The sequence below is a fragment of the Aedes aegypti genome, chromosome 1 (assembly GCF_002204515.2).
Source record: "Aedes aegypti strain LVP_AGWG chromosome 1, AaegL5.0 Primary Assembly, whole genome shotgun sequence".
In the NCBI taxonomy this organism is placed as follows: Eukaryota; Metazoa; Arthropoda; class Insecta; order Diptera; family Culicidae; genus Aedes; species Aedes aegypti.
The window spans coordinates 258,103,202-258,679,917 of NC_035107.1; the positions used below are offsets into that span (position 1 = coordinate 258,103,202).

At 38.3% G+C, this 576,716-nt stretch overlaps 3 protein-coding genes across 7 annotated transcripts in view; 1 reads left to right on the forward strand and 2 right to left on the reverse strand.

The window, feature by feature from the left end:
* Positions 1 to 3,927: 3,927 nt before the first annotated feature.
* On the forward strand, positions 3,928 to 474,606 carry LOC5567281 (putative uncharacterized protein DDB_G0277255). 5 transcript variants are annotated; one of them, XM_021837646.1, is made up of 11 exons: positions 3,928 to 3,984; positions 152,141 to 152,460; positions 152,927 to 153,387; positions 284,624 to 284,722; positions 311,498 to 311,596; positions 368,005 to 368,280; positions 368,744 to 368,939; positions 415,968 to 417,732; positions 439,871 to 440,314; positions 473,498 to 473,609; positions 474,235 to 474,606. In XM_021837646.1, the coding sequence occupies exons 3-11, from the start codon at positions 153,011 to 153,013 to the stop codon at positions 474,455 to 474,457; spliced, it is 3,591 nt and encodes a 1,196-aa protein (XP_021693338.1). In that variant the 5' UTR covers positions 3,928 to 3,984; positions 152,141 to 152,460; positions 152,927 to 153,010; the 3' UTR covers positions 474,458 to 474,606. The 5 variants fall into 5 exon arrangements, with proteins under 5 accessions (XP_021693338.1, XP_021693337.1, XP_021693335.1 ...); XM_021837645.1 differs by lacking the exon at positions 3,928 to 3,984 and adding an exon at positions 139,449 to 139,894 and having other exon boundaries at positions 152,902 to 153,387; XM_021837643.1 differs by lacking the exon at positions 3,928 to 3,984 and adding an exon at positions 139,449 to 139,894.
* Positions 330,823 to 334,101, reverse strand: LOC110674093. The gene is made up of 4 exons (XM_021837649.1): positions 333,563 to 334,101; positions 333,201 to 333,424; positions 332,488 to 333,135; positions 330,823 to 331,880 (listed from the first exon to the last, which is right to left on the reverse strand). The coding sequence occupies exons 1-4, from the start codon at positions 333,987 to 333,989 to the stop codon at positions 330,909 to 330,911; spliced, it is 2,271 nt and encodes a 756-aa protein (XP_021693341.1). The 5' UTR covers positions 333,990 to 334,101; the 3' UTR covers positions 330,823 to 330,908.
* An 84,690-nt stretch (positions 474,607 to 559,296) lies between the features above and the next one.
* Positions 559,297 to 576,716, reverse strand: part of LOC5567283 (octopamine receptor beta-2R) — a 410,493-nt gene continuing 393,073 nt past the window's right edge. The window contains exons 4-7 of the mRNA XM_021837650.1: positions 576,555 to 576,653; positions 576,357 to 576,478; positions 560,283 to 560,745; positions 559,297 to 560,215 (exon numbers count right to left, since the gene is read on the reverse strand). Coding sequence (XP_021693342.1) covers positions 559,894 to 560,215; positions 560,283 to 560,745; positions 576,357 to 576,478; positions 576,555 to 576,653 — 1,006 coding nt within the window. The 3' untranslated portion in view covers positions 559,297 to 559,893. The remainder of the gene's footprint in view (positions 560,216 to 560,282; positions 560,746 to 576,356; positions 576,479 to 576,554; positions 576,654 to 576,716) is intronic.

Consider the following 576,716-nt stretch of genomic DNA (forward strand, 5'->3'; position numbering starts at 1 on the left):
ATCTAAATTTTATCAATTATATCTGAAATGAAAGTTTAAGCCCTATTTTGCATGTTTGTTGGATTAGATCCCAAAAAAGTTTCATAAATCATACTTTAAACTTCTTGTAAACATCAATTGAACTAGTTTTTTTTACATAACTTTGGTAACCTGTAGCCAAAAATTGTGACATGCAGGGACATTTCTAAGAACGGCATCAGATTCAGCAACCTCAAATATACCAGAGACACATAATTTAATCCTTGAGACTCGCAAAGATGTCAGTTTTGTTGAGCGGTGTTATCGATCGGAGCAGCTCAGGCAAATTCTCTCGAGGCTCCATGGCACTTTTTATCTTTGTAGTTACCACTCTGTAGGCGCCACGGACTTGTGTTGGCACTATCAATACATGCCTGATTCTGACTCTTGAGATTTCCTTTTTAAGAGTCAACATTGTCTCTCTGAATGCTGCATCGCGTTCTTCTCTTCGTGCTTCTATGCGAGCGCGTTGCATTGTTCATCTAGCCCGAAGGCAGATCGCTCGACGTTGGCATCCTACTGTCTCGTAAGGGTACGCGCTTCCGGTACTTCCTCTCTAAGGTCAATCTACGCAACTGGGTGTCATGCTTGGAAAAGCCATGGGACAACGGATACGGTTCGGCGATTAGGAGTTCGAGTCGGAGCGAGTATTAGGGATCATGTACATCCGATTAGCACGAATTTTTATTCTTGATCATGCTGAGAGACAATGTGGAACCATTTCTGTTCGGCTCGAAGCCACCGATGAAGAGAACAGTGATGAGCTGCCTGATGAACTTCTTACATTCAATCACGATTTTCTACTTTCACGTTTTACGGTTGATCTAAGATCTTTGATTGTGTCTGGGGTCAACAAAACAAAGATGGGTGTATAGAGAACCACTGGGACCGGCGATTACCGGAGGTTAAAGATTTCCCTCGGATTTCCTGCTTCAGTTTCTTATCACTGTTAAAGCACTTGTCAATCCCTCGTTTGAAGCTGGTTTGAGTTGGTTTAATTTAAACTTGAGATGGTCGTTTGCATGTTAGAATTTTTGCTTGTGTTCTGGATGTTGAATGACCCGCATATATGTATTGCTTTAATATTGATGCAATAAAAATCACCCTAGTCGCTATTTATATCGATAACTACTTCCTCATATCATCAGTGTTCCTTTTCCGAATTATATAGATATTTTGTTGAGAATATAACCCAGCTTCTCGGGTCATTGAACCGAGAGAAATCCCAAAAAGGCCTATAAGAACGAATGATAAATGACAACGTGAAAACCCCGTATTGTCCTGCATACATCCATTCCGTAGCGCAGCACCCCTACTGACCCAAGAAAAATGATCGATTGCGTGGATTGCTGATTTGCTCCACGTGGGGCAATTTGGCTTGCTATCGCCTTTCCTTCGGATTTTTTTTGTGAGAATTCTCATGATTTTTATCATCTACGGTCGACCAGCTTCGCTTTAGCGTCTTGAAGACCGACGACGGATAACAGCTTCTCGTTTAACCCACACAACTCATACGAGAAGTTTGGATATTGGGATCAGCTTTTTTTCTTGCAATTTATGACTATCGCACCCCAAAATCAGCACCCGGGGAAAATGGCACTACATATAACGTAACTCTTTCCCGAAACCCTCCTCGACATGTGATAGCAGAGTTCAGGAATCCCAAACGCGTATCACGGCAATGAAGGCGAAATACCGAAGCAATCCGGAATGCACATTGAAACGATTTATCCTCAACCTTTCCGATGATGATGATGGTGTGTGGCTTCCACCTACAGCTCGACCTCTCGACGTGCTTCAGGATTACGGCACCTCGCGCACCTTCGCACATCGATAAATAAAGCGATTCCTGATGGGGCAGGACCAAGGGCGACCGAACGCCCCACGGAGAGAAGACTCGACGATAGAAAGCTCTCAGAGCGATTGGAAAAATGCCAGGAACAGCGGGAAAATGCTTTTCATAATTTATCTCTGGTGCGTGTCGGAGCACCTTCGTCGATTTGGTGTCTGCGTATTTTCCACACATTCGTTTATGGGAAACCTATCAATAGTGGAAGCGATTACATCAGAGCGGCACAGCAAAAAAAAGTAATATCGGCCGACGTAATTTCTGACTATGCATCAATAATTATTCTTATATTATTATTATGATCGGACGCAATTGAACCCGATTACAGCAACTTTACAATATTATGTCGCACAAAATTTCAACGGATTGGATCGACGAAAATACCAAGACACCCATTTCGAGTAGCATCACAAATTTAGTAGCGGATTTATCCTTATAATAATTCCTCAAACCAGTTCTGTAGATTGCTAGTGGCTGATTCTCAACTGTCGCCAAGTGGATTTGTACGTTTAAAATATGTAATTGTACAGAAACTATTACATTTAGTCGATTGACGTTTAATTGGCGTTAACGGTTGGTCGATCGGACATTTCATCGGATGGACATTTGGTACTTTTTTTTGCTGTGTGTTCTGCTGCCGTCGATGCGGGAGGAGTGATACAATATTGTTGGGTCTGTCGTTTGCCGGCCGTTCTTCCGTCCTTTGTCATCGATTTTTGGAATGGAGGAAGCCCATTCCAGCTTGAATGGGCACTGATTTTGGCGTGGTTTGTGCTTTCTCCCATACATTATTGATCCCCTTGTGACAGTCAATATTATTCTACGGTTATGGTGCTTTTAGTGCTACGTCTGTCTGACTGACATCATGCGTAGAAAGCATGCTGAGGTTGAAGCGGTTCTTGATAGGCTCACTAGAGTTGAATGGTGACGACGATGTCTTTAAGATTAAATTGGGATCAGGCACGGATGGGATGCCATTGTGGATGGATGAGTTCCACATTTTTGGAATAATATTACTTTTCGGATCCAGTGGGTGCTTTGCAGTCTTCTTATTTGATGTTCTCTAAAGATTTTGTCGTGTTTTGAATTTTAATTTTTACCATCATAAACTGATTGCTGTTCCTATATTGTTCATGATTATTAACCCCTCTACCGGCAGCTTCATATTTTACCGCAAAATTCAAATTCCAATCGTTACAACTTTTTTGTTTTTCAATATTTTTGCACCATTTTTTCACAAGCTTTCAAAAAACTCTTCTAGTTTTAGGATCTGTGTCGATATTGATCATTGGTTATCTGGTTTTTAAGATATTCCAAAATTCCTTGGGGGACCGACTTGTAACTAGAAACCCCCGTTAATTTCTCAGGCTACTAAATTTAAATCGTACTCGGATATTCACTCTTCGGAACAATACATTAATGAGAGTATGTTGTGAAAAAATGAAGCAATTTGGTGCAGCCGTCTTTAAGTAATGACCATTTAGGTTCCTGGAACCACGCTGGCCAAATAAAGATCTTATAAACTTTAAAACACATCATCTCGTAATTTTCAGATATCTCCAAGAATACTGAACCGATTTGAATGATTTTTTCAGAGAAGCTTCTTATTACTTGGCATTATATAGCCCACAATTTATTTTTTTGATAAATTAATCAAAACTAAAATGGCCGCCAAAGGCATTTTATATGGAAAATGTCGGTCCCCCAAGGAACATCGGAATATCTTCAAAACCAGATCACCAATAATTAATATCGACCCAGATCCTAAGAGTTGTTTGAGAACTTGTGAAAAAATGGTGCAAAAATATTGAAAAACAATAAAGTTATAACGATTTGAATATTTACTTTGCGGTAAAAAATGAAGCTGCCAGTAGAGGGGTTAAGTTCTTGTATAAAGCAAGTGATGAAATTCTTTTGAACCACCATGATAAAATTGCGCTTGTTACATTTATACTGATGTTGCTTATCAATGCTAGATATCAGCTTTATTCTGGCCAACAGTCAAAAACAGTCAAACTTATCAAAAATAATAATTCATTAATTTTCCATATTTTTTTCAGGTACGATTCTCTTAATATGTTGAACGTGATATATGGACCATAGTGTATGAAAATACTGTGAGTACTTACACCAATTCATGTTTTTCGTATCTTACTAGTTGAAATCCAATCGATTCTACTTCAGTTCCAGATTTGATTTACTTACGCGACGTGCTACAATTGTATCAATAGGAGAAGGCAAAATTATTTGACGTGAATTCGAAAAAAAGTTATACATACATCCAAAACAATGAATCCGGTTTAGAATGTCCAATTATTTGTGCTACCAGTAGTTTAGAATAGCAAGCCGCATTCTAATGATCCTTCATCAAAGTAAATGTCAGTTCCTAATTTCTTTCTCAGAAGAAAATGTTTCCTCAAGGCATATTAAATTGACGAAAAATGAAAATGTGCTCTAAAAGAAAAAACAACTAGCGATTCTCCATCAGAGATCCGAGTGTATCCCATTTTGGACGATAACAATCCCATAACGCTTATCCAGTCTTACGCAACGTCTCACCCTCTTCCTGAAACGTGTCACACTCTCGTTTCCTCTTCCCGCATTTCTCATTGCAGTCTTATCAAAGTTAAACCATCGGCCATTATCGTCGTCGTTCCCTCTTTTCCTCTAGGTGCCATAGTCTATAACTGTCGCTTCAGGCAAGTTACATTTTGTACGTACACAAGCAAGCACGCACGCACGAAACGCACGAAATATTTCTTCCGTCAATTTTATCATCATCGTTAAACTAAGGGGGACGTTTACGAGCGGAATCGATTGGTATGGGAAACAAAAAAAAAAAAAAAACGCCAAAATCCGCCTCAACGCTATGACTGGAATATTCAAAACAATCAGAAGAAGCTTATTCCAACCTAGGATAGGAGGAAAAAACGCTTTATTGCCTGTGTTTTATTTCCAGTGGGAAAAAATCCATTCTTCGGTACCACCACAATTTCCGCACCCACTTTGGCGCAGTACAGAATCACCACCCACTTTGGTGCTTCGATCAAAACTGTGGCACCGGTGACTGCAGCCAGTCATCGAATTTAGAGCACTGGCGTAGCGAGGGACATTCTTCAGCTATCGATTAAGACTCATTTTTGAATATATTTGATAGATATGAATTATCAATAATATGTACAATAGGATGGTTCAAAATTTTAAAAAAGATTGAAAAACCAATCTCCCATATCTTCCTTACCGTCCTTATCGTAAAAATAGTGTTATGTGAAATTCAAAGCTTAAGTTTGTACTTACATTCCAGTACTAACGTGTGTGGAACATTTTTCAAAGTTTCTTTATAGAAATTTTTATATAAATTAACATCGTCTTTGGGCCACCTAGAAAGCTAAAAATTTCACATAACTCTATTTTTACTGTAAGGATGGCAAGGAAGATATTCTTCTTCTTCTTCTTGGCATTGACGTCCCCACTGGGACAGAGCCTGTATCTCAACGTAGAGTTCTTATGAGCACTTCCACAGCCATTAACTGAGAGCTTCCTTTGCCGATTGACCATTTTTGCATGTGTGTATCGTGTGGCAGGTACGAAGATACTCTATGCCCTGGGAAGTCGAGAAAATTTCCAACCCGAAAAGATCCTCGACCGGTGGGGCTCGAACCCATGACCCTCAGCTTGGTCTTGCTGAATAGCTGCGCGTTTACCGCTACGGCTATCTGGGCCCCTCCAAGGAAGATATAGGAGATTGGGTTTTCAAACTTTTTTTTTTTAATTTAAATCGCACTAATGTACAGACAACTCTTATTACTCGATTTTCCGTATCACGATATTGAGTTGGAGAATCATGGCTAACTCTATATTTCCTTGGATCGCAGTGCAACTTTTTTTTTTTTTTTTTTTTTTTTTTTTTTTTTTTTTTTTTTTTTTTTTTTTTTTTTTTTTTTTTTTTTTTTTACCCGCCGCTTACCCCCACACCAAAAAGCTCTGTTAATGAGCCCCCTGGTAGTGGACTCATCTTCACTTAAATTCTAAAAAACTAACAACAAAACAAAAAAAAGAAGCTTATCGGTGTGTGTAAGGTATACTTCAATAATAACTTAACTAGGGATACCCAGTGGAATTGATTTCCTTTAAAGGGATCCCTGATTCGCTAGAAATTTCATTGAACAGAAATAATATGACATATTTAACACAACAATTTATCGCATTTTATAGAGTGTACTTCAAAAGAATGTAGCTAGAATCTGGCAGTTGATATGGTTTTATAAAAGGAAGGAATTAATTTTGGACCTGAAAAACTGTTTAAGACTTGTTTTGAACAATAATCTACTATTTATCAGTTTCAATTGCTCTGGAACTAAATTATATACAGTAGGACCATAGAAGGATATTCGCATTTGGCCAAGATTACTGGAAGCTCTGGATCTCACTAAATTATTAGCATGCCTTGTATTGTGTCCGTGAATTCTGGTATTCAGAATCAGATTATGGTGCATGTTGGGATTTTTTATGACATCGTACATAAATAAACAAGACTGAAGTTCGCATAATCCACGTATTGGAAGTGCTTTGTGAGTTAAATTTGTGTAAAGTTGGTTTGTAGAGTACAATTGTGGTAGAGAATAAATTATTTTAAAACATCTGTTTTGTAGGACTTGTAGTTTTTTAAGCTTGGATTTGCAGGCATGGCCCCAGACAATGATAAGGTATTGAAGATGGGAGTGTATGCAACCAAAATAGAATTTAAGAAGTGCGTTCCGAGGGACAAATGGTCTAACTCGATACATCAAACCACAAAGAGAAGCAATTTTTCCTTGAATGTGTTCTATGTGACTTCCCCATGAAAGATTGGCATCAAGCACTAAGCCTAGGTATTTAAATTTCAAAACTTTCTCAATAGCAACTTGTCCAACAGAAGGGTCCATGTGTGTAGTAATTTTTTTACGTGGGGAATGAAATAACATGTATTTAGTTTTTAATAAATTTAAAGAAAGTAAATTGCAATCAAAATACTGCATGAGAATTTGTAAATCACTGTTTATAGAAGATATAATTGATGGAGTATCATTACTTGGGTAAAAAATTGCTGTATCGTGAGCGAACAATCTGGGTATTCCTTGAAGTGGTAGGTTTCCAAGATCATTGATGTAAATTAGAAGCGGTCCAATATTACTCCCTTGCGGGACTCCAACGTTAACCGTTTGTAGAGAGCTACGACAACCGTCAATAGCTACGAATTGTTGCCTGTCTGTTAAATAACTTTGAATAATGTCGTTTGCCAAACCTCGGAACCCATAGCATTCCAATTTTTGTAGAAGAATTCTATGGTTTAACGTGTCGAACGCTTTCTTTAAATCAAGAAAGAGGCCACCAACTATACACTTACTGTCAATTTTGCTAAGCAGGAATTCTACAAGTTCGACTGTTGCTGTTGTAGTGCTACACCCCTTTCGAAACCCGTACTGGTATTTATATAAAATATTGTTTTGATTTATAAAGCTGATAAAACGATTCACTAATAATTTCTCGAAAATTTTACTAAATGTTGAGAGAGTGGAAATAGGCCGAAAATTACTTGGATCTGATGCGTCACCAGACTTGTAAACAGGTATTACCTTTGCAATTTTAAGGCAATCTGGGAATACCCCCTGTTGTAACATTTTGTTGAAAAGATCAACAATTATGTATGAAAATGTAGTTGCATTGTTCTTAAAGACACATGCTGGAAAGTTGTCTGGACCACAACTCTTCTTCGCGTTGAGTTCTTTTATTATGTCAATTACTTCATTTGCATTCGTTGGTTTCAGAAAAATAGATCTCCCTACTCTTTTAACATTACTCAACGGATTTAAGTTGGATATTGATATTTTTGAAGCAAGATTTGTACCGATTTGAGTAAAGAAATTGTTGAATATATCACAGACTTCTGAGATGCTAGATGTTTTGCGTCCATCAATGTTAAGCTCAATGCAAGTTTTTGCCAAGTAGCGTCCCATAATTGTGTTTAAATTTTTCCACAATTTGGCATGACAAGTATTTTCTAATAAATTCCCATAAAATTCCTTTTTACATTTCTTTTTTGCATTATCAGTTTTTTTACAAACATAAATGAACATACTTTTTAAGTATTCGTTATGAGGATCACTTTTCAATTTTTTACGGTATTTACGCTTAAGTTTTATCCATTGCCATACATAATGGTTTAACCAAGGACAATATTTTGATTTAAAATTCACTTGTTCACTCTTGATTTTTGTGCATTGTTCCAAAATACTACTGTATGTATTTGTAATAGTAGAGATAGAATCATTAACATTATCACCACAAACAAAATTATTTAAAAACTGTGTAAAGAGAGCATTCATTTTATCTCTATCAATTATTTGTTTAGTCAGTATAACAGATTCCTTAGGTCCATAGATTTCGAGTGAAGACACTATAGGTAAGTGGTCACTGACATCTGTAAAAATAGTATCATTTCTTATTCGACCCAAAACATCATTGTTACATACAAGGTGATCCAAGATATTGTTACTGATTGGACGGGTAACAAAGGTATTTGAACAGCTATAATTGTATGATTCCAAGAGGTTTTTGTAACGCACAACGACATTATTATTGGACAGGTTAACAGGAATGTTTATATCACCAACTATGAAACGAAGACGACTGTTTTGAACGGACAAAATATTTTCAATTTCTACGTGAAATCGGTAGAAGTCAAAAGATGGTGGCCTATATAAGCCAACCACTTCATAATAAATTCCATTTTTCTTGACTTCGATATGGATCAAATGAAATCCGTCACAACTAACATTATTCAAAACGGCAAAACTCAAACCACTTTTAATATAAACAGCAAGACCACCAGACGATGTTTCTCGACAAGAAAAAACTGCATTAAAATCAGTTATATTGTATAAACCACTATTGCTTGACTTCAACCACGTTTCACCAACAACGAAAACATCAATTGGAACCTTAGTACTTTCTAAAAATAATGGAATGTTATCAAACTTTCGCAGATCGTTCATGCCTCTAATATTCCATTGAGCGATCCGAAATTGATCATTACTACATTCAGGATAGTTCAAATTGAATTCATTGATACAATCATGATAAGCATTTATTACGTTAGCCATTGAATACAAACAAATATATAAACATACATAAGAAAACACATTATCTTAAATTACTTATTACTACTATTGTTGCCACACTTTCTTTTGGGCGATGGAGTTGTTTTCTCCGGTGAGTGGTTACAGTAACGATTAATCAATTCATGCAAATCATCCCTTGTTTTAATTATTTCCGGCTTTGAGTGCTCATTTTTCTTAACTAAGATATTTCCACCTCTACTAGCCCAGACGTACTTAATTTTCAGTTTTTGCTGATACTCGCGCATTTTACCCAACAATTCCAAGGACAACGGAGTTAATTCATCGCGTATTGTAATAGGGGTTGGTTTGCCATTTATTAGATAATTTGTATTGATCGCAGATGAAAGGAGCACCCCATACTCCTTCTTTTTATCAAAAACAGTTTCTTTCATACCACTGTCCTTGAATGAAACGCGAATAGGAATTAGTGCATTTTTGGTTTTGTTATTACCACTGAGCCTTTCGGCTGACAAAATCGAATCAGAACCAACATTCACACCGTAGCAGGCTAATATTTTGTTAGCTATTTCTGTCGTGTTCTCCCCAGGATAGAAAGGAACCCCGAAAACTACAGCATTGTTGCAATTAGCAAGACGAGCATTTTTATCTACCGTGTGTTCCAGTTTGTGAACCGTATTCGACAAAGTGTGTTGCGTATGTTTCAACCTATCTATTTCGAGTTTCAAATGCTCATTTTCCTTTTTCAAATCTTGAAAATCTGATACTATTGCTTCGAACTTGTCTGACAAAAATTGCTGTGATCGCTCTATCGCAGTTGTAATCTGATGAACCTCACTCCTAACGTTTTTCATCTCCTGAGACACAGCACTCGACACTGCTCCCTTAAGCTCAGCGGCAAGCGTGTCAACTATCAAAGATTTTTGATTTTGCATTTCTGTAATTCGTTGGTAAATACTAGAGCAATTGTGTGAGCAAAAATACATTTTGTCTTTAATACGGCGGGCCGCATTGCCAACTAAATTACGACATTTAAAATGCGCCTCAGCGAAACAATACATGCATGTTATTAATTTACTGGCATCTCTTTCGACCTTATTGCATTCGACGCAAATGCTACCTTCGCCTTCCATTGATACAGATTTGATACAACAGTCACAGGTCCAAAATCAATCAACCAAGGTAAACAACTTTATACTGCTGCAAATAGAAATGAACCGTTACACACACCACTTTAAAAAATGAAAGTTATGCAAGGGCTATCGTAGTCAGTACTCTATTTGCAAACGGCTAAAAATAGATATTGGAGCCTGTTAATAGAATTTGATGATATCATAAACCATTTTCCATTTGCATACACACATCAAAATCAAAGTATTGTTGCTAACATACTGCATATGAAGCTACCATGAAAAAGTTCATAAGTATCTAAGGTGCACATTAGGATTGCGAATTAATTGTATAGTATTGGGTACTCGTTATTAAGATTGGCTATTTCTGTCCACCCAGCGAGAATTACTCAAATTTGCGTGCAAGTCTTGCATGCAAATAATTTCACTCCTTGAATATACAGAACAAGTGTGTTACTATACAAACTACTTCAGCACCAATACACCTAGCACGAACCAACGGCTACAATGTGCAAGACGCCCGTTCGCTCGTATTTCACCGAATCTACCTGCTGAACTAGAGATACTCAACATGCATTTCTTCTGTAACAGAACCACAAAGTGTACTACTAACCCTACTACTACAGCACCAGTACACCAAGCACGAACCAACGGCTTGATTGTGTAAGACGCCCGTTCGCCTGATTTTCGTTAAATCTGTCGACCAAAATAATTTGCATGTATTTCTCCCCTGTTGCAGCTGATAGAACCACTTAGCAAGCACAACCTGAATCACTTCCGCACTCATACACAAGGTTTAGTAAATTTTATTTGCGTGCCACAGAGCCAACAACCAATCACACAGCAACAACAACAGCAGCAGTCAACAATACAACATCAGCATCACCTCAGTACAAGCATATATTCATCTCTTCTGTGAAGATATCATACCCTTCTATTTTAAAATTGCTTATTTATCTATATTTAGCACATAATCAATATGACTGACTTACAAACAATGAAATATATGCCACTCACGTTCAAATCGAATGATGAAATATAATTAAAAAAATAAATTACACTCTATAAAATCAATCACAAAATATGCAAGATATAACGCGTATCAACCAAACAACAGTGTTGCCAGTTAATTCAATTAATTGTTTTGTGTTCTGCAATTCGATGGTCCTTTCAATATCAAGTTTTGGAGAGTTGACTGTATAAAATTTAGTTGCTATACCAAATTCAACTGAAAACTATTAAGTGTACTGGTGCGATGGAGGATTTTGCATTTATTGCAATCATTTTTCACATTTAATCTATTTTTCAAATTTAGTGTGTTTGAAAACGTGAGTAGGGGCACAAGTCGCCCATTGTGCCGGCCATATTTGAATTACGAGATGTTTCACTTTAAATATGAAGCAAGGTTTTGCCTAAAATGAAGAAAACTGTATCCAGGCTGTTTCATACTCCAAACAACTTATTCCCGGTCGGTCCACGATCTTTTCGTAATGGACATTTCCTTACCCTTCCTTTCCTTCCCTGGGCATAGAGCATCATCATCGTACCTGCTACACGATATACGAATGCGAAAATGGCAACTTTGGCAAGGAAAGCTCTCAGTTAATAACTGAGAGCTTGCTCATAAGAACACTAAGCTGAGAAGCAGGCTTTGTCTCAGTGAGGACATTATGTCAAGAAGAAGAAGAAGAAGAAAAAGAAGAAGAAGAAGAAAAAGAAGAATAAATTCTCCGGAATTAATTTACTGATCTCGGATCATTGTATAGTGGCGAAAGTTCGATAATTAATTTCAAAATTTCAAATACTTCAACTAAGAAAAAGCAATTGAATAATAATTGAGCCATCGAGAATTTTTCAAAGTTAGGAGATGTAGTGACAGTTCTTCAATTTTATCCACCACCAGTTAAGCCAGCCATTTTATTGCCATGTAGTAGATTGTTCAATAGGCTATGTAAAATCCCTTTCAAAATGTTAGATTTGTATTCGCTGTTTATTCCAACTTTCTCGGAATTTTCCCCATTATTCTAGTTGATACGAACATGTTGTTATGTTTGTTTCGATAAATTTTTACTGTTGAATTTGTGCGTATTTCCATGAACTGTAGGCGAATTTCAGCGCGTATTTTCTTTGAAGAAAAGAAAATTTTCTTGCTGGTGCGTAATGGAAGAAATTTTCTTCTCTTCGAAGAAATTGTTCGCCGGAATTCACCTACTGGTCAAATGATATATGAAAATTTCCTAAGGCAATGATATAGAACCTTACAAAAGTACTAAAATGAAATGTTAGAAAAACCACATGGTTTGGTCATAAGGTCGTAAAGCTGGAATATAGGCAATACAATTAAGACAACATTTAGTCGTACTGGTAAATGTTGGCGTAGTATGATACCTTCCAACCTCACACATCATATAGAAGCGTGCATGGTGACGTCACGAAAAATTTTCCTGTCCCTCTTTCATCACGCTCAATTGATTGTCCTGCTCTTTAACATTCACTGCTGGAGTTGTTGACTTTTTTTTATATGGAGTTTCGAGGTTATGTCAGGCGTGCAACGATCTATTACTGGTATTAAACATATAGGGTAACTCGGTGTAATACGCCCCAACGGGTCAATACGTCCCTCTTCATCTTCACGGGATCGAGGCTTCTTTAACACGTAAATATGATCATATAACGAGGAAAATAACCATAATCGTTTTACACATTTTTAAAACCAGTTTTTTTGCTCAAAATTGAAGCAGTGTTCAAGAAAATCTATCATTGCATTACACTTGCTATCTGTAAGGCAGTGATAGATTTTAATGAGGATTTCTTTAAATTTGAATGAAAAAACTGGTTTTTCATGTTTGATGATTGCTGATTATTGAATGATGGATTCTTGAGCCTTAAATATTCGCGAAAAATCCAGAAGCCAGAAGCCAGGTATCAGGTATCAGAAGGCCAGCTCCAGTGGCACGTTCCCCGCCATTTGGGAGATTTGTGCCATCGCCATTTTTGAGCCTATTTCATCATCTACCCGTTGGGAGAGGAAAGGGAAGGGATAGATGGGAGGAAATAGAAGTGGGGTCCCTTGAAGAGGGAAGATCGCATAAGCGAAATGAGAGCATGTAGCTCCATACCACAATGGGTTCGAACAGCGCTTTGGTATCAGGCATCGGAACTTCGGATAGTTTCAGTTCAGGAGATAACATGCGAACTCTTTGGATGGTTGACTGAAAGTGTTTTATTGAAATCTTCAAAGGTATGGAGAAAGCTTGGACACTGCACGAGCGAAGCGAGTGAGTTTTCAAAACTTGCCTGCGTTGTTTGCGCACATGTGGTAACAATTACGAAGGTCTCAAAATAAAGGAAGCGAGAATGTTTTAGCTGCACAGTTTGGTAAACGTTAAACTGCTGACTGAGTGTCACAATTTATTATGCATATTTTATGGAAGGTTTCCGGAGATCTTCTAGGAAGCAATTTGGCTGTGATGTAATTTATGACAAACAGACTTTAACAAATGTGAATGACGAGTACAGTACTGGCAAGTACTGGAAATTTGAAGATTCATTTAAACCATGCGAAATTGATTTGTAATACTACACCTTCCCCCTCAGAGAAGAATGGTGTAGCCATTCGAAAAGATTGTTGTGAACTCACTTACTTCGTCGTTGTGTATTGTTTTATTACATTATTTGGTTTTGTTTAATTAATCTTGTTTTATGAGTTTTTACTATATTTGCAGATTGTTCATGTTGTATAGTTGCATTTACGTTATCAATTTCTATTACAATATGTGGTCCGTCTTGTACTATATCTAACTTTTTTCTGCCTTCTAGTTTTAGATAAACTTTATCTCCTACTCTGAGTGGTGTTGGTACAATTGTTTGATTTGCTTGGTGTGTTCTTGTTTCTTTAACTTTCTCGATTTGTTGAAAAATATGGTGATGTATGGATTGTAATTTGAATTTTAATTCGTTAACATAAGAATCATAATTGTATATTGGGTCTATTTGATTCGTATTCATTTGTTCAAAGCTGTTTACTGTTTTTCCAAAAACTATTTCAAATGGAGAATAATTGTGGTTTGTGTTCGGAGTAGTATTGTAACTAAAGCAATAGTATGATATCCATTCGTCCCAATTGTTTTTCAGATTGTTGACAAAAGATCTCAGATATTCGTTCAAACATCTGTGATTCCTTTCCAACGCTCCTAACGTTCGTGGATGATAAGCGGTTGCTAGAGTATGGTTGATGTTGAGCAATTTACAAACTGAATCGAATATACCTTTATACTCTGTACCTTGATCAGTTCTGATTGCTTTCATCGGTCCGTAAATTAAAATGCATCCTTCTACCACGGCTCTTGCAATGGTATTAGCAGATTTGTCGGGAATAGGTATTGCAATTACGTATTTGCTCAGATCGCATTGTATGGTTACTGCGTATCTGTTTCCTTTGTTGCTTAATGTGAATGGTCCAATTGTGTCTATAGCAACAACATCAAATACTTTAGTTGGAGTTGTTGTTTTTACCATTTTCTCTTGCACTCCTGTTAAATGCTTATTCTTTTTGCATGTTTCACATGATTTGATAAATTTTGTCACTATATATTTCATGTTTGGCCAGTAATACAAGTTTTTGAGCTTCTTGTACAAACGGTTTATGCCAACATGACCTCCGATAGGTGTATCATGATAGTGTCGCAAAATTTCATGAATTTCGTCGGGATTGGTAATGGTTTTTGGAGGTTCGTAAATTATGATAGTGATATCTTTAAGCGTTTGATTTCCTATAGATTTGAAATCATTGATGCTTATGTAGTGAAATATGGCATCGCTAGTCGAAATAGCAATGCTCTTACTTTCAAAGCTTTGTTCTGTCCTATGCTGTAGGCGAGTACCGTTTTCTATTAATTTGAATACATTTGGCAATTCTTTTCTGCTGATAGTAAGATCTAACGCTAGAGTTAGTCCCTTTTTGTAGTTTTTCTCGAGAATATTGATTGCCATTCTTGGTTCACTTCTATGTTTTTGCAAAGTAAATTGTAGTTTTTTAAGTTTATAAATTTGTTCATTATTAACTGCTTGATACACACGAAGTTGATCAGGCTTCGGTGAATTCGTTTGAATATTAGTGTTGGCTGGACTTGGTTTGCGTTGCATTGACCTAGTCTGCACTTGTAGAATGTTCATTGATTTAAGTTTTTCTGATGTTAAATTAATTCTAGATAATGCGTCTGCCACGACATTGCTTTTACCTGGGACGTATTCTACCTCGAAGTCAAATTCTTCAAGATCAATCCTCATCCGTGTTAACTTTGAGGATGGATTTTTCATCCCAAATAGGTATACTAGCGGTCGATGGTCAGTACGAACTAAAAATTTTCTACCTAGTAAATATGGACGATAGTGCATTATCGCCCAGTGTATAGCTGCTAACTCCTTTTCAATGATGTGCTTGTTTGCTTCGCCTTTTGTAAACGCGCGACTAGCGAAAGAAACAGGCAGATCATTGTTTTCGTGAATTTGGGATAAGACTGCCCCACATGCAAAATCTGATGCGTCTGTCGTTAAAATAAATGGTTTTTGGAAGTCTGGGTATTGCAAAATTCTTGGAGATAATAGGGTATTCTTTAATTTCTCGAATGCTTTGTGACATTCATCGGTCCAGTCAAAAGTTACATTTTTTCTTAGAAGTTTATTCAGACAATGACATATGCTTGCAAAGTGTGGAATGAATCGTCTGTAATAATTACACATCGCCACAAAACTTCGCACTTGGTCGGAGTTTTGTGGTGTTGGGTAATTTTTAATAACGTCATATTTGGAACTGTCGGGTAAGATCCCTTTATCAGTGATCTTATGACCTAGAAAAGTCACTTCCGACTTGAAAAAATTGCACTTAGAAGGATTTACTTTAAGGTTCCTTCGCCTGAAACATTCAAAAACTTTCCTTAAATTGGTCAAATGGTGTTCGACGGAACAGCCTACGACTATGACGTCGTCGATATATAAAAATGCACACTCAGGGCTCAAGCCACTGAGTGCAATAGACATCATTCTTTGGAAACTGTTTGGACTTATGTTGAGTCCAAACGGCAATCGTTTGTACTGAAAATGTCCACGTTCCTGCAAAGAGAACGCGGTGAACTCTCTGGAATTTTTCTCGATCTCAATCTGGTGAAAACCTGACATGAGATCAAGTGTCGAAAAATATTTGGCTCTGCCGAGTTGGTCGAGAATATCGTCGATCCTTGGCAGTGGAAATTTATCGGCTAACAATTTTTTGTTAAGTTGCCTAAAGTCTACTACCAGTCTCCATTTCTTATCACCATCACTCGACTTCTTAGGTACGAGTAGTATGGGTGAATTGTAATTAGATACAGAAGGTTCTATAATATCATTTTCAATCAGATTATCGACTTGACGACAGATTTCTTCTTTGTGGCATTGTGCATTCCTATAGTTTTTTATGTAAACCGGCGCCTTATCCGTAACGTTAATCGTTTGTTTGTAGAAATTATTGCATGATAGTAAATCATCTTTAAGACTAAAAATGTCATTATATTCGTTGCACAAGTTTTTTAGACGGTCTCTAACGAATGAAGGAGTCCCATCTAATTTTAATTCTGCTTGTAACTTTTCTAGCCGATTAGAATCGTTACTCTTATAAATGTTTGCTTTGTAAAATTTTTCTAAGTCAATAAATTTAAAATTAGAATTACTTATATGTACCGGATATTCATTAGTATTGATTATTTTAGTATAAGGTGCGTTCCTATTTACAATGGCGTTCGCACAGAATACGCCCGGTTGAATTTCGGATGAGGTGAGTACTACATCCTTATCTGTATTTAGGTTATTTATTACTCTAAATACTTCTGATCTGGCAGGGATCCAAGTAGATCCATTCAGGTTTGTCTGTATCGGGATTTCTATTCGATTGTTGTTTACGTTTGCGGTTAAAATCCACGTGTCGTAATTTATTTCGCATCGATATGATGTCAAGAAATCCCTTCCCAGTATACCATCGGTAGGTATCGGGAAATCGTCGTTAATTAGGTGAAAGGTGCTATTTAAAACGGTATCTTGTATGTATGTTAAACAATTGATTGTTCCTAAACTTTTAGATTCGCCAGGTGTTATCCCGCGTAACACACATGCATTATTTGGGTTGAACGGTATTCCTCGATTTAGGACTTTTAATTTTAGTAGTGAAATATCCGCTCCTGAATCAACTAAGAAGGAGCATAGTTGGTTTGAAACGCTTATTGTTAAAATGACAAAATTTGACGCTGCTACATTGATTGAGTATATTGACCCATTGTTCCTAAAAAATTCTGATTCTGTGTTTGATTGTTTACATGTTGCTGCGGTTGCTGAGGGCTCATGTTCCAGATCGGATGGCCTTGACTTTGAACTTGAGGTTGTTGCAAGTATGTTGGATTTGGTGCTAGTACGGCATTTTGCGCGTCAGCATAATATACTCTATGCGATTGCCGCCCTTGAGGTGGTTGACCACGGTAGTCATTGCGACCACGATGGTTACCGTTATGCGGTCGATTGTCAAAGCGTGGTGCATAATGGAAACGTTGATTATACGCATGGGGGCCACGGCGTGTAAAATTGTTGTTATTATTATTTGCACCTCTTCTCCAGTTTCTTTGATGACCCTGGTTAAAATTTTGGAATCGCTTTTGATTTGTATTTATATTGAAAACACGGGTGACATCATTGCTTTCGGTATTGTCAGGTAGTTCATTAAGTTTTTGGATAGCTTGTTCGATTGTTGGGAACGAACCAGCTTGTAGTACGATTTTCGCATTTTCTGTGGAAACGGTTTTAATTAGTGTTTCCACGCCCGCTTTCGTAGCTATTTTCTTGGCTATCGCTTGTGGAATGCCTTCTTTAATGTATGCCCTGGACAGCTGACTGCAGAGCGATTCGACTTCTTCGCAGTATTGTTGTTTCGCTGTCCCTCTTTTTATAGTCTTTAATTTGGCAAGTACCTGCTCTGAGGTTATCTTGCTTTCGCAGCTTTTGCTTACTTGTTCAATTATTTCGTCGATCGACTTATCGTCGATGTCGGTAGGCAATGCATCGCGTGCCTTTCCTGAGATTCTGGTTATTATGAAAAGTTTGAGTGTTGGGTGATTTGCCGCTTCTGTTGCTGTTTTTAGAAATTTTACACTGTCCTTGAAACTGGACAGTTTTTCACTGTCCCCATCGAAGGGCAATAGTATCGATGCGGCTAATCTTGCATCGAAAGCCATATTTGTGTGATTTTGATGGTGAGGAATAGATATCTTTACTATCTTGCTTTTACAAGTCTGTTCAATATAACCTATTGCGTTTCTAGCCTTCTTTATATACGTAAATAGTTGTGTATCGGCAATTTCGTCTTGCCTTTCTATAAGCTCTTTTTCTATTTCTTGGAATAATAACCGAGCTGTCTCTACGTTACTTTGTAGCGTGTCGGGTTTAGTATTTTTGTTAATCGATTTCCTTATGTTTTGCTCGATTCTTAATAGTTTATCTAAATTAAGAATGTACGTTTCGCTAGGCATTACACATTTTTATGTAGTGAAATTACCAAAAAAAAAATTTTTTTTTTTTTGTATATAATCATGCAAAAAAAATTATTATAATTGTTTGTAAGGGTTGTGATTCAACATTTGCTCTTTACTTATCTGTGATGTTCGGCTCCTCCTTGGTCTCACGATTTCCTGGATCACCGCTGTACATCTCTGCTTATCATGGCGTCAGTAGGTTTTGGTCTGCTTATCACTCTCCGCACCGAATTGATGTCTTCACCTTTACTTAAAGTTTCAACGTTTTGTTTCGTGTCCGATAGCACAAATTGGTCATCAAGGTCGAAGCCTTGGAAATCAGCACTGTACACTGTCTTCTTCCGATTATTGGTGTCGACTAACTTTTTCGCAACGTTGCTTGCACATAATTGTTTTTGATTTGGTCGTTCGATAGTAAGATACTTTAATTGTTTGCGACTGTATTGTCCGTTCTTACGTTGTTCAATTGTATTTCTCGACGTATCGAGTTTTGCACCCCTTTTTTCTGGTACTTATTGTACACTCTGAGTAGTAGGTAAATCACTACAATTGCCACCACCATAACTACCGCACCGACGGCTATTCTTAGTTCTGTTGTCGGGATCGCGACATTGTTGGTCACAAAATTGTCCGATGTGAACCAACCCATTATTCTGGCTTTCTGGCGCTGATTTTCTAGCACTTCTACAACACTGTGATGCTTCTAAAGTTTGTTATCACTGTTGTTTCTTCTACTGTTCGTTATCACTCACTGTCACGGTATGCCATTTGGTATCAGGCATCGGAACTTCGGATAGTTTCAGTTCAGGAGATAACATGCGAACTCTTTGGATGGTTGACTGAAAGTGTTTTATTGAAATCTTCAAAGGTATGGAGAAAGCTTGGACACTGCACGAGCGAAGCGAGTGAGTTTTCAAAACTTGCCTGCGTTGTTTGCGCACATGTGGTAACAATTACGAAGGTCTCAAAATAAAGGAAGCGAGAATGTTTTAGCTGCACAGTTTGGTAAACGTTAAACTGCTGACTGAGTGTCACAATTTATTATGCATATTTTATGGAAGGTTTCCGGAGATCTTCTAGGAAGCAATTTGGCTGTGATGTAATTTATGACAAACAGACTTTAACAAATGTGAATGACGAGTACAGTACTGGCAAGTACTGGAAATTTGAAGATTCATTTAAACCATGCGAAATTGATTTGTAATACTACAGCGCCCTAAAAAGGGCACTGCAAAACGCGTGAGCGTAAAGAGAGCCTATAGCTCATTACCACAGCTGGTTAAAAATAACAGAATGTCATGAAGATTCAGGTTTCTGAAATCAGTTTCACTTAATAAGTGTTTACCAAGTAATTGGAATCGTCCACTCGTCCCGCGAAGGGAGTTGTGAGGAACATTTGTTATAAGCAAAGTGGCAAGCAATTGTGAGATCACTCGAAGCAAGGACAATTGTGTCCCAATTCACCGGAAGTGGACACATCCAAATCACTAGGATTTCCAATGGACGCAGAGAATCCATGGAATTTGGTCATAACCAATTCCCAGTTGGTGGAATATAACAAATGCAAAGTCTGCGAATTTACATTCATATGTTCACATAGAGATGTAGCGATGATCAGATAATGATTCAAAATCTGATACATGTCAATTCGTCTACTCGTTACTGATGCTTTTCGAGCAGAGCATTATGTCTAACACTTCTTCTCTAGCAGGTAACATGAAGGTGGGGCGATTTCCTATAATAAGTAATCCAAGATTTGAACTACTTAAGTATTCCATCAGACTGAAGCTTCTCAAATTGATATCTGAGCTCCAGATCATGTGATGAGTATCACCAGAAGGTCTTTTCATAGGAAGTGGACGACAACTCGTTTGAAATCATCCATAGGGGATGGTTCATCATGTGGTAAATACACCACAAAACGAAAGACGTATTTCGTATTGAGGTCACCAACAGAAATATCGATTGTGACAGCACATACATCTCTAGTAGTTGACTTATAAATGAGTGTAGACACGATTGCTTTATTAACGAGCACGCATGCACGAGGTATGGAACGCAAGTATGCCATATCAAGTTTGCTGAAAGTAGCAAAAACTGGGTCCACAAGGTTACTTAGATAAAAGTTCACAAAAGTAAGTTTTTTGGACTAGCGCCACTTGAACTGTACCATTTGCATGAGTCTACAAAGATTGATCGTAGCTGATATTTTATGCTGAAGATTGGTCTAACTAAGCTATCCTAACCGTAGCCACTACCCAAACTAGGCAGGATTAACCTTTTCACAATCTCAGCACGAAAAAAACAGATCAGTATCTCTTAACCCGTATAGGCCTGAGTGAAAGCAAAAATTCTAAAACCCTCACCGCTCAGCGAATTCTTAATGGATTCAAATTATTTTTTGTCAGTATACTGGCACACATATCTAGTTTCTAGAAGTGGACAGAAGAACGCGGAAATATTCTTGTGGCCGGATTTATTCCGGTGGATCACTGGGTCAGGTCGGGTGAGAAGGATGCTGTGCGTTTGTGCCCCTGAAGGTAGGCAAATTTCAAGACCCAGATAATTTCCGGAATCGGCTATAATGTGGCCACTACATGACGGAATTTTAGCAAAATTGCATCAGTGTAAACCTTTTGAGAAACGATTATATTGGATAACTAAGAGTTCTGCATTTGATTAATTCTACAAATGACCATTTTCGAGTTCAGGGACGCCTCGAACTTATAATAAAGTGGCCAATTTGTATCAACATCTGTGACAAGCTTATGGGAACGCATATTAGTGCATAATTATGTTTAATTCCTACTTTTCGAGAGTTGAAACGGTTTAGTATCCAACAAATCTACTGCCAGTTCTTCTGGGCATTACGTCCGAGTGGCCACATTAGGTATATTTTGAACGGTGCAAAACACTTAATTTATTATGTTGAATATCAGATCTTAATGATTTATGCAAATTAAAATGATTGTCATTGCAAATAAATAAAGGTAACTTGGCATGTCCCAAAAATAGCCTTTTTTACCCAACTTGACCCAGTGATCCACCGGAATAACTCAGGCCACATGAATATTTCCGGGTTCCTCTGGCCACTTCCAGATACTAGATATGTGGGCCAGTGAACTGACAAAAAATCATTTGAATCCGTTAAGAATTCGCTGAGCGGCGAGGGTTTCAGTTTTTTCTCTTGCACTCAGGCCTATACGGGTTAAAAGTCGCCAAAAGCGAAAAGCACAGAATACACTGTGTAAAACGCATAATGCGAAACCATAAAGGTGAAAATTTAAGCTAAATTTCAACGTATTAATAATCTCATCCTTATTTAGCCTCAGGGTTGAGACTGAAGAAGGGCAGCCGATTATCTCGGAGAAACACAAGGTCACCTGCACCATTGCTCCGGGTAGCACAGGAAGGGCATAATATTGTAGAGGGTGCCCTGGTACTCCACAGGATCCGTTTGCGGTTAGGATTTATTTAGACCCCCCTAACCATCCATTCTTAGGCACGGTAAGCTTAAAGCCGCATGAATTAGGGGTCACCTGTGAGATGGACTTTTACCACCGGAACAGGCAGTCCGTAGTGTTAATTCTTAGCCAATTGAAACAACCGCTACCGACACTACGCGGTTATCTAGGCTGATAGGGAAAAGAAAGTAACATTGATGATTAACTCCTGACGAGCCCAAACAGCCTCAAAAGCCAGAAGCCAGAAGCCACAAGATAAATTATAGGGAAACCTTTGTTCAATGGCGAAAGGCGTGAACTTATCCTCAAATTCGTAGTTATACAGAGTATGCGAAAGTGCACGTTTTCATGATACTTTCGTAAAATATTCCGTGAAAGCAAGTACTTTTTTGTGGTACAGTTCTTATCCAATAAGTGGCTCCAAATTTACTCTAGGTTTTCTGGTAAGCGTCATTTTTTGCGCAAAACTGCGCTCAGCGTGAAAAATGGAGCCATGTAAAAAAATGATGGAGACGCAGGGTTGTGGGTTGTAAACTGATGTTAAGAATACACAAGACTACACAAATATTACATTTCATCGGCAAATGCACTCCGGAAGTCATTGTGGGTTATTGAAGTGACACTTCTAGACCGAAGAAATTCTTTGACAGTATTTTATTATCGATTTCCAGAAATTTTTGAAGTTTTTTAACCTCAGAAATTTTTCAAAATCTTTTCAAATATTTATCACATATATATGCTCGTTTGGCAGCGATGGTATTCGCTTCGGATCCGGCTGGTACAAGAAGGCGTGGAGCGTAGCGAGCTAGGTGGGCGGATCAGGTGCGAATCGATTTGGCGAGCGTGGGGCGGGGCCGAGGATGGAGAGATGCGGCCACGAACCGAGTATTGTGGCGTGAAATTGTTGATTCAGTGTTATCTGTGTAGATGTTAACTAAATAAATGAAAAATATGCTCGTTTGGTACGAGTATGCTTCTTTTCCCCGAATGTAACTATCCCGAACGCCAGTAGCCCCAAATGACCCTTTTCTTCGAAAATTTATGCATTTCGAAAATGTGCAAGAATAGTGCACAAGTGTATCAAACTTTTTAGTGAATCTTTCATCAAGCATGCAAAATATGGCCTCATTCTTCATTTAAAATATACCTTGCACGATTAATTTTCGATTATATCGATATAATTTTAATATACATGCAGCTTCCCTACAAAATTCTTCACTTCTCCAATATGGCAAAATACAACTCTTTTCTAAGACATCAAAAAATAAGTTTTAGGTACCGTTTTAATTCATATTACGGACAGCTTCAAATTCCAGACACTCTACTTTGTATGGGAAATGCCGCTCCAAAGTTATTAATTTCAAGGCTCGTTTTAATAAACATTTCTCAAAGATATCTATTCAAATTTAGAATTCTCAATTGGTTTCGACGCGTTTTAAGTGGTTTGAGGATTTCAATTACCGTAATCCGGGGTAACATTGATCATTTTTTGAATATTTCTTAAATATTTCGTTTGAAAATGCAAATGTTGCAAATTTTATATTTTTAAAACAAGTACTGCTACCCATAGCTCGTGAATATGAACTGCATTTTGTTTTTTAAAAGATTTAAGCATGTTTAAAAAATTTTTTTAAGTGATTTATTGATATGGCTGACATGGGATAACATTGATCACCTATGGAAACAACGTTCGGTAATATTGATAATATCGTTACTTACTTAAATCATGGCACTGAAGCCGAATATGAAGGCCAAACGCTTACAGGTCATTTACTCTTTGAGTTATTTTAAAATTTAAAACACCTCAAACCACGGAATACGACTAAAGGTAGGCAATTTCCTAAGGGATTTCTATATTCTTTACAGTAATTCGTTAATGTTGCCAAATTGAGCATACTTATGAAAGTTTTGACAACGGAATCGTTTTCGGCGATGCCATTTTTAGTAAGAACCGCATTTTCCTTGTTCATATCGTTTGCAGAACTTATGTGAGACATGAATCTTCGGTAGTGTCATCCTTACCCATTGAAATCATTGTCATAATGTTAACGCAATTTTCGCAAAAATTCTCACTTAAATTAGCTTATGAATATAAGAAAGGGAAGCACCATTCGTGATTTGGAAATGTTCCATCAATAAATGGTGATACAAACTTTTTACGAGATGAGTCATTCCGATTAATGTTACCCCGCTGATCATCCGGGGTTACGGTAATGATATGACTTTTCTTTCATTGACTTTCATGAGCTGTCCGGAATTAGAATCAAAGTGTTCAAAATATTAATGCCCATAAAGGCATAACTGTCCCATATGGAATAAGTAGGCATTGAGAAAAAAGCAATCAAAGATTGAAGTTTGTTCTCTCATACAAATGTTCATAATTTTCTAGTACATTTTTGCACGCCATATTCATATGCCAATACCACAAAGATAACTCATTTTGCTTCGATTGATCAGCAAAAAATATAAACTTGAACACAAATCACGTTTTGCGGTAGCTATTTGGGTTGAAAGTTCATATAGAGACCGTTATGCCTTTATATTTCAATATGGGACTGCATCAACTTCATATTTTTCCACAACATTTTCGAACAAAGTGTGTAAATTTTTATATGCCTGGTAAACTGCCCATAAAAGCATAACTGTCCCATATGGATTTTCGAACCAACCCCTTTTTTCGTCGCAACATTTATGTTTGAATGTATACTTTACTATGCATATGAAAATTAACACACTTTGTTCGAAAATGTTGTAAAAAAATATGAAGTTGGTGCAGTCCCATATTGAAAAATAAAGGCATAACAGTCTCTACATGAGCTTTTGATTCTAATAGCAACTGCAAGGCGTGAATTGTGTTCAATTTTATATTTTTTGCTGATCAATATAAGCAAAATAAGTTATCTGTGCAATTGTGTTAAATGAATATTGCATGTGGGAATGTACTAGAAAACTATGAACCTTTGTATGAGAAGAAAAAACTCAAACTTTGAGCGCTATTTTCTCAATGCCTACTAATTCAATATGGGACAGTTATGCCTTTATGGGCAGTAAAGTAAATATTGAAACATGATTGTTTTGATGAAAATAGGTGTTGATTCGAAAATCAATATGGGACAGTTATGCTTTTATGGGCAGATTAGGCGAACGTGAAGAACCGTCCGGAATGAGAATCATTTAAAGTCCACATATTTCTATTTATTTAAAATTTTTCATGTTCCCGAATCAAAATCTTCACGTTCGTTCTCTTTCATTTAATTTGAATTTGTCAACTATTGAGTTTGAATTTTTATTTCTATTGCGTTTATAGAAGAAAGTCAATAGACTTGAAACCGAAAAAAAAGTTATAGAGTAGGTGTACCAGTTATGGTCATAGTGGTTCCCTATTTGGCCATACGGGATAAGTCTTCACATTTTGAAAAGTTTTGTGTGTTTTAGCAGTAAGATATAGGATATATCTTGATGTTGAAACATTCGAAAAGATCAAAAATGTAAAGGTTATCAAAACTTCACATATGGCTAAATAGGGAACCACTATAGCCATACTTTCCCTAAATTATTATTACTAGAGCATGATGAAATATTGGGTGCTCCAAATTAGAATAGGGTTGCTTTTACTCGTACCTTATAAATGATTTTGTTTCAACATATTCGGTCACTTCCTACTAGGAGATTGCAAAAAGATTTTTGGTTTCAGCTTTGATCCTCAACCACCGAAAACCCATTGATTAAGGATTCAACCCTATAGTCGAAGCATTGTGACTGCCACTGTACCCCGATAAATCAATAACATCCCCCACCAAAACGAGGAAATTCCAATGAAAAAACGTGCTGCATGAATCGTTCCGGTGAATAGGTTCCCGCAATTTTCTTGTATTCGTTTTTCGGAAAACTGATTCTCTTGTTCAAAAACAGCAACATCGAGCGAATATTGGGACATTTTTCGCTCGAAACCGCGTTTTCTCCGAAACTGTCTCACCGCACTGGGCGACCTTTGCAAAGTGCTTCCCTTTGCTGCCAGACAGCCAGACGTGTTCCCTTACTCTACGGGGACCGTTATAATTTGCATAGTACTTCAACTTATGCCCACTTCAATTTCCGTGACACGATTCATCGAGCCACGAAAAGACGTCCCGTGGGACCGCCCGGGTTATTGTTAAGACAGCGTTATTGTCCTTTGCGATGAGTACGCTTTTGCGAACTACATCTTCGTTCGTCTTATATCATTCTGAATTGTTCGGGATGGAAAAGGCGGTCGGTGAAATGGCAAACTCAGCCAGCGTGCAACCTTTAAAGCAATCTACATAAATTCGTTCCGAGTTTCACCTTTCACCGGTGAAAGACTTTCCAAACGTAGATACGTTCAGATGAAGATGACTGCCATCGGCAGCCTGCCAGCTTGCCAGAGGGCTTTGTTAGAACAGCTGAAAGGCGTATGGCGCACAGAGGTCCAGTTTTCTGAAAATCTGGCCAAAACCCTGTTTTCAAAATATGTTTTTAGTTGAAAAATAATGTCAAATATTCATTCACAATAACAAATAATTGAGAAAACATACGAAAACTTAATAAAAATATATTCGTTTTGACCATATATAGGTGAAAATGTTCAAAAACTATAAATTCTGCTTTAAAACTCAACTAATTTATCTTCAACAGAAATCGTGCAAATTTAGTTTTCACCATAAGTTTATCTTGGGAAACTATTTTTTGTCCTAGATTCGGCTTATCAAACAACTCAAGTTAGTTGTTGGTGCAAAACAATACTGACAGTAATTGAATTTCCGAAAAAGACTGCGTTGAATAAAGCTCTACTTATTTACAAAATTTGAAAAAGTTGAGATTTTCAAATATCTCTCGAACTTTCGAACAAAATAAAATAGTGATTATGCCCAAAAAAACATATGCCACAACATTAATCATAATCAAAACTTGTAAAATATCAAGAATGCGTAATATTTGCTATGATTTTTCCTAAATCTGCACCACTGTGACGGTGGTGGGCTTTCACGGTTGAACGGTGTCCTACCACCCCCTGCAATAAATATGAATAAGCGGAGAAAAGATCTGACGTGGGAAAAATGTGGTCGCCCCTTGTTTAGACGGAAGATTATATTCGTCTGGATCGGGAAGGTATGAATAAATATAGACTCGTAGTCCGTTTGCATTAGAAGATGGACAGGTGGGCAATGAGGAATGCTATACACAGCTTCACAGGATCACTGTGGAAAAAAAGGATCTCTGAACAGGAAGAAAAAAATCGATTGTGGTACAAGTGGGTGCTTTGAATGCCCAGTAGGATGCAAACTAATAGTTTTGTCACCATGATACTATAGTTAGTGACTTGAATATGCTTCATTGCATTCAGCATGCGATATAAAGTGCAGATGCAAAACATAGAATAAATATTAAAACATTGATTGGGAATAAATAATTCTCGATGAAACGATATCGTCAAAGTTACATTTTTTGTTACTATTACAAAGAATATGATATTATAAAATTAGGGCCAAAGCGTTTGGATTAACTCAAATGGATAAACCCTCATATAACAGGTATCATCTCCAAAGGCACGTTACCCACCAATAGGAAGATTTGTGCTATCGCCATATTTGAGACTATTTCATTATCATGGGAGAGGAGAGAGAAGGGAAAAATAGGAGGAAATAGGAGTGTGGTCACTTGAAGAGTGAGAACTCGCATAATGCAGCCCACAAATGCTCAGACGGTTTGTCCAACATTGACTCCGCCCTTAAGTTAGTCAAACCGATTTATGTTGATGCAACCGTTTGACCGACTGTCAAAGTTCGTTGCATCAATACGATATTGCTTTGCATGTTTTAAATGATCTCGGCAAGTCTAATAAAAAAGTGATAGTTCTTCTTCTTCTTCTTTCTGGCGTTACGTCCCCACTGGGACAGAGCCTGCTACTCAGCTTAGTGTTCTATGAGCACTTCCACAGTTATTAACTGAGAGCTTACTATGCCAATGACCATTTTTGCATGTGTATATCGTGTGGCAGGTACGAAGATACTCAATGCCCTGGGAAGTCGAGCAAATTTCCAACCCGAAAAGATCCTCGACCGGTGGGATTCGAACCCACGACCCTCAGCTTGGTCTTACTGAATAGCTGCGCGTTTACCGCTACGGCTATGTGGGCCCCAAAAAGTGATAGTTATTTTTACGAATTCTGTGGCTGTGGGGAAGAAAAATAGCAATAATCGAAGTAAGAAAGAGCAGAGCTTTCCAAATTTGTACTGGAAATATGGAGAGTCTCTGTCGGGTAATATTCTGAGCTGTCATCGATATATGAATGATTAGGAGATTTTTTTTTTCAAACATCCATAATCTGTAAATGGTTTCCTCTAGTTATTCTACTTTGACGTTTTTCCAGGAATGCATGGGTCTTCCTGGGATTCTACAAGAAATCTTATCAAAAATTCCATTAGAAATTTATCTACAGATTTAAACAGTAATTCCTTCAGGCATACCTTCAGGTAGCATTCTTCCAAAGATTCTTTCAAATTTTTTATACAAATTACTGAAGATTTCCTCTATTGATTCCACCAAAGATCAATCCAAAATTCTCAAGTAATTCTGCAGGGCTAACTCCAATGCTGTCTCCAAGAATTCATCTACCTTGATAGCTTGATGGCTACAGCGTAGCGTCACGCCATTGCCGGGCGTATTGTAGAGCTCCATCTTCGACGGTCTTGGGCGAAATTTCTCTAGTTGCCCCGAACGTTTAGGGTCGCCAGGTCCTCTCCCACTGCGTAAAGCCAGCGTATTCATGGTCTTCCCCGAAGTCTTCCGGCATTCGCACTAAGTGACCAGCCTACTGAAATTTGCCGTATTTTACACGATTGATAATGTTCGCATCTTTGTACACTTGATACAATTCGTGATTCATGCGGCTGCGCCACACACCATTTTCGAGTTTCCCACCGAGTATTATCCGCAGCACTTTACGCTCGAAAACACCGAGAGCTTTCCGTTCTGACTCTTTCAACGTCCACGCTTCGTGCCCGTAGAGAGCTACCGGAAGAATCAATGTTTCATACAGGGCGAATTTTGTCTCCGTTTGCAAGCTGCTGGACCTAAGCTGGTGACGTAGTCCGTCAATCAAAAGGCCCTATTTGCAGCCACAACAAGTCTTTTCACTTCACGGGAAACGTCGTTGACCATGTCACAATTGTTTCAAGGAAAACAAATTCTTCAAAAACTTCAATTACATCCCCATCAAACACTATCTTAGCACGTACACCTCCATGCCTGACTCTATCTCTACCTGCAACCATGTACTTTGTTTTGGTAGAATGGTCAGGCCTATCCGGCACGAAGGCCTCTTCCACTGACCTGCGATCGATTCTAATTAGGTCTATATCGACCGCAAAGTAAAGGAGCATGTGCGACCTTGTGATAATAGTGCCATTCCTCTGCACGCTAGATCTCCTAATAGCACCCTCGAGTGTAATGTTGAACATTAAATTTGAAAGTGCGTCTCCCTGCTTCAACCCGTCTAACGTCACCAACGAGGTTGACACCTCGTCTGCGATCTGAACACTTGATTTCGAACCATCCAGCGTAGCACGTATCAGCCTAATTATTTTCGCCGGAAAACCATTTTCAGACATTATCTGCCAAAGCTCATTTATTTTCACTGAGTCGTACGCTGCCTTGAAATCAATAAACAGATGCTGAGTCTGCAAGTTATACTCTCGGAATTTATCTAGGATCATTCGCAACATCTAAACATCTGGTCCATTGTCGAACGGCCCTCACCAAAAACCAGCTCGGTGTTCGCCGACGAAAGACTCCTCGAGCGGTCTCAGTCTGTTAAACAGGATGCACGACAGAACTTTGTACGCCGAATTCAGAAGGGTAATTCCTCTGTAATTCACACACTCCACTCTGTGCCCTTTCTGGTAGATTGGACGTATGAGGCCAACCAACCAGCCGGTGGGCAATTCATCGTCCTCCCATACCTTCAGAAGTACTCGGTGGATCGACTGATAAAGCTGCAGATACTTCTCAAGGGATTCATTACCAGAAATTACTACAAGAATTTCACCAAGACTTTTTTCAGGGTTTCCTACTTAAATTCCTTGCATGAGAAATTCTAACAGGAATTTCTTCAGTGATTCTGTCTAGTAATTTTTCTACAGATTTTTCCAGGGATTTATAAAAAAACTTCCCGAAGGATTTCGTTAGTGATTCATACAATGCTACCTTTAAGAATTCCATCAAAAAATCCTCCAAACATTTATTTAAGAATTCCTTCAGTGAAAATCCAGGTATATTTCTAAAGAACCTATCAGGATTTTTTCCTGTGATTTCACCAGAAATTTCTCTAAAATTTTTTAAATAGATTGCTCAAGAAATCCCTTCCAAGAAATCAATACAGGAATTCCATCAGAAATTGTACCTATAACACATCTTCCAGTTATTCTTCTTGTGTTTTCCATAGTTACTCGTCCAGAAAAACCTTCATCAATTTTCTCTTGAAATTTCTTCGGAAAATTTCTACAGCAATACATGTAGAGATTTACTCCAGGAACTCTTACAATGATTCTACCCAAAATTTATCCAATAATTTATCAAGGAGTTTCTCCAGGGATTCCACCAAGAACTCCTTCAAGGACTCCACCAGGAAGCCTTCCGAGATTACCAAGGAATACTGCAAAAGAATTCATCAAAACTTCCCTTCGTGATATCAGCAGCAATTCATTCAGAGATTACGCTTGCAATTTTCGAGAGGTTCCCCCGGGTTATCCTCCGGTATTCTTCTTGAGAATCTCCAATAGGGTGATGTGCTAGTATCCATCGTATTAAGCATTGATCAGAGAGAACTGCAATTTTCCCAGTATTGCAGTAAATGATGCTGACACAAACCGATGCCAAACAATTCTTTCTCAAAACGGCTTTAGCATTGTACAATAACATTTTGATAAATCTTGATCTCTTTTTGTAAATAATGCAAAGAAAATGCATCTTACCGTATTCTCAGTCCGTCGTATCGTTTTCAACTCCGTCGCAATCAGTTTCCAGATTCGTCTCACAACTTACGGCTCACTGTGTGTATTGAATGGTTAAAACACAACACATCAACGCTATAATAAAATGTTTTACTAGAATATATAGATCTACTAGCATCTGCCTCCATTCCTTCAGCATGATGGAATATACTAATTTCCTTTAAAATTCATTGTTCGTCATCAAAATTCAGCCCAAACATATGAACACAATTCCTTTTGACCGTACAATTATGGCATTTGCTCACAGTGCAGCGAAAACAACACAATTAAAGGAACCGTATTTTTACGTCAAGCGTCGCGCACACATTGATGCGCACAAGCTTTTTTTCTCAGTACGACGGATTAAACTTTGTTTACATTCTCAATTATACGCGGCGGTTGAGGAAATTTCGTAAAATTTGGTGATTTTTTTTTAAGTTTTACGGCGTGTGATTGGAATGAGATCCTTCAGTGAAGAAGTACGAAGGTTTTCCATAGTGAAAATAAGTGCCCGGTGAAGTAAGTCACCCACGGAGGCGGGAAGAAACTTGTGTTGGAAAGTGGTGTGGCTCAGTCGATCGCTAAGCATTTCTCTCAAATCGTGTTCGTCCATGCGATTTCGGTGAAAAAGTGCAAAGTGGATAATTGAACTGAAGTTATTTACCGAATACAGTAGTTGTATTGCATTTTTGGTGTGCAAGTGTACAAACCATAACAGCTTTCACAAAATTACACAGATAATGAATCTATGTTGCAGGCAAGTTTGAATATCCGCCGTAGTGGAACATTTAAAGTTTGACACGACGAATAGTAGTGCTTACGACGAAGAAGAACAAATCCCTACATTTTTTTTTATAAATTCTTCCTTGGTTTACTGCAGGAATTACTTCAATAATCTACCATAAATTTCTCCTATGATTCCTAAACAATTTTTTTCATTAATTCCTTCCAGTATTCTTTGAAGGATTTTTTCCAATCCACCAGGAATTACATTAGAGAAACTCCTTCATAGATTGGTAATAATTCTTCCAGAAATATAATAAGTAATTTCTTTAGGAAATTTTCTGGGAATTTCTCCAGTGATTTCTTTGGTGATTCCTGCAAATCCTTGCAGGATGGATCATGGATTTTTCACAAATTTCCAAAGTAATTCTTCGAGGTGTTTCTTCAGGAATTCTACCTTAAGGCATCCAAAGAAATGTTTTGTTAAACGCTCTGAGTGAGTATCAGGAAGAGTTTCTGATAACCCTGAAGGGAATTCCTAGTAAAACCTTTGAAGTATTTTATAGTAGAATTTGTGGAGTAACTGTGGTAGATTTTTCTGGTGTAAATTCTAGCGAAACTGTGGTGATATCAAAGTGTTAATCCTAGAAGATTTTTTTGTGAAATTCCTTAAATAAAACTTTCGTAAAATATTACATGTGAAAAAATTAGAGAATATGCTGGTGAAGTCTCTGCAGGAATTACTGGTGGAATCTTTATGGGAAATTGTGGTCAAATCCTCTAGGAAATTCGTCAAAATAATCCGGGGGAATATCTTTGAGGATTTCCGGGATTGATTTCTTAAGGAATTCCTGAAAGAATCTCCAGATCTCAAAATTCATGAGAAATCCTTCGAGAAATTCCGGAAGGAATTTTTTGAGTAATTCCGATGATGAAATCCCTATAAGAAATTTCTGATAAAATCCTTGGTTAAATTCCTGAAAACCCTCGAGAATCACTGGAGATATTTCTGAAGGAATTCCTTAAGAATTAGTTCCCTGACAAATTTCGGAAGGCATCCCTTGATCAATTCCGAGAGAAATTTCTAAAATTCACCTTAATAAAGAAACAAAAAAACACCCTTCTTTTTGTTTGTGTTTCCAACCATGTTTAGTGAATAAACGAAAGAAGACGTGACCGTCTAAGAGGTTTTTGTCCAAGACAGTATACAAGAGGGGTTACCACCGCTAGCTTTCGCTAACATGTCCAACGAAAAATCGAAGGCGCGGGATCAAAAAAGGATCGTAAAGGGATCAATAATAGAAAAAATAGTACTGAAAAGTACTGATTTTATAGCACTGAAAAGTACCATTTTTTAGCATTGAAAAGTACTGTTATTGTAGCACTGAGGAGTACTGTTTTATTGCTTTTGGTAGTTTTTAAAAAAATCTTCCAAGAACAGAGAGAATTGGTGTACGCACAGGACGAATTTACGATGCGCATTATAAAAAAATAATCAGTTTATAACTGTAGAAGTGCTCATTAGAACACTAAGCTGAGAAGCTGATTATTTCCGAAGACGAGGACAACGAAGAAACGTAGAAAAAGAAGATGGAAAGTCATAATAACAAAAAGAATAATAAGAAAAAGATGGAGAATAAGAAGCGTCTATGTGGCTTGCGTTTTGAGCTGGCCATGCTTTGGTTTTCGTATTTTTTTAAACCAAGGGTAGAACTTACAATTAGATTATGTCTGTAGTACAATAAGTAAAAACGTGTAATATTTTACTTCATTATGGAATACTGCAGCCGAATGAATCTGAAAATCATAAAGGTATGAATTGAACAAAGTCTACCAATCAATCACAAAGTTTATGTCTGACCGCATCCTACTCACACACGGCAATCCCCCGACACATGCCTAACAGTCGACCGCAAAAGCTAATTTTGCCGTTAATGAAAACTTTCCCCAAATTTTGATGTGGCAACGTGGCAATCAGCGATGGGAGCTAGAGAGTGGGGAATAAAACCACAAACTGTTTAGAACAAATGCGATCATAGATGGAAGCTATTCTATGAAATTTTGTGGAGTAATCAATTCGGGCGTAAGGTGCCTTTTGTTGAGCAATCAAAATAGGTGGGTTATTGATAATGAAGAGTTTGAACTAGCATACAGAGAAGCTCATATGGTTTAACATACATTTTTGATATCATCAAATTTTGTAACGTTCCACGAATTATTCTTGGCGGATCTTGAAATACTGTTACGACACTAGCACATTGTTCCTGACAAGATTTCCCAGTACTATTACGAGATAGCTCTCTTCGTTGTGCCAAGTGCGGTTCTCTGAATTACAATTTCAAAGAAGCGACTCACTAAAATAGTCAAAATCATTCTTCATTCCCTCAAGACACGCCCAAAGTAAGACATTTTAATTGTTCACTGTACGGTTGTCATCCAAGGCAGTAACACAACTTCAACTCTACGGCTATGCATAGAATGAACCGTACATCCACATGACTGAAACGGAAATTAAATCTTTGATGTCACTGCCACGCATGCCACGTGGTGAGTAATGAAATTTATTTTTAATTCCCTGGCTCTGCTGTTTATGTCATCCGACGAGAGTCTTTCCATTCACAAAGCGTAAGAGCAATGCATTCTCGTAAAAGGACGACTCCCCCCTCAGGCTACGGATTCAAAGAATACACAGTTCGGTGTCGTCATGCTGTGTGAATAAACATTTTTCCATCCAGTACCTAGTGCATCATCATCGTCGTCATTCTTGGCGACAGTCGTCGGTTAACCGCAACAAATCAGTTGCATCGTAATCCTTTTTGATTTGCATTTTTATTGTGATCCGAATGTGGGTTGACTCCTGACTGCTGTAAGCCATGCTGGCAAAAAGTTGAGATTGTTGGGGACGTTACAGCAATTGCATACCATCCATCCAGCAAATGATTGCAAAGTCTAGCGTATAGGGGGAACTGGAGTAAAATAAAGTGCTCAAATGAATATGTCTTTACAATATATTAGTTTCATTTATCTACACACTCAATCATGATTTGCTTGTTCGGTAATTTTTAATACTGGGTACAAATTGTAAATCATAAAAAAATACCGAACTTTCAGCTTTTTGATTGAAAACTTCTGACGTTCAGTAATAATTTTTACTTTTTACTGAACTACGGTAGCTGTCAGACCCAATTTTGCAACATTACCGAACAGGCCGAAAAATCAGTAAAAACAATTACTGGCTACTCAGTAGTTGATTTTTTTTACTGACTTGTCGTCAAAATCAAATCAAAACAAACTGATACGCATGCAGGAAAGTGTCAAATGAGAATCTCCTGCTGTAGAATCGTCCGGCGCCGGGAGACACGGCTATTGCAACCAAACTTTTCCTGTACCTATTTTGCGCTTTCTCGTGGTAAGTATGGTGAAATTTAGTAAGAAACTCAACCATTTTAAGCAACCAAAAAGGCTCAGCACGATTCATCTGCTTACGTTGGTAAATTCGGTTGGTTTCCATACAAGAAGTAAATTCATCTGCATCATTGAGTTTGCCTCTTGTATGCAAACCAACCAAATAATGATTTTGTCACATATTTTTCGATTACTTCCACTGAGATATGAGCATACCGTACATGTTTATTCTCACGAAAAATGCATGTCGATGTCAAAAAAAAAAAAGAAACAATTCAGAGAAGCAAAGCATGAAGCATGGGAAACTGGAAAGCCAGTAAAAACGCTCTGCAATTTAACTAAGTCAGTAATTCCCATCAATCAAAACATATTTTGGTTTCATGGATTTTTTTTCGGTAATCGTAAAAATTACAAAAAAAAACCGTAGTTCGAAAACCCAGTAAAGATTCACTGGGGTCGGTAATCTTAATTGGCTGTGTAGCTGTTTAGCGTTATCGATACTTTTTGTTCGGATAGCTCAAATCAAATAAAACATGTGGACTGTAATTCAACTCTTTATTCACACGCGGTTTTAACAATCGATTTATCACGTCTTCTCTACGCAAGAGCAAGTGAAAAACTTGTAGCGGAAACGGAAATTCATCTGATAGCTCGGTTGAGCAAAAGCGGCGCATTACACCGTAAACAAAAAAGCAAAACTAATTCATAAAATTAACCCTAAATTTGCTTTCTTTTTCATTAGCTGTAACATAAACCCCTCTTGGGCTAGGCACAACCCTGGGTTACTGTTTCTATTCGTTGTCTGCAATAGGTAGAACAACTACCTGCGTTGTTGGTCGACAGTATTCTCCAGTAGCGGTACGCACCTTGACGACTCGGATTATGCCGTCCTTGCCGGCATGCGTTGCGGTGATTCTTCCAAGCTTCCAGGTCTTCGGAGGAGTGTTATCTTCTTTCAAGACCACCATCATGCCGGTCCGGATGAGTGACGGTGTCTTGAACCACTTTCCACGTCGTTGAAGGTCGGTTAGGTATTCGTCAGACCACCTTCTTCTTATCCCTTACCTCGTGATACAGCGGCTCGGGAATTGCTGTCAGCTCTCGCCCGATGAGAAAATGTCCCGGGCTGAGCGCTCTGTAGTCCACTGGATCATCCGATTGTTGACAAAGGGGGCGCGAGTTAAGCACCACCTCTATTTGAATCAGCAGCGTATTCATTTCTTCATACGTTAGGTTCGACTCGTTGAGCACTCGATGCAGGTGATACTTCACGCATTTTACTCCGGCCTCCCAAAGACCACCTTGATGTGGGGCCTTGGGAGGAAGGAAGTTCCAATTGATGCCACGAGGTTGACAAAAGTCATCGATACCTTTCTTAAGTTGCTGGGAATTCAACGCCTTCATCAGCTCCTTGAGCTGGCGCTGGGCTCCGACAAAATTTTTGCCGTTATCAGAATACAGCTCATGAACGTTTCCACGCCGGCCTACGAATCGCTGGAGGGCCGCCAGAAACGATTCCGTTGTCATCGATGTCACCAATTTAAGATGTATGGCCTTGGTGCACATACATACAAATAGCACTTTATAACCCTTCACTGGCGCACGGAGTCTCCCTTGCTTAAGGAAGACTGGTCCGGCGTAGTCGACGCCAGCTCTAGAGAATTGATCTGCAACTGTGACTCTGCACTTCGGCAAGTCTCCCATGTGCTGATCGGTGTCCTTCGGCTGCACCCGAAAACACTTCACACAACGCCGTAGCACTCGGTTAATAGACCTCTTCGCATTAGCAGGCCAAAAATTCTTGCGGATCACAGCCAACAATCCGTTCAATCCCACATGGAGATTTCCACGATGCAAGGCTTCGATGAGTATTTCGGTGAAATGATGTTTCTCCGGTAGAATCAATGGGTGCTTCTGATCTTCCGGGAGAAAGGCATACCGAATGCGGCCACCCTGAGCAAACTAGTTGCATTCTCCAATTCGGGCTTCAGGTTGGCTAGTTTGCCCTTCAATGCTTCATTCTTCTTCACACACTTTATTTCTTCACGATACACTTCAGCTTGCACAATCTTGACCATAGCGTGCTGTGCCATTCGGTAGTCTTCTCTGGTCAATTTTCCTCGACGTCGTTCTTCAATTTTTACACGGCAGTTTCGAATAAACCTCATCACGAATCCGAAGATCTTCTCCAACTTACGGTAGTCGCTATTGTTCATAATCACCTTCAGCAATCGGTTTTCGGCAACTGCCGTTGCCGCCAATATTTCACTCACAGCTTCCACAACTTGCTCGCCAGGATGAGCATCCACGGTTTCGAAGAGCGAAAGCAGCACAGATTCACCATCGTTCGATCTCAGGAAGACTGGGCCTCCCCACCACAAATCACTTTTAATCAGTTGCTTCGGGTACAACCCACGCGAAATCAAATCCGCTGGATTGGCATTTGTCGGCACATACTTCCATTCGAATTTCCCTGCCAACTTACGAATTTGCAGAACACGGTTCCGGACAAAGACGGGAACGTCTGGCTTCATGGATTCTATCCAACCCAACACAATCGTTGAATCAGATCAGAGTACCACGCGGTTCACATCTATCTCGAGCGCTTCAGTCACCTTTGCAATCTGCTGAGCTAGCAGTAACGCCGCAAAAAGCTCTAATCGAGGCGTGGTCAATTCGGCGGGTTTCATGTCGTTCTTTTCTTGTCGATCTAGTTCCTTCAGCGGAGCCACTCGTGACTTCGCACACAGTAAATTCATAACAGCTGGTCCTTCCGATTGCACATTCCGTATGTATACACAGCATCCGTAGGCCTTCCGAGAGGCATCCGAAAATCCATGCAGCTCTTGATAACTTGCAGCGTCCGTAGTCACTCTTCGTGGAATCTTCCTTCCTACTATCTCCGGTTATTCTCGCCTCAGCTTCGTCCACGTTGCTAGTTGGCTCTCAGCTAACGGCTCATCCCACTGCAGTCGGCCCTTCCAAAGATCCTGCATGATCAGTTTAGCAATTACGACTGTCGGACCCAGTAACCCCAACGGATCGTAAAGCTTCGCTATGTCGGACATCACTTGACGCTTAGTCACGCTGACATTCTCACCGTCCATTGGCCTCACTTGGAAGAAGAAATGACCGCCTACAGGATTCCAGGACAAACCAAGCGTCTTGATTGTTACATTGATATCGTGGTTCTGGAAATCCATCTGCTTCTCTCGGAGTTCGATTGGAATATCCTGTAGTAGTTCAGCATCGTTCGCGCACCACTTGTGCAATCCAAAGCCGCCTCTAGCCAACAATGCCAGGAGCTCTTGCTGAATCTCCCTTGCTTCGTCCAACGTATCAGCTCCGGAAAGTACATCATCTACATAAAAACTCTTCTTCACAACCTTGCTCGCTTTAGGAAAATTTTCCTGCTCATCCTCAGCCAACTGATTGAGGACTCGGGTCGCCAAGAATGGCGCAGTCGCAGTACCGTATGTGACCGTTGTCAATTCTATCTCCTTCAGTGGCTGCGAACACTGTTCTCGATACAATACCTTCTGGAATTTCGTGTCGTCGTCGTGTATCAGAATCTGCCAATACATTTTCGGCACGTCCGCCGTAAAGACGTACTTAGGTAGACGGAAACGCAACAAGATGCTGAACAATGGATCCTGCATCTGTGGTCCAATCTTGAGCAGATTATTGAGTGAAGTTCCAGAAGAACTCTTTATGGAAGCATCGAAGACAACTCTTAGTCGTGTCGTTGAGCTGTCTTGGCAGATTACACAGTGATGCGGCAAAAAATATCCCAGATTACCGCTTGCTTCTGGATTTTCGACGATTCTGCAATGTCCGAAGGCCAGGTATTCTTCCATAAACTGTCGATACAGCTTCTGTTGGTCTGGATTCTTCTCAAGGTGGCGTTCTAATTGGTAGAAACGCTTCTCGGTCATTTGCCGAGTCATTCCAAGATCTCCAACATCTTCTTTGAACGGTAGTCGTACCTTGTACCGTCCGTCTGCAGTTCTGCTGTGCGTTTCCACGAAATGTCGCTCACAATCATCTTCTGGGGATCCAACGTCAACCGACTGATCGTCGATCGACCAGAACATCTTCATCAGCTTCACGAGATCTTCGTTTGCTTCGTCGACTGTGGCTTGCAATACTCGCACTGTTCCGATCGTCGTTACAGTTTTCACTCGCCCGGATATCAACCATCCTGCTCTCTATCAGCATTGGAAGGTCAGGAGACATCCTGATCCTACCGGCTCGCAAGATTTCATAAAATGCTTCAGCACCGACTAGCAGGTCGGCTTGGGCGGGTTCGTAGAACTTCGGGTCCGCCAGACGCAAGGTGGTAGGTATAGGCCAGTTTTCCACGTTAACTGTCGATTGCGGCAGCGTCCCGGTCACCCGAGGGACCACCAGGTAGTCCAGGCAGAACTCGTAATCCGAATACTGCGACTGTACATTAGCGTGCACCTTATGCCTCACGGTGCTTCTCATTTCATTTACTCCGACGATCGGTAGATCTACACCCTGTTTCCGAATTCGTAGAAACTCGGCCAGCGATTGAGGCATAAAGTTTGCCATTGCACCAGAGTTCAAAAGCATACGGCATCTGTGCCCCACTCCAGCAGCATCAAATATATTCACTATTGCCGTCCCTAGCAACACTTGTTTCGAGTCATCATCACTGCACTTTGCCGAACACTGCGCCACTGTCGTTTCACTGCTGCTACCGATACCAGGTTTCTCTCCGGTAGCATCTCCGGCAGCAGGTTTCACCGGTGCAGCAGACTTCTCCTTCGTAAAGTTTTCTTCCGGATGCATCAATGAATGATGGCGTTTGGAGCATTTTGAGCACGTTGCGGTAACTTTACAGTTCGACGTTCTATGACCTCTCTTAAGGCACATGAAGTAAAGCCCGAATTGCTTGGCCTTGTCGTAACGTTGCTTCACGTCCAAGATCTTAAATTCGTCGTATTTATCAGCACTATGCTTGCTTGAGCACAGAGGGCAGGTATCATCGGCTTTCTGGGTAGTCGTCACTGTGTGCACCTTCCTTGCAGTTTGTTGAGCCCGAGTTGGAGGATTCGCGGTCCGCGACCTTGTGGTCCTCGCGTTTTCAGAACATTCCAAGATGTTCAGGTGATCACGAAGTGCTGTTATCATCTGCTTGTAAACAGGTAGTTGTCCTCTTTTAACATTCGATTCCCAAACCTTTCTACTATCAGCGTCCAGTTTCGTAGAAATCAGCGTCGTCAATATGGCCTCTGATAATTTGTTTACATTTAAACCGTGGAACTCCAACGAGCTAACGCACTTGTCTACGTCGTCGATTAGTGCCTTCAATTGTTGGTAAGATTCACACGTCATTGGTTTCAAATGCAACAACTTGTTGATCGTATCGTTAATCAGGGCCGGCAGGGTCGAACTGTTGGGTTAGGCTTCTCCACGCACCTTCGTAATCATTATCACGAATTATTTGAGCGTCAATCGCACCCTGCGCTTTGCCAACCAATGCCTTATCAAGGTAGTGGAGCTTGGTGGCGGCAGAGTCGGCAGTACATTTGTCGGCAATATCTCTGAACATCTGCTTGAACTTGAACCAGTGTTCATATTTGCCGTCAAATGTCGGTAGTGCTGCCTGTTGTAATAAAATGGTCGGGGGGAATCGTACTTGGGAACTCGAAGGCGCAGCATGCACATCAAGTCTGTTAACCAATTCTAGGGTTTTCTTTGAAACTTCATAAGCTTCAATCATTTCACATAGCGCTATGCAGGTGAACTCGTAGAGCTCCTCAAAATCCACGAATTTAGGTTCGAATTCCGTTTTACGCGTAGGATCGACAAGGTAAATCTTGTTCAGGTGCTCGTTGTATTCTTCATAGGCTAACTCAACTGTTTTTTTGTACAGCTTCAGAGCGTGAATACTAAACTTCTCATGATCAAGGTTAGCTGCTTGTACAGCTTGTTGAATACGAGTAACCTTACCTTGTGCTCTCTCGCAACATTGGCTCAAAGACGCAATGCTTTCCGTCATCTTGGTTTTCACCTTTTCCTCCACGTGCTGAATTTTCTGCTCGGCGACGGATGCTACCGGTGTCGATATCGTCGGAAGATGGGGTGTTGCCGGAAGAGAAAAATTCAGCCTTACAGGACGTCCGGAACGGAGAAACATCACTTTCTTTCGCCTTTTTCTTTTTGTTTTTTAGCACTTCAATCACAGCGTCTTCTCAATTTATGAGGTTATGTTCACTTCACTTCGGCGATTGCTCTTCCGATTTTTTCGCCGATCACTTATCTCGTGCGAGGTTCTTCCGTGTTCAAATACGCACACTGTGCAAACTTCTTATGCTACGCGTAGCAGAATACTATCAACGTTTCCAGAACCAAGCCGAGATCACACTTTTCTTCTTCCATTCTCCATCGAATGGATCGAAATTCCGCCGTGCAGCGGTCAAAATACCGCAGTGCAGCGATCAACACCAAATTACTTTTTCGAATGGCTCAGCCATGACGAAATCACTCCCGACACGTTACAACGTTTTCCTGAACTTTTTCTGCGAACAAGTCACAGAGGGTGGAGTCCTATTCCGGAACACAATCATTGCGTGGCGGAATCCATTAACACGATTCGACAAGAAGCAGATTTCTGTCACTCCGCAAACGAAAACTTCGCGTTTCACGAGGCGGAATCCACTTTCAGGGCACTTTTCACCGGTGCCGGAAAATTATTCACTGTTCGAACATATCCGGATCGAATACGACCATGTTCGGATAGCTCAAATCAAATAAAACATGTGGACTGTAATTCAACTCTTTATTCACACGCGGTTTTAACAATCGATTTATCACGTCTTCTCTTTGCGAGAGCATGTGAAAAACTTGTAGCGGAAACGGAAATTCATCTGACAGCTCGGTAGAGCAAAAGCGGCGCTTTACACCGTAAACAAAAAAGCAAAACTGATTCATAAAATTTTTCATTAGCTGTAACACTTTTATTCGACCCCTACCAGTGGATTACATCAAAATTGTAGCACAATCCAGCTTTTTAAAAGTGCTAATCTGGACAAACATTTGAAAAGGGCCCAAGAGGTCTTGAGCCTTTTTTTAGAAACGTTGCTGTTGAGCCCTTCTTAGCCCGCCCACGCAAACTAACACCACTATCAGAAAGATTGGCGTTAGCTCTTCCTGATAGTGGTATTGGTGAGTGTGATCGAGTTGAATTGGGCTCAACAGCGTCTTGCAAAGCCAATGTTTACCAATGTCGATGTGCCCTTTTGAAATGTTTGTCCAGTAATGGCTGCCACAAGCGCTCTCTTTCTGGTAGGGAGCAGTCGATTTGACGTTTGGCTTGGGTTGTTTTATAAAACAAAATCAGTTCTAATAACGAAGTCTGTTTACAATTTGTTTAAACATAATTATAACACAATTTGTTATAAAAATTGAGATCATTAACTAATAACAAATTTTGTTCTAATTTTGTTCTGAAAAATAACCAAATGAGTTAAATTTTTGTTTGATTTGAAACATAATGAGATACATTTTTATTTAAATTTAAACATATTTTGATTCAATTTTGGTTAGTGTAGAGGAAATTTGTGATATATATTTTGTTGAAAAAAAAAAACGCGCTAACTGAGTAACAAAATCTGTCACAACATTGTTGTAATCCACTGGTCGGGTACATCCAATTTGTTTTGCAATCTACTAGAAATGTCACACAGGCTCCGTTTTTTTGGTAAAAAGGCCTGTATCATCTGCAAACAAAGATTTTTTGCATCCAGAATACTGCTTTGAGAAAGACCTGCTCTCACAGAAAGTCCTTCAGACTGAGAGTTTTGATAATTTACCTAAAGTGAATGATTGTATGTTGGAAAATCGAAGTATTTTTTTACAATCAAAACTTCACTTCAAACACTGTTGAATGCTATTTCTACGTCCAAAAGTGAAGAATGAGTTTAATAGCCTTTAAATTTATTAGAGTGGATATTAATTTCTGTTCAAAATTACTTGTTTTGGTTGATTAACTCATGAACGCCCGAATTGAACATTCATAAAATCACCTGATTTTTTCTCGGAGTATCGCAATATGATAAGAGAATGCGATCATTTTCAATTTTGATTTAGAAAGATTCAGGAAAACTTCAATCTCATCATCCATAACGTTCGATTTTTTAAGTATTTATACAAATGATTTATGCTATTCAACAATCACTAAGTAGCGTGGACATAGTCAAATTCCAGTAATGTTACATTTCTTGGTGTTTTCAGTTATTTTTATTTCATAATGCTGAACTTTACTATGCTAAGCGTTTCCCGCTAATTTTGTTCCAAGGCCCCCCTCAAGAGATCTGACCCGGGCCCCCCGAATATAGTCGCATTTGTCGCATTCTACACTTTTATTTTACTCTAGCCACGTTAGTATCAAATAGTTCCGGATAAATGCCTATAAAGTATCCACGAATATGGAAATATTTTGTCGTAATACAAACCACTGAGAGTTCAGCAAAAAAAAAAATATTTCCATATTATTCCCACAGGACTTCCCAAAAGATTCTCAAAAAAGTCCACCTAATTAATACCACACGGTATTCTCATAGAGTTCTCACAATTCACGCTGCATTTCCACACAATTCCCACAAAATTTCCAATGATTTCACACAGTGTTCTCAGAAAATTCTCACATGACGTTTTATTATTACCAAAGTATTCTCACGGGATTCTTTCAGGAATACTGATTGTTCGTCACATAACTCTTACGTTTTTCGGCTACGCAGACTGCGTAGCCGAAAAACATAATTGATAACTCTTACAAGATGGCCTAAACTCACACCGCATCCTTTCAGAATTTCCAGAGCATTTGCGCAGGATATTCGTAAGAATCTCAACATTCCCATAAGATTCCCAATGTATTTTCTGACTATTTGCTCATTATTTTATAGTATTTCCTCAACATTTACACAGAATTGCAACATGTTTCCCACAGGATTCTCATGGTATTGCCACTGTAAGCCCAGGACTCTCACAGGAATCCTGAGGTTTTCATTCAGCCATTGCCATTTGAATGCTGAAATCCTCTAGAGAACACCAGCATCCTCATTGTAATACCGGAATCCTCACTGGAATCCAGCATCCATGCTATAATACCTGGATACACACTGGAATCTCAACATTCAAACTGGAATCCCAACATCCACACTGAAATCCCAGAATGCACATTGGATTTTCAATATCCATACTGAAATTCTAGGATCGACACTTGATTATCAGTATAAACTCTAGAATCTGAGGATCGACACTGGGAACTTAGCATTCACACAGGAACCCCAAGGACCATTTGGAAATCCCAGGATCCCCAATGAAATACTAAGTTTTACACTGGAATTCGAACATTCACGCATAATGCACACTGAAATACCAGGGTCCATACGGGAATCTAAGGATCCACGCTGAAAAACCAGGAATCATACGATTTATATTATAATTCCAGAAATCCTATGTTCCACACTACAATCTCTTGACCTTCTTTGGAATCTCAGGGCCAGGATTCACACTTGGAATCCAGAATCCACACTGAAATCCCAAAATTCATACTGTAATCCCAAGATTTACACAGTTATCATAAGATCATCACTGAAATAAAAGAATACAGGCTGGAATCTTAGGATCCACACTGTAATCCGAAGGTACAAACTGGACTCCCAGGATCTACACGGTGATCCCAAAATTCGCACTGAAATACCAGGATCCACACTGGAATCCAAATATTCGTGCTGGAATCCAGTGATCTGCACATTTTTTCACGATCCATATTACAATCCCCGATGAAGTTCCAGGAACCACATTAGAATTCTAGGTTCTACCTTGAAATCACAAGTTGTAACTGAAATTTCACGATCCACATTACAATCCGATCTACACTGAAATTCCAATATCCACACAGGAATTAAAGGATACAAACTGAAACAATAGGGTCTACACTGGAATGCTACATGCACACTACAATCCCAAGATCACTGGGCATTAATGGGTATAGGATGGATATACATGGTTTTAAGCGAGTTATAGGGTCGGTGTTCTAATATCCGAACAGTCATTCATGCATTTAGTTAACATCTAAACAGATAACACTGAATCATCAATTTCACGCTACAATACTCGATTCGTGGCCGCATCTCTCCATCCTCGGTTCTGCCCAACGCTCGCCAAATCGATACGCACTTGATCCTCCCACCTAGCTCACTGCGCTCCACGCCTTTTTGTGCCAACCGGACCCGAAGCGAACACCATCTTTGCAGGGTTGCTGTCTGTCAATCTTACAACATGCCCTGCCCATCGTATCCTTCCAGCTTTGACCACCTTCTGGGTACTGGGTTCGCCGTAGAGTTGGGCGAGCTCGTGGTTCATCCTTTGCCGCCACACACCGTTTTCCTGTACACCGCTCAAGGTCGTCCTAACACTTGACGTTCGATGACTCCAAGTGCTGGCAGGTCATCCTCGAGCATCGTCCACGTTTCATGCCCGGAGAGGACTTTATGAGCTTATTGTACATGTAGATGGAGCATATACCCCTTCCTTCCACTCCTCCGGTAGCTGTTTTGTTTCCCAGATTGAGGGCTGTCCGAAAGCACATAGACGCTTATGGCCAGTTTGTACTCTGCGAGAGAGCTGTTGATACCACCAACGTTTTGGTAATACATCAGGACGTTGAGCGAAGCTGGTGAAGCAGTTCTTTTGACACGCGCAATCCTAGAGAGTGGAAGGTCGTCAGGACGAGATTTTCTGTTTGTCGCTGAATACCTGCCGGGTTAGGCAGCTTGAAAGCCCACGTTGCATTGTCACCACTAGACTCAGGGCCGAAACGATTTGGATGACAGGAGCGAGAAACCAGCGAATGTTGTTGATGACGGCAGAAGATGTCACTGAGCTAAATGGATATGGGGCTTCCATGCTGCTTTGGGTCGGGCATCCCGGGTCAGATGTCGGTACGAAACTGGTACTAGCGGTCACCCCGGCAGCTGCCACCGGAATAAAGGATACGTGCTTGCCTTGTAAAGCAGACTGGAGGACCTCGACTACGTCATTCTGCACAAATACGTCTACACAAGGCGATAGTGGTGAGATAATTTCAAAGCGCCAAGATGGTCCGCAACGGCAAGGCAGGGCAAGTTGCATGGGGGACGTCCATATACCACGTGTTTTTTTTATTGGGGGCCTATCCATTTACTACGGTCCATACAAAATTTTTGCTGTTACTAATTGATGGGGAAGTGTCACCAGGAAACCAATATTGTAATTAACACCACAGATAACAAATAACTTACACGTGGCAATAAGCATTCAGATAAACCGCCAAATAAATTGAAATATTTTCTGAAGGGTATAATATAGGGGAATTAGGGGCATAATGGAAACGTTAAACAAATGTTCGTTTTAAGACCATAAATAGGCAATGTTTTTAATTTACCCCCGGCTTGTTTTCAAGTTCGATGTTAGTACGACGTGCATTCCTACATTCTTTCTTGGTATTAAAAATCACATCATATTTCAGAAAAGTGAGATAGAAAATTGGGTCGAAAACAAGGCTGGTAAGAAGGTATCGGGGCGAAATGAACACTTGCGTTACGAAGTGAACACTAATTGTTCCGATGTGTAAAAGGGCTCTCATACAATTATAAGAGTCAAGAAGAACTTTTCTGGGTTCGTTACTTTGCTCAAAAATTAGATCCTTCCACGGCCTTTTTTATATGCCAATTTCAAATTGAGAAAAACTTAAAATCAAATTTGGAAGGACGATTGAAGCAAAACATAAACTTTTATACCGTCAAACATTTCAAATAGAATACAGATTTCATGCAGTCTATGCATATACTCAGGTATTAGGGAAGTGTCAATTTCACCCCGTGTGTTCATTATGCTCCTAGTCTTCCTACACATAGATTTGTGTCAAAGCAGCGTGATAAAATCTAACAACGATCCAGACATTAGACCTTTAATGCTTTGTAAGCAAGATGGCAGAACTTGCATACAAGTTGAAGAGATGTTGGATTACTTGTAGGCGATATTCAATACAAAGCTGAAATCGAAAGCAGAGCACACATTACAGAAATGTTTGCTGAAATTTCTATACAGTAGCTTAAAATGCAACATATATTTTGAGTATTTTTTCAATCATGAGTTTAAAAATAAGAACAATTTCACCAAAGCGAAATTTTATGAAGAAAATTTTCAAATGAATTGTCTGAAAATGTGGAAGCCTTACACACAAATTGTCTTCAGTAAACTTGTTCATTTCGTCTAAATCTACAACTTTGTTGAAGGTATCGTCAAGCTATTTCTTAATTTAAAATAAATTTTCAACTAAAAATAAATAAATAAATCACTTCAGTCAAACCATTACTGCGTTTGAATTCCTGTATGAAAAAATCACTCAAAAATAGATGTTAAATATCAAGTTGTGTTTGAAAAGCAACTAAATGTATAAATAACTGGGAACCCACTAAAGTTTACCATTTTGTATGGAATATCGAAAAAGTTCCAAATGTATTCTCCAATACTGTAAGGCTCTGTACATGATAAAATCAACGTCAGTTTTAGTGTTGTTGGTCTTGTTTCAAATTTAGTGATACAATCAACATTGCATGTTAAATACTTCTTTCCTACAAGAACAGCATAATTTGAATATCATTATGTATCAACAAGCAATATTTTTGATGTCATTACTGCCTTTTTTTGGATTTTGAAGGAGTGAAATTTTGTGTTACGTCCTTTGTCAAATGACTTTTCGTTTCACATCAAATCAAGCTTTTTCAATCATTATTGAGTTACCATGGTGTAAAATTTTCATATACATATACGGTAATGAATTCATTTTGATCCTAATTTCCGAGTCAGTAAAATGTATTCATGAATTGCTTTAAAATTGTCAGATGAAATTGACAAAACCCCTAAATCAAACCCAAAATCTTTCAAATTCGTTGAAGGCAAATACTTCATAATATTTTCTCGGATAACATGAAAAAAAGTGCCGTAAATCATGAAAAACTGAACTAAAATGCTGCGTGGCTGATCGATTGTCTTGACCAAGAATGATGGTACTACAGAACCAAATTCGAATTCATTGTTTTTTTTTTAATTATTAAATGCTGGTGTGAACAACTTACAACATTTTTCTCTCAAATGTTGTTGATCATGAAAAAAAAAAAATCCAAGGTGCATTTTGCCCTGAAAGTGCATATTACCCCAGACTTCCTTAGTGATCTTCGCTCGATTTAATTGTATTCTATCTTTGTTATTCCGATTGCACTGGATTCCCCGAATAGTTTGTGACATACCTAGTTGCAGCCACAAATGAAGGCCTTCAAAGTAGTGGATGAATAATCAATACCGTTTGCTGAACGAATAATTGACACAGTTCGAGAGAGTGTTTGCAGCACAAGCAAAATTATGGAGGGAAAACCTCTTGATGAAGCTTTCGTAATTAATTGAGTTTGATGAGCTACCTCAGCAACAACGGAGTGGAACGTGGGTGGAGCCTACGTGTCGAACCTACTAAGCTATAGGCCGGCCGGAGGAATGGCAGCCACCAGGTGTTTGTTTTCTCCTTATCAAAAAGGAGAGCGCAGCACACCGTCACAGATCAGCAGACGTAACACAAACAAATTTCCCTCGACCTCGCCAAAACGATCATGTCGAGTTTCATACGTTGTGTCTCACATCCATCGTTTTTCTTCGTATTTTACATTTCACACTAGCGTCTTCTTCAAGTCTTGTTGTACATATTTCGTGCATCAATGACACCAGATGATAATTGTGTGAAGTGGGCGATGGATTTGGAAGGAAACTGTTCTAAGTATTACGTCTGTTTTCCTGTGACACCATCTTTCGTCCGATAGAAGCGGCAACGGTTGAACGAACGTGACGCTGAGAAAACAGCGAGACCCGTCATCGTCGTCGTCGTGGTCGTTTCAAGAAGGAATAAGAAAAAAAAATCATCGGGCTAATTAAAGTTGATTTAATTTCCCCTTGGTGACTGACGACGCCAACGATTTACTGGGCGAGAAGCCGGATATTCCATCAACAACGGCGCCAGCTACATCTATTGCATTCACAGCACAAAAGAAACAGTGGCCTTCGACAGAACATCTAGATAACGTTATTGCCTGGAATGGGGTTCTACAGATTGAAGAAAATTGATTTTCCGAGCGAGAACGACATTTAAGTGCAGTTGTGGGCTAAGAGATCTTATATTTGAAAAGATTTGCTGTGAACAATTCGTTTTTAACTGTTATTACAAACTATGTAAACAACTTTTCAAATATTTTAGAAAGTACATAAATGTCTGTACCTAGAGAACTGTGGCTCCAGGTTATTGACGATTGCTAACTTGGTAATAAAAAATTTGGCTTCTCAGTCTCGAAACAAAATTATAATACTGCAATTTTATATTGTCCAACGTTTCGGTCTGTTTGGGGCCTTCTTCAGGGACTCGTAAAAGAAATCTGTAAAATCAAGTCCCTGAAGAAGGGTTTAAATTAACCGAAACGTTGAACAAGATAAAATATTAGTATTTAAATTTAGTCGGGACCGAAAGTCCAGAATTTTCTATTATTGTGGTGGAAGGATCAATTTTCCCTAGAACGAAACAGAAGACTCAAACTCTTAATGCCAAACGACATTTATCGCAATGGCTCGAGACTCACAACAGTCTTTTAATTCATCAGAATCGAATGATAATTACGAAGGAAATCCATTGTCCTTTCAATGTAAAACCTACGCAAAAAGTATTCGATTATACACCATTCGAAGTAACGTACTTCATTTGCTGCAACATTTCAAACACCCACAATTCAATGAGGTAAAAACTCAACCAGCATGACCATCATCATTAACACGGATAGAATATGCTTTCCGATTACTTGCCGCCAACACATTTCTTCCCCCATAAGCAACTACAGTCAGTGGGATGATAACTCTAAAATAGCCTTCTGTCGTTTCCCGTTTCAACTTCCTCTCGGTTTTTTTTCATCCTTTTCCTTTTTAGTCAAGGATAATAGTCTACAGTTGATGAATGAAAATGGGTGCTGATGATGATGATACGGAAACAACTTTTCTGATGCAATCCTTCTCTGACGCTAGTTTGTTTTTAAAATGAGAAATTCACAAATTCACAAATCCAAATCCAAAATCCAAATCCAAAATCCAAAATCCAAAATCCAAAATCCAAAATCCAAAATCCAAAATCCAAAATCCAAAATCCAAAATCCAAAATCCAAAATCCAAAATCCAAAATCCAAAATCCAAAATCCAAAATCCAAAATCCAAAATCCAAAATCCAAAATCCAAAATCCAAAATCCAAAATCCAAAATCCAAAATCCAAAATCCAAAATCCAAAATCCAAAATCCAAAATCCAAAATCCAAAATCCAAAATCCAAAATCCAAAATCCAAATCCAATCCAAATCCAATCCAAATCCAATCCAAATCCAATCCAAATCCAATCCAAATCCAATCCAAATCCAATCCAAATCCAATCCAAATCCAATCCAAATCCAATCCAAATCCAATCCAAATCCAATCCAAATCCAATCCAAATCCAATCCAAATCCAATCCAAATCCAATCCAAATCCAATCCAAATCCAATCCAAATCCAATCCAAATCCAATCCAAATCCAATCCAAATCCAATCCAAATCCAATCCAATCCAATCCAATCCAAATCCAATCCAAATCCAATCCAAATCCAATCCAAATCCAATCCAAATCCAATCCAAATCCAATCCAAATCCAATCCAAATCCAATCCAAATCCAATCCAAATCCAATCCAAATCCAATCCAAATCCAATCCAAATCCAATCCAAATCCAATCCAAATCCAATCCAAATCCAATCCAAATCCAATCCAAATCCAATCCAAATCCAATCCAAATCCAATCCAAATCCAATCCAAATCCAATCCAAATCCAATCCAAATCCAATCCAAATCCAATCCAAATCCAATCCAATCCAATCCAATCCAAATCCAATCCAAATCCAATCCAAATCCAATCCAAATCCAATCCAAATCCAATCCAAATCCAATCCAAATCCAATCCAAATCCAATCCAAATCCAATCCAAATCCAATCCAAATCCAATCCAAATCCAATCCAAATCCAATCCAAATCCAATCCAAATCCAATCCAAATCCAATCCAAATCCAATCCAAATCCAATCCAAATCCAATCCAATCCAAATCCAATCCAAATCCAATCCAAATCCAATCCAAATCCAATCCAAATCCAATCCAAATCCAATCCAAATCCAATCCAAATCCAATCCAAATCCAATCCAAATCCAATCCAAATCCAATCCAAATCCAATCCAAATCCAATCCAAATCCAATCCAAATCCAATCCAAATCCAATCCAAATCCAATCCAAATCCAATCCAAATCCAATCCAAATCCAATCCAAATCCAATCCAAATCCAATCCAAATCCAATCCAAATTCAAATACATCGAAAAAGATGGATAATATTATTCTTTAAGCAATATTCTCAGATTTGTCTACGAATGTTTTTTCGAGAACAATTTATATACAATTTACGATCGTCAGCAGACTTCATTTACCGGTAATTGTTCAATACATTTTCTTACATGGAATTCCAACGGAATGCGACGTATTCGTTCGCAGAATCCACCACCCACGAACAAATATCAACTTAAATGTGCCGCTTGGGATTTGGCCCTCTGCGCCTTCAGTTACTGGGTGGATTTTTCGGTTCGAATGAAATTATCAATTTGCTTTTGCAGCTGGCGTTAAATTGATTCTCGTCGTAAATCGTCAGGCTGGAGGGTTGTCTAGAAAAACGATCGGTGCCAGACATTTTTAGAGTTTTTTTTTTCATATTAATGGGATTGGATGTTTGCTTGAATTTGTTTTTGATTTGGTTGAAATGTCTTGGAACTCGTATTCTCACGATATCATTTGAGTGCATATGACTGTGACATTCCATAACAATTCATGTTGTTAAGGTGAAGATCAAACGAAGCCAAAGCTCAAATTTTCAAGAGCACACATCTGGAGAACCAAACACCCATTTGGGATGAAAACTTAATCGATTGGTAACTAGCTGGTGGTGACCAATCGATTAAGTTTTCAACTCAAACGAATGTTCGGTTCTCCAGATTTGTGCTCTTGAAAATTTGAAGTTTGGCTCCGATTCATCTTCACCTTAACTGCCCATAACTGCATAACAGTCACATTCGACATTTTTGACAAATAGGAGTTAATACCATGGAGAGTCATCAAATGATAAATACTTTCGATCAACTTACTAAAATCTGTGAGTTTGTTCTAGAAAATTTGAAATAAACACCAAGTTGTTTTGTCACATTGGCAATTGTAACCGCATAACAGTCACATTGAGATTATACATGAGCCTCATAATGTAGTTGCAACGAAATTTCTATCAGAATTATTTTCTGACTATTCAACCAATATGCGATATAAGTTGTACAAAATTTCAGCCTCAAATAAGCTCTTTTGAATTCTCAATGATTTTTTGAAATTTTAGTTTCCTCCCATACTGCAGTAAAATGCAAACTTGGTATCCCATTTACTCAATGCCTACTCTGCCCATAACTGCATAACAGTCACATTTGACATTTTTGACAAATTGGAGTTAATACCATGGAGAGTCATCAAATGATAAATACTATAGATCAACCTAATGAAATCTGTGAGATTGTTCTAGAAAATTCGAAAAAAATACCAAGTTGTTTTGTCACATTGGTAATTATAACCGCATAACAGTCACATTGAGATTATAAATGTAACTCGTAATGTAATAGCAATGAAATTTCTATCAGAATTATTTTCTGGCTATTCACCTAGTATATGATATGAGTTGTACAAAATATCAGCCTCAAATAAGCACTTTTGAGTTCCTGGTGATTTTTTGAAATTCTAATTTCCTCCCATACTGCAATGAAATGCACACTTGGTATTCGATTTACTCAGTGCCTACTTTTGTCGAATGTTACAAATATGCAGTTATGGGCAGTTAAGGTCCAAGTAAAAATGGTGCAAAAGTCAAAACTGAAGAAGCAGTTTCATCTTTTTATTAGACAAATCGGAGAAAATAAAAACACACAGCTCTTTTATTTGCCAAATAAAAAGGCTGTGTGTTTTTATTTGTATGAATTTGTTGTTTTTAAAGGAGAAAACTGCTTTTTCAGTTCTGACATTTAGACCATTTTCTCTCGAGCCCTAATGTTAAAAAAATAAGCTATTTGTAGATATCCTACGATGCACGATTTTCGCTTTTTGATCCTCTAAAATGTCAGCCTCTTTTTTCTCCAAGCTTATCCTAAAAAAGCACTAGAAGCAATAAAGGAAATCTCTGCACAGCGCAAGTGGGTAGTAAAACCAATCTCTGGTGACAACGAAATAGGCATCCCAAAAAAAGCTCTCGCCTTTCGAAAGGTAGAAGTATGAGCAGCAGAAGTGGTACTCATGTAGAGCTTCTTATGACACAACACCGCTTGGAGCAGTCTTTTTTTGCTACAATATATCTGAACACTTTCCCATTCACACCCGCCCAAGAGGGTCCACTTCCCAAGCAAAAACATTCTACAGCAATGGCGCGCAAACTGTGAAACACCCATTCCATCATGCTGGGAAAGTGGAGGTATTTCTGTTAACTGACTTCCAACTAGCTGAAACTAACATATCAATAAACTGATGTGTTATTCAGTTACGGTTATATTTTGTACCAACGGTTGTAACAACGTTCGATATGTTAGTAGATGCAAATGAGTTGTAACATATTTTGGTTTAATATTCTTGTGAAGTAATGGAGTTTGAAACTTTCGTATCTAAATTTTATCAACGGGAGATAAATTTATCTCAATATGATAAACGTAAGATATTGTTTCGATATGATCTGCTAGTCGGGCTGCGCTGTTGCTGAAAGAGTTTTTCCTCTTCCCCAGTGTAAATTCGTATGTAAATTTTTCGTCGAAACATCAAACGCGTGATACGACATAATCACGAATGGAATCGAATCACACCCCATCAGCTATATAGCTGGAAACGAGCCGCGCATAGGCTGTTAACAACTCAATATTTTTTCCCCGTTATGTTCGGTGCCACGGCGAGGATCGGATGTTTCGTCGGCTTTCTTTATAACGTCCCAAGAAGACATGCAAATTGCTGTAAGCAATGGTGATTTTTTTTTTCTAAGATGGAACAATTTTTGTGATACGTAAATTCTATTACCTGCTATGTTATTCGATTTCCATGGCTTGGCTCATTTATTGTCAATTTGAATTCCAAGTAATTTAAAATAAAATAATGGAGGACTAATGGTCCCAACAACACATGCCGTTATTTGTCCCTAATCCTTAATGTCTTCATATTTTTTTTTGAATTTCTTTACTAGTACCATTGTCTTTAGGGACAGTAAACCATCCATACGCTTCTTGACACGAAGCGGTTAATTGCCAGATGACTTCAACCTGGTATATGAAATTTAGCATTACAGAATTGATATGTTTTTGCCAAATATATTGCGACTTTTTAAGTGAAGTGATATCAAAAGTTAGTTTTCACAAAAAAATGTCCTGAATTTTTTTTTTCAAATCATGTAAGGATTTTATTTTGTATGAAAGCACACGCAATCTATAAAATTTGATTGACACGTAGTTTTTGAATGAAATATATTACAAATCATATTTGTTGTTAGAAGTCCTAGAACTTCAACAACTAATCGTATTCTTCCACTTTATATAACTTTGCCAAAAATACGAAAGCTTTTGGACGTGGCACTCTAAAGTTCGCATCGTAGCGACACCTTTGAGGCAAACTAATAACTAACTTTTTTTCATCAAATTGAAGCAATCCAAGGTAAGTCTCTGAAGACACCGATTGTACCCCGTTTGGCATAAGGTCGTTTGGCATAAAGCCGTTTGGCATAAAGTCGTTTGGCATAATGGTCGTTAGGTATAATGGTCATTTGGCATAATGGTCGTTTGGCATAATGGTCGTTTGGCATAATGATTGACTTAAAATAAATATCAGCATTTTTTAAGCTTTTACCGAGATCAACACCACCGAGCTTATAGCAAACCATTTTTGGTAGGTTCTAAACAAACGTGGTGTTCATTCAGAGATTATCCAAGCTAAGAATTCCAAAAATTGTTGTGACATTATAGAGCATTACTAAATGAAACTCGTGACGGGTCTCAACATCTCAGAACATTGAGTATCCTTGAGCTTGTTGCGATATACATATTTGAAAACAGTAAATTGGCAAGAAAAGTTCGCAGTCATTGATCAAGGAAACGCTCATAGAATATTTCGCTGCAGATCAATCTCTGTCCCAGTTTGGGATGGTACACAAATTATGTCACGCTAAATTTCAACTTTTTCGACCCCCTCATCCCCCCTTGGTCACACTTTTTGTATGAGTCCTCCGAAAATTTTGTCTCTCTTGGCTTGACCCCCTCCCCCCCCCCCTTGGAGCGTGACGTAATTTGTGCATGACCCCTTTGGACGTAACACTCGATGAAATTTACTTGATAAAAGAATGATTTTTTTTTGCAAAATATCAAAAGCTCTAATCTAAAGATCTATCAATGCGACTTAATGCAAAAATAGGCTTTATACGAGAACAGATTATCTGTCGTTTAAAATGTTTCAGACTCTAACGAAAAAAAATCTTTTCACAGCATAGCTCAAATGAACAACACATCTTTAAAAGAAAATATTTGTGAAAAAACTTTTCAACGGTTCAATATAAATTCTTATTTTTGAAATGTATACCAAAAACACCGTCTATTATCGAGAGAAGGGACAATTTGTGATTGAAATAATATTTTTCCAGCATATCTCGGAAGGAGGTCACGCGTTTGCCCCAAAAAAATTATATGTTGAATATTGGCAGGTTCTAAAATGATTATCATTCTAACAACACATCTGGAAAGAATTGATTAAACAGCAAAATATAAAAATGTTTAACAATAAAATTTAAAACAGTGTAAATATAAAGAACAGCCTATTTTTAAAAGAAGGCAAAATTTACAATTAAACCAATAGAAGAATGGATGCCAAAAATTATTGCGGCAATGACTGGTTCCCTCAAAAGGTGGTGACGAGAAAAAACGATAAACAGTCAAAAGAAGGAAGAATTCTGTCATTCTCGGCTATACATGTTGGCAAAAATGCTGAGGACGGTAAAACTCGAAAGAACCGCCAATTAAATAAAGAAGGGTACATATTAGATGCTCAGTTCGCTCACCACCCTGAAATGTATAAAGTTACGACAATTATGAATGCTAAAAACTTTTCGGGGAAGTGAGCTAGTCGAGGATATTCGGGGAACTGGCGTTTGGGGAAATGACATTCGGGACCGACATTCAGGGAAGATTAGCACAACCCATCAAAGTAACTGCAGTATTCGATTTCTCTTTTCTCTGATAATTTGAGCAGATCAATGTTATCGATTGCCGCCCTTTTCTCAGTTGGAAACAAAAATACTTGAAAACTATAGCTCCAAAGAACAGCCTATTCATAAAAGAAGGAGAAATTCATTGAAATTTGAAATCAACATATTTATGGTTAGATCATATTTAGGAAAAAAATTTGAACAATCAAAAGAAGGGTTAATTTTTGCTAAATATATAAAAATCTTCATTGCAAAAAATTGTTCCAATAGCGAAACTCAAAAGAAGAATTAATATTTGAAAGAAGCGTTATTTCTGGATAAATAACAAAATACTATTGGCAATAACTTTCCTAATATGCTTTAATTAAAATCAAGAGCGAATGATTGTTGAATAATGTGTCATTTTGTATCAATTGACTCCAAAACAAGCCTAATGTCATCAGAAAGATTCAATAGAAACGTAAAAACGAAAATTGAGAATTTCATGGTTTCAGACTCATTATGCCAAACAACTATTATGCCAAACGACCATTATGCCAAACGACTTTATGCCAAATGACCATTATGCCAAACGACTTTATGCCAAACGGCTTTATGCCAAATGACCTACCACCGAAGACACCAACCCCGAAAATTGCACTCCTGAAAAGGGTTTTGTATTATGTTTCTGGACCCTTCTTGTTGTTGTTGTTGTTTGAGAGAGACCCGAAGGTTATTCGTCCCTTATTCGTTTCTGGCCCAGTGCGTCATTAGGGGACATTAGGGGGCGCTTTATTTTTCAAAAGTTCCTAAATTCTACAATTCGTGTGCTGTTCTGATTTTAAATCACATGGAAAGAGAAACCTCAAATTTTGGTCCAAAAACACTAAAATTTAGAGGTGTCGCAAGCGACTTCAAACTGAATTTTCAAGATATAAAATATGGCGTTCAGTGATCATTGCTTTGTTATTTTTGATTTAGTTTCGGGGCTTGATACTAATTCTTTTTAAATCAAATTTATGAAATGTTTGTAGAACATCAAGTTTGTCTAGAATAAAAAATAGTCGTAGTTGAAAGAAGTTTTCTTCAAAATTTTCCTCCTTCCACAAAAAGTCTTCTTTGTTTGACCATTTCTTCACGAATACTCATCCGTTTCCATTTATTTTTACATGTTTTCGAAGCTTATTTAGTTGTTTTTAAAACTACAAAAATGTTTTGACTTAGTTATTTAACAAAAACTACTCTTGAATATGTTTTTTTTTTAATGAAAAACAATCAAATTTCTTCTGAGAGGTATTTTTTTTCATCGAAAACTAAATTTTCACTATTTAACTTAATTTTATTAATGATCTTGATTAATTACGAGTTGATTAATGCATATATTTTCAAATTCAGTAAATATATTTGCTATAAAATCTTTGAAAAATTGCTTCTAAGACCTTGTAAAAAGTTTAAAATGTGCAAGAAACCAGTTTCAGTTTAACCTTCCGTCAGTCGCTCAAAAAAAAGTTACACCAGCGATCGCATCGTGTACTGAGTACATGCGGAGAAATTTTGATTGTAAATCCAAAGCTAGGCAAGATAGAATATGGATGTCTTCGGCAAATTTCTTCAGTTGACAAAAAACCACTTTGGAAACATCCTCATCTTCCTGTGGCCATCGGATTGTGCCCCGGGGGAACCGATGTAGTGGACATTTTGCAATGCAACATCTCGAACACAAATATCTCAGGATCTAGATTTTTTAGCAAGATGGTATCTTCAGCAAAGGTGTTCAGTAGATCAAGGGCTAACATGTGATAGGCTGTTTGTTTCGAAATTCTGCCACCAGATGGTGCTAGTGAGCATTTCAAACACCGATATCTCAAGATCCTGATTACCTAGAAAGATGATGTCTTCGACAAAGTTGTTTAGTAGGTCAAGGACTAACATATGATAACATATCTCAGGATCCCGATTTTTTAGAGGCTCCATCCCATTACCCAGAACGCCATTACCCCGAACGCCACTACCCCGAACGCCACTACCCCGAATGGGTCACTACCCCGAAAGCCATTACCCCGAATGGGTCATTACCCCGAACGCCACTACCCCGAATGAGCCATTACCCCGAATAGTGTGAGATACAGTACAGTATCTTGTTTTGCGTGCAAAAATGCGTCTCTAATGAAGGCTGGTAATTAATGGCACGTAAAATTCGTCGGTAAAATGTTCATCATATATTTTTTCTTTCGAAATATCTTGATGGCAACTATATTCTTCTCATTCTTTCTGAGACAGTGCCTGTTTATCAGCTCAGTGAGCACCTTTGCAATTCAAGGGTTCATTCACAAATTTCATTTCGCCAACAATTGCCATTTTTAACACCTACCCACCCCCTCGTACTTTTTTTTTTGTATGGAAATTCTACATATTGTGAATGGGCTGTAACATTTTGAGGACAACCACCCACAAGCTTTTTTGCTCCCTTCAGCTTTACGAAATTTGTGAATGGGCTTTAATAAAATAAGCCTTTTATTGACTGAAAGGAATTCGAATCCATAACCCTCAATATGGTGTTGCTTAACAGATGCGTAATCACCGGTATTTGGACTTGTTGGTGGGTGGTGTTCATATTTCAATTTTGTTTTTGAACAAATATTTTTCTTTCTTATGAATATAGGTTGTGTCATAGCATCACGTTGTTACAGTGAACATTCACGTTGCAAACATTTCACCAGATATTTGCCCTTCTTTTTAAATTGGCTGTTCTTTCGCGTTTTTGTTGGATAAGCTAGTCACTAATATTTCCATATAGAACAGCTTTTTTATAAAGGAATATATCTTGAAGGCATTCACTAAAGTGATTCCTGCTATAATTATAATCGGAAATTTTCCCTTTCTTTTATCTTCTTGTATTAAAACAGACAGGTCTCTTATGGATTTACCACCACTTCATTATCTCGAATCAAAAAAATATTATTTTTTGTGATTATCTCACAGAAATTCAAATTAATGATCCCACAAATCAACAAAAGTTCTTACTGTAGCGTCAATCAGAGGCCGCCGATTTTTCTAACATGTACAAGTGTACAAGTGCGATAGCGGAACGGTCGTCTATTAGGTTGTTTTTTAGGCGGGTTCCATAGAACAACTTTTGCAACGACTATCTCAGGGTGAACTTCCATTGCCATCGTTTACGAAACAAAATCTTTAAGAAGATCTTAATCTTAATGCCCGACACCTATAAAATGAGTAAAGGAAGTGGCTACCGACGTCCAAAAAGAGACTTTACTACATCCTAATTTTGTACATATTATAGCTATCCTTCTCATAATAAATTCACCCTTCTTTTCGAAATAGGCTGTTCTTCAGAGCATTGCAATGTGGCTGTGTGGATCTTCCCAAAATTAGAGGACAAAACTTAGTGTGTAAAAATTATTTGCTAAACAACTAGCTGCTTTTTTATCTTCTAATATTTGAAAAATACATTTTTGAGCCAAACTCGTGAAATACTCACAAGGAATCGTACAATTATCTCCCCACTCTCTAACTAGAATATGTTTCAAAATGTTATCCATTCGGGGTAATGGCGTTCGGGGTAGTGACCCATTCGGGGTAGTGGCGTTCGGGGTAATGACCCATTCGGGGTAATGGCTTTCGGGGTACTGGCGTTCGGGGTAGCGGCATTCGGGGTAGTGGCGTTCGGGGTAGTGTCATAGAATCTTTTTAGAAAGATTGTGTTTTCGGCAAAGTTGTTCAGCAATTCAAGGGCTACCATGTGATGATCTTCTTGATTCGAAATTTTTTCAATAGATGGCGCTAGTGAGCATGATATTTTTCGAACACAGATATCTCAGGATCTCTTCGAAAAATAATGTTGAATAGGTTAAGGTCTAGCATGTAATAAGCCACTTAACTTGAAATTCTACCAACAGATGGCGTATTTTGATCGCGAATATCTCTGGATAACGATATTTTAGCAAGATGGTGTTTTCGGCAAAGATGTTTAGTAGATTAGGGACTAAACATGTGATATGCAGTTTGATTCAGAATTCTTCCACAAAACCAAATTTTCGAATGCAAGTATTTTAGTCAAAATTTCTCCGCGTGTACTCAGTACACGATGCGACCGCTCGTGTGACGGGCCCGGTAAAAAAAAAGTTACACGAGCGGTCGCACTGGTGTACTGAGTACACGCCTAAAAACTTAGGTTAAAAACACGATGTTTTCAAATACTTTTCGTTGATTTTTTCGAAAAATTTCTTCTCTACAAGCAAGAAGAAGAGTAGATCTTGGAATAGGACCAACACCCGGATCAATTTGAGGGGATTTTCAACGTGTTTTTCGACTTTTCGTAAAGTGTGTGTACTCAGTACACTAGGGCGACCGACAGGGGTTACCTTTAAATGTATAACGGGCAAACATTTGTAAAAAAAGGCATTATCCTTATATGTTTTTTGATGATATTTGTTTGACAAATAAGTCAAACCTATTTTTATTAAATGTGTTGTATTCACAGCTTAAAAACAACTGAAATAGCGACAAAAGCATGTAATAGGATTTGGAAATGATTAACTATTCATGAGTTAAAAAAAAAACAATGAAAAGAGGAAAAAATGTGGAAAACTACTTTTAATAAATACTAGTTTTGATTTGAGACAAATTTGACGATGTACAAACTTTTCATTAATTCAACCATTCGCCTTGCGTGCTAATATAGTGCTATTAAACAGCATGTCCTATATTAGTCAAATTTGCGCAGCATTTTCTTCTTTTGATGGTGATAAAACATAATATTATAAATTCACTAAACGTCTTGTTCTTCAACCAATGGACAAAATTGTATCACAATTATATCAAAATTTGCAACCAACAAATTTTTGTTGTAGAGAGCACTTTATTTTGATGACGTGGTAAATCAACATTATTTAAAATTACAAAAAACTGGTTAAAATTTTTTGAAATTAAACAATAAAATTATAATACAATTTGTCCTAATGAAGTCGAGACCAACTACTTTCATGGCCAGATTTATTGCATGCACAGATAATAACAAATTGTATTATAATTTGGTTATTGAAAATAATAACTAGTTATGTTTTAGTTTGATTAACAACACACTGATTTATATTTGTGCTTCAATTGGATTTCTCCAAGGATATTACAGAATTTATCCAAAGATTTTTTCAGAAACCATCATAATTCCTCGAAAAAAATCTTTTAGAATTTTTCAAGAAACTCCTAATTTCTCCAAGAGTTCATTCAGTGATTCATCCATCGAACTCTCTGGGACCTCCTCCAAGATTCCCGGTCGAAATATCTTTTAAAGGTCAATCAATAACTTCTCTAGAAATGCCTCCAGGAATTTCCAGGGTTTTACTTTGAAATTGTCTTTCAGAATTCAACTAGAGCTTTCTCTGAAGATACCTTCAACAATTGCTCCAGACTTTCGTTCTTAGATTTCTACAGAATTTCGTGCACTTATTCTATGAGATTTTATCAAGTAAATCTTGACAACAATTTTCAGGAATTCTTCTTGGAATGTTTGCAGGGAAATGCAATGATTTTTTTTGTTTGAAAAATAAATCCATGAGGCATTTCTTGAGAAAATCCTAAAGTATCCTCTGATAAATCCTACGTAAATTTCAAAGTTATCCTTAATAAACAAGGATCTCTAGAAGAACTCCTGTGCTTTTTAGGATGTTTAAGAAGATTTCATATATAAATTGCAGAAATAATCGGAAAAAAATAAATCGAATCTCGTGGTAGTATTCTGCATGATTTTCTAAAAAGACTTCTCGAAAAACATTGGACAGAATCTCTGAAGAAATTGTGCGGAGGAATAATTGGAAAAATTACCGTAGTATTAACGGGTGTAAAAACTTAAGTAAAACTTTAGAGAACGCATGGGATTTTTTTTCAGAAACGTTTTAAAAAAAATGTTTCGAAAAACTGCAGCAGTAGTACTTGGATAAAATTCTAGAGAAATTCCCAGCGAAGTAAATTTGTTCGAAGAGCCTCTCAAGGAGTTTTGGATATCTTGGAGAAACATAAATGAATCCACATGAACAGTTGGATTTCTCCAGGGAGAAATTCTGTAGAAATCTTTGGAAGATTTCCTAGAGTAACAATCGGGAATAAGGTTGATAAAATATCTAGACGGCGATAAGATTATTCAGTAATGAATAACATGATACACGATTTTTTGTTTTACCTTATATAGGATGAAATGAGGACAACCGTACCAACCGTTTCATTTTAAGGGATAGGTAAGATCGTTGGGAGTGGCTTTGATAAGAATGTTAGTGCACACTCCATTGATGTACGTTTTCCTCTTCCTGGGATTGGACATAGGTATTTGGGCCTTATGTCCTGGCTCTAGTACCTTGGCTTAAGCGCCATTACTCGCTCTATGAAACGAAAAGAAAACTATCCTTTTCTTGTTAGGCAATGTTGTATGGAAAGTAGGCATTCAAACATAGGCAAAATTTATGCATCGAAAAAAAATATATTTATGTTATATGCTTTATGCAAAATTTATGCTTCGGCAAAATTTATGAAGCAAGCACTAGAATAATACTGCTCCGAAATAAAACTACAGCAGTAATATTCATAGGGGAAGACGGGGTAAGACCGCCCGCCTAAGCAATTTAATTCATATGTCAAAATCAAGAATCAATGAATCCTTTTTCGACGCAGCATATCGTATTTTGAAACCTTAGGCATGATCAATAAATATCACATGTGTTGTATTCCTAAAAAATATTTATTTCTTGAAGCTTCAAAAAAGTGATTTCTTATCACGATTATTTTTAGCGACGGGGTTAAACCGCCCACTCACGGGGTAAGAACGACCACCACGATTTTCGTACACAATTTTGCAATAAAATATATCAGTTCCCTGTGATTCTAAAAAGTATAATGTTTTATGAATTCTACATTGATAAACGTGGATATTGAATCATTTTAGGGTTAATTATTTCAAAAAACTTAAATATATACTTATTAGTACCTTGAAACACCCATATTCTGGAAAAACTATGCGGGTTTGGCTTGTATTTTTCACAAAATTGATTTCATTTCACTTGAACAGTAATGTACAACGTAGTTACAACTTTTAAAATGGTTTACACAGTTATTTGGTATAAATCAGGGGTGGCGGTCTTACCCCGTCAAGAGACGGTTTAACCCCGCATGCGCAATTTTCACAACTATGGCCTTATTTAAAAGCTTAATATTTACAATTCATATTTCACTTCACCGAAGTCCTTACAACACTCTTTCGGTTTTGACACCGTACCAAAATCGAATGATTTTTCAAATTTGTTAAATTTTAAAATTCACTGTTTTTTAGAAGTTTTATATGAAGTTGATGATGGATTGGCTTTTTAGTCTTGACAATATAAAAAAAAACTGTTTATTTTATTTTGCCCTTAAAACAGAACAAATTAACCTTCCGCGGATGTTAAGAAAAACAACTTAATAAGATACTGGGGTCATTATGACCCAGAAATGTATACCCCTATAAATCAGCGAAATATCAACCGAATAATGAAATTTATGCCGCATTCGAAAGATATACTCCTCAAGATTCTGATCACTACCTGGAATACCGGTTCCGGATCCAGTGGCCACCGGGAATCGGCTACGAAGGGGACCATGTTGGCCACGTGGAATTTCAGTACACTCAGTCCAGAAATCTGCAGTCATCACCAAATTGTATAAGATGCAGGCCATATAGGAATGTACTGTCTTCAGCAAAGTTGCTTCGGGGACCAAGAACTTCCACATGGGATACAATTTAGTTCAGAACTCGACCGCTGCGTGGCGCTAGCGTCGATATGAACTTCCGGTAGGAGCTAATTATGCGATAACTCGAGATTGCGAGCACATAGAAGGATGTTGTCTTAGGCAAAGTTGCTCAGGAGGATAAGGACTTTCACATGAGATACAATTTAGTTCAGAACTCGACCACCGCGTGGCGCTAGCGTCGATACGAACTTCCGGTAGAGGCTAATTATGCGATAACTCGAGATTGCGAGCACATAGAAGGATGCTGTCTTCGGCAAAGTTGCTCAGGAGGATAAGGACTTTCACATGAGATACAATTTAGTTCAGAACTCGACCACCGCGTGGCGCTAGCGTCGATATGAACTTCCGGTACGAGCTAATTATGCGATAACTCGAGATTGCGAGCACATAGAAGGATGTTGTCTTCGGCAAAGTTGCTCAGGAGGATAAGAACTTCCTTTTGAGATACAATTTAGTTCAGAACTCGACCACTGCGTGGTACTAGCGTCGATATTAACTTCCGGTAGTGGCTAATTATGCGATAACTTGAGATTGCGAGCACATAGAAGGATGTTGTCTTCGGCATAGTTGCTCAGGAGGATAAGGACTTTCACATGAGATACAATTTAGTTCAGAACTCGACCGCTGCGTGGCACTAGCGACGATATGAACTTCCGGTAGATGCTAATTATGTAATTACTCGAGATTGCGAGCACATAGAAGGATGTTGTCTTCAGCAAAGTTGCTCAGGAGGATAAGGACTTCCAAATGAGATACAATTTAGTTCAGAACTCGACCACCGCGTGGCGCTAGCGTCGATATGGACTTTCGGTAGAAATTACACAGATATTGTCCGTGCATCAGAATCATAGTCCCTACTTCTTCAAACTAGAGAATCAAATGAATGAAGGATTATGAAACAAATTGTTCAATTCGACTTCATTTTTTTCCTTGTCTCGATCATTGTCAGATCATTCTCTGCAACTGGGAAAACCGCGACTTGTCACTTTCAACAAGGTTTAAAATGTAACAAGGACTAATAAGTGTTCCTTTCATTACTCGAACATCCTGTTCTCTTCGTTTGAAGCAGTCATGACTAGGGTTCACTGGTATATCTTTTCTCCATAACGCACCACGAAACTATGACGTACCCGCGTTATGGGTCATTTAGAAGGATGCTGTCTTCCACAAAGTTGCTCGACCACCCGGTGGATTTGACGTCGATTTGTATTTCCGATAGTTAATTATTAGAGGGGGGTTTCACATTTTTTGAGCCCAAACACGACCCGTACCCGACTTACTTTATTTTTTTAAACCCGGACCCGACCCGTACTCAGACCTGACCCGAACTTGAAAAAAAAATCCGCTGTTCAAATCCGAATCTGACTCGAAACCTAAACATTTTTTGTAAGAAAAGACCTATTTTTAAAAATAGATAAATTCATCGTTTCTGATGCATAAGGAAGCTTTTTGGTTGTTACTCTTACCATAACTCTTACTAAAGTCCACCTAAATCCGAATTTTTACAAGCCCGATTCCGACGTACTCGAAAAAAATGTTCTAGCCTTCAAATCCGTCCCGCACCATTCGAGTTCGGGTTTAAAAACCCGAGACCCGACTTATAGAAGGATGCTGTCTGCGGTAAAATTGTTCGAGAGAATAAGGAATTAGTCATGAACATACGTTCAAAATTTAACCAGCATGTGGTGCTGGCGTCTATATGTATTTCCAGAAGGAACTCTTTTTTGAAGGTTTTATCTTCGGCAAAGTTGTTCAGTTTTTTTTTTAATTCTGCGTAGTAAATATATGTTACGATATAAACTACAGTTGACTCTCCATAACTCGATATTCAAGGGACCATCGACTTATAGAATTATGTTATAATAGAATATACCGACACAAAATCGAAGGAACAAATTTATGTATTTCCAATATTTTTATTATCATTTTTGTAAGAAAGCAATATTATTTTGTTGATAGCATTTTACAAACTATTATTTGAAAACATTTTTCGAAGTGCTCGAAAAATCACGTTATTTTTACTGACAATAGTTTTTATCATTTTCATGTCATTACAACTTGTAAGTATTTATTCACCTTCAAACAAAAATTAGATCACGTTTCCCCAAAAAAAAGAATGAAATAAATATCGAGTTATGGAGAGAAATTCACATCTCACGTAACATCAACTTGTGGAGATATCGAGTTACAGAAAATCCATCTAGTTATAGAGTATATCGGGTTATAGAATATTGAGTTGTGGAAAGTCGATTGTATATAATATAAAATGAGCTCTATGATATGATATGAACTATATTGTACTCACTTCTAAAATTCCAACAAGAGTTCAGATACAGATAACGTCATGAAGTTGCAAAAACAATTACTTCTAATTTTCTTTAGAAGTTGTTGCAGTAACTGTGCACTTTAGTTTTTAATTGGATCCGGAGGAATCTTATGACTTTATACCAGTATTTCCTTCTGGATTTCCTCCAAAAAGTTATCTAGATCTCAAGACGTAGTTCACATCGGAGTTATTCAAAGGATATAGTCCAGTAACCTTAAATGATTTGTATGATGGATTCTACAGTTACGAGAGCTCATCCGATGGAATACAAACCCATGCCCTTCTGTCCTCATCCTCTCGAAATATCTCCAGAGACTCTCCCAAAGATTTTTCCAGGAAATCTTTCGAAGATTCCTCCAAGTATTTTACCAGAAAATAATCCAAGCTATTCTGTACCTTAATCTCTACAATGATTTCTTCTGGGGTTCCCTAGGACTTTTGCCAGAGATTCTTTCAGGAAGAACTCTTGTTTGCCATGCATGGAATAGCTTCCTCCAGGGAGTTGACATGGAATTTTTACAAGGATTCCTACAAAAAAAATATGTTTAAGGATTTCTTTAAAGATTTCGCAAAGGTTTCCAGCAGAAATGTCTTTAGTGATTCCTTCATAGAATCCTCCAGAAAAATCTTTATTGGGATTGGGATTTCAGGAGTTTTTCCAAGGATTCCTCCAGGATTCGTTTCAGGAATACTTCGAAATTTCTCCGGCGATTCCTCCAGGGATTTTTTAAGTTATTTCTTCTAGTATTCCTCTATAAAATTTTTCTCAGACTTTTGCAAGGATTTCTCCAGGATAATGTCTTCAAGGATTCTTGCACAGATATCTTCAAGGCTTTTTTCAGGAATTCCTCCAGGAGTAACACTTAAAACAATTTCTTCAAGGATTACTAAAGATCTTTCTCTAATGATATCTGCAGAAATTTTTCCGAGGATTCCTCCACGGATACATACAAAAATATCCCCAAGCAGTTCTCTCGAGATTCGTTATTCCGGGATTCCTCCAGGGATGATTCTACGAGGAAATTCTACAAGGATTCCACAAGGAATTTCTGCAGGTGTTCTAATATTCACGAATTCCTCAAGGAAATTTCATGAAACGCCTCAAGAATTTCTCAAGATAATCTTCCAGGGATTCCCCAAGAATTTCTCCAGGGATTCGTACTGGGTCTTCAATAATACTCCATGGATTCCCCCAAGAGTTCTTCTTGAAATTTCTCTAGAGATTCTCCCATTAATTCCTGCTAGAATATTATCAGAACTTATGCTAAAAATTTCTCCATGTATTTCATTAAAAAAAAATCTCTACATATCCTACAGTAAAATCTCTATAATTTTTTTTTTAAATCTATTCACGGATTTCTTTAGATATTTCTCCTTAGATTTTTCGAGAAATTTTTCTATTTTAATACTCCTATAAGGATTCTTTCAGGGATTTATCCAACAAAAATCTACAGGGGTTTTTCCAGCAAAAAATCTACAGGGGTTTTTCCAGGGATTTCTCTAGCGATTCCACCTGCAAAATTTCTACATCGATTCTTCTTAGGATACGTCCATTCATCAGTGATTCCTCCAAAGATGTCTCCAAGAGTCCTTCATGGATGCCTACACTGCCCATATCTGCATATTTGTCACATTCGACATTTTTGACAAATTGAAGTTAATACCATGGAGAGTCATCAAATGATAAATACTTTCGATCAACTTACTGAAATATGTGAGATTGTTCTAGAAAATTCGAAAAAAATACCAAGTTGTTTTGTCACATTGGTAATTATAACCGCATAACAGTAACATTGAGATTATAAATGAGCCTTGTAATGTAACAGCAATGAAATTTCTACCAGAATTATTTTCTGACCATTCACCTAGTATGCGATATGAGTTGTACAAAATATCAGCCTCAAATAAGCACTTTTGAGTTCCTGGTAATTTTTAGTAATTTTAGTTTCCTCCCATACTGTCATCAAATGTACTCTTGGTATTCCATTTACTCAATGCCTACTTTTGTCGAATGTTACAAATATGCAATTATGGGCAGTACAGGAGTCTATCCAAAGACTCCTACAGAGATTTCTCTATGCAAATCTTTACAGGAATTCCTGCAGAGATTTCTCCAGCTTTTTCTTCAGGAATTTCTCCAAGGATCGCTTCAGAAAAATCTCTACATGGTTTCCTGTAGATATCGTTTCAGGAATGAACTGGTAGAGATTTGACTGTATAAATAAATGAAATATGAGTTTCGTCTACGCAGTCTTCATCATAAATAGAACGTTGAAAAAAATAAAGACTGCGTAACTGAAAAGCATGTATGCTGTTCCGGGGATTTTTGTAAGGAATTTCTCCAGAGCTTTCCTCGAGAATCCCTTCTTGGGCTCTTGCAAGAATTTCTCCAGCGACCCCTATAAGAACTCATAAAATAATTTCTTGTTAAATCCCCAATCTCTGAATAATTCGTTATAGAATTTCGGAGCGATCCCTGGAGGAAATCTTAGAAGTAAATCCTAGAGGAATCTTGAGAGGACTACCAGCGGAATGTCTGGAGAATTCACTGTGGAAATATTTTAAGTAATCCTTGAAGAAATGTTACTTAGAGAAACCGCTGACATTCTGCAAAAATCTCTGTAGAGATCTTCTTGGAGGAATCCTTAGGGGAATCTCTTATTTTTTATTAGAGGAATGTCAGGAGAAATCGCTTGAAGAATCTTTGGAAAAATCGCTGGAGAAGTGCTTGAAGTAATCTATGCAATAATTCCTGGAAAACTTCCCTGAGGATGGATTAATTCCCGGAGAAATCTATCTGGAGTGAATTCTTCAGAGTTTTTGCAATTCCCTCACAGGTATTTTTTTTATTGAATTCTTCTACGATCTGATTTTAAAATTGTTTTCGGTATTTCTCAAGTTATTATTTTTGGATTTGACGGAATAATAGTCTGATTTTTTTTCTAAAGGATAATTTTGAATATGCTCAACAGGATTTTTTAAAAACACTTCAGAGTAACTTCTGCGTTCATGAGTCCTCTCATGGCGTAGTGGTTAACGCGCCCCAACTAGAGATCGGGGAGTCGTGAGTTCGATTCTCACTGAGAAGACGTGTAACTTTTTCGCAAATCTTCACATCAATTTGTCCATCTAATCCAATTGCAAATTATATGTAATGTTTAGCTTTTCGGTAGTTGTTAAACTTCCACTCGGCTGGTTGGCCGTGAACCACGATTCATAATTAAAACAAGTATTTATCGAGCAACGGACTCATGTTCCGTAACCGGTCGTTTGAGAACGTCGCGACCCATTGGAAGCCCACACAATAGAAACCTCAGCCAGCGCAGTTGCTGGCTAGTGTAGTGTGCTATTCCTATACCTAAAAAACAATGCGCTCTCGGGCTAGGCATTGGATATATATAGAAAGCGTTGTGTTTGGATGGGCATCTAATTCTTCCGAAAGAGGTGCACTTTGCGAAAGAGGACCACGTGATTATTGAGCTGAAATCGAATTCAGGTTAACTTCTGCGTTCATGAGTCCTCTCATGGCGTAGTGGTTAACGCGCCCCAACTAGAGATCGGGGAGTCGTGAGTTCGATTCTCACTGAGAAGACGTGTAACTTTTTCGCAAATCTTCACATCAATTTGTCCATCTAATCCAATTGCAAATTATATGTAATGTTTAGCTTTTCGGTAGTTGTTAAACTTCCACTCGGCTGGTTGGCCGTAAACCACGATTCATAATTAAAACAAGCACTTCAGAGTAGTTTTTAATAATGCGTCCCAATGAAGCTATTTTTGAAATTCCTCCAGCTGTTCTTTCTAGTATAAGTCCATAAAATATTTCCAACATTCGTTCGAGTTAATGTATGAATTCCTCCACGGTCATTTATTCAATTGTTCCAGAAATCTACTGAAGGTCTCCTCGAAGTTCTCGAAGAGTCTAATTTGATTCTTCTAATCCTTTATTATAGAATTCTACGAGTAATTTGGATTTTTGGGATTTTTTCATTGGTGTTTGCGAAATTGCTTAATTTTTTTACAAATCTGACGAAATTTTTCTGAGTTCTTCCTGCCAATATTGTTATCATACAAAACCTGTATGCAAATTCTTGTTGAAATTTCTGCAGAAGCTGATTCAAAAGAAATGTCCAGAAGTTAACGGAGAAGAATGTTTTATGTTGGCGTTACTATCCTGTTAATTATTTTTACTTACTTACTTAATTGATTCTGAATCAAATCAACTACTTCAGCACTAAATTTTACGTTAAATCAAATTCACACACTCTATTGATTTTACAGTGATACCTCCATGAGTCGATGTTCCATGACTCGATATCGACTCATGGGACCATAGTAAAAACAAACTTTCATGGTTACTATGATGGTCCCTAGAAGCTGCTATCCAAAGGAATGCTGTTCCATGACCCGATATTTCCATGAGTCGATGGTCCCTTCAATATCAACTCATGGAGGTTTCACTGTACTATAAACTTTTAATTATTTCAATAATAATATTGATAATTATCACTATCCGAACACATTCACATCTTTATACTTCAAGTCATGCTCGCAAATCTACTTACTCTAACTTGCGAAGAATAGTGTAGGTGATTAGATAATCACAACTCAAACAGAAGATTACGTTCAAATTAAATTTTATGACGTGCACTTTTTTAAGTAGGGGTTAGAAAATGTAGGAAGTTTCTTATGAAATGTGCTCAAGAGTTTCTTTCGGAATTCTATCTCTTATTTCTTCTAGGGATACGCCACAGAATTTTTTTTCGGTGACATCCTTATAAATTATTTCCTAGGAGAGACACCCCCAGTACTACTCAAGGCGTAATTTTATCAATTTATTTATTTATCCAATGATTTTAAAAATTACTCCTTAAATTACTGTTTAGGTCTTTTTGGAGTTTCTCACGAATTTCTTTCAGCAATTTATTTCTTTGTTTTCATTAAAAATTAGCCACGTGGTGGTCGTGTTCTAAACTAAATTGTGTCATATGTGGAAGTCCTTATCCTCCTGAGCAACTTTGCCGAAGACAGCATCCTTCTATGTGCTCGCAATCTCGAGTTATCGCATAATAAGCCCCTACCGGAAGTTCATATCAACGCCAACGCCACGCAGCGGTTGAGCTCTGAACTAAATTGTATCTCATGTGGAAGTCCTTATCCTCCTGAGCAACTTTGCCGAAGACATCATCCTTCTATGTGTTCGCAATCTCGTGTTATCGCATAATAAGCCTCTACCGAAAGTCCATATCGACGCTAGCGCTACGCGGTGATCGAGTTCTGAACTAAATTGTATCTTATGTGGAAGTCCTTATCCTCATGAACAACTTTGCCGAAGACTGCATCCTTCTATGTGCTCGCAATCTCGAGTTATCGCATAATTAGCTCCTACCGGAAGTTCATAGCAACGCCAACGCCACGCAGCGGTCGAGTTCTGAACTAAATTGTATCTCATGAGGAAGTGCTTATCCTCCCTAGCAACTTTGCTGAAGACAGCATCCTTCTATGTGTTCGCATTCTCGAGTTATCGCATAATTAGCCTCTACCGGAAGTTCGTATCGACGCTAGCGCCACGCGGTGGTCGAGTTCTGAACTAAATTGTATCTCATGTGAAAGTCCTTATCCTCCTGAGCAACTTTGCCGAAGACAGCATCCTTCTATGTGCTCGCAATCTCGAGTTATCGCATAATTAGCTCCTACCGGAAGTTCATAGCAACGCCAACGCCACGCAGCGGTCGAGCTCTGAACTAAAGTGTATCTTATGTGGAAGTCCTTATCCTCCTGAGCAACTTTGTCGAAGACAGCATCCTTCTATGTGCTCGCAATCTCGTGTTATCGCATAATTAGCCCTTACCGAAAGTGCATATCGACACTAGCGCCACGCGGTGGTCGAGTTCTGAACTAAATTGTATCTCATGTGGCAGTCCTTACCCTCATGAACAACTTTGTCGAAGACTGCATCTTTCTATGTGCTCGCAATCTCGAGTTATCGCATAATTAGCTCCTACCGGAAGTTCATATCGACGCTAGCGCCACGCAGCGGTCGAGTTCTGAACTAAATTGTATCTCATGAGGAAGTGCTTATCCTCCCTAGCAACTTTGCCGAAGACAGCATCCTTCTATGTGTTCGCATTCTCGAGTTATCGCATAATTAGCCTCTACCGGAAGTTCGTATCGACGCTAGCGCCACGCGGTGGTCGAGTTCTGAACTAAATTGTATCTCATGTGAAAGTCCTTATCCTCCTGAGCAACTCTGCCGAAGACAGCATCCTTCTATGTGCTCGCAATCTCGAGTTATCGCATAATTAGCTCCTACCGGATGTTCATATCAACGCCAACGCCACGCAGCGGTCGAGCTCTGAACTAAAGTGTATCTTATGTGGAAGTCCTTATCCTCCTGAGCAACTTTGTTGAAGACAGCATCCTTCTATGTGCTCGCAATCTCGTGTTATCGCATAATTAGCCCTTACCGAAAGTGCATATCGACACTAGCGCCACGCGGTGGTCGAGTTCTGAACTAAATTGTATCTTATGTGGCAGTCCTTACCCTCATGAACAACTTTGCCGAAGACTGCATCTTTCTATGTGCTCGCAATCTCGAGTTATCGCATAATTAGCTCCTACAGGAAGTTTTTTTTTTTTTTTTTTGTTGGGAAGGTTAAGCCACTGCGTCCATTGGATTGAACTTCATCCTTCTATGTGCTCGCAATCTCGAGTTATCGCATAATTAGCTCCTACCGGAAGTTCATATCGACGCTAGCGCCACGCAGCGGTCGAGTTCTGAACTAAATTGTATCTCATGAGGAAGTGCTTATCCTCCCTAGCAACTTTGCCGAAGACAGCATCCTTCTATGTGTTCGCATTCTCGAGTTATCGCATAATTAGCCTCTACCGGAAGTTCGTATCGACGCTAGCGCCACGCGGTGGTCGAGTTCTGAACTAAATTGTATCTCATGTGAAAGTCCTTATCCTCCTGAGCAACTTTGCCGAAGACAGCATCCTTCTATGTGCTCGCAATCTCGAGTTATCGCATAATTAGCTCCTACCGGAAGTTCATATCAACGCCAACGCCACGCAGCGGTCGAGTTCTGAACAAAAGTGTATCTTATGTGGAAGTCCTTATCCTCCTGAGCAACTTTGTCGAAGACAGTATCCTTCTATGTGCTCGCAATCTCGTGTTATCGCATAATTAGCCCTTACCGAAAGTGCATATCGACACTAGCGCCACGCGGTGGTCGAGTTCTGAACTAAATTGTATCTCATGTGAAAGTCCTTATCCTCCTGAGCAACTTTGCCGAAGACAGCATCCTTCTATGTGCTCGCAATCTCGAGTTATCGCATAATTAGCTCCTACAGGAAGTTCATATCGACGCTAGCGCCACGCAGCGGTCGAGTTCTAAACTAAATTGTATCTCATGAGGAAGTGCTTATCCTCCCTAGCAACTTTGCTGAAGACAGCATCCTTCTATGTGTTCGCATTCTCGAGTTATCGCATAATTAGCCTCTACCGGAAGTTCATATCGACGCTAGCGCCACGCGGTGGTCGAGTTCTGAACTAAATTGTATCTCATGTGAAAGTCCTTATCCTCCTGAGCAACTTTGCCGAAGACAGCATCCTTCTATGTGCTCGCAATCTCGAGTTATCGCATAATTAGCTCCTACAGGAAGTTCATATCGACGCTAGCGCCACGCAGCGGTCGAGTTCTGAACTAAATTGTATCTCATGAGGAAGTGCTTATCCTCCCTAGCAACTTTGCTGAAGACAGCATCCTTCTATGTGTTCGCATTCTCGAGTTATCGCATAATTAGCCACTACCGGAAGTTCGTATCGACGCTAGCGCCACGCGGTGGTCGAGTTCTGAACTAAATTGTATCTCATGTGAAAGTCCTTATCCTCCTGAGCAACTCTGCCGAAGACAGCATCCTTCTATGTGCTCGCAATCTCGAGTTATCGCATAATTAGCTCCTACCGGAAGTTCATATCAACGCCAACGCCACGCAGCGGTCGAGCTCTGAACTAAAGTGTATCTTATGTGGAAGTCCTTATCCTCCTGAGCAACTTTGTCGAAGACAGCATCCTTCTATGTGCTCGCAATCTCGTGTTATCGCATAATTAGCTCCTACCGGAAGTTCATATCAACGCTAGCGCCACGCAGCGGTCGAGTTCTGAACTAAATTGTATCTCATGAGGAAGTGCTTATCCTCCCTAGCAACTTTGCCGAAGACAGCATCCTTCTATGTGTTCGCATTCTCGAGTTATCGCATAATTAGCCTCTACCGGAAGTTCGTATCGACGCTAGCGCCACGCGGTGGTCGAGTTCTGAACTAAATTGTATCTCATGTGAAAGTCCTTATCCTCCTGAGCAACTCTGCCGAAGACAGCATCCTTCTATGTGCTCGCAATCTCGAGTTATCGCATAATTAGCTCCTACCGGAAGTTCATATCAACGCCAACGCCACGCAGCGGTCGAGCTCTGAACTAAAGTGTATCTTATGTGGAAGTCCTTATCCTCCTGAGCAACTTTGTCGAAGACAGCATCCTTCTATGTGCTCGCAATCTCGTGTTATCGCATAATTAGCCCTTACCGAAAGTGCATATCGACACTAGCGCCACGCGGTGGTCGAGTTCTGAACTAAATTGTATCTCATGTGGCAGTCCTTACCCTCATGAACAACTTTGTCGAAGACTGCATCTTTCTATGTGCTCGCAATCTCGAGTTATCGCATAATTAGCTCCTACCGGAAGTTCATATCGACGCTAGCGCCACGCAGCGGTCGAGTTCTGAACTAAATTGTATCTCATGAGGAAGTGCTTATCCTCCCTAGCAACTTTGCCGAAGACAGCATCCTTCTATGTGTTCGCATTCTCGAGTTATCGCATAATTAGCCTCTACCGGAAGTTCGTATCGACGCTAGCGCCACGCGGTGGTCGAGTTCTGAACTAAATTGTATCTCATGTGAAAGTCCTTATCCTCCTGAGCAACTTTGCCGAAGACAGCATCCTTCTATGTGCTCGCAATCTCGAGTTATCGCATAATTAGCTCCTACCGGAAGTTCATAGCAACGCCAACGCCACGCAGCGGTCGAGTTCTGAACAAAAGTGTATCTTATGTGGAAGTCCTTATCCTCCTGAGCAACTTTGTCGAAGACAGTATCCTTCTATGTGCTCGCAATCTCGTGTTATCGCATAATTAGCCCTTACCGAAAGTGCATATCGACACTAGCGCCACGCGGTGGTCGAGTTCTGAACTAAATTGTATCTCATGTGAAAGTCCTTATCCTCCTGAGCAACTTTGCCGAAGACAGCATCCTTCTATGTGCTCGCAATCTCGAGTTATCGCATAATTAGCTCCTACAGGAAGTTCATATCGACGCTAGCGCCACGCGGCGGTCGAGTTCTAAACTAAATTGTATCTCATGAGGAAGTGCTTATCCTCCCTAGCAACTTTGCTGAAGACAGCATCCTTCTATGTGTTCGCATTCTCGAGTTATCGCATAATTAGCCTCTACCGGAAGTTCATATCGACGCTAGCGCCACGCGGTGGTCGAGTTCTGAACTAAATTGTATCTCATGTGAAAGTCCTTATCCTCCTGAGCAACTCTGCCGAAGACAGCATCCTTCTATGTGCTCGCAATCTCGAGTTATCGCATAATTAGCTCCTACCGGAAGTTCATATCAACGCCAACGCCACGCAGCGGTCGAGCTCTGAACTAAAGTGTATCTTATGTGGAAGTCCTTATCCTCCTGAGCAACTTTGTTGAAGACAGCGTCCTTCTATGTGCTCGCAATCTCGTGTTATCGCATAATTAGCCCTTACCGAAAGTGCATATCGACACTAGCGCCACGCGGTGGTCGAGTTCTGAACTAAATTGTATCTTATGTGGCAGTCCTTACCCTCATGAACAACTTTGCCGAAGACTGCATCTTTCTATGTGCTCGCAATCTCGAGTTATCGCATAATTAGCTCCTACAGGAAGTTTTTTTTTTTTTTTTTTTGTTGGGAAGGTTAAGCCACTGCGTCCATTGGATTGAACTTCATCCTTCTATGTGCTCGCAATCTCGAGTTATCGCATGATTAGCTCCTACCGGAAGTTCATATCGACGCTAGCGCCACGCAGCGGTCGAGTTCTGAACTAAATTGTATCTCATGAGGAAGTGCTTATCCTCCCTAGCAACTTTGCCGAAGACAGCATCCTTCTATGTGTTCGCATTCTCGAGTTATCGCATAATTAGCCTCTACCGGAAGTTCGTATCGACGCTAGCGCCACGCGGTGGTCGAGTTCTGAACTAAATTGTATCTCATGTGAAAGTCCTTATCCTCCTGAGCAACTTTGCCGAAGACAGCATCCTTCTATGTGCTCGCAATCTCGAGTTATCGCATAATTAGCTCCTACCGGAAGTTCATAGCAACGCCAACGCCACGCAGCGGTCGAGTTCTGAACAAAAGTGTATCTTATGTGGAAGTCCTTATCCTCCTGAGCAACTTTGTCGAAGACAGTATCCTTCTATGTGCTCGCAATCTCGTGTTATCGCATAATTAGCCCTTACCGAAAGTGCATATCGACACTAGCGCCACGCGGTGGTCGAGTTCTGAACTAAATTGTATCTCATGTGAAAGTCCTTATCCTCCTGAGCAACTTTGCCGAAGACAGCATCCTTCTATGTGCTCGCAATCTCGAGTTATCGCATAATTAGCTCCTACAGGAAGTTCATATCGACGCTAGCGCCACGCAGCGGTCGAGTTCTAAACTAAATTGTATCTCATGAGGAAGTGCTTATCCTCCCTAGCAACTTTGCTGAAGACAGCATCCTTCTATGTGTTCGCATTCTCGAGTTATCGCATAATTAGCCTCTACCGGAAGTTCATATCGACGCTAGCGCCACGCGGTGGTCGAGTTCTGAACTAAATTGTATCTCATGTGAAAGTCCTTATCCTCCTGAGCAACTTTGCCGAAGACAGCATCCTTCTATGTGCTCGCAATCTCGAGTTATCGCATAATTAGCTCCTACAGGAAGTTCATATCGACGCTAGCGCCACGCAGCGGTCGAGTTCTGAACTAAATTGTATCTCATGAGGAAGTGCTTATCCTCCCTAGCAACTTTGCTGAAGACAGCATCCTTCTATGTGTTCGCATTCTCGAGTTATCGCATAATTAGCCACTACCGGAAGTTCGTATCGACGCTAGCGCCACGCGGTGGTCGAGTTCTGAACTAAATTGTATCTCATGTGAAAGTCCTTATCCTCCTGAGCAACTCTGCCGAAGACAGCATCCTTCTATGTGCTCGCAATCTCGAGTTATCGCATAATTAGCTCCTACCGGAAGTTCATAGCAACGCCAACGCCACGCAGCGGTCGAGTTCTGAACAAAAGTGTATCTTATGTGGAAGTCCTTATCCTCCTGAGCAACTTTGTCGAAGACAGTATCCTTCTATGTGCTCGCAATCTCGTGTTATCGCATAATTAGCCCTTACCGAAAGTGCATATCGACACTAGCGCCACGCGGTGGTCGAGTTCTGAACTAAATTGTATCTCATGTGAAAGTCCTTATCCTCCTGAGCAACTTTGCCGAAGACAGCATCCTTCTATGTGCTCGCAATCTCGAGTTATCGCATAATTAGCTCCTACAGGAAGTTCATATCGACGCTAGCGCCACGCGGCGGTCGAGTTCTAAACTAAATTGTATCTCATGAGGAAGTGCTTATCCTCCCTAGCAACTTTGCTGAAGACAGCATCCTTCTATGTGTTCGCATTCTCGAGTTATCGCATAATTAGCCTCTACCGGAAGTTCATATCGACGCTAGCGCCACGCGGTGGTCGAGTTCTGAACTAAATTGTATCTCATGTGAAAGTCCTTATCCTCCTGAGCAACTTTGCCGAAGACAGCATCCTTCTATGTGTTCGCAATCTCGAGTTATCGCATAATTAGCTCCTACAGGAAGTTCATATCGACGCTAGCGCCACGCAGCGGTCGAGTTCTGAACTAAATTGTATCTCATGAGGAAGTGCTTATCCTCCCTAGCAACTTTGCTGAAGACAGCATCCTTCTATGTGTTCGCATTCTCGAGTTATCGCATAATTAGCCACTACCGGAAGTTCGTATCGACGCTAGCGCCACGCGGTGGTCGAGTTCTGAACTAAATTGTATCTCATGTGAAAGTCCTTATCCTCCTGAGCAACTTTGCCGAAGACAGCATCTTTCTATGTGCTCGCAATCTCGAGTTATCGCATAATTAGCTCCTACAGGAAGTTCATATCGACGCTAGCGCCACGCAGCGGTCGAGTTCTGAACTAAATTGTATCTCATGAGGAAGTGCTTATCCTCCCTAGCAACTTTGCTGAAGACAGCATCCTTCTATGTGTTCGCATTCTCGAGTTATCGCATAATTAGCCACTACCGGAAGTTCGTATCGACGCTAGCGCCACGCGGTGGTCGAGTTCTGAACTAAATTGTATCTCATGTGAAAGTCCTTATCCTCCTGAGCAACTCTGCCGAAGACAGCATCCTTCTATGTGCTCGCAATCTCGAGTTATCGCATAATTAGCTCCTACCGGAAGTTCATATCAACGCCAACGCCACGCAGCGGTCGAGCTCTGAACTAAAGTGTATCTTATGTGGAAGTCCTTATCCTCCTGAGCAACTTTGTCGAAGACAGCATCCTTCTATGTGCTCGCAATCTCGTGTTATCGCATAATTAGCTCCTACCGGAAGTTCATATCAACGCTAGCGCCACGCAGCGGTCGAGTTCTGAACTAAATTGTATCTCATGAGGAAGTGCTTATCCTCCCTAGCAACTTTGCCGAAGACTGCATCTTTCTATGTGCTCGCAATCTCGAGTTATCGCATAATTAGCTCCTACCGGAAGTTCATATCGACGCTAGCGCCACGCAGCGGTCGAGTTCTGAACTAAATTGTATCTCATGAGGAAGTGCTTATCCTCCCTAGCAACTTTGCCGAAGACAGCATCCTTCTATGTGTTCGCATTCTCGAGTTATCGCATAATTAGCCTCTACCGGAAGTTCGTATCGACGCTAGCGCCACGCGGTGGTCGAGTTCTGAACTAAATTGTATCTCATGTGAAAGTCCTTATCCTCCTGAGCAACTTTGCCGAAGACAGCATCCTTCTATGTGCTCGCAATCTCGAGTTATCGCATAATTAGCTCCTACCGGAAGTTCATAGCAACGCCAACGCCACGCAGCGGTCGAGTTCTGAACAAAAGTGTATCTTATGTGGAAGTCCTTATCCTCCTGAGCAACTTTGTCGAAGACAGTATCCTTCTATGTGCTCGCAATCTCGTGTTATCGCATAATTAGCCCTTACCGAAAGTGCATATCGACACTAGCGCCACGCGGTGGTCGAGTTCTGAACTAAATTGTATCTCATGTGAAAGTCCTTATCCTCCTGAGCAACTTTGCCGAAGACAGCATCCTTCTATGTGCTCGCAATCTCGAGTTATCGCATAATTAGCTCCTACAGGAAGTTCATATCGACGCTAGCGCCACGCGGCGGTCGAGTTCTAAACTAAATTGTATCTCATGAGGAAGTGCTTATCCTCCCTAGCAACTTTGCTGAAGACAGCATCCTTCTATGTGTTCGCATTCTCGAGTTATCGCATAATTAGCCTCTACCGGAAGTTCATATCGACGCTAGCGCCACGCGGTGGTCGAGTTCTGAACTAAATTGTATCTCATGTGAAAGTCCTTATCCTCCTGAGCAACTTTGCCGAAGACAGCATCCTTCTATGTGTTCGCAATCTCGAGTTATCGCATAATTAGCTCCTACAGGAAGTTCATATCGACGCTAGCGCCACGCAGCGGTCGAGTTCTGAACTAAATTGTATCTCATGAGGAAGTGCTTATCCTCCCTAGCAACTTTGCTGAAGACAGCATCCTTCTATGTGTTCGCATTCTCGAGTTATCGCATAATTAGCCACTACCGGAAGTTCGTATCGACGCTAGCGCCACGCGGTGGTCGAGTTCTGAACTAAATTGTATCTCATGTGAAAGTCCTTATCCTCCTGAGCAACTTTGCCGAAGACAGCATCTTTCTATGTGCTCGCAATCTCGAGTTATCGCATAATTAGCTCCTACAGGAAGTTCATATCGACGCTAGCGCCACGCAGCGGTCGAGTTCTGAACTAAATTGTATCTCATGAGGAAGTGCTTATCCTCCCTAGCAACTTTGCTGAAGACAGCATCCTTCTATGTGTTCGCATTCTCGAGTTATCGCATAATTAGCCTCTACCGGAAGTTCATATCGACGCTAGCGCCACGCGGTGGTCGAGTTCTGAACTAAATTGTATCTCATGTGAAAGTCCTTATCCTCCTGAGCAACTTTGCCGAAGACAGCATCCTTCTATGTGCTCGCAATCTCGAGTTATCGCATAATTAGCTCCTACAGGAAGTTCATATCGACGCTAGCGCCACGCAGCGGTCGAGTTCTGAACTAAATTGTATCTCATGAGGAAGTGCTTATCCTCCCTAGCAACTTTGCTGAAGACAGCATCCTTCTATGTGTTCGCAATCTCGAGTTATCGCATAATTAGCTCCTACAGGAAGTTCATATCGACGCTAGCGCCACGCAGCGGTCGAGTTCTGAACTAAATTGTATCTCATGAGGAAGTGCTTATCCTCCCTAGCAACTTTGCTGAAGACAGCATCCTTCTATGTGTTCGCATTCTCGAGTTATCGCATAATTAGCCTCTACCGGAAGTTCGTATCGACGCTAGCGCCACGCGGTGGTCGAGTTCTGAACTAAATTGTATCTCATGTGAAAGTCCTTATCCTCCTGAGCAACTTTGCCGAAGGCAGCATCCTTCTATGTGCTCGCAATCTCGAGTTATCGCATAATTAGCTCCTACCGGAAGTTCATATCGACGCTAGCGCCACGCAGCGGTCGAGTTCTGAACTAAATTGTATCTCATGAGGAAGTGCTTATCCTCCCTAGCAACTTTGCCGAAGACAGCATCCTTCTATGTGTTCGCATTCTCGAGTTATCGCATAATTAGCCTCTACCGGAAGTTCGTATCGACGCTAGCGCCACGCGGTGGTCGAGTTCTGAACTAAATTGTATCTCATGTGAAAGTCCTTATCCTCCTGAGCAACTTTGCCGAAGACAGCATCCTTCTATGTGCTCGCAATCTCGAGTTATCGCATAATTAGCTCCTACCGGAAGTTCATAGCAACGCCAACGCCACGCAGCGGTCGAGTTCTGAACAAAAGTGTATCTTATGTGGAAGTCCTTATCCTCCTGAGCAACTTTGTCGAAGACAGTATCCTTCTATGTGCTCGCAATCTCGTGTTATCGCATAATTAGCCCTTACCGAAAGTGCATATCGACACTAGCGCCACGCGGTGGTCGAGTTCTGAACTAAATTGTATCTCATGTGAAAGTCCTTATCCTCCTGAGCAACTTTGCCGAAGACAGCATCCTTCTATGTGCTCGCAATCTCGAGTTATCGCATAATTAGCTCCTACAGGAAGTTCATATCGACGCTAGCGCCACGCAGCGGTCGAGTTCTAAACTAAATTGTATCTCATGAGGAAGTGCTTATCCTCCCTAGCAACTTTGCTGAAGACAGCATCCTTCTATGTGTTCGCATTCTCGAGTTATCGCATAATTAGCCTCTACCGGAAGTTCATAACGACGCTAGCGCCACGCGGTGGTCGAGTTCTGAACTAAATTGTATCTCATGTGAAAGTCCTTATCCTCCTGAGCAACTTTGCCGAAGACAGCATCCTTCTATGTGCTCGCAATCTCGAGTTATCGCATAATTAGCTCCTACAGGAAGTTCATATCGACGCTAGCGCCACGCAGCGGTCGAGTTCTGAACTAAATTGTATCTCATGAGGAAGTGCTTATCCTCCCTAGCAACTTTGCTGAAGACAGCATCCTTCTATGTGTTCGCATTCTCGAGTTATCGCATAATTAGCCACTACCGGAAGTTCGTATCGACGCTAGCGCCACGCGGTGGTCGAGTTCTGAACTAAATTGTATCTCATGTGAAAGTCCTTATCCTCCTGAGCAACTTTGCCGAAGACAGCATCCTTCTATGTGCTCGCAATCTCGAGTTATCGCATAATTAGCTCCTACAGGAAGTTCATATCGACGCTAGCGCCACGCAGCGGTCGAGTTCTGAACTAAATTGTATCTCATGAGGAAGTGCTTATCCTCCCTAGCAACTTTGCTGAAGACAGCATCCTTCTATGTGTTCGCATTCTCGAGTTATCGCATAATTAGCCTCTACCGGAAGTTCATAACGACGCTAGCGCCACGCGGTGGTCGAGTTCTGAACTAAATTGTATCTCATGTGAAAGTCCTTATCCTCCTGAGCAACTTTGCCGAAGACAGCATCCTTCTATGTGCTCGCAATCTCGAGTTATCGCATAATTAGCTCCTACAGGAAGTTCATATCGACGCTAGCGCCACGCAGCGGTCGAGTTCTGAACTAAATTGTATCTCATGAGGAAGTGCTTATCCTCCCTAGCAACTTTGCTGAAGACAGCATCCTTCTATGTGTTCGCATTCTCGAGTTATCGCATAATTAGCCTCTACCGGAAGTTCATATCGACGCTAGCGCCACGCGGTGGTCGAGTTCTGAACTAAATTGTATCTCATGTGAAAGTCCTTATCCTCCTGAGCAACTTTGCCGAAGACAGCATCCTTCTATGTGCTCGCAATCTCGAGTTATCGCATAATTAGCTCCTACAGGAAGTTCATATCGACGCTAGCGCCACGCAGCGGTCGAGTTCTGAACTAAATTGTATCTCATGAGGAAGTGCTTATCCTCCCTAGCAACTTTGCCGAAGACAGCATCCTTCTATGTGTTCGCATTCTCGAGTTATCGCATAATTAGCCTCTACCGGAAGTTCGTATCGACGCTAGCGCCACGCGGTGGTCGAGTTCTGAACTAAATTGTATCCCATGTGGATGTTCTTGGTCCCCGAAGCAAGTTTGCTGAAGACAGTACATTCCTATATGGCCTGCATCTTATACAATTTGGTGATGACTGCACATTTCTGGACTGAGTGTACTGAAATTCCACGTGGCCAACATGGTCCCCTTCGTAGCCGATTCCCGGTGGCCACTGGATCCGGAACCGGTATTCCAGGTAGTGATCAGAATCTTGAGGAGCATATCTTTCGAATGCGGCATAAATTTCATTATTCGGTTGATATTTCGCTGATTTATAGGGGTATACATTTCTGGGTCATAATGACCCCAGTATCTTATTAAGTTGTTTTTTTGTGGCGCCATCTTAGAATCACCTTAAGAAAAAAATTTTTTGGTCTTGCGCTTCGTTTCCACAAAATATTAAAAGTCAGGGAATTTCAGAAAGATCCGTTTGATAACAACAGAGATATTGCAGGTTGAAATTCGATTTTGGGTCATTATGACCCCAGTATCTAACTAAGGTTAAACAGTTATTTTTTAGTTTTGTTTTTAGACTGAAAAGCCAATCCATCATCAACAAGATACTACAGTCGAACAACCAACGATATTTTATATGAAGCTCAATACTCATTTTATGAAATATGTAAGAAAGATCTCACCCATGAACATTGAACCCATTGAAAAAAAAAAACCATTGAAAACTGTGATTATCCGATGTACACCTGGTTGGTGTTGGACGCCTAATATTATCTCCTGATCAACCGCGCCATGTATTGAACACAGAACTAATTTTTGAACACTTGTGACGTTTTGCAAAAACAAAACCGCACTTTACTAACGCTTGCTGTGATCTCATCTGGAGGTAATTCTAGGATTGTTCCGATGTAAAACAATCCGAGGAAATAACTGAAGTTACTAGCTTTGGAGTTCTCATGGATTTTTCAATTCCATGGATTCTTCTAAACATTCTTCGAAAAAAAAAAAAAAGAGATTCAGCAATGTTTTGGTAGATTTTATCAAGAGTAACCACACGTACAGAAATCGCTAGTACCATCACACTCGTGCTGTACGTTCCACGATGCGATTGGTCATAGTTTAATCCACTAATTCTTTCAAATATACTTCAAGAATATTCTGATAATTCTCTATGGATGTCCCAAAAACTGGAATGCTCCAGAATTACTCCAGGAATGCTCACGTCAATTTGGCCCAAAACATATACAGGGTTGGACGTATATATTTTTTTAAGAAACCATCTATTGATTCATTCAGAAATGCCATTGAGAATCGCTCAATTTTTTTTTTCTAACGGTAAAATAAGTTTATTGTAACAATTCTTACTGTAAGTTTCCTTACATTTCTCCATAGTTATCCTCATTCATTCTCCATAAAAACCAGAATTTTTTGGAGGTCATGCACAAACCATGTCACGCTTCATGAAAAACCCGTCTTCCTGTGTCCTGTATCTTCCTTTTTCCTTAAGAACAAGTACGACGTTGGTCGAGTTTGTATGTATATTGAATATATGATTAAACATTTTTTTTCAAACTTTGAGATGATCTTGTTTTTGGTTTGTGTCTATTGAATCGCGGGTACGTCAATCCTTTGACCTACCCAGTGGGTTTTGTGCGTAATACATGTCCAACCTGTCCTCTTCACTTCTTGCGCCACACAATAACTCCTTCATATTATACGATAAAAAATAAAGTGATTTACTTTAAATCTCTATAATTTCATTGCATTGACTAGTTTACCATTTGATAAATGATTAAATTCAACTTTGTTATATCAAGCCGAGTCCAGTTGAAAAAAAAACAACTTTCATTATCCACTGATGTAGATACAGAATTGTCAAATGGTCAATTCTGTACGAATCTACTGAGTTTTATGCCAGATTAGATCGAGATCAACTGTTTTCCACCAGAGCCTGAAAAGTCTTCCGCAAACTTTATTGTTTTTTTTTTTGTTTGAAAGCTGTACATGAAAAACACACAAAACAACTATTGTATTTCGATCAAGACTTCAATACAAAAATAGTTAAATTATCCACTTTGCACTTTTTCACTCAAATCGCATGGACGACATCTTCAAAGAAGTATTTCATTTCAATCATATGCCGTAAAACTTCTTTAACTTACGGAATTTTAAGAAATTTCCTTATATTTCGGTCAAAAGTTGATGGTGCCGATGAATTCCAAGGAAAATTTGCATATTTCATCAAGCTGTAGGAATGGAAAATGATGCCCGAAGATCAAACTAATTCGTAATGAATAAGTTGAATATTTTATCATCATGTTGAAATCATATATTTTGACCACACACTATATCACAGTTAGTTGTGAGACGAATCAAAACTAATGGCGACTGAAATAAAAATGGATACGACGGATATAAACAACGGAAAGTAATAATTTAATTGCATTATTTTCGATAATCGATCAAGATTTATCGAATTATTTCACTATGCGAGTCTCTGGAAGGAATTGTTTGAAATCGGTTTGTATCAGCATCATTCACTACAAAACTAGTAAAATTGCAGGTTCTCACTGATCAAAGCTTAATACAATGGAATTTATCACATCACCCTATAAGACACTCCATTTCATGATTCCCTTAATTTTACAAAATTGATCCCATTAACTTATTCTCACGCTCCCATCTAAAGTTATTCAATAAATATCTCCCATAAAACAAAAACGACCATCACGCCCACAAGAATGCGGCGCAAAATTTATAGTTTTATTGTCCGAACAATAGCCATAATATCGCCACCGGACATCTAAACAACGATTATTGCCATTTCCCACAGCACAATCACACCGCCCACGCCAAACGCTTAACGACCTCTGCTGCTGGCTGCCAACAACCAGATCATGAAATCGTGAATCACAACAGTCGGTCAGTGTCGTACATAGTTACACAACGAATGCATGAATCCTCGCCGCGGCCTGGCTGCCTGCCTGTCTAGCCACGCGTGAACTTCGTTCGATTTCTTGCACATCCGGGTTCAATCCTAATGAAGGTTCCTGCTTGAATCTCGTCGCGTCGGTCACTGCCTCAAACATAGAAAGAGCAGCGGTGTTCCTAAGGCCGTTATTACCAGAATAAAAATATCCGTACAACTCTGTATGCACCATATTTTATGGTGGTAGGTCATTTGGCATAAAGTCGTTTGGCATAAAGCCGTTTGGCATAAAGTCGTTTGGCATAATGGTCATTTGGCATAAAGTCGTTTGGCATAATTGTCGTTTGGCATAATGGTCGTTTGGCATAATGAGTCTTAAACCAAGAATTTCTTAAGATGACATTCGTTCTTACGTTTCTAATGAATTTTTCTGATGGCATCAGGCTTGTTTTGGAGTCAATTGAAACAAAATGACACTTTATTCCACAATCATATGCTCTTGAATAAACTAAGGCATATTAGGAAAGTTATTGCCAATAGTATTTTATTATTTATCCAGAAATTACCCGTCTTTCAAATATTAATGCTCCTTTTGAGTTTCGCTATAGGAATATTTTCTTGCACTGAAGATTTTGATATATTTAGCACAAATTTTCCCTTCTTTACAACATTCTATGTTATTTTCTCTAAACATGATATAGCCATAATTAAAAGTATAAAGAGTGTAGATTTAAAATTTAAATAAATTTCACCTTATTTTATACATAGGCTGTTCTTTGGAGCTATATTGTAGATATTTTTTGTTTCCAACTGACAAGTTATTGGCAAAAAGAGAAATCGATTACTGCAGTAATTTCGATGGGTTGTGTTACTTTTCCCTGGATTTCGTTTCTCTTAATGCCAGTTCCCTGAATATCCCGCTTTCCCGATTAGCCCACGTCCCCGAAAAGTTTTTGACACTCATAATTGTCGTAACTTTATACATTTCAAGGTGGTGAACGAACTAACCATCTAATATGCACCCTTCTTTATTTAATTGGCAGTTCTTTCGAGTTTTACCGTCCTCAGCATTTTCGCAACATGTGTATAGCCAAGAATGACAGAATACCTCCTTCTTTTGATTGCTTATCGTTCTTTCTCGTTCACTATCCAGCCACTAAAGACTATTATAGCTTCTATTTAAATTGCACCACTTTTCGGGGAAACCGATCATTTGGGGAACTGGCATTCGGGGAACCGATGATTCTGAACGCAATTTTTGATGTCTTTTCGTTATATTATGCCAATATTCAACATATTTTTTTTCTTGCGAATATATGATCACATTTCCCTTAATAGATGGTGTTTTTGACTTACACTTCAAAAATTAAAATTTATATTGAATCATACAGAAGGTTTTCCACACATTTTTTTTAAATGTGTGGTTCATTTGAGTTATGCCGCGGAAACATTTTTTTTTTTTGCTTTAGAGCCTCAAACATTTTTAACGTAAAATTATATGCTTTCGTAAATAGGCTATTTTTGCATTATGCTGGTCTTTGGATTAGAGTTTTAAATATTCTGCATATAAATTTTCCTTTCTTTTATCAAGTAATTTTCATCAAGTGTTACGTCCGAATTGGGACAGAGCTTGATTTGCAGCGAAATATTTTACTGCGAACTTTCTTTGCCAATTTTATATTTTCAAATATGTATATCGCAACAAGCTCAAAGATACTCTATGTTCTGAGATGTAGAAAAAATTATCATTCCGAAAAGATCTTCCACCAGACCCATTACGAGTTTTATTTAATTATGCTCTCTAATGTCTACATTTATCATTTATCATTTATTTAGGTTTACATCAACAGACTATGTATAGTCCCAATGATATTAAAAATAAAAACAAAAATACATATTATATAACAAAACAAACATGACAAAACATGGAATATAAAAAAGTCAAGATCGTAAAACATTTCAAACTTAAAATATGTCTTCAAGAGGAACCAGGAGGCCAGCGGAAAAACTAGAAAATATACGGTGAAGCATATTTCGTGTCAGATGGAAATCGACACAACAATTTTTGACATTCATAGCTTGGAAAATCTCTGAACGAACACCATGCTAATTGAAAACCTACCAAATTTGTTTGCTATGGGCTCAATGATGTTGATCTCGGTAAAAGCTTAAAAAATGCCGATATTCATTCTAAGTCAATCATTATGCCAAACGACCATTATGCCAAATGTCCATTATGCCAAACGGCCATTATGCCAAACGACAATTATGCCAAACGACTTTATGCCAAACGACCTTATGCCAAACAACTTTATGCCAAACGGGGTACAATCATATTTTATAGTTAATAATTTTGAAGATAACGCTTCAAAAAGGGTTCTTCTTCTTCTTCTTCTTCTTCTTGGCATTAACGTCCTCACTGGTATAGAGCCTGCTTCTCAGCTTAGTGTTCTTATGAGCACTTCCACAGTTATTAACTGAGAGCTTTCTTTGCCAAAGTTGCCATTTTCGCATTCGTATATCGTGTGGCAGGTACGATGATAATCTATGCCCAGGGAAGTCAAGGAAATTTACATTACGAAAAGATCCTGGACCGACCGGGATTTGAACCCAGACACCTTCAGCATGGCTTTGCTTTGTAGCCGTGGACTCTAACCACTCCCCTAAGGAAGGCCCCAAGTAAAAATATGTAAGAACTTTAATACGAGCTTTGCGATTTTTTTAATTTTTTTTCATGACATACAGCTCAGCCATAAGAAACGATTGGTGAGAACAGATTTGATGTAGATTTTATTTCCGAAAATTACGACTTGGGGAGTACCGCGTGAAGGTCTGTAATAATTTGTGTTTTATTGTTACACTGGAGACAGTGCCGTTTTCCGTGCCTTGCTCAACAATTCCTCCTGGGTCATATTTCTCCCCGGGTATCAGATTCCTTTTTCCTTGTCCATAGTCCGACTGGCTTCGAAACGTTCGGTCCGTTTGTTGTGTTGGCATATTGCCCATCAGGATTGCGTTTTCCCAACCGTACCATACTCCAGTCAAGCCCGAGCTCGTCTTCGTCTGCGGAAAAGCTTTCGAGCCACCAGGCATCGATTACACTGGGTGACAAAATCAAAACTTTTTATGCGCACTTTGACCATTTGCTATGTAGTAGATTTTATTTTGGTGATTTTCGTAGTTTTCGAAACACGTTCAGTTTTTAAGAAAAAAATGATAAATTTAATTTATCCCACAACACTTAAAAACTGTATGTCTTTACACCAAAATCCATGCTTAGAATGTATTTAAGACGCTTCATATAATTTATGCAGACCTTTGGAATTTTTATATCACGTCAATTTTGCGTGACTTCTCACAAATACCTTCTTTGCAAATATAAAGACAATGTTTTTTTTTTGCAACTGTAAGCGATTTCAAATGGAATGCATAAGTTGTCTTAGAGAATTTAATTTGGAATCTAGATAATTCATGGTGTTCTCTGCCCATAACTGCATATTTTTAACATTCGACAAAAGTAGGCAGTATGGGAGGAAACAAAAATTTCTAAAAATTACCAGGAACTCAAAAATGCTTATTTGAGGCTGATATTTTGTATTACTCATATCGCATACTAGAAAAATTGTCAGAAAATAATTCTGATAGAAATTTCATTGCTATCACATTTCGAGGCCCATTTATAATCTCAATAAGACTGTTATGCAGTTATAATTTCCAATGTGACAAAACATCTTGGTATTTTTTTCGAATTTTCTAGAACAGTCTCACAGATTTCAGTAAGTTGATCGAAAGTATTTATCATTTGATGACTCTCCATGATATTAACTCCATTTTGTCAAAAATGTCGAATGTGACTGTTTTGCAGTTATGGGCAGTTCTGTACATAAACCTTATTATTCTCGGTTTTATCTTTAGGTTGGGAGTGCAAGGGAAAGTTCAACATTTTCATCTAATTATATTCATATATAAATCTAAGAAGATGATACTTAGAGACAACAGAAAGCACGTAGTATTATTTAATTTAAAGGGAAATGATATCAACGCTAAGGTCGGAGGAGTGGTTTTTTTTTGTCCAATGATTGGTAGGATGACCCTTAACTTTCGCTGCAGCTAGATGGATAAGGAGCACCTACTTTGCACGCAAAGACATCCGAAGCACACACCTAGATGAACCCAAATGATGAGATCTTCAATCAAATAGAGCACATTTTGGTGGATGGCCGGCAAAAATTGACTCTGATCATTATCTCGATGTCAATAATATTCGTGCACTGTTGTCTACCTTGGCGAGCCAACGAAGACGACAACTCAAAAATCTGTGGAAGCCTATACATACACGGTGCGATGAGCACAGCAGCGCGAGAGGTGAAAGGTACTGCTCAGTGACGACCCAGAAATGGTTGGTTTGATGAAGAGTGCCAAAATGTGACGGATGAGAAGAATTTTGCTAGAAGCCGGAAGTTAGTGTTTGGTACTGCCAGATGAAACGAGCACTTTTAGCATTTGTTTAACGGAGAGAGAACACATGAGCGCATCTAAGAACAGATTAGCCATTAGCAACGATGGACAAGCTGTGAAGCTAGATGAGCTTAGAAGAGCGATCAAGGAGTTGACGAACTGCAAGGCTGCTGGAAAAGACGAGCTCGCGGTCGAACTTTTCAAGCACGGTAGTGAGCAGCTGTACGAAACATTGTACACCCGATGCTGTTTTTGCACGGATTTTTTTTACACGGCCGTGCAAAAAAAGTTTCCAAACATTTTTTTCCGGCAAAACCTTATTTTTGCATAAAACGTCGAGAAATAGTGTTACTTTTTTTGCACGGTTTTTGAAATTTTGAACTGAAAACTTTTTTTGCACGTGCAAAAACGAAATCGGATGTACTCTGTTAAGTATATGGGAGGAAGAAGAATTGCATTCTAGCTGGCTGGAAGGCCTCATCTGCCCTCTGAATAAGAAGGTACACATACTAAAGTGCTCCAATTACCGATCAATAATGCTCCTCAATTCGATGTACAAAATAATTTCGCATGTTCTGTTCAACAAACTAAGCACGCTGGAAGAGTTCTTTGTTGTTGTTCACGAAAAACTGGTTTTCGTGATGGCCCATCAACGACGGATCAAATGCTAACCTTGCGACGAAACCTTGATAAGTTCCGAGAATACAGCTTGTCCCGTTTATTGATTTTAATGCGGCGTACGATTCAGTGACGAGAAGTGTGTTATGGCATATAATGATAGAACAAGGTTTTCCGACGAAACGGATTAGACTTATTCGTGCAATGTTAGATGAATCAAAATCAAGGGTGCGGGATGCGGATGAGATTTTGACCTCTTTGGTAATCTTAGATCAGTGGTTCTCAACCTTTTTGGAGCTTTATAAGCGTCTCATGGACCCTTAATAATTGATGTTTTTAAATCAATCTTTATGGAAATACCGAATCTCTCCAATAATTTTCCCTTCCGCTCGCCACGTGTTTGATTATTGTCAGACTATTGCTGTGGCTGTGAACGAAAAGCGATGTTTTCTCATATTGTACAATATACACAATGCGACTATTGAAGTGTTATCTGATGTACTGGGCAGGAACTCTTACACATCACGTCTGTAATCCACAACAAATCTTAATGGAGAAATCTTCAATACAAGAATCCTGCTGTAATCTTTTGGAGGAGTCCACTATGAATTGAGTCAGGAATTTACCTTGTATTTTCCAATAATACGACAAGGAACATACATAAGGTAATTTGAAATAATTCAACAATTCATGCAGGGCAAGAATGATAAACCACTGTGGGGTTTTTCACCATCCGATTGTCTGAAATAAAACACTAAGCTGCATTTATGTACGGTTCAGAATTTAGTAAAGAACTTTGGCTCTTCCAGGGTCCACTTTGACAGGGGTAATTTTCTCGGCTGAATTGTCTGAAACTTGGTAATAAGACGCGCTTGGAAACAACGCATATTATGATCAGTAGTTTAAAAAAAGCCTGTCGAAGTGAATCAGGAGTGCAAAGAATAAAATACTTCACATGGAATAATTCCAAATTTTGCCAAAAATATTGCCAGGAATTAATTGCAGATTTCGTGTGTTCTTTACAAGCCGTAGAGAGAATTATCAAAAAATTGTCAAGATATCTCCGAAAACCTTGGATCTCGTCAGTAAGCTCGCAAAATCTACTAAGGATTATCTTCAAATATTCCAGATATTTTTTATTAATATCTCCACAAATTGTCTTAGTTTTTAATTTTCAAGATCACACTGGATATAATTTGCATGGCTGTGCGTTGAGTAACTATAGCTGACTTGCAACCCATAACTGACAGGATCATATTGTTGATATTTTTCAGTATTTTCACAGTTGTAAGAAACTGTTGGGAGTTGCGACTGGAAGTTGAAACGTAAATTCTTGGTTGTCAGCTATGTCAGATTAAGACTGAGATAGCCGACAACCAAGAATTTACGTTGAAAGGAACAAAATAGGTTTCCAACAGATCATATATCGGCACCTCGGTAAAAATGTTCTCTGGAAACCAAGCAGTATTAAGGCCCAAGTAAAAATGAAGGAATGTCAAAAGTGAAAAAGCAATTAAAATCGACAAATAAAAAAAAAAATAATAAGAACACACAGCTGTTTTACTTGCAAAATAAAGAGGCTCTGTGTTTTTAATTTCTTTGATTGGTTGATTAGCTGCTTTTTCATTTTTGACATTTGCGTCATTTTTACTTAGGCCTTAAAGATTCATCACGTTTTTCGCGATCCAATGATCGGATCTTTCTCAATCAAGATGGCAAGCAACAAGAAAATTTAGCAAACTGTCATTGGCCTTAGTAGGGTGAGAAGCCAATGACTCTCTCTTGCACATTTGTTGGAAACCCAAAGGGCCTATCCTTGGTCCTCGGCACGCTAACAAAACTCATAAATAGGCCAATGTCTGCTTTAAAGTCAAAAATGGGTAAAACATTTCGTCTCATAATTTTTTTTCCCACATTTTTGGCAGTTTTAAGAATAAAATCTTTAATTAACGTGTTGAAATAGTATATCGTCAATCAACGATCAAGATATCATTTAGATTTATTTGAATACAGAGAAACAGAAATTGAAAATGTGGTGATCAATATTCACATCAAATTTTCTCTGATTCGAAGATCTGAAGATTGGTGTACGAGAGTGGACTGTATTTCTTAAAACTTCGACATAGGCGGACCGACGTATCTCCGAGAAGACCACTTAACAGGGAACCGGGACCAGATGAAAAACACTTTGCTTAACAGGTCAAACAATCTATTTTACAACTATTTACATCCTCCCCCGCGGGAACCTTGTTCTCATTGACCTGGTTATCCAAAATGGGTAGAGGTGCCAACTTATGGATCGGACGCTTGAGCACTCCTGATTTGGTTCGCACATCGTGGACCAATCCGTCTGATCCCGTGTAAGTGGACTCTACCTTCCCCAACTTCCATTGCTGAGGCGGTATGTTGTCTTCCATGACTACCACCACTGTTCCAGGTATTATGTTTTCATTCTTCTTGCTCCACTTCTGTCGTACCTGCAACTCCAACAGGTATTCTTCGGACCAGCACTTCCAGAACTCTTGACGCAGGCGCTGGAAGTATTGCCATCTGGAGAGCCGGTTAGCTGGGATTCCATCATAGCTAGGCTTCGGAATGGCAGTCAGTGGACGATCAATGATGAAATGACCTGGGGTTAACGGCTCGAGCTCCGAAGGGTCTTCAGAGGGAGCGTATAAAGGCCGAGAGTTGAGTTGAGCTTCGATCTGGCAGAGCAAAGTCGAAAACTCGGACATCGTTAGGAGGCTTGATTGGCATTTCTTCTTGAGAATGATCTTGACGCTCTTTACTCCTGCCTCCCAGATTCCGCCCATGTGTGGCGCATTTGGGGGAATCATCTTCCATTCGATCTGCCGGGGTTGGCAGAACTCGTTGATCTTGAGCTCGATGATTTGCTCCTTAAAAAGACGGTACAACTCGTTCAGTTCGTTGCGTGCACCGATAAAATTTGTCCCATTGTCAGAAAATATCTGTTCTGGGACACCACGACGAGAAAAGAATCGCTGCAGAGCAGCAATAAACGCATCGGCCGATAGATCTTCTACCACCTTCAGATGAATGGCCTTGGTCACCATACAGACGAACACGCTCACGTATTCTTTAACGGGGGCCACCTTCCTTCCAGTCTGCTTGATAAGTATGGGGCCCGCAAAGTCAACACCAACCTTCACAAAAGCGGGAGCCTTGTCGCACCTTGCGACGGGAAGATATCCCATGAATTGGCTGGCGCACGGGGGGTTGAGCCTGAAACACCGCACGCAGTTTCGTGTGATCTTACGTACAGCAGAACGGGCTCCCAGGATCCAAAATTGCCGGCGAAGCTGGGCCAGCAGCGCCGACGGTCCAATGTGTAGGTTCTCACGATGTGTGGCTTGAATCAACCGCTGGATGGTTTCATCATTCCTAGGTAAGACCCACTGATGCTTAACGCCGTATGGTAAATTTGAATGTCGCAGTCGTCCACCGACGCGAATCATTCCATCGTCCAAAAAGGGATTTTACGCAGAAAATCTTTTGCAGTACTCACCGGACTCGATCATGGCTACCTCCTTACCAAAATGTTGCAACTGAACCACCCTGATAATGGCTTTCAACGAGTGGCGCATTTCAAGCACGGTTGGAAACCGCGCGACGATTCGCTTCATGACCACCTTCTCCTTTGCATTCCGGTAAAAACGCAAAACATATGCCAGAACTCGTTGCAGCTTCCTGAAGGACTCGTATTTGGTGAATACTGGCAACCTCTCCAAAGTTACCACCGCAGATGTTGCAGCGACCTGCCGCAACTCAGGAACATCTTCATCAGACAGTGGTTCTGGAGCCACCACCTGATACATTTCACTACGCAGGAACAATGGCCCATTCCACCAAAGATCGTTCTTCTCAAGAGCTTCGGCAGACTGACCACGTGACACTACGTCGGCTGGATTTTGTTGCGTATTTACGTACTTCCACTTAAACAGATGTCCGGTAGAGTTAATCTCACTAACCCGGTTTCGTACGAACACCTCTCAACGCTCCGGGTTCTTCGCTAGCCATGCTAGCACCACTTGATTGTCCGACCACAACGAAATGTCTTGAAAGGGCAGCGCTAATGCTGTCATCACTTTCTTCACCAATCTATGCAGCAAAAGCGCTGCTAAAAGTTCCTTTCTTGGAATGGTCAACACTGTTTTCGGCACGATCTTCGATTTGGCACATAATAACTGCACCACAGGAGCTTGGCCAGGTACAATTGACCTGATGTACACGCAGGCACCATAGGCTTCCAAAGTTGCGTCACCAAAACCGTGCAGCTCAAATGCAAAGGCCCCAGTAACAACCACGTGACGAGGGATTCGAAGATTGGTAACACTACTTAACGCACTCAGGAACTCGTCACACTTTTTCTTCAGATTACCTGTGAGCTCTTCATCCCATTCCAACTCTTCTTTCCAGATAGTCTTCATTAAAAGTTTGCCGATTACGATAACCGGCGCCACTAGACCCAACGGGTCGAACATTCTTGATATCAGCGACAGCACTTGCCGCTTGGTTGCACTATTTTTACTCATTGTTGGAAGGGATACAAACTGCAAAGCGTCCATTTTTGGGTTCCACATTAGTCCCAACGTTTTAATCACTTCACTTGAACCGCTTTCATCGATGCTGACAAGCTCGTCCCGATCGCCTTCCGGAATCCGCTCCAGCAACACAGGATCGTTGGAAGCCCACTTGTGCAAATGAAATCCACCAGTAGTCGGATCAACTGCACTTGAGCCTCTTTCGCTTCGTTCAAATCATCGAACCCGAACAAAGCGTTGTCAACATAGAAGCTATTCTTCACGATGTCTGCAGCAACAGGATACTTGGAGCCTTCATCGAGAGCCAACTGCAAGAGTGCCCGCGTTCCCAAAAACGGGGCGGAAGCTGTGCCGTAGGTGACCGTTGTCAGCTCTAGGACACGTAGCGGATCTGATGAACTCTTTCTCCAAAATATTCGAGACAACGGCGTATGTCGCTGATTGACCAGAACCTGCCTGTACATCTTGGCCACGTCAGTAGCCATCACATGTAATGGAAGGCGGAACCGCAGACAGATGGACTGCAAATCGCTTTGTATGTTGGCTCCAATCTTCATAACGTCGTTGAGCGACCGGCCAGATACCTTCGCAGAGGTATCAAACACCACACGGCACTTAGTAGTGGTATTCGATGGCCGCAGCACATGATGAGGTAAGTACCACTTGATGATACCTGCTGGATCCTTACTTATGTCCACTTCCTTACAGTGACCAAGACTCTCATACTCGTCCATGAAGTCCTGATACTGCTTCTTCAAATCTGGATGCTGCGAAAGCTTACGCTCCAGCGCATGGAACCTTCGCAATGCGAGTGATCGGGAATCACCCAACTCGCTAACGGACTCCTTCAAAGGCAGCTCGACGATGTACCGACCGGAAGCATCTCTACGATGAGTCGCATTGAAGTGCTCTTCACACTCCTCCTCTTCACTGCCATGGTTGTCGGCACCAACCACATCTTCTCTTTCCCAAAAGCGTTGAATGGACTGGCTTAATTCGTCCATCGTGACTGTGTGCGAGTAAACTGCTTCATCAGCTAACGCACCTTCTTCAAACACTCCACCAATAACCCAACCAAATTGGGTCTCACGCAAAACGGGAAGATTATCAGCCAACATAATTTCTCCGGGCATCATCAACTTCAGGAACCATTCATTGCCCAGGAGCATGTCCACTTTACTCGGTTGGAAACACTTCGGATCGGCTAGCTGAACGCCAGCGGGAAGCTCCAATGCGCTGATATTGATAACCGACGAAGGAAGATCTGATGTCACCTTGTCAGTTACCAAACACTTGACCTTGGCGTAGAAATCTTTGTACCTTGACGAGAGATGTACCACTCCACAATTAGATGACCGAGTCTCCGTGCTCTTCACCCCGAACATCGTGACGTTCGAGGAGTTCAACTTCAAGCCCAACATGTTTGCCATCGCTCGTGAAATCAAATTCACTTGAGAACCACTGTCCAAAAATATTCTGCATGGATGTGGCTGGTAGCCTTTGTCCATGACGTCCACTGCGGCTGTAAGCAGCACCACTTGCTGCGAGCGGGGAGCCAGACTGGAACATGTGGCTGTCGTCGAAGTCGATGGTGTTGGTTCTTGCTATACAGCCGGCTTTGGGAGCGGCTGGCTTGACGGTTCTGGAACTTGCTTGGGCTTCTCTTCGGCGTGAAGGAGACTATGATGCCGACGTTTACACTTCAGACAGGATTTGTCCGAAGAACAGTCGACTCCACGATGACAAACAATTGAAACATACGTTTCGCTCCCTCACCTTAATCAATCTCTGCGGAACAGGAAGAGCCTTGAACTCAGCGCAATTATGATTGACATGTGCTTTTTCGCAAAAATCACACTTCATTTCCGTCTCACTTGAAGAAACGGCTGCATAGACTTTCTGCATCGGCGGCTTGTTAGCTGCAGACACAGATTTAATAGGTGCTGATGATGATTTCTGACTGCTGGCTTCGACCCTCTCCAAGATGAAAGTCTGCTCCTTCAAGAACGCCAGCATCTCGTCGTAATCGGGAAGCTCACCGTGCTTAATGGTTGACTCCCACATGTGGCGCACATCGTTGTGCAACGCTGCAGCCAACAGATGGATTACGAAATCCTCTCCTACACCATCGAATTCTCGCTCCAGGAACTTGAGACCCTCCACATGCTTGTTGCACTCGTCCATCAGACTACGAAGCTCCAAATGACTCTTCTTCGTCATGCGTTTGAGATTCAGCAGACCATGAATGTGAGAGTCGATAGCATGACGCTTATTCTCGAATCTCTCTTCCAGAATTTGCCTCGCGTGGGCGTAATTGCCTTCGTTGATAGTCTTGGCATCAATGAGACCTGCTGCGCTACCAACAAGGGCCTTGTCCAGATGGTACAACTTAACTGCCGGCGGATCTGGACCCTTGTCCACGAGATCCTTGAACATGGCCTTGAACTTAGGGCAGCTCTCATAACGGCCATCAAATGTGGGAACCGGCATGCGAAGTGGTTGATGGATTACAACCGCTGCCTGCTGATTCCTCGTGTTTGCATTCGCAGCAGCAGCTGCGTTAATCCTGTTGAGCTGATCCTCCAACAAAATTGCAACGGAATCGTGAAGGATATCGAACTCTTCGTACTGCTGCTCATGCTGCTCGTAGTCATCAACCGAAACCACGTTAGTGATTTGATCGTGTGCATCGTTGTAGTCCTTATGGGCAGCTTCCAACTTCCTCATGTATACTTTCATCTCAGCCTCCGTGAGCTGGACCACTTCCTCTTCATTTGGGCGAATAGTATTAAGGATTCGAGAAACCTTACCTTTAGCTGTACCACGACGGCGGACGAGTCTCTGCAGGTTCTCCATGGTGGCCAACTTTTCAGTCAACCTGAGCTTCTTCTTCTGCTTCTTACTTGATGGAGTGGAGGAATCCAGAGTAGACTGTCCAAGTACAGAACTAGCTCCGGATTTTCCGATTTGCTGCTGCTTCGAATCACTATTTTGCGGCATGCCACCAGGGATACCGCATCAAGTCAAGCCCTATACTCGACGATGGTTGGGAACACAGCCAAGTCTATGCTCACGCAACCGGACACTAATCGGCACAAGTGACCGAAACTCGGATTTCGAAACAACGCACTTTTCCGGAATGGCACCGCGGACACCATTTCAAGCCAAGCTCACTGCTCGACGTTGGTTGGGAACACAGCCAAGTCTATGCTCACGCAACCGATTCCACTAAATAATGGACGTAGTGGTCAATCCGGAACACCAGAACTTCACAATTTGTTTCTTCACTTAGCGGGGGTGTATTCCCCAGGAGTTGAGCACTTAATTGCTCGTAACACCACTTTTCTTCGATGGCTTAAACCATCAGCACATTTTCCAAAATGGCGACAACACACCACACTTCTCTTCAACAAAATGGCGGTGTCGCTCCACTACTTCACTTCTTCAATGGTGGCCATTTTGCTTACACCATCATAGTTTGAATTTTCCGACTTTTTCGGAATCCCACTTCACTTTTCTACTTCCTGGTTGTACATCCGGTTCCGGAACAGTCGGAGAGACGCTTTACCACGCGCGATCTGGTTCGACTGGACCAAAATTATGTACGAGAGTGGACTGTATTTCTTAAAACGTCGACATAGGCGGACCGACGTATATCCGAGAAGACCACTTAACAGGGAACCGGGACCAGAAGAAAAACACTTTGCTTAACAGGTCAAACAATCTATTTTACAACTATTTACATAACCTTAGTTAAATGGAATTCACTTGAATTTTAATTTTGCAATGACACGTCTTAACACGTTGGAAGCACGGCGAACAAAGATGTCTTCCAATCGCGGGTAGAAACATCCTCAAATTTTTGCGCGCTCATTTTTTGCACGCTCGTTTCGTGCGGCTGCGGCTGTTTGCATTACACGATGTCCTTTCGTGCATCACGCAACTCAGCAGGCTGCGACTGGGCAATGCACTCACAAAATATTCATTCGGGGCGAACGGCTCGAACAATTGGCCTCTTTAAATTTTTACGCGAGACTTATTCTTCAGTTAGGATAAACGACACTTGATCTCAATGGCTTCGCGGACCCCCTGGGAACTCTTTACGGCCCCCTAGGGTCCGCGGACCACCGGTTGAGAATCCCTGTATTAGATGGATTGAAGCAAGGAGATGCGCTTTCGAACCTTTTGTTCAACATTGCCCTCGAAGGAGCGTGCAAAGAAGCAGTACCATCGGTACCCGGTCGCATATGCTCCCAGGTTTTGAAGATGATATAGATATAATCGGAATTGATCGTCATGCCGTGGAAGAGGCATTCGTGTCTATTGGACTCCGTCAATTTCAGCAAAACAAAGTTCATGATCGCCGGTAGACAGCGTGGTTTCAATCGTGATGTTGGCAGCGAATTGGTGCTGGGTGATGAACAATTTGTAGTAGTGGAAGATTTTGTCTTGGTACTTACAGGGGATAGGCAAAATGATTGAGATAGGTAAAATTTTGCCCAATTCCAAATGATCATAACTCTATGATAAATTGATGAAATTGAATGCATCTGGAAGCAGTTGACGGCAAATTGGTCCAATTTCAGGAACATGTTTGGCCATGCATATTGGTCATCGGACACCGGAGATGTTCCGGATTTTCCGAGGTCATGTCCAAATGTATTTTTTTCTGTCACTTGTACTTTTGTGGGGTGTGAAGTTGCATAGATGTTTACATTTTTCCTAGAAACTGGAACTTATAAGAAGTTCAATGCCGCTGGACGCATTAAGATTTGTTGAAAATCTTCAGAAATATGACCATAAAACTGGTTCCGGAAAATATAGTCAGCCGTGTTGGAATTTCCAGTCATGTAAATATTATCCGGAGCTATTTCCAAATGAGCATCAAATTTCAAGATGATGCTTCTGGTAGCATGTTCAAAACCATCGACTGCCATGACCACTCTATAGTAGGTTCCATTTGCCCTGGTGATGTGGTTAATTCAAAACATGTGCGGAATTACATCAATATGGGTCATCACGATTTTAGAAGGTGATGCTTCCGAAAGCACTTTCAGAACAACCGGCTGCCATAACCGTTGTATACTAGTTTCCGGTGGCCAATATGCATGGCCGAGCAAGTTTCTGAAACTTGACCAAATTTACCGTTGACTGTTTCCGGATATATCCAATTTCATCCATTTTCCATGAAGTTGTAAGCATTTGAATTTCGAGCAAATTTTACCTATCTCAATCATTTTGCCTCCTGTATGTGACGTACGATAATAATGTTGAAAAGGCGCCTTGCAGTTGCAAATAGGTATTTCCTTTTCAATGCTAAATTCGAGCCCGTGAGGTGACGTCTACAGAGTTGCTATGGTGAAGTTAAGGTGCCCAGCTATACCACCCGAAAGGTGCTCGGAAAAGATGAAGAGTATCATTGAAGCGCTATTCCCGCAGCACCAACCGACGAGCTGGCCATGCACACCGTACGGAGCTCAACATCACGATGAAGAAGAAATCCAGGAAACGAACGATGAGCTGATCGCGGTGGCGAAGGCTTAAAAACCAGGAAGCCTCCGGGACCAAACGGTATCCACAAAGTAGCTCTGAAAGCAGCAATCCAACAAAACTCGGATATGTTCGGGATTGTGCTGCAAATATGTATCGATGAAGGTAACTTCCCCGACATTTGGAAGCGACAAAAGCTGGTGTTGCTACCAAAATCAGGCAACCCTCCTGGAGATCCTTCAGCATATAGACCGATATGTCTGCTGGACACAGTTGGCAAAGTGCTGGAACGAGTAATTGAGTAAACAGGCTTACGAAATACACGGAGGTAGAAACCGGCTTGTGCGACTTGCAGTTCGGCTTTTGGAAGGGTAGATCCACCAGTACCGCGGAGTGGTCACTCTGGACGTAAAAAAATGCCTTCAACAATGCCAGTTGGGCTACGATCGCCGAATCGCTGCGCAGACTGGAGGTCCCCGAGTATCTTTGTAAGATTTTGAGGAGCTACTTTCAAAATCGTTCACTGAACTGCAAAACAGACGCTGGGAAAAGGAGCACGACAATCACGGCGGGCGTCTCACAAGGTCCTATTCTTGGCCCGATCCTCTGGAATACTATGAGTGTTGAAGCTGAACTTCCTCCGGGGTGCTTTGCGGATGACGTGGTGCTCGTAGTCATCGGCGAATCACTAGAGGAAATAGAGATACTTGCTACTGAGGTAGTAGACGCCGTGGAAGTATAGATGCGAGGGGAGAAGCTTGTGTTAGCCCATCACAAAACCGAAGTAGTGGTGATAAGCAACCGAAAGGCAGTGCAGCATGCAAGAATCTCGGTAGGACAGTGTACCATCGACTCAAAGCGGGAAGTCAGACACCTGGGAGTGATGATCGATTATGCATGTGAGAGAGCCGCGAAGATTATATCAACTCTATCCCGGATCATGTCCAACAATTCAACGATCAGCAGCAGCAACAAGCGACTACTGGCGAGCGTGTCATCGAGTATCGAGTACATCGATACTCAGATACGCTGGCCCCGTATGGGTGACAGCATAAAGAGAAACCGCTCCCGGCTGAACAGTACGTTCAGACTGATCGCCATCGCCATCGCCATCGCGTATCGTACGATATCATCGGAGGCAGTCTATGTTATTGCAGGACTGATCCCTATAAACCTTCAACTCAAAGAAGACAGCGATTGCTACCGAGACCGAGGTACGTGGGGAATTCGGAAAAGAGCCAAAGACGGAACCACGAGGCAACAGCAGTGGGATAGCGCTGAGAACGGTAGATGGACCCACCGACTAATTCCGTGCCTGTCGATGTGGGTGAACCAAAAACACGGAGAAGTGAATTTCCACTTCAAGGCTGCTTCAAGAAATGCCTGAATAGGTTTGGACACGCAAGGTCGCCGTTATGCACCGGGTGCGGCGATGTTGAGGAAAACCCTGAGCAAGTGGTCTTCGAATGTCCGCGCTTCGAGCATGAGCGAGCCGAGAAGAGATCCGTCGTCGGCAATGACGTTAATATGCACAACATTGTGCTGACGAAGAAAAATGGTACGCGGTAAACAGGACAATCGTCCAGCTGATGTCTCTGTTATAACAGAGATGGCAAGAGGAGCAGCGGCGCTTAACGCAGCGGACATCACATGGCTCTGAGTCGTTGGGGCTGCCGGAATCGTTGGACCGACCTTAGCGCTTAAAAAGTCAGCCTGTTGAAGCGAGCATATGAAGGAGACCAACCACCGCCGGGGACTAGACCGAGTAGAACGGGTGTAGCGTAGTATCGATAATAAGTCGTCGAGGCGCCTCCAAACCGGAAGTCATCCTCCAACTGTAATTGCAGGACCGACCTCGGCACTTACCGACCAACATCGCGTCGGAGTAGGCTATGTCCTTCCGCTGGGGACTAGCCGAGTAGATCGCGAAACAGCTCCGGCAAATGGTAGTCGGGGCACCTGTGAACCGGAAGTTTCCCTCCACCGGAATCGCAGGACCGATCTCGGCATCTGCCCGGAAAGCATCGGTTCAGGAGATCTTCCGCCGTCGGGGAAATCTTTGTCGGAGTAGGATATTGTTACCAAGCAAGCCGTGCGGTTATTGTTACCAAGCATTCAGCCTCATTGAGTCAAGGAGTGAGGGTTCCATTCTCGCTTCAGCCCGGAAAATTTTTCGTCAGGATCGTATTTCCACTGTGCCACTGTGTATTGCATGCTAGTGCGTTGTCTAGTTTGGTACTTCCTTCAAAGGTCAAATTGTCCACCGTTAGCGTTAACGTGTCTTAAAAAATGTGAAAAGCAAATTAATTTTTCTCGAAAAATACGTGTTGAAACGTGATTTGAATATTTCAAATGTTTTAAAATGCGTGCTACAGTGTTGCCTCGTGACTATCGGGGTGTGCTGTTTTGATTGTGTGTGCTTCGACATGAAGTGGACTCCAAACAGTGCCAAGCCTTGAACTGAGACCACAGAGACGGTCTGTCTACGGCTGACTGGAGCGTTGGCTAGCCTCTAGCTATCCCAGATTCCATCGCGAACGAAAATGCGTGTATTGTTGGATGGTAACTGTATTTATACACAACAGCTGAAATCGTTGTCGCCATCGGGCTTTACACGGAGTCGTACATCACGTGAATATTGTCATTGGCAATGGTTTGTCTCTCCAGTGTCGAGCCAATGGATCTATTCTGAACAGGATCAGATGACAAGATTATAACATGTTTCCACCAACAGCAGGAAAAAAATAACACAAGTTGATAAAATTTGATTGTAATATGTTTTATTTTATTTTTTTCAAAATAGAGGCCTTCTTTAGTCGAGAGGTTTAACTCCGCAGCTACAAAGCAAAGCCATGCTGAAGGTGTCTGGGTTCAATTCCCGGTCGGTCCAGGATTTTTTCCGTAATGGGAAATTCCTTGACTTCCCTGGGTATACAGTATCTTCGTACCTGCCACAAATGCAAAAATGGCAAATAAGGCAAAGAAAGCACTCAGTCAACAACTTTGAAAGTGCTCAAAAAAATCATATCAGAGAAACACATTCTGTTATAATCTTGTTTCTTCCATGTAATCAGGATGTGATAAAAAATAAGGTTTACAAGCTCATCCATTCGCTCCGAAGCGTCGCCGTAGCGGCGATGATGTGGTGCCGCCAGATTCTATCGCCAGCAGAGCTATTACAAATGAGTTTCTGGTCCGGTCGGAAAGTTTTTCCTTGTGGCGCCGTAGAACCAAGCAGTTTCATCTGCCGGATTCATTTAGCATACCGGCAATCCGGGGCACATTTACTGCCTTCGGAGTTCATAAACTGAAAATATGCTCTGGATGACCATATGGTTGTCGGCCTGGTAACTAGTCGAAAAAATTGTAAATGGTTCTGCTTTACGCATAGGTACATTGCAAATGTATGACGTTTGTGAGGAAAATATTTAATGTAGAGAGGAACCAAGGAAAAGTTCGCAATTCGAAACTCATTGCGCCTCTAATGAGAATGAACTTCATTTAAAACCCTATACACATTTTTGGACTGGCTTTTGTGACAAATGGCTTTTGATAAGAATTTGAATGGGTTCACAGTGCTCATTTGGTATGTTGTTGAACCAATCCACAGTGGTCCAGATAGCAAGTTTACGCGGACATGAACTTTTCGACGTCATTTTGTGGTTTTAGAGTATAGGTTGCTTCCCAAAAATGTCCCGAAATTAGTTGTACTACAATTCGTACGAAAGGGATCTTTTTTCTACACTAATCGCAATAGTGTCCTATACGCCAACTTTTTTATGTTAATAGATAGCAAGTTGGTATATTCAGCAAAGTTGTAGCATATTTCAATACAAAAAACTTTGTTGAACAAACTTTTTCTCTATCTCTTATACTTTCTGAGATTATTGACTTTTTATAAAAAAAATGAAGAAAATCATTTTTTCACTCATAAGTCATTTATTTACAAATTTTAGCAGCCTACTATGTTCTACAAAGTTTTTGGTACTTTTATATTCTACAACTTTGGTGAATATACCACAGTTGTGTTTCTTCTGGTTTTTTTATTGCAGGAGATATTAATTTAAAATCATACCGTATTACAGGCCAAATAACTCGCAAAGATGCACTTGAAAATGAACCTACCTGTCACACCGTAGCTCTAAACCCCTTAAAGAGTATTTGAAATTTGGTGAATATATTATGTTTATATATATTTTTAAGACTATTTTCAATGACGGGTGATTTGCAATTAAAACACATTAATTAGTTATCTTTTTTTATAAAACACACCAAAGTCATGGCCGCCGCGATTCAGCATGAAATAATCAACACCTGTTTAGATTTTGTAGAGTGTACTATGTTTGTTAAAAAGCATAATTTTAAAACTTTTTCAATAATTCTTGCGCTTCTTCGTGCAATTCCGAATGCTTCTGTGCGATTCGACGATTTGTCAGTGAGATCACTGAATCTGATGTGAGTAGCAATCGCAATTGTATTTTTTGACATGGTTACTATGACTTATTAATTCGACTTTAACTACTGTAATAATTACTGCTATACATAAATCAAAGACTCAAGATAAATAAATTGAAATTGCCTCTCAACTCTTGCAACATATTACCATTTATGACTTTTAATACGGCATGATTTTAAATTAAAATCTTCTTTGGGACATTATGTCAGGAAGAAGAAGAAGAAGAAGAAGACGATAAGAAAACGAGAAGAAATACAACTGTGGTATATTCACCAAAGTTGTAGAATATAAAAGTACCAAAAACTTTGTAGAACATAGTAGGCAGCTAAAATTTGTAAATAAATGACTTATGAGTGAAAAAATGATTTTCTTCATATTTTTCATATATACAGTCAATTATCTCAGAAAGTATAAGAGATAGAGAAAAAATTTGTTCTACAAAGTTTTTTGTATTGAAATATGCTACAACTTTGCTGAACATACCAACTTGCTATCTATTAACATAAAAAAGTTGGCGTATAGGACACTATTGCGACTAGTGCAGAAAAAAAATCCCTTTCGTATGAATTGTAGTACAACTAATTTCGAGGCACTTCTGGGAAGCAACCTATACTCTAAAACCACAAAATAACGTCGAAAAGTTCATGTCCGCCTAAACTTGCTATCTGGACCATTGTGCAATCACTAATGAACTGCATTCTATTGAAATGCACAAAAAAAGAATCCTGCTAAATTGAACATTTTACATGTGCATGGATTGCGATAGTAAACTGCCCATAAACGCATAACTGTCCCATGTGAATAGGAAATCCAGCTAACGTGGGACTGATGCAAATTAAAAAAAAAAAAAGTTTTTTTTTGTAAAGAGTAATATGGTGATAAAATTCACGTGCAGATACTGTAAGATTAAGTGTAATTAATTCTTCGACTTTCCAATAAAGTTACTCAAGTCTTGCAGAAAAGCTTAGATGTAGTTGCAACTCAACTTATTTTATACCAAACAAAGTAAGGGCCCAAGCTTGGTGATTGGTTGTAGAGAAAACTAACTTTTCTCACTTTCAAACAACTAATGGAGCGGAAAACAAAACGAACATTGCACAGTTTGGCATTTAAAGCACAACACTTAGATTTTTGCTTCCACAGTATCCATATTAGTGCAAATTGGAAAAGTTTTCTTCCTCCCCGGTTCTGGTGATTTGTTTAGATGAGTAATGATGCCTCGAGGCTATTGCTCATCAAAGAGGTTCACTAGTTGTTCCTATGGGAGTTTGCTCAAGTTCATCGGGGGAACGGTAAAGAGTTTATGCGAAACTTTAGTTTCGTTCTGAAGTTTTCTTTTCTGCTGCGGGAAGTTATTTCTTACCGCTGAATGTTGCTGGTATTCTAATGATGCGATAACAATCATGTTTACGCATAGAACTATTTAAGCGGTAATAAATTTCGTCATTGGAATAGTTTTTCATCGTTCATTGACTCCGGTAGATTGGTAGATTGGAACAATTTTCAACTCACGAAATGTTAAACGAGTCGTTAGCTCCCAACCTGTAATATTGTACCATCTGCTTCAGGCCCATTATATACACACAATTTATTCACCCAACTACCGCCCTAATTGCTCTTTTATTACATTCATTTGGGGACCGACTGTGGGCATTTGTCCCGATTCTGTCACCCAACGCGAGTTATGTGCTTCATCAACCGCGGTAGACGAAAGCGATACATTTCTTTGACTTCCCAAAGGCAAAGTGCTTCCGACTAGATGAAAATATCAAAACAAACATATAAGCCAAAATTTCTTTTGACCGGACAAATGCATCAAAGTGGCACACAGTGCAGTGAAAACAATCTTTCACACAACAATCGTTTTCTACGCCGAGTATCGCGTAGTATACGTAGTATACATTTATGCGCGCAATTTTCTTATACTTCTGGACGAAGAAAAACATTGTTTACGTTTTCAATTATATGCGTTCGGTGAGGATTATTTTTTTTTATTTCATGAATTACAGAAGTTTTACAGCGTGTGATTAGAACGAAATCCTTCAATGAAGATGTACAATGGTTTTCATAGTGTCCATAAGTGCGAGAAACATTAAAATCGTAATGTGGAGTGGCTCAGTCCATCGCTAATCAGATTTCGCTCGGTACGTCTTCGTCCATACGATTCCGGTGAAAAAGTGCAAAGTGGATAGTAGAATTGAAGTGATTCATCAAAATACTGTTGTTTTATTGCATTTCTAGTGTACACAGCTTCAACACAGTTACATTTTTGAAGTTAGTTGGCATAACCACTTTAATGGAACATTTAAAGTTAAATAACTACCGAAAAACTAAACATTACATATAATTTGCAATTGGGTTCGATGGACAAATTGATGTGAAGATTTGCGAAAAAGTTACACGTCTTCTCAGTGAGAATCGAACTCACGACTCCCTGATCTCTAGTTAGGGCGCGTTACCACTACGCTATGAGAGGACCAGTGAATCAATTGTCACCCAACACGCAGCAATAAAGACATTGTCAACTCCTATTCTTGTTGCAACAATTTTATTCCGCAACATGAGTTTGTCATTACCTGACCAGAATATGACAAAGATCGATCACCACGTGCGCGGCGATTTTTTGGGCTTCGCTTTGCAATTTTCGAGAACTTTCTCCGTGTTGGTAAACATTGACACATTATCAAACAGCATCCATAAAACAAATTGGGTTTTGTGTTTAAAATTACTGATTAATCGCGAGTTGAAAAGGTTGCAACAATATTGCGCTCTGTGATTGTCATGACAATTTTGCTTTTAATTGTGTCCTTATCCGCAACAGTTGTGACAAACGGTTGTGAGCAAGCTTGCTTTGTTGTTTGTTTTTCATCTATTTTGATGATCATTTGATTCACTGGAGAGGACACATGAACGCAGAAGTTAACCTGAATGCGATTTCAGCTCAATAATTACGTGGTCCTTTTTTGCAAAGTGCACCTTTTTCGGAAGAATTATATGCCGATCCAAACACAACGCTTTCTATTTATATCCAATGCCTAGCCCGAGAGCGCATTATTTTTTAGGAAATGAAATAGCACACAACACTAGCCATCAACTGTACTGGCTGAGGTTTCTATTGTGTGGGCTTCCAATGGGTCGCGACGTTCTCAAACGACCTGTTACGGAACATGAGACCGTTGCTCGATAAATACTTGTTTTTAATTATGAATGACGTCTAAGTTTTTCGCAAATCTTTACATCAATTTTTCCCATCTAATCCAATTGCAAATCATATGTAATGTTTAGCTTTTCGGTAGTTGTTAAACTTCCACTCGGCTGGTTAGCCGTAAACCACGATTCATAATTAAAAACAAGTATTTAAAGTTTGTTACGACGGGAATTAGGGCTAGTGACGAAGTAAAGCAAAACCCGAACTATCTTCATTTTAACAACAGGAGATAATCACATTTTAATATGATATATTTATGACATAATGTTGATACCATCTGATTATTCGGGTCCTCCAAAAACTTTCTTCCAGCCGCGGGTGTGGAAATTACATCGACCGACAAGAGTTCAACGGTAGATCATCGTGCACACCAAGCAACACCGCGATGTTGACTTTGGTGTCTTGAAGGCGCGTAGTATCCCCACCCCCACGCATTGCTTCCCGTAAGTTGCTAACTACCAGCCGATTCGTGACCAGTTTTCGTGATAAAACCAGATGGCAAACTCGTGATAAAAAGCTAAAACTACCGCGGCGCCAGGGAACGAAGAGTCCGATGGAGCATAAGCTTGATAGTCCTTTGGGCACGTGCACCGGGTAGAAGTTTGGGTAACTTCTGGCTCCGGAAGAGGACGTGACGTTGATGGATATTTAAGAATCCCGCTCTTTACTGGATACCGTTGCGATATTGCGTTGACAATTTTTATGGTGGGTGAGCAAGGTAATAGAAAGCGTCACTGTGATATGCGGCTTTCGTTTTTCATACACTACCCGTCATAAATACGGACTCACTGAAATAAGTATTGCAACACTCAGCTGAATAATGAATCACCCCCAAAAAGTTTAGCATCACCTCAAAACAGGTTAATTCACATTGCTATATCTCGAGATCCTTACGACTTGCAAATAAACGATCTTCAGCAAAGTTGTTCCGGGAATCAAGGACATCCGGAAAGCGATCAGTTTAGTTCGCGATTTTGCCGCTAGGTGGCGCTAGTGAGCATGTAAAATTGAGCATTTTGAACTAGTTCTAGCTTGTGATCCATAAGAGATAGAAAGTTCGGGTCTTCGGCAAAGTTGCTCAGGGGTTCAAGGACATCCGGAAAACGAACAGTTTGATTCGCGATTTTGCCGCTCGGTGGCGCTAATGAGCATGTAAAATTGAGCATTTTAAACTAGTTCTAGCTTGTGATCCATAAGAGATAGAAAGTTCGAGTCTTCGGCGAAGTTGTTAAGAAGGCCAAGTACATCCGAAAGACAATAGTTAGGTTGTAGATTTCGCCACTAGGTGGCGCTAGTGAGCATGCAACATTGAGCATTTCAAACTAGTTCTAGCTTGTGATCCACATGAGATTGAGAGTTCGAGTCTTCGGAAAAGTTGTTCAGAAAGTCAAGGACATCCGGAAGACAGATAGTTTGGTTCGAGATTTTACCACTAGGTGGCGCTAGTGAGCATGTAAAACTGAGCATTTTGAACTAGTTCTAGCTTGCGATCCACAAGAGATAGAAAATTCGAGTCTTCGGTAAGTAAAGAACAGAAATAAAGTAAAGGACATCCAACTATCTTTTATTTTTGGTTCCTATTTTTGCCACTAGGTTGCACTAGTACGCATGTTTAATTAAATATATGAAACAAATTCAGCTGAGATAGGAAGTTTGAGTCTTCGGAAAAGTTGTTCGGAAAGTCAAGGGCATCCAGGAAACAGTTTATTCTGGAGGAATGACTGTAGCTAACCATTATGAATTTGATAGGATAGAATTTCCAGAATGCTGTGCAAATCCTTTGATATTTGGAAGTTGAAGTGATTAGGGATGGAATCATATTAAATTAAAGTGATTCAGGTCTGATCAAATGTATATTCAAGTGTATCATATCTGATTCATATTCTAGTGATTCTGGTATGACTTACTCCATGTGCGAGTGACTCAGTCAGGACTCATATTCATCATATTCAAATTATTCAAGTCAGAATCTCTTCATGGTTCAAGTTTGATTGACTTCATATCCATCCATGATTGATGTCTTATTCTCTTTATATTCATATCTTTCGGGTTTGATTCACTCTACAGTCGACTCTCCATAACTCGATATTCAAGGGACCATCGACTTATAGAATTATCGAGTTATAGAATATACCAACGCAAAAATCCCAAAATCGAATAAACAAATTTCTGTATTTCCAATACATATATGATTACTTCTGTAAGAAAGCAATAATATTTTGTTGATACAGGTCGAACTCGATTATCCGGAGTATCATTTTTTTTTTCACTCCGGAAATCGAATCCTCCGGATAATCTAATCACTAATAGAAAAATTAAAATCAACGATAAAAGAGCTTAAAAATTATGTTTTATCGTTGTTTTATCTATATCATGCAGTGGCATAGCCAGAAATTATTTCTAGGAACATTAGGGGGCTTGAGAAGGAAAAATAAATGGTTTTGACCGACATACACAAAAACCCTTTTTAAGCCCCCTTTTTCTTTTCTTACATACGTCCATAACTGCAAATCCATTCATATTGTATAAAGCAATACTAAAAAATCTCAAATTTATGCATAAAAACTGAAAAACATGAATATCAAAAACCAAATTCGAGTCCGAGGATAATCGAGTCTAAAATTTCGGATAATCGAATCTCGGATAATCGAGTCTCCGGATAATCGAGTCCGATCTGTATTATTTTACAAAAAATTATTTGAAAACTTTTTGCGAAATGTTCGAAAAATCCCATATATTTTTCCTTACATATTTTTTTTATTTTAATGTTTTAAACATTTATTACAACTTGCAAGTATGTATTCACTTCCAGACAAGAATTAGTCCAAGTTTCCCAGTATGAGAAGGATTTTAAAATGGATATCGAGTTATGGGGGAAAATTTTCCTCTCACGTGACATCGACTAATGGAGATATCGAGTTATTGAAATATCGACTTATGGAGAGCACGATATATGGGAATTCGAAGGGACCGAAAAATCCATCGAGTTATAGAGTATATCGAGTTATAGAATATCAAGTTGTGGAGAGTCGACTGTATATTCAAGAAATTCAGGTTTGACTTGAATATGGAGTAAACAAAAATCATGTCAAATTCACTCCATGTTCAAGTGACTCAGGATTGATTCATTTTATATTCAATAGATTCAAGTTTAGTTCGCTCCATACCCGCATTTCATTTCATTTTCAAGCGATTCACTTTGTTCCATATCCTAGTGATTATTGTCTGATTCATTGATGTTCAAATGATTTCAAGTGATTCACTTCATTTTCAAATGTTTCAAGTTTGATTCACTTTATGTACAAGTGATTCAGGTCTGATTGAATTCATATTCAAGAGATTTAGGATTGATTTCCAGTGATTTATGTTTGATTCGTTTCATATCCAAGTGATTCATGTTGGATTCGCTCCATATTAAAGTGATTCAGGTGTGATTCGCTTTGTATTCAAGTGCTGAAGGTCTGAAGCACTTCATATTCACCTATTTGAAGTACGAATTACTTGATATTCAAGTAGTTCAGGTTTGATTCATCTAGAATTTTCCACTTTTACAGGTATGACTTGATGTTCAAGCTGGTTAGGGTTTCATGCTTGAATCACTTTATGTACGTTTTTCAGATTTGATTAGTTCACTATCCAAGTGATTGATGTTTGATTTTTAAATTAAATTTAAGGCATTCAGGTCTCATTCACTTTATATTCAAGTGTTTCAGGTGAGAATCACTTCATGTGATTCATGTCTGATTCACTTCATAGTCAAGTGTTTAATGTAATACTCACTTCATACACAAGTAATTCAAGGCCGATTACATTCTTGTTCAATTTATTTAGATATGATTCGCTTTATATCCACATTATTCATGTCATGTCAACACTTCATTTTTGAATGCATGCGCACTAGCGCCACCAAGCGGCAAAATCACGAACTAAGCTGTTTGCTTTCCGGATGTCCTTGAACCCCTGAGCAACTTTGCAGAAGACCCGAACTTTCTATCTCTTATGGATCACAAGCTAGAACTAGTTTGAAATGCTCAATTTTGCATGCCCACTAGCGCCACCTAGCGGCAAAATCGCGAACTAAACTGTTTGCTTTCCGGATGTCCTTGATCCCCTGAACAACTTTGCTGAAGATCGCTCCTTTGTAAGTCGTAAGGATCTCGAGATATAGCAATGTGAAATTACCTGTTTTGAGGTGATGCTAAACTTTTCAGGGTGATTCAATATTCAGCTGAGTGTTGCAATACTTATTTTAGTGAGTCCGTATTTATGACGGGTAGTGTAGATATTTTTTCAACGAATGTTCTTTCAGTTAACGTTTTCTTCAAGTGTTGGAAATCTTGAACTCTGAAGGCTTCTTAGTCTTGGGTCCAAGGTCGTCCCAAGGAAAATTCTTAGACTTCCCTTAGAATGAAACATAATTGTTCATGCTACACGATGTATTCTTGAAAAATAGCAGAATTACAATTGAAGTTTTGTAGAACATTAAACTATTTGGCAGGATTTGTCTCAGTGCGGTATTAGATATCAGAAGGCCTGCTGCAGAGGGACGTTCTCCACCAATGGCGAGATTTGTACCAACATCAAATATTGGAGCCTACTTCATCATTTACTCGATGTAAGATAGGGATAAATGGGAAGAAATACGGGTGGGGTCCTTTGAAGAAATTGGAGCCTATGGCTCCATACAGCAATGGTTTCGAACAGCGCCCTAAAAAGTGCACTGCAAAACGCAAAAGCGTAAAGGGAGCCAACAGCTCATTACCACAGCGGGATAAGAATCACACAATTCTGAAATATGGTCACTTACCAATTTGTTTGCCCAGGCATTGCAGAATTCGATCTCATTTAGTTTTGAAGCAAAGCAAGCGACGGAAAACCTCCCATCTACAGTCGCCTTTCCACATCTCGATATCGAAGGGACCATCGAGATAGGGAGAGATTGAGATATAGAACATATTTTTAATGAATACTAGATTAAAAACCAATCCGTTGTTAGGAAAATAGGAATAATAATAAACAAGCAGACGTCGTTTCATGCTCCTCGATGTTTTTTAATCACGAAAATCTGATTTAGTATCCTTTGATTAAGTGCTTATCGACAAACGGAGAGAAAATCGGGAACGAAAAATCAACAAATCCACATCGAGATATGAAGATATCGAGATAAGGAGGATATCGAGATATGGAGAGAAAATTTATATGCAGAATCAAGGGACCGAGAAAAGAGAGTTCTGTTTGATCTATCGACCTTGACGCTTGCTCCTACGGGGGCGAGCGACGGAGGCAGGATCAAACATGTCGCGCGTCGGTCTAGTAAGTGAAAAAGTGGCGTGATCGATTAGTTCGTTTAGAGTAAGTGGAAAGTGCCGCGATCGGTTAGTTCTGTTTGATCTTTCGACCTTGACGCTTGCTCCTACGGGGGCGATCGACGAAGGAAGGATCAAACATGTCGCCCGTCGGTCTAGTAAGTGAAAAAGTGGCGTGATCAGTTAGAGTAAATAAAAAGTGCCGCGATCGGTTAGTTCTGTGTGATCTATCGACCTTGACGCTTGCTCCTACGGGGGCCAGCGACGAGGACATGATCAAACATGTCGCGCGTCGGTCTAGTAAGTGAAAAAGTGGCGTGATCGGTTAGTTCTTATTGATCCTTTGACCTTGACGCTTGCTGCTGGGCAGTGCGTCAAGAAAGCCAAGTTTTTTTTTCCTTTTCGGGTCGCGCGCCTATTTTTTTCTGAGTGCTTTTATATAGCCGAGCAAACGAGTGAGGCTGAGAGTGGATTGTGGCTGCACAGTGAAGGATAAAGGATCAATTGGTGAGCTTGTTTCATGCTACTATTTCTTATCTATAAAATATGTATGACTGCACATTTAATCGTTACAATTGTGGGACGTAAATATGAATTTTCAACAAACTATGAATTGTTCGTCACTGTGAGTGTCGACACAAACTCTGTTTCATGAATTATTTATGTTTCACTTTTTTTTATCAAAACACCCCTTTTAACCTTTATTTTTGTAATTAAAAAAAAAAACTTTGAATGGTTCGACACTACAAGTGTAGACTTGCGAAAGGTTCACTTTATTCAACAAACTTTGGATGGTTCGCCACTGTAAGTGTCGGCATAAGAATAAGAGTGTTCTATGATGTTCCGACCAATCGAGTTTTTTGTTTCTTTTCAAATAAGTAAAATATAATAACACATGCTTTCGTCCTGACAGCTGTAGGAATGTTACATTTAGGTATTTGTTCAACAAACTTTGAATGGTTCGTCACCTCAAGTGTCGGCATAATTTTCCACTACATAGAAATTGTTCATATCAAATGAAAATATTATATTTACAAATAAGCATGTATATATCTCACAAATCATTATTTATCATGGTCTAATCGCTTATCAAAGTGAATCCTGTGACCCAAGGATCCTTCCCATTAACAAACATCCCTCTCAGCAACCTTTGTGGAGATGCAGAGGCAAACACGGTCTCCAAATAGCAAAGGTTACACACTAACATTCCTAACCCCAATCCCACCTGACTGCAAGGACGTGGCCGGCGCCGTTATTGACCCTGTATAAATAGAGGCACTGAATTATGCACATTGAAGAAGATTATGGCCAATCCCAGCCGAACTTCTAGTTGATTCTTTGTGCATTTTCACTGACTTCGGTCAATCACGGAATAGCAACCATTGATATGTGTAGTCAGTCTAAGCTAAGCTAAGCTAAGCTAAGAATCAAGGGACCGAGAAAAGCATCGACATAAGGAGAGATATCGAGATGTAGAACATCGAGATGTGGAGAGTCGACTGTATATCGGTCCGTGATCGGCAATGTTTTGAAAGTTAGAACAAGTTTGATAAATAAGAGTAGTGAACGAGAGTTCAATAGAGAGCGAGTGATGAAAAACTTATTTCTGTCGCTTTTTAACATTGGGGGTAGGTGTTTTATTTTACAGGCGTGATAAGGAATCCCAAAACATCCTATTGCAATAGTGTCCCCCAGGTTTGGAGCTTTTTTTCTATCTTTATTATCGAGATTTTTCCTTTCAAAGGAAGTAGTCACTTTAACTTTTTACGTCATAAGTGACTATCTCGGGAATGGAATTCGATCCCAGGTCCTCGGCGTGAGAGCCGTGTGTTCTAACCATTACACCAGGCCCGTCCCCGGTTTGGAGCTAGTTTAGATGGGTTTTAACATGCACTGTTATCCTCTTGATTAAATCAGAGCTGTAGCAGAATATGATAAACAGACTCTCATGATGTGTTGCGGGTCATGATTGTTACAGAGAGCGATAAGTGAGAGATATTCTCAATTTTCTCAGAATTCAACCCGTCAGAACGTCAAGGTTCTGACCAAGAGACTGCAATTATGCTTTGACAGATTTGTTAAATACTTTGCCACCCTTTGAGATGGCTCAGTAAAGTACAGATAAGTTTCACAACACTACTCCAATCTGTTTCAGTATTGGTTGTGTTGAGTTGTCGCTCAAGAATTGGTTTGAAGCTTCCCCGCACTTGGAAATTGGAATAGCATGCTCAAGGCCATTATAGTAATGTGATGCTTGAGTGTGAACTAACTCAGTAACCATTTAATTTCCTGCCATGAAAGAACGGCTACGCACCCATATAAGGTTTACAGAGTTGACTGAATTCAGTTCCTCAATTTGAGATTGACCTTAAGTAGGACAAAGTAAGAGCTTATATGGAATTCCGGAAGCCTGACTATCTGAATAAGAGTATTGACTTTACCCTTTTCGTGCTGATTGTACTTCACACTTAAGAGGACATTATGATTAGGAGAATACTAATTTAATCGACCAATAGGGCGATATTCAAAATTGAACTGGCTCTTTTTCAGTGGTATTAAAAACGAAATCCTGAAGCAAAGAAACCACCACAGAAGATGAACTTAACACGAAAAGTTATCTATTCACATTACGCTTGATTTCTAATCACTTCTTTTTCGATCCAGTTTCTTAATTGCAAGTAGTTTACGTTTTACATTATTTTCCATACATTTTGGCGGTTCTCGACTACCATACTTCCATGCGCTTGTGTTGGAAGTTTGAGAAATTTGAGAAACGAGCGCAGCGCGATCAGTGAGTGGAATGTAAACATCAGTGTCGCCACTCGGCGGCCAGTGAGAGGAACTCATTGTTTGAAAGATTTAGCATTTTTGAACGATGTTAAACCGTCGTAACCCTATTATCGGTATTGACCTTATAGGTCAGTATGATCTTCGTAAATTTTGGATATCTAAGACATGTCCTGATGCTCCGATTCTGCATAAGCATTGATGAACGTACAATTAGTAGTTGCTACTCCGTGATTGAATAATCGAAGTTGTACAAGGAACCAACAGCTTGGGAGACACTTCCGAAAACTCCAAACATCATAAAGTCAATAACGGCACCGGCCACGTGCTTAGGGTCATCGGGGAAGGGAAGGAATGTTAGTGTGACATCCATTGTTACTAGAGACCGAGATCACCTCTGCTTCTCCATGGTTGTCATGGGAAGGAGTTTCATTAGTGGGGAGAGATCATAGCTGCATGATCAGGATTCGCCTTGGTGAGTGATGCGATTGCATGCAACCTTAGTTCAAAAAATCACCTACAGTGGAACCTCCATGAGTCGATGTTTCATGACTCGATATCGACTCATGGAACCATACTAGAAACCAAATTCCATGGTTACTATGGTGGTCCCATCAAACAGCGTTCCGAAGGATTTCTGTTCCATGACTCGATATTTCCATGAGTCGAAGGTCCCTTCAATATCGACTCATGGAGGTTTCACTGTATCAGTACTTCAAAGACAACGTGAACAAGTCGATACTTTTAGTGTCGAACCATTAAAATGTTTTTTTTTTTTTATAACGATAAAAATATGATAAATCCAAAGATGAAACATGAAACTTGAAACATGTCGACACTGTGACACAACTTTGGCGACGACGAAAAATAAAAGATTTTTCTGATTGGGGCTCATCGAAACACTGCCCAGCAGAACACGTGCAGAATAAACCGAAAAAAAAACTTCGACGCCGGCGCGAGAATAACAAACTTTCTGCTTGGGAACGAATCGTAAAAAAAAAACCCGACTACTACGCGAAAAAACGAACTTGTACACTGTTTTTCAGAATGTACTTCATTGCATTACTCAACACGTGCTCTATAAGAATGACGAAGGTTCTGGAGCAGCTGACACCAGTGCACACTGGTCCAGGAAGCTAATTTAGGCGGACATGAGGTTTTCGTCAAGATTTATTGATTTTAGAGCCATAGTTTCTTCTGAGAATATGTTCAGAATTTTCAGTACTACAAAATGTACAGATCAAAAAATTTTTTACGGTGATCACAAAAGAGACTTATACGCCAACTTTTTTTATTTTAACGAATCGTAAGTTGGTATGTTCAGCAAAGTTGTAGCAAATGATCATAGAAACAACTTTGCCGAACAAACTGTTCTTGCTTTTGCTTAGGAGCCGACATAATTAAGTATTTTTATTAAAACATCGTTTTTTGTTCTTAAGTGTTTTATTTTTTAGTTTTATTGGCCTGCCACATGCCACAGAATTCAATCGGACTGTAAATTTTGTATATGTATTTTATACGGCTTATGTTGACTTCCAACTTGATGATCTTGCTTAGGAATAGATTAAATACTGATAGAGGAAAAGACGATAAATTTCATGCAGAAGCTTCCAAGTTAGTCGAAAACAACTGAAAAACGATGTAATTTATCTTTCTACATAAATACACGTGTTACCTTTCGTTTGATGTGCTTAGGTAGCCATGACTTTTGTGAGTTGAACATGTATGAATATTCAAGAAATATGGATTTATCTCATATCGTCTATTAGTAAAATCGATTTTAAACGAGATAGAAAAACATCATCTTCTCCAAATTTTGCTCACATGTACTCGAAAGACTGCAAAATCATTTGGTGGAATGACATATTTTTTTGAGGTGCTCATAGTTGAGATACAAGGCATAAAAGGTAGATAATTTTAAGATGAAAAACTCAGATAACATGAAAACCATAAGAAATACAACTTTGGTATGTTCAGCAAAGTTGTAGCAAATGATAAATATGAAAACTTTGTAGAACATAGTAGGCCAATAAAACTAAAAAATAAAACACTTAAGAGCAAAAAACGATTTTTTAATAAAAATACTTAATTATCTCGGCTTATAAGCAAAACCGAGAAAAAGTTTGTTCGGCAAAGTTGTTTCTATGATCATTTGCTACAACTTTGCTGAACATACCAACTTACGATTTATCAAAATAAAAAAAAAAGTTGGCGTATACGTCACTTTTGCGATCACCGTAAAATTTTTTTTGATCCGTTCATTTTGTAGTACTGAAAATTCTGAACATATTCTCAGAAGAAACTATGGCTCTAAAATCAATAAATCTTGACGAAAACCTCATGTCCGCCTAAATTAGCTTCCTGGACCCTGTGCAGTGTCATAAAAATCCAGCCGAATGATTCCCGATCAGTGCGAAAGCGAGCAGAACAAACTCCGCTAGCACGAAGCCAATCTGACTATGAGAGCGAATGCGACGAGAAAGAGAGTGGGTACAACACACGCACGCATTCAGTTTCACCCACTGTTGGTGTCATTTTAAGGCGCATATGTTTACGACTCGTTCCGTACGGAAGTGTCAACAGCAGGGTTGTTGACGTTAATCAACGAATTTTTCTCGAGATCAACGTTAACGGCGTTTCGTTGATTTTCATGTTTTTTAACGTTAGCGTCAACGGATTGCGTTGAATTAACGTCAACGAACATCGTTAACCCTCTAATACCCAAATTTTTGTTTTCGGTCTAAATATTATTTTTCGTTATCTAAAATCATTCTAAACACGTTTTGGGCAATGAATTATTTTTCTTCGCAAATTTATGAATTTTGATTTTTATTATTTTTATTTTTGAACATCCCTATCCTTTTAAATTTTTTCTTGAAGCCTCATCTGATTACTGATTTTTGACAATAATAAAAATTTGAGTTTTTACTATACTTTTGAAAATATGATTTTTTTTATTTTTTTCTGTAACATTTTTCATTTTCCGTGTAACTAACGGAAAAACAGATTTGAAATTATTTCAATACGTTCTTCTGTGATAGGTTGATCGTAGAAAAATGTAAAAGTTACGATTTTTTATAATACACGTTAAATGAATCCCAGGCATTTGTAGGTTATATAAGAATACAGTGTTTTAAACAATTTTCAATAATACAAATAAGTTTCAAAAATCATAAAAAACTTTTCTTATATGCGTGTTATGAGTCAAGGTTTAAGCCAAAAATAAAATCCTTTTAATTTCCGAGCTACGAAAAAATACACAAAATTCCAAAGTGTACCCCGTCTAAAGGCGGGGTTGGGTATTAGAGGATTAATTTTTTTTTTTTTTTTTTTTTTTCAATTTCTTTATTAGTATCATTCCAAACATTACATTCATTTCTTATATCTAGGTGTTCTGTGTTATTTGACAACACTATCATCCTAATTTGGTAAAACAAATTTAAGATTTAATTAACATTTTGTTAACAACATATTACATTTCATTTGCCGTAGCAGTTCAGTTTTTTTACAGGTGAGTTGATTTCACCTGCTTATAAGAGAAAAAAAAACGTTTTTAATATACTTAACCTAACTTATCCTAAACATATAACGCATTAATCGTGGCAATAGAAGATTGTAACGATTTTTGCCTGAAATTATTAATGATTGTATTTGACATTTGTTCCAATGTTTCAACATTGGATATTCTATGTAACTCATTGGTACTATACCAGGGAGGAAGCCTCAGAATCATTTTCAAAATTTTATTTTGAATTCTCTGCAGAGCTTTCTTCCTGGTATTACAACAGCTAGTCCATATTGGTACAGCATACAACATGGCTGGCCTGAAAATTTGTTTGAATATCAAAAGCTTGTTCTTAAGACAAAGTTTTGATTTTCTATTAATAAGGGGATAGAGACATTTTACATATTTATTACATTTGGCTTGAATGCCCTCAATGTGATTTTTGAAAGTTAAATTCTTATCTAGCATGAGCCCTAGATACTTTACTTCATCTGACCAATTTATTGGAACCCCTCTCATCGTGACAACATGTCTACTTGAAGGTTTCAAATAAAGAGCTTTTGGTTTATGTGGGAATATTATTAGTTGAGTTTTGGAAGCATTAGGAGAAATCTTCCATTTTTGCAAGTATGAAGAAAAAATATCCAAACTTTTTTGCAATCGACTACAGATGACACGCAGGCTTCGTCCTTTGGCGGAGAGGCCTGTGTCATCCGCAAACAAAGATTTTTGACATCCCTGAGGTAACTCTGGTAAGTCAGATGTGAAAATATTGTATAATATTGGTCCCAAAATGCTGCCTTGGGGAACACCAGCTCTTACAGGAAGTCTTTCAGATCTGGAGTTCTGATAATTAACCTGAAGTGTACGATTTGACAGATAACTTTGAATTATTCTAACAATGTATGTTGGAAAATTAAAGTTTTTTAATTTTACAATCAAACCTTCATGCCAAACACTGTCGAATGCTTTTTCTATGTCTAGAAGAGCAAGACCAGTAGAATAGCCTTCAGATTTGTTGGAACGGATCAAATTTGTTACACGTAAAAGTTGATGAGTGGTCGAATGTCCATGGCGGAATCCGAACTGTTCATTGGCAAAAATTGAATTTTCGTTGATGTGGGCCATCATTCTGTTCAAAATAACCTTTTCAAAAAGTTTACTGATGGAGGAAAGCAAACTGATTGGACGATAGCTAGAAGCTTCTGCAGGATTTTTGTCTGGTTTTAAAATTGGAACAACCTTAGCATTTTTCCATTTGTCAGGAAAATATGCTAATTGAAAACATTTGTTAAATATATCAACTAAAAATGATAAGCTACTTTCTGGAAGTTTCTTGATGAGGATGTAGAAAATTCCATCATCGCCAGGAGCTTTCATGTTTTTGAATTTTTTAATAATGGTTCTCACTTCTTCCAAATCAGTCTCCCAGGCATTTTCGAAAACGTTCTCTTGATTGAGAATATTTTCGAACTCCTGAGTAACTTGATTTTCAATTGGACTAGTAAGTCCTAAATTAAAATTGTGCGCACTTTCAAACTGCATAGCAAGTTTTTGAGCTTTTTCGCAATTAGTTAGTAATAATTTGTTTTCCTCTTTCAATGCTTAGAGGATTAATCTTATTCTTGATTACTGGGTGACCTGTGTCGATGCAATGAAAACTTTCGCTACGTTGATAAACAAGTTGTCTCCATCCAAATTACGTTACCAAGGAAATTGAAAAAAAATCTTGTTTACGGGTATAAAAGGATGCAAGCAGCAAGGGCCAAGAACAATTGTGTTCGACTGGAAGAGAAATCCGGACGCGTTGCAAATGAAGAACTACCGATCCATGTCGCCAAGTGGCCCTTCCACAGAAAATGACGACTTTTTTCCCAAATTTAATTTTTATATTTTTTGATTTGGATGAAATTTTGCACATGCTTTCTTTATGCCCAAAAATGCCTATTTGCATCATCGGTTCCCCATTTTGACTCTATCCTTACTTTTGAGAAGGGCCTAAGAAAAAAATCCTTAATAATTTTCAAAAAATTATAACTTAGAAACGGTTTGTCCGATCAGTTTGGTGTCTTCCGCAAAGTTTTAGATTATTGTTTGGACTCTCTGGAAAAAAATATACACTGTTAAAAAAAAGTCATTTTTTGTATTTCGAAAATAAAGCTTAAAAATCAATTTTCTCAAAAATTGTCTTTATGATTTTTTTATTTTTTTTTTTATTTTTTCATATGTTAGAGTAGACAAAAAATTAAAAGACTTCACACAGTGCACAGTGGGTCAAGATGGAGAAATCATGGACAAAAATAATATGTTTTTTTTTGAAAAGGTGAATTTTTGAAAATGGTCATAATAAACTTTTTAAATGTTTTTTTACTCGATTTTATGAAAGTACGCAAAATTTACATCAAAAAAGGTATACGGGAAAATCAGGCTAACTTTTACCGTTTTAAAGATACAGCGATTGGGCTGCTTGGGCACGTCAGGAGTTAATCATCAATATTAACCTCCTTTTCCCGAGCAGCCTAGATAGCCGCGTAGTGTCGGTAGCGGTTGTTTCAACTGGCTAAGAATTAACACTACGGACTGCCTGTTCCGGTGGTGAAAGTCCACCTCACAGGTGACCCCTAATTTATGGTGTGATGCGTACCGTGCCTAGAAATGAATGGTTAGGGGGGTCTAAATAAAACCTAACCGCTAACGGAGCCTGTGGGGTATCAGGGCGCCCTCCACAGTATTGAGTCCTTCCTGTGCTACCCGGAGCAATGGTGCAGGTGACCTTGTGTTTCTCCGAGATAATCGGCTGCCCTTCTTCAGTCTCTATCCTGAGGCTTAATAAGGGTGGGATTATGAATATGTTAACATTTAATTTAAATTATCACCTATATGGATTCGCATTATGCGTTTTACACAGTGTATTCTGTGCTCTTTCGCCTTTGGCGACTTTAAATAGATACCGATCTGGTTTTTTCGTTGCTGGTCTTTTTCGTGCTGAGATTGCAAAAAGCTCAATCCTGCCTAGTTTGGGTAGTGGCTACGGTTAGGTTAGCTCAGATTAATCTACAGCACAAAAGAACAGCAACGATCAATCTTTGCAGACTCATGCAAAATGGTGCAGCCCAAGTGGCGCTAGTTCAAGAACCCTACTTTCGTAGAGGAAACTTCTATCTAGGTAACCTTGTGGACCCAGTTTTTGCTACTTTCAGCAAACTTGAAATGGCAAACTCGCGCTCCATGCCCCGCGCATGCGTGCTCGTAAATAAAGCAATCGTTGCTACACTCATTTCTGAGTTGACGACCAGAGATGTATGTGCTGTCACAATCGATGTTTCTGTTGGTGACCTCAACAGGAAATACGTCTATTGTTCGGTATGTTTACCACATGATGAACCATCCCCAACGGATGACTTCAAACGAGTTGTCGCACACTGCGTAACAAAAGGCCTTCCGCTGATTGTGAGCAGTGATGCCAATGCTCATCACATCATCTGGGGCAGCTCAGATATCAATTTGAGAGGCTCCAGTCTGATGGAATACTTAAGTAGTACAGATCTTGGATTACTTAACATAGGCAATCGCCCAACCTTCATGGTTTCTAATAGAGAAGAAGTGTTAGACATAACGCTCTGCTCGAATAGAATCAGTCACGAGTTGACGAATTGGCATGTATCTGATGAGGAATCATTATCTGATCATCGCTACATCTTTTTTGAACATTCAAATGTAACTGCGCAGACTTTGCGTTTTAGGAATCCCCGATCAACAAACTGGGAACTCTATATTGAATTTGTTGCGACCAAATTTCATGGATATTCTCCGTCCATTGAAAATCCAAGTGATCTGGATGATGCCGTTGATACTACAACATCCTACATTATGGAAGCTTTTGAAGAAGCATGTCCTCTGCGGTCTGTAAAGACTACAAGAGGGACCCCATGGTGGAATTCCGATCTGACTAGACTCAGGAAACAATGTAGAAGGAGTTGGAACAGACGCCGTTCAGCTGGATCAGAGTCGTTCAAGTCGGCTCGCAAGGCTTACAAGAAGGCTCTTCGTTCTGCTGAACGATCCGGCTGGAAAAACCTTTGTACAAATGTTTCCAGTTTGAGTGAAGTCAGTCGGCTGAACAAAATCCTTGCAAAATCGAAGGATTTCCAAGTGAACGATATTCGCTTACCTAATGGTGACTTTACTTCTTCCGATGAAGAAGTTTTAGAATGTCTATTCAATACACACTTCCCCGGATGTGTGGACATAGCATCTACGGATGAACCAAATGTCTTTTCATGTAGTTACGAGTCTCTGGCCTCGGCTCGCAGTATCGTAACTACTGAATCGATTCAATGGGCACTTAATAGTTTTGCTCCTTTCAAATCTCCAGGAGCGGATGGGATTTATCCTGTTCTGCTCCAAAAGGGGTTTGAGTTTATCAAACATGTTTTGAAAAAGCTACTTGTAAGCAGTTTTGCTACCGGGTATATTCCCAAATCCTGGCGTGATATTACTGTAAAGTTTATCCCGAAAGGAGGACGTGCGTCGTATGAAGAAGCGAAGAGTTTCAGACCAATCAGTCTGACCTCTTTTCTTCTGAAATGTCTGGAACGCATTATCGATCATCACATCCGTGATGTTTATTTGGCAAACATGCCTCTTCATGTGAATCAACATGCTTACCAATCTGGAAAGTCCACTGTGACTCTTTTACACAAAGTTGTATACGATATCGAGAAAGCATTCGCTCAGAAGCAATCCTGCTTGGGTGTTTTCTTGGATATTGAGGGTGCCTTTGATAACGTGTCTTTCGATGCCATATTGGAAGCAGCACGAAACCATGGGCTACCTAAAATGATTACCAATTGGATTCATCAAATGCTCAAAAACCGACATCTCTTCTCGACATTGCGTCAAGCAGCGATTCGAAAATTGAGTGTTTGCGGATGCCCCCAAGGGGGAGTCTTGTCACCACTTTTGTGGAATCTCGTAGCAGATACGCTATTGAGGCAACTCAATAATAGCGGTTTTCCAACATATGGATTTGCCGACGACTATCTAGCTCTGATAGTTGGTATGTGCATAAGCACCCTATTCGACCTGATGCAAAGTGCTCTTCAGGTAGTCGAGAGTTGGTGTCGCCAATATGGCCTTTCGGTTAACCCGAATAAAACATCTATTGTTCTGTTTACGGAAAGACGAAACCGCGATGGAATTCGACCTTTACGTCTTTTTGGCACTGAGATTAATGTGACTGATCAAGTAAAGTATGTCGGAGTTATTTTAGATTCCAAACTTTCATGGACACCTCACATTGATTTCAGCGTCAAAAAAGCTTGCATGGCCTTCGGTCAATGCCGGCGAACCTTTGGTAAAACCTGGGGCCTCAAACCCAAATATATCAAATGGATTTACACAACAGTTGTTCGACCAATATTGGCATATGGATGTCTTGTGTGGTGGCAAAAGGGCGAAGTGAGAACAATCCAATCAAAATTGGGCCATCTCCAAAGGATGTGCTTGATGGCGATGTCTGGTGCGTTCTCTACAACTCCCACAGCAGCGCTCGAGGCCCTTTTCGACGTTGCGCCACTAAACATACATCTTAAACAAGAAGCACTTTCTTGCTCTTACCGTTTATGGGTACTGGATCTACTGGAGAAAAATCCAGTGAATTGTAGATCTACACACACTTCGTTGTTTCCACTTTTGGTGAATTGGGACAAAATTGTCCTTGCTCCAAGTGATCTCACAATTGCTTGTCACTTTCCTTATAGGACATTTACCACGCAATTCCCTTCACGGGAAGAGTGGACGTCTGGCTATCTGGAAAGAAGTATATCAAACAATATAGTATGTTACACTGATGGCTCCCTTCTTGAAGGTAGAGCTGGTGCAGGAGTATATTCTCGTGAGCTAAGGCTGAATCAGTTTTACTCACTTGGTAGAAATTGCACCGTTTTTCAGGCGGAAATATTTGCTCTTATGTGTGGAGTGCAATCAGCACTTCAACAGCGCGTAATGGGTAAAGTCATATACTTCTGTTCAGATAGTCAAGCTGCTATAAAAGCTCTCGCTTCGGCCAACTCAAGGTCGAAGCTTGTTATCGCATGTCGAACTCAAATTGAGGAACTGAATTCAGTCAACTCTGTAAACCTTGTATGGGTACCTGGCCATTCTTCCATCGTTGGAAATGAATTGGCTGATGAGCTAGCTCGCGATGGAGCATCGCATGAATTCATTGGCCCTGAGCCGGCTATTCCAATTTCGAAGTGCTGGGTAAAGCTTCAGATAAATTCTTGGGCGGCAACTCAGCACAAGCAATATTGGAATAGTTTGGAGTCATGTCGTCAAACAAAATTGTACATTACTGAGCCATCTCCAAGGGTGGCGAAGTATTTAACAAATCTGTCAAAGCAGAATTGCAGTCTCTTGGTCAGAGCGTTGACAGGCCACTGCCGACTCAACTATCACATGGCAAATATTCAGCGTGCTGACTCATTTGTGTGTGATAGTTGTGACTCCGATTATGGAACTTCGTATCACCTGATATATAACTGTCCAGTTTTTGCGCAAATGCGATTCCAATTACTTGGTAAACACTTATTAAGTGAAACTGAATTCAGAAGCCTGAATCTTCAGGACATTTTGTTATTCTTAACCCGCTGTGGTAATGAGCTATAGGCTCTCTTTACGCTCATGCGTTTTGCAGTGTCCTTTTTAGGGCGCTGTTCGAACCCATTGTGGTATGGAGCTACATGCTCTCAATTCGCTTATGCGATTTTCCCTCTTCAAGGGACCCCACTAGTATTTCCTCCCATCTTACCCTTCCCTTTCCTCTCCCATCGGGTAGATGATGAAATAGGCTCAAATATGGCGATGGCACAAATCTCCAAACTGGTGGGGAACGTGCCTTTGGAGCCGGCCTTCTGATACCTGATACCTGTCTTCCGCAAAGTTTTAGGTTATTGTTTGGACTCTCTGGAAAAAAATATACACTGTTAAAAAAAAGTCATTTTTTGTATTTCGAAAATAAAGCTTAAAAATCAATTTTCTCAAAAATTGTCTTTATGATTTTTTTTATTTTTTTTTATTTTTTCATGTGTTAGAGTAGACAAAAAATTAAAAGACTTCACACAGTGCACAGTGGGTCAAGATGGAGAAATCATGGACAAAAATAATATGTTTTTTTTGAAAAGGTGAATTTTTGAAAATGGTCATAATAAACTTTTTAAATGTTTTTTTACTCGATTTTATGAAAGTACGCAAAATTTACATCAAAAAAGGTATACGGGAAAATCAGGCTAACTTTTACCGTTTTAAAGATACAGCGATTTTAATACAAAATTATGATATAATTTTCAATTTTCGGTAATTTTTGAATGTTTTTCGAGGCTCATAAGCCTAGAAATTTGTTCATTGTCTGAAAGAGCAGATAATTTTGACTAAAATGTTTGAAAACATATTGATTTGGTAATTTTTTATGGTATGAGGCGAAATAAAAAATGTGCCCTGTAAAAATGATTTATTCATTTTTTTTAACGAAACACAACTTTAACATTCAACATTGTGATATTTTGATATGTAATTATCAAGAAAATATAGAACAAAATGTTAAAAGTTAAAAAATAACAAAATAACGAATATAAAGCAATCAATACGTGAAATGCATTTATATCGATTTAAGATAATGAAATATTTCCATTCGAAAACAAAAGCTTTATAAGTAGAGGAATAACGTGCCCAGTTGTCTCACACAAATATACCGGATGTTTTCTTAAAGTACAGCACGTTGGTATATTTTTGTGGTTGGACAGAAACGTACCTAATAGTTGATTCAAATACCCATGTTGGTATAAAAAAGAGCTGATGCAGCAAAGCCACAAGTAAGTGATAAACAAGCAAGTGATAATCAAGTGAAAAGTAAAAGATAGCTTAGAACAATGAAGTATAAAATGAACACCATCAACAAAGGTTGTGTAAATGTGTTTTCAAAAAAGTGTTCAAAAAGTTACCGAAATGTCACGGAAAGTAATATTGCCAAATTAGTTGAACTAGGATTTGCAGGTGAAAATCAGCTTAATTAACAATTTAAAATTTGCGATTCGTGTCGTTTACAATTGGCCAAAAGAACAGCATTATCAAGCAGTGATGACTTATCAAGTAGTGAAGAGGAAGATGTTTGCATGGAAGAGGAAACAATAGAAGCATCAGCATCAGCAACTTCAATTCAGTCAACGGATTCCAATATGAATATTCCTAGTCAGGAGTCATTGGAAGCAACGTCAACAACTTAAATATAATCAACGAACTCCAACTTGAATGTTTCTAGTAAGGAGACATTAGAAACAACGTCAGCAACATCGATTGAGACAACGGATTCCGGAGACGGAGACAACAACGTTCCTGAATACATCCAAATAGTGAATATTTTCAATGAATCAATATCAAGTATACTCGTAGCGCCGATCGATAAGACAAAAAATAGTTCTACTAAATATGTCACGAAAAAATATCACGAGATAGTCGACAGCATTAGACAAAACATCTTTGCGCTAAATTGGATGAAAATAGAGCCGGCGAATTCTATGAAATAATTGAGCAGCTCAAAGAAAAGTTTACAAGTGAAGGGACGACAAGGGCAGAGCAATTTCAACTATTCATCCATTTGCGATTTATTTTAAGGAAAATGGCATGCTCAATTAAGCTTTGTAGTAATTTCCGAAGATTTGCGGCATGATTCTATATCCGTTAACTTATTTATCTCAAAAATGATTAGTTTTATACGCCAAGAAAAGCACTTAAATTTGAACAACATTTATTTCATGTTCGATGGAGTTGCATCACAATATTAAAATAGAAAGAACTTTTCTTGTCTTTGCCAATTTAAGAAAAAGTATGATATAGATGTTGAATGGCATTTTTTCGCGTCTAGCTAAAGAACGTGAACATCCCATCCAAAATGCCAAGGAATTATTTGATTGGGCTCAAAAGCAAAAGGAGGGGCAACTAACACAAATTTTCTTGTTTTTAATTATGAATCGTGGTTTACGGCCAACCAGCCGAGTGGAAGTTTAACAACTACCGAAAAGCTAAACATTACATATAATTTGCAATTGGATTAGATGGACAAATTGATGTGAAGATTTGCGAAAAAGTTACACGTCTTCTCAGTGAGAATCGAACTCACGACTCCCCGATCTCTAGTTGGGGCACGTTACCACTACGCCATGAGAGGACTCATGAAAGCAGAAGTTAACCTGAATTCGATTTCAGCTCAATAATCACGTGGTCCTTTTTCGCAAAGTGCACCTCTTTCGGAAAAAGTGCGCCCCAACTAGAGATCGGGGAGCCGTGAATTCGATTCTCACTGAGAAAACATGTAACTTTTTCGCAAATCTTCACACCAATTTGTCCATCTAATCCAACTGCAAATTATATGTAATGTTTAGCTTTTCGGTAGTTGACAAATTTTCTTTTCTTATGCAACGACAACAGAGTATGAACATATCAAGGAGCAGCTCAATGAACAATATTCGAAAGCAATTACTATTCAGGGAACACAAAAATTCCATTCATTTATTCCAGTTTCCGTGGATAAAATAGAAGTTAGGCAATTTTCAAACTGTAATGATATGAAAAAAATTGTAAACATTATGAAAAAGTAAGAAATCTGTATCAAAATAGGACGCTTCATCATCGTATAAGAACATGAAATAAAATGCTTTCAGAAAAAAAATATTCTTTATTTTATCAACTCGAAAAACATCCGAAAACATCCAAAAGTTGTGAATTTTCAGTAAATTAAATTTTAAAATCGCTGTATCTCGGAAACGGTAGCAATTAGGAAAATTTTCTCATAGACCTTTTTTGTTGCAAATTTTGCGTACTTTCATAAAATTCTCCATCTTGACCCACTGTGCAAAAGACTCCATTTTTTGTGTACTTTAAAATATAAAAAAATAAGAAAAAAAAAAATTAAAAAAAAAACGATTTATAAAAAAATGGGTTTTTAAGCTTTATTGTCGAAATAAAAAATATACAACATTTTTTAACAGTGTATATTTTTTCCAGATAGTTCCAACAATAACCTAAAACTTTGCGGAAGACACCAAATCGATCAGACCAATAGTTTCTGAGTTTTAATTTTTTGAAAATTGTTAAGGCTTTTCTCTTAGGCCCTTCTCAAAAGTACCGCTAGGGTAAAAATGGCTAACCGATGCACAATGGCCAAAACTACAAAAAACTTTTTTGAGATTTTTATGATTTTTTTAATTTTTAAATATACCTCATGTGTTATATTATAATGATCCATAATTGAAATTGAACTAAAATTTATATTTCTATGATTTGATTTGATTTTCTTTATTATAGAGGCTTTCAGCCTTAGGCGGGTTCACCTCTATATATATATTTCTATGACTTTTATGACGGCAAACCAGCTGAAGTCAAAAAATTGAAAACTGTAACAATAAAATAGAGCACAAAATTTATAATTTAGGAATGCAATATTTCCCCAAAGTTACCCACTATCTGAAAGCTTATGGTTCAACACTTTTATCGAGCATGAGGATGGAAAAAAATATTTGGTTGAAGTTTTAATACTATTCAATATTACGTTTTAGTAATTTTGATGATTTTGAACATGAAAAACAACTCTTGTCGCGTCGTGTCGCCGCCATTTCGAATATTGCACATCAAAAAGCATCCTTAGATCTTATAAAAAACCTTTAAAATTTTTGCAGAAATTTGCTGATTTGCAAGTTAGAGCTATTTGAATAACTCAATATTTTACATATATTTTGACGATACTTTTCATACAAAATTTATTTAAAATATACTTAACCACTATTTATAAACATTTTGATCAATCTCTATCAAATATAAACAAAATTTGTGCTTTCAGCCCAGTTTGATAACAATTTTATTTTTTTTAAATATGTTTTTTAAAGTTACGTAATTTGTGAATTATCCCTTCTGAAACAACAAAAACGTCAAATAACATATTCAGATTACATATTTCATCGTTTAAGGCGATAAAAATAGTTTTGGCCAAACTTCACTTTTTTCCGACCATTGTGCGATGATGCAAATAGGCATTTTTGGGTATAAAGAAAGCATATGCCAAATTTCAGCCAAATCAAAATGTACAAAAGTAAACCGACATTCGAATTCCAATGGAACCGCTCAGGTACCAAAATTCAGAAATTTGCATTAAAGTCATTCCAATCAAGAAAGTCCATGTCATATTGATATAGAAAATAATACCAGATATGTTGAACCTGAAGTGGTTATTCTAGAACTAGTTGTTCAAGACCATAATCTTCTTTTGCTTCTTTGTAGCTTTATGTGCCAAATGGAACAGAACCTGCTTCTCATGAGTACTCTCACAGTTATAAACTGAGAGCTTTCTATGACGAATGATAATTTTTGCATTCGTATATTGTGTGTCCATGTTTGGTCCAGGGTTGACCTTCCGTCAGTCGCTTAAAAAAAAAGTTACACCAGCGGTCGCATCGTGTACTGAGTACACGCGGAGCATTTTGTTTATAAATCTAAAACTAGGCAAGATAGAATATTGATGTCTTCGGCAAATTTGTTTAGTTCAACGGTACCAATTGGTCAGTGGATAAATGAAACTTTGAAAACATCCTCACCTTCCAGTGGCCATCGGATTGTGCCCCGGAGGAACCGATAAAGTGGTCATTTCGCAATGCAACATCTCGAACACAAATATCTCAGGATCAAGATATTTTAGCAAGATGGTGTCTTCGGCAAAGTTGTTCAGTAGGTCAAGGACTAACATGTGATAGGCCGCTTGTTTCAGAATTGTGCCACCAGTTGGCGCTAGTGAGTATGTAATTTTTCAAACATAGATATCTCAGGATTCTGATTACCTAGAAAGATGCGGTCTTCGACAAAGTTGTTAAGTAGGTCATGGTCTTACATATTATAGGCTATCTAACTTGAAATTCTGCCAACAGATGGCGCTAGTGAGTATATATTTCAATCACGAATATATCAGGATTCCGATTATCTAGAAAGTTGACGTCTTCGACAAAAGTCTTGAGTAGGTCAAGGTCTAGCATGTGATAGGCCACCCAACTAGAAATTCTACCACTAGATGAAGCTAATGAGCATACTGTATATTGATCGCGGCTATCTCAGGATAGCGATATTATAGCAAGATGGTGTCTTCGGCAAAGCTGTTAAGTAGATCAAGAACTAAACATATGATGTGCCGTTTGATTCGGAATTCTTTCACAAAACGGTGAATGATCAATTTTTAGAACGCAGTTATCTTTGGATCCTTATACCTAAAAAAATGATCCTGAGATTACCTCATTACTAAGAAATATAACATCTTCGGAACAATTGTTCATTAGATTAAAGCCTACATGCAAAGGACCTCAAGTTTAAAATTCATCCAACATGTGGCACTAGTGAGCATGCATATTAATGATTGCCAATATCTGAGGATCCCGATTTCATCAAAAGATGATGTTTTCAGCTAAATGGTTCAGTAAATCAAGTACAAACTTTTGATGGGCCACTTTTGGTTCGGAATTCTTCCACTAGATGGTGCTACTGAGTATGCTATATTTCCATCTCAAATATCTAGGATCGTGCATAGTCATGAAAATGACTTCTTCGTCAAATTTGTTTATTCAGTCCAAGGTTAAAATTCAATTACTTCCTGGCTTCTATTGCAAAAACCCTAAGAAATCTTTGCTGAACTGTGTTTGGTTAGGAATTATATTTATTTTCCTTTCTTTATCAGCTGCACCAGTATAAACGTATTTTATTAAATTCGTTCTCATATTCACTTTTGACATCATATTTAAATTGAATTACTTTCCGAGTACACGACACCGAAGACGGTCTTACAATTACAAAATCAAGAAAGTTGGGTTTATCCTCATACAGCCAAACCACTTTTTAGGAGCGCAAAAAGAATCGGAGCGCAAAAGGAGGGACCGTAAGTTGGAATTCGGAGCGTAAAAAAGGAGCGTAAGTTGGAATTTGGAACGTAAAAAGAGGGAGCGTAAGTTCGAATTTTGAGCGTAAAAAGAATCAGAGACGTTATAAAGCTTTTCGTTTTTTCTCGAGAAGTTTTGCGAAGAGGCTGGGTTTACCCGTGGTACTTCTCAAGGGTATCAATAGGGATGACGTAAACCAAAGTCTGACGCCATTTTGAATCCAAGATGGCAACTTCCGGTTTGGAAAATCACTTGAAACCCATTATATGTGGGTATTTTTGGAACGGGTCCCGTGTATGCACCGGTCCTTCACCGATAGAAAAGAATGGAAACACGGACCTGTCTAATTAAAAGGCCTATCTAATGGGCGGCAGAAAGCTGTTACACAAAAACGAAGATGGGTGTGTGTTAGTGCAAAGCGATATGAAAGTGACGTCACCGGTTAGCTCGGTCTATTATGGTGACTCACGGGATGACACGCACACTACAACATTGTTCGAATTACCTCGAATGTGATAGAAAAGTGCATGGTGACGTCACGAAATATTCCTCTTCTCTGTCCCTCTCATATCATGCTCAATTAACTGTCCTGCTCTTTGACATACACTGCTGGATTTGTTTTGATTTTTTATATGGACATATAAATATAAATATAGACATTTTTTCATATGGAGTTTCGAGGTTATGTCAGACGTGCAATGATCTTTAGTCATTGTCTGTGTTGTTTATAAATAAATTCAAAATGCTGTCAGTGCATCTCTAGTATAGAGCTTAGTGACTTTTGAACGCACGAAGACTAGCATACGCTCCCCAGTCAACATTTTGGTTGGTATAACTTTTTTTATACATCATTCTACATGAACCAATTTAATCGTATAGAATGCATGAAAAGGCTATATACCTACCAAAGTGGAGGCTATATGCGTACTTGGCACGACTTTTTCAGACTTTCTGCGATCAGATATACGATGCCACAAAATTTTGATGAAAATAAAAAAAAGTTTCCAGCGAGTCTCGAACACGGGAACTCTGGATCAGGAACCGGACACCTTACCACTGTACCACTAAGGGTAACAAATAGGAAGGGTGATTATTTGCCAATATTAATACATGTTTCATGTACAGTGACATATACTTTGTTGTCCTTTGAGGCCCATCGTCAGCAGATACAAAGTTTTGGTGGCGATTTTTGCTAAGTTATTGCGATTTCATACGACGCTTTCTGGATTGATATATGATCTGTCAGTTTATATAACATAACGCGATTCTATGTTGTACTATTTACGACATGTTTTGTTGTCAACACAGATTGTCGTTTATGAATCGTATTGGGGATTTATATACAACTTGTATTAACATTGATAACGCCTTATTTGGCATCTTGCGCGATTCTGATTTTGGATGCATGAATATGTGATTTTGGATGCACATTCTTATACGATACGTGTTTCACTGGGTCGTCATACGCAGTTTGTTTTTGTTTTTCTCAAACAAACTTGCACACACTTTCCAGACTCATCAAAAGGTATATGATAATTTTACCCAATTTGAAAAATTTACACTCGGATTCAGTGTGTTTTTTTGAGATAGAGTGCATTTTGTTTTCCTCTCAGGTTCACAACCACATCTACAATAGGGCATCCATATCATTGGACGTGATAACCACTATAATCATATTTTTTGGGTTTATCATTATAGCCAACGCTCTAATAATTGAAGGGATCATCGACTCATGGTAATATTGCGTTATGTACAGTAATACCAACAGACATACAAACGGAACACTCAGAAAAATCTTTATTAAAATCATAGTTGCAAGACCATGTATGCCCAATGCTAAAATCGACGTGTTTGGCCGATCAACTAACAGATGGTGGTAGTGAGCAAACGTCAAATATGAACAAAAACGATGCGAGCGCTGCGAGTAAAAAGGTGGTCGATGGACAGCGATTAGAGTGTGACGTCTGTTTGTCTGGGGTAATACCTGGGAAAGCTGTTGTTGGGGATAATTACAGTAAACATAAAATTTGATTTTTGTATGGTTCCATGAGTCGATATCGAGTAGCAAAAAATGGAGGTTTCACAATAAACTAGTGCAGCGAAAATTCTATATCATTTATGTTGCTATAAACAAAGCATGCCGAAATTAAACGATCTTTTTATGGCTCATTTTTGGAGTCAAATTATTTAGATATTGAAATTGAAAATCATTCTACATCATTGATTTTGTTATATACATTATTCATAATTAATGAACATAATTTTATTATATAACATATTTATGAAAACCTTTGCATTGGGGTTGAAAACGAATGTTACCAAAATCGAACAGTACTTATGTTGTGAAAAATTCGGTTTGCTGACATCTCCGTAGAATATGTTCCGAGATTCAATTTTGAAAATAACCGAATTCTCAGCTCTTGGGTCTGAAGTCGGAGACATAATGTAAGTGTGTACAGATCTCCATTTAACCGGTTCACCGTATCATGATAATTTCCAAGATCATTCTACCTGCAAACCGCGTAGATATAGTGCGTCTTATGTAAGGAGATTTTCTGTGCATTTTACGAAGTCTTTTCACGCAAACATAATCAATGTATTCATCAGACGTTCGTTTAATGACGATACGTGCACTGTTAGCCCAAATGATCAGCATCATATGATGGTCAGAAAATAAAATACTCACTGGCGCCGAAATACATAATTCCCATAACATGTGAGCACTTTGCTTGCTGTATAACTTTGACGAAGACGTCAAGTTTCAAAATAATCGGGAACTCGAGATTCTGTATTAGAAAATTTTTATTCAGGACCTCTAGCGTAGCCTGATGAAAGTATTTGAAAAAGAATTTTAAGTATATTTTACCTCTCACACGTTGGCCCGTGATATACAAAACAACTTCATCAAAGACATTTTCTAATCTAATTTTATTTTCCTAATCGGGATCCAAAGATGTCTCCGTTCAAAAAATTGCATGATCACTAGCACCGTTTTGTGGAAGAATTCCGAATCACACGGCACATCATGTGTTTAGTTCTTGATCTACTAAACAGCTTTACCGAAGACATCATCTTGCTATAATATCGCTATCCTGAGATAGCCGCGATCAATATACAGTATGCTCATTAGCGCCATCTAGTGGTAGAATTTCTAGTTGGGTGGCCTATCACATGCTAGACCTTGACCTACTCAAGACTTTTGTCGAAGACGTCAACTTTCTAGGTATTCGGAATCCTGATATATTCGTGATTAAAATATATACTCACTAGCGCCATCTGTTGACAGAATTTCAAGTTAGATAGCCTATAATATGTAAGACCATGACCTACTTAACAACTTTGTCGAAGACCGCATCTTTCTAGGTAATCAGAATCCTGAGATATCTATGTTTGAAAAATTACATACTCACTAGCGCCAACTGGTGGCACAATTCCGAAACAAGCGGCCTATCACATGTTAGTCCTTGACCTACTGAACAACTTTGCCGAAGACACCATCTGGCTAAAATATCTAGATCCTGAGATATTTGTGTTCGAGATGTTGCATTGCGAAATGACCACTTTATCGGTTCCTCCGGGGCACAATCCGATGGCCACTGGAAGGTGAGGATGTTTTCAAAGTTTCATTTATCCGCTGACGAATTGGTACCGTTGAACTGAACAAATTTGCCGAAGACATCAATATTCTATCTTGCCTAGTTTTAGATTTATAAACAAAATGCTCCGCGTGTACTCAGTACACGATGCGACCGCTCGTGTGACGGGCCCGAATTAAAAAAAGTTACACGAGTGGTCGCACTGGTGTACTGAGTACACGCGTAAAAACTTAGGTTTAAAACACGAAGTTTTCGAAAACTTTTCATTGATTTTTTCGAAAAATTTCTTCTCTACAAGGAAAAAGAAGAGTAGATCTTGAAATAGGACCAACACCCGGATCAATTTGAAGGGATTTTCAACGTGTTTTTCAGCTTTTCGCAAAGTGCGTGTACTCAGTACACTAGGGCGACCGACGGTGGGTTAACCAGGTCCTCCGTTGTGATTTATTTTATCCCGAAGGGGCATACGAAATAACGAACTTCTCTACATCTACTACTAATCCGAAAAGATCCTCGACCGGTAGCATTAGAACCCGCAACCCTCGGCATGATGTTGAATACCTGCGCGTTTACCACGACGGTTCTACTTCTTCTTGGCACTGGGGCAAAGCCTGCTTCGCAGCTTCGTGTTCAATGAGCACTTCACCATTTAACACAGCTTTTTTTGCCAAAGTTGTCATTTTTTGCATTCATATATCTTGTGGTAGGTACGGTGATACTCTATGCCCAGGGAAGTCAAGGAAATTTCCATTACAAAAAGATCCTTGACCGACGGGAATCGAATCCAGACACCTTCAGCATGGCTTTGCTTTGTAGCCGCGGACTCTAACCACTCGGCTAAGGAAGGCCACTACGGTTATTTGGGTTTATGAGAATTTTATTTGTGTGAGTAGAGCATCCCTACTACAGTCTGTTTCTGTTTGTGTAGCTCATTTAACAAAACGCCACAATACCTCTCAACACCCGGAAAGCTCCCCCGCAGTGCATTACCGTACCGCGTGCGCAAAACTAAACAAAACATTTTGCAATAGTATTCTTTTCTATTTTCTTCTCCCCCTGCTGCCCGGCAATGCTCGGTTTCACTTGACTTGACGCTCGATAAATTCACCACCCTGACGCACAGTGGCGCGCTTTCATACAGAGGTCGGTCAAAATCTCAAATGTGTCCCAAACTGATTGAATATGATGATCTAAATATGAAATTTCGTTGATGTTTAATATCACCCTGTTCGAAATTTGATTTCCTGAGCTACCTCAGCGATGTCAAAAACCTTTGTTTGTGGATGACACAGGCCTAACCGTCAAATAACGAAGCCTGGGTATCATCTGTAGTAGATTGAAAAAATGGAAGATTTATCCTAATGTTTTGAAAACTCAACTTATAATATTCCCACATAAACTTTTCATTTGAAACCTTCAAGTAGACATGTTGTTACGATGAGAAGGGTTCCAATAAATTGGCCAAATAGAGTTAAGTATCTAGGGCTCATGCTAGGTAAAAATGACATTGAGGGCATTCAAGCCAAATGAAGCAAATATGTAAAATTTCCGTATCCACTAAGCAGAAAGAATCAAAAGTTGTCTCAAGAACAAGCTTTTTATCTTCAAAAAAAAAAAAAAAAAATGTCAGGCTGGTCATGAAATGAAATAAAAAATGCTGTCAAATGTTGCTTGCTTTTTGAGACCTAAGTCCCAATTTTTAGGAAGCTATCACTCAGTGGTACAGAAGTCCATAAACAATGTTAACAAGCTATTATAAGAACATAAGTTTCGCCAGTCCATGCACCACTGTGCGTCAGAGTAATAGGAAAATATGCGCTTTACATTGTTGACCGTCAACCCCATCATCACAACACCGCAAGTACACCAACAGCAGCCAACCGACCAGCCAATCGGTCAGTCTTCGAATGCAGCTCGGTTCGCGAAGCCAGCAAAATTTCAAATCGCGCGCGGTGAATATTCGTGGGACTTCCTAAAATAGTCATTGTGTCTGTGCCATTGCGTGTGCCTAAAGCATCATTATTCAATTTCTGATCTGCATTCGTGAGCACACGAAGTGTCGTTCGGATGCTTCACGCTGATTTTCGTCGCCGTGAAACGGTGGGGGGTTTTGCTCGTCGACCGTTGGGAAAGTGGGGATGCATGCGAAGCAATCTGAGTTGTGGAGAAACCACATGCGGAGAGGGGTGGGGGAGCAAGCACGTTTTGTGACATCCGCATCGGTCGTTATCTGTGAATGGTAGTGAAGTTGCTTTATGGCTACACAGCTAGTCGGAAAGATTGCGGTGATGGTTTTTGGTTGTTTGTCTGAACGGATGGACGCCGACGCCGGTCGGTCAGGAATGTCGACGGTAACAGCAGGTATTTTGAAGGAGAAAGTTGTGCAAAATGTCGTAAGAAGGTATTTTTGGGTTCTTCAAAACGCTTCAATGCGTCATTTCAAGATATTTGATAAATGGTTGCTTGAGCAACCATGCACCTCCATGAATTTGTGCTTCCATGTCAATAATTTTTATTTTAACCTCCTTTCACCGAGCAGCCCATAGATAGCCGAGTAATGTCGATAGCGTTTGTTTTAATTGGCTTAGAATTAACACTATGGACTGCCTGTTCCGGTGATAAAAGTCCAGTTAGGATTCCCCTGTCAATTGGTTGCGACCAAATTCTATGGGTACTCTCCGTCCATTGAATATGCAAGTGATTTGGATGATGCCGTTGATTCTACAACATCCCACATTATGGAAGCTTTTGAAGAAGCATTTCCTCTGCGATGAAGACTTTAAGGAGTACCCCATGATGGAATTCCGATCTGACTAGACCGAGGAAACAATGTAGAAGGAGTTGAAACAGACGCCATTCAGCTGGATCAGAGTCGTTTAAGTCAGCAAGACTTACAAGCAGGCTTTTCGATCTGCTCCGGCTGGAAAACCCTTGTACAAATGTTTCCAGTTTGAGTGAAGTTAGTCAAGAGTTCGAGTGAAGTTAGGCAAGAGTTCGAATCTAGTGTTGGACAAAAGTTCGCTGGCTAAAACACTACATATTGATACTTTTATGATAGGCATACTTTATACAAGCCGTAAACTTATGTTTGCTGGAAAATACACACTAAATTTCCATCGAAAAATTGCCCAAAACAGGGTTAATTTTAATATAAATACCCAAAAATAGCAATTTTCCGCAAAACGAAGTGCAAATGTAAAATTTTTCGCACGATCAGGAAAATTTCGCTAAATTTGAGGATAATATGTGGATTTTGGGCAATTCGATTTTTTTTCCGGGATTTTATACATGGGTCTAACTTTTGACCCGCTGATTCAAACTTTTGCCCCACTATGAGCCAAAAATTGTTTCCAAGCAATTATGCAAAAACTAATACACCTCAAAGCATCCTTATGGTAGGCCCAGAAACGCCCTTACATAAAATATTGAAAAAGATTTTATCTTTATTTGGTTCCGTGAAACGAAAGTTTGACCAAAAATTACAGTGTTCACGTCAAAAACAACAAATAGCCATAATTTTCCAAATCTTAACCAATTTTTATGATATTTGGAGTGAAAGTCTCCTACTTGAACTTTTGCCCCACTTTACTCTATGGAAATATTGAGGATTTAAATTTCAAAAATATCGTAGGAAACCGTTAAAAGTAGGCAATTTCCAAAGGAATTTTTTAACATCAAACAGAAATTCAACTTTTTTAACAAAGTTAGCGTACGAGTTTCGATGTTAAATAATGCTTCAAGGATATGTTTTAAGCAACACATCTGCAGCAAAATTGTTGAAGACACCCTTCGATATTCGTTAAAGAATTTTAGTAAAATCAAATTCCTAAAAGTAATTCCTGCTACAAATCTCTTGGAAATTAGTTAAACAATATTGTGAGAAGATTTTCTTAACGTGAATTTCTTCTGGTGGACAACCATTCCTTCTATGTCTACTCTTTATCAACAAATTGATTCTGAAATATAATCCCGGATTTAAGTAAAAAAAACAACTTTTAATCTACACAAAAAACAAATATTTTCTGAGATATATTGCTGAAATTGCTACTAGAAATTCCTTGAAATGGTTTTCCCAAACTTTTTCTTACAAACACATCCGTAAAGTTTGTTACTTGATGTTCTTTATTACACAAAATCCAACAGGAGAAAGAGGCTGAGCCTCTCGCTACAATCCCTTTTATAGTAGTAAACCGGAAATACAATTCATGTCAAGATAATTGTTATCTTCAAGATAGTTCTTATACAAGTTCATCTACCACAGTTTATCTAGATCTTAATACGAGGGATCTATTATAACTATTTAACACCTCCCTGCTTAAATTCGGTTCTATACAATTATAACGAACCTACTACTAATCTCTCCGGCTTCTTTCCTACTCTTCTAGTTCTACGAACTTCTATTGTTTTATCAGGAGAACTTCTCGGAGAATCAACACTAACACTTCTTAATAATCTGGGTTCATTGGGGGTTCTCACTGGAACTCTTTTTTCAATTCCAACTTTAGGGTAGATGTAGTCATTTTTTTTGAGAACTCTGGGTTTCAACTGATTTTTACTAGCTAATTTTACATATGTCAACATAAAACGTATTAGTACTATTCACTCCCACAATTTCTGCTTCCAGCCAAGATCTGGTGGACCTTACCTCACTTTTATACCACACTAGATCACCTACTTTATATTTTGGTGGGCAACTCCTTCCACCATCTTTCAAAGTTTCCTGATCGTTTACGTCTAAATTAAACCTAACTTTCTTCTTCAACTGTTCGAATTTCATGCCCAAATTAGAGTCCAGATCCGTTTTCGGAATAAACGAAAATACCTTACTAGCAGGCGTTCAATCGATAGCCTGACTATAACTGTTACGATAACTAAATAAAAATATATCTACAATCGCCACCAACTCCATGTGATCAAACTTCGGATCGACAAGTAGCTTCTTAATCCCACTCTTAGCAGTCTGGACTGCTCGCTCTGCAAGCCCATTACTTTCTGGTGAGTAAGGCGGGCTTTTCAACAACTCAATTTTCATCGATTTTGCGTACTTCAAGAAGGCATTACTATTAAACGGAGGACCATTGTCACTGACTATGGTATCGCAAACCCCAAAAATTCTGAACACCGAGTTAAGCGCGTCAATCAACGCTTCTGCATCCGTACTTTGCATCATCGTAATATCCATCCATTTAGAGTAGGCATCAATTAAAATCAGAAACGTCTTCCCTGCTAAGTGGAAGAAATCCAAATGTATTCGACCAAACGGGCGAAAAGCTTCTGGCCATTCAGAGAACTTTTTCTTAACAGATCGTCCCATACTACTACACACCTCACACTGCTGAACGAATTCTTCGATTTCCTTATCCAAACCCTGCCAAAACACATACCTTCGAGCCGACTGTTTCATGCGAATAACACCAAGATGGCATCCATGCAACAACTCTAAAGTACGTTTCCGACAAGACATTGGAACCAGGCGTTGCAGAATTCGCTCTCATTTGAGAATGAAGCACGATCAAAGCAAGCAAAGAAAAACATCAAATCTGTTGCGGTCCACGATCATCATTGTATCGCAAGGTGTAACAAGTCTGATAAATGGAAGCAGCGAGCGAGAGCCCCAACGAGAGAGCGATGATAAAATCCATTTTTCTCGCTTGTTTACCGTTGGGGATAGGTGTTTTTCTTTACTGGCACGATAAACAATCCACGAACTTCCAATAACAACAGTGTCCCCCAGGCTTGGAGCATGTTTAGAGGGGTTTTATCATGCACTACTATCCCCCCAATCTGATCAAACTTGTAGCAGTATACGATAAACAGTCTCTCATAATGTGCAGCATGTTATGATAGTTACAGAGAGCGATACGTGAGAGATTCTCTCAATTTTCTCAGGATTCAATCCCTGATTGGAACAATTACTCTCTCCGAATACATCACACAGTTCCTGCACAACGACAAACAGCTCTGATTCGAAAAGTAGAATTTCAAATCTGCGGGAACCGCACTCTCGTTCCATCCGTTCTTCACACTCAAATAAAGCTCTCTCATTCTCGGATCATCTTGAGTGGCCTGACCGATCATCTCCATATCAATAATTTCTGCTTCGTCACTCAACCAACGGAGATCCGCAACATCTTCCACTCCTGTCTCACCCTGAATGGGCAACCTACTCAAAGCATCAGCGTTCGTAACTTTCGAACCCGGCCGGTACTCAATTTCGAAATCAAATATTGACAACATGTGGACATACTTCTGCAACCTAGTGACGGTCAATGGCGGAATACCCTTCCTAAAATCAAAAATGCTTGCCAACGGTTTGTTATCGGTAACAACTGTGAACTTTTTCCCGTAAATGTATTTGAAGAACTTCGTCAATCCAAATACTACCGCACGCGCCTCACGATGAAGATTCGGATAATTTTTCTCTGACGCAGAGAGAGTACTAGACACATAGAAGACTGGCTTCTCGAATTCCCCTACTATATGACACAACACTGCTCCGACCCCATTTGAGCTCGCATCACAAATAATAACGATCGGTAACTCAGGATTATACAACTCTAGCAGGTTGTGACTCAGCAAAAGCTTTTTGCACTCAGTGAAAGCTTTTTCATACTGTTCATTCCATTCGAAGCGCACATTTTTCTTTAGCAGCGCGTAGAGTGGACTAAACTTCATCGACAAGTTTGGAACGAACTTCGAATAATAATTAATCATCCCTAAACACGATTTCAACTGCATCACATCTCTAGGTCGAGGAGCTTCCGCGATTGCTTTAACCTATTCCGCCGATGGACTAAGTCCCTTTTCCGACACCTTGTGACCCAAATAATCTATCTCCTGAACTATGAATTCGCTCTTACTCAAGTTGACTTTTACCTTGTGCCTCTGCAGCTGATCAAGTACATTGTACAGTGTAGCAATCAATCCTTCAATAGTATCGCTACCCATCAAAATGTCATCCAGATAACAATGCACTCCCTTTATATCAGCCAGAATTTCATCCATAATTATTTGGAAAGTCGACGCTGCACTTGAAATACCGAACGGCAATCTCGTAAACGCATACAGGCCTTTGTGAGTATTTACAACCAAATACTTCTGCGACTCTTCCGTAACCTTAATCTGCATGTACGCACCCTGTAGATCCAGCTTAGCAAAATACTTATAACCACTCAGATTGGCGAACACATCGTTGATGTTAGGCAACGGATAATGTTCATTGCAAATGACCTTGTTCACTGTCACCTTACAATCCATACAGATTCTCACACTACCATCTGGTTTAGGGACCACCACAATGGGCGTAGCCCAATCACTATGCCGCACTGGCCTTAGAATATTCTCACTGATCAACCTATTCAACTCATCTGAGACTTTTTCTCTGAGCGTGTACGGCACCTCATACGGTTTATAAAACAACGGAGACGCATGGTCTCTCACGCGAATACTAGTTTCAAAGCCCTCCACTGGATGCTGCAGATTATCCGTAAAAAGCTCCCGGTACCTTGTTTTCAACACAGCGAGTAAATTACTCTTTTCTCTCTCACACTTCTGGTCACTCACTGATACATTCATATTCGCACTATCGCCTAATTAGTTAACAAAAAAGCTTCGCCATTCGGGATACAATAGACTTAGCCAATCTCGACCCATCAACGGACGAAATCTATCCCCGTCGACAATAATCAACGATAAAACGTGAGAACGATCTCCTATGCCCCTAACCTCAACTCTAATCGATCCTGCTATCTTTAGAAAGCTTCCAGAAATCACCTTCAACTTTGCCTCACTTCTTCGAAGCCGCAAATCGGAAAAATTCTCTATATAATCATACTTGCTCATAACCGTATACGTTGCTCCTGTGTCGATCTCGAAATAAAACCACTTACCGTTTAGTCATACCTTTCTATACAGGGGAAGATTTGTCACGTGGTGCAGCTCACTCTCGCTTCCGGTCTGCCGCAGGTCGCTCTCATCATCGCTGCTCGCCAGTCCGTTCATGTTTCGTTTCCTCCAACAATTCCTAACGATGTGCCCCTTCTTACCGCAGCCAAAGCACGTTATCACCTTCCTACCTTGATTCCTTGAGCTCTTCCTGGAAAAGGACCGTCTCTCTCGGCTTCCTTGCTGACTGTGCTTACCATCATCTTGGCCAAGTGTTTTCAAACGGCTTCGTCGCATGTACTGCCCGCGTTGATCCGATTGGTGTTTGCTCTTCATCTTCACCAAATCCGCCTCGATTTGCTCCAGGTTTTTCGCCTTGGATACTGCTCGTTCAAACGTGGTGTCGTCGTCGCTGTTCAACAACTCGCCTTGGATTTTGGCGTTCCGAAGGTCAGCTATGAACTTATCCCTGAGCGCTTTGTCCAGATACTCTCCAAAAACGCAGTGCTTTGAAAGTGCTTGTAGCTCAATCGCGAAATCCGCCACATTCTCGAATTCTTTCTGATTTCGCTTGAAAAACTCCACCGATTGGGCTATTCGGTTCTTCTTGGGACTGAAGTATGACTTCAGCTTCTCTATTACCGTTTCGTAGGTAACATCCCTGTGTGTGTCGGGATACAACAACTGCTGCAGCTTTTTCAACGCAGGCAATCCGATGAAGTGGACAATCAGCTTCCGTTTGAACGTATCATCCTTGATGTCGTTCAGCTCGAAGAAATTTTCCGCTCTCTCCAGGTAATCGTCGAAGTCCGCACTTGGAACGAAGTTTTCCAGTGTTCCGATCAGCTTCACTCCACTGACTGCTTCCACTTTCACAGCCTGAGACCCGGATACGGAAGGCACTACTTCTTTCGGCATCTTCTAGCGATTACTTTACTGTGCACACACTTTACGACACTCGCGACCACGTGCTCTTGCACCACTTGCACTTTTCGAAACGATAGACTATTTATCCACACGCGCTCATCGCAAACTTTTTGCTATTTTCTCGTCGCCACTGTTACTTGATGTTCTTTATTACACAAAATCCAACGGGAGAAAGAGGCTGAGCCTCTCTCTACAATCCCTTTTATAGTAGTAAACCGGAAATACAATTCATGTCAAGATAATTGTTATCTTCAAGATAGTTCTTATACAAGTTCATCTACCACAGTTTATCTAGATCTCATGATGAGGGATCTATTATAACTATTTAACAAAGTTCATCAAAAGTCTTTCAGGAAAACTTCCATAATACATTACAAATTGTGTCAGAAATTCTACAAAGTTATTTTTCTGGAAGTTATGCTTAAAATCGCCGGATAATAAACGGATTAGGGGCTGTCCATTAATTACGTAAGGGTTTATGGGGGGAGGGGGGTCTGAGAGTTCTAACGCGCCATACAATTTATTCTTAATTTTCATACAAAAAAATATACCATAGGGGGAGGGGGGGTTGAAAAACCCCGAAAATTGTCTTACGTTATTAATGAACCACCCCTCGTCTACAAAAAGCGTCTTCGATTTCGTTGAAAACTACCAGGAATTAATTAATTCATTACGCGTGGTAGAGATGGACAAATTATGGGTAAAATTGTGAAAAAAAAAAATCCACGTGCTCGGCTGGGATTTGAACCCAGGACTCTTGTATGCTCGACGAGCGTTTAACCAACTAAGCTACCGAGCCACTTGGAGACCCAAAAACTGAGTTGGTTACAAGCTTAGAATTCAAATCCCCACAGATCACGCAGACCCTTATCATAACCCATTTCCATCCATCTCATGTTTCTACACACGCGGGCAGAGCGAGTGCGATTTGTTTAGTGTTGAAACTGTTTGCCTATCATACCTACATCATACAATACAATACAGGAAGAGTAAAGATGCGGGAATGCTATCAAAGTGTCGTTTTTACTCAAATGACGACATGACTACTACAGAGAGGCAGTAACACTCTTATATAAATTAAATTAATTAATTCATCATGTGGGGATTTGAATTCTAAACTTGTAACCAACTCAGTTATTGGGTCACCAAGTGGCTCGGTAGCTTAGTTGGTAAAGCGCTCGTCTTTCATAATTTCACCCATAATTTGTCCATCTTTACCACGCGTAATTTATTTAATAACCATGCGAATTGGATTACCGAACAGCTTAATATAAGCGCCAATTTATACCAGGAATACTTTTGCTCTCGAAATTAGCATAGCGTTAAAGGAATCAGTGGAGTAACATTTGGCAAAATGACTGTGAAGGGAACGGGGATATATTAAGATATTTGCAAGGATTTTCCTCGAAACATTTCTTTAGAAACAGTTCTTGTACAATTCCCATAGGCTTTCTGGTAGAATTCTGGGCAATCCAGAAGTCAAGGAAAAAATTCTGCTTGATTTCAAGGACCTAAAGAAGATTCTCATGGAACTTAGTCTTGAAGTTAAGTTTATTTTTAGAAATGGTTTCAATTATCCTGTAATCATTTATCTCCAGACAAATATTATAAATAACACAGCGTAACAAAAATAAGCTTTTCACGTGTCTCAAGGATCAAATTTTGTGTCTCTAGTAGAATTGGGGTTGCTGAATCAAATACCGTTTTCAGAAATTTTCCAGCAAGTCACAATGTTATGCTGCAGGTCGCCAAAGTTGTATAAACACTGGTTTTATGAATGTTTATATGAAATTTTAACTACGATTTAACGATTTTTTAGTGCTTTTATTCACCAAACATGTATATTAGGACTTCAACTTTCATTTAGCAAATAATTGGGTTTAAATTACACGACTAAATTTAGATTACATCGACTTTTTCAACATGCTTGCAGTCTCCATACAAAGTTCTTCGTTTCTCATATATGGAAAAATACATTAATTTTTTAAATCGCCATAAAATAACTTCTGAGCATCGAAAATGTTATGAACATTATTGATAAGTATTATTTAAAACATCAAGTTTGAATTCGATTGCAATTTTAGCAAATAAATTGCCTTACAAGTTCGTAAACTTGCATGCAAGATGTATGAAATCGTCAAATTCTGCATTTTCAACAGCCAGTATCTCTTTAACCAGAAGTGCTATTATATTTTTGAAAACGGCAATGGATTGGGCAGTCCTAAATTAAGAAAATAGTGGAATTTTGGTGCTTGAGACAGAAATATGTACCGCAGTGTAATCACTTATCTTTTGTTGTTCCTTTTTCCACTGTTTTCTTAGGTGTTAGGTACAAATACTTTTAGTTTAAATAATAATTCTTGAATTTTTAAATCTTAATTTAAGAAATTTTTTCGAATTCAATTCAAACCGGAATTATAAAAAAAAACCTTTAGAATTCATATCATTTTATATTATGAACTCAGACATTACTCTGGAAATCTGATACATATATGATGAATAATTTACGTACAGTAATTTCTATTAAGGTATTTCTGGAGTTATTTTTGAACCAAAAATGGTGAGATTTCTCGATGTTTTTTAAAGAATTTAAGAATCCCGGGGCTACCATTCTGAAAAACTAATGGAGTAATTTCTAGAATCTGAAACAATACTTGATGGAATATTTTTGGAGAAATTTTTGAGAAGTTCAAGAATGAACCGCACAATCCTTCAATAAATCTGTAGGGAAATTTAGGACAACATACCAGGTGATATGATAATGAACTTCTCTTAAGAAATCCCTGAATTGCTCGGAAATGTTTTGCGTATAAAGAGTTTTTGAAAAAAAAATACATAGTTGAACGAATTTTCCCAGTATTGTTTGAATTGTTTAGAATTTTCTTAAGTAGAGTAGGCGTTTTTGAGCAAATTTTAAATTATTTTGTTTCGAAAGAGTTTTGAAGGAATGCGGAAAAATCAATTTGATTTTTAGAGAAATCAAAAGAAACACTTAAAGAATTTTCTGTTAAAAGATACAGATGGATTTGCGATAAACTTCACTGAGAAATCGTTTAGATTATTTTCCCAATTGGATCCTGTTCGATTGCTTATCTTGGGGAATGTTGGGAGAAATTCTTAGAGCAACATCTAGAGGAATCATTTAATGTTTTTGCAGGAAGTAGTGAATAAATTTTGCAGCGAATTTTTCAAGCAAGCCAGGAACAATTTCCTAGAGATTTTTGAAAGATTTGTTGAAGGAATCTAAAGAAAAACTTTAGGAAGAACTTCGAAGGCAAAGTTAGTGAATTCTCTGAAGAATTTGGGGAAAGAGTCCTTGGTTGGTAATCTTGAAGACTATTTTAGTGTAGCTCATAGTATTTCTTGTTCCCCTTTTTTATAAAAAAAAACCTCGGTATTTTCAGGAAATCTTGAACAAACCAATAATGAATAGCTGGATGATATTTTAAACTAACAATAGGAATTTATATGTAATAACTACGTCGAGGGTATTCCAGGAGAAATATTTAAGAGAATTTCTCAAGCATTCTCTGGCGATAGTCTTCAAAAGAATTTTAAAGCAATTTGATAATGATTCTTCGAGAAAGTTTCTGGCAAGATCAGTAAGTGAGTGAAGAACTTGCCGGATGAGTTAAAATTTCGACAAGTAAGCAAAAAAAAAAAACAGTAAGTGAAATTTCAGGAAAAATCTGTTGAATAACAAATATTGATCACAGGAATGATGTTCTGTGGGAATTCCAGCTGGAACTCAATGAAAATTGTTATGAATGTTTCTGGAAAAGCGCTTAAAAATTGCGGAAATAATTCATGCAGAAATTCCCGTGAGAATTCTCAGAAGAGTCTCTCAAAAGTACATGGTTGAATATTTGAGAAGTTCGTGAAAGAATCTCAAGGGATATTCCTCTTGAGTTCTGTGGAAGAATTCTGGAAGGGGTTTTAGCACCTACTGCATTAGATAAAGAATTAAATGATGGAGAATATTGAAATTTACTAATATCACTGGTGTGCGGCGATATGAGACAAAATTGAAAAACAAATGAAATCAATATGCAAACTACGAAACTTTTTGAAAATCATGATAATTGCTACCGACATTATAAATGAAAAAAAAAAAAGAATTTGTTGCTCCACCCCCACCACCCTAGGCCTCCTCCAGAGAAAAATCCTACCTAAACCAATGCAACACATACATCTTAAACAAGAAGCACTCTCTTGGTCTTACCGTTTAGGTGTAGTGAATCTACCGGAGAAAAATCCAGTGAATCGTAGACATACACACATTTCGTTGTTTGTCCTTGCTCCAAGTGATCTAACAATTGCCTGTCACTTTCCTTACAGGACATTCATCACCCAATTCCCTTCACGGGAAGAGTGGACGACTGGCTATTTGGAAAGAAGAGCATCAAATAATATAGTATGTTACACTGATGGCTCCTTTCTTCAAGGTAGAGCTGGTGCTGGTGTATATTCTCGTGAGCTAAGGCTGAATCAGTTTTACTCACTTGGTAGACACTGCATCGTTTTTCAGGCGGGAATATTTGCCCTTATGTGTGGAGTGCAATCAGCACTTCAACAGCGCGTAATGGGTAAAGTCATATACTTCTGTTCAGATAGTCAAGCTGCTATAAAAGCTCTTGGCTCCGGCCAACTCAAGGTCAAAGCTTGTTATCGCATGTCGAACTCAAATTGAGGAATAGAATTCAGTCAACTCTGTAAACTTTGTATGGGTACCTGGCCAATCTTCCATCGCTGGGAATGAATTGGCTGATGAGCTAGCTCACGATGGAGCATCGCATGACTTCATTGGCCCTGAGCCAGCTATTCCAATTTCGAAGTGCTGGGTGAAGCTTCAGATAATTTTTTGGGCGGCAACCCAGTACAAGCAATATTGGAATAGTTTGGAGTCGTGTCGTCAAACAAAATTGTACATTACTGAGCCGTCTTCATGGGTGGCGAGGTATTTAACAAATCTCTTAAAGCAGAATGGCACTCTCGTGGTCAGAGCGTTGATTGGCCACTGTCGACTCACCTGATATGTAAATGTCATGTTTTTGCGCAAATGCGATTCCAATTACTTGGTAAACACTTATTAAGTGAAACTGATTTCAGAAGCTGGAATCTTCAGGACATTCTGTTATGCTTAATTCACGTTGGTAATGAGCTATTGGCACTCCTTTCGCTCATGCGTTTTACAGTGCCCTTTTTAGGGCGCTGTTTAAAGCTATAGACCAATGCACGAGTTCACTAATTTGGCGTTTGAGCGGTGGCGAATCCACCCATTGCCACGTTCTCGTAAATAACACGGCACCGCTCAAACGTCAAATAATGAACTCGTGCATCGGTCTATTGTGGTATGCTTCTATCTCGCTTATGTGATTTTACTAGTTCAAGGGACTTCACCTCTATTTCCTCCCATCTTTCCCTTCTCTTACCTGTATGACTTGTTTAGAAAACAATATATCACTCGATCCGTTAATCTAACTGTTCACATTCACAGCTATCTGTTAAAAAATAACGCACTTTCATTTCAAATTATAAGAACAATGTGATTCTGAGTCCATTTCTAGTGAATTGGTTTCATTAAGATCTTCCTCCTTCAATTAGTGTCACTGTCTTACTCGATTTTTAAGAAATATGTTCTAAGTGCTACGTCTGCTCCCGTCGTCCAAAGATTTCTCAGCAACAAGCAGCCTCTCAAGATGATGAAGCACCCATCATATACAGAGCTTACTTTCATACTCATTCTCCCATTCTTCCTCACATACCTACTAAGTTCATATTATTTTGTCGTTTCAGGGCAACCCGGCGTGTGCTTCGTAGCAAATATGTGATGTGTTGTTTGAACTGGGCGGGAGCCAGTCGGTAGTGGAAGCACCCTGCAGAGTTGCGATAAGTGTCTTGGGAAAAAAGCAAAACCGGAGGCACTCGCAAGTGAAAAAGTAATAATAATTTAATTACCGTCATAATTAGAGCTAAGAGTGTGTGTAATAAATACCGGGAAGGGAAAGTGAGAGTCCGGAAAAAAGGCGAGCCATACGTCGAAGCTCCGAGTTTTGCTCGAGCGTGTGTGTGTGGATGTGTTCTTTATTTTCGTGTTCTTCGAAGAAAGTGTACGGGTTAGTAAACACAGTGACTCAAATTCATATTTATATCGGGTAGTTTTTTCTCATAAAGTTGATAAAAAACTATCAATTGATAGGTCGAATTCACATGATTAGTTTTGATGGTAATATAAAAATATTTAAATTATTTGGAAGCATCATTACATTCAAGATCATTTCTCTAAAAGAAGTTATTTTCAGTTTAGTTCAACGCAAACAAAAATGAATTGAATAATTAATGAGCCCATTTTTATTAGTTTTTCGCGATCGTCAAAAAGTTGTTCTTAAAAAAAAACTTGTTTATTTGTATCTAAACAAATTTACCCAAATCGAAGATTACCGGGCACGATTTCTATTAATTTTGACTCTTCCTGGATGGAATTCATTTAATGGTAAAGTATTTTATATTGGACCTATCATTCATTTTTTTTTTTTACCAACATGATGTGAAAACAGCGCCCAGTACGAATATGATTTACAGTCACTGTAGATAAATCGCGTGTGTCAAGGTGAGCAAGTGAAGTTCAATGGCTACGAGGGTCACAAAGTCGGTCGGAGCGTGTTGATGGCCCTCAGAGCAATGTTGGCCGGAGCGGAGATGGTCCCCAAGCCGGTCACGGCAGCTACCCTTGATCCACTGGCAATGGTGACGTCGAACTCGTCCACCCTCGCCGTCGGGAACGTGACTTCGCCGTACCAGTTCTACGGCGGCGGCGGCGGGAACGGAACGCTGTCGGCCCCCGTTACGCCCCTCGTAACGGATCTGATCACGACGGCGGCGGCCAACGGAACGACCACTGCGCTTTCCACGCCCGACGAGGACCGCTTCTTCGAGGTGGGCGTTCTGTGTATGAAGAGTTTAATCTTCGGATCCATCATCATCGGGGCTGTGCTAGGCAATGCACTCGTTATCATATCGGTGCACAAAAATAGAAAGCTAAGGTAAGTCATTTCAATGGTGGTGGGGTTGGGTTTCAGTTTTACGATAAACGTGTGGTGAGAGCAGTTTTTGGTCACTGTCAAAGTTGTGGGTTAATGAATTCGCTGTCTCGTGATGAAACGATTGTGGAGTAATGCGGTTTTTTTTAGAGCACTGGGGGAGTGTTGAGCTGTAACTTTTTTTTATTTTCTTTTGTAGTTTAATTTCAATCTTTGCTAAGAGGGAAGTCCACCATTAGAGTGTGTATGTCGAGTGTCATTTTATTTTCAAATTTCGTTTCATTCCTAGAAAATCATACGGATTCCGTCAGAAGTTAACATCAGAGAGTAGTTTTTCAGTCATTCCACAAAAAATCCGTCATGAATTCTTCAAATTCCAACAGTTATTCTTCAAAGAAATCCTACAAAGTTTTCTCCAGAATTTCCTCCAGGGGTTTCTATAAAAATTTCAACAGGAAATTCTTCAGATAGTTTCATCAGAATTTCCTTAAGAAATTTATATGAAAAATCCTCAATAAATTACTCAAAGTATTCTTCCTTTAGAAAATCTTCCAAATTTCCACCAAGAATTCATCCAGAAAATCCACCAAGGATTCCTTCAGCCGTTCATCCAAAAATCCCACCATGGATTACTACATGAGATATGAGATTTCTCGAGAAATTCTTCTAAGAATTATTCCAGAAAATCCACAAGCGATTTCACCTAAAATTCTTTCATGGGTACCTCAAGAAATTCTTTTAGAGATTCCAGCAGAAAATCAAGAATTCCCAAACAAATTCCTTAAAGTTTTTCTGTTTTAGACATCGAATAATTCAACCAAGTACTTAAGGGATTCATCTAAAAATTTCTTCAGGGATTCCTCTGGAATTTTGTACAGAAATTACACCATGAATTCCTAAAGATGTTCCAACAGAAACAACCATCAGAGATTCCTTTTGGATTCCTCCCAGAAGATGCAACAGAAAATCATCCCCAAATTCAACCAGGGTTTCCTCAGTGAAATTCTCCAGTCATCCTTATATTGGTGATTCCTCAAGAGATTTATACATAATTTTCTGCAAAAATTACGCCAGGAATTCCTAAAGAAGTTGCCATCAGAGATTCGTTCAGAAATTTCTCTGAGAATTCATCCAGAAAGTTCCAGTTCTCCTTCCGAAAATCATCCAGAGATTCTTTCAGGGATGAGTAATTCCTTCAGAGATTCCTCCAGAAATTAACATCAGAGATTACTTCAAAAAATTGTTTATAAATTGGCTACAGAACTTCTATATATGAATAACTTACTTTTCTTCAGAAATTACGCCATGAATTCCTAAAGAAGTTCCACCAGAAGCGATCATCAGAGATTCATTTAGAATTCCTCCCAGATATTACCTAGGAAATTATCCACAAATTCAATCAGGATTTCCTCAGTGAAATCCCCCAGTCATTCTTCAATTGGTGATTCCTCCAGAGATTTCTACAGAAAATATTCTAAGAATTCCCCAACAATTTCCTTAAGGTTTTCCTCCTTTAGAAATTATTCCAACGATTTCATCAGGAATTCTTTCTGAAAAATTTTCAGGGATTCCCCAGAATATCTTTCAAGGAACTCCTTCCTTAATAATGTCAAGAGTTTTACCAGAAGCTTTTTGTTATTCTTCCAGAGATTCTCTCTTGAAGTGTTCCGAGGATTCTTCCAGAAATTTCTTCAGATATTTATGCCTTATTTTCTGTAGAAATCATGCCAGAAATTCCTAAATAAGTTGCCATCCGAGATTCGTTCAGAAATTTCCATTTCTAGGATCATCCAGTTCTCCTTCAAAAAAACATTCAGAGATTCTTTCAGGGATTACTTGACAAATCCCTTTAGAGATTTCTCCAGAAATTAATATCAGAGATAAAAAAATATATTAAAAGTTAACTCTAGAACTTCTATACAAATAAAAACAGATATACAGAGCTTGAGAAAATTCTTTGAGATATTGCACATTCTTAAATTCCTCTGGGAATGTCACCAAGAATTCTTCTTTTCCTTTAAAAACTTCTCCAAAAAATTCTACAGGGGTTTTATTTAGACATTTCTCTAGTAATTTTTCTAGAAATTCTACAACAAATTCTCACAAAAAAAAATCTTCTTAGGACTTCTTTAGAAATTCATGCCAAGGATTCTCCCAAATATTCCTTCAGAGTTTCCTACACAATTCATAAAGTAATTTAGAGATTTTTACAGAAATTCCTCAAATAATTCCTTCAAAAATTCCTTCAGCAATTCCTATGGTATTTCATCCAGTAATATCTCCTTCAGGCCGTTTTCCATCAAGTACACAAATTGCTTAAGAAATTTCTGCAAGAATTGCTGCAAGGGTTTTTCTAAGAATTTCACCAGGAATCTCTAGATACATATATTATCAGAAGGTACTTACTCCTTCAAGTGTTCCTTCAGAGATTGCTTCTGAAATTTAACAATCTTTCCTCCAGAAATTACTTCAGAGCATCTACCAGATATTTCCATGAATTCTCCAAAAAGTCCTTCATGGATTTATTCAGAATTGCTCAAGAATTTGTACAGAAATTAGCCTATTAAACGGGAATAATCTTAAAGCTATTTGTTTGATTCAAAAGCAAAACTTTTCATTGGGTTTTTAAGACATTTCTTCAGGATTTGTCTTGGTATTTCTTCAGGGAATCGTCCAGGAATATATCCATATTTTTTTGGAAAACATTCCATGATTTGAGAAATAATCAAGCGTCAGGAATTCCTACGGAAATACGTCGAGGGATTTCAAATTCGTTCTGAAATTCCTCCATAGACTCCTCTCAGAATATTTGCAAAAAAAAATTCTCATGAGTTTCTTGCGGTATTCCTCCAGGAACTTCAATCGAAAGTCTCCAAAAGATTTATTCTTTTCTTCAGATTCCTCCAGTAATTCCTAATAATTTTTAATATGCCAGTAATTCCTACTTATCTTTTCATGGATTCTACTACACAATTATCCAACAATTCCTCCAGATATTTCGTCATGGTTTCAGAAAGAAAATCTTTGATTGGTTTCTCCAGAGAATCCTGCAGCAATTCCACCAGTTATTCCTTCAGAAGTATTTGCAAAATGTTGTTAATAAAAAGGTATTTTATGATTCAATATGGGATTTCAAAGTCTTGCAGAGATTACTTCAGAAATTCTTCCGGAAAATTCTTCCAAAACATTTGCAAAGATTTTTGAAGCGTTTTTTTTTTTAATAAAAACCCCTGCCTGTTTGAGCTAGTACCAGGGATTCCTACGAGGAATCCATCAGGAATTTCACCAGGAATTCATTCAGGTGGGGATTGCTTTTAAAGCTCTTCCAGGGATTCCACCAGGAGAATTTCTATCAGAAGTTGTTGTATGGATTACACCAGAAATTCCATCAGAGATTCCACCAGGAACTCCATCAAAATCTCCTTCAGGAATTCCATAAGGAATACTGCTATAGTTTCAATAATGAGTTCTACGAAGGATTACATCAGGAGTTCCATCAGGGTTTTCATTAAGATTTTCTCTAGGGATTCCATCAGGAGTATTTTTAGGGCTTCCATCAGAATCCTTTTGGGGATTTCATCAGGAGTTCCTCCAGGGATTCCATCAAGAGTTCCTTCCGAGATTTCACCTGGAATTCCTCCAGAGATTATATCGGGAGTTCCTCCAAAACTCTGAGGATTCTATCAAGAATTCTATCAGGAATCTTATCAGGAACTCCTCCAGGGATTTCATCAGGAATTCCATCAGGAGTTTGTCTTGCAATTCTATGAAAAGTTTCTCCGTGGATTTCATCAAGGGTTTCTTCAGAGATTCCACCAGGAATTTCTCCAGGGTTTCTTTTAGGAATTCTTCTAAGGATCTCATTAGGAGTTCCTCCAATGAATCCATCAGGAGTACCTTCAAGTATTCGATCAGGAATTCCTCCAGGGATTTCAGCAGAAGCTCCTACAGGGATTCCATCAGGAGTTTTTCTAGAGATTCCATCAGAAGTTTCCTCGGAGATACCACCTGAAATTCTGCTAGAGATTATATCAGAATTTTCTCAAGCAAATACATCAGGATTTCTTTTAGGGATTGTATAAGGAGTCTCTCCAGAGATTCCATCAGGAATTCCTTCAGGAATCTTATCAGTTATATTATCAAAAATTTCAACAGGAGTTCCTATAGAGATTCTTTCAGAAGTTCCTCTAGAGATTACATCAGAAGCTTCTTTAGATGTTCCACTTGTAAATCCTTCAGGGATTACATCACAAATTCTTCCAGGGATTATATTAGGATTCATTCAGGAGATTACTTTAGGAGCTTTTTAAGGGATTTCATCAGGAGTTCCTTCAGAAATTCCATTTGGAATCCCTACAGGTTTTTTTTTTTCAAGTTTCGCTAGGAACTCTATTAGGAGTTCCGTCGGAGAATGCACCTGGAATACATCTAGAGATTATATCTGGGATTCCTCAAATAATTCCATCGGGATTTATTCTTGGGATTTCATAAAGAGTTTTGCCAGGCTTATTGTCAGGAATCTCTTTAGGGATTTCATCAGGAGTTCCTATAAGCATCCCGTTAGGAGTTCCTTCAGAGATACCATCAGGAGTTCCTCCAGGAGTCCTTCTAGGGTTTCCATAAGGAGTCCTTCTGTAGGAGTTTCTTCATATGTTTTACCTGGAATTCCTACAGGAATTCTACCAAGAGTTTTTCTAGGAATTCCATCAGAAATTACCCCAGGGATTATATCAGAGGTTCTTCCAAGGATTCCATTATACGTTTCTCTAGCGATTTCATCAGGAGTCTTTCAATAGATTTCATTGGGAGTTTCTGCAGGAATCCCAACAGAAGTTCTTTCATGGATTCCTTTTTGAAATACTTCTAAGATTTCATTATAAAATCCTCATGGGATTCCATAAAAACCTTCTGGGGTTCCATCAGAAGTTTTGTCAGCGATTCTATCAGGAATTCTTCTGAAGGTTTCTTTAGGAATTCTTATAGGGTTATTCTGGGTTCAAGAAGGCTATTTACTACGGATTCCTCCCGGAATTTTTTAAAGGAATTCTACCAGAATTTCCTTCCAGGAGTTTTTCTAAGGAATTATTCAAGGAATTCTATTAGGAGTTTTTTAAGGAAGTCCTTCCGGAATCGATCAAGGGATGTCTCCCGAAAATCTTTGAGGAATCGATATCTCCACGGGTTATCAAAAATTCCTCCTAGGATTTTAACAGAAATTTCTCGAAAGGATTTGATTAGCAGAATTACTCAAGAGATTCCTTCCGGAATTTCTCTCGGAATGTCTCCAGGGATTCTTTGCGTTTTCAGGAATTCTTACAAAGAACCACAAGTAATTTAGGAATCCAGTATATCCTCCAGTGACTCTGTGATGAGTTCCTCCTGGGATTCATAGAAGGAATTCCACCAGAGATTCCTCTGAAAATTCCTTAAGAAATTTCACCAAGAATTTTTTCGAAAATTTTGATAGGATTTCCTCAAAGGATTCAAACTAAAAATCCCCCTTAATATCCTCTAAGGATTCCAACTAAACATCCTCCTGGGATTCCTCTAAGGATTACACCAGAGGTTCCCCCATGGAATCCACCCAGATAATTATCCATGATTTCCATCAGGAAAACCTTCAGGAATTCTTGCTGAATTTCTCATAGAAATTTTTTCATAAACTCCACCAATATTTTTCCAGTGATTTAACTGGGAATTTTAACGGTTTTCGGCTCTTTCAGTCTAGATAAGCAGCTAAAACGCCTTCTTCATCTACTTTCCTACGTTTCGGTGTATATTCCACCTTCTTGAAAAAGGCGTTTTAGCTGCTTATCTAGACTGAAAGAGCCGAAAACCGTTAAAATACTGGCGATTTAACTGGGAATTCAAAAAATCTTCTAGAATTTCTTCTTAAACATTCTAGAAAAATCCTTCAAGGGTAAAGCCAGGATGATCTCCAAGGATCCCATAACGGAGAAGATTTAGCAAAGCAGTTCTCTGAATGTCTTCAGGTTGAATCCCTGGAAAATTTCTGGTAAAATTCGTGGAACAGGTTATTGTGAAATCCTTGGAGGAATCGCCAAAAAAAAACTGGGGAAATTCCTTAAGAATTCCCTGGAGAAGTTCCCTAATATATCTCTGGAAGAACTTTTAAAGCAATCCTACAGGATTCTCTAAGGTAATAATTCCTAGTGGATTTCTTTGAAAAAAAAAATCCTTCAAGAAATCCTGGAATGAATTTATGAATAAATTTCTTAAGGAATCCTCGGAGAAATTTCTGGTAGATTCTTGAAGTAACCCCTTCAAAAACCCCAAGTCGAATGCCTCGTAGGGTCCCTTCAGGGACACAAAGAAGAATCTTTGAAGATATCACTGAAAGAATTTGGAAAATAATTTATTGAAGATTCCCTAGAATAATCCTCTGAGAATAACCTAGGGAAACCTCTAAAAAATGCAAGCGGAATTTCTAAAGGAATTCCTGGGGGAATCCCGTTTAGGAAATGTTTTGAATTCTTTTGCAGTATTTCTTGTGGAATCCCTGAAAGTTTCCTGGTGGAATCCCTGGAGAAACTCCTTGATGAATCCTTGGATAAATTTTGGGTAGAATCACTGTTAGAGTCCCTGGAGTAAATCTCGGCGTGTATTTCCGTAGGAATTATTGGAGGAATTTCTAGTGAAAATCGTGTGGGACTCCCTTGGTCAATCTCTACAAGAATGTTTGGATTAATCACTGAAAGATTTTTTGGAGGAATTTCTAGGGAAATCACTGGAAGAATCATTAGCGGAGGTGATTAATTCATGGTGAAATGAAATTCCTGTATTAATTTCTTAGGAGGGATTTATTGAGCAAATCTCTTTTAGAATTTCTAGAGGAATTCCTGGTGGAATCGCAACAAAAGAATCCTTATTGAATCTGTTTAAAAAAAACCTGATGTTTCGCTGGAGGGATTCCTAAATAAATCCTTGGGAAGTATTTGGGTAAATCTCTGGAGAACTCTGTTGCATATTCGCATAAAAAGCTCTTACAGAGACAGCCTTTGAGTAAACTCTGAAAAATTACTGCAGAAATTACTTGAAGTTTTTTTGTATTGATCTTTGAAGGAATCAGTGGAGGAAAACCTGAATAATTAGTAAAAGAAATTTTGAAGAAATTTCTGGAAGAATGCCATCTTAAGGTATGCCTGAAGATTTTTCCTCGAAGAAATTTCTGGTTGGAACTGTGGATGAATTTCTGTAGGAATTATTGATAAAATTCCTGGTGAAATCCCAGGAAGAATATCTGGTAGAATCTCTAGTTTAACCCATGGATTCTAGAAGAAAATCATAGTAGAATAACTAGAGGAAACCACCACAGATTCTGGATAGAATCTTTGAAGAATTTAACATAGCCATTTTCAAATCGATGACTATTCAGAATAATCCGCAACAGGGATCCCTCATAATTTTAGGTTTTTGTCGGAATTCTTCGTGCGAAGTGTAACTGGAATTCCTCATCAATATCCATTTCTTCTAATACTTAAATTTTGAATGTTCTGCTCTTCCTCACTACGATTATTGCCCAAAAATCGTGGAAATATGCCCATCCACAGTCGCACATTTCGCAAACATTTACAATCACATATTCACTAGATTTGCCGAGATCGTTCTAATCATTTTTTTTTTCGAAGAAATATAGTGTAGTTGCAAAAAACTTTAACAGTCGGTCGAACGGTTGCACCAACATAAATCGGTTTGACTAAATTGGGGGCGGAGTCAATGTTGGTCAAACCTTCTGAGCGCCTGTGGGCTGCATTACATATTATAAACCCTCACTTCACGCTTGAGTGATACAGAGCATACCAATCACCGTGCGTCTCCATTGAAGCATGCTCGGTACAACATTTTGATGGTGAACAGCTGAAACACACCATAGACCAAACTGATCAAGTGTGATTGAGAAAGAAGATTAAAACTTTTTCGTTTCATCAATTGCCCACCACTGAAATACTTAAGATTCAAACCGAAACGTAAATTTACAACAAACCTGCAAAGGGAGGGAAAGCAAAGGACCAAGGATCGACGGTAACATCCCATTAATCAAAGTCCCATCCGCAGCAAACTTCGATTATCGTTATCTTCGACTAAGTCAGCCACATCAACCGAGTCCATTTACAACTCGACGGCGTGAGTCATTAGAACCGCAGCAGTAGGTACGAAGACAGCGAGAGTGGAACGAACGGTGATGATGGCAATGCGATCAACGTAACAAATGATGCTTCGCGAATCCCATTTCCATTATCGCAATGAAACGTTTCGAGGGTAGCCACAATCTGGGCCAACGACGGAACTGGCTAGCGAGAGGTACACGTAACTCCCATATATGACAAATAGACAAACAGACATAGCCATTTGGAGGATTTTTTTTTTCAAAATGCGTCTCCAATTTCGTTGCATTAATATCTGGAGGCCATGTTGCACGAAAAATGTTCATGTGCAACAAGATCTGCAGAAACGTCAAACACGAATTAAAACGATGCGCGCGCCTCTGGTTGTGAAGTACGAACCATACGGAAATTAAAATGGCCGTTTAAAGTAGGGTCGATATTGCGTCTGTTTGTCTGTGCATGCACAGTACCGTACGTGGAATGGACTCATTTGCGGTTTAATGGCAGTAATACAATGAGCATCAGCGTCCACTGCAGCGCTACACTACAGACACTAGCTTCTTTTATGTTGGTACGAGGTGCCGATTTTACCCAGTAACCGGTACTGGCACAGAACGCCACTCAGGGGAATCACTTTTCACACTAGACTGCTTCGAATTGATATTTGGTAGCTACAGTTACCTGCTGCAATTGGAAAGCATTGGAGAAGCAATTGGCAGAAATAATGTGTTCATCCGGAAAATATTTAAAGTTGCTGTGAATTTCTGGATTCAATGAGTACAGCAGCACGGACGTAACCAGATTTTTGGTACTACATAGCTACGTATGCTTATTTTTTCTGGCCATATAATCGATAACGACTGCATTTAAAATATTTAAAAAAAAGACGTCTTAATTGTAGACGTTCTAAAAATAATTGAATTTATTTTCAAAGTCTCATACATTGAAATATATAATAAAATTTACAAAACTGCTTATTTTTCTTCGCTATCTCTTTCTTCTCAGTATGCTAGTTGGGATTTCAAAAGTATTTTGGCAGCAATTCTCTCAAGTTTCTATACAGGTTTCTGATCGATATCTCTTCAGTAATTTTTCCAGTATATAATTTCACATATTCTATATCCTTAGCTGGATGCTGACCGAAATTTGAAAACAAACCATGAACAGGATTCTGTTTGAATTTTGAACACGATTCTTTGCAAATCCAGAGCAGCATTTTGTCCGAGTTCTTAGCAGGATTCTGTCCGAACCATGAACAGGATTTTTTTCGAATCCTGAGCAGTAGGATTATGTCAGGTTTCTGAGCAAGATTCTATCTTAGTTCTTAGCAGAAATAATACAAAATCTTGAGCAATATTCTTTTCGAATCATTAGTAGAATTCTGTTCTAATCCTGAGCAGTATTTTGTTCGAATCCTGAAAAGGATTCTCTTGGTACGTTGAGCAGAAATTTCGAGCAGAAGTCGATCCAAATCTTGAGCAGAATTCTGTCTCAAGCCTGAGCAGGAATAATTTCAAATCCCCGTCAGGATTCTTCGAGAGTTCTGTTCGAATCCTGGATTTCAAATTTTAAGATCGAATGTTGAGCAGAAATCTGTCCAAATCCTGCTCAGGGTTCGCATGAGCAGGATTCTATCTAAATCAAGAACAGGATTCGGTTTGAATCATTAGCAAGATTCTTTAAGATGTTAAGGACTCAGTTCAAATCCTTAGAAAAATTCTCATAAAATCCTTATTAGAATTCTGTGTTGAACTATAAACAGGAGTCTGTTTGAATGCTTAGCAAAATTCGAATCCTGAGCAAGATTTTGTTGGAATCTTTTACAGGATTCTGTTCAAATGCCTAGCAGGTTTCTATTCGAGTCCTCAGTAGGAATTCCGTTCTAAATCATAAAAAAATCCTTCCTGTTACGTTCTCCAGATAAATTTGCTATCAACTACTAGGAAAATATGTTTAAGGGATTTCAAAATGATCTTCAGTGGTGCTGCTAACTTTTTGATATGATAATGTTTGGGATAATTTCCCTCTCTAGGTTCTTAAAGCTTAGAACCTATTGCAGCACCACCACCACTTCTGTCTGTTGCTTTCGAACCGATTTACGCAACATCCGTTCTAAAACAGGACGTGACAGCTCAAACGAATCTGCCCTGTTGTTTTTCAGTCGATAACATTGACGATACATAAGCCAGTGCTACCAGTAGCCTTTTAGGGTAAATCTAGTTGACATCAAGGCTCATAATTTGGTTGTTTCTAGCACACTTCATTCATTTAGTGCAATGGAGGTTGCAAAATATTTCAAAAGTCAGGTTTATATTCAGAACCGGCGATATTTTCTCACAAAATAACCCTGATTTCCATTATATTGCTCTCAATTAAATATTTTTAATCATTTTGGTATTGTAGGAGCATATGCAGCGAATTTAAAATAGAATGTACATAAATAGGTTTGAAACAAAAATATTTCATAAAAAATTCCAAACTTTCGGCAAAACCTTTATTTATGAACTAGCAACACGGCCAAGCTAACAACAAAGTGCCCTGTTGAAATGCAACTTAACGATGTGAAAGTAGGCCTTTGCTAAAACGACCAATGAGAAGTGGTCTTATTTGACAGGCAATTGGTTTTATTTTTGTACTTTGACCTGACACGTCTTGTTTTAGCATCCGTGAAAGAATATGCAATGGACTCACATACATAAGTGCTATGTGACCGTGTATGATGGATACGTGTTGTAACGTAGTAAGCCTGGAGAATGGAGACTGTAGTTTCGATTATATGCGTGAGCAGTCGGCTGGGGCCCAAATAGCCGTAGCGGTAAACGCGCAGCTATTCAGCAAGACCAAGCTGAGGGTCGTGGGTTCGAATCCCACCGGTCGAGGATCTCTTCGGGTTGGAAATTTTCTCGACTTCCCAGGGCATAGAGTATAATCGTACCTGCCACACGATATACGCATGCGAAAATGGTCATTGGCATAGTAAGCTCTCAGTTAATAAATGTGGAAGTGCTCATAAGAACACTAAGCTGAGAAGCAGGCTCTGTCCCAGTGGGGACGTAACGCCAGAAAAGAAGAAGAAGAGCAGTCGGCTGAAGAGGAAGTCCCGTTTGGCCTTGGCCAAGCCGCCACCGTCGAATGTAAGCAACAACAAAGCAGTCCAACCACTTTGCGAGGTGGGAAATTTGGGGTTAACTTGTTCAAAGTTGTTGAATTATGTTTGCTTCTATTTTCGGACATATTAAGCATATAAAATAGACAGACATCCTGGTCTAAATAATATTTTTGATTTCAATATTCAAAAATATTAACTCCTGAACATTAAAACCCATTTACCTTGTGTTATTTTTTCAACATGCAGTCTTCTTCAGTGTCAGTTACTCGTATCCACTCCAGTCTTTATCTAGTAGATCTTCTAAAGTATCCTTAGAGAGCTCCTTCATGAAAATCCTCAAAAGGGTTTTTCCAAATATTTTGAAGAAATTTGTTTATAGATTTTTATAGGAAACTATACAACAATATTCCCAGGAGTTCCTAGGCAGAACTTTCTAATTATTCTTCCAGCTGTTCTGATATAGATTCTTTCATCCATGGTTTTCCCCAGAACCTGCAATTGATCCAAAAATGCCTCTTGGGATTATTCCAGAAAAACTAAAAAGAACTTCTCCTAGAATCCATAAATAAATTCAACCAGAGATTTATCATAACGTTTCTCCACAAAATTCTATAAGAATTTCCTAGAATTCAAGCCAGAGAACACTCCTGCAGTTTGTCAAAACATATCACAGATTGAATTTAATTTTCCAAATATTAGTGTAAGGTTTCACTTCAGCAAATACTACGACAAATATTCCAGTAATTCATCCGCAAATTTCTCTAGTAATTCTATCCGATGTCTTTCGATGAATTCTTTACAAAATATGGATTGCTTTTAAACAGCAATCAATTTTTATATAAAATACACTTTGATTTTCTAAAAAGTCCAGGAGATCTTTTAGAGATCCTTATAGGTGCAAAAGTTTCATCAAAGATTAAAGTAGAATTTCGTTTGGAATTACCTCTCAATTGTTCTTCAGAAATTTATTTGATATATTTTTAAAATATCCTTCTGGAGAATTTTCTTGAGAAATTAGTGAAAATCTTTAAAAGAGTCTTGGAGATTTTTCTGATGGAATGTCTGAAGTAATTTCTAACGTTGTTTTCAGAAAAAAAGAAATCCAGGTTGAATTATGTAAAATGTCTTAAACAAATTATTGAAGGAATTCAAAACTTCAAAAAGAAATCAATAACATATTTTTCCAACTGCCTTTTGGTATCATGAATCCCAGAATCTCATGCAACTTGAAAGGCTCGTAATTGAATGCATTTAGTCAGCGGGGTGACAAAACTGCGTCGTCGATATAACAGGGCGTGTAGCGAATCACTTTTTAGTGATTTGATCACTTTTTTGAAGCCATTCACTTTAGAGTTTTTTTTGAGTTTCGTTAAAAAGTCACTTTTTAAAGCTTTTCAACAAATTTCAGGAGAAAATTGTTAGTATCTAAATATTGGATCAAGGAGCTCTTGTGAAAAAAGTTAGATAATCATAGTGTTCCACGAAGTTTGTTATATAATCTAAGCTATTTTTAGTATGGTGTAAGTTCTTTGTCGTCATACCGGAGGTCTATACAATAAATATGCTTTTTGAATATCCTGCATTTTTTTCCTCTCTCGTTTATTTGGCGTTTAGACATCTATCCTACTATGAAGCACATTAGCTCTTCAAAATTTCACAAAATGTATGATATGGGTTGTTAACAATAACACAATGGGCTTTGTAGTCTAGCGGTTAGTGTCACCAGGCATTTACCCGCATCGTGCTTAGGAATGTGGGTTCGATTCCTGCTTCAGGCTGGAATTTTTTTTTTGTGAGGAATGTTCTCGGACTGTGACACTGGGCGTTGCATGCTAGTCCGTTGTCAAGTGTGGTGCTTCCTTCAAAGGACAAAATGCTCACTGAGAGAATTAACGCGTAGGTGTCTCTGTCTTAAAAAAAGTAAAACGTAAGGAATAATAATTGGATGTTCTATTTTAGAATGAAAACTTAGTGTATTACTCAGGATAGACTTTATATTTGCTAACCAAATTTATAAAAATGGCCGGAAGACCTTGGCTAGAATAAACTTTCTTTAATCTATTGCTCGTGTAGCGGTCCGAGGCACTCGCAGCACTGGTTTTTCGGATCATTGATCAATCATTTTCTTCGCACAATTTTATTTATTACTAGTGGTCCCGGCAAACTTCGTCTCGCCATCAAGTAGGCTTTTCAAAAATGCTATGGATCGTCCCATACAAAATAATAGTTCCGTTCACGCTCGTTTTTTCGACTTTCACGGTGAATATCATGGGATTTTCATACACACAAACACGTTGGAACCCTAGATGAATACAACAGTGAAAGAATTGTGCAAGTCCGGTGACCCATTCGGATGCCATTTCGTGACATACAAACACCATTCCATTTTTATTTATATAGATTAAAAGGTCGTCACAATTCACTAGCTTTCCGCCCTTAGAATCGTTCTTAAGGAATCGATGGAGACACTTTCACTTTTCCCTCGATACTGATCGCGTATGTGGGTGGTTCCACCAATTTGCCGAAATATACTTTATCCACCTTATATCACTATCAAACACTCTCGACCCGAAATGACCTGCTCGTCAATTTTGGCAGAAAATGCCCACTGAACTTTGAACGAAAATGTCGAATACAAAAAGTAGGTTTAACCCGAACGCCACACCTCCTGGAACGAACCGTCAGAACTGGGGGCCTCACCGCTAGCGATCGGGGCATTTTATCGCGCTCCCGCGGGGAACTCAATCTCCCAATCTGAAAATAAATAGAGAAAAGAGAAAAGCCAAAACGAGCCTCGCTCTGGCTCGGTTAGTGCAGCCATGTGACCGAGACCTTGTTGGGGCGTTCAGTCAGCGCTGTTGACACACAAACAAAATTAAAACAAAAACATTCTCCGGCATTGGAGCACGTTAACGAGCAACAAGCAGTAAGGTTCTTGTCTTCTGCTTACATCGCTTGTTTCTCGTTAACCTAGTGAAAACCCACATCTGATGAAATCCACTAACTTGCGTGGAACATCATCGAAAAAATAAAAGGGTTCTTTCTTAGATCAATGGTGATCATTGATCTTTCGAATTATTCAATACGGGGAGGGGAATGCTTCCTTCGGTCGGCAGGACCGCTACACTCGTATTCTGGAATGTATTTTGTCAATTATTTCTAGCAAAAATAAATCAACAAACTTTTTCGAATCTTTTTTTTTTCTCTGTGCTACACAGAAATTAAAAAAAAAAATATTGTTATCATTGGATCGCGAAAGCCGCTGAGTTTATGTTTGTCAAAAATATGCGTGTATTGATGAGATTTTTTTGCGGAGTGTCATAACGATTTTAACTTCCAACGCCAAGTACATCATGAAAGTGTCCAAGTTTTTTATTGGAATATTAGTAGCTTAGTGCTATGATAATAACTACTTTAACAGTTTAACTCAAAAGAAAAACATATTAATCCTATAACCTCTATGCTAAAATTCTAGTCGGCCAAACATGCCTCCTATTCATAAAACTTTCTGATCGAATCTATCATTTTTAATCGAACATTTTTAATTGTAAATATTGATAAATATACAAAATAATATTACATTCCCCGCAATCCTGATCTAGTTACTCAAAATATTGGCCTTATAAGGTGAAAGCGTTAGTTGTGCAAGATAACTTTTCAAGAAAATCTAATGAAATTCTAAGTTTTACTTAAAATAGAAATTGTCCTTCTGTGAATATTATTATTGATCGAGCTTAACCTATTATGCTTATATGTTTTGTGAGCTTAATCTTAATTTCTAATCAACTAAAAACCGTGAACATTTTTAGGGATCTACAAATTTACAATTGGTAGAGTTCTATACCTGGCTATAAGGTGAACTCCAAAGATTTATTCGGGAATTCCGTCGAAAAATCTTCCATTTTTTTCTTCTGGAATTCCATAATAAATTCCATTATAAATTAATTCAGAAATCATTTTAGAATTTCCTCCAAGCGTGTCTCCAGGGGTACTTCTATTAATTCCTGCAGGATTTCTTCCAGTGATTACTTCTGAATTTCCCACAGAGATTTCTTCAGAAATATATCCAAAAATCTTACAGGGATGTTTTAGAAATTCCACTTTTTTCCTGAAACTACTCCAAGGATTTCTCCCAAAAAAGCTCTAGAGTTCACATAAAGAATCGCTCGAGAATAGTTTCAAAAATACCAGTAGACATTCTTTTAGAAATAACGCCAGAGTTCATCTGAAAATTTCTTCGTTCATTCTTTTAGAATAATCTCCAAGGTTCTCCTACACATTCCTGCGGAAATTCATTCATGAATTCATCTACTGTCTCATGAAATTCTTTTGGAGATCACTGCACAAATAACTTCAGAAATTTGTTCAATTCATCTGCGTATTCGTCCAGGAAATCTTCTGTGAATTCTTCCATGCATTTATTTAAAAAGTCCTGAGGATTTTCTCAAAGAATTCCTCTATTTTTTCCAGGAATTCCTTCTGGAATGATTCTTGGGGTCCTTTCAGGGTCTCTTCCCGCGATTCTTCTTGGGATTCCCACTCCCTTTGGACATTTCTCCATGGAGGCCTCAATTAAATCCGCAAGGGATTTCTTGAGACGATTTTTCAAACTCCTCGAGGAGTAATTTTAGGGATTTCTCATGAAGTACTTCCACAAAAAAAAATTCTTTAATTACACGATGGATTCTCACAGAAATTCCTTCGGAAAAGTTTTTATTAGGAATCATTAAATAAACTAATATGTTGAATTTTTAGAAATGATTCACAAAGTTAATCATAGAGGAATTTTTGTAAAATCACTGGGAAATTTCTTTAAGGAATGTCCGGGTGATTTATGGAAGGAATTTTGGTGAAAGTTCTGGTAGAATCTTTGAAGGAACTCAACAAAATTTTGTGCAACATAAAAGTATGAACAAGATTTTGCAAATACTTCTGAAGGAATAGATTGAGTTCCTGCAGGATTCTATGTAAACATATTTTAAAGGTTTAATTTTTTTGAAGATTTCCTTACTATAACTTTTGTAATTTGAGAAAAAAAATCACAAAATCATTCATAGTGGATTTTATGGAAAATTGCCCAAAGAATGACCTAAAAGAATTCTGAACGATTTACTGAAGGAATTTTGGATTGCTGAAGGAGCTCTTGGAAGTATTAACAAAGTTTTGTACAAAACAGGATTCAATGGAAAACCTTTTAAAGATTTCCTTGCTGAAACCACCGGAGGAATTTCTGGAGAAATTTGTAGTAGAAGCTTAAAAAAAATCAGAAGAAATTTTCGAAGAAATACCTGAAGGATTCTTTATAAAACAATCAATCTCTTATGGTAATTCCTGACGTAATTTCTTTAGAAAATTCTGGATGAACCACTGAAAAAAAACTGGAGGAATCCGGAATATTTTAAGAAGAAATCCCTGGAGGATTATGTATAAATGGAATCTTTGAAGGAATCACCAAGAAACTTCTGGTAAAACTCTTGAAATAATTAATGAATGAATTTCTGGAAGATTTTCCAGAGGAATTCCTGAAAAAGGAATTGAATTCTACTGTAGAAGAAATTTTGAACGATTTTTGTAGAAATTTTTGAAGATTTACCTGAGGAAAATTTGCTGAAGGAATCTCTAAGGGATTTTTTTTTTGAACTTCTGAAGGAATCACTGACAAAAATGATGGAGGGTTTGCCTGAGGAAACCATGGTAGACTTTATGGATGCATGGAATTTCTGGTGAAAATTCTGTAGAAATTTTTCAAGAAATCTCTGAAGATACCTCAAATTCCTGAAGTAATTTGCCGAAAAATTTGTGAAAGAATTCCTGGTTGAATTATTTCGGAAAATTTCCAATATAAAAAAAATACTTAAGAAAGTTGTTTGGCAGTTTTTGAATGCATTTGTTGTGGAGTCCTATGTTTATTTCTGGTGGATTATTTTATGGAATCCGTTAGAATAGTTTGCAAGATTCCAGAAGGAACTTCTGCTGAAATCTCTAAAAGAATTTCTGGAGATATCTCTTGTGGAATTTCTTAGCTGGAGGTTTTGCTGGAATAATGCTGAGATGAATTTGTAAAGAATTCTTATACCTGATATAGTTATCCCTAATGGGATTCATGGCTGTATTGCTGAAGGAATTCCTGGAGGATTATCCGAAAGAATTCCTGGTGCAAATTTTGAAAAAATTTCTATAGGAAGAGTAACTTGAGTGATTTGTTATGTATTTTTTTTGTAGAAATTTGCGGATAAATTTCTGATGTTAATATCTGGAAAACTCCCCGGCGAATTTTTATTAAAGAAACTCCTAGGTGTAGTTTTAGGAGAACCTCCTGAAAATTCCTGGCGGAATTCTATGTGGAATTGCTGAAGAAATATCTGAATCCTCCTCCTGGGACAGTTTCTAGGGTAATCCCTTGTGAAATTATTGGGAGAATTCTTGAAGGGATTTATTAAGGAATTCCTGGATGAGTTTCTGTATTCGTGGAGGATTTTATTTAGGAATTCCTGGATAAAACCCTAGAGAAATTACCGGGGAAATTCGTAGAGGAGATTTTGGAGTTATTTTTTTAGGCATTTCCAGTAACATCCTGAAATTCGATAATAAATTCTACTGTTGTCTTCGGGAATATCCTCATTAAAATTTAAGATCCAAGTGGGGTAAAGATCTACTTGATTCACTATGACACTAAGGGGATTTTCTATCGTTCGAATTGTTTAAAATCCTGCTCCCTACATGTTTCTGATGATCGAATTCCGGTGTTTTATGATGAGGTACAAGAATAGCGTGTCAAATTGTTCAAGCTTATTCAAGAGCCACTATTTGATTGAATTCCGATGTTTTTCTGCTCCATCGCATTCCGGCAACAATCTAAATTATGCCGGTTGCATAATCTCATCGAGCACTGATCAAAATATTTCAAATATTAATATTAAAATCAACATGTTTCGTTGCATGGCAGTAAATTTTGTAATTTGTTCATCATCTCCTGAGAAGCATTTCGAATCACACAAAAACCAACCAGTCTAACTTTGCACTCTCAGATACCACTTTTCCGTCGCGCGTTTGCTTCCAGGACTCAATGTAGGTACATTACCAGAGCTTCACTTCCAGCAGACGAGTGAATAATGAATGAAATTGCTCTTAATGTCCTTCCAACCCGCAACTCCTCCTTCCCCCCAAACACCCAACATTCGCGTGAATTAGCTGTTTATTCAACCGCGATAATGTAATGAATTGAAAACCATTACACCTAATGCTTGGGACACAGCGAAAACCACCCAGAAGCAAACCTGTCTGCGCACATTCCCTTATGGAAATAGGATTTTGGAGCACATTTTCCTCAAGTGTCACCCATTTCCCAAGCCGGATAGCACAAATTAGCATTTCAGATTAGCTGTCAAGCGATTCAATTAGTTAGTCGGTGATCGATAGAACCAATCAACCAAGCAACCGAACCAACGGAGCTATCTCAAAAGATTTATTACGCAAAACCATCAATCTCAATCTGTGGCAGTTCCAGGCTAGCCAGTGCTGGATATGATTTGTGCTTTGCTCATCTCGGAATCTCTGTTTTGTGGAAAATGGTTGCCGCTGCAGCAACTGGACTTCAACGAGAACTGGCCACATTCAGATAGACAGTGCCGGAAGCAAAAGCAATAAGCCGTTTCAATCAATTTCAAATCACTGACCGGCATCGGTTGGACTTCGGGAGGAGTATTGCATTTTGCGGTTGCACAGCTGATGGATTGAACTGGTGTGTTTAGAATATGCCAATAGATGTATTTTACGGCGTGTAACAGAATTATTATGGAAGCAATTTGCGGGATAGAAATAATTATCACGGTAATGAAATATTTGCGTCACACAAAACCACGGAGTTAGCCAAGGAATACCTAAAGCAATGAAGTTCAAGCAAATACTTGTCTTGATTATGATTATGTCCCTGCTACATTTCAAATATTCCATGAAAGGATTCATAATCCCATCAGCTCTACATTCAATTATTCTCGAGCCGGCTGGAAAAACATGGATCGATAGTAATCCAGATGTTAACATTTCTTTGCAAACAAAACTTGATAATAAAATTTTGCTTTGCTTTATCGGATTTTTTTTTTGAGTAGGTCATTTTGAACATAATGATGGTCCACATCAACGAAAATTCAATTTTTTGCAATGAACAGTTCGGATTCCGCCATGGACATTCGACCACTCATCAACTTTTACGTGTAACAAATTTGATCCGTTTCAACAAATCTGAAGGCTATTCTACTGGTCTTGCTCTTCTAGACATAAAAAAGCATTTGATGATGTTCGGCATGAAGGCTTCAGCGTAAAATTAAAAAGCTTTACTTTTCCAACATACATTGTTAGAATAATTCAAAGTTATCTGTCAAATCACACACTTCAGGTTACTTATCAGAACTCCAGGTCTGAAAGACTTCATGTAAAAGCAGGTGTTCCTCAAGACACATTTTGGGGCCAATATTTTCACATCTGGCTCACCTGAGTAACCTCAAGGATGTCAAAAATCTTTGTTTGCGGATGACACAGGCCTTTTCACCAAAGGACGAAGCCTGCGTGTCATCTGTAGTCGATTGCAAAAAAGTTTGGATATTTTTTCTTCATACTTGCAAAAATAGAAGATTTCTCCTAATGCTTTCAAAACTCAACTAATAATATTCCCACATAAACCCAAAGCTCTTTATTTGAAACCTTCAAGTAGACATGTTGTCACGATGAGAGGGGTTCCAATAAATTGGTCAGATGAAGTTAACTTTCTATGGCTCATGCTAGTTATAATTTAACTTTCAAAAATCACATTGAAGGCATTCAAGCCAAATGTAGACCTGACAGTTCTGTTCGCGATCATAATGTTCTTTGCACCGAGCATGGTTCAATGGAGACGCACGATGATTGGTACGCTCGATATCACCCAAGCCACAGCTCAGACAGGCAGACACCCGCAAACTCACTATAAATGCGTATGTCCCGAGAACATCATTCGAAACGAATTCCACATCTGCAGGCACTGACTGGTCGGAGACCAGTCAGGATTCTTAAATTGATTAATGCTATTAGACCGGTCTCAGCCACCCACACTTACACACAGAGCAACACAAATGAGTGTGGAAAACAAGAACCAGACAGCAGCGCTATTAGTCTCTTCTTTTCCTCGCCAGTGCGCCCAAAGCCTGGGTATTAGTGTCAGTCTGAACTGTAACCACCCTCAAGACGATACTGATTACAGCAAATCATCCACCGCCGCCGCCGACGACGCAGGAATGGAAGGTGCCAAAAGGGCGCTGCGATGCGATGCTCTTGCCAGCAATGCGGTTCCAAACCAATCCTCTAGGTCGGTGTTTGTGCAGAGCTTTGCACCTGACTTGAATCACAACACAACGTGTATATGCTCTCCCAGCCAACGTCAGAATCGAGTAAACGAGAAAGAGATTGGTTTCGGAAAGCAAACACTGAATGGCACACAGGATACGGAGACTGAATCAGTCTGAATAAATAATGATCAGATGCGGCTTTTCACTTTACCTAAATCAGTGGGATGGCGGGATGCTGGATGGCCGGGTGGGTCAAGAAGTTACTGAAGATGTTTGCAGAGTTCAGCAAAGTTTTTTTTTACTGTGTATTGCAGAGAATGGACGAAAGCAAGGTTGATAAAATATGTAGAACTAGAACAAAAGATGTGATGTTAACTTTGGAATACTGTTGAAGCTCAAAGGTCATAACATATTAATCAATAGGGAGACGGATCCTATCCTTAGCACTTTTGATGCACTTCGAAGGTCCACTTTATTCGCCACAATAGGTTTTCCACATCTGCCAGCTTACATCTTCTGCTACCATAAATATGCTAGATTCGTCGTGGAATTCATCGAGCTCGTGATTCTTCATTCGTCGCCACAAACCGGCATTCAAAAACTCTAAGTGCCGGCAAGTCCTCATCAAGCCTTGTTCACGTTCCATGCCCGTAGATTGCTACCGACCTTACGAGAATTTTGTATTTGGTGCATTAAGCGCGTAGAAGCATCTTTTTTAACCGTAGGTTCTTCTGAAGCCCATTAGTAGGCACGACTTCCACAGATGATACACCTTTGTATTTCATGGCGAACAAAGTTGACCGAAGTTAGCAAGGATCCGAGATTAACGAACTTCACCATCACCTCGAAAGTATCTCCGTTCATCGAAATCACTGAATCCTAGGCGAGTCCTGTTGCGCTCGGCTTCCCCCACAAGCATGTTCTTTGCATAACCATATCATCAGCGAAGCAAACAAAATGACTGGACCTTGTGAAAATCGTGCCACGGCTTTTGCACCCGGCTCTCTAAGCAATTCTCTAGCGCGATGTTAAGTAACAGGCACAACAGTCCTTTACCTTGTCTAAGCCTCCAGCAGGACTTGAACAAACTGGAGTTTTAGCCCGAGATCTTTACGTAAATCTGCACATCATAAATCTTCATGAGCTACTTTCTTCCATGAGCGTCCATAAGCTCTTTGCGATTGATTCCGGAGGAGAAGAACATTAATGCTGAATACCAAGCTAAGGAATTCCATACCAGATGATTTTCAGAACAGTTCGGACTCGCTTATCCGAAGTATCGTTTTTTTTTCATAACAGATAATTCAATCCTCCGGATAATCGAATCAAGAAGAAAATCAAACCATCAATAAAATTTATCTTGTGTGTGTGTTTTTTTTTTTATTTTTTTTTCCAGAAAAATAAGGCTTGTAATAAGCAAAATCAAATAACTATTCCTCCTTAGGGGGGTCCGTAGTCTCGAGATTACGCATTCGCTTCATAAGCGGATGGTCATGGGTTCTATTCCCAGCCCCTCCACAAAAAATCCGTCAAGCCGCACGGAGTGCTTTGGGGAGCACATCCATCCTTCGTCAGTATTAGATGGTGACTGAAACAAACTGATCCTCTTAGAAGGCGGCTAGCCTCAAACGACTCTGGAATACGGCAAAATGAACCACCGCAACAGCAATGGACTATGGTTTATACGGAATTTGATTGGACTGAATTTGATTGGACTAACAGCAGAGCACTCTCCTATCTGCTCGGTGTGAGAGTAAAAGAGTAGAAGAGAGTGACGATAAATATAGATTAGTTGAAAATATAATTTGTATCGGTCAGAGCGCATCGTACCTTCGTGCTGTGCGTACACGAATTCTCTCTGCTCTTGGAAGTTTTCTTCAAAAACTACCTAAAGCAATAAAACAGTACATTTCAGTGCTACATAAACAGTACTTTTCAGTGCTAAAATTCAAAACGGTAATTTTCAGTGCTGCTAAAACAGTACTTTTCAGTACTATTTTTTCTACTATTCATCCCTTTAAGATCCTTGTTTGGACCCGTGCCTTCGATTTTTCGTTGGACCCGTTGGCGAAAGCTAGCGGTGGTAATCCTTCTTGGACACCGTCTTGGGAAAAAAACCTCTCGAAAGGGTGAATCTCTGAATTCACAACTTCCTTCCAAAAAAGTGGGTTTTAAAACTGTCACTACACGTGGCAAGAATGGAAGAAAGGACGTTTCCCCGGAATTCGAACTTTCTTCCAAGGGTGAAATGAATAATTGTATCGAAATGAGCAATCAGTTCGATGCTCTAGACAAATTTTCCGAACACCAAATCGAAGCAGCCGCTAGCCCAGGCTCTTTGATTTAAGTGAGGAAACAAAGAGTGCCGCCTATCGTGGTCAGTTGTTCCGAATTTGGAAGATTTAGGCAGGAGATCTTGAACTCCATTAGGGGAATCAAGGTTTCCTTCCAAATCGCAAAGAAAGACGACTGTCGCGTTTTGCCGGAAACTCTTAGAGATCGCGAACTTCTTCTCAAACATCTTGAAGAGAAGAAGCACAATTTTTTTACTTATGACGACAAAACTGAATGTTTGTTCAAAGTTGTCTTGAAAGGTCTCTCAAGTCACCTGAAGAGATCAAAAATGGAATAAATGATTTACTTGGATTTTCTCCAGTCCAAGTAATCATTATGAAAAAGAGAACCCAATCTGGCATTGTTCGGAAAGGGCTTTCTCAAGAATTTTATTTAGTTCACTTTGACAAAAAAGAACATAATAATATTAAAGCTTTAGAAAAAGCAAAACTTTTATTTGATGTCCGTGTGACATGGGAACATTTCTAGAAACCTGGAGGAAATTACCAGAACCCCACTCAGTGCCGTCGGTGCCAAAAGTGGGGTCATGGTACAAAAAATTGTCGCATGGATGCTAAATGCATGATTTGCGGAGGTTCTTCTCACGCCAAGGACGTCTGTCCAGTGAAGGAAGATACCACTAAGTTCATATGCTCTAATTGCGGGGCTAATCATAAGTCAAATTTTCGGAATTGCCCTTCACGCAAAAAAAATCATTGATGCTCGTGCCAGGCAGATGAAAGATAATATCCGTTACGATAACGGTCGTTTCCGGAATTTCCCTGTTAGAATATCGAACAATACTCATTTTTCAGTTAACGATCGCTTGGTCATGAATCATATCCATCAGGAAGATCATAATCATGCTCATTCACAAACTAATTTTAATCCGTCGGGTAGCCGTTCGAATCTTTCAATTTCGAATGTATCAACCCACGGAAAATCCTTTGCCGATATCGTAGCAGGAAATTTGAACTCCTCCCCTGTTCGTACTAAGAGTACCCATTCTACTTGTTTCAAATCAAATGGAAAAAACCCTACCGCCACAGGTAACTCCTACTCCGCTTCTTTGTCTACCGAAAATTCTAATGGGAAATCATCAGATAATGTACCCACTCCAAGGGATTTGTCTGCATCTGATTTTAATTTTCTAGCTGAACAATTGAATCTAATGATTGATGCAATGTTCAAAGCCACCACTATGACTGAAGCAGTCCAAGTTGGTGTAAAATTTACATATCAAATTGTTATTGGATTACGTTTTTCTGATGGATTAAAATAATAATTTAAATATTTTAAATAGGAATGCTCGTTCTCTGAATGGTAAAGAGGACGAGCTGTTTAATTTTCTTACAGCTAATAACGTGCATATAGCAGTTATTACCGAAACGTATTTAAAACCTGGATCTAAACTCAAAAGAAATCCTAACTTTTTGTTTATCGTAATGATCGACTTGATGGGGCAAGTGGAGGAGTTGCAATCATCATTCATAGGCGTATAAAACATCAACTGTTTTCGTCATTTGAAACTAAAGTTTTTGAAACTTTAGGTGTTTCTGTTGAAACACAGTTTAGTAAATATACTTTCATAGCTGCCTATTTGCCTTTTCAATGCTCTAGACAGCAAGTTAATTTGCTCCAAACTGACTTGCGAAAATTGACTCGCAATAAGTCAAAAATTTTTGTCATTGGTGACTTTAATGCCAAACATCGGTCATGGAATAATTCTCAAAGTAATTCCAACGGTAGAATTTTATTTGATGAGTGCTCTTCAGGATATTTCTCAATTCAATACGCTGATAACCCTACATGTTTTTCCTCTTCTAGAAATCCATCTACGACTGATTTGGTCTTAATCGACTCTAGTCATCTTTGTAGCCAACTGATTACTCATGCTGATTTTGATTCTGATCATGTCCCTGTTACATTTCAAATATCCCAAGAAGCGATTCTCAATCCTATCAGCTCCACTTTCAATTATTTTCGAGCCAACTGGAATATATATGAAACATTTATTGACTCTAATCTTGATGTTAATATTCCCTTACAAACAAAACTTGATATTGACAATGCTCTTGAAACTTTAACAAATTCCATTGTTGAAGCCAGGAGCATTGCAATTCCAAAATGTGAAGTTTGATCCGTCTTAAAAACGTGAGGACATGACAATTTCAACGCACTCGCGATCCTGCTACGAAAATTATATGGCAAGATTTGCAGAAAGAAATCAAGAAACGTTTTGCACAATCAAGAAACAAAAATTATGAAAATAAGATTTCTCAATTGGACCCTGGCTCTAAGCCGTTTTGGAAATTATCTAAAATCTTGAAAAAACCTCAGAAGCCAATACCGGCATTGAAAGAGGAAAACAAATTATTACTAACTAATTGTGAAAAAGCTCAAAAACTTGCTATGCAGTTTGAAAGTGCGTAGAATTTTAATTTAGGACTTACTAGTCCAATTGAAAATCAAGTTACTCAGGACTTCGAAAATATTCTCAATCAAAAGAACGTTTTCGAAAATGCCTGGGAGACTGATTTGGAAGAAGTGAGAACTATTATTAAAAAAATCAAAAATATGAAAGCTCCTGGCGATGATGAAATTTTCTACATCCTCATCAAGAAACTTCCAGAAAGTAGCTTATCATTTTTAGTTGATATATTTAACAAATGTTTTCAATTAGCATATTTTCCTGACAAATGGAAAAATGCTAAGGTTGTTCCAATTTTAAAACCAGACAAAAATCCTGCAGAAGCTTCTAGCTATCGTCCAATCAGTTAGCTTTCCTTATTTTGAACAGAATGATGGCCCACATCAACGAAAATTCAATTTTTGCCAATGAACAGTTCGGATTCCGCCATGGACATTCGACCACTCATCAACTTTTACGTGTAACAAATTTGATCCGTTCCAACAAATCTGAAGGCTATTCTACTGGTCTTGCTCTTCTAGACATAGAAAAAACATTCGACAGTGTTTGGCATGAAGCTTTGATTTGAAAATTAAAAACTTTAATTTTCCAACATACATTGTTAGAATAATTCAAAGTTATCTGTCAAATCGTACACTTCAGGCTAATTATCAGAACTCCAGGTCTGCAAGACTTCCTGTAAGAGCTGGAGTTCCCCAAGGCAGCATTTTGGGACCAATATTATACAATATTTTCACATCTGACTTACCTGAGTTACCTCAGGGATGTCAAAAATCTTTGTTTGCGGATGACACAGGCCTCTCCGCCAAAGAACGAAACTTGCGTGTCATCTGTAGTCGATTGCAAAAAAAGTTTGGATATTTTTTCTTCATACTTGCAGAAATGGTAGATTTCTCCTAATGCTTCCAAAACTCAACTAATAATATTCCCACATAAACCAAAAGCTCTTTATTTGAAACCTTCAAGTAGACATGTTGTCACGATGAGAGGGTTTCCAATAAATTGGTCAGATGAAGTTAAGCATCTAGGGCTCATGCTAGATAAGAATTTAACTTTCAAAAATCACATTGAGGGCATTCAAGCCAAATGTTATAAATATGTAAAATGTCTCTATCTCCTTATAAATAGAAAATCAAAACTTTGCCTTAAGAACAAGCTCTTGATATTCAAACAAATTTTCAGGCCAGCCATGTTGTATGCTGTACCAATATGGATTAGCTGATGTAATACCAGGAAGAAAGCTCTGCAGAGAATTCAAAATAAAATTTTGAAAATGATTCTGAGACTTCCTCCCTGGTATAGTACCAATGAGTTACATAGAATATCCAATGTTGAAACATTGGAACAAATGTCAAATAAAATAATTTATAATTTCGATTAATGCGTCATATGTTTAGGTTAAGTTAGGTTAAGTATATTCAAAGCGTTTTTTTTTCTTTCTTATAAGCAGGTGAAATCAAATCACCTGTTAAAAATTGAGCTTATGTTTGAATTTCTTAGAATTTGCTTTAGGCATCCATATTAAAAAAACGAATGCGTTCTGATTGGATTTTTGAAGAATTCTTCAACTTCACCAAACAATTAGACTTCCGTTCAATATATCACCAGATATCATTTAACGATTCTATCAACACCTTTTGCTACATCTTGAGTGTAATCTGTTAATAATATTCTACGAAATTCAAAAAGATCAAACAAATTATTCCAGGAATTCAACGAAGAATATGTCAGAAAAAATGGATAAGAGATAGCTCCACATAATTTCCTATCAATTCTTCAAAGGTTCAATAAATACTCACTCCAGGGTAAATCCACAATCCGTTTCTCGGAACAGCTCGAATGTCTTGAATAAGTCTTAAGCAATAACTTGGTTTTGTTAGCGAATGTATGTTTGGGGTGCTATCGGAACTTTTTCAAAACACAAGGCTTCATGAATTGTTTCAAGAGTTCTGCCAAAAAACTTACAGGAAAGTTTATAAGGATACCTCCAACAACATTCGCTAAAATGACACCTTCGGAAATTCTTCCGCATATTTTTTAAGAAATGTTTCATGCATTTCCTCTCGAACTAGGCCAGAAGATAAACCCAAGATTACGCTTTAGAAATTATATATTTTTTTAAAATCGCTTTAGTGTTTTTTTCTTCAATTCCTTCCTAAATTCAAGATATTCCTTTAAAATTTGTTTAACATTTATAATTAACTCCACGAAATTCTTCAAGGTTTCTTTTGAAAAAAAAAAACATATATTCCTGATTCAGAAATACCTCTTAGAACTTCTCCAAGAATCCTTTCATACATTTTTCTATAAATTTCCAATTCAGTTTGTAGACAATCATAGAAGTTTCCGCAGAAATACTTTTTTAGCATGAAGAAGTTTGCAGAGTCTCCCATAATTGTAGTTTGTGTAGGAATTTCTGTTGTATACATTTTCGAGCATTCCTAAAAAAATATACAATAACAATTCATGCACAAAGTTCTTTTGAAAGTTTTTTTTAAATTACGTCATATATTATTAAAATTATTAATTTCGGAATATTTCAAGAGTCCCTTCGGAGAAATATTTTAAGAATTGATTCACCCAAGAATTAGTCCTGTAGTTTCCCCTGGAAAAATATTATGGTTTTCTAAGGATTTTTCCAAATATTCAAACAGGAATCATTCCACAGATTCATTAGAAACTGTTTCAGAGATGTTTCAGGACTTCATTTTATGCTTCCATCAGAATTTACTATCATTTACCTATGAAGGCCTCTTATAACACCCAAACTTCCTCTGCAGAATGCGTATGATTTTTTTTCCAGAATATTGCTTCTTGGCTTTAACAAGTTTCTGCAAGGGATATTCTGGGAATATAAATGGATAAGCCCTTGGAGGTATTCCTGAAAACAATTATAGAGCATTTTTAGAAGGAATGGCATAAGAAACTCTTCGATGAATTTTTGAAATCATGAAATCTATTTATGAATTTCCGGGATAATTCTTCCAAATTGTCTTTTAGAAAATTTTAAGAAAAACTCCTGAACAATTGATTCCTACTAATGTAGAGAAATTCCTAAATCCATGAAGACATTTTTATATAATAAAGACATGTAAGCATATTGGCGATATGAAAAAATCTAAATTTATCACAGAGATACAGATTTCTGCAAGGAATTATGATAAATTCTTATACAAGTTTCATTAAGAATCTCTAGTGAAAAGGAAGAGCTAGGTGAAAGATTTTTTACAGAATTCATTCAATTTTCGGTAAAGTCCCAGCAAAATTACCAGGAGGAATGTTTTGGTAAACGTCTTAGGTATATCCCAAGAAAAATGTTAGAAAAAATTTCAAAGAGTTTTTTTTTGTTAAATCTTGAATTGATTCTTGGAATGCATTGATAATATCCTTGAATAATTTTTTAGAGGAATTTCGAGTGTTATTTCTTAGGGAATACTGTTCACGCACAACGCGAACAGTGTGCAACGTTTCAACCCTGGTTTGTGCAATCCTCGTTTTCACCCTGTTGTTGATCCTGTCTATGTAATCCATTCCCCCCTATTCCCATTCATGTAAAGCAAACATATAACTAACCTCGAGTCGCCGCGAGTATTTCGGCTACCACCACTAACAAACACCCTTTCCTACCTGAACCACACACACACACTACTTCACGCAACCCTACCGACAACCTTGAGCTCTCCATCATCACATCACCCGATGCACCGCCAACTGTCTTGCGCTGATTGGATGGCGCCCCTTTCAGTCACTAGTCAGACAGTAATACCAAGAAGAAAACGATCATTATAAATAGTGCACCAATTCTGTAATTCATTCATTCAATATTTAGCCGTTGTATGGCACGCGCAATAAACCGTCGTAGTTCGAAAACCGATACCAAAAGCGTTTCCCTCACCGAAAGCAGCCCAACCTAGTAGTCCTTTTCAGGACTGTTGTTAGAAATCATATTCACAGTCTGAGCTATCGACACCCCAGGCATTCCTTCAGGAGAAGGAATTAGCCGATCATCCCTGGCGTTCCGAAGAGGAATTGGCCACCGAAGCAGGGATCCTCCATTCCGGAAGGATTGCCCTCGTCATCTACTGTCCGTGATCGGACAAATACAGGAGGAATTATTTGATGCCATCTTTTGGAAAACTTGGTGTATTATCAGTTGATCACCAAAAAAAAATATTAGGAGGAATTCAGAAACAATAACATTGTAATAGCTTACAGAGATAATAATTAAGAGATTAATAAATTTTTGTGTGGAGCTCCTCCTCCTGTCTTCTATTTTTGAAGCATTCAATTCGATAAATTACCTTTCGCGTGTTTCTGGAAAAACCTCTTGAAGACTACAAATTACCTGAAGGGAAAATCATATCCAAATTCGGAAAACTCTCGACATGCATCCATAGACAATTTCTGGGAAAATTTCTGTCTGATTCCTTGGAGGAATACTTGCCTCGAAGAATTTGGGAGTGATTTCTATGAGAAATGCGTGTGAAATCTATTTTAGGGAATTCTTAGATAAAACTTTATTAAATCCTTATATCCCGTTGCTTAATTGCTGTTTAATGTGACTTTTACCAATCGAATCTTCAGGCGTTTTCCATTTCGAAGTTTGTCAGGGCCCATTACTCAGACAACAACTTGGAGCAAGACACGTATCGAATTACACTTTGCTAACAGTGAAAGGAAAGTAATGTGGATGTGATGATAATGATTAACGTTTCATGCAAAAAAGTTGCATGTGTATAATAATCGTTTTGCATGGAAATCGTAATTAAGATTTTGAGATAGCTTGCTCCCCTCTGATGGGAATCTTGGCTACGCCCATGGCTATTGGTGACAGAGAACGAAATATGAGCTGAATTAATACTGTGTTGGTGGCATTTGTAACATTGATCGCTTGATAATTCTGTCATTCCAGCTTATAACTATTTTGGTAGATAGAACCTAGAATCCTTTGCTTGAAGCAAATCTCTAGTTTTAGTGAACCGATTAAACTGAAAATGTATTGGGTTGTGCACTACAAATATATAACTATAGAGATGCATTTTTCGCATCTATATTTTGAATGGTACTTGAGATTTGCTTCTTCAAATAGAGAGGGTGATTAAAATACCATCCAGTGTGACCTTGAATTGTGCTCTTAATCTCTCTCAAAGTTTGAGCTAGTTGATTGCTTTTTTTCTAACATTAGGACGCAGCTATTTTCTCGATGCCATGAGCTGTGCCCTCAGCGCCATTCAGATGTTCGTCGCAGTGCTGCTTTTACCTTTCGATCAACTCACGCTTGTCCGATAAAATCTTGATCCCTGCGCATTTCACCAGCTAGCAGGAGGAGTGTTATCTTCACAAATAGGGCAGACGTTGCAACAAGGCATCTCGTCTTTTGTTGAGATCCCACAGGTATTTAGCTAAGGCAACATTGATGTTGTACACTTAGTTTGATAAGAATCTTTTGACACTTGTTCAGCTGCCGCTTTTGAAATTCTCAATCTCTCGCTGTAGTACTTTCTTTTCTAGTTCATTTGCTGCTTCCTCTGGGTTACCCGAGAACCCTGAACTGGTCGCTGTTGGCAAACTCGCCATCAACGGGTTGACATCCCAGATGACAACTTCAGCCTGCTGTACTTGCCTCGAAAAATCTACTTTGAAAGGGAAAAAGAGAACTTCAACCGATTATCAGGTTGTTCAGAGATTCCCCTTGGGATGCCTAGTACTTTCCCGTGATATTCAGAGTTATTTAAGGGATTTTAAGAGTTTTCTGGCTATCTAGGAGATTTCAAGTATTTCGTTGTACAAAGTATTTTCAGTTTTTTTTTGAAAGATGTCCAGATGGTTATTGGGGGTTGCCAGGAGATCGCAAGGACTTCAAGGATGAATAGGACTTGCTGGGTTCTCCTTGAATTTAAAATTTAAATTAAAATTTCAAAATGTAGAACGATGCCGCATTAGAATCTTCGGTCTTTTGGATTTAGTTCGAACAATTGAGTGAGTATTTTGTAGCGGAATAATCATAATTTTGTCCGAACATCAGGAGAAACTGTGTTTTATTATCCACTCCACTGTCCACTCCACTATGATTTTAACCCTCTAATACCCAACTCCGACTTAAGACGGGGTACACTTTGGAATTTTGTGTATTTTTTCGTAGCTCGCAAATCGAAATGATTTTATTTTTGGCTTATACCTTGACTCATAACACGCATATAAGAAAAGTTTTTATGACTTTTGAAACTTTTTTGTATTTTTAGAAATTGATTGAAAAATTGCATTCTTATATAACCTACAAATGCCTGGGCTTCATTTACCGTGTAATATAAAAAATCGTACCTTTTATATTTTTCTACGATTAACCTATCACAAACGAAGAGCCTGGTGGTATTAAAATCATTTCAAACCTGTTTTTTCGTTAGTTACACGGAAAATGAAATACGCTCCGAAAAAAAAATTAAAAATTTAATATTTTTAAAAATACCTTAACAATTAAATTTTAATTATTGCCAAAAATCAACAACTATAAAAGGCTTCAAGAAAAAATGAAAAAAGCTAGGGGTGTTCAAAAATAAAAATTATAATAATCAAAAACCAAAATTTAAAAATTTGCGAATAAAAATAAATCAATGCCTAAAATCGTTCTAAACAGATTTTAGATAACGAAAAATAATACTTAAATCGAAAATAAAAATTTGGGTATTAGAGGGTTAAACCACCCCTTAAAACTTCAAGATGACAGATCTGGAGAACTGAACACTGCTCTGAGTTGAATATTTGATAGTTTGAGTCGAACAATTTTCGGGGTGATCGGTTTTTTTTCCTCTGAAAATTCAAAATAAGCTATGGTTTATTATATATTTTGGCAATATTTAAAGTTTATTCCCACGGCTCGTGGATCACCAAGTGCTCCGAGGCAGTGGTGAAAATGTTCGTATCACGAAGCACGTATCACGAGTGTAAATCAGCGCAAACAAACTCGCGAACAGACTTGGTGTGAGTAAGTGCGCACCCGCCTGCTCGGGAGAACATATTTATAGAAATAGCAAAAAAATCGCGAACATTTACTCTCGAGTAACCGGACAAGGTGTGATTTATTATGGTTTTGACAGACAAATCAATTGTATATCCATCAAATCGACAGTAATCTACCAGTTTGTAGTCAAAAACTCTTGAAAACTAAAAAAAAAATCGAAGGAAGAATAGCCTATTTCTCAAAAGCTCAATGGACTCTGTACAACCCTGAACACGTTCCTGATTCACTTCGCGAGCACGACAGATGCGAGTAAATCAGCACTTTGACGCTCGCGAGCATTTTGTTTTGTTTTTGTTCCGGTTTAGCAGACATGTTCACCAGTTTCTATCACTGCTTCAAGGAGCATGATCTGAAAACCGCTTTATAAAATATTTGGCTAAACAGCTAGACAGTTTATTCCGTAGCGCTAAATTTGTAGAATTTTGACACTTCCCCTCCGTAACGCTTTTTGTATGAAAATTTAAAAATTGTTTTTTTACATACAAAGGTATGGACCTTGATAATTTTTATTTTGAATTTATTTATCGGCATATCGGTCTATTTTGCTCGAAGTAAGAGGGAGCATGGAGAAGAAAGCAATGAATACTAGATGGATAGGTACCGTAAGGTAACGGCGAGAGAAATTGGATTAGATGTTGAAGAGGGCATACCATATGAAACAGTATTACTTGAAACGTCACTTCCTTGTGGCTAACGTCCCCTATGGAAACGGTTTGGGTGTGTTTTGAGAATGACACTACCAAGACAGCCAAAAAAGATATAAATCCTTGAGAAATATCGTCGAGAATCTGTCATGTAAATCCATAAAATTTTCATAGGATCTCTCTGGAAAACCGACATGAGTCTTGTCAGAAATTAACAAGATGTTTAGAAAAGATGTTTACAGAAATTTGTGATATTTCGCTAATATAGTACTAATCCGGTTTTGTTAGTTCCTTTTCTCGGGCAACTTTTCGTTGCCACCGTCTATTGAATTTACCCAGAATCTTCTAAGGTCCTGTTTAAGTTAACAAAGATTGACTGGACTTTGATGATGATAATTGGATTTCGGCTTTCAGTCACGAATTAAGCGTTGATTATTTGGCAATGATTTAAAATAATCAACGCTTTATTCGTGACTGAAAGTCCTGTTTAAGTTTCTATGAATAATCATAAAAGAGGAATAAAATAACATTGGTAAATTATTGAATGGTGTTTTGAGATGGGGCTGACAAAACCGGGTCATCTATGTAATTGTATCCAAAATATCCCAAAGTGAAAATTACTCAAGGAATCCAACGAGTTTATACGAAAAAGGCCTTCTTTAGTATTTATTTTTTATACCAAACTCTAACAAACTTGTCAGGAGCAGGAAGATACCGTTTGAGCTTTAAATTTAATGAATTTGAAAATGAAAAATAAATAGGTCCCATTGTCGATTTAGCTCAATGCTGATGATAACGAAAAAAATGAAGAAACTTCCCTTATTTTACAATGTAAAATAATCATACAACATATGCGTTCCCCTCTTTTCTTTTTTTTAAATGATTACATTGTTTAAAATGTGACGGCAGCCGAGCAAAGTTCAAGCTTTTGCAAATTAAGAGCTTGTACGCTTGGAAGCTCTTTCCATCCCAAAGCCATTTACCCGGTATGCCGCCTTCATGCGGCATCTCAGTACCAGCTTACTTGTATCTTGTCTAAAACTTTCCCTGTCGCTGTCATCGCCAAGTGTGACAAGAAAAAAAGCCTTTTAAATATCAAAGACGCTCGTATGCAGACACCGGGTAATGTGTCTTTCCCGTAGCAATTTGAAGCCCCCTCTTGATGGCATATGGTGGAATGTGTGTATGAGGGCGGCCCAAAAACTACAAAAACCTTCAGTTACATCACCCAAATTTGTTCATTTAAATCCTTAGTAGCTACTGTGAATGTTTTAGTGAAATTGGTCAGCCTTTATGAGGGGCTAAACGAGCTTGAATTTTGTATGAAAAATAAAAATCGACCAAATATGTACATGGAAAAAATGAAGAAACTCTGAATTTTAGTTTCAGAATTTATAAAAAAAAAATCCCTAACGAATAAACAGTCTCTTGCAGTCTCTTCTATGGTTACTGGAGAATCTTCAAATCAACAATGAAAGAAATTAATCGTATACAGCGCCATCTTCTTCTTCTTGGCATTAACGTCCCCACTGGGACAGAGCCGGCTACTCAGAATAGTGTTGTAAGAGCACTTCCACAGTTATTAGCTAAGAGCCTTCTTTGTCAAACTTGGCATTTTCGCATTCGTATATCGTGTGGCAGGTACAATGATACTCTATGCCCAGGAAAGTCAAGGACATTTTTATTACGAAAAGATCCTTGACCGACCGGGAATCGAACCCCGACACCTACAGCGCCATCTATGGTCGAAAATGTAATTGCAACCTTTCCCACATATTTGAACGATTTTCTCCTTACTAACTTCAAACGCGTTTAGCCCCGCATCCCCTTTTAAGTTGACGGATTTGATTCAAACTTTTACAGTAGCTTCTGAAGGTTCAAATAGATGATCTCAGGGGGTGTAACTCAAGATATTTATAATATGATTTTACATCTATAAAAATGGGCCACCTTAGTTTGTATGTATGAGGGCAAATCGCGTTCACCTAGCGAGCTTGCAGATTGAATTAATGTAAAACAATTTTGACTCCCATCGGGTAAGGTGAAGGCGAAACGTGCCAGGGATCCAATAAACAATGTGCCGCTTCTCCTGAGGGATTTAACGCGCGTCCTACGTCAACAGCGAAAGGTTTCGGCTCTGTGGGAAGATGTGGGTGGGTGTATGGGAATAGCATTAAGCCAAAGTGTGTGATTTATTTACGATGAGAGTTTGCGATGGCGGGTTTGTGTTAACGGTGAAAGTATGTTGTTGCGTCAAGAAAAGTGACCAAGTTGGACCGTAAATCAGTCATTGTTCTGCGTGTCAGTACTTTTGTGGTAATCCATTTCCTTGGTGAGCATTGCTTGGAAGTGACTCAACTAAAAATGTTCAAAAATTCATCATTGAAACGATTGAACATGCTAGTGTTCAGGAAAATTTACAAAAATTGACAACTTGAATAGATCTTGATTTTGAAACGTGTTAATTATAAAAAAAGCAATTTATAATTTATGTTCGACAACCTTTAATCTTCAGAACAACTTTGTCGAAGACACCAACCTTGTAGGAGATAAGCATCTCGAGATAAAGAAGATTGAATAAAATTTGTTACTAGAGTATAAAAAAACATTGACCGGGGGACGGACCTGATGTAGTAGTTAGAACACTCACCTCTCACGCCGAGGACCTGGGATCGAATCCCATCCCCGACATAGTCACTTATGAGCCCGGGGCTAAAAGTCTCGTTAATAAAGGTAGAAAAAAAAACATCGACCGGCGGGGTTTGAACCCACGACCCTCAGCTTGGTCTTACTGAATAGCAGCGCGTTAACCCTTACGGCTATCAGGTCTCCGACAACTTGTTACGTCACTAATTATCTTTCGGCGAACAGGGATCAAATTGTGACAAGTGATCCCACTTGAACGCATTCCGGCTGTTACCAACAAACTCATTAATTAGGACTAAACCCATCAGAGGCATTTTGGTCCTCATACTTCGTAACAGGGTGTCACGTGTCCCCGAAATTCGCGCACACGTCTGTCATCGCCATCCAAAACCAGGCCGCCGCCGGCTAATTTGATCCGCGTGGGTGTGAAAGTAGCTGCTGCTGACGGCTTCCTTCTTGGGTTTCCTCGTGGAGCAGAAGATAAATCCGTTTTTAAACCCGTCATATTTGAACAGCTTTGTGGCGTAAAACCACAACAATCACAAAGCAGCAGCATCGAAAAAAAAATCCCATGAAAAACTTTTTACCGCTTTTGAATTGTTTGAACAGCGCATCCTTCGGATGGAAAAAATGGCTACCGTAACACGGGGAGTCTTTAACAGCGCGAGCAACTTTGATAATGGGGATCACATAATGTACATACAATACATATTTTTGCAATGTTTCAGATAGGACAATGAATTTCTTAAAAAGAAATACTGAAAAATACTCTAAAATACTCGAACCATTTGATCGATCTTCGAAGCCTTGCATTTCGAGCTCTTAATGCTTAAAATGAATATTAGGAATCCTTGTCAATTCTAAACACTTTTTTTTTCTTTTGTTGTGTCATTATTGGCACGCACGTGGATTAGTGGAGTAGCTTCCTCATTTCGATAACTATAGTTTTAAGTTCAGTAATAATAATACTGATTCATTTGCAAACTGCCACAATCTGCCAAACAGAATGCCATTTAAATAGTGTAAACTGGGACATGTATCGAATAGAACAGTTCTGGGAAGATTGTGAATGGACTACATCATAACCAAAGTTTTGTGAACTCTGAGAGTTTCAGTGAAAAGTTATCTGTCATTACATTTAAGAATCCGTGAAGTGATCTGAGATGATAAAAATTACTGGAAGACCTTATTTACTGCAACAGTATTATAAACGACTCTGATCATTACATTCGAAAGTATTCAAACAGTGTTACAACCTTCAATCTTAGTCATCGCTCAATCAATTGATTGTGAAATCTGAAAGTCTTCACAAAAACATTTTTGGATAACGGTAATCTGGACTCTGAACATAACCGAAGGATTTTGGTGATTAATGAAAACTCCTTTATTATTTCAATCACTGTGCGATCGACAAACTTTTCGATTTCCGAACTGATAACTGAAAGTTTGGCTGTCGAAAATTCGGTAAAAAATAACCGTGTACTGCAAAAATATTTTAGTGTGTAGAGAGCAGGTTGCGCCCTATTTTTCGAAAATTTTCAAAACCTACCTCAAATTCATACACCCTTATTCAAATCACAAAAAAGGAGAATCGTCAAAGTTTGAGTCAAATATATTAAGATTTAGAGGTGGACTTTAAGGTAAATTTTCAAGTTATAAAAAGTGGCCTTCATTAAAGTCTAAATTTTGTTTGAACAATTATGGTATCACTCTGTTAAAAATTAAATTTATGAAAAAGTTTGTGGAAAACCAAATTTGTTCAAAATCATAACTAGTTAGAGTATCCATCCCGGGACAACAAATCCCGGGATTTGACAAATTTCGGGATTTCCCGTTTCCCGGAATTTAAATTATGACGTCCCGGGAATCTCGGGATTCAAGTGATGCCCAATGGTGAAATGAGCTACCAATTAGAATATAAGTAAATCGAGAATTAAAAAAAGTTTTTTTTTTTAATTTTTTTGCATTTTTCTAATATAAATAACTTTGTTTGGCAATAACTTAATGAATACTTGGTCGATTTCAAATCTTTCTACATGATCTCGAAGTTAGTTTAGTTATTTTTTTTGTATAGAACATATTTGAGTAAATAACGGTTTTGACTTGTGCCGGAATCAGTTGATCTGTATCTTCTTTACCGGTACAGATGTATTTATAACTAATCTATATTTACATCTATTTTTCACTCTCTTCTACTCTTTTGCTCTCACACCGAGCAGGTAGGAGAGTGCTCTGCTGTTAGTCCAATTGGTTGTTTTTTTTTTTTTTTTTTTTTTTTTTTAATTTCTTTATTAGTATTATTCTAAACATCACATTCATTTCTTATATCGAGGTGTTCTGTGTTATTTGACAACACTATCATCCTAATTCGGTAAAACAAATTTAAGATTTAATTAACATTTTATTAACAACATATTACATTTCATTTGCCGTAGCAGTTCAGTTTTTTTACAGGTGAGTTGATTTCACCTGCTTATAAGAGAAAAAAAAACGTTTTTAATATACTTAACCTAACTTAACCTAAACATATAACGCATTAATCGTGGCAATAGAAGATTGTAACGATTTTTGCCTGAAATTATTTATTATTTTATTTGACATTTGTTCCAATGTTTCAACATTGGATATTCTATGTAACTCATTGGTACTATACCAGGGAGGAAGCCTCAGAATCATTTTCAAAATTTTATTTTGAATTCTCTGCAGAGCTTTCTTCCTGGTATTACAACAGCTAGTCCATATTGGTACAGCATACAACATGGCTGGCCTGAAAATTTGTTTGAATATCAACAGCTTGTTCTTAAGACAAAGTTTTGATTTTCTATTAATAAGGGGATAGAGACATTTTACATATTTATTACATTTGGCTTGAATGCCCTCAATGTGATTTTTGAAAGTTAAATTCTTATCTAGCATGAGCCCTAGATACTTAACTTCATCTGACCAATTTATTGGAACCCCTCTCATCGTGACAACATGTCTACTTGAAGGTTTCAAATAAAGAGCTTTTGGTTTATGTGGGAATATTAATAGTTGAGTTTTGGAAGCATTAGGAGAAATCTTCCATTTTTGCAAGTATGAAGAAAAAATATCCAAACTTTTTTGCAATCGACTACAGATGACACGCAGGCTTCGTCCTTTGGCGGAGAGGCCTGTGTCATCCGCAAATAAAGATTTTTGACATCCCTGAGGTAACTCAGGTAAGTCAGATGTGAAAATATTGTATAATATTGGTCCCAAAATGCTGCCTTGAGGAACACCAGCTCTTACAGGAAGTCTTTCAGATCTGGAGTTTTGATAATTAACCTGAAGTGTACGATTTGACAGATAACTTTGAATTATTCTAACAATGTATGTTGGAAAATTAAAGTTTTTTAATTTTACAATCAAACCTTCATGCCAAACACTGTCGAATGCTTTTTCTATGTCTAGAAGAGCAAGACCAGTAGAATAGCCTTCAGATTTGTTGGAACGGATCAAATTTGTTACACGTAAAAGTTGATGAGTGGTCGAATGTCCATAGCGGAATCCGAACTGTTCATTGGCAAAAATTGAATTTTCGTTGATGTGGGCCATCATTCTGTTCAAAATAACCTTTTCAAAAAGTTTACTGATGGAGGAAAGCAAACTGATTGGACGATAGCTAGAAGCTTCTGCAGGATTTTTGTCTGGTTTTAAAATTGGAACAACCTTAGCATTTTTCCATTTGTCAGGAAAATATGCTAATTGAAAACATTTGTTAAATATATCAACTTAAAATGATAAGCTACTTTCTGGAAGTTTCTTGATGAGGATGTAGAAAATTCCATCATCGCCAGGAGCTTTCATGTTTTTGAATTTTTTAATAATAGTTCTCACTTCTTCCAAATCAGTCTCCCAGGCATTTTCGAAAACGTTCTCTTGATTGAGAATATTTTCGAACTCCTGAGTAACTTCATTTTCAATTGGACTAGTAAGTCCTAAATTAAAATTGTGCGCACTTTCAAACTGCATAGCAAGTTTTTGAGCTTTTTCGCAATTAGTTAGTAATAATTTGTTTTCCTCTTTCAATGCCGGTATTGGCTTCTGAGGTTTTTTCAAGATTTTCGATAATTTCCAAAAGGGCTTAGAGCCAGGGTCCAATTGAGAAATTTTATTTTCAAAATTTTTGTTTCTTAATTGAGCAAAACGTTTCTTGATTTCTTTCTGCAAATCCTGCCATATAATTTTCATAACAGGATCGCGAGTGCGTTGAAATTGCCTTCTCCTCACGTTTTTAAGACGGATCAAGAGTTTAAGATCATCGTCTATAATCACGGATTCAAATTTTACTTCACATTTTGGAATTGCAATGCTCCGGGCTTCAACAATGGAATTTGTTAAAGTTTCAAGAGCATTGTCAATATCAAGTTTAGTTTCTAAAGAAATGTTAACATCAAGATTGGAGTCAACATACGTTTTATCTATATTTCCAGTCGGCTCGTAAATAATTGATATGTTAGTCCAATCGATTTCCATAAGCCATAGTGCAGTGCTCATGCGGTGGTTCGTTTTGCCGTGTTCCTGAGTCGTTTGAGGCTAGCTGCCTGGGAAGTGGGTCAGTTTGTCTCAGTCACCATCTGATACTGACGGAGGATGTATGTGCTCCCCATAGCACAGTCCTCCGCGCGGGGTCTTCTGGTGGCTGGTCGGGTTGTTTTTTGTGGAGGGGCTGGAAATTGAACCCATGACCTTTCGCTTATGAAGCGAAAGCGTAACCTCAAGGCTACGGACCCCACTTAATTTTATTAAGCATCTTGTTATAAATACAAGTTGCTTAGAGCATATTTTTTTTATTACTTTCAAAAATGTTTCATATAGAATAGTCGGAAAATGTTTCATATTGAATAGTGTAAAAATATTTGAAATCTGTTGAGTATGCAATAAGTCATATTCAAACAAAGATGTTTTTTTTTAGTAAAATGAGGAAAATTTTGCAGAAAACTACTTTTTACTTAGGGGACGGACCTGGTGTAGTGGTTAGAACACTCGCCTCTCACGCCGAGGACCTGGGATCGAATCCCATCCCCGACATAGTTACTTATGACGTAAAAAGTTATAGTGACGACTTCCTTCGGAAGGGAAGTAAAGCCGTTGGTCCCGAGATGAACTAGCCCAGGGCTAAAAATCTCGTTAATAAAGTCAAACCGGTTTGGGGACAAAATGTCGAAAGCCAAAACGTCGAATGCCAAAATGTCGAATGCCAAAACGTCGAATCCCAAAACGTCGAAAGGGTCAAAACGTCGAAGGGACAAAACGTCGAAAGCAGTCATTTTGGATAACTAGTGTTGCTAAGGAAAAAACGGTTGCGATGCGGACGGCGTTGGAAACAGCAAAATTTACAATTTTCATCGCAGTATGCATGGAATTTTTTTTTCAGAAATATGTCACTCTTACATCCATTTCAGACGAAGACAGAAGAATTTTGTGAAGCAAATTGAATTTGAAGTACAGAAGTGACCAAATCAACCAAGCCAACCATGATGTTGAGGGTATAGGTTCGTGGGTTAAGTTGTATTTTCAACAACGGATTCCGCAGATCCCCCCGTTATGTAAATAATCATGTTCCTTTTCTTTCCCTATGAACATCCTTTCTCAACTCTTCTTCTAGTCTTTTCCTTCCGATAAAAGCATTCAACGGTTACATTCAATAAAATTACTTTATTTTAGTGAAACAAGGCGCAAGAATTGCATGTCTATCGATTGGATTCTTACTGACTAATCTATTGCTGTTGTTCAAACTGATCAGTTTCGTCTATCTTAGAGTTCCGTAAATGTGACATCATGCTATTGTTACTTTAGTGTTTGTAGTTCATGTTGTTTAGTGTATAAATTAATATACAACATATTGTGTAAAGTGGGATGATATCACCAAACATGATAATTTCAATAACTTAATTTCATTTGCATGTTTAACTATTCCAATGAGTTGTAAACTAATTACTAACAACTAACACATAATTTTAAACAATTAGTAAATTATTTATTCTTTAAAACCTTACTCATTCTTTTGTCGAATAAGTGCAACTGAATCGATTATCTGTTCAGAAGCTGCTTATTATTTTCCAAAACATGATTATCTTTTCTGAAACTTTGGGATCACATATATAGAAGTCAGGATCTCCAGCAAGTTTCCTATATGAACTACTGACTTAAGTTTATACGTTGTTTTTTTGGTGTAGAGAATTTATACAGTTTTATAATTTAAGCGATAGTGAGACAGTACCAAAATAGAAAGAACAATACAAGTATCAATTGAAAAAATAATGAAAACCGAATACGATACAATTAATTTAATTAGGGTTAATTGATATTTTTATTTCAAAACACGCTAAATGTTTGATTAATATTAAAACTTTGATGAGACACTCTAACACATGTTTTGTAACTTGATGATTTAAACTTAGATATTGTTTAAATCATCAATTTCAACAATTTCGCCAAGTCTTGGTAGTTTTCAATTTGACTTTTTGATATACCATCCATGGGGCCCCGATAGCCGTAGCGGTAAACGCGCAGCTATTCAGCATGACCAAGCTGAGGGTCGTGGGTTCAAATCCCACCGGTCGAGGATCTTTTCGGGTTGGAAATTTTCTCGACTTCCCAGAGCATAGAAAAATGGTCATTGGCATAGAAAGCTCTCAGTTAATAACTGTGGAAGTGCTCATAAGAACACTAAGCTGAGAAGCAGGCTCTGTCCCAGTGGGGACGTAACGCCAGAAAGAAGAAGAAGAAGATATACCATCCAATACCAACTAAAATTTACGGTACCACGGTAATAACATTGGAAAAAAAATTGTCACTGCCTAAACTGTTCAAAACACTGTTTAATTTTTGCATTTTTGCGATTTTCTCCATATTCTTCCATATCTTTGGATAGATTGATGTTTTGTCAGACACAGACTTTTTTGTCTGTTCCATGTTTTATCCCTCCGACGTTTTTTTCTTTCGACGTTTTGGCATTCGACGTTTTGGCATTCGACATTTTGGCATTCGACGTTTTGTCCCTTCGACGTTTTGTCCTTTCGACGTTTTGGCATTCGACGTTTTGGCATTCGACATTTTGGCTTTCGACGTTTTGTCACCCAACCAGTCAAACCAACCAACCAACTTTTTACTTACGAATAGTTTTGATTTTGGTCTAATTTGGTGCCCCACAAACTTTTCATAAATATAATTTTCAAGAAAATCATGCTAGCTGTTTTAGAATTAGTCAAAAAATAACAAAGTTATGTTGACTTCACTAAAGGTTATATATAATAACTTGCGTCAGTCGCTTGCGCCACCTCTCAATACTTTTGGTTCAAACTTTGAGGCTTCTCGTTTTATGTGATGTGAATTCAAAAGAGCACACGAGTTTTTGATTTTGAGAACTTTCGAAAAATAGGGCGCACTCTACTAGAGAGCATTTTTTCAAGCCATATATTTCCATACAACGCCTAGAGGTACGCAACGCCCCATCAACTTCACCACCAAGCATGGAAAACACAAAACACTCGCTCTATAATTCAGATTCTCTCACTCACTTCCACGTACAACCAGGAGCGAAGTTGGCGCTTCTTCATCCAAGCAGATCATTTCAATTCCCGATGCACACTCTACTTTTCGTCGAGCATCACGTGAGACAAAAAACGGAATCAGGATGAGTGAATACCGATTCGGAATACCGAAGGTAACCGATCGCAATTTACAACATTCTGATTGCGCCCGAGAGACATTCGGTTTTAACTGCTGACGAACGTTCACTGATCGACAACACATCCGCTCATTCGGCTGAACGGCTTCGATGACTGAATGCCGAACGCGTTCGTTCGTGTCGTGCAGGTACAAGAAGGTCGGTTTTCACTCAGCATTCGGTGACAGCAAATACATAATAAATTTTGTTCTTAACAAATCGATTGTCATTCTCAATATGAACAATTTGATTCGAACTTAATGGAAGAATACAGTAATCAATCGATTTCTACGAATGTTTATTTTTCTAATAGAGAGCAGGGACATAACGAACACACGAAGCCAAATGGACAGCGCCATATTCTCTGGGAACATGCATATTTCATCGAAATTGTGTACAATGTATAAAATTTGTAATGTACATGAACAGTTTGTCGGTATGGAAGAATCGTTTTTGTTTCAATTATCCTTGGAAGTCAGGCTTTAGCTTTTTCTTAACTTAAAATTTGAATATAAGTAAGACATCCGAAGAATTTATAGTTTTTAACACGTTAATGAACTCTGAGAAGTTTTTTCTTACTAGTATGGTTGAGGAGGAGGCCTTTAACATAACGATTAACCTACATTAATAATATAGTGTTCACAAAATTCCACAGAAGTGTTCATTTTGCTCCGATACCTGTTTGCTAGACCTGCAGGCGAATTCCGGTGCGTATTTTCTTCGAAGAAAAGAATTTTTTTTTGCTGGTGAATTATGGAAGAAAATTTCTTCTCTTCGAAGAAAATGTGCGCCGGAATTCACCTGTTGTTCTTGACCCATTTTTTCAACGCTTCTCTGACATCTGATATGATTTTTATGACCATGAGTAAAAGCAGTACATACTGTGTGGAGCGTGATGACAACAGTGTGTTTGTGTCGTCTCGGCCCGATCGTTGCTCTACGATGAATCAATCATAGTGGAGTGGATTACAAAGGAAGACGTGTGTTCTCTTCCGAAGTGGTTGTCTGCGTGATGGGTGATTTCCCAGTCACAGTTTGATGTTACACAATGGCGAGCGTGACAGGTTTTGCTACGGATATTTATGTTCAATATCATAGCAAAAGAATTTAGCTTTTTCAACAAAAAATCATCTTGCGGAGATCACCCATTGCGTAGTGCGACTGAGACAAAGCAAACCAACATGGCTGGTAGGTATATTCAATCTTGTTGGAGCGAGTTGCAAACAAACAAAGATCGAGATGAGACAAATGTTGACATCGGAAAAAAGGGTAAGAGCGCGTTGTGGGGACCGCCCCCATTGACTAATAGTGAAAAAATAGCGAGTTGGGAGGTCCGCATGGAAATGGATTAATAGCGAGTCTAGTGAACTGTTGACATCGGAAAATAGGGTAAGTGAGCGTTGTGACGACCACCACCTTTGACTTATATTGTAAAGCGAGTTGAGAGAACCACTTTTGAAGATGTTGAGAGGAGCACAGAAATTAATAAAGAGGGTAAGTGCGCGTTATGAGGACCACCGCCTTTGAGTAATGGTGAAAAATAGCGGGTTGGAAGGACCGCTGTAAATTGATAAAGAGCGAGTTGTGAGGACTGCCACCTTTTATGTATATTTTGATGTTATTTCATTGTAAATAATAGGGTGAGTGTGCGTTTTGAGGGCCGCCATCGTTGATTCATATTGAAGTACACAGTGAGTTGGTAGGACCGCTTTTCAATAAGTTTATGGAAAGTTGGGAGGACTGTTAATAGTGGAGAATAAGCTAAGAGCGCGATTTAAGAGGAGTCCTTGTGCATAGTGTATTTTTTGTCTAGATATATAAAGCAATTGTAGCTCAATTTGGAAGCTGCGATCATTTGCACGGGAAAAAAGCTGTCCACAACAACTTACTAAAAAAATCTCTGTTGATTACTGACACCACAGCCAGCGAAGTAAATTCACATTAATAATTTATAATCCTTACCAGAGTGGAGTTCTACAGATAGTAATTGATGAAGATGACAACGTTTGAGTGAAATTAGAACATCTGAACATCTGTGAAATATGGTGTAAAGATCACGTCTCAGTTGTATAGCTTTTTTTGTGAGACAGATCGGTCTAGCCGTTTATTTACATTGGTGAAAGTCTTCACATCAAAGTTCTTAAAACAGGACTGCGGATCTGTAGTTTACCAAAGAAAGATCGGTGTTACGATGCTGGATTTGGTATTCTACATGACTTGGCTAACGACCTGTTCAGAGATGTTTTATGATTCTTTTCCAGATCTCAAGGTATCATAGAGAAGTATCCGGAACTTGGCCTTTGGAAAAAGCAATGTTTTACGCTATAGCTCGCTCAGTAGAGAATCGTTGCATTGTCATGCTGCTATCAGAAGGCTTGTTGATTTCTGTGGGATGAAACGTGGGTTATCGGTATTGATTCTTCAAGAGGAACATGCGAAACCTGGAAGCAAGGTGACTGTGAACTGTACTGCTAAAAGAAGCTTGATGGAGGACTGACGTACTCCGCCAAATTCTTTTTCTGGAGTTCACGCAGAGAGTTTGATTCATTTGAAGAAGGCTGTTCAGTACGTATCGGTGAAGCAGTAGCTAAATAAAACGGGTTTTCAGACGCCTCGATTTCTGCGTATGATTTAGTTTAGTACGTAAGGACCGTTTTTTTTGCAGATGGCAGAACTGAAATGTAATTGCTATGCAGTTCATCGAGAGTCGTTTCGTTAAGCGAATTGAGTATTCCAAGGAAAGAGTTGTCAACTGACTTACAGACTTCTGCAGTGTCGAATTTATCGTAAACTAGAAATCCTGTTATGCTTTCTGAAACTCTTCTTATCAATGGTTCAATGTATAAAACAAAAAGAATCATACTTATGGGACATCCTTGTCTGACAGAGCTGTTTATCTTGATCTCATTTGTAAGAAATCCATTGATCTGGACTCTGGAAACCGCAATACTGTACACATTTCTAATACATTGAACAATTGTTTGGGGGAGCTGACAAGACACCCTTGAATCGTTTGTTTTCACAAGATTTAGTCAGCATTCGACGAAGATCTTTCAAATTAATCATACAAGATTTGTTTTTCACGCAAGCAGACTATCCCTCAGAGAGTAGTTTATCTAAAACAGGTGAAATTCTTTCCGCAATGATAGCTTAGCTTAGCTTAGCTTAGACTGACTACACATATCAATGGTTGCTATTCCGTGATTGACCGAAGTCAGTGAAAATGCACAAAGAATCAACTAGAAGTTCGGCTGGGATTGGCCATAATCTTCTTCAGTGTGCATAATTCAGTGCCTCTATTTATACAGGGTCAATAACGGCGCCGGCCACGTCCTTGCAGTCAGGTGGGATTGGGGGAAGGAATGTTAGTGTATAACCTTTGCTATTTGGAGACCGTGTTTGCCTCTGCATTTCCGCAAAGGTTACTGGGAGGGATGTTTGTTAATGGGGAGGATCGTTAGGTCACAGGATTCACTTTGATAAGCGATTAGACCATGATAAACGATTATTTGTGAGATATAAACATACTTAGAAATATAAAATTTCGATTGACATGAAAAACTTTCAAGTATGAGAAAATAATGCCGTTACTTGAAGTGACGAACCATTCAAAGTTTGTTGAACAAATAGCTAAAAGCAACATTCCTACAGGATATTTTACTCAAATTGAAGAAAAAAAAAATCGATTGGCTAGACCATCACATAATATTCTTATGCCGACACTTACAGTGGCGAACCATTCAAAGTTTTTTGAATAAAATGAACGTTTTGCAAGTCTACACTTCTAGCACAGACCAAACCATTCAAAGCATTTTTTTATGTATAAAAATAAAGGTAAGTGATTTAATACAAAAAATATAAAACAATAAAGTTATGTATAAAAGTTTATGCCGACACTTACAGTGACGAACCATTCATAGTTTGTTGAAAAATCATATTTATGTAACGATCAAATGTGCGGTCATACATATTTTATAGACTTGAAAAAAAAAACATGAAACGAGCTCACCGATTGATCCTTCATCCTTGATTGAGCAGCCACAATCCACTTTCAGCTTCACTCGTGTGCTCGGCCATATAAAAGCACTCAGAAAAAAACGCGTCACCTGAGCGGAAAAAAACTGACGACTTCTCGGACTTTCTCGACGCACTGCCCGGCAGAAAAGAACGCGTCACCCGAGAGGGAAAAAAACTGACGACTTCTCGGACTTTCTCGACGCGCTGCCCGGCAGAAAAGAACGCGTCACCCGAGAGGGAAAAAAACTGACGACTTCTCGGACTTTCTCGACGCACTGCCCGGCAGAAAAGAACGCGTCACCCGAGAGGGAAAAAAAAAAAAAAAAAACAAAAAAACTCAGGTGAAATTCTTTCCGCAATGATTTTCATAAACAGTTTGTAGTCACAGTTCATTAGATAAATTGGTCTGTAATCATCTAATGACCTACTGTTACTCCCTTTCTTGGGAACAAGTGTGATAATCCCATCTGAAAAGCCTTTTGGGGGACAAAAGGTGCCAGATAAATAAAGACTGAAAATTTGCAGTAGGTCCTGCTTAACAACATCAACATTTTTCAAATAAAATTCATAGGTCAATCCATCTGGGCCTGGTTTGAGTACCCTTTCCAAATCAATAATTGTGATTGGCCGCGCTAAGTGTTCTCTGTCGTCATCATTCAGTGAATTGTTAGTACTGTTAAGGGGATCATTGATGTTGTATGGAAATCCTGCATTTAATCCATTTTGAACCGCTCTGTGTAATATTCGAGAACCTCTTTCTTGAGTTCCCTGATAACCACAATCATGGAACCATCTTTAGATAATTTGAATCCGCTACTGTGCTCTGAACGCTTGGTCCGAGCTGCAATTTGATATATATTGATCATCTCTCCCTGTACCAATGTAAATTCATACATGGTGTTTCCCAAATGCTTCAATCTGTTGGTTTCTATTTCAAGCAACCTAGATTTGATCTTTCTAACATTAAGAATAGTGTCCTCACCTTTATTCTGCTTGTTCATCCATTCATTCAACTTACTTTGAAGGTAGCCTTTTTCTTTAAAAATCCTACTATTTAGCTCCCAGCTCTTAGATCTGTAAAACTGTTAACACTTAGTTTTTAATATACTATTCCACCACTCGCATTTGTAATGTTCATACTGATTTCTATGCTTCCAAATCTCGTAGTTATTTTCAAATTCTCGGGCTACATCATCATTCATGAGAATTATGCTATTAACCTTCCAGTGTCCTCTGCCTTTGGAAACTATCGTATTTTGACAAATTCCTATTTTCAATTCCGCAGTGGTCTGAAAAGAATACCGGAATTGTCTTGAAACCTGTCACACGGTCCATGATACTAACCGATGCATAAAATCTATCAAGCCTGGAAGCTGACGATCCACGATGAAAAGTAAATTCTTTCTTTTTAAGAACCAGCGCTACATCTTTCCATTTGAACAAATCTATGAGGTTTTTAGGCCCTGGGCTATAGTTTTTGTTTTCCCCAACGCAATCAGTCCCATCTACAATACAATTGAAGTCACCACCTACAACATTAGCAGTTATGCCCGCTTTGCCGAGGTGGGGAGCAAGATCATTTAATAATAAGTTTTCACGTTCTTTTCTACTGTTCGATCCAGAAAAGGCGCAGATGTTTACAAAATTTATCCCGTTCACTACTACAGAAGATATTCTTCCATCCTGTCCCACTTCAAATGTATTTCTAATCAGAATGGCAGTCCCAGAACCATGTTCACTCACATTCACATACGGAATATAAGATGAAACAAAAGAAAAATTCGTAAAGCAAACTTCTTGTAACAATATCACATGAAGGTCATTGTTGAAAATAAAGTCCCGTAACAAGTACCTGTTAACAATCTAAGTAGTACTGTTGAGGTTAATGCTTCCTACATTCATTAAATAATTCATTTGGCAGTTATATTATTCTAAACTGCTCTCTTTTCAATGTTCTACCACTCTCGCTACCATCTCTTCCATAGTCTCAACCTGACTACTGCTCTCGCTGAACTTTGATGCATCCAATACTCCGAAAACTTCACCTACCTTACATCTCTTTTGTTGTCTCGCTTTATTTCTCGTCGTCACCCCCTTTGCCCCGCATCCGTTTTGTCTATTGCCGTCGATTTGATGATCCGATTCCGTTGTTGAGTGCTCCGATTCAGAATCTTTTCTGCCTTTCTCTTTCCCTGCCTGCTTCCTGCTGCGTTTTGTTTTTACCTTCCATTGCTCGCCCGCTGCTGTGTTGGGAACGCTTGGTAGGTATTTCATTTTCCGATCTTTGTGTGTCACCATCGCCCCGCTCCACACCTTCGCCACATGTAGAAGTGGTGGGAACGCACGGTTGATCGTTCGTCGTTGTGGTTGTATTCTCACTGCTACCCTCGCTGATTATCTCTTCGCTCTGCATCGCTTGACGATGAGACAGCGTCATCGTGCCGCCGGGAATGGTTTGTCTCTCTTCCTTCTCTTTCGCTTTCGTTGAATGATCCAACGGTGGCGCATGGTAGTTTGCTGCCACCGGCAGTGACTTGAAATGTAGTTATACGTTTTGATTTTCTCCTGAGTGCGTTGCTGTGCTGCCAACACCATCATTTGTACGTGCTGGCTCTCGCTTCTTCGTCCATCTTCCTCCAGCAGTGAGTGCGTCAATGTAGCTCGACGGCCCTGCTGCCAGGAAACGATCGTTCACCGTTTTCCGTTGTGGGTATTCGGCTTTTATGTGATCAGTACCACCACACCGATAACATTTGTTGACCAATCCATCATAAAAAATCCGGCCCCGCAAATTCTTGACTAGTAAAGTACCGGGAATTTCAAAGTTGACCTTGAGCTTGACGTGCACACCTCTTACCGATGTCCAGATTGGAAAACCAGCATCCTCCGCATATTTTTCCCTTACCATCCGAATAACTTTTTCATACTTAGCCATGACCTTTTGAATCTCCACCTCAGGCGGGAGATTGCATAGCCGAATGTATCGTACAATGGCGTTTGCCATCGACAGCTTCACATTAGCACTCTGGTACTTGTTGTAGTGAAATTCCATGACACTGGGCAAACGCATCAGCGCCCGCTGTGCGTCCTCTTCCTTCTTGAATTTAATGATCACCAACATCTCATTTTTCTCTTTATACATCGACAGTAAACTGTCACACTTCAACGCCATTTTTTCCTTCATAAATGAAAAAATATCCATGTCCGTCGGTTCCGGGTCTCCTCGCTCAAAGCGCAGCCACAAAGAATTTGTTCTCAGTTTCATATCTGCCATTTTCCTATTCGTAGCCTTCTCATACTACACCTCGTCAGCAATAAGCTGAACAATACAACTTTGAAAACACCTTCAGATCTATACTTTTATGCGCTCACTCCATACACGTCTGATCACAACGAAGTTTGAACACGAACTGATTGAGGGGGCCTGCAAGAAAAAAAAAGTTTAAAAACATATACGAGAAAAATTAAAAACCAAAATTTATCCATTTGTAAATAAAAATAAATTATTTAAAATTTAATTTAAGATTCTGTTATTCATTTAAATTTGGAAGTTATTCAGATTAAAAATGAAAAAACGGCCATTCGGAGATAAATAAATGAAATCTAGTCCACGTTCTCTATACGTAGGAAACGGTTACAATTATATTTTAATCCAAAACTTTCTCTTTAGTTGAAGAATTTCTTTGATTATTGATTTTAGGATTCTTTAAAAATTAAAAAAAAAACTGCAACAAACCGAATTTATTTCCGCTTAAAAACAGAAAAGTAATACCTAAGGAAATCAAAATTCGTATTTCCCCGGGGTGAAATGGGTCGAAAAGGTCAGTTTTGGATCATCCTCACTGGGAAAAAAAAAACCTATAGTATAATAATCGGGTCTTATATTTTTGCACAATGATTCGACTCACAAAATTTGAACGAAATTTAAACATTTGAATGAATAACCTTTTTGCAGGTTGTAATTATATCCCAGGAAAAACCGAATTTCAGTTTCCCTACAGAAAAAAAACTTCAAATTTTCTGTTTTTTTTTATTGATAGGAAAACCCTGAAATCAATAATTAAAAAACTCATACAAACATTAAACTCTTCAAGCTCACCCTTAGGGTTATCGGATTCCGCTCAAATTTTCACAGTATCTTCTGGGGGTCCAAATAATCAACTTTGGGGGTTGTAACTTAGGTTTCTTCTGTAGTTTGGCCATTATTGGCCTCCCTATTGAATATTCATTATCATAGTTAATCCAAAATCGAAAAAGTATTTTTGAATTATTGAAAAATTATAAGTCAATCAAGCATTAATTGTTACGCATTTTATTAAAAATAACTGATAGCTTAATAAGTTAGATACTAGTAATTGCTTTTGAAATATAGAATGAAAATCACCAAGACAGCGTACCCAAATAATCAGATTTTCTTCCGAATGAACTTACTTCGCTTTACGGTACAGCTTTCATTGGAAGGTCGGAAGGAATGGGTGGCGAGACGTCGTCCGTTGGGAAGCTATAAGCAGTAAAAACGTAGATCATAAATCTCACCCGCAGCAGCATTCGTTCGGTGTCTTTCGTAAATGCAACTGCACAGTAGCAACTCGAGCAGAACCAAAACGGAATATAGCCACGAGCATTCGAACCACATTGGAGTCAAACAAAGCCAACTTGGTTATGATGCGATGTCACGCAGCGGCAATTGCATGATGGGATCCCACAAGTGAGCTTGAGGAGAGCTGGAAATGGTTGCACTCAGAAATGGAATTGGAATGGATATCAAAAGTTAAACATTTTTTATTCTGATAATGAGCTCAATTTACTCACAATACGGAGCTAGCTTATCATGATTAGTAGAGTGTATCCACATAAAATAAATATCAGCTAACAGATTGAAATTAGAGGGTTTTAAGCCAACACAGAGTTCCAAGACTATTATGTACTTCGCGGAAACGGCTCCATAACTTGCCCGAGGAAACTGTTCCTCCGAAGTGATTAGGGTGTATTTCTACGAGTGGTTTATTTTTCCTGAAAGATGCTGCCACTGTTGGCAGTCCCTGGAACATCCACGGGTAAACTTTTTGTCCGCTTTCCATCCACATTTATCACTTCACTGCTGGAGAATTGATTTTTACCGCTATTCTCTCGTATCTCGATTTGTGCACGGCTTGTGCTTGGGGAGGAGAAATAGTTTTTTTTTAATGCGGAAAATGTTGATTGCTACGGGTTGGCAGAAGGTTGCTGCATTATGATGATTTTCCACGTCTACTTGATAAAAACTGTTGAGGTGAAAAAAAGCACAAATATGGATCAACGAGCAGAAATTTTAATTTTTCCAGGATATAACAAACGACCTTCAGATTCAGGTTAAGAGGTATTGTTTTCCAAGACGGTGTCCAAGAAGGATTACCAATTAGGCTGATACAAATATTAATTTTCTTTTATGTCACCCCCCCCCCCCCTTCAAAAATCCGAAAATTTTGAAGGGGAGAAAAAAAATATTCATCATTTTTTTGACATCAGTTAGGTTTTTCTAATTTTAAAAGTCGAAAACAGGTAAAATAATAATCCAGATGACAATTGAAAATAGTTTAACAACTATCGTTAAAAATAAAAATTCAAAAAAATATTTTTTTTTCAATTTTTATTTTTTTGTTCTTTATTTATTTTTATCCCCCCCCTCGTACCTTCCAAGTGGTCTCGGACATAAAAGAAAATTAATATTTGTATCAGCCTTACTAGCTGCTAGCATTCCTGACACTTGTACATGATTTCTTTCGTCAGGAATGGATCAATCCTTTCGAATCAAATTTACCAATCATTTTATGAAAACTTTCTCAAACACAATATTTCACTACCGCCGCCCAATACTGCTTGATCGGCTTATGCATGCAATCGTGTTAACCTGTTATTTTACACAAGAATGCTTCTCCATCGCCATTTCCGGACTTTTTCTGCGAAAATGGGTTTTGATTGGGCTTGTTTGTTTTCACACTACCTTCCGTCCATCCGTCCGTCCGTCCTTCCGATAGCAACAGGGTAGATTTTGTTTGCTTAGGATGAATGTTGTTCCATACGGTGGACGCAAACAAAGTTAACATTCAACGCTTTATTTGTTTGACGAACGCTGATCGCTGATTTTTTTTCCCATTTCTCGCACCATGACGGAAAGTCACGCAATCCAAACCTTTGGAAAATCGCTCGCCCGCCAACAATCGTGTTCGAAGACGCTATCCATTGGCTCGTATGGTAGCGTTTCTCTAGCGCCCAACAGCCACTTAGAGTGCAGCAGAAGGAGCTGTTTGTTATTGTAACACCTGCCCACATCTATTTTCACGCTCGAGCTAAGGAAACCTTCCGCTGGTTCTGGTGGCGCGTAAAGCTTCTTGGTAATTCCATCACACAATTTGCATAGAGCTAGTGAACTTTTTTTTGACGTAGAAGTACGTCTTTCTTCTCTATACTGGAGTGAAATTGGAATTTCAAAACCAAGAGCGTTACGCTGGCATGAAATATTTTAAACGTTTATAACTTCTCACTGGCTTAACGAAATTTCTTGATTAGCACCTCAATCGAAAGATAAGACATCAAAGCTTCATGTCGTTTACTTACTGAATCCCACATACCTGTCCAAATAGTTTAATAACTGTTTTAAAATAGAACGTTGATTTCAAGCAAATCTATAAATAGGGGTGGCTAGAGAAAATTTGACGTCATTTGCTTTTCACTCTCCGATTGGCTCGCATCACAGCAGGCGACAGATTGGCTTGCTCTGACCGGGCGTGCTTCTCAGGCACAGACATCGATAGCGAAGGACGCCCCCGTTTGTCTTGCTTCGCTCAAATCAAACTGTCGAGCGAGCGAGAGAAGATGCCGTCCGAAGCTAAAGCCATCACCGCTACCGCCGTCTAGAAGAAGAAGAGGAAGCAGTCCACAGGTGAATTTGCGGTCGAACTGTGAACACGGTCGGGCGAGTCATTCTCGCTTTGTGGTTCACCGCTTGTTTGCGTTCACCCAGCCATCGTCATCGCCGCCGCAAATTTCATCGGCCGAGGAGCTGTTGACCCGCGCTTCAAAATTTCGACTCGTGATGAAATCATCATTGGTGGTCAAGAAGCAATCCAGTTAGGAGCAAATACCAGAAGCCCCCTGAATTTTGCTGGTCCGAGCAGTGTTATTTATCCGTAACAACATCGAAGCTAACAAAGCCATCGGTTCTTTTCAGAGCCATCAAATTTGTGGAAAAGAGTTAAAAGAGAAATATTTGCGACTTTATTTATAACTTCTAATATTCCTAAATCAATTTCACGGCTTCATACAAAATTTCATTTGTCATGTATAATTTATAACTCAATCATTTTAGATTGTACTCGCGGACAGTGCCGTCGGGGTGAGTGCTCAACATTTCACAACGATTGTAAAATAGAGTGGCTTTTCCAACAGCGCCTTTTATGTTCCATATTTTATAGGAACACTTTGATTAGGAAAATTATCCCATGTAACAAAATTGCGACATATTTAGAATGCTTTTGAAAAGACATTCTCATTGAACAATTGTAATAATTTTGGCACCCATGGATCAGAAATTTACCGTCATAATAAAGAAAACTATTAATTATCAATAGCTCGTATTGAATATTTAGGGAATGCCAATCATTCCAACAATTCATGTTCGACCAATTTCTCACGTATTAGTATTCTCCGCAATTTTCAAGTAATTCCAAGCCCAACACATTATTAGCACATACCCATTTCCCAGATTGGTCGATCAGAAAGCGAAGAGCACAAAAGGGAGGAGCATCATCTGCTATTCCAAGGTTATAAAACATGCTGCCTTCGTTGGATTCCGTTTCATTCCATTTCCGCTTTCGAGCTGGTAAGAGCTCTTGCTTAGCGAGAAGTACCTCGCTGCTAGAAGTCTGCTGAGCTGTTAATCCAGAAGCTGGTTTGTGAAATCGCTCAAGATTTCAAAATTGAGCTACGTTTCCAGATTTCAACTAAATCCCTGTGATCCGCTACCCTGTTGCTGTTGTGCACCCATGAAATATTTAGCTGGTTTGTCGAATAAACTGAGAACTTATTCACATCTTCTTATTCTTCTTGGCATTAACGTCCTCACTGGGACAGAGCCTGCTTCTCAGCTTAGTGTTCTTATGACACTTCCACAGTTATTAACTGAGAGCTTTCTTTGCCAAAGTTTCCATTTTTGCATTCGTATATCGTGTGGCAGGTACGATTATACTCTATGCCCAGGGAAGTCAAGAAAATGTCCATTACGAAAAGATCCTGAACCAACCGGGAATCGAACCCAGACACCTTCAGCATGGCTTTGCTTTGTAGCCGCGGACTCTAACCACTCGGCTAAGGAAGGCCCCAACTTATTCACATGCATTTGAAACTTTTGACGTTGGATAACGTCCTTCGGCAACAAATGGGGGTACATACAATTTATACAATTTCAAAAAACGAAAAATTGAGCATGTAACGAAAAATGGTCAGGTTTTGACCGCTAATAACTCAGCCATTTGTCGATAGATTTTCAATATTTATACATCAATCGATCAGAAATTTATCTACGCGTCAATTCAAATGGAGGACACTATTGATTATTGGCAACAAACTATTGAAAAATCGTAAAATGTTGACCCCTTTCTTATCTAACCAATCACGTTCAAGCACATTTTTGGGTTCCGCTTCCCACTATAAAAGCGCACCGGTCCTGCTTCTTCCCTCAGTCTTCTTTTTGCGGTCGGACAATTTACACGGTCGGGCGAGTCATTTTCGCTTTGCGTTTGCTCCCGCCGTCACAGTTCAATTTGTGTCGTCGGAAGAGGAAGACGCAAGGTTGATTTGCGGTGGCGATGATGATGGCTTGGGCGCTTCTCCGAGCAGCGAACTACTGCCACTCGGAAAAGCGACCAAGCCATCGTCATCACCGCCGCAAATTTATCCGCGCTTACAGATTTCGACTTTGAATTCAGCATCGGTGGTCAAGAAGCAAGCCCGCTAGGAACGAAATACCACAGGCCCTCTGAGTTCCTGATCCGAGGAGCTGCTTCTAATCGAGCGTCGGACTTGTGAAATCGCTCAAGATTTTAAAAGTAAGCATCGTTTGCAGATTTCGACTTATGCCCGGTAATCAACAATCCGTTGCTCTTGTGCGCCATCCACGTTACGTCATTTAGCTGGTTCGTCGTATAAGCAAATCGGCGCTTTTCAGGGCCATCAAATGTGTTGAAAAGAGTTGAAAGAATAATATTTTCGACCTTATTACATCTTATATCTCTCAATCAATCTCACAGCTTCATACAAAATTTAATTTGTCAGGAATAATTGATGGCACGACAATTTGATACTGTATTCGTGGACGCTGCTGCAGTGCCGTCACAACATTTCACAACGATTGTAAAATAGAGTGGCATTTCCAACAGCTTCTTAGACTTGCCATATTTTATGAGAACATATGTAACAAAATTGCGACATATTTAGAATGCTTCTGAAAAGAAATTCTCATTGAGCAATTTTCATCATTTTGGCACCCATGGATCAGAAATTTTCTTTCATACAAAAGAAAACTATTGATTATCAATAGCTAACCATTGAATATTAGAAATTTGTCTACGAATCGACTCCAATAATTAAAACTATTGATTTTCATGAATAAACTATTGAAAAATCGATAAATATCAAGGCATGTCTTATTTTCCATAGAAAAGCACTTTTTTTTGTGTATTCCTAGCACAGACATCATTGCTCGATATCTTAGCCACTTTCGTCATGCAAAGGGAAACGCCCCTTTCGGTCTTCTTCTTACTCCTCTTTATTCTATCGTGTTCAGTCGAAGCCAACCAAGCTTCAATGAGCCCCGCGCACATCAGTCAATCGTCGACCAGCAACCGGAGAAGGACTCCTATCGGAATAAATTTTACACATTCGTCGCTGCCGCTGCTTCTGCTCTTGTTTATTCTCAACCCAAGCTAAATGCTGCGGGTTCCGTGAAATCGCTCATCATGGCCATGGGCATCCAGCTAGACCATCAAATTCATGGAGAACTCGTCTAGAAACCTTGAAAATTGCCGTCGAAGGAGTGAGCAAACCAACGAAAACAACGAAGCACAAAATTACCGACCGCATTTCGATTTAATCGTCTTCGGTAATCTTGTGCTGTGTTTCTGTCTAACAATGGATTGACAACCCAGTTCGATCGACGGTGACTAGCCCCAACCGTCCTTTTCAGGACGACCATTTCATTTTGAAAGAGTTGTGAGAATTTTCTACCGTGAAGAGTGACATTACTGGTGATTGGATGTGATTGATTCAGAATTTGGTCAGTAATTTGCATGCAATCATTTATCACGGCTACATAATGCTTCTCGAGAATCACAGTGTCAAGAAATAAAATTCCCATTGTGCGCGCGGTCAGGTAAATCGCGAACGGCACTTGAATTAAGAATCCATCACGGTTTGCCTCGCAATTAGTGATGATTGAATGATGCCGTTGTCGTCGTCGCATGCTAGAGCGATCATTATCAACTTGGCGAACAAAGAGCTAAAACTTATCAGCAACAGCAACGTTTTGATTTGGTAAGAAATTGTCGATCGAATCGAAATACACTCACAGAGAAGACTGCAAAAATGCTACCGCCGCCCGACCTGGATAAAACTTTGCCCGGGAACCTAGATAAAACTTTGTTTGCCATTTATCTCCGTTGAAAACTTATCATTCGAAATTACAATTGATAACTAAATATTAATTATTCAATAGTGGCCCTGTAAAGGGTTGTTTGAAATTGTGCTTCAATGCAATTTAAGCGCCTTCGCCACGGATACGACGAGCCAGCTGGATTTACTTCGGCATAATGGTGACACGCTTGGCGTGGATCGCGTACAGGTTGGTATCCTCAAACAAACCTCTGGAATCGCAGATCGGTCTTAAGGTGACACGGGAGACCGTGTTATTTTCCCTATCTTTTGTCTCACTCTAACAATTATCATCAAAACTTTGCAGAAGCAAATCTCTAGTTTTAGTGAACCGATTAAACTGAAAATTTAATGGGTTGTGCACTACATATATATAATGCTAGTGATACATTTTTCTCATCGATATATTGAGTGGTACTTGACATTAACTTTTCAAATGGAGAGAGTGATTAAAACACCGTCCCGTGGCCTTAATCAAGAAGTCCTGATCGATTTCACCGCCAGCAACAACGATTGTTGTGGCGCACAAGATTCGCAAACTCTGCACCTGTTATGATGTGGAGCTGGGCTTGTCAGATGATTATGGTGATATTTGCGCTGCCGAGATCACTATAATGAATTGTCGGGCTCTACTGGTTTGCTTCTACATTTCTCCGGATACCACAATGAAGCAGAAGAAGTTCTTTATGGCGCGGAACTTCTTCGAGTATCAAAAGGAGACCATGCCATTCATCGTGACAGGTAATTTCAACATCGATCTGAGCAAAGAGGAGAACACAGAGTTAGCGGACTTCATGGACAAGAGCCTCAACCTCAAACTGGCTTCGGAATCCACTAAAGCAACCAATCTTAGTGGATCATGAATGGACCTAACGTTCAACCGGTATATTTGTTTGGAGAGCAAAAGTTACCGCTCATGCTTCATCTTCCATCGACCGGTTCTATCGGTGTTGAAGTGTTAACCGGACCAACCAAATCATAACACTCATTGTCCATAATAGATCAGAATTGACATGCAACAAATAGTTTGAAAATTGATTAGATTTTTTTGTCAGTACCTAGAAATCTTTCATAAGTTCGTGACGGTCCTAAATCAAGAAATAGAAGAAGCTAACGTTATCCAACGTCAACTTGGCGGTCGTATCTCGGAAACAACCTCTTACTTTTTCAATTTTCCATACAAAAAGACCAACTTTGGTAAGTTAGATCTCAGTTATTTATGGAAATATTTTCGAATGAAACTTTCACAGAACATCAGATGTAACTTGAGTTTTAACATATATTTTTGAATAATTTTCCCAATCACAAGTTTATAAGTAATAACGGTTTGACTAAACTGTAATTTTCGAAGAAAAATTCAAAACTTTTTATCTTAAAATCTGATAGCCTTACACAAAAACTGTCTTCAGCAAACTTATTCATCTCGTCAAAATCTACAACTTTGCTGAAGATACCATGAAGCTATTCCTTCAATATGTTTAGTTATGTCAATTATAAAAAAAATCGTCAAAAAATTCACTTTAGTCAAACCGTTACTGCTTTTCAACGTGTGATTGGAAAAATCACTCAATAATATATGTTAAAATTTAAGTTATGTCTGATATTCTGTGAAAATTTCATTCAAATCGGTCCATAAATAACTGAGATATAGTTTATCAAAGTTGGTCATTTTGCATGAAAAATCGAAAGAGTTGCAGTTTTTTTTTCTCAGCGAAGAATCACACCATCAACGAAAATAGCGCGAAAGCAATAACCAATCGCGTGCGAGTAGCGAACGGAGTGACGAAACAACCAAGCGAGAACCCCACCACTCGCCATCGATGAACGGAGCTCGAGCAAATAAAACCACTGGTTGTTCTGCTCCCAGCTCATTCACAAATCGAACGGCATAACGAACGGATCAAGCAGCGGAGCAGCAAAGAAGAGCGCGTGAAAGCCACAGAAGTGTGCGAGTAGCGAACGGAACCAGAGAGCAACGAAGCGAAAGCAACAACTGAAAATCATTCAGTGGACGGATTAGTAGTCAGCGCCAACCGGCGACCTGTTGGAAACTAACGCCAGCGAAATATACACCATCTGCCTCTCCTTACCATTCATATTCTTGTACTTGATGAATTCAATGAAATGGTTTGGTTTGGCGATGGAGCAAAGAGTTATTTAGGATGATTTTACTTGACAAAGAGTTGTTGATAAATATTCCAATCAAAAGAGTTGTTTTGAAAAAGTTCACTTTTAGCAGAATTTTCCTCGGAAAATTTATGCTTTACCAAAGAGTTGTTAATGAAATTCCTGCAGCAAAGGGTTGAGTTTCTCCCCACGAATATTTCCAGCCAGGACCAGTCATGGCCCCCGCTTCCAAAATTCTCGAGTACGGAAATTGGAAAATGTATTAAAATTGCGACAGATTTTCAATACTGTTCAATAAACTGTTTCTTGGCCAATTGTAATGAGCAACTATTGATCTGAATTGATTTTTCTACATGTTGTCTATTGCGTTAATCTGAGAAATAGACTATATGAAATTGATGTCTTGGCAAGGGATGTACAAGATGAGCATTATGCTGTTATTGCATCCCGACGGCACTGCAGCAGCGTTCTCGGACCATCCTCAAATTGCCATATTATCGGTTATTCGTGATAAATCAGATATTGTATGATGCTACGAGATGAATTAAGAGATTATAGCAAGTATGTGGTAAGCACATTAAGAAATATTACTAGCTATACTGTGTTTATCACGAGAAGTTCTTACTAGCTCGAAAGTGTAAATGAAATGAACCGAATCCTGTTGTTGTTACAGAGGGATTTTAATCCGAAGGTCATTCGTCCCTTAAATGAACCGAATCTGTCGAAGATAGTATGTTTTACATAATTTGAATTGCAGACGATGCTCCTCCCTTTCGTATTCTTCGCCTTCTTCTGATTGACCAATCTAGGATAAGATGTCTTGGTTAGGGATTTACATATCTTGGAAAATTCACATGTGCGTTCGTATGGACAGTAAAAATATCAACATTATTTTAACAGCTTACAATAAATTAAAATCACGCATGTTTTGGTTTCGTGCAAATTTTAAATATTTCTGATCAAGCATGTTTATAACGGAAGCATGTTTTATAACCTCAGAATAGCAGATGATGCTCCTCCCTTTTGTGCTCTTCGCTTTCTGATCGACCAATCTGGGAAATGGGTATGTGCCAATAATGTGTTGGGCTTGGAATTACTTGAAAATTGCGGCAAATTAGCATTGCGTGAGAAATTGGTCGAACATGAATTGCTGGAAGGGTTGAAATTAACTAAATATTCAATACGAGCTATTGATAATCAATAGTTTTCTTTATTATGACGGTAAATTTCTGATCCATGGGTGCCAAAATTATTACAATTGTTCAATGAGAATGTCTTTTTAAAAGCATTCTAAATATGTCGCAATTTTGTTGCATGTGATAATTTTCCTAATCAAAGTGTTCCCTTAAAATATGGAACATCAAAGACGCTGTTGGAAATGCCACTCTATTTTACAATCGTTGTGGAATGTTGAGCACTCACCCCGACGGCACTGCAGCAGCGTCCGCGATTACAGTCTCAAAATGTTTAGTCATAAATTATTCATGACAAATGAAATTTTGTATGAAGCTGTGAAATTGATTTAGGAATATTAGAAGTCATATATAAAGTCGGAAATATTTCTCTTTTAACTCTTTTCCACTAATTTGATGGCCCTGAAAAGGGCCGATGGCTTTGTTAGCTTTGATGCTCTTACAGATAAATAACACTGCGGGATGTTATCAGTTGATTGCCATGGTCAAACGGGGAATCCTCAACTCAAATGTATAAATTTGAGCAAGTTATTTGCTTATACGACGAACCGAAAGTTTCGTGGCGTGGATGGCGCACAACAGTAACAGGTAGTGGATCACCGGGCTTATGTCGAAATCTGATGATGGCGGCGATGACGATGGCTGGGTGAACGCAAACAAGCGGTGAACCACAAAGCGAGAATGACTTGCCCGATCGTGTTCACAGTTCGACCGCAAATTTTGCTGTGGACTGCTTCCCCTTCTCCTTCTTCTTGGCGGCAGCAGCGGTGATGACTTTGGCTTCGGACGGCATCTTCTCTCGCTCGCTCGACAGTTTGATTTGAGCGAAGCAAGACAAACGGGGAGGTCCTTCGCTATCGATGTCTGTGCCTGAGAAGCATGCCCGGTCAGAGCCAGACGATCTATTGCCTGCTGAGATGCGATCCAAGCGGAGAATGGAAAGCAAATGACGTCAAATTTTCTCTAGCACCCCTATTTATAAATTTGCTTGAAATCAACGTTCTCTTTTAAAACAGTAATTAAACTATTTGGACAGGTATGTGGGATTCAGTAAGTAAACGACATGACCCTTTGATGTTTTGCCTTTCAATTGAGGTGCCATTCAAGGAATTTCGTTAAGCCAGCAAACAGTTATAAGAGTTCAAAATATTTCATGCCAACGTAAGGCTCTTGGTTTTGAAATTCCAATTTCACTCCTGTATAGAGAATTTGTATTTTACTTTCAAACTGTGCGGCATAATCAAATGCAAACGCATTCAGTTCCCGATGGTTAGTGCCTGTGCTTTTACTGTTCATAAGTCGCAAGGTGGAACTTTCCCCGAGGTCGTGTACGACTATGACAAAAGCCAGGATCAGCAATTGGTATATGTTGGTTTGTCGTGGGTTACTTCTTTGCAAGGACTATTTTTGACAAACTCTACTTTTTTCAAGTTCCATCACGCCAAAGGCAGCAATTCTCCCAAGAGGGTTGACTTAAGGAATGAGCTGCAGCGCTTAGGCAATCATCGATTAGTGACGCTTTGAGACGAACTGCGTGAAATACTGGATCATAGCGGCCAAGCCTGCATATTGATGAGTATCAATGTACAGAGCCTAAATGCTCATGCAATGGATATTGCTACAGACCAAATCACTGGACCGATTCTATCGATTCTAACGATCGAAGCACCCGAGCTATCAAACATCTAATCTACTGGAGGAGTTTGGCGAACTACAGCTGGAGCCAGAAACCGATCACCCAACCAAGCAACACAAGGAAGCAACAACCAAACAAACAAATTCAATCATCTGGCATTATTCCTGGAACACCAAAGACTGGTTCTCGGAACCACAGAACGACAAATGGTTCTTTTCAGGACTACCAAAATGAGTCCAAAAAGTGTTAACTTTTGAAAACTTCATCCGATCAATAACAACACAAAACTAGTACACTTACAAATTCATACACATGACAAATCAAATTATTAATCATCGTAGTTCTACGTCAACCCCGCGGTAATGTAATAGACATTACCCACCCCAAATTTTTTCTTCGGTTTTCGCTGTCATGTGACATACACACGCGCGCTTAGGTTTTTTTGACGACAACGTTCTTTTCCGCCTAGGGCCCGGGTATGTCTTTGAGGGTATGCGAGATGCATTTTTCCATGTCGATACGAAACGAAACGATAGAGTAATTCGGGTCAAAAGTTCGAAGTGGGTCTTTTTCAGCACATAAAAAAGAAATTCTGGCAACACTGTAAGGATTTGACACATTTTTACAGTGGTACTCATCCTGCGGCTCACGAATAATAGTAAAGTTATAGATAAATGCTTTTGTCAAATTTTTCGAACATCAAATCGAAGCAGCCTCTAGCCCAGACTCTTTGATTCATGTGAGAAAACATATAGTTCCACCTATCGTGATTAGTTGTTACGGGTTTAGAGGATTTAGGCAAGACATCTTAAAATCCATCAGAGGAATCAAGGTTTCCTTCCAAATCGCAGAGAAAGAAGACTGTCGCATTTTGCCGGAAATTCCGAAGATCGCAAACTTCTTCTCGAACATCTTGAAGAGAAGAAGAACATTTTTTACTTATGACGACGAAATTAAACATTTGTCTTGAAAGATCTCTTAACCTTCGTGCATCAAGAAAAAGTTACACATTATTCATGAAGGCTAAGTAGCCCGTCATTCGTTTTGACAGCCATGTTGATTTTGCAGCTGGCAATTTCAAAGTGATAAAACTCATTCAGGGGCCTTCCTTAGCCGAGTGGTTAGAGTCCGCGGCTACAAAGCAAAGCCATGCTGAAGGTGACTGGGTTCGATTCCCGGTCGGTCCAGGATCTTTTCGTAATGGAAATTTCCTTGACTTCCCTAGGCATAGAGTATCATCGTACCTGCCACACGATATACGAATGCGAAAATGGCAACTTTGCAAAGCGCATCTACTGGAATAGAGCCTGTTTCTCAGCATAGTGTTCTTATGAGCACTTCCACAGTTATTAACGGAGATGTTTTTCAATTGACTATTTTTGCCTATACACTCCCGTGCATAAGTTTGGGTTCACTCCCTAAAAAACATGCAAAAGTGTTCTGTCCATATCTCTGTGATTACACGTCCAATTGAAACTCTCTAAGTCGCATTCGAAAGGCAAAGAGTTATTCTTACTTCGTATGTATTTTTCCAAAAACATTCTTTGAACTTTGTATACTAAATTTTTACTTAAAATTGTGACATTTTTTAAAAAACACACTAAAAAATCATATATAATTTCCTCAGGATTGGGTCGACCAAAATTTTCAATCAAAGTGTCATTAGAATCGTAAACTTATATTCTTTGAAGAAATGCTACGAAATTTTGGCGGAAAAATCTGAAAAGTATTCAAAATCAATGAAACAGTAAGTCAAGTCATCGTGCAAAAGTTTGGGTTCACCCCTCAGTATGGTGTATCGTGCAAAAGTTTGGGTTCACCTAAACTGACTTAAATCTGTGAAATCTCAAACCAATCATGTTCACGCCATTATTTGCGCTCAATAAAGCTTTAAACTATTAAAATCGGTTGAAAAATGGCAGATATATTGACAAAAATGATATGCGTGCGGCTCAGGTGAACCCAAACTTTTGCACGATTTGCATCATACTGAGGGGTGAACCCAAACTTTTGCACGATGACTTGACTGACTGTTTCATTGATTTTGAATACTTTCCAGATTTTTCCGCCAAAATTTCGTGGGGTCTCTTCAAAGAATATAAGATTACGATTCTAATGACACTTTGATTTAAAATTTTGGTCGACCCAATGCTGAGGAAATTCAATATGATTTTTCAGTGTGTTTTTTGAAAAATGTCACAACTTTAAGTAAAAAATTAGTATACAAAATTCAAAAAAAGTTTTTTGAAAAATACATACGAAGTAAGAATAACTCTTTGCCTTTCGAATGCGGCTTAAAGAGTTTCAATTGGACGTGTAATCACAGAGATATGGACGGAACACTTTTGTATGTTTTTGAGGGGGTGAACCCAAACTTTTGCACGGGACTGTACATACGATGATACTCTATGCCTGGGAAGTCGGGAAAATTTCCAACCCGGAAAGATCCTCGACCGGTGAGATTCGAACCCATGCCCTTCAGATTGATCTAGCTGAAAAGCTGTGCGTTTACCGCTAAGGCTATATGGTCCTCACAAACATAAAGCTATCATACTCGAATTCCATTTCCGTTATTACCAATTTAGAAACAAATGTAATTGAAGGAATCAGAATCATCGGCAAGTCGTTCATGTTTTGGATAAGTGAAACGACATTTCATTGCTAGTAAATTATAGCTTTTGACACCAATCGAAATTTTGAGACCTGCTCAAATAGGGCACCAGACGTTTTTTTAGCAAAACCTCCAGAGATTCCTTCAAGAATTCCTATCTAAATACCTCCAGAGACTTTTCCATCGAATTCTCCTGGGGTTATTTCTTTTAGGGAAAATCTTTACCGTAATGCTTTGGAGCGTCTTGCTGGGTAGTACTTCGTGAAGCCCAAGCAGGACAGTTCGGTTTTGCGTCGTCCGATAGATTTAACTCACGGTTTCGCGCATGTTTTAGTCGCCGGAGATTTTTTTTTTCCTGTTTTGGAGCGTCTTGCTGGGTAGTGCTTCGTGAAGCCCAAGCAGGACAGTTTTTACATTCAGAAATGGAATAGTGAAAAGTGAAAAATGAAAAAGTGATTTGTTTGATTTGTGTCCTCAGTACTGTTGGTTTTTGGCTGCCCTAAGTTCACCGAACCATCCGGAAGTGACAGGCAGCACATAATTTTAGAGAATCAATCCGGTGAGTTTGTTCCAGTATGATACTTTTTCTTTTGTGAGCCTTCCGGATCGTTTTTGTCCGCGTCGTGGAACTTCTGATCGTTTCTTGAACGGAAAATGTTATTTTCGGAGTTTGATAATTATGTTCAGATTGCGCATTCTGTCCGGGCGGGTGTTACGCAACTAACAATCGGTTGTGGATGCTTTTTAACCGTTCGATGACCCTGGAGGGATCGATTCTGCTTTTCGTATAATTTTGAGCAGAAAAACCGACTGTGTTATCCTAGAGTGTTTAGTTCGAACGCGCTTCCTTTCGTTTTTCGATTATCTAAAAATACAGTACCACCCAGTACAGTTTTTCAATAGGCGTGATTTTTTTTACGCGTATCGTTATTTTATACAATCCGATGACCCTGGAGGGATCGGTTTTGCTTTTTACTGGTTATTGAGCAAAAATATTACTGCACAACCGACAAGCATTTCGCGAAATACTATTTATACTATAAATAAGCTATTGTTTTCTCTTTTGATTGCCGGCATTCAAAAGATTAACTTGAAAACGCTTAAACAACAAATATTTATCTATCGCCAGCTTTCTAGGCGAATCCTGACAATATACCTTCCCCAACCTCCAACTCCGTAGCACTTATGAGGGTGTCGCTGAGTCGGTGGCCTCTCATTAAGTAAGTGCTACATCAACATTTCCTTCCCCTATCCCAAGTTACGGTAAAGATGGGCGTGGCCGGGAATAGCGATATTCATGCTTTTAGTATTCTTGTTTATGATTTGAACAAGGTATACTCCCCTGCCTTGTTCTTGAAAGTAGTCAGGATGAGATTATTAAAAAGAAAAATGAATGTTGCTAGTATCCAATCTACGAAGTATACCGTTACTACGCTAACGCTAACGCTAACACTAAATCTTTACCGTAATCCTTATAGCAATTTCTTCGCTAGGGATTTTCCCATAGATTCCTCCAGGAAGAAATATTGTTCTTCATGATACAATCTAGACCAGTTCCTATAGGGCTCCATGAATATCTTAGCAATTACTTCAGAAGATTCTCCAAGGATTCGATAAGGAGTTCGTTCTAGGATTCCTGCAAACAATATTAACAGGGATTCCTTTAGAGATTTCGCAAGGAATTTATGCAGGAATGTCTCTAGTGATCCCCCAGTAAAATTTTTACTGGGATTCATCAGGAATTTCTCCCAGAAATCCTCCAAGATCTGTTTCAGGAATTCTTTCAAGTAAGCTTCATTATTTTAATGATTTCTACAGATAATTCTCCAGGATTTACTCAGGAATTTCTGCAGAAACTCTGAGCCTCCCACGAATCCTTCGAGGATTCCTCCAAGAGTTCTTCTTGTCATTCTTTCAGTGATTCTCTTATGAATTCCTGCAGGAATTTATTCAGAAATTATGCTAAGAACTACTTCGGAGATTGTTTTAGGAAAGTTTCTACAGAAATTCCTCCAGTAAATACCTCCAAGAATATTCCAGAAATTCTTAGCTCCTACAGGAGTTTCTCCAGAGGCTTATCCAGTAAAATCTCTACAGCGATTCCTTTTTCAGCTTCTTCATCAAGAATTTCACAAAGGATTGTTTCATAAGAATCTCTAAAAGCTTTTCTCTGGAAATTGTCCTGGGATGAGCTGGTAGATAATTAACTGCATATTTGAAGGAAATTTGCTTTTCGTCTACGCAGTCTTTATTATAAAAAAAGCCGTTGAAAGGAAAACAGCGTAACCAAAAAACATATTTTATGTTCCAGGGATTTTTTTCATGAATTCCTCCAGAGATTTCCTCAGGAATCCCTCGATAGGATCCTGCAAGAATTCCTTCAGAGATTTTTCCAGGAATTTAACCGGGGATTACTCTAGTTTTTTCTTTTCTAGAATCTAGAATCTACTCTAGTTTTTTTCTTTTCTAGAATTACAAAGCTCTTAGCCGCATCGACCAAGGAGCGCGAGTTCGATTCCTTCTTCAGTTCAGGAAACTTTTCGCCAGGAACGTGTTTCGATTGTGAAATTGAGCGTTGCATGCTAGTCCGTTGTCTGGTGCGGTGATTATTTCAAAGGACGAATCGTCTACTGGAAGCATTTACGTGTAGGTGTCTTTTTTGAGCTTGAGCTTGAGCTTGATTGGTCGCCCGTGGATGCTACTCCAGTATCGCCAGATCAGCTGCACTTACACAAGGAACCAACCGAATGACTGCTTGGGACTAACAGGCATCCTCAGTGTATAAGTGCTGGTGATCTTCTATTTTTAGCGATAATGGTGCCTGCCACGTCAGAATGCAGACCAAGGGGGAAGGGGGAAGGAATTGATGATGCATTGAACTGGCTCCCACGTAGACCGTACCACTGCATCTACGCCAGTTCATGCGGGAGTGTATGGATTGTGGGAAAGGCATGGCAAAGAGGTTTGCTTTTGTGGTTAGCAGACTGCCTATGTATCAGGCGTAAGGAAAGGCATGCGCGTGGAAGAATGAAAGCGTTAGGGAAACGGTTTCTTGTCCGTCTCTGGTTCTAGCGTTTGCTATGAACGAATAGTTTGTGTGTGATAGATTTAGAATGGAAGATAGAAGCAAGTGAGAGATATACAACTACAAAGTACGAGGAAAGGGACTGGCCTGGGATTGAACCCATGACCTTCTGCTTATGAAGCAGAAGCGGTAGCCATCAGACCACCAACCCCGTCATTTAGCATTTACGTGTAGGTGTCTTTTTTATAAGAAAAAAATATAAAAAAAAGGTTCTTTCAGGGATTGTTCCAGAAATCTCTTCAGGAGCTTATCTAGGCTTTGAAAAAGGAGTTCGTGGAGGAAAATCTAAAAATAATCGCGGATGAAATTTTTGATGAATTCTTATTCATTTTTAAGAAATCTCTTCAGGAATTCATTGATGAATCCATGTAGGAATTTCCAGAGGAATTCTCAAAGAATTCCCCGGAGGAGTTTTTGGAGGCCCTGTACTAGTCTCTGGAGAAATTTTAAGGAGAATCCCTGGAAGATTACCTGAAAAAATCCTTAGAAGAATTATGTAGCAATTTCCTGGATGCATGCCTGAGACAATTCCTAAAGTAAACTCTTGAGGAGTCCCTATAGGAGCTCATGACGTTATTTACTGTGGAATCCCTAGATGAATTTCTCAAGGAGAATTTCTGGATTGAACCAAGAGAAAAGCTCAGGAATAATTCGTAGATGAATCTCGAGAATACTACCAGAGAATATTCTGGAGAAATATCTGGAGTAATCCTTCTTGAAGAAATCGTTGTATTGTAACTTGGAGAAAGCCTTAAAGACATCTCTGTCTGAATCCTCGTAGAAATATTCCTAGAGGAATGCTTAGCATAGTCTCCGTCTAGAAAGAAGAAACAAAATTATAACAGAAAGTTTTGCTATGATATGATTTGATTATATCACCAGTTGTTATAAAACATATACCATTAGTAGTTAAAATAACAAAAATTCTAAGACAAATCACACCAATTAAATAAAGAACATAACAAATCCTATTAAAATTATATCAAATTGATTATAAAACGTGTCACAACAGAACAACATTATTGCAAATTTTGTTTATAACTTTAGATGTTATTTTCAACCAACTTACGAATGCAATGTAGAAATTATAGCAAATGTTGAAATAAATCTGTTACAAAAATGTGACAAGTTAAGAACAAAGCCATCTTGATAACAAAATTAAATCAATTTCTGTTATTTTTAACAGCTTTTGTTACAATATGTATTCTTTTTATGTGATTCTGGTCGGGTGTCTGAAATAAATTTTGGAGGAATATCAGGAGGAGCTCCAAGGAGGGAAAAGTTCCCTGAGGAATCATTGGAGAAATTAGTGTAAACATTTTACTGGAGCAATACAGACATCCAGGCAGAAACTCATTCCGGAACCCTTGGCTTAATCCTAGTACAAATATCTTTACAAAAATACCTGGAATAATCCTTGGAGGAATCCCTGGCAAAATTCCTGATTGAATTGCTGAAGGTATTTCTGGAGCCCTATCGGAACCGGTCTGGTAGCGAACAAAATTTGTTTCTTGGAGGAATCTCAGGGAAACCGCTTGCGGGATCCACGGAGAAATCGCTGTAAGGATTACAGTAAAGATTATTTTAGATCTTGTGGTAGCACGTGCACAGTATCCGATCAGTGGATTACAACAAAATCGTATCACAATTATACCAAAATTTCTTAAAAATATTAATGACACTAATGCACTAGGAAGGTTAAGTGAATACAAGTCACCCAAAGAGATACAAAATATTAATTAATGATTTACTTGGATTTTCCCCAGTCCAAGTAACCATTATGAAAAAAAGAACCAAATCTGATGGAATTTTCTACATCCTCATCAAGAAACTTCCAGAAAGTAGCTTATCATTTTTAGTTGATATATTTAACAAATGTTTTCAATTAGCATATTTTCCAGAAAAATGGAAAAATGCTAAGGTTGTTCCAATTTTAAAACCAGACAAAAATCCTGCAGAAGCTTCTAGCTATCGTCCAATCAGTTTGCTTTCCTCCATCAGTAAACTTTTTGAAAAGGTTATTTTGAACAGAATGATGGCCCACATCAACGAAAATTCAATTTTTGCCAATGAACAGTTCGGATTCCGCCATGGACATTCGACCACTCATCAACTTTTACGTGTAACAAATTTGATCCGTTCCAACAAATCTGAAGGCTATTCTACTGGTCTTGCTCTTCTAGACATAGAAAAAGCATTCGACAGTGTTTGGCATGAAGGTTTGATTGTAAAATTAAAAAACTTTAATTTTCCAACATACATTGTTAGAATAATTCAAAGTTATCTGTCAAATCGTACACTTCAGGTTAATTATCAGAACTCCAGATCTGAAAGACTTCCTGTAAGAGCTGGTGTTCCTCAAGGCAGCATTTTAGGACCAATATTATACAATATTTTCACATCTGACTTACCTGAGTTACCTCAGGGATGTCAAAAATCTTTGTTTGCGGATGACACAGGCCTCTCCGCCAAAGGACGAAGCCTGCGTGTCATCTGTAGTCGATTGCAAAAAAGTTTAGTGGAGGTATGTTTTAAGAATGGTTCCTTTAGTGGCGCAATCCATTGATTTCTTATGGGACCCTCCACTATGGGTACTGATGCACCACTATAGGTGCAAAGGAGCAAACATTTTAAGCAAAATAATTGTTTTCAATAGTTTTACGGTTAAATTTTATAAATATTATTCGATTACTTGCATCATTTTCGCATCGCGCATAATAGAAAAATATCACATACTCATTTATTAGCGCGAAACATGCCAAAACACACTACCTCCACTATTGGAGCTACCTCCACTAAGGGACCGTTTGCCCTATGAAAATTTAGTTGCACGGTATGCAAAAAAAAAAAAAAATAAAAAAAACTTTTGACTGAATTAGGAAGCAAAACATTTTGAGAAAAACATTCCTCAATTGGACCATGACTCTAAGCTCTTTTGGAAATCATCTAAAATTTTGGAAAAAAAAAACCTCCCTAATATCGCATACCCTCATCTACCATTCGGTTTGAATCATGCAAATATAGGGACGCGTTTCCTGCGATCCGTAAGGATCCGAAACGATGATGGAATCATAACGTCACATCGCGTCGCAGTTTGCACATGGCTATATGATAGGAAAGCTACTGTGGGGGAAAAACCGTGAACACGTAACAAAGCAATTCGTTTGATGGGAACGTGGTAAACTTTCACGGCGGCGGCGGGACCTCACGGAGTTTTGCACGCTGTTAGGCACTATCTATTACGGTAGTGGATGAGGGAGCGGTTCACTTCAACAAGAGTGGATTGAATTATGTAAATGCTTTGCTCTAACGAGGATATCGTTGTTGGAGCTTTCAGCTTTAATATTTTTCGTCGACGTGAGATCCGTCTTTACTTTTTGGGATATTTTGAAACTTGAAAAGTATTATAGAAACTCTGTGGATACCTCTTCAAGACTTCTATAGATACTTCGGTGAAAATCACTGCGGAAATCTCTGTGTGGACCATTGAGGAAACTTTTGTGCAAATCACTTTGAAAATTTCTATGTAGATATTTGTCAAATGTAGAAACCTATGTAAAGACCTATGTTTTCAAATGTTCATCATACCTCTAGATTTTTTTTTCCAGCCCGCCGCTCGCTTCGCTAGAACCTTGCGACTTGTGCTTTTTCTTCAATAGCTGAGTCTTGAACATCAGTTCATCATTTACATAGGTCACGTCCTGTCGTTATGGGCCTTCCCTGCTTGCCGTAGCAAGTGCTTCCTACTCAGTAAAGATAACTTCGACGACCCAGCCGCCGAATGATCCAGAGTTGTGATTATTTATCCACAAATTATCCTCTTCCCACAACTTGTTCATGTTGTTCATGTTCTTGACGGATTCATCATCTGCTTCCGAACTATCGTCGTATTTGAGATAGCTGTTGTTGGATTTGATAACATCCGGAAGGTCGTTCTGTTTACTATGCTTCTTGCTCAAGGTATAACGATTGGACTGCTTCTTCTTCAGTGTACTCGTATTGCTCTCGCAAGCTGGCTTGGGATTACTACTGGGAAGTTCGGGCTTCTCTTTCTTGTCCAAGCTGTTGTTCAGCTGAGACAGCTCCATGAAAAAGGATTCCTGATCGGCCTTTGGAGATCTGTTTTGAACCATAACACTGCGGAGCACGTTTTTGTCTCCAGCATCAAAATACCTCTATTTACTTAATTAAGGGTTGCTGAATCCATCCAGCCAACTTGCATGCAAGTTTGCCAGCTTGTAAGGTAATGTATTTGCTTAATTTGCCACAGAATTCAAACTTTATGTGTATTACAATACTTATCATCAAAGTTTACAATACTTTTGATGCCGAAAAGTTATTTTTTTAAGGTTTCGAAGAGTATTGTACGTTTTCATATAAGAGAAACAAAGAATTTTGTATGGAGACTGCAAGCATGTTAAAAAATCTATTTAATCTAAATTTAATCGTAAAATTTCAACCAAAATATATCTAAAACGAAAGATTATGTCCTCTTTTGCATGCTCGGTGGATGAGATCACAAAAAATTTGATAAAATAATTTTCAAATTTTAGGTAAACATCAATAATATCAATGTTTTATACAACTTTGGCGATGTGTAGCTAAAGATGGTGACGTGCTGAGAAATTTCTGAGAACGGCATCAGATTCAGCAACCCCAAATCTACTAGAGACACATAATTTGATCCTTGAGACAAGCGAAAATGTCATTTTTGTTGCGCTGTGTAATCATTTAATAAGTTGATCGAAGGTCATCGCCAAAGACGCATTTTTCACTTTGACCGTTGGTTATGTCGATGTCGGTATTGTCGTCCTGTACGTCAAAAGACCCTTCTGAATCAAGTTTAGCATGTCCATTGCCGTGAGATTAAGGTCGGAGCATTCAGAGGTGTTCAGATCCGGTTTCTTCAGAGTCATCGGCATATAGAAAGACTGGCCGATGACTGTTGTCAATTGATTCGTTGTTGTCTGCCAATAAGGCTTCGTCCAAATCTACGTCAGTGTATTCGAAGGATTTCTCGTCGTTCTCTTCTTCCAGGTGGGTGTGATCTTACCCGTGGCTTGTGTCTACCGTGGAGTTGTCGTTAATTACTATGGTCGGTTGCTTCACTAGGGATTTCAGTATTGCGTTGTGGTCATAGACAGAGACATATTTGGAGTTGGGTTCCAGAGGAAGTAGCTTTTCCTTGAAACTACTATTACCACACAGTGACCATTAAGCGATCCGCTGCTGCGTTGACCAGAGAAGTTGTGCAATATGGCAGAGGAAGAATGAAGAACAAAGGTGGAGGACAAAGTATTTCGACAAGGATCTTTTCGTCGAAGCACTCCTAGCGGTAAGCAATGCTCTAAACATGGGTGCATGAAAGCTGACAGAAGCGTTGACGAGAGCATGTGCCGCAACTATGCCAAGAAAATTGGAGCCAAGAAACCAGCGGCGTCCCGCATAATGGTTGAACGACAGACTCAGCATCCTCCGTGCAGCCTGCCTGAGAGCCAGAAGATGCGTGCAGAGAACTAGATTGGATTCCAGCATGGAAGAGCATAATGCGACCTACCAAGTCGCGATAAAATGGGAAATTGGGACGAGTAAATCGAACTGCTACAAGGAGCTGTACCGGGAACCTGACGCAAATCTCTGGGCAACTCCTATCGATTAGTGATGGCTAAGATCATGGGCCCAGTTACACCAGCTTAAATGTGTCCCGACAAACTGAATTCTTTCCTACACATGCTCCTACCGCGTGGCCGCCTACACCAAACGCTGATGTAGATGAAGAAAATGCCGATATCCAAGCCGAGCTGATAATGGTTGCCAAAAAATTTAAGCTGAAAAAAGTTTCCGGTCCAGATGGTATCCCTAACGTCGCACCAAGGGCTACAATCTTGGCGCTCGCAGATATATACAGGACAGCGATACAAAAGTATCTAGTGGAAGGCTGCTTCTCAGATGGATGGAAAGTGCACAAGCGGATGTTGTTGCCAAAACCGGGAGAAACCGCCAGAATATCCTGCTTCATATTGATGCTCTTGTTGAACTTCTAAAGAAGGTCATTTTCTGCAGGCTGACGATCTACACTTAAAACGAAAACGGATTGTCGAAAAGGCAATTAGAATTCCGGAAAAGATTTCGATGGCCGATGCTATTAGGACGGTCAAAACGTCAAACGGAGAAAACGCTCATGCAGAAGAGAAGAGTAAATCGATACTGCGCAGTGGTAACGATCGATGTTAAAAACGCGTTTATCAGTGCCAGTTGGGAGGCTATCGTCGCAGCCTTACACAGAATCAGTTCTCCAAATATCTGAGTAAAGTTCTGCAAAGCTACATTCAGAGCCGGGTTTACGGTACAAACCAGGAACGGATGTCAACCCTTTGGACGACGGAAGTTCCACAGGGATCAATATTCGGTCCAACACTGTGTAATACGATGTACGATAACATTGAGAACATTGACACTGCCGAATTATATCGATATCTTCGGGTTTGCAGACGACGTCGTTCTTGCGATTAATGGCTGTCGGAAGATGTGAAGGTGGTGACGGCAGAATCGTTAGTCATCATTGAATCGTGGATGACTGGAGTCAAGCTGCAGTTAGCTCATCATAAAACGGAGGTGGAGGACACGCAATCTCATCGAAGCGCTTACCGGAATTGCAGGACCGACCTAGGCATCTGTCCGGTCAGCTTCGTAGTACACTAAGTCCACCTTCAGAGACTAGTTGAGTAGATCGCGTAGTAGCACCGGAAAATGGTCTTCAGGGCGCCTGTGAACCGGAAGCTTCCTTCCGCCGGAATCGCAGGACCGATCACGGCATTTGCCCGGATAGTATCGGTTCGGGAGATCTTCCGCTGCCGGGAAAGCGCCCAGTTGTTCAGGGCTCTGAGGTGAAGTCAGTCAATCTATCCTACTTCAACGAAGAAATTCCTGTCGGTGGAAAATCTTCTTAACCAGTGCTATCTGGGCTGATACTGTGGTCGATCCTGTGATCCTCGGAAGATATACGGAGTCCATTTTAATTAAGGAACACAAGGAAGCAGAATCTAGACGAGGAGGTACATCCTGGGTGATGAAGTGGATTCTGGTCGAGGAGATTGCTTGTGATGAGTAGAAGTGTTGGAGTATAGGTACATCGTATACCATGTAGTGAAGATGTCTGGAGGTAAGATTGTTATACTAGATTTGAATAAACGAGAGGTGCCGATATCAGTCAGCTACCTTCGGTAAAAGAACGGTTTTGCAGTTTCAACAGTTGGGCAAAACGAGGCCAAATGACTCGTATTCGTCTAGACACATCTGCAGAACCGTCTTGGACATATCTAGATGTGTTAGCAGCTAAAATACAACTTTCAGCGGGCTTATGGACAAAAGGTCGAAAGACCTTTTGTCTCAGATTCCTTTCAGCCTATTGTTCAGTACTCTATTCGAATCATGAGCTTTACAATTGACGCTTTTCCACTCTTGCAGAACCTTCAGTATGTCTGGATACATCTTAGCTCACGGTGCCCCGACAGACAGTTATTATGTAAAAAAATTGTCCATCAAATCTGAGTACAGGGCTCGATTCCTGAGGTCATTCTGCATCTCTGGGCCAATTTTTAAAAAATCCCTAGGCGGAATCTCGAGAAATCTTGATTTGAAGATTTGACTTAAAAAATTCGATATAAACCATATTGAAATTAGGCAATAGCACTGAAAACCCCTATAAAAACGCTCAAAAAATTGGCCAAACTGTTCTCAACTAGTATGCAATTGTTACTATTGTTATTATTAGAAATATTTACAACTGACTTAACTTACCGGAGTGGCTTAAGTATGTTTTTTTATAGTTTAATTATTTCAGTATAATTTATTGTTTTATTTCTACGTTAAACCGATTCAAATAATACAAAATAATAAATTTACAATTACTAATGTTGTGATTTCGATAGAACAGGGATCTTAAAATGAATGTGACATAATAAAAGTCCGGAGATAAGCCATGAGATTACTGTTATAGTCGATTAGAGAAAGTATCAAACGTTTGTTTAAAATCTGCAATGATTTGGTTGCTTTGGTACGCTCACGTCATTATCAGAATAAACCTAAGCGGATGTCTTTTACGGAGCCACTGACCCCCACCTGAATGATGTAACTTTTTATTCCGGCATTCGCACTTAATGACCATCGCATTGAAGTTTGCCTATTTCATTCGCTCCTGTTCTTAACCTTTTAGTCGTCGCGCGGTTCGCCACCGTCAGAACCACCACGCTGCTGCTGTGAGCGTGTTGTACAAAATACAACAGCGCGACGATTGGAGTGTTAAATGAATATGGTCAGGGAGCCAAGAATCAACGTTTTATGCAGGGTAAATTAACAATGATGTTTCATTTGGGCATGCTTGCATCACAGATGTATATGCTAGAACAAACATTTTCTGAAAACCTGTGTAAATATCCAAATTGAAACTCCTTGCAATCACTAGCGCCGCCACACAGCTAATTGCGTCAAAAAGTGGTGAATATCAGTATCTTGAAATATTTACTACTGACATCGTCAAGGGAATTTAGCGATGACAGCGCCATCACGATGTTGCTACTTATGGTGCCATTGAAAATGACCATTAATTGTATTATATCACACGTCACAAGCGTTTTATGGCTCTTCAACAACTTCAACTGCATCCCTATCAAGCACTGCCTCTGCCCCGACACAACTGAACCTCAATAGAGAGAAAAAAAAGTGTAGTAAAAATCATGTATTGACTGAGAATGTAGAACAGGTATGTAAAATTTTGAGGGCAATACTCGGTGGAAAACTAGACGTAAACTTCAAGAGTAGTACCAGAAGTACAAAGAAGCAAATTTTATAAGGCAACATAAATACGGCAGACTTAAGTGGGCTGGTCACTTTGTGTGAAAGTCGAAAAAAAAGTTGTAAATAAATTACATTCAGCATTGAGTGATTCACGTTTATCGAACAAAACATCAATGTCAAATTGAAATTTATTTCTTAGATTTGAATCTAGTTAACTAAGCTTACTGGTTTGAGTCATGTAAAAACATACTTAAGCCAATCTGGTAAATTAAGTCAGTTGTTAATATTTCTAATTTTAACAACGGTTAACAATTATATACTAGATGCGAACAGTTTGGCCAACTTTTTTGAACGTTTTCGTAGGTTTTTTTTCCAGTGCCATTGCGTAATTTCAATATGGTTTATATCGAAATTTTTAGTCAAAAACTTCATATCAAGATTTCTTAAGATTCCGCCTAGGGATTTTTTTAAAAAATGGCCCAGAGATGCAGAATGACCTCAGGAATCGAGCCCTGTACTCAGATTTGATGGACAATTTTTTTACATAATAACGGTCTGTCGGGGTACCGTGTAGCTGCTTCGACGGAGAATTAGCCATAATATTAGTCATAACAACTCGGTGCGTGTTCAGGGATTGGATCTGCTTCTCTGCACACCGTGACACCTCCATGATGACCTCTTTGGAGACCTGTGAAGACTACTTTGGAGATCTTGTGGATACTTCACATATTTATTTGTTTATGAAGAGCTTCGTTTTCTATACTAATTTGCATGAATTTCCTTCAAACATACTCAATAAGACATTAATTTCCACGTATTACGAGTTCATTCGGCTCACGAATCGATTAAATTTTCGGTCGAGCTCGCATATTAAAGTTTCAGTGTATGTATTCGGCTCTCGAATTGGGTTGATTTGATAAACGTAAAAAAATAACCCAATTGGGATCGCAGTAAGCCTTGCTAGCGGTTTGTCTCAAATTTGCGCAAATTTACGATTTTTCTTGATAGTAATTTTTTCGAAAGTTTTTACCTTCAGTCTAATATTTAAGTATCTATAATAGCTGTGTATTACTTGAAAATGTAGTGAATTTTATAGTTTTACTAGTGGTCCCGGCAAACTTCGTCTCGCCATCAAGTAGGCTGTTGTAAAACGTCATGTAATCCCCCATATAAAATTGACACATTTATCTTCTCCCGTTTTCCCGTTTGTTCTGGAGACTTTCCCAAACTGTTTCCTTGCACGATCATGTTGCAACCCTTGTCGATTGCAACAGTGAAAAACTTAAGTCAACCCGTTCACTCGTTCTCAAGTTATATATATGGTCGATGTTCAGCCAGACCAGCACTCCTACATTAAGGGCTTCATAAATTCTGAATTTTCCGATGCTAATTTCATACAGATGTATTATCAGTTAGATTAGTACCATTTTTACATCAAACAATTCCAATAATTTGATATTTCGAATGCCTGGGGTACGTTTTCCTGAAACCATCAAAAAAGCACTTAATCCAGTCTGTCTGAACACCGACCATATAATACATGTTAAAATAAGTACCTTCGTCTAATCAAGAAAATCATGATTTGAAACGTAGAAATTATTATGATTATAAAACAAAGCATAACATTGAATTTTCAAGTGCACCAGTCTGGATACACGGATAAAAATCTGATCCCCAAATCATGTAATTCATAAATTGATTAGGTCATAATACCAGGATCACAAATCATGGTTCCTGGAGTCATAATCATGATTCTTCATAAGCGTAACATCCAGGGCGAAAACACTTAGCGGTGCACTTTGCTTCAACTGATTCGATTCGATCAGTAGCAATTCAAGATGACGAAGTGGTTGAGTGGTGGAATACGTGGCTTTCAATCGGAAGGTTCTTGGCTCGAATCTCAGTGTATTCTTTTTTATTTTTTATTTTGTCGATCATAAACGGATGCGCGACTCAGCATTTTTTGGCTTGTGATACATGATTCCGAGCAATCCGCAACAAAAACATAACGCGTGTGTTGCGTTACGGCAATCTGACTCATGATTAGTGTTGTAAGCAATCACGGTAGTCGACACGTTTTCGCCGATATTCGGCAGCGCTTCGCTTAAACATTCACAACACGAGCGATCAAACGAATGTCAAAAAGAAAAATGTCAATTGAATGCCACTGACCACAATAGCTATGTTAGGAAGCGTTGTGGTGTTGTTTGTTTCTGGTCTGATTTCACTATATGTGTGTCACATTCGACATAACAGACAAGATTAAATTATCCATGTTTTTTTATGATCCGATATCTCAATTCTATGCAAAACTTATGATTTATGCAAATTTTCTCGTATCAGACGACATTCAATTGACACTTTTTTGTGTTTGTCGACGTTCATTCTATCGCTCTTGCTGTGACTGCTGACCATGGCAACGAAACGAATGTCGCTCAAAGTGTCGAATGTTTACAGCACTGCTCATGATATCATGAGTCCAAATCATGGTGTATTTTCATAAGATGAAAACACACTGGAATCATGATATCATGAGTCATAATCTGGTTTTTTGATTCTGATTTCTACCCGTGTAATCTGACAACCGTTCGCGTTGCAAATCGGTAAAATTGCTTGCTTGCTGGTGGTGACCAATCGAAAAAATACATACATAATGGATGGTTCGTCACTCCACGTGTCGGCAAGAACTTTTATCAAAAACATTCATGATTGGAAACAATAAATCATTGTTCTGAAATTAACTATAATTTTTGTATAGTTCATCGTCGCAGGTGTCAACATACATTTGTCTACGTTTATAATGAAGCCATCAGAATAATTATATTCAAAATCAAGGTTCCATGAGTCGCATCTCTTACCAAGGTGAATCCTGATCATATAACTTTTTAGCCCTTCCCACTAACAAAAATCCTTCCTGCGACAGCCGTGGAGATGTCGAGGTGATCTCGGTCTCTAGTAACAACGGTAGTCACACTAACATCCCTTCTTCTCCTCGATAACCCTAAGGGCGTGGCCGGCGTTGTTATTGACTTCATTATATTTTGAGCTCTCGAATTGTGCACATTGAGAATGGTTAGCTAATCCCAAGCCCCGTTAATTGATTATCTGTTCAATTTCGATTGTTCTAGTCAATCTTTGCTTCTGCTTATGCTTTAAACATAAAATATAACCAAATTCTCGATAACAAGCTTTTTATTCAATCAATAGATCGATAAGGCGAAACGAAATAAGTTACTGCCAAAATCCACAACGACACAGATGGCAGCTGTCATTCATAATTACCGCTCCCGTTATTGGCGCCGATGATGGCAGTGATAAACCAACTAGAACTTTCTCTCCGTTATCTCAATCGTTTTTTCTCACTCTGCTACCTGGTTAGCAATACCGCAGGCTGTCGCATCGTTCCGCACCAATGTGATTGATTAAACTTTCCGACCGCGGTGACAGTCGGCTAATCGGAAAGGAATCACTCGCTGAGTAATTTACTTTTGGTGAAATTCTGCCGCCAACTCTCAATATATGTACCTACTCGAATCAGTACTGTTTATTAGCACAAGAAAACTTTTGCTGGTGGAAAATTTGTACTTGCGAATGATGGATGTGGGGCCAAAATTGACTTTTTCGATCTAAAAATCGACAGTTCGGAAGAATCGAGTAATGAGGATAAATATACCAACCACAAAACAGTGGAAGTGATTCGATTGAAGGTTGAATGGTTTCGGGGAATTTCGGATTCTCAGAATTGTTCCATTTTATCGGGGGGGGGGGGGGTGGGGGTGGGAAGGTGGGGGGGGGCTCAATCTACGAAAAAGATTTTCTTTTACGGCAATATGTTTAATCGAAGAGCAACATTAACCCGTATATAGAATACACAAGAGATTCAATAATTGTCGCTACATGAAAAAGGGGAAGGATGCATGGAAAGAGGCTTCATGTGTTTGTTGACACATTAAATCACTTTAATTTTAAAGGAAATTGTACTAAAATATTGGAAACCAAAATCTTGGGGTTTTACGAGTTGAATATTTGAAGGCGAAAGCTTTTCATTGAAGTTGTTTAAAAGAGGAAAATGGGGCTTTCCTTAGCCCCGTTGGTTAGAGTCCGCGGCTAAAAAGCAAAGCCATGCTGAAGGTGTCTGGGTTCGATTCCCGGTTGGTCCAGGATCTTTTCGTAATGGACATTTCCTTGACTTCCCTGAGCATAAAGTTTCATCGCACCTGACACACGATATACGAATACGAAAATGGCAACTTTGGCAAAAATAGCTCTCAGTTAATAGGGTGCCGGATCCTATTCTTGGCACTTTTGAATCATATCGGCAGTAGGGTTTTTTGAAAGCAACTGAAGCAATTTTTGGCCACAATATGCATCGTATTGATGTGCTTCTTATTGCAAAATTTCAGACAATTCGGCCGAGAAAAACCCCCCATGCCAAAGTGAATCATGGAAGTGCCTAAGTAGCTCTGCACTCTTACTGTGGAAGTGCTCATAAGAACACTAATCTGAGAAGCAGGCCCTGTCCCAGTGAGGACATTAATGTGAAGATGAATCGAAGCCAAACTTTAAATTTTCAAGAGCACAAATCTGGAAAACCGAACACCCGTTTGAGCTGTGGGCTTCGTAGCCGTGCGGTTAGTGTCACCGAGCATTTAGCCGCATCGTGCTAAGGAGTGTGGGTTCGATTCCCGCCTCAGACCGAAAAACTTTTCGAGAGGAATGTTTTCCGACTGTGCCACTGGGCGTTGCATGCTGGTCCGTTGTCTAGTGTGGTGCTTCCTTCAAAGGGCAAATAGTCCACTGGAAGCATTGACGTCGTGTAGTGTCTTTTTAAAAATGTTTGATTCTCCAGATTTGTGCTCTTGAAAATTTGAGGTTTGGCTTCGATGCATTTTCCCCTTAATTCCAAGAAGAAGAAGATAAAAATATCCATGCCAACCAACTGCAAGTGATTTGAACAATGCTCGTGCCCCCTGAAGTCCGAGTGACCTAGCATTCCACAATTTCCACTACACTATTTAAACATTCATGGCTCAGTGGAGAAGGGTACTCGACCACCAACCACAAAGCTTCGGAATGAACGGAGTGCAAGAGGATACCGCGCTCTTCTCGCGTGCATACACGCTTAAAAAAATTACACAGAATTGAATTCGACGCTAACAAAATCGGGCTCTTCAGGAGCAACACATAATTGGAGTAATTTTTACACATGCAGAAAAAATCACACCTGTGCAGAATTTCTCTTTTTCTAAAAACGTATGACACACAGGGTTACTCGATATTGCCAATCATCTCTGTATGCCATAAAATGTATGAAAAAAAAAGAAAAATCAGTAAGAGACCCCAGATTTGTGTAAATTCTGTTCAGCGTGAAAAGTGTGGGAGGCTGCATGCCTACACCCGCGTTTCTTGCGATTTATTTTCCGCTTGAGGAAAATGAAAACATAAATGTCTGGCAGTCGCTTCGGAGTGAAATCCCGGAACAATGGGGCTGCTGGTCGCTGAGAGGCCGAAGCTTTTTTTCCACGCAATTGTGGCGGCAAGGGATTGCAAAGAATATGAAAATGATTGGCGTTGAGGAAGACGAAAGCAGTCGCTTATTTAAACAAGATGCTTCGATTCAAGCGTTTCGTTTTGTTTGTTTCCGTAGATGTTTTATTTCCTATGGAGGAAAAATAATCTTTCAAGTGGTACCGTAATCCGGGGTAACATTGATCAGTTTTTGGGATATTTCTTAAATTTTTCATTTGGAAATGCAAATGTCGCAGGTTTTATCTTTTTAAAACAAGTACTGGAACCTATCGCTCGTGACTATATACTGTACTTTGGTTTTAATCAGATTTAAGTATGTTTGGATAAATGTTTTAAGTGATTTTTTTATTAAGCTGATATGGGGTAACATTGATCACCCGTGTAAACAACGTTCGGTAATATTGAAAATGTCGTTGCTTACTTAAATCATGGCCCCTGAAGCCGAATATGATGTCAAAACGCTTATATCACATTTACTTTTTGAGTTATTTTAAAATTAAAAACACTCCGAACAGCGGAAAACGCCTCAAGGTAGGCAATTTCCTAAGGAAATTCTGAATTCTTATTAGTAATTCGTTAATGTTGTTTAATTGAATAAACTTATGAAAAATTTGACAACGGAATCGTTTTCGGCGATGCCATTTTTCGAAACAATCGCATTTTCCTTGCTCATACCATTTGCAGAACTTGTGTGAGACATGAATCTTCGGTAGTGTCATCCATAGTGATAAAAATCATTGATACAAAAAGTTGACAAATTCACGCATGAACGAAAAGCAATTTTCTCAAAAACCTCAACTTTCATTAGCTTATGAATGTAAGATAGATATGCAGCATTCATGCTTTGAAAACATTTCATCAATAAATGATGATTCACACATTTTTCGAGAAGGATCATACCGATCAATCTTACCCCGCTGATCAATGTTACCCCGGATTACGGTACTGGTAAATTAAAGTGTTAAAGGTACGGTGTTAAGAAATCCCGAAAATAGTTTTTCAATAACTTATTTCGTTATTGATAGGTGAGAAAATTTACAATGTATTAGGTATCTACATGTTTGAAAATGCAGTATATTGTAGAAATTCTAATTTCAGTTATAATGCTGTTTACAAATATTTGATGGGGTTTTAAGCAAAGTGGTGTATGTGACAAAACCTTGTTTGAAAAAAAAAACGACTTTGAAGTTTTTTCGGCAATTTATTATTTCTACATGCATCCGGAGTCCGGATCTGGACGCCCTGATAAAGATAAAAATCTATCAGTGGCGTTAGCAAAAAAACGATTTTTTCCACGAGTTTTTCTTTGAAATGGAGAAACTATTTCGGACGATGATTTCTCAGATTTCCGACTTCGTGGAATGCAAATTTTCCAACATAATATGCGGGTGAATTACAAACGCCAAATGACATTTCTCCTTATCGCTGGCCAAAAGTTAGACGCTTCAATTTTATCAGCGTATCACATGGTTTTTGGAACTGCCGAAACTGTTCAAGTGGTTAACCAGGAACCAGGTGGTAAAATTACAGCCAAGAACAAAAATAACCAGCCAGCTACCCGTGAATCGAATCAGTCAGCGAATGTGAGCCAGTCGACTCAGTTCAATCCGAGCCGAAATAATTGTAGTCAACAGACTCCTCCACAAAATCAAAGCCCAAAACCAAATTCTTTGAATGATCAACGTTTGGAGACATCGAATTCTAAAACTTGGAATCCTTCCAAAGATTCATCTTCCATTTCTTCCATTGCTGGGTCGTCTGGTACCCAATCACGACCAGCACTCACATTACAGGACGTGGTAAACAACTATAATCCTCCTCCGAATAATACCTGCTGATTTGGTCACCACACCGTTCTGTGTAGGCAAACCCTTGGAACTTTTTGTAGTGCGTATGGTCTACGAGGATTCCCGACTGATTTCTCTCCGTTCTGCATAAAAAACGGCCGAACGAATATCGCCGTCCGCAAGGTTCTCAGACGTAAATTCAACAAAAGCGAGTCGAGAACGAATCCCTCCTCCCTTTTGGGAGTCCATTCCCAATAATCTATTTGTAGACACTGCTGAAGTTTGTCAAATCACGTATCCCTATGCAAACGACAATCGTCCGTATGTGGCAATTAAAATATATGGTTTCCATTTCCACAGCCTTTTGGACAGTGGAAGTAACTACATCATAATCAGCGAGAAAATCTTCTCTAAGCTAAACCTTAAAAGTATACACAAGCCCCCTTCAAGGACTACGCTTAGAACTGCCAGTGGAAACCGACTGCGGGTTCTCGGTAAAGCCCATCTTCCCTGTTCTGTCCACGAAAAAGTGCGGAGCATCCCAACTATGGTAGTAGCCAACCTTTCCATCGACTGCATTTGTGACATGGATTTTTGAAGAATATTCCAAATCCAACCCACTATGCTATCCAACAGACAAGATTCCAGTTTGGCCGTAAAAGAATACGTAAACGATACCGTGTTCTGGCTTTTAAACTAAATGAGGTAAGGTTGGAGGCGCGCAGAATCAATGAGCGAACTTTGCGTGATGCATACCCTTTGCTTCACCCTGGACGCATGTTGAGCCAACATTCTCTACAAAATCCTGTTCAGGATTCACTTCAGAATTCTGTTCAGGATTCTCTTCAGAATCCTGTTCAGGATTCTCTTCAGAATCCTGTTCAGGATTCTCTTCATAATCCTGTTCAGGATTCTCTTCATAATCCTGTTCAGGATTCTCTTCATAATCCTGTTCAGGATTCTCTTCAGAATCCTGTCCAGGATTCTCTTCAGAATCCAGTCCAGGATTCTCTTTAGAATCCTGTGTAGGATTCTCTTTAGAATCCTGTGTAGGATTCTCTTTAGAATCCTGTGTAGGATTCTCTTTAGAATCCTGTGTAGGATTCTCTTTAGAATCCTGTGTAGGATTCTCTTCAGAATCCTGTGTAGGATTCTCTTCAGAATCCTGTGTAGGATTCTCTTCAGAATCCTGTTCAGGATTCCCTACAGAATCCTGTTCAGGATTCTCTACAGAATCCTGTTCAGGATTCTCTTCAGAATCCTGTTCAGGATTCTCTTCAGAATCCTGTTCAGGATTCTCTTCAGAATCCTGTTCAGGATTCTCTTCAGAATCCTGTTCAGGATTCTCTTCAGAATCCTGTTCAGGATTCTCTTCAGAATCCTGTTCAGGATTCTCTTCAGAATCCTGTTCAGGATTCTCTTCAGAATCCTGTTCAGGGTTCTCTTCAGAATCCTGTTCAGGATTCTCTTCAGAATCCTGTTCAGGATTCTCTTCAGAATCCTGTTCAGGATTCTCTTCAGAATCCTGTTCAGGATTCTCTTCAGAATCCTGTTCAGGATTCTCTTCAGAATCCTGTTCAGGATTCTCTTCAGAATCCTGTTCAGGATTCTCTTCAGAATCCTAGCCCTATTCAGAATCCTAGCCCTAGGATCCTATTCTGAATCTTGTTCAGGATTCTATTCAGAATCCTGTTCAGGATTCTCTTCAGAATCCTGTTCAGGATTCTCTTCAGAATCCTGTTCAGGATTCTCTTCAGAATCCTGTTCAGGATTCTCTTCAGAATCCTGTTCAGGATTCTCTTCAGAATCCTGTTCAGGATTCTCTTCAGAATCCTGTTCAGGATTCTCTTCAGAATCCTGTTCAGGATTCTCTTCAGAATCCTGTTCAGGATTCTCTTCAGAATCCTGTTCAGGATTCTCTTCAGAATCCTGTTCAGGATTCTCTTCAGAATCCTGTTCAGGATTCTCTTCAGAATCCTGTTCAGGATTTTCTTCAGAATCCTGCTCAGGATTCTCTTCAGAATCCTGCTCAGGATTCTCTTCAGAATCCTGCTCAGGATTCTCTTCAGAATCCTGCTCAGGATTTTCTTCAGAATATTGTAATCCTGGTTAGCATTCTCTTCAGGATAAAGTTAAGTATTCTCTTTAGAATCCTGTTCAGGATTGTCTTCATAATCCTGTTCAGGATTCCCTTCAGAATCTTGTTCAGGATTTTCTTCAGAATCTTGTTAAAGTTTCTTTTCAGAATCCTGTTCAGGATTTTCTTCAGAATCCAACTCAGGATTCTCCTCAGTATTCTGTTCAGGATTCTCCTCAGAATCCTGTCCAGGATTCTCTTCACAATCTTATTAAAGGTTCTCTTCAAAATCCTGTCCAAGATTCTCCTCAGAGCAACTCACTCCTTATTTTTTTATATCATGATTGTCTTAGCTTAAATAAATTTCCGAGAATCTTGTTACACTCTCTCCTCACATCTCGAGAAAGGTGGTTGTAGCTTCCGGGAAAATAGCTGACACTGTATTCGTTGCCGTCATCGTCCGTTACCCTAACGACGACGACGACGATGGCTGACGTACCCCCAAACCTACGCCCATCGACGCCCCATTATTCCGCTAATGATGCTTTATGTGTTTGTTTTGCCGGTTTCCATTGCGTAAAATTGCCAGATTCATTCGTCATGATGGGAAGCATTCCACTCACCGGAAATTGCAGTCTGAGATGAAGGATTACGGAAAATTGGAATCTAAGAGCAGAAGCCCATCATGCTGTGAAGGGAATTGGATTTTTTTTCTCGAACCAGTGAGGCGTGCTTAAATTCAATAAATTTATTCGACAGCGCGAATAGTGTACCCATTAAAATTTGATTAGCTGTACATCGGTTGGGGGACGTTGCCTCCATGGGTCCCTTTATCTGATTCTTCTCGCAACTCGGTAATGCAAACAATTTTTGAAGTACCCTTCAAGGGTAGGATTACAGAGGGGAAGCAAAATTGAATAAAATTGAGTTACAGGTTGGGGATCCTATTTTCACCCTGTTTTTAAAATTCATCAAGTTTATTATGTGAAGAAAATTCGACATAACGTATAATACAAAACATAATTAAGGTATTTTGTTAGAATGTAGCAAAACATATGTTCATGACCAAAACCAGTATTTCACCCTACAAGCATCATTTTATTTTCCACAGAACATTATTTCGCTTTCCTTTCTTTTGTCCTAATTTCCCTCAGTCAACCAAATTTCATTGAATATTAGCTTTCTCCACCCATTCAACGTTTGCAAGGGCACGGAAAAAGCTTTTACATTAAAAATTTTGAATCCCATAAAAGGCTCGTTGAGGCATCCTCTTTTCTTTTCGGTATTTATTATTCTCTCAACCATCATTTTTCCGGTCAATGACCTTAGTATTTTTTTTATACAAAGCATATAATCATTTATGTGAAGAAACCAACAATTTTTCGTTCGTGCAGCCATTCCCACTCTCAATTGTGACCTGTGATTAAATGTCGTTTAGTTTCCCCCGGAGAGTAATCAGAGTGGAAAAAATCCAGGAAAAATAGATCGCTTCAGTGCATTTGGAAGTTTCTTGGTGACAAAACCCCCTCTCTCTGCTTCCCACCTGTAGCTATGGGAAGGAATAGGAGAGGCGGAAATCCTTTCGTTGCAATATTTCCGCTTCGATGACACTACTTTCGCTGATAATTACTTCCATGAAACGGAACACAGTCCTTGTTGTTGAATTTCCGAGAAGCAATGCAACGGCTAGCTCAATGTCATGCAGCTTCAGTGCTATATTTCTATCTAAGAGATAAGAAGTTAGTGCAAAAAGTATTTTAGTAAGAAATTGGGAAAAGTTGTATTATTGAACTTCAGTATTTCGAATGTTATATTTTGAGTTCATGGATCGTTTAAGGTTGTTACTTAATCACTGATTAATCTTCCCGATCAGAAGAAAATTGCAAGTCTATAACAATCACATGACAGCATGGGCTATGATACCTCGACATGTTCTTAACTTGCTATTATATGCACGAATAAGAAGATCTGATGAAGACCCTAGTATGTTACCATAACAGAATTAGATATTGACAAGCTATCGAAGTTGGAAATCTAGTGATCATGATAATACCTGATAATACAAATGTAGGACAGGACGTGACAGCTCAACTAAGACTGCCCCGTTGTTGTTCAGTCGATAAACCTTGACGATACAATTGTTAGTGTCACCAGTATCCTTTTTGTGAAAATCTTGTGAACAAATTCGAATACCAAGGCGCATAATTTGATTGCTTCTTGCACACTTCATTCATTTACTGCAATAGAGGATGCTATATTTTTAAAAATTCAGGTTGAAATTCAAAACCGGTGATATTTTATAGAAAATTGACACAATTTCCATCGTATTGGTCTAAATTAATTATTTTTTATATATTTAAGTATTGTATGAACACATGCTTTGAACTTAACATCGAATATAAATAGATTTGATGCAAACTTTAATCCATGAACTAGCAACACGGCCGGGGTAGCAACAAAGTGCCCTGTTGCAATTCAACTCAACGATGTAAAAGTAGGCTTTTGCCAAAACGACCAATGAGAAGTGGTCTTTTTTGACAGGCAATTGGTTTCGTTTTTGTACTTTGACATGCCACGTCTTGTCTTAAGGCCGGTTTGCTACTGACAAGAAAAGGAATTGCCTATCTCGATGCGTGGAAAATTTCTCCCAAGAAATGGTCAAGAAAATCACTTTTTTCTGATCTCAGTACGCAGTTGAGAAGAAATGTCACTTCAAAGGGAGCTCTCTGTAGGAAATTTCTTGACCCTTTCAGTAAAGGAATTTCTTTACTTTTCTTGAGCGAAACAGCATACTTAGCTTTAGATACAAATGATGCATCGTGATTGTTCTTTATCATGCGAGCATACCAAGAACGATAAACCCTTAGTCGTCAAGCCATCACAACGAACTCCACTCCGCGAAAAATAAATCGCTCGGCCTGTGAGCTGATGATCAAAGTCATAATTTTGGAAGATTTTTCTGATTGCATTCCATGATTTCTTTCCTAGCTTGTCGTTTTTACTCTGAAAGTCAATCGGGCATGGTATGGCATTAATCGCAACATGTTACAATATCCGACAAACCCTCTGTCCAACGACAAACAGTTCATCGGATGCTCCATACAGGTATCTATGGAACGCGCGCGTAGGAAGGTGTTGAAATCATGTTGCAGCAAGAGCGACAGCCCTCTTGGACCATTCAAATACCGTGTTGTTTGTCGCTATTATTTTTATTTTCTGCAAAAAAAATTAATCCTTCATCAAGCCAACATTCTTTTCACATCCACATTAACACACTAAAATGAAAATAACTGCTTTGTTTCGCGTTGTATTTTGTTGAAATTTCCAGAACATTCCGAACATTCTAGTTTATAGTCCGGGAAATTTGAGAATATTGTCCAAGTGGTTCCAGAGTTATTGCGGATTGTCTTGGGGTATCAAAATTGGCCTTATTATCCATTCAACGTATATCTCAATACCCTTATGAACTAGTAGGTTTGGTGTCTTCGGCCAAGTTGCTCAGCAGATCAATAATAACGGATTGTGAATTCATCCGAAAGGTAGTGCTAGTAATATATTACCTTTGACAATCTAAATCTGAAGATCCTGATGAGATAGAAGGGTATCAAGGGCGATCCTGGCATACCTAAATGGGAATTCATCCGCTAGGTGGCGCAAGTAATCAACTTTATTCAATCTATATCTCAAGGACCTGATGAGCTAAATGGATGAGTTTTCAATAGACCTATTCATATTTTAAAAAATGTCTAGAAACTTCCCAGTCAACCAATACTTTGATTTTTCATTGCAAAATGAACTTCTGGCCAAAATTTCACTCAATTTAGAGTAAATTTAGTTGTTGAAGCAATTATGTATTTTAGGGCTATTTTCAAGCTTTAAAAAATCATAACAACCGAACGAAACATCAAAATTTATCGGAAATACTTCTACATGGTAGTTTATCCAATTCTACGAACTTTTGCCGAACACAATTTTATGATTGGAGCAAGTTTTAACATAGTTTGGTTGAGGTTTGTATCTCGAGGTTCTTTCTCTTTTTTCGGGAATTGTTTTCACTGAACAGCATGCTTGCATGAAAATTTCGGATTTTTAATTTCCAGACATGATGACAATGCATATCTAAAAGTCAATGCCGTTCAAAGTAACCATTTATCTTACGAAAATAAATTGTAAAAAATAGGTAATTATGAAGCACATTTGTAGGTATATAATAGGTAATTATGAAGCACCGTGAGCTTCAATGAATACAAAAAATGAACACGTTAGCACTGCCTTTTCTCAGTCGATGATGATGATTGTTTTCAAATCGTTCTAAATGATCAGTGAAATGCGATCAAAACAATCATCACTCGGAAAGAAAAAGCAATGCTAACTTGTTCAATTCATTCGTTTCCGGTACATGTGTCATGCATGGTTTAACTATCATCAGGTTGCGATGCGGTGCTCGATCTTTGGGCATTTATTGTAATTTGAGGGATTCCACGGAGGCATGCAAGTCGATTCTGATCGACCATTTCAAAAATATCTGAAACTTTGCACAGTTTTTCAGTTCCATCTAAATCGTCATTTTCCGATATCAAATCTTTAAGTTGAGTCACGACTAACTTTTCAAAAGGGTGTATGTGAAAATGGTTCAAAAATATTCAAAAAGCTGCACAGCAAAAACGGTTCGTTCGATTGTTAGACAACTAAAGAAACAAAGTTAGACAACTAAATAAAGATTCCAAAAAAAATACACACAGTAAAAAAAAATTTTTTTTTTGCATTAAAAAACATCATTTTTGTCACAAAAACTCAAATATCTCAAAACCCTATCGGAATACCAACGTAATTTTTTGAGGGAAAACGGTCCATTATATTAGCTATCTACCATAAAAATTTGGTGATGGTAAGCCAATAAACAAAAAAGTTATGACATTTCAAATATTTCACAAATTTGACACTTAGTGAATTTTTTTTTTTCATTGTTAATTTTTTTTAGGACCGCAGTTTGTTGCTGAATTTTTTGTTAAGGGTACCACATGAGGTTAACAAGTTGTTTTCATGATATTTTACTTAATTATTCATAACTATTATAGCATCTATTAGAAAGTTAGACGCGATCCAGTGTTGTGATCTAAAGTCTTGATAGTGTCATATTTTTTATTGTACGTAACTGAAGAAAAATTCTCTCAATAGTGTTGAAACCTTTTGATAAAAGAAACCTATAAGAAATCTAATATTGAAGACAAAAGCTACAAAAAAAGTTTTCTATACAGGTATACGACTAGTTTACCTGCAAAAAGTTTACCTCGTAGAGAACAAGGCGGGTCTATACCCAGGTGATCTAGTATACGTAAAGCAGGTCGGTTTTCTCGGCGCTGGTTTTCTCCACTAAGTTAAAATCTGATTACACCTGGGTATAGACCCGCCTTGGTAGAGAATAGACTTTGTTAATCATATTTGGGAGAAAGCGAGTAACTTCAACAACATCAAAAACATGATAGGTACATACCATGAACATACTCACGAAAAAGCTAAAAATATACTACCACTATGGTTATAGAAGATTTAATTGTAAAATTTTTCTTCAGTCAAGCAAACGACACCAAACTAGTCAGTAAAAACTTAAAAGTGATTTTGTTTATTAAAATCCAACGAGCAACATGAGTAGTCGCTTTCTCAACTGTTGCAGGCCGTTTGCAGAAAAAAAGTGTTCGAAAGAGCTACGAAATCTCACCGAAAGCACCATAGATAAACTGAAAGCGGCTGGTTATGCTCCAATGTCTACATTGAATACAAATTTACGCATTTGTACGTCCTGCCGTTTAAACGTTGACAAACCGGCAATCTGTACATCATCGGTGGATCAGGTTGCAGGAAGTTCGAAAACAACAACAACTGAGGAATTACTAGATGCACCGACAACAACTGAGGAGTTACCAGAAGTACCAAGTGCAGATAGTCTTGCCACGGTACCATCAGCGACATTTGTTTCAACAAATCAATCAGAAGATGAGTGCATCCAGAAGGTCAACATCGAACGCTTCAACGAAGGGATAGCTGGAATAAAAGTGACTCCGATTAAATGGACGAAGATGGGTTACGTCAATTATCCCGAGAAAAAATACCGTGAAATCAACGAAGCTGTACGAAGAAACCTCTTCAAATTAGGACCTGAGGATGTGGAAAATACAGACTACGATGAGGTAATTATGAATATGAATGAAAGGTTCTCGAATCTAGCCACGACAAGGAAAGAAAAATTATTGATTTTGTCGATGCTGTCAAGCTCGTGGTCTATTCAAGACGCCATTGATGAGTTCAAAACCAATAGAATTACAGCAAAAGAGGCAAAACAATTCAAAAATAACTGTCTTGCAACCAAAAATGCTAGGTCGAGTACTTCATTAACAGATGAGACAAAAGAAAAAATAATTCAATATTTTGAAGACGATGAAGTAAGTAGAGCTATGCCTGGCCAAAAAGATTATGTATCTGTAAAAAAAGATGGAAAGCGTCAAGCAATCCAAAAACGATTAATGATGACTACTTTGAAAGAAGCGTATACACGCTTCAAGGAAATTAACGAAAATATTAAGGTAGGTTTTTCCTCATTTGCAAGCCTTCGTCCAAGGCAATGCAAGCTTCTATCCAATTCAGGAACACATAATGTTTGTGTGTGCACAACACACGAAAATATTAACCCAATCTTACATAGTTTGAAAAGAATCAATTTATCAAAGGATATTAAAATGTTAACTGATAGTCTTTTGTGTGAAAATACAACATCAAATTGCTATCTACGATCTTGTTCGGATTGTCCAGATTCTTCATCATTGGAAAATACTTTATTCGCTGAGTTTGAAGAAAATTATATTGATCAGTTATCATTTGAGCAATGGGTGACCACGGATAGGTGTGACCTAGAAACTATTGTAAAACCTGTAGATGAGTTTGTGTCATTTTTTTGCTTGAAATTAGAAAGTTTAATTCCTCACGACTTTATTAAAACAGAGCAATCCCGCTTTTTAAAAAATACAAAAAATACATTACAAGATGGTGAATTTTTAGTCATTTGTGATTTTTCTGAAAACTATAGCTTTGTATTGCAAGATGAAGTGCAGTCCCATCACTGGAACGTACAACAAGCTACAATTCATCCATTCGTTATTTATTTCAATGGAAGAACGCAAATTGAACATTTAAGTTTTATTGTAGAAGATTTATGACACGACTCAGTATCTATAAATTTGTTCATTGCCAAAATGATTAACTTTTTACGCGTTGATAAGGATAAAGAAATCAGAAAGATATATTTCATGTCTGATAGAGCAGCATCGCAGTACAAAAACCGTAAGAATTTTTCGAGCCTATGTCAATTTAAATCAAAGTACGGAATTGATGCAGAATGGCATTTCTTTGCTACGTCACATGGCAAAGGTCCTTGTGATGCTATTGGAGGAACCATAAAGCGCATGGCCACAAGAGCAAGTTTAGCCAAAGAACGTGAGCATCCAATTAAAACTGCAAAAGAACTATTTGATTGGGCGAATCGCAGAAAAGAAGAAGATTTAACAAAATTATCATTTTGTTTTACTACTACTGAAGAGTACGAATTAACGGCATCAGAGCTCAGCGAGCAATATAATAACGCGAAAACGATCCAAGGAACCCAAAAATTTTACTGTTTCATTCCATTGTCAGGAAATAAAATTAAAGCTAAACTATACTCGAACTGTACTGATAATGATGCAAAAGTGTTCGATATTGTAAAAAAATTGAATAACAATAAATAAATAAATAAGTATTAATAAAATGTTTTCATGATCTCATAACGCATACCCAAATCCAAAACTTTTAAAGTTTATATATAATATTTAGAAACTCATCGATCATACTCTAAAAAAAAATATCCTGGTAAAAAAAAAATTTATTTTCGTGTTATCTGTTAATTCATTTTAATTTATACATATATACATATACATATAATATTTATACATATACATAATATTTATACATATAATATACATAATACTAATGAATACATGAAAACGACTTGTTTAATTCACGCAAGGCCCTTAACAATAAAATCAGCAACAAACTGCGGTTCCCGTAATAATTTACACCGAAAAAAATTTTTTTTTTCTACTAAATGTGAAAATTGTGACATGTTTGAAATGTCATAACTTTTTTGTTTATTGGTTTACCATCACCAAATTTTTATGGTAGTTAGCTAATATAATGGACCGTTTTCCCTCAAAAAATTACGTTGGTATTGCGATAGGGTTTTGAGATATTTGAGTTTTTGTGTCAAAAATTATGTTTTTTAATGCAAAAAAATTTTTTTTTTACTTTGTGTATTTTTTTTTGGAATCTTTATTTAGTTGTCTAACTTTGTTTCTTTAGTTGTCTAACAATCGAACGAACCGTTTTTGCTGTGCAGCTTTTTGAATATTTTTGAACCATTTTCACATACACCCTTTTGAAAAGTTAGTCGTGACTCAACTTGAAGATTTGATATCGGAAAATGACGATTTAGATGGAACTGGAAAACTGTGCAAAGTTTCAGCTCAATAGAAAAAAATGAATTAAAAAATTTACCAAATTTTGGTGCTGTTGCTTGGAATCACTCAGATCTAATTACAAGGAAACGCTGTTTAATTATTACTTTCAGGTTTCTGTCACTTTTGAAAGGACGAGTAATAGCTTGGAAAATGAGGTTTGTCAGGTTTATAGTTTAATCGGAATGGAACAAGTTCTTTGAAGATCATTAGAATTTGTTGGACTCGCTATGCTTTTATTCTTGGGCGGAGAGTAAGGTGCCATGATATAAATCATGCCTATAAAAAAAAGTAATGTCTCATCTCATTCACTTTTTCACCAATTTAAGTTGAAGAAATTTGACAATTTGAAAAACAAACATTTTATATTGCCTTAAAACCATCCCGTTTCAATTTATGACTCTCACCAAAATTTAAAGCATACAAAATCGTCGCCGACGTTCCGTTGGTCCAAAATCAATTTATTTTCGTGAGAATGATCCCACCAGTCTCAACTCCGCTTCCACTAGGAGGCCGCCAACGTTGAAATCGATAAGCTCCGGTGAACATTCTAATAAGAAGCTCTCCGGTAGCGGACTTTGATGTTCCTAGGATAGCAAAAAAAAAATACCAACTTCATGCTGGCTTACTCTTCGCGGCATCGTTGGTGGCGGAAGAAAAAAAAAATGCAAGAAAGATCCATTAGAGTGGAAAATTATTCATGAATGTCTAAAATAAATTTTGGGTGGGCTATTAAGACTTAACGCAAGTTTCATTTTAAGATCTCGTATGTTTTTTGTATTCTTTTAAGGTACTTAGAATACTCCAGATATCCAGAAATTTAGGATACATTATTCATTTTGGTACTTTCTACTTTCTAAAATATATCAATACACGCTGACCTAGTTCGTGGTTAGTTATTTCAGAATCGAAAGTGCCAAAAAATGGAACTGGCCCCTGTTTGCGACTTGTAAGTTAAATTTCCATTAATCATTTTATCAGTTTTGAAAAGATGGTCTTGGTCGATCCAAAGGTGTTATGTACCGTTTTGTCTCAAATTCCGAACAGACTCATATTCCGAACACTCGCTTTTTGTATGACGATTTGGTTGAAATATTTCGCTGAAATATGTCACCAAATAACAAGGAAATGGCATTCAATTGCAATTCAATTTTAACGTCTCCAATATAACACTGTTCGACAAAAAAAAGTCGATCTGAATGCACAGAGACCGGACAACCCGGGCTTGAAAGTATAAAAATAAACAAAAATAATAGCGTTTTCAGAATGTTCGTGTTTGCCCCAGGTCATTTTTAAAATATACTTGAACTTTTTGCATATTTTATTTAAAAATCTAATCTAATCAATAAACCGACACAGTGTTTTATATTCAGGACAGCGGAATTCATGTGCCATATAATGTTTAAAACGTTAAGTTCAATATGAAGAGTTGTAATAAGATTTGCAGGAAGCCCTCCCCCTTTTTTTGCACCCTCCCCATTTTTAAAGTATCGCAAATGATGGAATATTTGATATACAGGGGGTTGTCAAAATAACTGCGACAGGCAAAAATTGAGCCAACTTTGGAATGCTGTAACTTTGACAAAAATTGACCGATTTCAATTCTTTAAGAAGTAATGGACGGGTCAACTAATCTTGTTTTGAGGTGCATCCACGGAGATGAACTATGACCACCGGATACCGGTGATAATCCGGATTTCCGGAAGCATGTTTTATGTAGTAAAATTATGACATGTTTTTAGCAAAGGTCTCGGCTAAAAATTCAAAATTTTACTACACATGAAGATAGAAGATCAAATTCTGAAGCGATTGGTGCGCCAAGTATAAAGATCGGTCCAGAAACAACCAAGATATGGCCATTTCCCCGGAATCGGTGCCGGTACCCGAGTAGAAGAAAATAACTACTGAATACCAAGTTGAGGTATTCCATACCAGATAATTTCCAATACTTACAACCTGAATGAGGTATGAATGAGCCCTGCATAAGAGGTAAAATACCTCAAATAATACCTTCTGCATATTCTACAAATACCAAGCTGATAATTAGATCAGGTATTGTAATACCTAAATAATACTTGAAGGATTTTCATATAAAAGTGAAATTTTTCAATACTAGTTCAATACCTCCAGCAGTCCTCAATAGCTGTAGAATACCAAAATGAAGTATTTTTGATTGTTTTAAACATTTTTTCAAATACCATTATAATACCAAAATGAAGTATTGATAACTGAACAATACCTAATTGTGGTATGATACCAAAATATGGTATGCATAAGTTATTGGCGAGTTATTCTTTCCTCCTCGGGTAGTGGATCCGAATCGGGATCAAACAATTTATTCACTCAAAATATGTCGCGCAATATTGTTTTCTCCCTAGCTTATCATAAAATACCCTATTATAAATTAAAAAAGAGTCTTGTACAGATTTGGCCACTCATGGCGCCGCCAAGTGCCCCGAGGGAACCTTGCATAGGGGACATTTCGATTTTGACACCAAAGCATATTATGCGACGGCTCATTCTTCTTGTCGTAAATAGGGCAACTGTAGACTCAAAACGGATAGTTGACTACAGTGACTACTTCCGGGACCACCGGATGTTCCAGAGGGAACCTGTAATTAGGGACGATTGAAATTGAACTCCAATACATATCGTGCGATGGTTCATTTTTCATGTCTTGTGCTAAATAGGGCTATTGTAGACCTTAAGTGGATATTTGACTACAGTGGCCACTTTTGTGACCACCGGAATTTCCCGGAGGAACCTGTCATTGCACAGTGGTTTAAAACCCAAAAAACACGATCATCAGCTTTTTCAGTATCAAAGAGTGAAAATATTGCCATACTATATTCGGCAAAGTTACTGCATATGTTAAGCAGCAACTTTTGACATTCATAAATTTTTGATGAATTTACTCATAAGTGATATCAAATTTTTATTTTCTCTGTTTGTCGTTAAAAGCAATTGTTGTCTTCGACAAAGTTATCGAAATTGTTAAATGATGAAAATTTGTCGAAGACACTTTAACTCTATCTATTAAAATAAAGGATTTATAGCAATGTTTATATAAAAACCACTTCAAAAGTACAAATACTCACTTAACTTTTTTCGCAGTGATTTTAATGGCTTACGATGTTCTAGGACTATGTATATATTTTCAAAATACAAAGCTTTGCTGAACATACCAAGACAATATCTTTATTTTTTCTATGAGTTATACGCATTTTATTGTGGAAAATTGACCTTTTTACACTTAAATATCTCGAAAAGTTGCAAAAAGTTGCAAACAAAATTACATGCAATAGAAAGACCAACATCTCTACTATGTTTTCCAGGTGTACTCATCCGTGTCTTCGTGTGTCTTTGCCACTTTTCTGCCAGTTGAAAAATTGAAAATTTTTACTTATAAGTATTGATTATGCGTATCTGAGAACTATTTAAAATTACGCATAATTGAGGTAACTATCATTGAAAGCATTAAGTTTGAAGTTTTCGAACGAAAAGTCATTATTTTGTTCATCTTAATAGTTTTTTTGTTATATATGTACACTGGAAAAAAAATCTTTGGGAAATATTACTATCATACACGCAAATAAAATGTGTGGTAAAAACTATCATTTTAGGGGGTTAACTTAAGCGCTCGCACCGGAAATTTTCAGCTTACCAGAAATGCTCTTGATTTTACCATGTCTGTTGTCGAAATCAGATTGTTGTAAATTATTTCTGTCAAATGGATCAGTAATGGTGTGGGATGTAAACATAGTAAATTGGTCTGAAATTTCATGGTAGTTTCAAGAATGAGCGTAGTCAGCTAGAATAGTAATTTTTACCATAGATATTTTTTTCCCGTGTAGCTGACTATGCCCATTCCTTAAACTACCATGATATTTCAGAACAATTTACTACGTTTTTAGTGAACTGGTACATTTGACAGAAATAAATTTCATCAATCTCATTTCGACTACATACATGGTAAAATCAAGCGTATTTCTGGTCTGATGAAAATTGCCGGTGCGAGCGCTCAAGTGATCTCCCTAAAATGGTAGTTTTTACTATAAGGCTATCGCACCCTTCTCTTTCGAGCAACAAGATCAAATGGGATTTTTTGTTTGTTGTTTTCATACGGAAACGGTTTCCGTATGAAAACAATCCATAAGCGTGCGTGTGCTGGAAAGAGAAAGGCGATCAAACGTCCGATTGCCTTATACAATGGGCGAAACAAATTCATTTTATTCAGTTAATTATTCTTATCTCAAGTTTCTGCATGTACGCTTTATTCGATACTAATAGCTGAGAAAGCTTCAATGTCACTTTTCTTAAGCTTGTCACCACTAGATCCGACGACTCTAGCATGCGATTAAGAAGATAAACTCTCGCATTTCCAACTATTTGTCTGTTTTTCACATAACAGGGTTTTAGAATTGTAAACGACCATGTACGCTATGCCAATTCTTCCAAACTTCTAAATTGAAGGAAGTATGGATTGAACGGAGTATGTGTTTTGCAAAATTAGTGAGCATTGTAGTAGCACACTTCAGAGAAGTTTACGTGATTGATTGCAGCCTTTTAAATTTTGACCGTCTGATTGATGTCTTATATGAGCATTAAAGAACAGTTCAGTGGCTCTGAAATACGTCATTTTGTAATATCAAAAACCTGATTTAAGCGACCTGCGTCGCTTAAATCTTGCTGCGTTATAAATTGTAACATTTTTAAAAAGTAGGAGGGCAAATAAGCGGACTTGTTAATTGAAAAAGCTGTTAGTGGAACAACTCCAAAGAAACTAAACGGTGAAGATAGTTCCATATCGTAACAAAATACTAATAGACAGTAGATAACTTTTTTTTTTAATTTCTGGTATTTCAGAATTAACATCATCTCAATTATGCGTAGTTATAAATAGTTATAAATAGTGCTCAGATACGCATAATCAAATTGAAAAATATTCAATTTTTCAACTGGCAGAAAAAGTGGCAAAGACACACGAAGACACGGATGAGTCCACCTGGAAAACGGTTGGGTGACAAAACGTCGAAAGCCAAAATGTCGAATGCCAAAACGTCGAATGCCAAAACGTCGAAAGGACAAAACGTCGAAGGGACAAAACGTCGAATGCCAAAATGTCGAATGCCAAAACGTCGAATGCCAAAACGTCGAAAGGACAAAACGTCCAAGGGACAAAACGTCGAATGCCAAAATGTCGAATGCCAAAACGTCGAATGCCAAAACGTCGAAAGAAAAAAACGTCGGAGGGATAAAACATGGAACAGACAAAAAAGTCTGTGTCTGACAAAACATCAATCTATCCAAAGATATGGAAGAATATGGAGAAAATCGCAAAAATGCAAAAATTAAACAGTGTTTTGAACAGTTTAGGCAGTGACAATTTTTTTTCCAATGTTATTACCGTGGTACCGTAATTTTTAGTTGGTATTGGATGGTATATCTTCTTCTTCTTCTTTCTGGCGTTACGTCCCCACTGGGACAGAGCCTGCTTCTCAGCTTAGTGTTCTTATGAGCACTTCCACAGTTATTAACTGAGAGCTTTCTATGCCAATGACCATTTTTTGCATGTGTATATCGTGTGGCAGGTACGAAGATACTCTATGCTCTGGGAAGTCGAGAAAATTTCCAACCCGAAAAGATCCTCGACCGGTGGGATTTGAACCCACGACCCTCAGCTTGGTCATGCTGAATAGCTGCGCGTTTACCGCTACGGCTATCGGGGCCCCATGGATGGTATATCAAAAAGTCAAATTGAAAACTACCAAGACTTGGCGAAATTGTTGAAATTGATGATTTAAACAATATCTAAGTTTAAATCATCAAGTTACAAAACATGTGTTAGAGTGTCTCATCAAAGTTTTAATATTAATCAAACATTTAGCGTGTTTTGAAATAAAAATATCAATTAACCCTAATTAAATTAATTGTATCGTATTCGGTTTTCATTATTTTTTCAATTGATACTTGTATTGTTCTTTCTATTTTGGTACTGTCTCACTATCGCTTAAATTATAAAACTGTATAAATTCTCTACACCAAAAAAACAACGTATAAACTTAAGTTAGTAGTTCATATAGGAAACTTGCTGGAGATCCTGACTTCTATATATGTGATCCCAAAGTTTCAGAAAAGATAATCATGTTTTGGAAAATATTAAGCAGCTTCTGAACAGATAATCGATTCAGTTGTACTTATTCGACAAAAGAATGAGTAAGTTTTTAAAGAATAAATAATTTACTAATTGTTTAAAATTATGTGTTAGTTGTTAGTAATTAGTTTACAACTCATTGGAATAGTTAAACATGCAAATGAAATTAAGTTATTGAAATTATCATGTTTGGTGATATCATCCCACTTTACACAATATGTTGTATATTAATTTATACACTAAACAACATGAACTACAAACACTAAAGTAATAATAGCATGATGTCACATTTACGGAACTCTAAGATAGACGAAACTGATCAGTTTGAACAACAGCAATAGATTAGTCAGTAAGAATCCAATCGATAGACATGCAATTCTTGCGCCTTGTTTCACTAAAATAAAGTAATTTTATTGAATGTAACCGTTGAATGCTTTTATCGGAAGGAAAAGACTAGAAGAAGAGTTGAGAAAGGATGTTCATAGGGAAAGAAAAGGAACATGATTATTTACATAACGGGGGGATCTGCGGAATCCGTTGTTGAAAATACAACTTAACCCACGAACCTATACCCTCAACATCATGGTTGGCTTGGTTGATTTGGTCACTTCTGTACTTCAAATTCAATTTGCTTCACAAAATTCTTCTGTCTTCGTCTGAAATGGATGTAAGAGTGACATATTTCTGAAAAAAAAATTCCATGCATACTGCGATGAAAATTGTAAATTTTGCTGTTTCCAACGCCGTCCGCATCGCAACCGTTTTTTCCTTAGCAACACTAGTTATCCAAAATGACTGCTTTCGACGTTTTGTCCCTTCGACGTTTTGTCCCTTTCGACGTTTTGGGATTCGACGTTTTGGCATTCGACATTTTGGCATTCGACGTTTTGGCTTTCGACATTTTGTCCCCAAACCCTGGAAAACATAGTAGAGATGTTGGTCTTTCTATTGCATGTAATTTTGTTTGCAACTTTTTGCAACTTTTCGAGATATTTTAGTGTAAAAAGGTGAATTTTCCACAACAAAATGCGTATAACTTATAGAAAAAATAAAGATATTGTCTTGGCATGTTCAGCAAAGTTTTGTAGAATATATACTTAGTCCTAGAACATCGTAAGCCATTAAAATCACTGCGAAAAAAGTTAAGTGAGTATTTGTACTTTTGAAGTGGTTTTTATATAAAAAATGCTATAAATCCTTTATTTTAATAGATAGAGTTAAGGTGTCTTCGAAAACTTTTCTCCATTTAACAATTCCAACAACTTTGTCGAAGACACCAATTGCTTCTAACGACAAACAGAGAAAATAAAAATTTGATATCACTTATGAGTAAATTCATCAAAAATTTATGAATGTCAAAAGTTGTTGCTTAACATATGCAGTAACTTTGCCGAATATAGTATGGCAATATTTTCACTCTTTGACACTGAAAAAGCTGATGATCGTGTTTTTGGGTTTTAAACCACTGTGCATTGGGGACATTTCTGTTTTTACACCAAAACATATCATGCGACGGCTTTTTCTTCATGCCTTGTCGTAAATAAAGTAACTGTAGACTCAAAATGGGAATTTATTTGAATTGGCCACTTTTGGGACCACCGGGTGTCTCCTGCTTCCTGCAAATCTTATTACAATTCTTCATATTGGACTTAACGTTTAAAACATTATATGGCACATGAATTCCGCTGCCCTGAATATAAAACACTGTCGGTTTATTGATCAGATTAGATTTTTAAATAAAAAATGCAAAAAGTTCAAGTATATTTTAAAAATGACCTGGGGCAGACACGAACATTCTGAAAACGCCATTATTTTTGTTTATTTTTATACTGTCAAGCCCGGATTGTCCGGTCTCTGTGCATTCAGATCGACTTTTTTTGTCGAACAGTGTAATTAATACCGCGGGAGTAGTGATGATTCTCTAGTTTGAGACCAGTAGAACGAGCTCAGATAAATAAATTTGTGAAATTTTCCATTTGAATACGTTTTATTCGTGCTGTTCGGAATTTGAATCAAGGTGTTCGGACTATGAGACAGACTGAACACAGTGTTCGGCATTTGAATTAAAATGTTGTTCCATACTTTTACATGAAAACAATACTGAAACTAATTAATTCAACATTATTATTGGTACACCCAATAGCTAAGGGTAAGACTTTGCGAGGAAATTAAAATTTACACAAATATCAGCCAATTTATGCCAATCAGATGCATTTGAAGTCACTGTTGGCCTTAAGTGTTCGGAATATGAGTCAAAACGGTAATTAATTTCAAAACTGTCTTGATAATGGGAAAATAATTGAAGATAGGAACACCAGAGTTAAACCAATAAGCTGTTGGTGTACATCCAACTTGAAGCATTCTTTCTTAGTTCCAATAAAGCCATACAAACACTTTAACTCACCTCAAGATTTTCCGCTTCTCATCGAAGATGACAGAATTTATCGTAGCCAACATTCAACAATCTTCTCTGCAAACGATGCGGGCGGTACCGGCTTCAATAGAGCATCAGTTGCCAATTGCTGCACCCTCATGGTGGTGGTGCAGTATCGACTCGTCCTTTTCGATGCGATGTTCCGGTAGATGACTTTAAATTGTTCCCGACTACAGTGCATCTCGTGCATTTCTCTCCGGTCACACCTCGTTGCTTCGTTCCAACGAGCGATGTCGAGGTTTGGTCCACTGCGCACTGCACAATGGTCCGAATGGAATACTTTGCAATTGGAATACATGGACAAACTGATGTGAAATTTACGAAAAAGTTACACGTATTTTCGGTGAGAATCGAACTCACGACTCCCTGTTCACTAGATGGGGTGCGCTATCCCTACACCACGAGAGGGCACATGGGCGCAGAAGAACCTGAATTCATTTTCTACTCAATTATCACGTTGTTTTTTCCTCCTTAATTGTCAATGAGGATCATTGTGCACTACTTTCAGCAATGCTTCTAGTGGAGGTGGTGGTAGTGTTTGCTAACTATTGCCATTTTAAAGTCGACTTGGCTGGCTTCTAGAGCCGGGGGTTTCTCCAGCTAATGCATGTGATGATGCCAACCGTATAAAGCTATTGGAAAATGCATACAACCCGCACTCTCGTTCGTTCTGTTTCTGTTTGTGGAGTGTGTCAGGAGTTTCACGGCAAGCTCACATGCTGACCAATTTGCATCTCCATATCACGGGTAACTAGGGAATAGGGACGTTTCTCAAAAGCAAGCATCAGCAATGCTGGTTGCTCTGTTTTAAATTTTATAAATTCTTTCAGCAGTGCCATTTATTCTGCTTTTAGTTTCCAACATATAAATTTAAAGCCATGATAGTGAGCTGTTCTGGATCCGATTCAACATCGTCAGCAGCCAAAGGTGATGAAACTCTGGGATGCACATAGGAGTAACAAGATCAATTTTATGGCCAAAATGTTTGAATACATAACTTGGTATACACCAATTCACATAACAAAAAAACATTTTCTGAAGTTACCAATTAACTTTTATGTTTGAACTGATTGTGATCTTTTGTGAGTTATTTTGCTTTTAAATTCATTCAATTAACTAATTCAACCTAAATGTAAAACGCATAAATCGTGGCAATTGAAGATTGCAACGATTTTTGTCTAATTTTTTTCGACGTTTGTTACAATGTTATATTACATTGGTTATTCTTTGTAACTCATAAGTACTATACCAGTGTAGAAGCTTCAGAATCATTCTCAAACTTTTATGTTTAATCCTCTGCAGAGTTTTCCTCCTGGTACAGGTATACCTCGATTTAGTGGACCCTCGATTATATGGACCCTCGATTTTATGTACTTCGATTTTATGTACATTTTACCTCGATTTTATGGACATTAAAATTTCATATATAATTTTTTGATTTTTCTCCAGTTCTAAACATTCTCTATGTAAACTTAAAACCTGTGAAGGGTATATGCTATGCTTATACAGGGGCTGGGTCCTGTTTCATTGCAAAATGCCAAATGAATGCTTTTACTAGATGGAAGGAATTAGAAAATAAGAAGACTTCAGTAGGACTTCCTTAGCCAGTTTTAAGGCATTCGAAACATTTGATTTGGGGTTTGTCCCATCCTAACCAGCGAAGGTATAGCCGTGGCATGTAGAAAACAAGCGATAACTTGAAACATTATGCCATCCATAAATGCAATATTGCTACCGTAATTTCGGGTGAAATTGATCATTTTTTACGGTTTTTCGAGTTTGTTTTCTATAATGTTAACAATTCCAAACAACTAAATGCAGGAAAACAATTACGAAGGTGAGCCTCATCGACTTATGTACCGTAATTTTCTAACAAATATCATTTTAGTGTTAACAAATATCTCTAAAATAAAAAATCAGAGGATCTCATTTCGGGGTGAAATTGATCACTTGTCAATGCCATTATTGATAGTTTTCAAAACAACTCCATATGATAAATTTGAGCTCCCTGAATCCGAATTTGCTTGTTAAATTCTTAACAATGCAATATTTATATAAATAACGAATAGTTAAATTTCAAGAATTACGCGGAAAACGCCTAAATGTATGCAATTTCCTAAGGTATTCAATGATATCAAACAGAAATTCAATTATTTCAACCATATGAGCTAATTGGTACGAGTTTTGGTGATGAAATCTGGTTTAGGAATATATCTCAAGCATCCTCACAAACTTTCAGGTTTATACCATGTTCAAATCCTTGCTTATAAATAGAAGTTCATAGGTGTTTGTCAATACTGCACCGTGCATGATTTTGAAATTTTACAATATTTTCATAGTAATGAACATTCTTTAACGCAAAAAACTTCACAACACACAATTCGACAATAGTTATGACAAGCAACGTTCATTTACTGCAGCTTTCATTGATATTTGTGATCCATTACGAATAAATAAAATCGTGTGATACGATGATCAATTTCACCCTTCTGATCAATTACCGATTTTACGGTACAACTAAGTGATTTGTGCGAATTAGAATTACTAACTTTCTCAGGGATACGACTGTGATGATTATGTTGTAGGTTATGGCCTTCAGTCTATTATGCTCAAAAACGGATTGATCCGAAAAACGATCCGGGTTGCAGAACTTCGAAAAAGTTGCCTGTTTATCGCCACTTATTACACTAAAGCAGTTGGACATCGTCTTGTAGATGGGCAACAGCGAGCCCGAAACCGGTCGACGAAAAAGGTAAATGTTTAAATCCTTTATATGTTTGTAAGAACAATAAGTGTTGTGTCCAGTCTCGCGTCGCGTCTTGTGGGTGATGAAAGATTAAGTCTTATTCTTTATGTTAGGCGAAAAAGATCACAAAAAAGTTTGATAAATCATACACGCAGCGAAATAGATTTACGGTCAACAAAAATTGGGTCAAACACGACAAAACTGTTCTTCATCTCAGCTAGCAAACATTTTTGTTGCATTCAAGCCGAAATGTTTGTTGGTTCTACAATCATGATTGTTGTTACCAGTATCGTAAAAATGAATGATTCCCAATCAGTGCGAAAAAGAACAAAAACAAACTCCGCTAGCACGATGCCTATCTGACTATGCGAGGGATTGCAAAGAGAAAGGGAGTGGGCGCAACACACCCACACATTCAGTTTCAACCACTGTTTTCGTCATTTCAATATTCAATTTCACCTAGAGGTACGGGCAATCAACGATGACGGATCCTACTGAGTTGTTGATTGTATATTGAAATATGCAGACACTGATTGTCACTCAGTATGATATGTTTGTCAATCCCATAATATTTTGACGTTAACTACGTCTTAAGGCAATATACTGGGTATCAATCAAAATCTAAAATATTGCGACCGTCACAAAATTATGCAAGATTTTGAATACTAATAACTCAGGCATTACCGATTAATTAAAGATTTTCAATATTTTCCCACCAATTGGTCGGAAATTTATGCAACATTTTACTCAAATGGAGAAAACTTTTGATTTTTGACGATGAACTGTAGAAAATTGGGAAAATGTCAACCCCTTTCTTACGCAACCAAACCCACGATTCTTTTGGGTTGGCAAGTGCACTATAAAAGCAGACAATTTCTGCATCTTTGCTCATTCTTCTTTTGACGTTAACTACGTCTTACGGCAATATACTGGGTGTCAATTGAAAATCTAAAATGTTGCGACCGTCATGATATGATGTTAGATTTCGAACTATAGGAAGGCTGCATATTTGACAATCGACTAAAATTCAAATGCAGAAAATCACTTGGCGTACTTAACGTCTTGCGATCGTGTCTTGTACACAACCCCCTCTGATTTTTTGTCATGTTGACTATCTTGTATGTTCATCACGAATTAATTTAATTAAACCTTGAATAAATTCATGCCCATTTCCGTTCATGTAACATCATGTTCTTATTTTTGCTTATTTTGTTGGCTGTCATGTCCGATTGATAGTATGCCGTTTATTGAACCATAGCTCAGACAATAAAATCGCTGGAATATTTCAACTTCTTGGTTTATAATTTTATTTGGCCTCAATCTCCTTCGAGACTTACACGTGCTGAAACACGTTTGAGAGTAGCATCAGATTCAGCCACACCAAATTTACTGAAAACACTTCATTTAATCCTTGAGATATACAGAATGTTTTTTTTTCTTATACTGTGTAAAGAATTGTAATAAAATTTCAAATGCGTTTGGCTCCGTTATGCCTGATGGTGCTTGAGCCTTTGAATAAACAGATTAGTAAACCATACTTAAAGCAGTTTTTGTCAGGTTTTTAAATAGTATTCTTATGAAAAAAATACATAATTTGTAATAGAATGCATTACGTCAATGACGGACTGCTTTCATCAAAAATTTATTAACTTAAAAACATTGAAACACTGAGCCTTGTATCGAAAATTAGTTTTTAGGCGATAATGATACATTCTAATGAAATTTCAACTGAATAGAAAATAAAAAGTGAGATGAAAATTTTGCTTCGATTTTATGTACAATTCGATTTTATGGACAATTTTTAAATCGAAATGTCCACTAAATCGAGGTATACCTGTATTACAACAGCTGGTCCATATTGGTAAAGCATACAACATGGCTGGCCTGAAAACTTGTTTGAATATCATAAGCTTGTTCTTAAGACAAAGTTTTGATTTTCTATCAATAAGGATATGGAGACATTTTATATATTGTTACATTTAAAAATCCAACTTTTGACCAGAAATTTGGCCCAGCTACTCCTACATGAGACGACACAAACAATTGTGAAACGGTCAATTTGCTGTGGCACTTAAAACCACAATTCCGAAAGTGCAACTGTCGATACGATCATTGCGTTTCGGGGTGGTTTCGAAATAATGCAGTGTGACGACAAATGGACAACTGGTACACCTGCACCGATTCCGGAGAAATGAAGCTGTGCTGAAATGACAACCATGAATGGTTTGATGGTTGCGCGAAATTGGAGAAGCGCAATTATACTTTTCTCGGCACTTGGCAACGCCAACGCTTTGCTTTAATGTGAAGTCGTGATAAAGGTTCTCATTTAACATTTCACAGATTTGAATTGTATTGTCTCAATTAATTTCCGACACGCTTTCCATTTAGTGTGGACTTTCGACGAAATATTACTTTGTGTTTTTTTGTGTTTTTCTACCTTTGATCATCTGTGGGTGAATCAGAGATTTGTTTGGAATTTCTGTAGGTTTTATACATTCGGATTCTAAATACACTCCGCCGTTTATTAATGACCGCTATTATACCTATTATAATAGGGAGTCATTAAAAAGGCCATTGTTCAAGTTGGCAATACTGTTCAAGCAAAATTAAAGAAAGTGGATTATCCCAAATTCTATAAAGGAAATCAATGAGGAAATTAAGCTAAGTTTGAAAAGGTTTGAAGTGCCATTCTATGTTACATATGAGTATGCAAAATTCTTAATGTTACTGGCAACACTGCTCAAATAAAAATAATAATAACTCAGTAACTCAAACCTACTAGAAGATGGCAACTTCGATTACTAAGAAATCATGGTGTGGTTTACAATTTTTGCGTATAAAGTAAAAAGTAAACACTGTTAGAGTAGCATAAAACTAGGCCTAATATCTTAAAACAGCTGTATAATAGATTTTTCGAATTTTTATAAAGTTAACGTTGTGGTGCACAATCAAAGACGTGCCCATGCAAATTTAAATAATCCGGTGCTCACTTGGAGCATCGACGAAATTGTTTTGATTAGGGTAACTCGGTGTTATACGCCCCACCCGGGCAATACGCCCCTCCTCGATATTTAACGAACCAGATTCAATATGAAATTGAAAATAACTGAGAATCCTTACAATTCATGAGACTGTCTCACTATGAAAATTTGACAGTTATAACGCGCAGCAAAACAGAAATAATGTAAAAAGTATCAAAAGTCTAATTTCGATGTAATTTTTCACGCAGTGTTTTTAAGCATTTTTTGAGTCATATACCACAACATTAAAGCAACCAATTGTAAAACGATGACTCTTGAACTAATGAACGAATATCATTAGTTAGAATGACCAAAACGAGTGGAAATTCACTGAAATATTCGTTTTCCAACAACTTCTCATCCCTGGGCAATATGCCCCATCACGGGCCGGATGATATGCCCCACTCTTGATGCCATATATTCCCGAGCAAGCTCTTTAGCAGTTTTTCAGCGTGCATAAGCAGCTGACAGTCCTGGGGCATATAACCCCTGTGTTGTGGGGCATACTGTCCATTTGTCATGGGGCGTACTATCCGTTTGTTGTGGGGCATATTATACTGATACTGGGGCATATTGCCCAGGCTCTTTTTGAAGTGCGTGATTCAGATGATTGTAAAAAAGATGTTATTTTCAGATAATTAAATAGATGTTGCGGAAAAGCTTACATTTTTTTAACAACTAGTAAGATAATGGTCCTATTGAAGTGCTTTTTTCATTAGAGATAGTGCTTTTGACCGAGATATATCCATTTTTGCTTAAGGGGGGGCATATTATACCGAGTTACCCTACACACGCGAAATGTCCGGCCGAACTGCAGGCACCTGTTGGCGACTGTTCGGTGGCATTTCGCGCGGTGCCAATCATTAAACCATCATCGATCGTAACCGAGTCCAAAGGTCTTGGCCCATAAGGTCTAGGCAAATTCGTAAATGTATCATCATTGTTGATAGTAATGACTGGTGACAATGTGTGAATAAAAGCGCCTTCTGCACCAGCAGGAGGTCAGTTCCATCAGGTCTTCGGACCAATGCCAACTAAATGGGTTTTTAATATATATCACTGCCAGTGTTCGGTTCGTAAACAATGCCCAAAGTCCGTGGGTTCCGGCTTCTTCATCAGTGGTTCCAGCATATTTCATGGCGACTGCGCCAATTGGCCTGCAAATAGCCTTCTCCGTAAAAACCAAGTGAATTTAGTAATCAGAAAACCGAGTGAAATTTAAAATCGGAAACTAGTGCCAGAAGAGCCTAATTTGTAAGGTGCACCGATTTGAAACGTGAATCCGCAAGAGCATGCGAGTCATCGCTCGCGAAAAGTGCAACGCATGCATATGACTTTACGTGTTTAGTGAACTGCTGAAAATGGGCTCGGAAGAATCAAAAGCCCAGGTGCAACACAACGGGGACAACCACATCGAAATTGTGAATGTCCAATCGCAGCATTCAGAAAAACTCGATACTATCACGGTTTGGCTATGGTATCTAGCAGCGGTAGTGACGATCCAGCTAGTCCTTAATCTATGGAACGTAATCCAGAGAGGATTGGACAAACAAGTGTTAAAGCGAGCGAGTAAACTTAGTGAGATCGCAACGCAAAAGTAAACAAAAATCCCGCGGAACGAACAGCGTGAAATTGAATATCAACCACGCCGCACAAAAGTGCAATAAACGCAGAACGGCCCTGTCACTGCGTTCATGAATCGTGTTGTGTTTCAAGTGCAAAGAACAGTCGGTCAACCATGACCATGGACAAGGAAAAAACTATAACGGTGTCTATTCTCGTGACAATTTTCGTACAAGTAGTGCGGTTTGTGGTATTATACTTTAAAGAGCTGAAAGTTCAAATGGAATACGCAAAAAATGCGATTCATTAAAATTTTTAAACCCTGAGTGAGGAATCATGAAGAAAATAAGAGTGTCATGCACGCAGCGAAACGAAGTTCTCGCGCAAAAACTTGAAGATTTTAAAAAACGATTAAATCAGAAGTCGGTCCCGAGAAAAACAGTTGAAGTGACCAGAGGAAAAAAATATTCAGCCAAAACAACCTAAGAGCAATCTGTGAATAAGAAAGTGCCTGAACCACAGGCAGTGCAACGGAGAAAAATTGAAACTCTTCCTTGGCTAGAAGATCGTGCTAGAGAAAATGTGCGTCAGTGGGGCGTTCGATCAAAAATCGACGTTGAAAAAATTCAAGCCCTAGCGGCTAAATTAAAACTGAAAATTTTAAAAAACGATAAAATTCGATTTAAAAAAAAAATAAGAAAATTGGAACAATTATAAGCAGTAGCAGTAGTTAATTGAGCAGCATCTTGAGCCGCAGCAGCACGTAGTAGCAGTGCATTTTTGTACATCTTGAAGCTACAGTAAGCAGCAGCAGCAGCAGCAGCAGCAGCAGCAGCAGTGCATTTTGAATCCGCAGCAAGCAGAGGCAGTGTGCATTTTCGGTGAGGTGATCTGAAATCTTTTGAATAAATGTTAGACAGAATCAATGATTTACCAGGGGATGATTCAATAACTTGGATCCCCATGTCAGTGAGGTTGAAAGAGTCAAGTAAATAATATTTGTAATATTTTTTTTGATTAATAAAATTTAATTAATGTCATTATTGTAAAATATTTTTATCTGTATTAAACCGTTTTATAAAACCCCTTTTTATTTTGTTCAATCAATAGTAAATTGTCCTATTCTATTACCAATATCTACTCACTCTTTAACATGACCTTTTAACTCTTCAATGGACAAAATAGTTAAACAACTTCTCAAGGAGTTAGAAACAATTATTACAAATTTCAGAAAAGCTCCTTCGAGAAGATATTTAAAACAAACTTTATTAGCTAAAAATAAAAGAGCTGGTGAGATTTATGAGCACATTTTGTATTTACTTGAGGATTTTCCACAACCTCAGCAAAAAGTTCTCCTAAGGGAAGCACGTAATCTTTATAGCGACATTAAAGTAACAATTGATACGCGCCTGGATTTAGCGACAGGCCATCTTGTAAAATTAAAAACGATTAGCAATAGTATAATATTATTCAATAGACTGTATAAAAATAATAAAAAAATGGCTGCCCCAAAAGTAGATTTAAAAATGGGAACGTCAATCGTTCAAAGTTACGATGGCAGCCAAGAAGGACTCGAATCGTTTATCGATTCGGTTCGACTTTTTGAAGATGCAGTCAATTCAGAATTTGCATCAGCAACTGTAGAACAAAAGGGAGCAGCACTAGCAACGATAATCAGGTTTATTAAAACCAGACTAACTGGTAAAGCTAGAGCTGCTGTAGGGGATAACCCGCAATCAATTACCGAAATCGTCAATAATTTAAAGGATAGATGTGGTTCAGCTACATCTGCAGATGTTTATATCTCAAAATTGAGCCAAACAAGGCAAATCGGAGATATAAACAAATTCACCACCGAAGTTGAGAACTTAATTCTCCAACTCGAAAAGGCGTATGTTTCAGAAAACATTCCATTAGATGTGGCTTCCAAAATGGCTACGAAGCAAGGAGTTAAGGCTCTTTGCGCAGGAGTTCGTAGCAATGAAACAAAAATTGTTTTAAAGGCCGGACAGTTTTCAACACTGTCCGCTGCCATTATTAAAGCAACAGAAAATGAACCTTTGTCAACCAGTGGCAGTGCACAAATTATGTACACTGCTAGACGTGGTTACTCAAGCCGTAGTTATTTCAATAACAAGCAGCGACCAAATAGTCGTGGTAATTTTGAAAACCACCAAGGAAATTATAGTAATCGCGGAAATTTCTTCAACAACCGCGGAAATTTCAGCAATCGCGGAAATTTTTCTGGTCATCGTGGTCATGGAAACTTCCAACAGAATTTCCATAACCCACGTTTCCAGCGTGGAAGAGGATCTTATCGTGGTAACATGCAATCACGGATCTTCTACGCAAACAGCAACACTGAACAGACTTCTTCTACAACACCACCGCAACCTCCACAAAATATGCAAAATTCTAATGTCCAACCACAACCAATAATCGTTCAACAGCCTAATGCTCAACAACAACAACCTAATTTTTTAGGTCAACTTCAACGATTTTCACAATAAACGCGTCAGCTTCTAACTTCATAAAGGCACATGTTGGTATGTCAAATTCAATATGTACCTTTATGGTTGATTCAGGAGCTGATATTTCTATTTTTAAATTAAATAAAGTTTTAGACAATCATCGTTTACACCGAGATCAAAATTGCATGATCTCAGGTATATCAGGGAACAAAATCGAAACTTTCGCATCAACAGTTTCTCAACTCACATTCCAGAATTCATCCACTATAGAACATGAATTCCAGTTAGTAGATGAAGGTTTTCCTATATTCACAGACGGCATACTAGGCCGTGACTTTTTAGCAAAATTCCGATGTACCATAGATTATGAATTATGGACATTAAATTTTAGACACAACAATGAGGAAGTTAATGTTCCAATTGAAGACAATTTCGATCAAGGAATCATACTTCCTGAGCGTTGTGAAGTTATAAGAAATTTAAGTTACTTGAACATATCTGAAGATATGTTAGTGTGTTCTCAAGAAATCCAACCAGGAATTTTCTGTGGAAACACATTAGCATCTCCTTCAGCACAATATGTTAAATTTATAAATACTACTGATAAACCAGTATATGTAAAAACATTCACTCCTGTGATGAAACCTTTAAAAAATTTCATTATAGCAAAAATTGATAAAAATTGTAACATTCCTACACGATTTGAGCAAATTAAACAAAAAATCAGTGCTTCAGATTTACCTGTATCTGCCGTGCAATCTTTTGAAAACCTTATTGAAGAATATAATGATATTTTTGCGTTAGGAGAAGATAACTTAACTACCAACAACTTCTATACGCAAAATATTGAATTAACTGACAGTGTGCCTGTTTACATCCCTAATTACAGAAGTATTCACGCACACAATAAAGAAATTGAATCACAAGTGAAGAAAATGCTTGATAACAAGATTATTGAAAATTCTGTATCGTCTTACAATTCACCAATTCTGCTGGTACCTAAAAAGTCAACTACCGGTGAGAAAAAATGGAGGTTAGTTATAGATTATAGACAGCTAAACAAAAAAATTTTAGCTGATCGATTCCCCCTTCCCAGAATAGATACCATTTTGGATCAGTTGGGAAGAGCAAAATATTTCAGTACGCTAGATTTGATGTCAGGATTTCATCAAATCCCCTTAGAGTCTGATTCCAGACGATTCACCGCTTTTTCTACAACCTCTGGCCATTATGCTTTCACACGATTACCATTTGGACTAAATATAAGTCCAAATAGTTTTCAACGCATGATGACAATTGCCATGGCAGGATTAGCTCCTGAATGTGCTTTTGTTTACATTGATGACATAGTGGTTATTGGATGTTCCACTAATCATCATATAAATAATTTGAAAAGAGTGTTTGACAGATTGAGATATTATAATCTAAAGCTCAATCCTGAAAAATGCCAATTTTTTAAGGCAGAAGTTTTATATTTAGGTCATAAAATTACAGACAAAGGAATCTTACCAGATGATTCAAAGTTTGAAGTAATTAAAAATTACCCCAAGCCAACAAATTCGGACGACATTCGTCGATTTGTTGCTTTTTGCAATTATTACAGAAAATTTATCCCAGGATTCGCACAAATTGCAAAACCTTTAAACAATTTGCTGAAGAAAAATACAAAATTTTTATGGACTGAAGATTGTCAAACGGCTTTTGAATCTCTCCGTGACAGTCTGCTCTCTCCCCCAATTTTGAAGTACCCTGATTTTTCAGAAACCTTTATACTAACAACAGATGCATCCAACATTGCTTGTGGAGCAGTGTTGTCTCAAAATTTTGATGGGCATGATTTACCCATTGCTTATGCCAGTAAATCATTTAATAGTGCAGAAATGAAAAAAACCGACAATATTACAGGAAATGATCGCCATTCATTGGGCTATCGATCACTTCAAACCTTATCTTTACGGAAGAAAGTTCATAATCAGAACAGATCATCGTCCCCTTGTGTACCTTTTTGGCATGAAGGAACCTACCAAAAAGTTAACACAAATGCGACTAGATCTGGAAGATTACGACTTTGAAATACAGCATATAAAAGGAAGCGACAATGTGGGTGCAGACGCACTATCCAGAATAGTTACATCTGAAGATTTGAAAAACAAAACGATTCTCATGGTTCATACTAGAGCCATGAATAAAAAACAAAATGAAATTGACGACCAATGTGATGTTTCATCTAAAGAGAAGACTGATCACCTTCTTGTTTATGAAACAGAACGCATAGAGGAAACCAGGAAGTTAAAGAAAATGAAGATAAGTGCGCACGATAACATGATATCAATTGACATATTAAGTCATAATTGGAAAAAACCGGTTGTAAGATTAGAAAAAGATATCATTCACGAAAATGAAAGTCAGACGCCAGAGTTTGCTCTTTCAGAGATGAATGAAATATTAAAAAATGATAAAATTGCTATGTCGACAAACAGTGAAATTTTTAAAAATATACAACTACAACATTTCAAACGGATAGCCTTAAATGCCATCCATCAATTCGAATTGATACTTTACCGTCCTCCTAAAGAATTGACGAATTTTAAGGAGATTGAAAACATTTTATACGATTTCCATATGACTCCTACTGGTGGTCATATCGGAGAAAACCGACTTTATCTTAAACTCAGAGACCTTTACTATTGGAAAGGCATGAGAACATCTATTAAAAAATTTGTAAAATCCTGCAAATTATGTAAAATCAATAAGGTAACGAGAAAAACGAAAGAAGAGTCCGTGGTAACAACAACACCTGTCAAAGCTTTTGAAATTATATCAATTGACACGGTAGGTCCGTTACCACGAACAGCGAAGAATCATCGTTATTGTATTACAATACAATGCGATTTGACCAAGTACATTGTACTTGTGCCGATGGAGAATAAGGAAGCAGAAACTATAGCACGCACCTTAGTGCAAAATTTTATTTTAAATTACGGATCATTTTTGGAACTAAGATAAGACCAAGGTACGGAGTTCAACAACGAAGTACTAAGGAAGATCAGCAAAATTCTCAATTTTAAACAAACATTCTCGACGGCCTACCATCCACAGTCAATAGGAGCTTTGGAGAGAAATCATAGGTGTCTAAATGAATACCTAAGGAATTTCTCCAATGTTCACCATAATGACTGGGATGAATGGGTTAAATTTTATGAATTCTGTTATAACACCACTCCACATACCGATACCGAATACACTCCATACGAGCTTGTATTCGGTAGAAAAGCTAAATTGCCCCAAGATATGTTAAAATTTCGTTCCGAGCCAATTTATAACTTTGATGAGTATCTTGCAGAATTAAAATTTAAATTACAAAAATCTGGCGAAATAGCTCGCAATAATCTGATTGAACAAAAAATAAAAAGGACAAATGAGTTAAATAAAAATCTAAATTCAATTAATGTTGAAATAGGAGATTTAGTTTATGTTACAAACGAAAATAGAAAAAAATTAGAACCGTTTTATTTAGGCCCTTTCAAAATTAAAAAGTTAGAAGATATGAATTGCACAGTTGTAAACGTAAATAATAAAAAAGAAATGAAAATTCATAAAAATCGAATAATCAAAATATAATGTTATACTTGTTTTCAAATTGTATAGATTTTAACAACAAAAATTGACAAAAAAAAATATGTAAAAAAAGAAAAAAAAATATATATAAATTGGGTAAAGATTTTTGGACTGCTAGCGAAAAGAATGTTAACAACATTCTCCCAAAAAAAGGGGGGATGGTGTGGTGCACAATCAAAGACGTGCCCATGCAAATTTAAATAATCCGGTGCTCACTTGGAGCATCGACGAAATTGTTTTGATTACACACGCGAAATGTCCAGCCGAACTGCAGGCACCTGTTGGCGACTGTTCGGTGGCATTTCGCGCGGTGCCAATCATTAAACCATCATCGATCGTAACCGAGTCCAAAGGTCTTGGCCCATAAGGTCTAGGCAAATTCGTAAATGTATCATCATTGTTGATAGTAATGACTGGTGACAATGTGTGAATAAAAGCGCCTTCTGCACCAGCAGGAGGTCAGTTCCATCAGGTCTTCCGACCAATGCCAACTAAATGGGTTTTTAATATATATCACTGCCAGTGTTCGGTTCGTAAGCAATGCCCAAAGTGGTCCGTGGGTTCCGGCTTCTTCATCAGTGGTTCCAGCATATTTCAACGTTCAGGAGAAATACAACATTGTCCCAGGAGTTATTAAGGTGATTTTTTTACCCAAATTCATTTTAATACCAGCTTATCTGTTATGGGGAAATGTAAGTATATCCATTCAGGGGTCTTCCAAAGCCATTTTAACTACTTTTCAGAAGGAGGTGGCATGCAAGATTCCAGCACGGCCGTAAGTGGGGTTAGGGTTGATTAAGCGCTTATGTGCACCCCATATCTCAAATCACCATGAAATTCATTTTGTCTTCCTGGATACCATTATACCCCATTACGACCACCTGCCACCAGACATTTACCAACCAGCTAAAAACTGTGGAAGATCTAATAATAACACTACGCTGAGAAGCAGGCTCTGTCTCAGTTGGGACCCAATGCCAGAAAGAAGAAGAAAATCGTTAGTCTAAATTATGGTCATAGAAGGAAATTGAAGTGTACAACACATAGAACAAAACATTTAATACAGCTCTTTCGGAATGATGTCATAACCTTCCTTTGTTCCCATTTGCTGGAACCAATCTCAGATTTTTGTTCCAGCTCAATGGTCCCAATTTATCCCGACCAAAAGCACTCAATGCACCGAACGGAACTTTTTCCACTCACGGGAACAAATCTGTGCCTGATTTCAATTTCCGTCCTCGAGATTTTCAACGAATCAGCACCATTGGGAGGTTCCATTTCCCTTAACACGAAAGCTCTCTCCCCTTTGGCAGCTGAAGCTCTGAAAGTAATTCAAAAACATCGACTAAAGTGGGCCAGAAGGCTCTTGACGATGACGACTGTGCGGTGGGAACGATGATGACGCGAATCCGGAGAGGATTCAGGTTTGCTTTTTCAATGCAAATAATAGCTCTTTTTTCCCTCAGCGGATATGAGGAATAGGAAATTGTTATCATGCTCTAGGAAAAGGATGACCATCAGTAGTTTATCATGTAATAGACAATAAAATGGTTCAATACAATAAATTCCCAATCAAAAATTCCGAAGTATTGTATTAAAAAAAAATGCAAAAAACAGATTTTGAAAATTAAATATTTCTAAAACATTTAAAATTTAAAAGCATAATCTTAGAAATCCCAAAAAAAAAACACAAAAAATCAAAACCAGCGCTTAAAAGATATGTTCTTCAGTGAGATAATGATATATGATTGGTAAAAGCGTTTAAACTATTTCTTGTTCCTTAATATTGCTTGCCATCTTGATAAAATATACAGTATTCCCACTTCCTTAGATGCTTGTTAATTTGGCTGCCATAGGGAATTGCTGCGTCGCTTGTCGGTCGATGGGAATTGAAGTCCAACGTAAGGATGGAATACAAGGAGTAGTGCTTGTTTATTCTCTCATAAATGTGCAAATTTTATCCTTTGCAATAGCCGGTGATACAGATCAAATTCAATATTGAGAACGGAGATCCAAACTGGTGCAGACGTTTTCAATATTGAAATACTGCAGGTGAGGTTTTATTACCTTCAATGAATTGAATTCAAATTATTTTTGAATCATTCTCAGCATTCTCAAACGCACTGATTATATTATATACCAAATGAGATAGAACTTCCCACTGTGAAATTCCCACAACAACTTCTGAAGAATCATGGCCAAGGTTCTGAGAGAATCCTGTAGACAGAGGATACTTTGGGAATCCTGTTCAGGATTCTGAAAGATTTCTATTTAGGATTCTGGAACAGATTCTGAACAGGGTTCTCAAACTCTTCGAATTCAGAAGTAATGTAAATAATTAAATTTTCAAGCTAATTGCTAATCGAATGAACAAATATTTTATTGTGGATTGCTGTGTGACTGACCTCTATTAAGAATTTATTCATTGCTATCAACACAAAGCATTCCCAAAGAACAACATTCCTCATGTCATTGAACACTTTCATCAAAAGAAGGAAACAATCAATCGAGTCACAGAGCCAGCCAATTGCCTGGAATAAGTTACCTTTTCCATCGAATATTACCCCCACCCTCTACCTCACATTCCGACGAATGAGCTTTGTGAGTCGTCCATACCCTGCTGTGAGTCGTACGGCTGTTTGTCTCTCTACTCCAAAAGAAAAATATTTATTCCGTCGAATCACAGAGGCTGAAATCAATAAACAACTGACAGACCTCTGGGCGACGAACATAAGCAAGCAAGATCTGCCCACCCACTCACCAACTTTCGGGCGTCTTTTGGTGCCTTGTCGTGCTGTCGTTTGTCGGCCATAAGAGTGGTAGAATGCGTGTGGGCACAGGATAGATGATTTATTTATGAGTGTTCAACGCTATCGGAAGGTATGCAGGTGTTGACACCCAAACAGAGATTGTAGTGTTTTAATAACAATCCTGAATTCTGGAATTTTGTGTTGGATTTGGCAATTCAGTAGTATCTAAAGAAAACGTTTTTGTTTCATTATGGTTTTAAAGATCAGCCAGAATCCTTAAGAGAATCAGAATACTGAACAGGATTATCACAATATCCTGAACAGGATTCTCTCAGAATCCTGAACAAGATTCCCTCCAAATCCTAAGCAGGATTCTCTCAGAATCATGAGAAGGATTGTCTCAGAATCCTGAGAAGGATTCGCTCAGAATCCTGAGCAGGATTCTCTCAGAATTCTGAGCAAGATTCTCTCAGATTACTGAGCCGGATTCGCTCAGAATCCTGTGTCGGATTCTCTCAGAATCCTAATCTGGATTCTCTCAGAATCCTAAACCGGATTCTCTCAGAATCCTGAGCAGGATCCTCTCAGGATCATGAGCCGGATTCTCTCAGAATCCTGAGAAGGATTCTCTCAGAATCCTGAGCAGGAATCTCTCAGAATTTTAAGCCGGATTCTCTCAGAATCCTGAGCCAGATTCTCTCAGAATCCTGAGCAAGATTCTCTCAGAGAATCCTGAGCAGGATTCGCTCAGAATCCTGAGCCGGATTCTCTCAGAATCCTAAGCCGGATCCTCTCAGAATCCTGAGCAGGATTCTCTCAGATTACTGAGCCGGATTCGCTCAGAATCCTGTGCCGGATTCCCTCCGAATCTTGAGCAAGATTCTCTCAGAATCCTGAGCCGGATTCTCTCAGAATCCTGAGCAGGATCCTTTCAGGATCATGAGCCGGATTTTCTCAGAATCCTGAGAAGGATTCTCTCAGAATCCTGAGCAGGAATCTCTCAGAATTTTAATCCGGATTCTCTCAGAATCCTGAGCCAGATTCTCTCAGAATCCTAAGCCGGATTGTCTCAGAATCCTGAGCCGGATTTTCTCTGGATCCTAAGCAAGATTCTCTCAGAATCCTAAGCCGGATTCTCTCAGAATCCTGAGCAAGATTCTCTCAGAGAATCCTGAACTGGATTCTCTCAGAGTCCTGAGCAGGATTCTCTCAGAATCCTGAGCAGGATTCGCTCAGAATCCTGAGCCAGATTCTCTCAGAATCCTGAGCAGGATTCTCTCAGATTACTGAGCAGGATTCGCTCAGAATCCTGTGCCGAATTCCCTCCGAATCTTGAGCAAGATTCTCTCAGAATCCTGAGCCGGATTCTCTAATCCTAAGCCGAATTCTCTCAGAATCCTGAGCTGGATTCTCTCAGAATCCTTAGCCGGGTTCTCTCAGAATCCTGAGCAGGATTCTCTCTGAACTCTGAGCAGGATTCTCTAGAATCCTGAGTAGGATTTTCTCTGGATTCTAAGCAGGATTCTCTCAGAATCCTAAGCCGGATTCTCTCAGAATTCTGAGCAAGATTCTCTCAGAGAATCCTGAACCGGATTCTCTCAGAGTCCTGAGCAGGATTCTCTCATAATCCTAAGCAGGATTCGCCGGATTGTCTCAGAATCCAGAGCCGGATTCTCTCAGAATCTTGTGCCGGATTCTTCCAGAATCCTGAGCCGGATTCTCTCAGAATCCTAAGCCGGATTCTCTCAGAATCCTGAGCAAGATTTTCTCAGAGAATCCTGAGCCGGATTCTCTCAGAATCCTGAGCAGGATCCTCCCAGAATCTAGTGCCAGATTCTCTCAGCATCCTGAGCCGAATTTTCTCAGAATCCTGAACCGGATTCTCTCAGAATCCTGAGCCGGATTCGCTCAGAATCCTGAGCCAGATTCTCTCAGAATCCTGAGCCGGATTTTCTCAGAATCCTTAACCGGATTCTCTCAGAATCCTGAGCCGGATTCTCTCAGAATCCTGAGCTGGATTCTCTCAGAATCCTTAGCCGGATTCTCTCAGAAGCCTGAGCCGGATTCTCTCAGAGTCTTGAGCAGGATTCTCCCAGAATCCTGAGCTGGATTCTCCCAGAAACCTGAGCTGGATTCTCCAGGAATCCTGAGCAGGATTCTCCCGGAATCCTGAGCAGGATTCTCCCGGAATCCTGAGCAGTATTCTCCCGAAATCCTGAGCTGGATTCTCCCAGAAACCTGAGCTGGATTCTCCAGGAATCCTGAGCAGTATTCTCCCGGAATCCTGAGCAGGATTCTCCTGGAATCCTGAGAAGGATTCTCCCGGAATCCTTTGCATGATTCTAAAAGAATGCTTCCCAATATTTTGAGCGAATTCTTCCCAGGGTTCTGAGCAATTCCGGCTCACTATTTCGGATTGTGAGAGCATCTTGCTCAGAATTATGAGAGAATCCTACTCAAGATTCTGAGTGAATCCTGCTCAAGATTCTGAGTGAATCCTGCTAACGATTTTGAGAGAATACTTATCAGGTTTCTGAGAGAATCTTAATCATGATTTTGAGAGAATCTTGCTAACGGTTCTGAGAGACTCTTGCTCAGAATTTTGAGAGAATCATGCCCAGTACTCTGAGAGAGTCCTGCACAGGATTCTTAGAGAACCCTGCTCAGGACTCCGAAAGTTTCCTGCTCGGGATTTCGCAAGAATTCTGATCAGGATTCTGAGAAAATCCTGTTCAGGGTTCCGAAAGAATCCTGCTCTGGATTCCGAGAGGATCCACTGCAAGAGGAGCTCGCTTAGGTTTCCGCGAGGTTCCTGCTCAGTATTCTGGGAAAATCCTGCTGAGGATTTTGGGATAATACTGTTCAGGATTCTTAGAGACTCCTGCTAAGGATTCTGGTAGAATTCTGTTCAGATTCTGAGAGAATCTTGTCCAGGATTCTGATAGAATCCTGCTAAGAATCCTAAAAGAATCCTGCTTAGAATTCTGAGTGAATCCTGCCCAAGGTTCTGGAAGAATCTTGCTCAGGATTCTAGAAGAATCCTACTCAGGATTCTTGGAGAATCCGATTCCGGATATTGAGAGATTTCTACTTTGAATTCTTGAAGAATCTTGCTAAGGATTCTACATTTAACTCGATTATATTTCTTCGAATGTTACCAGGCATACGAGAGTAAATCCATATTGTGTAGAACTGTATCAGAACCGAACCGTTTTTTGATTGGGTGTACCGAACAAATTGAAAAAGAATGTAGCTTTTCGGTAACCGGTAACGATGGGGAGCATCAAATTCTCCAAACGAATTAAAGATGCTTTAGTCGAAAGTTTTTTTTTCGATGGTGAGTGGAACAAATGCTTCTTTCCGAGTACAAGCACACGAAGAGCTACTTTTCTAACCGAATTTTATAGACATTTCGTGGAAATTGATGATTCGTTGTGCCAAACAAAGTCAGAAACGTAGCTCATGATGAATTGATTATCGAGAAACGTTTATGGATTTTTTCTCTGTGTTTTGTACATTGCATAGATTCTATAGAAGTTATGATTAGTGTGGCTTTAGGACATTTCGTCGAATGACATTTGGTCGAATGACGTTTGGTCGAATGACATTTGATCGAAAGTAAATTTGGTCGAATGGCTTAAGAACATATATTTTGGTCGAATGATGTTTAGTTGAACGTAAATTTGGTTGAAAGCTTGTTTTGAAATGGTTTAATGAAAGATCATTTGGTAAAATTGATTATTGTTTCCTAAGATTTGCAAAGTTGATAAGATAACTTTTGAAGAATCTATGACATTTCGTCGAATGACATTTGGTCGAATGACGTTTGGTCGAATGACATTTAGTCGAAAGTACATTTGGTCGAATGGACATTTCGTCGAATGGACATTTGGTCGAAAAGAATATAATTGCTTCAAGAAGCATATGATGTTTGGTCCAGAGGACATTTAGTCGAAAATTTGGTCGAATTTGTCAGATTATTTTCAGAGTGATATTTTGACATTAATACACAGTGATTGAGATTGAAAGAGTGGAAAGCATGTATGGTAGGAGCTATTACGAGGTTGCAGATGCAAGAAAAACATGATAGAGTGCAAGAAATCTGCATTGGTTTACTGGTATTTATTGAATAAACTTCAGGCTTTAAATAAGCGACGAGCAATATTTTGGGATTTTTGCAAATAACAATGCAATTTTGAAAGAAAAAGAAACGTGAATAATGAAAACCAGCAACAATTACCTTTGAACTTCTGCAAAATTGTGTAAAATAAAACGTCCTGTCTTCCGATTCAAAATTGGATGAAGAATGAGTACATGTACAAGAATAATTAATCATATATAGACACTAATCCATGCATGCTAACCACGCTTCAAAGCGTAGGTAAAAACTACAGGTAAATTCGTCAATGGATTCTGATGAAAAGTATGTTTGCCTAAAATAGACTAACGATCAATCATTGTGCAAAATATATCTGTTGAACCAAACGATAGTTTTTTACAAAATAATGCAAAATAATGTTTTAAGGTAATTCGACCAAACGTCCATTCGACCAAATGTCCCTTCGACCAAATGTACTTTCGACCAAATGTCATTCGACCAAATGTCATTCGACCAAATGTCTTTCGACCAAATGTCCTAAAGCCCTTTTGAATAATCTGAAGCATTATCTGTTGTTGGATAAAAAATGGCGACATTTTATGTAGTCATATTTTTAAATTTCAGAAATCTTTTTATTTGTAATTTGAAGTTATGCCAAAATCTAGCATTTCAATGGTTATTCAAATGAACTTTTTAGTAGTTTTTTTTCTGTACATTGACTGAAATACTAAGCTCTAGTGAATTTATTATTCTTTCAAAATATCATCATTCTTTGAAAAACTGCTGTACAAGTTGTTTTATTAATCAACGATGTGAACATAATGTTTTCTTTATCTATTATTCTTTTGAAATGTCATCGTTCTTCGCAATGAAGATCAGCTCATCTGATGGAAGCATTCGGAGAGAGTGCTTGAGATCTTTCTTTAAATTCCAGGTCTTGCAGCTCATGGATGTGGGTAATATTTTTGAATGCGGAAATCAGAATTAAAACGGCAGGAAAAAAAAAATGCTTTGAGGAAAACCTTTATGGCGAAAAAATGCTTTGAGGAAACCTTTAGGTGTCGGTAGCTCTGCTCATGGCTGATTGGCTTATTGTTGCTTCCAGCTTAATAACATTCCTCAAGCAAATATATGGCTTTGCTGACTGTGTTGATGACCTGAGTGAATAACAGAGTTTGCAGTAGAAGATTTGGATGATTAAAATGAAAATTGTGCTAATTCTATGTGTCGGGTAAGGGAAGACGAGTTTTTTCTTTTTTTTCTATCTTTATTTACTAGATTTTCAGCCCTGGGCTAGTTCATCTCGGGACCAACGGCTTTATTTCACTTCACTTAGCGAATCTCGGGGATGAGATTCGATCTCAGGTCCTCGGCGTGAGAGGCATGTATTCTAACCACTACACCAGGTCCGTCCCCTGTAAGACGAGTTGACTGAGGTGTCAAAGGTCGGCTTGATTCCATTTAAGATCAGCTTATCTCGAATTTCAAAACGTAACTGAAACAACATGAAACGTCAAAAACGCAAGAGGTTGATCAATATGTTGAAAGAGCGCCATTCAAAATGATTATCAAAATTTTGCTAATCGCATATAGATTGTTGGTAAAATGGCTGATACTTTTTCAATTATTCAATCATTTTTGTATTAGCGATGCTTCTCTTGACGGTAGTCAGACTAACGTTAAACTTTGTTTCCATACTATTTTGATTCGAGGGCTATCTTTCCCACGAAATGTCGGTTCGACCAAATATCATATGCTTTCTGTTGCAACAATACCTTTTCGCCCAAATGTCCATTCGACGAAATGTCCGTTCGACCAAATGTACTTTCGACCAAACGTCATTCGACTAAATGTCATTCGACCAAATGTCTTTCGACCAAATGTCATAGATTCGATTAGTGTATAGACTCACTACACTTTTTTATATTAAACTAGTGGATCCGACAAACTTCGTCTTGCCATCAAGTAGGCTGTCGTAAAACGTCATATAATCCCCCATACAAAATGATGTATTAGTCCTCTCCCGTTTTCCCGATTATTCCGAAGACTCTCTCAAACTTTTTCCTCACACGATCACATCGCATCTCTTGTCGAGTGCAACAGTGGAAAACATTCGTCAATCCGTTCATCCGTTCTTAAGCCATTTCGTGACATACAAACACCACTCCATTTTTATTTATATAGATTTAGGGGACGGATTATTAGAGTATGTTTAAAACTACAAATTGAACTTTAACACTTCACTTTTTGCAAAAAAAAAAAACATAAATAAAATACTAAAATCACTAGTTAGGCGAGCAAATACCTTTAAACTCTAATATGTGTTGTCTATCTTGACAGATAGGCCTATTTTGTCTGCGACTTACAGACTTTTTCAGTGTCGAGCACTCGACACTGAAGAAGTCTGTAAGTCGCAGACGAAATAGGCCTATTCGTCAAGATAAGCAACACATATTTGAGTTTAAAGTTATTTGCTCGCCTTACTAGTGATTTTAGTATTTAAGTTTTTTTTGCAAAAAGTGAAGTGTTAAAGTTCAAATTGTAGTATAGACTCAGACAATTAAGGTAACTGCATGCGAATTGTAAATTTTCAAAAAGTGTCTTTATTGGAAAAGGCAGCATCTGGTCGGGATTAAATGTAATGTAATGATTCATGAAAAATAAATCATTTCTATCCTTAAGTGTAGCCCCTAAGCCACTTTTGCAAGCGAAAAACAAAAGTTATACATTTTGATAAAAGTTCTCCGTTCAATTGAGTTACCAATCATTTTGTTCATTTACAGAGCAACCCAAATCGAATTGAAACTTCCAAAGCAAACTGCTGAAATAATGTTCAAACTTTACAACTGCTCTATCTAGCACCATCAAATTGTAGTCAGCGACATTTGCCTCTCTATCATTTTGCACCGATTCCACCAAACAAAAGCTCAATTATCATGTCCATCCATTCCGAAAACACAAACCTCTTCAAACCACCCACTTGCGAAGTGCCCATTTAAATCGGAAAACTTTTTGCACAACTTTATTTTATGTCGGTTTCCGTCGAATCATTGACATAAGCTCTAAAATAAAAGAAAAACTTGGGTGCCCTAATTCCTGCCCACACAAGCGAATGAGTTTCCGGCTGATGGACCCCCTCCCCCTTTCCTGCTTCTAATTTCCACCAGCCAAAACAAATTTCAAAAGTTCGTAGCATTCATTAACGAGGCTGGCGCACCAAATTTTATTCCCACTTGCTGCTGCCTAATGTTTTGATGGAGTTTCGCCTGGGGGTTTTCTTTCCTTCGATAACGACACAAGCGAAAGAAACGTCATTTTAGTTTAATTGCGATGTAATTTGGCTGCCGGAATATTTTTCCTTTGTGTTTGGTTGAGCTTTGAGCGTTTGGGGTTTCATGGAAAAAGAAAGCGCCATTTGTAATTAATACGAACAATTAAAAAAGAGCATACTGATAAAAGGGTAAGAAGCACGTGAGGCCAATTGAATTGTGATGAGAAGGGGGAAAGCGATTTGGGTTGATTTGCTGGTGATTTTCATGGTGAACCCGACGCAAAATTGTAGGTTTAATTATAACAATCTTATTAAATCTTGGTTCATAAATTAAGAAAAAAAACGTATTCAATAATAAATGAGCGAAGGCCCTCACGGTGTGCTCGAACACACATATTATCGAACTTGCATGAACCTCCGATCTTTTTTCACTAAAAGTTAGCCTTGATAGTCAAGAAAAGCTTGCGGAATATTAAAAAATCTTTCATCGGCAAAAAATTAAAAAAAGTCAATTTTTGTATTTTTACCCTTCTCCCATATATGAGTTCATAGGAGAATATTAGAGTTATACTAATTTTGATGCATTGCAGATTTATTTGATATACCTAGATCACGAATCGATTACAAGACGTTTCAAATTGAGCATAATTTCTACCTACATTCACACAATGAGACCAGCCCATTGTGGTATGCCGTTTATTAACGACATCGCATTTTTACATAAATTTATTAAGGTAAACATACTACAACTTATCAAGTTTCAATCAATGTTTCCTATTCTACTGAATAATTGAAATTATTGGAGTTCGTTATTGAACATGAAGCTTTTTTAAGATAACAGACAATTGTATAATTACATGCAACCATTAAATAAACCGCCATACAATTATATAGGGCAATGTACTGTTTCAATTTTGTTTGGTATGTTCACTCTAGCTGATCTTATTATTCACATTTGTTTTGATTTAAAGATATTCCTTGTATGAGTAACTTTTCAAATATTAGATAATATATATTTGAAAAGTTGTCATGCCGATTTATATTGAAATCTTGCAGCCGCTGGTTGGGTGCGTTTGATAAAACCTCACATCATTAACATATCCTTAGTTACCTTCATATACTTAAAACTAAATACATACCATAAAACGGGGTAACTTTGATAGTTTTTTGAGAGAAAATCGATTTTTTTTTTTATTTGTAAAACAAGCACTGGTTTGTTAGTTATCGATTGTACATGAAAGATTGCATAACGGTTCGATCTTAATGAATCTATAGTTTTTCATATAATCGAAAGTCAGTTTTTGGTAATGGGGTAACATTGATAATGAGTAGATAAGCACATGAAAATCCAAAACAAACTATTGTTTGACATCATCACAGATTGAATTGGATTGGAGAATGTTAATAGAGAAACTGGATTAGATTTTATCAATTAAAGTACAGAATTTATTGAACAACAAACATCTTTAATAGGGTTTTCAGTCAAAACAAACATAATAAACACCATTATAAGTTGATAATAATGGGTATAAACATATATCTCTGAATAGATATCTATCGATAATTATGTTTCGACATTGAATTCACCAATAAATCAATCGTTTTTGGAACATGAATGAGTATAAATCGACTGAATCCCGTAAAGTACATGAGGCGTTGCATACCTCTAGGTTTTTAATGTTATATGGGAATTTGTGACTTTGATTACAAAAATGATTTCAAATTGTAAAACTGTTTTTCGCTATGAGGTTTGATACCGGATTCATGTTCTACTATAGCTAGGCCATCAAGCATACGTACCGAACTTATTATAGTTTCAGGAAATAGTGATAGTAAAACAGATTGTTTATGAGCGTTTTGAAAGTACCAAAATCTCATCATTTTTTAATATTCGAATATAAAGCCTCACATACTCTTGATTGGCACGAAAATAGCTTAGAGGTGAAGTGTCACACTGATACTCCTTAGTTTCGTATTCGTTTTGCTTAACTGAATAACATAATTTTGGTTATTTTGTTTAGTGTACGTTGCGGATCCCGCACTATCAAAGTTACCGTTTTACGATAATAAAATTTATGTGTCCATGTTGGTTATTGAAATTGTTGTGTCTATTTCGCAAAATGTGCCTTCCATAAGTGCGAAGTCGTGAATAAAAGGGCTGGATTACGTTGAATCGATTTGTTACCGTCGCCACATTTATCCGAAGTAATCCAGCCCTTTTACTCAAAATCAGGCACTTCAAACCCCAAATATAATGTGCGCATTGCATATGAGTAGATTAGTGACTGCACAAAACTTGTATCACGATGAGCTTGAGACCACCTTAAGGCTATATAAGCCATTCACTGTTAATCATGTTATAGTGAACCCGCTTTCAAGAAGTTTGCGCGTATAAGCACATGAATACAGCTTATACTGCCATGTGTATCAATTTCTGGGAATTCCTATTCTGATTAGAAAACTATACCACATACGTAAAATATTACTGATTTGATTCAGAAAGAAGAATACAAAGCGTTCGTATGAGCTTTTCTGAAGTGAAAAGTGAAATTTCCATTATATAAAATACGGCATACCACCATGGGCTGGTCATATTATGTCAGTGTATGTAGGAAATGATGCTTAAATCTAAGAATTCATTCATGTTAAAGATATGTCATGTCAAATTGGTCATTAGGTCGTTAAAAGTCATCATATTAGTGTATCTCTAATATTCTCCTATGAACTCATATATGGAAAAAGGGTAAAAATACAAAAATCGTCTTTTTTCAATTTTTTGCCGATGAAAGATTTTTTAATATTCAGCAAGCTTTTTTTGACTACCAAGGCTAACATTTAGTGAAAAAAGATCGGAGGTTCATGCAAGTCCGATAATATGTGTGTTCCAGCACACCGTGCCCTCAGAATAGTCAGATAATTAACAGGATATTTCCCAAAAGTGGCATAACTATAAGAAGGGAGAGAAACAAAACAAACAAATAGAATTAAAAGTAAAATAAAGCAGAAGAAATACATGAAAAAGAAAAAAAACTGTTGAACGAATATAAAAATGATCAATTGGTAAAAGAAGTTCTCAATTAACAGCTGTAAAAGTGCTCAAAAGAACACTAAGAAGGCATTTATCGTTCACGTCTAAATCCACTTCTCTCTGCAGTACAATGACAGCGCCAAGCGCGCTCTTTTGGGTTCCATAAATCGAGTTCGCTGCACAGCAATTCAGTTACCCATATATAATTTTCTTCAAATTCAATTTGTAGCTGCTGGCACACTTGTACGGCATCGATGACGATGTTGATGTAGGTGGGTGACACTATAACATACGATGCTCACCCGACATCCGGTATCGAATACTCACATCTAGGGCTTGGTAACAACCTGTTGCTGAGTGGAAAGATGCACGGAAGCGTAACATTTCCAACTCCATTTCCGTTCGATTCGATGACGCTTGATTTGCTGCTTAGTATTCCAAGATGGAATCTTGGGGATAATTTGATTGGCAAAACGCTTCTGGTGGATTATATTATGTAGGTTCATTTTGAAGGGACGATAAATGAAATTCGATGTTCTGATGTGACAGCTGGGTTGATAGAATACAGAGCATTGGAATTTCACCGCAAAACTTAATCTATCAACCAGAACCTGCTCTCAACCGTTTAGATATTTCCACAGAAATGTAATAACTTTCCTACTTCTTTTCCATTTCAGAGTAATAACCAATTATTTCGTAGTATCATTAGCAATGGCAGATATCATGGTGGCCCTTTGCGCCATGACCTTCAATGCATCCGTCGAGCTGTCCGGGAGGTAAGTCGAGCGAATCTTTTCAATCTTGATTGACCCCCAGCCTTCCCTAGTAGTGTGTCTCCGGTGGGACCAATTTCGGTAGATTTTCCAACATGCCCACATCACACCAACTTGTGCTACTGCATGACATTCCAATTAGCTTGTCTGTGTCGTTCAATCTCCGTAACCACCGCACTATTGGGCAGAAACCTACTTTGGTTGGCCAAAACTTCTATGCATGATAGAGGTTTTGATGACTTCGGCAAATTGTCTCGGGTGAATTAAATCCTATCCTGTAATAGAAGCATCCTAGCAAAAAAAAACTTTCTTCGGCAAAATTGTTCATGGTAATGTTTTTAACAATTGATCCGAAAACATTTACTTTATATTAAATACTTAGGGAGTCTGATCCTATTCTTGGCACGTTTGATTCACTTCGGCAGTGGGGTTTTCTGAAAGGAACTGAGCTCATACTTAGCCACAATGTGGGTTGTATTGAAATGTTTTTTATTGCAAAGTTTCAGACAATTCGGCCGAGAAAAACCCCCCATGCCAATGTGAATCATGCAAGTGCCCAAGTAGCTCTACACCCTACTTCCTATACGTACATGCGCCATTAGGCTGCATGCAAAGATTGTACCCCGTTTGGCATAAAGTCGTTTGGCATAAGGTCGTTTAGCATAAAGCCGTTTGGCATAAAGTCGTTTGGCATAATGGTCGTTTGACATAATGGCCGTTTGGCATAATGGTCATTTGGCATAATGGTCATTTGGCATAATGGCCGTTTGGCATAATAATTGACTTAAAATAAATAGCGAAAAAAATTGGTAGGTCCTAAACAAGCGTGGTGTTCGTTCAGAGATCTTCCAAGCTAAGAATTTCAAAAATTGTTGTGACATTAGAGATAAGGGTATGCGAAATACCGAATGATTCCGTCAAATACGCTTCGAAACGAAATTCCGCGGAATTCCACGGAACTCGCACAGGCGAAATTTGTATTTTGCTATTTCGTTTCGATTCGCCAAATTGTTAAAATAATTTCCACGGAAAATTGAAAACAAACGGAATAAAACGGAATTTCGCGAAATTCGAGTTTAATTTCGAACAAAAAAAAGCAAAGCGTTCGCTTCTACTCCTAGCAGCTACAGTCCAAAATGGGTCCGTATTATGGATCAAATCGACTCATATCATGGATCAGAACACTATAACAGCAAATTATGTGCGAGGCAAACGAATGATGTACTAGTGAAAGTTTCTTTAGGAATCATCTTATCTTAGATTCATAACTGTGATACGGGTTTCGATGCCCCACAAATATGAATCAACGCTTCTAGGCATATGTATGACATTTTATTTCCTACGAATGGAACAAATGTGTTTAAGCATGTTATTGTTGATTGCGATGCTGTATAGATTTATGGTTCGCGTAGGTAAAATGGGTTCTGCGTAATTCCTACTCTATTTGATGAGATATTCTCCGTTTAATCCAACTTTGATCCATATCTGTGTGCTATCTATGACTGTGGGATGACTGTAGTATTGACTGGTCCGCAGGATATGATAAACTGCACTGCCGTTGTAAAGTTTCCAAAAACGCCTATTTGCCCTAAATTCCTCGCGGCGAACAGCCCAGAAAAGGAACAGCTGCGTTTGATGAACTACCACAATGTTATCTTCATTCTTCCATAATAATAAAGAGAGCAAAACCACGGTTTCACCCGGGGAACATCGCGTGTCCTTTTGAGCAAATCCGTTAATATATCGCAAAAATTGTTTGTACACAAATGTCAAGAAAAGCTGCGGAGCGTGAGTCTTTGATGTTCTGGATTTGCTCAGGTGGTACAGATTATTGATGCGCGCATTAGTTCTCTCTCTTGCTTTCCCGCTATGACGTCACGAAATGGCTTCTTCCAAAATCATTAACATATTGTTATGATAGTATTGGTATTTGCAACATCGATGACATATAACTGCTTATCACCTGATTTAATGGATAATTTATGCGAAGAAAAATGCTCCAGGTGGTATTTCAATATTTAATCAACACTTTCAGGTACAGCATTATCAATTTTGCGACAATATACATGAGATTTATATTTTACAAAAAAATCTCCGATTTTATGCCGCATTTCATTAGCTCACACAATTACACTTGTAAATAGAAGGTGCTTACCTTTTCCAATTCTGCAGCAAACATTTGTGTTTTGGATTTCATATTGCGTTCACTACACTTCCACTAAACAAATCTTTCAATGACTTCCCTCAAAGGAACACATTTCAAACGGGAATCAAATATTTATAAAGTTTTATCAGCCGCAACACTCAAAACTATTATGGCGGTGGTTTTCACTTGCTGCGAATCGACGCCGCCACCGCACACTGAGACATGCCTGTGTTTAAAGTCTAAAATATCCAACTTTTTTTCTGTTGTATTAATTTTCAGTGCGGATAGGTTGGGCAAAGCATAGAAATTTGAAATTCATACGTTGTTTGTTTTTCGATTCTCTCAAATTACAAAAACCATCTCTACGAAGCATAAAATCATACCAAGAGTTTATCAATTTGGACCACTCAAAAGAATTGAAAAGCTCCACAGTGCGATGCGTCGGGATGCGTCGAGACGCGTCTATCGTGTGTGCACAATCATCGCGATCGTTGAGCGCAGTGATGTCAGAGTTGCTATCTATAAAATCATAGCATTTAATGTGAATTGATGACAAAAATCATTAAAATTTTATTAAATCAGTGATCTTGTGATGGATATCTATTTGCAAAATGATAAGTTTTTATGATATGCAGCAAATGTTCCGCAAACACCGTCATCCCTTGCAAACAAAAAACCGTACCGATGCATAACAAAAATATGCGATGAATCCAATTAAAACAGAGAAATTTCGTTGCCCTTCATTAAATTGTAATGTTTTCTTTTGATATGTACGATTGAAGAGTTGATTTTGATTTCCAATACTCGTCAATCTACTAAATTTCCCATGTGTTTACATAAAAATATGCCTAACACAAATGTTATATTTTTGTTTGTTTTGAAAATATACATGGAAAGGTGACACTACGACTATTACATCAATGATGATTCTAATGATTCTTTGACTTACACGCCGCTTCACCTTGAGGCTCTCCGCGATTTCGTTGTTATGTCATAAAACTCTACATGTACTGTCACCCCACAGTTATGGATCAGCTAAGCATCATTTTTTAGAATAAAATATGATTACAAATCATGGTGATCTTGTACAAAACAATATTACCCGCCTGGCAATGCCGAATATACCTAGTTGTTTTCGAGAACACACATAAAAAATCACGGTTATTTACGAAAAAGTTGTCGATTTCGATAGAAATTTCAAACGTTGTCCATCCCACAGTGAAACAGGAGGGTCCTTATTATGGATCAAATCGACTCATATTATGGATCAGAACACTATAAAAGCAATTTATCTGTGGAGTAAACGAATGGTGTGTTAGTGATTGTACAGGTTTCGGCGTTTCTTTCGGAATCGTCTTATCGTCGATTCATAACTGTGGTACGGGTTTCAATGCCCTAGAGTTATGAATCAATGATTTTATGAATAGGGATAACATTTTATTTCATACGGACGAATTAAATATGCTAGAAGCTGTTACGATTGATTGCAATGCTGTACAGATTTATGGTTCACGTAGATAGAATGTGTTCTGCGTAATTGCAACTCTATTTGATGAGATATTCTCCGTTTAAGCCAACTTTGATCCATATCTGTGTGCTATCCATAACTGTGGGATGACTGTAGCAGCGAAATTGCAGTGATTGTTTGTCGCTGGCGCCGTAAAAAATCGCGTTGATTTGGGTGATCCAAAGCCACACCTCAAAACTTCAAGAGCACAAATCTAAAGAACCAGACGTCCATTCAAGCTGAAAACTCTATCGATTGGTTACTCGATGGCCAATCGATCTAGCTTGGACCGCTGTCGGGTTCGTTAGATTTGTGCTCTTGAAATTCTGAGGTGTGCCTTTGATTTATTTTCACCTTAAAAAGGAAGATGCATACATTATTTCATATCGAAAAATTAATCTAGGTTTTTTCACGCTGCACCACACCACCAACTCCACTCTCCTCTTATAACGTGACGTAATTTCCTCACAACCCCCAATAAAAAAAAATACTAATATTGATAATATATCATTACAAGTATTGGAAGCCAAATGCCGCAAGGCAAAGGTGTCTTAACCTTTTCAATACCGACATCAAGTTTCAAAATTTTCTAGTTTCGCCATCTTTCGATCGATTTTGATGATTTGTTTTAGTAAAAATCACAAATCAGTTATAAATTTGATTCATGCAATGCAAGCACCATCAAAATTGGTTCCGGATTTAGATTCAAGTTTGGTGGGGTACCTAGGCTATTTCACAATAGAAAAGAACAACAATTTTTTATCGATTTTTGCACATCTAGAATTCGAGAAAAAAAATAAGCCAAACATTAAATTTAGCTCATTGAAAGACGGATTGTCTGAACGGACATAGGTGAACTTGTCAATCTTATTTGCGGTTCCTCTATGCTATGTAGTCCAGGTTCAACTTTTTTTTTCGAAATTTTCAAATATTTATTAAAATACTCTCGAGGCTCAAAATTCAGTGAAAATGTGATTTTGTAATCAGTTTTAAACAAAGAATCTGAAAATGAGGTAATACCAACAATCCTTAATTCTTCCAGAAATCGTTCAGAAATTCTTTCACAGATTTTGGAATAGGATCATTTCTCCTGTATTTGCTCTACAAAATAATAGAAATACCTTCAGTATTTTCTACAAGGTTTACTCTAAAAGTTTGCATTCATCCGGATTTGATCCCTCCAAGAATTAATTCACAGTTTATGCAAGGCTTTTCCAGAAAATTTATTAGGAACTTCTAAATTAACTCCAACAGGCAATCCTGGTTAAGTTGCTGTCGCAATATCTCATGGAGTTTATTACTTTTGCAGTTCTTTTAAATTTATCTTGATTGATTTCTTAGGTAGGGTACCGGTGCCATTAGTGGACTACCTAAGCTATAAAAAATCATAACAAAATAACGTTAAGCCTTACCAGATATCTTTTGGCGTCAACAGAAAGATTTCAACTATATGGGAAAAATCTACTATATGGGAAAAATATGAAAGGAGTGATAAAACTAATGTTTTAACATAAAATCGCTTGAGCCACTATTGGTACACGTGTTCCAGTAGTTGCGCTAGTGCTCCAGTAGTAGACGTTCGGCAATGATACAAGGAATTTTAAACAAAATGGTAAATTTTAGCATAGGTTTAACATTTTCCCTCGGAACAGCAACTAATATCGTTCGAATGAAGCATAAAGATCATCTCTGAGACTTTTCTTCATTTTTATACATCCATTTTAAAAATTGCTTCCATCCGTTGATCCACTACTGGAACACGACGGCGACTATTGGTGCAAGGGAGCAAATTTTTTGAGTAAACCTAATTATTTTTATGACTTTTTGATAAAATAATAAGCTGAAATTGGCAAATCGACTAAACTAGAGGCGATCTATACACCAAAAATAACTCATGTCGTTTTTATCGAAAAATGTACGTTTTATTGAATGTATGACAAAAGGTCGGAAGACAAAAGGTCGAAAGGACAGAAGGTCGAAAGACAAAAGGTCGAAAGGACAAAAGGTCGAAGAACAAAAAATAAGGGACAAAATGTCGAAAATCTATTTTCAAAGAAGGAAAATATTCTCACCAAGCAAATCATTTTCGACCTTTTGTCCTTTCGACCTTTTGTCTTTCGACCTTTTGTCCTTTCGACGTTTTGTCTTTCGACCTTTTGTCCATAAACCCGTTTTATTCCATAGTTTAATCTACTGGTACATTACAACCATTGGTACCGGTACCCTATGTGTTGATTGATTTTTTAAAATATAATTTAATTCAATACTCCAGCAAATACTAAAGCAATTATTCCAGTGATTCCTCTGTTCTACTTATTTTTCTTCTTCTTTCTTGCGTTGTGTTCCAACTGGGACAGAGTCTGCTTCTCAGTTTAGTGTTTTCATGATCACTTATCGACTTGTGTCCCCAATCACATTCACTGAAGCCACAAAGCATAAAGTACAGCAAAAAAAAATATGAATATCATTATTCCATGTTTTATGGTATATATTAGCATAACATCACATCCACATGATTAAAAAAATTGTAAGGCGTTTCTAAAAATCAAATTAATTTTGGACTCCTCTCAATATTTTTGAGATTGTTTTAAATGTTTGTAACTGCTTTTCGACCCACTTCTTAGTTGTTACATTTAAATTAAACCCACTCATTGCCTTGTGTGAGTGTCAGATATGTTGAAATGGAACCTTATAAAGTTATTAAGAAGATTTCAAACAAACAGAGAAGAGTTTTACCAAAACATGTAAGGATTCCGCTGAGCAACGGTAAGGTTACCATATGGAAGAAGATTTAAAAAGACGTTTTTATGCCTATTGTCAAATTTCCAAACTTAAACGTGTATTCCGCGAAACAAATTCAAAAAATTCGTTTCGTTTCGATAAATTCCGTGAGATATTTGATTTCGTATCGAGTTACACGAAACATTTTTAAATTTCGTTTCGTTTCGTCATTATCAGCGCAAGATATTCCGCGTATCGTTTCGTTTCGTATCGACATGGAAAAAATCCATATCGCATACCCTTAATTAGAGAGCATAACTAAATAAAACTCATGACGGGTCTCTACATCTCAGAGCACAGAGTATCTTTGAGCTTGTTGCGATATACATATTTGAAAACAGTAAATTGGCAAAACAAGTTCGCAGTTATTCATCAAGGGAACGCTCATGGAATATTTCACTGCAGATCAAACTCTGTCCCAGTTTGGACGTAGCATTCGATGAAAATTACTTGATAAAAGAATGGAATTTATTTTGCAAAATATCAAAAGCTCTAATCCAAAAATCTTTCAATGCGACTCAATGCAAAAATAGCCTATATACGAGAGCAGATTGTTTTTCGTTTAAAATGTTTATGGCTCTAACACAAACAAAATCTTTTCACAGCATAGCACAAATGAACAACATCTTTAAAAAAATATTTGTGATAAACCTTTGCAACGGTTTAAATTAAATTCTAATTTTGGAAGTGTACATCAAAAACACCGTCTATTATCGAGCGGAAGGAAAATTTGTGATTGAAATAATATTTCTTTTCAGCATATCTCGGAAGGAGATCACGCGTTTGCCCTAAAAAAGTGTATGGCAGTTGGCAGTTTCAAAAGTAATTATCATTCTAACAACACATCTGGCAAGAATTGATATAACAGCAAAATATAAAAAAGGTTAACATTTAGCTTTACTAAATAATAAAATTTAAAACAGTATAAATATAAAGAACAGACTATTTTTAAAAGAAGGCAAAATTTCTAATTAAACCAATAGAAAAATGGACGCCAAAAATCATTGTGGCATAATAAAAGTAAAGACATAAAAAAGTGCGTTCAGTATCATTGAAGTGATTGTGCTATACTTTTCCCCGAATGACTGGTTTCCCCGAAAAGTGTTGACGAGAAAGAACGATAAACAGTCAAAAGAAGGAAGTATTCTGTCATTCTTGACTATACACGTGTTGGCAAAAATGCTGAGAACGGTAAAACTCGAAAGAACCGCCAATCAAATAAAGAAGGGTGCATATTAGATGATAAGTTCGTTCACCACCCTGAAATGTACAAAGTTACGACAATTATGAGAGCAAAAAAAATTTTGAGGAAGTGGGCTAGTCGGGGAAACGGGATGTTCGGGGAAACGGGATGTTCGGGGAACTGGCGTTCGGGGAAATGACATTCGGAGAACTGACATTCGGGGAAAAGTTGCACAACCCATCGAAGTAACTGTAGTAATCGATTTCTCTTTTCGCTGATAATTTGAGCAGATCAATGTTATCGATTGCCGCCCTTTTGTCAGTTGGAAACAAAAAATATTTAAAAAAAATAGCGCCAAAGAACAGCCTATGCATAAAAGAAGGAGAAATTTATTGAAATTTTAATCCACAGTTTTCATACCTATAATTATGGTTACATCATAAGGCCTGTTCATTTAAGAAAGTGGACACGTGTTTTTTACAGTAAACTGTTTATATTCGAACAAATCATGAGTTTACCTAAAATACATTGAAATCAACGTAATTTCGACCAAATTCACATAAATTTGAACATTTATTGAGCATTGCTGGAGAATGCTCTTACTTTTCTCATTATACCTCCCATAAGGTTCTGCACAATATTTTTCGGAACTTTTCGTGGTGCTGCTGTTCGTTGTGACCACATTTTCTTGAAAAAATCGATGGAGCTTGCTTCTCTTCCATCCTTTTTAAGATGTCGTTTGATTATTGCCCAATATGTTTCAATGGGGCGTAGTTCTGAGCAATTTGATGGATTCGATCATTTTTCTACAAATTCGACTTTTTCCTTCTTGAGCATCTCCAAAGTAGCTAAAGCATAGTGAGCCGATGCTAAGTCTGGGAAAAGCAATGGAGGCATGGTATGCTTTCAGTATATGGGCAGAAGCAATTTTTTTATGCATTCAGTTCTGTAATTTTCGCTGTTGATTGAACCCGTCGTGAATTATGTAGTATTTTCATACTGCAGGAGCAAATTGCTTGCCATAACAAATCATTTTTCCCAAATTTTTCTGTTGGGATGTATTTATTTAGAAAAAATAGATCAATTAAGAGAGGGGTAATTTCGTAATAAATATATACAAATCTTCAGTGCAAAAATTTGTTCCAATAGCGCAACTCAAAAGAAGAATTAATATTTGAAAGAAGGGTAATTTCTGGATAAAAACTATTACTATTACTATTAAAATACTATTGGCAATAACTTTCCTAATATGCTTAAATTTATTCAAGAGCGAATGATTGTTGTATAAAGTGTCATTTTGTATCAATTGACTCCAAACAATTGAGAAATTCTTGGTTTCAGACTCATTATGCCAAACGACTATTATGCCAAACGACTTTATGCCAAATTACCATTATGCCAAACGACTTTATGCCAAATTACCATTATGCCAAACGACCTTATGCCAAACGGCTTTATGCCAAACGACTTTATGCCAAATGACCTACCACCGCATGCAAAAGGTACGTATATCGCCTCCACATTTGTACTCATATGCGCTATTTTTTACGAGTTTGTGTTTACTGGGTTACAGGTCTTATCTGCGTTTCCATGGTACACTTAATACGGGGCCACGGCATAAAAAAATAACAAGGCAGGCTCTTCACTGATGTAAACATCAAGTTTGGTTGAAATCATGTGACGTCACTCCTATCGTACCATATACCATCCGGACCACTAGATCAATTTTTTTGAAAATTTGTTCGAGGTGGATAGGAATGACGTCGTCAAGTAGCTGTCAGTTTTCGGAATATATCACCTTCTTAAATATAGTACACCGTGTACGGGGCTATAGTTTACCACATCGCATGGTCTTGTGGAGTCTGTAGGTGCATCTTGAACAGAACACAGTTTGCGGTGTGCTTAGAACATAAGCAGTGAACGGAAATATTTCGATATCATTGATATCATGATTCAAAATTATACTCGTTACAAACAAGCATGCTGGATTTGCATAATTAAGTCTAAGACAAGACGTGTCAGGTCAAAGTACAAAAACGAAACCAATTTCCTGTCAAAAAAGACCACTTCCTATTGATCTTTTTGGCAATAGCCTACTTTAACATCGTTGTACTGGACTGCAACAGGGCACTTTGTTGCTAGCCTGACCGTGTTGCTAGTTCATAAATCGAAGTTTTTATCAAAAGTTTTTGAAATTTCTCAAGAAATATTTTTGTTTTAAATCTATTTATATTCGACGTTAAGTTTACCACATGTGCTCCTACAATGCTAAAATAAATCAAAAGTAATAATTAAAAGCACTATACAGCCAACTCTTCACAACTCAATATTCTATAACTTGATGGAATTTTGTGGTCCCCTCATATTTCCATGCATCATGCTTTCCATAAGTCGATATTTCTATAACTCGATATATCCACAAGTCAATGTCACGGGAATGGTAAATCACTCTCTACCGGAAGAATTAGAGTCTTGTACAACGCGAGTTTGGTCTTCGTCTGTAAGCTACGGGACTTTAGCTGGTTACGAAGTCCGTAAAAAGCCCGACTCGCAGCTGCAATACGCCTTTTAACCTCGCGGGTAACATCATTATCGCAAGTCACTAGAGGTACACAAATTCTTCAACTATTTCAAAAATATCACCACCTATTACCACCTCACTACCAACATCACCTATGGGCCCACGATGTCTACCTGCGACCATGTACTTTGTCTTCGTGGTATTGATAATGAGCCCAATTCGCGTTGTCTCCCTTTTAAAAGGCACGTATGCCTCTTTCACGGCTCGGCGATCAATCCCGATTATGTCGATATCGTCCGCAAAACCAAGGAGCATATACGAACGTGTGATAATAGTGCCATTCCTATGCACGCAAGCTCTCCTTATTGCTCCTTCTAACGCTATGTTGAACAATAGGTTTGAAAGTGCATCGCCCTGCTTCAATCCGTCTAAGGTTACGAAGGATGTGAGCATTTCATACTCAGCCGCTGGATACCAGAACAGACGCTGTTTGAGCCGCACCTCCTGGTGAACAAACGCTCGGGACGCACCCCGTCAGAAGGACAACAGTGCCCAGGTTGCACTACCAGCTAAGTACGCAACCCTTAGCTGGCGGTCTTTGTCATCGTTAGACCCGTGGAAGCGTGAGGTAGGCACTTGCGAGGACCAGAGCGATGTTGGACGCTCCTTCCTGGTTGTCGACTCACCCACATAACTCAATATATATTTTAAAACCCGTCTTATGCGGGGAAACAGGGACTTATTCTTGTTTTGAGGTGAATAAATATTTTCAAGTTGTAATAAAATTTGAAAAACATCTAAATAAAACAAAAATATTGTCAGTAAGATATTGTAATATTTTTTAGCATTTATAAAAAACGACTCTATGACACTACCCCGAACGCCACTACCCCGAATGGGTCACTACCCCGAACGCCATTACCCCGAAGGTATAATATTTTGAAATGGATAATTGTGGAGTATTGTGATGTGGAATTTTGATCGATAGGATAATATTCGTATTGCAATTTTAAGGAAAACTTTCCGTTTTACGGTTCAACGAAAAGCTACCGCAGCTGTCACATCACTGATTTGCACAGGTAAATCATCAGTAGGCTTCAATGATACCTTGGATACCGTCTTGATGATTGTTGTCTGTTGCTATTTTTCATAGCGTTTTCTCTTTCAAGCATACTATGATTGAATTTTTGCTTCAATGATGGAATGATTTCGAAGCCTGCGGTAGAACTTTGACAGCTGCGGTAGAACTCTGCGGCTACCGCAAACTGGAAAATTTTCTTAACAACCGTAATATGAAGCCTAAATAGGCTTAGCCGTTAACGCACAGTAAGATCATCCTGAAGGTGACAGGTTAAAATCCGACGATCTAGAGCATAGAGTATATTTGTGCTTGCCACTCAACATACTTATATGAAAATGATCAATTGACTAATCTAACTCTAAGTTAATAACTGTAGAAGTGTGGAAGTGCTCGTGAGAATATCAGGCTGAGTAGCAGGTTTTGTTACAGTGGAAATATAACTTCTTCTAGCTGGAATAGAGCCTGCTTCGTAGTTTTTCCATTAGCATTTCCACAAATATTAACTGATATTTTATCTATTGATCATTTTTCGTGTAACAGGTACGAAGATCTCCACGCCCCGGGAAATCAAAAAAACATCCAAACCGAAAAGTTCCTCGTGCGGTTGGATTCGAACCCACGACCCTCAGCTTGATCTGGCTGACTAGTTGTGCGTTTACCACTACTAGGCTCCGATGTAAAGTCCAAGATCCAGGAGGTTCTTGAACAACCCATTGCTGTGTCTAACAATTGTAACAAAGATGGGACCAAATTGATTATCCTTTAGGTGATTTGATCCGCTTGCACAATACTTTTCATTTGTCGAGTCTTCAGCGTATGTTCCAAAATTTGCGTATCAAATTATGACAGTATGATTTGAATATGTGTTTTTTTTTTTAAGAACAGCCTATATTAAAAAGAAGGGGAAATTTCTAATGAAATTAAAAACTATGAAATTCCTAAAAACACTATTTTAATAAGGTATTATTTCCTCACTCATAGTTTATTTGCAGTGACGACAATTAATGGTCGCCATCTGGACCATTTGGATGACCAGTTTGACCAAAATTTCTTGGCTGTAGTATAAAAGGCTGGGTAGATTGTGCCTGCATCGACACCAAAATATGATCACAAAATTCCATCACCGTTACGACAAAAAACGCTTTGGTAAACAAAACTCGTCAGCTGAATTTCGAAAAAAAAATTAATTCTTTAGCTACATTTCGAAAAGAAATTTTTTTTAGCTGAATTTCGATTACAGTTGTTGTGCAGCTTTATAAGAGATCTGAACTTACATATAACAAAAAGAACTCTATGTTCAAACGAAATTAAATAGTTTGATCGTAATTATTGTCCCTTAAGTATTACTGGCGAAAGAAGTGCTGTATAATCTTTTAAAAATGATCCTTACAACAGTACAACTAATAAAAAAAGTCTGCTTTTCATTAAAATTAACCGTATTAGAAAATATCAGTGGCTAACTTTTGTAACAATAACTCAAAAGAACAGCCTATTTTAGAAAGAAGGGAATATATCTGATGAAATAGCTGCAAGTCTATGATGCCAATAAGCACCGAGATGAATTAATCTCAGGTTGGACGTCTCGTTAATAAAGATAATAATAATAATGACAGTAAGTACGACAAAAGAATTGATAGATCGGCCAAAAGAAAGTAAAATCTCTGATAAAAATAAAAGTGGGGTAATATCCACCAACAGAATATTTCGAAAAAACAACCAACAAAAATTTTAGGTCCGATTTCCGCACCATTGCCTGCCAGCTTATATTACAGATGCATACATACAAACCATGCTCAGTCCAATTTTATTGCCCACAAAAAAATACTATGCTAAATTCTGAACTATTCGGGGTAATGGCTCATTCGGGGTAGTGGCGTTCGGGGTAATGACCCATTCGGGGTAATGGCTTTCGGGGTAGTGACCTATTCGGGGTAGTGGCGTTCGGGGTAGTGGCATTCGGGGTAATGGCGTTCGGGGTAATGGGATGAAGCCATAAAAAACATTTCGAATAATAGTTTATAGGGCTCCATCCCATTACCCCGAACGCCATTACCCCGAACGCCACTACCCCGAACGCCACTACCCCGAATGGGTCATTACCCCGAACGCCACTACCCCGAATGAGCCATTACCCCGAATAGTATGAGATACAGTACAATATCTTGTTTTGCGTGCAAAAACGCGTCTCTAATGAAGGCTGGTAATTAATGGCACGTAAAATTTGTCGGTAAAATGTTCATCATATATTATCCCTTCTTTTATATGTCAGCTATTCTTTCGATATATCTTGATGGCAACTACAGTCAACCAATGCAACTGCGATCCAAGGGACCATCGAGTTAGCCATGAAAATCAACTTTTACTATGGTTCTCTAACTCGATATAGAGATACGGAATATCGAGTAAGGGAGAGTTAACTGTATATTCTTCTCATTCTTTCTGAGACAGTGCCTGTTTATCAGCTCAGTGGGCACCTTCGCAATTCAGGGGTTCATTCACAAATTTCATTTCGCCAACAATTGCCATTTTTAACACCTACCCACCCCCTCGTACTTTTTTTTTGTATGGAAATTCTACATATTGTGAATGAGCTGTAACATTTTGAGGACAACCACCCACAAACTGTTTTGCTTCCTTCAGCGTTACGAAATTTGTGAATGAGCTTTAACCCGTTGGCTACGGGGCTGACAACCAAAATTCAAATTGCTCGTATTTGAGCATTACTCCATATTTTTCAGTGAAATTTTGAGGATTGCTTCACTAATAGTTGTAGTTTCATAAGTGAGGGGAAAGTATAGATTCAGAGTATTGTGGACAAAGTTATTCCAGAACATCTCTGGGTCAGGTAGGGTAAAAATCACATAAACTACCTTTTAGAACTCATTTATCATTTGGAAACGAAATGTTTTCATACAAAAAGTGAATAGGCCCGTTATTTGTAATAAGTTACGATGCAGCAGGATATTAAGAAAAAATAAAATTAACCTACAATAATGCTAAGGCCTCCAAATCATTCTGAAGTTTTGATCATAATCTACACAGGTTCATAAATTATTTTAAGCGAGTGATGTCCTCGTTTAGTGGTTTACAGCACTCATTTAGCCTTAACAGACGTGTTCACAAATTTTGACAAAATATTGGATATTGTAAGTCATCCAAATCAACCTGGAGTTCAAGTCCTTTTGATCTATCAAATCTACTACAGTTTATACTCACCCAATTCCCGTGAAACCTTCTCGTTCCTATCCATAAAGCTTCATATGACTCGGAAAGTGTACTGCAATGAATATTGATAATCTGAAGGTCTTCAGAACATACTGTAGTTATGAGCATCAATTTCTATATGCAGCTTGACTTATTATTTAAACCAAATGGTTTCAATACATCCATACTTGATCGCGAATCTCCGTTAGATTTAAAATAAATTGTTTCAGAAGTGTTCACAAATTTTGACAAGATATTGGATATTGGAAGTCATCCAAATCAACCTGGAGTTCAAGTCTTTTTTATCTATCAAATCTACTACAGTTTATACTCACCCAATTCCCGTGAAACTTTCTCGTTCCTATCCATAAAGCTTCATATGACTCGGAAAGTGTACTGCTATGAATATTGATAATCTGAAGACCTTCAGAACATACTGAAGTTATGGGCATCAATTTCTATATGCAGCTGGACTTATTATTCAAACAAAATGTTTTCAATATATCCATACTTGATCGCAAATCTCCGTTAGAGTTAAAAAAATTGTTTCAGACGTGTTCACAAATTTTGACAAGATATTGGATATTGTAAGTCATCCAAATCAACCTGGAGTTCAAATCTTTTTGATCTATCAAATCTACTACAGTTTATACTCACCCAATTCCCGTGAAACCTTCTCGTTCCTATCCATAAAGCTTCATATGACTCGGAAAGTGTACTGCTATGAATATTGAACATTTTAAGGTCTTCAGAACATACTGAAGTTGTGGATATTGATTTCTATATACAGCTTAACTTATTATTCGAACAAAATGTTTATAATATATCCATATTTGATCACAAATCTCCGTTAAAGTTTTCAGGTATTGTTTCACTTGTTAACAACATTTATTATAACAGTTCCACTTCTCAACAGGGGGTCCGCGGATCGCCGACCAAGTAAAAAGCACGCTGAAACGAACCCTTCACAGCGAGCCGTTTTTTCGCCGTTAACAAGGTTGAGAAACAGTGCTCTAGAGACATCTGCAAAGCTTTTGAAATGACATATGGACATTCAAGGGTACTGAGCACCTCCACTAATTTCAACAATGTCTCATGCAAAGTGTAGTAAATTATTTGCATGAGTTTTTGGAAATCACTGAGCACGTAGTTAGCTGGAAGTTTCCACGAATGTTAAGATGCGTTTCTTCTTCTTCTTCTTTCTGGCGTTACGTCCCTACTGGGACAGAGCCTGCTTCTCAGCTTAGTGTTCTTATGAGCACTTCCACAGTTATTAACTGAGAGCTTACCATGCCAATGACCATTTTTGCATGCGTAATATCGTGTGGCAGGTACGATGATACTCTATGCCCTGGGAAGTCGAGAAAATTTCCAACCCGAAAAGATCCTCGACCGGTGGGATTCGAACCCACGACCCTCAGCTTGGTCTTGCTGAATAGCTGCGCGTAAGATGCGTTTACAGGAATCAAATCAATTATGTAGATGATGATGGTGATGATTATGATGATGATGATGAACTACACGCTGTGAATTAGACCATCGAAAATCATACATTTTGCCATACGAAAGGTGGAACGATTATTGCAATACGGACGCTTTATGTATCGTTCGTATACATCATTAACTGTAAATTATGTGGTGGAAACAAGACGACTGTGTCAATTTGTTGTAGCGTATATTCAAGAAAGAATTTGTATTTTTTCTGTCGACGTATTTTTTACGAAACGTTTCGGAAAAGATGATCGCTCAGTTACCTTAAGATGTTCAATATTCATAGCAGTACACTTTCCGAGTCATATGAAGCTTTATGGATAGGAACGAGAAGGTTTCACGGGAATTGGGTGAGTATAAACTGTAGTAGATTTGATAGATCAAAAAGACTTGAACTCCAGGTTGATTTGGATGACTTCCAATATCCAATATCTTGTCAAAATTTATGAGCACGTCTGAAACATTTTTTTTTTAACTCTAACGGAGATTTGCGATCAAGTATGGATATATTGAAAACGTTTTGTTTGAATAATAAGTCAAGCTGCATATAGAAATTGATGCCCATAACTTCAGTATGTTCTGAAGGTCTTCAGATTATCAATATTCATAGCAGTACACTTTCCGAGTCATATGAAGCTTTATGGATAGGAACGAGAAAGTTTCACGGGAATTGGGTGAGTATAAACTGTAGTAGATTTGATAGATCAAAATGACCTGAATTCCAAGTTGATTTGGATAACTTCCAATATCCAATATCTTGTCAAAATTTGTGAACACGTCTGTTAAGGCTAAATGAGTGCTGTAAACCACTAAACGAGGACATCACTCGCTTAAAATAATTTATGAACCTGTGTAGATTATGGTCAAAACTTCAGAATGTTTTGGAGGCCTTAGCATTGTTCTAGGTTAATTTTATTTTTTCTTAATATCCTGCTGCATCGTAGCTTATTACAAATAACGGGTCTATTCACTTTTTGTATGAAAACATTTCGTTTCCAAATGATAAATGAGTTCTAAAAGGTAGTTTATGTGATTTTTACCCTACCTGACCCAGAGATGTTCTGGAATAACTTTGCCCACAATACTCTGAATCTATACTTTCCCCTCATTCATGAAACTACAACTATTAGTGAAGCAATCCTCAAAATTTCACTGAAAAATATGGAGTAATGCTCAAATACGAGCATTTTGAATTTTGGTTGTCAGCCCCGTAGCCTACGGGTTAATAAAATAAGCCTTTTATTGACTGAAAGGAATTCGAATCCATAACCATCAATATGGTGTTGCTTAACAGATGCGTAATCACCAGTATTTGGACTTGTTGGTGGTGGTCATATTTCAATTTTGTTTTTGAACAAATATTTTTCTTTCTCATGAATATAGGTTGTGTCATAGCATCACGTTGTTACAGTGATCATTCACGTCATAGCTGCAAACATTTCACCAGAAATTTGCCCTTCTTTTTTAAATAGGCTGTTCTTTCACGTTTTTGTTGGATAAGCTAGTCACTAATATTTCCATATAGAACAGCTTTTTATAAAGGAATATACCTTGAAGGCATTCACTAAAGTGATCCCTGCTATAATTCTAATCGGAAATTTTCCCTTTCTTTTATCTCCTTGTATTTAAACAGACAGGTCTCTTATGGATTTACTCACCACTTTTCTGCCATCATCATTTCTTCATTATCTTGAATCAAAAAAAAAAAATTTTTTTTGTGGTTATCTCACAGAAATTCAAATTACCCACAAATCAACAAAAGTTCTTACTGTAGCGTCAATCAGAGGCCGCCGATTTTTCTAACATGCCGACACCTATAAAAATGAGTAACGGAAGTGGCTACCGACGTCCAATAAGAGACTTTACTAAATCCTAATTTTGTACATATTATAGCTATTCTTTTCATAATAAATTCACCCTTCTTTTCGAAATAGGCTGTTCTTCAGAGCATTGCAATGTGGCTGTGTGAATCTTCCCAAAATTAGAGGACAAAATTTAGTGTGTAAAAATTATTTGCTGAACAACTAGCTGCTTTTTTATCTTCTAATATTTGAAAAATACATTTTTGAGCCAAACTCGTGAAATACTCGTGAAATACTCCTTAACTAGAATATGTCTCAAAATGTTATCCATTCGGGGTAATGGCGTTCGGGGTAGTGACCCATTCGGGGTAGTGGCGTTCGGGGTAATGACCCATTCGGGGTAATGGCTTTCGGGGTAATGGCGTTCGGGGTAGTGGCATTCGGGGTAGTGGCGTTCGGGGTAGTGTCATAGAATCAGTTTATAGAGTACTATTAACAAAATAATATTGCTCTTTTATAGAAGTGACAACATATGTATCGGAAATACAGGAATTTGTTCCATCGATTTTGGGATTTTTTGCGTCGTTATATTCTATAAGTCGATGGTCCCTTGAATATCGAGTAATGAAGAGTCAATTTTCTCTTAAAATAAAGCCGAATTTTAATATAAACCTGATTTTTTAGAAAGCCAGATTTCTATCGTGCAATGGATACTGGTAGCACTGGTTTTTGTGTCGTCAATGTTGTCGAATGAATGACACCGGGGCAGTCTTGGTTGAGCTGTCACCGTTTGTCATAGCATTGAATTGGGCACGTGTTCCCATATTTTTGTAATTTTTGCAAAGCCTGTCATGAACCACAACTGAATTTGGCTCATGCTCAAACGTTCAATGGCTAATAAAATGAACTTGAACAGATCATGAGCAAATGCGTCTATTAACGTTCAACGCTCCGTCATCGTAATCATCGTCATCATCGAAACTTCAAAAGCAGTTTTTCTGTACAAAACTAAAAATTATTCGATGGAAATGTGTTCACTGTATTTTGGTTTGAGAATAGAATACAGTGAACACATTTTCCTGTGAACTTAATTGGTTTTGAACAAATAAACTGCGTTTAAAAACTCCGAAATCAATGACGGATCCTGCTCCCTTAAGCACGACTTCCGACGATGACACGTATTTGAATTTCTCTACTTCATTTGCTATCCGACGTTACGTTGTTTCAAATCGTCGAAATGAAAGAGGGGTTTTTCTGTTTTTCGTTTTCTTCTGGGCAGTGTACGCTTTGTAAAACCCAAGCAAGCGGCTTCGTGCTTCGCTGTTGTTGGCCAGTGCGCTTTGTAAAGACCAAGCAAGCGGATTTGGGTTTCGGATCGTCGGAATGAAAGAGTGTTTTCTTTGCGGTTTTTCGCTTTTTGTTAAGCAGTGCGCTTTGTAAAGCCCAAGTTAGGGGATTCGTGTTTCGCGGAATCGGAATGGAAGTTAGTTTTTTTTCGGTTCTCACGTTTTGCTGGGCAGTGTTCCTGTGGAAAGCCCAAGCAAGCGGATTCGTGTTTCGTCTCGTCAAAATGAAATAGTGTTTTTTTGTTTGTTTTGATTTGCGCGTTTTGCTGGGTAGTGCGCTTTGACGAACGATGAATTGCATAAGAGTTCCGAGGAAAATTTGGGTTGTTCGTTCCTGTCTTCAGTCACTATTATCCACATGTTCGCCAGAACGTCTACCGAACGAATCCTATGGCCTCACCCTTCTCATTAACACTTCTCAATATCTTGTTACACCTGTGTGTGTAGAGTTCGCTGCATAGTTTCTTAGAGACGTTCAATCATTAATCACTTCCATTTCCCTAATATCCACAAAAATGTGGCCAGGACAGCTCTCGACTGTTTGAGGATTCGTCAATCTTATCTTAGAGTCAGGGATTAGTCCCAAAATTCTTGCATAGGTAACGGACGGGAAGGAGGCAACCCTCATACAATGGTCTAGGCCTGTACCACCTACGAATTTGAGCGATTTTCTTAATACCGACGTTACCAATCATCCGAGGAATGCAAATTCATCTATCACCTCGTAATCATCCGTCGACCATCACACTTCATGCAAGGGGGAAATTTCAATTTTTGTACCAAAAATAGGCATGCGACGGCTCAATCTTCATGATTTTTAATACCTGTGACTCTTCTAGTTCAATTTTAGATGAATGACTTCTCTGGCCCATTTTTACCTCCGAAATAACCCAGAAATGGCCACCGGAGATACCCGTTTTGTGGGACATTTCAGTTTTTGTACCAAAACTAGGCATGCGACAGAGTAAGCTTCATGATTTTGAATACCTGTTATTTTTCTAGTTTAATTATTGGTGACTTTTCTCACACAATAAGAAGTTAATGTCCACTCAGGTCCTTAGGTTTCAGGTTGGCCGACGGAGCTGCAGAATCGTTACCCATTCTGTGGAGTAGTTGGTTAACCCGCCAAGTCTAGCGTATTGGGAGTTGAGGGATCGAAGCCCACCAGAACGATTCCAATATTTTTCACAATTCACTTCTCAATTCGTCTTTATTGACATCTGGTTGGTAAATGGCTGAGCATGGCGTACCATTGGTACCTCGCGTACCTGAAGGAATAAAATAGACCCCTTTGTGCGGTCCTTAGCCTCTTGCCCAGCAACTCCTATCCCTACCTCCTCGCGGTACTGGCCGGGGTACGAGTAACCTTAGGGAAGATCGGGTAACCAACCCCCGGTGGGAACTTTGGTCGTATGCTGACAGGGAAGGGGGGGTTTGCTTTTGCTTTTGCTTCTGCAAACCTTGAGCGTCTGTACTCCATGTAAGGAGCGGCTCACAACAGCGTCTGTTCCCCATGTCAGGGGCGGCTGATCATCGTCCGAGTGCCAGAGAAGGACTCTAAGCTAAACTGCGCACTATGGTCCTCCGAACATTTAGGGGGAATGGTCCTCCGGAAATCTAGGGGATTGGTGTCAGGCCCTGCAAGCCAGCCGTAAAAAAATCAAGCAACGAATAATCAACGAGAGAATACGAACCGGGACAATCGGCGAAGACCACAGCGACGTGAAGGGACTAGCGATTGGAAGCTCGGTACGTGGAACTTTAAATCTCTCAACTTCATCGGGAGCACACGCATACTCGCCGACGTGCTGAAGGACCGTGGATTCGGCATCGTAGCGTTGCAGGAAGTGTGTTGGAAGGGATCAATGGTGCGAACGTTTAGAGGTAACCATACCATTTACCAGAGCTGCGGCAATACACATGAGCTGGGAACAGCTTTTATAGTGATGGGTGATAATGCAGAGGCGCGTGGTGGCCGATCAATGAGAGAATGTGCAAGTTGAGAATCAAAGGCCGGTTCTTCAACTTCAGCATAATAAACGTGCACAGCCCTCACTCCGGAAGCACTGATGATGATAAAGACGCTTTTTACGCGCAGCTTGAACGCGAGTACGACAGTTGCCCAAGCCACGACGTCAAAATCATCATAGGAGATCTAAACGCTCAGGTTGGCCAGGAATTCAGACCGACGATTGGAAAGTTCAGCGCCCACCGGCTGACGAACGAAAACTGCCTACGACTGGTAGATTTTGCCGCCTCCAAGAATATGGCCATTCGTAGCACCTACTTCCAGCACAGTCTTCCGTACCGGTACACCTGGAGATCACCATAGCAGACAGAATCGCAAATCGACCACGTTCTGATTGATGTTCGGCATTTCTCCGACATTATCGACGTCACGACCTATCGTGGCGCTAACATCGACTCTGACCACTATCTGGTGATGGTCAAACTGCGCCCAAAACTCTCCGTTGTTAACAACGTACGGTACCGACGGCCGCCCCGGTATGACCTAGAGCGGCTCAAGCAACCGGATGTCGCAGCGGCATACGCGCAGCAACTCGAGGCTGCATTACCGGAAGAGGGTGAGCTGGACGATGCCCCTCTTGAGGACTGCTGGAGAACAGTAAAAGCAGCCATCAACGATGCAGCTGAGAGCAACGTCGGGTACGTGGGACGGAGTCGACGGAACGATTGGTTCGACGAGGAGTGCCAGGAGGTTTTGAAGGAGAAGAATGCAGCGCGGGCGGTCATGCTGCAGCAAGGGACCCGGCAGAACGTGGAACGCTATAAACGGAAACGGCAACAGCAGACCCGCCTCTTTCAGGAGAAAAAAACGCCGCCTGGAGGAGACGGAGTGCGAGGAGATGGAACAGCTGTGCCGGTCTCAGGAAACGCGTAGGTTCTATCAGAAGCTCAACGCATCCCGCAACGGCTTCGTGCCGCGAGCCGAGATGTGCAGGGATAAGGATGGGAGCATTCTGACGGACGAGCGTGAGGTGATCGAAAGGTGGAAGCAACACTTCGACGAACACCTGAATGGCGCTGAGAGCACAGGCAATGAAGGACGGGACAACGGAGGAAATGCCTTCGTCAGTACTGCGGAAGATGGAAACAAACCAGCCCCCACTTTGAGGGAGGTTAAGGATGCCATTCACCAGCTCAAGAACAATAAAACTGCTGGTAAGGATGGTATCGGAGCTGAACTCATAAAGATGGGTCCGGAAAGGCTGGCCATTTGTCTGCACCGGCTGATAGACACAATCTGGGAAACAGAACAGCTACCGGAGCTGCCCCATCTACAAGAAAGGCGACAAGTTAGATTGTGAGAACTTTCGAGCGATCACCATTTTAAATGCGGCCTACAAAGTATTATCCCAGATCATCTTCCGTCGTCTGTCACCCGTAGTAAACGAGTTCGTGGGAAGTTATCAAGCCGGCTTCGTTGACGGCCGATCGACAACGGACCAGATCTTTACTGTACGGCAAATCCTCCAAAAATGTCGTGAATACCAGGTCCCAACGCATCACCTTTTCATCGATTTCAAGGCGGCATACGACAGGATCGACCGCGTAGAGCTATGGAAAATCATGGACGAGAACAGCTTTCCCGGGAAGCTCACGAGACTGATAAGAGCGACGATGGAAGGTGTGCAAAATTGTGTGAAGGTTTAAGGCGAACACTCCAGTTCGTTTGGATCCCACCGGGGACTACGATAAGGTGATGGAATTTCGTGCCTGTTGTTCAATATTGCGCTAGAAGGTGTTATGCGGAGAGCCGGGCTTAACAACCGGGGTACGATTTTTACGAGATCCAGTCAATTTGTTTGCTTCGCGGATGATATGGACATCGTCGGCCGAACATTTGAAAAGGATGCAGACCTGTACACCCACCTGAAACGCGAGGCAGCAAAAGTTGGACTGGTGGTGAATGCGGCCAAGACAAAGTACATGCTAGCTGGTGGGGCCGAGCGCGACACGGCTCGCCTAGGTAGCAGTGTTACGATAGACGGGGATACGTTCGAGGTGGTCGACGAGTTCGTCTACCTTGGATCCTTGCTGACGGCTGACAATAACGTTAGCCGTGAAATACGGAGGCGCATCATCAGTGGAAGTCGGGCCTACTATGGTCTCCAGAAGAAGCTGCGCTCAAAAAAGATTCACGCCCGCACCAAATGTACCATGTACAAAACGCTCATAAGGCCGATAGTCCTCTACGGGCATGAAACGTGGACGATGCTCGAGGAGGACCTGCAAGCACTTGGAGTCTTCGAACGTCGGGTGCTTAGGACGATCTTCGGCGGTGTGCAGGAGAACGGTGTGTGGCGGCGAAGGATGAACCACGAGTTCGTCCAACTCTACGGCGAACCCAGTATCCAGAAGGTGGCCAAAGCTGGAAGGATACGATGGGCAGGGCATGTTGCAAGAATGCCGGACAGCAACCCTGCAGAGATGGTATTCGCTTCGGATCCGGTTGGTACAAGAAGGCGTGGAGCGCAGCGAGCTAGGTGGGCGGATCAAGTGCGTATCGATTTGGCGAGCGTGGGGCAGAACCGAGGATGGAGAGATGCGGCCACGAACCGAGTATTGTGGCGTGAAATTGTTGATTCAGTGTTATCTGTGCAGATGTTAACTAAATAAATGAAAAATGACTTCTGTTTCTATGAACTTCAGTTTTATTTCACAATTAGCCAGAGTGGTCGTTCACTCAAAATTGAACTAGAAGAGTCACAGAGATTCAAAATCATGAAGATTGAGCCATCGCATGCCTAGATTTGGTACAAAAACTGAAATGTTCCACAATACGGGTATCTCCGGTGGTCATTTCGTGGATATTTCGATGGTCCAGAAGAACCAAATCGATCATTTATGCATAACTGAACTAGCAGAGTCACAGGGATTTAAAATCATGTGGATTGAGTCGTTGCATATCTTGTTTTGGTTCGAAAACTGAAATGTCCCCCAATATGGGTATTTCCGGTGGCCATTCCTGGGATATTTCGGTGGTCCAGAAGAACCAAAGTGGTAATTTATCTGTAATTGGACTAGCTTGTAATCGTATGCCTACATTTGGTGCAAAAACTTAGTGGTCCCACATTACGGGTTTCCCGGTGGCCATTCCGGTGCTCCAAAAGGAGCAGAATAGCCATCCATTAATTCTTTTGGCAAAATACATCCAAACATAAAAAATCGTAAGGAATTGGGAACAATTCATTTGGTTTTGGGGCATAAGTCCGAGTAACTTCATAGAATTGTCCAGATTGGCCACCTTCCGGGACTCCAGGAACCGGTTTCGCATGGACCATACTGAACCAAATTTTTCAGGGGATGTGCAATTGCGATAATTGGTTTCTTATTACAGAGAAATTTTACGACAAAATATCCATCATCGGAATAGTACCGATGTGAATTACATATACAAAACTGCAATGGAAACTCACTTTCGGGTGTTCCGGGTTTCCGGAACCGGGTATGAATAACCAAGGGATTTGAGAATCTCTATTCACAGCCCACGTGAATACCTATTAAACAATATGAGGGCGATTCAGATTACTTGTTTAGTTACGAAACTACAGGTTGCCAAAGTAAGGGTCTCTGAAGGGACTGTTTTTTTCAGATGTAGCAGGTTTCCGGTAACGACAGTGACCAAATCCGGATCTCCGGGAAGGTTTCTGAAACTAGACATGTGTGCCCTTAATTTAAGCCCGACATAACAAAAATTGGTTAATACACTGATTTTTGCGAGCTGTTTGAATTTTCGGGTCGAAAACGATCCTAAGCCACAATATGTAACTTTTTATTAGGAATTAAGGAAAGTTAAGTGGGATGTCATCGTCATTTCAAAATTGCATGGCATTTTTTAATATTTTTGATTATTTCTTCGAAAAAAAAATATCAGAACTATTCTGGAAATTGAAACCAAATAGTGTAGGACCATAGAACTTCGATATTAAGGCAAATAAGTATATTTTATGCACCAAATTGTACAAAATCTCCTCATATGTGAAATAGAGACTTCCATCAAGGTTTCAAAACATAGATGTATTCGAAAAAAATGTAAGAAACGTTACGATGAACAAGTAAGTGTGAAGTAAGTTTTTCCATCAAAAGATATTATTGATTTAGATAAGGGATGATTGAAATGTTACGTAACGCAAAATTTGTCACTTTTAGACCACCTATCCTCCCCCACGTAACAAGTTTGGTATGGAAAATTTAAAAATTTGTGTATGGACCGTAACACTCCGGAGGATCCCTTCCCTCCCGTAATTTACGTAATATTTGTACGTTACGTAATATTTGAACGATCCCTAAGCTGTAGGCCGTCTAGGTCTGATACCGTACCATCAAAAAAAAGCTTCAAATTCCCGATACAATTTGCAGAAGATATCAACTCATGGATGCATCTCAAGACCGCCATAAGTATTGCTGTGTGCGTTTGAAATGCAAATATCAAATGCGGGAACACCAAATGCGGTAAGATTTTTCACAAGAAATGCGATTTCAAGGAAACATTTTTCTTGCTCGGGCGGCGGTGATTTCTATAATCGTTGCTATGTGTCCTTCGATTATTTTGTGTTACCGCATTTGGAGGACATTTAGTCAAGATTTGCATCTCAAATGCAAACAGCAATATTGACCAACCGAAGTAGGCTCCTATTCCATAGTGTGTCACCCGACAGCAACGAAATTTAGTCCCGTATCAGATCCTTTTTTTCCAACCCCCCACTCTTGTTTGCTCTGTGTATATTAAATTGTATTCAACACTGTAACCTTGATACGTTTGTGCCCTGTCTGAGCCGGTTCATTCCGGAGCCATTTTCCGTTGCTCCAATTCCCGGGAGGCAACACTCTCGGAAGAGGACTGGAAATCAATGAACGGTATTGACGTAGCCTAAATTGAATTTACATCCGCATCCACCAGTAAGGTGGCCCATACTTGTATGAAAAAAAAAACAAATTTGTTCATTCGGACCTCCAGAAACTACTGTGAAAATTGACCGGAATCCATCAACTAGCTAAGCTAGCTTGTAGTTTATATGAAGAAAATTGACAAGATATATGAGAATAACGGTTCTTATTACATTCTTGGCCATATGTGGCACTGTAGTTGATAGATCTCTGAGTAGAGACTGCAATAAACCGGAAGTTTGATCATTTAGAAACAAAATAGCTGTACCTAGTAATACTGAAATTCGATTTTCCCTCGAAGTAGGTATAATTTTTATGTTTCTTAACGAAAACAATTCCGGTTTATTGCAGTTTCTTATCTATTGATTCAAAAATCTTCAAAACAATAATGAAAGAAATGCGTCGACTAAAACCTATGGTTGAAATGGAATAAGTTTTTTTTCCCATACATATAATCGATTTTTTCCTTACAAGCTTCAAGTTCGTTTAGCCAACTTTAGAGCTGATAAAATGTGTTCAAATTTTCACAATGACTTCTGGGGTTCCAAGCGAATAAATTTGGTGGGTGTAACTTAAGATTTGTGTTGTTTAATAATTATAGCCCACCCTAACCCACAGTCATCCTTCCTCACCCACCGGATAACACCGGAGATCCATCAAAGTGCGACACTTTCTCATGTTGATTTTTCTCTTTCATGTGTGTTTTTATTGAATACATTTTCATCACCGCCAATTTATTATCGGACTACAACGTTGCACGGCTTCAACGACGACGATGACGACAACGATGATTCATACGGTCAGGTGGCTGTTTGGACCGTTTATGTGCGACGTGTGGAACAGCCTGGATGTGTACTTCTCTACGGCCAGCATCCTGCATCTGTGCTGCATTTCTGTCGATCGGTGAGTAAAGAGTGTTCACTATATATATATATATCTGTTAAAGTGTTACAGTTTTCTCTGGAATAGTAAAACGGAGATGGACAGAGTATGTAATCCAGAGAAAAAAAAACCAAAACGTCTCACATAGTGTGATGATGGTGATTGTTCTTTTGATTCTAGCGTTATATGTTTTACAATATATTTTTAGAAAAATCTGAAGTTCCTAGAAATAAATGCCAATTTTAAAATACAAAATTATGAAAACTGAGATACAAAATTGTGGAAACAATGGAATCGTTCTGGTGGGCTTCGATCCCATAACTCTCCAGTTCGCTAAGCAGGACGCGATAACCAACTATACCACAGAACGGTTAACGATTCAGCAGCACCGTCTTCCAACCTGAAATCAAAGTCCTATATAAACCCACATTATCTTTTGCAACTTTTTCTTCGGCTGTCTTTGATGTCCCATTCACTACTCTTAAGCATGCCTACGAACAACAGAGAGAGTTTTATTTTTAGCGTCGATAACAAGATTTATTGAAGGGAGGTTCAGCAATCTAAGCAGTCAGTGGATGCGAAGTGAGGTCAGCTGCAAGGGGAGTGAAAGTGACAGCTGGCGGGTTTGTGTACTCTGTTCTTCAATCTACCGTTTCTATGGAATTGTTAGGGGTTGTTTACTGCTAGTAACAGCAGTTGAGTGAAAATTTTCTCGCGTGTCCATGAGCTTCTTGCCGCGGCTTGAATTTCAACCAAAACAAAGTCGCCAGCTGTCACTTGTTGTTCCAAAATGGTGGAATGAAGAATCTGGCAGATTGGCTTACCTCTCTTCTAGATACCATGGTCGATACTGTTGCTCATATCCATGGCACTTAAATAAGCCAACTGTGGCTTACTGAGATCGTCATTACGCGTTGAGCTTTTGATTCGGTCACAAGTCTCTTAGGCAATCTCTCAGTAACAAGAGACTCCTCGAGCAGGGTCTCAGGATCAGCTTGTTACTAATAAGTAAGTGGTAAGCTGAGAGATTACGCTACCAAAGTGTGCAGTGTACCGTCAGTGGCTAGGGCTATTGAAATATGTGGATTGGGAACTTGAGAGGGCTAGGGTTTTATTTGGGTACGATTGACTATTGTGGGTTTCTAGGGTTATCCGAATTCATTGCAAGCACAAGTTGTTGTGGGGATGCGAGTGGTAATGGATTTTCACGTACCGTTACGACTGCTTCTGCTTGCTGCCGACGATCTTGATGGTGCGCTCACTGTTGCTGCTGACGGGATTATTGCTTTACGAGCAGTTTACGAACAGTTGGTAATGTTGGCACGTTGACTTAGTGTTGTCGTGGTTGAGTTTGGTTTGGTTCTACTTTGACGGCAATCGACAGGGCTCAAGACGGTACCGGAGTGATGATTCGGAGAGGGGAAAGGTCCTTTACGGTTGACTGAAATGGTCAGAGGTTAGCGATGATCCTTGGGGGGTTAGACACAGCAGACTTCCGTCTACTAGCCCGAAACTTGTGCTGCTGGTAGGCCACGAAACACCAGCCAAGATGACGAAATATCAACGGTAAGAAAAAAGGTCCCGTGAGGCCCTCACAGTGAGGGTAATGGAAGAAGTTATCCAGCCTACTAACCTTCTAGCCATTAGCTCTAGGCATTAGATAAAGATAGATTTCTCTTAAAACTTTGAAGACACTTTCAAAATTGTACTTGAGCGCACTAGCGCCTTTCACAGAGTGAAGCGATGGCGATTCTTAGATTTTGCTTCACCCTTTTGTCTAGTTTTCCTCCCCTCCCCAATTTCCTCAATAGTGGGTTGGGGGTTGTTACTACCTGTGGCGTGTAATATGCCTGCAGGCCCACTTATCTATTATGTTGTGTAGTTGTACCCACAGCTTGCATGCAATTTTTCCATTTTATAATTCCATTTAACAATTCGACTACCCGCATAGCAAAATACAGTTTGTCTTACTTTAAGAATAATAAACATCTTGTAACGACTCTATGACACTACCCCGAACGCCACTACCCCGAATGCCACTACCCCGAACGCCATTACCCCGAAAGCCATTACCCCGAACGCCATTACCCCGAATGCATAATATTTTTTATTAGAATTATAGCAGGATTCACTTTAGTGAATGCCTTCAGGATATATTCCTTTAAAAAAGTTGTTCTATGTGGAAACACCAGTGACTAGCTTATCAAACGAATACTTGGAAGAACAGCCTATTTAAGAAAGAAGGTTTCTGGTGAAATGTTTGCAACTATGACGCGAATGATCACTGTAACAGCATGATGCTATGGCACAACCTATATTCATAAGAAAGGAAAATATTTGTTTAAAAACAAAATTGAAATATGAACACCACCAAGAAGTCCAAATACCAGTGATCACGCAGCTGTTCAACAAGATCATATAGAGGGTTACGGGTTCAAATTCCTCCGGTGGCGGATCTTATACATTGAAAATTTCCTTGGCGTCCCTGGGCATAGAGGCACATGTACAAGAATAGTAAATTGACAAAGAAAGCTCTCAGTCAATAAAATGCTTATTTAATAAAAAGCCCATTCACAAACTTCATAACGCTGAAGGGGGCAAAAAACGTTGTGAGTGGTTGTCTTCAGAATGTTACAGCCCATACCCAATATGTAGAACTTCCATACAAAAAACGGTACGAAGGGGTGGGTAGGTGTCAAAAATAGCAATTTTTGGCGTTATAAAATTCGTATATTAACCCTTGAACTACAAAAGTGCCCATTGGCTGATAAACAGGCACTGTCTCTGAAAGAATGAGAGGAATATAGTTGCCAACAAAATATTTCAAAAGAATAGCTGACATATAAAAGAAGGGAAAAAATATGAACATTTTACCAACGAATTTAACGCGCCATTAATTACTAGTTTTCATAATAGATGCATTTTTGCCTGCAAAATAAGATACTTCACTATATCTCATACTATTCGGGGTAATGGCTCATTCGGGGTAGTGGCGTTCGGGGTAGTGACCCATTCGGGGTAGTTGCGTTCGGGGCAATGGGATGGAACCCTTGTAACGGTTACTGTTAATGTATCAGAAATAGTTGCTTTTATGTATAACCATATGGACTTCAAAGCTGTTCACCATTTCAAACAGTAAATTCAACCCATACCTATCAGTAACAATATATGATACTGCTCTGATATTGTTAAATTATATGGGAATGGATTCAAGCAAGATATGGTGGAAATATACCGCCATCATTTGGCAAATTGTTTTTGTTTAAATTTGTGCAAAACACTCACACATTTGCATTTGACAATATTAAACTACATTTCAACAGTTCGACAAATAGTTACATTTTGTTGATATTTGTGGGCGACATTTGATCTTGCGTTGATTGTAGAAAAAAATCGCTGTCGGATTGCCGTCAAAGGAAAACTGTCAAGCTGTATTGTTTACTTCTTATTCTACTATTGAAACTGTTAGAAGCTTTCAGTTTATTTATAAAAGTCGAGTTAGACTGAAATTAAGTTTACAAAACAGCATTTCACATGAAAAAATGACAACTTCGATCGACCCAGTAAGTACATATCTTTTGCCAATCTGTTGGATGTTTGGTTTGGCGCAATCCCCGTAGGATCTGCGCACCAAAATCGATACCGCTTGCCAGATGGAGGAGGAATTCACCAAACTGCACAACGAAAAAGTAGCCAAGAAGCGGCATCAGATGACCCGGCTCTACATGGACAACGGTTTGCTGGTGTGGAACGGAAATGGTGCCAACTGGAAGGACAACATCCAGAAGTAATTCCAGGAACTGGCCCGCTTCGAACACATTATGAACACGTGTACCCTGGTCGCTCAGCCGATCATTGGCGACGGTTTGTCCTCGCAGCTGACCAAACCCTTCCAGAAGACATTCACGGTTACATCCCAGGGTGACAAGTGGAAGATTGCGAGTGATTGCAGCGCTGCTTCCGGTTGCTGGATGCGTTCTTTTAAGGGAATCGATCAATACATGGATGCGTTGGAAAGCGATATTCCGTGAGTTTCAGAAGAATGAAAAAATATCCTTGAGGTGATATTTAACTTTAATTGAATCATCGCAAGGCTAGTAGCGGTTCTGGTTTTCTATTTTAATTCGAGTCTTTAAAAAGTGCAAAATTAAGAGGTTAATTACGTGACTATTCATCTGATTCTTCAATAATTTCTTCTCAAATTCCTCGAGAAAAAGCCTCAGGAATTATCCTAGTGCTTGCATTATATTACATAATAGAAAAGGATAGGGTAAAAATACAATAAAGCACCGTAATCCAATAATTATGCATACGTTATTTATTTCCCTTAGAAACATATGGTTTAAATGTATCAACACTGTTTGGCTTACATTGATTTTGCCGAAAAATGGACAGTATATCTACCTTTTGGAAAACTGTTGATGAGAAATTTTGTTCGAGAAATTCGACGTTTTCAAATTGTTACATAACTTAACCGCCTATTCCCCACATTGTGATTTTCCTATTTACCGTTTGTCGAATTGTTAAAAACGTTTCGAGTACGGTGGATATATTGTTATTTTTCATTGTAACCAAAATTATTCAGATATTGTTGCAAATGGTTGAGGACCTTTCGGGAAATGGTACTGATATAGTTTTTGTTTATGCGGGTAATCTACTAACAATCATATCGAATCGTTTTAACAATCTAATAACCTTGATAACATTTACTAATTCTTTATTTACTAACCCTGTACTAATTTAATACCACTGAACACTAGAAACGTGACTGTTTACAAAAAAAAAGAGCATGGCCTAGCAACTTGTAACAAACGGTTACAGATCTTCCTATCGCAATTGCGGTCCTGCGAGAAACTTGCGACCGTTATTACAGTGCAGTACCGAAATCAGTACAGGCTCGAAATCCGCACACTTCATACAAATAGTAGGCGTTTCGTATGAAGTGTACGGATTAGGCCTAATTTCTTAGATGTACGGATTTCGAACCCGCACTGTAAATATAAACAAAGCCATAAGGCCGCACGGGACGTCAATACAATCACCTAATCCAATTTAAGAAGCAAATCTGAAGTACCACTCCATATATCGATGTGAATGATTAAACATTTAATTCTATATACAGGGTGATTACTAATTCCTGTCAGTAAAGTAAATGATCATAGATAAAAGATGAATGTATGAATTTTAATTTCCAGTATACATCCTGTTTTGTGCATCTATAAAGTTTGTTTTGACAAATTAAAGATTAAATCTTGTTTCATTTACCTAAGTTTTTAGTCATATGTGTTGTTTTAAAGGCATTACACCTGGCACGCACGTTTTCCACAGATATGTATGTTTAACTATACTCCGCTGAAAAATTTGCCTGATTGAAACAGTATGCTACCACAATCTTTCAGACTTACTAGGGAATAGCATGAACTGATTATGGAAAATTTTAGCGAAAAATATATGTCATTTTTGGTTAAAATATATGCTTTGGAATAACATGCGTGTTAACTGTAATGCTTCTGCAACAACGCATGTGGCTGGAAATTTAGGTAAAAAAATAAATATGTTATCTATGTATAGTGAGAACGAATGTTATAAATGTCCAAAACTGGATATGCACTGGTAATTAAAATTCATACAACCATCTTTTTTATATGATTACATATTTTACTGACAGGAAATAGTAATCACCCTGTACACCCATTCCATGTACAACCGATCTAGTGGGGCACTGAGTTCCGTGAAAATTTACTATTTTGTTCCTTATCCGAAATAAGGATATACGTGTTTTTGGATTTTTTGATCAGGGTGACCATTTCCGAAATATGGTGATCAGAAAAATCGCGATTTTGACTAATTTTTATTTTTAAGAAAATTATAACTTTTGAACCGTTCGACCGATTTCTAATCTTTTTGGACGTAATGAAAGATAAAGATTTTGACTTTTCAGGAAAAATATGAAATATCACAAAAATTGTTTTCTGACATGAAAAAAATCAATAATTTCTGTTTTTTCGTGTTTTGAAGGCCTCGGTACCAAAGGGGCTATTGTTGTTCTCATTTTTTCTTGAAAGTTCAGAAAACTTTACGTTTACTGTCATATTTTCATTGATGTATGTTTTTTAGTTTTTGAGATATATTTTTTTGAAAATAAAAAATTAGTCATTTTTCATCGGCACACACTGTAGGTCTCAGCGCATTAGATATTTTATTTAAAAAAAATCATAACTCTTGAACAGCTCAACGCACCAACCGATTTCCAATCTTTTATTATGGAATGAAAGCTTTGAATTTCAACTTTTCAGAAAAATATATAAAAAAAATTTTTACATTAAAATAAATGAGAATTTCAAAAAAAAAAAAAAAACTAGAAATTTTTATATTTTATCGTGTACATTTTTTTTTTTTCAGATTTTTATCTGTGTGGCACTAGTGCTGGAGTAAACAAATTTAGGTTTTTGTCATCATCAAACCCCGCGCGGAAGCGACAAATGTCGTATGAGAAAAACATTGTACTATTGATAATTGTTTATCGTTGTCCCTAATAAAATGTGGCTAAATTATCTAGCAATTACAGAAAAACTGGATAAAGTGATACGCACTTAACACCAGATTTATAGGTAAAATATGAATGTCGCATTCGAAAACGAGTGTGTCTCGTGCCTAAAACGGTATTTTTGGACGAGCTGTCAAATCAGCGCCTTCTTCAGCACCAAATTTTTGGCTTCACTCCAGTTGTTCGTGGATGACAGCCGTTTCAGTCCTGTGGAACCAGCATCGAATGCACATCGGATTATTTCTCGCATGGGTTCAGTATTCGCTCCATATTTCCATAATCGGAAGGTTTTAAGACTTTCCATCTGTAAAATGTTTCCTATACATTTTTATGGGCTGATTTGAGTCACAAATCGGGATTTCCATAGATTTTGGTATGAGAAATTGATATATAAAAATCAAAACATATCCCCGATATAATGTTTTAAAACCTTACGATTATGGAAATATGGACCAAATACTAATCTCTAGCGCGAAAAAATCCGTTGACCCTATGAGCGGCTATTGGATTAGAAGGTATTTTTGTGCAATCCAACGATTGCGAATAAAATCAATTTAAGTGTACCTTTATTGTTGTTGTAGTTATGGTTTGACCAGAAAAAGTAGCAGGATTCATAACAAAACTCGTAATAATGCATTTTTTAGTATGTTCGTCATGAAAATTGTATATCGTGAGCGGAAATAGGAACACCTAGATGTAGTAACAAATGTGAAAATATGTTTTTTGTTATGAAAACTGTTAATATTCACTTAATGTTACTGCTGAATACCTAAACTTGGAGCTACATTGTGAAATAAACCTAGTATTTATTTCCTCAATAGTAATTTTATGTTATGCATCACTTAAATGAGCGGAATCTGGTGCACTGATGACATATATTTTGTAGAAAAAAAATCAAAATTTTTCAAATCGACCAAAAGCTATTTATTTAAAAACTTTTTTTATTCAAAATCTATCCATCGTGAAACTTTCAAACATCTGTTTCCTTTCAAAATTTTGTGATGAAAATTGAAAATGGGTGTTAGTCTTTTTTTTCAGGATAAATTTTTTCTTGTACTCCAATCGTCCCAGACAACCAAAATGTACGTATAACGGAGGCTTTGTATGTGCATAATTTTATTTAGAAGATGTCGCGAAAAGGCCATTTAGGTACAAAAATGGAGGCGATATACGTGCATATATTATGTGATGAATAATAGCATACAATGCGAGTGTATAAATTTTCTACCGAACAAACCTGTGATCTTATGCGACTTCACATATAATAACAAATGTTGTTTTGACAGCTGCTACGGATTGATTCGACCTAATTTGTACGATTGTACGGAACGAAGCAAAATGTACAAATGAACTCAGAAAAAAAATATCCACCGTTTTTTGCTGGTTTGATGTAGGGGGAGATCCCCCAGTGCCGGACAGCACCCAATACCGGACAAAGTCGATACATTGAGAAATCATGGTCCAATCAAGATGGTGTATTAGTAGAAAAGAAAGCTTTTGTGTAGACTAATGTTTGCGTAGAATAACACATCCTTGAAATATGCATCCCTTTTTAAAAAAGTAGAAAAGTTTGAAAATCTTTAAAAAATTGACGTATCTTCTTAATTTTGAGCCTATTTAGTAATTATTTTGAAAATGAAAAAATACTTTGGATCCCGCAAGCATGATCGAACACAATCCTAATTTGATAGTATGAATGTATTTTGTACCATAATTGAAGTAAATATGGACAAATTACAATTTTGGTTAAGCACCTCCTGTCCCTCAGTTTCGGACAGCTTGATTTGTTATATGATATCTTTGTAATTATTGCATCAGTATCTCAGAATACTTTCATTTTTCATGGGTTCCGTCGACCATGGTATCAAACATGCAATAAAATTAAGAAGAATGAACAATTCATAACAACATCGTAAAATGTGCTATTTTTCATCATATATGAAAGAGGTTTTTGATAGGCATCTTGCAAACTAAGAAAAATTCAAATTATTTTTGTAAATGTTGCAATTGCATTGAATTGGTAATTATAAACTATTTCTATAGTGTACACATTCAATGATGTTCAAATTTACAGAATTCGAGGCATTTCCAGATCGTGTCCGGTATTGGGAGCTTAATGAAGTTATCCAGTACCATACCAGCCAGTAAATTTAATTTGTACTAAAACGTTTTAGTACAGGCAGATATCCAGTACCATACCAGCCAGTGAGTATATACAGAATGGAAATTCAAGTTCCAAAGTTTTCCAAGCGTGAAAAAAACAATTTTCATATCAATATGTTTAAATCACATGGCAATTGCACCATCTAGTATGCTTTAACGCGACAATTTTCTATTTTATAAGAATTCTGCGTACTTTATCTCACTGGATGAGAGTTCTATGCGATCTAGTGAACTGAAATTTTCACAGCCGCTTTTCTGATAGTGGATTAACAGTTTTCCATGGAAATATTTCATGGCTAACTGTTTTCCTATGATGCCGAGACGAAACTTGTAGTTTTCCTGAAGAAAAATTAATTTATTAGAAATCCACGTACATAATCTCACTGGATGGGAGTTCTATCCAGTCCAGTGAGCTGAATTTTTCACAGCCGCTTTTCCAATAGTGGATTAACAGTTTTCCATGGAAATATTTCATGGCTAACTGTTTTCCTATGATGCCGAGACGAAACTTGTAGTTTTCCTGAAGAAATATTAATTTATTAGAAATCCACGTACATAATCTCACTGGATGGGAGTTCTATCCAGTCCAGTGAGCTGAAATTTTCACAGCCACTTTTCCAATAGTGGATTAACAGTTTTCCATGGAAATATTTCATGGCTAACTGTTTTCCTATGATGCCGAGACGAAACTTGTAGTTTTCCTGAAGAAATATTAATTTATTAGATATCCACGTACATAATCTCACTGGATGGGAGTTCTATCCAGTCCAGTGAGCTGAAATTTTCACAGCCACTTTTCCAATAGTGGATTAACAGTTTTCCATGGAAATATTTCATGGCTAACTGTTTTCCTATGATGCCGAGACGAAACTTGTAGTTTTCCTGAAGAAATATTAATTTATTAGAAATCCACGTACATAATCTCACTGGATGGGAGTTCTATCCAGTCCAGTGAGCTGAAATTTTCACAGCCGCTTTTCCAATAGTGGATTAACAGTTTTCCATGGAAATATTTCATGGCTAACTGTTTTCCTATGATGCCGAGACAAAACTTGAAAGTTTCCTGAAGAAATATTAATTTATTAGAAATCCACGTACATAATCTCACTGGATGGGAGTTCTATCCAGTCCAGTGAGCTGAAATTTTCACAGCCGCTTTTCCAATAGTGGATTAACAGTTTTCCATGGAAATATTTCATGGCTAACTGTTTTCCTATGATGCCGAGACGAAACTTGTAGTTTTCCTGAAGAAATATTATTTTATTAGATATCCACGTACATAATCTCACTGGATGGGAGTTCTATCCAGTCCAGTGAGCTGAAATTTTCACAGCCACTTTTCCAATAGTGGATTAACAGTTTTCCATGGAAATATTTCATGGCTAACTGTTTTCCTATGATGCCGAGACGAAACTTGTAGTTTTCCTGAAGAAATATTAATTTATTAGAAATCCACGTACATAATCTCACTGGATGGGAGTTCTATCCAGTCCAGTGAGCTGAAATTTTCACAGCCACTTTTCCAATAGTGGATTAACAGTTTTCCATGGAAATATTTCATGGCTAACTGTTTTCCTATGATGCCGAGACGAAACTTGTAGTTTTCCTGAAGAAATATTAATTTATTAGATATCCACGTACATAATCTCACTGGATGGGAGTTCTATCCAGTCCAGTGAGCTGAAATTTTCACAGCCACTTTTCCAATAGTGGATTAACAGTTTTCCATGGAAATATTTCATGGCTAACTGTTTTCCTATGATGCCGAGACGAAACTTGTAGTTTTCCTGAAGAAATATTAATTTATTAGAAATCCACGTACATAATCTCACTGGATGGGAGTTCTATCCAGTCCAGTGAGCTGAAATTTTCACAGCCACTTTTCCAATAGTGGATTAACAGTTTTCCATGGAAATATTTCATGGCTAACTGTTTTCCTATGATGCCGAGACGAAACTTGTAGTTTTCCTGAAGAAATATTAATTTATTAGAAATCCACGTACATAATCTCACTGGATGGGAGTTCTATCCAGTCCAGTGAGCTGAAATTTTCACAGCCGCTTTTCCAATAGTGGATTAACAGTTTTCCAGGGAAATATTTCATGGCTAACTGTTTTCCTATGATGCCGAGACAAAACTTGAAAGTTTCCTGAAGAAATATTAATTTATTAGAAATCCACGTACATAATCTCACTGGATGGGAGTTCTATCCAGTCCAGTGAGCTGAAATTTTCACAGCCGCTTTTCCAATAGTGGATTAACAGTTTTCCATGGAAATATTTCATGGCTAACTGTTTTCCTATGATGCCGAGACGAAACTTGTAGTTTTCCTGAAGAAATATTAATTTATTAGAAATCCACGTACATAATCTCACTGGATGGGAGTTCTATCCAGTCCAGTGAGCTGAAATTTTCACAGCCACTTTTCCAATAGTGGATTAACAGTTTTCCATGGAAATATTTCATGGCTAACTGTTTTCCTATGATGCCGAGACGAAACTTGTAGTTTTCCTGAAGAAATATTAATTTATTAGAAATCCACGTACATAATCTCACTGGATGGGAGTTCTATCCAGTCCAGTGAGCTGAAATTTTCACAGCCGCTTTTCCAATAGTGGATTAACAGTTTTCCAGGGAAATATTTCATGGCTAACTGTTTTCCTATGATGCCGAGACAAAACTTGAAAGTTTCCTGAAGAAATATTAATTTATTAGAAATCCACGTACATAATCTCACTGGATGGGAGTTCTATCCAGTCCAGTGAGCTGAAATTTTCACAGCCACTTTTCCAATAGTGGATTAACAGTTTTCCATGGAAATATTTCATGGCTAACTGTTTTCCTATGATGCCGAGACGAAACTTGTAGTTTTCCTGAAGAAATATTAATTTATTAGAAATCCACGTACATAATCTCACTGGATGGGAGTTCTATCCAGTCCAGTGAGCTGAAATTTTCACAGCCGCTTTTCCAATAGTGGATTAACAGTTTTCCAGGGAAATATTTCATGGCTAACTGTTTTCCTATGATGCCGAGACAAAACTTGAAAGTTTCCTGAAGAAATATTAATTTATTAGAAATCCACGTACATAATCTCACTGGATGGGAGTTCTATCCAGTCCAGTGAGCTGAAATTTTCACAGCCGCTTTTCCAATAGTGGATTAACAGTTTTCCATGGAAATATTTCATGGCTAACTGTTTTCCTATGATGCCGAGACGAAACTTGTAGTTTTCCTGAAGAAATATTAATTTATTAGAAATCCACGTACATAATCTCACTGGATGGGAGTTCTATCCAGTCCAGTGAGCTGAAATTTTCACAGCCGCTTTTCCAATAGTGGATTAACAGTTTTCCATGGAAATATTTCATGGCTAACTGTTTTCCTATGATGCCGAGACAAAACTTGAAAGTTTCCTGAAGAAATATTAATTTATTAGAAATCCACGTACATAATCTCACTGGATGGGAGTTCTATCCAGTCCAGTGAGCTGAAATTTTCACAGCCACTTTTCCAATAGTGGATTAACAGTTTTCCATGGAAATATTTCATGGCTAACTGTTTTCCTATGATGCCGAGACGAAACTTGTAGTTTTCCTGAAGAAATATTAATTTATTAGAAATCCACGTACATAATCTCACTGGATGGGAGTTCTATCCAGTCCAGTGAGCTGAAATTTTCACAGCCTCTTTTCCAATAGTGGATTAACAGTTTTCCATGGAAATATTTCATGGCTAACTGTTTTCCTATGATGCCGAGACGAAACTTGTAGTTTTCCTGAAGAAATATTAATTTATTAGAAATCCACGTACATAATCTCACTGGATGGGAGTTCTATCCAGTCCAGTGAGCTGAAATTTTCACAGCCACTTTTCCAATAGTGGATTAACAGTTTTCCATGGAAATATTTCATGGCTAACTGTTTTCCTATGATGCCGAGACGAAACTTGTAGTTTTCCTGAAGAAATATTAATTTATTAGAAATCCACGTACATAATCTCACTGGATGGGAGTTCTATCCAGTCCAGTGAGCTGAAATTTTCACAGCCGCTTTTCCAATAGTGGATTAACAGTTTTCCATGGAAATATTTCATGGCTAACTGTTTTCCTATGATGCCGAGACGAAACTTGTAGTTTTCCTGAAGAAATATTAATTTATTAGAAATCCACGTACATAATCTCACTGGATGGGAGTTCTATCCAGTCCAGTGAGCTGAAATTTTCACAGCCACTTTTCCAATAGTGGATTAACAGTTTTCCATGGAAATATTTCATGGCTAACTGTTTTCCTATGATGCCGAGACGAAACTTGTAGTTTTCCTGAAGAAATATTAATTTATTAGAAATCCACGTACATAATCTCACTGGATGGGAGTTCTATCCAGTCCAGTGAGCTGAAATTTTCACAGCCGCTTTTCCAATAGTGGATTAACAGTTTTCCATGGAAATATTTCATGGCTAACTGTTTTCCTATGATGCCGAGACGAAACTTGTAGTTTTCCTGAAGAAATATTAATTTATTAGAAATCCACGTACATAATCTCACTGGATGGGAGTTCTATCCAGTCCAGTGAGCTGAAATTTTCACAGCCGCTTTTCCAATAGTGGATTAACAGTTTTCCATGGAAATATTTCATGGCTAACTGTTTTCCTATGATGCCGAGACGAAACTTGTAGTTTTCCTGAAGAAATATTAATTTATTAGATATCCACGTACATAATCTCACTGGATGGGAGTTCTATCCAGTCCAGTGAGCTGAAATTTTCACAGCCACTTTTCCAATAGTGGATTAACAGTTTTCCATGGAAATATTTCATGGCTAACTGTTTTCCTATGATGCCGAGACGAAACTTGTAGTTTTCCTGAAGAAATATTAATTTATTAGAAATCCACGTACATAATCTCACTGGATGGGAGTTCTATCCAGTCCAGTGAGCTGAAATTTTCACAGCCACTTTTCCAATAGTGGATTAACAGTTTTCCATGGAAATATTTCATGGCTAACTGTTTTCCTATGATGCCGAGACGAAACTTGTAGTTTTCCTGAAGAAATATTAATTTATTAGAAATCCACGTACATAATCTCACTGGATGGGAGTTCTATCCAGTCCAGTGAGCTGAAATTTTCACAGCCGCTTTTCCAATAGTGGATTAACAGTTTTCCATGGAAATATTTCATGGCTAACTGTTTTCCTATGATGCCGAGACGAAACTTGTAGTTTTCCTGAAGAAATATTAATTTATTAGAAATCCACGTACATAATCTCACTGGATGGGAGTTCTATCCAGTCCAGTGAGCTGAAATTTTCACAGCCACTTTTCCAATAGTGGATTAACAGTTTTCCATGGAAATATTTCATGGCTAACTGTTTTCCTATGATGCCGAGACGAAACTTGTAGTTTTCCTGAAGAAATATTAATTTATTAGAAATCCACGTACATAATCTCACTGGATGGGAGTTCTATCCAGTCCAGTGAGCTGAAATTTTCACAGCCACTTTTCCAATAGTGGATTAACAGTTTTCCATGGAAATATTTCATGGCTAACTGTTTTCCTATGATGCCGAGACGAAACTTGCAGTTTTCCTGAAGAAATATTAATTTATTAGAAATCCACGTACATAATCTCACTGGATGGGAGTTCTATCCAGTCCAGTGAGCTGAAATTTTCACAGCCGCTTTTCCAATAGTGGATTAACAGTTTTCCATGGAAATATTTCATGGCTAACTGTTTTCCTATGATGCCGAGACGAAACTTGTAGTTTTCCTGAAGAAATATTAATTTATTAGAAATCCACGTACATAATCTCACTGGATGGGAGTTCTATCCAGTCCAGTGAGCTGAAATTTTCACAGCCGCTTTTCCAATAGTGGATTAACAGTTTTCCATGGAAATATTTCATGGCTAACTGTTTTCCTATGATGCCGAGACGAAACTTGTAGTTTTCCTGAAGAAATATTAATTTATTAGATATCCACGTACATAATCTCACTGGATGGGAGTTCTATCCAGTCCAGTGAGCTGAAATTTTCACAGCCACTTTTCCAATAGTGGATTAACAGTTTTCCATGGAAATATTTCATGGCTAACTGTTTTCCTATGATGCCGAGACGAAACTTGTAGTTTTCCTGAAGAAATATTAATTTATTAGAAATCCACGTACATAATCTCACTGGATGGGAGTTCTATCCAGTCCAGTGAGCTGAAATTTTCACAGCCACTTTTCCAATAGTGGATTAACAGTTTTCCATGGAAATATTTCATGGCTAACTGTTTTCCTATGATGCCGAGACGAAACTTGTAGTTTTCCTGAAGAAATATTAATTTATTAGAAATCCACGTACATAATCTCACTGGATGGGAGTTCTATCCAGTCCAGTGAGCTGAAATTTTCACAGCCGCTTTTCCAATAGTGGATTAACAGTTTTCCATGGAAATATTTCATGGCTAACTGTTTTCCTATGATGCCGAGACGAAACTTGTAGTTTTCCTGAAGAAATATTATTTTATTAGATATCCACGTACATAATCTCACTGGATGGGAGTTCTATCCAGTCCAGTGAGCTGAAATTTTCACAGCCGCTTTTCCAATAGTGGATTGACAGTTTTCCATGGAAATATTTCATGGCTAACTGTTTTCCTATGATGCCGAGACGAAACTTGTAGTTTTCCTGAAGAAATATTAATTTATTAGATATCCACGTACATAATCTCACTGGATGGGAGTTCTATCCAGTCCAGTGAGCTGAAATTTTCACAGCCGCTTTTCCAATAGTGGATTAACAGTTTTCCATGGAAATATTTCATGGCTAACTGTTTTCCTATGATGCCGAGACGAAACTTGTAGTTTTCCTGAAGAAATATTAATTTATTAGAAATCCACGTACATAATCTCACTGGATGGGAGTTCTATCCAGTCCAGTGAGCTGAAATTTTCACAGCCACTTTTCCAATAGTGGATTAACAGTTTTCCATGGAAATATTTCATGGCTAACTGTTTTCCTATGATGCCGAGACGAAACTTGCAGTTTTCCTGAAGAAATATTAATTTATTAGAAATCCACGTACATAATCTCACTGGATGGGAGTTCTATCCAGTCCAGTGAGCTGAAATTTTCACAGCCGCTTTTCCAATAGTGGATTAACAGTTTTCCATGGAAATATTTCATGGCTAACTGTTTTCCTATGATGCCGAGACGAAACTTGTAGTTTTCCTGAAGAAATATTAATTTATTAGAAATCCACGTACATAATCTCACTGGATGGGAGTTCTATCCAGTCCAGTGAGCTGAAATTTTCACAGCCGCTTTTCCAATAGTGGATTAACAGTTTTCCATGGAAATATTTCATGGCTAACTGTTTTCCTATGATGCCGAGACGAAACTTGTAGTTTTCCTGAAGAAATATTAATTTATTAGATATCCACGTACATAATCTCACTGGATGGGAGTTCTATCCAGTCCAGTGAGCTGAAATTTTCACAGCCACTTTTCCAATAGTGGATTAACAGTTTTCCATGGAAATATTTCATGGCTAACTGTTTTCCTATGATGCCGAGACGAAACTTGTAGTTTTCCTGAAGAAATATTAATTTATTAGAAATCCACGTACATAATCTCACTGGATGGGAGTTCTATCCAGTCCAGTGAGCTGAAATTTTCACAGCCACTTTTCCAATAGTGGATTAACAGTTTTCCATGGAAATATTTCATGGCTAACTGTTTTCCTATGATGCCGAGACGAAACTTGTAGTTTTCCTGAAGAAATATTAATTTATTAGAAATCCACGTACATAATCTCACTGGATGGGAGTTCTATCCAGTCCAGTGAGCTGAAATTTTCACAGCCGCTTTTCCAATAGTGGATTAACAGTTTTCCATGGAAATATTTCATGGCTAACTGTTTTCCTATGATGCCGAGACGAAACTTGTAGTTTTCCTGAAGAAATATTAATTTATTAGAAATCCACGTACAGAATCTCACTGGATGGGAGTTCTATCCAGTCCAGTGAGCTGAAATTTTCACAGCCACTTTTCCAATAGTGGATTAACAGTTTTCCATGGAAATATTTCATGGCTAACTGTTTTCCTATGATGCCGAGACGAAACTTGTAGTTTTCCTGAAGAAATATTAATTTATTAGAAATCCACGTACATAATCTCACTGGATGGGAGTTCTATCCAGTCCAGTGAGCTGAAATTTTCACAGCCACTTTTCCAATAGTGGATTAACAGTTTTCCATGGAAATATTTCATGGCTAACTGTTTTCCTATGATGCCGAGACGAAACTTGTAGTTTTCCTGAAGAAATATTAATTTATTAGATATCCACGTACATAATCTCACTGGATGGGAGTTCTATCCAGTCCAGTGAGCTGAAATTTTCACAGCCACTTTTCCAATAGTGGATTAACAGTTTTCCATGGAAATATTTCATGGCTAACTGTTTTCCTATGATGCCGAGACGAAACTTGTAGTTTTCCTGAAGAAATATTAATTTATTAGAAATCCACGTACATAATCTCACTGGATGGGAGTTCTATCCAGTCCAGTGAGCTGAAATTTTCACAGCCGCTTTTCCAATAGTGGATTAACAGTTTTCCATGGAAATATTTCATGGCTAACTGTTTTCCTATGATGCCGAGACGAAACTTGTAGTTTTCCTGAAGAAATATTAATTTATTAGAAATCCACGTACATAATCTCACTGGATGGGAGTTCTATCCAGTCCAGTGAGCTGAAATTTTCACAGCCGCTTTTCCAATAGTGGATTAACAGTTTTCCATGGAAATATTTCATGGCTAACTGTTTTCCTATGATGCCGAGACGAAACTTGTAGTTTTCCTGAAGAAATATTAATTTATTAGAAATCCACGTACATAATCTCACTGGATGGGAGTTCTATCCAGTCCAGTGAGCTGAAATTTTCACAGCCGCTTTTCCAATAGTGGATTAACAGTTTTCCATGGAAATATTTCATGGCTAACTGTTTTCCTATGATGCCGAGACGAAACTTGTAGTTTTCCTGAAGAAATATTAATTTATTAGAAATCCACGTACATAATCTCACTGGATGGGAGTTCTATCCAGTCCAGTGAGCTGAAATTTTCACAGCCACTTTTCCAATAGTGGATTAACAGTTTTCCATGGAAATATTTCATGGCTAACTGTTTTCCTATGATGCCGAGACGAAACTTGTAGTTTTCCTGAAGAAATATTAATTTATTAGAAATCCACGTACATAATCTCACTGGATGGGAGTTCTATCCAGTCCAGTGAGCTGAAATTTTCACAGCCACTTTTCCAATAGTGGATTAACAGTTTTCCATGGAAATATTTCATGGCTAACTGTTTTCCTATGATGCCGAGACGAAACTTGTAGTTTTCCTGAAGAAATATTAATTTATTAGAAATCCACGTACATAATCTCACTGGATGGGAGTTCTATCCAGTCCAGTGAGCTGAAATTTTCACAGCCGCTTTTCCAATAGTGGATTAACAGTTTTCCATGGAAATATTTCATGGCTAACTGTTTTCCTATGATGCCGAGACGAAACTTGTAGTTTTCCTGAAGAAATATTAATTTATTAGATATCCACGTACATAATCTCACTGGATGGGAGTTCTATCCAGTCCAGTGAGCTGAAATTTTCACAGCCGCTTTTCCAATAGTGGATTAACAGTTTTCCAGGGAAATATTTCATGGCTAACTGTTTTCCTATGATGCCGAGACGAAACTTGTAGTTTTCCTGAAGAAATATTAATTTATTAGAAATCCACGTACATAATCTCACTGGATGGGAGTTCTATCCAGTCCAGTGAGCTGAAATTTTCACAGCCGCTTTTCCAATAGTGGATTAACAGTTTTCCATGGAAATATTTCATGGCTAACTGTTTTCCTATGATGCCGAGACGAAACTTGTAGTTTTCCTGAAGAAATATTAATTTATTAGATATCCACGTACATAATCTCACTGGATGGGAGTTCTATCCAGTCCAGTGAGCTGAAATTTTCACAGCCGCTTTTCCAATAGTGGATTAACAGTTTTCCATGGAAATATTTCATGGCTAACTGTTTTCCTATGATGCCGAGACGAAACTTGTAGTTTTCCTGAAGAAATATTAATTTATTAGAAATCCACGTACTTAATCACACCGATCTAGTGAGTAGAAATTTTCACAGTCGCTTTTCCGATTAGATTAACAGTTTTTCGTGGCAAATTGTTTTTCATAACAATTTTTGTATTTTCCTGTGTATTCAGGCAATTTCCCCCCCCCCCGTTTTATTTTCATTTGTCGTATATTTTCATATTTTTGTATATGTTTTTTGGAAACATGCCTTACATAGTCTTGAAAAAATATATCGTTCTCTTCTCTTCTTTTACATTATTTTTTTTTTGAATTTCCATTGTTATATAATTTCATTACTCCATGTGTTATTTCATTTATATTTACAGGGGTTTTTATTAATCGTTTCAATGATTCTCTCCACACTCTATGTGGTTATGAAATATGTTTTCGGGAAGAAAATTTTGTTAAATTATTATTATCAAATTAAAACGTTTGTTCACATTTATTTATTTTCATCAATTTACAAATAGTTAACACATTTGCCAAGGTTTTAACAAACTTTACATTGTTTTGTCCCATCTGAGCATGTTGCGCAGACCTTCATGGGACATGTTTTGCATATTAGATCAAAATCGTTTTTTGCAATCATCCATGCTCCACAAAGTGTGCAGCATGGATGGTTGAAATAACACTGCAGATAATTTTTTTTGTAGTTTTCGTGTCGCCAGGTTTTCGGATCTATCTGCAAATCATTACATCCCTTGTTCTGAATAATCTCTTTTGAAAATTCCACGCAATAAATTCCACAGCTGGAATTGTCCTTTTGCTGGCTACAAGGCATATCTTCTACCAACCATTTGGTGGCCCAGCGCTGATCATCACCAGTTATCTTTGCAATATTTTTAATTATTGAAAAAAAATCACTGGCTTTAGCAGATTTTTCATTTTGCTGAGAGTCCCAGCAGAAAAAATCTTGCGTTCTGAAGTTAACCATTATTAAAAAGTAATGGCTTCCATCACAAAATGGAACGAGAATTTTAGGGTGACCGACCATTCTGCGGTATTCTGCTGCTGCCAGGTCATTATTTTTGTTGTTTTTAGAAAATAATACAGCAGCAGAATACGGCTCCAGCAAGTAGATTTCCTCAGATCGTCCTGCCGCTTCGATTTCTGCTGCTATGAGCCATTCCACTGCCGAATCTACAATCCACCCTTCGATTACTGTCCTTAGGTCGGCAAGGTCGAGGCTAATTGTTCGGTTCTGGAAATTCTTTTTCCCAAAGTAAAGCCTTTTTCCGGGATGCATAATACTTATTCGTTCGAATATCTTATTGAATCCGGAATTTGGTGGTATTTTTAGGCTGGGCAGATCTTTGAACCGTTGAGCAAACAGTCGCTTCCCAGAAATATTTGAAAATTTCTGCTTGATGGTTCTTACAGAAGTAGGTGTTCTGCCCCATTCGGCTTTGATTTCTCCAAGCTCCGAAAGCGTTATATCTTCCGATTTGTTTGTTTTTGGTTCCTGTAAGAATGTTAAGTGTAAGTTATTCAGTTATTCAATTTTATTTGGGCTGTTGAATTATACAGTACTGGACTGAATGAAGTACACATCAACTGTTTCTTCTTAGCAACTGATCAAGTATGGCGGCTTTTCGACTTCTATAGTTCTTATTGACATAAAATTTTCACCGCTGCTTTGAAGTAACTTGAAATTCACTCATCTATAAATTCACAGCTTCTCACAAAACGGATTTTTCAGTTCACACAAATCTCTAATTACGGCCAAAGGCAAAATTTTGAATTAGCTATTAACTACTATTTACTTGCATATATGCGCAATATATCGTTATGTTAAATCTATCAATTTGATAAGACAAATATGTTTATGGAATATCATTTTCATGTAAAATTTATTGTTTTCAAATTGTTTATAATTTTACTTATAATTATTTTTCGCAAAATTTTAAATTTGTGATAATTAAAAAATGTGCGTTTAATTTATGCATTGGAAATTTTCAGCTTAGTAAAATTCAGGTTGATTCTGAGCTGCGGGTACAATTTTAAGTCAACCACACCGGCCTTCAAATTTGTCAGTCCAGTATTGTATAAACATAAATATTGTTACTTACTTTGACATCTGTTCTTTTGCGTTTATATGTGCCTTTTCGTGCATTCAGCCTGCATTTCGGTATTTTTTCCCGATAGCGCACAACATTCGCTCTAGTTTGAGATTTCATGTACGCTATTAATCTTTCGGCAGCAATGGGCAGCTTTCCCAATTCGGCTATTCTGGTTCTTAAATCTTCCTTGGTTGTTCCCCAGTGGCTCTCCATGTTGCCCGTTGAACATCTGAAGTTCTCTTCATAATGAGGTTTTGTGTCTGATTTCCTGATGTGCAGTATAGACGTCCACATAGGTGCCAATGCCACATAATGCTGCATAATGTATTCAATGAAAAGAGTTTCCTTGGAGCTGCATCTGTGGTTATAAGTTTTCAATTTCTCCTTGTAAATAACCAAGCAATCCTTGTACCATTTTGAGTTCTGATAAATAGTGTCGGAGTCGATTTCATCGTTGTATTGCTTCATGTCAGTTTCATCAGTTTCAACTGTTTGCCAAAACGAGTCATTGTGATGCAACGAATATAATAAACGTTCTTTATCACTGTCATTCTGGGATAAATAATAATGGCAAAATTGCTCAAAAATTTTTTTGAACGTAGGATAACTGCGGCAGTGCACCATTTCCACGAAAAATATTTTTGCAATTCGTTTGTCCTATAATGAATTAGAAATATGAATAAACATGTTCTGATAATTAACCCCGCAGAACTGAAGCATACCTTTGCGTCATCCAACATTGAATTCAAATCCTTCAGAAAATTCTTGCTGAGGTGTACTATGCAAAGAAAACAGTACACAAAGTTTCTGTCCATGTACTCGAAAAGGTCGTTGATTTGCTCCGTAGCATAACGATAAACAATGTTGAGGTATTGTACCACATCTAACCCATTGTTTAATTCCACAATGCTCTTTATTTGTGCCCAGCACTTATCCGTTACAATTCCTAGAATGTTGATTTTGAATTTTAATAAGGAATTGCATTTTAACACAAATAAAAATAATTCTAATTCATAGCTTTTTAGACGTTAAACAAATAGAGAAAAGAAAGAAACAGAATGAAAAATTATTCTAAAAAACAAACCTTCAAAAGGGGGCCAGTAGCTAAACTCGTCAACGAATTTGTCTTTAAGTTCTTTGTAAAAGACGCTGATATTTCTGCTGGAGTGATCATTCGTAATCATATCCGCAAATGATATTACGGTTTTAGATGATGTATCTCCAGGAATACCAACTGCTTTGACGATGGCATAGTTGTTTATTCTCTTGTCACAATTTAGGTTTTTAATTTGAGCGCACATCCCCCCCGACGCATCGGTTTCTACTAGAAACCTCGGTGGTTTGTTTCGGCTGGAATCTTTATCATACCGCAACCTTTCTTGATGTAAAATTTTCAGTTGATCACAGCTGATAAGAGTGACACGAAATGGCCCAACAGAAAATGATTGGAAATACCTAGAAGATAGTTGAAAATAAGCATTATGCACTTGGCAAATATAGACTTTTAACATAGGACTTTTGATTTCCAATTTGGAGTAAGGTATCGTTGGGCATGTTGGTAAAGGAAATCATCAATTAAATCCTAAAGATTTTTAATCCATATCATATCCTAAAATTTAATTGTGCACAAAACTTTAGGAAAAATATAATGATAGTTTTTGAAAAACGTCCTCTTATTTTCACTTGTCAATGTTGTAGGTAAGAAGATATATGGTAGTTATTAATAATAAATTGAACAACTAGGGTAGGTGTACCAGTTATGGCCATAGTGGTTCCCTATTTCGCCATACGTGATATCTTGAACGCCTTCACTTAAAAAAAAAATCTGTTGTGTTTTAGCAGTAAAATAAAGGATAAATCTCGATGTTAAAACATTCAAAAAGATTAAAAATGTAAAAGTTATACAAATTTTGCATATGGTCAAATAGGGAACCACTATTGCCATAACTGGTACACTTTACCTAACAGTTAAATTTTCACTTAAAGTGGACCGCAGATAGACGAAACAGTTTTTAAAATTTAAAAATTCTGGAGTGGTCATAAGAACACTAAGCTGAGAAATAGGCTATGTTCCAGACGTAACGCAACGTCAGGAAAAAGAATAAGAAGAAAATCAATTTACATGTTTGCATAAGAGTTTTGTTTAACAACAACGTAATAAACATGTAAAAGTTGAACATTTTATTTATGACAATTATTCAGACACTGTAATATCGTAATGTTGAGATGCCTTTTTTTAGAAGTTGATTTCTATTAGCCTTAAACGCTTTGAATAATGTGTTTTGTTAATATTCAGCACGCTTTCAGTAATTTATTCTATGTTATACAACAATGATTGAATTTGCTTATCTGTCATAAAGGTCTGAGCAGTCTCAAAGGTTTACGCATGAGTTTGGAACATAATATGACATATTCACTAAAATATAGAGTTCTGTTTGATCCTTCGACCTTGACGCTTGCTCCTGCGGGGGCGGGCGATGAGGGCAGGCAAACATGCCGCGCGTCGGTCGAGTAGTGAGAGGAAAAAGCGCCACTGATCGTTAGTAGTGTTTGATCTATTGATTACGTCGCTTGCTCTTGCGTGGGTGAGTGATTAACACTTGTTCGGGGTACAATGCGATTATCGAATTATATCGCGATTCCAATTTGGCGTGATTATAGCATGGATCGCATCACCAACCACTGGTGACTCCCAGATCTTTACCTTATCCTAATAGCCTAGTATCCTTTCCATGACAACTGTGGAGATGCAGATGTATACTCGGTCTAACGGTTGTCTAACTAACATTCCTTCCCTTCCCCGATGACCGTAAGGACGTGGCCGGCGCCGTTATTGACTTTTAAAATTTGAGCTCTCGATTTGTGCACAGTGAATAAGCTAATTCCAAGCCCCATTCATTAATTTCCTGTGTAACTACGATTGTTCTGGTCAATCACGGAGTAGCAACTACAATTGTACGGGCATCCATACTCATGCTCAAAATGACATATTCACTAAAATATACAATTTAGGTAGGTATGGCATGACATGTAACCAAATTAGGGTACATATCGAACGTCGTTTTTTGTCCAACAGCAAGAATTCTAGCACTGATAGAATTAGTATAAATTGGAAACTGCAGCTTGCACAATTATATGACTTCTTGTCAAAAATTTCATTACAACTATAGTTAACGGAAAAGCATGAAAATTGTAGACTACGTACCTAAATTTCAAATGCAGAATTACATGTATATTTAAACAGAGGTGAGTGTTCTTTCCGGAATTCGTAAATTGATTTAATTTCCAGAACAGATTATTTAAAAGAATCATGTCTTCAATCCATCTATCTTATCTTCCATATTATATATAAATAAAAATGGAATGGTATTTGTATGCCACGAAACGGCTTAGGAACAAGTCAACGGATTTACCTGATTCTTTCATAATTGCATTCGTCAATGGTTCCGACGTGATAGTTAAAGGAAAAAGTTTAGCTTTAGTCTCTGAAATAGTTCGAAAAACGGGAGAAAACTAATGTGTCACTTTGTATGGAGTTTTCATAGCGTTTGATGCTGATTTTCAATTTAGAGCTATTTGAATAATTCAATATTTAACGTACAATTCGACAATATTCTCCATACAAAGTTATTTTTAAATATATTTATCCACTCTTCATATAAATTTTAAGCGAACTCGTTCGAATACAAACAAACTTTATGCTTTCAGCCAAATTTTATAGCATTTCTAATAAACAAACTTAAAAAAACCGGCTCAAAACAGTTACGTAATATGTGGATAGTCCCTTCTCAAACAATGAAAACATAAAATAACATGTTTAAATTACATATTTCATCAATTAGGCGAGAGAACTAGTTTTGCCCTTACTTCATTTTTCTCGACCTCTGCAGTCTTCCAATTAAATTATAATACAAGTAATAATATCTGACCATATTTAATATTACATTTTAATCAATAACAGATTTGTTCACACCTCTCATGACGACGCTTTCATTCTTATCAAGGTCTGTATGTAAAAATAAAAAGTCGTTTACTGATGTTGTTTTAAGAAACAAAGGACCAAGAGTGTTCCAAAAAATCTTTATAAATACACAAATATGACGCGTGAACAATGATTTATGGAAATAAGATGTTTCCACTGTAGTTCTTTTAATCATAACTTTTAGGAAATCTAAGTAAGATCAAAATGGGTTTATATGATTTCGTATTTGAACGCAATCTTATGGTGAACCGTTCGTGCCAAGTAAGCTCCTTACCATATTTGTTTTTTTTTTTGTTAGCTTAAGCTCCGCAGTTGATATTGTAGCAGTTATTATAATTTAAACTATATTTCTTAATTTTTATTGAGGCATTGAAAAAATAGCGCTCAAAGTTTGAAGTATGTCTTCTCATATAAATGTTCATAATTTTCAAGTACATTTCTGTGTGCCATATTCATAGAGCATCACCGCACAAATAACTCAGCTTGCTTCTATTGTTCAGCAAAAAATATAACTTTCACACAATTTACGTTTTGTCGTTGCTATAAAGGTTGAAAGGTTGATATAGAGACTGTTATGCCTTATTTTAATATAGTACTGCACCAACTTCATATTTTTCAAAATTTCCAAACAAGGTAAATTTTATACGCATTTATTGAAACATGTATGTTGTGGTGAAAAGGGTGTTGGTTCAAAAATACAAATGGGACTGTTATGCTTTTATGATCAGTATAGCTCTATAATCAAATAAACGTTGTATAATACATACCTGAAGTCGTTCGTGGGCTCTGCCAAGAATTTTGGCATTTGACTTTCACAGGTCCACATCAATGTTAATGAGTCGATGCGTGATTCGGAAAGCCTGCTTTCATTCAAAACCTCTGCTCGAATCTTTGCAATAGTGTTCTGAGAAAGTGGCCATTTATTCCTCGGCGTCACATAATGTCGATCTCCATAGTTAATCACCAAATAGTTTCCGTATGCTTTCGGCATTTGCGTTCGAATATCATTTTTTGCGCCATCTCGATTGTTCCCTCGGAGCTGCGGCACTTTATAGCTGTTCGGACAATGTTTAGTTGGATAATTCGTGGCAAAAACTTCAAATATTTTGGAATTATCATCAGGGTTGCAAGCTTTGTCGTTGACGCTATAAACTAGTTTAAACAAGTTACATGGGTTCTCATTTCCCCATGTACAGTAAGCAAGAATTTGGAGGGCATTTGATGCTAGCCAAAAATTCGTTTTTGTTGCTACATCCTGAAATTTATTACGTACATTTTAGTTAGTAGTTAATCTTTTTTCAACTCGTATCCGCTGAGCAAAACAAATAACACTCAAAAAGCTGTCCTTTTGTCAGTTATTGGCGGTTCGCATTATTGTAGTTTGCAGTATTTTGAATATCTTTCGTTTTTTATGAAAATCACCACCGATCTGGAGTTATTTAAGATTCCACCGACATTTACGTGACTTTTTAGTATAAATATAACTTCAAATCAACTTATTTTTATAGTTTCGGCTACCTTTTATTATGTGAGAACTAAAACAGTGAATAGTTTTGTGTAATACTTCTGTTCTTTCTTGGACCTCCGTGGAATTAATCCCAGGTAGGATAATTTTTTGTTTCTTTCTGATAGGCAAAATCGGATTTAATACTTCATCAATTCATAAGATTACCTTAAGCGTGCCCATTTGGAATCAATTCAAGAACGTCGGTCGTCCAACTATCTAAAAATAATCGACAATTTTGTAGTTCTATGTCTGGTTTGAGTTTGGTTTTTGCCAAATAATACGAATTTCATCAATGGCTTCTGAGGAATGATGATGAACACATAATAACCGTAGTCGAAACTTTGAAAACAATTTGAGTAGGGTTAGTTGGGTTAATGTTAACAGGAACGGAAGATTATACTAGGAACAACTCCGGACCGGTGGACATTTCCAAAAGTTGCAATGGTACTCTAAAAACAAAATAAGGTACAGCGGGGTAAGTGAACACAGAAAAATCATTTATTTCGTTATTTTGTTCAGCCAACGTGAATGATTTCAAATACTACGGATAAAGTATGAGAGAATTTGATACAATAAATAATTTTCATCATTACCATTTGTTGAAAAATTGCGTCAATTGGTCCACTTGCCCCACTATTGTGAGGTTAGGGGATCACAAAAAAAAAACCTAATCTATTCCCACAACAAATGTGAAGTATAAATGTATAACGGAATTTTTTTTTCTTGCTGTATGTGCTATGTTACATATATTTAATATTTAGAAATGAAGAATATCTTTATACATGAATAAAAAAGATGAAAAGTGTTCATACATTAGTTCTCTATAATTCGAACGATAAATACAATTGAAACTAGAATATCAAGTATTCTTGTTTCGAAAAAATCATTCAATTTATACGCATAAATAATTGTCTATTCTCAAAGATATTTCCGAAAGAATCTAGTAGTTTAAAAATGCTTTTCGCATGTACTTTTGTTGAACAAACTGTTTTTTTTACTAATGTTGGTACAATTGTTAACATTTTCTGAAAAATTGATATGGTCAAATAACGTGCGATTAAATGCTTACAACAGGAGAATTTTTATGTTTTCCTTTCCTTATTTTTAATTGTGTCAAGTTGACACCAGAAAGTCATATTGACAAATGTAAACCAGAAATGAAAGAAGAAAACTAACGGAAGACAACAGAAGACAAGAATAATTCCAATTCTCATAACCAATCTGCATATACATGAAAGTTTATCAATTGGAAAGTTCGGGGAAGTGCACCTTACTATGCATTTACTGAAATCGCTTTTTTCTTTTGGGTTAAAATATTAACCATATAAAAATAACAGTATTCGATTTTACGCAAAGGTACAATATATGCTTGATTGGCAGAATATAATTTTGAAATATATTTAGTTTTGCAGTTCACAAGTTCGATGGTGTAAATGCACGTACAGTTGTGTTCAGAATAAAAGTAGTGAAAGCCGATTTTCATACAAAATGCTCAACTCAATATGCTCAAAATAATAGTAGTTTTAATTATTTAAATATCTGCTGTATTTTGAATTTTCGAATTTTTCTTCACTCATCATTTTAAACATTTCCACCCTAGCTATTTATGTATAAACAAGCCAATTTTTTACAAAATTGTTGCTGAACAAAAATTACCAAAAGAAAAACTACTATTATTTTCAGCGATTTCACCTGGTGCTTAACTTTTTAGCCGGTAGTCTGAAAATATTCAAATTTTGTTATAATGAAATACAGCATATTTGTAGTTCTCTGTCAAAATTTCATGCCGATTGCTCATAGGGTAACAAAGTTACAGCATGCCAAAGTTGAGAATTTTGTATGAAAATCGGCTTTCACTACTATTATTCTGAACACAACTGTATGTTATCAATTCAACAGTAGTATTAGTATGAACGTTCAAAAAACTAAGCAATTGTACACATCCTCCGCTGTACCTTATGTATACAATTTTGAACGAACCAGAACGAAGACCATAAGTTAAAAATTATCAAATTGGGAATTTATTTTTTTATTTTAGTTGTGTTGATAAATGGATACGAGTTGAATGAACTATACATTGAAAAGCTCATTTGCTTAAAATCTATGATAGCATACCTTGCATGAACAATTGGATGTACGCATTTCCCGTGTGACAACACCACCATATCCTCCAGACAGCATGTATTTCCCTGTATTATCTACCGTTGAATATTTCCTCCATTCCTCCTGGCTAAATATCACAACGTATGGTTGCTTCTCGAAAGTATGTTCTGAAAATTTGTACAATCTTTTTCCGTTCCAGTTATTACGAGCAATACACACAGCGCACGAGCAATCCTCATTGAAACATGATATGTCTTCAGGTTTATCGTTCATGTCTTCTTGATCACCATTTATTTGGGTTTTCATTTGCTTGTAATCAAGAAGAAGTCTGTCCACGTTTGTAATATTAACATATTTTTGTTTTTTGACGGCACCTGAATCCCAGTTCAGCTCAGTGCAAACCTCTTCGTATTCCACCTGACTTAAGCCACTATGCTCAACGTGAGGATGAGCCGCGATGAATTTGGCAAAAATTTCCTTTTCTCTGTTAGATAAACGACGTGGCATCTTAAAGGAGTGATATTAAGATAAGGGAAACTATTTTTAGATTGTGTTTTGTTTTTGTTACTGATATAAAATTCATGAAAGAAATATTGTTATTAAAATTAAATACAACAAACCAAAATTAAATACAACAAACGGAAGGTTGTGATAAGAGGCAAAATATTGAAAGTCATAAAAAAAAGATGTATTTTAATATTGAATATATAACAAAACACTGAAAACATGTTTGATATCTCAATATGTTACCTAATAGAAATTGAATAACAAATCAATAACACATTACAATATTGGTAGGTGTACCAGTATTCGCCAGTTTTTTTTATTAATCAGTCAATATACATCTGAAGATTGTCAATACGTTAAACCAAAGCTTTCAATCCATGTTCTGTAGGAAGACCTGTGTAAGAACTGGTCTCAAATTTTATTTTTGTGTTAAAAATTGGGGTGGCGTATACTGGATCACATGCACCAGTATTCCTCATGTTTTTGATTTCTGGAAAGTTGAAAATTTAGGAAAAACATGGCGAAAATTTGTGCAAAAAAGCAAAAATGGGTAAAATTTCAAGAAAAATGTTTTGTGTTTATGCTTTGGGTCGATGTTCCAATAGCCGCATAGCAAAGAACAAATATTCATATGAAATCGAAAAATAACGCTAGCGTCATTATTTTTACATCATCTGATAGCTTCTTAATTTTGTTGGAAAATATGAAAACTACAATTGAAAAAGTACTATGACTATCATTATCTAAGTCGTGTCCATACCTTCTGAGACACCTTATATTCTGAAATTGCTAGAAAAAGATGATCGCATTAAGAAAATGTGCATATAAACACTTTAGTATATTAGTAAATAAAAAATCAGAAGTGTGTCAATTTTTGCAGGAACAAAACCTTCAAAAAGCGTGTTTTGCATTCACCTTTTCTCAATGATCAATGTTATACACAGGCATATATTATTAGAAGAGTATTAATATGCGTAATCCTGGCACGTTTAAGAATTCGCAGATTTTGATTTGGTTCACTTTAATGTAATTTACGAACAGTTCTTACCTTTTCGGCGATAATAATTGACGATAATGAAAAAAATCGATTGTTCACTTCTACACAAACTTACACTCCTATTTATCCCTAACTATCACTTATTGAACTAATTTAATCTATATCTTACTATTTATATTTTTCTACCTGCTAATCTTATACAACTATTTTTTTTCTCACTTCCCTTGAAATTCACTTATTGGATGTAAACGAAATAAATATGCAATTACTTAAAAATCAACAATTTAATCCGAGCGAAAAACGGTGTTCACCTACGAGCAGCCAAAACCAGATGAATGAAAAAAAAAAACCGTTGGTTTCATCAATGAACGTGTTTCATATTGAGAGAGAATTCGCTACATTAACCCGCACGCTTAAAAACATTACAACAAAATTATACTGTTCGTTTTCGTTTGTACGATAAAGATGTGTAACCTTCCTTTTTTTTGTGGGTTCTAAGACAGAAACTTATATTTTCTATGCGTAGGTCAAGCTAAGCATGTAATTGGGCTATGATCAATTTGCGAAAACCCAATCATCGCGACACTTAAACGAACTATATATGTGTCATTACAGTTTAATTGCGATTTGTGTTAATGGACAAAAAACAAATGATTTATGTTCGATAATTTGTGTGACTTCAGCTATGCGTGTTTATGTTCCGGAGAAAAATAATTTACCGGGAGCATATGAACTTCACTAAGTTAAAATTCTTCATTTTACCCACACTCAGTGCTCACGGTCAAATCATATTACAGAGTTCTGAAAAACAGTTCAAATTTATAAAAAAAACTATTTTGAAGCATGCCATTTGTTTATTTATTTAAATTTATCTACGCCAAAGTGATGAATTTGAAAAAAACCATTCGTGTAACTAGGGATATGCAAATTGAAAAACCTAATGTTTTTAGCGTGCTGGTTTGCAAGAGAGTGTTTTGTTCTTTCTGAGAGAATCTTCAGAGAGAATTGGTGGGTGATTGCTAGTGAGCTGTGTACGGGCGACGATAGCTTCGCATGTTGGGTGGTTGGGCGGTTGGGTGAGCAGAACAAATCTTCAAAACAGATGGGGAGAGAAGGGTAACTCGTGGTAATACGCCCCTCTTCATTTTCACGGAATTGAGGCTTCTTTTACAAGACAATATGATCACATATTTTAAATATTCGCGAAAAAATTATGTTGCGCATACATGTATGCTCTTTGAGAGGTACAGTCGGGTCTCCTATTAAAGGCATTCCAATAACGTGCACTTCTACTACGTACACTCCTATAAGGAATCATTCAAATATTACGTAATGCAACAGGGGGAGGGAGGGGGTCTTGCATGGTGTTACGGTCCATACAAAATATTAAAATTTTCTATACAAAAGCTGTTACGTGGGGGAGGGAGGGGTATGAAATTCGCAAATTTTGTGTTACGTAATATTTGAATGAACCCTAAGACACACCAGAACGTTATAGAAAACCCAGGGCTTATGGGATTTCATCACTTTGGGGGTGTCGTTGAATATCTCGTATGCCAAAAGAGATAGCACAGTTTTGTCTTCGGCGAAGTTTCAGTGCTAAGAATGATCTACCTTTAGGAGTTGAGGATCAAACTTTTAGTTGAGAATTTGGCCGGTAGGGGCGCTTTTTCTGATTTGCACTGTATGAACCATGAAGGATAAGAATGCAAAATTTTGTAACATATGATATCTCTAGATCCTGATGTTTTGGAAGGTTGGTGTCTTCAGAAGAGTTGTTCAGTAGCTTAAGGGCTGACATGCGGTGTTCATTCTGATACGGAATTGCACCACCACGCGGCGCTAGTGGGCATGGAATTTTTGTTTTGCGCATAGCTCAGTTGTCTGACCACTAAGACCACTAAGCTGAAAATTTCAGCTCACTGGACTGGATAGAACTCCCATCCAGTAAGATTAAGTACGTGGATTTCTAATAAATTAATATCTCTTAAGGAAAACTACAAATTTCGTCTCGGCATCATAGGAAAACAGTTAGTCATGAAATATTTCCATGGAAAACTGTTAATTCACTATTGGAAAAGCGGCTGTGAAAATTTCAGCTCACTGGACTGGATAGAACTCCCATCCAGTGAGATTATGTACGTGGATTTCTGGTAAATTAATATTTATTCAGGAAACTTTCAAGTTTTGTCTCGGCATCATAGGAAAACAGTTAGCCATGAAATATTTCCATGGAAAACTGTTGATCCACTATTGGAAAAGCGGCTGTGAAAATTTCAGTTCACTGGATCAGATAGAACTCCCATCCAGTGAGATTATGTACGTGGATTTCTGGTAAATTAATATTTATTCAGGAAACTTTCAAGTTTCGTCTCGGCATCATAGGAAAACAGTTAGCCATGAAATATTTCCATGGAAAACTGTTAATCAACTATCGGAAAAGCGGCTGTGAAAATTTCAGCTCACTGGATCGGATAGAACTCCCATCCAGTGAGATTATGTACGTGGATTTCTGGTAAATTAATATATATTCAGGAAACTTTCAAGTTTCGTCTCGGCATCATAGGAAAACAGTTAGCCATGAAATATTTCCCTGGAAAACTGTTAATCCACTATCGGAAAAGCGGCTGTAAAAATTTCAGCTCACTGGACTGGATAGAACTCCCATCCAGTGAGATTATGTACGTGGATTTCTAATAAATTAATATTTCTTCAGGAAACTTTCAACTTTTGTCTCGGCATCATAGGAAAACAGTTAGCCATGAAATATTTCCATGGAAAACTGTTGATCCACTATTGGAAAAGCGGCTGTGAAAATTTCAGTTCACTGGATCAGATAGAACTCCCATCCAGTGAGATTATGTACGTGGATTTCTGGTAAATTAATATTTATTCAGGAAACTTTCAAGTTTCGTCTCGGCATCATAGGAAAACAGTTAGCCATGAAATATTTCCCTGGAAAACTGTTAATCCACTATCGGAAAAGCGGCTGTAAAAATTTCAGCTCACTGGACTGGATAGAACTCCCATCCAGTGAGATTATGTACGTGGATTTCTAATAAATTAATATTTCTTCAGGAAACTTTCAAGTTTTGTCTCGGCATCATAGGAAAACAGTTAGCCATGAAATATTTCCATGGAAAACTGTTGATCCACTATTGGAAAAGCGGCTGTGAAAATTTCAGTTCACTAGATCAGATAGAACTCCCATCCAGTGAGATTATGTACGTGGATTTCTGGTAAATTAATATTTATTCAGGAAACTTTCAAGTTTCGTCTCGGCATCATAGGAAAACAGTTAGCCATGAAATATTTCCATGGAAAACTGTTGATCCACTATTGGAAAAGCGGCTGTGAAAATTTCAGCTCACTGGACTGGATAGAACTCCCATCCAGTGAGATTATGTACGTGGATTTCTAATAAATTAATATTTCTTCAGGAAAACTACAAGTTTCGTCTCGGCATCATAGGAAAACAGTTAGCCATGAAATATTTCCATGGAAAACTGTTAATCCACTATTGGAAAAGCGGCTGTGAAAATTTCAGCTCACTGGACTGGATAGAACTCCCATCCAGTGAGATTATGTACGTGGATTTCTAATAAATTAATATTTCTTCAGGAAACTTTCAAGTTTTGTCTCGGCATCATAGGAAAACAGTTAGCCATGAAATATTTCCATGGAAAACTGTTAATCCACTATTGGAAAAGCGGCTGTGAAAATTTCAGCTCACTGGACTGGATAGAACTCCCATCCAGTGAGATTATGTACGTGGATTTCTAATAAATTAATATTTCTTCAGGAAAACTACAAGTTTCGTCTCGGCATCATAGGAAAACAGTTAGCCATGAAATATTTCCATGGAAAACTGTTAATCCACTATTGGAAAAGTGGCTGTGAAAATTTCAGCTCACTGGACTGGATAGAACTCCCATCCAGTGAGATTATGTACGTGGATTTCTAATAAATTAATATTTCTTCAGGAAAACTACAAGTTTCGTCTCGGCATCATAGGAAAACAGTTAGCCATGAAATATTTCCATGGAAAACTGTTAATCCACTATTGGAAAAGCGGCTGTGAAAATTTCAGCTCACTGGACTGGATAGAACTCCCATCCAGTGAGATTATGTACGTGGATTTCTAATAAATTAATATTTCTTCAGGAAAACTACAAGTTTCGTCTCGGCATCATAGGAAAACAGTTAGCCATGAAATATTTCCATGGAAAACTGTTAATCCACTATTGGAAAAGCGGCTGTGAAAATTTCAGCTCACTGGACTGGATAGAACTCCCATCCAGTGAGATTATGTACGTGGATTTCTAATAAATTAATATTTCTTCAGGAAACTTTCAAGTTTTGTCTCGGCATCATAGGAAAACAGTTAGCCATGAAATATTTCCCTGGAAAACTGTTAATCCACTATTGGAAAAGCGGCTGTGAAAATTTCAGCTCACTGGACTGGATAGAACTCCCATCCAGTGAGATTATGTACGTGGATTTCTAATAAATTAATATTTCTTCAGGAAAACTACAAGTTTCGTCTCGGCATCATAGGAAAACAGTTAGCCATGAAATATTTCCATGGAAAACTGTTAATCCACTATTGGAAAAGTGGCTGTGAAAATTTCAGCTCACTGGACTGGATAGAACTCCCATCCAGTGAGATTATGTACGTGGATTTCTAATAAATTAATATTTCTTCAGGAAACTTTCAAGTTTTGTCTCGGCATCATAGGAAAACAGTTAGCCATGAAATATTTCCCTGGAAAACTGTTAATCCACTATTGGAAAAGCGGCTGTGAAAATTTCAGCTCACTGGACTGGATAGAACTCCCATCCAGTGAGATTATGTACGTGGATTTCTAATAAATTAATATTTCTTCAGGAAAACTACAAGTTTCGTCTCGGCATCATAGGAAAACAGTTAGCCATGAAATATTTCCATGGAAAACTGTTAATCCACTATTGGAAAAGTGGCTGTGAAAATTTCAGCTCACTGGACTGGATAGAACTCCCATCCAGTGAGATTATGTACGTGGATTTCTAATAAATTAATATTTCTTCAGGAAAACTACAAGTTTCGTCTCGGCATCATAGGAAAACAGTTAGCCATGAAATATTTCCATGGAAAACTGTTAATCCACTATTGGAAAAGCGGCTGTGAAAATTTCAGCTCACTGGACTGGATAGAACTCCCATCCAGTGAGATTATGTACGTGGATTTCTAATAAATTAATATTTCTTCAGGAAAACTTACAAGTTTCGTCTCGGCATCATAGGAAAACAGTTAGCCATGAAATATTTCCCTGGAAAACTGTTAATCCACTATTGGAAAAGCGGCTGTGAAAATTTCAGCTCACTGGACTGGATAGAACTCCCATCCAGTGAGATTATGTACGTGGATTTCTAATAAATTAATATTTCTTCAGGAAAACTACAAGTTTCGTCTCGGCATCATAGGAAAACAGTTAGCCATGAAATATTTCCATGGAAAACTGTTAATCCACTATTGGAAAAGTGGCTGTGAAAATTTCAGCTCACTGGACTGGATAGAACTCCCATCCAGTGAGATTATGTACGTGGATTTCTAATAAATTAATATTTCTTCAGGAAAACTACAAGTTTCGTCTCGGCATCATAGGAAAACAGTTAGCCATGAAATATTTCCATGGAAAACTGTTAATCCACTATTGGAAAAGTGGCTGTGAAAATTTCAGCTCACTGGACTGGATAGAACTCCCATCCAGTGAGATTATGTACGTGGATTTCTAATAAATTAATATTTCTTCAGGAAAACTACAAGTTTCGTCTCGGCATCATAGGAAAACAGTTAGCCATGAAATATTTCCATGGAAAACTGTTAATCCACTATTGGAAAAGTGGCTGTGAAAATTTCAGCTCACTGGACTGGATAGAACTCCCATCCAGTGAGATTATGTACGTGGATTTCTAATAAATTAATATTTCTTCAGGAAAACTTCAAGTTTTGTCTCGGCATCATAGGAAAACAGTTAGCCATGAAATATTTCCATGGAAAACTGTTAATCCACTATTGGAAAAGCGGCTGTGAAAATTTCAGCTCACTGGACTGGATAGAACTCCCATCCAGTGAGATTATGTACGTGGATTTCTAATAAATTAATATTTCTTCAGGAAAACTACAAGTTTCGTCTCGGCATCATAGGAAAACAGTTAGCCATGAAATATTTCCATGGAAAACTGTTAATCCACTATTGGAAAAGTGGCTGTGAAAATTTCAGCTCACTGGACTGGATAGAACTCCCATCCAGTGAGATTATGTACGTGGATTTCTAATAAATTAATATTTCTTCAGGAAAACTACAAGTTTCGTCTCGGCATCATAGGAAAACAGTTAGCCATGAAATATTTCCATGGAAAACTGTTAATCCACTATTGGAAAAGTGGCTGTGAAAATTTCAGCTCACTGGACTGGATAGAACTCCCATCCAGTGAGATTATGTACGTGGATATCTAATAAATTAATATTTCTTCAGGAAAACTACAAGTTTCGTCTCGGCATCATAGGAAAACAGTTAGCCATGAAATATTTCCATGGAAAACTGTTAATCCACTATTGGAAAAGTGGCTGTGAAAATTTCAGCTCACTGGACTGGATAGAACTCCCATCCAGTGAGATTATGTACGTGGATTTCTAATAAATTAATATTTCTTCAGGAAAACTACAAGTTTCGTCTCGGCATCATAGGAAAACAGTTAGCCATGAAATATTTCCATGGAAAACTGTTAATCCACTATTGGAAAAGTGGCTGTGAAAATTTCAGCTCACTGGACTGGATAGAACTCCCATCCAGTGAGATTATGTACGTGGATATCTAATAAATTAATATTTCTTCAGGAAAACTACAAGTTTCGTCTCGGCATCATAGGAAAACAGTTAGCCATGAAATATTTCCATGGAAAACTGTTAATCCACTATTGGAAAAGCGGCTGTGAAAATTTCAGCTCACTGGACTGGATAGAACTCCCATCCAGTGAGATTATGTACGTGGATTTCTAATAAATTAATATTTCTTCAGGAAAACTACAAGTTTCGTCTCGGCATCATAGGAAAACAGTTAGCCATGAAATATTTCCATGGAAAACTGTTAATCCACTATTGGAAAAGTGGCTGTGAAAATTTCAGCTCACTGGACTGGATAGAACTCCCATCCAGTGAGATTATGTACGTGGATTTCTAATAAATTAATATTTCTTCAGGAAAACTACAAGTTTCGTCTCGGCATCATAGGAAAACAGTTAGCCATGAAATATTTCCATGGAAAACTGTTAATCCACTATTGGAAAAGTGGCTGTGAAAATTTCAGCTCACTGGACTGGATAGAACTCCCATCCAGTGAGATTATGTACGTGGATTTCTAATAAATTAATATTTCTTCAGGAAAACTACAAGTTTCGTCTCGGCATCATAGGAAAACAGTTAGCCATGAAATATTTCCATGGAAAACTGTTAATCCACTATTGGAAAAGCGGCTGTGAAAATTTCAGCTCACTGGACTGGATAGAACTCCCATCCAGTGAGATTATGTACGTGGATTTCTAATAAATTAATATTTCTTCAGGAAAACTACAAGTTTCGTCTCGGCATCATAGGAAAACAGTTAGCCATGAAATATTTCCATGGAAAACTGTTAATCCACTATTGGAAAAGTGGCTGTGAAAATTTCAGCTCACTGGACTGGATAGAACTCCCATCCAGTGAGATTATGTACGTGGATTTCTAATAAATTAATATTTCTTCAGGAAACTTTCAAGTTTTGTCTCGGCATCATAGGAAAACAGTTAGCCATGAAATATTTCCATGGAAAACTGTTAATCCACTATTGGAAAAGCGGCTGTGAAAATTTCAGCTCACTGGACTGGATAGAACTCCCATCCAGTGAGATTATGTACGTGGATTTCTAATAAATTAATATTTCTTCAGGAAAACTACAAGTTTCGTCTCGGCATCATAGGAAAACAGTTAGCCATGAAATATTTCCATGGAAAACTGTTAATCCACTATTGGAAAAGTGGCTGTGAAAATTTCAGCTCACTGGACTGGATAGAACTCCCATCCAGTGAGATTATGTACGTGGATTTCTAATAAATTAATATTTCTTCAGGAAAACTACAAGTTTCGTCTCGGCATCATAGGAAAACAGTTAGCCATGAAATATTTCCATGGAAAACTGTTAATCCACTATTGGAAAAGCGGCTGTGAAAATTTCAGCTCACTGGACTGGATAGAACTCCCATCCAGTGAGATTATGTACGTGGATTTCTAATAAATTAATATTTCTTCAGGAAAACTACAAGTTTCGTCTCGGCATCATAGGAAAACAGTTAGCCATGAAATATTTCCATGGAAAACTGTTAATCCACTATTGGAAAAGTGGCTGTGAAAATTTCAGCTCACTGGACTGGATAGAACTCCCATCCAGTGAGATTATGTACGTGGATTTCTAATAAATTAATATTTCTTCAGGAAAACTACAAGTTTCGTCTCGGCATCATAGGAAAACAGTTAGCCATGAAATATTTCCATGGAAAACTGTTAATCCACTATTGGAAAAGCGGCTGTGAAAATTTCAGCTCACTGGACTGGATAGAACTCCCATCCAGTGAGATTATGTACGTGGATTTCTAATAAATTAATATTTCTTCAGGAAAACTACAAGTTTCGTCTCGGCATCATAGGAAAACAGTTAGCCATGAAATATTTCCATGGAAAACTGTTAATCCACTATTGGAAAAGTGGCTGTGAAAATTTCAGCTCACTGGACTGGATAGAACTCCCATCCAGTGAGATTATGTACGTGGATTTCTAATAAATTAATATTTCTTCAGGAAAACTACAAGTTTCGTCTCGGCATCATAGGAAAACAGTTAGCCATGAAATATTTCCATGGAAAACTGTTAATCCACTATTGGAAAAGCGGCTGTGAAAATTTCAGCTCACTGGACTGGATAGAACTCCCATCCAGTGAGATTATGTACGTGGATTTCTAATAAATTAATATTTCTTCAGGAAAACTACAAGTTTCGTCTCGGCATCATAGGAAAACAGTTAGCCATGAAATATTTCCATGGAAAACTGTTAATCCACTATTGGAAAAGTGGCTGTGAAAATTTCAGCTCACTGGACTGGATAGAACTCCCATCCAGTGAGATTATGTACGTGGATTTCTAATAAATTAATATTTCTTCAGGAAAACTACAAGTTTCGTCTCGGCATCATAGGAAAACAGTTAGCCATGAAATATTTCCATGGAAAACTGTTAATCCACTATTGGAAAAGCGGCTGTGAAAATTTCAGCTCACTGGACTGGATAGAACTCCCATCCAGTGAGATTATGTACGTGGATTTCTAATAAATTAATATTTCTTCAGGAAAACTACAAGTTTCGTCTCGGCATCATAGGAAAACAGTTAGCCATGAAATATTTCCATGGAAAACTGTTAATCCACTATTGGAAAAGTGGCTGTGAAAATTTCAGCTCACTGGACTGGATAGAACTCCCATCCAGTGAGATTATGTACGTGGATTTCTAATAAATTAATATTTCTTCAGGAAAACTACAAGTTTCGTCTCGGCATCATAGGAAAACAGTTAGCCATGAAATATTTCCATGGAAAACTGTTAATCCACTATTGGAAAAGCGGCTGTGAAAATTTCAGCTCACTGGACTGGATAGAACTCCCATCCAGTGAGATTATGTACGTGGATTTCTAATAAATTAATATTTCTTCAGGAAAACTACAAGTTTCGTCTCGGCATCATAGGAAAACAGTTAGCCATGAAATATTTCCATGGAAAACTGTTAATCCACTATTGGAAAAGCGGCTGTGAAAATTTCAGCTCACTGGACTGGATAGAACTCCCATCCAGTGAGATTATGTACGTGGATTTCTAATAAATTAATATTTCTTCAGGAAAACTACAAGTTTCGTCTCGGCATCATAGGAAAACAGTTAGCCATGAAATATTTCCATGGAAAACTGTTAATCCACTATTGGAAAAGTGGCTGTGAAAATTTCAGCTCACTGGACTGGATAGAACTCCCATCCAGTGAGATTATGTACGTGGATTTCTAATAAATTAATATTTCTTCAGGAAAACTACAAGTTTCGTCTCGGCATCATAGGAAAACAGTTAGCCATGAAATATTTCCATGGAAAACTGTTAATCCACTATTGGAAAAGTGGCTGTGAAAATTTCAGCTCACTGGACTGGATAGAACTCCCATCCAGTGAGATTATGTACGTGGATTTCTAATAAATTAATATTTCTTCAGGAAAACTACAAGTTTCGTCTCGGCATCATAGGAAAACAGTTAGCCATGAAATATTTCCATGGAAAACTGTTAATCCACTATTGGAAAAGTGGCTGTGAAAATTTCAGCTCACTGGACTGGATAGAACTCCCATCCAGTGAGATTATGTACGTGGATTTCTAATAAATTAATATTTCTTCAGGAAAACTACAAGTTTCGTCTCGGCATCATAGGAAAACAGTTAGCCATGAAATATTTCCATGGAAAACTGTTAATCCACTATTGGAAAAGCGGCTGTGAAAATTTCAGCTCACTGGACTGGATAGAACTCCCATCCAGTGAGATTATGTACGTGGATTTCTAATAAATTAATATTTCTTCAGGAAAACTACAAGTTTCGTCTCGGCATCATAGGAAAACAGTTAGCCATGAAATATTTCCATGGAAAACTGTTAATCCACTATTGGAAAAGTGGCTGTGAAAATTTCAGCTCACTGGACTGGATAGAACTCCCATCCAGTGAGATTATGTACGTGGATTTCTAATAAATTAATATTTCTTCAGGAAAACTACAAGTTTCGTCTCGGCATCATAGGAAAACAGTTAGCCATGAAATATTTCCATGGAAAACTGTTAATCCACTATTGGAAAAGTGGCTGTGAAAATTTCAGCTCACTGGACTGGATAGAACTCCCATCCAGTGAGATTATGTACGTGGATATCTAATAAATTAATATTTCTTCAGGAAAACTACAAGTTTCGTCTCGGCATCATAGGAAAACAGTTAGCCATGAAATATTTCCATGGAAAACTGTTAATCCACTATTGGAAAAGTGGCTGTGAAAATTTCAGCTCACTGGACTGGATAGAACTCCCATCCAGTGAGATTATGTACGTGGATTTCTAATAAATTAATATTTCTTCAGGAAAACTACAAGTTTCGTCTCGGCATCATAGGAAAACAGTTAGCCATGAAATATTTCCATGGAAAACTGTTAATCCACTATTGGAAAAGCGGCTGTGAAAATTTCAGCTCACTGGACTGGATAGAACTCCCATCCAGTGAGATTATGTACGTGGATATCTAATAAATTAATATTTCTTCAGGAAAACTACAAGTTTCGTCTCGGCATCATAGGAAAACAGTTAGCCATGAAATATTTCCATGGAAAACTGTTAATCCACTATTGGAAAAGCGGCTGTGAAAATTTCAGCTCACTGGACTGGATAGAACTCCCATCCAGTGAGATTATGTACGTGGATTTCTAATAAATTAATTTTTCTTCAGGAAAACTACAAGTTTCGTCTCGGCATCATAGGAAAACAGTTAGCCATGAAATATTTCCATGGAAAACTGTTAATCCACTATTGGAAAAGTGGCTGTGAAAATTTCAGCTCACTGGACTGGATAGAACTCCCATCCAGTGAGATTATGTACGTGGATTTCTAATAAATTAATATTTCTTCAGGAAAACTACAAGTTTCGTCTCGGCATCATAGGAAAACAGTTAGCCATGAAATATTTCCATGGAAAACTGTTAATCCACTATTGGAAAAGTGGCTGTGAAAATTTCAGCTCACTGGACTGGATAGAACTCCCATCCAGTGAGATTATGTACGTGGATATCTAATAAAATAATATTTCTTCAGGAAAACTACAAGTTTCGTCTCGGCATCATAGGAAAACAGTTAGCCATGAAATATTTCCATGGAAAACTGTTAATCCACTATTGGAAAAGCGGCTGTGAAAATTTCAGCTCACTGGACTGGATAGAACTCCCATCCAGTGAGATTATGTACGTGGATTTCTAATAAATTAATTTTTCTTCAGGAAAACTACAAGTTTCGTCTCGGCATCATAGGAAAACAGTTAGCCATGAAATATTTCCATGGAAAACTGTTAATCCACTATTGGAAAAGTGGCTGTGAAAATTTCAGCTCACTGGACTGGATAGAACTCCCATCCAGTGAGATTATGTACGTGGATTTCTAATAAATTAATATTTCTTCAGGAAACTTTCAAGTTTTGTCTCGGCATCATAGGAAAACAGTTAGCCATGAAATATTTCCATGGAAAACTGTTAATCCACTATTGGAAAAGCGGCTGTGAAAATTTCAGCTCACTGGACTGGATAGAACTCCCATCCAGTGAGATAATGTACGTGGATTTCTAATAAATTAATATTTCTTCAGGAAACTTTCAAGTTTTGTCTCGGCATCATAGGAAAACAGTTAGCCATGAAATATTTCCCTGGAAAACTGTTAATCCACTATTGGAAAAGCGGCTGTGAAAATTTCAGCTCACTGGACTGGATAGAACTCCCATCCAGTGAGATTATGTACGTGGATTTCTAATAAATTAATATTTCTTCAGGAAAACTACAAGTTTCGTCTCGGCATCATAGGAAAACAGTTAGCCATGAAATATTTCCATGGAAAACTGTTAATCCACTATTGGAAAAGTGGCTGTGAAAATTTCAGCTCACTGGACTGGATAGAACTCCCATCCAGTGAGATTATGTACGTGGATTTCTAATAAATTAATATTTCTTCAGGAAAACTACAAGTTTCGTCTCGGCATCATAGGAAAACAGTTAGCCATGAAATATTTCCATGGAAAACTGTTAATCCACTATTGGAAAAGTGGCTGTGAAAATTTCAGCTCACTGGACTGGATAGAACTCCCATCCAGTGAGATTATGTACGTGGATTTCTAATAAATTAATATTTCTTCAGGAAAACTACAAGTTTCGTCTCGGCATCATAGGAAAACAGTTAGCCATGAAATATTTCCCTGGAAAACTGTTAATCCACTATTGGAAAAGCGGCTGTGAAAATTTCAGCTCACTGGACTGGATAGAATTCCCATCCAATGAGATTATGTACGTGGATTTCTAATAAATTAATATTTCTTCAGGAAAACTACAAGTTTCGTCTCGGCATCATAGGAAAACAGTTAGCCATGAAATATTTCCATGGAAAACTGTTAATCCACTATTGGAAAAGTGGCTATGAAAATTTCAGCTCACTGGACTGGATAGAACTCCCATCCAGTGAGATTATGTACGTGGATTTCTAATAAATTAATATTTCTTCAGGAAAACTACAAGTTTCGTCTCGGCATCATAGGAAAACAGTTAGCCATGAAATATTTCCATGGAAAACTGTTAATCCACTATTGGAAAAGCGGCTGTGAAAATTTCAGCTCACTGGACTGGATAGAACTCCCATCCAGTGAGATTATGTACGTGGATTTCTAATAAATTAATATTTCTTCAGGAAAACTACAAGTTTCGTCTCGGCATCATAGGAAAACAGTTAGCCATGAAATATTTCCATGGAAAACTGTTAATCCACTATTGGAAAAGTGGCTGTGACAATTTCAGCTCACTGGACTGGATAGAACTCCCATCCAGTGAGATTATGCACGTGGATTTCTAATAAATTAATATTTCTTCAGGAAAACTACAAGTTTCGTCTCGGCATCATAGGAAAACAGTTAGCCATGAAATATTTCCATGGAAAACTGTTAATCCACTATTGGAAAAGTGGCTGTGAAAATTTCAGCTCACTGGACTGGATAGAACTCCCATCCAGTGAGATTATGTACGTGGATATCTAATAAATTAATATTTCTTCAGGAAAACTACAAGTTTCGTCTCGGCATCATAGGAAAACAGTTAGCCATGAAATATTTCCATGGAAAACTGTTGATCCACTATTGGAAAAGTGGCTGTGAAAATTTCAGCTCACTGGACTGGATAGAACTCCCATCCAGTGAGATTATGTACGTGGATTTCTAATAAATTAATATTTCTTCAGGAAAACTACAAGTTTCGTCTCGGCATCATAGGAAAACAGTTAGCCATGAAATATTTCCATGGAAAACTGTTAATCCACTATTGGAAAAGCGGCTGTGAAAATTTCAGCTCACTGGACTGGATAGAACTCCCATCCAGTGAGATTATGTACGTGGATTTCTAATAAATTAATATTTCTTCAGGAAAACTACAAGTTTCGTCTCGGCATCATAGGAAAACAGTTAGCCATGAAATATTTCCATGGAAAACTGTTAATCCACTATTGGAAAAGTGGCTGTGAAAATTTCAGCTCACTGGACTGGATAGAACTCCCATCCAGTGAGATTATGTACGTGGATTTCTAATAAATTAATTTTTCTTCAGGAAAACTACAAGTTTCGTCTCGGCATCATAGGAAAACAGTTAGCCATGAAATATTTCCATGGAAAACTGTTAATCCACTATTGGAAAAGCGGCTGTGAAAATTTCAGCTCACTGGACTGGATAGAACTCCCATCCAGTGAGATTATGTACGTGGATTTCTAATAAATTAATTTTTCTTCAGGAAAACTACAAGTTTCGTCTCGGCATCATAGGAAAACAGTTAGCCATGAAATATTTCCATGGAAAACTGTTAATCCACTATCAGAAAAGCGGCTGTGAAAATTTCAGTTCACTAGATCGCATAGAACTCTCATCCAGTGAGATAAAGTACGCAGAATTCTTATAAAATAGAAAATTGTCGCGTTAAAGCATACTAGATGGTGCAATTGCCATGTGATTTAAACATATTGATATGAAAATTGTTTTTTCACGCTTGGAAAACTTTGGATCTTGAATTTCCATTCTGTATATACTCACTGGCTGGTATGGTACTGGATATCTGCCTGTACTAAAACGTTTTAGTACAAATTAAATTTACTGGCTGGTATGGTACTGGATAACTTCATTAAGCTGGTATTGGGTGCCACCTTTCAAGATCGATCAATTTGGTACTAAAATACATCATCAAAACTTAATGTCAAAATTCATATTTAAATTTTCAAATTTATTTTTGTACACTATAAAAATGATAATATTTATCATAAATGGGTAACACGAGCCCATCAAATCAATATTTTTCGAATTAAGAATTTAGTGGCTTAAGTGTCCGGTACTGGGGGATCTCCCCCTAATTTATATGAATAAACGAGTTATAATGTGAACTTTTATGTGACTTCTGGATGTCTGGGGTTTCATTATAACTTCTCACATTTTTCTCTAAAGTTAACAATTTAGGCAAAAACCAAAGGCCATTTTAAAAAGGTATTCTTGAGTCAAACTGATCGGTTTATCTATGGCATAGTTTCCCAAACTTTAGTTCGCGAAAATTGTAATTTATTTTCAAACTTTTTTAAAGTTTTCTTAAACTTTGGCCACTGGATGGAACTTATTTATCATATTTTTACTTAATCGTTAACATTGTTTCTTCCAGTGATCAGGCATTGGGTCAGTCGGCACTATCTACTCTAAGGCTAACACATTTGAATAATTATTAAAGAAAGTCTATAGGAACTTCCATAAGTCGAAGGGATTATCGGCCCATGGAAATATCGAGTAATGGAACAAATATGTTTTGGGAAGAACATCATAGTACTCATGATTTATTTTTTTAGTATGGTTCACGATGTCAAAATCTCAATTACTCTCAAACCTTCATGCTCCTCCGATATTTCTACAAAAGCGTTTAGTATTCCGGCTAAGATTTAATGGTTGGAAGAGTAAAACAAATGCTGTCGTAGAAAATTTCCCATACATTTTGTATAAGACTGTTTTAGCTTCAAATTAGACTTTTTTTAATTTGTTTGTAAAATAACCCTTAAATTTGAAAAATATTCAATTTTCTCCGACATAATATTTTTAATCTTTCAGGGTGTGAAAGAAACTTTAAGGGTCCAAAAAATCTGAGGAACAGTAAACATGGATTATAATCGAAATATTGATTCCGCGTGGTTCCGTGAATCAATATTGAGCAATGGAACATCTACATGTTGAGACATTCAAACAATTTATGTTGATATTAAAGATTTGTTTGTTGATATTTTCATATTGTAACGAGCAGTTGCGAGCTAACAAATAGATTTATATTCACTGTAGTTTCAATCAATTATAGTTCATGTCAATGTCAATTACGCCTTGTGACCAAATCCCATTCTGAATCAACTAATAAGTGACCTCAGAAGCTTCAGTACAAAACTTGTCTCTAGACAATTTTCCACTGGTGGGTCGCAAGGAATATGCTTATTGGCTAGGTGTGTCGCACTGCCAACAAGTTTGGGAACCTATGGTCTATGGAAATCGCTCATTCTACCAAACCGAGAACATGTAAAAAATTCAATACAAGTCGAAGATGATCGTGTTCTGACTGACCGATTTGACATGAAATTCGTTCAAAAAGATTCAACACAGATTCACTTTACATTTATACTTGTTCTTTCTGTCCCACATTGCATTTTTATTTCTCTAGAATTAAAGTTTCACTTCAACGTTTTAGAAAGGTTGTTGTCATTCTAAGGGCTATGTTAGTTAGAAAAAACAGTAGAAGATTTCCAAATAGACCTTTGCTTCTCTTACTATGGAAATCTCTAATTTAGCTGCAGTAAAAGCTCTTTATGGACAATCTTGAATGAGATCTTACAGCGGTGGTAGGTCATTTGGCATAATGTCGTTTGGCATAAAGCCGTTTGGCATAAAGCCGTTTGGCATAAAGCCGTTTGGCATAAGGTCGTTTGGCATAATGGTCATAATGGCATAAAGTTGTTTGGCATAATGGTCGTTTGGCATAATGGTCGTTTGGCATAATGGTCGTTTGGCATAATGGTCGTTTGGCATAATAGTCGTTTGGCATAATGATTCTGAAACCATGCATTTCTTAAAATGACATTCGTTTTTACGCTTCTATTGAATCTTTTTGATGACATTAGGTTTGTTTTGAAGTCAATTGGTACAAAATGATATTTTATTAAACAATAATATGCTCTTGAATAAATTCAAGCATATAACGAAATTTATTGTCAATAGTATTTTATTATTTATCCAGAACTTACCGCTCTTTCATATTTTAGTTCTTCTTTTGAGTTTCGCTAGTGGAATATTTTTTTGCAATGAAAATTTTGATATATTGAGCACAAATTCACCCTTCTTTTAAACATACTATGTTTTTTTTTCTAAATATTATGTAACCATAATTAAAGGTACAAAACTGTTGATTTAAAATTTAAATAAATTTCACCTTCTTCTATACATAGACTGTTCTTTCAAGCTATTTTTTTCAGATATGTTTGTGATTCCTACTGACAAAAGGGCGGCAATCGATAACATTAATCTGCTCAAGTTATCAGCGAAAAGAGAATTCGATTACTGTAGTTACATTGATGGGTTGTGCTACTTTAACCGAATGTCGGTTCCCCGAATGTCGTTTGACCGAACGCCAGTTCCCCGAATGCATGTTCCCAGAATATCCAGTTTCCCCGAATAGCCCGCTTCCCCGAAAAGATTTGGCACTTATAATTGTCGTAACTTTATACATTTCAGGGTGGTGAACGAACTGGCCATCTAATATGCACCCTTCTTTATTTATTTGGCGGTTCTTTTGAGTTTTAGCGTCCTCAACATTTTGCCAACATGACAAAATACCTCCTTTTTCAATTACTTATCGTTTTTTCTCGTTTACCATCTATCCACTGAAGATTATTATTACCTATTTGAATTGCACCACTTTTCGGGGAAACGGTTCATTCGGGGGAATGGCTTTAGGGGAAAAGGGTCATTCGGTGAACTGGCATTCGGGAAAACGACATTTGAGTAAAAGTAGCACAATCACTTCGATGATTCTGAAAGCTATGTTAGATGTCTTTTCGTTTTATAATGCCGCAATAATATTTTGCGTCCAATTTTCCATTGGTTTAATAATAAATTTTGCCTTCTTTTCAGAATAGGCTGTTCTTCATATTTAAACTGTTTTAAATTTTATTATTTAGTAAAGCTAAATGTTAACCATTTTCATATTTTGCTGTTTTATTAATTCTTGCAAGACGTGCTGATAGTATGGTAATTACTTTAGAACCTGCCAATATTCAACATTAGCATTAGCATTAGCATTAGCATTAAGCATTTCGCTCAAATTCGTAGGTGGTACAGTCCTAGACCATTGTATGAGGATTGCCTCCTTCCCGTCTGTTACCAAAGTCAGAAATTTGGGACTAACTTCTAACTCTTAGACAAGATTGACGCATCCTCCAACAGTCGAGCGCTGTCCTGGCCACGTCCTTGCGAAAGCTGGGGAATGGGAATGGATGATTGATTGAACATCTACTTTAGAAATATAAATAAATCAAGTAATTTTCATCAAGTGTTACGTCCAAACTGGAACAGAGCTTGATCTGCAGAGTAATATTCTATGAGCGTTTCCTTTATTATCAACTGCGAACTTTCTTTGCCAATTTACTATTTTCAAAGATGTAAATCGCGACAAGCTCAGAGATACTCTATGTTCTGGGATGTAGAGAAAATTATTATTCCGAAAAGATCTTCCACCAGACCCGTCACGAGTTTTAATTAGTTATGCTCTCTAAATTCACAACATTTTTGACATTCATAGCTTGGAAAATTTCTGAACGAATACCACGCTTATCGAGCACCTACCAAAAATTTTTGCCATGTTGCCGCTGGTGTTGATCTCGGCAGAAGCTTCGAAAATGCCGATATTCATTCTAAGTCAATCATAATGCCAAACGGCCATTATGTCAAACGAACATTATGCCAAACGGCCATTATGCCAAACGACCATTATGCCAAACGACTTTATACCAAACGGCTTTATGCCAAACGACTTTATGCCAAACGGGGTACAATCCTTACAGCAACTCATTGAAAAGTTTCTATAAAAGCCCAAGAAAAACATGTTTTATCATTTTCTAATTAAAATATTGATAATAAATTTCCCATTTTGCATCTGACACAACAAACCGCAATTTATGAACCCACACTGTTTCCGACACAAAATTATTAATTTGTTTACTGCTATGCAGCGACACAGTTTCTCGTTCTCATCCCCACAGCGACTGATGACTGATGTTTGTTTTGTTTGGACGGGATTTTGGCTTCCGATCAAGGGGAATTTCTACCCCTCGGGGGAGCAAAACAGAAAATCCATTAGGAGAAGTGGATTCAATCCAATGCCTAGGCAATGCATACTGGCTGATGTCGATGTTTTCACCGAGAAAGGGTAACGGTTGTATTTCGGATCCTTTGAGGAAATGATTTTGGGGAGTCAATCAACATTCGAAAATGTAGAGACATCTTCCTCTGTTAGCTAAAAATGCCCTCAAGGTAAAAAAATAGAGGGAGTTCAAAGATATTAGTAAAACCTTTTTAAAAAAGTTTTTGGTTAGATTGGATTTTTATTTTTATCTATCCAAAGGACTTGCGAATAGAGTAGATCTTCTAATTTAAACTGGGAAATTTGTTAGTTCAGGATGTCCAAAATAATATTGGTCCATAATATATTGGTTACCCTAGATATCAGAGGATGGGAAGGTCATGATTGAAATGACGATAATTAGATTCGCGTGTCCCCTGAGATTGGAGTTAAATCAATACGTGCCATTTGCTGCACCATGAGCCGAGTACAAAAGCAAAAGGCAAACCGGATTAAATCCGCTGCAACAGATTCGAACAAAGTAAACAAACTGATCCTTTTAGTTCGGATGGCAGCGTAGCTACTCGTTGAGTTGAGAGTCAATCGCTGTTGGTTTAATGTGGCTTAATGGATTGGTGTGTGACAGGGAAGTTCGTTGATTGCCGATAAAAGACCGTGGGATCGTTAATTGAAGTGGATAACAGGATCGAATCAAACCATCATTTCATCAGTGATGATGTGAATAATTAGCGAAAAATATGCTGTTTGGGATAATGCAACAAAGGATGGTTGAAAAAAAAGCATATTAAAAATGTTAGATTTTTGAAAAATCATACATTGAAGACTGATCGAGCTATGTCGTTTCATCACTATACTACCATTCAATTCCATTCCCATTCCCATTCTCATTCTCATTTTGGTCGCAATAAGTGTTGATTCGGATGTGATATGATGAGAGGTCAAAATACACCACTTCAACGTCATAATAAAACGTTTTACAGCCCAAACATACAATCAACTCTTCTCTCTTACTCGATATTTCTTTTCTCAATATCGAGTTAGAGAACCTTAGTAAAAGTTGGTTTTCATGGCTACATCGATGGTCCCTTGGATCGTAGTTGCGCTAGTTTTGTGTTCTGTATCTCGATATCTCCCTAACTCGATGGTCCCTTCAATATCGAGTTAGGGAGAGTTGACTGTAAAAGCACAATTTCTTTTGACCGAACAATTATGACAACTGCTCACAGTGCTGTAAAAACACCACAATCAAAGGAACCGTTTTCTTGACGCAATTTTTTGTTTTGTTTTTTTTTTCATTAAAAAAATGTAAATTTTACAAATTTTACGGCTTGTAATTGGAATGAAATTCTTCAGTGAGGATGTAAGAAGGTTTCCATTATGTAAATAAGAGCTCGGCGAAGTAACTTACACAGAGGGGCGGGAAGAAATACGAATCGTTGTGTGGCGTGGTTCAGCTGGTCGCTAATCATATTTCGCTCGGTAAGTCTTCGTCCTACGATTTCGGTGAAAAAGTGCAAAGTGGATAATTGAACTGAACCTATTTATCGAAATACAGCAGTTTTGTTTCACTTTTAGTGTACAAGTGGAAAAGGTTCTAATATCCGTCGTAGTAGAAGATTTTAAGTTTGATACGACGAATAATAGCGCTTGCGATGAAGTAGATCGAAATCCTACTACCACTTCAAATGAATTTATTGCTGCTAATCAAGGCTCATATCACCATAACAAAAGTTGGCAAATCACATATTTCTTGGCCTTGGCATAACAAGGTCAACATCGGCCATGAATCCTGGATAATCTCCAAAGAATAGAACCGCACACAAAACTCGAACCATTATTTTCTCGGAGGAAAACAACTCCCACAGCCATTTCCGCCTGCTCACTTCGTAAACGCTCGATCCAAAGTGGTTCAGAATAGGAAATTCGTGGCAAACAAATAAACCAAGTTATATTTTCTTGGATTTTATATATGTCTTAACATTTAAACGCATTTGAGCAGGAATTTTTTTTATCGATTCTTCAGATTTAACAGAGCATTTAAGCAAGATAATTGCGCGGGAAGCGACTGCGAGCGATGTGTAAGATATAAAGAAGCTGTACTTTTATTTTTTTTATTCTCGGCACTTTAAGCCAACGTCGCGTTTCTCTTGCACCTACCTCGGACAAACGAGGACAAATTACTTATTTGTCTAGGTAGGTAATCCTCCATTAATGCACATAATCAGAAATGTCGAATCTTGTTATGCAACGAACGATTTGACGTTGCTTCGAACTTTTTATGTGAGTGCGTCTATTATCGGCAGCCTCGTTTTCTTCGGCAGCCGTCTTATAAGAACTGCGGCTTAATCTTTTGTTCTATTTTCGGCAACACGAAATCAACCTCGTTTCGAGCCGCTTTTAACTCAATTATTGACAATTCTGACAGAATCATGATCACTACGTAACGGTGACGCCTAGTTAAATGTGAGTCGTAAGTTCGATTCTCACCGAGAAGACGTGCACCTTTTTGGCAAATTTTTCTTCAATTTGTTCAAAAAGTCAATCATTTGTCGTGTCTAGTTTTTTGATATCCGTTATTGTAAATACAGTCAAACCTCCATAAGTCGATCTTGAAGGGACCATCGACTCATGGAAATATCGAGTCATGGAACAGGAATCCTTTGGAAAGTTGTTTCGAGGGACCATCTTAGTAACCATGAAATTTCGCTTTTAGTATGGTTTCATGAGTCTTTATCGAGTCATGGCACATCGACTCATGGTGGTTTAACTGTAAATGTTTGATTTAGTATTTAAACTTAAAAACGTGTTTGGTAATTGGGGTTTCCCCAGCTTTCTAAAGCACTGGACATCTGTGCAATCGTGGCTCATTTCACCTTGTTCTATTATTGGTCATCACTCACTCCGTCCGATGAAAAGGCCAAGGATCCAAACAGAGCGTACTTTATCTGTGCACTCTCTAGCTAGATGAACTCCTCCAAGGGTGATTGCGAATGCGCGGGGGGGGAAATCTCCGCAGCACACAAAAGCCAATAATTTACCCCGACATCAGACGAGGAAACAAAAAGTGCGAAAATGTGTTCCGCTGTCCAACGCCTCGAGCCACTGCCGCCCGTCACTGGAAAACCATAGATCCGCTAAACGATAAATGATAAAGGAAAACTTTTAATTAACTGCAAGGTTTACTTTTTCATCGCTCGGAGATACGAGGTGCTTTTGCCGCCACTTCCGTGTTTCGTGGCTTTTTTTAACTTCCGGAAATCAGTTCTTATATTTTGCACCATTTCGTTAGGTTTCCCTTGGTGTGCGGCTGGTTGATAAATGAGTAGTCATGATTTTTAACCCTTTCAAGATTAGTTTTTTACGCACGTAAGGATTTGAGTTTTTTACGATTAAAAATTCCAAACTTCGAATTCCAAATTCCAAACTTCGAATTCCAAATTCCAAACTTCGAATTCCAAATTCCAAACTTCGAATTCCAAATTCCAAATTCCAAATTTTAAATTCCAAATTCCAAATTCCAAATTCCAAATTCCAAATTCCAAATTCCAAATTCCAAATTCCAAATTCCAAATTCCAATTCCAAATTCCAAATTCCAAATTCCAAATTCCAAACCAAATTCCAAATTCCAAATTCCAAATTCCAAATTCCAAATTCCAAATTCCAAATTCCAAATTCCAAATTCCAAATTCCAAATTCCAAATTCCAAATTCCAAATTCCAAATTCCAAATTCCAAATTCCAAATTCCAAATTCCAAATTCCAAATTCCAAATTCCAAATTCCAAAATTCCAAATCCAAAATCCAAAATCCAAAATCCAAATCCAAAATCCAAAATCCAAAATCCAAAATCCAAAATCCAAAATCCAAAATCCAAAATCCAAAATCCAAAATCCAAATCCAAAATCCAAAATCCAAAATCCAAAATCCAAAATCCAAAATCCAAAATCCAAAATCCAAAATCCAAAATCCAAAATCCAAAATCCAAAATCCAAAATCCAAAATCCAAAATCCAAAATCCAAAATCCAAAATCCAAAATCCAAAATCCAAAATCCAAAATCCAAAATCCAAAATCCAAAATCCAAAATCCAAAATCCAAAATCCAAAATCCAAAATCCAAAATCCAAAATCCAAAATCCAAAATCCAAAATCCAAAATCCAAAATCCAAAATCCAAAATCCAAAATCCAAAATCCAAAATCCAAAATCCAAAATCCAAAATCCAAAATCCAAAATCCAAAATCCAAAATCCAAAATCCAAAATCCAAAATCCAAAATCCAAAATCCAAAATCCAAAATCCAAAATCCAAAATCCAAAATCCAAAATCCAAAATCCAAAATCCAAAATCCAAATCCAAAATCCAAAATCCAAAATCCAAAATCCAAAATCCAAAATCCAAAATCCAAAATCCAAAATCCAAAATCCAAAATCCAAAATCCAAAATCCAAAATCCAAAATCCAAAATCCAAAATCCAAAATCCAAAATCCAAAATCCAAAATCCAAAATCCAAAATCCAAAATCCAAAATCCAAAATCCAAAATCCAAAATCCAAAATCCAAAATCCAAAATCCAAAATCCAAAATCCAAAATCCAAAATCCAAAATCCAAAATCCAAAATCAGAATTTTAATTCAAAAATCAAAAATAAAAAATCAAAAATCTGAATATGCCTTAAAATGGCTTAAAATGGCTTCTTAAACTGGTTTACAATGGCTTGAAGTAGCTTCAAAGGCTTAAGATGGCTTAAAAAGGATGAAAAAGGCTTAAAATGGCTTAAAGTTGCCCTAAATGGCTTAAAATGGCTAAAAACGAGTGAAATAGCTTAAAATAACCTACAATTTAAAAGCTTAAAATGGACTTAAAAGCTTATATAAGCTCAAAATGGTCTAAAATGGCTTAAAATGCCTTGAAATAGCCAAAAATAGCTCAAAACGGCTTAAAATGGCTCAAATTGGCTTAAAATGGCTTGATATAACTTAAAATGGCTTGAAATAGCACGAAACGGTGTAAAACTGCTTGAAAAGGCTTAAAATGGCATGAAATGGTTGAAAAGGGCTTGAAATGGTTGAAAAGGGCTTGAAATGACTAAAACTTACTTGAAATGGCCCAAAATAGCTTAAAACGGCTTAGTTTTTGTCAATATCTCTGCCATTTTCAACCGATTTTTACTTAAGCTTTTTTGAGCGCAAATAATAGCGCGTACATGATTGGTTTGAGATTTCACATATTTAAGTAAGTTCAGGTGAACCCAAACTTTTGCACGATACACCATACTGAGGGGTGAACCCAAACTTTTGCACGATGACTTGACTGACTGTTTCATTGATTTTGAATACTTTTCATATTTTTCCGCAAAAAAATCGTGAGTGCTCTTCAAAGAATATAAGATTACGATTCTAATGGCACCTTGTTTTAAAATTTTATTCGATCCAATGCTGAGGAAATTAGCTGTTTCTTCAGTGTGTTTTTTGAAAAATGTCACAAGTTTAAGTAAAAAATCAGTTTACAAAGTTCAAAGAATGTTTTTGGAAAAATACATACGAAGTAAGAATAACTCTTTACCTTTCGAATGCGGCTTAGAGAGTTTCAATTGGACGTATAATCGCAGAGATATGGACTGAACACTTGCATGTTTTTTACGGGGTGACCCCAAACTTATGCACGGGAGTGTAAATCGCTTAAAATGGTTGAAATGGCACAGAATGGATTCAAATATTTAAGAATGACTTAAAATGTCTTAACGTGGTTTAAAAAGACTTAAAAAAGCTTAATCTAGGCTGCAAATGGCTTCAAATGGCTAAAATGGCTTAAAATGACTTAAATGCCTTCGAACGGCTGAAAATGACTTAAAATGGATTAAAATTAGCTTAAACCTGCTAAAGAATGGCTTTAAAGGCTTAAAATGGCATTAAATGGTAATATATTCATTAAATGGCAATAAATGACATTGAATGGCTATAAATTTCTTTAACCGGAAAAAAATGGCTTAAATGATATGAAGTGACTTCAAATGGCTTAAAATAGCTTGAAATTGCTAAAGAATGGCTCAAAATGGCTTAAAGAGATTGAAAACGGCCTTAAATGGCTTAAAATGACTCAAAATGGCTTTAAATGGCTTGCTAAAAAAATGGTTCCAACTGACTTATAATGGCTTAATATGGCTTAAATTGGCCTTAAAAGGGCTTTAGAGGGTTAAAAATGGCTTAAAATGGGTCAAATGGCTTAAAAAGGCCAAAAATTGCATTTAATAACATTAAATGGCCTTATGTGGCTTAAAGTGGCTAAATATGGCTTAAAATTGCCTCAAATGGCTTAAAATAGTTGAAACTGATAAAAAATTGCTCACAATGGCCCTAAATGGCTTTGACGAAATTACTAAGGAATGGCTTCAAATGGCTAACAACTGTTCAAGAATGGCAGAAAAAGGTTAAAAATGGCTTGAAATGGCTTTAAAATTGTCAAAAACAATCAAAAAAACTCAGCTCCGCAATGCCTAATGGAGCATAAGCCTTATAAATACATTATTAAGTCAAAAACAAATGGCTTCAATTTGCTTAGGTAGGCTTAATATTACCTAAAATGGCTTGAAATGGCCCTGAATAGCATTAAATGGCTTCAAAATGGCTTTAAATTGCTTAATGTGTTGGAAATGACTTAAAACGGATTAAAATTGCTTGGAATTGCTTAAACTGGCATGAAAGACTGAGAACAACTTTAAATGGCTTTAATTGGTATAAATTGACTCAAAATGGATTAAAATTCATGGAAGGCTGGATCAATATGATCCATGCGTCCTGAAAGGGTTACATGAAATATGGATGTCGTTTAAGCTGTTATTATTTCAAGGCAGTCGTTCCAGCACAGCAATTGAATTTTTTATAACTAAACCAAATCAAATGATGCCGTTTAAATTGACAAACGCCACTGATTGCGACGAAGGACATCCCTAGTCGCCGGACTGTACACCTTCGCATTTGCACAATTCATGTTCTAATTAAACTTGAGCAGCCAGAAGAATAATGACTCCGGGTTCTGTAGTGCAAGAGATAATTAATGAACAAGTGCCATCCCGAGCAAGTTTGTCCGTTCCGCAGTTTATCTGATACTGTTTCTCTTCCTCCTCCTCCCCAACAGCTACTTCGCCATCGTGCGACCCCTCGAGTACCCGCTGTACATGACGCACCGCACCGTCGGGTTCATGCTGGCCAACGTGTGGATGCTGCCGGCGTTGATTTCGTTCACGCCCATCTTCCTCGGCTGGTACACGACAGCCGAGCACTTGGAAACGCTCAAGGACAACCCGGAGATGTGCGTTTTCGTGGTCAACAAAGCGTACGCGCTCATCTCCAGCTCCATCAGCTTCTGGATACCGGGAATCGTGATGGTCACCATGTACTATCGGATATTCAAGTGAGTGATGGAAGGGTGGTTGGTTACTGGTTACTTGTTGGCGCGAATATGCTTACTTTCAATTAAAATTTTATGATTGGTTTTCTTTCTTTCCGCACCTTCAATCAACCCTTTGACCCTTGGTCTGTGTTTTGGGGTCTATATGATCCCAGAGCGTTTTGAAGGGTTGCAAATTCTTGTTGTAAATAACTTAAAAAATTGGTTTCTAGAGCAATTTTCTAGATTTTTTTTTTGGAATGTTTTAGAGATCCAATTGAGCTTATTTCTAATTGTTACTTTTGATGGCGCTACGTCCTTCAAAACATGACCTGATTCATAATAAGCTGAAAAATTACAAATCCGTCCGAATTTCGCGAAATTATCACGATTTGAATTTGCCCCCAATTCGACTCCAAGGCACAGACAACGTTATTCTTGTTTCTAGCACAGACAGAAGGGTAACAGAAATTGCATTCATTTCCAGGGAAGCCGTCCGGCAGCGGAAGGCTCTCAGCCGGACCAGTTCGAACATCCTGCTGAACAGTGTTGCCATCAACAACTCCAACACGCTGCACGCCAACTATCACCGCAGTCACCATCTGCGGGCCAGCGATTGCGATCTGGGGATGGACTCAAAGGACATTCAGCACGACACGCACAGCGAAATGAGCGATCTGGATGTAAGTACACACATTTATTCGCACAAATTCACGAAATAGATTTCTTTCGGGAAATTCGGTTGCTGCTTGTGAATTCCGGTCACATACGATGCCCGGTGGAATCTAATGCACGCACGCACGTACGTATCCGGTGTCCAGCCAGTTGGGCATGTAAGTCAAGTTTTTGGGAACGGATGGATGAAAAAAGTTTGACTCAAGTGACACACGGTGAAAGTCAATTATCCAAAAGCGAAAACATAGACAAAAAGACGATTTTTTCATCTTTCATTTTCAAATTTAGATTTTTGAAATTCTGGGAGTTCTATTTGTCATTAGCAAGCACTTGATAGCTTCTTGGTTGAAAGAGTGACTAATACATGGCGATATGTAGTACTATCGTGACTTCCGTTAATTGTTCCAAGTTTCACGTCTTCTTATGATGGTAGTTTTGCAAGTAAAGAAAATCTATGATATACGTGAGTAACATAAAATGTGCTCACCAAGTTGAAACTGACAAGTTTTTCGGCTTCGGCTGCTGCTTGTATACATTTCAGTGTCGTGAAAATTCAGCCGAATGATTCCCGATCCGTGCGAAAACGAACAAAAACAAACTCCGCTTGCATGAAGCCAATATGACTATGAGAGCGAATGCGACGAGAAAGAGAGTGGGAGCAACACGCGCACGCATTCAGTTTCACCCACTGTTGGTGTCATTTTGAAATTCAATTTCACCTAGAGGCACTGAAATTGAAAATTGGATATACAAAATTACAAATGAATTTTATATAACTGGTGTTAGAAAACGGCAATGTGATGCCTCCAGTTGATGAATCATGATTGTCTTTTAAGAAAAAAAAAAATACATGTTTTGCATTTTACGGATGTTTTTGTGGGTCATTTTGATGAAAATGATTTTTTTCACAAGCGGAATTGAATTTGCTGCCACCGAATTTCAGTAGGTGGATGAGAATCAGTGTAGAAAAAGTAATTGGAAAACTGAATGCACGTTCTGCCAGATTCGTGCATGTATTGTCAAAAAAAACATTCACACAAAGAAGAAATCAACGATCACTGAGCGTCGGCGTTGTTGACTGTATAATGAAGTACTGATACATTTATCTTATCGACTTATAAGCGGTTTCTTCACCAGCGCTTAGGCATTAAACCTAGTTTAACCATATGGATAAACGTGGTTTACGGCTTAAACGAAGATGAAGAAATTGGCTTTTAATATATTATTTCGTGGCATACTTACTTACTTATTTGGCTTTACATCAATTATCTTGATAAAGCCTCGCCAACAATATTTCGCCAATAACCTCGGTTCATGGCCGCTTCTCTCCATCCTCGACTGTGACCCACGCTCTCCAGGTCCTGGTGTACCTGGTCAATCCACCTAGCTCGCTGTGCCCCACGCCTTCTTGTTCCGACCGGATTCGTGGCGAACACCATCTTTACAGGGTTGTTGTCCGGCATTCTTGCAACATGCCCTGCCCAGCGTATCCTTCCAGCTTTAGCTACCTTCACGATACTGGGTTCGCCGTAGAGTTGAGCGAGCTCGTGGTTCATCCTTCGCCGCCACACGCCGTTCTCCTGCACGCCGCCGAAGATCGTCCTTAGCACTCGGCGTTCGAAAACCCCAAGCGCTTGCAAGTCCTCCTCGAGCATAGTCCACGCCTCATGCCCATAGAGGACTACCGGTCTTATGAGCGTTTTGTACATCGTGCATTTGGTGCGGGGGTGAATCTTTCTTGACCGCAGTTTCTTCTGGAGCCCATAGTAGGCACGACTTCCGCTGATGATGCGCCTTCGTATTTCCCGACTAACATTGTTGTCAGCCGTCAACAAGGATCCGAGGTAGACGAACTCGTCCACCACCTCGAAGGTATCCCCGTCTATCGTAACACTGCTTCCTAGGCGGGCCCTGTCGCGCTCAGTTCCGCCAACCAGCATGTACTTTGTTTTCGACGCATTCACCATTAGCCCGACTCTTGTTGCTTCGCGTTTCAGGCGGGTGAACAAATCTGCCACCGTTTCAAATTTTCTCCCAATAATATCCATGTCGTCCGCGAAGCAAACAAATTGTCCGGATCTCGTGAAAATCGTGCCTCGACTGTTAAGTCCGGCTCTCCGCATGACACCTTCAAGCGCAATATTGAACAACAGGCACGAATGTCCGTCGCCCTGTCGTAGTCCCCGCCGAGACTCGAACGAACTGGAGTGTTCGCCCGAGATCTTCACGCAGTTTTGCACACCGTCCATCGTTGCTCTGATCAATCTTGTGAGCTTCCCGGGAAAGCTGTTCTCGTCCATGATTTTCCATAGCTCTATGCGGTCGATACTATCGTATGCCGCCTTGAAATCGATGAACAAATGGTGCGTAGGGACCTGGCACTCACGGCATTTCTGGAGGATTTGCCGCACGGAAAAGATCTGGTCCGTTGTCGAGCGGCCGTCGATGAAACCTGCTTGATAACTTCCCACGAAGTCGTTTGCTATAGGTGATAGACGACGGAAGAGAATCTGGGATAGCACTTTATAGGCGGCGTTTAGGATGGTGATTGCACGATAATTTTCACACTCCAGTTTGTCGCCCTTTTTGTAGATAGGGCATATAACGCCTTGCTTCCACTCCTCCGGTAGCTGTTCCGTTTCCCAGATTCTGACTATCAGCCGATGCAGACAAGCGGCCAACCTGTCCGGGCTCATCTTGATGAGTTCGGCTCCGATACCATCCTTGCCAGCGGCTTTGTTGTTCTTGAGCTGTTGAATGGCATCCTTAACTTCCCCCATCGTGGGAGCTGGTTGATTTCCGCTGTCCGCTGTGCTGACGTAGCCATCGCCTTCGCTATCCTGACCTTCTGTGCCTGTGTTCTCTGCGCCATTCAGGTGTTCATCGTAGTGCTGCTTCCACCATTCGATCACCTCGCGTCCGTCCGTCAAGATGCTCCCATCCTTATCCCGGCACATCTCAGCTCGCGGCACGAAGCCTTTGCGGAATGTGTTGAGCTTCTGATAGAACTTCCGCGTTTCTTGAGAACGGTACAGCAACTCCATCTCTTGGCATTCCACCTCTTCCAGGCGGCGCTTTTTGTCCCGGAATAGGCGGGTTTGCTGTTTCCGCTTCAGTCTGTATCGTTCCACGTTTTGCCACGTACCATGCTGCAGCATTGCAGCCCGCGCTGCATTCTTCTCCTCTAAAACCTCCTGGCACTCCTCGTCGAACCAATCGTTTCTTGAGCTCCGTTCCACATATCCGACAACGCTTTCGGCAGCGTCGTTAATGGCTGCTTTGACTGTCCTCCAGCAGTCCTCAAGAGGGGCCCTATCGAGCTCGCCCTCATCCGGCAACGCTGCCTCAAGATGCTGCGCGTACGCATTGGCGACATCCGGTTGTTTCAGCCGCTCGAGATTGTACTGGGGTGGGCGTCGGTACCGTACATTGTTGATGACGGATAGTTTTGGGCGCAGTTTCACCATCACCAGGTAGTGGTCGGAGTCAATGTTGGCGCCACGATAGGTTCTGACGTCGGTTATGTCGGAGAAGTGCCGTCCATCGATCAAAACGTGGTCGATTTGCGATTCTGTCTGCTGAGGTGATCTCCAGGTGTACCGATACGGGAGGCTGTGCTGGAAATAGGTGCTACGAATGGCCATGTTCTTGGAGGCGGCAAAATCTATCAGTCGTAGGCCGTTCTCGTTCGTCAGCCGGTGGGCGCTGAACTTTCCAATCGTCGGTCTGAACTCCTCCTCCTGGCCAACCTGAGCGTTCAAATCTCCTATGATGATCTTGACGTCGTGGCTTGGGCAGCGGTCGTACTCGCGTTCGAGCTGCGCGTAAAATGCGTCCTTGTCATCATCAGTGCTTCCGGAGTGTGGGCTATGCACGTTGATTATGCTGAAGTTAAAGAATCGGCCTTTGATTCTTAACTTGCACATTCGTTCATTGATCGGCCCGATCACGCGCCTTTGCATATCACCCATCACTATGAAAGCTGTTCCCAGCTCGCGTGTGTTGCCGCAGCTCTGGTAGATGGTATGATTACCTCTAAACGTTCGCACCAATGCTCCTGTCCAGCACACCTCCTGCAGCGCTACGATGTCGAAACCGCGGGTCTTCAGTACATCGGAGAGTATGCGAGTACTTCCAATGAAGTTGAGAAATTTGCAGTTCCACGTACCGAGTTTCCAATCGCTAGTCCATTTTCGTCGCTGCGGTCTTTGCCGATTGTTCCGGTCCGTATTCTCTCGTTGACGTTCCTGTGCTGATGTGTTTTTACGGGTTGGCTTGCAGGGCCTGACACCAACCCCCTAGATTTCCGGAGGACCATTCCCTCTAAATGTTCGGAGGACCATAGTGCGCAGTTTAGCTTAGAGTCCTTCTCTGGCACTCGGACGATGATCAGCCGCCCCTGACATGGGGAACAGACGCTGTTGTGAGCCGCTCCTAACGTGGAGTACAGACGCTCCAGGTTTGCAAAAGCAAACCCCCCTTCCCTGTCAGCATACGACCAAAGTTCCCACCGGGGGTTGGTTACCCGATCTTCCCCAAGGTTACTCGAACCCCGGCCAGTACCACGAGGAGGTAGGGATAGGAGTTGCTGGGCAAGAGGCTAAGGACCGCACAAAGGGGTCTTTTTTATTCCTGCAGGTACGCGAGGTACCAATGGTACGCCATGCCCAGTTATTTACCGCGCCAAATTTCGTGGCATATAATATATGAGTGATCCTTGCTGAGACCAGTGAGGTAACTGACGCTTGCCGATTCACTTTCCCGACAACTGAAGACGAATGCAAACGTTCGTTGCAAAATCTGCTAACAAACTGAATTATTGATGCTCTACAAACCGAATATCCGCGCTACGTTTTACATATTCATCCCTCATCAATCATCCACACTCTCTCTTTCGCACCCATTCGTGAAATCATATTCTCTCGCTTTGTCGCTTCAGGATTTGCAACGAATCTATTGAGCGCGTGTGTCATTCTATACAACCATAGAACTAGACGAAGAGATGATTTACGTGTTGTGCCGACAAGTACTCAAACATTGATTTATTACAATGGAATTAGAATTTTCAATGAATTACCAATTGAAGATAGAATAGCAAGATCTGTCACAGAATTTAAAAGAAATTGTGCAATGTGGATAAATCATAAGTCAAAAGATGAATAAATGGATTATTATTATTATTATTATATTCTCGCCTTCATCAACACAACCGAAGCTATAACTGTGTTGTTATATTCACTAAAATGGCTTTGGTGAGTAAATTTGACGGATTTTTGTTGCATAGGATTCATCGAATATAGCGCGGTTGTTGCACCATGGTTAATGCATGACCAGATTCATTACCCGATAGCGTGCACGGAACGAAATTACAATTCTGATTGAAAACAAATCAGTGGGGGAAAATCAACTGATGATTATTGTCGTTCTACTACTATCACAATTTGCGTGAAAAATTATTGCAAACAATATTATTGATAAAAAATGCAATAAAAATAAATAAAAATCGGTCTGATGTATTCTGCGCAGTTCATACTTATTTTTCCACACGCTCTCCTATAATTGTTTTTAATCCACTTCGGATCGACGGTATATCCGCCCCCAAACCGGATGGCGAATAAATCACTCAGCTCGCCGCAATTTGTAATTATGTATTGAGCATTGCTCATCATTCATGGAACTTTCATGTAGGTGTATATGGTACATGTTACAAATATGTTAATATATTAGTAGAGGACTTCCTGAAAATCCACTCCGGTTATTATGGAAATCCTTTCAGGATTCTTCCGTAAGATTTCCCTGGAATTCTGCCCAAAACGATTTTATGATTGCTTTCCAGAGGGATGGAATCTATTTTAAAAAATATGGATTTCTTCTGGGTTCGGGGATTCTCACAAAATTCCACGAGATTTCTTCTGGTAATCCATCCAAAATTATTATTTTAATCCTCCTGATATTTTACCGGAAATCCTCCAGTAGTTCTTCCGTGAATGTCTTTCAAACTTTTTCAAATATCCCTCTGAGATTCTTCCAGAAACAGGTCTAAGATTATTCAGATTTATCTGAAATACTCTCGGAGAGACGCCTGAGACTATTATAAAAAAAACTATTCTCTCACTTCACTTTCTTCCGTGCACGTTTTTGGGATTATTTTGGAAATTCCTCTGGGATTCTTTTGTAAATCCCAATAGAATTCTTCCAGAAATCCTGTTAAGAAACTTTCAGATGTCCCTCGAGGATTAAAAAAAAAAATTATATGGTAATCCCTCCGAAATTTTTCAGGAAACTTCTCTGAAATTCATCCGAAAATTCCTCTGAAATGGTTTGTAAATCTTCCAAGCACTCTTCAAGAAATTCTGCTTATATTCTTATATACAGAAATTATGGTTTGTTGTTTCAAGGAATCTGACTGAGACATTTTTGATTATACGGAAATTTTCCGGAAATTCTTTTGTGATTCTTGAGAATTTTTTTCGAAGTTTCTTCGAAAAAAAAAAATCCTCTGGTATTCTTTTGGAAATTCAAATGGACTGTTCTTGATTTTTTTTTCGTGATTGATCAGTTAATTTCCTTGGACATTTCTGAGATCCTTGGCGGACTTTCATGAAAATTACTCGTGAGTTCAAATGGAAATCCCTCAAGAAAACTACCGGACCGCCCTCTGGGACTTTTAAAAAATAACTATGAGATTCTTTGATTACTGATTTTTTTCGGAGAATCTTCTGAAGGTTACATTTAAATGGTTCCGGAAATTCCTTTAGAAATTATTCCGTAAACCTTCCCGGAGCTCTTATGCACATCGGAACTATTCCGGAAAATATTCAAGGAAACTTCTGGATGTCAGTTAATCGTCTTTAAACCTTTCAGGGATTCTTGCGAAATAACTTCTTGGATTCTTTCAAATATAACTGTAAAAGCATTCAAAATCCATTTGGAGTTCTCATGGGTTTGTTTTAGATATTTACGAAAATCCTAAAATAATTCCTCTAGAAATCTCCCTGATTATATTTTAGTGATTTCTCTGTGATTCTTCTGTAAATCGACCTGGGATTCTCTCTGAAATTCTTCTTCAATCCCAAAGCAATTTCCAGAAGAATTTTCGGAAGGAAATTTTTAAGAATCCTTGATATTTTTACGAGGAATCTCAATGCAATTTCTGGAAAAATACCAGACCGATTCACGCTTAAATCTCACGAAAACTTCTGGTAGAATTCTTGAATACTTGAATAATATCCGGAAGAATTCCAGTCGTATTTCCAGATGAATCTCAGCAGGAAAAAAAAATTTAAAGCCTTCCAGCAGGATAACAGAAAGTAATCTGAGGGTATTTCAGAAGAAATTCCGAAAGAATCTTAGAAACAATAATAACAGAGTATTCCTGAAAAATTCAGGATGCTCCTGGATCCTAGAGGTAATTCGGGAAGAATTTCTGCAGGAATCCTTAAAAAAATATTGTAGGAAGGATTTAATGGATCCTAAGAAAGATTTCCGAAAGAATCCTAGAAGGTTTTCCGGAAGAATCCTAGAAAGATATCCGGAAGAAATCCACAGGTTTTTTGGAAGAGTCCCAGAAGTATTTCAAAGATATTGACGTTAAAACTTCAGTGGAATTTCTAGAAGAATTTCATCAAGATTTTGGGAAGCATCCTCGATAGTATTCAAAAGGATTTACGAAAGCATCTTAGGTGATTTCCGGAAGAATACCAGAGACATTCTCCTAAGAATCCTAGAAGTAAAAATCAAAGTTAATTCCCGAAGAATTTTAGTAGGAATTTCTAGTATTTTTTTGGCAGAATTTGCGGAATTTTGCGGAATAATTTCAGAGCGTTTTTCGGTAGAACTTCAGATAGATTTACTGAAGTATTACAAATGGAATTTCCAGAATTGTCTCAGAGTAACATTTAAAAGAGTATTGAAAAGATTTCCGTAAGAATCTCAGTGGTATTTTTTAAGAGTCCTTGAGGGCTGTCCGGAAGTTTTCTTAAAATTTCAAAGAGATATCAATTAATCAAAAACGGAAATCAATTGATCAAAAACAAAATATCAAGAACATTTCCCGAAGAATCACAGGGATGTTGTATCAGAATATCAAAATTCCGAACGGATATTCGAAAGTTTCGCGGAAAGACTTCTGGAAAACTGGAACAGGATTTCCGCTAGAATTGAAAAAAGGATTTCTTGAAAAGGACCAGGAGAATTTATAAACAATTTCTGAGGAGTTTTCGGAAGAATTTCCGAGAAATTGTAAAAAAAAAAATCATCACTGTAACTTTGTTTTTGTTTTGGATTTTCATAAAAAAGATTGTCAAATAAATCCCCAGGGGAGATATCAGGAAGAATTTTAACATGATTTCCGGAAGTATTCCATAGGGATTTCCGGAAGAGTCTCTAGAATTTGAACGGAATAATCTGACAGTGAAAGAATAGATATTTTAAAATAGTTTCAAGCGGATTTCTCGGAGAATCACAGAAGAATCGGAATAGTCGTGAGAGAATCTAAGAGGAAAAATGTGTCCCAGGGACATTCACGAAAGAGTTACTAATGGATTTTTGGAAAAATTTTGGAGGGTTTGATATTAAAATTCCAGATGCATTTCCGGAAGAAATCCTGAGGGATTTTGCGTTGCGTTGCGTGGTAACGGAGTATTTCGTAGATTGCATACTGAAAACTGTCATGCTAGTTACTTTACCACACTTATTCCAATTGCTAACGGAAAACTATTATGGAAGAAATAGGTATCCAATCGAAAGTCAGAGATGAAAAGACAGGACAGTTTCCATTGCCGGCCATGTCCATGTTCTCCGCGCGTTATGCGATCGGATTGCAATTTAGTGTATGTGTAATTTATGTATGTTTATCCATGTATGTATGAATGTATTTTTACGTGTACTACGTAAGTGTATGTAATATGTTTTTTAATTGGAGTGGGAATGCAATAATTCTAAGTATCATCGTTGGGAGGACGCAGCTAAGAAAGTGAATGTCGCTCCATGCGCATTTGTCATCCAGGGATGGGACACAGGTATTTACACCTTGTGTCCTAGCTGATAAGCTTTGGTTTAAGCGCCATTACTCGCTCTCTGAAACGAGAAGATATGTTTACCCCATGATACAAAGAGCCCATAAAATAAGCAGTTTAATCGGAACAAACTAACCAAATCCGTTTGTTGGTCTTAAGGTCGAATAAAGCAGCTGTTTCCACAAAAAATCCAATCATATTGTAGAAAAATTGAATTTATATCCTCTGGACGGTTTCGTGTCTCAACAGAACTACGGCATATGTGCATAAATAATGCTTTCTATCGTCAAAACAAACACACAATTCAACACTTCACACATATATGTGCAGCACAATAGTCATTATTGAATGCGGTTTCCAGATTTTTCAATAAATATCTGGAGCTTTTAAATCAACCAAAACTTATATGGTTTTCGATCTATTTATTAAACTCACCTTTATCACAAACGAGAAAACCAACCATCCGGGTGGCGTAGCACCGGCCGAACTACTAGCGGAATCATTCAAAAATCTAGCACGCAGAACGCCACAAGTCTTCTTTCGATATAATATATATATAATCGTGACAGAAAATTCAAAATGCAACCGCCCGCGCGCATGACTTGCTGCGATCCTCCGGAAGAAATTCTGAGGGATTTTTGTAAGAAACATAAAAAAACATTCAGAAGAATCCCAGATATATTTTTAAAAAATTCTCCCATCAGGAAAGCAATTGTGAAAACATGTTCGGCAGATTTCCAGGGAAATTTTACGGAAAAAGCTCAGAAGGATTTCCACAAAAAAAAAACCAAGAGGAATTTCCGAGATAATCCAAAAGAAGGAAGAATTTCGAAAGAATCACAAAGCGATCAAAGAGATAACATCGATAGTTTCAAAAGGATTTCCGAAAGAAACTATGAAGAATTACGGAGAGATTCCTGGAAGAATCTCAGCAGGGTTTTTTGGAAGAATCTTACAGGGATTCTTTGAAGATTTTCTGTAGTATGATAAAAAATTGCAAGAGGAATACCAGAAGCGTTTCCGGAATAATCAAAAAAGGAGTTTTGGATGGAGAAGCTCGAGATAGGTTTATGAAAGAACTACAGAGCGATTTCCTGAAAAATTCCAGCGAGATTTTATATAAAGGAGATTACCGGATGAACTTCAGAGATTTTTGGGATAATTCTAGAGAAATGTACGAAAGATTTTCGGAGGGGTTCCAGAAAGAAAAAGAAGGATGATATAATCAAAGTTTTATATGGGGAAACTTTGAGAAATGACGATTAGACGTTTCCCCGTTGAGATTAAAAAAAAAGTTCGATTTTCGTCAGTTATGTCATGCTTAAATTTCTAGTTCAGCAAAATCACGTAATACCCATAGTTTTGATGTTGTGCACAAATCTTTTGGGGTCCAATCTTTCTATGAAAAAATATTCAACTGTATGTTTTTCACGAAAACTTTGCGCACTGATTTTCAATCAAAAGCGGGTTTTAGACTTAACGAGTTAATTGAGGGTTTTCTTTGTCAAAGAATGCCTATCCTTTCATTATAGACTCTTAATTACGGACAATATTAAAGTACTTGTAGTTATTTTTGGCATAACTTCGACAGTGTATGAACTTCTTGTATTTGTTATAGACCTTGTCGGAGGAATGGTTATTTAGAGCGAATAGAAGTCGGATGTTTGTTTTTCGGGTGAATAGTTTTTGAGGAAATACGAAAGCATCCTCAACGACCAATCGATCAATTTTCTCACAAAACATCAATATTTCTACTATCCAGTAGATCTCTCTATCATTAAAAACATTGGACCCAAATGAATTCTTGTCTTCCAGCGTTATAAGTATACTGCCATTATTCGTCGAACAACCCGTAGCTAAGCTAATAGAATAAAGATAAGAGACCGATTATCTCACCACCGATAAAGCTGACTCAGATTGAGTACCTTCATGCAAGAGCTCTTCTCGGAACTGCTAGGGAATATATACAAACCGGCAGGGGTGCCATATCCAGTTATGCTCGGATGCACCCACAACAATCGTTCACTTTCTTCCTTTGGAACGAACCTGAACAGCAGTTCCTGTCCTGCTGAGAGCTTGAAGAGCATGAGCTTGAATTCTACATGTTCCACGTTCTCGTACCCAAGCAGCAGCCCAAGATACACGAGATGATTATCCTGTTGATCCGTTCTTCCATCTGTTTAGCCACAGCCCCAGAAGTGTGCTCACATGGTCCAATCCGGACAAAAGTTGGTCTGTGTGTGTATGTCCTGATGGTGATTGTGCTGCTTTTCCCCGAAAGTCGGTTCTCCGAATGTCATTTCTTCTAAAGCCAGTTCCCCTTATGTCGTTTCCCTGAATAACCCATATCCCCGAAATGTGTTTGGTACTCATAATTTACATAATTACATAAATTTAAGGGAATGAATCAATCGGTCATATGATATGCTGCCTTCTTTATTAAATTGAATATTCTTTAGAGTTTCACTATCCTGTCTTTGTAGGCTCTGTGGGCAGATTTTAGAACTGCTTTCCTTTTCGGCGAAATTGTTTCCGGAGAAACGAGTCATTCGGAGAAATGACATTCGGGAAAATAACATTCAGGGAAAAGTAGCACAGTCCCTCATGGTGCAACGACGAAGTGTGCAGTGCCAGCAAGACGCTTTTCCTTTAAAGTAGCGCCACTTCCAGCTGATTTAATCATCTGTTGCCGGGTTCATTGTGTGGCGATGGGGCTGTCTCCAGAATAGTTGAGAAAGCACGTTTGAACAAATGAGTCACCATACAACTTAAGTCGTCCTTCGTTAAACTTTCAATGACTTTTGTAGAGAGTGCAGAAAGCTAGATGGACGCGGACAATAGCTAGATGGAAAAAAAGAATCGTTATCTTCGAGAATCAAATTTATCAGCCGAGGATTGTGCAAAATGAGCACTTGGAAAATATGCAATTCGAGTGGAACGAATAATGAACTTCGTGTCTGAAGTGCCTAAAAGTTGACGTGGTCTTCGTTTAGCACTGCATGCTGCATAATACATCTTATAATTGTCAACAACAGTGTGGTACAATTTCAAATACAAAACGCATTTAGGGATTCGATCAATTGTTTCTGGTATGAATCGCTGCTCAAAACATTGCATGTATTGATTCACACCTGAATCATGATAAAATAAGCATAAACACGAGCGTATGGTAGTTCATAATGTTCAAAGTATAGGAAGGATTGCGGAATATATGCCGGAGGAAGTCTGCAGGAATTCTTCTCGAAACTCCAAGGGAATTTCTGGAGGAACTCCCGAGGAATTGCTGGACGAACCATGAATAACACAGCGCAACAAAAATTACATTTCTGAGTGTCTCAAGGATCAAATGATGTGTCTCTAATAGATTTGGGGTGGCTGAATCTGATGCCGTTCTCAGAAATTTCCCAGCACGTCACAATTTTTAGCTACAGGTCGCTAAAGTTGTATATAACATTGGTTTTATTGATGTTTACATGAAATTTCAAGTATGATTTATCAAACTTTTTTGTAATCTAATATAATATAATGGTTTTATTGATGTTTACCTAAATTTTGAAGTAAATTTTATCAAACTTTTTTGCGATCTTATCCACCAAGCATACAAAAGGGGACTTAAACTTTCGTTTCAGATATATTTTAGTTGAAATTAGATTAAATCGATTTTTTCAACATGCTTCGTTTCTCTTATATGGCAAAATACAATACTTTTTTAAACCATCAAAAAATAACTTTTTCGCATCAAAAGCATTATAAACTTTGATAATAAGCATTGTTATACACATTAAGTTTGAATTCTGTGGCAAATTAAGCAAATAAATTGCCTTACAAGCTGGCAAACTTGCATGCAAGTTGGCTAAAATATTCAATTTTTGCATTTTCAACTACCAATATCTCAAAAACTAGACGTGCTATGATATTTCTGTAAACGGTAATGGATTCAGCAACCCTTAATTAAGTAAATAAAGGTATTTTGATGCTGGAGACAAAAACGTGTTCCGTAGTGTAATTACTGGGAATTACCGGTGGAGTTCCGAAGAAACTCTGATGTAATTCCTGGAAGATATCTGAAAAAAATCCTAGAGGAACTAGAGGAACATTCTTGTAAGAATTCCAAGGTAGTTGCTTAAGGAAGTCCGGTGAAATTCCGGGAGGAACTATGGACGAAACCTGAAGGAATTTCCGGTAGAGCTCCAAAGGAACTACCGTGGAATGGCTAGATCAAATCCAGAGGAATTACGTGAGGAACTCCAGAAGAAATGATGGAAGAACTTCGGAGTAATTCCCGGTGGGACTTCCGGGGAATTGCTGGAGAAACTTCAGAGAAAACCCAGGAGAAACTCTTGAGAAATCCGCGGAGGAACTCTGGAGGATTTCTCGGAGATAATCTAGAGGAATTTTCGGAGTAACTCTGAAAGAATTCCTAGTGGAACTCCGGAGAATTCGCGATGAATTACTGAAGGAAGTCTGAAAAATTTCTGGAGAACCTCCGAACTTTTGCGAAAATCCGAAGGAATTCTCAGTTGAACTTCGAAGGAATTTCCGTAGGCAATCTGATGGAATTGCTGAAGGAACCCCGAAAAAAATTCCATGTGGAACTCCGATGAACCCAAGTAACAATTAAAGCTGAACAGCAAGAGTAATATCTGAACATTGGCTGATCAATGGTGTACAAGGCTGAACACCGTGACAGCTGAACAATAATTTGAAGAAAGGCTTATTAAACGCTCTTATTCAGCAGTACATTCAAAGCTGAATATCAAGTTGAACAAACTATTTTGCATCAACAGTTTTCACTTTTGTTCAGCCAACCTGAATGACATTGATTAAAGGTTATTTTAAGCTTTAATCATGATCCACTGTCAAAAATTTGTCTCGCCGTAGGTTAACAAAAATATACATACCAAAGTTTAGGTCAAAACCGGATTCATTAAACACATCGACCAACAAATCTCCACATCACAAAGCAAGCTAAACACACACGGGCCTATAATTTGTCGAAAGAAAACTCCTGATTACAGCATCGATGAGCTTAGGTAATAACAAGATGAAATTCTACCCTCGATCGCGATTTATTTTAATTAACTGAACGAAGCGATATAATAAACTTACTTTCCACTTTATTCGTAATCATTATCAACGCAAATGCCAATAATTAAGCAGCATTAATTAAAGATTTTCGAGGATTCTAGTTTAAAACTAAAATCAAAACACACTTATGACAGCTAACTTAGTTGTTTTCGCATAGCACTGATATCACTTCTCCAGCCTCAAAGCAACCTTTAACATAGCCCTTATTCAGACAAGTGGATAAGTTATTCCTTCGCTATCAATGATGTTCACACAGCCTCATGTATAGCAGTTGTCAAGGTAAGTGGTTATAAATCAGTGAATCCCAGTTCAATTCTCAATTTTTATATTTACTTATCTTCATCTTAAAATTCCAGCACACGACTCCACTGCATATTTGAAATTGTTAGTAGCGATTATAATACCCAAAACTATGAATCTGCAAATATTTTAACATTTTTTTGGTTTATTGTTGAATAATGGATGAATAAGCGATTGTTAAGCTTTCGAAGGTTGCCATCTGTTCTAAAAATAGAAATGACTTTATTGAAAGGGGCTTGAATAAGCGCATGCTAGACCTTTATTCAGCCTTCTATACAGCTTCAATTAAGCTTGAAGCTGAATAAAATCGCCAGAATTAGATGTTTAACAGCTGTACAAGAGTGTGTGGAGGCTATGAACAGCTTTTGTTCAAACTAAGGCTGATTTAAATTAGTTATAAAAGCGTTTGAGCAGCTTGAAATTGTTACCTGGGAAACTCTTGGAGGGCCTCCAAAAGAATTCCTGGCAGATCACCAAAAGATTTGCTGGAGGAACTGTGAAATATTTTCTAGAGAAGCTTTGAAGAAATTCCTGAAGGAACTATGGATGAAATCCCGAAGGAACTTTCTGATAATTTCTAGAGGATCTCCAAAGGAATTCATCGCATTACTCCGAACTTACTGTAATAATTCCGAAAGAATTTCTGGAGGATCCATGTAGGAATTTCCGGCAAATATTTTAAAAGAATTCTTGGAGAAATTTCTAGAGAAACTACGAATTGTTGGAGAATTCCTGGATAAATGCTGGACAAATCCCTACAGAATCTCCATAGGAAATCCTGGAGGAACTCTGGAGGCCTTCTACACTCCGTATATGTTTCTGAAGGAAAATCGGAAGCATTTCAAGAGGAACTCCGGGGTAATTGCTTGACGAGCTCCGGAAAAACTAAGAAGAAACTTCGAAGGAATTCCCGATGGAGGTGAATCGCTAGAGGAACTTCAAAGGGTCTTTTGAAAGAACTCTTGAAGTATTTTTGGTGGAAATCCGGAGGAAGTTCCGAGAAATTGCTGATTGAAATCTAAAAGAAATGCAGAAGAATTTCTTCTTCATTAAAAAATCTTGAAGGACCTCCGGAAGAATTTCACGAGGAAATCTGGAGAAATTCTCGGAGAAAGTCTAGAGGAATTCCCGCAGAAACTCTTGAGACATTTCCTGAGGAATGCTGGAGGAATTTTTGGAGGGAATGTAGGGATTTTTTTTTTTGAAGGAGCTTCAGAAGAATTCCTAGTGGCGTAATTTCTGGAGAAAACCTTCGGAGGAATCTTTTGGAAAAATCTAAGAAGGAATATTTGAAGAAAATCCGTGGAGGAGCTCTTGGAAAAAATCTTCGGAGGAATTCCAATAGAATTCGTGTTGGCAGAGCTCCAAAGGAATTCTCGGTGAAATTCTAGAGACCTTTCCGGAAGAACTGCTGACAAATCTCTGCTGGAGCTTCAGAGGAACTTCGGAGGAACTTCAAAGGAATGTATAGCGGAATTCCTGGTTGGAGTGCGGAGGAATTCCTGGAAGGAGTGCGGAGTATTTCCCGGAGGAAGTCTGAAAGAATTCTAAGAGAAACTCCAAAGGTATTCCTGGAAAAACTCCGGAAGAATTTTCTTGAGGAACTCCAAAGGAATAACTGGAGGAACTCCCAAGGAATTGCTGGAGGAACCATGGAGAAACCGAAGGGATGTACTGGTGGAGCTCCGGTGGAATTCTGAGGTAATTCCTGAAAGATATCTGAAAAAATCCTAGAGGAACTAGAGGAATGTTCTTTTAAGAACTCCAAGGTAGTTGCTTAAGGAACTCCGGTGAAATTTCTGGAGAAACTATGGATTAAACCCGAAGGAAATTCTGGTAGAGCCCCAAGGAACTAAATGAGAAATTCACGAAGGAACTCTGGAGGATTTTTCGGACAAACATCTAGAGGAATTCCCGGAGTAACTCTGAAAGAATTTTTTAGAAGAACTCCGGAGAATTTTCGAGGAATTACTGAAGGAAGTCTGAAGAATTCCTGGAGAAACTCCGAACTTTGGCGGAAATCAGAAGGAATTTCCGGTGGAAATCCAAAGGAATTTTCGTGAGAAATCTGATGGAATTGCTGAAGAACTTCGAGAAAAAAATTCCATTAGTAACTCTGGAGAAATTCTAGAAGGACCTCCAACAAAATCGTGGTAGATCACCAAAGGATTTGCTGGAGGAACTGCGGAATATATTCCAGAGAAGAAATTCCTGAAAGAACTATGGCGGAATTCCTAGAGAAACTTTTTGAATGTTTCTGGAAGATCTCCAAAGGAATTCCTGGAATAGCTTCGATGTATTTCGAAAGAATTCCTGGAGGATCCATGAAGGAATTTCCGGCTAAAATTTTAAAAGAATTCTTGAAGAAATTCCTAGAGAAACTACGAATTCTTGAAGAATTCCTGGAGAAATTCCGAAAGAGTTCCTGGAGGTACTCTGAAGAAATCCTTGAAGGAATGCAAGGGGCAACGAAGTTACTCTGAAGGAATTCTCGGCGGAGTTCAGGGATTTCCAGGAGGAAGCCTGGAGAAATGCCTGAAGCTTTTCTGAAGGTATTCCTGGAGGAACTCTTAAATAATTTCTGGAGAAACTCCGAAGAAATTGCTGAAGGATTTGCGGAGGAATTCATGAGGGAAATCGCGGAAAAAAATCTGGAAGAAATTCTGACAAGAGCTACAGAATAATTCCAAAAGAAGCTATGAAGGAAATTCAAAGAAATTCCCTGTAGAGCTCTGGAAGAACTCTTTGGGATATGCTGAATAAAACCCAAAAAAATTATTGAAAGAACTCCGGAAGAATTTCTTCAGCCAATCTGGAGGAATTACCTGTGAAGCTACGAAGGAGTTCTCGAAGGAACTCTGAAGGAATTCCTGGAGGAATTCTGAACAAATTCTTAGAGAATCTCCAAAAGAAATCCTGGAGAAACAACAAAGCAATTCTTGGAGGAACTCTGGAGGCGTTTCACACTCCGCATGTGTTTCTGGAGGAAGTTTGAAGTCGTTTATAGAGGAACTCCAGGGTAATTGATTGACGAACTCCAGAGGATTTTCTGAAAGAACTCTTGAAGAATTTCCGGTGGAAATCCGGAGGAAGTTCCGAAGCATCGCTGGTTGAAATTTAGAGGAAATCCGGAAGAATATTTGGAAGGAGCTAAAAAAATCCTGGAGAACTTCCGGAAGAATTTCACGAGAAACTATGGAGGAATTCTCGAAGGAAGTCTAGAGGAATTCCCGGAGAAACTCCTTATACATTTCCTGAGAAATTCTGGAGGAATTCTCGGAGGGAATGCAGGGATTATTTGAGGAACTCTGGAGAATTCCTGGAGGAGCTCTTGAAAGAAACGCCCAGATTAATTCCTGGAGAAAGTTCCCGGAGGAATTTCAAGGGAGAAATTTCCGGATGAATTCCTGGAGCAAATTCTTGGAGGAATTCCTGGAGGGATTTCAGGAGGAATTTTTGTATGCATCCCGCAGAAATTCATGAACAAAGTCCCCGGATTAATTCGTGACGGAAATTCTCGGTAGAGTTCCCCAGAGGAGTTACTGGAGCGAATCTCCGGAATGTTGGAACGTTACGCCAAAAATAATAATAAGAGGAAGAAGCTATAAAAATTTCAATATTTAATTTCGCGCTAAGGTCATTAAAAAATGAACGCCTAACAAAAGCTGACAAAAGCCCAAGGCCACAACAGGCATAAACAATGACCTTAATGCGATTAGAATTTCATGAACATAATAAGATTGGAAGATTTCATCCCCCATTGGATAAGGGCACAGCCACGACCAGTCATCTGAAATTTCCGCGCCATTTGCCGGAACTGAGTTTACGAACTCAGTAGTAGTGGGTCGTTTGGCCTCCCGCCACGAGCTGCTGGGGCGTACCAAATCCTATATTAGGATTAGGATAGGACGACTCGTTGCCGACGTTAGTTGTATCGCTGGGAGGGTCACGGAATGCTGGGACTGGGACGAGCTTCATTACTGCTTTTATGAGTTGTTAATCATAATTTGGAGCGCCAAAACGAGATTAACAGATGGGATTTGCTTCGCTGGATGCCCCATAAATCTCGTCTAATGAGGTTAGATGGTGGACTTGGACGCGAGCGGAATTTGCACCGATTTGTCAACAACGACGCCCTTCCCCGGTTCCCTGGGGGAGATAATCGTTTAGTGTAGGCTTCCGAGGATTTCATCGGACGGGAGTTGTTTCAATTGATTTCAGGTTAAATGTAAAGTTAATTGATGCTTTTACCATAATGGGGTTTAGGGAGAAATTTGAGTTTTACCGGAATGGTTTCAATATGGTTGATTAATTGATAGTAAATGATTCCAATCATTTTAAGTGTTTTATGATGCCCATTTGCATATGAGATTGGATACAAAGCAATGCAATCAAACTGTATTAAAAGAGAGTTCGCAAACAAAAACAAAGACAAATTCGATCAACTACCGTAAAACGAAACTGTTCATATACTTCAAAATAGGATTAAATGGATAAATAATGTAAAATTGCAAAAAAGTCACACGTCTTCTCGGTGAGAATCGAACTCACGACTACCGATTGACTGGATAAGGCGCGTTACTCCTACACCACGATGAGCACAGAAGTTAACCAGAATTCGATCTCAACTCAATAGTCCCGTGGTCCTCTTTCGCAAAGCGCACCTCATTAGATGCCCATCCAAACACAAAACTTTCTATTGTATATGTAATGCCTAGCAAACTTCGCATCAATTTATCCATTTAAGGTGAAACATCTCGGAATCCAAAGATGGCCGGCACAATGGCCTACTCACGTTTTCGAAGGCACAAAACTGAAGAAATAGTTGGCAAACATTCCTGATCTTCTTATTTTAAGCTTTCTGTTAGTGCACAAAGCCAAAATAAAAAGTGCACTGTTGTGGGATGCTTTCTTCGCGAGATCTGTGGGCATCGTGGTCGAGCTGTTAGTGTCGTCAGGCATTTAAGCGCATCGTGTCATGGAGTGTGGGTTCGATTCCCGCTTCAGCCAATGAAACTTTCCATCAGGAATGTTTCTCGGCTGTGTCACTGGAGCATGCTTGTCCGTTGTCTAGTGTTAAGTTACAGTCTGTGCAGCTAAATGGCTGAAGACGGTGTCCGTGTCTTTTAAAGTTTTATTGCAATCTTAGAAGTTGATTCCAAACTGTTTCACCTTAATCCAATTTCGAAGTGTATGTAATGTTTAGTTTTGCGATAGTTGTTCAAACTTCCACTCGCTAGCTCGAAGCTAATCTGACGTTGAGAGCAAATGCGACGAGAAAGAAAGTGAGTGCAATACACGCATGATACAGTTGTAGTGTATAGGATTAAGAAATTGATAATTTAATGAGATGAGTGAAATGTGTTGAGCGTGTGTAATCCAGCAGTGGCGATTTTAGCCCTTTACTTTGACGTTTCGCGTTGAAGCCGGAGCGATGAGAGTGTGTGTTTGGATGATCTTTTGTATCGTTGCATCAGGACAGTACATAAAAGAGATAGAATGATATACGAAGTGGAAAGCAGGGATGGGAAATGTACTGTAGCAAACATTTACCACCACGACATTCACATTTTTCTACACGACCATTAAAATCCAAAGCAAACCATGACCGTTCAAAACAAAAAAATGTCACGGCTCTTCAAAACTGTATTCTTCTTCTTCCCAACGTTTTTTCAAACCCGGATGCGAAATGATTCAAGCACAGTGGTGATACGATTTTTCCGGTTTTCGGGGTTTTGCATTTTTGCTCGATAAAGGCAGTATGTATTGCATCGGAATGATTGTGCTCTTGCTATTAGCGTTAATGGATTTCAATTAGTTGAAAACACAAGCGAAATATTAGCGATTGAATTATTTTACATTTTTTTCAATCATTCACCTCGAGATGGCTGCCCGAAAACGATCATAGTGGAGAGACAAAAACATTCAAGCAGTGTGTGAACTGTTGGTCTTGAGAATAATTTCGGAATGATAGGTTCAGTTTGCGAGTGAGTGAGTTGAAGAAAATTTACGGAATCGTTTACGACGACTGTTGATGTCTATTTGGTCGGCGTTAAGTCAGAGTGGACCAAGTCACATTTTTCACATTTTTAGAAAAATAGGTTTAAAGTCTAACGCTCTGTAATTTTTTAAATCATATAAATTTTGGTTCAATATTCTACACATATTTGTGTTACTTCCAAACAATACAATGTGAATTGATAATCATGAAAAATCATAATCCAAACCTCTGATAGAACGATTTTTTGATGGACTATGTGTACTTGGCCCACTCTGACCGAACTTAAGTGAGTTGGTTCACTCTGACTGAACAATTTCTAGGAAAATAACAATCATTTAATGCTTCCATGGAAAAACTGGGTGCATATCTTAAAGAAAAACAGATTACCAAGATTCCTCGATACCAGTATCGTAAATTCTTCAACAATTCATATCGGCAATACCAAAATTTGTGACATTACAATAGCTTGAAAATGAAGGTTTTGCAGGGTCAAAGCATTGAAGACCAGAAATATTGAAATTCGCATTCAGTCAGAGTGGACCAAGTGAACATTTTGAGTACCGACCAAAATATACTGGTCCAATGAACAGGTTCTAGGGCATTTCATACATACACCATAGAACTACCGTAAACTTCTATCGGACTCTGAAATTGACTCAAAAAATGCAATGATCAATCAGTTTATTGCTTTTCAACACTTGGTCCGCTCTGTCTGAACAGAAATTGTTGCAATTTCTGATCAACCATCCAAATATGGTAAATGGTCAAAAATCAAAATCAAATGCATCGAATTAAGTAATATTTATAAATTTTCAATTGATGGATAAGTAGGAGAATCATTCGATGTCGAAAATCTGACAAATCTCTTGAAATGTTTTTTATTTCCTCGCATTCCTTAGCGCGCCGATCATTTTCGCTATTCTGGTAATGAGCACTTGGTCCACTCTGACTGCACACTTTTATCGATATTTATTGTTCATCCAAAGTAAATTTGTTACATATCTTTCACAATTTACAGCATTCATCAAATCTGGTCAAAGTAAAACGAAGGTAAGGTAATTTCGATCTAATGAGAGAATAATCCAATTTTTGTTTTGTACTTGGTCCCCTCTGACTTAACGCCGACCATTTAATGTTCAATTTCACCTAGAGGCACTGACATTAAGAATTGTATGTGATGGCTGCAGCTGATGATTCATGATTCGCTTTTAAGCAGTAAGTACAACTTTTGCGGATTTTTTGAGGAGTATTTTGAAGCAGTGTTGTGAAAAACTCAATTTCCCACAACTCACGCTTGAGATTTTTCATGCGTGAGTTGTCAATCATGCAACTCAGCCGTCAAGAAATCATGGATGAGTTGGCTCACCTTTTTGACTCATTGTCTCGTATTTTCACAGTTTTCTTACACATGGCAATAATTTCTGGTTAGTCTGGTAAAATTATAATAGTCCTTTCTAACGTAAACAACAACATTCGGGTTTCACAAGTTTTTGCTGGGGCTTGCAACTGAATCATTTTTTTTACGGTTTGAGTTGATTGAGTTGATTTTGCATCAAAATCTCAAGCGTGAGATTTGCGAAGCAGATCTCTTTTGAGTTTGCTCTCACGGGAGAGCGTATTGATTGAGATTTTGAGTGTGAGCCTATCAACACTGTTTTGAAGTAAACTTTTTTTTTAAACGAGTTTCCTTGATGTTTTGCCGATTTTTCATTCCTCAGCCCGTTACCTCTATCACCGACGATAAGCCTTTCGTATACTTTCGCATTATTTTGAGATGTTATCAACTGTATTCATATGTCTAAGAAGCGAAATCATTTTCGCTCACAATTCCAAACAATGCTCGCTGGCCATAAGTCTGGCAATTTCCAGTCAGGAATTTGACTCGACCCTGCACGTGATCTTTATTTATGGCGGCTAATTTATTTCCTGCCATGGGTGACTGGAATACAACGCCCCATCTCCGACAGCGTATTTGTGAGTAACACTCTACAGGGTCGAGCGAGAATTTGGTAGCAGACAGACACGTGGCACACCAAATGGCAGGGGGAATACCAGTGGACCAAACGGCCACATAACGATAAAATATTGGTTCCATTTCCCCGGAAATGCTTCGGAGCCTACGGAGCATTCCCAAGGTCACCGGAATGGGAAGCTTTGGCTGAATCCAGAATTTCAATGAGTTTCCCCCCCATTTTCAGCATTACCTCGCGTCGATTGTTGGGGCGAGGAAATAGCAATCCGACCTGCGACTGCTGCCGATTTATTTCCGGTGCTTGCCAATACTGTCTGCTGGCTGTGAAGGTCAGTCCCGCATGAAAAACGTGTTCAATTTGAAGCTCAGCAAAATGAGAAGAATTCGTTTTGCGGTCGGATTTATTGGCCGGTTGAATTTCCGCCCGCACCCGAATGCGGATTCCACGGGGCTTTGGTCGGAGCTTTCGAACGGAATCGCGACGGATCAACTTCTCATTTAGGAAATTTGATTTCTGATTCCTGGTGCTGAATCGGTGGCGATATTTGTGCTTTTGCCGCAAGCTGTCGACGGAAGTCGGATGACAGTTGCTGCGAAGATTCTGGGTACCTACATATATAGATTTTCAGAATCGTAATTCAATTTAAGTTCCAACGGAAATTGCTTTTCGATCTGTAAGCGATTATAATTGGATCAATTGGTAATGTTTCCGGTGCAGATAGGCGGTGATGGCTTTAGTGCTGAAGTTTTGTCTCCCATTATGTCTGCTTTTGATTAAATTTTAAGATTAAAAAAAAATTCACCTGATTTTCTTCAAACAAAAATTTAAGGCAATTCTACTGGTCTTGCTCTTCTAGACATAGAAAAAGAATTCGACAGTGTTTGGCATGAAAGCTTGATTTTAAAAATAAAAAAAAAAAACTTCAATTTCCAAATATATATTGTTAAAATTATCTAAAGTTATCAGCCAAATCGTACACTTCAGGTTAATTATCTGAACTCCAACGTTGACAAACTTCCTGTAAGAGCTGGTGTTCCTCATGGCAGCATTTTGGGACCAATATTACACAATATTCTCACATTTGACTTACCTGAGTTACCTTAGGGATGTCAATAATCTTTGTCTGCGGATGAGACAGGCCTCTGCGCCAAAGGACGAAGCCTGCGTGTCATCTGTAGTAGATTGCAAAAAAGCTTGGATATATATATTTTCATACTTGCTAAAAAAAAACAAAATTTCTCCTAATGCTTCCAAAATTCAACTTCCAAAAAGTTGGTCAGATGAAGTGTAGAATCAAGGGCTCATGCACCTTTATGCGGGAAATGAATGTATTGTTTGAAATTATATAAATGAAGGAATTGAAAAAAAAAACTGAATATAGCTCTTAGGAGCAACTGGTGTCACAGGAAAATAAATCGTCATTTCAAAACGAATTCAGCTCCAACTCCATTATCACAACTTTCAACTTGGAATAGCTATCTTTCACCCACTTCCCATCTACCACCACCGTCCATAGATTGAGAGTGTCATTCTCCAGCTTAGCTCACTCATGCGAACAGAATCGTTCTGTATCGATTTCTCACGCCGATTATAGCATTCGAGTGAACTTAACGAGCCCCTCGTCGCTCGTCTTCGGCCACTTGCTCCCACGGGTTCTGGAATAGGCACGTGAATGTTTTATGGGTGTTATTTTTACCGACGACGACGCCGACGCCGACGAGGTCTTTGCCAACTGGTGTATTGCTTCGAGCGATAGGGTTGGTATCGCATGTATTCAACTACACGTATGCTGCATTAGGGTATCTAAAAAATATCATTGTTTGAAAAGCCTTGGAAATCCTATAACAAGTCTACTCTCTAAAACATCGTTTTGTACAAGAATAATATCAAAAACAAATACCGAATAATACTCGTATTGAAATAGAAATATATTACAAAATATAGTAGGCTTTCAAAAGAGGGGCCTTCCTTAGCCGAGTGGCTAGAGTCCGCGACTACAAAGCAAAGCCATGCTGAAGGTGTCGGGTTCGTTTCCTGGTCGGTCCAGAATATTTTCGTAATGGAATTTTCCTTGATTTCCCTGGGCATAAAGTAACATCATACCTGCTACCCAATATACGCATGCGAAAATGGCAACTTCGGCTAAGACATCTCTCAGTTAATAACTGTGCTTTTTGAACACTAAACTGAGAAGCCGGCTCTGTCCTAGTGAGAAAGTAATATCAAGAAGAAGAACTATCTGGGATTGAGAACCACGATTTTTACCGGAACACCCTACTGCACATACACTATACTGATTATAAAGCCGGCAACCAGAAGTTCATTACCATAAACCGTGGCTTGGCTGAAGGCTCTCTGTTCGCGACACACGAACCACCTGTCAAAGCCAACCCCTCGTTTCCCACAATAGTAAACAGTGATAAGCTTTCACTTGCTTGCAGTGACACATAGACTGTATATCGTTCTTCCTATGCAATGCAATGGTTCAATTGAACCAGAATGTGGATTTTCGTGAAAAAGCACTCTTAACCGGATGCATTTCCACAGGTTGTACCGGCTGGGTTATGCTCCCATGAACTGCGATATGATTCGTAATTGGGCAATTTGCATAACCCATAACGCGCGTTTTTCGAGGTCGTTCAGAGACATGTTCGTAGTGAATCATAACTGATTCCAGCTAGAAACTCGATCGCGTAGACGCTCCTATTATGTCATATCCCATCAAAATTTTGCTATTTTAACGGGACAGCGCTTTCACGTCGAACGATTCTTCTTTTCATTTATCAATAGAAATTAATAAATATTTCTTAATTCGATGCATTTGATTTTGATTTTTGACCATTTACCATGTTTGTATAGGTGGTCAGAAATTGCTTCAATTTCTACGCTGTCAGAGCGGACCAAGTGTTGAAAAGCAATAAACTGATTGATTATTGAATTTTTTTAGCCAATGGATCATTGAAGGTAGTTTTTGCAAGTGCTCACCGCATCAAAACAAAGGCGCCACTGTATATGGGATTTAACATTGTGACAGCATTGCTGTTCTGTCAAACACTCAAGGCTACGGTGGCACTATCTACACGGAGACGGAGTTCAACTCAATTTTATAGTGGTTCACCTAGAGTGAATTTATGTCAGAGAAAAAGTAGATTTTGTATGAGAATTGACAGAAAAATGAATGACAAGTTCATCCACTTCTCCTGGCCTATGGTTGAATGTTACACGGAGACGGAATTCAACTCAATTTTGGGTTGTTTCAACGCAATTCCGTAGTTGAGCCCAATAACTCAATTTTGGCTAAATTTCCAAGGTCCCCACTAGGTAGTTTGGCTTTAATTTCATTAGAAAAATATACTCAATTTTGGGTTGATTTAACACAAAATTGAGTTCTTTCGACCCAAACATAAGAAAAGTTGCATTTACCCAAATTTGGCTTATTGGGCCAAAGTACCCCCATTGGGTAGATGCAGCTCTCTCTATTTTTGACAACATTCGTGTGGGAGAAAGAGAAAACCGAGAGATTTTGGGTTGAAACTACAATCGATATACTTAATTTTGGGTAAAGTAAACTTAAAAATTAGGTAAAAATATTTCTCCGTGTATGCTTTCCATAGCGGCCGTTTTGGTTATTTTAATGATCCATTTCAGAGTCCGAAGAAGTTTATGTTAGTTCTATGGTGTATATATGGAATGTGCTAGAACTCGCTTATTGAACCAGTATATTTTGGTCGGTACTCAAGATTTTCACTTGGTCCACTCTGACTGAACACATATATGAGTTTTCCTGATCTTCAATGCCCTGACTATGCAAAACCTTAATTTTTGAGCTATCATAATGCCACTGATTTTGGTATTGACGATATGGATTATTGAATAATTTACGATACTGGTGTCGAAGGGTCTGTTCATCTTAGAGATATGCACCCAGTTTGCCATGCAAGCATTAAATGATTGTTATTTTCCTAGAAATTGTTCAGTCAGAGTGAACCAACTCACTGCACGGTGGTCATTTCAGTCAGAGTGGACCAAGTACACATAGCCCATCAAAAAATCGTGTAATCAGAGGATTGGATTATGAGTTTTAATGATTATCACATTATATTGTTTGAAAGTAACACAAAGATGTGATTTTTCTCAAAATATGAAAAATGTCACTTGGTCCACTCCGACTTAACGCTGACCATTTCATCAACTCAGGACTTTACAATATTTGTTTCCAGCGGCAAGTTTATAGACAGAGCCAAATTCAATCTGCAGTTGTCGCACACCTGTTTTCAAATTTAAAAATGTATGTCTTTTTAAAACATTTTTTTTAAGTATGGTTACTTGGGCACTTCCATGATTCACTTTGGCATGTCAAAAGCGTTTTTTTTAAGGCACTCCGTGCTCGTGGTCACTACTGTGCCGGATCAGTTCATCTGTATCTACTATACCGATACAGATATAGTTTTAACTAATCTATATTTACATCTGCTTTCACTCTCTTCTACTCTTTCACTCTCACACCGAGCAGGTAGGAGAGAGCTCTGCTGTTCAGTCCAATCGATTTTCATAAGCCATAGTCCTTTGCTCTTGCGGTGGTTCATTTTGCCGTGTTCCTAAGTCGTTTGAGGCTAGCTGCCTACGAAGAGGGTCAGTTTGTCTCAGTCACCATCTGATACTGACGGCGGATGGATGTGCTCCCCAAAGCACGGTCCTCCGTGCGGTGTCTTCTGGTGGCTGGACGAGTTTTTTTTGTGGAGGGGCTGGGAATTGAGCCCATGACCTTCCGCTTATGAAGCGAAAGCGTAACCTCAAGGCTACGGACCCCTATACCTTTTTAAAATATAATATGAATAAATTAAAATTTTTGTTTTTTTTAATATATTTTTTTTTTAAATTTACAATTCAGAGCAGTGTGCTCAAAAATTAATGTTAAGTGCAAAATACGACTTCAATGTACATTTCGTCACATATAAAAGCATTTAGTTCGAATATATCAAAAAAGCTATTCTTCGTTGCTCTTATACTATCAGTGTACAATGATGTATGAAACAATAGAATCAACCTGCACCCAGTAAACACACGATCGTAAATGATACGATATAAGAGTACAAATGTGGAGGCAATATACGTACACTTAGCATGCAGTCTATTGGCGCATGTACGTATATCGCCTCCACAATTGTACTCTTATGCGCTATCGTATACGAGTTTGTGTTTACTGGGCACTCAGTAAAATCATACCAAAAGAAAGAAAAAGAATACATTGACCACGACCCAACAAACATTTTTGCTGAATTAGAGCTGAACAAATCACTCTTAAGCTTATTTCAGCATTTCAAGCTATTGTTCAGCTACTAATGTTACTTGGGGATGTACACGAATGTCAGTTCTCTACAGGGTTGGTTGCATTTCTCTCGAATTCTCTATTTCATTGAGTAGTCCAAATCTTCGAAAACTTTTAGCGTTTAATAATGTCATTACTTTAAGAAACTGAACGAACCAATAATCAGAAAAGCACCCAATAGTTGGCAGCTATCCCAAGTAACAAAATTAGTTTCATTATTCTCTTCAGAATTTTTATTTATAGAATCGATTCATCCTCCAAAACCAGAATAAAAACATCATGAAAATCTCATAAAGCTGATCTGGCCCACGCTTCAGTAGGTTATCAAGACTATTTCTTAAGATTCTCTTGAATGTTGATACTCTTGTGACCGAAAAGTTATCATCGATTATGATAGAACCATAAAACTGTTGTAAGAATACCTCTAAACGTATTTATCTTATGACAATCTGTTTTAAAAATACATGTAGATAATAATAAAACAAAATCATTGTTGTACGTTTTATTTGTATTTGACTGAGATGGGGGATAAATATGACTACGACAAAAAATAAATAAATCCATTGAAACGTAATTATTATCTTCACGCAAATTAATTTATTGCCAGAAAATTAAATACCCTACACAAATTTAAGCTGACATTCTCGGTATATCGTTATTATTCTGCATGGAATTATTGAAATATAAAATGCGCCACGCGCATATTGCAAAACATCTCATAAGCTCATAGAATATAATACAGCATTTTCTTCATTTTGATACATACATTTTGGCATTTTTACAACATGGCCTCCAAATCAATGATATAATTATCATATATACGCCATATTTCATTGATGTTTTCGAATAAGTGCATCATAAGACACTATCAAATACACCACATTTTGTACATATCCAATGCAGTTCAAAAAAGACTATTTAGATTCATGAACACTTTGGTGGAGAACGGTTGATCTTGATGCAATCTTATATAAAACTCAGAGGATTCATACTGGAGTAATAGTTTGACATTTGTTTATTTACATCAATAGTCGTTCAGAAAGTGCATATTTTTTTCAATCAGATATCGTTTGGAATAGCGATTGAAATCATCTCGGAACTTTAACGAATAAAGCGATGGATGTTTCAAGTAAGTACCGATAAATGAATTCTAATAATGAACACGATGGTGCTGTTTTGTATTTTGAGACGGTACACTGGCAATATAAGGTACCAGTTTTTGACCTTTCTCATACATCAGTTGTTTGGCCGTTTATATCACCTTTTACTGTGAGGATTACATTTAATATAAACAAAACAAACTAAACAATGTTAAAATATGGAAATATTGTCAAAAACATGATCATAAATTAGTGCTACAACTTGTTATTCAGGATTATTCGAATCAGTTTTCAATGCACTGGACAGCAAGTTAATTTGCTCCAAACTGACTTGCGAAAATTGACTCGCAATAAGTCAAAATTTTTTGTCATTGGTGACTTTAATGCCAAACATCGGTCATGGAATAATTCTCAAAGTAATTCCAACTGTAGAATTTTATTTCATGAGTGCTCTTCAGGATATTTCTCAATTCAATACCCTGATAGCCCTACATGTTTTTCCTCTTCTAGAAATCCATCTACGATTGACTTGGTCTTCACTGACTCTAGTCATCTTTGTAGCCAATTAGTTACTCATGCTGATTTTGATTCTGATCATGTCCCTGTTACATTTCAAATATCGCATGAAGCGATTCTCAATCCTATCAGCTCCACTTTCAATTATTTACGAGCCGACTGGAATATATATGAAACGTATGTTGACTCTAATCTTGATGTTAACATTTCTTTAGAAACTAAAATTTGATATTGACAATGCTCTTGACACTTTAACAAATTCCATTGTTGAAGCCAGGAACATTGCAATTCCAAAATGTGAAGTAAAATTTGAATCCGTGATTATAGACGATGATCTTAAACTCTTGATCCGTCTTAAAAACGTGAGGAGAAGGCAATTTCAGCGCACTCGTGATCCTGCTATGAAAATTATATGGCAGGATTTGCAGAAAGAAATCAAGAAACGTTTTGCAGATTTAAGAAACAAAAATTTTTAAAATAAAATCTCTCAATTGGACCCTGGCTCTAAGCCCTTTTGGAAATTATCTAAAATCTTGAAAAAACCTCAGAAGCCAATACCGGCATTGAAAGAGGAAAACAAATTATTACTTACAAATTGCGAAAAAGCTCAAAAACTTGCTATGCACTTTGAAAGAGCTCACAATTTTAATTTAGGACTTACTAGTCCAATTGAAAATCAAGTTACTCAGGAGTTCGAAAATATTCTCAATCAAGAGAACGTTTTCGAAAATGCCTGGGAGACTGATTTGGAAGAAGTGAGAATATGAAAGCTCCTGGCGATGATGGAATTTTCTACATCCTCATCAAGAAACTTCCAGAAAGTAGCTTATCATTTTTAGTTGATATATTTAACAAATGTTTTCAATTAGCATATTTTCCTGATAAATGGAAAAATGCTATGGTTGTTCCAATTTTAAGACCAGACAAAAATCCTGCAGAAGCTTCTAGCTATCGTCCAATCAGTTTGCTTTCCTCCATCAGTAAACTTTTTGAAAAGGTTATTTTGAACAGAATGATGGCCCACATCAACGAAAATTCAATTTTTGCCAATGAACAGTTCGGATTCCGCCATGGACATTCGACCACTCATCAACTTTTACGTGTAACAAATTTGATCCGTTCCAACAAATCTGAAGACTACTCTACTGGTCTTGCTCTTCTAGACATAGAAAAAGCATTCGACAGTGTTTGGCATGAAGGTTTGATTGTAAAATTGAAAAACTTTAATTTTCCAACATACATTGTTAGAATAATTCAAAGTTATCTGTCAAATCGTACACTTCAGGTTAATTATCAGAACTCCAGATCTGAAAGACTTCCTGTAAGAGCTGGTGTTCCTCAAGGCAGCATTTTGGGACCAATATTATACAATATTTTCACATCTGACTTACCTGAGTTACCTCAGGGATGTCAAAAATCCTTGTTTGCGGATGACACAGGCCTCTCCGCCAAAGGACGAAGCCTGCGTGTCATCTGTAGTCGATTGCAAAAAAGTTTGGATATTTTTTCTTCATACTTGCGAAAATGGAAGATTTCTCCTAATGCTTCCAAAACTCAACTAATAATATTCCCACATAAACCAAAAGCTCTTTATTTGAAACCTTCAAGTAGACATGTTGTCACGATGAGAGGGGTTTCAATAAATTGGTCAGAAGAAGTTAAGTATCTCATGCTAGATAAGAATTTAACTTTCAAAAATCACATTGAGGGCATTCAAGCCAAATGTAACAAATATGTAAAATGTCTCTATCCCCTTATTAATAGAAAATCAAAGCTTTGTCTTAAGAACAAGCTTTTTATATTCAAACAAATTTTCAGGCCAGCCATGTTGTATGCTGTACCAATATGGACTAGCTGTTGTAATACCAGGAAGAAAGCTCTGCAGAGAATTGAAAATAAAATTTTGAAAATGATTCTGAGGCTTCCTCCCTGGTATAGTACCAATGAGTTACATAGAATATCCAATGTTGAAACATTGGAACAAATGTCAAATAAAATAATAAATAATTTCAGGCAAAAATCGTTACAATCTTCTATTGCCACGATTAATGCGTTATATGTTTAGGTTAAGTATATTCAAAGCGTTTTTTTTTCTCTTGTAAGCAGGTGAAATCAACTCACCTGTAAAAAATCTGAACTGCTACGGCAAATGAAATGTAATATGTTGTTAACAAAATGTTACTAAAATCTTAGATTTGTTTTACCATATTAGGATGATAGTGTTGTCTAATAACACAGAACACCTAGATATGTAATGTGTGGAATGGTACCTAAAAAAAAAAAAAAAAAAAAAAAAAAAAAAAAAAAAAAAAAAAAAAAAAAAAAAAAAAAAAAAAAAAAAAAAAAAAAAAAAAAAAAAAAAATCGAATCAGTATTCAAGAAGGAATTCAATTTTTTGTTCGAGTACAATGAGTTTCAAGGGTGATTCAAGAATGAGTTTAGTAAATATATTGAGTTTTACTGTGACTAGCATAAAAGAACCATTATACAATTCAATGTGCTTTATTGCAGGATTTTTGGAGAGCCTTGTAAAACTTACTTCTAGATCAAATATTCTTATAAAACCAATGGTTTTATACAGTTTACTTCCAGTATTTGTGAAAATGGTTTGAAGATAAAGAACCGCAGGAGATTACTTCAACTTGTGAAGAGATGCTATAAAACTGTAAAAATTGATCGAGCTATTATAAAACCACGATAAATATTGAACAAATCTAAATAGAATCGGAGTTGTTACTTGGGATTTGAATTATACTATTCTTGGTATTTTTCGCATCTAGTTTATCACCAAGCCTCTGAGAAAAATATCAATAAAGAATATCATTAATTTAGGTTTGAGTTAAATACATTTAATAATTCAATAAAATGTTCATGCATTTAAAAATACCGCAAAAACCAGAAGAGGATTCAAGAAAACATGAAAAAGGGTAAAAAATCAAAAACCAATTTTTTTTTAATTTGTGAACTTAAATAAATAATTATTAAAAACGTTTTAAGACTGATTTAAGTTAACAAAAAATGATATATAGATCGAAGAAAAAAGGGTGTTAAAGGATTACTTCTGCTATCATTGCTCGTATTCAATACGTAAGGTACGGGGATGCAATATTTTTTTACAGTGAATGTGAATAATTAACATACCCTGAAAAAAATGCATATCCCTACCTTGTGTACTAACACCAACTCAATACCTATACGATTAATCTAGTATAAAGCATATGCAACCTCACATAAGTTGATTCGTTTACCAAGGATAATCCTGGACATGTGACTTATAGTCCCTTCCCATTAACCTACTCCTTCGATAAACAATTGTCAAGATTCAGAAGTGATATCGATCTCTAGTAACAACGAACGTCCTTCCCCTGTGGCCGTAAAGGTGTGGCCGGCGCCATAATTGACATGGCAGCGTCGATTTACAACGTAACGCTAAAATTGACAATTTCGTCTCCCCAAAGAGGGTTACGTAATTTGTGGACGGCGCTTTTCATAATTATCCAGACCCTCAAAAGTGTACACTGAGGGTGGTAAGCTTTTCTCAAACTTGATCTATTAATTTCTTGCACAATTCAAACATTGCTCTGGCTAATCAGTAGCAACATTTATAGTTGCTATGTAATCTATGCTCAAACTGAGTTCTTATTTTTAATATTCAGACATTTCCTTGAATGCAATATCTCTAATTGATGTTTTCTCCAAATAAACTATTTCCTTGAAAACTAATTTACTGAACACACCATTTCTCCAAAAAATAGTAATGTATTTACGTACTGCAAGCTATTCATGATTTTGCTGCATGAAAGTGTTCAAAGTACCAACTGGTGCAGAGCTAAGATGATAATTTGTAATAAAATCAATAGGATGTGCCTTGTGCATTAAACTCAAAACAACTCAAAAATCGTGATGATAATAAATCTTCGAGCTGTTTAGTAGAATACCTATAAGTAAATGAGTAAATGAGAAACCGAGTTCAGAACTAATCCATTTAATTCCACTAGATTTTGGTTCCTTGACATGTTTTGTGTATTTCGACCTTAACTGTAAGGCCGTTTTCAGTGTCGTGTACTAGACTGGACTTGAAGAAAACCATCGTATGCATACATTATATATTTAAACTAGGTACAGTCAAAGGATACAAACTCTAATGAAATTAAATGGTATAGTACCTAATTTGGTAACTGATTTCATTGGTTACATATAGATGTTTGGCTTATGGTCATTTGACCAAATAATCGTTTGGCTGAATTTTGCTTTTTTTTTTTAATTCTTGAAATTTATTCTCTTCCATAGATTATTGGCAATTATTGAAATTATCCCTTCTTTTAATGATAGGCTTTTTTAATTATTCAGCATTATTTCGCAAAGATGTATTATTCGGTCAAACACCATGATGTCATATGTTCATTACTTAGGCTAAACTTTTTTTTTCATTACGCTGAGTTATTTTACTTCTATGTCAGGCTGTAACTACAGTAAGTCCATTGAGTCTTAGTACGTTGAACTAAATATATAATGTGGCATATCTTACCTTACATGATAAGATGCAGACTTTGCTTCTAAATTCCTTTATAAAGACGCAACGCTTCTTCATTTATTTTCTGACAGTCAAGGTCAGTTTCCCTGGAAAATATATTTGAATTCCATTTTCCCGAATGCACTATTACCTCGGATTCTAATCCTCGAAAGCTGTTTCCCCGAATGCACAATTATCCTACATTACATTTCCCCAGTATAACGTGATTCGTTATTGAATTCGGGGTAACAGAACATTCGGGGCAAAGGAATGTGGTGCCTTGGCATTCGTGTTAACGGCATTCGAGGGAATGTTCTTCGGGGTAATGCGGCAGAATCTTACATCATTCAGCTAGATTGGTCGTCTGGCCGGAAAAGTCAAATAAAGTGAGCATGTAAGTAATGAGTACTCAAAATGCTGATAATCATTACTAATTAGAATGGTATTGTCTATTTTTTGGGAAAAAAAAACAAACTTTATCAAGAGTAGTATAAAAGCTTTAAAAACGTTTGATCAAAACATCTCGGCCATAGCCCCAATTGTAACCAAAGTGGATTTTACAAATAAAATCAGTATTACACATTTTCTGTCTTGTAGAACACATTTACAAAAATAAAAAAAAGGTTATTATTAATAGTTTTAACATCTACACACCTAATTTGAACAGGATCTTCCTGATTTGGTCACTCTAATAAGTAAGAAATCAATCTGATTGGCCAATTTAGGAATCAAAATTTAGAATGCGGCTGAAACTTGTTCTGGTGGTCTATATCAGTGAATGAAATTATCGCAGAAATGAGACGAAAATAGACATTTTCAAGCAATCAATTGCCGCCTTTATCTGCCAAAAAATATTTCGTGAACTGGTACCTATAATTATTTATCGTTGCACTGACGAAAAGCCAAGATTGATCCGATCATATGCACTGATCCAACTTTATGGGCTCTAAACTTATCGCGATAATTATCACAAGGTAAACAACAAAAATGTTTGCCACCGACGGGATTTAAACCCACGTCCATGAACAAAAACGTTTTTAGAGCGCGTGCACCATAACCACTCGACATGCCAGCTGAACGAAGAGGGAGAGAAATTTGGTTTATAAATGCTACATGTGGAAGCGAAGGACACTCAAAACGACGAAACAAGAATAGAAAAGAAGGAAGCCAACTTCTCGTTGCTGGTGGTAATACTAATTCGCTGCTGCAGTTCTCGTGAGAGCATATCATCGCACGTCTCTTTCCTCCGAAAAATCAGCTTGCGACCTTTAACCTATAATGATTCTTTACGCAACGCTTTCTCATTACGCAACTGTTATGAGTTGCGTAATGAATCATAACACAACTTTTTTTTCAGAAATTGTAAAACAATGGCGAATGCATTCCGATATAATTGCTGATTACCCTGAAAATATTTGAAATTACATCAGGAACCCCGTGGAAATAGCTTGGACACGTCAGAGAACTCATTGAAAACCTTTGGGAAATCCTTATGAATTCCTACAAATGCTTTAGGAATCACGCAAATCCCTTGGTGAACCATAGAATTTCAGTTTCTTGGCAATCTCTGAATAATTCTGTAGAGCTCTTCAGAATCAAGTATTAATTGAATTAAGTTTCTTGTTTTGTTTGAAAACATCAGCAACTGCCAAAACCTACCGTTTTGATTCATAATACGGACAGCTTTTAATTCCGGACGCTCTTCTTTGTATGGGAAACAAGAAATGTTTCAATATTTGCCGTCAAAAAGTTCGCACTTTCGTGGCTTGTTTTAATAAGCATTTTTCATCGACATCTATGAAAATTCACAATGCTCAACTTCATTAGGCGTCTGTTTAGTGGTTTAGCGATATGAATTGATGATTTGACTGCTCGATTATTGATTTTCATGAGCTGTCCGGAATTTGAATCAAAGTATCCGGAATTCAAGGCAAAAGTAAGGAAGCGTCCGGAATAAGAATCATGGAAAGTTCACACATTTGTATTTCTTTAAAATTATTTACGTTGCGGGATGAAAATCTCCACCCAGAATTTGAAAGCTAAGTCTTTTCAAAACTCGATAACGTGGAGGAGTCTTATAAACTGATTTATTTCATATGCTTTTGATCAATTTAACTTCACTGAGTTCTTACGTGTCCGTAATATGAATCAAAACGATACATTTCTTCCTTTTCTCATTTTTTTATATATTCGCGTTATACGACACATTTGAAAAATGTGAAAGTCGGTTCAGATACACACGCTAATTTTGCTGTACAGACTTAATTGATGCATAAAACACGGTATCCTGAGCTTTTATTCATAAATTTGTTTCAAAGTTGATTGCCTGCCCGAAAGAAAGAGGCAAAAATATAAATAAATTGTTTTACAATTCATTCAACCATCAAACCGTTCACCCGCACAACAAACCGCCATCGTTTACCGAATTTATTTGCAGACGCTTACGGTCGCTAAAAATAGCCTTACAACCGCAAATTTGCCAAGACGTACCGAACCATTGGAGTGTGCGGCACTGAAAAGAAGTGCTTTTTGTTACTCAGACTAAATGCTTTTCCGACAAGAGATGGTTTGCGGTTCCGCGGAAAGATCCTTTGATGTGTGCATTAAGGTAACCGACGAACGATTGGGCCATAACGGTAAGCACAAATACCGCCGAATTCCGTTCTGATGGTTGGGCCTGGGAAGTGGTTTGATTCTTTGGGAGGACCTCCTACCTGATGGACTCATACCAATAAACGGTGTTGTGGGAGGCAATTCTTCGAGGTTGTCCGTGTCATTGAAGTTAGCTTCTTTATTGGCAGGTGATTATTTGAGGGAAAACATAAACGACTTTATTTCGGTAATTTTTGTTGCTTGTTATTTTATTGCCTCACAAAAGCAACACAGTGCTGCTTGGTAAAAAAAGCTTTCCGGGAAGCTACGTGGTTCGATTGTATACAGAGGAGTGCTGAATCCAAAGATGTGTTTGTTTTCTTGATTATGATAGCTTCTAGCTTCTAATTTCTAGCTTTTAACTTCTAGCTACTAGCTTTTAGATTCTAGCTTCTAGATTTTAGCTTTAAGCTTCTAGATTTAAGCATCTAGTATCTAGCTTCTAGCGTCTAGCTTTTAGCATCTAGCTTAAATCTTCTGGCTTCTAGTTTCTAGCTTCTGGCTTCTAGCTTCTAGCTTCTGGCTTCCAGCTTCTAGTTTTTAGCTTCTCGCTTCTAGTTTCTAGCTTTTAACTTCTAGCTTCTGGCTTCCAGCTTCTTGTTCCTAGCTCCTAGCTTCTAGCTCCTAGCTTCTAGCTTCTTGCTCCTAGCTTCTAGCTTCTGGCTTCTAGCTTCTAACTTCTAGCTTCTAACTTTTAGCTTCTAGCTTCTAGCTTGAGAAGCAGGCTCTGTCCCAGTGAGGAAGCAATGCTAAGAGCAAGATGACGAAGAAGACGAACATCAATAGACTTATCATTCCAATAGGTAACGATTGGAATATTGTTTCCAACTGTCTCTTAATGAACAAGTTGATTCTAACTAAAAATGTCCAATCTCAAAAGTATTTATTCAAACGATTTCACAACCCATGAAATTCATCATTCAATGCCTATTTGAGTTTGTTTGTAAGTTTGCGGTCCTACATCGGACAATACGAACCCTGAACCAATATTTGCGGTTCTGATCCCGATGTTAATTGAATGACCCAGAAAATGAACCCTTTGCTAAGCGGAAAAACCTGTCCCAGGCCCCATTGTCATTTGCGATAGCAGTTTCGGAGCATTTACAAAAAAGGATGATTTCACACACATGAGCCACAATGGTCAGCCGGAGTCCTTAACAGTCCCATTTCGAGGATAATTTTCCGCTGAGCTTTGGATTCACTTTTAACCTTTTGCTGTGGAAGAAAGCACCAGTCTATCGTCGTTTCAACCATAAAGTTACCTTCGGTGCCTATCAAAACTTACTGGACGAAAAAGGTACCTATATGAAGTCAGAGCGGTGGACAGCATCATTCCCAGTCGAATGTATCCCGTTTGGAATAAAGGTCGCTAGGCATAATGACCGTTTAATAATGATGAATCTGATTCAATGTTTATTGAATCACAATAGATGCCGAAACAAACCGAATATATTCCATGTTAAATCCAACCTGATACTAAATATGACACATAATATAAGCAAATGTCATTATGCTAAGTGTCCATTACTCCTTTCGACCATCATGCCAAACGAACATCATGTCAAACAACCATTTTTGCCAAATGACCTTTATTCCAATCGCCCTTTCGCCAAACAGCTTTATACCAAACGACTTTATGCCAAATGACCTCCCCCTCCCAGTCGTCGGTATGTAGTTGCGGCAACTTGCTGAAAAGGAGTCGGAAAATGGGCAACCTTTTCCGACGTGCGACCCTTTTCAATTGCATTTCAATCAACACGATGATGGTAGGATTGCCGGCGACTTTGGTTTGGTACAGTCATATTGTGGAACGGGAAATAGGTCGATCCGTACGTATAAAAAGTGATGAGAAGTGCCCGGAAAAATTTCAGTTGAAGTTCTCAGCCTGACTTGATTAGGATGAATTTAATTGAATTTCAATGCGATTGAAATCAATCGGAACTGACCGCACTTAAGCATGTAATTCGATAGGGACTGACTTTTAATCATTTATTGATGTTGGGAAAGAATTTTAAGGTTGAGCTAATGCCCTACTTCAGCACATATCCCCACTTGTTACCCCTTCTACAATCGAGTTGGCTTTTACCGGCTCTAGTCAGCCTTAAGGTTACTGGTTACTCACGATGACTTTGATTCTGACCATGACCATGCTACACTTCAAACTTCTCTAAAAAAATCAGGTCTAAAAGCAACTTTGTATAAGCGACTTGTGCCGTTTTCAAAGCAATAGCCCATCATCAGAATGGATGACACCGCTCCGAAACGGCGAGTTGGATAATGACACGGTTTCCCCTGTCCCGGTAAAACCTTGGCAGGTCTCCAAATATGATGAAAACTCACCACCTTAGTCGGTGGAAATAGGCTCGGATGCAAATTCCTAACTGGCGCCGATACTGATCTGAACGTGGTACTCCTTAAGGGACCTTGTCAACCCTAGCATGGTCTCTGCTTGCATAGAGGACCATGAGATCACGAGGGCTACTACTTATCGTAGCTAGAGAGAAAGAGCGATTTAAAGGGGGGCCCTAAAGCATGACAGGAGATAACAACAACAACGCAGTGAATGTTTCAAATCCGTTCGCAAGAAGTGGTTTACTGAGGTCAACACCAACGATGACAGTAGTACAAGAACCAGTCGCAACAGTAACAGCCGCAGCAACAACAACAGAAGGCTCAGAACTACAGAATCCAGGGTGCAGTGGATTGAACGTAGTTCTACAAAAGCTGAAGATAGTAGTGGATAGTAGGAACTCCACTGTTGTGCCATTGCCATTCTTTTTAATAATCTCATCCTGACTACTTTCAAGAACAAGGCAGGGGAGTATACCTTGTTCTAATCATAAACAAGAATACTAAAAGCATGAATATCGCTATTCCCGGCCACGCCCATCTTTACCGTAACTTGGGATAGGGGAAGGAAATGTTGATGTAGCACTTACTTAATGAGAGGCCACCGACTCAGCGACACCCTCATAAGTGCTACGGAGTTGGAGGTTGGGGAAGGTATATTGTCAGGATTCGCCTAGAAAGCTGGCGATAGACCATAAATATTTGTTGTTTAAGCGTTTTCAAATTAATCTTTTGAATGCCGGCAATCAAAAGAGAAAACAATAGCTTATTTATAGTATAAATAGTATTTCGCGAAATGCTTGTCGATTGTGCAGTAATATTTTTGCTCAATAACCAGTAAAAAGCAAAACCGATCCCTCCAGGGTCATCGGATTGTATAAAATAACGATACGCGTAAAAAAAAATCACGCCCATTGAAAAACTGTACTGAGTGGTACTGTATTTTTAGATAATCGAAAAACGAAAGGAAGCGCGTTCGAACTAAACACCCTAGGATAACACAGTCGGTTTTTCTGCTCAAAATTATACGAAAAGCAGAATCGATCCCTCCAGGGTCATCGAACGGTTAAAAAGCATCCACAACCGATTGTTAGTTGCGTAACACCCACCCGGAAAGGATGCGCAATCTGAACATAATTATCAAACTCCGAAAATAACATTTTCCGTTCAAGAAACGATCAGAAGTTCCACGACGCGGACAAAAACGATCCGGAAGGCTCACAAAAGAAAAAGTATCATACTGGAACAAACTCACCGGATTGATTCTCTAAATTTATGTGCTGTCTGTCACTTCCGGATAGTTCGGTGAACTTAGGGCAGCCAAAAACCAACAGTACTGAGGACACAAATCAAACAAATCACTTTTTCATTTTTCACTTTTCTCTATTCCATTTCTGAATGTAAAATTGTTTTCTTATATAACTGTATATTAAAATGGACAGAAAATGTTTCGACCGACAAATAATGTTATTCATAGTAAGCCATAACCCTTTTGGCATGACATAAAATAATTACACTAAAAAATTTCACTCAGTTCTGTTACAGCCACCAAATAAGAAAGTCGCAATAAAAGTAGCTCTTAAATCTAAACAAAAAAGCTTAATTCTTTCTGACTGCTAGAACGCAAAAGGTTTTAGCGACGAGCGTAAAGTTTCTGCCATTTCCGGAAGCAACGAAGCCCTGTTCCTGTAAAGTTATGCTCCCGTTCAAGCTCTTGTTCCTGTTCCACCACTGAAACCCTCAAGCCACCACGAAATCAAGAATGTCGTCCCAAGATCTTAAGCAAGCGACTTCTCGGATTCGAAACAACCGATCAGTTCGATCTCTAGTCGGTTCCGTTTAGCTCGCTAGTCAACACCGTCCAGTAAAACTCAAACGCAACAATTCAGAAGCTTCAAGCTAAGTTTCCGGAAGTGTTCCAGTCCACACTTGGATGCTACACCAAAGCGAAGGTTACTATCTATTCGAGGCCCGAGTCACGCCCAGTGGACTGCCCCAAGTTGCCAAAGGTTGGCGCTAAGTTACAACGATTGCAAGACAACGGCATTATCTCGCCAGTTCATTTTTCCGATTGGGCTGCATCGGGTTCACAAATCCGATGTCTCTGTACGCATAAGTGATGACTACTCCACCGATCTCAACTACGCACTCGAGTCAGATCGCTATCCTCTGCCGCACCTGGATGACATCTTTACCGGCTGCCGCATCTTCTCCTGCATCGATCTATCGGATGCCTATTTCAGGTCGAAGTTGAAGAAGTATCTCGGAATCAACACTCATAAGGGTCTGTTCCAGTACAATAGACTGCCGCTCGGCATCATATCTGCACGTGGAGCGTATCAGCGGATTATCGATAGTATAGCTGCCGGCATTCCTGGTGTCAAGCCGTATCTTGACGACATCCTAATCGCTGGAAAGACTCCAGAGGAGTACGTTCGCAGACTAAACGCTGTGCTCCAGCGGATTCGTGAGTATGGCTTCCACCTGCACATCGAAAAATGTCGTTTCTCCTTGAGCATGAGCATGATTGACCGCCCGCAGTTGCTACTCCGTTATTGCAAGAACAACTGTGATTACTCAGGGAACCAACAGACGCTACTCAGGATCAGAAACATCCTCAATATGTAAATACTGGTGCTCTCATTATTATAACGAACAATACTGGCACTGGCTGTGTCCGAATGCAGGTCGATTTGGGGATGGGATCAAAATGTTGACGTGTTACTTGCTTTATAGAAGCCGAGGAGTCCTCTGCACTTCCACAAGAAAACACTGGGAGTTTGAATATGAAACGATACAGATATAACACCCGCATAACTCGAACCGGATTGATCCGAATTCCTTCGCTCGCTCACAAAGGAGCTTGCAACAGATGATAATGTTTCGGGGCCATATCGTCGACAAAGATGGTCTCCGCCCAGATCCAGCTAAAACTAGCACTATCTCCGAGATGGCACCCCCCCGCGAATGTATCGCAGCTACGTTCGTGCCATCAACTACTAAGGTAGGTGAGTTGGCCAAATGATAGAGCTCCGTATGGCACTCGACCGTCTACTGAAGAAGGATGCTGTTTGGAAATGGTCTTCCGATTGTCAAAAGTCGTTCGGCCGGTTCAAGTCTATCCTGGCCTCTAACCTCTTGCTGACGCACTTTAACCCCAGCAAGGAAATCATCGTGGCCAGAGACGCTTCCAAAAACGGCTTGGGCACCGTTATCCTGCATTGCTATTCCGAAGATTATGTCAAAGCTATCGCTCACGCTTCGAGGTCACTCACAACTGCGAAAGAAAATTATTGAGAAGGAAGCACTCGCGTTGGTGTTTGCAGTCCATTTCCACAAGATGATTTTCGTCGCAAATTCGTGCTGCAGACCGACCACAAGCCACTTCTCATGATTTCCGGCAACAAGATAGGAATTCTCATCTACACAGCCAATCGTCTCCATCGCTGGGCACTAAGGGTATTGCTGTATAATTTCGACATCAAGTTCGTTCCAACGGCAAGTTTTGGACACGCTGACTTTTGATCACGCTTGATGAGCGCCGGACACTCAACGTCTCCACCTCCAGTTGGTCTGTCACTAGAGGGGTGTATAGAAAGGGAATTGCTGCGATACAAGTTATAAGCAGATCCAGGAAGTGGTGGACAATTCAGGTGAAGGCTTCGTCATCGCCAAAATCAACGATGTTGTTGTATGCAGTTGTTATGCATCACCGAGGTAGACAGTGGAGCAGTTCAGCCAGATGGTGGATCAGCTAACTGACAAGTTGATCGGAAGGGAGCCGATACTCATTGCAGGAGACTTCAATGCCTGGGCTATGGTGTAGGACAACAGAGTGACCAACGCAATTGGATACATCCTATAGTCAGCCTTAGCGAAGTTAGATGTACGATTGTGCAATGAAGGCTCAGTTAGCAAATTTTGATGAAATGGAAGGGAATCGATCATCGACGTAACGTTTGGCAGTCTTGCATTGTCGGTGAATATGAACTGGAGAGTTTGTAAAAGGTACACCCATAGCGACCATCAAGCAATTCGTTACCGCATCGGTCAACGGAACCCTTCGGCAACCATGGATAGAATAACTAGCGAGCGGAAATGAAAGGCGAAAGCCTTTAACCACGATCTATGTGTTGAGGCACTGACGATAACAAGGATATCGACGCCACCGCGCTAACATTAAGGATGGTATCAGCTTGTGGCGCAGCTATGTCGCAAAAACTGCAGCCGAGGAACAGACGGCGACCAGCTTACTGGTGGAATAACACGTTAGCACGCTTTGCACTGCTTGTCTCACAGTCAGGAGATGGGCTCAGAGAGCTGGAATAGAAATGAAGAGAAGGGAGCGAAGAACGCCTTTTCTAGTAGATAGGCTGCGCTCAAATGGAAGATTAAGCTTAGTGAATTTTGCTACAAGGAACTGTGCCGAGATGCAGAAACCAATCTTTGGGGTAATGTGTACCAAGTTGTTATGGCAAAGACGGACGGCAGCTGAGATGTGCCCAGACAAGCTGAAGGTGGTCATGAAGAGTCTATTCCTGAAACACAATCCAACGCCGTACGGTGAAGATGCAGAAGCAATCGTCGAGGACCGGCAAAGGTGTAACGACGAGCCTGTAGCAGCGACGAAATGTCTAAAATCGATGAAATACCGAATATGAACTACCGAACTAGGCGCTGTAAGCTGCCATCCTGGAATATCCGGACATGTTCAGGAAGGTGTTGCAGAAGTGTTTTGACGAAGGTAAGTTCCTAGGAATATGGAAGATCCAGAAACTGGTACTGCTGCCAAAGCCAGGGAAGCCACTGGGAGACTTTGGAAAACTCGTGGAAGGAATCATTCTCAACAGGCTGATCAAGTGTGATAAAAGTGAGCACGGGTTGTCGAAATTGCAGTTTGGATTGCGCAAAGGAATATCTACGAAAGACGCATTCGAATTTCACAGAGGAGATAGTGCAAATAAACTTGAATCACTGTGAGGCTGTACAGCATTAGCTCTGCCAGTGCGTAAAGAAGTGTGACGTAGCTATCATCTCTGAGCCATACCGAATCCCACCTAGAGATGGGAATTGGGTAGCAAATACAAGTAAAACAGTGTCAATTTGGACGGTTTGAAGGTACCCCTTTCAGGAAGTGGTGGAAAACGCAGAAGAAGGCATCGTAATCGCTAAAGTTGATGATGTGTACATCTGTAGTTGCTACGCACCTCCGCGATGGCCTTTAGAAGAATTCAACCGTATGCTAGACATATTAACGGAAGAGCTTAGCTTGACTTCAATGATTGGGCGATCGAGTGGGGAAGCCTCCTCACCAACGCAAGAGGATGCAGTCTGTTAGAAGCATTAGCAAAGCTAGATGTTTATCTAGCCAACGAAGGTACCATCAGCACATATCGTCAGAGAGGCAGAGAGTCCATCATCGACCTCACTTTCAGCAGCCCGGGGCTAGCAAGACACATGAACTGGAGATTGTACAAAGAGTATACCGGCAGTGAATATCAAATCATTCGGTACTGCATTGGGGCAGGTTCCAGCCTGTTAATTGCCAAAGTCAGACAGACGTATGAAGGTGGAAAACGGTGGACTTCAAGAAAGACGTGTCCGTCGAAGCGCTTAGACTTGAACACATCACTTCGAACCTCATGCTAATGAAGAACTTGAAAAAAAAAGCTTTGAACCTTTGAAGCAGGCGAATTACCGGCAGCACTAACTCGTGCATGCAATGCAACCATGCCGATAGTTGGGAAACCAGCTAATGGTTGCCATCCAGCCTACTGGTGGAACTCGACCATTGCCAATCTCTTCCACGTAGAGTCTCCGAACCAGAAGAAGGATGCAGCGGGTTTGCCACAACGCTGAAAGAGAGGAACGTAGGCTCGTCTACAGAGCGACAAGATCTGCACTCAAAAACGAAATCAGGCTTAGCGAAAAAGGTTGTCTTCAAGAACCTTGCGACAAAGCAAACGCGAATCCGTGGGGTTTTGCATACAGAGTAGCTATGGCGAAGTTAAAAGGACCAACCATGCCACCGGGAAGGTGCCCGGAGAGAATGAAGGTCATTATTAACGGACTGTTCCCGCAGCACGAAGTTACAACCTGGCCTCCCACTCCTTACGGAGTGCAGGATGGAGACTACGATGAATCTCGAGTAAAAAAAGAGGATTTGATCGGTGTGCCGAAACCCTTTGACACAAAGAAGCCCCAGGACCAGACGGAATCCCAAATCTGGCTCTGAAAACAGCGATCCTCGAGAACCCCGATATGTTCAGGACCACACTGCATTGACGATGGCAGCTTCCCAGACTCCTGAAAGCGACAAAAGTAAGTGCTGCTGCCAAAGCCGGGAAACCGCTTGGCGAATCTTCAGCTAGCCGATATGCCAGCAAACTGCTCGAGAGAGCAATCCTGAATAGGTTTACGAAGCATGCGAAGAGCGACAACGGCCTGTAGAATATGCAGTTCGGCTTCCGGAAAGGACTGTGGACGCTATCCAAACAATTGTGGAAACCATGGAGATAGCTAAGAAGTAGGAAAGGAGAGGAAACCGTTATTACCGCTTTCAACTAAGATGGAAAGCAATCGCCGTTTCGTTGCATAGCATGAGAGAACCTGAGTACATCTGCCAGATTCTGAAGAGCAATTTGCAGAACCGGTTACTGATATACGAAACAGGTCAAGGAGTAAATAGTGCTCCAATAACGACAGGCGTTCCTCAGGGCTCTATGCTCGGCCCTCTGCGGAATAATATGTATGATGGTGTCCTGAAATGGAATTTTCCCAGAGACATAAAGATTGTTGGCTTTGCGGACGATGTGGTGCTAGTGGTAGTCGGTGAATCAAGAGAGGAGGTGGAGGCACTCGACACCGAGACAATTGACGGTTCATTCCAAACCTGTCGACGTGGACGAATAGGAAGCATGGAAAGGTGAACTTCTACCTGACACAGTTCCTATCAGGTTATGGCTGTTTCAGGAAGACTCTCCATAGATTCGGGCACACAGAGTTAGTGTGGCAACTCAGTGTGGCCCAGTTTGCCCAAACATCGAGGAGACACCGCAACATGTAGTTTTTGAGTTTCCTAGATTCGAGGAAGTGCGGAACGAAATGTTCGGAAAGAGATACTGAGATTTAAACCCCGCCAACACCGTGCTAAGAACACGTAAGTACATGGCACGCGGTGAACAGAGCGATAACGCAAATACTGTTGTCGCTGCATCAAAAATGGTGAGAAGATCAGAGGGCGTCGAGCCGTGATCAGAGTAGGCTAGATCCTCCGTCAGGGACCAGGCCGAGTAGTTCGAGCGTCTTGTAGTATCGGTGATGGGTTGTCAAGGCGCCTGCGAACCGGAAGTCTTTTTCCACTGGGATTGCAGGACTGACCTTGGCATCTGCCCGGTCAGCTATTGAGTAGCCTAAGTCTACCGTCGGGGACTAGCTGAGTAGGTCGCGAAAATGCACCGGCAAATAATCGTTGGGATGCCTGTGTACCGGAAGCTTCTCTCCATCGGAATCACAGGACCGATCTCTACATCATGCCGGACTAAAGGAGTAGATCGCGTAGTTGAACTGGCAAATGGTCGTCGAGGCGCCTGTGAACCGGATGTTTCCCTCTATCGCAATTGCAGGACTGACCTCGGCATTTGCTCGGATAGCATCGGTTCGGGACATCCTGCACCGTCGGGAAAATCTTCGAGGAGTAGGATAGATCCATCGCCGGGGACTTTTCTGAGTAGACCGTAGCGATACACCGGCTTGAATTGTTGGAGCGCCAGTTAACCGGAAGCCATCCTTCAACTGGAATCGCTGGGTAGACTTCGGCCAAAGACAAATTAAAGACCTTCATGTCCCTTGCAGTTGCCCAAAGTTTTATGGCTCATAAGGTAATCTAGAATGCCGTGAAAAGTGTACTGCAATCTGTCAAACTTGGGTACCTTTTGCACTACTGCCAAACATACTTGTTCCTGATTTATTGTTTGTCCTATGCTCAAAACACACTTAACAAATTTAGGCAAGACATGAACTATTTTACTGTTTCCAATGGGCCCAACCAGCATGTTGGGCATGTTAATCTCATAAGCAACGTGTAATCACGTACATGGGAACATTCAAGACCAAAGATGATGGACACTGCTCCTCCATATATTTCCCAAAACTATTTTCTAACATACCATCACTCTTCTTCATCTCTTCTTTCGCAGATCCCCATCGTGCCGACTATCATCAACACCGACGGCAACATCGTGGAGAACGACGATGACTTCCTGGTTCCATCGTCGCCACCCCGAAGGCTCAGCCGCAGCAGTATAGACCTGCGAGACTTAGAATACAAGAACGAAACCAAGATCAAACCGTCGGACAGCGTGGGTTCGATCTTTCCGCTGCAGTACGAGAACAACCTGCGCTACTCGGGCAGCGAGCCAATTCACGTCAAAGAAAACCAACAGCGGAGGCCTTCGCGGAAGGAAAGCTTCAAGCAGATCAACTTCTTCCAGCCGTTCTTCTCGAAGAACAGTCTGCTCAAGTCGTACATCAAGGGCGGCAGCTGCAAGGGCGATAACGAAGCAAGCAATCTCAACAATAGCAATAACCGGACGGCTTCCGAGAAGAAGCTGAACAACAAGAACAATGACAATCGGTCCAGCAACAACATAATCGATCTGATCAACGTGACGTCGTCGCTAAACAAGGACAGCTCCGCGGCGGAGAAGGAAGTTAACACGCACAAGCGGCACCAGATTGCGGCCAGCGAGTCGGATTTTCTGACCATGATTCAGAAGCAAAGGTGCCAACGGCTGGGCTTGGGGAAGAACAATGCCAGCTTGAAGAAAAGTAGCAATAAGGATAGATCCAAAGATGATGAACTGATCTATGCGTTAAGCGATTCGGACTTCACGGCTGCATTCCAAGGAGATGAATCAATTTTGAAGAGTTTAAAAAATTTAAAGGCATGTGCCGAGAAGAAAGACGATATTTTTAAGATAGTGTTGAATGGTGATAGTGGAACGGCAGCTACAACGGCAACGTCCGGCTTGAACGATACCCCGGATATCCTAATCGGTTGTTTTGACCACGGGTTCAGCGGAGCCAGACCACTGAGTCCTACCAGTCCCAAAGAGGTTGTGTCCGTTTGTGCAGAGGAAAGCCTCCTCATCAAATCTTTCAATCTCAAAGTTGTGAATAGTAGTAGTAATATGGCTAACCAAAGTAGCACAGTTAGTGATAGTAATCTAAGTCACGCCGAAGGTAGCTTCGTGATGGACCTGATATCTGCAATCGCATCGGCGGGATCTCCACCGCACTCTGCGGGACTGCTTCCGGAAGCAATCTCGCGGGAAAACGATCGCCGCCGAAATTGTGATAAACCACCACCACCTAGCGGTAACAACGTGGACAGTCTGAAACCGTTGGCGACATTGACCGATTCAGGCAGTCCGGTAAACGTCCTGAGCGAAGCATCCACCATATCTCTAGACCTAGTGGCGATGAGTCCGAGCACAAAACTACAAGTTCCTAGCTCTACCGGGGGAACCGGTCTGCAGCCGCCATCCGGTGGTCCAACAAACGAGGACAGTGTCAACCCGGTGGACCATCCGGTCGATCCGGGACAAGTCGTAAACAATCCCGACATCATAATCGAAAATATCCGAAACGACAGCTTAAGCAATCAGCAGCAGCAGACATCGGTGACAGGGACGATTACGATGACGGTTACGACGACGACGACGACAGCAGCGACTCCGATGATGCCACCGTCGATTATGACTCCGTCGCCGATTCACCACCCGGGTCTGCAGCGCAAACGGCAATCGTCCACCGTCACGTACAACATTAACGTGATTAACTTTAGCGATAATCCCGATGATGACAGCAGCTATCAGATGAACAATCGCAGCAGCGAACAGCGGATGGGCGGTGGTGCCGGGATGGGAACCGGTGCCGGTGCGAGATCCAACAGCTCAACGAGTGAGTATCGATAAATCGGTGTTCTGACGCGCCGGGATGAGCTGCAGCTCCAGTGAGCTGTGTGATTTTTCTTTATGAACATAGAACGAGCTATCTGTTTTCGATTTCCGGTGTGTTTAGATGTGTTTCCTGTTGATTTTGGTTTTGATCCCACTTTTCACAGTTTAAAATACTACCCCCTGTTCATTCGTATACTGTACTTTATATCCAATGCTGATGCTTGTCTGTAGCACCCATAGTTGAATTTAATGTGTGGTATTTTTTATCATTTTTAGTTTTGCGGTAAAATGGACACAGATCATTCGATGTAGGAAGTTTGGATATCGCTCAGACATGTTTCGAACTTTTAAAGTTGATTTCAGTATTCACCGTATATACATTCAGGAAAGAAAAAAAATAAAACACTAGTCTTATTTTAATCTCACAAAGCAAAAAATAAATTGCAGCATCACATCATTTTTGAGACACGTACCAATTCCGTCTCAAATATAGCGTGCAACTGCATCCTTTAACCCTTTGCCTGCGTTCTAGGATTAATATAATCCCAGAGTACTTTGACGGGCTGTGTTATTTTGTTAGTAAATCGATTAGTGGATTTTTCTCTACTTTGGTGTATTTCATACATGGATTTTTTTCAAATAGTTTTCTAGCATATTTTCCTTGAAAACAGTGCTTTCTCTGTACATGATGACCCCAAATTAAAACCGCGTTAACTTTACAAAGTCTGAACGAATATTAAGATTTTTCTATTGTTTTGCAAAAGAAATTTAGTTTACTCTATATAAAAATTATAACTCAATTCATAACACAGAAAGACATATAACAGAAAGACAGTTCAGAAATCGTTTCTATCAACTAGATACCCCAATCAGCAGCTGCAACTCTCTTTATTTAAACCAGCACCTCGTTCAAGCCATCTCCCGTCCAGACTCCTGGCCAGGCTCTACCCTTTCGTCGAGGACATGTCTCCTCGTCCAGGTGCTTCCTCGTGGACTAGGCCCATAACCTATTGAAAAGCTAGTCCGCCAAGTCCACGCAGATCCTAGCGAGGGTAGCCCATCCACAACTGATTGAAAATCATATAGAAAGACAATTCAGAAGTTGTTTCTATCCACTACTGACTGAAATCTCAATCAGCAGCTGAAACTCTCTTTATTCAATTCAACATCATTCACAAATATCATACCTCTCTCAAGGAATCTTCCTTACTATTACCTACAACGACGCATGCTTCCCAACCGACATTTTTTTACCTGAAGTGCGACTCAACCTCGATTCCAAAAAAAAATCACCACTACACCTTAAATTCTTCCTGAGATTCTACCAGGAATTTTATCAAAAATTCCTCTAGAAATTTATCCACAGATTCAACCGGAAAATCCTCCAGGCATATCTGCAGGTAGCATTCAGCCAAAGATTCCTCCAAAGGTTCCTTTATAAATTATTCAGGATTTCTTCCACTGATTCCTTCAAAGATCAATCCAAAAAAAAATCCTCAAGCAATTTCTTCAGGATGCACTCCAAGGCTGCCTCTACGAATTTTTCTAGAGATTGGTATAACAATTTCTTCGAAAATTCCTTCAGGAATTCCTCTAGAAGTTAGTTCCAAGTACTTCATCACTAGACTGGCCCTTAAACAAAAAAGTTGTAAAATTCTACGGGGCACCACCTAGATATGTGCCTCAGGGTAAGAAAAAAGCTCTCTCAAAATTTCAACTCATTTGGTTGCTCCCCCAGCTGGCGCATTCAATTCAAAGTTTGTATGGAATATTCGTCTCAAACATATTGAAAATTCACTTGTGATCACTGTTTCGTCTCGTACACTAGTTAATCGCGTTCAATTGAGCCCAGAATGACAAATTCACTAGTTGATACGCTAATGAACATAGTTGCGGAAGGTTGTATCTGGATTTAAGCTCATTTTCATTAAGCTTTCAGTTGTTGAAAGTTAGGCTTAGATCAGCACTCCCGTACAATCACACATGTGCATGCACCTTGTGCCGCAGCTCGCCCAGCGTCATAGGTGGCTATGATGCGCTTAGTGGCTGCCACCCAGCTAAGTTGAAGGAATACTATGCAATATTGCAAATCTACTTCAAATAGTTAAAACACCAACTTTATCAATTTTAATGATCATACAACCTTCTGCAATATTGTTTGCTATAGTATCAAGTAGTGTTTTTGACAGTCTGGGTTCAATTGGACGCGATCAACAATTTTCCTGACTCAAACAGGAGATGATGTGCTGTTTCCTATATGTTGGAGCTGAAAATCCCATATTACCTTCAATTCAATTGCGCCAGCTCATGGAACGACCAAATGAGCTGAAACTTTCAGGAAGTCTTCCTCTAACCCTAAAGAATAATCCTGGTGGGTGCCCCGTGGAATTATACAACTTTATTTTTCTCCCATACTAAGGTGGGCCAGTCTATTCATCACGCATTACCCAGGAATCACATCACGAACTCTTTCAGATACTTCTCAAGGGATTCCGCAAGAAATTCATCATCAGAAATTCCCCCGAGGATTTCAGTGTTCCTCCTTAAATTCCACTAGAAGTTGCTTCAGAACTTCCACCAGGAATTTCTCCAGCGATTTTTTGGGATTTCTGCAGGAATTATTTCAAGGATCCAACTAAATTTTCTCCAAGGATTAATAAGAAAATTATCCATCAATTCCTTTCAGTAATTCTTGAAGGATTTGTTTCCAAGTAATTTCCTCAGAAAGTCATAGTGGAAATTCTTCAGGGATTACTTATAAGTTCTCTTAGAGATATACTAAGGAATTTCTCGAGGAAATTGTCTGCGAATTTCTCCAGTGATTTCTATGGTGATTCCTTCAAGGATTTCTCAAGAAATTGTCCAGATGTTTCCTGACGAATTCAATCTGAAGGCATTTAGAGAAATGCTTTGTTTAATCCTTTGAGTAATTATTAGTTAATTCCCTGGAGGAATTTCTGATAAATCTGAAGAGAAATGTCTTTTATGGTAATACTTGTGGCAAATTCTGATGGATTTTTTTGTGGTAGAAATTCTAGCGAATCTCTGGTAATATTCTCAGTGTTAACCCTAGAAAAACTCCTGGTGAAATGCCTTTAAAAACAATGAAAGAGAATTAAAATTGTATACACATGTACTGACAAAGGTCGTCGAAAATGGAAGATTTGGCTTTCCGGTAAATGTTTTTTTCTGGGTAATGGTGCATTCCGGTTAATGGTTTTTCCGGGTAATGGTACATTCCGGTAAATGGTCTTCCGGTAAATTGCATTCCGGGTAATGTTATTCCGGGTAATGGTATAGAATCCCTTGGAGGAACTCCTTATGCAATCCATAAAGGAAATCCTGAGTCATTTCCATGAGATGCTCCTGATATAAACTCTGGAGGAATTCCAGGTGGAATTTCTGAAGGAACTGATGGAATTAATTGTACCAGTTGTTATAAAGGTCATGCTATATGTATACTCAAATTTGAAAACTACGGTGAAATACCTAAACACTGTATATTTAGATCAACACTCTTTATTATCTATTAACACAGCAGGTCAAATTCAGCATTTTGAGGAGGCAGTCCAAAGAAATATTTTTTTTAAATCTGATGGTTTACCGAAAACTTTGTAACAAATTATTTTTCATCATTATTACCTCATCCAGCTAAAGGTCAATGGAACAAAGAGTAAAACAACATTTGTATCGGCCTAAATAGAGCTTGAAAAACTCCATTTACACGTTTGACATTAAAAGGAATAAAACTGAAATGTATAGGTGTACCGATAGGTTTCGATGTTATAATCTTTTGCATTTTCCGAGATGACTTTGTAATGGTCATGAGGGTAATCCGTCTGAAAATTTTGAGGCATTTGAATCAGGTCTTTCTCTTTGATAATCTTTGAGAAGAGTGTCAGTAATTCTGCAGAGTTCATTGAAATTTATTAGGATTTATTTTCAAGCAGAAGGGCAGAAAAACAGAAGGATAAAAGGATTGAAAAAGACCAGGGCAAAAGGCAGAAGAACTGAAGATCAGAGGGACAGAAGAACAGAAGGGCAGAAGGACAAAAAGACAGAAGGACTAAAGGGTAGAAGGGCAGAATTACAGAAGAGCGGAATGAAAAACGGACAGAGCAGAAAGACAGAAGGACAGAAGGGCAGAAAATAGAAGGACAGATGAATATAAGGGCAGAAGGAGAGAAGAATAGAAGAAAGAAGGACAGAAAGACAGAAGGAGAAAAGATCAGAAGAACAGAAGAACAGAAGGACAGAAAGGCAGAAGGATGGAAGAATAAAACGACATAAGAACAGAAGAGCAAAAGAACAGAAGGATAGAAGAAGAGAAAGATAGAAGGACAAAAGGACAGACGGACAGAAGAACAGTAGTACAGCAGGACAGAAGGACAATAGGTCAAATTTTAAATAAAATTATATTCCACTGCAATTTTTAGTGATGTACGAGTGTTTGCATAATATTGGAAAACCACAATACGCGGTATTTACTTTGCTATAAATAGAAACCCAAGAATTTACATATTTAACTCCCTATTGAAGGAGCATTGTTGCATAGAATGATCTGTTTTCATTTACAACCCGAAATGAATCCTTTGTCCCAGCTCATATATTCCCATGCTCGTATTTATTCGAGCGTAGCATAATACTGTTTGCCAATCCCAAGAGCACGTGTGTCAGTTATCAACGATATTGATGTGTATTTTCATCTCAACAACCATCTCATGTGCTTCATCTCAATTGAATGTTTCACGTATTGTTCACAAACTATCTCAGAGTACTGTTTCATGTCACAAACTGCTTTTGGTTTTCTTCTCTGGCTCACTGATTATCATCCGTTTTCCTATAATGTTGTTCAAAACCTGTCATTCTTGTTTAAAAAAGAAAAACATTCACACCTATTTAACTCCATCATCATCACCACTCCATAACCACTGCATTTACTCTAACAACAGAAACTATTCTCTAGAACAAGAACTATGCATCACTATATCCCTATCATCAGTTTACGAGTACAAGCACCAACTTGTCCTGCATCCCCTACCTCTAGCCCACTTTTTGTTTCAATGGCAACAAAAAGCGAACTTGTAAGCTGCCAGAATTGAACCATTTTTTTAGTTTGCCACAGTACTCCACTGTTCACCCCTTGCCTCCCCAAACTAACAGCAGGAACACCTTGTATAGGGGAGCGTCATCGATCGACAATTGGTTCCCTTTCCATGTAGAAACCCTTTGCTTGGTGTGTGTTGGCAGTATATGTTGATGTTGATAGATGGTTCACCACCGGGTTGATGTGAAAATGTAAAACTTGCGCCCGGAACAGGTGTGGTTTTCGCCGTAAAATGTCCGATGTCGTTGATAGTGGATGGCACTTGCTAGGTTCCATCGCCCGAGAGCTATTTCGGCGTGACACCATCATTGACCATTATCGACAGGTCGCTTTGTAACATAGAAGGTTTTCAAATTTTATCGGTTAGTTGAGAAACACTTTCCTCAGTAATAGGTTTTGGAAGAATATAAATGAAAAAAAACTACTACTGTTTTAAATTGAGAGTTTCCAGAGGAAACATTTGGAAAAAAAGAAATAACGACAAAATGACTCAATAACATTTGCATGAAGTGCTTCAAAAAATAAGTCCATTTTGATTAAAATTAAAATAAGAAGAAGATAATCTATAGAATTTATCAATTTTTTAACCTATAGAATTTATCAATTTTTTTAACCTTTTTTCAAGCTTATGACTTTTTTTTTAATATATTTGAAAATTAAATTTGACTTAGCCTTGATTTATCTCTGAAATACATAGAAGTACAGGAGGACAGAAGGACAGATGGCCAACAAAAAGCATAAAGACAGAAGGACAGAAGGACAGAAGGACAGAAGAGTAGAAGGATAGAAAGACAGAAGGACAGAATGACAGAAGGACAGAAGGACAGAAGGACAGAAGGACAGAAGGACAGAAGGACAGAAGGACAGAAGGACAGAAGAGTAGAAGGATAGAAAGACAGAAGGACAGAATGACAGAAGGACAGAAGGACAGAAGGACAGAAGGACAGAAGGACAGAAGGACAGAAGGACAGAAGGACAGAAGAGTAGAAGGATAGAAAGACAGAAGGACAGAATGACAGAAGGACAGAAGGACAGAAGGACAGAAGGATACTGAGAAATGAGACTAAAATTATATCTGCTAATTTTTTTTCGCATCACTGACTATAACATTACCTGTATTGTTTGAAGAAAGATGAAATCTGATCGAAATGATTCAAATTTTGATAAAATATGATCCCAGAAATAAAATTCAGGACTATAAATTTTATACTCCTCCCTCTTGTAGCCACTATCAAACCAAGAAAATAACATATCGGATTACCTAAGCAAATAATTTGAGCTAACCCCCTGCGATCCAATCCTAAGTAACCACAGATTACCAAAACGTTTCGCCTCGTATTCCCTCGAAGCAAAGCTTTGATCATCCAACTTCATACTGTGCTTCGCTTCGTCGTAATTTTGCATACATAATTAGCAGTGGTTATCATTTTCCGCTCATTCCCGACCACAGTCGGGCCCCTCCTCTCCTCTTGGAGTGTTTTTTCTGCCTTCCGGTCTGTCAACATGCTCCCACCTCGGTTGACTTTCGCAATTATTTATGCCTTAACACCCCAAAGTTGCCAAGCGAGAAGCCCCATGTTGTGCCGTTCGGAGCACGAAGGCGGATCACTGTATCTCAGGGGTAGGGAAAATGAGATTTTCTCATTTGGGGGTTTTGGGTTGTTCGACGTTTCATATATGATGAGCGTTGAGATTTTGTCGGTTGCGACGAATCGGGTAATTGGATTTGATTTAATAATCAAAATTTTCAAATGATATCAGTTTTTTCATGTTTTCGAAGGGAAGAGGCTGTCCATGAACCACGTGGATTTTGTTTGATTTACCAAACTACCCGAGGAGGAACAAATAACTCCCCAATAACTTATGCATACCATATTTTGGTATCATACCAAAAGTAGGTATTGTTCAGTTGTCAATACCTCAATTTGGTTTTATAATGGTATTGAAAAACATCTTTTAAACATTTAAAAATACTTCATTGAGGTATTGATCAGCTATTGAAGTCTGCTGGAGGTATTGACAAATTTCACTTTTATATGAAAATCAATCAAGTATTATTGAGGTATTACAATACCTGATCCTATTATCCATTTGGTGTTAGTAGAATATGCTTGAGATATTATTTGAGGTATTTTACCTCTTATGCAGGGCTCATTCATACCTCGTTCAGGTTGTAAGTATTGGAAATTATCTGGTATGGAATACCTTAGTTTGGTATTCAGAAGTTAATTTCTTCTGCTCGGGTATGCACGCGCAATTTTTTGAAGTTCGCGGTCTTTGGCCAAACCCCGTCCCCCATAAATGATCATATGGTTTATGGACAGCTCCTAACTTGATTTTTTTTAATCTTTTTCTTTCTGACATTATGCCCCAACTGGAACAGAGCCTGCTTTTCAGCTTAGTGTTCTTATGAGTACTTCTACAGTTAATAACTGAGAGCTTTCATTTGCGATCGACCATTTCTGCATGTGTATATCGTGTTGCAGGTACGATGATACTTTATGCCCTGGAAAGTCGAGAAAATTTCCTTCACTAAAAAATCCTAGACCGGTGGGATTCGAACCCACGACTCTTAACACGAACTTGCATCCGCAAGAAGGGGTTGAACAAGTTTCAATCTCATTTTACAAATAGCTGTCAAAGATTGTTTTCATACAAGAGATATGATGTACCGAATCAACAACTTTTCACTTCATAGCCTAGTCCATAGTTGGAACTCTTCACATCATGATGATTGGTGCTTTGAATTGAGCCAAGATCTTGTCAATGTCAATGTCAGATCATGAAGCAGCATTACACATGACCTTGAACTATAGCCAAGAAAGTAGGATTTCACGGGAAGATGGATGCATTTAGAGCTTGAGAATGAAACTTTTAATGAAAACTGCCATCTACAAAGGTTATTGTTTTTAGTTAGGATTTTAGAATTCAAGAATACACTGATTTTCATTTGAAATCATTGCTGATATCCCTTTTTATAACATAATCATTCAAAATATGTAAGCATTATCATATAAAATATGATAACCACCATATGGAATGACAGCAGTTTTACGTAAATTATGAACAGTATCCTGAACTAGATTCCTATCATTAAAATCAATCGATACGTAGGTATTTGTCCCAAAAGTCGTCAACAATTTGCATAGCTTTATCTGGGTTGTAATTATCGATCTTGTACTAGAACTGATAACTTCGTAGTGCACATTTTTCCCATTACGAACAAATGCAAATCGGTGGTTTTCACCTCGTTGGACACCACTCTTATAAGATATTTTATATGAAAATAGAAAACAAATTGTATGGCGCGTAAGAAATCTCAAACGCCCCCTCCCATAAACCCTTACGTAACTGATAGATAACCCCTTTGACCTTCTTCTTCTGGTACACCGTGTATTCAGACACATATCAGTAACCATTGCGACGAAACGAATACGGGAATGCTGAGTGGAATCAGGCAAACTCACCCGAACTGCTGGGTAGTTCAGGACGGATCACTCTAAGCCCAGTTGAGGTAGCTTTGTCAATGGCAATAACTTCCCTGAGCTTGTAAGCAATTGAAATTGGTCTAAATTTCGATAAACATGAACCGGTTTGAATGACGACGTATACTAAAGTCACTTGAAACAAAAAGGTTATGGTGACTCTTTCGTTTGGAAGGGAAGTAAAGCCGTTGGTCCCGAGATTATGAAGCCCAGGGATTGGAATTTTGTTAGTAAATATACCAAAAATATGTATCTTTCCACTTAACTAAATCTGCGTTCTAGACCACAGAGCCTTAAGTGATTTCTATACAAATTGTCAATGGTGTGTTTTAAGCATCCAAATCTTTTCAAACGTAGTAGAGATCATGTTTATTGTAATTGACATGATTTAAGCATAGAGGAGCAACAATTTCAAAACTTGTATCGATCTAGTTATTATTAAACCAACAAATCCAATGCATTTTTAACTGTTTATCCATTTTTTTCTCACTTGTTGATGAACAGGGGTTATTATTTCAAAATTACTTTTTAAATTCAACAATTTGTTCATGAATTTTGTTAAAAGTTTAAAATTTGAATTTATATACTTACATTAACTTAAAAATATAACTCATCGGATTTATGAAAACTTATATTATAGGAATTTACAGTGTAGTAAAGTAGATCTACCGTAGATTTGCCCTCTGAAGTTTAAACAAAAAAGTTGAGTAAAGAATTTGCGTTTGTAAAAATTTACGTCCGAATTTACTATAATTTCTGTGCATAGAGAGTGGACCAAGAGCCAAAAAGTAAAGAACTAATTGATCACTGCATTTTTTTCATGTTGATTACAAAGTCTTATAGAAGATTTTGGTATTTATATGGTGTCTAAATAAAATATCTATTCGATTTTTTTTTATTTTGATCGGTCCTCAAGATCCTCACTTGGTCCATTCGGACTGAACGGTTTGGAAATTTCAGGACTGGAAAAAAAGTTCTTGTAGAAATCCACACAAACAAGATTTTTTCAGGTCAGTTACTGATACGGGATAGCGCATATAGTTTCTTCAAGGATTCCTATGATAGATTCCATCTGGGATTCCAGCAACATTTCTTTCACAAATAACTCCAGAATTTCTACAGGCATGTCTAAAATAGTTTTCCAAAGTATTTCTTAAGGGAATCACAAATTCCCCTAGAAAATGTTTCTGGATTCTATTAAAAAATCTTCAAGGTTTTTTTTTATTTACTCCTCCAGTTTTATGAGTTTTTCATAAACATTTGTTGTAGAGTATTCATCCAGGGACAAAAAATCCCGGAGCGTTGACATCCCTAGAATCCAGGACTTCCCATTGAAGGTAAAATTTGATGAAAACCACTAAAATCCAATTCAAAATAATGACATTTTTTATCAGACACAGGATTTGTTCGGCATTAAAAAGCATCATAAAGAAAAGAGACTTAAAAAGTAGTAAGTTATTCTAATAAAAAAAACTTAATACAAATTAATAAAGAAATATATATCTATTTAAATGGTTGCAAAAAAAAAAATCTTTCCGGGATTAGTCATTTTTATAACTCTAGACTGAGAAAGACAATTTTAATGTACACCTAATTCCTTATTTTTCAATAATAGACTATTGATATGATTTTAGTATGATAGTACATTCAATGATTTCAAAAAGTTTTTTTTATTCTTCTTCAAAAGTTTTTTTATTCTTATGAAATCTGATAATTTTTCGAATTCCCTGGAACGAATGGTTTTAATATTGTGACTGGAATGTTCATTATATTTTCATTTATGTTATGCTGAATTTGCAAAAATGGCCAACATATCCGTGGTGAGGCAACGTAAGTTTTTATTTTTGAGTAATTACTTCATTTGAAAAGCTATGCACAGAATATAATTAGTTTGGACTTTTTTTTTAAATTTCGCTAGTTATTTTTCCAATTTTTGACAAATTGAATGTAAAAACATTGAATAGTTGAGTTTGTTTTTCATTTATCAATGAAAGTACTAGTGTTAATGAAAATATAAGAAATCCCAGGAATTCTCGTGATAAGCTTCAATTTTTGTCCCTAATCCCGGGACAAGTAAAATGGTCGGGAAATGGACAGCCTAATTTGTTGTTAATATTTGTCAGTAAGGATTGTATCGAAAAGTAGAAGCAAATATTTAAAACGGTACATCTCTCAGCGAAGTTGCTCTTTGCAAAACCTTTTTTCAAACAAATCTTCACATTTTCATCAACCGTTGAAGAAACTTAAAAAATTGAAAAACATTTGGTCTTAATATAAAAACAACAAGGTTTATAAATCAATAAAAAACAATTTTGTACAAAACAGCATTTTCAAGTGTCTTTTGATGATTTGTATGGAACAAAATGTTTATCAAACGAAATAAGTTGAAAAAGTTTTTCTATCGGAAAATATATCAACTTCACTTACCAGTGTAAACAAATTAAAAAATATATATGTTGCTCTTGAAAGCTTATTTATTGGATAAGGATTGGTTTTAAAAAGTCACTTTTTCATCATCAATTTTTTAAGTTGTCTCAAATACAGTTGCAACTGTATATATACAGCCAGTCCATGAAAAACCGATCTAGTGGGTCTCTGAATTCCGTGAAAATATGCTATTTTGTTCCTTATCCGAAATAAGGATACACGTATTTTTGGATTTTTTGATTAGGGTGACCATTTCCGAAATAGGGTGACCAGAAAAATCGCGATTTTGCAAAATTTTTATTTTTAAAAAAATTATAACTTTTGAACCGTTAGACCGATTTTCAATCTTTTTGGACGAAATGAAGGCTAAAGATTTTTAATTTTCAGGAAAAATATAAAATTTCACAAAAATTGTGTTTTTTACATGAAAAAACTCAATAGTTTCCGTTTTTTCGTGTTTTGAAGGCCTCGGGACCAAAGGGGCTATCGCTGTTCTCATTTTTTCTTGAATGTTCAGAAAATTTTACGTATACTGTTTTTGAGATATATTTTTTTGGAAATAAAAAATCAGTAATTTTTTATCGGCACACACTGTAGGTCTCAGCGCATTAGATTTGTAATGTTTAAAAAAAAATATAACTTTTGAACAGCTTAACCGATTTTCAATCTTTTTGTATGGAATGAAAGCTTTAAATTTCAACTTTTCAGACAAAATTGAAAAATCTGATAAAAATATGTTTAAACGTGAATAAATATAAAAATTTCTAGTTTTTTTTAAGCTTTCATTCCATAAAAAAACATTGGAAAAAGTTCAAAAGTTATGATTTTTTTTAAACATTACAAATCTAATGCGCTGAGATCTACAGTGTGTGCCGATGAAAAATGACTGATTTTTTATTTTCAAAAAAATATATCCGAAAAACTAAAAAACATACATCGCTGAAAATTTGACAGTTTACGTAAAATTGTCTGAACTTTTAAGACAAAATGAGGCGAGGCCTTTAAAACACGAAAAAACGGAAATTATTGAGTTTTTTTCATGTAAAAAACACAATTTTTGTGAAATTTTATATATTTCCCGAAAAGTCAAAATCTTTAGCCTTCATTTCGTCCAAAAAAATTGAAAATCGGTCGAACGGTTCAAAAGTTATATTTTTTTTAAAAATAAAAATTTTGCAAAATCGCGATTTTTCTGGTCATTTTATTTCGGAAATGGTCACCCTAATCAAAAAATCCAAAAATACGTGTATCCTTATTTCGGATAAGGAACAAAATAGCAAATTTGCACGGAATTCGGAGACCCACTAGATCGGTTTTTCATGGAATGGCTGTATAGTGGCATTTTTTGCTTACGTTACTTCATAATTATGTAAATTGGTTATGATTGGTTTATCAGAAATAAATTTTGTTCAATTTTAATAGGTCGATATTGGATTAACCTGTAGGAAAAAAAATTCAAAAAACGAGGTCATTAAAATCCAGTTTTTTTTAAATTTGTTAATCAGTTTTTCAACATATTTTTCCACTATGTCAAGAGAATTGTGCTAATGAATATATTAGCACAAATATAGATTGAAATACTTCAGGAATTATACTGTAGGAATTATATACTGTAGCCAAAACTACCTTAGATTGCTGAATAAATGTTAAACGGGTTCTGAATGAATTGTGGAAAATTCTGTCGCAGCATACGGTTCCATCAAATAATTTAATCGACCACGTATTCAGAAATGCCGGAACCTGTTGCGGTACCACTAGCCAATGTTGCTTACGATCTATCTCAGATCAATTCTGTATTGAATTCTTTGAATTTTGCTGTATTGCACAGCTCAGTTCTACCAAATATTTGAACTGGTCACTTATCCAGGCATCCTGGAACATGTTACGGATCGCTACGTGTCCAATGTTACTTTAAGTAACTGAAAATATCTCTGATGAATTTTCTATGGATTCTGCAAATTTGTATGTGCCACATGGCTCAGTTCTATCAAATGTTTGAATATGCCACTTCTCCAAGAATCCCGAAACCTGTTACGGAACCACTGGGCGATCAATATTGCCTTAGGTAACTAAATGAATTCTGTATGAAATTCTTAAACGTTTGATATTTTACATGATATGGTAGAAAAAAATGAATAAATTGACCATTTATCCGGGATTCCCGGAACCTGTCATGGGACCATTAGGTGGCCAATCTTGCCTTAGATAATTGAAGACATCTTTAATGAATGCTGTATGAAACTCTGAAAACTTGTTTGTGTCGCATGGCATGGTTCTATGACATTAATGAATTTACCACTTTCTCAGGACCCCCATGGGAACCTAAGAATCTGCTATGGGATCCCATATGGACTATATTGCCATAATCAGAAAGCAACATGTTGGATCAATTGGTTATAAAGTTCTGCAAATTGGGCTTGGTTCTACCAAAAATTTAAATTGATCGCTACTCCGGTCACCGTGGATTCGCTCAATGGCTTCCGGAATTGGCCCCTTGGTACACGGTGTGCCCTGAACAACCAACCAGTTTGATTGGATATTATTTTCAATGCATTTTACACCACATATAACGTTTCAACCAAAGCTAGATTAACGAAATAGAGGCCTTGACGAAAATTTTAGGTGCAAAAATATTTATATTTGTTTAAAAAATGGCTGTGTCAAAAAACGTGTCGTAGGTCAAATCCAGCTAAATATGATCTGAACACCTTGAACGTAACATTTTTTGAACACCTTAGGATTATCAATCATGGGACCTTCCTTAGCTGAGTTGTTAGAGTCCGCGGCTACAAAGCAAAGCTATGCTGAAGGTGCCTGGGTTCGATTCCCGGTCGGTCCAGGATCTTTTCGTAATGGAAATTTCCTTGATCTCCCTTGGCATAGAGTCTCATCGTACCTGCCACACGATTATACAAATGCGAAAATGGCAACTTCGGCAAAAAAAGCTCTAAGTATCTAACTGTGGAAATGCTCATATGAACACTAAGCTGAGTAGCCGGCTCTGTCCCAGTGGGGACGTTAATTGCAAGAAGAAGAAGGAAAATCAATCGGACTAATATGTGTACAAGCTAAGGCCATCCAAAAATTCCGTGGAGTTTAGGTCTATGATCCTACAGGCGTAAATGGAGATTTAGTCATTATTTTTAAGTATAAGAATATCTCGTTTTCCCGATCTAGATAAAGATATAACAATCATTTGTTGTGTCATGATTCCCGATTTGGTAACTTAAGGACGCACGGGACGTCATCATAATCACCCTGTCCATTTCAAGAAGCAAATCTCAAGAACCACCCCATATATCGATGCGAAAAACGTATCACTATGATTCTATATATGTAGTGCACAACCCAATACATTTTCAGCTTCATCGGTTCACTAAAACTCAAGATTTGCTTCCACAAAGTTTTGATGATAATTGTTAGAGTGAGACAAAAGATAGGGAAAATAACACGGTCTCCCGTGTCCCCTTAAGTTAAAATAGGTGTTCTAGTTCATCCAAAAACTTATTTGTAATCACTGCTGTAAAAATGAATATTTTGATGGTTATCCAATATTACTGAGCCCGTTGCCATCCATATAAGCTGTGATGCATTTTGAACTGAAAGCAAATAAAAAGTGTACGGATCCCGAGCCAAATTTGGACAAGAACACAGTAATCAATAACCTTGTGAGCAAGAGCCTGCCGTTGCATGGCAATTATGATCGGAGCTCTCGCTTGGGAAATAAATTAATGAATTTATGCAAAAAAAATTGCTCCCTTGCACCAATAGTTGCCGTCGTGTTGCAGTAGTGCATTCCCGAACGTCTACTACTGGAGCACTAGCGCAACCACTGGAACACGTGTACCAATAGTGGCTCAAGCGATTATATGTTAAAAAAATAGTTTTATCACTCTTTTTATATTTTTCCCATATAGTAGAGATTGAAATCTTTCTGTTGACGTAGAAAGATCTCTGTTATCTCTGTAAGTTATTTTGTTATGATTTTTTATAGCTTAGGTAGTCCACTAATGGCACCGACACCCTAGCCCTTGACATTTTGGATATCAAAAACATAGCTTTGGCAAAGATTTTTGTCGATTGTACCCGTTTGGCATAAAGCCGTTTGGCATAATGGTCATTTGGCATAATGGCCGTTTGGCATAATGATTGACTTGACAATTGACAATGAGCCCATTGCAAATTTTTTTCCTATGTTTTTAATAAGCGTGGTGGTTTTTCAGAGATATTCCAAAAATTGTAGTGACATAAGAAAGCATAAATAAAACTCGTGACGGGTCTGGTGGAAGATCTTTTCGGAACAATGATTTTCTCCACATCCCAGATCATAGAGAATATTTGAGCTTGTTGCGATATACATATTTGAATAAAGTAAATTGGCAAATTTAATGAAAATTACTTGTTTAAAGAAGGGAACATTTATTTGCAAAATATTAAAAGCTCTTATCCAAAGTTCTATAATTGCAGCATAATGCAAAAATAGCCTGTATACGAGAGCAGATTATTTTTCGTTTGAAATGTTCAAGGCTCTAACGCAAAAAAAAAATTCTTCTCACAGCAGAACTAAAATGAATTTTTGAAAGAAAATATTTGTGGCAAAACTTTTTAACGATTCAATATAAATTTCAGTTTTGGAAGTGTACATCAAAACGCTGTCTACCATAGAAAGAAGGAAAAAAAAGGTTATTGAAATAATATTTTTTCAGCATATCTTGAAAGGAAAATATGTTGAATATTGGCAGGTTCTTAAGCAATTATCATTCTAACAGCACGTCTTGCAAGAATTGATAAAACAGCAAAATATAAATATGGTCAACATTTGACTTAGCGTTGGACGATTTTGAATCGATGTTCCGAAAATCGATGTTTGTTTTCCGATTAATCGATTTTTTGAATCGATGTTCGGAGCACCTAAAATCGGGTGAATCGATTCTCTTCAATTGATTCTTTGGTTCGATTCGTTTTGTTGAAATAGTTAAATATTTCTTAATGAGTTTGTGGAAAAGAAAACATATTTTGTTCTAAACTTGAAGTAGTAAATCTGTTCGATTGATTTTCAAAACTGAATTGATTGAAAGATGTTGAAATCGAATGCTATTGGATTTGGTGTAATTTCAAGCTTTATAAATGTCAATTATCATCTGATTCGATTCTATTCGAATATCTAAAAATGAAAGCTCCAAAGATCAGCCTATGTATAAATGAAGATGGAATTTATTTAAATTTTAAATCAACAGTTTTTATACCTATAATCAGGCCCGGATTTGGAGGGTGCCAAGGGGGCAAATGCCCCGGGCCCCCCGATGAAGGGGCCCCCCCGAGGAATCAAAATTAAGAATAAAAAAACATTTTGAAATACCTTACAATATTTTCTCTTTAGACATTTGGACTAAGAATTCTAACGTTCTTTCTAAAGTCATTCATTCTAAAGTCAACTTTCCAATACTAAAGTTATTTATTTTCTCTTAACCTAATCTAGTATGGTTTGGTCAATTATTATCCTTCAATATATTACAAAAAAAAAAATCATGAATATTAAGCCAAAATTTGATTTTTCTGTAGTTAGTATTGAAAAAAAATTTGAATTTTAAAAGCGCTTAACGTTTTTGCAGGATCTTAAAAATACGGCTAAACCTGTAAAGCACTGCTCTTTATTCAATGAGTTTATCTGGTTCCTATCAGAACATTAAAATTCAAACATGTTTGCAATTCTAACAAAAACTAGGGAAGTTAAGGGAAATTATTTTGTGACGCGGTAGTCATTATTTTTAAATATTTTTCTATTTTATATTCCATTGTTGAAAAAGTTTTCTTTGAATTCGGTAAAGGCTTAGAGTAAAATTTTAATATAATTAATAGAATATACAATACTGCCAACAATAAAGTACATGAAGACCGATTTTCATACAAAAATGGTCAAGTTTAAGAACTGTATAACAGCTTCCAATGAACCGATTGATCTGAAAATTGAACTACATCTCATAAATAACTAGGAATTTGATTCATAGGAAATTTATTTTTTTTTCAAGATTTTGTAAGCTTTTAAAAATACTATTTTGAGAAAAGTAACAAAATTTTCAAAGATGAATATCTTTGAAATGTGAGCATTTAGCAAAAGACATGTTTTCTGTTTTCAAAATATTTAAGTTATAATTTTTTTACATTTTTGTCAGAATGGGTGGAGTTGAAGAACTTAGACACTTTTGTACAGAATTTGGTGATTTATTTACAAATCTAATTGAAGTTATTTTCAACATGTAGTTCAAATTTCAGGTCAATCAGCCTCGTGTACTTTATTTTTGCTAGTATTGTAAATACTTTATTATTTAGATAACACGGTAACTTAAGAAAATTGGAGTGCCTTGCGAAGACCTAAGCAGTCCGATTCATTTTCGCGCGCTCGGAGTTTTTTTTCGGTGGCTTCGTTCGTTTGCCCAGTGCTTTGCAAAGGCCAGAGCAGAGTGCGTGGTCTTTTGATTTGGTTCCATGTTCCGGTGGGACGCGCAACGGAGTCAAGACCAATCGTGTTCGGCTCATGTTGATCAAGTGCGAAAAGCTTCGTGTTCAGCCGAGGATGAAGTACTGGTGAGATCGTTTCATGCTTATGATAATGCATTTTTATCGTTGCTATAAGTAGCTTTTATTTTATTTTCAAACAAGCTAGGAATGGTTCGTCAGTACAAGTGTCGACTTTTTCACGTTTCATTCAAACTTAATATACCATTATGTTTTCGTCATTGATCAAAATGACCTTCGAATAGTTCGACATTATGAATGTCGACGTAAGACATTTTTTTTTTTGTTGCAACGTAACTTTTTTTTAAATTTTATTTTATTTTAAACATACTTTGAATGGTTCGTCATTACATGTGTCGACAATACCCTTAGTTTTGTTACATACACTTTTAAAATACGCAATCATTTTTGTCTTCGTCATTACTAAAAAATAACCTTTGAATAGTTCGATATTATGAATGTCGATTTTTTTTTTAATTTTCTCAATATATTTTTACTGCGATACAAAAATGCAACACTAGTTTTAAGTTTCGTATTTTCCCTCCTAATCCATGGATCGCATCACCGACCAAAGGTGACTCCCAGATCTTTTCCCTCCCTCACTAACCAACCTGTCCCGTGATGATTGTGGAGATGCAGAGGTATTCTCGGTCTTTAGAAGCAACGATCATTACACAATAACGTTCCTTACCCTTCCCAACTGACTGTAAGGACTTGGCCGGCGCCGTTATTGATCAATAATATGAGAGCTGCTAAAATTGCACTTCGAGAATATGCGGAAAATCCCATCCCTTATTCATTTGAATCGAAGTGCATGTACAGTCAGTCTATGCTATGCTATGCTTTGCTAATACGGTAACTTAAGAAAATTGGAAGCTTGTACTAAATATAATCAAAAGGAGCTTTGGAGAAAGCTAAAAAACGAGCCAATGTCCTACGAATGATTATATTTTTCTCTTTGGTCGCAAAAATCACCCTAAAACATTTTGGAAAGCTTAAAAACAGTCGATTTTTTCAATTTATATACCTCACAAACAACAATGTCACTTTCACTACTTTGATGTTGGGCCCCTCATGTGTTTGGACCGATCATCTCGTTTAAAACTCAAATTCAAATTGGATTGTGTAATCCTACAACGTGCTGAATTTTGTATAAAGGGGCTCCCTTTATGAGATCTGACCCGGGCCCCCCAAAGCCAAAATCCGGCACTGCCTATAATTATGGTTACAATATATTTAGAAAAAAAAATATAATAACATAGCATGTTTGAAAGAAGGGTAAGTTTTTACTAAATATATCAGAACCTTCTGTTCAAAAATGTATTCCAATTGCGGAACTCAAAAGACGAATTAATATTTTAAAGAAGGGTAATTTCTGGATAAATAATAAAATACTGTTGGCAATAACTTTTCTTATATGCTTTAGTTTATTCAAGAGAATATGATTGTTATATAAAGTGACATTTTGTATCAGTTGACCGCATAACAAGCCTGATGTTATCAAAAAGACTCAATAGAAACGTAAAAACGAATGTCATCTTAAGGAATTCTTGGTTTCAGACTCAATATGCCTAACGACTATTATGCCAAACGACCATTATGCCAAACGACTTTATGCCAGGTGACCATTATGCGAACCGACTTTAAGCCAAACGGCTTTATGCCAAACGTTTTTATGCCAAATGACCTGCCACCATTTTTGTCGTAAATTACTCAACATTTATTGGGTTCAATGTTCGGCTCGCATGGGTTCATATTTTCGAACTGTACATTATTCAAGCCTACTTAATCACTGCGTTCAACAAATTGAACAGGAACGCGAACTGAACGCGTTCAAATGCATCACTACATATAAGTAAACGCACGGTTTACAATATTAAGAAGGTGATATATTCCGTAAACTGACAGCTACCTACCGACGTCTTCCTTATCTACGTCGAACAAATTCATGAAAAAATGATCTAGTGGTCCGAGTGGTATATGCTACGAAAGGAATGACTCCACATGTTTATAATCAAATTTGATATTTACACTAGTAAAGAGCCTGTTTTGTTAATTTGTATGCCGTGAGTAAACGTAGTATTTTAAAGGGTGTGTGGAATCAAATTGCACCACTTTTGAATAGTTGTAACTTGTAACCCGTTGGGTATTTTCTATTGAAATATTGGGTGTAATTTGTTCAAAACGTATTTGTTTACGTTGTGTAAGTTTCACTAGCAGATGTGCAATCATTGTGAAGATGGAGTCGGAGGAACAGTACCTCGAAAACCTCAGATCTATCTCATCGTGCAATCAGCAGAAAGCTGAGAATGGTACATTTTACGGTGTGTCGTGTTTGAATTCGGTACCACGAGCATTTGACCATCGATCGGAACGAGAAAGGCGGCAAAAATGGATCTCCGTGTAGTGTTAAGGATCACAAACGTGTAGTTCAAGCTTTTAAGAGGAATCCGAACAGTTCACTTCGAGATGTGGCGAAGAAACTGAATGTATCTAAAACTTTGGTACAAAGTTTTCACATGCAAAAACATTTGAATGATTACCGTTTTGTCTCAAATTACAACGTTTGTCTCAAATTTTGACTCATATTACAAACACTCGGTTTTGTATGGCAATTTGGTTGAAAACTTTAGCTGAAATATGTCATCAAACTACAATCAAATGGCAGTCAATTGCAATTCAAATTCAACATCTTAAAATCTCTTTTATACGGAAGTTTAACAACAATCGAAAAGTTAATTCAACTGCAAAGTATATGTAATGTTTAGCTTTTCGGTAGTTCCACTCGGCTGGTTAGCCGTAAACTACGATTCATATTTAATTAAAAACAAGTATTCAAAACAAGTTTTAATGTATTATGTTTCTTATAAAATTCTCATTATTTTTATTAATAATATATAGTTCTGATATTTATATGATGTTTTGTTTTTGGTTTCTCTAATACTTCGATTTCTGTTTCAATACATGATTTTCATATTCTTCTAAAGAACTTATATATGTCGGTAGGTGTTATTTAATTTCAAATCATTGTTACGATAATGTGATGTTCTACTGCACAAAATTTGACAAAATTGGTTCCATGCTACATTTTAAAGGAGTGTACAACAATATAGATTTTGTGTGAAGCAGCTTCTTACTGGGTCGTAAATTGGTTCATTCACTACATACAATCTGACGTTTCCCTGTCTGACAATTCTCTATGATGAGTGATACTTTTTCGCTATACATTGTCTCAGTTAAATTCTCTCCTTTTATTTTTAAGTAATCCTGAATGACGTCTTCACTAAACATTGGTATTCTTCAATTGTCTCGTCTTTTGTCTCTCTTCCCAAAAAAACATGAATAATTCAAAATACTCAAGCCACATGATAATGAATATTTAGCAATAATTGGTCAAGCACTCGATCACGTATTGTCATTTGAAAGCATATCAAGTACGTTTAATACTTAAGGGTTATTGAGAGAGAAAGAGATACGACGTGTCAAAAACAGCTCATCGCACTGTCAAGACTTGATTCGTGAAACAAAAAAACAAAAAAACCTTTCACCTTTCAATCGACCACCACACTTCATCAGTGACCCATTTCTAGCATTCCGTCCATTTTCAACTTCCTACCGAACGCCTCTTCATGCTTCCAATGCTTTGCCGCCGATGAACAAAACAGTCCTTTCCATTTCCGTTTTCGTTCATTGTTCGTTTAGTTCGCCAAAACACATCTCAACACACCTGAAAGAAAGAAAAGTGACGAATAGGAAAAAGCACTGCCACCACTAGGGTGGGTTTTGTTTCCAAAAACCTTGCGTAGCGAAAATTATGAAGTGGATAATAATTGTCGGTCCCATAATAACATCCTTTGAAATAAATGAGAATTTTTGGTGAAGGTGATGAAAAGGGTGTTGATGCATTATTCGCAGTTCTTATGAATTCAACTTAATTTTTATCTGTTTTTCAGTGTTTTTTTTCGTTCTAAAATCTTTAAGCACCCAAATTTTTTTTCCTTTTAGTCAGAAAATAGAATATTCCAAAAATCTAGTTATAGAACGTCAAAGTCGTTAAGGGTAATAAAGAGAAATGATTTCCGAGCTAGCTTCGTCATGTCAATTCCTAATTAACCAATGGATAACCAAGGTAGCACTTTCCCTGATGCAAATCTTAACCGAAGAAAGTATAATTTTATGTCAAACGGTCTTTGAGACATAAGCTTCCAAATTGGATACTTTACATTTTTTGACCTGTTTTTCACAATAATCGCTTCCCACGATGAACCACCCCGACGAATCTCCTTATATATTTGAATGAAACCGAATTAAATTTTCTTTCCAAAACATCAGAAAAATCAAATAGGTATCGATTGAAATTTCGTGAAGTTACCTCGATTTGAATTTGAAGTCAAACTTTTTTTTTTTATTTTGATCAGACGGAATGATTTTATAGAAACAATCTTTTTTTTACAAGATGTTATTTAAATACCGATGATTATTTTTCACTTTGATAATTTAACTACGATAGAGTTTTGCAAAACCGCCCCACCCTAAGCCACCATCCACCCTTAGTTGAGCCTAATCCACCCTCTCCGTATATTTTCCGTACCTTCGCCGGCAAGCTTCGAGCCTAAAGCAGCACAACCGCCGCGGCGCCATCTGCATCGTGATCAACAACGAGAATGTGGTTCACGGCACCGACACGGACACGGACTTTGACGAGCACGATGACGCCATGGGCCAGGGTGGCCGTGGTTCCGGAAGTGGTCCACGTCGTTGTGATTGCGGAGGATCCCAGGGCGCGCATCACGACGATGGGTCCGGCGCGGCCAGCTGTCGCCACAACAAGTTCCGTAAGATCAAATGCCTGTGGAACCATTTCAAGCGCCACGGCTTCCTAAGGAGGGGAGGTCTCCACCCGAGGAGGCGCCGAAACGAACCTTGCGACGCTGTTGCGAAGGGCAGACAGAGCTCCGATGGTGGCTCCTCGATGGCTAGGCTCACGGTGCCGACGGGAATCGGTGGCCGCTTCGGTAGTCGTTGTAGCAGTGTTGGTTGTGGGGAAGGTTAGTTTCTTTTGAATCCTTCTATCTAATGCTTGACACGCTTTGAATGCTTACTAATGCTGGAGGTAGAGAGAAGTTTTCTTGCTCGCAGGGTGGCTAAGTTCGTTTTTTATGCTTCGTGTGCTTTGCTTAGCAAGTTGGTGGCAAAACAGAACGCAAATTAGACGGATGCTGACGAATTAGATGGCTATATTAGAATATTGATATGCCAAGCGATTATGAAACTATGAGCTTTTGGATCGAAATGATTCTACTAGAAATAGGTTTACTTGCTTCAGTTGTTATTTGTTTCACTCACAAATATGCATTTATTTATGGCTTCAGTGATCTCTAGTATATTTTGCATGAATTTAGTTCTTTGTTCATTTTCGATAATGTAGGACCGTTTACCGATGTTGGTAATGTTTTCCACTTTATGTGGTTCAAGTGATAATGATGACTCTGACCAACCCACACACGGATAAAATTAACAGCCTTTATTTTTGTAATGATTCTGATGAATCAATTTTTGAATCATCGATGGCGCCTGCATTTCGAACGATTTTATATTATTAGTCGCTTACTTCATTTGATAATATACGTAGATTTTGCTGATAAAGCCTTTGATTTAGAAGCTTGTTTTGGCTTCTGGTACAGAGACAAAAATTCTCAACCGACACGTATGTTATAAATATTATTCAAAGTACTAAACAATTTGTCACGAAGTAAAAAATTAATTAGATAAAACTTTTATAATTATACTAGTGGTCCCGGCAAACTTCGTCTTGCCATCAAGTAGGCTGTTGAAAACCAGTACGAATCGTCCCATACAAAATGACAGTTCCGTTCACTCTCGTTATTCCGACTTTCCCGGTGAATATCCTGAAACTTTTATACACACAAACATGTCGGAACCCTTGACGAACAAAATGGAGAAAGAATTATCCAAATCCGCTGACCCGTTCGTAAGCCATTTCGTGACATACAAACACCATTCCATTTTTATTTATATAGATAGATAGATAGATAGATAATACTTTTTAATAGTTGCTCCGCAAGCAACATAACCACAATCACAAATGATTGGCTCCGGCAATCAGGCTCCCACTTGATAAGCATATTGAGTCTGTTCGCACCTGAGAGACAGCTGGCTTAGATCAAGGGTGGAACTGGCGGCTCTTTATTGCTACCCCGACGTGTCGCTGGTTATAAAATGTAAACAACCATACAAAATAACGACCAAACAATGGTTATGGCGTAATCAATTTTCTCGCAAACATCTTTTTTGGGAATTTTGCAGAATTTTCTGATTAAATTGCCAACAGCGCACTGCAGTAGCACGTAGCAAATAACTGCTTGCAAACAATTTCTTTCAAGCGCATTGATTACCTGTAATTTTGCGAAGAATGATTTTTACTTTTCCGCGTTAAGCCTTAAAACTGGTTCTGGACTTAGGTTGGCGGCTTTTCAATTTTACTCCCAGTTGACAGCCGCCCTCCACCCTTGGCTTAGATTGCGAACTTCCAAAAGTCAAGTGAACCTGTCACCAACTGTCACTGCCATACCGTTCAAGTAAACGTTATTGAAATGTGTAGGTGTTTTTCGATGATTTCATATTTCAAAAAGTTGAAGACCTAGATATAGTTATGTGTTGGCAAACTGCTATTGATATTTATATATTAGGTATTTCTTTCACCACTGGACTACGAAGTGCGGTCTCATAAGTGCGAAAGTGTGAATAAAAGTGCGGGATTGCATCGAATCATGCCCAAGTAACATTAGTAGCTGAACAATAGTTTATTAAACTGAAATAAGCTTAAGAGTGATTTGTTCAGCTCTAGTTCAGCAAAAATGTTAGTTGGGTGTTGATGTCTTTGGAGCACTTATTCTTCGATTTGCTACGAATAAGTCCCTCGAAAACACCTACCCAATTTGATGCGAATGCGCACTTTTCTTAGCGTTTCCAGACTTGTAAAAACTTCTGCGATAGTGCAGTGATGAAAGAAATGCGCAATATTCATAATGAACAACAAGAGGTGAATATGATTTTGACCATAATTAGTTCATAGATCTGTCAAAGTCAAAGAAGGCAAGAAACATGCCAACTGTCAGTGTCCCGAGCAACACACTTGTTATAATTGAGTATTATCAACTCATATATGACTAGTTTTGGTCATATATCAGTTGATAGTACACAATTATAACATGTGTGTTGCTGAGAGTGCTGTCTCCTCTTTCTCAGATTGACACTATTATGTAGAAGGACTGAATCTTATTTCAAGCTATCTTTGATTTCTAGTTTTTGATGCAAAACTTCTATGAAATTATCGTCTTGCTGTCATTGGCGTAGTTATTTATTTTTTTTTTTACTGTAGGATTCCTAGGTGGGCTTTGCGTATTTTGGCGTCAGAGATGTAATACTGTCTCAAAAAACACAATTATTAGGAATTATAAGTTTTTATTGATTTTTGGTCACTGAACTTTTTGTGATTTCCCTTTGAGATTTTTCCGATTTTTTTTGTCTCAAATTGCTGTGCAAAAGCAGTTTTCATTATTTTAAATTTCAACACACAAAATTCTTGGATTTGCCCATAATTACCTTTGCTGGATACCGATACGGATTGTGGATGAAATTGCTTGCAGGTGGTAAAATGTATATTGCACTGAAATTCTTGCAACCAGCTGATTTCAGTTTTGATGTTTCTGGTAGTAACGATTCTGATCTTGACTTCAACATTGACGACTGATTTTTGAACCGTGATTACTTGACTTGGATTGGACTGTATTGACGATATTTGTTGACCACTCTGGATCCTTGATAATGACATGATGAAACTGCGACGATAATTAATTTCAACTTCGATGACGACAGTTTGGTTCCGTTGAACGATTTGGGTCGATGACGACTCCAGATTCTCTGTGACAATAAGACGATGATTTTTCAATGATTTTGAACTTGGATACTTTGACGACTTCGACTTCGACTTGGTGATGATGAACGGATGATTTGGTTCTGTGGCTATCCGTGTCCTGTGTTACGCTGGTGGTCTCTACATAAAATGAGAGGGTGCTTTTTACATGGATTTTTTTAAACTAAAATGACCTGCCTTAAGCCTCCGGTGGACGCCCGTGTGGCGCCGATTATCCCTCTAATTGACGACGGTAGCTTGTTATGCCTGATATCCGGTGACTATTCGACGGTTACGTTATTCGATGTGACGATTGCGACGCTGGATCCAAAAACCGTGACGATCGTTACAAGTTGGCCGTACTGGTTAACGATCTAATGATGAATCATGGTCTTTCCTGCCTCCAGTTCAATATTGCGCTAGAAGGTGTTATGAAACGAGCGGGCTTCAACATGTGGGGCAGGATCTTCAATGAATCCAGCCAATTCATTTGTTTCGCTGGCGCTGACGTGGACTTTGTCGGTAGCACGTTTCAGGTGGTTGCGAATACCTACCTGCTATACCAGGCTGAAACGTGAAGCAGAACGGGTTGGATTGAAGGTAAATACGTCGAAGACAAAAAATCTGCTGGCTGGAGAAACCGAGCGCGATAGAGCTCGCATTTGCGGACGCGTGATGATCAACGGAGATGGGCTTGAGATGGTGGACGTGTTTGTCTACCTAGAATCATTAGTAACGTCGGATAACAACTGCAGCAGTGAAATTCGAAGACGTATCATTACCGGAAGTCGTGCTTACTACGGACTCCACAAGACCTTGCGGTCTGGTAAACTTCACCTCCGTACTAAGTGTACCATGTACAAGACGCTATAAGACCGGTAATCCTCTACGGGCATGATACGTGGACAATGCTGGAAGAGGACCTGCAAGCGCTAGGAGGTTTTGAACGTCGAATGCTTAGGAAGATCTTTGGCGGAGTATGTGAGAACGGCGTATGGAGGAGAAGAATGAGCTACGAGTTTGCGCAGCTGTAATAATAGTAAAATTCCCTTCTCCGGCTGCGAAACATCCGTGCGTGAGACGTGTGTACAGACCTGGATATTACCCATTATAACCAGTGAGGGTACCCGAACAGAAGAAAATAACTACTGAATACCAAACTAAGGTATTCCATACCAGATAATTTCTAATACTTACAACCTGAATGAGGTATGAATTAACTCTGTATAAGAGGAAAATTACCTCAAATAATACCTTCTGCATATTTTACAAATATCAAGCTGATAATTAGATCAGGTATTGTAATACCTAAATAATACATGATGGATTTTTATATAAAAGTTAAATTTTACAATATTAGTTCAAAACCTCTAGCAGTCTTCAATAGCTATCGAATACCAAAATGAAGTATTTTAATTGTTTCAAACATACACTACCCGTCATAAATACGGACTCACTAAAATAAGTATTGCAACACTCAGCTGAATATTGAATCACCCTGAAAAGTTTAGCATCACCTCAAAACAGGTAATTTCACATTGCTTTTTCTCGAGATCCTTACAACTTGCAAAGAAGCGATCTTCAGCAAAGTTGTTCAGGGGATCAAGGACATCCGAAAAGGGAACAGTTTAGCTCGCGGTTTCGCCGCTAGGTGGCGCTAGTGAGCATGTAAAATTGAGCATTTTAAACTAGTTCTAGCTTGTGATCCATAAAAGATAGAAAGTTCGGGTCTTCGGCAAAGTTGCTCAGGGGATCAAGGACATCCGGAAAGCGAAAAGTTTGGTTCACGATTTTGCCGCTAGGTAGCGCTAGTGAGCATGTAAAATTGAGCATTTTGAACTAGTTCTAGCGTGTGATCCATAAGAGATAGAAAGTTCGGGTCTTCGGCAAAGTTTCTCAGGGGTGCAAGGACATCCGGAAAGCAAACAGTTTAGTCGTGATTTTGTCGCTAGGTGGCGCTAGTGAGCATTCCAAACTAGTACTAGCTTATGATCCACAAGAGATAGAAAGTTCGAGTCGTCAGCAAAGTTGCTCAGGGGTTCAAGGACATCCGGAAAGCAAATAGTTTAGTTCGCGGTTTTGCCGTTAGGCGGCGTAAAATCTAAAATTGAGCATTTCAAACTAGTTCTAGCTTTTGATCCGCAAGAGATAGAAAGTTTGAATTTTCGGCATAGTTGTTCAGAAGGTCAAGGACATCCGGAAGACGAACAGTTTGGTAGTAGATTTCGCCGCTAGGTGGCGCTAGTGAGCATGCAAAATTGAGCATTTCAAACTAGTTCTAGCTTGTGATCCACAAGAGATAGACAGTTCGAGTCTTCGTCGCTAATCACTTCAACTTCCAAATGCCAAAGGATTTCTAAACAGCATTCTGGAAATTCTATCTTATCAAATTCATAATGTTTAGGTACAGTCATCCCTCCAGAGTAAACTGTTTCCTGCATGCCCTTGACTTCCCAGACAATCAAAATGTACGTATAACGAAATCACCTGGAGGCTTTGTATGTGCATAATTTCACTTATAAGATATCGCGAAAAGGCCTTCTATGTACAAAAGTGCATATATTATGTGCTGAATAATAACATACAATGCGAGTATAGAAATATTCTACCGAACAAACCTGTGATCTTATGCGACTTAACTTATGATAACAAATGTTGATTTGACAGCTGCTACGGATTGATTCGACTTGCTTTGTACGAGTGTACGGGACGAAACAAAATGTACGAATGAACTAAGAAAAGAAGTGTTTTATGCGAGGAAACTCAACAATCTGACGAGTTTATCCACGGTGTTTTGCGGGTTTGATGTAATTAGTATGAATAAACGAGTTGTAATGTAAACTTTCATGTGATTCCAGGTTGTCTGGGTTTCCGAACAACTTTGCTGAAGACTCAAACTTTCTATCTCACCTGGCTCAAAAGATAGAATTTGTTTCATATATTTAATTAAATGTGTGTACTAGTGCAACCTAGTAGCAAAATTAGGAACCAAAAAATTTGATATTTGGATGTCCTTTACTTTATTTCTGTTCTTTACTTGCCGAAGACTCGAACTTTCTATCTCTTGTGCATCACAAGCTAGAACTAGTTTGAAATGCTCAATTTTGCATGCTCACTAGCGCCACCTAGCGTCGAAATCTACAACCTAACTGTTTGTCTTCCGGATATACTTGGCCTTCTGAACAACTTCGCCGAAGACTCGAACTTTCTATCTCTAATGGATCACAAGCTAGAACTAGTTTAAAATGCTCAATTTTACATGCTCACTAGCGCTACCCAGCGGCAAAATCGCGAACTAAACTGTTTGCTTTCCGGATGTCCTTGATCCCCTGAACAACTTTGCTGAAGATCGCTTCTTTGCAAGTCGTAAGGATCTCGAGATATAGCAATGTGAATTAACCTGTTTTGAGGTGATTCTAAACTTTTTGGGGGTGATTCATTATTCAGCTGAGTGTTGCAATACTTATTTTAGTGAGTCCGTATTTATGACGGGTAGTGTAAGTTGATAAAAACCGAATTTTGTACTATACCAGTTAATTCCATTAGAGTTTGTATCCTTTGACAGATACTCGAATTTTGACCTCAACTGTAAGGCCGTCTAATTATGGTATGATACCAAAATATGGTATGTATAAGTGATTGCGAGATATTTTTTCCTCCTCGGGTACCCGTACCACATTTGTTAATTAGGAAACCACAAACCCGATTTACTTCCGTGTAAAGGTTACGGCATTTAACAAGTTGGTTAACTACGAGCCCTGAAAAGGATCCAAACCATAGGATTGAAACGTCGGCGATGAACTGAAATTATCAACCCTTTTGATTGTGACTGCAAGCCGAAATCCAAAAACAACTTCAAAAAACACCACTCAAAATCACTAATGTCCTGAACAGAATTCGTTCAGAATCTTAAAAAGGATTCTACCAGAATCCTGAACAAGATTCGTTCAAATTCCTGAACAGGATTTGTTCTAAATCTTGAACAGGAATCTTTTTAAATTCTGAACACAATTCAAGATTTCCTCAATATTTAAAAGAAGGTGCATTTCAGAGCACCCACTTTTCGAATCTATCGCCTGATCCTAGTCAAATGTACAGCAACATGAGTCGAATTATTTTGTTAACCCATGTTTCTAGTTGACGTAACAACAAAGTCACTTTCAATTTGTTCAAATAATCCCATTTTAGATGGATGTTGCAGATGCATATAATAAAGTAGTTCCCTTCACTGGCAAGTGAAATATAGTTAAATATAGTGGTACCCTCTAAACTGGAGCAGAACACCGCCATCCGTGTCAGTTACTGTCAGATTAAATAATCATAGTTTCGAGTTTTCGCTGCCACTCATTTCTGCTCTTGATTCTGGGAAAAAGGATTTTACAGCATCACCAAACCCCGTTCACTTGCAAATTCTAACCTAATTTCAGTGCATCTCACCTTCCCGCAGCTAAGTGAATCACCACGTCACCTTGCAGTGACATTTTCAGTGCACTTCCTGCCTCCTTGACTGTCTTGTGAGGTACGCTTTCACGGAAAACAAAGACCGGCGGTGCATCTCCATGGTTCGGTTCGTCCTATTTTTCATTGGGTGGAAAATTACCTTCCACTCGGCGTTCCACGCGTAAAATCCGGGAAAATATTATCATGGCCTAGCAAAATGATAATCATCACTCGTTTATTTGAGCGATTCTCAATAGTATCAGCTTAACTTTCAATTTACGAGCCAGGTGGAATGTGCTTGGCATTAAGGCTTGGTTGTAAATAAAAAAAACTTAAGTTTCTCAACATACTTTGTTAGAAAAATCCAAAGTTATCTTTCAAATCGTATGCTTCAGGTTAATTATCAGAGCTTCAAGTCTGCAAGACTTCCTGTAAGAGCTGGTCAAAATGATACAATATTTTTAAATCTGAATTACCTGAGTTACCTCAGGGATGTTAAAAATCTTTGTTTGCCAATGACACAGGCCTCTCCGCCAAAGGACGAATCCTGCGTGTAATCTGTAGTAGATTGCAGTTTGGATATTTTTTTTTTCATACTTGCAAAAATGTGAGATTTCTTCTAAAGCTTCCAAAAACTCAACTTATAATATATCCACATAAGCCAAAAGCTCTTTATTTGAAACCTTCAAGTAGACATGTTGTCACGATGAGAGGGGTTCCAATAAATTGGCCAGATGAAGTTAAGTATCTCGGGCTCTTGCTAGATTAGAATTTAACTTTCAAAAATCACATTGAGGGCATTCAAGTCAAATGTAACAGGTATGTATGTAAAATGTCTGTAACTTCTTATTAACAGAAATTCGAAACCTTATATCAAGAACAAGCTTTTGATCTTCAAACAAAGTTTCAGGCCGCTCATGTTGTATGCTGTACTAATATGGACTAGCTGTTGTAATAGCAGGAAGAAAGCTCTGAATTATATTTTCAAGTGCTGTTTTGACTTTTTTATTTGCTTAATATGTTCAAACTATTGCATATGCTCAATAGGGTCCTAAAGCCCTGTCCCAATTTTAGTGTAAAATGCTTAAGTTTAGGCCAAGAACACATGTTTACTCAATTTTTTAATGTTTTTCAAAAACATTTTTTTTATAGATTTTGTCACACCCCTTGGCTTAAACTCAAATTTTGGGTGTATTTTGTTTTCCGTGTCCCTACCGAAATGTCAGATAGGAACAACCCCAGTGTTAAAACTAAAAACCCTGTGGTATTTGTTCCGACTCAGCAAACGTCAAACATGATCTCAAGTGTCAAGGTTCATTCATGGACTTAATTTTTAAATAATACTTTAATTGTGATGTAGCGGTAATTTTAGCGGGAAAAATTGCTGAAGTAATTGCAGTAACATGCTTTTTCGTGTTATGAAATAAAAAAAAGATTTCATTAAATATTTTAGGACCCTATTATTTTATTGACATCTTTTTATTTTTAACACAGAGTGTTTCTCATCTCTAAATGATTGTTAATTAAGCTGCCTTCAAATCCCTCCCATCTGCCAGGTCATTAATATTTATCACTGACAATCTTATTACCAGTGAGACCTTTTAATCGGTTTTTCTCATCCCAAGTTTCCCCAACCCCCTTCCATCGCCCACTTTGCATTTTGCACTCTTGGTCCCAACTGCTAGCTCCTTATTTATCCCCCACTTACCATCACGATGGCCTTTCAGGGTCCAAGGCTGATTGCGTGTGCTGTTTCAGCTTCTTGTGGGAACTGCAAAAGTGTTGAAGGAGGCAGCCGGTAACTTTATGTCGGTAGGTACCTACTCTGTTCGTCTTCGATCAGGATGCAAGACGCAGATGCTCTGGCTGCTTTCGTCGTCCTATTAAATTACACTTAAAGGCGTCACAGGGGGTGATCGCCTTAAAACGAAGATAGTAAATGAGCCGAAGCCATTATGGCTGGGATGGAGCTGCACAATGTTGGTGCCCTGATAGCCTATTCGTTCGAGGAAACTTGGGTTGTTAATTGAGGTGGTGGTTAAAGGTTTGAGAGCATACTAAATGTAAGTGTTTCATGGAATTCTCAACTTTTTTTGCATCAAAATATGGATTTCAAAAATTTTTTGAACCACTTTACTCCCAATAAAGTGACCAAGGATAATTCCAGAATCAAGGAGTGATAACCAATCACTTTTTTTTTTATAAAATTGTGATGATACCCACTTTTTGAGGTGGATTAATAGAGATTGGTACTAAAATACAATTTCGAAGTTCAATGTCAAAATTCATATTTAATTTTCAAATTTGTTTTTGTTGTAAATTTAACTTTCCCAATTTTACCATCAATGATAAGTCAATCAGTGATAACTGGTTTCTGGTGTTGAGTAGCATATTTTTTAAACATTGTATTTTTCGCCACCCTGGTGTAGACTTTTTCTTCTACAGACAACTGTGTGCCCGATACCTTACCTAAACAATTGGTCAACACAATAGCTTAACACATGCAAATTATGGTACAGCAATATATTTCCGCTTGCATTATTTATTCGTAGTCCCTAGCCAAACAATGCAACATAAACCAACCATGTAAAGCACACAAAAAATCTTTCTCACCGAAGAAACCTTACAGCTGACTACTAAGATACAGTACAAAACCGCAAACGTAAAATGTGACAACCGGAAAGTGTTTCACCATCGCTAGTACGGCATTCGTTCGGATCAGTCATGGTTCCTAAATGAATGGCTGTATTTCATCCGGAAACCGAAAGCACGACATAACCAACTCTGGCCGGAAACGGTGGAAAATGACACGTAAAACGATCCGCTTCTGTGCTGTTTTAGTTCTCCCCCACCAGAATCAGACCGGGTTAGGTTTTACGTCGTTTTGAGAAATGATTTCCATTTCTCGGAAAATGTATTCAAACAGGCTTATCTCCTAATAATGAACGAATTTAGAATACCGATTCAATGTTTAATTATTATTCGATGTTTATCCAATTATGAAAGTTACTTACGTCTATTTGAAAAGGTAATCGAGATTTGATAACGTGCAGCTTGTAGATGTAACGTGTTCTGGATGTCGTGAAACATATTTGACATTTTTTTGAAAAAGTTTGTGAGACTTGTCGAGCGAACTATAGGTAATTCTAGATTCAGTAAAACAAACATAGCTTAAAGCAACTTGTATTCGGTTAAAATCAGTTGCAAAGCTCTTAGCTGTGCAGGCCTTGAAAAATCGATAAAAAAGCCAAATGGTGCTTCATAAGATTGTTCATTTACGATGTACAAGTCGTTTAGCTAAAAATGTTCATCCGGATGTGATCAAGGAAATCGTATTTCACACCTGTCACCCAAACAGAATCGTAAAATAACCCGAAAAGGGTACATAGGTAAAAGTAAATTCCGAAAAGACCATTCCAGAGCTATACCATTCCTCCTCAATGAGAGAAGTGGCTTAAGGAAGATATTAATTTACCATCGTAGCTACGATGGTGCTCGCAAAACGTATGAACGATATTTCATCCTGTCTAACAATCATACCGTGATAATTAGCAGTAAAGCAAGACAAATTCTTTCACAGGAAAGAAGCTTTTCCATCCCAGTGAGCAGATTCAGTATGTTTTGTGGAGTGTTGAGGAATCTGCTGTTGCTCATCAGCCACTGATTATCAATGGATATCTTCTCCTTGTTGGAATATTGTGCACGTTATAAATGATGAATGTTCTATGAGGTTTCTATCTTTCAAATTGTAAATTGTGCGAAATTTGGCATAATTTCGACCTAATTAAGTTCTAAACCATTTAAAGTACAATTCCGGTGAGGAAATTGTAGGATCAAGAATATCCGAGGCTAGAAAAAGTTTGAATTTAGGCTCCAAGTCTTTTATTGACTTTTGTCAGAATCCAACGTAAAAAAATATGGTTCAGTAATGTTTTTGAAAACATAAGTAAAGCTAAGGCATTGAAAAACAGACTTCACACTCTCATCGATGTCCATCGACCACCTTTTTAACGATCGGTTCAAATATATGGTAGGTGGTCAATTCACCACCCGCAGCGTTCGAGCCGTTTTTATTCGTGTTACTACCGCCATCTGTTAGCCCGTCGGCCGAGTTCAGTGATTTTAACAATGGGCGTACATGTCCTTGTGACTTTGATTTTGATTGCGATTTGTTCGAAGTGTTACGTCTGCTTATCTGTGGTTGAAGCATTGTTTGGGAACTCTTCGAAATTTACCTCCTCAATTTGAAATTTTGATCCTGGGAAGAAAATAAACTTTTTAGTCAATGACAAGTTTTTTTCCATTTTGATCTGAATAAGCCGATCGAACCATGTTCGAAAAATGTAACAGTTTGCGAACCATAACAATTTGTGGCACATCGCATTCGGAAAGTCTATGAATGTAAACATTCACTCTCTCATTTGGTACGTGGCACGAGAGCGTTCAAGAGCAGCAACTCTCACAGACTGCAACACTATTAAGCCATTTGGGTGATTTATGTTTTGCATAAAATTGTTAAAAGCTTTCATATTTTCTAGTAATGCAGCCTTCAACAACCTAATTATTATCTATTGGATCATCAAACATCCCTTTAGTTGTAAACATAGCACAAAAAATAAAAAATATTCGCCTCTGTTTCTTGATCAAAATGAGAGTGCGCCAGCGAATGTTACAAGTGTTGACATACAGTGATCGGCGCCAAATAGTGGGTGGTGTGTGTCTGTCTTGTTTTCGTTCATGGCTCGTTATCTTCCACGAACGATAAATGTCATACGTGTTGTATGAATGCAGGTGGATAAATGGGATGAACTTATGGTTGGTTGTCTAATAGCTACCACCTCTGGTTCATAAGCAAAAAGTCATGGATTAAATCCCAGACCCGTACCTTTCCTCGTACTTTGTAGAAGTATGTTTCACTTACTTCTGTGTTTCACTCTTAATCTATCACACTGGAACTATTAGTTCATAGCAATCGCTATAACCAGAGACGGACAAGATAACGTTACCCTACGCTTCCATTCTTCCATCAATTATAGCCTGCTTTTCTTCACGCCTGATACTTAGGCAGTCTGCTTACCAAAAGCAAGTTTCGCAGCCATAAAATCACATTATTCCTATACCCTCCCGCATTAGCTGGCGTAGATGCAGGGGTATATCTGGTCTACTATGAGCCAGTTTTGAATGCAGTAAGTACCAAGAGGGTAATAATTATTACTTACATTGTTCGACATGACATTTCAATTATATCGAAATTAACTATAATAAGAACAAATTAATGGAAAAAGTTCGGTAAATAAGAGTTGCAAAATAAACCATTATTGAGGTGATCAATTACAGTATCAGACATATAAAATGCACCAAAGCCGTTTTTCCATACACAATGGTCAACTCCAGAGAGCTATATCTTCGCCGTTTTTCAACCGATTCTTCTCATTTTTTCAGTGACGAACTACAAATTAATTCAATTTTTGGTAACTTTTGAAAAAGTTGTGTGAAATCTATTGGTTTAAAAATTACAGAAAGGTTGAATTTTGACATAAAAAAATGCACCAAGATGCAAAGTGATCTATCAGACAAACTATGCGTCGTATCCTTTCGGTGTTTTCAGCGCATTTGGTCCTTATCACTCAATGAACAAATGCGCTGAAGACACCAAGATGCTACGGTGTGTCGTTTTTCTTTTACATCACTTTGTGTCTTGGTGCATTTTTTAAGTCAAAATTCAACCTATCTGTAACTTTTGAATCAATAGTTTTTACACAACTTTCCTAATAGTTTTCAAAAATTGAGGAAATTTGTAGTTCGTCACAGAAAAAATGAAAAGAATCGGTTGAGAAACGGCGGAGATATAGCTATCTGAACTTGACCATTTTGTATAGGAAAACGGCTCTGGTGCATTTTATATGTCCGATACTGTATGTTCATGTTGGATATAGGCTTATTCACAAGACATTCCAAATCAGCTGATCGCGAAGCTCTTTGACAGCCTCGTGTTTTCACCGGTCCTCCACCAATGTAAACAAACGTATAGACGGACCTGTCACATGAAAAGGGCATCTTGTTAAAATTTTTGCAGTGTACGAAATTATTTAGAAGCTAGCCACACTGCTAAAGTAATATCAATGACGCTAAATTTTTCAAGTTTGCTACATATTTCTCAAATCGACTTTTCAACAAGATTGAAGCAAGTGTTAAGTGTTGCCCATTACGTCTAGAAAAATAAAACAAAATTGTTTTTATCGCTGGCAACACGTAACGTAATTTCTTCGTAAGATAGCAAAATAGCCATTTTCAACGAAAATAGAGTGGGTCCCACTCAGGCTATCGACATGGATGGATACATCATCTTCGATGGTGACAAAGGACCCGATTGACTTGGGTTTTTTTTTTTATTTCCGTACAAAGTGGTCCGAAGAGTCTCAGATTTTCATGAAACTTTTTCCACAGGCAGGGCTCATCAATATATGAATAAAAAAAAATTGAGAAATCAGGGTCGCTTATTTTCCCGGAAAACTCAGTTTGATTTTTTTTTTTGTTTTCCTCTGACACTACTTACTTTGAAAAATCATAACTCAAGAACGAAGCATCATAGAAACAAAGTTTTTTATGAAAATGAAAGCAAATTTTCTCAGGAATAAAAAAAAAATATTAACTGCTGGAAAAAGTTTTCCACAACATTTTCCACCGTTGAGAAAATTCGTAAAGAAAAGCCGGAAAAACTATGCTCCAACTCGTGGAAAATTTTCAAAAAAATATTTTTGAGAAGATAATTTCATAAGCTTTAATCGCTGAACTTTTTGAAATGTACTTTTTTTTCGTTTTTTGAAGTATGGCCAATTTTGTAAAAAATGTGCAAATGTGCCGTTTTGAGCCTTTTCTTTGAAAAATCATAACTCAAGAAAGAAGCATCGTAGAAACAAAGTTATTTTTTATGAAATTTTTTTCCAAATTTGCTTTACCATATCATCTTGTGGTGAGTTTCAAACTGAGACGAGACTCGCGAAGACGGACAGAAAAAGAAGACTGTTATTGCTGAGTTTTTTTTCTAATTCCATTCTGTATTTACATCAGTCATGCGCAAGCCGTTCAAACCCTCACATGGACATCTCACCAAAAAAATATTGCGTTTGCATCACACCGAAGCATATATAGGCTTTTGAGTACAATTTCATGCCAGAAAACGTAGCAGACATTATGAATAACTAGCCTTGTGTTTAGATTTATCAGGATCTTTGGAAAAACTGCTCCACAGACTGAGATGTTTAATAACAGTTCATTTTGAATACAATACTTTTCACTTTATCAGCCATAAAAACGACGGGCTGCATTTGACGTTTCGTGACAACGGAATCTGGGCTGCATATGACGTTGATATTTTTCCACTTCACGAGTCTCTCTCAGGTTTTAAATATTCTCTTAGACATTTCTCTCACAGTTTCGTTATTTCTCCTAAAGTTTCGAGAAAAAATATTAAAAAAAATCATTTGAAATTTTTTTAGATGCTCACTAAAAATTGTCCAGGAAATTTGTTTGAATGAATATTCCCAAAAGAATTTTAATGGGCTTATAATAAAACTCCTCCATTAGGGCGATTCAAAATTTAAAAATGTTTGAAAATCCAATCTCCCATATGCTCCTTACCATCCTTACCATAAAAATAGTGTTCTGTGAAATTTTCAGCATTTTCGGTGGTGATTTAAAGGTGGCCCAAAGACTAAGTAGGTTTGTATGGAAATTACTATGGAAAATACTTTAGAAATGTTCCAAACACGCTAGTACTGTAATGTAAGTAGAAACGTATCATCCCATATTGAAAACTCATTCTTCAAGTCTTAATGAAGGATGTTGTTAAAGAAACAAATCCCTTCTGAGCAAATTTTATTTGCGATTTTTGTACATGTTTGCAGGGCTATAATGCCATATTTATCAATATGATAGCAAACAAACTCATGAATATCTCTTCTGATATCTGTCGAATTGAATTAATCTCTTCAGCAAATTTCTTTATTATGGCTTGAAGAATGAGTTTTTACTATAAGATAGTAAGTTTGTAAGTATTACAGTATTAACGTGTTTGGAACATATCTATAAATTTCTCCATAGTAATTTCCATACAAACCTACATTGTCTTTGGGCCACCTTTAAATCACCCCCTAGAGAGCTGAAAATTTCACAGAACACTATTTTTATGGTAAGGATGGTAAGGAACATATGGGAGATTGGATTCTCAAACATTTTTAAATTTTGAACCGCCCTACTCCTCCATAATTCTTTATTTGTTTATTATCAACAGACCTTAAGTAGTCTCAATGATTAAACTTAATCTAGATTATTTTAACAAATACGAGTTTTAAAATTCTTGAACTCTTTTTGAGAAATGTTGCAGATAGTAAGATTAATTTCATTCATTTATATGAAACATGGTATGATAATTGAGGGCTGCATAAACTTAGTTATTTCGTTAAAAAAAAATAAATAATTCAAATGACCTCAAACAGGGTTGCCATGTATTACTATGAACTATAAATCCCTGCATCCTGAAATGTATAAGGTAATTGAGAAAACATAATGTGTTAACAATTATCGATAGAAATATGTTTCACTTACGACATCTCTAGAAGGCCTTTTAGTTATCAGCAACTTTGTGAAACATTATCGTCACCTTATTCGAAACTTTGTGAAGATATTGATCTCAAGATTCTACTCCATTACCCCGAATGCCATCACCCCGAATTCCATATCCCCGAACAACCCATAACCTCGAATTCCATTATCACAGGGCAATGTCATTCAAGGTGATTGGACATTCGGGGAAACAGCATCTGGGGTAATAGGATTCGGGGTTATGCTACATTCGGAATGGTGGCATTCTGGAAGATGGCAGTCGGCACCCCGAAAGCCATCACCCCGAATGGGACATTACTCAGAACGCCACTACCCTGAATGACTACCCCGAATGCTTAACATTTTGAGATGTACAGTCGACTCTCCACATCTCGATGTTCTAGATTTCGATATCTCTCCCTATGTCGATGATTATTTCGGTCCCTTCATTCTGCATACATTTTCACTCTCAATTTCTCGATATCCTTCTTATCTCGATATCTCCCTATCTCGAAGTGATTTTCATTCCCGTTTTTCTCTCCGTATGTCGATATGCCCATTATCAATGGTTACTAGACTAGATTTTGTGGACTCAAAACAATTTGCAATGACGGAATGACGTCTGTTTGTTTTCAATTTATCTGGTAACGGAGTGATTTTCAATCTCGTATTCATTAACAAGTTGTTCTTTGTCTCGATTTCCCCCTGTCCTGATGGTCCCTTCGATATGGCGATGTGGACAGTCGACTGTATTCAGATTAGAAGTTAGGGAGATGAATGTACGGTTTCGTATGAGCATTAAACGGTTTAGCTTAAGGCTTTTTGGTGCATCATCAACATATTGTTATGATAGAGGGGTGTCTGTAGCCTTGAGGTTACGCTTTCGCTTCATAAGCGGAAGGTCATGGATTCGATTCCCAGCCCCTCCACAAAAAACCCGTCAGCCACCAGAAGACGCCTCACGGAGGACCGTGCTTTGGGGAGCACATCCATCCTCCGTCAGTATCAGATGGTGACTGAGACAAACTGACCCTCTTCGCAGGCAGCTAGCCTCACTAATAGCAGAGCTCTCTCCTACCTGCTCGGTGTGAGAGTAAAAGTGTAGGAGAGAGTGAAACTAGATGTAGCGACAAGCATTTGTGTTTTGGATTCCATATTGCGTTCACTACACTCCACTAAACAAATCTTTCATTCACTTTCCTTAAAGGAACACATTTCCACCGGGATTTCAATATTTATAAAGTTTTATTAACTGCAACACTCAAAACTATTATGGCGGTGGTTTTCACTTGCACACTGAGACATGTGTTTATAGTCTGAAATATCCTATTTTTTTCTGTTGTATTAATTTTCAGTGCGGGAAAGTTGGGCAAAGCATAGAAACTTGAAATTCATACGTTGTTTGTTTTTAGATTCTCTCAAATTACAGAATCCATCTCTATGAAGCATAAAATCATACCAAGAGTTTATCAATTTGAACCACCCAAAATAATAGAAAAGCTCCACAGTGTGATGCGTGTGTGCACAATCATCGCAATCGTTGAGTGCAGTGATGTCAGAGTTGCTATTTGTAAGGGGTCTATTTTATAAGTCGAGTCGACCCAAATGACTCGACTGGAGTCACTGTCGACCAAAAATTTCACTCGACACGGCCCTATCACTCGAGTTTTTCGACAGTCGTCACTATTCTAGTATAGGAGTCAACAGATGACATCTGAAATATGCATGCTTACTTTGATCGACAGTGACCACAGATGAGTCACATGAATCTGCTCGATTTACAAAATCGACCCCTAAGATTTGAGATGGCATCTGATCGCAATTAAAATAAAAACTTTCGTTGGTTTAAGGGATAATCAGCCGAATATAGATAAGATATTGGTAAAAATTAGCTGTGTTTGATCCAATACAATGAAGAAATGATGATGGTAGAATAGTGGTGAGCAGTTCCAATACAGACACAACAAGATAAAAGGAGTAAAAATATCTAATTAAAATTATAGCAGGATGAACTTAAATGAAAGCTGTAAAGATATCCTGCTTTCAAAAGAATTAACTGTGTCATAGTGACTAGTTTTTCCAATGATAACATTGAAGAACAGCCTTTTTAAGAAAACAAGGCAAATCTTGTTCTTCTATCTAGGGAAAGTGTACCAGTTATGGCTATAGTGGTTCCCTATTTGACCATATGTGTTTGATCGAAAATTTTCACATTTTGAATATTTTTGAATGTTTTAACATCAAGATTCATTTGATATAGGGGACCGTTATGTCCATAACTGGTACACCTACCCTATGCAAATAAAAATTGAATGGTGTGTGTGTGTGTCACGAAATGGCTTACGGACGGGTCAACGGATTTGAATTAATCTTTCTATGTTTTGTTTGCCGGGACCACTTGTTTCTAATAAAATGCTTGCAGCTATGATGAGAATAATCATTGTAACAACGTGATTCTATGGTTCAAACTTTGTTCATGAGAAAGGATAATATTTAAAAAAAAAAACAAAAGTTGAATATGGTAACACCCAAGGAGCCCAAAAAACGGCAAGCGGGCAGTTTTTCAGAAAGACCATTTTGATGGTAATGGATTCGAATTTCTCCGGTTGAGAATCTCATTGGATTGACCATTTCCTTGTCTTCCTGGGGATAGAAGCACAAATACAAAACTGGTCAATTGAAAAAGAAAGCTCACAGTCAATAGCAGTTAAAGTGCTCACTGAGCTAAGAAACAGACACTGTCCCATAAAAAAAGAAATTGATTGCCAACAGAATATTTAGAAAGAAAAGCAGATATATGGAAAAAGTGAAAATATGGGGTAAACATTTTACCGAAAAAAAATTACACACCAATAATTACCAGCTTACATTAAAGGTGCATACATGAATAATTATCAATATTTTATTACAGTATCGTCAACATGTTTTAGCCGCAAAACAGGATACTCCATTACATTTCATACTATTCGGGATAATGGTTTATTCGGGGTAGTGGCATTCGGAATAACGGCTTGGGGTATTGACCCTTTCTGGGTGTGTTGTTTGATCCTAGTGACAGGCAAAAATGCAAGTTTTGTTACGCTGTGAAACCCATACGATATTAAGAGCTGTAACAGTTCGAGCAACCTCAGTACTTAATCTAAAAGCCATTCAAATTCGACACCAAATTAGTACCAATTCATATTCAACAGCCACTATCGATAACTCCCATTCGATTAGATCAACAAGTGCAGTAATTAGTGCGCGTATGTACCATGCTAATTCATCCGAAAATCCAGCAATAATTTGCAGCTCACTTTGGCGTCCCTCGCCAGAAGGGGGAGGTCATCATATTGTGTACAAATTAGCAAACGGAAACACCGCATTACAGTTGTGCTTGTTTAGTCCATTTGACAGTATTTGCATTGATGTATTTATCAGGCGTTCGAGGACAACCGAAGCTGACTATTATGGTGTACCAGTCGAATCGGCTATTTAGTGAATGGATGGGAGAAAGGTTATTTGATTAGGTGACAATTCACAGTAATGAATTGGCCTGAATTGAAGAGGGATTACGGGTACAATGAAACCTCCATTGAAGTGAATTAAGTTCAAGTCAATTCCATTTACGTAATATCCGCGCAATTGAGGCAAAGCATGCTTCTAATTCACGTAAATAATCCTTCACCTATTTGCTGTTAAATTTTATATTGACTAATAAAACACATATAGCAGTTATTACTGAAACTTATTTGAAACCTGGATCCAAACTGTTTCGTTTATCGTAAAGATGAGGCATATGATATGCCATTTCAATGCACTTTGCCGTAAGTTTATTTGCTTCAAAGTTTATTGCAGAAATTGACTTGCAATAAGTCATTTTTTTGTTATTGGTGACTTTAATGCCAAACATCGCTCATGGAATAATTCGCTAAGCAATTTGAACGGCAGAACTTTATTTGATGAGGGCTCTTTAGGATTTTTCTCAATTTAATACTCTGCTAGCCCTACTTGTTTTTTTTTTCTTCTAGAAACCCTTCTACGATTGATTTGATCTTAATCGACGCTAGCCATCTTTGTAGCCAACTGGTTACTCACGATGATTTTGATTCTGATCGAGTTCCATGTAGCGATTCTCAATCCTTTTAGCTTAGCATTCAATTATTTACGAACCGACTGAAATACATATAAAACATGCAACGATAGTAACATTGTTAACAGATGTTAACATTTTTTTGCTAAAAAAATAATATTGACAATACACACGAAACTTTAACAAATTCTATTGTTGGAGCAGATATCAGATATCAACCTTGCTCACTATCCTCTGAAAGATCATTGGTTACGCATGCAAATCTGAAGGCCTGGCTTTCCACGGAGTTTGTGGATGACGTAGAAAACCAAAGCAATTTAGGATATAGCTGGCAGTGCTGTACAAAAGCCTTATCAAACAAGTATTTTCCGTAGCCTATTGATGTTAATTGAGAAAATCTCATACAACTAATTTTAGAAGGCAAGAATTCCCTTTACGTAATGAAATTCTTTTCACGTACCCTCGATCCATTACGTAAATAGAAATTTCAGTGTTCTGACGTGATGGAATCCTATTTCTATTTGAATGGTGCTTCACGAACAGTTTGCAGTGCGAAGTTTAATCCACCGGCACAGTTAATTGGGAAAATGGATCCATTTAACGATTTAAAATGTATGCACAAAAGCGTTTTTAAACGGACGGTGGGAATTACAGCAAATTAATTGACGGTTGCGGTTTGGATTGCTTCAGCACCCTCCACCCTCAAAAGCACACGCAAAAATGACTGATGTTGGGAGCATCAATCGCCGCGTTTTTGTGGCTGAGGTCAATCGCTCGGTGGCTGAGCGTGGTGTCGGTAATGACTGTCACAACCTTAATAAAACTGCAGCTTCATTTTTGGTGAAAGGGTACAAAATAAAAATTGTTTAACTTGCGGGTTTTACTGTGGGTTCCGTTGGATAAATTGAACCCAAGTGCTCAGCTGCTAGCAGAAATGAACAAACCGAGAGGGAAGTTTTAGTTTTGCAAAGTTCCAGCGATTAAATATCCACATCATCCTTTCGAGTAACCGAGCGGTTTGCACTTTCCCTACATGGGAAACTTATTTCTTGTTAACATTTAATAATGTTGGACGTTCGATCCGTACCTTAGCTGTATACTCTGAAAAGATACGCTACAGCTCATATACACTCCCGTGCATAAGTTTGGGTTCACCCCCTACTTAAAAAACATACAAAAGTGTTCAGTCCATATCTCTGTGATTACACGGCATTGGTCTTAATAACATTTACCTATTTCATTACCTTTCCCAACTTGCTCTAAACCCTCATAAAGTTTTTGCTCTTCAGCAACAGATGGCGTTCACAACGAAAAATCGCAAGAAGTTCTGCCATTGTAAAATAATTCAACCGTAACTATACATGCAATATTTTTATTATAAATTTGACTGGAAATTTGTAAGAAAATACCATAATAAACAAAAAATTCGGGAGATCGCATAGAAAATGGGTAAGAAAATTAGAGTTTTTTTTTAGAGTTCAGTAAACATTTGTCCACGGAACGAGTGACTCACCAAGAACATTATTTGTTCCTCTTTTTTCTGGTTTTGTTCTAACGTAGTAACTATTTATTATTTTTTATTCATTGTAATTGTGTGTATCGCATTGTGCTATAAGGTTTTGATAAAAATTGGAAATAATGCAATCAAATTATTACTTTCCATTGTCTACATTCGTCGTTTCCATTTTCATATCGGTCGTTATCAGTTTTGATTCGTCTCACCACTAACGGCCCAAAATGTGTATGGTACTGTGGTGTGGCTCAGTCGATCGCTCATCAAATTTCGCTCGGTATGCTTTCGTCCATGCATTTTCGGTGAAAAAGTGCAAAATGGATTGTTGCACTGAAGAAATTTATCGAAATACTGCAGTTTTATATCATTTTTTGTGTACAAGTGGATGAACCATAACAGTTTTCTCAAAATTACTCTCGGGAAATATATTGTAGGTGAGTTCTAATATCCGACGATATGGAACATTTGAAGTTTGATACGATCATAGCGCTTGCGACGAAGTAGATCGAAACTCTATTTCCTGAAAAATTCATAGTCAAATGTTCTTATTTGAGAAAACTGAGCGATAACTTTGGAGCTAGCTATTTCTGCTGCTAGAAGTTCTAGATTTTGTTTCCTGTTTTCACCATAATTGCATGACTTCGATTCTCAGCAATAGTTTTTGCAAGTCATTGTCGATTATACACAATGCTAAAATTGAAGCTCTCTTCCTAGAGATGTGGTCACTATTTCAAAAAAAAGTCTCTTAAAAGCCTTTATCTTCAATGGAGGGTCTCTCAACACTTTGTTTTGCCTAAAAAAGGTCTTTAATGTCACTATTTACTCTTTTTTCTTGCAGTGAATCCTCGCGCAATTTCAACGTTTAATTGACCGTGACGTGATTAACCCACAGAATCTTTGCGAATAACAATTTAATGATTTGTTTTGTCAGAATTCCTCTCAGAGATTCTAATATGAATTATTTAAATGATTCTTTCTTTAACGCGTTCCTCTAGAGGTTTTTCAGTAAAATGTCTGGGGATTTTTCACCTATTTATTCCTTAAATTCCTCCAAAAATTCCTCCAGGAGGTTTCCCAGAAATTTCTCCAGGAATGTCTGTGTGAATGCATGTCCGATTCGTTGGAAGGATTCCTACGAAAGTTTCTACATGGATTTTCCGGAAAAATGTTTGAAGAAATTCCTTAAAAGGTTCTCTAAAAAAATCCTTATGAAACTTTTGTTGGAATCTCTCAAAGGATTCCTGCAGAAATCCCTGAAAGAACTCGTGGAGAAAACTATGAAGGGAATCCCAGAGTATTTTTTGATGGAGTTCCTGTAGGAATCTCTGAAGAAACTCCTGGAAGAATGCTGGTAGGGAACCCTAAAGGAACTCTTGGAGGTATGCCTGAAGGGTTTGCTGGATGAATTCTTAAAAGAACTCGTGGAGGAATTCCTGAGAAAAATCTTGGAGCTACTCCTGAAGGAACTTCTGGAAGAATTCCTCAAGAACTCCTGGAATAATTTTTGAAGGAACTACCGGACGAATTCCTGTAGGAACTCCTGGAGGAATTCCTGAAAGAACTCTTGGAGGAATGCCAGAAAGGAACTCCTGGAGGAATTCCTGAAGGAACTCCTAAAGGAATTCTAGTAGGAACTCCTGGAGTGATTCCAAAAGGAACTCATGCAGGGAGTCCCGAAAGAACTCCTGAAGGTATTCTATGAGAAATTCCTTAAGGAACACTTTGAGGAAATTCTGGAGGAATTCCTGAAGAATTTTCTGGAGTAATTCCTATAGAAACTCCTGATGGAAATCCTGCAGTAATATCTGAAAAAACTCCTGGAGGAATTCCTGGAGGAGTTAATGAGGGATTTCTATAATGATTTCCTGAAAAAACTCCGTGAGGAACTTCTGGAGAAATTCCTGAAGGAACTCTTGGTGGAATGCCAGAAGGAACTCCTGGAGAAATTTCTGAAAGAACTTCTAAAGGAATTCCTGTAGGAACTCCTGGAGGAATTCCTGAAAGAACTCTTGGAGGAATGCCAGAAAGGAACTCTTGGGGGAATTCCTGAAGGAACTCCTAAAGGAATTCCAGTAGGGACTCCTAAAGGAATTCCAGTAGGGACTCCTAGAGTGATTCCAACAGGAACTCCTGGATCGAGTCCCGAAAGAACTCCTGAAGGTATTCTATGAGAAATTCCTTAAGGAACACTTTGAGGAAATTCTGGAGGAATTCCTGAATAATTTTCTGGAGTAATTCCTATAGAAACTCTTGAAGGAAATCCTGCAGTAATATCTGAAAAAACTCCTGGAGGAATTCCTGGAGGAGTTTCTGAAAGAATTCTATAATGATTTCCTGAAGAAACTCCGTGAGGAACTTCTGGAGGAATTCCTGAAAATACTCTTGGAGGAATGCCAGAAGCAACTCCTGGAGAAATTCCTGAAAGAACTCCCAAAGGAATTCCAGTAGGAACTCCTGGAGTGATTCCAAAAGGAACTCCTGGAGGATTGCCTGAAATAACTCCTGAAGGAATTCTATGAGGGATTCCTTAAGGAACACTTTGAGGATCTTCTGGAGGGATTCCTGAAGGATTTTCTGGAGGAATTCCTATAGAATCTTCTTAAGGAATTCCATAAGGAACTCCTGGAGGTATTCCTGAAGGAGTTCCTGAGGGATTTCTATAATGATTTCCTAAAGAAACTCCGTGAGGAACTTCTGGAGGAATTCCATGAGGAATTCCTTAAGGAACACTTTGAGGATCTTCTGGAGGAATTCCTGAAGGATTTTCTGGAGTAATTCCTATAGAAACTCCTGAAGGAAATCCTGCAGTAATATCTAAAAAAAACTCCTGAAGGAATTCCTGGAGGAGTTCCTGAGGGATTTCTATAATGATTTCCTAAAGAAACTCCGTGAGGAACTCCTGGAGGAATTCCTGAAAGAACTCTTGGGGGAATGCCAAAAGGAACTCCTGGCGAAATTCCTGAAAGAACTCCTGAAGGAATTCCAGTAGGCACTCCTGCAATGATTCCAAAAGGAACTCCTGGAGGATTGCCTGAAGGAATTCTATGAGGGATTCCTTAAGGAACGCTTTGAGGAGCTTCTGGAGGAATTCCTGAAGGATTTTCTGGAGGAATTCCTATAGGATCTTCTTAAAGAATTCCAGAAGGAACTCCTGGAGGTATTCCTATCGAAGGAATTTTTGAAGGAACTCCTGGAGGAAATCTTACAGGAATTCATGGACGAATTCCTAAGAAGAGTTGAAAAATTGTTTCAACATATTTTGGAAACTTTTCTTATCTATTTGGGAAAAACTCTACTAAGAGAATTTCTCCATAATTTGCATCAGGAAGGTCAATGCAACTACCTCCAGAAAAATCCACAGAGATTACTCTGACAATTTTACCACACAATATTCCAAGATTTCCTCCAGATATTTTTCCATTTATTATTTATCGTTTTCTTCAAAGAGTTCTACAGAAGTTCTTTCGAGGACATCTTCACAACTCAATGACACTTTTTTTAAAAGAGTTTTGTTAATGAATTGCTCCAGGAAATCCTTCAAGTATTCTTTCAGGAGTTCTTACGTCACATTTTGCAGCTATTCCATCAGGGATTGTTCCAGAAAATCTGCATGTAACTCTGCCAACAATTCTCAATTTGATTTTACCAGGGATTCCTCATTAAGTTCCTCTTGAAATTTCTATCGAAAAACGCTACTCTCCAAGCAGCACAGTTTATTTCAACTGAAGAATAAATATATCTCTTGAAATTAACTAGAGTGGTCTATTGTTGAATAGTCAATTGTACTGCATAACAACGCAAAAAAGCGAAAGAGGTGGAGTCTGTTTGCATTTTTTTTTGTTTTAGTGAAATTTCTTATTTGTGGCCTTTTATATTTATAAGCAAAAAAAAAAGAAAACAAAAATATAAATGACGTTAAGATCATAAATCTTCTCCTCTACTCACTACACCACCAGCTCTTCAATTGCTTCGCCAATGGACTACATTAGCGACTACATTACCTGTTAATAGAACTTGTAGCTGGTTACTTTAGTGGTAGGTCATATGGCGTGAAGTTGTTTGACATAGAGCCGTTTGGCATAAAGTCGATTGGCATAATAGTCGTTTACCATAATGAGTCTGAAACCAAGGATTTCTTAAGATGACATTCGTTTGAACGTGTCTATTGATTCCCTCTGACGACAACAAGCGTCATTTTGGAGTCAATTGATACCAAAATAACACTTTATTCAGCTGTCACATGTGTGCTTGAATAAACTAAAGTGAAATTATTGATATATTCAGCACAAATTTGCCCTTCTTTCAAATATTGGATTTTTTCTTAATATGATGTAACCATAATGATGTGTATGAAAACAGTGGATTTAAATTTGAATAAATATCACCTTCTTTTAAATATAGGCTGTTCTTTGGAGCTGTATTTTATATTTAGATATTTTTTGTTAACAACTGATATAAGAGCGGCAATCGATAACATTGATATGCTCAAGTTATCAGTGAAAAGAGAAATAGATAAAATTTATTTAAGCTAAATGTTAAACTTTTTTTTTGTATTTTGCTGTTTTATTAATTCTTGTAAGTTCGAATGATTGATTGAGAACCTACCAATATTTCAACATTAATATATTTTCTACAAACACATCATCTCCTTCGAGATATGCTGGCAAACTATTATTTGAATCACCATGTTATTTCCTCATGTCACTATTTACTCTTTTTTCTTGCAGTGAATCCTCGCGCAATTTTAACGTTTAATTGACAGTGACGTGATTAACCCACAGAATCTTTGCGAATAAGAGTTTAATGATTTGTTTTGTCAGAATTCCTCTCAGAGATTCTAATATGAATTCTTTAAATGATTTTTTCTATAACGCGTTCCTCTAGAGGTTTTTCAGTAAAATCATGTAGCAATGATAGATCTTTAGACTAGAGTTTTCAGTATATTTCAAATAAATTTTCCTTTCTTTGACCAAGTAATTTTCATCAAGTGTTACTTCTCAACTGTGACAGAGCTTGATCCACAGCGAAATGTTTCATGAGCGTTCCCTTTATTATGAGCTGCGAACTTTCTTTGCCAATTTGCTATCTTCAAATATGTCCCAGACAACCAGAAGTCGCATAACAGTTAAAAAACAAAGACGTTAATTCATACGCATTACATCACTCTCGTACTACATGATAGATGAAATCGTTTGATCGATGGTTTTCTCGCATAAAACGCTCCTTTGTGGGCTTCGTGGCCTTTCGGTTAGCGGCGTCAGCCGTCTAGGCGTATTTTGCTTCGAGGTGTGGGTTCGATTCCCGCTCCAGTCGGTGGAAACTTTGCGTCAAACGAAAAATTCATCGTTGGGCTACTGGGTGTTTCGTGTTGTCCATTGCCTAATGTTAGTGATTGCTCAGTCTGTGCAGCCAATGTGCTGAAGATGGTGTAAATTGTTTTTTTATGAGTTCATATGTCCATTTCGTTTCGTCCCGTATACTCGTACAAGGTATGTCGGATCAAACCGTAGCAGTCGTGAAATCAACTTTGTTATCATAAATTAAGTCGCATAAAGGTACAGATTTGTACGCAATAAAATAGGCACACTCGCATTGCATGCTATTTGTCATCATATAAAATATGCACTTATATCGCCTCCCCTTTTGCACGTATAAGGCCCTTTCGCAACATCTTATACGTGAAACTTTGCACATGTAAGCATCGCATAACGCAATAGGTGATTTCGTTATACGTACATCCTGGTTGTCTGGGGTATATCACAACAAGCTCAAAGATACTCTATGTTCTGGGGTGTGGAGAAAATTATTATTCCTTCCACCAGACCTGTCACGAGTTTTATTTAGTTATGTTCTCTACTGTCACAAATTTTTGTCATCCATGGCTTGGCAAATCTCTGAACAAACACCACGCTGTTGAGTACCCACCAAAAAAAATTGCAATGGGCTCATTGGTGTTAATCTCGGTAAAAGCTTCATGGCCGTGCGGTTAGTGTCGTCAGGCATTTAATCGCATCGTGTCAAGGGGTACGGGTTCGATTCCCGCTTCAGCCATTGAAACTTTTCGTCAAGAAAGTTTCACGGCAGTGCCACTGGAGCATGCTTGTCTGTTGTCTAGTGTTAAGTTTACAGTCTGTGCAGCTAAAATGGCTGAAGACGGTGTCCGTGTTTTTTAAAATGCCAATATCCATTCTAAATAATTAATTATGCCAAACGGGGTACAATCGGTTAATTTACTGCTCCCTTCGGTATTCAAGCTCATTACTGGCAACATTAGGCACCTCAAATACACTAAAGTTATTGAGAAAACTTTCGCGCAGTATATGAGAAACACCATTTAGGCAGACAAATTGTTACTAGAACATGTTTTCGTTGTTACATGGTACGTAATGTAAATGAAACTCAACTTTATTGCAACTGGATTGAAAAAAAAAACAAACTTCAAACTGTCAAACATTCCCCACGGAACAACCGTATAAATCGTAAAATGATCGTCCGACTGAGGATTTCAGTTCATGAAACTTGAATAGTGTTGTGGTGTTGTGCCAAAATTTTGTTGTAATTGGCTGAACATTAAAGAAATTAAAGCCAAAAGATCACCAAAATTTGATTGTGAAAATAGGTCAGGGACGCAAAGGTCAATTAGTTCTTTTCATTAATAATATGCATAAATTGTGAAAAGTTTAACTTGTTCTTCTTCTTCTTGGCATGACGTACTCACTGGGACAGAGCCTGCATCTCAGCTTAGTGTTCAATGAGCACTTCCACAGTTATTGACTGAGAGCTTTCACTGCCAAAGTTGCCATTTCCGCATTCGAATATCGTGTGGCAGGTCCGATGTTACTCTATGCCCAGGGAAGTCACTGAAATTTCCATTACGATAAGATCCTGGACCGACCGGGAATTGAACCCAGATACCTTTAAGTAACATGGCTTTGCTTTGTAGTAGTAGACTCTAACCACTCTGCTAAGGAAGGCCTCCTTGCTGTAGAGGGATTCCACGGAGGCATGCAAGTCGATTCTGATCGACCATTTCAAAAATATCTGAAACTTTGCACAGTTTTTCAGTTCCATCTAAATCGTCATTTTCCGATATCAAATCTTCAAGTTGAGTCACGACTAACTTTTCAAAAGGGTGTATGTGAAAATGGTTCAAAAATATTCAAAAAGCTGCACAGCAAAAACGGTTCGTTCGATTGTTAGACAACTAAAGAAACAAAGTTAGACAACTAAATAAAGATTCAAAAAAAAAAATACACACAGTAAAAATTATTTTTTTTGCATTAAAAAACATCATTTTTGTCACAAAAACTCAAATATCTCAAAACCCTATCGGAATACCAACGTAAACGGTCCATTATATTAGCTATCTACCATAAAAATTTGGTGATGGTAAGCCAATAAACAAAAAAGTTATGACATTTCAAATATTTCACAAATTTGACACTTAGTGAATTTTTTTTTTTTATTGTTATTTTTTTTTAGGACCGCAGTTTGTTGCTGAATTTTTTGATAAGGGTACCACATGAGGTTAACAAGTTGTTTTCATGATATTTTTTTTTAATTATTCATAACTATTATAGCATCTATTAGAAAGTTAGACGCGATCCAGTGTTGTGATCTAAAGTCTTGATAGTGTCATATTTTTTATTGTACGTAACTGAAGAAAAATTCTCTCAATAGTGTTGAAACCTTTTGATAAAAGAAACCTATAAGAAATCTAATATTGAAGACAAAAGCTACAAAACAAGTTTTCTATACAGGTATACGACTAGTTTACCTGCAAAAAGTTTACCTCGTAGAGAACAAGGCGGGTCTATACCCAGGTGATCTAGTATACGTAAAGCAGGTCGGTTTTCTCGGCGCTGGTTTTCTCCACAAAGTTAAAATCTGATTACACCTGGGTATAGACCCGCCTTGGTAGAGAATAGACTTTGTTAATCATATTTGGGAGAAAGCGAGTAACTTCAACAACATCAAAAACATGATAGGTACATACCATGAACATACTCACGAAAAAGCTAAAAATATACTACCACTATGGTTATAAAAGATTTAATTGTAAAATTTTTCTTCAGTCAAGCAAACGACACCAAACTAGTCAGTAAAAACTTAAAAGTGATTTTGTTTATTAAAATCTAACGAGCAACATGAGTAGTCGCTTTCTCAACTGTTGCAGGCCGTTTGCAGAAAAAAAGTGTTCGAAAGAGCTACGAAATCTCACCGAAAGCACCATAGATAAACTGAAAGCGGCTGGTTATGCTCCAATGTCTACATTGAATACAAATTTACGCATTTGTACGTCCTGCCGTTTAAACGTTGACAAACGGGCAATCTGTACATCATCGGTGGATCAGGTTGCAGGAAGTTCGAAAACAACAACAACTGAGGAATTACTAGATGCACCGACAACAACTGAGGAGTTACCAGAAGTACCAAGTGCAGATAGTCTTGCCACGGTACCATCAGCGACATCTGTTTCAACAAATCAATCAGAAGATGAGTGCATCCAGAAGGTCAACATCGAACGCTTCAACGAAGGGATAGCTGGAATAAAAGTGACTCCGATTAAATGGACGAAGATGGGTTACGTCAATTATCCCGAGAAAAAATACCGTGAAATCAACGAAGCTGTACGAAGAAACCTCTTCAAATTATCAAACTACCTGAGGATGTGGAAAATACAGACTACGATGAGGTAATTATGAATATGAAGGAAAGGTTCTCGAATCTAGCCACGACAAGGAAAGAAAAATTATTGATTTTGTCGATGCTGCCAAGCTCGTGGTCTATTCAAGACGCCATTGATGAGTTCAAAACCAATAGAAATACAGCAAAAGAGGCAAAACAATTCAAAAATAACTGTCTTGCAACCAAAAATGCTAGGTCGAGTACTTCATTAACAGATGAGACAAAAGAAGAAATAATTCAATATTTTGAAGACGATGAAGTAAGTAGAGCTATGCCTGGCCAAAAAGATTATGTATCTGTAAAAAAAGATGGAAAGCGTCAAGCAATCCAAAAACGATTAATGATGACTACTTTGAAAGAAGCGTATACACGCTTCAAGGAAATTAACGAAAATATTAAGGTAGGTTTTTCCTCATTTGCAATCCTTCGTCCAAGGCAATGCAAGCTTCTATCCAATTCAGGAACACATAATGTTTGTGTGTGCATAACACACGAAAATATTAACCTAATCTTACATAGTTTGAAAAGAATCAATTTATCAAAGGATATTAAAATGTTAACTGGTAGTCTTTTGTGTGAAAATACAACATCAAATTGCTATCTACGATCTTGTTCGGATTGTCCAGATTCTTCATCATTGGAAAATACTTTATTCGCTGAGTTTGAAGAAAATTATATTGATCAGTTATCATTTGAGCAATGGGTGACCACGGATAGGTGTGACCTAGAAACTATTGTAAAACCTGTAGATGAGTTTGTGTCATTTTTTTGCTTGAAATTAGAAAGTTTAATTCCTCACGACTTTATTAAAACAGAGCAATCCCGCTTTTTAAAAAATACGAAAAATACATTACAAGATGGTGAATTTTTAGTCATTTGTGATTTTTCTGAAAACTATAGCTTTGTATTGCAAGATGAAGTGCAGTCCCATCACTGGAACGTACAACAAGCTACAATTCATCCATTCGTTATTTATTTCAATGGAAGTACGCAAATTGAACATTTTAGTTTTATTGTAATTTCCGAAGATTTAAGACACGACTCAGTATCTGTAAATTTGTTCATTGCCAAAATGATTAACTTTTTACGCGTTGATAAGGATAAAGAAATCAGAAAGATATATTCCATGTCTGATGGAGCAGCATCGCAGTACAAAAACCGTAAGAATTTTTCGAGCCTATGTCAATTTAAATCAAAGTACGGAATTGATGCAGAATGGCATTTCTTTGCTACGTCACATGGCAAAGGTCCTTGTGATGCTTTTGGAGGAACCATAAAGCGCATGGCCACAAGAGCAAGTTTAGCCAAAGAACGTGAGCATCCAATTAAAACTGCAAAAGAACTATTTGATTGGGCGAATCGCAGAAAAGAAGAAGATTTAACAAAATTATCATTTTGTTTTACTACTACTGAAGAGTACGAATTAACGGCATCAGAGCTCAGCGAGCAATATAATAACGCGAAAACGATCCAAGGAACCCAAAAATTTCACTGTTTCATTCCATTGTCAGAAAATAAAATTAAAGCGAAACTATACTCGAACTGTACTGATAATGATGCAAAAGTGTTCGATATTGTAAAAAAATTGAATAACAATAAATAAATAAATAAGTATTAATATAATGTTTTCATGATCTCATAACGCATACCCAAATCCAAAACTTTTAAAGTTTATATATAACATTTAGAAACTCATCGATCATACTCTAAAAAAAATATCCTGGTAAAAAAAAAAATATTTTCGTGTAATCTGTTAATTCATTTTAATTTATACATATATACATATACATATAATATTTATACATATACATAATATTTATACATATAATATACATAATACTAATGAATACATGAAAACAACTTGTTTAATTCACGCAATGCCCTTAACAATAAAATCAGCAACAAACTGCGGTTCCCGTAATAATTCACACCGAAAAAAAAAATTTTTTTTTCTACTAAATGTGAAAATTGTGACATGTTTGAAATGTCATAACTTTTTTGTTTATTGGTTTACTATCACCAAATTTTTATGGTAGATAGCTAATATAATGGACCGTTTTCCTTCAAAAAATTACGTTGGTATTCCGATAGGGTTTTGAGATATTTGAGTTTTTGTGTCAAAAATTATGTTTTTTAATGCAAAACAATTTTTTTTTTTACTGTGTGTATTTTTTTTTTGGAATCTTTATTTAGTTGTCTAACTTTGTTTCTTTAGTTATCTAACAATCGAACGAACCGTTTTTGCTGTGCAGCTTTTTGAATATTTTTGAACCATTTTCACATACACCCTTTTGAAAAGTTAGTCGTGACTCAACTTGAAGATTTGATATCGGAAAATGACGATTTAGATGGAACTGGAAAACTGTGCAAAGTTTCAGCTCAATAGAAAAAAATGAATTAAAAAATTTACCAAATTTTGGTGCTGTTGCTTGGAATTACTCTGAGGCTTCACCTGTTTAATTTTCTGAATTTGACATCTTGATATGTATATAGATTCAGTCGTTTTTCACACTGCCTCCAATTCAATTCAGTTAATGTAGAACTTGTTCCAATTACATTACCTCCAGCATGCTCTGTGTAGAAACTATCTCTCCCGATTTACTTTTCATCGTAAAATAGGCCCGCGAGGAAAAACTGTGAACCCAGACCCAAACAGTCAAGATAATGTTTTCATTTTTCTTTCTTCATTAGCACAAAAACTTCAATGCACGCCGTTTCCAACTTCCGTTTTGCCACTGTATCTCTTTCGAAGACTTCGGTAACAGCGAAATGAAAACAGTACACTTAATTAACTTTCACTTTTTTGTTTCTTCCGCCCCCAACCAACAACGACAACCCCCTGGACTCACTGTACAATGATGACAACAACAACAACCAACGGTGACTAACGTAATTGTTGGACCATGGAACATGCGAACGGAAATTTAATTAAACTTTTCCGACGACGGCAAATTTGCGCTTCCAATCCCCACCACCAGGTGGCACTTCGACGCGGCAATCGAAGGGATGGCGAGCGGAGCACAAGGCGGCCCGAACCCTGGGAATCATCATGGGAGTGTTCCTGCTCTGCTGGTTACCGTTTTTCCTCTGGTGAGTTCCGGTGAAATCTTAATCTCTTAATTGCTACTCGAAAAATTGCAATCCGGGTATCGATACCTGTCCGTCGTAATCGGCATAGTGGAAGGTTTCGTCATATTAGCAGAATGAGAAGCAAGCTCTGTCCCAGTGAGGAAGTAGTACCAAGTAGAAGAAAAAAAGCCTGTAAAAAAAAAAAGCAAAAGTTCTGTCACAAAAAGCACATTTAAAGAACTACTTTAAGAAAATGATACGTCATGAAAAGTATGGACGTTATGGTGTTAGGGTCTTTGACAAAGTTATTCAAATAACTTTTTGTGAAGATTTTGTGTATTGAAAAGTTCAGAAAATTAATTTTCCATCTCACATTTATGAGAACACGTCAAAATGCTAAATACACCTAAACAAACACATTTACTTATTTAAAACTTTCTAGAAAGAACCATAACGCTTGGAAACTAAAGTTAGGAGCTATTCATTACAAGCGCTAAATGACGAAATCTCCCACTGTGCACCGACGGGAAATGCTGCGATCGGTGCAATTAAACGGACAGAGCAGAATAAAAATCACAAATCGGATTAAACCAATCACTTTGTTTTTCCCCTTCTTTTCCTCTGCTCATCTCATCCACCGATTCAGGTACGTAATCACGACCCTGTGCGGTGAGGAGGCGTGCCCCTGCCCGGACGTGGTCATCACGGTACTGTTCTGGATTGGTTACTTCAACTCGACGCTGAACCCGCTTATCTACGCTTACTTCAATCGGGACTTCCGGGAAGCGTTCCGGAACACGCTCCAATCGCTACTGCCCTGCTTCGGCAAGAAGGACCCCTTCGACGGACACAGCGCCTACTACGTGTAGTATTAAGGGTACCCCGGTCCCCGGTCCTGTTCCCGTTTCCCACCTTAGGCTAAGGAGCAAGTTATTGGTGCCGATGGGAGGAATTTAACCCGGTTGGTAGAGATGATGGATCAATCCGTCGTTGGAAAATAAATCGCTCTCTAATCTTTGTTTTTGTTTGCTTTGTTGGGCTGAGTGTTTAGTGTTGACTGGAATAAAGCTGATCAATTCCATTTAGGTGGATGCAGATTTATGCAGAACGATGGGTAATTGAATTCAAACGAAGGTGAAACTCAGACCAATGCAGTTTTGGCAGCTTCACCTAGAAATCTGTAAAGAAGAGAAATATTTACTTCTCATCAACCAATAAATATTAAGGAGGGTTTAAAATGCATCATAAAACCGATTGATGGAAGGATCAATAGTACCTTGAATGGTAATGAAATTAACTGATTTATCGTATTAATGATGATTTAAGAGTATCAAAGAACTCCAAAGAATATCTGTGAATTACGTACGACCACTGAATCAATCCGCCTGATTACCTTGGTTGCTCATTCACACCTTTTTAAAACCCTCTGATTATTATTCAGTGGAAACCCCAGAAAATCCTAAAGAACTTTCAAAATCCTCAAGAAACATCTTTGTAGTTTCTGTAGGCTGCTGGAAAATCTCTGATAAAAGTCTATGTTTTTTTTGCAAGGGGGAAATCTGCAAACAGACCTTCTGAGAAGGTAACTCAGGGAATGCGGTGATGACGCACCAACGACGACCTACTAAAACCAGCCGATGCACTGTGCTTGAGCAATTCTTGTTGAATTGCTCAAGTGGTAAACAATGCATTACCCTTGACCTCGGACCCTTATCTCCCCGGAACTACCTTACGGTATTTCTTCAGGGATAGGCCAGTGTATATGTAGCAGAAGTAGCCTAGGCAAACTGCTTCTCCCAGCCGACTTAAGCAATGTTACAAGGGACCAGCCTCGGCAGGGCTAATCCTCTGCAGCCAACTCTTGGGCGAGTGACAGCCGTAGTTACTGCATTCCAGCACTCAGATTCAAAACACATTTTTCCAGAGCAACATATTGAAAATTCGTCCCTCGATGGTAATTGAGCCTAATTATGAGTACAGAAACAAAGGCAACATAAAGAGCATATTGATGTTTTCGAAAGCAAAAGCCCACTTGAGCTTGTTTTCTTGACGACCCACATCAATGCAACGGAGATAACATACTAAATATATTTCAATGACCCTCAAAACATTCGTCTTATTCTATGGATGCTTTTGATCCTATGTCCGAATCCATCTACTTGATGTCAGTTTCATCTCAACAATCATCGGTAATCAAGTTGATTGATTTTCCGTTTTATTTTATTCAGCTGCTTGACCCTTTGCTTCATCCGATTCTCTTTATGTGAACTGATACGATGATCGATGAGCCAATGTCCTCTCGTATGAAATCAAATTAAAATGTTCGACATTATTGCATCACTTGCAGTTGTGCTCCAATATACACATGTCATCGTCAGCCTGAATCCTATCGTACCTACGAACTGTGAACCGAAAAATTCTCAATCGCCCTTGATTTAAGATGCTGACAGGCTCAAACTTTAATCATGGAAAGCGAAACAAAAAAGCGTTAAGCCTCTTCAAATTTGATGAGCTGTTTTACTACCGAACGATTTCGTTCTGTTGAACATGGTCTTTGTTTTCACAACGCGCCATCAACGGCAAATATTGACTTGAGTGTGCCTGCGTGTGTTTTTCGTGGGGTGGTTATACCTGTATTCACCACCCTGTAACATTTTTTTTTCTGAAATTAATTATAAAACTTTTGAATACTGTCAACACGATACCTGAAAGCAAATTCAACTTGAGTAGAAACACATAAGACTACTAGTCTGACACTTTTTTTTTGTATTGAAACTCTGGGTAACGAATACTGGAACACCTGAACCAGTAGTCATGTTTTAAATGTCAAACCTATATTCATATCTTATAGAAGGTGGTGAATTCAGGAAAAACATTGGCGAAAAAATGTGCAAGAGTGCAAAAATATAACAAACATTTTTTTCTCCTACTTTCTCAGTAATTTTCGAGGTTTTTCTGACTCTATATCATTTCATTGTGATTCAATGAACGCCAAATGGTGATTACCCATCTATGCCGTGTAACGGTATGTAATCTGTGGTGGCGAATACCGGTCCTATGGCGAGTATCTGTACACCTACCCTTATACCATATGTAGTAGCGGCGTCGCCATCACGCTGTTCTTGTGTTGCTTCGGCGGGTCGCATCGGGTGTTGGTGGGAAAATAAACATTACCGTTGGCAAACACAACAGCATCGTGTATCGTTCGGGCAACACCTTCGCAGAAATTGAGTCAACGTTGATTGCAGGGAAAAATCCAACTTCCAAATGTGGTTGCTGCTACGAGAATATTGGCTTAGGACTTGGGGGGATTTTTTGAAGGGTTCAGTGTAAGGGGGAGAGGATCAAGTATCCATTGGGGTAATATTAACGTTCAACGCTCCGTCATCGTAATCATCATCATCATCGAAACTTCAAAAGCAGTTTTTCTGTACAAAACTAAAAATTATTCGATGAAAATGTGTTCACTGTGTTTCGGTTTGAGAATAGAATACAGTGAACACATTTTCCTGTGAGCTTTATTGTTTTTGAACAAAAAAAAACTGCTTTTGAAAACTCCGAAATCAATGACGGATCCTGCCCCCTTTATTTGTATGTTATTGATTATTCCCTTGAATCCATGTGTGATTCATGGTAAACTTATTGACCATTTTGCACCTTATTAGACTACTGTGCAGAAAATATTTGCACAGTGAACATTTGCACACCTCACACATCCACGTATAAGAGTTTGATAGCATGCTTTGATACTAACTTTTCCCGTCTTTGTTTAGATTTGGAGGAACGATTAGCATAACTTTTCAAATGATGAACTAAATTTACTCGGTCCAGAAATGCCACCGAAAGAAAGATACAATGGCTTGTGCAGAATGTATACCCGGTATACCTCTAAATGATGAGTTAAGTTCGATCCTCAACGTGAAATAGTTGGGAGAGACGTTGGGCAGTGACGAGGATCAAGTTGCTAAAAGTTCTTCCGCTAGATGCCGAATCGCTAATCGATTGCGTCCTGCATCTGCGGAAACGGCTATCTGATTCCGAAGACGATTTAGATGATGCTATCATTGTGGATCATCAGATAATATCTTCACAAAGAAAATAATATGCCAATCCCCATTACAGCTGCTGGGTATTGGCTGCCGTTCGTGATTTTAAGAACCCAGGAAAAGGGACAAGGGAAATGGAGTTTGTTTGTGGGGCGTAGCAGGCAATACTTTTCTATACCAATGCTGGTTACTTTCTAATAAACATAACTGAAAAGAAGTTTTCATGCAATCTATTTCACTGCTTGGAATTATTTTGAAACGTCAGAAATGGCTTTCGAGGCATACGCCTGCTGATGTTAGTGAGTGTGCAAAATGTCTCTAGCACATGAACAATTTCATTAGAATCTAAAAATTCGTGCAATGTTCAATAACATGTTCAACATTTCATAGATTTTTTTCTTTGTGAGCAATTTGAAATTCAGCCTTCAAAGTTTAAATGTCTGGCGCTGTCTCTTGAACATGGCATCTTCTTCTTCTCATCGCCGCAGCTGACGCACGAGGTCGGCTACCTGCCTACAATGTAGTTCGAACTGCTCTTCATAGCTGCCTTTCAGAGATTTTCTGTTCGTGCTGTTTCTGTTGTCGATCGCGTATCTTTCCGCCACTTCTCGTACTAGGGTAACATATTCCTTTGACGAGCACCTCTCTCAGGAATTTTGGGTGTATTCCAATAGATTCGCTAGAGACTTTACATCTACTAGCGGCAAGATGTTCACTCTGCCGGCTGCTTTCATTATATTATCACCGATGGTTATGCTCCCAAAGGCCTTCTCCATGTTGCTGGCAGCGATGCCATTGATGCTGGACACCAGATGATTATCATTGCTCGAATGGAGTGGGCGTAATATTCACGTTGCTTTTACCAGAATGCACCATTAACCGGAAAGCAAATATATTCCATTCTAGACGACCTTTATCAGTACAGAGCGGTTCCATTTGAATTCAAATATTGGTTTACTTTTGTATTTTTTGATTTGGCTGAAATTTGGCATATGCTTTCTGTTGACGCCGGAGAGAGGCTGGTCGTACTCATAGCCTGGGGTAGAAGTGACGACACAAACTTACGTAGGAAATCACTGCAATCTTCCGTCATTTGTGGTGCAAAGGTAGCATAGACACCAGCACTTTCCACGTAGTTTGATATTTAAAAACGGCAAGACTAGTTCACATTAAACAGTCTTTATTTAAGTGATGAACGTGTATTTACATTATATACATTTAGAGTTTTTATAAAAAATCACTTTACCCAGACCCGTTCTGTGGGCTGAGGGTGCGAAAGGCGACGAACGCGCGCGGGGCACAGCATGGCTGTGATGAGGACCGTACTGTATTGATCGGCAGTCAACGATTGTACTGATCAGGCTTTTACTGCTGAGCCGATAGATGGTTTGCATCGTCTGCTCTCTCGTATATTGTGTATACGAACGTCTAGAAGCAGATTCGCTCGATCGAACGATACTGTTCGTTGCTATTGATAGTAGCTATTGCCAACTACATACCGCACTGGATAGCATGCAGTGGGCATCGATTTGAACAATGGGTGAAGGAGGAAGAAATAGTGGTCAAAACATGGATACACATTTATGATTCACGTTTGGCGTGAACACTTTCTTAATACTAAAAAAGCCCATTTGCATCATCGGTTTCAAAAAATTAAAACTCAGAAACTATTTGTCTGATCGGTTTGGTGTCTTCCGCAAAGTTTTAAAAAAATGTTGTATTTTTTTTATTTCGAAAATAAAGCCTAAAAATCCATTTTCTCAAAAATCGTATTTTTGATTTTCTTTTATTTTTAATATTTTTTAAAGTAAACAAAAAATGGAGTCTTTTGCACAGTGGATCAAGATGGAAAAATCATGGACAAAAAAGTTATGATTTTTAAAAATAAGGTTGATTTTTCAATATGTTCTAAATTAACTTTTTGAATGCTCTTCGACCTGGTTTTATGAAAGTACGCAAAATTTGCAACACAAAAGGCATTTGAGAAAATTTTGCTAATTGCTACCGTTTCCGAGATACAGTAAAATCGCTGTAAATTAAATTTACTGAAAATTCACAACTTTTGGTTGTTTTCGGATGTTTTTCGAGTTGATAAAATAAAGAATATTTTTTTTCTGAAAGCATTTTATTTCATGTTCTTATACAATGATGGAGCGTTCTATTTTGATACAGATTTCTTACTTTTTCGTAATGTTAACAATTTTTTTAATATCATTACAATTTCAAAATTGCCTAAATTCTATTTTATCTACGGAAACTGGAATAAATGAATGGTATTTTTGTGTTCCCTGAATAGTTATTGCTTTCGAATATTGTTCATCAAGCTGCTCCTTGATATGTTCATACTCTGTTGTAGTTGCAGTTCAACTAATTTAACAATATTACTTTCCGTGAGATTTTGGTAACTTTTTGAACACTTTTTTGAAAACACATTTACACAACCTTTGTTGATGGTGTTAAAATGAACTTCATTGTTATAAGCTATCTTTCAGTTTTCACTTGTTTATCACTTGCTTGTGTCTTTGCTGCATCAGGTCTTTTTTATACCAACATGAGTACTTGAATAAACTATGAGGTACGTTGTGTCCGACCACAAAAATATACCAACGTGCTGTACTTTAAGAAAACATCAGGTATATTTGTGTGAGACAACTGGGCACGTTACTCCTCTACTCATATTTTTTTTGTTTTCGAATGGAAATATTTCATTATCTTAAATCTATATAAATGCATACACGTATTGATTGATTTATATTCGTTATTTCGTTATTTTTTAACTTTTAACATTTTGTTCCATATTTTCTTGATAATTACATATGAAAATATCACAATGTTGAAGTTGTGTTTCGTTGAAAAAATAAACAAATCATTTTTACAGGGCACATATTTTATTTCGCCTCATATCATAAAAAATTACCAAATCAATATTTTTTCAAACATTTTAGTCACAAATTATCTGCTCTTTCAGACAATGAACAAATTTCAAGCCTTATGAGCCTCTAAAAACATTCGAAAATGACCGCAAATTGAAAATTATATCATAATTTTGTATTAAAATCGCTGTACAGGTATGTTCCGTTTATATCAACACGATCGGCAATTTTCAGTTGACAAAAACGGAATAATTTTCTTAGACAAAATGTTTTACAAGTTTGAAATGAAAATTGCAGTTTTGCCAGGATAATACACATTTTCATCATATAAATGCATAGTATTGATGTTTATGAGCCTTGAGGAGCATTCAGATTCAGATAATCACATAAATGCCCTTTACATCACATGGTACGTCATATTTGTAAAAATAACTACAGGAAGTGGGGCAAGCTGATCATTGTTTTTTTTTTAAGATTTAAAATAAGAAAGATTGAACAAGAAACAACTTCTTTTTCTACTGTTCATCCTCATCATTCTGCTTCTTCTTCTTCTTCATGGCATAACATTCCAACTGAGAAAGAGCCTTCTTTTAGGCTTAGTGTTCTTATAAACACTTCCGCAGTTATCAACTGAGAGCTTTTTTGCAAAGATATATTTTTTAAAATTTTTGCCACATCCGACTGACGATTAAATGTGGAGTAATGTTGAGAAAGTTTTGCAAATTGAAATAAATTATTAGGTTTTCTGCCAAACTTAACAGTAAAATAATTATGGTAATCTTTCTTTCAAGTTATTACTACCAACTCCGACAAGGATGTACTAATCGCCAATCTAGAACAGCACCACCATCGCCTTTTAGCTTTACATTAGATCAAAAATAGACTGGCAATAAACTAACCTTAAGTTCTAGTTTTTTGTTAAGTAAATATAATAATAAATACAAGTGATCCCGTCAAGCTTTATTTTGCCATCAAGTAGGCTGCTTAAAAATGGCATGCAATCTCCTATACCAAACGACAGATTCGATTCCAGTGTTTTTCCAGTTATTCCAGATAATTTTCCAAATCGTTTCCTTCAGCCAAACACGTTGGAACACTGATTCGTGAAATAATCATGTTGTTTCGTCCAGGGTTGACCAGGCCCTACGTTGTGTTTTTTTTGGTCCCGAAGGGGCAGACGAATGACGAACGATATTCTCCTTTACGTTGACTAATTTATTGCCCACCACCGAGAGGCAGTGCTCCTGCCCGGTGGGGGATACTGTACGGAACGATTACAACTTACAACTAACATCACACAGGGAATCGAGTCTCTTATATATGCCAGAGGTAGCAAAGCAAACATTAACAGATGTCATTGTTACATCGCTGTAATGCGCCAACAGGCTAGCATCACGCAGCCCAAAGCAACAGCATGAAAGCAATTGGGCTGCTTGCTGCTAGCTGGGGCAGAAAAGGTGAAATTGAATATAAACTGCTGCGCTGCTGCTCTATCTTACTGCGCCTTGCAGTGAATGGGAAGTCAGTGCGGTGAGACCGAACACATGTCTATCAGACATTTAAGGCATTTCGTGACGTGCAAACACAATTCCATTTTTATTTATATAGAAGTTCATCAAAACCACAAAAGTGTACAAACTCTAGAACAAGCATCACCAAATAAGAACTTTTTGGTAAGAAACTCTTTTGTAAAGTTTTCTGAATAAGCATTTGGCTGTTGATATAAGACACCTAATTAACCTCTTAGTCTCCATGTGGCAAAGGGGTTCATGTCTGCTCAAAGATCAATATTCCAGCAAATTTGGGATGGCAACAAAATCTTCTACAGATTGCTTAGTTTTGCTGGACCTCTTCCCATCTTCTCCTTCTTCTTCTTCTTCTTGGCATTACGTCTTATCTGGGACAAAGCATGCTTCTCAGCTTCTTATGAGTGTTCTTATGAGCACTTCCACAGTTATTAACTGAGAGCTTTCTTTGCCAAAGCTGCCATATTTGCATGTGCATTTGCGGTGTATATCGTGAGGCAAGTACGATGATACTCTATGCCCAGGGAAGTCAAGGAAATTTCCATTCCACTCGGCTAAGAAAGGACCTCGTACCCTACCCCTTGGAACAGGATCTAATCAATTGCTGTTTGCTTTAATTTGTGCAATGCTTTCGAGTTTGAGAGATAGAAGATAATGTCCAAAATATGACAAGGTCGACAGTCTTATCAAAAATAAAATAAACCCGATCATGTCTCTTGCCGTTGCCTCGCCTTCTTGAGTTCATTCCCAAGTGCATCCCTTATCAAAAAGAACTGAACATATATGGGATCATCCATTAATCATGTAAGTGGTTATTGGGGGAAGCTGGGGGATTTGAGATATCTTAAGTGCCATACAAATTATTTGTTATTTTCATACAAAAAATCAAACCATAGAGGGAGGAGGGTATATATGTCTACCAAATTTACATAGAAAATTCTTTTATGCCATGTTATATTAGAAAAGGGCAAGATCTCTGCAAATCTCTTAAATACGTATTCAGCTAATCACAAATTCCAGTTATTGTTAGGACGTGGCCAGAGCAACTCTCGATTGTTGATGGATGGGTCAATCTTGTCCAACAGATTATGCTAAGTTTGAAAACTCCAATTGATTAGTGCATAAGAAGGGGTCAAACCTTATTGAATCGTATATTTCTTGACACCTACCATGTATCGTAGATGCTAAATATTAACATAATGTTGAAAATTCAACTCTGAGGCTATCAAAAAGTATTTCAATTGTTTCAAAATAAGTATTAAGTTTATATTCTTAACATTTTAAAAATAAAAAAAAATGTGTGTGTTGATGAAAACGGAACAATTTGTTGACGAAATCAGAACGTGATAAAATCGGAGCGTGACAAAATCGGAACGTGATAAAAACGGAACATCCCTGTATCTTTAAAACGGTAAAAGTTAGCCTGAGTTTCCCGTGTACCTTTTTTGTTGTAAATTTTGCGTACTTTAATAAAATCGAGTTGACAAACATTTAAAAAGTTTATTATGTCCATTTTCAAAAACTTACTTTTTTTAAAAAAATCATAATAAAAAAATACAACATTTTTTTTAACAGTGTATATTTTTTCCAGATAGTCTCAACAATAACATACCATTTTGCGGAAGGCACCAACCTGATCGGACAAACCGTTTCTATGTTTTAAATTTTTGATAATTAATAAGGATTTTTTTCTTAGGCCCTTCTCAAAAGTAAGGCTAGAGTCAAAATGGCGAACCGATGATGCAAAAAGGCATTTTTGGGCATAAAGAAAGCATGTGCAAAATTTCATCCAAATAAAAAAATATAAAAATGAAATTTGGGAAAAAAGTCGTCATTTTCTGTAGAACCGCTCTACATTTGAATACAATTTTTATTCTCTATCATCGAAGCTTAGCACAAATTATGTCACGTTAACCATGGACATTCTCGACACCCTCATTTTCCATAAACACTTTTTCAAAAGACATCCTCAAACAGCTATATTGACCAAATATGTTTTTCTTCTTGCCGGCGTTACGACTCAACTGGGACAAAGCCTGCTTCTTAGCTGTTCTAGGAGCATTTATACAGTTAATAGAGAGCCTTTGTCAACCGACCATTGTTGCATTCATTCAAAGTTTGACTTTGACAAGTGTGTAAGTACTCTAGCTCTAAAACGTCGTCAAATTTGCCAACCAGAAATAATTTTGAACCGGCGGTATTCATTTCTACCAGCCTCTGCTTCATCTTTCTGAATAGCTTTACTTTGTCGCAATGTTGGTCTTAAGCTATGAACAAATATAACGATACCAAAATTTGATTGAACATGTTATTAATTTACGAGTTTATTAAAAAAAAGAATCGGCTGATACAGATCGTAAAACTATGTCTTCTAATATAAGCTATAAAACGAAACATTACAGGCAAGGATAGAAATAATGAATAGAATTTTGTTTATATACATTTGATGCAAAATATTAACGAGGTCAATATGAATCAAAAAAATCGCCTTTCAAATAAGGTAGGGTGGTTAGTGAATGGAACATCTCAGCATTCAAAAATGTTTGGAGTTGTGATGGTTTTCTTATACCTCAATTTAAAACAGTTTAGAATCCAATTTTAATATTGTTTCAAAGTATGAAAACACTAATCTTGCGAGGGAAGCGACAAACAATAGTGTAATTCTCATTTTAGCTTTAAGGCTCCCCCAAATCAACGTGATTTTTTTCAGCGACTTCGATAAAAAATCGACGCAATTTCGTTGTTAAGTCACTGCGAGCACTGTTATATGGAACTATCTAGACCGACGCGACAAAAATCGCTGCAAAATTGCGTCGCTGAGGCTTAGACACGCTCATCAAACTGTCACTTTTTTTTTTCTTTTTTTTAAGGCACTCTGTGCTCGTAGCCACTACTGTGCCGGAATCTGTAGTTCTGTAGTTGATCTGTAGCTTCTTTACCGATACAGATCTATTTTCAACTTATCTATACTTTAATCTACTTTCACTCTGTCCTACTCTTTTACTTTCACACCGAGCAGGAAGGAGAGAGCTCTGCTGTTAGTTAGGCTAGCTGCCTGCGAAGAGGGTTAGTTTGTCTCAGTCACCATCTGATACTGACGGAGGATGGATGTGCTCCCCAAAGCACGGTCCTCCGTGAGGCGTCTTCTGGTGGCTAGACGGGTTTTTTTTGTGGAGGGGCTGGGAATCGAACCCATGACCTTCCGCTTATGAAGCGAAAGCGTAACCTCAAGGCTACAGACCCCCCCCTTCTCATCAAACTGTACATGTAGTCAAATCGTGGCGACTGTTTGTCGCTGTCGCCGTAAAAGAATGCGTTGATTTGGGGGAGCTTCTATGGTTTGGGGAAAGCTAAAAAAATCAAGATGGAACTAAAAGTTCCTTGGTGATCGAGAGTAGGGACACTATTAGTCATTGAGACGTCCATATTTGTTTTCCGAAGTATTGAACCACAGTAGATCTACTCTTCCTTTGAATTTGCTTGATTGTGCTATTTTTCTCCGAATGTCGTAACTCTGAATGTGTGTACCCCGAATTCAATGCCAGGGTGATAAACAAGAAATAACAGTAAGCATGCATAAGATATTTGGTCATTTTTGACTAAATACATTTTGACAAAAATGCCAAGATCGGTGGAACTCGAAAGAACCGCCAACCAAATAATGAAGGGTGAATATATGAAGACCCAAAAAGGGTCATTCTAGAAAAAAAATATTTAGGTATTAACAATTGGATACTTGGATAACCGATGGACGAAGGTTCATTAAGTGAAGTTACAAAGTTTTAGCCAAATTTAGCCAGTTCAGTCAAGACAAGCTACAAAGGTAAGTTGAAGGAACAGCTTATTTTTAAAAGAAGGGTGAACAATCTGAAATGCAAATATATGAAAATGGCGCATATTGACATGATCAAATATGAAGATATCTTAGACTCCTCTTCGATGCTTATGATTTTTGAAGGAAGAACCTCCTCTGTCCATTATCGTTGGTGTTCCTTTTGAATATTTTTAAGTCAACATACTGACCTGAATGAGCGTAAAACGGTTGAAAGAACGTTCATGAAAAAAGTCTAGAAATGGAGAAATAATTTTCCGGTAAATGGTCTTCCGGTAAATAGCATTCCTGGTAATGGTTTTCCGGGTAATGTTGGAGAACTTTCTAGGGTGGCTTGCGAATGCTTCTAAATTTTGGGTTGCCCTTAGCAACGGATGTTTTGCTATTTTTAAGGCTTTTTGCCTACTAGCGATGGGCGTGAGCTTCACTGGCTTCGCTGACTGTGATTTGCTTTGCTTGGCTGTGAATTTCAAGACTTTTCCCAACCCTGCTTTACATCAACATACAGAGAGAACTGAAGTGCTGTAAGTAATCAATTGGAAAGTTCTCAAAAATTTCTCAAGGGCGAAAAATCTTTTAAGAAATCCATGGCACAGGCACAAACAGTCCTGATGAAAAGTGTTAATAGCTGAAGCGGAACCATGACGATACTAAGATTTCCTATGATGCTGCTATGGCTTTTCGGCTCTCATACGTTACAGATCATTAACGGGTTTCTGTTCTACACCTACATTACGTTCATGATCTGTAAAGACAGGAAACCCGTAAATCCATAGCTTTATTTTTTTCAATTTATTTACCGGCATATCGGGATATTTTGCTCATAGAAAGAGAAAGCAAGGGGAAGAAGCTATGAAAACTAGATGAATAGGTACCGTAAGGCGAGAGAAATTAGATTTTGAAAAGGGCATACCATTTGAAACATTATTACTAGGAACATCTATTTTCCTGCTTAACGTCCCCTATGGGAAGGGCTTGGCGTGTTGTTCGAATAACGCTATCAAGACGGCTGTCTTGAGTTCGAATCTTTCCGATCGAGGATTTTTTCGTTTTGAAAAAATTGCGAATAATGGTCTCAGTTACTAATTGTGGACGAGTTAGTTGTTCATTAGCTCTCGTCGTGTTCAGACGCAGTAGCATTTGGCCTCTGGAATGGTATCTCATTGTTTCTTTTGTTCACGTTCCTGTAAACAGTCAGTAGTGTGCTATTGTTTTTTTTGCCTATTCATTCGTTCGCGCGTTCCCTCATGTGCCAACAAACCAGAATTAGATCGATATAACTGGAACCATGATCAAAAACACCATAGATTTTCGTTTCCTCATGGCAGCTCCACGACTTTCATTGGTGGAGATTGCTGAAGAGGCTGAAGTCCAGCGGTTTGAATATGAAGACGGTTTCCAAGATGGGAGAGGGCAGTAGTCTCTGCATAAAATACAAAACAGCTGATGCAATTAACACAGCTAAAACTACGTTGTAAATTTCAGTTGATTTTCATGCACATATTTGGAGCATCAAAATAAACAGAAATGTCAACGAATTTGATTTACTTTTACTTTACTTGTCTGTTAACGCTACATTGAAATTTAAACATTTTTATCTGTGAAGGAAGTACTGGCGTAGGATCAGTAAAAAATATCTACCTACCTTGATACCTTGATGGCTACAGCGTAGCATCACGCCATTGCCGGGCGTATTGTAGAGCTCCATCTTCGTCGGTCTTGGGCGAAACTTCTCCAGTTGCTCCGAACGTTTAGGGTCGCCAGGTCCTCTTCCACTGCGTACAGCCAGCGTATTCGTGGTCTTCCCCGAAGCCGCCGGCCTCTACCTGGTTCCCTGCTGAATATTATTTTCGCAATTCTTTCTTCCGACATTCGCACTAAGTGACCAGCCCACTGAAGTCTGCCGTATTTTACACGATTGATAATATTCGCATCTTTGTACACTTGATACAACTCGTGATTCATGCGTCTGCGCCACACACCATTTTCGAGTTTCCCACCGAGTATTGTCCGCAGCACTTTACGCTCGAAAACACCGAGAGCTTTCCGGTCTGACTCTTTCAACGTCCACGCTTCGTGCCCGTAAAGAGCCACCGGAAGAATCAATGTTTTATACAGGGCGAATTTAGTTTCGGTTTGCAAGCTGCGGGACCTAAGCTGGTTACGTAGTCCGTAAAAGGCCCTATTCGCAGCCGAAACACGTCTTTTCACTTCGCGGGAAACGTCGTTGTCACATGTCACAAGTGTTCCAAGGTAAACAAATTCTTCAACAACTTCAAACACATCCCCATCAAACACTACCTCAGCACTTACACCACCATGCCTGACTCTATCTCTACCTGCAACCATGTACTTCGTCTTGGTAGAATTGATGGTCAGGCCTATCCTCACTGTCTCCCTCTTCAGAGGCACGAAGGCCTCTTCCACTGACCTGCGATCGATTCCAATCAGGTCTATATCGTCCGCAAAGCCAAGGAGCATGTGCGACCTTGTGATAATAGTGCCATTTCTTTGCACGCCAGATCTCCTAATAGCACCCTCAAGTGCAATGTTGAACAGTAAATTCGAAAGTGCGTCTCCCTGCTTCAATCCGTCTAACGTCACGAACGAGGTTGACACCTCGTCTGCGATCCGAACACTTGATTTCGAACCATCCAGCGTAGCACGTATCAGCCTAATTAGTTTCGCCGGAAAACCATTTTCAGACATTATCTGCCAAAGCTCATTTCTTTTCACTGAGTCGTACGCCGCCTTGAAATCAATAAACAGATTGTGAGTCTGCAAGTTATACTCCCGGAATTTGTCTAGGATCATTCGCAAGCTAAACATCTGGTCCGTTGTCGAACGGCCCTCACGAAAACCAGCTTGGTATTCGCCGACGAAGGACTCCTCGAGCGGTCTCAGTCTGCTAAACAGGATGCGCGACAGAATTTTGTACGCCGAATTCAGCAGGGTAATTCCTCTGTAATTGGCACACTCCAGTCTGTGCCCTTTCTTGTAGATAGGGCGGATGAGGCCATCCAACCAGCCGGTGGGCAATTCTTCGTCCTCCCATACCTTCAGAAGTACTCGGTGGATCGACTGGTAAAGCTGCTCGCTTCCGTGCTTGAGAAGCTCGACCGGGATCTCGTCCTTCCCAGCAGCCTTACAGTTCTTCAGCTCGCTGATAGCCTTTTTAACCTCTCCTATGGTCGGTGGGTCCACAGCTTGATCGTCATCATCTATGTTCATCCTGTTCCTCGCTACATTTCCATTATCACCGTTCAACAATTGCTGGAAGTGCTCCTTCCACCTGGCAGCCACCGCCGTTTTATCGGTCAGCAAATTCCCTTCTCGGTCATTGCACATGGCGGGCACTGGTACGGTGTTGTGCCGCGCACCATTGACCGTTGCATAAAATCTCCGCATATCATTTCGGTTCATGCTTTCTTGTGCGTCAGCTACCACACTTTCTTCGTGCTGCCTTTTCTTTCTGCGGTGGATTCGCTTTTCTTCGGCTCTCGCTGCCCTGTACCGCTCTCTGTTCTGTCGGGTACCGGCCACAAGCATACGGCTTCTGGCAACATTCTTCATGTCTGTCACCCTCTGGCACTCTTCATCGAACCAGTCGTTCCGTCTTCGTCGTTGACCAGTGCCGATCACTTCCCGCGCCGTTGTTGTCACAGCTTCGTGGATAGGGTCCCACAGGCTGTCGACGTCCCCAGCAACGTTGACTCTTCCCAACTTCTCGTCTAGTTGCTGACGGTACTGCGCAGCTACCCCATCAGTCGACAAACGTTGTATATTGAAGCGTAGCGTTCTGTGCGTTGCGGAACTCGTGACGCTGGATAACCGCGCCCGAATTTTAGCTACAACGAGATAATGATCCGAGTCGATATTAGGGCCTCGGAAGGTCCTGACATCAATGACATCTGAGAAATGTCGCCCATCAACCAGCACGTGGTCTATTTGGGAGCAGGCATCGCCACTCGGGTGTCGCCAGGTGTGTTTGCGGATATTCTTTCGTGCGAAGTAGGTACTGCTGATTGCCATCCCTCTAGCAGCAGCGAAGGTTACTAGCCGCAGGCCATTATCATTGGTAACGGAATGAAGGCTTTCCGTTCTAATAACGGGTCGGAAGAAATCTTCTTTCCCGATCTGCGCATTTGCGTCGCCAATGACTATCTTGACGTCTTGTTTTGGGCACTCTCCGTAGGCCTTATCCAGGTTCTCATAGAACTCATCCTTCATGTCATCGGGCTTATCGTTCGTTGGCGCATATATGCTGATCAGGCTGTAGTTGAAGAACTTGCCCCTCATTCTCAACACACAGATTCGGTCGCTTACCTATTTCCACCGAATAATTCGCTTCATCTGCTTCCCAATCACTATGAAGCCAACTCCACGTTCTGCTCTGTCGCCACCGCTGTAGTAGATGTGGTACTTGAATGAAGTGTTGGCGATGGGGTCCACCGCTCGGAATTCGCGTTCTCCGGTTCTCGGCCATCGTATTTCCTGGATAGCTGCCACGTTCACGCCGTTCTACTCGAATGGAAAAATAGTTGAATTTGTACGAAAGGCAAAGAGTGACAATCAGACAACACGATACCACGTGGCCTACATGGCGAGTCAGTACTGCCAGGGTGCAGTGCAGAAAAAATACTTGTGCACGTCTCATTCGAATTTAAGTTCTCAGAGAGATATCAGAAGGGTTTTGAAAGTTAAGGTAAAATTTCCAATAGATTCTAAGAAGTTCCCGAATAATTTCAGGGAATCTGAAATAATTTCATTGATTTTCAAGGTGTTCTACAGATAACCATCAGGTACTGAAGCAAGCCAGTACACGGTTTTTAAACCGCGGTCAGATCTCAGATATTGGTGGTGGGCGAAACTGTTTGTAGTGCATATACAAATCTATTTTCTTAAACAACCCAACAAACAATTTTGCTAAATAAATGTTGAATAAATCACTCTTAAGCTCACTTTAGTTTTAAAATTTCAACTACTAATGTTATTTTCATCTACTTATTTGGGAAGCTTTTTTGAAAAGAAAAATAAATGAAGAAAGATACTTGCTGCTGAGTATATCACCTAGGATTTCGATAGAATTGTACTGTCTGAAACCGTTTCCGAATGAAAACAATCCATATGTATGTGTATGCAAAAAAGAGAGAGATGATTAAACGTTAAATTGTCTTATGTTACGACGAAACGTTAAATGTATGTTGTTGTGTTTTGATCTTTGATCATTGTTTTGTATTCTTTGTTCTTGGTATTCTTTGAACTTTGTTGGTGTCTGGACGTAACTAATAGTGTCAGAAATTTTGTAAAATATTTTTAAGATGAGTTTGAAGGAAATATATTTTAGTTTCGAGTGTCTGTCGAAAAGAATACTAGAGAACAGGTTTCTTATCCAACGACCGAAAAACTATGGTGACGGAATGGATTCCCGTAGCAGCAATAGTTCCTACAATTTTTCAAATTAAAATAAAATGCTAGATATCCAACTACTAAACATTCGCTTGTTAAAAAAAAAAAGATTTTGGAGTTCAATTTGAGCCTGTAATGATTGAACCAAGTATGTTCTATCGTCAAGTTGGTATAACATACATATGGGCCAGATATGACACGAGTCTTCAAACTTTTTCGCGGGCTACACAAAATGAAGTCCGTACGTCCTAAGGGTTCTAGAAGAGGTTTTTAATGGATCCAAAAGTAGGTTCTGAAATTCATAAGCTACAAGAAAAAGTTTTCTGGGGTATTAAAAGGATTTAATAGGAGATTCATAAGCTATTCAAAAAATTACATATGTAAACTTTTTGGCAAATATTATGTGAAGGACATGATTTTGTATGTCCGTTAGTTGTTAATTTTTATTAGTTAATCGTGATTCTCCGCCAAGAAGGCTATGTTTTCGAGAGTAAAGGTCATATTTTCCTCTACTGACTTATTATTCTTGATGAAGAATCACGAATTTTTTATGTAAATGCCTTTTTCATTACTTGAAACAATTTTTGCATTAATCCGTATAGGCCTGAGTGAAAGCAAAAATACTAAAACCCTTACCACTCAGCGAATACTTAACGGATTCAAATAATTTTTTGTCAGTATACTGGCCCACATATCTAGTTTCTACAAATGGCCAGAGGAACTCGGGAATACTCCTGTAGCCGGAGTAATTGCGGTGGGTCACTGGGTCAAGTGGGGTAGAAAAAGACGATTTTTTGGGACATGTCAACTTATCTTTATTTATTTCCAATGCCATTAATTTTATTTTGCATAAATAATTAAGATCTGATATTCAACATTATAAATTAATAGTTTTGCACCATTTAGATATGGCCACTCATACTTTTACAAAAAAAAAAATCTTTTTTAGAATTGTCGTTTTTTTCTGCTTGAAATTACGTTTTTTCTGTTGAACATTTTTTTTTATTTTTTTTTCTGAAGTTTAAGAAAATTTAGTATATTAAATGAGAAAAACTAGTTTCAGTTCAAGTTTTAACGTTCAACTGACAAAAAATGAAAAATATAATATTTTCCGTTGAAAATTCATGTTTTGGTAGTTTTTTGTCAAGTAACTCAGTCAAAACTATTGTTGTAAATAATTCGTTGTACCCGCAGTTTTAGAATTACTTAATAAACTTCAAAAGCATGTTAACAGATTTGAAATCGGGTATGTATTTATAGTTTATAGTTTTTATAGTCAATCACACATAAATTTGAGAAATTTTAGAGAAAACTGATTTTAGACAAATTTGATATACCATGATTTTAATATCGAAGAGATTTATGCTAAAATCTTCAACAACTGCACTGAGGTCATATTTAATAACTTGAAAATTACCTTTCATTCGCTTGCGCTACCTCCAAATCTTAAAATTTTGGTTCAAAATTTGAGGTTTCCCTTTTTAAGTGATTTAAATTCAGAAGACCTCACGAACTCTTGGTTTTGAGAACTTTTGAAAAATAAGCAACGCCACTCATATGTTCAACGTATTGCTGCTTCCTCATTTCGATAAGTTTGCGAGTATCCGAGTTTCAGCTCTGTTTTTTATCTTGAGAACCGTATTCAATATCTTATTAAAGTTTTAACTTTTTAACTCAGAAAAACATATGTACTTACCTCTATGCGGAGTATTTCTCTTCTGAAGTACGTAGTTTTCTGTGAATTCGAACTGTTGGTTGAATGACACCTTTTCAAACATCTCAACTGAATGACATTTGGTCATTGTTTTACAATTCAAATTTTATGTTTCTTACTAAAACTATTACACATCACTAACCATCTTCTCCCAACCGTTGCATCTCTCCCCATCGAGAGCGCCACCCCAATGATCAGCAATCAATGAATCAAAAAAAATCATACCGATTACCATTTAAGTAAGTATCGGATAGGTCGAAAAATCACATCAAAGTGTGTTCAAAGCAGCAACAAATGCTACCGTGTTATAAGCAAAATGAGACGCTCTGTGTAACTAGTTGTTGGTAGGTAAGAGTTTAGCTAAGAAACAAAGATTGAACTATCGAAAGTAATCGACGTAGGAGTATGTGTGCGTGTATGTCCTAGCGGATTGTGTTCCATCCAATGTGTGTCGTCGAAATTTATGTAAGATAAGAAACGAGAAAAATACGCAAAATACGGGTGAAATAGTTTTGAAGCAACTCGAGCGATATCACTAGCAAGTTAGAAAGGAACCGAGTGAATCAAAGAATAACAGCAAATCAAACTAGTAAATGTCCTAGCAATCAAATATTCACCAAGGCACAAGTGCACCAGCGACCCATTCTACGTCCATCTGTGGCGGTACATGTAGGAAAAAAAAAACACGTGGCATCATGTAGCATTGAAAGTGCCCCTTTCAACTTGGAACCGAACTTTCAAACTGTAAGGATGTTCAACATGCCCCGCCTCCGGACAAAATTGTGTCACCAACGTAAAAGTTTAGCATAACCGGGTTGAACTCCTTCTCGTAGGGAGGAGAGAGAAAGAGGACAGCCAGAATCGTCCACGGGAAACTTGTTGAATGTAGCAATAAATAGTTGTTATTTACCAAGAGAATCCGAATCATCAGGCAAACCACTGTTATCGTAGTTAAGAACAAATACAATCCAAATGGAACTTAGTTGTGCTCTAGCTTACTCGTAGACTAGTGATTGGTAGTAAGGAGTAGTGGGATATGAAAACGTGTTCACTCGTTTTTGTTTCTGTTGACGAAGATTTTTCTTTAAGTAAATTTATTTCGAAAGCTGTTCAACTAGAAAACATATTTACACCTGAATCATCGTTCAGAGCTAGAGAAATGTATTTCTGACAATCCTGAAACGTTCAAAGCTAAGTGCAGACGAGTTTGTTAAAATTAAACTTTTATTGTTTTCGAAAGTAGAACAACGCTTTTCCGTTACCAACAGCAGATATAGGGGGGCTGGGGGCAAGAAGGACACCTTAAGATATGTAGGTTCAAATCATGGTCGATTAGCACAATTTTTGAAGATTATTCCAGTGTAGGGGCAAGCTCACCTCTTGTTCTAAATGATGTTATCGATAGATTTCAAAAATATAAGAATTACATGATGATTTGAGATTTTTGAAAATGTCCCTTCTTATGAGGTTTTTCAACGAGGTACGGGGCAAGAGTGCCACTCGTATGGGGCAAGAAGACCACCAGACAAAAACGCCACAAATTTTGTATATTATTATTTCCCCACCTAAACGATAAATTCTAGAGTAAGTAAAGATAAAAACTGAGGGATGAAAGTTGACTTATTGTTAAAAAGTAATTTTACGAAATTAATTTAGTTCTCATCTTATTTGACTGTAACAATAAAATTAAAAAATTTCAGAAACCATTTTGTATGTCCAAGATGGTTTATTTTGATTTAATTTAGTAGAAAGCATTGATTTAATGCAATATTAAGCAAGAAAAATAAAAGTTCATGTGATTTTATATGAGAAAATTGCGGTGTCCCTCTTGCCCCATAAGGCATACTGTTTTTATATATGTAAAACTTAATGTCAAAAGAACATTTTCGAAAAAAATTCCTCACAGCTATATTAAACAATTGAAAATCATCAATACTGTGTGGAAAAACAAATATGTTTAGTATTTATTGGAAGTCAAACCTTGTTTTCCAGTCTTACATTCTTATAATATTTCGCATTTTTTGCGTTGGTGAGTTAAATACATTTTTCTATTTTTTTGTACTAAAAATTTTTAACTGTAATATTTACACAACCCTCAATTAGTACTCAATTTATTCTTATCCTGCGTTAAACATCAAAAAATTGATTTGAACTACGTGAAATTAGAGGTGGCACTATTGCCCCGGGTGTCCTTCTTGCCCCATGTCCTCCTATCTAGTTTGATGTTACCTGGATGTAATTTGAGTGAGATGTAAGCGTGGCTTCTGGTAAGAGTAAATCGCGGACATGTGTGATTCTGGTGCAACTGAAGAGCAAATAGGACAAGATAATAAAGACTGTCAATAAATGGAAATATGTTTAATTGATTCATATCACAATTCCTCTTATATATAATTCTTGGATAAATGTTTGAAAGACAGAACAGAAGGTCGAAACACGAAAGATCGAAAGGACAAAAGGTCAAACGTTGTTTAAGCAGAATAACTCTTATAAAACCAGATCTGGTCATATGTGAGTCGTTCTGAGTTATTTTTAATTTTCTAAAAATTGATCCATTATGCAACTTAAAGCAGTTGCGTAATGAAAGAGCATTCCGTAACATCCATTAAGGACTGGTCATTTAAGAAAGCGGACACGTATTTTTTAAAGCAAACTGTTTATTTTCGAACAAATTCATGAGTTCTCTGGAAAAACATGGACATCAAAGTAATCTCGACCAAATTCACATAAGTTTGAACATTTATTGAGCGTTCCTGGATAATGCTCTGACTTTTCTCTTGATGCCTCCCATCCGGTTCTGCACAACTTTGTTCGTAACTTTTCTTTGTGTTGCTTACCACATTTTCTTCAAAAAATCCATGGAACTTGCTTATCTTCCATCCTTCTTAAGATGTTGTTTGATTATTGCCCAATATTTCCAAATGGGGCGTAGTTATGGGCAATTCGGTAGAATCTGCCATGTTTCAACAAATTCGACTTTTTCCTTCTTGATCATCTCCAAAGTAGCTGAAGCATAGTGAGTCGATGTCAGGCCTGGCCAAAACAATGGAGGCTTGTTATACTTTCGGTAGATGGGCAGAAGACGTTTTTAAATGCATTCAGTTCTGTAATTTTCGCCGTTGATTGAACCCGTTGTGAAAAATGTAGTACTTTTCATACCGCAGGAGCAAATTGCTTGCCATAAAAAAACTTTTTTCCCAATTTTTTCTGTTCGGATGTATTGCTCGTCGCCATAAGCATCTGTTTTCGATACAGTGTTGAAAAATTGGAATTTGGACACTTCACGATTTAAGCCAAATCTCGGAACGACAGCTTTTCTGAACAACATTTGTGCAGAATAAATCTGCGAGTCGCCATGTTAAACCGACCTATCGCTTGGAATTTACAACTGTTTGATGTCAACTTTCTTCTGCTGTCAAAATAAACACTTGACTACACACTGAAACAAAATTTGAATATTTTCCTTGGAATTTTCACACCATTGGCGTTATGAAAAACAGCCTATTACGATGAGAAATAGCAAAAAATTGCTAATTACTCGCGTTTCTTAAGAGAGCTAGAATTTTTCACTTACCTCAGCTTGCTGAATGACGATTCGAATTAGACTCTGTGGTCCTGAATCATCGAGTTACTTTGATCCGTAGCGCTTTATAGTCAATAGGACAGAGAATAAGGAAATAGCTTCTTAACAACTAGGTCAGGTTCCTGTCTCCCAATGGCTAAGAATGTTGTCCAATAGCTGCGGCGTTGAAAAGAAGGCTGCACTGGAGAGACTTCCATCGAATAACTCAGAAAATTTCTTCGCTCTTTGCGTAGTCTGGGTGTCTGGGATGCAAATATGATCCATTAAGTAAGGGTATGCGAAATACCGAATGATTCCGTCAAATACGCTTCGAAACGAAATTCCGCGGAATTCCACGGAACTCGCACCGGCGAAATTTGTATTTTGCTATTTCGTTTCGTTTCGCCAAATTGTTAAAATATTTCCACGGAAAATTGAAAACAAACGGAATAAAACGGAATTTCGCGAAATTCGAGTTTAATTTCGAACAAAAAAAGCAAAGCGTTCGCTTCTATTCTTAGCAGCTACAGTCAAAAATGGGTCCGTATTATGGATAAAATCGACTCATATCATGGATCAGAACACTATAACAGCAAATTATCTGCGAGGCAAACGAATGGTGTGCTAGTGAAAGCATACGTTTTGGCGTTTCTTTAGGAATCGTCTTATCTTAGATTCATAACTGTGGTATGGGTTTCAATGCCCCACACATATGAATCAACGCTTCTAGGCATATGTATGACATTTTATTTCCTACGAATGGAACAAATGTGTTTAAACATGTTATTGTTGATTGCGATGCTGTATAGATTTATGGTTCGCGTAGGTAAAATGGGTTCTGCGTAATTGCTACTCTATTTGATGAGATATTCTCCGTTTAATCCAACTTAGATCCATATCTGTGTGCTATCCATAACTGTGGGATGACTGTAGTATTGACTGTTCCGCAGAATATGATAGACTGCACTGCCGTTGTAAAGTTTCCAAAAACGCCCATTTGCCCTAAATTCCTCGCGGTGAATAGCGCATGAAAGGAACAACTGCGTTTGATGAACTACCGCAATGTTATCTTCCATAAGAATAAAGAGAGCAAAACCACGGTTTCCTCCGGGGAACATCGCGTGTCCTTTTGAGCAAATCCGTTAATATATCGCAAAAATTGTTTGTACACAAATGTCAAAAAAAGCTGCGGAGCGTGAGTCCCTGATGTTCTGGATTTGCTCAGATGGTGCAAATTATTGATGCGCGCATTAGTTCTCTCTCTTGCTTTCCCGCTATGACGTCACTTTCAACTCTGCATAAGAACAGCGGGAGAATAGAAGAGAAAACTAATAGTACGCATCAATGAGTAAAGGCTCTCCGCGATTTCGTTGTTGTGTCATAAAACTCTACATGTAGCAGCGAAATCGCAGCGATTGTTTGTCGCTGTCGCCGTAAAAAATCGCGTTGATTTGGGTGATCCAAAGCCACACCTCAAATCTTCAAGAGCACAAATCTAAAGAACCAGACGTCCATTCAAACTGAAAAATCTATCGATTGGTTACTCGATGGCCAATCGATCAAGCGTTCAGCTTGAACCGCTGTCGGGTTCGTTAGATTCTGAGGTATGCCTTTGATTTATATTCACCTTAAACAAGGAAGATGAATACATTATTTTAATCTATAATAATCTATCATTACAAGTATTAGGCATTTCAAGGCGAAGTCTCTCTCTTTCTCTTTTCAATAAAACTTGAAAAATACAGTGCCAGTACCTGTCAACTTTGACAGGTACTGACACCGTTGTTTTCAGATTTTCCGAAGGAGGGAAAGAGAGCGATTTTCTGATGACGTCACCGTGCAATGGGCAATTGGAAGCCAAATGCCGCAAGGCAAAGGTCTTTTCAATACCGACATCAAGTTTCAAAATTCTCTAGTTTCGCCATCTTTCGATCGATTTTGATGATTTGTTTTAGTAAAAATCACAAATCAGTTATAAATTTGATTCATGCATTGCAAGCACCATCAAAATTGGTTCCGGATTTAGATTCAAGTTTGGTGGTATACCTAAGGTATTTCACAATAGAAAAGCGCAACATTTTTTTTTCAATTTTCGCACATCTAGATCTAGAGAAAAAAAATAAGCCAAACATTAAATTTAGCTCATTGAAAGACGGATTGTCTGAATGAACATGGGTGAAATTGTCAATCTTATTTGCGGTTCCTCTATGCTATGTAGTCCAGATTCAAAACTTTTTTTTTCGAAATTTTCAAATATTTTTAAGATACTCTCGAGGCTCAAAATTCAGTGAAAATGTGATTTTGTAGTCAGTTTTAAACAAAGAATCTGAAAATGAGATTATATCAACAATCCTTATTTCTTCCAGAAATCGTCCAGAAATTCCTTCACAGATTTTGGAAAAGGACCATTTCTCCAGTATTTGCTCTACAAAATAATAGAAATACCTTCAGTATTTTCTACAAGGTTTACTCTTAAAGTTTGCATTCATCCAGATTTGATCCCTCCAAGTATTAACTCACAGTTTATGCAAGGCTTTTACAGAAAATTTATTAGGAACTTCTAAATTACTCCAACAGGTAATCCTGGTTATGTTGCTGTCGCAATATCTCTTGGAGTTTATTACTTTTGCAATTCTTTTAAATTTATCTTGATTGACTTCTTAGGTATGTGTTGATGGATTTTTTAAAATTATATTTAATTCAATACTCCAGCAAATACTAAAGCAAATATTCCAGTGATTTCTCTGTTCTACTTATTTTTCTTCTTCTTTCTTGCGTTGTTTTCCAACTGGGGAAGAGTCTGCTTCTCAGTTTAGTGTTTTCATGATCACTTCTCGACTTGTGTCCCCAATCACATTCATTCAAGCCACAAAGCATAAAGTACAGCAAAAAAAATGAATACCATTACTTATTCCATGTTTTATGGTATATATTAGCATATCCACATGATTAAAAAAACTGTAAGGCGTTTCTAAAAATCAAATTAATTTTGGGCTCCTCTCAATATTTTTAAGATTGTTTTGAATGTTTGTAACTGCTTCTTAGTTGCTACATTTAAATTAAGGCTCAAGAATCCATCATTCAATCATCAGCTGTCATCAAAAATAAAAAAAAAACAGTTTTTACGTTCAAATTTCAAGATATCCTCATGAAAATCTATCATCGTATTACATATAACAAGTGTAATGCAATGATAGATGTTCATGAACGTTGCTTCAATTTTGAGCAAAAAAAAAACCTATGCCTGAAAATGTGTAGAACGATGATTGTTATTTTCCTCTTAAACCCACTCATTGCCTTGTGTGAGTGTCAGATATGTTTAATTGAAACTTTAAAAAGTTATTAAGAAGATTTCAAATAAACAGAAAAGAGTTTTACCAAAACATGTAAGGATTCCGCTGAGCAACGCTAAGGTTTCCATATGGTAGAGGATATAAAAAGACGTTTTTATGCCTATTGTCAAATTTCCAGCTTTTGACAAGAAAAAAAAAATTAAACTTGTATTCCGCGAAACAAATTCAAAAATTTCGTTTCGTTTCGAAAAATTCCGTGAGATATTTGATTTCGTATCGAGTTACACGAAACATTTTGAAATTTCGTTTCGTTTCGTCATTATCAGCGCAAGATATTCCGCGTATCGTTTCGTTTCGTATCGACACGGAAAAAATCCATATCGCATACCCTTACCATTAAGTTGTGAAACCCTAAACATCTCTTCATTCTTCGTCGGCTGACTTGTAAAGTACCGAGGTGGTCCGAAGGATCTGGTTAGGGGATGACATTAAGTTTATCGATACACCGACGACCCAAAGTGAAATCTGCAAACTTTAAAGTGTTGAGATGACTCATCTTCTTAGACCCACTAGAACCACCATCACTTTACGGCATTACGAGCAGAAAACGATCAACTGGATGGAACATACACTTCGTAGTTGCTACTCCGTGATCAATAAGGAGAGCATTATTGTTAAGAGAACCTCACATTTGATGGTGCTTGGGTTTTATGCTTTTTATTATCTTCAATGTACAACCACACTTACCCATAATGTTTCTAGATTGATAATGGCACCGGCCACGTCCTTATGCCCATCGGAAAAAGGAAGGAAAGTGAATTAGATAGCCGGTGAATCTCCTGCATTTCCCACAGCTACATTGGAAGTAGGAGTGTTTCGTTAGTGATAGATAGGGTATTCGACCGCATTAGGTCGATTTATTCAATTTTAGTGATAGATAGAACTGATGATGTTTGATATCATTATCAAGGATTCATTGTTACAGGAGACCAGCCACGGCAAGGGTTTGCAGACTGTAGGTTACTTCATTTCCTGCCATAGATATTGCGCTCGGTTCATTTCCCTATGTTTTTAATATTTTTTGACACATTTGGTATCAGGCGATTGTTCCAGCTACCTTTAGTAGAGTAATCCCATTCTTGTTCCCAACATCTCTAAGCTTCTCTCTACACGTGTTGCGGACACCCCTGATATCTCGATTGTTGAAGCATTGGGCATTTTCTTTGTTGATGAGCCTGATGAGCGTCATCCTGGCTATGATGCACACCGGTGCCGAACATATAAACATAAGCGTGATTTTCAACCGCTTTAGATTAAAACACACCTTGGAATGGTCTATGTCAACTGCAGCGATTAACAGTAGACTGGATATCTCGGGCTCTTTCCATCTGACAAGCCAATCATGTCATTGTCACCATAGAAGATGTTGTCTTCATCCATGTCCATGGCCTGGATTTATGCGTCCTTCTCAGATTCAGACTCCCGGGGCCAGTTGTTGACCACCAGTACCTTGGCCTTATGGTGGGATAGTTGGTATTTCCCAAACCCTATCCATTCGTCAACTATGAAGATATAATGCGTTGTGATCAACTCTACTTCTTTCCTGGCATCGCATATACACCCGTTGAACTATGTGTCTCAGTACTTATCACACACCCCGTGCCATAAAACCGGGACCGTGATTGAACCGGTTTTCCTGCAATAATTAGAACGCTTTTCCGCTCTTATTTTGTGGCATAAAGTATCATCGCACCTGCCACACGATATACGAATGCAAAAATTGCAACTTTGACCAAGAAAGCTCTCAGTTAATCACTGTGGAAGTGCTCATAAGAACACTACGCTGAGTAGCCGGCTCTGTCTCTATCTGGGGACGTTAATGCCAAGAAGAAGAAGAATATTCAGATATTTCTCTGGAAAATTAGTTCATTTAGTGATTATTTCCCAAGGGATTTCGCCACGAAGGATTTTAGGGAATTTCTTTAAAATCTTTGTGAAGGTACCTCGAGAATGCATCCTCATTTTGCTCAAGGAGAACCACAGAAATGGAAGTTCTACAAATATTATTTCAGAAATCATCTAAATTACTCCATAAATTAATGACGATTTTCCTGGGACATTCTTCAAGAGTCCCAGTCAAAACGTCTTATAAAATCCAATCAATAACTTCTCCGGAAATTTACAGGGATTTCCTTTAAAATTGATTTTCAGGATTTGTTTAAGATTTAAACTAAGGATTTCTCTAGAGATACTTTTAGCAAATTGCTCTAGTAACTCTTGGGATTTTCTTAAGTTTGGGAAATTCTTCCAGGAATGGCTCCAAAAAATTAACAAGGATTCGAAAAAACAATTTGGTGAGGTTACTTACCTTACTTTTGATGGCGCTACGTCTTTCAAGACATGACCTGCGCCACAATGTTACGCTAACTTACTCGCTCCATAGCTGCTAACCTCCAGTTTCTCGATCGCTCCACACTTCCAAGATCGTGCTCCACTTGGTCAAACCACCTAGCTCGTTGCGCTCCCCTTCGTCTTGTACCGGCCGAATTTGAGGTGAACACCATTTTTGCGGGATTGTTGTCCGGCATTCAAACAACGTGTCCCGCCCATTGTACCCTTTCAGCTTTGACGACTTTCTGGATACTGGGTTCACCGTAGAGTTGCGCAAGCTCATGGTTCATTCTTCTCCTCCATACGCCGTTCTCACATACTTCGTCGAAGATCGTCTTAAGCACACGTCGTTCAAAAACTCCTAGCGCTTGCAGGTCCTCTTCGAGAATTGTCCACGTCTCATGCCCATAGAGGACTACCGGTCTTATCAGCGTCTTGTACATGGTACACTTTGTACGGATGTGAAGTTGACCAGACCGCAAGGTCTTGTGTAGTCCGTAGTAAGGGTGTCCGGCCATTTGGCCGAACGCCGTTGGGCCGAACGCCATTTGGCCGAACGCCATTTGGCCGAACGCCATTTGGCCGGAAGGGTCATTTGGCTGAATGCCGTTTGGCCGAATCATGAACAAAAAAAATCAAATGGCTACAACGCTGATGTGTAGGATTCAAAAGTGTGACCTAATAACTGATAAGCTAATTAATTTGTTGATTTTCATGATGTGACGAGACGTCATGTTTGCCACTATATTAGCTCCAAGAGAATGATAACATCGACCCTTTAATTCAGGATGAAGCTGTGAACTCCACACTTCGCGTCAAGACTCTGAGGTGATGATTGATTAGCCATTGGATTACCAACGATGTAATAATTATAAAATTATAATTTCATCAGATCAGATTTTTTTTCTTCTTTTAAACATAGGCTATTTTTAGTTATACTGGTTCCATTACTATCGGCAATTGTTTAGCTAATGTTTTAATTGGAAATTTTTCCTTCTTAAATCATCGGCAGTTCTTTGTAGTTGTACTGATGAAATGATTATATGCATTACACTTGCTTAAATTTTCATAAGAGATTTCCCAGACAACCAGAAATCGCATGAAAGTTCACGTTACAACTCGTTTATTCATACTAATTACATCAAACCCGCAAAACACCGTGGATAAACTCGTCAGTTTGATGAGTTTCCTCGCATAAAACACTTCTTTTCTGAGTTCATTTATACATTTTGTTTCGTCTCGTACACTCGTACAAAGTAAGTCGCATCAATCCGTAGCAGCTGTCAAATCAACATTTGTTATCATAAGTTAGGTCACATAAGATCACAGATTGGTTCGGTAGAATATTAATACACTCGCATTGTATGTTATTATTCATCACATAATATATGCACGCATATCGCCTCCACTTTTGTACGTAGAAGGCCTTTTCGCGACATCTTATAAGTGAAATTTTGCACACATAAAACCTCCAGGTGATTTCGTTATACGTACATTTTGGTTGTCTGGGTTTTCCTTCTTTTGATCAAAGACTGTTCTTCCAAGAGAGAAATATGTTTCATAGTTATTGAAATTAATGCTTATAATACGTTTTATTCAAAATACATCTTTTTATGCTCAAGGGTTAACTTAGGTGAGATGTCATTCTCCTTCAAGATTAAGATTACAACATGAGAACTGAACACTGCACCGTTTCTTGCGTATAGCAACACTTACGTCAAAGAAGCACACTATTTTTCCGTTGTGAAAAACAGAAGCCAAGACTTGTTGATGTCAGATCAGAACTATATATTACTTAGTACGATTCGAGGGATCGAAGCAAGCCGATCCAGCAGAAGAACGAATAAGTTTTAAACCGTTTTAGTTACTGTCAAAAGCTAACTACAAACGCGATGCCAAAACATCTGCTGGTGGCTATTACCGCTAGCTTCGAAGTGAACAACTGCTTATATTTAGGATGTTATTCTTTCAGCACTGACTGTTTCTTCAACTAACACTAAAAAGCTTATGTATATCAATGATGATTTAGCTTTTTTATGAATGAAATGAATAAGCTCTTTGGAATTCATCATAAATCCATACTAACTGTGGTTCACTTTTGTTTTCAATTTCGGCCAAACGGTATTCGGCCAAATGACCCTTTCGGCCAAATGGCGTTTGGCCAACGGCATTCGGCCAAATGACCCGGAACTGTAGTAAGCACGACTTTCGACAATGATACGTATTCAAATTTCTCTGCTGCAGTTGTTATCCGACGTTATCAATGATCCGCGGTAGACAAATTCGTCCACCGCCTCGAGCTCATCCACGTCAATCATCACGCGTCTGCCATTGCGAGCTCTATCGAGCTCGGTTCCTTCAGTCATCAGATATTTCGTCTTCGACGTATTTACTTTCAATCCAACCCGGTCTGCTTCACGTTTCAGCCTGGTATACTGTTGAAAAACCACCTGAAACGTTCTTCCGACAATGTCCATGTCGTCAGCAAAGCAGATGAACTGGCTGGATTTATTGAAGATCGTGCCCCGCATGTTGCAGCCCACCCGTTTCATTACACCTTCAAGCGCAATATTGAGCAGGAGGCTAGAAAGGCCATCACCTTGTCGAAGTCCTTTGCATGTTTCAAACGGGTCCAATAATACACCCGATATCTTCACACAGCACTGTACACTATCCATCGTTGCTTCGATCAGTCTTGTCAGTTTCCCGGGAAAACCATTTTCGTCCATAATCTTCCATAACTCTTCGTGGTTGATGGTATCATAGGCCGCTTTGAAATCGATGCATAGGTGGGTCTTGATATTCGCGACATTTTTGGAGGATCTGCCGCAACATAAAGATTTGGTCCGTAGTCGATTGCCCGTCCACAAAGCCGGCTTGATATCTTCCCACAAATCTGCTAGCCAGTGGCGATAGACGGCGATAGATGATCTGGGAAAGCACATGTACAAAACGCTGATAAGACCGGTGGTCCTCTATGGACATGAAGCATGGACCATGCTGGAAGAGGACCTGCAAGCACTTATAGTGTTCGAACGAATAGTGCTTATGACCATCTTTGGCGGTGTGCAGGAGAACGGTGTCTGGCGGCGGAGAATGAACCACTAGCTCGGTAGACTCTACGGCGAACCCAGTATTCATAAGGTTGCGGAAGTCGGAAGGGTGCGTTGGGCAGGGCATTCTGCAAGACTACCGGACAACAATCCTGCAAAGATGGTGTTCGCGTTGAATCCGGTTGGTACAAGAAAGCGGGGAGCGCAGCACGCGAGGTGGCTTGATCAGGTGCAACAAGATCTGGAGAGCGCACACTGTAGCCGTCGCTGAAAAAACGTGATCGAAATTGTTTTGACCTTGAAAACATGATTTTAGTACTATAGTGTCTTCGGGAAAGTTTTTCCATAAAATAATCGCCATTTTATGAAAGTGTCAATTTGGTGATTAATCCACCTAAAAGTGAGAACGAAATTTTATTTTTTATGGAATTTTGGCTGATTCGATTAAATTAATAAATTCACGGGCTGAAAATCTCCCTAATAAAGCTAATAATAATAATAAAATCAATAAATAGATTCGACAGTTCAAATGTGAATCGATTCAGTAACATCGATGCTATGGAGAAATTTGCTCAACGCTTTAAAGGAAAAAATAAATGTTTCATAGTTATATTATACATTTTTGTTTTTGCTGCGAGCTCCGAAAAATTCTCAAGAAAGGACTGAGACTTCCTGCAGAAAAAATAGCAATAAGTGTTTTTCTGCAAAAAATAAACAGCTAACGTTAGAAAAGTGAACGATGAAAAGAGTGTATGATATTTAGTCTGTTTGTCTGTGGTAAACCTGTCTGAACAGATTATTCCGATCTGTTGTTGATTGATGTCATTGTTGATTTGATTGCATAATATTCGATACAGTGATGCCAGATATTCAAGTTAAGCCAATATAGGGTGCATCTGCATGTAAGTAAACATTTTTTCAGACTTTCTTTTGACCGTCAGGCTAAAGCAGGCTAAAAGCGGCTATCTCTGCATTTCAAAGTATTAGTTTCAAACCATTGGATGAACATGTTTCAGACTGCGGAAATGTGCGCGTCCTAATGATTTTTAGTGTCAAAAAGGTACAAAATTTTATATAAAACCTTCAATAACTCGAAAAGTATGAGAGATAAAAATATGCTCTTTTGGAGAAAGTTATGCGTTTTTGCAAGCAACAAATAACACTAGAACAATTGAAAATTGTACAAAATCATCCAACCAAGTTATGATGAAAAAAGTGATTTTTAGGGGTGTTCCACAAAAAACTCCACAAATGTACATGAAAATCAAAAAATATGCATACGGTGTCTTCAGCGAAGTTGTTTCTTTTAATATTACCTACAACTTTCCCGAATAAAGTTTATTTTTAAATTCATAAATACGAAAAATAAAATTTCGTTCTCACTTTTAGGTGGATTAATCACCAAATTTACACTTTCATAAAATGGCGATTATTTAATGGAAAAACTTTCCCGAAGACACTATAGTACTAAAATCATGTTTTCAAGGTCAAAACAATTTCGATCACGTTTTTTCAGCGACGGCTACAGTGTGGAGCGTGGGCAAAAATCGAAGATGGAGGGACACAGCCATGGACCGAGTTAATTGGCGTAACATTATTGGCGAGGTTTTATTATCTTAATGATGTAACACCAAGTAAGTAAAATAAATAATTCAGCTCAACAGGAAATATAACATAATTCTTAGAAGACTAGCTTGTTTTTTTGAGTCCCATGCAATTAGGGTAGAAGTACCGGTTTTGGCCATACGCCAGTTGTAGCCATAGAGGGTTATATACCGTTTTATATAGCCAATCAGCATGAAACCTTTTGTGTTCAGTAGATCACATTCTCATGATAAAGCTACATTCATTTACTCGTCCAAATTGACTCAAAACATAAGAAAAACAATTCATTTTCCTTATAATTTTAACTCCCATACACCTAGTTTGGCCAGGACACTCCTAATTTGGCCACTCTCATGAGAAATCAATGCGATTGGCCAATCTAGGAACCGAAGTTAAATCTCTGGCCGAAACTGGTTCCGTAGGCCTATATTGACCAACAGGATTTTGAAAGCGAAAAAATTTTCATTTTTATAGAGATGGTAGCGAGTGAGTACCTTCAAACTAGCAAATTGGAGACCTCTTGCCAGAAAAAAATGTAGGCCGCTTTTTTCTGGCAAGAGGTCTTCAATATGCTATTTGAATCAAAAAGAGGCCAAACAGGAACCAAGAAAACAAACCAAAACCTAATGAAAGACAAGAGTCTGACTTTTCATAGCATCAGAGTAGACATTTCTCTGAGATCTAAGACTTTTTTTCAGAATTCCTCGTGACATTAGTAACATTTGTCTACTGTGTGTTTTTCCTGATTTTCTCTAGGAATTTGATCAATGTGACGGAAAAGTTATATGCCCATATGTTCAGATATTTCACTGGAAATTTCTGAAGGAGTTCATTTAGTGATTATTTCCCAAAGGATTTTGCCACGAAGTTTAGTAGGGAATTTCTTCAAGATCTTTTTTCAGAATACTTCGAGAACTCAACCTCGATTTTCCCAAGCAGAACCACAGAAATGGAAGTTCTTCAAAGATTATTTCAGAAATCATCTAAATTCCTCCAAAAATGTTATCCAGTGATTCATACGATAATATTCCTGGGACATCCTTCAAGAGTCCCAGTCAAAACGTCTTATAAAATCCAATCAAAAATGGGATTTCCTTTAAAATTGTTTTTCAGGATTTAAATAAGATTTAAACTAAGGATTTATCTAAAGATACTTCTAGCAAATTTTCTAGAGATTACTTCTAAGATTCCTACAGGGATTGCTCTAGTAACTCTTGAGATTTTCTTAAGTTTGGGAAATGCTTCCAGGAGTGTCTCCAAAGAATAAGCAAGAATTCGAAAAAAAAAATTTGGTGAGGTATTTTTTTAGAAAATTGTATAGTAGCCTCTAATTAAATTATGAAATATCTCAATTTTTGAAAAAAACTAGGAAGTTTGAGAAAATTTTCTAGATAGTTTGCAAAGATAATCTAGTAAAAAATCAACCGAATCTCGGGGCATTATTTCGAAGGATTTTCTAAAGAAATATATGCACAAACATTGGACAGAATGTTTATTTAAATTAGTGCAGGAATGTTCAGAGGATTAATTGGAATAATGTATGTAGTATGAACTGGTGTGAAAACTTTAATAAACCTTTGAAGATTGTACGGGAATTTTTGAGACAATTTTTAAAAAATATGTGGTAAAACTGCAGGAGTAATATTTGGACGAAATGATGTAAAATTCAAAGAAAAAATAGACTATAGATCTCTCACAGAAGGTCATTTCTTTCTATTAAAAATGGGCAACCGTCTCATCGTTGATCTGAATGGATAGCGACGTTGATCTTTGCGGTGGTGGTTTTCCCAGGGTGGGTGTACGGCTGTCAACTACAAACAAAGCTCGCCTAACAATCATCTCTCGGGCGGGCCGTCCCAAACAGCACAGGTCAAAACGAGGGCCATGCCAGACAGCAAATGCTGATGCATTTCAACACTCAAACAGCGGAATGCCTAGCAGCGTTGTGAACCAAACGAATACATCCACAAAACATGAACGGTAGGCGAACCTCGTTGCGTATACCCCCCCTGGGTTTTCCAGTATTTTCATTCAGATGACGACTCAAGGTACCCTGGAACCGGGTTTAGGCGCACAGGCGAATCGTCAAAAGGTAGACCAATTGAGAACTCCACTTGTAAGCTGGTTCACCCACAGTTCTCAGCTTAAGGTGAAGATGCATTGAAGTCAAACCATAAATCTTCAATGTGTCGGAAAAGTTATGCGATCCCAACAATATTATGTTCAAAGGAACAAAAAATCATGTAATTTGTAATTCGCTTCATTATGTCGAGCATCTACGTCGAGCATTGACGTGGATTTTCACGATTTTTTTCTTAGTTCGTACTGACGCTCATCTTCTAGAAGATTGAAAATTTAACTTCTCAGTTCAAGTTTCTGCCCAGTCTTCCTAAACGAATACCGAACACGTTGGTTTAGGCGGTTTCGTACTCTCCTTGCACTCCGTTCTCGTGTGAAAACCGAAACGCTCCAACCTAAACCTAAACCCAAACATGTGTAAAATGAACATCGGTTCAAACGCCGGTTCGAAAACCGGTCCATTTGTTCCTCGTATGCAACAGCGGTTCAAATTTTGGTGCAATTCTTCTGTTGCATTTAAGGTTCAGAGCGATGGCACAAACGGACAAACAGAAAAAAGTTGATATCCACGCTTAGCAATTTCTACTTATCGTGTCTTATTATTTGATATAGTAAAATCTTTTATTTTATAAATAAAGTTACCGCTGAATGTTATATAAAGTTTTGATCTAAGTTGATCTGCATAAATAAAACATTTATTCAAGCCTCAAAGGTCTTGCGATTTGGAGCAAAAAGCTTCATATAGGATAGTAGAAATTTATCCGCGTGGATATCAACCGTTCCCTGTCCGTCTGCTTCGTGCCATTATTTGAACCAAAGTTTGAACAGAAGAACACATGTACCGGGTTCGGTTTGATACACTGGTACAGAGACGAAGCGCGTTTGCGGTTCAACACAAGTTGCAAGGTTCAAATCAAAGTTGCACATCGGTTCGGTTCATGGGAAGGCTGTTTCAATCTATTTCTTTATATAATGTGAAAATTCCTGAAAAAACTCTGGCATGTTTTCTTAAAATAAAATCATCATGGAATCAGTGTATGCATTCCTATATATTTGAGTATGCATTGCACATTGGTCCCAAAGCCATATCTAGGAAGACAAAAATGATTGCGCCTAAACCGTCAATTTTAGATGTATGGTGTCTTCAGCAAAGTTTCTCCATATTTTTCAGACATATTTTTCAGAGATGTGAAATTAGGGTGGCCCACATGGTTTACGAGATCAGCACATAAACTTTTTTGCTGACGCATTTAGGATTACACAATGTTCTACAATGTTTTAGAACAACCGATTTGGAGCAACTTTGCCGAAAAATTCAAATTTCTATCTCTTATGGTTCGCGAGTTATGATTTTTTTTAAACAAAAAAGTTAGGGTGGTACTGAAAAATCAGTTTTTTCTTGATAACTTTTTATAGGATAATTTCTCGCAAAAACTTTGTTCCGAGCACTTTTAGAACTTTTGATTACGCAACTTTTTGCCCAAGCAACTACTATTCTATCTCTTATGGTTACGAAGTTATCAGAAATTTTCTTCGAAAAAATGGTTGTTTTCAAATGCCGATATCTCCGAAAGGCGCAAACGGATTTTCAATCTTTTGTCGCCATTAGAAAGATTATTTCTTTCTCTGTTTATGGTGAAAAAACTGTGAGGACGTTTTTTGTTTGAAAAGATTGACAAAGTTTTGAAAATGATATGTTTTTCAACCAAAAATTGTCCATAACTTGAAAAATATTCGAGATAGCTCTTTGGTGCCTTCAGCAAACATGTGCAAAATTGAAAGTTCTGAAAGTGCTTCATACAAAGTATTCATAAAAAATCATTGCTTTGAGATATATTCACCATGAACCGAATTTTATATGGTGAAGAAAGCTAAAAAAAGAGATATTTGCTGGAACAACCGGAATAACTGTATGTAAAGTCATTTAAAATTGAAAATATATGTAATGAAATAAGATCGATCACAGTAAGCGAAATGTTTGGAGTTAGGGAAAGTTAGTTGCTGAAGCAGTTTTAACAGTGATCCATGGAACATTAATCCATAAACGGTGTCTTGTTATTTCACGCGACATAATGTTTGTCCAGCTAACCTATGCCGTGGTTGGTTATAAATGGCTTACTAAGCAGAAGGTCATGCTTTCAATACCGGTTCCGTTTATTATATTATCAACCCCAAATGATAACAAAACGTATACTTTGAAGAATTCCTTCAAATTACCAAAACCTTACTTCCCGTGATATCCTCCCATAGAAATATAGAAGTATCTGTAATTATTCTATCTGGGCATCCAACTTATCCCATTCAATTCAATCAAATCCAATAAATCTGCCACAACGAATTAGTCAGGGCAGCATTCGCCTGTTGAAGAATGCATGAATCTTGAACAAGGGCCAGATATAAATACCAAATATCTGTCTAAGGTAACGAACCAGAAGGTGGGCCTTGATCACTTGAAAACTGCTTCAGCAAATAATTTTCCTTTTTTCAACTCCTTAGATTCCGCTTACTATGATCGATATCAATACATGTGTATTCAATTATAAATGACGTACATACAGTTATTTCGATTGTTCTAGCAAATATCTCTTTTTTCGTTTTCTTTACCATATAAAATTCGGTTTATGGTGAATATATGTGTAAGCGTTAATTTTTTATGAATACCTTGTATGAAGCACTATCAGAACTTTCAATTTTGCACATTTTTGCTGAAGGCACCAAAGAGCTATATCGAATATTTTTCAAGTTATAGACAATTTTCGGTTAAAAACATATTATTTTCAAAATTTTGTCAATCTTTTCAAACAAAAAACATTCTCACAGTTTTTTCACCATAAACAGAGAAAGAAATAATCTTTCTAATGCCGATAAAAGATTGAAAATCCGTTTGCGCCTTTCGGAGATATCGGCATTTGAAAACAACCATTTTTTCGAAGAAAATTTCTGATAACTTCGTAACCATAAGAGATAGAATAGTAGTTGCTTCGGCAAAAAGCTGCGCATTCAAAAGTTCTAAAAGTGCTCGGAACAAAGTTTTTGCGAGAAATTATCGTATAAAAAGTTATCAAGAAAAATTTGATTTTTCAGTACCACCCTAACTTTTTTGTTTAAAAAAAATCATAACTCGCGAACCATAATAGATAGAAATTTGGGTTCTTCGGCAAAGTTGCTCCAAATCGGTTGTTCTAAAACATTGTAGAACATTGTTTAGTCCTAAATGCGTCAGAAAAAAAGTTTATGTGCTGATCTCGTAAACCATGTGGGCCACCCTAATTTCACATCTCTGAAAAATATGTCTGAAAAATATGGAGAAACTTTGCCGAAGACACCATACATCTAAAATTGACGGTTTAGGCGCAATCATTTTTGTCTTCCTAGATATGGCTTTGGGACCAATGTGCATTGATATATTTGAGGAGTTTTTGTAGAAATCTCTTATGAAATCAATGGAAGAAACTTAAATGGTTGATTTTTTAAAGATTCTGCATAAATTCCTTTTGAAGGAATATTTAAAAGAATTTCTAGAAAAGACACTGTGAAAACTGCTTGAGGGATATCTGTAAGATTTCCTTCTAGATTCACAAAAGTTATTCCTTGATGGACCTCTGAATTAGTTTCTGAAGTAATTCCTAGAATAATTAGAAGTACAGTAATACCTCCATGAATCGATGATCCATGACTCGATATTGACTCATGGAACCATAGAAACCAAATTTCATGGTTACTATGATGGTTCCTTGAAACAGCTTTTCAAAGGATTTCTGTTCCATGACTCGATATTTCCATGAGTCGATGGTCCCTTCAATATCGACTCATGGAGGTTTCACTGTATTCCTATAAGCATATTGGATTACCAGTATGAATTCCAGGAAAAAATCACTGTGGGAGCTACTAGTGAAGGAATTATGAGTCCATTGGTGAAATCAATGTGGTGTTTACTATAGAAATCCTTGTTGGAATCATAGGGATTCCTGTAGAAAATCCTCTGGAGTAATGTTTGGAGAATGCTTGAACGAATATTTTTTGCGTGAGTTCTTGGAAGAACATCTAGAGATTTCATGGGAGGATTAATAGAAAAACCGTTAACGATTGTTCTGTTAGATTTCTTATAGCAATCTAGATTGCGATGCAATTGCTATCTTATATTTTAAGAAACCAGCAACCGGAGGAAACCCTTGTTCGGGTATCAAGCTAAGCTTGTCATGAATTCAAGTTTTGTTCGGGATTAAGGGTATGCGATATGGATTTTTTCCATGTCGATACGAAACGAAACGATACGCGGAATATCTTGCGCTGATAATGACGAAACGAAACGAAATTTAAAAATGTTTCGTGTAACTCGATACGAAATCAAATATCTCACGGAATTTATCGAAACGAAACGAAATTTTTGAATTTGTTTCGCGGAATACACGTTTAAGTTTGGAAATTTGACAATAGGCATAAAAACGTCTTTTTAAATCTTCTTCCATATGGTAACCTTACCGTTGCTCAGCGGAATCCTTACATGTTTTGGTAAAACTCTTCTCTGTTTGTTTGAAATCTTCTTAATAACTTTATAAGGTTCCATTTCAACATATCTGACACTCACACAAGGCAATGAGTGGGTTTAATTTAAATGTAACAACTAAGAAGTGGGTCGAAAAGCAGTTACAAACATTTAAAACAATCTCAAAAATATTGAGAGGAGTCCAAAATTAATTTGATTTTTAGAAACGCCTTACAATTTTTTTAATCATGTGGATGTGATGTTATGCTAATATATACCATAAAACATGGAATAATGATATTCATATTTTTTTTTGCTGTACTTTATGCTTTGTGGCTTCAGTGAATGTGATTGGGGACACAAGTCGATAAGTGATCATGAAAACACTAAACTGAGAAGCAGACTCTGTCCCAGTTGGAACACAACGCAAGAAAGAAGAAGAAAAATAAGTAGAACAGAGGAATCACTGGAATAATTGCTTTAGTATTTGCTGGAGTATTGAATTAAATTATATTTTAAAAAATCAATCAACACATAGGGTACCGGTACCAATGGTTGTAATGTACCAGTAGATTAAACTATGGAATAAAACGGGTTTATGGACAAAAGGTCGAAAGACAAAACGTCGAAAGGACAAAAGGTCGAAAGACAAAAGGTCGAAAGGACAAAAGGTCGAAAATGATTTGCTTGGTGAGAATATTTTCCTTCTTTGAAAATAGATTTTCGACATTTTGTCCCTTATTTTTTGTTCTTCGACCTTTTGTCCTTTCGACCTTTTGTCTTTCGACCTTCTGTCCTTTCGACCTTTTGTCTTCCGACCTTTTGTCATACATTCAATAAAACGTACATTTTTCGATAAAAACGACATGAGTTATTTTTGGTGTATAGATCGCCTCTAGTTTAGTCGATTTGCCAATTTCAGCTTATTATTTTATCAAAAAGTCATAAAAATAATTAGGTTTACTCAAAAAATTTGCTCCCTTGCACCAATAGTCGCCGTCGTGTTCCAGTAGTGGATCAACGGATGGAAGCAATTTTTAAAATGGATGTATAAAAATGAAGAAAAGTCTCAGAGATGATCTTTATGCTTCATTCGAACGATATTAGTTGCTGTTCCGAGGGAAAATGTTAAACCTATGCTAAAATTTACCATTTTGTTTAAAATTCCTTGTATCATTGCCGAACGTCTACTACTGGAGCACTAGCGCAACTACTGGAACACGTGTACCAATAGTGGCTCAAGCGATTTTATGTTAAAACATTAGTTTTATCACTCCTTTCATATTTTTCCCATATAGTAGATTTTTCCCATATAGTTGAAATCTTTCTGTTGACGCCAAAAGATATCTGGTAAGGCTTAACGTTATTTTGTTATGATTTTTTATAGCTTAGGTAGTCCACTAATGGCACCGGTACCCTACCTAAGAAATCAATCAAGATAAATTTAAAAGAACTGCAAAAGTAATAAACTCCATGAGATATTGCGACAGCAACTTAACCAGGATTGCCTGTTGGAGTTAATTTAGAAGTTCCTAATAAATTTTCTGGAAAAGCCTTGCATAAACTGTGAATTAATTCTTGGAGGGATCAAATCCGGATGAATGCAAACTTTTAGAGTAAACCTTGTAGAAAATACTGAAGGTATTTCTATTATTTTGTAGAGCAAATACAGGAGAAATGATCCTATTCCAAAATCTGTGAAAGAATTTCTGAACGATTTCTGGAAGAATTAAGGATTGTTGGTATTACCTCATTTTCAGATTCTTTGTTTAAAACTGATTACAAAATCACATTTTCACTGAATTTTGAGCCTCGAGAGTATTTTAATAAATATTTGAAAATTTCGAAAAAAAAAGTTGAACCTGGACTACATAGCATAGAGGAACCGCAAATAAGATTGACAAGTTCACCTATGTCCGTTCAGACAATCCGTCTTTCAATGAGCTAAATTTAATGTTTGGCTTATTTTTTTTCTCGAATTCTAGATGTGCAAAAATCGATAAAAAATTGTTGTTCTTTTCTATTGTGAAATAGCCTAGGTACCCCACCAAACTTGAATCTAAATCCGGAACCAATTTTGATGGTGCTTGCATTGCATGAATCAAATTTATAACTGATTTGTGATTTTTACTAAAACAAATCATCAAAATCGATCGAAAGATGGCGAAACTAGAAAATTTTGAAACTTGATGTCGGTATTGAAAAGGTTAAGACACCTTTGCCTTGCGGCATTTGGCTTCCAATACTTGTAATGATATATTATCAATATTAGTATTTTTTTTTTATTGGGGGTTGTGAGGAAATTACGTCACGTTATAAGAGGAGAGTGGAGTTGGTGGTGTGGTGCAGCGTGAAAAAACCTAGATTAATTTTTCGATATGAAATAATGTATGCATCTTCCTTTTTAAGGTGAAAATAAATCAAAGGCACACCTCAGAATTTCAAGAGCACAAATCTAACGAACCCGACAGCGGTCCAAGCTAGATCGATTGGCCATCGAGTAACCAATCGATAGAGTTTTCAGCTTGAATGGACGTCTGGTTCTTTAGATTTGTGCTCTTGAAGTTTTGAGGTGTGGCTTTGGATCACCCAAATCAACGCGATTTTTTACGGCGCCAGCGACAAACAATCACTGCAATTTCGCTGCTACAGTCATCCCACAGTTATGGATAGCACACAGATATGGATCAAAGTTGGCTTAAACGGAGAATATCTCATCAAATAGAGTTGCAATTACGCAGAACACATTCTATCTACGTGAACCATAAATCTGTACAGCATTGCAATCAATCGTAACAGCTTCTAGCATATTTAATTCGTCCGTATGAAATAAAATGTTATCCCTATTCATAAAATCATTGATTCATAACTCTAGGGCATTGAAACCCGTACCACAGTTATGAATCGACGATAAGACGATTCCGAAAGAAACGCCGAAACCTGTACAATCACTAACACACCATTCGTTTACTCCACAGATAAATTGCTTTTATAGTGGTCTGATCCATAATATGAGTCGATTTGATCCATAATAAGGACCCTCCTGTTTCACTGTGGGATGGACAACGTTTGAAATTTCTATCGAAATCGACAACTTTTTCGTAAATAACCGTGATTTTTTATGTGTGTTCTCGAAAACAACTAGGTATATTCGGCATTGCCAGGCGGGTAATATTGTTTTGTACAAGATCACCATGATTTGTAATCATATTTTATTCTAAAAAATGATGCTTAGCTGATCCATAACTGTGGGGTGACAGTACATGTAGAGTTTTATGACATAACAACGAAATCGCGGAGAGCCTCAAGGTGAAGCGGCGTGTAAGTCAAAGAATCATTAGAATCATCATTGATGTAATAGTCGTAGTGTCACCTTTCCATGTATATTTTCAAAACAAACAAAAATATAACATTTGTGTTAGGCATATTTTTATGTAAACACATGGGAAATTTAGTAGATTGACGAGTATTGGAAATCAAAATCAACTCTTCAATCGTACATATCAAAAGAAAACATTACAATTTAATGAAGGGCAACGAAATTTCTCTGTTTTAATTGGATTCATCGCATATTTTTGTTATGCATCGGTACGGTTTTTTGTTTGCAAGGGATGACGGTGTTTGCGGAACATTTGCTGCATATCATAAAAACTTATCATTTTGCAAATAGATATCCATCACAAGATCACTGATTTAATAAAATTTTAATGATTTTTGTCATCAATTCACATTAAATGCTATGATTTTATAGATAGCAACTCTGACATCACTGCGCTCAACGATCGCGATGATTGTGCACACACGATAGACGCGTCTCGACGCATCCCGACGCATCGCACTGTGGAGCTTTTCAATTCTTTTGAGTGGTCCAAATTGATAAACTCTTGGTATGATTTTATGCTTCGTAGAGATGGTTTTTGTAATTTGAGAGAATCGAAAAACAAACAACGTATGAATTTCAAATTTCTATGCTTTGCCCAACCTATCCGCACTGAAAATTAATACAACAGAAAAAAAGTTGGATATTTTAGACTTTAAACACAGGCATGTCTCAGTGTGCGGTGGCGGCGTCGATTCGCAGCAAGTGAAAACCACCGCCATAATAGTTTTGAGTGTTGCGGCTGATAAAACTTTATAAATATTTGATTCCCGTTTGAAATGTGTTCCTTTGAGGGAAGTCATTGAAAGATTTGTTTAGTGGAAGTGTAGTGAACGCAATATGAAATCCAAAACACAAATGTTTGCTGCAGAATTGGAAAAGGTAAGCACCTTCTATTTACAAGTGTAATTGTGTGAGCTAATGAAATGCGGCATAAAATCGGAGATTTTTTTGTAAAATATAAATCTCATGTATATTGTCGCAAAATTGATAATGCTGTACCTGAAAGTGTTGATTAAATATTGAAATACCACCTGGAGCATTTTTCTTCGCATAAATTATCCATTAAATCAGGTGATAAGCAGTTATATGTCATCGATGTTGCAAATACCAATACTATCATAACAATATGTTAATGATTTTGGAAGAAGCCATTTCGTGACGTCATAGCGGGAAAGCAAGAGAGAGAACTAATGCGCGCATCAATAATCTGTACCACCTGAGCAAATCCAGAACATCAAAGACTCACGCTCCGCAGCTTTTCTTGACATTTGTGTACAAACAATTTTTGCGATATATTAACGGATTTGCTCAAAAGGACACGCGATGTTCCCCGGGTGAAACCGTGGTTTTGCTCTCTTTATTATTATGGAAGAATGAAGATAACATTGTGGTAGTTCATCAAACGCAGCTGTTCCTTTTCTGGGCTGTTCGCCGCGAGGAATTTAGGGCAAATGGGCGTTTTTGGAAACTTTACAACGGCAGTGCAGTTTATCATATCCTGCGGACCAGTCAATACTACAGTCATCCCACAGTCATAGATAGCACACAGATATGGATCAAAGTTGGATTAAACGGAGAATATCTCATCAAATAGAGTAGGAATTACGCAGAACCCATTTTACCTACGCGAACCATAAATCTATACAGCATCGCAATCAACAATAACATGCTTAAACACATTTGTTCCATTCGTAGGAAATAAAATGTCATACATATGCCTAGAAGCGTTGATTCATATTTGTGGGGCATCGAAACCCGTATCACAGTTATGAATCTAAGATAAGATGATTCCTAAAGAAACTTTCACTAGTACATCATTCGTTTGCCTCGCACATAATTTGCTGTTATAGTGTTCTGATCCATGATATGAGTCGATTTGATCCATAATACGGACCCATTTTGGACTGTAGCTGCTAGGAGTAGAAGCGAACGCTTTGCTTTTTTTTGTTCGAAATTAAACTCGAATTTCGCGAAATTCCGTTTTATTCCGTTTGTTTTCAATTTTCCGTGGAAATTATTTTAACAATTTGGCGAATCGAAACGAAATAGCAAAATACAAATTTCGCCTGTGCGAGTTCCGTGGAATTCCGCGGAATTTCGTTTCGAAGCGTATTTGACGGAATCATTCGGTATTTCGCATACCCTTATTCGGGATACAAAATAATGGTTTAGAGAAATCAGAGGGAAACCCTGTTCAGGATCCAAAGAAGCAAACTCATGTTCGTGTTCTGAAATAATCTTTGGCAGCAATTAGGAGAAGGCTGGGTCCCTGTCTCCAGGAAATATTCTGTATCAGTATTTTGTAGGAACTTCTGTTAAGCATTTTCAAGAATCTTTCCGATACATGAAGGAACTCCTAGCCAATATTCAAGGCAATTTTGTGCTGTGATTTGAAGTAACGTTTATCTTGCATTTGAGGTGGTCTCTACTTGGGATATGAGGGAGTTCTAGTTAGGGATTGAAGTGTAACAAATATCCATAGTTAACCTCTCCAATTGTTTGAGATTGAAGCGGATCATTCTGAGCAGTTCCAGAGAATCATAATCAGAACTCAGAAGAAGATGCAAAGGCATCCTTGCCCCCGGTTTCAAACAGCACGATCAGGATTAGAAACAATACTTCATTGGAACTCTCCTGTCAGATATTCGAGACAGTCCTTATTCGAGATTCAAAGTCATCTTTGCCTTGGATTTGAATTTGAGGCAATCCCTGGGATTAGGGGGAATCCTTGTCAAAATATGTATATAAGTGCTGTTCTTGTATCAACGATCTTTTGTGTGAAATTCTGAATGATTTTTTTTAGAAAACTAAACAACATTTCTCAGGCATATTCGCTGTTATAAATGGTAGGAAGAGTTTTGTTTAGAAAAGGTATAATTTCCCGTGCAACAATTTTTTTTCTGCCTCCTGTCCTTTCGACGTTACATCTTTTAACTAGGGTCAAATGGTCCAAAATGCCACTTTAAGGATTTGTGTCGTTTTCTCCTAATGAGATCCACATTTTAACGCCATTCGAAGTCCTAACAGTAACTTTACAATATTTGCTAACTACCATCATGAAAACATTTCCCAAATTTGAGTTTTTTTACGGGTTTAAATCGTGTAGAAAAGTTGGTTGAAAAATGGGGGTGGTTCAAAATGACCAAATGGGTGGGGTAAAATGCCATTTAGTATGGAGAACTGGTAGTTAGCAACCAAGTTTCTCCATGAGTTTGCTCTGTGGTATGGAAACGCTCATTCCTTAATGAAATCATCGGAAAACCTTAATATTTAGGCAAAAAAGTGAAAAATATTGAATTTTACCGGAAAATAAAGGAGAAATCTATGAGTTTATGTCCAAGGGTTGTGGCGGCAACTCTTGGGTATGCATATTTTAACATCATTTGGCAAAATATACAAATTGAAACGATCTAGGAATGATTTTATGAGGTGAGCCATTTTACCCCATCAGTGCGTCTTGGACCATGTTCCCCTACTTATCTCTAAACGCTCATGGTAGCAATAGAAATTTCGGATCAAAATATGTGGCAAGCATCCCCCATTAGTATGAATCACTTCGATTTTTATTGAACTTGTTCAAAATATACTTAGAACTAAAAATAAATATCTCAATCATATTAACTAGATCTTTTTTCGCACTTTTTCTCTCCACTTTGTTAAATCCTTATAGGGTAGGTGTACCAGTTATGGCCATAGTGGTTCCCTATTTCGCCATACGTGATATCTTGCATGCTTTTACATTTTGAAAAATCTTTTGTGTTTTAGCAGTAAAATTAAGGATCAATCTTGATGTTAAAACATTCAAAAAGATTAAAAATGTAAAAGTTATCCAAATTTTGCATATGGCCAAATAGGGAACCACTATGGCCATAACTGGTACACTTTCCCTATGTATTATACCTTTGTTGCTGTTTGCGGTTCTAGCAGTCGAGCGTCGACCTCATTCTAGTCTCTCTCTTCCGTACAAAAGATCCAAAACTCTGTTCAACTCAAATGTTTATGTACGTATTGATTTCCGCCGTTTCTATAAATGCTTTCGTCATTGTGACAATTGAATAATCCTACATGAATAAATCAACAAATTCGATAGTGCCATCCGTCACATCTTCTCGTCAGATTCCTTCTCCAACAATCCAAATGTTCGGCTCGTTTAGAGCGTCCGTCCCTTTCGTTCGGTTAATAATTGTAAATAAAATATCTTTGCTTCTTTTGTTTGTGTTTGTTTCTTTCTTTTCTTTGACATAAACTCTCTTTGGTGTGCGTGTACCCCGGTCGGTCGGGATAGTTCGTGCGCCGGAGCACACGCTGGAAGGGATCTCTCACAACTCTACAGCCACTCTCATTCTCGCGTTTCACATGTTCATGACTAACCTAGAACTAGCGCTTCCTAATTTGGTTTTGCTTTTTGCTTGGAGTGACTAAATAACATGTACTTTTTTCCCAATTGCATTTTTACGATCTAAAATATAGTTATTGTATTAGCGCTGTTGTTTCACGTTGACCACACTTTCTGAGTCAGTTCATTCGCTAAAGATAGTTACAACTCTATTTGCTTGGTTATTCACTAGAGATTCTATGGCTATTACAAACAGTCAGCACAAATCACAATCATCGCTCGCAAACATCTAGGATCAGTAGAGGAAGTCGATCAAACGGTGTGTTTTGACTTTAATCCGATATATTTTGATTGTTGAACGCCAGTGTATTTTGCTTGATGCTTTTGTGGGTTTGTGTTTCGTAATTCGTTAGGGTGAACCATGATGACCACTATGTTTTTAATCTTAAATCACAATTATTACTATTTGATTCTAATTTCTGTTCTAGTACCTTACATTATTCCAGGTTTAACTATTATTACAGGCGCCCGGACCGGAAGGTCCGTAGCTTGGTTTCGTCTCAGTTTATTTTTCTTTTCAGTAAGTTAACTCAACAGCACTTTGAAGTTTTCAACAACATTTACATTTATATTTTGGTTGTGTTATTTTTTTGTCATTTTATCTTCTTCTAGTTTAGCGCCTAAGTTTTACTGACTACGGTTATGTTTTTTTGTCGCTAGTTTCGTTTCGATCACGATTTTTGCTTGATGTGGCCTTAAAATAGATTTCACTAATGCTGCTTAGAATGATCGAGAGAGAAATAGATAGCGATAGAGAAAGTGTAACACACCTTTTCGGGTTCAGAAGATTTAGCGGCTGGTTCTAGTTTAACGGAATAGACTCTTTTTTTAGACATAATGGTAACGTAACGATTTCAACAGTGGTAGTTACTTAAATCGAGTTTGTAATAAGCGTTTTCACGTTTGGACTTTGATTTTGTTTTTTTGGCATTTCTAACATATGTATTGACTTGGAGTTAAAGGGATCTAGCATTTTGTAACAGTCTCTGGCAGCACCTAACTAGTCGTTGGGAAGTTTTGTGATGGTAACGGTTTTGAAGAATGCTTTTCTACAGTGGAAGTTTGGTAACAGTATGATATAAGCATATGAGTTCCGATATTTAAATAAATCACAATAATAAAGTAATGATTGAGGAAAATGGATTAGCTGTTCATAACTTTTAGCATTTAAGGTTTTATCGTAGTCTTATGATTGACTTAAAACCAACATTTGGCCTTTGAAACAGTAATTAAAGGGAATCCTGATCAGCGATTGGAAAACACCTGATCGGGATTCAAAGTTGATCTTGTCTAGAGTTTGATTGAAACCCTGTTTGGGATTAAAGGAATTCTTGCCAAGGGTTGAAGGAAGTTTTTATAATGTGAATCCTTTTTGAAAATTCAATGAAAATACTTTATTTTTAATTTGAAAGCATAGGAATGGTATAAGAAACATTTTTATCTAAAATTCGTAAAAACTGCTGTCAAGACTTCAAAGGCAGTTGTCCGGGATTCGAAAGAATCTTATTCCAATAATCGAACTTGATATGAAGTACTTGTTGAGAATTACATACTGAAATTATAGTAATCCTTGTTCAGGATTTGAGCTCTGAAAACTAAGGAAATATCTGTTCCCTTTCCGTCTGTCAGTCCAAGAAATTGTGTGTCCTAGAATAGCCATTTACCCAGGATCGAGACGAATGAGTCAAAGATTAGAAGAAATGCTCATCCTAGTTTCCAGGGAGCCTCTGATCTCTATAAGAGGCAATGCCTGTTTGAGACTTGAGATAATCCTTGTCAAGCAAGAAGCGAACTTTGTCTAGAACTTGAGTAATTTCCTGACATAAGTGAATCCTCGCGGGGAATTTTTCATCTAAAGTGACAGTTCTTGATAGGAAAATTTTTTTTTTTTTTTTTACCAATTTATTTATTTAAGGCTCTATCGCGTTTAACGCTTTACGGAGCCGAGATTCATTTTTGTACTTTTTTACAATTGTTTAACTTCTTAAGTACCAAGTTTAGTCCGGGTTGGAGCCAGGGTACTCGTGGCAGCTCGAGGTTAGTGGTCACAAATATTTTTAGGAAGGGCTAGGTTGGGATTGGGTTACAGGGTTCTTTGCAGCTCATCCGGGTGGTATTTCATGGTTGCTCGTTTGTCGTATCATGGCGTATACCAACTTCATGTGGGTTTTCGATTGCCGGATGGCCAGGAACATCAATCCAACACAAATGGGACATAACACAGAGAGAAAAAAAAAACTGGGGAAGAGAACACAAGAGAATCAAACTTTTATACAACACAAGCGAAGATAATCGTAAATCGACAACATGTAGACGAGATCGCGGGAGCCCAACACATCTCTAACTGAAACATAGGGTTGTCTACCTCGGGCCACAAGGGTATCCATAAGTTGTGCTCTGGAGGCGTCCATATCCGGGCACTGCCAAACTACGTGATCGATGTCATCATAACCGGAACCACACCTATTACATATATTGCTCAGCGCGAGGTTGATCCTGTGCAAATGTGCGTCTAGCGAGTAATGGTTGGACATAAGTCTTGACATCACGCGAATGAAATCTCGACTTACATCCCAACCTTTCCACCACGCTCGCAAGGAAACTCTAGGGATTATGGAATGTAACCACCGTCCCAGTTGGTCATTTAGCCAGTCGCTTTGCCAACCGTGAAGAGAACTTTGACGTACTAAATGAAACAATTCATCGTGTGAAATTCTTCTATCATATATCTCACCTTCCTCAGCGCCCACCTTTGCGAGAGAGTCCGCCTTCTCATTGCCATAAATTAAGCAATGTGAGGGGACCCATACAAAGGTAATCTTATATGATCTTTCGACCAGTGCACACATCTGCTCTCTTATTTTTGTAAGAAAGTAAGATGCATGCTTTACAGGTTTCATCGATCGAAGTGCCTCAATAGAACTGAGGCTATCCGAGAAGATGAAGAAGTGGTCTGCGGGCATGTTTGAGATCATCCCCAAAGCGAAGTTGATTGCTGCCAGCTCAGCAACATAAACCGTGCAAGGTTCCTGAAGTTTTCGGAAGGCGGAAGAGTTTTCATTGAAGACACCGAAGCCAGTGGATCCATTTATACGTGACCCGTCAGTGAAATATCTCCTGTAGGAATCGACATTCTGGAACTTTGCATTGAAAATACGTGGAATAGTTATACATCGAAGTTGATCTGGAATTCCATGAATAGCTTGTTTCATGGACAGATCATATTCAACAGAGGAACTGTCATTGGTGAAGCGTACACGTGGAGGGTTATAACATGGAAGGCTAATGTCAGATGACATGTAGTAGAGATAAACTCTCATGAATTTTGACTGAGTGTTCAGTTTGAGCAATTCTTCGAAGTTTTCGATGACGAGTGTGTTGCTCACTCCACACTTAATAAGTATTCTTAGCGAGAGCTCCCAGAATCGGTTTTGTAGCGGTAAAACCCCTGCCAGAACCTCTAGGCTCGCATTATGTGTCGAGTGCATACACCCTAAGGCGATACGCAAACAACGATATTGAATTCGTTCCAATTTAATCAAGTGGCAGTTTGCTGCTGAGAGAAAACAGAAAGAGCCATACTCTAGAAGAGAGAGAATGGTTGTTTTATAGAGTTTTATGAGGTCTTCCGGGTGAGCACCCCACCATGTTCCGGTAATTGTTCGTAGAAAATTGATCCTTTGTTGGCATTTTTCCGTTAAATACCTAATATGAGTTCGCCAAGTGCCTTTTGAATCAAACCAGACCCCAAGGTATTTTGAAGTCAAAGACTGGTCGATGTCTGTTCCCAAAAGCTTAAGCTTTAGTTGGGCAGGATTCCGCTTCCTTGAAAATACGACCAGTTGAGTTTTTTGCGGAGCAAACTCGATCCCTAAATTTCTAGCCCAAGTGGATAGATTATCAAGGGAATTTTGCAATGGTCTTTGCAAGATTTCCGCTCGTGGGCCCTTCATAGAAACCACAGCATCATCTGCAAGTTGTCTTAGCGTGCATGGTTCTTCCAAACAGTTGTCAATATCTTTAACATAAAAATTATAAAGCAAGGGACTCAGACATGAGCCTTGGGGAAGGCCCATATAGCTAATTCTGGAAGTTGTCAGTTGACCGAGAGTGAAGCTCATGTGTTTTTCTGACAACAGATTGTACAAGAAATTATTCAATATTCCAGGTAATCCACTATTGTGCAGGCTTTCTGACAATATTTCTATGGAAACTGAATCAAAAGCGCCCTTAATATCCAAGAAAACCGAAGCCAATTGCTCCTTGTCCGCAAAGGCTAGTTGAATATCTGATGAAAGCAACGCTAGACAATCGTTTGTTCCTTTGCCCTTGCGAAAGCCAAATTGTGTACTGGAAAGCATGTTGTTTGATTCGACCCAGTGATCGAGTCGGGATAGGATCATTTTTTCTAACAATTTCCTTAAACATGATAACATAGCGATCGGGCGGTACGAATTATGATCAGACGCTGGTTTCCCAGGCTTTTGAATAGCTATTACTTTGACCTGTCTCCATTCAGGTGGAACAATGTTGTGCTCCATGAATAAGTTGAACAGGTCAAGCAACCGTCTTTTAGCGATATCAGGGAGATTTTTAAGAAGATTGAACTTAATCATATCGCGTCCCGGAGAGGAGTTGTTTGATGAAAGAAGAGCCATAGAAAATTCCAGCATAGTGAATGGACTGTCCAACGCATCGTCTCTCTGGGTTTCCCAGAATGGCGGTTGAGCTGGAACTGAGTCTGGACAGACCTTTTTCGCGAAGTTGAATATCCAACGATTGGAGTATTCGTCACTCTCATTTGAGGATGAGCGGTTTCGCATGTTGCGAGCCACTCTCCAAAGCGTCGTCATTGAAGTTTCTCGTGAGAGGCCATCGATGAAACGTCGCCAATAGCTGCGCTTCTTCGCTTTAATAAGATTCTTCAGTCTTTTTTCGAGCTTCGAGTACTCTAAATAAAGTTCTGAGGTACCATATCTACGAAAAGCTTTAAAGGCATTAGATTTTTCTCGATACAACTGAGTGCATTCATCATCCCAACCAGGTGTGGCTGGTCGTCTTTTGAAGGATGCACTTGGAACTCGTTGCTTTTGGGATTCTAATGCACTTTTATAAATCAATTCTGTTAGGAATCGATACTCATCCAACGGTGGGAGAGTGTTGAATGATTCGATACCAAAGGTTACCGCTGATGCAAATTTTTGCCAATCGATATTCCTAGTGAGGTCAAAAGGAACCTGAATTGACTGTTCTGACCTTTCACAATTAGTTCTGATAGAGGTTATTATGGGCAAGTGATCACTACCATGGGGATCATCGATAACCTTCCACATGCAATCGAATGATAGTGAACTTGATCCCAAAGACAGGTCAAGGCGGCTTTCTTTGCCGTCGGATGAAATACGTGTCACTTCACCTGTGTTCAAAATGTTCAAGTTGAAATCGTCGCATAAATCATAGAAAATAGCCGCTCTATAATCGTCATAAGATTCGCCCCATCCAGTACCATGTGAGTTCATATCACCCAGTATTAGAACTGGGGATGAGAGCATGGAGACTGCATTCCAGAGATGACGGCGGTTTATTGAAACTCTTGGAGGAATATAAACAGAAGCTACGCAAAGGTCTTTACCCTTTACGCTTATTTGGCAAGCAACGATTTCTATGCCTGGATGAGTCGGGATGGGGATTCTGTAGAATGAGTGGCACTTTTTGATCCCTAAAAGCACACCCCCGTAATTATCATCTCGATCCTGGCGTATAATGTTAAAATCGTAGAAGTTAAGATCATCTTCAGAAGAAAGCCATGTTTCACAGAGTGCAAATATATCACAATCGGAGTTGTGAAGCAAAAACTTAAATGTGTCTAATTTAGGTTTTAGACTATGACAGTTCCACTGTAGCACAGTGATCATATCTTGTACCTCACTCGATGAATTATCCATCGAAAGATATGATCGAAGCAAGGAGGGGCCACGAAATAGTCAATTCCCTGAGATACTCTTCTATTGCGGGGAGAAAAAGGTCGAGTATGCCTCTGAATGAATCTGAAACTCCGAGGGCATTGCATATGCGATCCACAAGGGCCGTAAAAGTTATCAGTCCTCGCTTGGCCCCGGGGGTTTTCGAGGAAGAGCGAGGGACTTCAGTAGCTTTTTTCTTGCTATCTTGTCTAGAGCTTCTTTTTGAAGTATATTTAATCGGTGGAGGCGGGGGCGGCAGATCTTTGCTGCAACACGGAACGGAAGCATCAAAGACCTGTTTCTTCGGCAATTTCAAATTTGCCCCACCTCCTTTTGAATTAGGCAAACTTTTGAGGGAAGATTTCATTACCTTTCGGCGCAGTCCCGGAGAAGATTGAGACTTTCGTTTACCGGGTGCGTGTACCTCCGAAGAATCTCCCCCATCTGTTTCGTCGTCGTTCGCTTCATCGGAAGACAACTCTTGAAAAGAGTTACCAACTGGGATGGCTGATGAAGACTCTTTTGCGGACGGATTTAAAGATTTTACCATTTCCGCGTATGTCTTCTTGGAGCGCTTCACAATTGAGCGACTCTCATTTCGAATGCGTCTTTTATAAGCCGGGCATTTCTGCAGGTCATGAAGTTCCTCGCGACAGTAGCTACATTTTTCGGCTTCCTGTGTGCAAGCATCTTCCAAGTGAGCTTGGTTGCATTTGCCACAACGGGGCTTGTTGTCGCAATAGCTAGCACTGTGGCCAAGCTGCTTGCAGTTGGTACAATTGAATACCTTCGGCACGTAAAGACGCACTGGGTAAAAAGCACTGTCAATACAAACAAATTTCGGGAGGACGGAACCGGGGAAAGTCACTCGAAACGAGGCTGACGGCGAAAACACTTTCTTATTTCCTTCCATGGAAACTGATTGTAATTGTTTACAATCCAGTATAGCCACATCAGGAATGGACCGGTTCTCAAAGACGCCTTTGCCAGTCTTAATGTCTTCGCATGTTAGACTCGCGTCGATAATTTTCCCTTCCACCTCGACTTCTCGTGCCGGTACATAGACGCAATATTCCACAGTAAAAGCCTCATGCTGAGCAATTTCATTCGCTGCTTTGTAACTAGGTGCAGTTACACGCAGCTTGGATTCTTTCACTTGGTGAATAACGGTCCCAGGATATTTACGCGTCAGCTCCCGAGAAATCGAGAGCACGTTCAAAATCTTTTTTTTGCGCCGGAAATAGACAACCCAAGGCCCAGCCGAAGACGGTTGATAGAACCGCGTTCGAGCAACGAGATCTCTAGGAGGCGTATCGCCTCCATCCGATTCATCCATGCGGAAAAAAGCTTAACCGCAACCAAATGAAGAAAAAAAAATAATAATAAAAAAAAAACAAAAACAAAAAAAAAATATGTGTAAAAAAAATTATTAATCAGTGGACTATTTTGTACACACCTCCCCTAAATGGGTAAATCAAATTCACAAAAAAAAAGAAAAAAGAATTAACCAATCAGTGGGCTATTTTGTACCCAACTCCCCTATACGGGCAAAATTGCACCGGGAGAGAGACAGAGGAGAAGCGAAAAACAACCTTGAACTCAACACTGTTGTTCGGAGATGCGAAAGCAATTCAATAGATAATGTATACTTATCCTTTCTACAGCAGGAGAACGTCCACGCGCCGTAGGTAGTAGACCGACCGGGTCGGCCTTCTGCCTTGTTGTTGTTCTCGGTGCGGGAGAAAAATCAATCACCGATAATTGATGATGGGCGATGATTTTATTGCGGTGGAACGATACTAGTTTCACTAGTTCGCTTCCTTCGCAAAGCGCAATCGTCTAAGCACTCACTTTGCACAAAACTGAAACTTGTTTAACTCACTAATTAAACCAAAAACCCACGCGGGCGGTGGGGAAAAAGGCCTAAATGAACTCTGCAAAAAGTGCCGTACGATGAGACCGGGATCCTGTCGACCGACTCGTTCAAGCGCTAAGCAAGGAATGGATAGGAAAATTGGTTAATCCTAATTCAGAATTCGAAGAAAAAAAATTTTGTTTTGTAGACATCTTTGTCTGGGATTAGAAGCAATCTTTTTTCCTGGAACCACAGAAACATCTGTACTGTGGGCATATTTCTGGGTTCCGAAGAAATCCTGCACTGATTGTAGTATTCGAGGCAATCTTTTTTGGGTCCTAAGGGATGGTACACAAATTATGTCACGCTAAATTTCAACTTTTTTTACCCCCTCCCCCCCTTTGTCACGTTTTTTGAATGAGTCCTCAAATATTTTTGTAAGACTTGTCACACTTGGCTTGACCACCCCCCCCCCCTTGGAGCGGGACATAATTTGTGCATGACCCCTAATGTAGTCCTTTTCTAGGATTCGTTGCAATCTATGTATAATACGGAATATTCGGAAAACCTGATCAATAAGATTTGGGAATCCCTGTTGGGAATACAAAGTAAGCTTTGTCTTAAATATTCGATCCACTTTTGTTTGGAATTAGAGTGAATCTTTGTGAAGTATTCGAGAAAGTCCTTGTCAGGCATTTGAGGAAATCTAGGAAGTTATGTCTGGAATACAAAATATTTTGTCTAGGATTTGTAGCAATGTTAGTTTACATTTGATCTGGATTCACAGCATTCCATTTCCGTGATTTAAGGCTATCTTTGTGTGGGATTATAGTGAGTGCTTGGCAAGGATTAGAATTAACATCAGTTTCAGATTTGAACTCAAGTTTGTCAGTGGTTTGAGAAAAATCTTGTCGTATCCGCATTTCTTGGCAAAAAAATTTGTCTGGGATATGGTGAAACTCCAAGCCGGGATTCAAAGAGATCCCTCTTTAGGATTAAAAACAATCTTTGCTCTGGTTTTCAGGAACTAACGTCTGGAATCCAATTGATTCTGTCCGGAATACAAAGAATTTTGATCCAATTTTTTTTATTAGATGCAACTTTATTATCTAGATTTCAGGGTAATCTCTGTCTGTAATTTGAAGCAATCTTTGTTATCAAAATTCCTGCTAGAGATTGAAGATTATTCTTGTCCAGATTTCGTTTCAAATCTGTTTGAAAATCAAGGGAATTTGCTTTAGGTTTTTGAATCTCAGATAAAAATTCTATCATCCCTGTTCAAAAGCAGAAGCAGGAAATCTTTGCCCTGTATTAGAATTAATTTCCTGTTTTCATAGAAATTCCTGTCTGGATTCTAATTTGCCAATTTGGTTTTCAAAATCATTCTTTCTGAGATTCAAGCTTATCATTTTTTATTGTGTCTTGTTTCGACAGAATCCTTGCTAAGGAATTATTGATTCTAAATAATCCCCCTCTAGATTTAATATAATCCCTATCTGAAATTGGACGACACATTTGCTCAAAACTCAATGCAAACCGTGTTTTAAATTAGAGGAAACTCTTTGTAAGGTGCGAAGTTAATATTTTCTAGAATAAGAGTCAATCCCTAGAAATCTAGATTTGGAGTAAAGATTGTTGTGGATCTGAAATAATCTATGCAAGAGATTAGAGGAAACTCCTGCCTGTATTCGAATCAATCTCAGTTTGGGATTTGAGGGGAGCTTTGTCAGAGGTTGATGAAAACCTTTATTCAGGATTCAAAGTAATCATTGTCAATGATTTGAAGCAATCCCTGTGATTGTGTTCACAAATGAAAACCAATAAAATCAGTTATTATATTTAACGCACTATCAACCACTCGATTATTGCGATCACTTTCACTCAGTCCACATGCAGTCAAGAACGAGGTTGTTGTTTCTCCAACCAAACTGAGTGTTTCAATTTCCAATGCCTGTTTTACTTCTTCGCCGAGCGACATGTCAGACAAATACGACAACAGATCGGCAATACGCTCGGTGTAATGATTCAGCGAGTGCAAATCCGTTCACTCAGCTGAATGCATCCAGTGATTGATTGTGGAACGCGTTCACTCATGTATCTCAGTTACCAGAGTATTTGTTCTCACTCCACTTGTCGCGTAACAATTCAAAAGGGCCAATCCTCAGATCGTTGATCCTGAGAGTACGATGTAAATATTGTTCACCACATGTTCAATCCCGATTTCTCAGTATTCAAATCAATCAACGTGATTTCTTGTCGTTGAGTGACAGTTCACTATAATTGTATTGTAATAACGGATTTTATTCTAAAAATTGTGCAACAAATATGACGAATTTAAATGCTTGGCCCATTTTTGGTTTTAAACCAGGTATGGGCCTTTATTTTAGACTAACTTGAATTTTGTTAGAGTGCCTTGGCCCTTTTGGTTTTCAGCAGATGAGCAAGAGAGAGTCATTGGCCTCTCATCATGCTAAGACCAATTACAGTTACCGAAATTTTCCGATTGTAGGCCCTCTTGATGGAGAAAAAGCCGATCATTGGCCGTTTTGAGCATGGGCCAATGAATGATTTTCAAAAAGGCCTTTTTGAAAATCGATTTCCTAACGGTAAGTTATCTGATATGCACCCTTCTATATTTGATTGGCGGTTCTTATGAATTTTATCGTCCCCAACATTTTTAGCAACATGTGTGTAGTCGAAAATGACCAAATACCTCCTTCTTTTGATTACTTATCATTCAATCTAATTCACCATCCTGTCACTGAAAACTATGATTGCACCTTTAAGAAATGCTCCACTTTTCGGGGAAACGGGTTGTTCTGAGAACTGGCGTTCGGTGAACAGACATTCGAGGAAATGACTTTCGGGGAAAAATAGCACAATCGCTGTCGATGGTACCAAAACCCGATTTGTTAACAATTGGATCATTGGCCCTTTAGAATTGTTACGCGTTTGACTGTCACTAAATATTCGGTAGCAGCAAAAAAAAGTCACTGTTCGCACCATACTATTTCAAGTAATCCGCTTTTTTTTTTAAATTTATCCAATATATTTCACATAAGTATGTGCTCTTCAAGGATCAAGCGTATACCAAATCAAGAATTCCCAAAAAAAAATCACAGGGGTAGGGTTTCTACAAGATCCCTCAGAAAGGTCTTCAGAGAATTTCACTGGCACAAAAGTCTCCTAATTCCAGCAGGGGTTTGAACAAGTATCTCTTCATTAATATTCCCAGAACTCTCCACAGTAGCCTTCAAATGGGTTCTCTTTAGAGTTCAGAGTCTTCACAATGGTCACCATAGTGGTGTCTTATAGCCGAGTGGTAAGAGTCCACGGCTACAAAGCAAAGCTATACTGAAGGTATCTGGGTTCGATTCCCGGTCGGTCCAGGTTCTTTTCGTAAAGGAAATTTCCTTGACTTCCATGGGCATAGAGTATTATCGTTCCTGCCACACGATATACGAATACAAAAATGGCAACTTTGGCAAAGAAAGCTCTCATCTAATAACTGTGGAAGTGCTCATAAGAACACTAAGCTGAGAAGCAGGCTCTTTGTCCCAGTGAGGACGTTAATGCCTAAAATAAAAAGAAGATGAAGTGGTGTCTCCAAGGGTTTCCATGGGAGTCTCTCCAAGCGTCTCCACAAAGAACAAAAGGGTTTTTACGCCCAAGTCCTCTACAGATGTTTCTATTAAAACCGCCATAAACGGCTTCAAAAAGCTCCACAGATCTTTCCACATAGAGGTTTCAGCAGAAATCTTCAGAACACTCCTCAAAGGACTCCATACTACTTCTCCAAATAAGTCTCTAAGAAACTCTCCACAAATGCCTTCATAGAAGTCTCCACTAAATCTTTCATAGAAGTCTCTATAGAGGTCTACCTATGGTCTGTGCAGAAGTCTCCATAGAATGCGGTAGAAAACGTAGCGTAGAAAAGGATGAAGAGAACATGTTCAATTTTTAGCGTAAGAAGAGTGTTAATTCAAATTTGTAGCTTTAATTAATAGTTTTTTTTTCTATTATTCTCTATTCTATTATTCTTCCCTTTGTGTTTCTCAGGCAGTTTTTATCAAAATTTCACAGAAAATGCTTCATTTATCCGAAATTAGCTATATAACATCGAATAGATTTGTCGAGGATAATCCATAGAGAATCTTTTTAGCAGAAGTTCTGAAAAATCTGTCAGCGATCCTTAAACAAAACAAATGGTTTAAGAGTTTCAAAAGATATTCCCAAATAAATCTCTACATGGTTAAATGACAAATTTCTTACTGGACTGAATATTTGTCTAGAGAGATTTGCAATTCTTCTTTTCTAAAAATGAAAAAGTTTCTAAATGTTTTCCACTTAGCAAAAAATTCCAGTTTTCTACGATTTTAAAGAAATTCCATAAAATGTTCTTACAAAGCGGCTCAAAGAAATTTCAAATTGAAATCTAGGAGTAGTCCATATGAATCTCATGTAGAAAATACATTATCAATCCGGAAAAATCTGAAGAAGTAGCTGCTTGTTACAGTATAATGATTCGTGTACGAACATTTAGGATTATTTAGGAATTTTTATCCATTATCCACAATCATTGCCATTGATTTCCTTATAATCATTTTTCTGGCGTCTCTCGCGATCTGTATCATAAGGGTGTAATCCTTGGATCTTAACTCGATGGAAATATATAGCTTAAGCGTTTGATTTTATTGCCATTAAATAACTTATATTTTTTTCGAACTAAATATCTTGTCCATATCCTGTTTTGTTTTTAGAGCTGAATTGTTCGTCATTTAAACGTTTTGTTTTCCATAACCATCAAATCAAATCACATTCTTCGGTACACTTTTGCTAATAAAAGTTTAAGATTTGTCAAAATAAAATCGTTCCTTGCAGTTACTCTCTTATGTCCCTGAACGCGACGTCTAGTACAATTTCAGTAAAATCTGTTTCAACTTGTAAATAAAAATCTTATCTTTTTGTAAAATCTTCATTAAATGAATAAAGATTGGACTCGGAAAAAAAGCCACACTTTGTTTTGGGTGTCTATTTTTATCGTGTAGGTAGAAATTAATGACATTTAGGGTAATGCTAGTTAAAAGTGTTATTTTTACGTGTGCAAAATCGCGATCTGTCAAGTAGTTTCCAAGATTCTTTAGAAACAAGAAGAGATACGCCTGCAAATCTTGGACGTGGTGATCAACAATACTTTTCAGCCACCCAGATGGATCGGCAGAAGGCTTTGAATCCACCACTCCACCGTGTCCCGCGTTGTGAAGATGTTCCAGGAGACGAAGACAATCGAGCAACGCGCTGGAAGTGGCCGAAAACTGAAAACGAAATACCCAGAGAAGGCGCGGAAAATAAGGCAGTTCTTTAAGAATAACCCGAACCTTTCCACCCGAGACGTGTCCAATAAGGTCAATTCGTCGAAGTGGTTTCTAGCAGACCATGAAGCGGGCTGGGTTACGTCTTGTTAAGGCCCAAGTAAAAATGGTGCAAAAGTCAAAACTGAAAAAGCAGTTTTCTCTTTTAAAATAGAAAAATCGAAGAAAATAAAAATACACAGCTCTTTTATTTGCCACTGCTTTTTCAGCTCTGACTTTTGTGCCATTTTTTCTTGCACCTTAAGGTCAGGAAGGCGCCAAGCCGGACTGATTAGCAAAACACGGTGGCCAAACTGCGTGCGCGGAAGCTTTATCGTGAGTGACTGGTCAAGCCAGGCTGTCTCGTCATGGACGACGATACATACATCGAGGCGGACACTAAACAAATCCACGGCCTCAAGTTTTTCTGGCGGTACGGAGGTTCCGGAAAAGGACAGCAAGCCGAACGTTACAACCGGTACCATAAACGGGCAGATTTATCTAGAGGAATGCATGCAGGAGCGCTTGCTTCCCTTCCTCCGCTCCCACCGTGGTCCTACGCTTTTCTGGCCGGATCTCGCTTCTTGCCAGTCTTATACTGTAACAGATTAGTACGAAGCAAACGGCGTTAATGTGGTCCCGAAGGAGGCGAACCCGCCAAATACACCAGAACTTCGTCCGAACGAAAAGTTTTTGGCGATAATGAAGAAGTAGTTGAAGAAAAGCGGAAAAACATTCAAAACCGATGAAACTTTGAACAAAAACTGTGAGAAATTGTGTAACAGAGATGATGAGAATTCATGAGCAGTGCTAAGAGAAATGTATGAGCATTTTGCTTGGTGGTGAATATTATGTCAAATCATAGCTAATATATAGTTATTTAAACCCTGAAAATTTAAGAAGTATCCGACTTAGGTGATCATTTTTGTTTATCTCAATTTTTCCAAGTCCAGTCTTTAGTCAACAGTTCAAACAATAAACATTGCATCTAATAAGAGAAAACTCAATTATGTCTGATTTTAGTTCATCTCACCAAAATGTACTTATTATTGTAGTCTTAAAACCATTCTTCGAGTCATGATCCGCTAAATAAAACAACTATTGAATTATGTACACGTTGCAGAACAAAACAACTTGCTCTCACAATACCATAATGAATGCTTTTATAGAGAGCGCATATGATAACGTCGTTGACATCGGTTGGAAGAAAAATGTTCACCAAGATGCGAATAGGCTTTCAATATCACTAACACTTTGTTTATGCCAACACACATACACACCGGTTTCTATCCTACGTAGATGTTATTGATGTAAATGAAATAAAAATGAAGGAAAATTCATTACTCTAACGATATAAATATTGCTTTTCCATTATTTAGATCATCCCGTCGTCTCCGGTAGAATGTTTATCATGATTTCGCTCTCACCTCCCGCGTTCTCCCCCGTTTTGCCTTTGTTTGCCTTTCTTTCAATGTAAATGTGTGAATTAGTTGATGCTGCTCAATTGTTTTTCGTCTTTTGATCTATATGTTACATCTCCTACCTTTTTTATTCATTTTTCGTTTGATGACATTAGGCTATATCTAGTACTTTATTCTCTCATCGATTGGTTGTTTGATTTAATTACAAATGTTTTGCAGCTGCTGAGTAGCTTCTATTGTGTTATGTTCTGCTTTTCGTTAACATCGGCTCGTCAGGGTAAATTTATCGTACATCAACCATCAATTTGCTGATTTTCTTTGTGTCTCGACTTATCGTGTTTCACACAATTCATACATTCACCTCTTTTTGATTCTATCTCATTGCGTAATTAAACTTGTTTTTGGTAAATATGCTTGTTTGGCAGATTCCATCAATGTCGTTAGTAATTAGCACAGATGAAGGCAACTTTTGATTTTTTTTTAAAGAAGTAGCTTAAAATCAATATTTAATACCTACAACTTTTATGGTGGAGAGGCTTGCTTTTGGTTAGCAGACTGCTAATGAATCAAGCGGGAGGAAAGGCTTTCTATAATGATGGTTGATGGTTGCCATAAACGAATAGATTTGGAGTGATTGATCAAGAGTGAAAGACAGAAGCAAGTGGTAGATACAACTACAAAGTAGGAGGAAAGGGACAAGCCTGAAATTGAACCTATGACTATCTCCTTATAAAGCAGGAGCGGTAGTCATTAGACCAACAACCCCGGTCAAATTGGATGCCTTTTCTATCACCGACGAAGCAAAAATCGGTAACAAATGAACATGATCTTTACCTGAATGTGCAGATCGTTCGTCCGTTAATATTCTTTTTTTTTATTTCGGCTTACTCCACGAGTGGCATGAGATAATAATTCTCGGTCTCGAAGTGACAATACTCGACTAGAGTGAAGTGACTCACAATGTAAACCATGAGAGTAGTCATTTCATTCGAGTCGAGTATTGTCACCTCGTTATACGCGATCAAGAATTCTCATCTCACGCCACTTTCAGAATGAGCCTGAGAAAAGGGATACCTTCCTATTACCTTGAGGTGATAAATGACTGTGTCTGGAATGGGATTCGGTTCCAGATCTTTAGCGTGCGAAGGATGTTTCCTACCCACTACACCATCCCAAGTAACAATGATAGCTGATTCAGCTAAAATGCGGTTTATACAGCTTCTTTTCAGCTGAATAAACTGTTATTCAGCTAACAATGTTACCTGGGATCCCTCTCGTCAATAATTAGCTAACTCTCATTCCAACACAATTGTACTTATTCTAAGAGTGGCGTGAGGTGAGAATTGTCGGTCTCGTATTGTGAGATCACAATTCTTGACTCGAGTGAAGTGACTCGCCGTGTAAATAAACTGGAGAGTCACTTCACTCGAGTCTAGAATTGTCACCTCGCTAAACGAGACATACAATTCTCACCTCACGCCACTCGTAGAATAAACACAAATCTCTTTGCTAGGACATTTATGACAATGCAGAAGATAGGGGGGTCCGTAGCCTTGAGGTAACGCTTTCGCTTCATAAGCGGAAGGTCATGGATTCAATTCCAAGCCCCTCCAAAAAAATAACCCGTCCAGCCACCAGAAGACGCCGCACGGAGGACCGTGCTTATGGGAACACATCCATCCTCCGTCAGTATCAGATGGTGACTGAGACAAACTGACCCACTTCGCAGGCAGCTAGCCTCAAACGACTCAGGAACACGGCAAAACGAACCACCGCAAGAGCAAAGGACTTGGCTTATGGAAATCGATTGGACCAACAGCAGAGCACTCTCCTACCTGCTCGGTGTGAGAGCAAAAGAGCAGAAGAGAGTGAAAGCAGATGTAAATATAGAATAGCTAAAAATAGATCTGTATCGGTAAGGAAGATACAAGATAAACTGATTCCGGCACAGTAGTGGCCACAAGCACGGAGTGCCTTAAAAAAAAAAAAAAAAAAATGCAGAAGATGTGCCCATATAACGTTCCGTTATGTATTTCGCTCTTCTTTCTACTTGACAGTCAGGGCTCCAGCGTACCGCAAGGTTTACCCTAACTGGAGTCGCTGGATCAAATCCGGCGTCTTTGAAGGGCTGCAGATAGAGTTGTTCTGCAAAACTATCATCCATGCACTGGTATTTCTCACGGCAACCAGGAGCCCTAAGTGGGGATAAAACTGGCAGGCGGCCCTCTTCGTTGATTTAAGATTAAGGCTCCATGGCCTTCTATCTCATACGGACAGACAAGCTAAGGCTTGCAGGAGTTTGAGGGGCTTTAGTTCTATCCACTATCCCGAAAACCACTTGGAAAGCAAAGTCATTGTTAGGCAAGCAATCTTATTGTAACCATCGAGATATTACTGAATATACGGTTAAACACCGTTTAGGAGAATACGTCTTTAAAAATATATGGGAAGCCTCATTTATATCACAAATATATCAAACGCAAGCTTTCAATCATATGTCATATTATGTATGTCACTATGGAAACCAGTGGATTCGGCACCCCTCAAACGTCAAATTAGTGAACTCGTACATTGGTTCATAGGAGGCTGTTCATCTGTACTTCTATTACGCTCTTTATGTTTTCCCGCTCTGTGCTCTTGCACTCTTCCAAGTCTGCCAGTGGCTTGCTCTTGCATGTTGAGCAGACTGCCTTTTCATCTTCCTCCGCTTCTCTGTCTCTTTCCGTCGTTCATCCTCTCGCTTCATTCTCCTCCTGACTTACCACGGCGTTGGAGGTTGTCACCAGTACCAGTTGAGGAGACGTCCGCACTGATGGCGCCCTGGCTACCGGCGGCTATCGCAGGAGAGATCTTCGTCTTCTTTCTGCGTCAGGCTGACTCGAATGCCGAGGTCGATTAAACGATTCCGGTTGGGAGATTATTTCCGGTTTATTGGCGCCCCGACAACCCAGTGCCACTCTCTGCTTCTCGTTTTGCTGCTCTTCCCGCTTCTTCTCTACAAGGTAGACGTTATATCCACCACCATGTTGTTCGCTAGCTTTCAAAGGTTAGGATCGCTTACCATTTTGCTTTCCATTCTGTCTGCATTGAAGTCCTGTTCAAAAGCAGCCGCTGCCACGCTTCTTTCCATGTTGAACCTCGGGCAAGCGGAGATAACATATTCCGGCGTTTCCTCTCTCACTACACACGGGACAGAACGGTGACAGCGCATTGCCGAACCGATGCAAACACTGTTTGAAGCAACCGTGACCTGACAGGAACTGTGTCAGGTGAAAGTTCACTTCGTCATGCCCGCAGAGTGATGCAAATCGGAATCATCCCGGTGATTACCCATACTGCCTCCGACGATATTGTTCTGTATGCGCTTGCTACTCTTATGGTCATGAACCCGAACGTGCTGTTGAGCTTGACCCTATTGCGCTTGGTTTGCAGTGTTGCGACCCAGGCCGGAACTGTGTATCTAAGTGTCGACAATGATACGCTAGCCGGAAGACGCCTCCTACTGGTTTTCAGACCATGAGCGTCCGGCATGATCCTTGTAAGTGTGTTGGTCGCTTTTGCCACCTTTGCCGCCTTCTCACATGCGTGGTCGACGTGGCTGTTGAAGTTTAGCCGATCGTCTATCATCACGCCCAGGTGTCTGAGCGGCTTCTGTGATGCTAACGCAAATCCCCCGACGGTAATCTCAGCGTGTTGAACCGCTTTGCGATTTCTGAGCGTATTCGATTTGTAGTGGGCTATCTTCAGCTTGACTTCATTCATCCAGTTCTTGACCGTGACCATTGCCTCCGTACTAGCTAGCACTTCCACTTCTCAAGCGTTTCGCCTTTTACTGTTAGGACGACGTCACCAGCAAAGCCGACGATCTCGACGCTCATAGGACTCCGTCGTACATCCCCTTCCACAGAGTCGGACCCAGTATGGACCCTTGCGGAACTCCCGCCGATACTCTTAACTCCTTTCGGCCGGCGTCGGTCGCGTACACGAACACCCGATTCTCGAAGTAGCTCTGCAAAATCCGGCACAGATAGTCAGGACGCATTCTTACCGTCTATCGTAATGACGGCGCAGTAACCATTTCCTCTTCGTTTTGGCTTCGATGCCTTCCCGGCCTCTCCATGGCCATCCGAATTGCGACTAAACCGCCAACTTTCCCTTCCGGTGGTTTTCCTGACTTCGGTTGCAACACCAGCTTCTGGGTCTTCCATATATCTGGGAAGTGACTTTCGTCCAGGCATTTCTGCATCACCTTCTAGAATATATCCGTTCCGGGGCTCTTTCTCGCCTTCAATGCATTCGCCGTTGCTACAAGGTCGTCATTTGAGACCTCACGGTCTTCGGTGTTTGCTCCTTCCTCATTGACATACGGTGCGGGTGGCCACGGTGTCAGATCATGTGTTAGGAAAAGACTCTCGACAGTAACCCTCAGATTTTCAGCACAAGTTACTGGATAAGCGTCCCCTTAGGGGTTGGCTTCAGCTGCTCGGTACAGCTGCTCGAACTTGCTCAGCGTTATCTCGCGTTTGAAGGCAGCTCAGGCTGCTAGAAAAAAGACCTTTCGCTCCTGTTTGACTTCTACATTCCTTGCTCTTTGGTAACGCCTCCTGGCTTAAGGCAAGTAGCACGGAGGGCGTTGAGTGCTTCGTTCCACCAGTACGTGGGACGTTGATCGTTTTGGGCCTTCAATGTTCATGGCATCGTTGCCCTTGCCATCGCTGTTGTCAGCCCTACTGTATCCAAGTTCAGAGCATCGCTGTCGGTGCGAAGTGCCTCAACGAAGAGATCTTTGTTCCCTTCTTTGCCTTTGTCTTCCACTGCCCGCTGTGTTCCGCTGGCCAACCCTGTAGCGTATCGCCTGGTGGTGATCGCTATGGGTTTATTCTCCCGTCCGTCTTTCCGAAATGAACTTACGGTGCCTCCGTTGCACAATCATCTACCATTGCTAGGGCTTCCAGTATGTTATTACCTCTGGCATTGGTTACCCTGCTACTCCACTCCACGGCCCATGCATTGAAGGTTTTCGACCAAATAGCACGTCGGTCAACTCCTCCAACATCCTGACATCCAACAATTCTTCGTGCATCCGTCTTGGAGGAGCGTAGCAGCCGCAAAAGTGAATTCCGTTGATTCTGACGTTCACGAATTCCGCGTTTCAGCTGGCAACCATTTCCTGGATAGGAAACCTATCCGTCACTTGTATCACCGCTGTGCCTGTGATATCCGCCTTTCAATTGGCGTTATTGAGTGGTACTCGATACGGTTCAGGTCGATTGCCACAACAGTTGCTGTGCGGTGTCGCTGTGATTCAGGTCGATCTGCGTTACCTCCGTAACTGTTTGGCTGGGATCGTCTTTCGGTAAACGCGGTAATTGAAGCTGCCCGTCCTTCCTCCGGTGAGCAGAGCAAGCACCTTGGTCGATTCTTGCAATCTTTCCCAAAGTGACCTTCTTCTCCATATTTCTTGCACAGTTCGGTTCTGTCCGGACCTTTTCAGCTCGCCGTCGGGTTTCCGAAATCCATGCAATTGTAGCATTGCATCGGTGGCATATCTGCCGGTGTGACGAGTCTCAGTGGGCATATCGATCAGCCAATTCTCATCTTGCCTTTCTCCACCAGTTTGTTCGCCGTGTCAACTGGTACCCGAATCATCGCTGAACAGTGTGCCGTCGTACGACTTCCTCAGACGGATTACCATGGCCTCCTCTCCAAGGATGCATTACTTACGCAGCTCCTCACTCATCTCTTTCGCGGTTGTTATCTTGTCCAATCTGCACTCAACAACTGCTTCCTGAGTAAGTGCTCTTACGCCCGCTTTGTTCGCCAAAGATACTAACTCCCGATAGACCGAGCTCTTCATCGCTGGGTCGCTCTTCAACTCAAACAGCATCTCCCCTTTCTGGGTGCGCCGCGTTCTAACCACGTTTTCTCCTAGGCCCTTTAGGTTCGGATCGTCCTTAACTTCTCGAAGGATATCTACGTACGTTAATAAATCGTTTGCCTTAACAAGTATTGCATCCCCTTTCAACCACTCACACTGCGTCTCTGCGCTTTTTTCGTCCGGTCCTTTTTCTACTCCAGCTTCTCCTTCTGTTTTTTTTATCTCTGGCGTTTGCCATCCGACATCGTTCGCGTCCTTTTCCGGCACACATTGCTCGTTGCGCTGCCTTTTTGGGACTTCCTCTTCTCCTGGTGACTCTCTGTCTCACTACTTCGTAGGTTTGTCACCTCGTACCTTCGGGGTTCTAAGCTTGTCAGCCGTCGCATGATCCGTAACCTTTTTAGTGCCTTTTCGGCAAGCTCTGCTCTCATCCTCAGCGCTGGTTCACCGGGTTTGCGGTCAAGATATGACCAAGAAAGTCTTGGATCACACTTATAGTAAATATTAGCCAATTTCCTGCAATTTTCAATTACTCGTTCTATAGTATAAACTCTATGGGCAGAAGTAACATATTCTGGTTGAACATATGTTTCTCTTCCATTTCCAAATGATCAAACATTTGTAAAAGAGCGCTCACACGGAAATACAGATGGCGCGAACTTGATTAATCGGTCACTTGAGCGGGTGTAAAATGAGCAATACGATCAGTTCAAATGCTTCAAATTGTGTTGGCAATGATCTTCAAAGAGACCGGCAGCATTTTTAGTTGGGTGTCCCGTTCCAGCCCATCGCATTGACCAGCTGTCGATAAATAGCGGTACTGAAAATACAGTGCTCTAAACTTAAACCACCAGACGGCGATCGTCATTTGAGACCGGATTCTGTTCAGATCAGTGGTGCTCAAAATTTTAAGACTCTCGTAATGAATCCTAACGATCTCACCAGAAATTCTCCGATTCCTTATTAATTTCCTAATTAATTCCTAATTAATTTCATATTCTGCTATTAATACCCAAAATTTCACGAGAAAAGTTCAAGATCCCGCTGCAAATCTTGCTGGAAACTCTCAGGATCCCGGTAAAAGTTCAATAGGAAGTCCAAGCTTCCGCTCAGAATCTGCAGGATTCCACTGGAAATTCTTAGAGCTCCGTTTGCAATCCTCAATTTTCTTTTGGGATGTTTCTGAAAATTGTCTAAAATTTAAAGATTTTTTTTGCCTCTTGAATTCTCAAGATTCTCCTAGAAATTGTTGAAATTGCGCAATTGAATCCTAGGATTCTACGTAAACTTTTCAGTATCCCACTACTTTCTGGAAGGATCTCCATATTCAGCAAGGATTCTGTTGATAATGTTGTTCTATTATATTGAGCGCCCTGAAACTTTTTTCAAAAACACCAATTTGGCTTACAATACGTTCCAGCTTGAACACCACTGGTTTAGACAGTTGTGCACATTCGAAGCTCATCGGAACATCTGCGTGGCATGATGGATGGTGATCATCGTTAAGGCATGGGGCTGACGTTCTAATGGATTGCAAAACAGGTCCGATCAAAAATGTGTTCCCACTTGTTCATAATTGCTAACTGATTTTCTCGGAAATTCATCCGGATATAATTAATACAAACAACGATTCGAATTGGCGCACTTGACAAACTGGTGTCGAGTAAATCAGTCCTAATTATAACTCCGGAAACGTCTTTGAATAATAAACAATTAAGGTGATTATAAAACGAAGCCAAACTTTGAATTTTCAAGTGCACAAGACGAGAGTATCTGACAACATTTCGCGTTGAAAACCAATCAACTTGCTTGGTTGCTGGTGGTGACCAATGGGATAGATTTCCAACGCGGAGCGCTGTTTGGTTCTCAAGTCTTGTGCTCTTGAAAATTTATGGTGTGGCTTCGTTCTATAATCACCTTAACATCGCTTTGAAATCTGAACAGTCCTGAGCGTAGCTAGGATTTCCGTCAAAGGGAGTGGGGTAAGCAACCTTTTATGTAGCTAAAGCCCTCTACCATCAGCTTAAGTTTTGAACAAAAAAAATCAAATCGTAATAACTTTTTTGTTCTTCAGTAGCTTCTGTTGGTTCCCTGGGTAACTACAGCTGTTCTTGTAATAACAGAGTAGCAACTGCGGGCGGTCAATCATGCTCATACTTATGCTCAGTTATCAAAACTTCCACTCGGTTTGTTAGTCCTAAACCATAAATCATAATAAATAAGTATGAATTCTATTGATATTTTTCGAAAGTTCACGTATTAGAATAATTATTGTGAAAAAGTGGTTAGTCTCGAAATTTTCTTATTCCTCTGGCTAAGTCCATGGTTCTGAACAGTTACTCAGTTTATTAAACAGACAAATATGAGCTCTCGCAAAATTGTACACTACGCCTCCCACAATATCGTTGTCACTCAACACCGCCTCAATTGGATTCTGTTTATTTTCGGATCCAAGCATGTGCAGATCCAGAAAATGCACGTTCCCTCCGCGGTTCTTGTTAAGATATCCAACAAGTGTCCGAAAATATGCACTCGCATTCGTAGAATGCACACTCCATCGACTATCTCCCTACCCTAATTAGTCTGACCGGGACCAGGAGCGGAGACTGCAACGAAATGTGTCGATATACTAATTTTACGACGTCGTTTGCGATTTTCCTTGACTTTCACACTTTTCTCGCTCAAGCAAGGCGTTGCTGGGGGAGGTGGGCGTTGTATTACACGCGTTTCCACGGAGTATGTACCTCATTAAACATGGTGTGTGGATGTGCGATGACTGTGGCGTTAGTCTCGCCATAGGTTACATAAGAGCAGGACTGTATCGGAAAGTAATTAGGAACAGTGCGCATCGTACCCTCGTGTTTTCAAAACAACCTAAAGCAATAAAATCGTACTTCAGTGCTACTAAAAAAGTACTTTTCAGCACCATTTTCTACTATTGATCCTTTTACGATCCTTGTTAGGACCCGTGTCTTCGATTTTTCGTTGGACCAGTTAGTGAAAGCTAGCGGTGGAAATCCTTCTTGGACATAGTCTTGAATTTTGGGTCATTTATTCACTAAACATGGTTGCAACTACGAACAAAAGGAAGAGTGAATCTCTGAATTCATAATTTCCTTCCAGTGAATCAAATTCTCATCAAGATAGACGAAAAACAAACTACAAAGCAAGCACGCATTGCAATCAGCTCGATGCTCTAGACAAATTTCTCGAACATCAAATCGAAGCAGTCTCTAGCCCAGGATCTTTGATTCAAGTGAGGAAGCAAAGAGTGCCGCCTATCGTAGTCAGTTGTTCTGAATTTGGAAAATTTTGGCAGATGATCTTGAACTCCATCAGAGGAATCAATGCTTCCTTCAAAATCGCAAATAAAGGAGACTGTCGCGTTTAGCCAGAAACTCTTAAAGATCGCGATATTCTTCTCAAACATCTTGAAGAGAAGAAGCACAATTGTTTTACTTATGACGACTGATGTCATCTTGAAAGGTCTCTCAAGTATAAGTCACATGAAGAGATCAAAAATGGAATAAATGACTTACTTGGAATTTCTCCCGTCCAAGCAATCATTATGAAAAAGAGAATCCTATCTGTCATTAATCGGAAAGGACATTCTCCAGAAAATTATTTAGTTCACCGTGTGACATGCAAACATTTCCAGAAACCTGGAGGAAATTTCCAGCATCCCACTCAGTGCCGTCGGTGCCGAAAATGGGGTCATGGTACCAAACATTACCGCATGGATGCTAAATGCATGATTTGCGAATGCTCTTCCCATGCTAAGGACGTCTGTCATGTGAAGGAAGATACCAAAAAGATTGTATGCGCAAATTACAGGGGTAACCAAAAGTCTAACTTTTGGGTTTGCCCTTCTCGCAAACGAATCGTTGAGGCTCGTGCCAAGCAGATGATCGGTAACATTTTTTGTTCCCGGAATTCCTCTGGCAAAATCTCCAACAATGCTCATTTTTCAGTTGCCGATTGCTTGCTTGAGAATCATACCCATAAGATAAATTATAATCATGCTCATTCAACAGCATAATTTTATTTACGGAGTGCCCTCCAGGATGTTTCTCAATCCAATACCCTGATAGCCCTAAATGTTTTTCCTCTTCTAGAAACCCTTCTACGATTGATTTGGTCTCTACCGATCCTAGTCACCTTTGAAGACAACTGGTAACTGATGCCGATTTTGATTCTGATCATGCCCCTGTTATATTTCAAATATCCTATGAAGCGATTCTCAATCCTATCAGCTCCACTTTTAATTATTTTCGAGCCAACTGGAATACATATGAATACATAAATCGATAGTAATCTTGATGTATATATTTCTTCGCAAACATAACTTGATATTGACAATGCTTTCGAAGCTTTAACTCAATTCATTGTTGAAGCAAGAGGCATTGCAATTTCAAAATGTGAAGTGAAATTCGATTCCGGGATTATAGATGACGATCATAACTTGACCCGCCTTAAAAACATGAGAAGGCAATTTCAATGCACTAAAGATCCTGCTATTAAAATCATATGGCAGGATCTGCCAAAAAATAATATTGAAAACAAAATTTCTCGATTGAACCCTTTGCTCTAAGCCCTTTTGGAAATTATCAAAAAAATTCAAAAACCTTATAAGCCACTTTCGGCACTACTCAACATATTCCTTGAACTATAATCTTCCATGTAAATCACATCTTTCACAAAAATATTATATAACATGGGTTTTATCGTTAAATAAAATAAATGCTTACGAAAATATCGTCATTTGTGAGCTGCCGAATAAAACAAAACAAGAACAGCTTACAAAAACTCACCACTTTAAAAGGTCCATTTCTCCGCTCCAATGCTGATTTTTTCACAAAAGCTACGTACCGATCACTTATGCACTATTGAACTTTTGATTTGTATATAAAGCACTCGAAAATACTTAATTTTTATGCTTTAAATCACAAATTAAATTAATGCACTTTGATTTCCTCGGCAATCACTTTTTTATTACGGGAACAGGTTGCCGAAAAACCATATTCAATTGCGGTGTGTTTATTATTCACGATTTAAATTCACAGAAAAAAAACGAACATGACTAATTATTTTTTTGGAATTAGGCAACAAAGCATACATTGGTAACAATTGAGCCTTTAAATACTTTCTCATATGAAGTTTGTTTGCATAATCTTCAATATACTGAGAAACATATAAAATATACGTCTTTTAATAGTTGAACTATTTTGGCAACACTCCTGTTGTTCTACAGGCATTCAGAGCATGATGTTTTTGTGTCAAGACATAAGTGAATTGATTTGGAAAGGGCCTATTCTGATTTTCTCATACACTGGATTTCCAAATGGCGTCGGACATCGATTTCCGTCATACCCTCATAGTGCCCTTTCCGAAAATACATATATTGCATTGGTTTTCAATGATTTTACCAAACCAGAGGCCGCCATCTTGGATTTCAAAATGGCGTCGGACATTGATTTTCGTCATCCCTTCGTCGCGCCCGTTCCGAAAATGCCCATATTGTATTGGTCTTCAATGATTTTACCAAACCGGAGGGCGCCATCTTGGATTTCAAAATGGCGTCGGACATCGATTTTTGTTAACCCCTCGTCGCCACTATGAGCGATCAGGTGGCCAATAATCGAAAAAATGACTTGTTCTGATTGGTTTTTCATGTACATCATTCCATAGTAAACACTTCTATTAAGATATTCCTGGAATATCAGGACAAGATCTTTTATATTTTAATTGATACAGTATGTCAAAGTTAGAGTTTTTAAGAAAAATGAATAATTCAGTGCAAATACAAGGTACACAATGAATACAACATACTGCATAATCGTAAAATGTTATACAGATCTTTATACACTATCCGACAGCTTATTCAAAAAGCTATCTTAGAATAATAAAATGAAATATAAATTCGTTTTTTAGCTCGGAAAAAAGCGGGAAGTGCACTGAAAAAAATATATTTGATTTTATATCGAAACTTTATATATCCCATACTTTTTTGTCCCAAGTTGTCCCAGGCTAAAATTTATTCCCAAGGGTACTTTGAGATGTAAACTAAAGGATCATGAAGATTTTGGCTGCACAAATTTGCAATTTTTTAATTTATGACTTAATGAAGTTTTCCAATGTTTTCAACTATTTTCCATTAAAAACAGCTAACAAACAATTCAGAGAACAAATAAATATCGCTAAATCATTTATATCATCATTTCTATGTAAGTTCTAATATTTATAATGGTTTGCACATCGCTAATCGCATAAATGGCTTATATGCATCATTTGTAACAAATCTTATTATTTCGCTATAGACCCTATTCAAAAGTTAATCTCGAAAACTTGTTTTTGAAAATAAAACATCAAATTAGTATTATTAAACTAATAAATACGACATGAGATGGAAAAAATATTTTTGGCCCCCAGTTTGTATGAAAACCGTCCATAGTGGTCGCGCCCGTTCCGAAAATACCCATATTCCATGGGTTTTCAACAATTCTTACACTCCTGAAGCCGCCACCTTGGATTGCTAAATAAGGAAATTTAGTTAATTTTCTATACCCATCGTCCAACAACTTTTATTCTATAAGATTATCAATTGATAAAGATAAAACCTCTATCATTGTTATTTGAGAGGTGTTCTAATGATAGTATCATCATGAAAATTTTTTGGGAAAGGGACACTATCACTCTATCGACTATCTCTGATAGAAACCATTCTCCCAGTGATACTATAAGGATAGACAAGAAGTGATAGTATCATCTGGCTGAACTGATAGTATCAGTTGTCTATCAGATAGATGATAGTATCATCGTTTATCTGATAATTTTGATGCCTGAACCTGGAATTGAACCAAGAACCTTGCAATCGTGCGCAATCCTCTCGTCTATCGACGCCTTGATGTGGAGTGATGCTAAAACGATACATAAAGCTTTCGTATTGCATCGTTCCATCTTTCTTAAGACAAAATGTATTAGTTTCTATAGTCCAGTTGGTGAATTCCGGCGAACAATTTCTTCGAAGAGAAAATATTTTCTTCCATCACTCACCAGCAAGAAAAATGTCTTTTCTTCGAAGAAAATACGCGCTGGAATTTGCATACAGATCGCCGCGTGTAGAATTGATACGCAATAAGAACAAATGAAGTGAATCGTGTTCGACCATTCCCTCTTCGCAACGGTCTTTATATGAAAAAACTAAATTTTGTGTTTGAGCCTCAACGTTTGAGCCTATTCCCCCTCCCCTAGAGCGTTACATAATTTATGGATGGCGCCTTATTCTGCATAAATTTAGTGGCGTTGTGTATTCAATATGACTCTTAGCTATTCTTTTTATAACTGCAATGCTGTTCTCAGTGTAGTCTGTATTTTTCTGCATTGGCCCTTTCAACGAGTAGAACATAATGAGTGACATTTAAATTCAGGCATTGTCAACAAATACGAAAAGTTACCAATACATAACCTAGTTTTTGTACAGTTTTGGATTGACGAAGAAAGCAATTTAGCTGCCGACAATAGTAATTGCATTGCCGATAAAATAACAAGTGCCTCGTGACTTTGGTGAGGAAAAATAGAATTTATAGAACAAAATAGTGTTTTGTGCATAATAATTACTAAATAAAGAGTGCTCAAGTGTAGTTCAGGTGTCTCCTGCTAATTGTCGTGCTTCATTGTTCTGTATAATTGCCTTCTTCAAAGTACAGCTGCTTAGACTGCCGACAATACGTAAGTTCCCCTAATTTTAATTGAGGACTAACTATTCCAATTGAAATTCAAGAAACTCAGGACTTCAAAAGCATTTTCAATCAAGAGATCGCTCTACTTGGAATGTCGCGCGGCTCTTACAACAGGGAAGAAAAAAGCATTGTTTCCATTGTTTCCATCCAAACCATGACGGCTCCAGCCGATGGAAGTGATAAATACAAGCATACAGTTGAAATTCTCGACGGGCATTTAAGCCAATCGAGTGTAGGTGTCCTTTACGAACGAGCCCTGTTTGACAAAGATGTCACAAAACGAAAATGAAAGTGTCACACGATTTGCAAGATGGCTAACTTACTTTAACGATCCTACGTGTTTCGCAGACGAAATTCTACACGTTCCGCTTTAAACCAACTCAATTTTTCACTTTTAGAACATTTATTTTCTCGATTTACAAAACGGCGTAAGTAGGATTTTCAACTTTCACAACCTAACCGCTAGTTTTGCCGCTCCGTTGTATGGAGAGACAAAGTGACTTAACCACGAATCAAAACAAAACACTACTCGAGTCGATTTTACACTGGTACAAAAACGTCGAAAGTAACTGAATGAAACGGCCGGTCATTTTGTCATATTTTTTTTTGTGGGAAATAATACAAACTACCTATAATAAATCTTCGAGCTGTTTAGTAGAATACCTAGGACAAAACCCTGAAGGACTGCAAGGCGATTATTGCCGAGGCTCGTTTGAAAGAGTCAAACCCCATTCTCCCACGGTTTAGAGGACTACCGAAGATTCACAAACCAGGAAGGGAAATGCGAGAAATCATCTCGGCCGACGGATCCCCCACTCATAAACTGGCGAAATGGTTAGTCAAGGAATTCCAGAGTATGCCGAATCCATTCCCCACTAGGTCAGTTAAAAACACCCAGGATTTCTCCCAGAAACTATTAGAGTCAGGACACATCGAGGATGACGAGATGATGGTTTCTTCCGACGTAGCGGCTCTTTTTCCCAGCGTTCCAGTAAAGGATACCCTAAATCTTCTCGAGGACTGGTTATTATCCCAAAGGACGGATGCAGCATGGAAAGGAAAGGTCAGGACATACATAAGGTTGGCAAGATTGTGCATGAACGAAAACTACTTTCAATTTCGAGGAAATTTCTACAAACAGACGAAAGGAGCCCCCATGGGAAAAACCCTCTCTCCCCGTTTTTGTGCGAACTATTCATGGCGAATTTTGAGGAAAATTTAAAGAAACAAGGAGTATTACCGGAGAAATGGTGGAGATATGTCGACGACATTTTCAGCGTTATCAAGCGGAACGATCTGGCTAAAATTTTGGATACAATTAACAGCGTACACAAGGATGTCAAGTTCACTCACGAGGAGGAGAAGGATGGAAAACTACCAATTTTGGATCTATTTGTCACTAGGGAAGAAAGTTCATCTTACAATTTTGAAATCCACAGGAAGCCTACAAACACCCAGCGAGTTATCCCTTACACATCGAATGATTCGTTCCAGTAAGATGGCAGCGTTTCACTACATGATCCTCAGGATGCAGACTCTACCCCTCAGCGAAGACGGAAAGACCAAGGAACTGGAATATATCTACGAGACGGCAAGGATCAACGGATACAAGGAAAGGACGATAAAAGCCATCATCGACAAAAAGGAAAGACAGCAAATTCGGAGTGCTTTGACGACCCTAACTCCTATCACCAAACCCATAAAGAGAGTCTCCATCCCATACGACGTACACATCAGCAAACAGCTCCGCCCAAAGCTTAGGAATTTCGGAATCGATTTGGTATTTTCCAGCAGAGACAACTAACTTAGGACTTCGTTAGGCTCTACCAAGGGTCCGGTAAACACACTAAACAACGCTGGTGTTTACAAAATCTTCTCCTTGGAAACTGGATGTGGCGGAGAGTCTGGAAATTTGCATTGAGCTTGCTGCAATAGGGTCCTAAAGCCCTGTGCCAATTTTAGTGCCGAACGCTTAAGTTTAGGACAGGAACTCAAGTTTACTCAATCTTTTTAACGTTTTTCGTTGATTTAAGCTCAACAAACATGTTTTTATGGTTTTTGAAATTTTGTCACACCCCTTGATTCAAGCTTATGTTTCAGGTGTATTTTGTTTTCCGTGTCTCTTCCGAGATGTCAGATAGGAACAACCCCAGTGTTAAAACGATGAACCCCCTGTGGCATTTTTGTGGACTGAGTGAACGTCAAACATGAGGTTCATATTCGGACCCATTTTTTAACTTGAAGTTCAAAACTGATATAGCCGTTATTTGAATGGGAAAATTTGAAAATCCCTCTTGAGTACAAATGGAAATCCATCAAGAAAACAGACAGCTCTTTGGGACTTTTTAAAAATACCTATGAGATTCTTTGATTACTGATTTCTTTTTCTAAGAATCTTCTGAAAGTTACTTTCAAATGGTTCCGGGAATTCCATTTGAAATTATTTCGTGAATCTTTCTGGAGTTCTTCTGAACGTCGGAATTATTCTGGAAAATATTCATGAAATCTACTGGATGTCTGTAAATTTCCTTTAGATCTTTCAAGGATTCTTGCGAAATAACTTCTGGAATTCTTTTGAAGATCACTGTAAAAACATTCAAAATCCATTTGGAGTTCTCATGGAATTGTTTCAGATATTTACGAAAATTCTTCAAAAATTCTATCTCCCTGCTAATATTTAAGTGATTCTTCTGTAAATCGACCTGGGATTCTTCCGGAAGCTCTTCTATAATCCCAAAGCAATTCCCAGAAGAATTTTCAGATCCTAGATATTTTTTCCGAAGAATCTCAAAAGAATATCTGGAAAAATACCAGAACAATTTTTGGTAAAATTTCACGAAAACTTCCTCTAGAATACTTGAAACTTCTTGAATGCTTATCATCCGTAAGAATGAAAGTCATATTTTTAGACAAATCTCAGCAGGTTTTACGCAACAATCACAGCAAGATTTCTTGAAAAATTCCAGCAAAATTTAGAGAAGAATCTTTGAAAGATATTTTGAAGCCTTCCAGCAGGTTAACAAAAATAAATCTGTTAGTATTTCAGAAAAAAATCGAAAAGAATCCTTGGGAGATACTCGAAAGAATAGAGAGTTTTATTGAAAAATTTAGGATACTCCTGGATCCTAGAGGTAATTCAGGAAGAATTGTTGCACGAATCCCCAAAAAAAGGATTTGAAGGATCCTGAAAAAGATTTTCAAAAGAATGCCAGAAGGTTTTCCGAAAGAATATCAGGAAGAATTCCATCAGGATTTTTGAAAGAGTCCCAGAAGTATTTCAAGGATACTGACGAAAAAATCTCAGTGGCATTTCTAGAAGAATTTCAGAAAGATTTTCGGGAGCATCCTTGAAAATATTCTAAAATGATTCCCAAAAGCATCTCAGTTGATTTCCGGAAGAATACCAGAGGCCTTCTCATAAGAATATCAGAAATATTTCCGGAAAAAATCCAGAGTTAATTTCGGAGGAATCTATATAAATAAAAATGGAGTGGTGTTTGTATGTCACGAAATGACTTGAGAACGGGCTATCGGATTTTGAAATTTATCATGTAGATATGATCCTGAAGTGTTCCGACGTGTTTGTGTGTATAATAAACTCAAGATGTTCACAGGAAAGTTAGAAAAAACGGGAGCGAACGGAACTGCCTGTTTTGTATGGGACGTCTATGACGTTTTTCAGCAGCCTACTTGATGGCAAGACGAAGTTTGCCGGGACCACTAGTTTAAAATATTTTAAAATATCCAAAAGAATTTGGTGAAATCTGCCATACAATTTTCAATAATTTAGAAAAAATAATTTCCAGAATGAAGTGTTCTTCCAGGTACTTCCAAATCAGCAGAAGTATTTTTCCAGATGCTTCCGGAAAATAACTAGAGCTTGTTAGAGCTAAGTACAAATACGTTTATTCTATTTGACATTTACACTTCGAATGAAAAATTTTCTTCCCTGGTCGCAGACAGTGGTTACTGCGATCAATGTAGATTGCTTGGATTGAACATCTCCCCCCTTAAGTCATCCAGTAGGGTTCGAACCTAGCTGGCAAACGGATCTGTCGTCGTTCCCTTGCCAGAGGCGTACTTGGTACTGGTGCTGGATCCAACTGCGGCGGATTGCCTTCATCTTCTTCATCGCTGCCTTCGGTGTAGTACTGCGACTCGTCGGTTTCCTCCGCTTGAAGACTCAGGTCATTCTCGTTTTGAGGGATGGAAGGATCAGGATTCGTTGCTGTTGCTTGAACGGCTGCAGATGGTACGTCTAGGCCAAAACCGTCGAAGAATACCGACAGTGGGCTTGGACCTTGGTTTGCGTCACGATCTGGAACAGACTCGGCCGCACGTTGCTTCAACTGGTTGGTGTGCGAACGTATTAGCCGCTGACGATCCTCCAGGAACACGTTGTAGTTCACTCTTCCGATGCGCTCGATAACCGTGGCGGCTTGCCACTGCCAAGAGTTACCTTGATGGACTTGAGCATACACGGAATCACCGGGAGCGAACTGCCTTGAAACTGCTCCGTGCTTTTTGTTGAATCGTTGGTTTTGACTCTCTGCCTTCGACTGAGCTGCTGCAGTGGAATAACTTGGTGGAAGTATCATGGACGAAATTGTGCGGATCGGCCGTCCAAACATCACCTCCGCTGGAGACTTTCCACCGAGGTCAGCCGTTGGTGTTGTGCGATACACTTGCAGAAACGTTTGCAATGCTTCTTCCAGTGTTTCTCCTCCCGACCGAATTTTGCGTAGGGTGCGCTTCAGGGTGTCCACGAACCTTTCTGCTAACCCATTTGACTGTGGGTGGTATGGTGCAGTGCGGATATGGTGTATACCTTGCTGCTCGCAGAACGACTGGAACTCGTGACTGGTAAACTGTGTTCCATTATCCGAGACGATGGTTTCTGGTATACCGAAAGTTGCAAAGCTGTTTGTGAGCAGCTTCATTGTTGTTTTGGTCGTTGTGGTTTTCGTTGCGTACACTTCAGGCCATTTGGTGTACGGGTCGACTACCACCAGGTAAAACACGCCATCCACAGGTCCAGCGTAGTCGATATGGATGCGTGACCACGGCTTGTCCGGCATGGGCCATGATTCGAGCGTTGTCTTGACCGGTGTTTTTCCAGCAGTACAGCAGGGGACGCAGTGCCGGACGAAATCCTCGATGTCGTTATCGATTCCCGGCCAGTAGATGAAACTTCGTGCAATAGATTTCATGCGAACTATGCCTGGATGTCCGCGATGGAATTGCTTCAGGATTTGCCGTCGGAATTTGCTCGGAACGACAACTCTGTCGTGGAACAAAATACACCCGTCGACATGGGTGAGGGAGTCCTGCCTGGTGAAGTAAGGACGAACGTCTGGGTTTGTGATTGACCGTGCTTCGTTTGGCCAACCCTCACGGATGAATTTGAGCACCGCTTGTAGTGCTTTATCTGCCTTCGTGGCAGATTGGATCGCTGCGAATGAAATTGGTACTTGCTTGATAGTGTCACGAATAATGCTCACCATGTCTTCTTCTAGGGAAATCGCTGCGACGACGTAATCTTCCTCTGGCTGCTTGGAACGGTCGATCAGTCTGGACAGCATGTCGGCGCAACCAAAGTCGTTTGTGGACACGTGCTGGATTTCAAAATCATAGTTGAGCAGCATCAACGCCCACCGTTGAAGACGATTTGCGGTATGCAATGGAATTCCCTTCTTCGAACCAAAGATTGATAGGAGCGGCTTGTGGTCCGTCTGGAGAGTGAACCGGCGTCCCAAGAGGTACTTGTGAAACTTCGTTACCCCGTAGATGAGCGCAAGTGCTTCCTTTTCCGGCTGTCCGTAGGCCTGCTCCGCCGGAGTGAGGGATCTTGACGCGTGCTGGATAGCCTTGAGAGACCCGTTGGGGAATTTGTGGAAGATGACTGCACCGATACCCGTACTGGATGCGTCCGCCGCAACGATTATTGGTAGCTTCGGGTCGTAATGAGTCAGCAACAAATCGGACTGCAGGACTTGCTTGAACTGCTCGAATGACCGCTGGCAATCGGAGTTCCACTGCCACTTCGAATCCTTCTTGAGAAGCTTGTCGAGGGGATGTCGAAGCTCGTGGATGTTGCGAACGAATCGGCCGTAAAAGTTAACGGCTCCCATGAATGATCGCAATTCAGACACGTTGGTTGGTGCCGGAATGGAGGCGATGGCTTGGAGCTTCGCCGGATCGGGACGGATGCCATTTTGATCGACGATGTGCCCTAAGTAGCCGATTTCGGTTTGGAAAAAGTGGCACTTTTCCAGCTTGACGTGGAACCCATATTCCTCTAGACGCTGAAGTAGCTTGTCCAGAGACGCCTTGTGTGCTTCCCAGGTTGCTCCAAAAACGATTGCGTCGTCGAGGAACGATCGAACACCAGGAATGTCAGCAATCATCGTGTCGACGAGCCGTTGGAATGCTCCTGGCGCCGACTTCACCCCTGGGGCGAGGCGATTGAACTGGAAAAGACCCCGGTGCGTGGCGATGGTGAGAAGTTTCTTCGATTCTTCATCTACTTCCACCTGCAGGTACGCATCGGAGAGATCGATGATGCTGAACACGGCACTCCCGTTGAGCTGTGCGAAGATCTCCTCCGGTGTAGGCAGAGGATAGTGGTTGGCCTCCAGCGCTTCGTTGAGTCCAGTAGAATAATCCGCACAGATGCGAACCTTACCATTCGGCTTGCGAACTGCAACGATCGGAGCGGCCCACTCCGAGAAATCGATCGGCGTGATGATTCCCAGCGATTGGAGACGTGTCAGCTCGGCATCTACCAGCGAAATGGTGTTGAACGGAACCGGGCGCTTCGGACAAAAAACGGGTTTGGTGTTAGGTTTGAGAAAAAGCTTTACCTTGGTTTTGGTGCAGTGTCCCAGCGAGTTGTCAAAAACCGCTGGATGGTTGGCTTGAAGCTGTGCTGTTACTTCGTCGAAGCATGGTCGGGTTTCGGCTGCAACTTGACTGCAGAGCGTGTCGAATGGAATCGACCACAGGTTGAACGCGTCGATCCAATCAATCCCCAACACGTTGAGGTCCGGTGATGAGGTGACGAAACATTTGCCACGCTTGACCATACCGTTGAGTTTGACTTCACAATGGAATTCGCCGATGAGGGCGAGCGGTCCACCGGATGCGTTGGATGCTTCGATCGATGACGGATTCAGCTTCGGTCGTCCCAGTTGTTGCCATGTTGTCTTGGAAACCACGGTAATATCGCTTGCGGAATCCAATTGCAGCGAAATAGCGACGTCGTTGATGGTGATGGTCACGTACTTACGCTTTGGAGTGCTGTTTGCGATGTGCTTCACAAAGATTCCTTTGGCTTGAGATCTGGAACCGGTCTTGATCTTCTTCTTTCCGGGTTGAGTTGAAGAGTCGCTTGAAGACTTTTTGATGCAGGTACAGTAGCCTTCCTTGTGCCCGGTGCGGTTACATACCTTGCAGAGATGGTCGGCAAATGGACAGTCGCGGACATAGTGCATTTGTCCGCACTGCCAGCAGGGAGTTCGTGGGACGGACTTGCTTTCCGGTTTCGATGGACGTTGATGATGGCCGGTTTTCTTCTCGGAGACGCTGCGGACCGAGTTTTTCGAACTTGATTGAAGTTCGATCATCGTGGTGTCCGACTTGAGGTTGACGATTCGCTGGAATTCGTCGATCAGCGTTTGGAGTGTTACCGGCGCTTGTGCCGTCTCACCTTCGATGCGGGAAAGAAGCCTTGCTCGAATGTCTGCGTAGCGTGGAGCCTTGAGACCGCAGACGAACATCAAGCACTTGAACTGGTCAATCTTCAAGTCTTGAAACTCGAACTCTTCACACGCCCTGTTGATTTTGCCACCGTAGCTGATGATGTCTTCCGACTCGGATTTCACCAGCTGCAAGCACTGGTAGCGCTTGTGGAAAACGGAGGTCTGCCTGCCGAAGATTTTCTTGAGCGTCTTGATGGTATCGGCAAACGTGACGTCCTTCGGTAGCGTCGGAAGGATATAGTTGACGTAGCGACAATGCGAGGACGTGTCCAACTTCCGGAGTAGGAACCGAACTTTGGCTGCGTCGTCCAGGCTTCGTGCGTCGCTTTCGAACAGATCCGAGTAACGGGCAAACCATTTGTCGAAAGTGGTGCCGTTCTCCGGATCGAAACAGAACTCACTGATATTGGTCGACAGGGACTCCAATACTTGCTCTGGGTTGGTTGCTTGAGGAACGGCCAACCGTTGGAGTAGCTGGGTCATCTGCACAATCGCCGCTTGGAGTTCTTCGTTCGTCGCCATCCTTCCTCGGGTTCAATTCTGGAGCTCTTGATAATCCAGAATAATCCTCGTCGCCAGCTGAAGTGTTCTTCCAGGTACTTCCAAATCAGCAGAAGTATTTTTCCAGATGCTTCCGGAAAATAACTAGAGCTTGTTAGAGCTAAGTACAAATACGTTTATTCTATTTGACATTTACACTTCGAATGAAAAATTTTCTTCCCTGGTCGCAGACAGTGGTTACTGCGATCAATGTAGATTGCTTGGATTGAACACAGAATTTCAGAAGTAATCCTTTAGGAGATACACGGAAAATCACATACAGATTTCTGCAAAAAAAAAGATGTCCAGAAGAATCACAAAGGGATATCCGAAAGAATCTCAGAGATAATAATGGTGACGATTTTTTTTTTTTTTTGATGAATGCCAAAGTGATATCAGGAAGAAAAATCGGAAATAATCTCAAGATTTCCAGAACAATCCAAGAGAGGATTTGAAGGATTCATGAGTGATTTAAGGAAGAATCCCGGGAGAAGCTCCCAAAGAATTGTAGAGTAATTTCTGGAACAATGATTAGTTTTTTTCATATGATATAGTTAAAAAATACTTTGAGTCGAATGTATTTCTTATCTGTAGTAGATTGCAGAAAAGTTTGGGTATTTTTGCTTCACACTTGCAAAAATTGAAGATATCTCTTATTGCTTCCAAAATTCAACTCATAATATTCCCACATAAACTAAAAGCACTTTACTTCAAACCTGCAAGTAGACATGTTGTCACGATGAGAGGGGTTTCAATGAGTTGTCCAATTAACTATCTAGGACTCATGCAAGATACAAATTTGACTTTCAAAAATCACATTGAGAGCATTCAAGCCAAAAATATTTCTAAAATAACATTGAGCTCAAATTAATAATCAAGAGAGAGCAAATATATCTTCAAATTAACAAAACTTTTTCAAAAACTTCTTACTCATCTTAAACTGCATACAATAATGATAGATATCAAAAAAAATCGGTACAAAAAGATGCATTAAGCTTGGAGAATAAACATCTTGAATGTTGCTAGTTTCTTTTCGATACAGTCCTCAAAATGGAGGCGAATCTTCATAATTGATCGATCGAATCGATTCGGGCTGAATTTTATGCAACTTCTACTGGAACACTCATTGTGGGAGATTTATGTTTATTACGGACAACTACACATTTTGGTCCGCACAGAATCGTGTCAACATAAATCTGTTCGAACACGCTTCGAAAGTGAAGATGGTGCGAGTGATAATGCAGTTGATTGCAAATTGAGGGCAATAATTGAGAAACATTTTCCAAACCAGCAGTGCCACTAATTTGACGGCATGAAAATAAATGATTTATGATGATTTCGTTTTTGAGGAATCGTATTTATGTTCAGGTCTGCAGGTTTTATTCAGTCAATGAACATATCTGGCCTTCAATAGTTGATTTACAAAAGTTCAACGGGAAGCAAGTATTTAAGACTCATGTTGTATCAAAATTTAACTTTTAAAAACACCCTTAGGTCAGTACTAATGAAATACACAGAACATCCAATGTTGCCAAACTCATGCCTAGTTTTCAATAACCACTGCATTGATGAAATCTGTCTTCCTTTCGCGATGCTCTATCCTCGTAGACCGAACAAACGTCATTTTCTCCCATTTCTTCGAATCGAAGTACATTTTTCCTGGCATTATAATTGAATGTCTCATTTAATCTACAAGTATAGTTATCTACTACGATACTAACGTTGGCTATCACACTACCAAGTGTTTGAAACTCTTCCTAGCACTCTACCTGCGCATTCGCTCACACTTCTCTATCAGTGTTTCCATCCAGTTCACCTATTATTATCCAATTTGAATTAGTCACAACGGATACGCACCTAACATAAGTGGCAACACTGTCACCCGCACAGTTCTATCACAACTACACTATTAAAAAAATAAATAAATAGCTTAGCCTAGCTTCGTGTATTGATCTACTTTTTGGTATTTTGTTCAGCCTTGGCCCTCACCGAACCGAAGACGTCTCCGATCACACCAATCCACACACCCATCCCTCTCTAGACCGCACTGCACTCCTCCTGCTTCGATGACGACAGATGGGGACTCTGATGCATGATAACCGTAGTGCCGATGGTGTCCCGAGACGTCCCGGACGATGCAGGCAGAAGACATTAGAGACTCTCGCCGATCTCGCTGTTGAGCCGGTCATTCTGCGTCGTCGATCGGAGGTAGTTCTCCGAGTAGACGCTCCTCGCTCGGCAGTCGTATCGCAAGCTGGACCTCCGCACGTTGATGTCCAGCGGGGACGTTTCCCGGCGCCACCACGCGCAGAACATGCAGTCCAGCGTGTTTCGGAACGCTTCCCGGAAGTCCCGGTTGAAGTAGGCGTAGATCAGCGGGTTCAACGTCGAGTTGAAGTAGCCGACCCAGAAAACTAGGACCACCACGATGTCCGGATTGGGACATTCGTCGCAGAGCGACGTGATTATGTACCTAAAATGAAGAACGTATCCGTATGAGTTCACCATTATCTACGTCACTCCACAGACTAAAAAACAACCATAGAAAAAACGGAAGCCAACAGAGGATAAACGTTCCCATGATGATTCCGAGCGTTCGTGCAGCCTTATGTTCTCGTTTCATTTTGATCAGATGTCGATCCTTGGTGGGCGTCTGTTCGGCATCCACCTCGTGCATGGTGAGCGTCCGGGACGAGCCGGATCCGCTGAGGGCTTCGCCGTTCGTACGCCCTCCTCCGGCACTTCCCGATCCGGTTCCTCCTACGCCTCCGCCACCGGCGTTGTGCTGGTGCATCAGCATGGCAGTCCCTTGGCGCATGGCCAACTGCTTCTCCTGTCGGTTGGCCTCGCGGAATATCTGGAAGTAGGTGAACACCATGATCGTGCAGGGGATGAAGAACGAGATCGAACTGGAGATGACGGCGTACGGTTTGTTCACGATGAACAAACAGCTGTCCGGGTTGTTCAGCACGTCCTCCTTGTGCTTGTCCGTGGTGTACCAACCTGCCGGTGGAAAAGGAAAACCGTAGGTTAGAAACTTTCTTTAGAAGAGGAATCTTAAGATTAGAGTAAGAATGATATTTTCGATTTTTTCGCAAGTCTAAGCTGAATAATACTGATTGAAATACAACTGAACTTTGCTCAAGATTAGAGATTAGGGATTATGTCGGAATCCTAAATAAGACTTAGTCTGGATCTTGAACAGAATTCTGTCGGAATCCTGAACAGGTTTCTGTAAGAATCCTGAATAGGATTCTGTCGGAATCCTAACGGGATTCTGTCGGAATCCTGAACGGGATTTTGTCGGAATCCTGAACAGGATTCGGTCGAAATTCTCTAGCAGGATTCTGTAGAAATCCTGAACACGATTCTGTCAGAGTCCTGAACAGAATTCTGCCGGAGTCCTGAACAGGATTCTGTCGGAATCTTGAACAAGATTCAAACGGAATCCTGAACTAGATTCTGTTGGAATCCTGAACTGGATTCTGTCGGAATACTGAGCAGGATTCTGTCAGAATCGTTACCAGGATTCTGTCAGAATCGTTACCAGGATTCTGTCAGAATCGTGAGCAGGATTCTGCCTGAATCCTGAACAGGATTCTGTCGGATCTTGAACAGGGTTATGTCAGAATCCTGAATAGGATTCTGTCGGAATCCTGAACGTTTTGTCGAACTCCTGAACAGGATTCGGTCGAAATTCTCTAGCAGGATTCTACCGTAATCATGAGCAAGATTCTGTCGGAATTCTGAATAAGATTGAAACGGAATCCTGAACTGGATTCTGTCAGAACTGAACAGGATTCTGTCGAAGTCCTGAACTCGATTCTGTCGGAATCCTGAACAGGATTCTGTTTGAATGCTGAACATGATTTTTTCTGAATCATTAACAGGATTTTGTAGAAATCCTGAACAAATGTTGTTTTGGAATTTGGAGCGTAAGCTTTTTGAATGGTTCAAAAGTTGAACTCTTTTGTCTGTATTTTCTTCATCCTTCACCTTGCTCGCTAAACCAACTTGAAACCCCTTATTTGACCTTTCCTGCAAACATATTTTCGACTTTCCCCCACAAAACAAAAGAAACAGCGCAGGTCACCCTGAAAACGTTGGCTCCATTAATTAAATTAGTCAGCGACAACAGCGGACTAGCGGCAATAAAACGCCCTTTCGCGTTTTGTTGTTAATTTTTTTTTCGGTGGCACAAAGAAGCAAACAGTATCGACGAACAACTCGCCGCTTGTCGCCGCGCTTTCCACAGCTAGGAAACTTATTAATAAACAGGAGCATGGTAGGGAGCAAAAATCACAATCCAAACTGCCTCCGGTCATGCAATAATGGCACCCCAACTCCACCGTCACAGCTGGGGAGCTTGAGTTGTCCTAGATTTCACTGTTCCTGACCAAAATTCAGCTTAAAACTTCTAGGCTTAGGGGAACATGGGACATGATGCCAACTTAGGCTCAAACGCATTTCATAGATAAAAACAATTTTACTAGAAACGTAACACAGCGTTTTACAATACTTCCTTTTGTCGTATCAAACTTTTTTTTTTTTCGTAAGAACAGTTTATTTGAAGCTTTACATCAATTTTGAAGAAGCATTAAAAACTAGTCCCGTATAATGGGATGTTAAGGGATGAAAAAAAAATCCACCTAAAATTCGAGCAACTTCTAGTATGCCAATAATTGAGCAAAATACAGTCCTACCATTCTCCCGGCGTGCATATCAAAAGCCAACTACAATGAAGAAAATCCTATGGCAGATTTCTGAAATAATCATAAAAATGTGTGATTTTTGGCGAAAATGCAAAATGGGGTGTTAAGGAATTTCAGCTTTGTATGTAAAACTATATTTTGCCAACAGCAAAAAAATATTATTTTGGTCAACATCGTTGATGGATCCCTTCAACTCTAAGGGTCTTGTTCAATCTACAGATGATATTACTTCTACAGATGATATTAATTCAAGTTGGAACTCCTGAAAACGCTTGCCGTTTTATTTTAACTGCTAAATCTCTCATACCTATTGATATTATTTTCAATCAAGCTATCAGTGCATCGCACAATTGTCTTGAAAAGATTTTTATACTTATATGCAGTATTCGTATCCTAGAACAGTGCAGAGCAATCTTGTCATGACTTGTCAAAAGAAGGATAACTTCAACAAGCTTTAAGTGTGAATAGGGTAAGTGTCCGATTGGCCTTTTAAATAAAGCACCACACCAAATCAGAGTTGTTTAATATCAATAGTATCAGCTGATGGCTGATGCTCTAAAACTATCAATATCACTTGAGAACTATCAATATCACTTTGATTTGACAACGAACAGCATTGATGCGACATCGTACTCTAGTTCATAATCACTGCATAATGAGTGATCACGTGGTAATTATCCATGCTTTTAAGGTTTTTCAGTGATCAACACGTAATTAAAATCTGTTTGCAGCACTGTCAATAAAAATCATACTGATAAATTGCCATTTTGTTTGCCTAGTTTTAGGCTAAACTTAACCCATCAGTGGATATAGTCTATCGCCATCAATGCACTGGTGATGGAGTAGACAGCATGATATTGATGTGATATGGAATGATCTGAATTGTATCGCAGTCGGCCTGTACAAATCAGCAAATTTTAAGCGTTGGTAGTGACAGCGAGCAATTCTGCACCAAATAACGGATTTGCATGTAACACCCAGTGGCATGATCGGGAAAAATCCTAACGAAAATTTTCCAATATAGAGCGGAAATCGCTCACACTATACCGCATACTATATATTTTCCAAAAAAAAGCTCGGAAATAACCTTATATTTTAATTGTTTATCTAGGACCTTGGTAATTAAAAGAATTAATAGCTCCAAAACCATCTCAAATAAGATGATCATTTATATATGCAAACTATTCACCAACGTGAACAACTTTTGAAAATATTATCATTGGATAACCCATATTTACAGATAAAAACTGAATCTACATTTTCCTACTCAAATATATTTCATGGTTTTGTTGATAAATGTATTTAGACCATAAAATTTGAACAAAAATGTTTTGAAAGGTTTTCAATTTATAGAAACCACAATACTTCATATTAATGGACAGCACCTATTACATAATGCAGTTCACAATCCTCTGAACAAACCGAGCATTTCAGATGACTAATGGATCGACTTTCTAGGTTTCTGTGATTTGTCGAACTTAAAACCCCACGAGTCCTTAACACCCCATTTTACGGTACTTGTTCAAAACTCCAATCAAACTGAAAAAAATATTTGGGTTGAACGAATTGAAATATTGCAGCATACAAGCCATTCATGACCCTACTGGAATCAAGTGTGCCCGCCTCATCTCAAAAAACCCTGGACTAGGGACGTTCCGATATTTCCGATATATCGGAGTATCAATATTTTGCTTTCGATATTCGATATTTTGGTATCGATATTTCCTATTCAATATATCGGTGAAATCGATATTTTCTTCCGATATATCGTACACTAAATAAGGAAAACAATTGTAGGGTTTCTCAAATTATAATCCATTTTATGTATTCAAAAAAGCAATTACCATTCGAATTGTAATATAATGTATCTTAACAGAATGTGTCAAAATACCAATAATCTTGAGTGTTCAAAGATTTTTTTCAGAAGTTAAACGGCAGGTCACTAAGCGATTTTGCAATTTTTCTTCATTCAAATATATCGTATAATATTCCGATATATCGATATTTTGATTCAATATATCGGTGGTATCGATACTTTGATTCGATAATCGTATCGAATCAAATATCGATACTTTGCAATATCGGAACGTACCTACCCTGGACATCCGTTTATTGTTCCACTAAAACATTTCTCGTCTCTCGTGCTGCTTATCAGAAGTTGTAAGAGAGGGCCATTTTATGAGAGTGAGGTCATGTAATAGGCTGAACGTATTAAACGAGACAGTACCATTTTTGGGACCTAGACGGACTGTCCCGTCTTTTTGAAGAAAATTTGCCATTTGGGGATATTTTTTTATTTCCGTACAAAGTGGGCCGAAGGGTCTCAGATTTTCATGAAACTTTTTCCACAGGCAGGGCTCATCAATATATGAATAAAAAAAAATTGAGAAAAATTCAGGGTCGCCTATTTTCCCGGAAAACTCAGTTGGATTTTTTTTTGTTTTCCCCTGACACTACTTTCTTTGAAAAATCACAAGAACGAGGCATCATAGAAACAAAGTTTTTTAATGAAAATGAAAGCAAATTTTCTCAGGAATAAAAAAAATATTAACTGGAAAAAGTTTCCAGAAAATTTTCCACCGTTGAGAAAATTTGTAAAGAAAAGCTGAAAAAACTATGCTCCAACTCGTGGAAAATTTTCAAAAAAATATTTTTGATAAGATAATTTTATAAGCTTTAATTGCAGAAATTATTGAAATGTATCTTTCTTTCGTTTTTGAGTTATGGCCAATTTTGTAAAAAATGTTCAAATGTGCCATTTTGAGCCTTTTCTTTGAAAAATCATAACTCAAGAAAGAAGCATCGTAGAAACAAAGATTTTTTATGAGAATGAAAGCAAATTTTCTCAGCAATAAAAAAATATTAACTGGAAACAGTTTTCCACAAAATTTTCTACCGTTGAGAAAATTCGTAGAGAAAAGCCGGAAAAACTGTGTTCCAATTAGTGGAAAACTTTCAAAAATATATTTTTGAGAAGGTAATTTTATAAGCTTTCATTGCTGAAATTTTTGAAATGTACTTTTTTTTTCGTTTTTGAGTTATGGCCAATTTTGTGGAAAATGACCATATAATCCTTTTCTTTGAAAACCCATATTTCTATCGAAGGATCGGAAAAACAAAGATTTTTTATAAAAGCAATTGCAAATTTTTTAAAACATCTGAAAAAAAGATATGGGATTGGTTTTAATGAAGTATAAGTCGGAATGGATGATATTTTTCATGAAAAATTACACCGCTAAGAAAAACTGAAAAAAAAACTGTTTCTGCCTCAATTTTTCATTGTGTGTGTGTGTGTGTGTGATACAATCCACCTCCCACTTGCCGGCAGTGCTTTTATGGAAGAAAATTGTATGCATGTATTTAAGGTGATTATAAAACGAAGCCAAACTTTGAATTTTCAAGTGCACAAGACGAGAGAAGCTGACAACAGTTCGCTTTGAAAACTAATCAAATTGCTTGCATGCTGGTGATGACCAATGGGATAGATTTTCAACGGGGAGCGCTGTTTGGTTCTCAAGTCTTGTGCTCTTGAAAATTTGAGGTGTGGCTTCGTTCTATAATCACCTTAATGATACCCTTCGATATCTTTATATCTGCAGACAATTTTAGCCCAGGAGATGAAAGGTGATAGCTCTACTGAAATTCCAACGACCTATTACAAGAATGGCAGTAAATACACACACATTCTGAGGTCATTTTCATTTACAGTAAGCCCCGCATAAAAACATCCAGATATCAAATGGATATATGCAATGTTTTTACACTTCCCGAATCGAAAATTATATTTTCGGCCCTGGCACGTATTTAGTTTGAATTGGTAATAAGTGAGTAAAGTAAACAATAATAAAGAACGATTTTACCAGGATGTGAAGCAGTTTTTCTCCGTCGCCGCACTGGGATTTCCGTAAAATACTATACACTTTTTCACCGCACTCCACGCGTAACACGTTCGATCCTGACCGCATCACCCGCCCCGCAGGAGCAAGTGTCGCAGTCAAAGGATCACACACTACTGAACCGATCCACGAGTCACGCCACTTTTTTTTTCCCTGCACTTCGCGTGTAACACGTTCGATCCTGACCACATCACCCGCCCCCACAGGAGCAAGCGTCACAGTCAAAGCATCACACACTACTGCAAAACAGGGGAAAAAATTCTCCGGCAACGAAAATACGCGCGAATCTGTCATGCAAAATCAATCGGACGACGCAAAACCGAACTGTCCTGCTTGGGCTTCACAAAGCACTCCTTGTGTATTTGTAGGAACTTGAATCAAAAAACAAAAATAATAGAACAACATTCAAACAATAGCGTTTTTCATCTCGTGTGTCACAGTCTGCTGCGACGTGTTGCCAGCTCGACGGAACATCCACCCCCGCCATTGAAGTTCTGGGAAGTTCAATTAGTTATCGCCTTATCCTCAGTACATCCAGCGGAAGTACCGCAACTTTAGCTGTTGATCGCTTATACACACCTGATGTGGTTTTTACCGACACCACCCTTGTCACGTTGTCTTTGCCTGGGTGGACATCTACAACTCGCCCAAGTTTCCATTGAGCCGGTGGAACATGGTCTTCGCGCAGTAACACTAGATCACCGACCTTGACTTCAGTGTGGTTTTTGTTCCATTTGTGACGTTGTTGAAGTTCAGCCAAGTAGTCAACTGACCAGCGCTTCCAGAAATCAGATCTCATTTTCTGAATGTGCTGCCACCTTGAAAGTGTACCAGCCTTGAGCTGATCATAGCTTGGTTCAAGAATCGCGTTAATAGCACGACCGATCAATAGGTGGCCTGGTGTGATCACGTTGTAATCGCTTGGATCGGAAGACTGTGCTATCAAAGGACGTGAATTCAGCAACCCTTCGACTTGAACCAGCAAAGTGTGCCATTCCTCTTCAATAAGCTTTGCTTCGCCGGCAGTGCGCTTCAGGAAGTATTTAGCCGACTTAACCCCTACATAGGGTGATCGAGGAGGAATAAAATGCCAGTTTATCTCACGGGGCATTTTGAACTCCTCAAGTGCTTCAACCGTCTGTTGTTGACGAAGTAGAACGTAAAGTTCATGCAGTTCTGAACTCGCACCTGCAAAGTTCGTGGCGTTGTTTCTGCCTCAATTTTTCATTACACTGAAAAGGGATTCCTTCTTTTCTACGGAATAAATAAGATTATTATTATTTCTTTTTTAATTTTATTTATTCAATTATTCAGTATATAACTTACATTTTCATCTTAATACTATCTATTTTTCAACCGGGAAGATTGTCTTTGGTTGCTAACACCAGAAGATTTGCGTTTCTTTGTATTATTAAGAACAAAGCATGCTGTATTTTCTTGGTTTTCATGTGCATCTGAGAATTCACTAGCAAAAATGCTTCGTTCGTCTTTTGGTATAAATGAATGATATTTTTTGTTCCAGGTATTGGAACAAGGTAATAAAATCTTTCCTGAAGAAATTTTTCAGCCTCTGAATAGTCATTTTCAGTTGCAAAGATAAATTTCCAATCTTTTTTAAATTGGTCTTTCACCTTTTGCGACACAGCCCAGTCGAAAAATTGTTTGGCGTTATTAATTTCTGCTGACTTTCTAATACTAGCATCTCTAGCCATTCGCTTAATGTCAAATTTTAAAAATGTTTGCAACCATGAACATAATTTTAAAATAAAAGCAGAATGGCAATTTTTCCCAACCTCACATGGTAAAGGTCCTTGTGATGGTTTCGGTGGCAACATTAAGCGATCGGCATCGGCACCCATCGTTAGAATTCCAATTTTATGTCACTGATCGCTGGTATATGCTAAAACATAAGGGTGGTCCTTTCGGTTTTCTCAAATTGTTGGACCCCTCGTACCGTGATGAATCAATATCCGGACGCTTAAGACGACACACATGTTAAAACCTTTATGTAAGTATGTTTTGCTGGAATATTCTTGAAATATTATTGTTCAACACATTCTTACAAACCAAATTTTCATAAAAATGATGAAATAATACTCGATAACCATGATTTTTACAAGAAAATTATTAAAACATTGACGCTTACCTTTTCTTTGAATCCGGACACCGGTGTTTTTAAGTCCGGACACTGTTGGATCGAAATCCGGACATCTGTGTAAAATCTTGATTTATTTTAATATCGCTTATGAAAATCATGTCGAACTCAATAAATTATTGCTCCTTGACAAAATCGATGAAAATATTTATCTCATAATGTTGCACGTAAGTAATATTAAAGTTTTGGTCACCTGAAATGGAGCGCATGCAGCTTGAACTGAAGTGCGTGCGACTTGTGTGTCAATCACTAAAGATTTACACGATTTATTTCACATTTGTTCGTATTCTGTTATCTCACACTACTTTTCATGTATATGTTTTACAATTTTTCTCCAACTTTCCTATAAACATCACTTTTACTAGTAAAAATCAGGCTTTTAAAATGATGTCCGGATTTAAAACCACTGACTCGTAATCCCGGACAGTCTCTCAACACACCGTAAAATACATATTTGCATCATAATCTTCAACAATTGTGTTACAGAACATTCAAAAAAGCTTTATACAAACAATTATGTTCAAAACACTGCAAAAAGAAAGTTTCACACACTTTTTCTTGAACAAATCGTTGTTCGTACTTTGGCCTGCGCGTCAATAGATTTTTGAACTTGAATTTGCATGAACCGCGACGAAATGACATTAAGCATAAGCATAAGCATAGATGACCATACAATTCGTAGTTGCTACTCCGTGATTGACCAGAACAATCAAGATTGCACAGGAAATTAATGAATGAGGCTTGGGATTAGCTTACCATTCTTCAATGTGCACAAATCGAGAGTTCAAATTTAAAAGTCAATAACGGCACCGGCCACGTCCTTACGGTCATCGGGGAAGGGAAGGAATGGTAGTGTGACTACCGTTGTTACTAGAGACCGAGATCACCTCTGCATCTCCACGGTTCTCATGGAAAGGATATTGGGTTAGTGGGATAAGGTAGAGATCTGGGAGTCACCAATGTTTGGTGATGCGATCCATGATATAATCACGCCTAACCGGATTCGCGAAATAATTCGATAATCGCATTGTACGACTAACAAGTGTTCATCACTCGCCCACGCAAGAGCAAGCGACGCGATCAATAGATCAAACACTACTAGCGATCCGCGGTGCTTTTTCATTTCTCTGAGCGAACGACGTGCGTCAAGTTTGATCCTGCCCCCATCGCCCGCCCCCGCAGGAGCAAGCGTCAAGGTCGAAGGATCAAACACTACTCATGAACCGCGACGAAATGACATTCAACAGAAACTACTATTTTGTTATTATTTTTATCAATAATTTGGCTGTGGTTACTAGATTTAAAATGATAGCACAAAGATCTACAATAATAAAAGTAAATAATTTGAATAAAATCCAAACATATAGGCATTCTAATCAAACTTTAATTAATGAATATTACCAAAGTGACCGGATATTGGTACCGTCCGGATTTTGATTCATCACGGTACGCCAGCTGGCTAATTGGCATGTCCCAAAAAATAACCCTTTTTAACCCGACTTGACCCAGTAACCCACCAGAATAACTCAGGCCACAGGAATATTTCCGAGTTCCTCTGGTCACTTCCAGAAACTAGATATGTGGGCCAGTGAACTGTCAAAAAATCTTTTGAATCCGTTAAGAATTCTCTGAACGGTGAGGGTTTCAGTATTTTTGCTTTCACTCAGGCCTATACGTGTTAATTCATTATAAAAACGAATAATTAAATAGGATTTTTTTATTTAGCATATTTAGTACCAGAATGATTCTTCGGTATATCTTCAAGTTCAGGAATTGCATTCTTCTTTTATTCCTTTGGTCCAAAATCATTGATTGAAATGATCAATCAATTGAACAGCTGATATAAGATAAAAAAGAAATAATCTGATTGTTTTATTTTTTTCCAATGGATGCCTTATAATTCAACATGATGGGCGCTAAGATGGTAAAAAATTCATTCAACTGTTTAAAACCAAGATGCAGTCGAATTTGAAGATGGCCGCAGATTTTTGAATCTCAAAATGATACTCCCACGTATTGGCGTCATGCCCACATTGGGGCAGAGACTGCCTCTCAGCTGTTAAATGTCACTATTTTTTCACTTGTATGTTGGGCGGCAGTTAAAACGATACTTTATGGCAAAGAAATTCAAGAAATTTTTAGCTCAAAAACTTAAGAACTGATTTATAGAAGAATAAATAAATGCATTTTTGGTAATGTCTTACATTAAAACTACATATATCACCACGATTCATACTAATATTACAATGCGCAATCTAAAATTTTCATTCAATAAACAACAATGCACATAATGAATAAAATGTTTGTTTATTTCAATCAATGGTTTTAGACAGTTTTCATCCATGTAATTATGTGTGCCGCTAAAACCATTTTTTTTTAATTTTGTCACCAGAATATAACTGAATGGCAAAAGCATACGAAAACTGAGCTTTTCTCTAGTCAGCTCGTTCAGAGTTGAGTACGTGTCCTAACTTACAAAAATAACTAAGTTGCAGAGATTAAAATAGAAATGATTTCGAAATTTATTCGGCTCCATAATGCCATATGCTACATGAGCCCTCAGTTAAATATAATAAAATGGGGTGACTTTGACCGCCCTTTTCGATGCATCTCTTGACTAGCACGGGAGGCAAAAAACTAATCCATGACCATCCAGTGGCTATTTATAACGTATTCTTGAAGCTTGCCACATTGTTTTCATTATTCTGATTTTAGTTTGCTGTAAAAATCTTGGCCCAAAGTCACCCTTATGGACCAATGTCACCCCGCACGACGGTAGCTTTCATCTGAGATAAAAAAAAAATGTGGGCAACCATTTTGAATTTAGCCACCATTTGTTTGCGATTCCTCATCATAATACGCTGTTTTTCATCACGCCAATCTACCATGAAACAACCTACTTTCCTGCACTGAAGTATGCAGTGCGGGAATCGTCATTACGCAACTGAAACCAGTGCTGTAATGATTTATTACGCAACGCTTTCTCAATTCTCTTTCAACAACATTTTTTCCGAAATTGTAAAATAATGGTGAATGCATTTCGATATAATTTCTGATACCCTCAAGTGGTCTTCTACAAAATTGCAAAAAATGCTGTTCGTAACTCGTTACAGAACTCGATGTTTACAGCACTCGTCGTAATTATCCTACTCGGCAAGCCTCATAGGATAAATTTACGACTCGTGCTGTAAAAATCATCATTCTGCAACTTGTTCCGTAAACTACTATTTCACCATTAGCGCACCGCTCGTTCAGAAATCTGAGATCACCATCAGAAAGCTGACAAAAACCTGCGTAATATAGCCTACAAAGAGTAGGTGAGCCATGTCCAACTCAATTAATGTACCCTATGAAATGAAAGATTTTCTAAATCGAAAACGATCTTTACTTATATGGCGAGTGCAATCAATGAAAACATCAGTTTTTGTACAACAAAGAAACAAGTTTTCAATCGTGGGTGTTTTCTCGAGTCGAGTGAAGAATAATAGTATTAATTGAAGTGAAAAAGTCTGGCGGCTGTCTTGAACTTTGACGCCATCTTGATTGTAAGTAGTAGAATGAGTTTATAACCATGATAGCACTTGTTGATTTTAAGGCTACCGTGTTGCTTACTCTTCTTGTTCTTTTTTTCCTAGCGTTACGTCCTTACTGAAACAGAGCCTGCTTCTCAGCTTAATTCATTATAAAAACGAATAATTAAATAGGATTTTTTTATTAAGCATATTTAGTACCAGAATGATTCTTCGGTATATCTTCAAGTTCAGGAATTGCATTTTTCTTTTATTCCTTTGGTCCAAAATCATTGATTGAAATGATCAATCAATTGAACAGCTGATATAAGATAAGAATGAAATAATCTGATTGTTTTATTTTTTTCAATGGATGCCTTATAATTCAACATGATGAGCGTTAAGATGGTAAAAAAAATCATTCAACTATTTAAAACCAAGATACCGTCGAATTTGAAGATGGCCGCAAATTTTTGATCTCAAAATCATACTCCCACGTATTGGCGTCATGCCCACATTGGGGCAGATACTGCCTCTCAGCTGTTAAATGTCGCTATTTTTTCACTTGTATGTTGAGTGGCAGTTAAAACGATACTTTATGGTAAAGAAATTAAAGGAATTTTTTAGCTCAACAACTTAAGAACTGACTTATAGAAGAATAAATAAATGCATGTTTGGCAATGTTTTACATTAAAACTACATATATCACCACGAGTCATACTAATGTTATAATGCGCAATCTAAAAACTTCATTCAATAAACAACAATGCACATAATGAATAAAATGTTTGTTTATTTCAATCAATGGTTTTAGACGGTTTTCATCCATGTAATTATGTGTGTCGCTAAAACCATTTTTTTAATTTTGTTACCAGAATATAACTGAATGGCAAAAGCATACGAAAACTGAGCTTTTCTTTAGTCAGCTCGTTCAGAGTTGAGAACGTGTCCTAACTTACAAAAATAACTAAGTTGCAGAGATTAAAATAGAAATAATTTCGAAATTTATTCGGCTCCATAATGCCATATGCTACATGAGCCCTCAGTTAAAAATAAAAAAAAAGTCAATTTTTTTGATTTTTTCAAATCTTATCTGCATTGTTTTAGGTTTTTGAAGCAATTCAAAGACTAAGAGTCATGAATAGTACTCTGACATCCTATCTCAGCGGTTTTCAGATCGTGCTCCGCGGAGCACTTGGTGCTCCATGAAGCCATGGCAGGTGCTCCGCGACAAATTTGAAAATTTGTACCTACCAGTATGCTTTTAATTATATCAAACCAAGCCAAGGTTCATATTTTGTAAGTTTAAAGTATTCTGTCGGCGAATATTTGATCATTCATTTTGTACAAGACAGTTAGTTCTTACTGCAAAATTGTTTTTTTCTTGATTTATATACAATTTTTCTCAAAAGAATAATTTGAAACTTTTAACGTGTTCAAGTTTTATTGGGATACTCATCCTTGTAAAAAAATGAATTAAAGTAACTGATAAATGTCGAAATTTTGAAACCGTTAGGAATATCTTACAGGTTTTTTCAAGTGTTGAACTTGTGGTTAACACATCAATGGAGACTTAAAAAAGGAAAAATTTCGCTACAAAATCTTTCTCAGTTGTTCGAGCTTAAAACATAAGTCGGAAAATTTCCTCGCCAAAGCAGTTCTGCCACGAGCCAAAAATTTTGAAATATTTGACGAAACACAAATAGGTATAGTGCCATTGAGGGATGGTACACAACTTTTTTACCCGTTCCCCCCTAGTCACACTTTTTGTATGAGACCTCCGAAAATTTTGTAAGGCTTGTCACGCAGTACTTGTTTTTCTGATACGTGACATAATTTATGTACCCCTTAGTAACCAAATGTTTTTTTTTCGTATTAAATGCTTTATGCTTAACCTGAAATTTTGTCTGCAGTGAAATTATTACAATGCAGGCATTTTTCAATTAGTTTCAGAGGGTTGTTCAAATACAAAATAAGTAATCGAGCGATTTTTTTTTTAATTCAATTCAATTGATTTGCTCGGCGATGTCATTCACTTTTAAAAGTTATGCAAATTTACAGAATACACCAGACACCCGCAAAATACCGTTTGTGAGTTAAATAAAACAAATAACTTTGTCTTCGAACAACTCTCTGATACTCATTGGAAAATGACTACATTGTAATGAATTCACTAAATTCCAGGTTATTTGTAGTTCGTCATCCAAATTTCAGTCAGTTCGTACAACCAGATGCTGAGATACAGAGCCCCAAATTTGGGAATTTTGTGTGAAAAAAAAAGCATTTGATTACTAACTTTTGTCACTGACCGTAAATCTCACTTCACGATTCAAGTAGGAATTACTGGGTCGATTTAAGCGTGTAAAAAATCGGATTTCAAACAGAGATGAATAACAGTTGCTCCGCGCAATGATTTAATTTCAAAAAGGGCTCCGCGAGCCAAAATGGCTGAAACCCCTTGTATCTACAGTATTGGACAACACATTTGCAACTTTTTCGATTTTCCATACAACTTGAATTTTAACATATATTTTTGAGTGATTTTTCCAATCACGAGTTCAAAACCAGTAACGGTTTGACTAAAGTGAATTTTTTGACGATTTTTTATAAATGGCATAACTAAACATATTGAAGGAATAGCTTCATGGTATCTTCAGCAAAGTTGTAGATTCTAACAAGATGAACAATTTTGCTGAAGACAGTTTTTGTGTAGGGTTATCAGATTTTGAGATAGATAGTTTTGAATTTTTCGTCGAAAATTACACTTTAGATAAACCGTTATAACTAATAAACTCGTGATTGAAAAAATCACTCAAAAATATATGTTAAAATTCCTGATGTTCTGTGAAAATTTAATTCAAATCGGTCCATAAATGACTGAGATCTAGCATACCAAAGTAGGTCTTTTTGTATGGAAAATCGAAAAAGTTGCAAATGTTTTGTCCAATACTGTATCTGATGAATTGTCCACCTAGGACTTCTGCACGTAAAATATTTAAACTCGAATATTGCAATTTTTCACTGATAGAATATTTTGAGGCAAGAACTTTCTGAAAGGATAGCCCATAAACAGAAATTCAGCGAAGAAAAATTATAGGTTCATTCAAATTTGATGATAATGTGGTTCCAGGTATGCGTGTGACACCTAAAAATCATTTCTTATCATAACATTCTTTTTCAAGCATTTTAGAGGTAGTTTAGGCACCAATACCTACTTCTGGCGTAACATGGCGTTAAGTTCTTTACTTTAACAAATAGAGAGTTGTAATGTCCAACAAAACATGCGTTTTAAGATATCGTACAACGTTTCGGAAGACATAAAAAGTGTTTCAAATCTCAGTATAAAGTCATGGACAAAAGTGTTTTCAAACGAGTATTTTTACATAAGTTTGTGCATATTTTGTTAAAAATTGTATAACTCTTTTGCGAGATTTTCAACATTTATCTTGCCTTCTACAAAATTGTTTAACTTAACACGTGTTTTGATCTCCTGCTGGAAGGCAGAAATGGACCAAAAGTAGAAAAAAAAACACACGAAAAAACTTATTACTTCCAAAAAACTTTATTTTCGTAAGCTTAAGAATATAAAAAGAGAAGCACCATTCATGCATTCAAAATGTTTCAAAGAAAAATGTTGAATATTTTTTTTATGGTCATTCCTATCAATGTTACCCCGTTTTACGGTATTGTAAATAATATTTGTTCCATTAAAATACACGCTGCGGTATTTTACACCATTAGTGCATTTTGAACCCGTTTACCCTACAAAGGATCTTTTCTGCTTTGGTCAGTCAGCATTGACCGAATGTTCGAAAGGACACGTGTGTGCATGTGGCGCGCGCGCGGTCACGGTCAAAAGGGACAACTTGCGGTGAGAAAAAAGAGGCCTTTTCGTGAAAATTCGTGCCAGGATGCCATTATCCACGGAGGCGTAAACTTTGTCGTGGTTGACGATGTCAAAGCAAAGGTCAATTGATTCCTTTTCTGAGGGTTGAGCTTCGTCACGTGACACAAACAGACTTCGACAGGCAGGTTTCGAAGGAGGACGTGATTTAGGAGTCAAAATAAATAAAGAAATGTCGCTGGACATCAACGACGGTAATTTGAATCCAACTTATGCTAAACAAGAAATTCAGCCGAATCACAACTAAGCAGTACAATGTAAGTAGGTCACCAGATAGACTTATGGTCGACACGTACGATAGGATTAGAAATAGTTTGTTCGTTAACTGGTTTACTTTCGTTCATGTTTGCGCGAAATTTACCTGACTTATTAAATAATCCTTCGTAATTGCATGTAAATACACTTACATAGTAAGATAATAGTTTACGTCCTACTCACCGGCGAAGATCGGTACGAATGACAACAGTGCTGGTGATATCCAGGTATTGAGTAACATTATGGCCACGACTCGCTTAGTCATGCTTATGGGATACTTAAGTGGTTTCACTATCGCATAATACCTGTCAAAAAAAAAGTGAAAAAAAAAACATTAATCAACTCTGTTAAGTCAATAGGATAGGAACATGACAGCCTCACCTATCCACCGAAATACAGCACAGATGCAGTATACTGGCGGTCGAGAAGTACACATCCAAACTGTTCCACACGTCACACATGAAGGATCCAAATTTCCAACTGCGCCCAGTCAGAATCCGTCAGTCCATCACCATCATCATCATCCAGTCAGGGAGTTGTTTT

Bases quoted from the DNA above. Each gene is read 5' to 3' on its own strand.
- LOC110674093 (XM_021837649.1), bottom strand. From the start codon at position 333,989: ATGTTAAAAGTCTATATTTGCCAAGTGCATAATGCTTATTTTCAACTA. The intron at 333,136-333,200 runs GTATGCTTCAGT...AATTCATTATAG, and splicing joins CAATGTTGGATGACGCAAAG to GACAAACGAATTGCAAAAAT. The intron at 331,881-332,487 runs GTAAGTAACAAT...ACATTCTTACAG, and splicing joins GCAAAAGAACAGATGTCAAA to GAACCAAAAACAAACAAATC.
- LOC5567281 (XM_021837646.1), top strand. From the start codon at position 153,011: ATGGCCCTCAGAGCAATGTTGGCCGGAGCGGAGATGGTCCCCAAGCCG. The intron at 284,723-311,497 runs GTAAGTCGAGCG...TCATACGGTCAG, and splicing joins TCCGTCGAGCTGTCCGGGAG to GTGGCTGTTTGGACCGTTTA. The intron at 368,281-368,743 runs GTGAGTGATGGA...ATTCATTTCCAG, and splicing joins ATGTACTATCGGATATTCAA to GGAAGCCGTCCGGCAGCGGA.